We start from the raw sequence: 576,716 nt of genomic DNA, 5'->3' as shown, positions 1-576,716 counted from the left end.
GCCACTACCGAAGACCGCAATAGCACTCTGGAGACCCTTCACCAGAACAGCATCACGTGAGTTTTACATTTTCGTCTCAGAGCAGATACCTCAGTCAAAAAAATAATTTTTCTTCATAAATCTGTGATCATTCAGTCTTATGCAAATGTAAAGAAATAATATAAAGCAAAGCTGTCTTCAGATACAGTGAAATGTTTTCTATATTAAAAGAAACCTCTGTAAAATGCAGTACTGTGGCGACTTGATATTTGCAGTGATAATACTTTAAAGTGAAGACATGAACTTGTACAGTTTCTTAATATTTGAAAGGAAATTAGCTGCTATGTTTGTTTTTATTATTTTTTTAATTTAAAAAAACTTTTATAAAAGAACTCGCCTATTTTGCAGGTAATTCCTGACAGGTTAAAAGGTTTAATTAATAAATATGCTGCTTAAGATTTTTGCAGTTTGGCAATAAATAAAGTTTAAGGGTAAACCCATCAGTAGTCGTAAATTTTGTAGTTTTGCCCAAGAAAAACTACAAAATGAGCTCAGAAAGAAACGGCAGATTTCTACCTGGAGGTCATCTCATCCATCACTAGGCCTCTGAAGGGAACGTTGTGTCCTTACTCACTGAATGTGTTCCTAAAGATACCTGCTAAAATAAAACATGGGAATAGAATGTTAAGGCAGACTTCAGCAACATGAACATTTCAGCACATAGATGGGGTCATTGTGGATTTTAAAATATGCGGCGTAAGATACTTAATATGCATCTTTGTTCTGATTTTGCAGCCAAGTGTCTATATATGAAGGAGACAAAAGAGATTGTCGCAAATTCTGCACTACAGGAATCGACGGAGCGATGACCATATGGGACTTTAAGGTGCGTAACGCTTGTTTTTACTCCACATAAAGCAGTGTGTGAGAGCTGTTCTACCTGAAGGAGGGTTTGGTCATCCTGTCTGTGCAAAGTTAAATCCAAAAGATTATGTCTGAGGAGTGAAATTGTGGTGTGGTGTCAGGGTGGGAGAGGAATTCTCTCTTTTTCTATTTTTCCAGACAGATCAACACCAATCACTGACTTTAAAAAAAAAAACTATTTTGCAAAAGATGATGGATTTCTCTTAAGGCAAATGTGATCCACAGCTTTGTAATGCTGTATAAGCAGCAGTTTAAAAACGCCTAGTTTTCTGGATCCAGATGCCTCAGATGAAGCAAGTCCAGATCCCAATTTTTTTTAGCATTTTTGCTACAAATTCAAAAGTTGTGAAAGACAAGCAACGTAAGTTTGTGGTTTGTCAGTTTTTTTGTTCCCCTCCATTACTCCCACTAGTTCCCGGTGTGTTTTTATGAGGCCGTCTGTGATTATTAAAGGCTTTCCATAGTCGGTTCCATAAACGGCAGAGCTACGACAAACAGGAAGTGAACAGTGTGATAAAAGTCACAATAAAAATCCTTTGCAACACTAAATTTTAAAAGTGCAGTCAGTAGGATTGTCATAGTCATTTAATCGGTTCTCGTAGATCTCTCCGTAAAAGATCCGTAGACCCATGTAGCACATAACAGAGCTGTTCGTATGTAAGCATTATTAGATATACAAGATCTTGCAGAATCAAATTGGCTTTATATAGCGCCACCATATTTCACCTTGGCGCTTCCATGCTGCATGGGGGGGGGGGAGTAAACTCGGAGTAAAATAAGCGTTATTATATAAAGTTATTTTCCATAGTGTTTTAACAGATATTGTGCACATCTCACACACTGCTGTGATTTTTATAAAAAATAAAAAAAGCTGATTAATGTTGAAATAATCTTTTTTTTTTTTATTCTTTAACTCCACCACACTCACTGATGATGCACTTTGTGCTGTTATGTACCGTTCCTACCAATTTATACGAGCGTATTTATGTATTTCTGTTTCCCCAGACTTTAGAGTCGTCTATCCAAGGCCTGCGGATCATGTAAAAGATCTCGACATGACCCAATGCCGGCAACGACGGCTTGAAGACTAACAAGGAGATCTCTGATAACACTTCTGAACGTTTTTAACTGACGAAAAAAGAAAAAAAAAAGCACTGACCAGTTTGTGAGCTGACGTGACACTCTTAAACATGGGGAAGAAAAACATGAAAAATGTGGGGAAAAAAAGGGGGTTTAGGGTCTTTTTGTTTTTCTTTCTTTTTTTTCTTTCTTTTTTTTAAATTCTATGCCAAAGCTGGTGCTCCAGCAGTGTGTCGTTTGATCGTTGGCACTCCGGACCTTTAAGGGGGAAAACCCGGAGAGGAGTTAAATTAAAAGGAGAATTTTATGTAAATGGTCTGTTAGAAATAAAAGAAATATACTACACACTACGTGGAATGTGGCCTCATGTCTCTTGATGTGTGATCAACACTGTGTAAATGTTACTGTCTTAACTGATCCTGCAAATAAATATTTACATTCAAGGGGCGTTCAAGTCAAACAGGGACTTTTGATAGTTTAAAAACTAGCTTTATTTCTCTATATAATGTCATGCTACACTAATGCACTCATCCCAGTGTTTCACTAGTGCTTCAAGATGGGACTGCCTGCTTCACGTCTGAAACACTGGCCTCCTGGGAACTCCTTTCAATGGCTCGAAAGGGATTGTGTCATTCACGGACGTACAGCCTTCTTTAAAACGTTTGTACCGTTCAGATGTTATACTGCGGCTACAGAGTCTCATCACCGTACCGTGCTTGTGATCAATCAGTTTTACATTCAAGAGTAACTTCACCACAAATCACGGTTTGACTCGGACGCCCCCTCATAGAATAACGTGCACACTGATGCTGTTTACAGGCTTTAGAAGTGTTGGAAGATTAGATCATGAGAGGAGCTTGTGCTTAGAGCAGGATGTTGAAGGGAACTCAGAAGAAAAAGGCCGTCCTCACTAGCAGACAGACGCCCACATCAGGAAGTGGTTATGCTTCTCAAACAGGAAGGGGAGAGAACACACTCCCCCCCCCCCCCTTCTGTATAAAAGAGTTAAAAAAAATAGCTAAGTTCATTGAGAGCCAGGCTAGCGTTTGTGTTGACTGCTCAGAGTCCACGAACAGAGGCTTTTGTTACAGATCTCTCTGTCCGCTTCATCTCGGAGACGTTTTCTCTTCCAAGGTAAGCAGATGAAAAAACAGATGTTGTTTTTAATGTAGTTCAGGCTGGAAAGCAGGTTAGCGTATGTGAAACTACTTGCATGTAGAAACATGTAAAAAAAAAAAACAAAAACATTTATAACAATGTCAAGCAGTGCTTTGAACATTAGAAGTTCTTGGAGGAAAAACTAAACCATGAGAGAGCTACGTATAACTGAAGTTTGGAGGTTTTTTTTGTGTGTTTTTCTGTTCTGTCTGACCTCACGTCAAATTCCTTCACGGTCTGCGTTTAATTTACTGCACAAGTCAGAGAAAGAGGAAGTTCACTTGTACAAACAGCAGCCAGTGTGGAGAGTTTTAGACTGTAAAGTTGATCTGTATGTGTGAAAATAGGTTTGTGTGCAAACGATCATATAGTGCAGTTCTTAGAAAAGAGGAAGTTTGGAAACTTTTAGATCAGTTTAAAGTTTTTTTTTTTAGGGCAGGTACTTGCAGTAAGCTTGTTTGGTTTTGTGTTTTAAAAGAAACCTGGTTGTGACACTGCAGGATTTCAGGGATTTTACAGATTAAGGTTTTCATCCAAAGTTGTTTTTCTTCTTCCTAATTTCATCATGCACCTGACTTACAGAGACGTCAATCATGGCTTACCACAGCTTTCTGCTGGAGCCCATCAGCTGCCACGCCTGGAACAAGGACCGCACTCGTAAGTCTCAGACCTGCTGTTAAGCATCTCATGACCTGAAAACACAAAAAAACGTGTTAACAGTTAACTCCCTGTAGGAGTTTTAGTGTCTCAGGAAGATGAAGCTCGTGGGTTTTGGTGCAAGTGTGTGAAGTTTGATGCTCACTTAAGTCAGCTGTAATGTAAAGTATAAGCTTTAGACCTTCATTTACAGGTTTTGCCCCTTTTTTTTTCCTCTTTTTATTTTTTTAGATGAGCAAATGTCTAAATATTTCCATAATAAGTCATACATTACATTTGTTCCACTATTTAGTCAAAAGGGAAGTGTTTACATGTGTGTTCTAATTTCACTTCCATAAAACGGTCCCACGCCCCAGATTTAGCATCGTTTGTGTGTCTCATATCCTCAACCAAAGAAGCACCGTTCGAGCCCTCGGGGCCAGTTTGGCAGAGTCCGTGTTCCTCCAAACATCACTGGTTTTGATCTGCACTGCCAAGCACAAAACAGATCACTCAGATTTTCCCCTCAGTGTGTTTCCCTAGTCGTCCAAACAGTCCGAATTAAGCGGATTGCAGAAATAAGTGTAGAAGAAAAAAAAGAAACAGACCAGAAACAGTTTCCTCTTTGTTTCAAAAGAGAAGAAAATAACTAGAAGAAGAGAAGCAGAGAGAGAATCACACAGTCATCACATTGCTGTTTTTTTCTTCTCCACATTATTGAAAAAAGCAATAATGATTAATCCTCTGCTCACACAGACACAGAGAAAGACAAACACACACACACACACTCTCTCTGTCACACACGTTTCCTGTTTTACCATGAATGGTGCTCTGTTGCTGATGTAGGACGTCTTAAACAGACCGCAGTGGCTGTGCAGCAAACAAGCTCGGTGCAGGAACCACACGCAGCATTTCAGAGAGTGTGTGATCTGATCGGAGTATAAATGACGGAGCACATCTGCTGAATGGAGAGACTCCAGTGTGTGAAGTGCAACGTGTGTGTGAGATGTCAGGGTCGTGGACTTTTTAACTATCTGCCTACCTTCTCGACTAGTGTAGAACACAACTACTGGACAGAGGAGAGGAAATAAGTAGATGTTAAATAAAGAAAGACTTTCATGTTATGTGAAGTCACATTAAAGGAAGCATTAAGATTCTTGACTTGTCTTTATCATTACAGATGTTAGAAAATGTCATGTTATAACGGTGAGCTTGTTGAGCAGCATCAGAGTGAATATGCTGTGTGAGGAGACACCAGAGCGTTAGAGTGTTAAACATGTGAAGCTACAACTTCCTAACAGTTCAAACGGTGACTGCTGAACCGCTTCATGTCGCCCATCCTGTGTAAGTCTGGGTTTTGAACATGATGAGCTTTAAAAAAGCAGTTTGTTATTTTCAAAGGTGCAGTACGATGTCTAGAAGATGATAACTATCATTGGATTAAGCTTTGACTTCCTGTCCATGTTTAGTCTGCTGGTTCGTGTTTTGGGTGGGCCTCGTGTCAGTCAGTTTATAGACACTTCATTTATGGGCCACTGGAGATCTAAGGGGCGGGGCCTTGTGAATACGGGCTGAAATATGCACAAAAAGATGACTAAGCTCACACACTGCAGCTTTAAAGGTTTTATCTTCCTGTGAGTTACTACAGACCGGCTCTAAAGATAAAGGGCGGAGCTTAGCAGTGTTCTGGCCAAAGACAGGGGTTACATCCAGACCAGAACAATTAATGAATGAATCAATAAAAAGAAGCTAGGTTTACAAAATAAAAAAAAAGAATGAAAGAAAGAAGTTAAAGAATATAACACGGTAGGTAAAAAAAGGAAGGAAGGTTAAGAAAGAAGATATGAAGGAAGGTAAAAAAAGGAAATAAGGTAAGAAAGGAAAGAAAATGTTAGAAAATGCTAGAGAAAGAAGGAAAGTATGAAAAGGAAAAAGGAATGAGATCTGGATCAGCACGTGCAGATCCAAACCATCATGAAGCTTTAAGAGTGGGTCAGTATTATTACGTCTGTCCCTCAGCTCTTATAAACAGCACCTTTAATCAGATCTCACCAGGCAGATGTTTATACTTTACACTTTACAATCTTCCTGTAATTCTATTCTCCTGTACAGAAATTGCCCTGTGTCCCAACAACCACGATGTCCACATCTATAAGAAGGAGGGAAACAGCTGGAATAAGATCCACGTGCTGAAGGAGCACAATGGCCAGGTCACAGGTGAGTGGCGCCGTCACCGTCTGAACCGTACCCCTGGGTCGAGACGGCACTGCTGTAACACCGCCCCCCTCCTGTTTGCCAGGTATCGACTGGGCACCCGAGAGCAACCGCATTGTGACCTGCGGCACCGACCGTAACGCCTACGTCTGGACCCTGAAGGGTGACGCGTGGAAGCCCACTCTGGTCATCCTCAGGATTAACCGTGCCGCCCGCTGCGTTAAGTGGTCACCCAAGGAGAACAAGTTCGCCGTGGGGAGCGGCTCCCGTCTCATCTCCGTCTGCTACTTCGAGCAGGAGAATGACTGGTGAGCTGAATTCATTTCAAATGGCCTGGGGTCGCCTCTGCTACCGCGGGGGTCAACGATAAATAATGGGCTTCTGGGACAGATGAACCGTCTGATATTTTGGAAACTGCTGTAATAAGACTTAGGGGTACACCCTGGACAGGGTGCCAATCCATCACAAGGCACACACACACACACACACACACACACACACTATAGGCAATTTGGGAATGTCAATTAGCCTAATCTGCATGTGTTTGGACTGTGGGAGGAAACCGGAGAACCCGGAGGAAACCCACCAAGCACAGGGAGAACATGCAAACTCAAATTTAAATTTACATCACGGCATCTTCCCGACGCCCTTATCCAGAGTAACTTACATTTTTTTAGGGCCTTGCTCAAGGGCCCAACAGGGGTAACTGGATGGTCATGGGGTTTGAACCTGTGACCTTCGAAACCATATTCCAATGCCTTAACCACTGAGCCATACCTCTGATGGGAATAAAAATGTATTTGTTTAAATTCATCTTTACAAAAAGAGCAGGAAGAGTTCTGTAGTGAGTATCTATAGACTCATTTCTGTTTGCTTGTTTTTTCCAGGTGGGTTTGTAAGCACATTAAGAAGCCCATTCGCTCTACGATCCTGTGCCTGGACTGGCATCCCAACAACGTCCTGCTAGCTGCTGGATCATGTGATTTCAAATGCAGGTCAGAAGCTTTTATTAAGCATTTATTAATAATAAAGCAGTCCATGGTTTTCAGTAACGTTTGTAACAATAACTCTTTACTAATACTATTGATCGGAGTCAGACTCAATCTGTGAGTTCTACCTCATTTAACACAACATGTTCAACAATAAAGTCATCATCAGCTGAATTAGGTGTGTCTCTAAATGTGTATAAATACGTCTATATCTACAAATCTCACCGCGTGTCCGCAGGATCTTCTCAGCCTATATCAAAGAGGTGGAGGAGAAGCCCGCTCCCACTTCATGGGGCTCCAAGATGCCGTTCGGGGAGGTGTTGTTCGAGTCGTCTGGCACCGCCGGCTGGGTGCACGGGGTCACTTTCTCCGAGAGCGGGAACCGTGTGGCCTGGGCGAGTCACGACAGCACGGTCGCTGTGGCCGAGGGAGGAAAGGCGGCTGTGTGAGTCGAGTTGTCATTTTCAGCACCACAGTACACGGGTATTTAATAAGTGGATCCAAATGTGCTGCTCTATACAGTATTTCTGCCCTTCAGTCCAAGCCAAGGGGCGCTGAAACGAAACTGCTCCATCCATATATTCGAAATGTTCGTACCTCATGCCCGGGGTAGAGTCCTGATCCGATTTAAAACCTCAGCGTGAAAAACTGATTACTGAAGATGAACAAATTATTTTTAGTGTGATTTCTTGATAAAGTTTTTATATTGTGGTGAAATTCTTACTCTTGCATATCCCAGTGTATCTGAGATCAGAGCGCAGGTTCAGATACAGCCCATGATGCAGCACGCCTGGGGCAGATAGGGATGAGGGTTAAGGGCCTCGCTCAAGGTGAACTGTTGGAGCTGGGGCTTGAACCGACGACCTTCCGATCAGTAACTCGGTGCCTTAACCGTCTGAGATATCACTACAGCTCATTAGCATGTAGTTACGCTAACAAAACTCCATCTGTTGTAGGAAAATAAAATCATCTATCAGCGTAACGACACCTGATAAGGTCAAAATCTATAGAGTAATTACAGAGAGGGAGAATTAGGTGTGAATCAAGTAGGTGAAATATTTTTAATAGGAAACAGAATGAAAATTATTTCAACATGATGGTTTATTTCAGATATACAGTACTAATGCAATGTATATAATGTAATTCATGAGTTGAAGCCGTGCAGGTCGCTCACAATAGTTATTCTTCTTAGGTTGTGTGTTATTTTTATTAAAGAATTCACACAATGTTCTTGTGCAGCATCACCAGCCTGACCTCTGAGACTCTTCCCCTGCTCTGTGTGACCTTCATCACAGAGAACAGCTTGGTGGCAGCAGTACGTACTCACACACACACACACACACCACATCATTACAGCAGACATTCAAAGCTTTTGTGAGCTCTCCATTCAATTGTAAAATGTATTTCAGGGCCACGACTGTTACCCCATGCTGTTTGTATATGACGCTGGAAAAGGAGCTCTGACTTTTGGAGGGAAACTTGACGTTCCCAAGCAGAGCGCTCAGAAAGGAATGACTGCCAGGGAGCGCTTCCAGAACCTGGACAAGAAAGCCACATCGGACACCAAGGAGGCCGTGCTGGAGTCGCTGCACAAAAACAGCATCAGGTCTGTTTTATTATTATTATTCTGTACAGCTATAATTACCTTCAACAGCTGGAAGGTAACGCTGGAGCATTTAGGGGTCGGGGGTCTTGTGTTAAAGGAAAAGTCCACTCTGTGACACATTATTAATACTGAAATATTAAAATATTAGCGATATTAGTTTTCCATCACGATTTAATAAGAGATCCAGTTATTGATTTCTGATCGTTAGGTTTCACTGTTCACTACTAAAAAATAGTGGAGTTCGAAATATCGGGTTTAAAGTTTCAGCATGCTTTAAGGTGCTTTAAGGTGCGGCGTGCTGAGCTATGAGGCAAAGAGCATGGTGTGTCGTTTGCATGAAACTTGAAACTTTGGATCCTAATCTGTTTGAGGTGGAGTGTACAGACCAGAGGTAGACTGAGTGAATAACTAAAGCGCTGCTGCATCGATCTCTCTGGAGCATCATCAGTCCATAAACAAACACCACAAGTGAAACTTGACCAACATCTCAGTTTAAAACAAACATTTGTTTTAAATCTGAATTTTATTACCAATCATACACTGTCTGTCCATGAGAAAACCACTCGTTAGAGATCTTTCAGTTTTCTAGGGAACGTAAGGACGACTTTATGGATTGTATTGGATGGAGAAAGGTCATGTGACCTGATGAGTCCAGACTGACCCTATTCCAGAGTGATGGGCGTGTCAGGGTAAGAAGGGAGGGACATGAAGCGATGCTCCCATCATGCATAGTGTCCACTGTACAAGCCTCTGGAGACAGTGTTATGATCTGGGGTTGATCAGTTACTCAGGTCTAGACTCAGTAACGTTATGGGGCAATAAAATGAAGTCAGCTGACCACCTGATTGTACTCAATCTATGGAGGGTTTCTTCTTCTTCTTTTTTTAGTTAGGCAAGATGAAGACAAAGCACACAAATCCTGTCCTTAAATAAAAGTAAAGATACCCCAGGTATAGTATTACTCAAGTGAATGTCGAAGTAAATATTAAAGAAAGAAATTTGCATTTCTACTTGAGTACTGACCTTCAAGTCTACTTAATTATCAAAAGTACTGAGCCTTTTAAAGTCATAATAAAAAGGAGTCGCCGCTTCTGATTTTAAACACCAGCTGTATTGCATTGTTTCAAATAATGACAAATCACGTTTACAGTTAACAGTCAGCAGGTGGCGATATTTCTGCTACGCACCACTGAGGCTATGTAACGTAACATTGTGCAGAAACCTAGTGAAGAAGGATGTAGTGGAGTAAAAGTCAAAGGTATCCACTAATAAACTGATTTAATAAAGAAAAGATACGTAAAAAAGATAGTACAGTAATAAAGTAAATAGTTCCAAATCTTCCACATCTGCTGAGGGCGCGGCCACATTCCAGGCCTTAAAGTGAGAGTGGTCATTTTAATAAAAACCTTTTTATTTTTTTTTGTTGGCCAGTCACAGTAGGTTCAATCCTAAGATTAAATATTAAAGAGTTCAGATTTTTTCCTTCCAGGACTCAATGTGATTTAAACTTTCTGGGATTTGAACTGGTAACTGTTTCACCTCACTGGGACAAAATCTCAACTTGTTGCACAGAGCTGCAGGATCACAGTTTATTTTCACTTGTATCACTCTCACTCTGCTGATGCTTATCGTTTACACACTCAATATTTATTTATTTGTCTGTCTGTCTCTCAGTCAAATCTCAGTGCTTGATGGAGGGAAAGTCAAGTGCAGCAAATTCTGCACCACCGGGATGGATGGAGGAATGGCCATTTGGGATGTTAAGGTGAAACTCCTTATATTCTTCCTGCTCTCCTTTTTTCTTTACTAATAATTGTAAAAGCATATCGTAATATCAGTACTGCATGTAGTAATAAGGTTTAAACTAAAACGCTCACGTTTTCTCCACACAGACCCTTGAATCTGCCTTGAAAGATCTGAAGATTGTTTAAAAGTGGACTTCATGGTGTCCTGAAGAAAAACTGGATCACAATGATGATTTTAAGAGAAAAAAAAAGCAATAAATCCTGTTATGAATAATTATCAATAATGTAATAGCTAGCAATAATTATTATAATAGCAGACAACCAGAGATGCTGCAAATTGATGCTGAAGTGCACTTGTATGTGACTGGTACGTTTCTTGATTGTTGATTGTCATAATTTTTGCAATAAATGAATCAATTTGAATAAGTTCTGGAATTGGAAGAAAGATTTACATGAAAACTGAAGAGTAACAACACTTTGGCAACAAACTTCAATTCTATACTTTTTGAACTAGACATTTTATTTATTTTTGTATGGAACAATTTACATTTTATACAAAAGAAAAATGCATTAAAAAAATGATAGTGGCCTAAATTTGTCAGAGCTCACTGGGTGATGAACATCGATCAGATACCAATGTGGAAAGGTTGGCATTCAGTCATGCTCAGGAGAAACTCATGCATAGAAATAAAAGATTAGTGTACGTTATATCATAGGTAACGTCTGCAAATATACAAGCCTGGTGTGTATTTCGTGCTTCCTGAACACACTGAGGACTTTGAGAACTTTTGGGAAACACACTGACTTTATCAGTCAACATCATGTGACTCAGGCCTTACAGCCATGTGTGTGTGTGCAAGCGAGTGTAACGTGTTCTCTGGGACGTCCATGGGAACATACCAAAGACAGACCCGCACCGTCTCGGCTTCAGCCTTTTCCCAAGTCTGCCTTAACAGACAATTTTTGTTTATTTAAAAAAAAAAAGGAGAAAATTCTTTCCCCCAGTAACGAGCTCAGCTCTACTTCACAGACAAACTGGGATACATGACTGATACTTAGACTAAATAGAGTCACACAATTCAGTAATTAAACTGAAAACCAGACGATAGCTGGCAGTTTATTGTTATTATTATTATAATATCACAGGGCAGTGTTTGCACACCAACATCTACCCAAAATAATGAACACATCATTTCCACTCCAAATGATATGGTTGATGCTTTATAAAGTCTTAATGGCGCGTACAATTCTGCAATTACATCAGGGGAAGAGGAAGGGGAAAGGGTGTACCTGACCTGTAAGATCCATCCGCCCAAAAAAATAAAATAAAAAAATGGTCCATAAAAGTAGTGGGATTATTGGTCTAGAAATAAACAAGGAGATCCTTCATAGATTTCTGGTTAAAACTTCCAAAAAAAGAAAAAGAAAAAAAAAAGGTCAGAGAAGCGTGGCGCTTGTGATGTGAATACTGTGTCTAGACAATCAGTGTCGTCTTCATTAAGAATTGTTTAAGCTGGCAAAGTAACATGAAGGCATCAGAAACGTTACGAACGTTCACAATTCGTCACAAAAAAAAAATCGCCACAGGTGACAGACGCCCCACATTTCTGACAATTTAAAATAACATTGCACAGTATGGTGTAGCAGGCGCATCATTAAGTTAGCTATCTTCTGCTTAAGCAAAGTAACACACACACACACACACACACTTTAAAGCATGTCAAGGCTCAAGAGGAGAATGTCCACTGAACACGCATCAGGACCATGAACAAACGTTTTTCTTGCACTTGGCACATGTACATGCAAAGCTACTCGACATGATACAGCTGTAGCTTAAACTTTTCTCTCGCTGTAGTATTTTATAGCAAAGGTGTCAGAAATAAAAAAAGCCACAAATGGGGGGACCGGACATTGAAACATCTATACATGATAGACGAGAAGGCTACAGCTAGGCTCGCTTATGAAATGCCCCCCGTCTTCTCAACCCCTTTCACATAGCAGCGCCAGAGGAGGAAGAAACGCGCTCCCTCTGAAATGTGTAACTCTGTGGTTTATTATTATTATTTTTATTTATTTTTTCCCGCCCCATGGCATCATCAGGGATGCGCAGGGGTTAGAGCTCTCAGTCCGTCTCCAGGATTAGCGGAGGCTGCTCGTTTTCTTCATCCAGGTGCAGGGCGTTGATGTCGTCTTCCACGCCGGCTCCACCCACTGCTCCCTGATCCTCAGGGTAACCTGGATGAAAAACAAAAAAACAACATAGTCGTGTACGTGTTACACACACAGGGTTAAACAAAGAGCTACAAAAATGAAAGTGTTTTGTACCTTTGGCAATGGCAGTGCTGTAGGTTTGTGCCACTAGTGGGCGCTCATGACATGTCTGCTCCAGAATTTCATTTGCAGGTTCAGCGCTTCCATCTAATCTGGAAATGAGACGATTCGGATAATACATTTTAGAAAACGAGATTAGACTTAATTACATCATTCCAGACTTGCCTACTATGAGTCTGTGGACAATTATAGTGTGTACACACACACACATTCCAATGAATTGAAACAAAACTACTACACCATTACAATATATTGGAATGATTATCACATGACTAAATTTAAGATTATATCAATTAGTTCTGAACAGTTAATTGCATAAAAACCAAAACTGCTAAATGGACCTGTGCAATTATTTAATCGCAAAACGCTGCAATTTATTCCAGGTAATAAAGTCATAATCTGGAATTTACAGTGTTTGTCAATAATTGTACAAAAAAAAAAAATTATACATATACATATTAGGGATGCACCGAAATTTCGGCCGCCGAAAATTTTCGGCCGAAATAGCATTATCGGTTTCGGCCGAAACGTAAGAAAGCGCCGAAAATAAAAGCCTAAATTGTCGCCACGCCTCTCCCATCCTCCCGTCTCGTTCGCGCTGTCATTACGCATCAAACACGGAGTATGTCGGCGGTTTGGAAGCAAGTTTTGTTATTGTTAAACAGCCTTATTACTGTTATTTATTATCAATAAAAGTTTGATTGCTTAATTAATTTGTAGTTTTTTTAATACAAACAAAAAGAAAATATTTTAAACATGTTTTTTAATGAAGCCATTTTCGGTTTTGGTATCGGTTTTCGGCCAAGTGCATCCAAAAATTTCGGTTTCGTTTTCGGCCCAGAATTTTCATTTCGGTGCATCCCTAATACATATACATATATATATATATATATATATATATATGGTGAGCATTCTCCTAAGGAGACGAGGTACGTGTTATTGTATTAGGTGTTGAGTCTGGATGAGCGCATTACTTGTGCTGCTTCATGAGGGTACACTCCCCACCCTCCTGTGGGTCTAGGTTGTACAGGTACAGGTAGCCGTCGGACGCCGCCACCAAAAGACGCGGAATCTTCTGGATTCTGGAGAAGATAAATAAAACTATTTGTTCTGCATCAAGTGCTGCGTTAATCCAACATTCACAAAAACTACATGATGAACTCACACGGCCAGAGCACAGATGTTCTTGTGTCCTGAAAATGGCAGTCTGACGGTGGCGAAGGCCCGCCCCTGCGTGAACATCTCAGACACCTGAGCAGGCAGGTACGTGGTCGACGCCATCAGTACTTTCCCGAAGTAGCCCGTCCAAGTGGTGGGTTCCTCCTGCGGCCTGATGAGAGGGAAAAAAAAGTACTCGTACAAACTGCACTCAGCTGTAACTCATCCTTGATCACATCTGGTATGCTTCCCTTTTCAATTCTATTTTATTACTGTACATATTGTAAATTTGACAGCTAAGGTTTTCTATGGTTCCTATATTTGTACGAGTTTTCTCTTTTTTAATTATATTTGTGCATCACTTTACTTTTTAATATCCTTTTTTTTTTTTACTTTTTAAGTCACGAGTGGTACAAGCGGTTTTATTTGTATTTGTTTTCGGCGAATCAGGGCTCGCCACAGCGAATCATCTGCCTCATCTTACTCTGTTCTCTGCTTCCTCTTCTCTCACCCCAACTAACTTCCTGTCCTCTCTTACTACATCTATAAATCTCTTCTTTGGTCTTCCTCTAGACCTCCTGCCTGGCAGCTACAACCTCAGCCTCCTTATCTTGCTGCGCTAACCTTCATTCCTCTGCTTTCCAGAGCGTACCTCCACCTTTTTAGATGTTCCTCCACCTGTTCCCTGCTCTCGCTACAAAGCACAATGTCATCTGTAATATGTAATGTAAATAATATTAAATATATCTAATACTTATTTGTATGAAACAAAAAACTATATCCGGGAGATCATTCAGTTAATTCGAGTTAAATTCGCTTATCCTGTGCGAATGCGCCACATGAAACTCAGATGTGTGTGATTTATTATTAGGGGGTAATTTCTAAAATCCTCATGTAATACTAATCCTGTGCAAATCGGATATATTTAATAAAATTTGCATTTTTAATAACAAAATTTAATCAGGGTACAAGATTAAACAAAAAAAAAAGGAGGAGCAGTTTTTTCTTCTAAAAACATGACAGTGAAGATTTTAAAACTCGGTGTGGGTTAAAACGCTAGCACGTACTTTTCTCTCTGTGTCTCCAGCTTGAAGATATGAACTGTCTCGGTGTTGCTCGAGGCAGATAGATAAAGTCCTTCCATACTGAAGGCCAGCGAGCAGATACTCACACATCTGACAGTTAAAAAAGAAAAGTGTATTTAATGTTTTTACATCTTTCCTCAGATTACTGATTAGGCCCTGTTGTTCTACTCTTCCATCGGTTACCTCTTAACTCCCCTCCTGAACTCAAAGAGCTTCTGGCCTTCTGGAATGGAGAACACACGGATGACGGTTCCCTTAAAACACAAACATCAAAGGCGCCAACTTTAATACAAACTTTAACGGGTTAACTGTTAAATTGCTAGACGTTAATTAAAAACCGCGAACCTTCTCAGAAGCCGTGGCTAGTTTTGTTCCGCTCGCGTCGAAAGCCAGGGCCGCTAACGGGCTGTCATGAGCGGGGATCATATTAGCAGCTCTCTGGAAAAGAAGAATATATTTAAAAAAAAAAAATCATATTCATGCTGCATTGAAGGTTTACAAACGATTTAATCATTCTCATAAGCATTAGTTCAATTGATTCATGACATGAAGAATTGAAACCTACCAGATTAACAGTGTCAAAAACCTGCACTTCGCCTATCGTCGCACTTCCTGGATACGCCAGGTAGCAGTTGTCGTTGCTGATCGAAAGCGAGCACAATCCTAAAATCAAAGCGAGATCAAACCAGTTAAAACAAAAAAAATTATTTCGTTTTTTAAGTTTCTCCCACAAAAAGAAAAAAAAAAACTAAACACGAACTTTCTGCTAAAGCGTCCCGCTGCGCATGGTTTAGACCGTTTCAGTTCCCTGAGCTTCGGGAATAAAGAACTGTAAAAATCTACCAACATCCTGTTGTGAAAGAAGATCCTGCTTTTGCTTTGAGACACACAGATGCGTTCTCGAAGTGTGTGTGTGTGTGTGTACACAACAGTGCGAGTGGAGCAGGTTTAAGAGATCTGCGCACCTGATGGGTTTGGAGGAGTCTCCCGGATTGTATGCAGCACTTTCATATCCCTGATGTTGTGGATGTACAGTGATTCTTCCAGACATACTATCAACCTCTGTTTAAAAAGAAATAACACCTGTTAGACACCTACAGCACCACAATCACAGAATAGGGAATGAGATTTAAGCGGCTATGATCCCTCACAATCAACACGTGTATGTGTGTGATGCTGTGCTTGTGCTTACCTGTCTGTTTAGTTTTACAGCCAGTATAGTGTTAGAGTAGCTGTAGTTACAGATCTCAGTTCCCTTCTTGAAATGACAGACTTTGAGCTTCCTAGGTGCCTTGAGGCTCACAATAGCAACAAGGCTACTGGAGAACAGTCTTTCCACGATACACACATCTTCTGTGTCAGCTATGGAAGGACGAGACGACACAAAACATGTTAAAAGATGTTTACATCATGATATGACATCATTTAAAGGCAAAAGTGAAGAAAAATAATGTATGCACACTTCAGGAAAAGAAAATCTTGTTTTAATATTTTAATACTAAATTTATTGCTACGCATTATATTATATTGATATTTATAATATGATAATTGTTCTGATAATTGTTCGGCGTGCTAAGAAAACTTTCTAAATTAATGGTATCCAAGCACTAGTGAAACACTGGGATAATAAGTGCATTAGTGTAGCAGGGGATTATCTGTTTTTTGTTTTGGTTTACTTTTATGGCAACTTGAAACTATTACTCCATTAAACAGATGAAAAAAATCTCCAAGGTTTGTTAATCATAAAATTGTTGTGCAAGACTCATAAAATCACTCAAACGTTCTCGTAAACGAGGAAGCGTCTGTTCGATCAGCTCAGCCTGTGTTCTGTGAGCTGGTCAAACAGATCAACGATTTTTATATTTGATTTGTCAGGAGGATCAGCATCAACGCAGCTGATGTAAAGTACTACATCTCTTTTAATTGACGCTCAAAGTAAACATGTTGTATATGTAATCTACTCAGGATAAGATAAGATACTTACTGCATTCGTAAATCTGTTCCAATTTGTCAACCGATGACAAAGAGAAAAACTTGTATCCTGATTTTGTACCAACAGCTAAGGACCTGTTTGAGAAAGAGAAGATAATTACAAAAAAATCTTCCAAATTTTATACCAAATCAACCAAAACAACCAAAATCCTTTCTCTCTTAAAGCAGAAAACACTGACGGCTTGTTGACAAAAGGCCTCATACTGTTACAGCCTTCACACTTTAACATAACCACATAACGTGTGTCTCAAATGTACGCTAGCAAAATAAACAGGGTTTTATAAGCAAAATCAGCAAGATCTGTACGTTAACAACAAAGAAGAGATTGAAGATATATTTGGCTTATGTTTTACCTCAAAGAATCAGTGGACAAAAGTAAAAGATTATTATAAAAACTCTTTTTAAAATGCTAAATTGTTTCAGGTATGCCATGTTTAGTATGAGGGATGGGACTCCACCACCCGTGATGATGTAATGAATTATTTAAAAATCTATTTCAGAGTTAGCGTGGCATTACATTAATCAGCGCACACACACAAAAAAAACAGGATTTATAACTGAATTTTTTTTTTCAATCTCTGCTTAGTATTTTTCCAAAATTTTTATGTCATTAAATAAAGGCAGCGTTGACATACGAGACCAATTTAAAAGACGTAATAACAGGGTCAATTTGGCTATAGGCTAAATATGCTAAAATTTGACAAATTACTTTTTGATCAGCAAGTTTAACAGGGCTCTGCAAGTGCGGAGCTAATTTTGTGGTCCGTCTGGTTTGTCTCTATTTTTAAATGCTTGCCAGTAATTTGCAGAAATTTGTTATTTCGGTAATTCTGTAATTAAATTAGTCTTTCGGCTGCTCCCGTCGAGGGGTCACCACAAGGGACCATTCGATCCATACACACACACACACACACACACACACACACACAACTTGACAGGTTTTTACATCGAATGCTTTTCCTGAAACATCCAGCGGCTGGGAATTGAACCTGGGCCTTTCACACAGCAGGCAAGAAACCCATCAATGAGCCACCAATGGCCCATAAATATACAGAAATTTACTTCAAAAATATACTTCGAAATTTACTCTGTGCAAATAGAACCTAAAAAGTGACTTATTTCACATAAACACAAACATCTTTACGGTGAACTTTGGCAAGATGTGTCAACTTTGGTCAAGTGTGTATTCTGTGATCTCACGCACACACACACACACACACGTAGTATTACATGGCTATGCTGATTTCACACTGACATAGTGGGCGTGTCAATAAAATGATTGACAGACGGTCCATCCAAACCCAAACAAGCACAGATAGGAGGCTCTAAACAGGCTTTCTTTGTCATGCTCTAGACCAGGGCTGAGCCTTAAAACTTTTTTTTTTTAAACTGTATAATTTAAATATTCCAGGATTATTTCTATAAAACAAAGATTTCAATCTTTGCACCTTTAACACAAACTGCCTGAGGTACCACAGTAAAGTCATGCAGCTGCGCAGTACACAAGTTAATGTTAGCTGCTAGCAATGACTGACCAAAGCTAGTGGACATTAGCTTAGGGCTAAACATGCAGGGAAAACATATGCAAAGATATAACATAACTTAATAACTATAAATATCTGCTACTTCATTTACGCTTAATAAACGTATTAGCGTTTTTACAACCGTGAGAGTTTTTTGTATTTACATCATATCTAACGCACTGCTTAAGCTAGAAAAAATGCATTTAGTTTTTCGATTTTGTTTTATTAATTACCCAACTGAATATTATAAATATAATTCACACGACTGACGCATTAGCGTGACACAATGTCATAATTAGCTGTCAGTAACAGAAGCCGAATGAGACGCTAAAGCAGGCCCTCATCCCCGAGCCCCAGTGCCGCGGCTCCCCGCTCAGCCTTACGTGTTGTCCTGGTTAAAGTTGGCGAAGAGCAGCTGGCTGCAGCCGGCCTCTCCGCTCTGACTGGCCAGGTTCATGAGCACACCATCTACAAGTCAAGTCAAAATCGAAATGGCAGTAAATATGGAAAGTTTTTTTTTTTTTTTTAAATAATAATAATGATAGCTCCACAGGCTAATCACTAACGAAGAGATTTAGTGCCCCCTCACATCCCTCAGTGGTGCTGTTGTTTTCCTGCTCAAGTGTTTGCACTCTATTCTAATGCGCATGCGCAGTGGGAACAGCGTGCCTCCTGTCAGTACACATTTAAAGAGAAAGTCTGTGTGGTGGAAGGAAATATGTTCATGATTGTTAATAACTGATGGTATTACTAACACAATTTTCAAGTTTTTTTCGATTATAAGATATTATTCATATTATTTCCTATATGATTACAAACAACTAACCCACAGACAAAAAAAGAAGGAAACATAAGCAAGTGTTATGCGCTTGAGCAAATTAGGACATAAATACACATGTGCAGGAATCATTGGATAAATAAGGAAAAATAAAAAAGTGACATATTTTGAGAGTAGAAAGTAATGGCACCTCCAGGGGCTGGGTTCGAATCCTACCTCGGGGTGTGTGTGTGTGTGTGTTTGTGTGTGGAGATGTTTTCCCCGTGCTTGATAGGTTTCCTCAGGTACTCCGGTACCACAGACAATTTCCCATAATGTGTGCATGTGTGTGTGGTGTCTGCATGTGTGCCCTGTTCAGGGTGTACCCTGCCTCGTGCCCAAAGTTTCCTGGGACCTTCCTGGGACTCACCCGACCGCCTGTGACCCTGTACAGGATAAGCTGTGTACAAGATAAATGACTACATGAAAAAAGAAAACAAACATTATATTTTTACTTGCTCCATAATCATTTTTCCCTCATTACGGACCTTCATAAGTCAGTGTGCCAAAAGGCATCGTCCTGTGTACATAGGGAGCGGTGCAACTGGTGCTATTCTGACCACATCCATTATTACATCTGTTATTTCATCATGGACAGCAAGTTGGAATGATTGTCCGAGAACAATCCACATTTTTGTTGCCATCATGTGTGTGTCATACGAAACAGTTCAGGCGATCCTCCTATGGGATTTGAACATATGCCGTGTTGCTGCCAAGGTCAACCCAGGCTGCTGACCCAGGAGCAGAAGGAACATCGCATCGAAGTCTGCAGAGAACTCTGTCAGCATGTCGTGGATGACCTGTCCTTCATGTCGAGGATCATTACAAGTGATGAATCCTGGGTGTACCTTCCTGACACGAAGCAATAGTCTTCACAATGGGAAAGCTGGTCATCTCCATGACCAAAAAAAGGCGAGGCAGCTTCGCAGCTTGACCAAGTGTATACTTGATCATATTTTTCAACATTTGTAAAATTTTTATATTGTTTATATTTAAGGATAATAAGTGATACATATTTAATCTAATCTAATCTAATCTATTCTAATCTTATTTTATGTAATCTCATACTTAAGGATATCAGCCTATACATAATATCATGTATATTTACTGGTTAAAAATAACCCTATCCCTAGTATATTTACTGGTTATATATGGCATACAATCATATAAAAAAAAAATTTTGGTGAGGATTTTTTTCAGATTCTCTCCCTGATTTATTTGTATTCAATTTCCACCTATCACTAGGGGGCTCCCACATTAAAGCTACTTACTACCAGTTAGTCAGGGAGGACCAAAGACTATTACTGTTTCCTCGGAACAACGTGACATCAGCTGGACACATCTTTTATAAAATGCTCGCTCACCCATTGTTGGGGGTGGCGTAACACACTCGGAGGACAGCGCTATCTGCTCCTTCCACTTGTGTGAGCTTACAGATGCCATGATTGGCTGTAAAGCTGTGATTGATGAGAGAGGCTAAATGCCTCCCATCCCACCGTGCACAGCTGAGATAAAGCTCTGTCTAGGCCCCCGGCTGCAGGAGGCTACAGCATCATCCAGGAACCTAAAACTAGCAAACGGCAAATAATAGGGCGAGCACTTTAACCCTGGGCCACTCGGGGGCCCAATATATTAAAAAATAAAACAGAAATTCTGTTTGTTTGGGCAGCGGGTGGTGCGTGGCCGGTGGTGTTTGCACAGGTAGTCACATGTGATTATCAGCATTTATGTCATACTATGGGCGTGTCACAGGCATACCTTACCAACCGTAACAATAGGCAGCGTCATCTGCAGCGAAAACAGGGATGGGGCCAAACCTGGATCAGGCTGAGAAGCATCTACAGTGGACAAGCACATATGACAGGCAGAAGTGAGGGCTGCCAAAACATTGGAGCAGCCTGAGGAGCGGCCGCGAGTTGACCGCACACTCCATTCACGGATCAAATTCAAATTAAAATTTTATTTGTCACATACACAAACATACACAGTACGAAATGTAGTGAAATGCATTATACGCCTGCCATTGACCCTAAAAGAGAGTTAAATTTTACAAATAAGAAATAAATATGAATAAAAGAAATACGATAGAAATTAAATAAAAAAATTAAATTAAACTAGGAAAAATAGAACTAAAAATAAAAATAGAATGTGCTAGGAAAAAAAATAGAACTAAAAATAAAAATAGAAATATGATGTACAAAATAGAAATATACTGTGCAAATTGAAATATACGGTACGGTGTGTGCAAATATGCATAGAGCAAAGTGTCTTAGTGCAGAGGTTATTAAAGTGTCTTTGTGCACTGGTCCAGGATGTAAACGTAAAACTGTAAAATGTAGTGTAGTTGTGAAGGTAGGTGTGCAAGGTTATTAAAGTGTCTTTGTGCAATGGTCCAGGATGTAACGTACGACATGTAGTGTATATATGAAGGAAGGTGAGCGTGTAATTGTCCATAGTGTTCATGGATGTAAGAAGATTGATAGATTTGACCAATTATGAAAATATTGTGTAGTTCTGCATAGTGGTGTGGTTGTGGTTGAGAGACCTTATCGCCTGAGGGAAGAAGCTCCTCCTCAGTCTCTCTGTGTTGGCCTTCAAGGAGCGGAATCGCTTCCCAGACCGCAACAGAGTAAACAGTCCGTTATTGGGGTGGCTGAGGTCCTTCACGATCTTCCTGGCCTTGGTCAAGCACCGCTTGCTGTAAATCGATTGCAGGTCAGGGAGCTCGATGCGGATGATGCGCTCAGCTGATCGCACCACCCTCTGTAGAGCTCGTCTGTCCTGCATGGTGCTGTTCCCGAACCAGGTCGTGATATTTCCCGTCAGGATGCTCTCGATGGTGCAGGAGTAGAAATTCCTGAGCACCTTGGAGGGCAGTCTAAAGTCTCTCAAGCGTCTGAGGTGGTAGAGACGCTGTCGGGCCTTTTTTACCACGGTGTTGATGTGACAGGACCATGCCAGGTCCTGCGTGATGTGAACACCGAGGTATCTGAAGCTGTCCACTCTCTCCACAGGGCTCCTGTTGATGACGGGGGTCTGGTAGTTCCTCACCTGCTTTGTACTAAAGTCCACTATCAGCTCCTTTGTCTTACTGACGTTCAGGAGGAGATTGTTTCTCTGGCACCAGTTCTCCAGATTTCCAACCTCCTCCAGGTAGGCCGTCTCATCGTTGTTCGTGATCAGGCCCACCACAACAGTGTCGTCAGCAAACTTGATGATGGTGGTGGAGCTGGTAGTGGCCACGCAGTCGTGGGTGTACAGAGAGTACAGCAGGGGGCTCAGAACACAACCCTGGGGGGCTCCAGTGCTGAGAGTGAGGGAGGCTGAGACATGTCCGCCCATCCTTACTGCCTGTGGTCTGCCAGTTAGGAAGTTGGAGATCCACTGACACATAGATGAGCTGAGTCCCAGGTGCTCCAGCTTGGTGGTAAGTGTGGAGGGAATTATGGTATTAAATGCAGAACTGTAGTCGATGAAGAGCATTTTCACATAATTCCCCCTCCGAGTGTCCAGGTGAGTGAGAGATGTATGGAGGAGATGAGAGATTGCATCGTCCGTGGAACGGTTTGGACGATAAGCAAACTGTAGTGGGTCGAGTGTGTCTGGTAGTGAAGAGATGATGAAGTCTCTGACCAGGCGTTCAAAGCACTTCATCACTACTGAAGTGAGGGCTACAGGGCGATAATCATTGAGGGAAGCAGGATGAGGTTTCTTTGGGACAGGAACAATAATGGACTCTTTGAAGCATGTGGGGATCACCGACTGAGATAAAGAGATGTTGAATATCTCAGTGAACACAGGTGCTAGCTGGTCTGCGCAGGCTCTGAGAATACGGCCTGAGATGCCGTCTGGTCCTGCTGCTTTCCTGGTGTTCACTCTCTTGAAGGCTCTCCTCACGTCATGCTCGGTGATGATCACGTCATGCTCGGTGATGATAATAGTAGTCGCAAGTTACCTTTAGTAAGTTATAAGAGAAGAGAGCTTTGAAAGATATTAAAGGTTTTAGAGATACAAAACCTTTAAATTTTATTGTAAACATTTGTGCAACCTTTAACACTTTGAAATCAACTTTCAAAATTTTTGGTGAATAAATTTTTTTAATGTCAATAAGTTTTGGCATCAAACACTTTTTAAAGCCATGGAATTGTGACTTAGGCGTCACGTTAGCATAATGGTTAGCACTGTTGCCTTGCACCTCCAGGGTCCGTGTTTGTTTCCCACCTCGGGTTTGTGTGCATGGTTTTTGTGCATATGTTCCTTCGTGTAATCCAGTTTTCTCCCACAGTCCAAAGACATGCAAGTTAGGCCAAAATCGTCCATAATGTGTGAATGAGCGTGTGTGTAACGCGGACCCCATCCAGGATGTACGCCTCCTCGTGTAAGTCTCCTGGTATAGGCTCCAGGCCCCTGCGACCCTGTATACAGGATGAAGCGGAATAGATGATGAGTAAATGGAAGTGAGTAAATTGTGATTTAAGAATCAAAATAAAAACAATGAATTTTATACATACTTTTTGAAAACCACCATGTAGATGATTACTTGAACATTGCTGACTAAACTAACATAACTCATTGTACTCCCATCAACTGTTGAATTGAACAGCAAAAAAAATGAATGAAAAAATATCTTATCTACAGAAACAGGTCACAATGAACTCAAAATTTTTTTTCGACATTAAACAAGGCTAACACAATGGAACTTTGATAGTAGTTGTAATGTAATGCATTTTCCTTCTTTTGCCTTGTTATTTCATGTTTCCATCTTCGTGCTCAAGAACACGCCTCTGTTCAGGGTCTCTATAAATCTCCTCTCTTCTCTTTTTTTGCACGCCCTATTCCTTCCTTCGTTCTTGCCATACTTGCCTGAAATTAATAAATTATTCAGATATATTTATTTTGCCTCAAATGTCCTTAAACAGCTTCATTAAACACAATCTAACTTTACTGTTTTTTTTATCTTATCCTGCACATAATAAATGTGTAACAGTTTTTTTAACTAATACAAAAAAACCCATTTAATACAATGACACAAATACAGAGTGCACAATTATAAGCTGTTGGTTATCTATAAATATGTGTAGTAAATATTAGCAGATTGTACACTACTGGGAAAATTTTTTTTTTAATAATGAATCATGCAACAAAATTAATAATAACATGTTTTGTTAAAGAAAATGTTAAAAGTATTTTAAGTAGTAAAATAAAACCTACTTTCGACAATACTGTCACACAGCCAGTCACAACCATCAGATGAATCTCCTGATGGAGTTGACAAAATCCAAACATCCGAGATCTTAAAAATATAAATAATGATCAAACTTACAAGAACCTGAGCAGTTGGACAGAATTTAGAACAAACCGGGAGTCATGACGGGGACATTAGAGTTTCAGTTGAACACAAGATTGCCTGAATTGATTTATTTTTTTTAAATGTCTGATAGAAACTTAGGACACAAATAAAAAATTAAAGTTAGTTATGTAATGAATTATTTTAAGAGCCATTAATTAATTAATTTGTGCTTATTTTACTTAGCATCCAATACGTGATTTTTTTCATATATCACTGTTTTTTTTTTGTTTGTTTTTTTTGCCATTTGAAAAATGTGAACTATTTTGTTATGGTTAGTTGATTCAGCTTATACAACTCAAGATCATAAACAAAATTATTTAATTATTAAGTAAATCATTTCTGAATTTTACACAAAAACACTATGAAACAATATGTGCTGGACAAGTTTTGTCCCAGTTCTCAAGAGAGAGAGAGAGAGAGAGAGAGAGAGAGAGATGTACATGCTGTCTATTTCAATTTGAACTTGGATGTCATCAGTTTTGAAAGTGAGTATACAAATGCACATTCAGACTTCAGCTTCATTTTAATTAAGAAAAAAACAGTCAGGGAAGTCAGGAATGTAATGTCCTCTTATGTTTTCATCTATAAAAAAAAAACCCTATTTAATGGCATCATGTCCTCCTGGTGCAGGTTTAACCTCATGAGACATTTCTCTTTACTGTTTCTCTTTATTAACCCCTGATAGATATGAACTTTATTGTCTTCAAATTGAAAGAAGCTTGGCAAAAGAATTATACCTAACAGTCCACATATGAGTGGACAATGTTTTTTGTTTAAGTTTTGTTTTCTTATTTCAAATATAGATGTCAGTCAGTGTGTGTGTGTTGGATGGTTGAAAATGTTCCTCTGGTTTATTTTATACACAGCACACAGTTACCTTTAGATAAGAAATATACTTTACAGGCAGTTTTTAAAAGTAGAGATAACATCCGTTAGACTGTGAATGACATCTTGTAGAGAACAGAAACGATCACAATCTGAATAAATATATGTCAAAAGTTTTTTACTTTACCTTATCAGGGGTCACCCAGAAGATGATGTAGAGCAACTTTCTGGGTTCCTTTAAAAGTTATACCTCATGTTTGTTTGTCCCTGCCACCTCTAGCTCCCAGAAAACCACAGACTGTGCTAATGTTTCAGTTCATTTTAATTCTCCTTATCCCATTAGAGCAAACAGAATTAATGGCTAAATAGATTCGATATTGTCTTGGGATAGTATGGATGATGTATTTTTTTAACAGTTAGTTTAAATAATAATCATTATTCTTTATCTGTAACCCAAGCAACGCGAAAAAAAGAATTTGCACATAATATTCAATAAAATATTACCATTTAACATGATAAATGATACAATATGTGCATATAAATCAGGAAGCATGATAATAGCATCCTCTCATTCATCAGTTTGTTGTTTCATGAGTGAAGCGAGATTTTACTATGTTAGACTGCAAATACTCACTCACTCGTCTTCTATACCGCTTTATCCTTTAGGTCGCGGGGACCTGGAGCCTATCCCAGGAGACTTAGGGTACGAGGGGGACACACACACACACCCACACACACACACACACACACACACACACATACACACACATACAAGACTGCAAATAGTCAAATAAAACATCTTTATGTGTGATAGATAAGAATTAACAATAAGCACAAACTGTAAAATAAAATTGTAATATTTAAAGATATTTAAAAAGTAAACTGACACCCGTAAATTGAATGACATCATCTTTGGCATAATTTTTCCAGCTGATGGAACTTTTAAACTTTTTCCCGGTCAGTGATTTGGGATGTTTCTGTTCCGTACTCTGCCGTTTACTCTTAGACTTGTAGTGATGAATCCGTGTCTCATCACCAGTAATGATTCTCTTTGAAAAACCTTCATAAGAGTATCGCTTCACATTTTTAAAATGTTTTTTACAGTTATCCAAACACATCCGTTAGTTTTTCGGGTGCTGCAGTCGAGGGGTCGCCGCAGCAGACCATCCAATGGGAAGGCCTGGCTCACAAACTCCGTTCCAGTTCATCCCAAAGGGTTGAGATGGGGTTGCGGTCAGGGGTCTGTGTTCGGGCCGGTCGAGTTCTTCCACACCCAACTCATCAAACCATGTCCTTATAGTCCTTGCTTTGTGCACTGGGGCGGAGTCATGTTGGAATAGAAAGGGGCCTTCAACAAACTGTCATCACAACGTTGCATACATAGAAGCGCACTGTAGCATTGCCAAGATGTCTTAGTATACTGAAACAGGTAGTTTAGTAGGTGCTCCAGGACCAGGGAAGGAACCTGCATAACAGACTCTCGACCAGACGAGGGCGCACTTGAAGCACCAAACAGCCAAGATCTGCACGGAATTCTTATCTTTGAAGTTTCCTGCGTGTTTGAGCAAGTTATTGATGAGTCTGAATAACTGCGATCATGTATAATAAATAGTAGCTCTTATAGTAGAGAAATGAGTTTAGACGTATTTAAGTATCTAGCACTGATGCTTCAGAATAAGGGGTAATAATAATAATAATAATAATAATAGTCTTTTTAATTCTTTTAATTCATTTTTGTTTAAAGTGCAGCTCTGTTGATGTCTCATGCATTGCAATTGTGTACAAAAGTGATCCTTTGATTGTGTGTGTGTGTGTGTGTGTGTGTGTGTGTGTGTGTGTGTGTGTTTGCTAATGCATGCCCTATTTTTCCCCCCTCCAGATGAGCAAGTGGGCGGTCGGAGGATTTCATATTATCTCTGTAGCACAACAGGAGCATGATGATGTCATGGCTGTGCTTTTCAGGAACTTTTGGAGTAAAGAAGGCACTCGGATCTCGAGCTGAAGGAAGGAAAGTGCTGCACACACACACACACACACACACAGACACATACACACACACACACACACACTGTTCATCTACAGCATGGATTTCAGGAATACTAAGTATGGAAGGTAAAGTGCATTCAAGTTTTCAGCCTCAGCTTTACTTGCTGTGAGTATCTATCTATCTATCTATCTATCTATCTATCTATCTACCTACCTACCTACCTACCTACCTACCCACCTATCTATCTATCTATCTATCTATCTATCTATCTATCTATCTACCCATCTTAAGCATTGAGCTGATCTTTATTCATTCTATCACAGGTTGTAATCATCTTGCTCTCTCCAAAAAGTCACTCAGTGTTAACAAAAGTTAACACAGATCACTAGTTTAAACCTTTGTTGCAATGAAGTTGGATTATCCCGTATGCAGTGTACCGGGTGAACACAAAGTCTTTACTTAATTTACATGTATCCTCTGCCAGGGACAAACATGTACATTATTTGCAGTGTATTATTATTGCAAACATGTGGTTTATTGCAAATAATATAAAGAAAATTCCATTGCCTTGTCCATGACATTTGTGCGTTGATTTTTTTAATCTTTGTTTATACTGTACATAATCAAGGACTCACACTGTAGTTTAAGGATCAGAGCTGCGTGCTTTGGACTGTGTGGAAAGGATGTTAACAGGATGGGGTAGCGTTTCCTTCAGGACAAGCAAAGCTTGTTTTTATTGTCCTTTTTTTCTGTTCCATTCACTTCTACAGTGTTGAAGGAGGGTTTAGAAAACAGCCTGATGGGTCAGTTCTCACATGACTGTACTGAACAGCACTGATGTCTCGCACATCCGCATGTTATGGAATAGAATGTGAATGGCTTTGGTGGGTTTCCTCCCACAGTCCAAAGACAGTTGAGGGGTCGCCATTCGATCCACACACCACCTGACGCACCCCTCCTATTTCATCCGGCCTTGGAACCTTCTAAAGTTTAAGAAGATTGTAATAAGCTGTATAGCTTCCCATGTCTATCAAAACGTTTATTTGCTATTTAAAGCATGCACGTATTCCCCTTGATATTAAACCGCCCTGCTTATAGCTGCAGTCTAACACTCCTGAACCACACGGCATTTTCAGTGTTCATTTACACACTACTCATTTCTTGCATTCTCTTCAGGACCAGACACGTCATGTTCTTTATACACGCATGACATTACTGTATCTGTGTGCATCTGTAAACTGGTACATACTGTACTAAATGACCTTATTCGTGTGTATACAGTATTATTATGGCATATGAAACTATGAAGCTTTTTAAAAGTTTGATTATGCCATTATAAACACAATGGTGTCCTTAAATATTTATGACCCCAGACTCAAAGCAAGGGTGTGTTCTAGCTCGGGACTAAAGAGGTTTCCATTGTGTCTGTGAAGCGGTAATTGGTAATAAGGAATAAAACATGACAGGGAGTGCTGTTATTGGAAAATATTTATTGGTGATACCGTTACAACGCCAAAGATTATCACTTCCCCATGCAGTGTGTGTGTGTGTGTGTGTGTGTGTGAAATATTTTTTCCACAATCATACAACAAGCACATATCACAAAACTTTATTCATTAATTATTAAAAATGTCATATTTTGGTCATTTATTTTTACATTTAATGGTGCAGAATGATCAACCGATGTATATATTAATTCAAGATTACTTTTATTGCTAAATAATTTTAACAATACAGCCTAATGCATACCGCCAACAAGTAATTATACACATATAAGCTGAAAAACATGTTAGCAAATATTTGTAAGTCCATGAGTTCACAGAAGAGAATGTACAGTTGTAGAAATAAACTAGTGATGCAGAAGCGCTCGACATTAATACAATCAGAATTAGTAGTGCAAATAGATTTGTTATGGAGTAAAAGATTATTAAAGTGGTTAATTTTAAGTCGTATTTAATGTATTATATCATGATCATCTACAGTAGATGTCCTTGTAAACAATCTGTTACTAAAGAAATGATAATAAGTTAGAATTAATATATAAAAGTCATTTAAATAATAGAACTATGAGGCTGTTATAGAATATTAATCCAATCAGATGTGAGAGTTTAAAGGTGCTTTTGTATAAAATACATAATTAATGGAAACATTGCAGTCATAAGAGACTACTGACAATCCTGTGACTTCCATCTTTGGTATTTTTAACACAATAAATTAATATTGTGATGTAATATTTTCCACATATACCTGTACATTAGCAGGGAAAGAACTGATTTCTATATTGAGTTCATTTGAGCTCAGCTACTGTGGGACCTGGGATTCTTTAACAGAACAGGACGTGAGAGCAGGAATGTTGAAGTCGGAGGCCCATGATCGGGGCATTACCCCCCTTACATAACTTCAGATTACAACACAAGTCCAGTCGGGGTGAATGAGGTGACATAATTGCGCCATAAAAAAGTAATAACAAAGAGTATGATCACAAACAATATCTCAGTTGAATTGGAAAAAAATGTCCTGAATAGTTAAAGACGTTCAACAATACATGTCAATATGGCAGTGTGTGTGAGAGACGGCAACTGTGCTATTTTTAAGGGGAATTTTGGACTTGGATCCCAGAACGGCTCTATTAATCATCTATTGAGGCACAGAGATCGAGATGGCTTTGCTCCACCAGGCACTGGCATGGCGGTCACTTTTTCAGCGCATCACTGTTTTATTACAGCGGGCAGAGCCGAGCCTAAAACCACTGCTGCTGCTTACAAACCGTGCAGGGACCAATAAATATATAGAATGACTTTATCATTAAGGGAACAAATATCAGCCTGTTTTCCCAGGCACACCACAGAAAGGTGTGTATACAGTATTTTATACCTTACGTCCACACGCTGAACATAAACGGTTCGAAACTCAACACTCAAATCATTAAAATCATATCCGTCGATGTGCAGCTAAAACAATTTATTCCCTCACATCATGTAGACAGACATTCCAGCAAGAATAGATCAATGTCTGGCTCTTACGTATCCTCATTACACGAACGCTTGGCCTGATGTTCAGCATCCACCGTATGAATCTGTTTCAGTTAATGTGCCAAAAAATATCTTTTACACGGTACAGAAGACAGAATTGTTGACAAAATGTTGTCTGTCAGAATTAGTTGTTCAGTTAGTACAAAGATATGATGCATGTTGAGTTCACGCAACACACCTGGGACCGAGCTATGTATCTAGCTTTCTAATTATCCTCAAGATGTGAAAAATATCCCTCTGTTTGCTTTATAACAGACACAGGCAGGGGAGCACAGGGGGAACAACATGACACTGGGTAAAGTGCTACAGAGACTTTTTATGTTATTACACAAAGTGTGCTAGAAAGAATCTACAGCCAAGTTTCAGAATGACTCACTGTGTTCTTAATAAATCCATCCATCCATCTAGGAACCTCTGTAGTCCAACCAGGAAGGCCAATATGGAGGCCAATGGTGACTGAGGTGGTACAGGTAGGACCAACTTCGGTCAACATTCACACACTCATACACACTATGGGCAATTTGTGAACGCCACTTAGCATAACCTTCATGTCTTTGGACTGTGGAAGAAAACCGGAGAACCCGGAGGAAACCCACCAAGCACGAAGAAAACAAGCAAACCCCCTGCACACAGACCCAGAGGCAGGATTCTGAAGGACCCTGGAGGTTCGAGTTGTCAGTGCTAGCCACTTCACCAGCGTGCCACCAATCTTCTTAATAAATATGTGTTAAAAAAAGTTATTTTCATTACAGGATTGTTTACCTACCGTGCTGTGTTTGTAAATGACAGAATCCAACCTTACACTGTATTTCTTTAATCTCCTTGCCTACAACCAACTCACAGGAAGTTTTAGTTTAGGTTGTTAAAAACAACCTATTATTAAAAATTCACTTTTTAGTCATTTTTAGACCCTCCAGCATGTGTGTGTGTGTGTGTGTGTGTGTGTGTGTGTGTGTGTGTGTGTGTGTGAGGAAAACATTCCTGCTTTTTGTCCTTTTTCAGTTCTTTATTGTCCGGAGTATAAACAAGCCAATTAGATTTAATTAGATTAAAGTTGATGGTTTATCTTTATCCCTCCAGGTTTTAATACTGCACTGGACTCAGTTATTTTAATATTTTAGTAGTTTAATTCACAGCTTTTTGGCCGAACAATATACTGTATTTAAAAAAACCTGAATGTGTTGGATTGTCCCTCTCTCTTCCCCGTATACAGCTAATTTCTGTCTCTCTGTCTCTTTAATGGGAAAGAGAAACAAATCTGCATTTGATTAGACTTCATTAGAGTTGAGCACATTTAAACCAGCCACCCCCCCCCTCCCCCCCTCAACCCCACTGTTGTTCCTAGGACTTGTTCCGGTCGTGTCCACCGTTATATAACAATCTTGCAGACAAATGAAGGATGTTTGGTTGAAAATATCAAATCCCCAAGCCCCTGGTTGTCAAGGTGACCCTGACATCAGTGTTTGGGCAATGTTAAAAAAAGAACAGATTCCACGTGGGATTAGACCTGCCAGTGCCAGGCAACTTCAGTGTGCTGGGAAAATTCCTTTAACGTGATTGGGATTAGAATAACACACTGGACTGGCCTCGTGCACAGACACGCTTACGGTTGGGATTTAGATATTCATTTATCATGTGGAAGACTTGATTCTCTAATTTGAAATAATGGCCTTCAACTTTGAGCAGAAGTATTTAAAATACCCAACCTTACTTAACTCTGCTGTGTCCTGTGTAATTAAAATGATTAAATCAATGACTGCCTTGCCGGGAAGTAAGCATGACTCATTAGATGGGACCGGAGGGGATACGCCTCCACAGGTCAATAATCACTTACGTTTGTGTGCAAACGGGACGAAGATACAGCTATAGCTATTTCATGGGTGTATGTCTGCTTTATGTTGCGTTCAGGACGTCGTTGCCTGCTGTTGTTTCTACGCCCTTGTCAGTCTGCTTATATTACGAGTTGAGACTTACCAGTGTAAATAGTCAGGGCATGTAGCTTCGAAACTATTTGGCAGAGGACTCGTGTTTAGTTTGGCATTGAAGAAGTATGACTGGATTATACATCAGAGCTCAGTTTCCCAAAAGCATTGTAAAAGTAAGTTTAACGTAATGTTCGTGTTCATAACGTTAAAGAATACAGTAGTGCTCTGCTGCTTTAATGGAACTTTCTGTGAGGTTGGGCTGCTAGAACATCTGGAGTTGTGTTCTTTTTAAAGATACTACACTTCGATTTAGTCTCACATTTGTGTAAAAAAGTAAATAACTACAGTAGGATTCATAAATGTAGAGATAGTAATGTAGTAATACATACACAACCTTTCCTAAAGAAAGAGGAATATCATCTTTTTCTTCATTCAGTAGCCGAACAACAACTCGTCCTGAAAGTCCACTTTCTTCGTAAAGTTCATACACTTTAATTCGTGGTAGTTTTATTTTTGAGTCATTCTCAGAAACGGTGACAAAGCTGTCGGTTAGACTGTTGGCCGTGATGAAATCGAAAAAATCCCCACAAAAATGACATCACTGTATAACTTCCTTCAAAATAAATAAATGCTTATCATTATATACATTTTTCTTAGAAACTTTTCCTTGCACCTCAGATTAGAGCCGTTATGAAGCTTTACAGAGCAGAAGTAGCAGATACACATCTCAATATCAACTGTTCAGAGGAGATTAGTGTGAATTTTGGATAAACGCCTTCAGGAGTGTTTTACAGTGTAGAATGAAATAAACATCAGGAAGTTTAAAGGGGTGTACAAACTTTTGACTGGTATTGTAAGTAGGAGGTCTATCAAATATATAAATAAACACAATATACTGTATATTTTTAAAGAGCATAAAACAAAAATAATCATCATTTAGTTCCTTACATTTTATGCCATTTGCACATACAAATTAACAGAATAATTTAATTACGACTTTGGCCACAGAAGAAGGTTTGATCATTTCTCCATGCCAGTGCAGTAAGCAGTTCCTCATTGAGACCCTGATGGAAAGCTGATAGAACACTGGTTTGTTCCACCTGCTCTCTGGTGGTCGAAACAGTGCACACATGTCTTTAGTCCCCTTGTTGTACCTCCTTGCCCTTGTGCATCAAATTCAAAGCTCCTTCTTTTCAACCAAGGGAGCATTTTTTCGGTGAGAAAGTTCAGGAACTGAGCTGTCTTGGTTCGATCTGAAACCTTATGTTACCTGGAGAAATATAATGAGTATTAGAGCAGGGAGCCCTTACACACTGCTGGCTTCTCCAAGTTCTAGTCTGGGTGTGTGATGGGAGAAGCAGTGAGATGATGCAGGGCCGCTGGCTGAACCACATTGGTGGCTTTCATTTGTGGCCTTTTTGATTCTTTGGTGTTACTCATCGATTGTGTAATTAGAGCTTGATACCAATTGAATTTGAGCTCCTGCATCCATGTGACAGTGATGTATTATGTCAGGAATAAATCAGATTTGAATAAACCAAGCAAACAAAACAAATGTGAATCAAAATGAGAAACATATGACAGGCAGCGGTGAGAAGATCAGCAAACAATCAGGGCAAAACCAAATCAGGTTAAAAAACAGGACACTACAGCTTGGTTCAAGGACATAGAGTGTGTACCTCTCAGCGAATTCTTGCATTCAGACTCAGAGTGTGTGTGTGTGTGTGTTTGTGTGTGTATTCGAGTCCAGCTGTACACAGTCAGTAATCAGGTGAACTGGAACGTGTCTCCTGGGATTTGGTGTCCTCAGTGGGAACGTTAGTAAGCCATGCTGAGTTCTGGGAAATGTTCTAAATCTTGTGCGTACATGACATGTTTACAGAGTAACAGAGCAGATCGTGATTATCAGATAAGATGTGTTTGTTGTTTCAGATTCATGAACTCTCGAGTGCCATCCAGCAAAAGGTATCAGCCCACCGAGTATGAACATGCAGCCAACTGCGCTACACATGGAGTGAGTAGACTCTGTCCTGATGGTATTTCAATATACTGTAGGTGGATTTGTGAGGACACGAGGACGACCAGTCAAAAGTTTGTGCACCCCTTCTAACTCCTGATGTTTCTTTCTACACTGTAAAACAACACTGAAGGCGTTTATCCAAAACACACAATAATCTCCTTTGACCAGTTGATATTGAGATGTGTATCTGCTACTTCTGCTCTGTAAAGCTTCATCACGGCTCTAATCTGAGGTGCTGGTTGTTAATTGGTAATTTCTGAGGCTGGTGACTCTAAATGAACTTCTCCTCTACAGCAGAGCTCAGTTTTGGTCTTGTTTTCCTGGGAAGGTCTTCATGAGAGACAGTTTCTTCATGGAGCTTGATGGGTTTTACAAACGCACTCGACACAATACTATTCTTGTAGGAACTGATCCAGAACAGCCAAAAAAAATTATTTATTTACATAATGCCATATGTGTTATTTCATAATTTTAAATAAAAAAATCCAGTATCATTCTAGAATGCAGAAAATAAATCCAAACTTGTGTCCAAACTTGTGACTGGTACTGTATTTCAGAAGATTTTATTTAAAAACAGGTAATAAAATGTTCAGGGGTGCAGGTCATATACGTTATTGTCCCTGAAAAAATTGCTGATCAATGGTAGATTTCATGGATCCATAGAAACGTCTGTACCCCATGATGACCACTGATTGCATTTATTCCCATTTATACGACCGTGGTAGGACCTACAGTCAACATTCACACACTAAAGGCAGTATGGAAACGCCAGTTAACCTAATCTGCACTTATTTGGACTGTGGGAGGAAACCGGTGTACCTAGAAAAACCCACCAAGCACGGGGAGAACATGCAAACTCCACACACACAGACCAGTGATGGAAATCGAACCCTCGACCATGGAGGTGGAAGCCCACAGTGCTAACCACTACAAGCAATAAGCTAGCTAACATTATACAGTCTATACAGTTAGCTGCAACTAAGTTCATCTGTCTCACTGTCTAGAAAAGTAACTTTATTTATTTATTTACACTACAGTCAAAGTTTTATATATAACTGGACTACATTTTATGCCTAAAGAGGTCCTCTATGCAAACCTTCAAGATTTTTTAAATCTTTAAACATTGCTAGCAAACTAAGTGTGTTTAACTACATCTCTGCTCAGAAGTGAACAAGACACTTGTTAAACCACAAGACTTTTGCGAATATGAGTATATAATCTTACAGAGTCAAGCGGAACGGAACCTGAAACCTCCAGCAAGGCCGGTCTTAAATCACTTTAAAGTGTAACAGCACAGATGAAGAAGATCCACCTAGACTCTATATACTACTGTATACACACACACACACACACACACACACACACACACACACACTTTAAGAAGCAGCATTCCTAAGGTAGATTAGCGTAACAGGCAGCGGAGAGGATAGAAGTGTGCTTAATTCACATCCAAACATCCTTTCTGCTGGAGCAGGATGAATGCAGTGTGGACTAATGCAAATAATCGGGCAGTGCAGATTTATTTCCTCCTGAGTCAGTTCTGTCTTGTTTGTTTATGGCAAGTTGTTTTTATGGCTGTGTTTTTGTGGTTTCGGAGCAATGCTGCTGTTTGGACAACATCCTGCTCTCTAATCTTCCTCCCATTCTTTACTGAAGCACATCTGGCGTGACCGACGTACAGCTGTCTCTCTGACGGAAAATCCTCTCTGACCTTTTTATCAGGCTACAGGCATGAAAGGACACCCTGCCCAGACAGAATTTAAACATGACAATGCTTGGGTCAGACGCAGTTTGATATTAGGGAAAGGAAATGATGCGTTGTTTATCTTGTTTAGTGTTGGCTTGATGACTAGGTGATGGCAGGATTTGTTAGGAATGCACAATTAATGATTCATGAATACATACAAGGGAGGCAGAGTGGCGTGGTGGTTAGCACTGTTGCCTCAAACATCCAGCGTCAAGGGTTCGAGTCCCACCTTAGGTCTGTCTGTCTGTCTATCTGTGTGTGAAGTTTGCATGTTCATCCCATGATTGGTGGGTTTCCTTTGGATACTCCGGTTTCCTCACACGGTCCAAAAACATGCAGATTAGGCTATTTGTCCTTGTCAAACATTCCCTAGCTTGTGTGCCCTAAGTCTGCTGGGATAGGCTCCAGGCCTCCTGCCACCCTGTACACAAGATTGAGTGGTATAGATAAAAAGTCAGGATTCATACAAGGAGTCATCGAACCTTCTATAATAAAAAGTGATATAAAGGAGTTAAGAGTTTACCGCACACTCTTTTGGGTCATATTGGGCCGTTAGAAATGTTTAATGACACAGCGATGCTGAAAATACTGTAAGATTGATTTATTTACAGTATAAGTTGAATGGAAGTTAAAGGCAGTGAAGAGTGGCCATGTAAAACCCTCCACTTCTTTTCCCTATTATGAAATGATTAACCAGATTTGCAAATCATATTCAAATTATAGTTGGCATTGTGGTATTTTTCTCATCCATATAAAGTCAGTGGTGGTAAAAGTATTAAGACAAAAAGTGAAATTTAATATTTTAATGACATTCTTGAATTTTTTAAATGATGATAATCAAGATAATAATAATAATAATAATAATAATAATTTATTTGGTGCAATGAAACTGCTAACTGATATATACTGATATATAGTATTTAGTATGAAGTCCTTTATTATTTTAAACCCGCTGGATCCGGCTGGTCATAAAATCAGACTGACGTCTGTGGTACTCTGGTGTCACTCGCACTGTTCACGCCTACTCGATCGCTTTCTGAAGATCATGTAAAGAAGACGGTTTCTTAACTTTCTTCTCCTTTCTTCTTTACCATCATCCAACAGGTTTCTGTTGGGTTTAGGTCTGAAGATGACCAGGGCTACGGCTCCAGACGCTGAATACTCTCTTCATATAGCCACTTTTTTTTTTTACTTAATTAGCACAACTCTTTACATCATTAGTGAAATCATCTCTGTTGTGCACAGGACAAACTATAATACATGCCTTATGTTGTCTTAATTCTTTTGGCCACTACTGTAAATCCAGGGAGACAATTTATCACCTATTTATATATTTTTTTTAGTTTTGGATTATTCCCAGTATCGTGGGCAGTTCGCTGTTGTACTTCCTGTCTGATGACCAATGGGAAAGCATCACAGCATGGCTGTACGGCACTGGACTGTCTGGCTTGTTCATCATGTCCACGATGTTCCACACTGTAAGCTGGAAGAAGAGTCACTTGCAGTAAGTTTTTGCATAGAACATGTTGCTGGAACTCATTTTTGTTCTGAGAGCGTGTAAATATTTAATAAAGTACATGTGCATAAAAATGCACGCACATTTACACCTACACACCCATCATCAGTAAACTTGATATAAAGGTGATAGGAACAGTTCCTGTAACTACAGCAGGTCCTAGAGGTTTACAACAGACAGGAAATAAACATAGTTAAGCAAATGCCAGATGTGTTAAGAAGAGTTCATCTTGAGTGCGACAAACAACTATGTGTCTATATTTAGAAAGAAATTTTAGAGAAAGTCTTTGTAAAAAAAAAAAAAAAAAGTGACATGTTGCTAGAAAAGTTTAACTTCCACAACTTCCTCTATGTATGGAGACGCTTTGGACACCATGTCCACAACATGTATAAAGTTTCCAGTAAAGTAAATCCAGTTAAAATGCTTATCTTTATAGTAAAGGGGACCTATTACACAAAATTCACTTTTTAAGTCATTTTAGACCAAAAATGTGTACATTGTAACCAGTGGCGGCTGCTAGCTTTTGAAACAGGGGAAGCTCATATTAGGGCTTCATCATAAAATTCATTATGTTATTTGTACGTAAATTCTGTCTAGTTTCCCCTTCCACGAGCTACTTTAATTATATGAACGAACTAACTTTCCAATGCTGAAACACTGAGCAAAGTCAAGAAGGATATAATATGTTTTTTAAAATTATTTAAAGAATGATTTGTACAAACAAAAATGGTTTATATCACCAGCAAACAATACAGAGTGCAGCAGTTCATCGTAGCACTTCACCTGCAAATCCGCATGGGCAGTGGCGGACTGGCCATCTGGAGTACCTGGAGTTTTCCCGATGGGCCGCTGGCCAGTGTGGGCCGGCCCAGTCAGTACGCAAATATATAAAAAATGACGGTGTTATGCGTTAAAATGCCCCCCTGCCATGGATTGCCCCCCCATACATAATTGCTATCAAATATTATAGTAGAACATAAATTCATAGGTTTATTATTATCAAATATGATATAAATATTATAATAAACCCTAGTTACGTGACAGCCGTCAAGACCATTATACAATTCTTGTATAATGTTTATTTTGTGGCACATTATTTTTAAGGGCTTTGTCATGAATATAAAAATAAGCATTTATATACAATAAAAATAAATATTGTTTATGATAAAAAATTAGAGTAAACTATTTTTATTATAAAATAAACAATCCAAAAGTATACATGTTGTACAGTAGGCTATATGAAAAAAAATCTATTTTTTTATATACAACATATTTATTTTCATATTGCTTATTTTATTTTATTGTCTCATGTAATTTGTAATTTGTAAGCCATTAACCTATGAATTTATATTCTAATACAATATTTGATAGCGATTAAGTAGGGGGGGCAATCCATGGCAGGGGGGCATTTTAGCGCATAACAACGGAAACCATAATATTGCATCGTTTTCCTACTCATATGAATGAGTGCGTCGATCGCACGGGCGCCGCCGACAGAGAGCGTGTTGTTGCGGGAGAGAGAGGTTGATTTACGACAGCTGTTCACGGGAGTGTAGTCCAGTGTGGGAGATGCATTGTGGGTGTGAAGTTGAACGCGAATGCGAGATGTAAGCTGGAATATAAAACCTGAGTTTTGTTTTCTTTTCAGTACTTTTTAGTTGGATTTAAGTGCGGGAGCCACCCGAAAGTTTGTACTATAACCTGACAATGGGACTGAACTTGAATCCCTGTAGCACTGATGTATACTTAAGACATGCTGTCAATCAAAAATGGGTTCCGCCCTTTAAACAGCTTCTCCAATCATCATGCAGCAGCCCAGCGTCCTGGCCCGCTGAGCGTCCGTGGGCGGGACATAATCGCAGCGTTTATCCAATAACCGTCTAGTTTCAAAGCACTGAAAAAAAAAAAAACAATTCAAAGCAGCCGCATTGACGCTGGGCCTCAACGGGGAAATGCACTGTGACGCTACGGGAATGTATAGGAAGAAAATCAAGTCAGCCGACCTGCTATATCTAACTGATTCGGAACGAACTCGTCTTTGAGACGAACGTTTTCTAACGCATTTTTAGTCAATAAAATGTTAATACAATAGTACATAATTTAACCTTCCCTTGCAGTCTTAAAGAAATCGCCACTGATTGTAACCCTTCCTGGCCCATTTTTACCTTTTCCCTCCTATTGGGACATCATATATGAAGATCCCTCTCCCCTGATTATCTGCTGAGTTCTGATGATCCCTGGTGGGCGTGGCTCATTTACATAAACACTGAAATGGTGCATTTGGACGAGGAGTGAGAGGAGAGAATTTCAGCTGGAGCGTTTAGAGATACACTTTTGGGAGCTCTGAGACTTGTTAAAGAAATAGTTAAATATGGGACCTTTAATATACAGTGCTGTGAAAAAGTATTTGCCTCTTCCTTGTTTTGTAAGACACGATTCAATACTCATTCAAGTAGCATCTTACCTTAGACTAAAAAAAGCTACTTGAATGAGAAATGAAACGTATCTACAAATCAAGAAAGAAGTCCAGTTGACATGACTCAACTTCTAGACAACCTCAGCTGGATGATCATCCAAAGACCTGCAGGCCTCACTCACAGTTAATCACAGTTTAGGTCAGTATTCATGATTCAACAATAAGAAAGTGACTGGAGGCATAAATGGCATCCATGGGAGAGTTCGAAGGTGAAAGCTACTGCTGACCAAAAAGAGCACAAAGTCTCGTCTCACATTGGTCAAAAAAAAATCTTTATTATCCCAAAGACTTTCAGGCAAATATTCTGTGGACTGATGAGACAAAAGTTGAATGTTTTGAAAGTTGTGTGTCCCGTTACATCTAGCATAAAACTTACACAGCATTTCATAAAAAGAAACAGGTGGTAGAGTGATGGTCTTGGGCTTTGCAGTTTTAGGACCTGGACGACTTGCCATAATTAACGGTACCATGAATACTGCGCTCTACCAGAAAATCCTAAAGGAGAAAATCCGGTCATCAGTTTGTGACCTCAGGCTCAACCGCACTTCAGTTATGCAGCAGGACAATGATCCAAAACACACCAGCAAGTCCCCTTCTGAATGGCTCAAAAAGGAACAAAATAAAGGTTTCTGGAGTGGTCTAGTCAAAATCCAGATTTAAATTTGATTGAGATGCTGTGGCGAGACGTTAAACAGGCCATTTATGCCTGGAAACCCTCCAGTGTGGCTGAATTAAAACAATTCTGCAAAAAAGAGTGGGCCAAAATTGCTCCACAACGATGTTAAAGACTTATTGCCAGTTATCACAAACGCTTGATGGGCAATTACTTTTTCAAAAAAGGGCCGGACATATTTGGACAGCATTTTTTCCCCTTAAACTATTTCTAGACACTTACTAGAATGCTCTAATTATTCCAGGAATAAGAGTTCCTAAGCTCTCGTGGCAGAAGACGTTTTCACCGAGCGTGTTTGTCTACTCTGTAAATGTTTCTACTGAGAACAGAGTCAATAAAACTAGTTAGACTGGTGTAGGAGTATTTATATAAAACTTCACCTACATGTATGTAGCGGTAAACACTTCAATCAAAAGGTCATGAGAAAGAAGATGAAACAAATCGTTACTCTGTTGAGGTCGTAGAGGTGTAAAGAAATATGAATATAATCTGGTCCAGATTGCTCTGGGTTAATTTTATTTATTTTTTTGGTCAAAAGAACTAATTCAATTTGTCCAAAAATATTATGTGGAAGTACAAACAACAGCAATAATGTGTTTGCTGCAAAAAGACATCTTATCAAGTAAACAAACATCTTATATGTAGTCAAATGTATATATTATAACTTTACTAATTACATTATACAAAATATATGATTATTAAAATTACAAGGGGCATTCAAATCAAACGACATCAATAAAAGTGTAAATCCAAATGAAATATACAGAAGACTTCAAGCACAGTGCGTTGATGAGACTCTTAGCCGCAGTGAAACGCCTCTCGTATCTCCCTGATCAGCCGCTCTGTACACATACCATCACTTTCCGTTACAGATTTAAAGGAATTGACTCACATGGGCCTGTTGGTTCATGTTGGGTTTCTGAGTTAATTACTTCAGGCATGTCATATGCCATGATGTCTTTTCATGTGAGACTACTTAACTTTATTTATTGAGACTACTGCGTTTATGAGTTACAGAGAGAAAATCAGACAGGTGAGAGTGTAAATAAAAAAACCTGACGAAAATCCTTTGTTTGTTTGTGTCCCATTTCAGGATCGTAGAGCAGCGCTTCCACATGTGTGATAGGATGGTGATTTATTTCTTCATCGCTGCCTCTTACACCCCCTGGTGAGTACTCTCGGTGTGTGCACTCTGAACATTTGATCACAAATCAAAGCATAAACAAACATCGAGTGTGTCCTCTGGAGTCAGTAGTGGTGCAGTATGTTTGTTGTCAGGTTGTATGTTAATGTGTGCAGGTTGAACCTGAGGGAGCTCGGGCCCTGGGCGGCACACATGCGCTGGCTGGTGTGGATCATGGCCTGCGTGGGCTCCGCTTACGTCTTCTTCTTTCATGAAAAGTGTGTACACGGTTTTACTTTATAAATTTCAGATTGCATGAAATGAGAGAGGGATATTTTGGGTTGCTTTTTTTAAGCTTAACTTAACTAAATACAGTGGAACCTCGGATTACGAGTAACGCGGTTTATGAGTGTTTTGCAAGACGAGCAACAATTTTTAATAATTTTTGACTTGACAAACGAGCATTGTCTTAGTTTACGAGCACCGAGTATCATGTTTCACGCATGCGCTTCTTGTTTTAACAACGAGCGTTACATCATCACAAGTGAGCCAACGGTTTTTCTCTCTCTTGCAGCAGGTAGTAGAGGTAATCGCCTCTCCTGCTGGGTGAATACACACACACACACAGCGTGTGTGTGTGTGTGTGTGTGTGTGTGATGTGCGTGCGCGCGCACACACACACATTAACGGAGAGACCATTTTTTAAACCTTTTTAAAAATTAGCAAGGAACATTCCTAGTCACACTCACGTGAGCGCATACTAACAGGATCACTGCTGTAAGTAAAACAACAACAAAAAACAAATTAAACAGCTCCTCACCTTTGAAAACAATCGCGACAGAGAGAAGTTTGTGTGTTTGTTTGGCAACCTGAGAGAAGGGTGCTGTAAAGCCGAGACCTATCGTCTCCCCTGCTGGGTCTTAGTGCCTGCAGTGTTTTTGTGTTTAGGTCTGTGTAAGGCAGAGAGTTTGTGTGTTTGTTTGGCAACCTGAGAGAAGGGGGCCGTAAACGCGAGCGAGCCCCCCTTCACCCCCCCTCCTCTCAGGTTGCCAAATAAACACACAAACTTCTCTCTGTCGCGATTGTTTTCAAAGGTGAGGAGCTGTTTAATTAGTTTTTTTTTTTGTTGTTGTTGTTTTACTTACAGCAGTGATCCTGTTAGTATGCGCTCACGTGAGTGTGACTAGGAATGTTTCTTGCTAATTTTTTAAAAGGTTTAAAAAACGGTCTCTCCGATAATGTGTGTGTGTGTGTGTGTGTGTGCACATTTTACACACATACACCCTGCGTGCACAAACGAAAACCCTTATCTGTCGGGATTTATAAAAAAAAAAAAAAATTAAGGTAAAGTACAGGTTAATTTGTTTTATTTTTACTTTATATTTTGTATTAATTATATTTATGTATTTATTTTTTTGGGCTGTAAAACAAATAATTTAAGTTTCCATTACTTCCTATGGGTAAATTAAATTTGGTTTACGAGTGTTTTGGAATACGAGCCCGTTTCCGGAACGAATTAAGCTCGTAATCCAAAGGTTCCACTGTATGTGCACGTAGCTGATGTAGAAATAACATCTGGTGATTTGTGAGTTTTTAAGTAACTGTAAATTCCATAATCTACATATTTTGGGCATTAAAAAAGTGCAATATTGTAACAAAAAAAGGAAAATCTAAATTTACAGCAAAATGCAACTAATTGCAATTCTGAAAAATTATTTAGTAAATTCCAGAATTTTAAGTTAACAATTATTATTTTAGGTGGTCCTGGGAGGTGCAGTAAATTCCTTCATCTTTTAATTATTTACAAGCATGAGTCAAAAATGATCCACCTTGCTCTTCAATACACTTTGACTGTCTGTCTACAAGCTTTGGTATTCTCTCATTCAAAAATGTTTTACACTGAGCTGTGAGCCACGAATGCACCGCTGTCTTCAGTTCTTCATCAGAAGTGAATCTTACCTCCTCGTAGTTCTGCTTTCGGGGGACCGAACAGGTGAAAGTCTAATGCAGTGAGATCAGGACTATAGGGAGGAGCTTTAAAACCTTAAAACCAAGGCAGAAGTGTGTGGATGTTGGTCATCAGCGGTGGACATGGACATGGTTGGGCGTCCGCCTCTCTCTTGATGGCTAACACTTGTTCCAATCATCACAGAACAGCACAGAAGTTTTAAAATAACCAGAGTGCAGATCATTTTGACTCACCGTTGTATTTATTTTAAGCTGATTAATTGCTCTTCGTTTTCTACAGAGGATTTCTCTCTAAGGCATCTTCTTCCTTCCTTCTCCATTTGACATGAATCAACATTTTTCTAATACAGTGGAACCTCGGATTACGAGCTTAATTCGTTCCGGAAACGGGCTCGTATTCCAAAACACTCGTAAACCAAATTTAATTTACCCATAGGAAATAATGGAAACTTAAATTATTCGTTTTACAGCCCAAAAAAATAAATACATAAATATAATTAATACAAAATATAAAGTAAAAATAAAACAAATTAACCTGTACTTTACCTTAATTTTTTTTTTTTATAAATCCCGACAGATAAGGGTTTTCGTTTGTGCACGCAGGGTGTATGTGTGTAAAATGTGCACACACACACACACACACACATTAACGGATAGACCGTTTTTAAAACCGTTTAAAAATTAGCAAGAAACATTCCTAGTCACACTCACGTGAGCGCATACTAACAGGATCACTGCTGTAAGTAAAACAACAACAACAACAAAAAAAAACTAATTAAACAGCTCCTCACCTTTGAAAACAATCGCGACAGAGAGAAGTTTGTGTGTTTATTTGGCAACCTGCGAGGGGGGGGGTGAAGGTTCTCAGGTTGCCAAACAAACACACAAACTCTCTGCCTTACACAGACCTAAACACAAAAACACTGCAGGCACTAAGACCCAGCAGGGGAGACGATAGGTCTCGGCTTTACAGCACCCTTCTCTCAGGTTGCCAAACAAACACACAAACTTCTCTCTGTCGCGATTGTTTTCAAAGGTGAGGAGCTGTTTAATTTGTTTTTTGTTGTTGTTTTACTTACAGCAGTGATCCTGTTAGTATGCGCTCACGTAAGTGTGACTAGGAATGTTCCTTGCTAATTTTTTAAAAGGTTTAAAAAATGGTCTCTCCGTTAATGTGTGTGTGTGCGCGCGCACGCACATCACACACACACACACACACACGCTGTGTGTGTGTGTGTGTATTCACCCAGCAGGAGAGGCGATTACCTCTACTACCTGCTGCAAGAGAGAGAAAAACCGTTGGCTCACTTGTGATGATGTAACGCTCGTTGTTAAAACAAGAAGCGCATGCGTGAAACATGATACTCGGTGCTCGTAAACTAAGACAATGCTCGTTTGTCAAGTCAAAAATTATTAAAAATTGTTGCTCGTCTTGCAAAACACTCATAAACCGCGTTACTCGTAATCCGAGGTTCCACTGTACATGAGATTATATTGCTTTGTCATATATTTAGATGAATGGTTCTTCTCAACCCTGGTCCTGGATAGATTCAGAAAAGCCTGTCCTGAGAGCTGGATGAGAACTACTGGTCTAGATCATACATCTAATCTGTGAATCTTCCTGCATTCCTTTTATTTATCTGATTATGTAGACATCACCATGCACAAGCTTATTGCACAATAAATGCATAAACTCGTCTCTCAATGTTTTAGGAATAAGATATTGGACCTGATTTGTTACACAGTCATGGGAGCTGTTCCTGCACTCGTGCTTCTGTCGATGGTAAGAAACAAGATAGTTTAGAAAGAATATACAGTATTGGATAAGGTTCATAACTTGATAAAGAGCATAACTCGTTCCGGGAGCGGGCCCGTATTTCAAAACACTTGTAAACCAAATAAAATTTTCCCATAAGAAATAATGGAAACTCAAATTATTCGTTCCACAGCCCAAAAAATAAATACATAAACATAATTAACACAAAATATAAAGTAAAAAATAAAACAAATTAACCTGCACTGTACCTTTCGCGACAGAGCAGTGTTTCTGTGTAGAGCAGAGAGAAAGAATGTGTGTGTGTCTGTGAAAGCGAAAGTAGTGTGTGTGTGGCACAGTGTCCAATGACGCGCGCGCACACAGACACATAGAGCAGGCTGAGCCTTGAGCAGAGAGAGAAAATGGATCTTTAACCTCTCTAATGAGACTTTCTTTTGCTTTACATGTGCGCTGTACACACATACACACACACATACAAACACGAAATAAAATATGTTTTACACACACACACACACACACACAAGGTCACGGTATTATAGTAAACAGTACACACATTTTTTAACATGCTGTGTATCAAGTGATAAGGTTTAGAAAGTTAAAGAGAGATTCATAGATTGCACACTTTACAAACTTTACTTTATGTCCAAAAATATGCATACGTTGTCATGCTGCATCATATCATATAAAACGTGCATATAATTAAAATAACAGTTCATGTTCCTATGTAATATATCTTAATTGCATTAAAGCCTCATTGTTTTCAGTGTATTATTTTCTCTGTCCTTGTTGTTCCCAGCCAAACAGAGAGGGCGTGTTGGAGTTGTCAATGGGTGGAGTCTTTTACTGCATGGGTGTGGTTTTCTTCAAGAGTGACGGCCTTGTACCTTTCGCTCACGCCATCTGGCACGTCTTTGTGGCTATAGGAGCCGCCATCCACTATTATGCCATCTGGAAGTATCTTTATGCGACAGGAAGCAGCCACATTCGAAGCGCCAGGTGACACACGGAGCTGCTGATGAACATCTCACACACACACACACACACACACTGCCTGGGCCAGGAGGCTCTATGTGTGTAAATGGATAATTCAGTTTACTGAAGAAAAAATAAAAACACGTGTCTGCTGAACTCTACTGAAGAACCCTACGCATAGAGAACAGATGGAGGATGAAGTTTACTTCTACTGATCAGCCATAACATTATAAACAGAACCTTGTGCCCAATATGGTGTAGGCTCCACCTGTGCCACTGGGGTGGCTCCGGCCCATCAGGACGTGGCTCTAGAGGGCTTGTAGGGCGGGCCCTCTGTCGATCAGTTGTCTGGTGCATCCCTTGGGCTCTTTGCCTGCTGGGCCGTGTGCACTGTGGGTCACTGGGAGTTCTGGTGTTCTTCTATCACTGGCAGCATTGATTTTTATTTCATTGATTTGTGCCGTGTTGGCTTTTCTGTGAGATCGGACCTGACGGACGGGCCTTTTGGTCCCTGTGGGCATGGCTGAGCTTTCGCTGCCCGTGATCCTGTGAACAATTTACTGGTTATTATATAATTCAACTTCTTTAATTAACGTTAATGTTGTGGCTGTTCGGTTTATATTTAGGGTTTGAGAACGTGTTAGTTATTCTACATGGGTGTGTAATTCTCATTAATTTATTGAAAGCACAATTCCATTTTTGTTGTGCTTCACTCTTGTTTTACTTGCATTTATCACAGTATTTAAACACAGCACTTTGTTTTGTACGAGGAAGATTCTCAGGACTGTATGTACTGTATAGTGTTTGTGTCTGAATTCTCATGGACACTTTGATTTATCTGCTGCAGAATTATACAATTATTAAATGATTAAAGACAACAAAACACTGTGATGTGACTAATAAATATCAGCGGAGGCTGAGACATACTTGTTTTTTTGTTTTAATCGTAGCATTTTAAGAGAAACGATTCAACCTGTGAACTTGCTATGAGAAACTGGAGCGACACAGCAGCTGTTAGAGCATAACGTCAATGTTTATCAATGTTAAGTGTTAAGTGTTTTCAATGTTATAATGATCTGACTTATAAAGAACATCATATTCCTATTCTTTATATGAATGATTTGTCTTTACTTCGACTGATTTCCATATATTATACAGAAACACTGTTGCTTTGAACAGACAAAAAATATTAATTTCTTCTCTTCCATCCGCAGCACCACAATATTGAACAAAAGAAACTTTTTTTCTGTGTCAAACGTGCTCGTGTTGACCTCTCACTGGAGAGCGTGTGTGTGTAGGAGTTTCAGCTGTTACACAACAAACTAATTTGCATCAGATAAGGGCACTGAAGTGTAAAAATTCCACTCCATCTGCTTAACACTTTAAAACACACCAGATTATGTATTAACACAAATGTTTAATATGAGGTTTTTATGGTTTATGGCAGAAAAACAAGTAAAAGAAAAACTCAGTTGAGTGTTTCTAAGCAGGCAGGAAGCTGGACTGAGACTGCAGCAGGCTGCTGATGGCCCTCATGCGTTGCGGCAGGGCGGCGTTGGTGTCTCTGTGCCAGCGAGGACAGTCCCCCTGGGTGGAGGGCGTTAACACGAACTGGGCTACGTTAGGCAGCTTGAGAAGGTTGACGAGCTCATGGGCGCGTGTGATGATCTCTTCGCTGTCCTCCTCGGTGAAGCACGATGCCACGTGTCCACTGTGTGCGAATGAGCGCATCTTAGACAGAAAGAGTGACGCCCTAAACAGACAAAGACACGATCATGTATCTTTAAAAGCCTTCCTACTTGTATATGCTCCATACTGGAGTATCACAGTTATTCATTAGCAGAACATGATAAATACAATGATATGTCTTCCTACCCTCTTATACTGTTCAGGACACTATTCCAGGGAACACGGGGCACTAGGCAATTTGGAAATGCAATGCAAAACTACAATAGCCTACCCTGTGTGTCTTTGAACTGTGGGAGGAAACCATTTCTTTCAAACTTCTCTCACATACTATGGATTTATAAGAACAAAATAAAATGCAACTTCTTGTTGAAAAAACAAACAAACAAACAAAAAAAAAAACACACAAAACATGGATCCTTAGACTTGTCTTTAAAAAAAATGTACAGCGCCCCCTGTTGAACTTTGCGATGAACTAATGATTTTTTTCGAGATCGAGTTTTTTCTTTATGATATGTGTGTTTTCTATTTAAATTTCAAAATTAGCATATCTTCTCTTCCTGCGGGCTGATTGCAATAAAAGTCATAATGATAATTATAATAATAATAATAATAGTTATAATAATAAATCATAATGAAAATTGTAATAATAATAATAATAATAATTAAAAAACTATTTCTAAAAACTAAGATGTGTTTTTTTTGCATCTGAACCCTTCAATAACACTATTACACACTGTAAGCGTTAGTGAAGAGAAGTGTACCGAGGGATGAGGTCCTGACTGCGGGATGCCAGCTTTGCCAATGCCGTCATGAGCACAGTGAGCAGTCGTGGTGAGTATTGTGGGGGGCTGGCAGACTGGCGTACCTGCGTGATCTCGAACAAGACCGCCTCAAGACCCTCAAAAAAAGAGGTTATGAGCTCCACAGTACAGCGAGGGTCATAGGAAAGTGACAAATACTCCCCGATCACCCACACCTACAACACACACACACACACTTGTTTGACCTGACAATGTGATATATTACATTTATACAGAAAGATACAGAAAGATTAATCTTTTCTCCTTCACCACATGCGTGTAGAAGTCCTCTTTGGTGTAGATGTTGGTGGTGGTACTGGTAAACTCCAGCAGCTCCTTGTACTGGTCGACGATGAGTGCCGGGTGCAGCTTGCACAGGGACTGCAGGTGTGTACTGAACACTCTACAGAATATAATCAGGAGTCAGGTACAAAGCTGTCAGTACACTGTATTTCATCATGCACAGCTGCTGGAGGTATAAGGAGTGACTGACCTCTGCACTTCAGTGCTGAACTTCTTTATCTTATACAACAGGCTGCTTCTTTCTAGCAGGACCTGCAGCAGCTGGTTCATCATCTTCCCATCAGCGATCTGCACACACACAGGACCTGAGCCTGGATATCAACCCTTGTGATTGCTTATACATCTCAGGAACATTCAGTACATTCAGGTGGTCAGCTGACTTTATTTTATTGCCCCATAACGTTACTGAGTCTAGACCTGAGTAACTGATCAACCCCAGATCATAACACTGTCTCCAGAGGCTTGTACAATGGACACTATGCATGATGGGAGCATCACTTCATGTCCTTCCCTTCTTACCCTGACACGCCCATCACTCTGGAATAGGCTCAATCAGGACTTATCAGGTCACATGACCTTTTCCCAAAGCACCGAAATCCAATCCATTTTTTCCCGAGTCTCACTACACTCACTAACATTGACACACAGCTGTTTAGTCCCAATTTTGTAAGTTCCCATCACTTAATGTGTTATAAAGTCCTTATTCCATTTCCAGTCATTTCAGCAATCTCCTTAGTTGTTTCTTTGCTTGATGCAGACCGAACGTTCGACAAAACAACACACCACAGAGGACAGTGGTAGTACTGCAGTAGTGTTGGACTAAATATAAATCTGGATGAACCCTACCTGTGTAATTGTGTTGAAGTAGACATGCAGAAGCACAGGGACGATCTGCGCGCAGCACAGGACACGGGGACTCTCCGCCATTCCCTCCAGAGCATTGTGAAGCATACTCAACCTGAGGAGCAGCACAAAGCAGTCAGAACACCATAGCACCAAACGTTTAACTGCTTCATATGCACAATTCTCACATTATTCACTCTGTACGTTTCAACAGGTGTTGCATTCCTTGATTAAGCAATAATCACCTGTCAATCGTATCACCGGTTCCGGCCTCTGGTCTGAGAATGTACAGGAATAGACCTCTGCAAGACGGCTGGCGGAAGGCATCCAGTGACGCTGCGATCTTCGAACCCTGCTGATCCCATGCAGCGCGATCTGTGGCCTGATACCACGCTGACCTGCGGTGAGATTCATCACACTCAGAGATTAAAAACCAATAAATCCCTTAATCCAGTGCGTCTCTGTCCTGCTTCTGGATTACTCCTGCACTCTCACGCAAAATGTCATCTGAAATGACTGCTATAAGGAGAGGGAAGAGGGAAAAATCCTGAAGATTTGGAAAGTAAGGTCTGTGAAGACCCTTACATTATAAAAACCATGAAAAAAATCCTGATGACTTTTCAATTAAGCATTTAGTTTATACTGTCTTCAGGAAATACACAAAGTATTGCTATGTGTAATGAAATAACAGGTCATTCTGATGCCAAATCTATTTACATTGTATGGCCAAAAGTATACAGACACCTGACAATTACACCCGTAAGTGGTTCTTTCTAAAAAGAGTTTTTGATGTCTTCGCATTACAATTTTACTTCACATCAAGCTCAATGGAAACATGATTTGAGAAGTCTGGAGTACAATGACTGAATGAGTGTATTGCACAGAGCCCAGCTCTCAACCCCACTGAACACCTTCAGGATTGGAGACTTCTCCCCCAAGATTAGTGCCTGAACCCATTTATCATCTTGTAGGTAAAAGAACACAAATCTCCACAGCTACGCTCCAGAATTTAATGACAAACCGTCCAGGAGGAGTGGAGGTTATTACAAGAGCAAAGGAAGAACAACACAATATTAGTGTTCTTAGATGTGAAACAGAATGTTCTGTGTGCTCAGGTGTCCACATACTTGTGGCTATATAGTTGGTTTTAATGTTTACAATCTGGGAATCGATGCTTACTTGGATAACTTGACCAAAATCTACTGTATCTAGTAGATTTTACTGAATCTACTGTACATTTAAAAAACTAAGTAAGAGAAAAAATAAATCTTTAGCTAACTATTAATGAAATGAATTAATTACTGCAGATCTAAAAACACATTAATGTTATTTAATTTGATTTCAATCACTCTCTATATGGGGGGATTTTGTCTTTCGGGGGGTTGGGGGAATAAAGGTACAACCTCTACTGCAGGCCGCACGCACGCACGCACGCACGCACGCACGCACGCACGCATAAAAACAAGAGGGTTTCAGTCATAAGTGACAACAATTTATGTGTATGACTTATTAGCAATTTGGTAATTGAAGTTACACCAGATTAATAACATAAGCTGTAGTCTAATAACTGCACAGTAATTTGTCACATTACATACACTGTGAACCAAAGTGAGGACTCTAGATCTACTGTTTTTTTTCCTTGACATTCTAAACCCTTACACCTCTACTAATCAGATATCCAAATCAGAGTCGAGAACAGAGTGAAATCTGAAACTGGCTATGACTTCATATCATATTTATAACTAGATTCGAATAATTAGGTACAAGTTCCAAATCGTGCGAACCTGTGCTGGAGGTCCAGGGCTGCGGCCAGACAGGGAAGATCCAGCAGTGTGTGCAGTAACTCGATCGCCGTTTCCGGAGACAAAAAGGAAGGCAGCAGCTCCATGAACTCAGAGACCAGCCCCGGACTGTTCCACGCCAGAAACTATTAGACAAGAACAAGAGTAAGGTAAATCACATTATTCCATCTGTCCACTGTTAAAGTCGAGTCTTTTGAACTTTGTGTAGTGGAAAGGAAAGGTCACCTTGAGCAGGTTGGGGAAGCTGTGTCTGTACATGGGCACTTTCTCCTGCAGCACGCTGACATTGTGCAGGCAGAAACGGACAAACTCGTAGGCCAGCATGGGCTCGTTGAAGAGCTCGGCTGGGAAGCGGCTGAAGAGATGGCAGAAGACGGCCTCTGATTCCACAGCAGCCATTTCACCTGGATAGAGAGAATCAAATCTAAAACTTAATCCATTTTAGCCCAACAAGATTTGCTATACAATATGAATGAGCTAGTTAATAAAACATGTGCAGCATTTTTGTGTGATAAATGGAAATTATGTAACCCTCTGAATTTCAGTAGTGTAGCTTAAAAGAAGACTGCATTGATCATCTTCAGTAGATTATTTGTCAAAGCTTTTTTGGGTGAAAAAGAGGCGTGCTTGCAGGCAGCAGGACACTCACTGTGGTTGAGGTAGAACTGAGCGATGGGGAGAAGGACTCGAGCAAAAGCCAGTTCTGCACTCAGTCTGCCGTACAGCGCTTTAATACAGGGAAAGCCACGGTACACGTAGGAAGGATCCTCACGGCAAATGATGTCCATTATGGACACGGACTCCAACATGCACTGGACAATGTTAAAATTGCATAATTTTGGGTTTAATTAATACCATATTGTTTCGTTAATTCGCAAGATTTCTACATACAGGCTGAAATTAAATATTAATTATTAAAATTACTGCTTTCTGTAGCTCTGCATCTGCTTTCTTTGCAGCCTCTGAAATGAAAGATTAAATCATTGTTAAAATACTTTAATAAAAAAAATAATAAAAAAAACCCAGACAAAACCCAATGGTCTCTTGGTGACGAACTCACTGCGGTCGCTCTGTTCGATAAGCCGATGGCAATACTCAAAGGCTTTCTCCCTCAGACGCTCTTTCGGGGGGAGCATTCGACTAGACGAGGAGGTCGCAGACACCATGGACATCACTGAACTGTCCAACTCCGACCGGTCATCTACAATACAGGACAGCTACGTCACAGTACATCACTTTGTTAACACAACACACACGGAACGCCTCGTCATTATAATCCAAGACGTACATGTGCCTGGAACAGTCCTCAGGTGGATCATTCATTAAAAGAATGTAAATAAAAATATAATTCCCATATGAGGTAAAGAGATCATTCAGGGTGAAAAGTCAATTTGACGTAAACGGCGGTTTGTGGTAAAGCTGCAATTTTAGAGGTAAATAAATCACTATAAATCAATAAATCTTCAGGTAGAGAAGTCAGTCTGAGGTAAAGAAGAAAAAACGTCATTGTGAGGTGAAAAGTGAATCTCTGATTTGAAGAATCAATTTGAGGTACAGAGGTGATTTTAGAAAATGAATCGCTCTGAGGTAAAGAGGCAGTTTGAGTAAAGAAACAATTTTAGGAAAACAACTGAGATCAAGAGTCAATCTAAGGTAAAGAATCATTTTGAGGTAAATGATCAACTTGAGGTACAGAGTCAGTTTAAGGTTAAGAGTCATTTAGAGTCTAAGAGGTAATTTTAGGGAAGAAGTCACTTTGAAGTGAAGAGTCAATCTGAGGTAAAGAATCAATTTGAGCCACAGGGTTAATCTGAGGTATATAGTCATTATGAGGTTAAGGGGTTTTATTTATTTATTTATTTATTAGAAAGAAGCACTTTTTGAGGTAAAAAGTCAATCTGAGGTAAAGAATCGATTTCAGGTGATGAGTCAACATGAAGTAGGGCGTCGATCTGAGGTGATGTTTTAACATGAGCTTAAATAATTGTAAAGAAGCAATTTTATGGAGTTATTTTAAGGTAAAGCGTCAAACAGATAAATAATGTTTTTGAGATGAAGAGGTAATCTTCGGTAAAGAATCAATTTTAGGGAAATACTCACTTTGAGGTAATGAGTCAATCTGATGTAAGATGTTATTATTTTTTTTAACCCTAATCAGGTTATGATGGTAACTAGAGATGAATAAATAAACGAAAGTGTCAGATTAAGAGATGAGGATAAGAGTTGATTTGAGGTAAAGGTTTCTGGATTAAACAGAAAGGACGTACAGCTGTTAATTCAGTAATGGATAATGACTGATTAAGTGTTAGCAAAACAATTAACCTGGAGGCCCAAACCTGGTCCTGGAAACGAATCACTCAGGTGAGGTTAACTGGAGCTGAAAATTTGTAGCTGGATTTAGCGTCTTTATAAATAGTCCTGATTGTGATGGACCAGGGTTGGGTACACCAAAATTAATTCAGATTATTGTTATAAGCGGTACCTACAATCAAGCTGGTTACCTTACCTTGGACTGGATTCATCTGAAGGACGTGTGCTCGGTTTAGCTGAGCTAGCAAAAGTAAAAATCCAATCCTAAATTATTTTTGCATGTCATAAAGGAAAGAGGAAATTCCTGTTGGGAGGATATTAAGCACAAATCTACCAAAATCAGCCCCAGGATATTCATTCTGCAATGAATAAAATTACAATACCAAAAAAGATTCTTACTGGCCCCGTCACGTAGCACATTTTCTTATTAATCTCGTTACCTGAATCTGTATTCGAGGTTCCCTCCGTGTCGTACGTAAGCAGCCAGCTCTTGAGCATGGAAAAAGTGTACATGTTCATCCACTGGTCTTCAGTGTAGCTCTGGCCCACGCACAGCACGGTGAAGAAATCTCCTGCCACTGCTCCATCCACTTCAGTCATTAGTGCTGGCTGGACATCATGCAGGGTTCAAAGCAGCCATAGATGTTTTGTAAAAACAAATTGTGAAAACACTAGTAACACACTGTGATAAGTGCATTAGTGTATCAGGGGATTATATAGAGAAATAAAGGCAGTTTTTACTCTCAGAACTGGTTTGATTTGAACACACTTTATATGCATAGTCTGCTCACTGGATATTGTTTATGTTTTTTGCACCACTCTCTGTAAAATATTAATTTTCACACATGTCGTGTGTGACTATCCCTTATACTAAGACACTCAATCCAGCGCAGTTAAAATAAACATTAATGCCACTATCAAAGTGCAATAATTCTGTTGTTTGATGCGTACAAGCTCTGCATGTGAATCATCTGGATGATTTTATGGACTTTATTGCTGCCACATGATTGGCTGATATAAACATAGCATGAATTATTAACACATAAGGGGTACAAGTGTTCCTAATAAAGTGTCCGAAAATATATCGCCAATAGAACTTTTTTTTAAACACAAACGTTTAATCGAAGAAAGGTTTTTCATGTCTGATTAGTAGCTTGTAACTCTAAGCAACAATAAAGAAGGATTCATGATGCCTTTAATACCCACAAAGAGTGAAGAGTGATGTCATTTACAACAACATTAATATTAATGTCATATCTCCAAACCTTTACCTGTCGTGTTCTGGGACTGGTGAAAAATCCACCAGAGGACATGGAGACTCCCTGGTAAATGCTGGCATATCGGAGCCAGTCCACCAGCTTTCGACTGACCAGGTTCACCTGATCTGTGTTCAACACATCCATCATCGGACCATCATATTTCTTTCCTTATTAAGGCAACTGCTTGTTTATTATAAAACTAGCTCTCACCTTCATTAAGAATATCTCTAGAGAAGCTGAACACTTTTGAGAGAATAGGAAGCGTGTGTTTGGGGACATGCGTCTCAGGCTGTCTCGACTCCAGAGACTTCAGTAAAAACTGACAGAGAGGAAGCAGATCGTCTTTGCTTTCAGCCTGAGGGAAAAGGAGAAACTGGTTCAGGAGATCATGCTTTCAAATGGAAGAAGTGTGTAAAGAGTAAAGAGGAATTACCTGCGCGAGCACTACACTGGCCAGGTAGCTGAGCGCCCTGCCGTCCTGGCTCAGGTCTGTGGAGAGACTGTGCACACTGAGAGGCAGACTCTGTTTGAGGATGGATGAGGACAGGACCTGGAGCTGCTCCAGGCAGGATGGAGAGCGCAGCAGCATCTGGAGCTTCTTCACCAGGTCTGGAGGAAGCCTAGGACACAGGTATTTCAAGTTTAAAATATCTGCACTTTAATTATTTAACCTACCATTCCACTGTGAAAAACAGACAAATTTCAGCATCAAGTCAAGCTGATGTTCTGTTATAGTGATCTCCCTATGTTTGTCTTTCTTTCAGAATGTTACCGTATTATAGAAGTGTATAGTACTGTGCAAAAATCTTAAGCACTCCAAAATAAATTTATTTTTGTACAAACTTTGTTATACATATTTATTGTATGACTTCATTATATATCTGTAGAAAAAGAAAAATCTGATTTCCAAACATTAGTATTTCAGCAAGAAAATCACAATTCAATCTAATTATTTTCTATATTGAATAGGTTGTTACAATTCTACACGAACTTATCAAATAGCGATGCTGTGCTGCCTGTCAATAAGTGAATAGTTTATAGAGCACTGCCTGTAGGATCATAGAGGAACTGCAACTTTTTACTGCCTCAGATGCAAACATATTTAAATGAACAAATAATTAAAAAAGTTGCTGTTGGAGTCGTTGGAGCGATACATGAATCGCCAGACAAAAAAAATCGTAATACATCACCCCCCCCCCCATCTCTAGTGCATATTAGGGATGGAAACCACCAGGGATTACCCGATATGATACTATCGTGATACCTAGGTGCAGATAAGATTCGTTTTGTGATTTTGTATGCATCACATTTTGTAAATATCTCAATATTTATTTATTTTTTTAAGATTCTGAACAAACTTCAATAATAATTTTGCTGTGTTGCCTACCAATGTGTGAATAGTTAATAGAGTGTGCCACATGAAGAATCATACAGAAATGGGGCACCATTTTACCTTCTCAAATGCAAACATACATAAATGAAAAATTTATTTTTTTTAATAATTATTTTGGAGTCAGTGTGGCGATACAAAAATCACCACACAAATCGATTTTTTCTCCCCATTTCTAGTGCATGTGATGTTTTCCTCAACACATTGCTGCAGGTTGTCTAAATCTAAATGGACTTACGTTCTGGCATATTTTGTAGCGGAGACAATCAAATGGAGCCTCTGAAGGGAATCGATCACCTCTCCTCCAGCTTCTTTACCAGAATGAAGCTGTTTACACACACGACCATAAAACTTCTGCAGCTCTTCTTCCTGTATTTCTCTACAATGTACGACACACTACATTACAATACAGCCATGGATATGATCATAACTACTTCTCTAAACAAACATGCACTTAGTGTCTCAACTCTGATGTTAGGAGAGAGATATCAGGTCAAACTATCAGCTTTGTCTCACTTTGACAAGAGGTGGAATAATTAGATGAACAATCTAACAATCTAACAGTCTATGAATAGACAATAGCGCATGCACTGTGAGTGTCTATAAGCACACAGGTACCTTATAACTACACTGTGCCCAAATATAACTAATAAAGTGTGTAATAACAAACAAGACATTTACTGCAGTTAGACAAATGATCACACCTCGCCTGCTTGATCAAACTCTCCGTCCCTGAAGCGTACATACTGACTCCACACACACAAACACATCCGAGAGGCTTTAGTGCAAAAAGCAATATAATCACCCTACAGCTGAAAACTGTTTATACACTTAAAAGGCATTTGTTATGCACACTACAAACCACATGACAGCTACTTCCGTGTTGGAGTTGTCATGTGACGCAGAAAATTCCTCTCATTGGTCGCTTTAAACGAGCACGTGAGGCAGTCACGTGCCGCAGAGCTCTTAAAGGTACAGAGCTCTATTTTAGCTTCTTCAGTACTGTACTGTACGTATATATAATAAACTCGTGTGAACTCTACAGAGGCAGTTGTGTGTAAAAAATTCCCAGGAGATTAGGATTTTATTTAAATACTCAAAGCACATTTGGTACCAACAACCATGCCACATTCAAAGTCATTGAGCTCACTTTATCTCCATTCTGAAGATTGATATACAGTGCATCCGGAAAGTGTTGAAAGCACATCATTTTTTCCACATTTTGTTATGTCACAGTTTTATTCTAAAATGGATTAAATTCATTTTCCCCCTTAGAATTCTACACACAACACCCCATAATGACAACATAAAAAGTTAACTTTTTTTATTAAAAAAAAAAAAAAAAAAAGCACATGTAGGCCTACATAAGTATTCACAGACTTTGCCATGAAGCTCAAAATTGAGCTCAGGCGCATCCTGTTTCCCCTGATCATCCTGTTTCCCCTGATCATCCTTGAGATGTTTCTGCAGCTTAATTGGAGTCCACTTGTGGTAAATTCAGTTGATTGGACATGATTTGGAAAGACACACACCTGTCTATATAAGGTCCCACAGTTGACAGTTTATGTCAGAGCACAAACCAAGTATGAAGTCAAAGGAATTGTCTTGAGGCACAAATCTGTGAAAGGTTACAGAAAAAATTCTGCTGCTTTGAAGGACCTAATGAACCCAGTGGCCTCCATCATCCGTAAGTGGAAGAAGTTCAAAACCACCAGGACTCTTCCTAGAGCTGGCCAGCTATCTAAACTGAGTGATCGGGGAGAAGGGCCTTAGTTAGGGAGGTGACCAAGAACCCGATGGTCACTCTGTCAGAGCTCCATAGGTCCTCTCTGGAGAGAGGAGAACCTTCCAGAAGGACAACCATCTATGCAGCAATCCACCAATAAGGCCTCTATAGTAGAGTGGCCAGACGGAAGCCACTCCTTAGTAAAAGGCACATGGAAGCCCGTCTGGAGTTTACAAAAAGGCACTTGAAGGACTCTCAGACCGTGAGAAACAAAATTCTCAGGTCTGATGAGACTCTCAGTTTTGAGCTTCATGGCAAAGGCTGTGAATACTTATGTACATGTGCTTTCTCAATTTTTTCATTTTTAATAAATTTGCAAAAATCTCAAACCTTTTTCATGTTGTCATTATGGGGTGTCGTGTGTAGAATACTGCAGAAAAAAAATTAATTTAATCTATTTTAGAATAAGGCTATGACATAAAATGTGGAAAAAGTGATGCCCTGTGAATACTTGTGGCGGTTAGAACTGTGGCCCTGTGACTTCTTAACTCCAGGGTCAGGGGTCAAGGGGTCTGTGTGCGCAGAGTTTGTATGGTCTCCCTGTGCTTGGTGGGTTTCCTCCGGTTTCCTCCCACAGCGTGTGTGCCTTGCGATTAGATCTGCACCCCATCTGGGTTGTACCTCATCTCTAAAAAGGATGACCTGGGATAGGCCCCTTTGCAAACCTGTATGCAGGATAAAGTGGTACAATATAGATAATGAGTGAGTGAAGTTTGATATGAACCTTAACCAAAGCTCTTGAATGTATGCGCTATGTGTAGGTGTTACACACACTAGACTCCACAAGATCTTTGAAGGTGTGTTGCGTCTGACACCAAGATGTTAGCAGCAGATCAGTGTTTCTCAACTTCAGTCCTGGAGGAGAACCTGTCCTATGAAGTTTAGTGTTTTCTCTGCTCCATCACACCCACTTTTGGAAAAGGCTCTTCATTAGCTGAGACAGCACATTGCACCTCCAGGGTCAAGGGTTTGATTGCCACCTAAGGGTCTGTCTGTATGTGTGTGTGTGGAGTTTGCATGTTATCCCCGTGTTTGGTAGGTTTCCTCAAGGTACTCCAGTTTCCTCCCACAGTCTAAAGACATTGCCTGTGTGATTGTGTTTGTGTGTCTATCTGGGGTGTATCCCACCTCCCCCCTCCTTCTTCCAAAGTGAGCCAGGTGCTGGTTCATGTCTGTGCTGGTGTTGAAAAACAGTTATTGTATGAATGTATAAATGATAATAAATAAAGAAAACAGGATGCCTTGGAGATCTCAAACCTTTTAATAGGCTGTGGTCACATTTCGGCATTTGCTATAGAGCTTTCCACAAGGCAGTAGAGAGGACAGATGGATGGATGGACAGACAGAGAGTTGCACATGTTCATAGAGAAATGCATTATTATAATAAAAATGCTTTCATGTAATCAGGTGGAATCTGAAAAGCAAATGAATTAAGAGATACAGAATGAGATGCCAGAATGAGATACATTGTTGTTTTTTCTGCATGAGTGAAACAGTTCTAAAGAAAGGACAGGATACAGATATAAAAAAAATAGTTCATTTCTGGAATCTATTATGGGATTATCTATAGTTTAACATTTCGCGGTCCAGATGAGGATTCCCTGTGACTTTATAAGAAATTGAGACAAAAAGTTTGACAAACAGCCCTATATGAACACACTGACTTAAACATACACAGTTCATAACACACACGGTTAGTAAACTTGAAAAGAAACCGAATCATGATGCTGTTGTAGCCCGGTTTTAGCTGCTGAATTTTGCTTAGAACATATGAGAAATAAAGAAAGCAAAGTCTACTCTTCTTTTGTCAGGTTGCATGAAAAGCACAGATAAATCCTACTGAACAAATGACAGGATCTTAATGGCTTTCGAACACAACTACAGTGGCTTTGTGACGGTCCTAGCAACTAAAAAAGTGAAAAGAGAACGTGCATCAGTTTATTAGACTTACATTTTGTTTTTAATTATAAATGTTTAGTGTATAAACACTTGCATAAGCAAATATGCATAAAACACCAAAAGCACACAAATCAAATACATTGTGATCAGCTGACGAAAATACTTTTCTATAATTATTGATAGAGACACTTTGTTAAAAAGATACACAAAACAGCTGATAGGCAGGAAAAAGGTTAAATTAGTGGGTTTGGAAGGAGAAAAGAAACTTTTACGTCCAAGTGCTTAAGCATTACTGAGGGGTTTAAAAGCCTAAAAGGCTTACTGCTGTTAATGCTTATTCAAAAGAAATGTAATTAGTAACTAAACAAAGTGTTTCATTGATTCAATTTCATGACTGTTTTCTACTTGATGAGAGTTATCAATAGAGACAAAAATAAAAGAGGCATTCATTACATATTACATTACACAAATTTTTTCCTGACTATTCTCCCTCCTGGTTTCCTTCCCCATAATGCAGATGCCCTTATGACATCAAGCATATTTTATTTGTATTTCTTTTATTAAACTAATAATTTCATTATTATTATATGTCTTATAAGAAATATGTTTCATTTATTTAATTTTTTAATCCACAACACATGAACCTAACTCGGACCATGTTTCTAATTAGGCCTATTCCGACAGACTGTTCTCGTGTCATTCTAACCCTGAAGAGTGAAAAAGCTTCAGTGTTTTAACTTCCAAGCAGCAGGTAATAGAGTTTAAAGCCCTTTCTTTGCTACAGAGCTCAAGGCACTAAATCATACGGATATGTATTTGGTCATTTAGGGTGTTTTTCAGGAGTTGCTTCTAATGCTTTCTTTATATACACAGTCTGGCCAAAAAAATAAATAAAAATAAAAACATAATAAAGAAATACATACATAAAATGTTTATTTTTGATTATGGATGTGCAGTGTGGTGCACAGTTCATATATCAAAATAATTCTGTATGTTCTGAGAACAACTCTTTTCCCAGCGGTTTGGTTCCTGGAATATGTCCATGCCATCAGGGAAGTAGAAACCCTTCATAGATGTGATACTCTGGTGATTCAGTACATTCAGGTGGTCAGCTGACTTCATTTTATTGCCCCATAACGTTCCTGAGTCTAGACCTGAGAAACTGATCACCCCCAGATCATAACACTGTCTCCAGAGGCTTGTACAGTGGACACTATGCATGATGGGAGCATCACTTCATGTCCTTCCCTTCAAACCCTGACACGCCCATCACTCTGGACTCATCAGGTCACATGACCTTCATCCATCACTCCAAAGTCCAGTTTTTATGCTTTTTAGCAAACTGAAGCCACTTTTTCTAACAAGTGGTTCTTGTATGGAGACAAAAATGTTTAGTCCCAATCCTGCGAGTTCTCATCACATTGTGTGAATGAAAATGCTCTTACTTTCAATATTAAATATACCTCTGACGTATATATTGTTCATTTTTTTTTATACAATGCAGCTCCACGAGGCGTTTAAGTGAACTCCTTTCAGGATTTCTTCCCTAAAGCTCTATCGTTCCAGGTCTTAATAATGTGCCAATTCAATCATTATTTAAAATCTTGGCTGGATGCAGGCTGATAATTTGACCCTTCATAAACCACAATTTATTTTCTTGGCCAGACAGTGCATCTTTCTATAGAGTGGAAAGTAACACCACCATGTTAGCGATTGTCCAACACTGTTTTTCTACAAAAAAAAGAAAAAAAAGAAAGTGTCTTACAAAATTAAATGCGTAAAAAATTGTAAAGTTTTAAGAACATTTAGAAAAGTGTTTAACATTCATTAAGTGAGTCATGGGAAAGCGGACTGTAGAAACACAGCCTCTCTAATGATGAATATTAGTCATTACATTTTTACATTCCTGGGTCTTTAGAAATAGAAAATAAACACATTGGTTTTAAGAAGCCCCTGGTAATAATGAAACGTTCCAGCATTTGTCATTTGTTTGTGGCTTAATTATTGTTCAATAATAAACATCTAACGAGGTGATGCAATTCTTGGCCAAACATGTAATCGAAAGCACATTGCGGATGACTAATGTATGACTAAACCCAACATTACCTGAAGGGTTTTAACTTCAAAATTGGTTTAATTTTAGAGAAAAACATTAAACATTGGTAAACGTTATACATTCTAATTTCTTTGCGAGAGGGAGCCATGAACAATGAAAAAAAAAGAACAAAAAGCTACATACATTCACTGAACTCTTTGAGTTTAAAGTTTGCAGACTAACAGACATTTCTCTTTACAACAAATCTAAATATGCAAGGTAATCGCCCACCATAGAAAATTACTTTATAGCATGTTAAAGAGTTCAAGGCTGGAAAAACAATGCCTTGAAGTATACAACTGTGTTGTTGTTGTTGAGAAATTGTTTTGTACATTTTAGTTTTAACAATCCAATTAACATATGGTGTTTCTAACCTATGCTTCTAGCACAGAATTATAAATAAATTCAAGGTTCCCCTGGAGATGAGAGACACCCGTGAGAACCGAGCCTGCGATAAGCTTAATACCCAACGCTCCGATATCGAGAGGCCGGCGTTCCCATATAGAAGTAGCTGCTTAGTTGTCATGTTATTGGTCCCGCCCCACCCCAGAGTACGTACTGCTCATAACTGTACCTTGTGAGGAACTACACGACAGCATGGTGACTTGTGTGTACATTCACGTCTTTAATAGCTTTAAGGGACCGTTCTCATCCTCGTTTAAGAAACACTAATAAAACCATCTCAGCTTTTGCTTCTTCTTCTTTTTTTTTAAGGCTTAAAAAAGTTAATGCGTTTAGCTCTTACCTGGCCTTAATATGCACACTCGCTCAGGGCTCGTCCCTCACAAATAACTGAAGTTCTTAGTAAAAGTAAAGAACATGATGAAAAAGAAACAATAAAAAGAAATCCAACCTCAAATTCCCCTCAATAACAAAGGCAAGTTGTGCTAATGCTATTTTTTGGGAGCTTGCTTTAATAATCATCATCTTCCTCCACTCGTTCGGTCAGTTGCTCAGTCACTGGGCTCCGGGGTCATGGCCACGATGACGGCCTGGGGGACGGACGCCATGCCGTCATCCTCTGTCTTGGGTCGTTTGGCCTCGGGTTCCTGAAGGCCCGCGTCCTGTATTTCACCACCGGAGGGCCGGTTCACTAGCACCGGGGGCGAAGTGGAGGCCTGCGCTGCCAGGATCTGAAGAGGGTTGATGAGAGCTGAGGAGAGAACAAGGCGGATCATGGAGGAAAGTTAGACAGACTGCAGGGTACAGTTTGATCTAGTGCAGCTTTACATCCATTAGCGAGTGGCTGAGCCCAACTGGTGCATCAGCGCTCAGGTACAGGAAGCCTTTGTCTTTAAAGTCAATGCAAGCGAGGAACATGGTGTGTATTTGGCTTCCTAGCAGTGTCTTCAGCAAAGATCTTACATACATTGCAATTCAGGCTTATTTAGGGCTGACATAGATGAATTCCATTTTCTCTCCAGTGATTGGTTTCCACTTTGCAGTTATAACAGTCCCCACTCTTCTGAGAAGGCTTTCCATTAGATTTTGGATGGAGGAGTCATAGTAGGTAACCAACTAGCTGTCTATCCTGATCCTCCCAAACATCAAAACTTAGTGACTCATCAAAACTTAGTGACTATGTAAAAATGCCCAAAACAGTAAAAATGTTTTTTATTATTATTATTATTATTATTTACAAAAGACTACTAAGATATTAAAATTGTCAATTTATTTTTGATTGGTTGGTCTTTTTTTTTGTAATTCTAAACTGTTTTTTGGAAAGCAGTGACTCCATGACATGCAATGTATTCTGGGATCATTCTTTTTGTAACAGAAATAAGTTACTAAATTAAAAGAGAAAAAAAAGCAACTAAAATAACATTTATTTTTTGTTCTCAATATTTATTTTTAATAAACTACAACATGCATAATCAGACTTTTGTGTAAAACATATCTACCATAAGCGTTGGGTGAGATGGCAGCAGTAGGCAGAGTGTGTTTGCCGTTCTGGGTGATGGTCTGGACCGGGAGCTGGTGCTGCCCCAAAGGCATGGAAGTTGCCTGCAGGACTGTGTAACTATGCTGCCCCCTAGAGGCCGAACTCAAGTGGCTGCCTACAGACTGAATGACCCGGCTGCCCGCGGGGATGGACACGGGGGCCGCCATCTCCTCCACAGCACCTTTACACAGAGACGAGAAAAGCTTCAGCGACCGAAACGTTAAGGATCCTTTTAAGCATTAAGGGCAGGGTAAAGCCGTACCTCTGTGTTCTCCGGAACTTTCCACGACCGACGTCGAGCCGATGTTAGCCAGGACGTATCCGTTGGCGGAGCTGGAGGCGGGGTTGAGAACGCGCACCATGGTGACGGCTGGAGCTTGCTGGAGCACGTGCACGGCTTGACCAGAGGCTTGCTGGGAGGTGATGATCGAAGTGGGCATGTACGCCACGGGCTTTGCCGCCATCACCGCTGAGGGCTGAGGAGGCACGGCCACGATCACGGGCTGCGCGCTCACTGGAGAGCCTGGCGTTCACACAGAAATATGATTACAGAAAGCCAGAAAACTTCCAGAACTGAACACAGAGCTTGTCTGAGACTCACCTGGGGCGCTCTGAGAATATCTGAACTCGGGCACGGATGCCAGCTTGGTGCTAAACTCGTGCTCGTGGGAAATGGGCGAGCCCTCTCGAGACAGACACTCGGGGGTCTGCAGTCCGCTGGAGTGAGGAGAGAGCAGGCCGGAGTGGGTGGGCGAGGCTGGAGCGCTCCTGAAAGGAAACATCACACACATGAACAAAAGCGCGCGCACACACACACACACACACTATCTGCACCTACACTATGAGGCTTCAGAGTGACTGCAAGCAACCACAGCCTGGTATCACACACACGCAGATGCATCAGCAGTTCATCAGCACGTTGTAGATTGGAAGCTGCTGCATGACACGACACTGAGGATCTTTAACTAGGAATAATCAGCTCATACACAAATACCTTACTTTGTTTTGCCAAGCAAATAAGAGCAGCAGGAAGAGAGGGGAAAAAAGGAAATGAGAACAAAACAAAAGTGTTGCCCTCTGACACCAAGATGCTCTGTGTGGGAGTTCACGTGTGTGTTTGTGTGCGATATGAATATCTGATCTGTTCTTGCCTCTGGCAAGTCTCAATGAGGTTTCCTTTTGGTTGCTGAGGTTAAGATTTGCATCAGATTTAGGTGTAGGCGTAGCACTGCCTGGCTGCTTTAGTATTTTTGTGTGTGTGTGTGTGTGTGTGTGTGTGTGTGTGTGTGTGTGTGTGTGTGTGTGTTAAACAAAAGCATGAGTTTTTCCACCTTGAGGAAAGTGGCCCAAATGGCGTCCGGAAGCAGGACACGCCCCTCTGACGGCGTTTGCGGAAGGACTGCTCCACCAGCTTGGCCTCCGATGACGGGTCGACCCGCCAGAACGAACCCTTACCCGGCTCCTCCTGAGAGCGCGGCACTTTAATGAAGTAGCGGTTCAGCGACAGGTTGTGCCTGATGGAGTTCTGCAGAAGATCGAACGGGTTTAGAGACGGAACTCACCGGATTCATGCGCGAAACAAGAAGGTGAGCGGCGTTTACGGCGAACTGACCTGCCAGCCCTTATCCGCGGTCCTGTAGTACGGGTAATGCTTGGTGATGTGGGCGTAGATGCCGCTTAGTGTCAGCTGTCGGTCCGGAGCCGACGATATGGCCTGCACGATCAGCTGGGCGTAAGAGTACGGAGGCTTGGACTCGTCCTGTGAAAGGGGACACGTAAAACCAGTCAGAACCAACCTGAATGATCTGCAACAGGGCCGGGATCATTTCCTGCAAAGATACGATACACGATACGTCTAGAGTGTTTCCTCACAAACTGTCAGTGTGTCCGCTATCTAATCTAAACTAGTCCTATTGATTCATTTTACCTTCCTGACCACTGCTGAGCTCCTCAACTTATTGACCCAGTGGAACCTGAACCTTCTGTTTCAGGAAAAGTAGCAGAATTATAAATTCCCACGTTCAGCTGGTAAAAGTCACCAAAAATTCACAACAACATGTATTTAAGTTGTCAGTTTGGGGTAAATTAATTATTTATTTATTTTTAACTAGCAGTCCCTTTCCTGTGTACCACAAATCAACATGTCAACGGTGTAACATCCACGAGGGCGAGTCAAAAATTATCTGCACTTTGGCTGTAGAATGTATTTTAAGTATTGTTATTATTTTACTTTAACCTCTTTGCTTTTCAGTAAACTTTGTCAATCGGTTTGTCAATTGGTGTTACTCCGCCCCTAATGGTGTGTGAGCAAGCAGTTCGAAAAGATGCGGTCGGCTGATGTCACGCGGTTCGGGTGAAACACGGGATAGTCTTCGCCCTCCGGACTGAGTGGTAGTAGTAGCCCTAATGTGGGAGCCCCCTAGTGATGGGGAGGAATTGGCTACGACTAAATTAGGGGAGAAAATTGGAACCCCCCCCCCCAAAAAAAAGAAGAAGTGCGCGAAGTCACGTGAGATAACTTCCACCTTCCCTAGATTAGCCGAACACTTCTGTTTACGATCGCTTCTGTTTACGATCACTTCTGTTTCTGTTTACGAAACAGATTTATTCACATCTGAACCTGGAAAGAATGATCTAATATAAAAAACACAAACCTGGACATGTCCTGTCAGACATCTAGACACACCTTTAGATAACGAGCAACGTGCTAAATTTAAGATGAGCTTTAAAAGACACTTTCTTCTTCCCAGTGATTTTAGATGTGGTAGCGAGTGATTACCGACCTTGGGGCTGTCTCTGTCCGAGACCTCTGTGCGATGCTCAGACACAGCTTTGGCCGCGTACTCGGCTGCCAACTGCAGGTCAGAGGTTATGTTGCGTCCGTAGCGATAGCCGGAGGATCCTGCACCCCGAGGACTCACTGGACAAGAGTTCGGCACACTGCGGGAAAAAAAATGCTGCGATTTAACAACCCACTGTATGACTGAACAACATTTAGCATACATGTTTACTCATTTATAACACAAAAACTGCTAGCTTCAGCTAATTTCCACAATAGCGCTCAGACCACCAACCACAGGGAGAACATGCAAACTTCACACACACATGCTCGGACCCAAAGGTGGGAATCAAACCCAGAACCTTGAGGTGCGAGGCCACAGTGCTACATAGGGACTTGAAATTTGGCTTCAACGACATCAATCAAGAAAAATACCACACGCTTCCATCAGCTGTAGCATATATATATAATTGTTTGTTTCTGCGAGTACCATAAACAAAAATACATTACAAGCCAATGCAATGCAGACTGGACCAGACTAATCTCTCCCATCTTTTCTCTGCAGACGGTCAATAGACGTCTACAAACGGCCAGCAGGTGGCTCCGAGCCTTTCAGAAACGACACTGTAAACAAATGTGGCTTCCTGGAACAACATTCTCCAACTGCTTGTGATTTTGATCTGGGCTCCGGAGTACAGAAGAGTCTGCACACATTTGCAGGCTGCACCTTTAATATATTCCCAGAGAAGCTGGTTACAGCCCTGATGGTCACCTGACCTGGGTTATTAATCCAGTCTTATAAGTTTGAAAGAACTGTTTCTCTTGCACTGCAGTTAGATCAGACATCGGGCATGTCCATGTTATTAATCGTCACTGCTGCTGTGTGTCCTGATTGTGGCAGACCGCCGGAGGGAGCAGAGCAGAGGGTCAGAGCTGCTGCTGCTGCTGGTGGTGGTGGTGGTGTTGTTGTTGTTCTGCTGCCTTGATGTGGGCGGAGAGTCGAGAGCTCAGGGGGAAGAAAGCGTTTGTCCGGCGGAAGAGGGCAACAACCGGCGTGTGGGTCCAAGTCCAGGACTGGAGCAGCTCTTTTATAAACAACTGGACCAAATAACAACTCGGGGAAAGCATTCCCCTCTTCAGTAGATTAACACACAGCCCTGGGCCCATGCCAAAAAAATAACACGTTACTATGTACAACAAGAACGCCGCTTCAAATACTCACACTGACACATCTGAACAGGATCTTTATCTTAAATGTATTTATTCAACTATCTTGATTTTTTCTTTTCATCAGACAGGATGGGTTGTTATAGTGAGAACTTCAGTAGGACCGAGCTCAACAGTGCCCCCGGTGTCCGCAACAAAAATACGTACAAGATAAGGAAGAAATGAGGCTGATTTCTTCTTAGCTCACGCTGTAGAGCGTATCAGTACATCAATCCATTAACAATCGTTCTGATCAGTTTTCAGGAACGCAGATCTAAACAAGAGTCTAATTTTAACCTTTTTTGACGCAAGATAACAGTGAAGAAATATACACAATCACAATGAGACACAAGCACCAAGCTCGTTATCCACAGTACTGTTATTATTAGTTAAACTATCGAGAATAAAAACATAACGTGAATAATAATGAAGAATAGACAGGATACTATGCCACAAATCTGCTTTATATATTTAATGATGTAATGACAAATGCAAGTGGTTTTACTATTTGTAGTAAAGCATTTAGTCTTCCTGAAGAAAAATGAATTAATAAATAAGAGACAAAAAAGTGTCTCCAAAGTTAAGGTCAGATTAGACTTTTTCCCATCTCTTTCACTAAATCCCACCTGATTTGGTTCCAAGAATTCAGTCTCGTCCATGATTGGCTCAGTGCGCCTCTTTCTCAGTCAGAAACCCAGAGAGAACAAAAGGAAATATAATAAATAATGTAATTACGCAGGTGGAAGAGAGCTGTTTTTATGGAGTTTACTTATCAGGATTGGGACAAAATTTGCCTCCTGGAAACACGTGACGGACTCGTCAGTGTCACCCCGATGTGGAGCAAACGTGACCAGAACATATTTGTTACAGCGAGAGAAGCCAGAAGATCAATTGTTTGAACAGGTAATATTTACTGGTTGAACAGGTTTTCGATGGTTCACACTCCACCCGTCTGTTCCCCTTTGGGCCGGACCAGGACAGACCGGGTCGACTAAGAGGTGGTTACACGATGGATCAGTGAAACATTAGGGTCCATATAAGTACACCTGGTTATGGTCGTGTTAAAGGTATTTTTATGAACATGGACAAGGTGAATCCATTTACTGCATCGGAGGGAGAAAATGCTCACTCCCAGAGGTCTTGTGGAGTCACGTTCAAGGGCGGCACGAGGGGAAGCTAAACCTTATTGTGCACACCTTCTAACTCCATGGACATTACTGATGTTTATTTCTTTCTACACTGTAGAACAATGCTGAAGGCGTTTATCCAAAATAAGGAATAATCTCCTTTGAACAGCCTAAGTGAATCCTGAACTCTATAAACAGGAAGAAGCATTTGTGACACGATGGAGTCGTCCATTTGTTCGCAGCGGTTCATTAAACGACAAGCCATGTCAGTGTTGTTAAACAGATGCTAGTCAGATATTATGTAACGGTGGCGATTAGCAAGCGCAAAACTGTAACGTCTTTAAACATTTATGCATTCGGCAGCCTTTCTTATCCAGAGCGACTCGCAGTCATTAGAGAGATCCTTTCACTGGGTTACTAACGATTAGTGCCATCAGTCACACACTGCAGAAGCTGGTGGTGTTGTGGTGGAAGATGAACCCAAATATTGATGTCTACTGAATATACTGAAATCCAAGATAAAACTTTTACACAATCAGGTCAGGAATCGACATTTTACTCCACATGATTCTCCTCTCAGTCTTGGGGAGTTCAGACATCAGGCTGTGTTCACGCTGAAGCACCTCAGAACCTCTCATGAACACACCATAATTTCATTTAGACTTTTGTTACTGTAGAATAAGTAGAACTGACAAGGTGCTGCGATACGACACACCGGCGAATCGCCAACGAATTAAAGTGTAAACTGTAAGTGTGTCGCAGTGAGGAAACACTCAGTGTGACACACTTGTACACACACACACGACTCCTTCCACCACATTAATAATACAGGAAGACGTTTAGTTTCGATTCAGTTACGTATCGCAATTCTTTTTTTGTGGCGACACATGCATCACCACACTGACACAAAAGGTTTTTTAATGATTTTTTTTATTTATATACGTTGCAGGTTCTCTAGAATTCTCTATAATGCTGTAGTGGTTTATTCTAATCTGATCAGACAGCACAGCATCATGTGTGGTACGAGCAGATTATCTGGAATTAGAATTGCAACAAAAACTGGAAAAACAGAACTGGGATATTTATGAATAAGTATCGTTATAAAATTCTACCGAGATTCCCCCAGGAATTATTAGTCCAAAATAACCAATAACCTTAAATTAAGTTGTTAATATAGAAAAAAAAGAAATCAACATGGTGATATCAACCCAGTGTTTATATTCCGGGTGGAAATACTATGAACCGTTCGGTTAAACAGAAAAGAAAAAAAAAAAAAAAAAAAAACTTCTGACCACCAATCAAGCCAAGTCAATTTAATTTGTATAGAGCTTCTAACAACCTGTCCCAAAGCAGCTTTACACAATCAAAAGAAAAGTTAGTAAAATGTGAGTAATATTATATATCAGAATGATCAGATCGCCCCTGATGAACAAGTTGAGGGCGACGGTGCTGAGGGTAAAACTCCCTGAGATGGCAATAAGAAGAAACCTGGAGAGAAACCAGACCCAACATGGAACCCATCCTCATCTGGGTGACCAATCAGATGTGAGAATTCAGCCTGTTCAAAACTCATTCCAATTGTTATATACTGTTAAACATTTTCCCCAGTTGTCCCCATTAGATTTCATATCCACTTTACTGTACAAACTGGATCAGCTTGGGGTCTTAACGCCGGTGTTAAGCTTACCGATGCGGCACACAGCCGACTGGAGCGAGTAAGAAGAGATAAGGTTCAACACCTCGCTCAGGATTCCAAAAGGTTATCTTAAGTAATGATTTACAGAGGAGACCTCTTTAACGGCTTAATAATTAACCCAATGAACTGAACTTAAATCGTTCTCCCAAACAAAACAGCGCTTTGTTTCAGAAACCATCATCACAAATTGCATTTCATCTCAGAACTACTCCACTGTGATGGTGTTTAAACCTCAGGAGGGGCTTTCAAATATGCAGAATTACAAACTTTTAGTACATCTGCTCTTTCCTTTAGCAGGTCGTGGGTTTAAAAGATCTATCCCATCTGCCTTACTATCCCTGCAAAACTCGAACCCCTACTGGCTCGACTGTTGCACAAAAACAGCACACGGACACAAACCCACATGCTTGGCAGTGAAAAAACTCGTCAGACTCGCTGAAAAAAAACCAACAACAACACAAAACGCTTTGCTCAAGCTAGAGGAGGGTGGAGGAGAAGTCAGAAAGCACAGTGAGCATGCACGGTGTTTGTTTTGGGTGTAGGGGCTGAACGAGAAGAGGAGGATGGGGGGTGGGGGTGGACGAGTAGGAGCCCTCGGAAAAAGGAAACTATCCTTCGCTAAAAAAAAGAGAAAGAAAAAACCCACAACATTTGGCGTTCGACCAATCAGAGCGCTCAGAGCTCTGCACACACCATATATGGCGAGCACACACACACACACACACACACACACACACACACACACAGCTCACATTCACATGCGGTGCAGAGCTGCAGAGAGGCCACCGGGGGCAGACTTCCCTCACAACAGGCTGAATGAAACACTGGGAATGTGTTTGGAGAAACCAAAATACATTCCCTGCTGAGCAAGTGAAGCCCAACAAATAAGAAAAACAGGCCTCAAAGTCAGACTCTCGGATTGTTTCGAATTAAAGGAACAAAATCCAAAAATCTGTGCTTGAATGCAAAGTATACAAATAGTCGCTTTTTTATGTAAATATAAAGAACCCACTTTCCTTCTTTACCCTCTAATCATTCGGTCATTTGTTAATCTGTTGCTGAACTCTGACCTGATATTAAATACACAGGTTTAAGGTGTTTTCTGTGCATTTTTTAACCTTAAAGATCATTTTATCATTTATTATATTTAGATTTAATATTATTATTATTTAGAGTTATTATATTATAACTTTTGACCCAGGAGTACTGAATTGAAGTTTAAAAAGCTCTGGTCAATAAAATTTTCTTGGAGTCAAGCTCCGAATTTCATGGTTGCGTCTCAATATGTGCATTTATTGTAAGCCTATAAAATAAGCATTAAAACTTTTCCACAGCATTTCAATAATATTTATTGTCAGTTTTCAGTAACTACTGATCTTTGATGGCCGTATACATTTCCCTGTTTTTGTACGGGACACAAACAAAAACTTTTATCAGTCTTTAGTGAATCTTCACCTGCACGCTGCTGGACTGTAAATGAGTGTGAAGGGCCTCTGTTCACTCCGTCACACCGGGCTCTCATTTCTGGTACTTTACACGCCCTCACCTCGGACTGCCGCGGATACGTCTGCTCTAAAGACCCACACTTTATCTTGATTTTGGAACATACAAGATAAACTGGTTTTGAATTCCCTGCAGGTAGAATAAACGCACATGATCTGTCTAAACATCTATGAAGATTTAGATTTCATGGTCTACTTTGCTTTTCTCTGGGATAAGCCAGGCTGTGTACACACATGTACACACGATGTATATATGCTTAAAGATCACGTCATCTGGCTCTGTTAAGAGTCACATATAGCCACGCCCACATCGCGGGAAAAAGCGCAGGTATATCCCTGGTACAATTAATTATTCTCATTTGTCAGGAAAGCAACAGCGCCAAGATAAAACTGTCACTCAAATCTGGATCTGGACCGCGGTCCGCAATTTAATGATGCCTGGTTAAAATAATAATTCAAATATTGGTTTAGTTAAAGGAATTTGTACGAAAATGACAAAGCCCTATCTTATTTTTTTAAACATGCATATTGATCAGAAATGATTTTTCCTAAAGACGTATGTAGCCACATGACCAGGGCTCATTATAGCATTTTGGAGCTGAAAAAAAAAGAAACAAAAATACAGGTTCTGCAAAGACAAACTGGCACCAAACACTTTTCTAATCAAATCAGAGTTCACATACGCCAGCAGTTCTGAAACATCTGGTGATTTTACATACTTCACATTAATTAATCTACAGAAATACTTACTGGTTCTGCCACAAATCATAAATTCCCCCTCAACAGAAATGTAACTGTTACATGTATGTATTGGATTTAATTCTTTACTGTTGCTGTCATACATCTTCGTTTCGATCACGCATGCGCAAACATTTCTAAAGGATCCTAAAATCACTAATTTCATGGTTTCAGTTTTCCCCGTTAACGACAAGTAAAACCCCCGTCCACTTGCCATTTTCTAACTCCACCTACTCATCACGTCTTTAAAGTGCAAAAAGTTTGCAAAGAAACAATTCATCAGCAGCACCATCCTGATCTAAAGTCACTTGTGCATTCTGCTGTACTCGTCTAGTGATATAAACTCTGTTATAAGTGTGTAAGTGTTTTTCTGTGTTATAACGTGACCGTGCACAAGCAGGAGGACAATTAAACACCAAGCACAAGATTGTTTAGGCCAATTGTTTAGGCTTTTCCTCTATTTAGAAACAGCTGTCCAGCAATACACTCAAAGGCTGACGTTCAGTGTGTGAGTAACCGTTCAGGTATTAAATCAGGCCGACTGTATTCACCACCGTGTTGGTTGAACCGTCTCATTTCACAACATCTGTGCAGAAAGACAGCCAAGGCGAGATTAGAAAGTTGCCTAAACAAAAGCTTTTTCATTTTGCTTCGCTTAACTTTTGCCAAGTCTTGGTCTTTTTAGGCTGTTTTTCCAGAGCGAACTCTAAATCTTCTATCAGCATCAACTACTCTATATCGGGTTCGGCTTCATGCAGCAGGGTTTACACGCGCCGTAAGGCCAGGCTTAGCCTTTACTTTAGGGAAACATTAAGAGATCATATAATGAACACTCGGTTAACCAGTAGACACTGAGCTCTGTGCTGGTTGATGTTCCTGATCAGCCGTACCTGATGGTTCCTGTGGGTGAAGGCAGCGGACTTATCATGCTTCTGAAGTCGTTCTCAGGAATGGTGATTTTCAGTGGTGAGATCTGGGGGTACAGGGGTCTCACTGGGGACACGGGTGCCTCCTCCCTCAGCACCTCTTTGTGGTACAGTGAGGTAAACTGAATCTTTATCACCGTGCTGGGAAAACGAAATGTGCACCTGGTGGGGCAAAAAAAAAAAAATCATCATCATCAAAACAGAAATAGCATTTTGGCTTATTTTCTATTTCATTTTAATGAGGCTGCACATTTCACACCAATACATTTAACACATTACCATTAACGGTAACAAGACACACTTTTTTCTCATTTAAGCTTCATTAAAACAGTTCCAAACAAAATGGAGAGTAATTAATGAAGCGCAGACAGTTTAAACAAATGTTCTCTCAAAAATGCCGCTCTTCTCTCCGTTCTCGTTTAAAAACAGGGCAGCAAAAATTTGTTGTCTAATATTGCGCGTCATCACCTGAAACTGCAAGTATGCCGTACGCCCTCTTGTGGTGTACAGGTTTATAGACATGTGAGAAATATTATGCAAAACTAACATTGTTGTTTAATATTTTTCATTGACTAAATTCCTAAGTTCCATTATTGGACAGATCCTTACACTGAGTTACTAATGAAATACCAGTCAAACACAGTCAGAAAGGTAGTGTGTTTTTTTTTGTCGGGTAATTATAAAGACAATAAACTACAAAAATTAGACATGAAGCACATGTTGCAATTGAAAAACATAAAACACAACGTTGGACGCAACTTCACACTTAGCTGTGTGTGTATAATATTATTGAGAAATCAAGTTAGATTATATATTAACACTATTTACAGATTACTAACTGGGAACATTACGTATAGGATGGTGTTCCGTCTGTAGCTAAAAGATGCTAATCAGAGTGTTTGTGCTGGGGCAAGATTAAAGGTGCCCAAGGCATTTGTATTTGTACAGCTAGTTTTTCTAATATTTAGTTTTATCTTCTGTAGATATATTTTCCTTAGGCTAATGTTTTTTTCTATATTTTATTACTTATTTATTTCCTATTAATAATCCTTTTTAAGGCCACGGGCAGTCGTTTCATTATTATTATTAAATTCTCATTTCTCATTTAATTTTGTAATTATTTACTACACAAAAACTACACAATTTTTTTTTTAAATATACAAATAAGGGATATTTATTAAGAGGTAAAACGCTGCATCAGAAATAAATAAAGTAAAAACTCTTAACTTTAAATAAAATTATTCCCAAGTATCAGCTTTGGATTAATCAACATAATTACTGAATCTGTTAATAAACATACCGTCTATACAGTTCAGTGTTAAAGAGAGGAAGCCTCTCCGTGCTCAGTGTTACAGCCATGTGATCTATTTTTACAGAAAGATGCGTGGTGTACTACGAGATATGTTTTATGACGCCTCGTTATTTAGACACACACCACGTCAACAGAGCAATAATACGGCGATTTTGTGCTCTTACAGTGGAATTAATGCATCATGTTACATATTTTGATGTCTTTAATTAGATACATAAACACCATGTGTTTATATGAGATTGATAAGTTTAATATATTTCAGTATTAGAATTATAAACGTGTTAAAGCAGTGTAATACGACACACACACACACACACACACACACACACATTATACTGCTGTGTATGTTAAACCAACAGGCCACATGAAAGAGAAACTTAAAGCCTTCATTAAAAAAAAAAAAAAAACCTGAAAATAGACGCACTATATTTAAGATGTAAATGATGTCAGTTTGAGCCTGTGGAACCTTCAGCATTATCTATGATTCAGTAGCGCTGGACTGCCAACTAAAGCATCAGTAATTATACAGCAAAAGCCAGCATGTTTAAGAGAATGCTTCCTTCATAGGCTTCAGTCACCCACAAAGTTCAGGTCAAACTGGGACTTTTGGTGAAATTTCTGATGAATGTAGGATGAATGTAGGAGTAAAGGCGAGGAGATGTTTACAGACAACTTCGAGCACGGTACAGTCATGAGACTCTGTACACACACTCATTCACTGACACCACTTGCACGTTACAGGAACTCGGCTGGGAGTCATTATTATGTCCCCCGTACAGTCCTGACCTCGCTCTAAGACATCTTCATATGTTTGGGCTGTTTAAGGAGTTCCTGGGAGGCCGGGTTTCAGACAGGCTGTCCGATCATGACTGTAGTGTACTGAGAAAACTTTCTACCTTGATGGTGTCCAAGCACTAGTGAAACACTGGGATAAGTGCATTAGTGTATCAGGGGATTATATAGAGACATAATGGGAGTGTTTACTCTCAGAACTGTGCCAGTCCCACTTTGACTCGAACGCCCATCATAGAAAGAAAAAAAAGCGTTTTTTTTGTTAGCACTCTCTTGGTCTGTCATTATGGTGAAAAAAAAAAACCTTAATACAATTATAATACGCGGTTTAATAATAATAATACACAGGGTCTTATTTAGAAACCAGAGAGCGAGCCCTGAAATAACCCTGCTGCAAGTTTCATTTAAGACCAGAGCAGCTTCTTTCTTTCTTTAACGCATCGTGTGTTCTGTACCTTTACAAAAAATAAACTATTCTGCACAGGCTGCAGGAACGCCAAATTCAATATTTTAGTCGTTCAGACGTATGTGTGTGTGAACAGCTTCTAAAGTTCAGAGTGAACATTCACATCAGCACATGAGAGTCCTACAGACGAAATACCAGCGTGTATAAAAGCACCATCGTGTGCTGAGACACAACCGCCGTCCTGAAGCTTTCCTAAATGATTCCAGATACACGGTTTCTTTCCCGAAAGTAATTCAGAACCGAAATTAAGCCTCTTAAAGCGTGAAACCTGATCACAAGCATACAAATAGTCCGGAAAATTGGGCTTACTAGTAACGTATGATCTGGAGGCAGCATGGGATATGTGCTCCCCCCCCCTCTTCTTTTTTCTCCTCCCAGGATTTCCCCTGCTGCATTTATAGGAAGAGAAATCCCATCATTCCCAAGCATGACTCATTTGTTTAATGTGGTGAAGGAGCTAAAAGTTATTGGAAGCTTAAAGCTACCAGTTTTGCATCTTGCAGACCACACACACACACACACACACACACACACACACACAGTGCTTCATTGTCATGTTTTAATACGGTCCTATTTACAAAGAAACTGCTTACACACTCACAGTTCCTACTTTGATGCAGGGACACTCCTGGATCTCATCACGTGGCATCGACACACAATGTAGAAAATCATGCAGGTCAAAAGTTCCAGTTAATGTTCACATCAAACATCAAAATGAAGAAAAAGTCTGATCTCGGTGACCTTAATTGTGGCAGGGCTGTGGGTACTAGCTTGGTTGGTTTGAGTATTTAGCAAAACCCTGCTAATTTCCTGGTAATTGCACACACACAGAAGGGTGTGAAGAACAAAACATTCTGTGAGTGAGGGGTCTTCAGGCTGAAACACCTGGTTGAAGAATTTCAGGGACTTTGTAGTAATTCCAATAAGCACTCCTTGCGACCACGGTGCGTGGGAAAAGCATCTCACAGATGACATTAAACCTTAAAGTGGACAAGATCTCACCAGGGTCCATTTCTGTCAAATCCCTGAAAAATTCCCACTCAAAATCCGCCCATAGAGCTCCAACAACCGTGCCAGGGTCAGTCCCAAATCCCACACCCTCTACTTCACTCTCATGTTTAATATCAACTGAAGCTCTTGGCTCGAATCTACATGAGCACATGATTAGCTGATGCACTAATGGCTATACTTGTGCAGATGTACAGGTGTTCCTAATAAATCGAACAGCGAGTGTATATCATTTCATCAATAAGTAGAGAAAAATCTATACTGCAAATACCTTAGTTTAAATCTGGAAGTACTTCCAGCAGCACGCTTGAACAGCCTCGGACTTTTCACTGATTATAAACAGAAATCCTGCACTTCTAAACCTCACAAGCTTTCTATCCCCAAGTCTACACTCTCTCTGAAACTGCTTTCGCAATTTTGATCTGCAGAGCCAAAGAGCGATGGACTGGTGCACTTGTTTGGGGGCTCAGAGAGCTCCATTTGCTGCTGCAGTGTAAACACTCGGGCGGGTCTGGCGCGCACCCAGCTCTGGTTCCGTTTGTGTGTTGGTCTGTGTTTTCATAGGTGTCTGCTGGAATAGTCATCGTGAGCTCCATGACAACAAGCTCCATAACTCTGCAGGTTCCTCTGCTTTTATCTAAACAGAGACCTACTGAACGCTTAAGTCAATATTTTTAACATTACCTCCATCTCATCTTATTTACGGTGATTATTATAACATTTATTTGATTTGGTTCATTTTAATAGCACTAACACTTATTGATTAATTTGTCTCAAGCAGCTTTATCTCTTACAGGTTTCGCAGTATTAAACAATGAAATACAGTGCTGCCGATTATTTTAAACATCATATTCTGTACAAAGAGAAAATCTTTTTCCTCTGGTCCAGACTCCAGACCATTAGGTGGCTTTTTCTTTTGCATCAACGGCACATAAATCTAAAAGAAGAAGAAGAAGCAATAAATCTTGCAAAAGGTGATTATTTTCCAAGTACTATTTGGAAGATGAAAGTGGTTCGTATTTAAATTTTTGCAAATAGATGTCCATTTTAGAACCATTTAACAGTTAAGTTTACCCAAACAAATTTGATTGTGAATCAGTTCCAATTAAAAAACTGAATCAATAATTCAATAAATCAAATTGAGCAACAAAAGGTTGATTATTAGGTTGAGATAATTGGTTTAATTAAACAGCTCTAGTCATTATTAAGGACTCTAAGGAGCCCGGACAAAAAAACGAGAAGGGTATCCGGCGTAAAACCTGTGTGTGGATCAGACGGTCCACTGTGGAGACCCTCGACAGGAACAGCAGGAACACCAACAACAACAATGTCCTCATGCCAAACATTTTGTATACGTGCAATTTTTTTGGTCACTTTTGTTTTGTCCTAAAAGCTATTTTTTTGCACTTTCCTGTAAGACTGAAATCTATTGATCATGTCCGGTCATTATGAAAGCGAATTTGCCTGTGATTAGGAAGCTCTCTCAAAACAATTAGCACTCATGGTGAATTATCCAACCACCAACAAAGATCCCAGTTTGTGCAATTGCCTTAATAATATATGAACTATCTATCACAAAAAATCTACACCGTGCCCTCATTAATGTCAAGTAAGTTATTATTAGTTATTAGAAGTTAACAGGCACTCGAAAAGACTCGCAGGACAACCTGAAAGCAGCAGGAGTGACAAATGCACAAAAACAATAAGCAATGAATCACACTGCAATCATTTTTATTTCTACACCTCACAGAAAAATTCTATGACAAATCTGAACAATAATCCCAAGAACATCTCCAGAGTACAGAACACCGGTGAGGGCGTGGTTATATACACAAGGGGCTTGGGGCTGCGTCTCTGCAAAAGGTACTGATGCATTACACACCATCAAAGCATGCATTACATTAAGGGGACCTACGCATTTAATCCACGTTCCCATGCAGATATTCTGTGTGTGACATTACTAGGCCCTCACTGACGTTCTCCAATCGTCCCAGTTTGGTTCCAGTGTAACTTTCCAAATGAGAGGTAAATATAACTGAAATATTACTTATCACCAAAGTTATATGTATAAGTAAAGAGGGTGTTTTCCAGAAGTTTACATTCAGTCCTCCAACAGTGATGCAAACATACAGGCAACCAGCACCCCCCCCCTCCCCCCAAACACCCTTTAGGGGAGCTTCTGGAGATTTGTTTTTGTTTGATGAGCTCAAAGAAAATACACCACCACCCCAAACATAATATCATAATAACATAAGGGTCATAATAATTCAATACGGCCCTGCATGATCTCCTGACTGGACTTTTAGTGAAAAATCTTTGGTGGATTTTGAAATTGCGAGTCTATCAGCAGGACACTTATGTTTGGGGATTAAAGACGATCTGCCAAAGAGGAATCGGACCAACACTTAGAGACATCTCAGGACTCAAAGAACCAACAAAAAAGTGCTAATCTTGGTACTTTGTGGTGTGTGAATATGCCCCCCCGCCACACACACAAATTATTTAAACCCATCTGTCCGTTTCTGCTTATAAATGTATATTATTAGTATTCATAAGAACATAACTAAAAGATGTTGTGTTTAGATTTGAAAAGTAAATATATGGGCTGACACAGAAAAAAAAATTCTATTTACCATAAATGTTTTAGGCCTTAAAATCAATCTTAATTGCTTCATGTTTTTTCTAAATAAAATTACTAAATGACTGTTAGTGCCTGACGCACAGCCATTATTACTATCATTATTATTATCATCATCAGAGATAATAATCAGCAGCACCACTATTTTTGTATTTACTTATTGTGCGGTAATGATTTCTAGACATTGCATAGTAAAACAAGATCAATCAAGTCAACATTTTATAGCCAGTAAACAATAGAATGCAGTACACATGAACCCATGATCATTTCTAGCGCTGAAGAGTTTTTTTTTTCTTTCTCTTTTGTTAAATGTAATATGGAGACGGTTCTGTTCTGACGGTCAGGACATTTACATGTCAGTCCATAACAGAGTATGGTGCTATATATGATTATAGCACGATGAGAGTTTAATTAGACTACTGTCCTTATTCCACAGTACAGGCCTGGCAGGGAAATCTATTTATTGCCTGAAGTAAGTCTGTGTCTGATACGATAGGTGGTTATGTGCCCCCTTTCAGCTCGTTATTGTGGTATTCCTGGTTGACCTGTTACCAAAACAATCGTCAAAAACAAGTTAGCGTAACTGTCATCATGTCGAGCTGTAAAAAAAACATAGACACTGTACATTTCATATATGGTCTATGCGGTACTTTTTTATACAAATGAGATGCACGCCATCCCTCGCGGTCATGGTGTTATTCAAAGGCAGCCGTCACCGCCGTATTGTTAGTGATGTTACACATTTAGTTTGTCTTCGAGGTCAAAGCCCAGGGAGCCTGAGGAGACCACACTGATTTCTGTGACAGAGTTAAGGAGTAGCTTGACTTACCACTGCATTATCAGGGTGCACAAGTCCGATTTTGAGAAATTCAAGTTAGTACGATTTTAGTTGGACCAACATGTTTACTTTTGATGAGGAAAAAATTCTGTTATGATCTGCCTGGTTTTCATCTTGATATATCCAGATATAACCGACTCTGTGCCGAGTACACGAGCTCCCGAGGAACGAAATTTTTACGGCGTGACGTTATCAAATATTGCACGTGTTAAAAAGTCTCTGATCTTGCCTTGTTTTCCAAACTCTGAAAGCGAATTGGACTTGAAACCCATTTATTACACACACTTACACTAGTCTCAAAACACCACTTGTGCAAATTAATCTCGAAACACATTCATTAGAAGCCGCTCAACAACTGCTCAACTTTCGCTCGACACATTTGAGGCGGTAAAGCATCGCCATTTCTTTATAATCCTACACGTGGTTTTTAAGTTGGAAAAGGAAGGAAAGCGCTACATTTAATAACTCGTGTTTAATTCAGGTATGAAGCTGGTGAATAAAGCTAAAGGAATAAAACTTTAGGATTCAAGGTCTAAAAATGTGTCCAAAATAGTAAAAAAGTCATACTGAATCACAACACTTACAGAACCGTAATATTAATCAGGAGTCAGCATAATATGCTGTATATGCATATAATAATGAATAATAATTTCCATCAGTAATGTTTACATTTATTTTGAAAGTCATTTTTAGTCAGAATAACACAACACTATGTAAACGTGCTAAATGTAACAGCGGTAAACAGCCTACTCGCATTTCTGGACCGCTCCACTGGGTTTGTTCAAAGTCGGAACCTGCTTTTATATTTATAAAATTCAAGAGACACTGTTTTTCCATGCAACAAACATTTAACACATGCTATACAGCCAAAAGTTTGTGGAAACCCAACCATAACATCCATGTGTTTCTGTTCCAAATGCTTAACCATTAACACAGAGTAGATCCTCCGTTCCAGTTATAGTCTGCTCCACTCTTCTAGTACGACTTTCCACCAGATTCTGCAGAGGATTTGTGATCATTCGGCCACAAGAGTTTTACTCCAGTTCCAGGTCAGAGGGTTTGAGTTGGACTTGTGTTCTTCTTGAACCACGCCTTCATGGAGCTCTATTGGAACAGGTTGGGTTTCTTTCGCTCCAGTTAAGGTAAACTGTAACGCTAAAGCATACGAAGACACTCCATACAAATTTGTGATCGTTTGTTTCAAAAGTTTTTGGCCCTAAAGTGTAGCTATGATATCAGCGCTTGCGTTTATGTAAGAATACAAAATAAATATGGTGTGTGAAACCCAAAATACTTTCTGCTAACCAGTTCAGCTTGCTTGTGCAACTCATGAGACGTCTAACACACACACACACACACACAAACACAAGAGGAGAAACAGCCTAACTTGAGTGAAAGCACTTTACACAACAGAGATTACAAATTAGCCATCGGTGTTGTAAACATTAATTATATCACGTCCGTAGCCCTCACTACAGTTTCAACCCTGGGCTTAGACAAGAGAACCACCGGCAACCTTCATGGAGGACTAAACATCAAATCATGTTATATAAAAGGATCACGACTGCATGTGAAAAACTGCTTTAACTTAGAAATCAGGCAGTGTTTGAGGACACCTCCTGACACTCGAACACACACACACACACACACACAAGGCATGACGTGAAGTTGTTGTTGGCTGCAGGCTTCTTTTTTTTTTCGAGACGGTTGGGCCGTGTGTGCATTTGTGTGTGTGTGTGTGTGTTGCTTGTCTAACCACCCCATACTGAGGTGGAGCTCTACTCCCAGCCAATCAGAGCGACACACACACCCCTCACACTGCTGTTGTCAAAGTACAATCACTTACACACTCTGTTTTAACTCCATGTCGACCTTCACACAGCGCGCATGTTTACAATCACACAGCTTCCCGAATAAAAATATAACACTCTACTGAAGGCAATAGTAATAAATAATACTTTTCATTCAAGTGCCTTTTCTCTATAATGTGTTATCTTTATTTGAAAAGAGGGAACTGTTAGGCCTTAAACGGAGTGTGTGTGTGTGTGTGTGTGTGTGTGTGTGTGTGTGTACTTCTGTTTACAGTAGAATGTAGAATCACTAGTGAGAGTGGAGAGGTCACCCTGCTTGTGTTTTTGCTGTACACACTGATGAGGTTTGCGCAAGAAGTTGTTGTTGTTGTTGTTGTTGTTACCCACAGCTTAACTGCTCTAATCCCATCCCTCCTGCACCGGACACACCGCTAAATGATGATGATGATGATGATGATGAATGCGCGTGCACACTTACTCTCGGGGTAACCGGATCGGCGGCGCGCCTCTCCGCTGGAACACGCCGTCCACGAACACGCCGTTCTTGCCGAGGCAGCGCAGGTAGAAGTCGGGCTCCTCGAAGGTGATCTGCAGGTGGCGGCGCGACACGAAGCTCGAGTGGCCCATGCTGACGTCGACGGAGCCGTGCGACGAGTTGCGTCCCACCGTGACCGAGCGCTGCCGCATGACGAAGTCGAAGTCGCGGCCGTGGAGGCGAGCGAGGGCCTGCACCGCGGGGGGAGGAGGGGGGGACGGGGAGAGCGGCGCCGGGGAGAGAGCGTGCGCGGCCACAGTCACCGCCACCGGGCTGCACGGCGCGGACTTCAGCGCGAGGAGAGCCCGAGCACCGGTGTCGTCCGCGTAGTCTGCCATTTTTGTTATTTTTAAAAAGAAAAATTCTTGTTTGTTGTTTCTAAACAACTTCGAACAGGAACTGAAGTCTGAGACACGGCTGAGTGTCGGGCCGCCTCGCCTCGCCTCGCTGTGCTGCTGTTGCTCTCGGTCGTAGTCACAACACGGGAGACGCGCAAGCCGCAACACCCGGTCCGGATTACCGGAGGAGGGAGGAATTGAGGAGAAGGAGGGGGGGGGGGGTAAGAGGTAGAGAGAGGAGGGGTGAAACGTTTAGGATGGAAATTAAATACGAGTTCAGACTTATTCCGCGCGCTCTCTCATCTCTCCGTCTGCTCGCGACATTGTAACAGATGACGCCGCGCGCGCTACTTTGTGGTAACTTTGTTTCTTCTTTCTCTCTCGCGCGCGCTCTCGTATCATCCGGCGCGCAAACGGTTAACGCTGCTGCAGTTCCTGGAACCGGACGACACGTGCGTTACATGTGGCGGAGAAAAGCAGCGAAAACACACGACGGACCCCGAAGCTGCGAGCGCTGACGCGGCTGAAGCGCGGACACGGCCCTCACGCGACGGCTTTCACGCGGAATTCTGAAGCGTTTCGGCGCTTCGCGTAGACCTGTGCTGTGTGCGGTAGTGACGTCACATGCGACTGACCATTGGCCGCTTCCTCTGTTTATAAACACAGAAAGAACAAGTAAGAGAGAAAACCCGGAGGGTAGAGTTTCATTAGCACGGCTTGTAGGATCCGCTAGCTTTTTCGGTTAGAAGATGTTAACCGCTGCACGTACAAGTGTGACGGGAAGAAGTTTGTGGACACCTGGTGCCCTAATTTGAGTCTTCCTTAAAAAAAAAAAAAAAACAACGAATAATAAATAAATAATAATTTAAAAATCTGTTCACTCCTATACATACATTATAAACACTCATATTGTGATTGTAATGTTATGGCTAATCAGTATGTGTACACACACACAGTACCAGTCAAAGGTCTAGATATTTTTCACTATTTTTCAGTATAACACCTACAGCATGCTATGTTTCCTTCACTCATGTGTTGGAGCACACCAAACATCAAGCACACTAAACACTTTAACATTGGACATTTGCACATTGCACAGATCTGCAGAACATATATGTCGCACATTTTTGCTTCAGTTTCCATATAAATGAGGACTGCTATTGCACTTTAAAGATGGACAATACCACTGCTCCTCATCATTTCATTTCACACTTACTCCATAACCACCCGTAACGCTGCTGTCTGCACAAACTACACATTTCATATACATTTTTTTACATACTTTATTTAAATGTATTGTAACAAATTAGTATATACTGTAGATTTTATATTTTACATCATTTTCTATTGGGTATTTATATTTTAGTTCACAAACAGTCGTGTAAGCATTTCACTGAATATCATACTGTGTATGGTTCTGTATGTGATGAATAAAAAATGTAATTTTAATTAGTTTCTTGCAAGAACAGTATTGTGTCGAGTGCATTTGCAAAACCCATCAAGCCCCATGATGAAACTGGCTCTTATGAAGACCTTCCCAGAAAAGCAAGACCAAAACAGGGTTGCTGTTGTTAATCTTTCAGCTGCTCCCATCGGGGGGTCGCCACAGCAGACCATCCAATCCGCACAATAACTTGGCACAGGTTTTATGCCAGATACACTTTCCGAGCCAACCCCTGCCATTTTATACGGGCTTGGGACCGGTACTGCATCACCAGCCTCAGAAATCACCAATTAACAACCAGCATCTCAGATTAGAGCCGTTATGAAGCTTTACAGATCATAAATAGCAGATACATCTCAATATCAACTGTTTAAAGGAGATTATTATGTATTTTGGATAAACGCCTTCAGCATTGTTTTACAGTGTAAAAAGAAATAAACATCAGGAATGAGCATTGAGTTAGAAGGAGTGTACAAACTTTTGATTGGTACTGTAATACAAAAGTCACCACATGAGAATTTAGGTGACTATTGTTAAAAATTTAATTTTCATTCATAATTTAATTTAAAAAGTGAAACTCTCATGTATTCTAGATTCATATTCATTACTCTCTCTGTACTACACTTCTTGTTCAGGGTTGTGGATCCTATGTGGAGCCTATCCACAGGGACACAGAGCACGAGGCAGAGTACACATTGCAGGGCTCACAAGCACTCACACACACACACACTCGGGGCTCGCGAGCTTTTTCGGCTAAAAGATATTAACCGCTGCACGTACAAGTGTGACGGGAAGAAGTTTGTGGACACCTGGTGCCCTAATTTGAGTCTTCCTAAAAAATAAAAATAAAAAAATAATAAAAAAAACTAATAATAAATAAATAATAATAATTAAAAAATCTGTTCACTCCTATACATACATTATAAACACACATATTGTGATTGTAATGTTATGGCTAATCAATATGTGTACACACACACAGTACCAGTCAAAGGTCTAGATATTTTTCACTATTTTTCAATATAACACCTACAGCATGCTATGTTTCCTTCACTCATGTGTTGGAGCACACCAAACATCAAGCACACTAAACACTTTAACATTGGACATTTGCACATTGCACAGATCTGCAGAACATATATGCCGCACATTTCTGCTTCAGTTTCCATATAAATGAGGACTGCTATTGCACTTTAAAGATGGACAATACCACTGCTCCTCATCATTTCATTTCACACTTACTCCATAACCACCCGTAACGCTGCTGTCTGCACAAACTACACATTTCATATACACTACTTTATACACACACTCGGGGCAATTTGGAAATGCAAATAGCCTAATCTTCATGTCTTTGGATCATAAGAGGAAACCAGAGTACTCAGAGGAAACCTACTAAGCACAGGGAAAACATGCAAACTCCACGCACACAGACCTGAGACAGGAACTCTTGACCTTGGAGGTGCAAGGCCACAATGCCAAAGACTACACCACTGTACTATGTAGATTCATTACCCTCGAAGTGAAACATTTCAAGCCTTTTTTGTTTTAATTTCAATTAATTTGAATTACAGCTCATAAAAATAATAATCATAGTCAATATCTCAAAATATTAGAATTTCTCTGAGATTAATCAAAAAAGGAATTACAGCACAGAGATTCTGAAAGATGATGTTTGCTTATGCACTGCTGAGGTTTTATTAAAGACCAGGTTGCTTTGATATCAGCTTTCAGCTCGTCTATATTGTTGGGTCAGGTATTTCTCATCTTCCTCTTGACAGTACACCAGAGATTTTTTAAATGGGATTACGTCAAGCGAGTTGGCTGGTGAATCAAGCACAGTTATATAGTAGTCACCAAACCAGTAAGTGGTAGTTTTCGCACTGTGGGGAGGTGTGTCAAAGTGCTGAAAGGAATTAAGCATCTCCGTAAAGCTTTGGGTCTCCTAAAATTGGGTCTAAAATCTCCTGGTAGATGGCTGTATTGACTTTGGAGAGAACACAGTGGACCAGCACCAGCAAATGACACTACACCCCAAATCACTGTGTGAGACTGTGGAAACTTCACCGTGTACTTCAAATAAATGAACTGCCACCTGCCTAACACACAGTATGACTGCAGGTCAATACCTGTACCCCAATACGTTATCACCCAAATGAGGATGGGTTCCCTAGTTCCTCTCAAGGTTTCTTTCTTTTGCCATCTCCGGGAGTTTTTCCTTTCAGCTTACGCCATTGCCTTCAGCTTGTTTATCAGAAACAATCTAATCATTTTGATTTCTACACATTCACATTTCATACAAACTTCCATAATTTCTTTTGATTGTGTAAAGCTGCTTTGTGACAATGACAAGTGTTAAAAGCGCTATACAAATAAAATGGAATTGAATTGAAATCATTTTAATTCTGTGCCTCTCCTTCAATCTTCCTCCAGATTCTGGGAGCTTGATTTCCAAATGAAATGCAAAACTTACTTTCATCTAAAAACAGGACTTTGCACCACTGAACAGCAGTCCAGTTCTTTTTCACCATAGCCCAGATACTTCTGACGTCTCCGGCTCACGGGTGGCCTAATACTAGCAATGGAATAGTTGAAACACAAAACACACTGACTTGAGTAAAACTAAAATTTAGTAAAACTATCAATCGAGAAGATTACTTAAGTGTGAACAAGTCATTTTACAAAGTACATTTATATGTCTACATTAGTCTCAACTAAACAGAATTTCGATAAACTGAATGAGCTATGCTGAAGTGGACGCCATCACCATTATTAACAATATGTATAGAAAAGTATCCTTACTTTGCTAACTTACTCTTGTTAATTCGTACATTTCCATCTACATAGCTATCTAGCAAAGATGTCCCTCTAGTGTCAGATGTTACCATACATGGCTACCATAATTTACAGGGATCTTCATCTGTCTCCAATAAGCAACCCTTTGATAGTGTAAACTCTTCAAATGAAGCCGCTTAAAATTGGCACATAGTGCTTTGAGATTACATGAAATTAATATTAGAACAATTAGAAGAAGTCATAAATGTGTTATGAATCAGTTATAGTCAGAACAGTACTATTACAATTTAAATTGACAGCATTTGGAAGAATCATATCTAGAGCAGTTTACAGGAGTGCTTTAAAATTTGTCAATAAATACAACTGGAACTTTTGATTGTCTATAATAACAAAATACAAGTAACGTTATGAGAGTAAGAACGACTTTTATTTCTCTATAATCCCCTGCTACACTAATGCACAGAACCATGATCCAGCACCATGATCTGACTAACTGCTACATGTCTGAAATGCTGAATTAAAATTTAAATTTGAGAACGATTGCAGTGGGCTCCGGGCCACCTTGACCAGGGTCGTCACTTACGCACATACAACCTTCTTTAAAACGTTTGCACCATTCTAATGTTTTACTGCGGCTAACAGTCTCATCATTGTACAGTACTGCTGTAAATGTCAATTGGTTTTATGCCGTCATTCACAACAAATTTCATCACAAGTCCTGTTTTGACCCTAAATTTTTATTTTTTGCTTTTCCACATAGACACTAACTAGTGTTTTGCTGCAAATGTACTGTCTCCCATAAAAACAGTGAAGAATGGATGAGTGTGCCCTTGTGAGACAAGATGGTGCTAGTGGAAGAATCCAAACATGCAGAAATCAAGACATAGAATAAGGCACTCTGACAGGATTTGTCACTTCATGTCCTCATGTCAGAAATGCTCAACATTAGGAAGTTGGTAATGAAATTCTAAGATTACTTTAATATTACACAAAAACAACACGGGTAAATACAAAATGCAGTTTTTAAATCTTAATATTATTATTTAATGGAAATTAAGGCTGTCCAAATCTTCCTGGCCCCATGTGAAAAAATCATAAATGAACTGTGATTAACTACATTCTTTTGAAAGCCAATGTTAAATGTCAACTATTGAAGAAAGTAAAGCACGCTAAAAGCAACAATGTCTAAAGAAATTTAAAAACAGATGAGAAACAAAGTAATTGACAAGAAAAAGGGTTACGGAGCTCATAAAAGAACCCAGAACATCCAAAGATCTGCAGTCTTCACTTGCCTCAGTGATTCAACAATAATAAAGAGACTGGGGGCAAAAATGGCTACCATGGGAGAGTTCCAAGGTAAAAGCCATTGCTGGCCAATAAGAACACAAAGGCTCGTCTCTAATTTGTCTCATATTTGCCAAAAAAACATTTTGATCTCCAAGACTTTTGGGCAAATATTCTGGGGATTAATGAGACAAATGTTGAAAGATTTGGAAGGTGTGCATCCCATTACATCTGGCATAAAACTAACATCATTTTATAAAAAAAAGCATCATACCAACAGTCAAAATGGTGGTAGTAGTGTGATGGTCTGATTTGCAGCTTCAGAACCTGAATGACATGTCATAATCGATGGAACCATGAATTCTGATCTCTACCAGAAAATCCTGAAGGAGAATGTCCGCCCATCAGTGTCAGGCCATTATTAGGTTCAGGGGGCAACAAGCTCCACCTCCCCCTTAATAAATTTAAAAAATGCATTTTGTATGTACTCAGGTTATCTTTGTGTTAGACCTAAATCTAGATCTAAATGTTAAAATTAGTTTAATGGTCTCAATCATTTAAGTGTGACAGAAAAAGGGGGGAGGGGGCAATTGTAAGATAAAACAAGGGCGTTTTCTTACTGGGAACGATAGTTCAGTTCTGTTCCTGAGCACGATTTCTCCCCCTCCCTAATCCCCCCTTCAGGTCTGCATGCACATTGTAACATCAAAATAAATAGAAATAAATAGTGGAATGAAATGAGAGTAGGTTTGGCTGAAACATAAAATAGAACAAAATTTAATTAATCATACAAATGTAAAGAATTAATAAAGAATGAATAAGAATTAAAGAAATACAAAAAAATGCTACACATAAATATAATGCATGCTATTAAGTTAAACAAATAGCATGGATACATATAATAAATATTTAATCATGTAATTCTATTCTTCCCAGGATCATCAGGGTTCAAGAGAGGTCAGGTGTGTGATGTCAGCATGTCCTTGTGACCTGGAAAGACCAGGGGCCTGTTTCAGAAAGGAGGTTCAAACAACTCGGAGTTAAAACTTGAACTCTGAGTTAATTGACCCAGAGATTAAAAACTCAGAGTTTTCGGTTTCAGAACAGCTGATCTGAGTAAGGTCAATTAACTCAGAGTGAACTAACTCAGAGTTAAGCGTGTACACCGCGACTTTAAAAAGCCATTATCAATGGAGCGCAGATATTACGAGTCACCATGGCAACAGCAGAAAAAACTTGAACTTTATATGCTCATGCAAACTTACAGCAAATATAAGCACATATTTAAAAAAAAAAAAAAAAAAAAAAAAGTAACACCACTGCATCGGTGAAACAGAGACAGGTAGCGTGGGAAAACATAGCTGCTCAAGTTAATGCGTAAGTTTACATTTAAAGTATTTAAAGTATTTAAATATTCAGTATAATAGATAATAAGTAATGTGTGACGTTTATTGACTTTTCACTTGAAAATGTTGGGAACTGGCTATAACTGTAAAGTAATTTCAGATAAAATTGCATTAAATTACATAAAATAGGGTACTGCATAGTTTCTACAACAAATTTGAAAAAACGAATAGCATATGACTGCATATAACATATAACCTTTAGAATGTTAGCAGTACTAAAAAATAGTTTTTAGAACAAGTAATAATCCCATTACTCTAGTTACAGTACATGTTCCTGTTGAAGGTCAGTTAATTGAAGCTAATTATTTTATTTTTTTTGCAGTTATATCAAAGGTAAAACTTAAAATGTTATTGAATCTAATTGTAATTGTCATGTAGGTGCAATCCTGTAGGTATTAAAAGAACATGGCAGCAGCTGAAAATGAAATATAAAAACATAATTCAATCAGGTAAGGTGATGCATGTGATGGATGTAGTTTTTCTTTACAAATGACATTTAGTATGTACATGACAATACATGTGTAATGCTGTTTTCATACCGTGCTCTTTTTTGTTTTATTTGACGTCTCTTCAGGCAACAGAAAGAAGGCAGAGGCTCGCAAGACAGGGGAAGGCCCTGCACCACCACCACTCACAAATGCTGAGGAGATGGCCCTGAATTTGAACACTGGAAGGCCAGTGGCTGAGGGAATTCCTGCAGGGTGTTCATCAGAGCCAGTCACTCCACAGGACACAAGTGCCTGTATATATCTTTCTTATATTTCTTATATATATCTTTCATTTTTAAATTGGTGTCAGTAGATTCTGATGACAATATCTGTGTTTTGGAGCCTCCTGTCTTATCAGAACCCCCGGCAGTTGTAAGTGTCCTAATTTCTGGTGTATTGAGAAGGCTAAGTAATATTATAAAGTGTGCTCAACCAAATGCTCTTCTCAAGATGTAGGGGATGATGACACTATTTCTGCTGATACAGAGAGGTCTATAGAGATAATGTTATGTCTGTAGACATCAAACAATCCTTACATTTTTGTGTCCAGTAACCTATAGAATGTAAGTATATCCAAGTATAAACGTATTCTTGTCTTCCCCCATCACCACCCTCCAGAGTGTGGAAGAGGAGGAGGAGGAGGAGGAGGGTCCATCAACTTCTTCTGCACAGATGAACACAGTTCAGTGATGTACAGTAAATGCCAGATTTTTATTCAATGTACAACATGATGTAACCCTAAACTACTGTATTTTCAGTTACCCGTAAAGGAGTTATATAGACTGCATCTACTTAAGCAAATAAAAAAACCCAATAAAGAAATTATATACTTGGATTGACAGATCCTAAAGTCCGATATAGAGATCCTGAAACACAAGCTACAGGTAAGGTGTATTGTGATTCGTGAATTATATAAAAGTTTTTAAAGAATATAGAAATTTGCCAGTTTTTTATTTTTAGGAAATAAAGAAGACCAAATAAAGTGTTGTGACTTGTGTTTATTTCATTTATTTTATTTTATTTTTTTGTGGTGGTGGTGAAAAACGGTAACGTTCAAGCAAAAATGTACAGGAAAAAGACAAAAAATCCACTCTGGGTCTCAAAATCCTTGCCCGACGTAAATGTAATTCTCTTCGAATTAATGCAGCCTCCTCATCTATGGGATCCTCCAAAAAAGGACAAGCCATTCTCCTAACTGTCTTCTCTGTTTGTGTCCAAAATGTGGGCAATGAATGACTAAGGCTACGGCGAGAAATACCGCTGCGTCTTTAAAAAAGGGGAGGAGACCGACAGAAACTCCGAGTTCAGAGAATAAAACCTGCTCCCGACCAGGTTAGGTTCACAGAGTAAGTTACCATGGGAACTGACTCTGAGTAATAGTTACCTCTCTTTCAGAAACAGGCTTGAGTTACCCTGCTTTCTCGGGTTTGACAAACCTGCCTTTTTGAAACGGAAAACTCAGACTTTCTCTTATCTCAGGGTTACCAAACTCTGAGTTTTCACTTAACCTCCTTTCTGAAACAGGCCCCAGGAATAGCTGCCAAATTTTCCTATCAAAAAGACGACATTCCTATAAGAGAGATGCTTGTGTCCTTGTTTGCTTTACCTTGTTGAGTTTAGCTTTTAAAACTTAGCTGATGTGCTGAAACTATTGAACCTGAAACCTCACCATGCATCAATGTTTTGTGTTTAACATGTTTTGTGTGCAGTGTGTTTATACTGAATTTTTGAAAATAAATGTATACTGTAAAATCCAAGATGTGTGGGTGATTTGGAATAGAGACAAAATACTGGTTAGAGTGCAAAATGTTTTATTAAAAACTATTCAAGTAAAATATAATTCAAGCAAGTGTTGTAACAGAAAAGTAGCTGTCAAAAATAAGAAAAAAAGTAAAACATTAAAAATGTATCCTAGTTTCTATATTAATTGTACTTGCATTAGCAAGAGGGTGTGTTACTGAAAATAAATAGTTCCTTGTATCTTCCTCTGTATCTGTAGTCGGCACCCCTCCATCTAAATGTGAGATTTCATCCAGGCATTATGAGTCTTCTGCTCTTGCACGTCAGATTTTTCCTCTTTCTTCTGTTGTTAGCTGGTCTTGTGCTGTCGAAGGTCTCAGTCTGTGTTTCCTTCAGTGTCTGTCTGCAAGAAAGTATAAAAGCAAGAAGTTAGCTGAAGGTTGCAACCGGTTCGGATAATGAAGGTAGACGGTGTGGTGGGACAGAGCGGTTCCGACTCGGACATACTAGATGGTTTTTAAATTTTATTATTTATCTTTTCCTCACGTTAGTATCGCACGCGCGCTGTGTGCTGCGCGAGCCGCAGTTTGTTAAACTCTGCAAGAGCTAGCTTAGTGCTGCTACATGCGCGCGCGTCTAAATACTCACGGATACTTCCGTAAAGTTTTTATGTGTAGTGTCCGATTGTCTTTGGATTTTTTCCCGTCTGTCTACATTTCTAGCGAACACTGTACTTCAGAGATTCTTTTGCAGCCACGTTTGTTTGTTTGTGTACGGAGGCAAAAAGTAACTACGTCATTTCCTCTTTTGAGCACGAGCGCCTACTTGGGCTTGGGACGACTGCATGCTCACAGACAAAAATTCAACTGGTCCCGGATCCCAGTGAGAAAACGTCCTAAGAGTTTCTGTCTCGGATCCCGTTCCAGTCTTCGTCTTTGCTCTCATAGATATATATCTATGCTCTGCTCTGACTCGGCTCCTGTCGCTTGCCCACACACAAGATAATGCTTTAGCGCCACCCATGGCCCTGGAGGATGCGTTACAACTTCCCGCGTGTCTGATCGCTCCGAGTCTCACTCTCCCATCTGTTGTTGTTTGCACGTGCAGCACAGCCAACAGGGAGTCTGTTCCAGAACCTTCTCCCAGCTTTTCCTGGCCATGTTCCCCTTTCCCTGTGTGGATCAACGTCTCCTGCATTTTTGTGTTATGACCCTTTAGAATGTGTTATTGTTGTCCAAGATAATGCACGTCTTAAGTTAATTATACTTTGTAAATGTAAAATAAATGTTAAAAAATTGCACATTTAAGGTAAATAATGTGCTGTTACTCAGGTGATCTGGACTAAAACACACACACACACACACACACAGTGAAAACGACTCAGCAGTACCTGATGTCTGAGGTGTGAAGTCAGACGCAAACACACTCCTTCACATCTTCTCACTGCTCTAAAATTACGCAAGACGTTTTAATTTCTAGCACTGATTAGCCTACCTTGTACTGTAATGTTTATTACTGCTTAAATTTACACAATTATATTTTGTTAAAATAATTCTGACCTTAGGTTCAATTGCTGTCCCTGTGTGCATGGGGTTTGCATGTTCTCCTCGTGCTTGGTGGGTTTCCTCCGGGTACTCCGGTTTCCTCCCACATTTCAAAGACATGTAAGTAAAGTTAGTTGACGTTCCCAAATTGCCTGTAGTGTATGAATAAGTGTGTGTACTGTATGTGTGTGTGCCCTGAGATGGATTGGCACCATGTCCAGGGTATACCCTGCCTCATGTCCTAAGCCTCCTGGGATAGGGTCCAGGTCCACGCAACCCTGAATACAGGATAAAGTGGTATCGAAGATGAGTGAGTGAGTGAGTGAGAGAATTCTGACCTTTGGCAGAATTTCCAGATTTAACCACGACGGCATCCAGAGATTCTGCTTCCTGATGATTTGTGCATATCAAAGCAACAATGCCAACTCTATTCTGGACTTTAAGGATGATGGCAACCTCCTAATTAAAACACACACTAACATGCTATATATGCTGTATCTGCATCACACTGTACACTAGATGATTTTGTCAAACAACTTGGATTTGAACATCTTGTAATTTTTTTTGTTTCTTATGTTCTATAAATCTGCTTTGAGACAATGTTTATTGTTAACAGCGCTATACGAATAAAATTGAAAATGGAATATAATTCACTCCAAAGTCACCCTGCCATCAATATATTGAAGACTCTGGCTAGGCCACTCTGGACATCGATGTTCTGAAGCCACTCATGGGTACCGAGTGCAAGGGTCTGAATACTTGCATATTGCTTATAAGCCGGTTTTTGCTTTGTCATTGTGGTGCATTGTGTGTGGAAGTCCAATCATATGTGCTTGTCTCATTCCAAAGTTTGTTACTTTTTAATATTTTGGAATGTGGCTATGGGGATTTGTTTCCATTCAGCCACAAGGACATCTGTTTCAGATACTGATGTCAGGTGTAGGGGCCTGGTGTGCAATTGGTGTTCCAGTTTATTTCAAAGGTGTTTGGTGGTGCTATGGGCTGTGTCAGGGCTTGATTTGTGGCAAAGGGTGTTGTCATGCTGGACCAGGATTTGGTCCTTTTAGTTCTATGCTGGACTTCTGTGTATTTTTAGCTTTATGGCAACTATTTGGGGAAGAGCTAAATTTTGCTGTGATGATTAGGTGTCCAGAAACGTTTGGCCACATAGTGTATAATCAGTCAAGAAATTTCCCTAGTCCTCAACTACATGGATATTTTTTTAAAATGTATTACATGTCTAGCATACTTTGTGTGCTGCTTGTTTTATGTAGTGTGGTCCTGAATGTTACAGAAGTCAGATCACAGATCCTCGAGGTACTAGATTTCAGTCAGAGGTTATAGTGTAATTAATGCAATAGGGCACTGTTTCTTCTGAAATCCGCTCGTCTTTTGCAAGATGAAAATGTTGATCATGTCCAAATTCTTCATCAGTCCCACAGTATTGCTCCAGCAGGTCCATGTGCTGTTGTAAACCCTCTTCCCAAGGGATGACATCAGACTAGGGATATCCAAGAACTGCAGATTGTTCCAGTTACACCAAAATATCTACCAGCCAAGCAGCAGCTGTGACTCAGTCTAGTTTGTTGACATGATTTATTACACATTCTTTAATTAAATATATGGACTTGATGATGTCATATACTTTACCACATCCACTATATTTAAGAGTGTGACAAAAGGGTCGTGTGTGCCAAACAGAAATAAGAGCTCTTTTAACGTTAGCTAAATCACTATAATGTCTGCCCCATCCCTGTATAGACCATCCTTCATAATACGTAAAAACATTTTAGGGAATAATTAGATTTTGATACTATGCAGGCTGGTATGGCAAAATGTGAAATCGTTTAATTAATGTTGGTGGATGATTGTGTACTCAGACAGATGTGTGTCTTCCACTCGCTGAAAGTTCACGGAAATGGCTGCAGTGGGATCCGAGCCACCGTTCAAATGTTTTATTGTGGCTAAGAGTCTCATCACATTATAAAGTCTTCTGTTTTTCTCCTTCCCAAAAAAACTTTATCACAAGCTTTAAGTATCTTAATTCTAAGACTGTAATAAACCTGTTAAAGAATACGCATTTTAAAATAGTGGAGGTGTTCAGCAGTAAGAAATTTTCACATTTTAAACTGCGCACCATCAACAGCAATCAGAACAACATAATCTTAACCTTTGCACAGTTTAATAATGGAAAGAATATAATAGAACGCATTTCTTATGCACTCACTGTGTATGATGAATAAACTGATTCTGATACTGAATGTACACACAAAAAAAATTATCCAAAAATACATTATAAGGTTTATAATGGTTCTGCTGGAACCTTCAATAGTGTAGATGTAGGCGAACTACGAAATACTGTACCTAATCCTTGTGTGTGTATGGAATCACAACTAATTATAGTGTCATCAAACCTAAACATCTAGTTTACACAGTAGAAATGATATCCATTAAACATAAAGTCATGATTGAAGATTATTGCAGATCAAATACAGTAAACCATATGCACAATTATCTGTTCAATATAAAAGAGGAGTATATAAGTATAAAAAGATATGGGATCCTCTATGGAAGGAAATCATACTGAACTATTCCTTGTTGTGAGTTCTTGGAACAAACTTTAGAGTCACAGGAACCTTTGGCTGAAAGAGTGCGTTGAGTTGAATGGGAATCTGGAAAGAAGAAGAAGGAGAAATAAGAAGTAAGCATTGGTGTCAAGCTCGTCAAACGCTTAATAAAAAGGACCTAATTTAATGACGATAAAACATTAATGAGTGACCTGTGTTTCTTTGCACGTCTCCACAGTAAAGTTCTGCAGTAGCTTGACTATCACCAGTTTCATGATCAGCAGAGCAAACCTCATTCCCACACAGTTACGAGGCCCGAGACCGAACGGCATGAACATGTAGGGGTTGATGTCATTCTCGGGACTGAACCTTTAAAGAAATCAGAGACACCACGTTGTTAATAATGCATCCTTATGCTATTCTTGTAAATATATTTTTGTGATACAAAGAAAACCCATTGCAGTTATTTTACCATGTCTGCCAACACGCTACATGAACACAAATAAAAACTGTATGATGGAGGAGCTCCACTACCTCTCAGGTCTGAACACTTCCGGAGAATCCCAGAGTTGTGGATCCCTGTGCAGGACGTATGTAGGAATTCCAACCAGAGTGTTTTTGGGAATGGTGATTCCATTCAGCTCGATTGTTTTCTTGCACATCCTCTCCAGACGAGGAGCGGTTGGAAGAAGACGCATCGACTCATTAATAGCCATTTCCAGGTACTCAAACTTCATTAGTGCATCGTATGTCACTGGAGCCTTAAAAACAACACTGAGTCATTATTTTGTTCTTTTTTATCATTTGTGATTTGTTTAAGAGCTTACTTTTTTATTTCTTCTCTCTGATAAAGAGAATCAACAAAAATCAACTTCAGCAATCCTGCTCCAGACCCAATAGAATAATGTGAGTGAACACAAACTGGATAGAATGCCAGTCAATTGATGATACACACGTTTACAGTTTACATCATAAAATAAGACATATTTATGCTTACATCATGTGGAAAGGTTGTGTCGATCTCCTCCACCAGTTTGCTCAAGCAGTCGGGGTTAACTGCGAGGTTATACAGTAGATAAGTGAGGGTGGTGCTGGTCGTCTCATAGCCGCCCAGAATGAAAATGAAGGACTGGGAAAGAATCTCATGATCAGTCAAGCCTAAAAAAAAAAAAAAAAAAAAAAGAACGGAGGTCAGGTTGCTTTATTACAAGACCATAAAAGAGTCTGGATGACTTACTTGTAAGTTTACTGTTGAAACTCGTACCTTTGCTAGGTTGATGTTCAGCTTTCTCAGCTTGTTCATCAGTTATTTGGCTTTGGATCATGAGCTGCAGGAAGTCCACTCGCCTCTAAAAGGAGAACAGAACCACAGGACCTTAACAACACCATTTCTGTTTTCTATATTCGAGGCAGTGAGATTGTTAATAGTCTTGGTTATGAATTGATTTACTTCAGACATACATTTTCCTTCGAATTGTGCTGGTCTTTGATCTTTTTCAACGCACTGTAGAAAAACTCCATGGCTGATTTGGAAAACAAGGTCACCCCCATTTTGGATAAAATCGGAACAAGGAAGGGAAAGATGGCTGCAAAACAAAAACAGTCACTGAGGCTTAACTGTGAAAATATCATGACCAGGATTGGGATCCAATTTTGTTCCTAAACAGGAAAGTGTATACTTAATTAGTTTAGACAAGCACTTCAAATCCAATTTCTTTGATATTACTAATTTCCTATTTGGCCAACACAGGTTGTTTCTTTTCCCCAAAATTAAACCTTTCCAAAATTGGAAGTGTCATATTCGATTAGTCAAACCGGATTTCATGGGTTTGTTTTTCTCTGTAATTACATGCATTTTATCATCAGTAATTTGCAGCAAGGCAAAAACCTGGTAGGACGTGATGCAGCGCAAATTTTTTTTTCCTTTCCTAATAACAAAGTTTACTGACAAGATGTCAGACAACCTGCTTAATAAATTAGCTTTGTGATAAGTGTGATAAGTTCTTGCATTTACAGTATGTGAGACGTTCCTGGTGTTCATGTGTAAATGATGTGTAATGCTACTGACTTGGACATTGTACATGTATGGGTCATGTGAGGATCTGTTCACACTAGTGACACAAACATGGATGTAAACTCAAAGCAGAAAGACCGAGAAAGATCTGTGTAAAAATCTGAATTGTGCAAAAACTGTTTCACTTACACTTACTAGTGTGACTGCCAGCTTTCATTACATACTTCACGACTTACAATTAAGTTTAAACTATCATAATCTGAAAATATTAGATAGGACATACTAATTAACACGATCAATGGACTGAAGAAGTTAAAGTTGAAGAATTTCTTGACGTTGATGGCAAACGGGTCCTCAGGGTTGTTGATGGAATCAATTTCAACGCTGAAGGAGGAACTGGTCACTACATCCATGGAATAGGGAGCAAAGGCTCTAAGGGAAAAGAGAGAATAATCTCATAAGCATTAAGATAATTTAAACACAGTCAGACCTGACAAATTCCAAGAGGAATATATCTCACTCAATCTCTCACTTACTCACTCATCATCATACCACTTTATCCTGTATTCAGGGTTGCGGGGACCTGGAGCCTATCCCAAGAGACTTAGGGCACAAGGCAGTGTACACCCTGGACAGGGTGCCAATCCATCGCAGGGCGCACACACATACACACACATACACACACATATTCACACACTACGGCAATTTGGGAACACCTGCATGTCTTTGGACTGTGGGAGGAAACCAAAGGACCCGGAGGAAACCCACCAAGTACAGGGAGAACATGCAAACTTCATGCACACAGAGACGGGAATCGAACCCCGACCCTGGAGGTGCAAGGCGGCAGTGCTAACCACTACACCACCATGCCACCCAAAAGATATATAATAATAATAATAATAATAATAATAATAATGTATAGTCCTATAGGAGTAATGCAGTCCATTTCGATACAGTGATTTCACAAATCACTCGTCAAAGCTAAATATTTTAGTACTTGTATATACACTGGGTTCCACTATAACAAGTACAAGCTTGGAGGGAAAATTGGCTGGCCTTGCCTGTTTTATTTAAGACTATAAACACATGTTAGTAATGTAGAAAGGTAGCACTAATTAAATAAGATGATGATATCTATTTGAAACTGTCCTTTGCATGCAGCTGATGAACTCTGGGGATGGAGCTGTGCTTGTGAACCCTCTCTGGTAGAGCCTAGGGTGGAGCCGAAGGTAGAGTTGCTAAACCCTAGGGCTGATGCTTGGCTTCAGGCTGGTAAACACAATTACAAACCTCCAGTACTCACCCAGACTGAATTAGCCCCTGGACTTTTGGCTAACCTCCACCCACAGAAAAGAATCTGGATCGAATCCGACTCTACTCCCCGGGAAATATAACCAACATATGCTTCCTTTAAGATGCTTCAAGCTATTCAACTATATTCAACTATTCAGCTATAAAACTCTTATCACAGAGCAGCAAAAACACGTTATGTTTTTGCTGGAAAGCACTATCTGACCTGCTCAGCATAAAAGGTCATGTGACCTGACGAGTCCAGACTGACCCTATTCCAGAGTGATGGGCGTGTCAGGGTGAGAAGGGAAGGACATGAAGCGATGCTCCCATCATGCATAGTGTCCACTGTACAAGCCTCTGGAGACAGTGTTATGATCTGGGGTTGATCAGTTACTCAGGTCTAGACTCAGTAATGTTATGGGGCAATAAAATGAAGTCAGCTGACCACCTGATTGTACTCAATCACCAGAGTATCACATTTAAGGAGGGTTTCTGAGCGCACGAGGCAGGATTTTCATCTATGAACTGGACATGTCATTGTGTGCTGCAACTAAAGATAAATGTGACTAAGTGAAATCTGTGACTTTTTTTTTTTTTTTTATACGGGCATTATATACGTATAAGCTCATTATACTACATTACAGGCAGCTCTAAAGGTTCCTAATTGGGTTCTACTTGAAGCCTTTTTAGAAAATCAAACTGTCTATTAGAAAATTTCCCTTCGTTCCCTTTAACCGAATGCACTTATAGAATGTATAGTTTTAAATTAAATTATAAATCAAACTCCAAATTCTTATTCAATTTCCCTATAGTTTTTTAGTTACTGAACTGTGATCTTTGCTAGTTTCAAATTCAATTAAAAGTAACACTTACTCTTTAACTTTGACGGCTTCTTTTGGATCTTTTTTCTTTAAATAGTCAATAAAGCGAGCTGCATATTTCTCAACAATAGGAAACATCTGGAAGAGATCAAATAAAAGTTATTAAAAAATTTCCATGATAACTTTATGCCAAAGTCCAAATCACCAATTAATTAAAATACCACATAAAAACAAGTAGCATATTATATAACTGGAAGTTTAATATAATAAGACATGCGGTCAGGTATGAAGCTGGTGGCTCCTATAAGCTGCCTTTAACTCGTCCTTATGATGCGTCTGAAATACAGTAAATTAATAGTGCACCTCTTTCAGTCGTCCACTCGTAAAGAACGGAGAAAGCGAAGCACGGATTCGTTTCCACTTTTCATCTTTTACAATAGTTATCCCATCAGTAAAGGGACCAGCCAATTCCATATTTACATCCTATGTAAAAAAAAGGAGTTAAAAATACAAATGAAATCTCCTGGATAAAGACAAACTTAAATACGCTTCATTCCTTAGACGTTGTGTCTGTGAATGTCGGTGTAGACTTACCCTTCTGTTAGTGAAGGTAGAGAAGCATTCTTTTACCATAATAGACTTGATCATTTCAAGATCTAAGGTCATCAGAATTGGTCGTCTTCCATCATATATTCTTAAAAAGAAAAGTATACAAGAATGTTGAAGATCCAATAATAAAAAGCTTCTGGAACCAGTAATGATATTTAGAGTAAACACATTTATTCTTGCTTCTGGGCATTTTGAGTACAAATCCTTTAAAGACTGAAATAACAGCTTACTTACCCCCAAACTTTTCCATATTTCTTGAAGCATTCCATATCAAAATTGTAAAAACCCTGAAACCAAATCAAACATTACCGAAGGAAACGATACACAGTTTCTGCACAGTTTAAACACTACGTTGCCAGCCAACTTTGTACAATCCGATTTTTCATTGACTCGAAATAACTCTGATCACAGTGTGCCAGTGGATTCATGATTCCTCATGCTACTTTTCACAATTTATATTCTGGAATATGCCCATGCAGGATGTAAAAACCTCAATAGATGTTATAAGCCTAGGGACACCTAGTGGACACTATGCATGATGGGAGCATCGCTTCATATCCTTCCCTTCTTACCCTGACCTTTTTCCAATGTCCAGGCTCTATGCTCCCTGCAAATCAAAGGCTTTTTTTCTAAGTAATCTTATTAACAAATGTTTTTTTTATGGACACACAGCTCTTTAATTGCAATCATTTATATTACAGCATTAGGCAGATGCACTTATGCGGAGCAAATTACATTTTTATCTTAATATACATCTGAGCAGTTGATAGTTAGGTGCCTTCTCTTAGGTTCTCAAAGGGATTAAGATCTGGGGAATTTCCAGGCCTTGGACCCAAAATTTCAAGGTTTTGGTCCCCGAACCACTTAATTTATCACTTTTGCCTTATGGCACGGTGCTCCATTGTGCTGGAAAATGCATTGTTCTTCACCAAACTGTTGTTGGATTGTTGGAAGAAGTTGCTGTTGGAGGGTGTTTTGGTACCATTCTTTATTCATGGCTGTGTTTTTGGGCAAAATTGTGAGTGAGCCCACTCCCTTGGATGAGAAGCAACCCCACACATGAATGGTCTCAGGATGCTTTACTGTTGGCATGACGCAGGACTGATGGTAGCGCTCACCTTTTCTTCTCCGCACAAGCCTTTTTCCAGATGCCCCAAACAATCGGAAAGAGGCTTCATCGGAGAATACAACTTTGACCCAGTCCTTAGCAGTCCATTCACCATACTTTCTGCAGAAGATCAATCTGTCCCTGATGTTTTTTTTTTTTTTTTTTTGGAGAGAAGTGTCTTCTTTGCTGCCCTTCTTGACACCAGGCCATCTTCCAAAAGTCTTCGCCTCACTGTGCGTGCAGATGCGCTCACACCTGCCTGCTGCCATTCCTGAGCAAGCTCTGCACTGGTGGCACTCCGATCCCGCAGCTGAATCCTCTTTAGGAGACGATCCTGGCGCTTGCCGGACTTTCTTGGACGCCCTGAAGCCTTCTTAACAAGAATTGAACCTCTTTCCTTGAAGTTTTTGATGATCCTATAAATTGTTGATATAGGTGCAATCTTAGTAGCCACAATATTCTTGCCTGTGAAGCCATTTTGTGCAACACAATGATGGCTGCACACGTTTCTTCGCAGGTCACAGTGGTTAACAATGCTTTCAAGCATCACCCTCCTTTTAACATGTCAAGTCTGCCATTCTAACCCAATCAGCCTGACATAATCTCTCCAGCCTTGTGCTCGTCAACATTCTCACCTGAGTTAACAAGACGATTACTGAAATGATCTCAGCAGGTCCTTTAATGACAGCAATGAAATGCAGTGGAAAGGTTTTTTTGGGATTAGGTTAATTTTCATGGCAAAGAAGGACTCTGCAATTCATCTGATCACTTTTCATAACATTCTGGAGTATAGGCAAATTGCTAATATAAAAACTTAAGCAGCAACTTTTCTAATTTCCAATATTTATGTAATTTTTAAAACTTTGGGCCATGACTGTGTATATATATATATACACATACACACATATACACACACATATATACATACATATATATATTGTTTTGAATTGAAGGAAGACCTTTACATAATAAAGCTGTTTGCCTTTCTTGTGCTTGAAATTAAAGTGGTCGTTTAAATATGGTGTGACGCTTTGAATAACTGAATAACATTCAGCACGAAACCTTTATCAGTGTCACAAAATTATAAAACAAAACATGACGTAAAAGTAAAGAAAAGAGTAAAAGAACAGAGCTTTTCGGGGGTGAGCAGCACACTTGAGCTCGTTCTCTCCTTCTCACACACACACCTCCACACTGGGAAAGGGGTGACAACTCTTAAAAGGGCAACATACAGTTCATATTGTGGTATAACAACATAGTAGTGGCTGTTACAGTGACCAGTGATCATAAGAATTTGAAGGCATTTGGCTTTCAGCTGGTTCTGCATCACTGGCATTTGTTTTGTCTCCATTATTCTTGTCAATTTCTTCACGTTTGTTCTTCATCAATCAATCAGTGCAGTGGTTTCTGGGTGCAATTTCTCCTTCCCTGTTGCATTGTTGTTATTATTTTTCATTTTTATTATTATAGTAAATTAATTTTTTACTCAGTAGCAAATATGATTTTAAATGTAGCACAATACTTCAAACAAAACATACTTAAGTAAAAGTAAAATTACACATTTTAAAAACTACTTTAAAAAGTAGAAGTACACAAAAAAACTACTCAATTACAGTAACACGAGTAAATGTCATTCGGTACTTTACACCTCCGCCCACACATCCTTGATACTGTAGACTAGAGATACTTACCTTTCTGTAGGACATGAAGGTTCCTAAAAAGGGCCAGGGTCTTGGTCCAGGAATGCCCAGGTTTTTAAAAAATCCATACGGCCAAAGACTGTAACTACAGACAAATAACAGAACATGCATGACGTTGACACACTGCAATACATCGCAAATGTCACTCTCTCATTTCCCGCATGACTAGTGTTTATCACGACCACCTGCACAGGTTAAGACTGAATACAGTAAGAGAAAGGAGACTGTGATTTCTACAGGAGTGCACTGTTCATGTCTGGTTTGTAACAAAGGGAAGTCATTTAAGATTTGACAGCAGTTTCAAAATAATGTGGTTGCTGAAGAAAGTCCTGAACAAACTTTATTTTGTCTTGTGATTAATAAACCAAAGCTCTAACTGTACTAAGTTTATTCATTTATTTGATATTGATACCGCTTCATGAGAATCCTGGAGCCTTTCCCAGGGGACTCGATGCACTAAGTGGGGGTACACCCTTCACAGGGGCCAGGGCACACAAGCACACGCACACACTCATTCACACACTGTGGGGAATTTAGAAAAACCAATTGTCCTAATCTGCATGTCTTTGGACTGTGGGAGGAAACCTGAAGCACCCAGAAACCCACCAAGCACGGGGAGAACATGCAAACTCCATGCACACAGATCCCGAGGCTGGAATCCAACCCTCGACCCTGTGGGTGTAAGGTCATGCAACTAACCAAAACACCACTGTCCCGCCCTGTACAAAGTTTAACAGATAAATTAATAGTCTGTTCCAGAGTAACTGACAAGCAAGTAAAGGAAGCTGACACACACTGCACACATGCGAACTGGTGTTGGTCACCAAAAAAAAACAAAAAAACATGAAACAAAAACAATAATTTACTTTCCTTCCCTACTCTATGACAGTTAAATACACACACATCATTACTTAGACTGAATTGTTCAGTGTAGACTTACATAAACAGAAGAGTGACCGCCACTACGACTAGACTCCATGTCACAGACAGATATGAGAGGAAACTCATCTCTAAACAAAGCTCTTAGGACTGGTCCGAGGTGTCCGTCTGTCAGTCGAGCTTCACAGCTGCAGCTCTGAGCCTCAGATAAACACCTAAAGGGAAGCGTTTTATAGAGATCCCGTTAAGGTCCAAGTTCAAAAGTGTAGCCAGAGAAAGATACAGGTATATCATAAAGTGTGTTAGCATGACCTAATAAGGTAGAAAGTAAACCTCTGAAAGCTTTCAGCGTAACATAACATTTCCTGTTTTCATAGGGCGCCAAAACATTTCGAGCAATTTTGTCACAAGTCCCGGTTTGACTTGAACGCCCCTTGTAATACCTAATATGGAATTAAATAAACAACTTTTTTTTTTTTCTATCACAACCCAATCTACTGTATTGATCCAAGTTAAATTAGTGTACAGAAAGTCTCCTATAGGTGTAAGTTTCTTTTTAATGGATCGTGTATATCAGCAGTGTTAGAGCTGCTGTACTGGTACTATAGATGGTCGTGAAGCAGGAGGTCAGCTTGTGAATGAAGGTCTATGATTACTGGATAATCATGTAAGACACTTGGTCTCATGTATAATCTCTTGTGGACGTGCTCTGTGATTTGGAAAGCATTAGCTTGAACTCTTTGTACACAGCTGTATCAGGTTCATGCTACCGGACCGGGAACCTACTGTAAGGCCCACAAACGGACCTGCTTAAAGAATTCTATACTATTTGGCTTGGGTAGATCTGTGAATCCCTTAAAGCTGTGCGATCAATCTCATTTTACTTTCAATACAGAAAAAACAAGATAATTCAACCTAAACAATCGTTGTGTTTTAGGTTGTGTTTGGAATGTTTTGGTTGTGTTTTATAAATCCAGTGAAACCATTCACTTTACAGCAAAAACTCACTGCTTTTTGATGTTTTTCAATTGAAATAAATTTAAAGTTCAAGCAAATTCACTGTTAAAAACTCAATCATTTTTTAATACATACATGACATTCTTAATCACCATGATTAATCGTGTTAAATAATCAGAATCTCAAAATTGACAAAATAATAATGATTATGAGTTTTCGCTGAGAACCCATGACTGACCCTTCTGCACGTTCCCACTGTGACTCCAATGAGGAAAAGCAGAAGAAAACTTGTTCCTTCTTTTTTAATATAAATCTTTAAACTTCAGTGTCCAGGACTGCCTTCTTAATATCAAGTCTAAAGTCCAAGAATGTCAAAACCTATAATTTCCCTGAGTCGAATCTTGCTCATCAAATGAATAATCAAACAATTCAATGCTATTTCCCCATTAAACCTGAATAAATGTATGTTTTTGATGTTTTGATGAGAGTCTGTTCTTCTGCTCTTGTTTCTATCATCAGCATGGAAACCCTTCACTCTCCATGAGCCTTGTGTGCCCATGATCCTGGCACCGGGTCACCGGTTGTCCTTCCTTAGAACACTTTTGCTCAGTACTCACTGAACCACTGCAAAGCAGGAACACCTCAAAACACCTGCTGAATCTGGCCAACAATTTGAACAATTTTAATTTCTAACAAACACCTACAGTAGATCCTTTCGCTTGCCCATTTTTCCTGCTTTCAACACATTGATCTTGAGAACTGACTGATCACCGGCTGCTGAATAGATCCCAACCCATAATGGTGTCACTGTAATGAGATGATCACTGCTATAGGATTTATGGTAATGGCTGATCAGTGTTTGTTTTATGTTTGTTTGTTTGTTTTTCTGTTTGTCTCTGATCCTCCTACCTTCATAACAAACACCTGATCCTGAAAACTGGACCTCTAAACACTTAACACACACTTCAGCCTGGAATCTTTTATTTTCTCTCTTAAAGAAGTGACGTAATCCTAATAAAACCTAACCAACACAAACCTAATCTTATTCCAGGGCTTGGTCTGCTTCCATCATGTCAGTCACGTGACAGACTCTAACAAATTACCAGGTATTCTTACAAATAACATAGAGATACATTTCTTACCTTCTGTTTCTGTCTTTCTTTTCTCTTCACTCCTGCTCTTGCTGTAACCCACCAGTAACAGTTTATCCAAAACGTGTCCACGTGACCAGTTTCACTTCCTGATTTTTACAGCATTGCACATTCGGTTTGCACTAACAGTGCACAGCGCCCTCTAGGGGACACTCAGGATTCTACTGTTGTCAGGGTTAAAACCCAGTTTAAATCTCTTAGGGTTTAGGAATAAATATCTTTATCAGCTATTTGGTTTAATGTACATGTTATGAATATATACACAAATGCACAGGGGCAAACAAGACGGCATAATCTGTAGCATATTTTTTAGAAGTGAGGACGTCACAGCTCACGCTTGAAAGAGATGAAGAAAACATTCCAAAAGATTTTTTCAGTGCTGTGTTGTGATTTAATGTGGAAAAGATGCTCTGGCCTGACAGACAGGAAAGTCAGGAGGTGTAAATTATCAGCACTGCAATCCCTCGCATCTATCTCGCTGCATCTATAGTTCTGATCTGATTCCCATGTTTACATTTCTAATTTAACAATTTTACAATGGTATAAAACACTCTGACTTACTTACTCTCTTTACCGCTTATTCTGTACAGATTCACAGGAGGCCTGGCCCTCACAGCCCTGGCCTGCGTCCCACCTTTTAGTAAGAAATGTTCTGCTCTACTACCCCACACTGAGGTGAGCTGTGCATTCTTCTCATAGTGCCACAGGCAAAAGTGTGTAGTACAAGAAACTCTGCACATCTCTACTGACCTCACCGTGTTCGAGCTGACTGTTCAGACGGAGGCCCTGCGGTCTGCTGGATGTATTAAAAAGGAAGCATTAAAGGAGCAGCCCTCACCTTTCAGATCAGTGGTTGCCCATGTCAAAGATCTGCAAAGTAACATTAATCTTGTTCCCCCTATTGTGAAACAGCACATGCAGAAGGCTCAGATGAAGCAAAAGTGGGCCAATGACCGACCTGCTCAACCACTGGAGTTACAGCTTGGTGCTCCCTTGTGCCACCTGCAAATTTCTGGCCCCCTGGCCACAGTAGTGGGAAAAAATGTGAAAAATTAGCATAGTCGCAGGGGGCACATAGGTCAGTGTGTCAAATGACATCGTCCTGTGTACATTAGGAGCTGTGCGACTGGTGCTATTCTGACCACATGCGTTTCCACGTCTGTGATTTCATCATGGACAGCAAGTTAGAACAAAAAGCAAACATTTTGCATAAAACTGGGCAAATCTGGTGGGTTTATGGTGATGCTGTAGTGACTCATTTGAGATGTGTGTGAGTGGCCAGAGCGGAAAACCATCACTGAAAGACGTCTAGGGATCGGAAGACCTTCAACAAGCTTAACCCTCAAGGTTGTTCTCAGGCTGCTGACCCAGGAACGATAGGAATATCGCATTGATGTCTGCCATGAACTCTGTTGTGTGCTGTGGATGAGCTGTATTTCATGTTGAGGATCAACATGAGATGAAGCAACAGTCTTCACAATGGAAGAGCCCATCATCTCCACAACCAAAAAAGGTGAAATAGTTCTGCAGCTCAAACAAGTGCATGCTTATTGTATTTTTCGACATTTGCGTCATTGTGCATCAAGAATCCGTCCCCAGTGGCCAGCCCGTCAATGGAGAATTCTGTAGTTGTAAGGTATCTGAGGAAGGATGTACTGTATGGGAAAAGCAACCTGATCTGTAGCAGGCTTGTAGCCTTGAATGGTTTTGTACTGCTAGAAAGAGGCAGACAAATATTTTTTCTTTTTAAAAAATTTAATGATTGAGTTTGGGAAAATTAAGTAAAAATACTGTGGCTGATAATACTCTACAAGTATTTTTGTTAAATTCAGCTTCATCAGTGGAGACACCCTAAGCGGTACACTAGGCTGAGACTTGGGCATGGACGCTAGTAAAGTGGAAGGGTTTAATATGTGATGAGCAAGTTCAGGTGTACACTCAAAAAGAGAGTGCTCCTAATATAAAAGTACTTTCATTTATTTTTTACAGAAATAAACGTGTTGTCCCAAGGATGAGCATTGTAACCAGGGTAAGATGTTTTGCCCAGCTCAGCCAGGATGAGGTTACAGGGTCACCGGCATTTTTAACCTTCCTCCTTACAGTGAGTTGAATCTTTAGCAAGATGAACACTAGTCAGATCTCGCATGAAGAAGATCTGTGGCAGCTTGAAGAAGAATCTCTGCAGCTGCAGGACATTCAGGAGATTAGATTAGATGAGTTTAAGGGAAGAAATATGGATGATGAAGTTAAACAGTACTGTTCTAAGAGGAGCCAGGTCCGGAGAAAAGCAGAGTCACAACACCTGTCTCCTCTAATGACTGCATGTACACCACCCCAAGAGCCAACTAGAGCCAGGTCGTTCATTGCCTAAGGTTACACTGCCGAGTGAGCAAATTGGAGAGAGTGGTCGCACAGATAAGCTATTGTATCACCATATTAAGTGGGGGACAGAAAGAGAACACACAGATTAAAGTGCTGGAAATGATAATCAGGGCCATTAGTTTGCGTGATAGCAAAGTGATAGCATTGCATATCACTTTCCTGAATCTGTTAAAAGAAGTTTAATATTTTATACTTACCTTTGTGTCGTGAGAGAGAGAGAGAGAGAGAGAGAGAGAGAGAGAACAAGCCCCAAACCTGTGCAAGTCAATTTATTTAGGTTTTATGTACTGTGTCAAAATTATGTGTTTACTGTCATGATAGTACAGGCAAGGCTAGGTAAATTTATTTGTATAGCACATTTCATACACAATGGTAATTCAAAGTGCTTTACATAAAAGAAAAGAAAATAATCATAAAATGAAATAGAAAATAATAGCAATAAAACTTTTTGAAGAAATGTTTAAAATTTAATTTAAAAGAAAAATAAAAGCAGTTTGCAATGAAACTTTTAAACTAATTAAAATTTCATTTAAAATAAAAATAAAACAGTTTAAAATATAAGGTGAACATAAAATAATGCAGTCGGTTCTGACGTAGCACGGTGCTCAGTCAATAAGCTAAACAGGTGAGTTTTAAGTCTAGATTTAAATGCGACTAATGTTTTAGCACATCTGTTCTCTTCTGGAAGCTGGTTCCACCTGCTAAGGTTGTAATTAACATAATTAATGTAATAAACAGTGAGACAGATTCATACAGTTACCAATGCTGGGAAAATATGAATAAGTGAATAATAAATCGCCATCCTCATGACTTTAAATATTGTTGTGAATCTGTTAATGCAGTATATAATGTGATTTTTGACTATAGTCCGTTATCATTATCATTATTGTGTAAGAGAGGAAGTTTTAAAAAATCAGTTTAAGTTTATTGTTTAGGATTGATGGCAGAAGATCTGTGTCTTGTAGAGTGTCAGCGAGTGTATTGTTACAATAATTCTGACCTTTTGGCAGAATTTCCAGATTAAACCATCACAATGACCTCAGAGTCATTCAGCCAGTGATGTAGTCCCGGACATTCCCAGAGATGTTCTGATGTTCCTTGATATTGAGATGTGTATCTGCTACTTCTGCTCTGTAAAGCTTCATAATGGCTCTAATCTGAGGTGCTGGTTGTTAATTAGTAATTTCTTGTTTTGCTTGTTAAACGGCTCATTCCAGAGTTTGTTCTCTTTTAATATTTTGAAATGTAGCTATGGGGATTTTTTTTTCCCATTTAGCCACACTGATACTGATTTCAGGTGAGGAGACCTGGTGTGCACTTGGTGTTCCAGTGTGTCCCAAAGGTGGACCTGAATTTAAGCCTCTTTGTTCCATGCCCGAAAACATCCAACTTTAGACAATTATTTTGGGAAGAGCCACATATATGGGTGATGATTAGGTGTCCAACATCGGATTAGGGATTTCCAAGAACTGCAGATTGTTCCAGTAATATGAGTAACAGCAGTGTCCCATGCTGGTATGTTGCCAGGTTTTATTTTACATTTATTGATTAAAGCTATGGACTTGATTACGTCATATAAATGACCACATTCACCATATTTTACAATATAAAAAAAAAGGGTCCTGTGTGATAAACAGAAATAACAGCTCTTTTAAAGTTAGTTATTATGTCTGTCCCAAAGCAAGTTTAAACAGCAAGGCTCGTCTTTAAATTAATATACACTCTTATATTTTTTCCAGACTCCTTGTTGGTAATTTGAGGGAGCATTGTCCCTTATGCATCCTAGTGGTCACTATGACGAGCTATTACACACCCAGGCAAAGAAAAAAAACAAGCAGCACTTTTAATTCTGCTCATCAGCAGGTTATCTGAAACACTGTACTAGTGCTGTATATCCATACTTTATATTACCTAGAAACATCGTTAGAAGTAATTTGCAATGTATTAGTGGTCTTGGTGAATGTGTGTACAGTTCCCATAGACAGATCTGTCTGTTCTGCAAGTTGGCGGCAAGTTATCTGTCGATTTTCAAGGATCGGGCGAGAGGTCCTACTGTGCTTGAAGTCTTCTGTTTTTCATTTTCACAAGAAATTTCTTTACATGTCCCGGTTTAATTTTAAACATCCCTAATAACAAGCATTGCACAAAGACGTGATATATATATACAAATAAATGAGCTTTGATTCTTAATTCTTAGGCTGTAATAAACAATGTTATATAATATTTAATAGTAGTGAAGGTTTTTTTCCTTTCCTTTTTTTAATTATTCATCTGCAAACTGCACCACTAACACGATCAAGAGCAATTCAGAACACTGTAATTAAACCTTTGCATATCTTAATACTGTAAAGATAAATTTATTATCTATGTAATAATAATACATGTATTTCCAATGCACTTAAGTTCACTGTATATTTTAAACCAATTCTGATTCTAAATGTTCACATGAAAAGATATTATGATGTTTAAAAGATCTGCAGGAACTTTTTATAGTGTAGTTTTTGGCAAACATATAAGAACTTTATAACCCTTGTGTATAAAATCACAACAAATAATGTCATCATAACATGTTGTTTATACAGTAGAAGTGATACCCAGTATAACCTACTTGGAGATCATAATAGGATTATTACAAATTAAATAAAGTACAACTAATGGGAAATTATGTGTGCAATATAAAGGATACTATAAAGGTACAGAATCCTCTATGGAGTGCTTTCATGTGCTGCTAAAAAAAGTTGAACAGTAAAGTGAAACTATCATAACCACGGTAAAATCATACTGAACTATTCCTTGTTGTGAGTTCTTGGAACAAACTTTAGAGTCACAGGATCCTTTGGCTGAAAGATTACGTTGAGTTGAATAGGAATCTGGAAAGAAGAAGAAGAAGGAGAAACAAGAAGTAAGCATTGGTGGTTAACGCTTAATATAAATGACCTCATTTATTGACGATAAAACATTAATGAGTGACCTGTGTTTCTTTGCACGTCTCCACAGTAAAGTTCTGCAGTAGCTTGACTATCACCAGTTTCATGATCAGCAGAGCAAACCTCATTCCCACACAGTTACGAGGCCCGAGACCGAACGGCATGAATATGTAGGGGTTGATGTCATTCTCGGGACTGAACCTTTAAAGAAATCAGAGACACTATGTTGTTAATGCTTTAATAATAAGAAGAATTTGTTATTCTTGTATAAAGTTTGGAGCAGTATGCCATAATGATGTTGACTGCTTAAAAATTTTAATTCCATGTTTTTTTTTTATAAATTGTATCAGGTCTTAGTACTATCCAAATACAACCCCAGATGAACAACATATAACTTTTTTCACTGTGGAGGAGGGTAAGTTACAGACAGGCGCTTCTAATCATTAGCCATTGATTAATTGATCATCAGGAGGCATGCAGACGTCTGTAAAAGCATAGGTTTTTGCAGTTTGCTGGTCTTAAGCATTCACTGTCGAAAGTTTCACAAGTGGAAAGCACAGTTTCCAATCCTCACAGGAGTGGAGGTCCCAGCACATTCACCACAAGGTCAGACCATGCTAAGCTCCAAGAAATACAAAAACCTAAGAGCTACAGAATACTGAACAAGTAGAGTTTGCTTGGAAGGGACTCCAGGTGAAACCTTTTCTATAAAAAAAAAAACAAACAAAAAAAACAAAACAAAACAAATGCACAACTGAGCTACAAAAAAACCCCTAAACAATCCATAGGCCTTTGGAACAATGTCATATGGACAAATGAGTCCAAAGTAAAGTTTTTTAGCCTTAATTCTTGATGCCAGGTGACATATTTGGCAAAAACTAAATAGCATTCCAGCAGAAATGCCTCATATCCACTCTCGAGCATGGTGGTTCAGGAGTAATGATATACCGAATATACAGTAAAGTGGAGCTGCATCAGTCAGTTAAGGTAGACATGGAATGAGAGCTGAACTTCTCCAACACCACTTGGGGTAGAAAAATCCATCTCTAACATTTTCCTCTCACTACACCCCAACCACAATCCCTATTGCTTTAGACAATTGACCCTAAATGGTTAAACTCCTCTACCTTCCCTACCTCCACCCCTCTAGACTCATCTCAACACGTTCCCTACTCTCGCTGCTGATCACAATATCATCTGCATACATCATAGTCCATGGAGACTCTTGTCTAACCTCATCTGTCAACCTATCCATCAACACTGCAAACAGGAAGGGATTAAGAGCAGATCCTTGAAGCAGTCCCACCTCTATCTTCAACCAGTTGGTCGTACCTATGGCATGGTATCTATACAGTCATTGCTGTAACACTGTTCTTTAACATATCTTGCAACACCTTCACATGCTGTACTTCTCTGCCACTCCTGACTTCCTCATACAATACTACAGTTTATTTTTTTTGGGCATCCTGTCATACTCTTTCTCTAGGTTTAAAAACACACAATATACCTCTTACTGACCCTCTCCACACTTCATCAGGCATTAAAGCAAACATGGCATCTGTGGTGATCTTTCTTGGCTTCTTCTCCATCCATCAGACATCCTCTCACTTTCTAAGATCTTCTTAAATTATCTAGTAAGCAACTCCAGTACCATCACTCCTAAAGACTTCCATGCCTCTACTGGAATACTATCCGGACCAACTGTCGTTTCACTCTTCATCCTTCTTATATTCCACGTCTTCATCCTCCTTCCCTGTACTACCTTATTCACTACCTTCACCTCGTCCAACCTTCTCTTACCTTTTCTCCATTTACTGCTCCCCAAAATATTCCCTCCCCCTTCTCAAAACACTCTCCTTACCTGTCAGTACATTTTTAGCTGCATCTTTTATCACACCAGCATGTAGTACTTTCTTTCTGCTCTGTCTTTCTGTCTGGCCAGTCAACATGAATCCTTTTCTACTTCCTTTGGGTTTACCTTCTTATAGAACTTTGCCATTTATTGAATGAGAGGGAAAAAGTAACCCAAGGTTTTATTATAAAAAGATTCTGGTTACCAATTAAAATAAACATGGAAGTTATTTAGTACACGTTTCTTTTAGAGAAAAGGCAACCCATTGCAGTTGCAACACGCTACATGTACACAAATGACACTATAAAAACTGTATGATGGAGGAGCCCCACTACCTCTCAGGTCTGAACACTTCTGGAGAATCCCAGAGTTGTGGATCCCTGTGCAGGACGTATGTAGGAATTCCAACCAGAGTGTTTTTGGGAATAGTGATTCCATTCAGCTCGATTGTTTTCTTGCACATCCTCTCCAGACGAGCAGCAGTTGGAAAAAGACGCATCGACTCATTAATAGCCATTTCCAGGTACTCAAACTTCATTAGTGCATCGTATGAAACTGGAGCCTTAAAAGAACACACAGGTTTCTGAGTCATTATTTTGGGCTTTTTGTTATTTGTGTTTTGTTTAAGAGCTTTCTCTTTGATTACTCTTCTCTGGTAAAGAGAATTAACAACAGTCAGAATTCAGACGCAATGACAGGCACAATGCACACATGTTCACACACTTTCACACCTGGGGTAGTTTACTGGAGCCAGTCCACCTACAAGCAATTTATTAACCCTAGAGGAAATCAGTGAATCAGAACCAGAGACCCTGGAATTGTGAACTGCTCTGCCATTGTGTTGCCAGTTTACAGTTTGGATCATAAAATATTTATGCTTACATCATGAGGAAAGGTTGTGTCGATCTCCTCCACCAGTTTGCTCAAGCAGTCGGGGTTAACTGCGAGGTTATACAGTAGATAAGTGAGGGTGGTGCTGGTGGTCTCATAGCCGCCCAGAATAAAAACGAAGGACTGGGAAAGAATCTCATGATCAGTCAAGCCTGAAAAAGAGAACCAGGTCTTGCTTCAGAACAAGAAGTTTAGATGACTTTCATTTGTATTAGTCTTACCGTTGAAACTTGTACCTTTGCTAGGTTGATGTTCAGCTTTCTCAGCTTGTTCATCAGTTATTTGGCTTTGGATCATGAGCTGCAGGAAGTCCACTCGCCTCTAAAAGGAGAACAGAACCACAGAACTTTAACACCACCACTTCTGTTTTCTATATTCGAGGCAGTGAGATTGTTAATAGTCTTGGTTATGAATTGATTTACTTCAGACATACATTTTCTTTCGAATTGTGCTGGTCTTTGATCTTTTTCAACGCACTGTAGAAAAACTCCATGGCTGATTTGGAAAACAAGGTCACCCCCATTTTGGATAAAATCGGAACAAGGAAGGGAAAGATGGCTGCAAAACAAAAACAGTCATTGAGGCTTAACTGTGAAAATATCATGACCAGGATTAAATTTTGACCAAGATCCAAATCTAATCTACTTGGTTTGTTTAGACAACCACGTCAAATTCAAATCTACAACAGAAAGAACATAAAGAAAATTGAACCTTTCCCCAATTGGAAGTGTCATATCCGATTAGTCAAGACAGATTTTGTATGTTTTTTTCCCTCTGATTACATGGATTTTACCTTTTTATTAATTTGCAGGAAGGCAAAACCCTCAAGGACATAATACAGTAAGCATTGTTCTTTTGCTTTCTATCCTAATAAACAGCTCACAAGATGTCAGCTTTGTGATGTACACTGGTTGCCCTGTGATCGATTGGCACCATGTCCAGAGTCTACCCTGCCTTGTGCTTCTAGGTTTCTGAGATGGGCTCCAGGTCCCCGTGACCCTGTTCACAGGATAAGCGGTATAGAAGATTAATGAATGTCCACTGGTGCTGTTCAGACTATAGTGACAAATGTGAATGTTAACTTGAAGCAGAAAGACTGGATGTGTAGAAATTTGTTTCACTTAGATTTCAAATGAATCAACTGACTTGCCGTTATTAAGACTATGGATGATGGGCATATGACTGCCAGGTTTCATTACACACTTTTACATTTCTAATTAAATTTAAACTAATAAGCCATAAAAACACCAGATAGGACATACTAATTATGAAGATTAAAGGACTGAAGACGTTGAAGTTGAAGAATTTCTTGATGTTGATGGCAAACGGATCCTCAGGGTTGTTGATGGAATCGATTTCAACGCTAAAAGAGGAACTGGTCACTACATCCATGGAATAGGGAGCAAAGGCTCTAAAAGAAAAGAGAGAATTATCTCATAAGCATCAAGATCATTTAAAAACAGTCAGACCTGACAATTTCCAAAATGAATATGTATTATTATAATAATGTATAGTCTTGTGGGGTGGAGTAAATCCATCCATTTTAATGCAGTGCTTTCACATATTACTCATCAAAGGTAAATATCTTAGCACTTGTATATACTGTAGAGGGTTCTACTGCAACAAGTACGAGCTTGGGAAAAAACATGCCTGTTTTATTTAAGACTATAAATACATGGTAGAAATGTAGGAAAATAGCACTAACTAAAAGAGACAATAATATCCACTTCAACACTTGGTAAATTTGTCTGGTAAACAAATCAACAGTAAAAACCATTCTCCTTTCCTGATGGCATATTCCAGGACTATTCTGGGAGGAATAATTTTCATATATGATCTGGCCACCACTGTCGCCTTGCGCCTCCAGGGTCCGGGCTCGATTCCCGTCTCTGTGTGCATGGAGGTTGTGTGTTCTCTCCGTGCTTGGTGGGTTCCCTCCGGGTACTCCGGTTTCCTCCCACAGTCCAAAGACCTGCAGAGTACGCTTTCCCAAATTGCCCGTAGTGTGTAAATGACTGTGTGAGTGTGTGTGCCCTGCAATGGATTGGCACCCTGTCCAAGGTGTACCCTGCCTTGTGCCCTAAGTCTCCTGGTATTGGCTCCAGGCCCCCCGCGACCCTGAATACAGGATAAAGCGGGATAGACGATAAGTAAATGAGCGAGTCATCTGGCCATCACATTCTGTGCTGTAATTAAGGATAACGGTCACTGAGTAAAATCTGCGACTTTTTCAGCCAGACATTGTATATAAGCTCATTATACTACGTTACAGACCCCTGTTGTAATGTTTCTTTAAAAATCTTTTAAGTCAAGCTTTTTTTGTCACATCACGTTACTGGTACACTGGTACCGTACATGTGAGTGAAATTCTTATGTGCAAGCTACACAAGCAATAGTGGTGTACAATTATAAGAATAAATATACATATGGATAATACAGTAGGGGACACAATCAAACACACTCATTAACCTTTAATCAATGCACTAATAGATATAAATTAATTTGTACAATAATTTTTTTGCTTTGAACTGAATTGTGAGTCAAACTTCAAAAGGTTATTCAATTTCCTTATTGTTACTGATAATAATGTTTAATATCAAAATAGTTCAGAGTACTATTATGGATTACTGTTTAGTAGCTAAAGTAACACTTACTCTTTAACTTTAACGGCTTCTTTTGGGTCTTTTTTCTTCAAATGGTCAATAAAGCGATTTGCATATTTCTCAACAATAGGAAACATCTGAAAGAGGTCAGATATGAAGTAGTATGAAGGATTGGATCACGCTGGTGGCTCCTATAAGCTGCCTTTAACTCGTCCTTATGATGCGTCTGAAATACAGTAAATTAATAGTGCACCTCTTTCAGTCGTCCACTCGTAAAGAACGGAGAAAGCGAACTCCGGATTCGTTTCCACTTTTCATCTTTTACGAAACCTATCCCATCAGTAAAGGGACCAGCCAATTCCATATTTGCGTCCTATGAAGACCAGACAAATGAAAACAATACTTATTGCCCTGGATATAGATGAACCCTGAAGTACAATAGACTTCATTCCTTAGACGTCGTGCCTGTGAATGTCGGTGTAGACTTACCCTTCTGTTAGTGAAGGTAGAGAAGCATTCTTTTACCATAATAGACTTGATCATTTCAAGATCTAAGGTCATCAGAATTGGTCGTCTTCCCTCATATATTCTTAAAAAGAAAAGTATACAAGAAGGTTGAAGATCCAATAATAAAAAGCTTCTGCAACCAGTAATGATATTTAGAGTAAACACATTTATTTTTGTTTCTGGGCATTTAGAGTACAAATCCTTTAAAGACTGAAATAACAGCTTACTTACCCCCAAACTTTTCCATATTTCTTGAAGCATTCCATATCAAAATTGTAAAAACCCTAAAACCAAATCAAACATTACCGAAGGAAACGATACACAGTTTCTGCACAGTTTAAACACTACGTTGCCAGCCAACTTTGTACAATCCGATTTTTCATTGACCTGAAATAACTCTGATCACAGTGTGCCATGATTCATGATTCCTCATGCTACTTTTCACAATTTATATCCTGGAATATGCCCATGCAGGATGTAAAAACCTTAATAGATGTTATAAGCCTAGTTACTGAGTCTAGACCTGAGTAACTGATCAACCCCAGATCATAACACTGTCTCCAGAGGCTTGTACAGTGGACACTATGCATGATGGGAGCATCGCTACATGTCCTTCCCTTCTTACCCTGACACGCCCATCACTCTGGAATAGGATCGGTCTGGACTCATCGGGTCACATGACCTTTTTCCATCGTCCAGTCTTTATGATCTCTAACAAATTTAAGTGTTTTCCCACCTGATTAGTCTCACTGACAAGCAGTTTAGTCACAAAAAGATTTCACTGAGTACTGAACTGCATATAGTTGAAATGACAATAAAAGCTCAATAGAGATGAATAATTCGACCTTCCTGAATAAATGAATTTTTCTGGCCAGGCAGTTTATTACAGTATATACCCACATATACATACAGTTACTGCTGTAGACTAGAGAAACTTACCTTTCTGTAGGACAGGAAGGTTCCCAAAAAGGGCCAAGGTCTTGGTCCAGGGATGCCCAAGTTTTTAAAAAATTTAAACGGCCAAAGACTGTAACTACAGATAAATAACAGAATGTGCATGATGTTCACTCTCATTTCCACATTACACTAGTGGTCATCCCTACCCCCTGCTCAGGTTTGAACTGACTACAGTAATATTAAGGAGAATGTGATTTCCACAGGACTGTTCATGTCCATTTTATAACCTGGGATGGTCATGTAAGATTCAATAGCAGTTTTGGTTGCTAAACAAAGTCCTGAACAAATGTTATTTTGTCTTGTGATTAATAAACCACAGCTGTAACAACTGAACAAAGTTTTTTTTACAGTATTCATTCAATATCAATACTGCCCTTCCTGTACAGTGTCCTGGAAAGCCTGGAACCTTTCCCAGGAGACTAGAGGGATTAGATGGCGGTGCACAATCACATGCACACACCCATTCACACACTGTTAGGAATTTGTAAACACCAATTACCCGAGTCTGCATATCTTTGGACTGTGGAAAGAAACCAGAGCACCTGGAGGAAACCCACCAAGCACAGGGAGAACATGTAAAAAACTACCCCACTGTTGTACGAAGTTCCACAGATTAATTAATAGTCTGTTCCAAAGTAACTGACAAGCAAGTAAAGGAAGCTGACACACACTGCACACATGCGAACTGAGAGAAAACAAAAACAATAATTCACTTTCCTTCCCTACTCTATGACAGTTAAATACACACACATCATTACTTAGACTGAATTGTTCAGTGTAGACTTACATAAACAGAAGAGTGACCGCCACTACGACTAGACTCCATGTCACAGACAGATATGAAAGGAAACTCATCTCTAAACAAAGCTCTTAGGACTGGTCCGAGGTGTCCGTCTGTCAGTCGAGCTTCACGGCTGCAGCTCTGAGCCTCAGATAAACACCTAAAGGGAAGTGTTTTATAGAGATCCCGTTAAGGTCCAAGTTTAAAATTGTAGGCAGAGAAAGATACAGGTATATCATAAAGTGTGTTAGCATGACCTAATAAGGTAGAAAGTAAACCCCTGAAAGCTTTCAGCGTAACGTAACATTTCCTGTTTTCATATCTTATTGTTATCTGTAACCTGTTTATACAAGGTGTGTTAAAACCAAGCCGGAACTTTTGATTGTACAGAATAAAAGAACACAGTTCTAAGGGTTTAAAAACTCCCTTTATTTCTCTATATAATCCTCTGCTACACTAATGCATGTATCCCAGCGTTTCACTAGTGCTTAAACACCATCAAGGTAGAAAGTTTTCATGGTCAGACTGCCTGCTTCACATCTGAAATGCTGGCTTCCTGGGAACTCCTTAAATGGCTCAAACGTGGTAAAATCCTTGGAGTGAAGTCAGGACCATATTGGGAACTCTCAATAGGTTTTATACCTTCCTGGTTTGATTTAAACGCCTCTTGTAATACCTTATATGGAATTAAATCAACAACATAAACTTTTTATCACACCACTAAGGATCTAAGGGATATCAGTGCACACAAATGCTCCTCTCAAATGAGTTTTATTCTTTTAATGGATCATGTATGCCAGCAAAAGCAGTGTTACGGTTGCTCTACTGGTATATGGTCTTAAAGCAGGAGCTCAGCTTGTGGATGAAGGTCTATGATTACCGGACAATCATGTATGAAACTTGCTCTTATTTATAATCTCTTGTGGACCTTTGGGATTTCTTGGATCACTGGAATTGCTCTCTGTGATATGGGAAAGCATTACCCTTAACTCCATATCAGCAGTATCAGGCACATGCTACTGGACAGGAAACCTAAAGGACCTGCTTAAAAAATTATATACTTTGGCTTGGGTAATCTTGGAATTCCTTAAAGCTGTTTTTTACTTTCAGTGCAAAAAACAAGTAATTGATATTAAATGATCCTTGTGCCACATTCCATTTTGCAACAATGTTCTCGTTTTGTTGCACCAATTCACATTGCATGCAAACTCCATCAACACAGAAGGTGGGAATTGAACTCGAACCCTGGATGTGCACTGCAACAATGCTAACCTCTAAGCCACTTTACCGCTGTGACACTTTCTTTTTCGTCAAAATTGTAGGCAGAGAAAGATACAGGGAAATTATAAAGTGTGTTAAAGCTTTGTTCCCTTTCAGGAACAAAACCACTGCAAATAATCTGCCTCCATTTAACCCTATCCTCTGCATTCTCTTCTCTCACCCCAACTAACTTCATGTCCTCTCTCACTGCATCCATGAATCTTCTCTTTGGTCTTCCTCTAGACCTCCTGCCTGGCAGTTCCAACCTCAGCATCCTTCTACTGATATATTCACCATCTCTCCTCTGAACATGTCCAAACCACCTCAATCTGGCCTCTCTGACTTTATCTCCAAAACATCTAACGTGGGTTGTCTTCTCTGATGAATTCATTCTTGATCCTATCCATTCTTGTCACTTTCAAAGAGAACCTCAACATCTTTATCTCTGCTACCTCCAGCTCTGACTCCTGTCTTTGTTTTTTGTTTTTTTTGAGTGCCACTGTCTCTAAGCTGCAGAGCATCGCTGGTCTCACCACTGTCCTGAACACCTTTCCTTTCATTCTTGTTGATGCTCTTTTATCACACAACACACCTGACACTTTTATCCACCCGTTTCAACCTGCCTGTACCCGCCTCCTCACCTCTTTTCCACACTCTCTGTTGCTCTCAACCGTTGACCCTAAGTACTTAAAGTTCTGCACCTTCTTTACCTCTGCTCTTTGTAGCCTCACTGTTCCACTTAAGTTTCTCCCTTTTACGCACATGTATTCCGTCTTGCTGCTTGGTTCATGCCTCTGCCTACGAGAGCGTACCTCCACCTAGATTTTTCTCCACCTGTTTCCTGCTCTCTCTACAAAGCACAATGTCCTCTGCAAACATCATAGTCCATGGAGACTCCTGTCTAACCTCATCTGTCATCCTGTCCATCACCAGAGCAAACAAGAAGGGGCTCAGTGTCGATCCTTGATGCAGACCCACCTCCACCTTCAAGTCTACTTCTCTGCCACTCTAGACTTCCTAACACAATACCACAGCTCCTCTCGTGTCACCCCATCATAGGCTTTCTCTGAATCAAAAAAAAAATGTTCCAACTCTCTATTACCTTGTCTGTACTTCTCCATCATCATCATCATCATCATGATCATCCTAAAAGCAAATACTGCATCTGTTGTACTGTTTCTTGGCATAAAACCATATTGCTGCTTCAAAATCCTGCTCACCTCTGCCCTTTCTGCCCTTAACCTAGCTTTCTCTACTTTTTCCCAAAACTTCATTGTATGGTTCATCAGCTTCAATTCTCTGTAGTTGACACAGCCCTGCAGATCTTAAAAATATAAGATAATAATATCTCGGCACTAATACACTTCTCCTCCATTTCTCTGGGATCTTCTCACTCTCCAAATTCTTGTTAAACTGATAAGTCATAAACTCTACTGTCATCTCTCCTAAGCACTTCCATGTGTACTGTATGTCATGTGTACCTCCACAGGTGTGTCATCAGGACCTTTCCACTCTTCATCCTTTTCAATGACCTCCTCACCTCAGTCTCACTCATTTTTTCTACTTCCTGCTCCACAACAGTCTTCTCTTCTACTCTTTGTTCTCTTTCGTTTTTCCTTATTCATCAACTCTTCAAAGTACTCCTTCCATCTTCCCATCCCTCTCCTGGCATATGTCAGGGATGGAACTACTATCTTTAATCACTCTAACATGCTGCACATCCTTCCCATCTCTATCTCTCTGTCTCACCATCCTGTACCCCCACCCATCCTTCCCCCATCGTTCTACCTTGTATACAAGTCCTCATATGCTCTTTGTTCGGCCTTTGCCACCTCTACCTTTACCTTACGCTGCATCTCCCTGTAATTCTGTCTACTCTCTTCAGTCTTCTCAGCATCCCACTTCTTCTTAGCTAGCCTCTTTCCCTGTATACACTCCTGGACTTCTTCATCCCACCACCAAGTCACCTTGTCCACTTTTCCCTTTCCTGATGATACACCAAGTCCCCTTCTTCCTGATCACCTTACAGCTGTAGTTGTCCAGTCAACTGACTCCCCAGAGCCTGTGTTAAAACTTCCCGGAAAACTACACAACATTCTTTCCTTTTCAACTTCCACCAGTTTGTCTTCTGCTCTGCCTTTTCTCACTACCAGGATAATTTTACACACCACCATTCTGTCACCCTCCCCTACCAATACTTAGCAGTCACTGATCTTTTTGAGATCAGTAAACTCTTTCCATCTGTTTCAATATAGCTCTTTAAACTATCTTTAAAACCACTGGCATCTTTCATATCATTACCTTTTTCATATCAAGTCTGAAGTCCAAGTCTGAGTTTTAAAACCTATTGATTAGTCAAATTTTGCTCATCAGTAGAGGCTCACTCTTTTAACCTCCCAAAAAATGTATTACTATTCTCCTAGCAATCTTAAATAAAAGTACAGTGGAACCTTGGATTGTACTGTACACAGTTTGTGTGCGTTCTGCAAGACGAGCAAAGATTTTTAGTTTATTTTTTATTTTAAAAAATGAATAAGTTTTGGTTTTACATGATACAGTATCATGTATCACACATGCGCTTTTTGTTTTGACGCCGAGCGTCACATGATCACAACCAATTTGTTTTTCTCTTTCTTTGTGCTGCGGAATTGTGGGTAATCAACTCCCGTGCTGGTGCTTAGTGCTTACACTTACAGAAACACTTATCTGTCAAGATTTATTTTTTAAGTTTTTTAAAGGTAAAAGGCAGGTTAATTTGTTTTAATTTTTATTTAATATTTTTTACGTATTTATATGTTTTGGGCTGTGGAACAAATAATTTGAGTTTCCATTATTTCTTATGGGAAAATTCAATTTGGTTTACATTTAGGCATTTGGCAGACGCTCTTATCCAGAGCGACTTACATTTTATCTCATAACACATCTGAGCAGTTGAGGGTTAAGGGCCTTGCTCCAGGGCCCAACAGTGGCAACTTGGTGGTTGTGGGGTTTGAACCTGGGATCTTCTGAATCGTAGTCCAATGCCTTAACCACTGAGCTACCCCTGGTTTACGAGTGTTTTGAAATACAAGCACGCTACCGGAAAGAATTATCCTCGTAATCCAAGGCTACACTGTATGTTTTGCTGAGTGTCTGTTCATAGGTGTTCACAACAGAAACTGTTTCTATCATAATCCAGCATGAGAACTGTCAGCACCAGACAAACTAGTTTTCGTTCGCCTGCACATCAATAAGCCTTGGGTGCCCATGATCCTGGCACCGGGTCACTGGTTGTCATTCCTTAAAACAGTTTTGCGGATACCTGCTGTATCTGTCCTAACAATTTGGCTCTAGTTAAAGTCATTTAATTTCATTACGCTTGCCCATTTTTCTGATTCCAACACATTGGATATACGTGACAGGGGTCATTATAATGAAATAATCAATGTTCTAGGCTGTTATTGTAAACACCAGTGTTTGTTTGTTTTTGGAAAAACAGTCGGCTACTGTATCGGTCTCTTACTTTCATAACAAAGGGTCAATACACCTTCAGCCTGAATCTTACCTTTCCACTCTTTATTAAGGAAGTGATGTAATCCTATTAAAACATAAACAACACATAACTTTGTTCCATGATTTGGTCTCTCAAGTCACATGACAGACTTTTTAATTATTACAAATAACATAGAGATTAATTTCTTACCTTCTCTCTCTTTCTCTTCACTCCTGCTGTCGCTGTAACCCACCTGATGCAGTAACATTGAATCCAAAACGTGTCCACGTGACCAGTTTCACTTCCTGATTTTTACAGCATTCCACATTCCATTTGCATGAACATTGCACAGCGCCCTCTAGGGGACACTCAGGATTCTATCAATCACTGTTTTTGGAGTTAAAACTTCAGATCCTTTAGAGTTTATGGATAAATATCTTTATGATCAGCTGTTCGGATTAATGTATATGTTATGAATGTACACACAAATGCCCAGGGGCAATAGAATATATAAAACATAATACTGTATAAACACCACTGTGGCTTTACACCTTCAGGTTTTGAGTTTGATTCCTGCCTCAGGTCTGTGTGCGTGGTGTTTACATGTTCTGCCTGTCCTAGGCGGGTTTCCTCCGGGTACTCTGGTTTCCTCCCACAGTCCGAAGACATGCAGATTGGGCTATGTGTGAGTCAGAAAATTGTTTCCTTTTGAATGTAATATTAAAATAATCAGACTATTTACATGCTCATTAAGCTCATTATATAAATGTGTAAAATAATATTCTGGATATTCTAGTCAAGAGCCTTTTGAGTAAAGCAGACTTCACACATAAAGGGTTCAGGGTATTTATCTTGCGTCTATTCTGTGTGTGTGCGTGTGTGTGTGTGTGTGTGGATCTGATCCGCTATAGTGGGTTGGGTTGGGGTGGGTTTCCCCAGGTGATTTCCTCCCACAGTCCAAAGGCATGCGCTGTAGGTTGATTGGTGTTCCAAAATGCCCGCCTTGTTCCCGTGTTCCCTGGGACATGCCCCACACACCCCTGTCATTCTACACATGAGGAGGAGTTACAGTGGGATAGGACCTTACTGACAACCCAAGCTGAAAGTTAGGTGATATTTCATGACAAATTCTCTCATGACAAATAGATTACATTCTGTGTGGACAATTATGTACATGCAGTATATACAGTATACATAATGTACCATGAAAGAAGGATGTACACAAGCAAGCAAACAAAGCTGAAGGTTCTCAAAGTTGGTTCTCAATGTGAAGCATAAAAAAAGGTTAATTAATTTTATTTATTTTATTTATGTTATTATTATTGTTATTTTATTTATTTATTTATGTTTTTAATATCTTATGTTTGATTGGTCACTTGAACTGATTGGGTTTCTACAGTTTTTCTCAGTTGCTTTCGTTCATTTTTTAAACCAGAACTGAAATTCTCCAAACAATTTGTACGAACTTTATATCATGTAGTAAAAGCAATTACCTGCAAAAATTTTTGTCTTTCATTTTTTTTTTTTTTTACAACAAAACACAGTATATTGTAGATAAGCAAAACAACAAATACAAGACAAATAACAGAAAGACAAACAAAACCATGAGCAAAAAAACAAAGAGAAAAAACAAACAACATCCTCCCGTTCTCCGAGTCGCTCTCAGTCCCAACAAGTGAGGGCTGGCACATCACTTGTTCCTTGGTTCGTTTGGTTAACCATAACCTGACAAGCAACTTTCCTATATAAATCTATTAAACTTTTTATGGAATGCTCGCAGGTGAATATTCACTTTTGTGTTAAATCACAAAAGTCATTAAATAACAAAAGTGATTAAATAACATTCTCAATAACATTCTCGAAAATACCCTCCTGCCGTGGGTGCGGCTTGTGATGACGTCATAGTTCACGCCTGCAGGAGATGAACAAGACATTTCAAAAGATTCTTTCAGTGCTGTGATGTGATGTGGAAGAGACTCTGTGGCCTGACAGACAGTCAGGAGCTGCAGAATAACAGCACTAAAATTCCTATCATTTCCCTCTGCATGTGCAGTTCTGCCTATGCTTTGTTTTCCACATTTATATTTCTAATTTTTTTAAAAACTTCCTTGTGCTGTCCAATGTGACCCTCTGACTCGCTCACTCTCTATAGCACTTATCCTGTACAGGGTCACAGGGAGCCTGGAGTCCATCCCAGGAAACTCGGGGCATTCGGCGAGGTACACCCTGATAAGGTGCCAGTCTATTACAGGGCACACAAGCATGTATACTCACACACTGAAGGGAATTTGGCCTAATCACCAGTTAGCCTAATCTGCATGTCTTTGGACTGTAGGAGGAACCTGGAGTGCAAGGGACTGCAGTGCCAACCCCTCCGCCATCATGCCACCTGTTGTAAAAGTCTTCAGTTATTCTTTTCTGTATTGCAATGACATCATCTGTCAGAAAGTAAAAGTACAATCAGTTAAAAGCGTAAAAGTGAATACTGTCTAATACCTACAAAGTGCACTCTGACTGCCCTGAAGGTTCACTTATATAAATATTTAGTTTTAAGAGACAGGCCAATTATTTTTAAGTTACATGCTTTTTCAGGTAATCCATCATGTTGTGCTGTTTGTAGTAAGTGTTTCGAGAAAAGCACTTACAGTTTGCAAAAAATTTAAGTTGAATCAAGAAATGCTCCAAAGCCACTGAGCAAAACAGTAATCCAAACCTTTAAAAACTCGTAGGCTATGAATAATGTTGACTTGAACTTCAGTTGAAACTCACTAATCAAAAGTCAAATATTAGTCGACAAATTGAAATAATGAGTCTTGTTTTTATATATTTTGGCAGATAATTCTGTTAGTTTGGAAGATTCATTTCTCGAAAAAAGCAAATGATCTGCCAAATGAGCAAGAAATTGGATAAAAATTCCTATTTCAGTAACCTTTGACTAGAAATAACATAATACTCATATTTAATTTGTTGTAAACTTATTATAAGAAATTAAAGATTAGAGGCGTAATACATTCCACACATTTATTGAATGAATATATTCACATGATTTAAAAAAATTTGACTTTTTATTTTAGTAACATTTGACTAGAAATAGTTTTATTATTTGTATATATTTAGTTTGTTGCAATCTTATTTTAATTTTTTTTTTTGATGCATTTAACTACATGACCAGTTAAAAGCTAACTCCACCGTCGTTCCTGATTTTTATTTGTTTCTCCAGTTCATCCCATTTGAACAGCTTGTATTAAGATGTACAGGTGATACTCGAAAAATTTGAATATCAGGAAAAAGTTAATTTATTTCAGTAATGCAACTTAAAAGTTGAAACTAATATAAGAGATAGACTCATTACATGCAAAGCAATGAGACCGAACAATGCAGAAGAGCCCATGGTCGCTATTGAAGCATCCTGGTCTTCCATAACACCTCAGCAGTGCCACAGGCTGATAGCTTCTACGCCACGCCGCACTGAGGCAGTAATTGCTGCAAAATGGGCCCAAAAGAGATCCGATATGTTCTATGTACAATCCTTGTTTTATTAACTGCATGTAATATTCTAATTTTCTGAGATTGTGGATTTGGGGTTTTCATGAGCTGTAAGCCATAATCATCTCAGTTATGACAAATCATGACTTGAACTATGGTGCTTTGCATGTAATGAGTCTATCTCCTATGTTAGTTTCACCTTTTAAGTTGCATTACTGAAAGAAATGAACTTTTGCACGATATTCTAATTTTTTGAGTTTCACCTGTATCTGCCATTTCTGCTCTGTAAAGCTTCATAACGGCTCTAATCTGAGGTGCTGGTTGTTAATCGGTGATTTCTGAGGCTGGTGACTCTAAATTAATTTCTCTTTTGTTTTCCTGGGAAGGTCTTCATGAGAGACAGTTTCATCATGGAGCTTGATGGGTTTTACAAACACACTCGACACAATACTGTTCTTATAGGAACTGATCCAGAACAACTGAGCTTTATATCTTAAAATATTAACTGACTGTTTGTGATACTGTTACTTAATTACCTCATGCCATGTGTATTTCATAAATTCAGTATTGCTTTAGTATGTAGAAGAAAATTCCAAACTATTGACTGGTATTAATATTAATTTTGATTTATACACATTCACATTTCACACAAACTTCCATAATTTTCTATTGATTGTGTTGGAAGTGCTATGCTAATAAAATTGAATTGAACATATTTTTACTTGCTAAGATACATTTTTTGCAGTGTATTAGGGTGTGTGTGGTAAAGTATACTGTGTGTAGATAGACTAAATGGCCTGGTGACACCTGACTGTTACACGATTATGTTCTTGTTAAGCTTTCCACTAGATTTTGTAGCGTACGTATCTGCTGGAGTTTGTGTTCATTCAGCTTTAACAGTGTTAGTGAGGTCAGGCAGCGACACTGGGACATAGAAGAAGCTCCAGTTCCAGTTCAACCCTATGCTGCTCGGTGGGGTTAAAGGTCAGGGGTCTGTGCTGAAGTTCTTCTGCTCAAACCTTCTAAAACCACTGGTGTCCAGTGAAAGGAAATTATAAATCTACAGCTTTTTATACAATGACATTCTGTACAATGGTGACCAATCTGATGGTTGAACACACGGGGTTAATACCACCTGGTGTTGATCCCCACTGATGCAACGTTCTGCTTGTTTTATTGATCAACTGATTGATTAGTAATAAAGAGGTGAAAGAATATTCCTCAGGAAACATATGCATATAAAATGGACTATCTGATACTCAGTGTGGTGCATCAACAACAAACAGCAGGTTTTATAAAGTCCTCGTTCATAACTGGACACTTTAAATTTCATAAAATTTACTACTTAACAAATTGACATTTCTGTGATAAATGATTAAAAATATGATGTTATTTGTCAGATACAAGCTGTTGATCCACTCCTCGTCCAGTCGTTTCTGATGTTGTGCAACTATGGGCGAGTAAGAGAACTGCCCCAATTAACATTGTTTTAAAGCAAATATTCTAATATAAATATAAAACAAAAACGAAAAAGCAGACAGTGTGTCCGTGGTGTACATGACTACTTCTTTAGTAAGATTTCTTTTTCCTTTAGTCAAAGAAGAGAGAAAGAGGGAAAGGGGGAGTGTGGAGTGTTTCAGCACACAGAGACAGAATGGAACAGAAATAACATGATGGACAGATGGACGAAAGGGAGGGAGTAAGAAACAAATAAAGACAGCGTCTCTCCCCTTTCCAATGCCTTTTTTTTTTTAGAGCCGGTTTCAGGTCTTTCGTATGATTACGACTGAATAAACGTACACTCTAACCTGCTGGAGTGTGTATTGTAGACTCTCACCTGTCTTTAGTGTACTGTGAGTGTGACGGTCTCTCAGCACAATGGTGATGTAGTGATGGTGTTGATGTCATGTCCTCCAAATTTATTGTCACAATCTACAAAGAGTAATAAGACGACCCTGTGCTCCTCTGTGCCATTATAAGGTTATGTAATGATGGAAAGAATTGTGTTCAAAACCATTTCTGTGTGTCTTTAATAGTGTCTAAAGGGTCGTAAAACCATAACGGTTCCACAAGGTCAACAGCAAACATTTACTTTGACTGAAAAAGTGTGAAACTGCCTTTACTTCACAGATGTTGGTGACATACACTCGTGCTGCAGTGAAATACCAGGTAGAAATACCGTGAACATGTCGCTTCGCTTTGTCCGTCACTTCAAAAGCTGTGAACCCCTTCATATATAGTAGAGTAACAAAATTACAAATGGTGCGGCATTGCGGTAAAAAAAGCTGAAAAAACATTGTAAAGAATAAAAGAATCACTTTTTATACATCTCTATCACGTTAAAACAAAAGGCGAATATTTTAAACTTTAAAAAAAAAAAGAGAATCTGAATAGAAAGAAGAAATAAAATAAAAAGTGAAAGCGATGTCCTTATGGCTTATGAGTGCTGGAAATACAAGTTCACACTTCATCTCAACAGTTACATCCACAGACGTCTCACGTGTCCACGGGTTTCCTCGAACCAGCGACTGAAATGTTTTCATTTGTGCTCAAATTTCATACAGTTTCAGGGAACAACATGAGATCCAGGTTTCCCCAAACTCACAATGTCTCTTGTTCAGAACACTGAATATAATGTGGGAAATCATGTGCAAAAGCTCACTCTGATTAACCGGTCACTCCAGTTTAAACACGTAAAAACGTACGAGACGGCTAATCAGACCTGTAATGAGCTAAATGGGGAGAGTTGAAACAGAGAAAAACATGAAGAAACGCACCTGTGTCTCAAACGGCATACTACTGTATAATCACAGATGATGCTCTGTGTATTTGGGTAGCACGCTACCTGAAGATCTGTACCGTAGTGACATCAGAGACGGCTGGCTGTGACGTCCAACAGGAGACCTCAAATGTAATGCCTATCAGTAGCTGGGCCGCGAGTATGTTAGGGCTAGAGCAGCACAGCAGTACGGACCGGCGCTATCATCTAATCGCTATTTATTTATAGGTCCTATATATATATATATATATATATATATATATATGGATAGTCAGGAATTTATCTAGGGTTTGTCAATAATCGATTGATTAGCTCTTTTTTATTTTTTTTGAGATGCTTGGTGGGTTTCCTCCGGGTACTCCAGTTTTATCCCACAATCCAAAGATGAGCAGGTGGCTAACTGATGTTTCCTAATTGCCCGTACTGTGTGCATGTGTGCCCTGCAGTGGAAAACATTGTACCCCGTCCAGGGTGTACCCCGCCTCATGTCCGAAGACTCCAGGGCTTCCTGTGATCCTGTCAGAATATGTGTTGTAGAAATCGAGAGAATGAACGAAACTTTGGGGTAAATAAATATTGGCAAACATCCTGTTTATGGTCTCATTTGTGCTGTTATTTGCCGTTAGACTCAATAAATACAGTATTAGTGAATACTATAAGGTACATTTAATGTGCATGTCGCAGTTGCAATATGTGTCTGGATAATCGCAATTTAAAAAAATATTTTTTCGTATCAAACCGTGGTTGAGCTATGTATTATATGATGAGGTCGATGTAAACAATAATAAAAATGATGTTGGCAGACTAAATGGTTCAAAAATAAAAAAAAGTCTGTAGATCTGTCATCTGGGTAATTTGTACTTTGATTCGACGACGTGTGCTTAATTGTTTCTCCTCAAAAAAAAAAAGTCGATATCAGTCAACATTTCACCTCGTTTGGTTTCTAAATTGATGCTCATGACGTCCCGGAACGAGCAGAAAAACCCATTCTACATTAAAATCTTAGAATCTAAGAATATGTATTATTCTTACAACCATTGTTGTGCTTGGTTCCACCAAAATCCAAAGTAATCCTCATTAAGACAACAGAAGTCCATCTGATGCACTGTACATAGCAAGCTAAATAAAAACGTTTATTTTTCCCCTTTAAACAACAAGAGCTTTTCCTTACGTGCACCAGCCGTCCCAGAGCAACACCTCAAATCAGAGAGTGACATTTTACCCGAAGCGCGTTCCTCACATCACTGACCGTGTGTCAGAACAGCCTCCACAGGAAACAGCTGCATAGAACAGGTTGATTTTTCAGTACATTAACGCTGCATTAACATCTCGCGCTACTCAGAAGTACACCGTTTGAAACACAGAGTGTGTGTTAAGGGTTTGCCAGAATGCCTGGAGTAAAAACAATCCATTTAATTTAAGGCAGAAAAGTGGGATTTCTCTAAAACTGACCCGGTCGAGGACTACGTTAAAGCGACCGGTTGTTTAGGATGATTAATAAGTTAACAAACTGATGTGTTACTCAGGGTGTGACGTGTGAAAATGACATGCGACACAAAGGATCACTGCACGACTGATGGCGAGGCCGATGAACGCGCTCCTGTGGAGTAGCGAGACTCTGGAGCCGCGGTCCTGGAGCCGAGTCCCACTGCGCTGTGCTTCCTCGTCACACCCGTCACATGATCTTCTTTCGATCACAAGTAGTACACGTGTATATATAGAGACACTGACGGCGAGTGAGATTATTCAGACTTGACAGTATATACAGTGTAAAGTATACAGTAATTACAGCTTGTTTGCCCTCATCCTCCGTAAAGGGAAGAGCGTCAGGAATGCTTGTGTAAACTGAGAGTGTGTGCCACCATAAAGAGAGTCGCTGTAGGAATGTAGTGTTTAGTTATCAACTCTGTAAATGGAGAACGCGTTGCCTCGTCCCCGGCTGGTTAAAAAGTCATCTTCCCCAGTCGAGCTCGGGGCTACGAGGAACACGTACGCTAACACACTTCGCTTCATTCATCTCCCAGCCTGTGGATCCAGGGATAATCCATGAGTTCTCCTTGTTAAACTACTCCGACAGGACATTCCCTTCATCCCTTGTAGCGCTCATACTGAAAGTACAGCTAAAATGTCTTCGTGCCTTTTCCCAAATCCCTCCGTTACCAGAAGGAGAGATCTGAAGAGGGGTCCCGCTCCTCGCAGCGCTTCAGACGAAGGATGAGAAACCTGTGAGAGGAGTACGCGAGCCTGGTGCAGGCTGCCCGGCGGGCGTGTACGCTCCTCCCACGCTGTGCTGCGTCACGACAGTCTGATAGTAGCCCTCGCCGTCCGCGCTGGCGCACTCCTCGTACGCGCAGGCCAGCGTATCCTTCAGGCCTTTCTGCTGCCGCTTCCACGAGTTGAAATAAGACGGGTCGCTCATGTAGTGATTCACGAACGAGTGCTTGATCGGCTCCTCCTCACACTCGCTGTCTGTAGCCTGGCAGGTCGAGGAGCACAAAGTCAGATTATTAAAAACTCTACTTTCGTAGGTATCCAATCACAATTCTTTTTATTCCATTCAGCTAATAAAGCAACATCAAGAACGTCTCAGTGTTTGTTTATGTTCAGAATAATTCTTTGAGGTTTTCATCGTATGAGTGTGTGTGTCTTTTTAAAGACTTCACCTCAGACTCTGACAGTTCTGCAGCTCTTTCTGTAAGTGCCGTGGAATCTGTGGACACGGCACCGTTGTAGTTGTTGCAGATATCCTCGTCTGAGTAGCGCAGACCTGCAGGGTTGGGCCGAGGAGGGGATCTAGATAACAGGTGGGAACATCGATCATCAAAATTAACACATTTAACCATAACGGCTTAACCCTAAGTTAATAATCTGCTTTCAGCTATTTGAAGAAACCCAGAGTTCTGCAAATACACCACCGTTTCAGAAAGGCCACATTATGGAGCGAAATCAAGCAAAGAAAACAACTACGGAGATTTGAAACTGAGTTAAGAACCCTTTAACACATTATCAAACCCTGGACGGATACACCGAACTGTCAACTCTGTAGAAGAAACGTGGCTGGAAATAAAAAAGGAAAAACATGAATAGTGAACACTTTATCACTTGGTGGAGTTGCATGGTTGATGAAGGTGAAGATCTAATATTGTATAGGAATGATGGTCAGGTGTCCACATACTTTTGGGTACATAGTGCATACTGTATAATGGTTGTAGAGTATTATGGTGAACTGGTATGTTTAGATGCTGTTCTTCCCACTCTCATTGATCACTCAGGTTTGTTGATGGTGAGGTGATTGGTTGCTTTACATCTCAGTTTCCCCTCATGTCTGTGTTTCCTTCTGGCTCTCTCTTATAGTTATGCTGTTATAGTTAGTCCTGCCGGAGTCTCTGCTTGAACTCTACACTAAATATACATTCACCATATACATTATATGACTGTGACCAGACCTAATTGTTATCTGTCCTCTTCTGCTCTCTTTTCTGCTCTTTCTCTTCCCCTCTCTCTCTGTCAAGCTATACATGTCGTTCCCGAGCTGCCAGTGATCCAGACTTCCTCTGCCCTCCGGACCTGTCTGACCCATCCTGGTGCCCCGCTTCTGGCTGGAGATCTCGTCACATGGATGCCCCGTGTGTCTCTTTGGGATGCGTCTGGTGTCTGGGGATGGTTCTCTCTACCTAGAAGACGGTTCTGGCCTCGACTGGTGTTGGCAACTGTTTCTCTGAGGACTTGACCGTTCGATAGTTCAGGACTGGAACTTCATACAAGTCTACCTGAGTTTTCAATAACTAACTGGACTCCATATTAACATCAATTACTATCAACTGTTATAGCTGAACTGCCTGCCAACTAACACACTGTATAAATGCAGATCATTTCCTGCTTTCTGTTTCACCCAAATGAGGATGGGTTCCCTGTTGAGTCTGGTTCCACTCAAGGTTTCTTTCTATTACCATCTCAGGGAGTTTTTCCTTGCCACTGTCGCCCTCGGCTTGCTCACCAGGGACCATCTGACCATTTTGATTTATACACATTCAAATTCCATAAAAACTTAAATAATTCTTTTGATTGTGTAAAGCTGTTTTGGGACAATGCCAATTGTTAAAAGTGCTATACAAATAAAATTGAATTGAATTGAATAATGTAATAGTAATTTTAATATTCAGTCACACACACCTTGAAAATTAAGCACAATGTAGATTATTGAATAATTCCAGACAAATATACGAGCTAAATATACAGTACAGTATATACTACAACCTATAGGACTAAACTAAAAAGCTAATCTAAAGGTTACAGAATAAAGACGCTTTAACGAGTGACGTGTGCTGTTAAGGCGACTCTACACAAAAGGTGTGACGAGTGTGTTCTCACCTGGTGCCGTTCTTTCTCAGGAAGGAGCTTTTCACATGCATGGGTCTGCTGTTCAGCTCGAGAGCGGTGAAGCCTCCATTGTCCAGTGTGACCCGCTCCTCTACCGTGGACACAGCTTTACCTGCGGCGATTAGCATATCATTATCATGGCAACACACAAACATCAATAACTAACAGAGTAACATTCAGCAGCTCAATGTCAGGAAGTGAGTATGAGGTGGGTGGATCTGTATGACACGGTGGTCTTGGTCACACCTGTTCCACAACTCCTGTACTTCTTGTTCTGTCCGTGCAAGATGAGGCCGAAAACGATCATCAGCAGCAGAATCAGCGCGCTCAGAGCCAGGATTATCAGAAACCACCACTCTTCATAAAACGGGGTGTCCATCTGGGCTGTGGGAGCGGAGATACACGAATAGAGACAGCAGGACAGAGAGAGAGAGAACGCTTTTTAATTCTCCTTTAAAAAAACTAAAAAAACACAGAATGGTGCAATAAACGATGGTTGGACAAGCCGCCACTATCTGGAAAATTCATCAATGTTTACAGTTTTCTGGGAGACAGCGCTGGTTAGAGCAAGACGCTTATTGAAGATCTGAAGAACTTCGGATCAAACGCAGAGGACCGCTATACAAGTACATCGTGATCTCGCATTTCACTCTGTCAACAAAAAAACTTGGTTCTGAGGTGTTAAATCATCCTCGCTATAGTCGCTCCATCAGACTTTGACCTGTTCGGTCCCCTGAAAGCAGAGCTATGAGGACGAAGAATCACTTCTGATGTGCAGTGCATTTGTGGCTCACAGCTCAAACTAAAAGATTTTGAATGAGGGAATATGAGAGCTTTTGGACAGACAGACAAAGTGTAATAAAAAGCAAGGACATTATGTCGAAAAAATTCTGTATTTGTCTTGTCTAGTTAATTTAAATAAGTTAATAAATATTAATTCTACAGCCAGAAAGCGGATAATTTTTGACTCATCCTCATAGTAATTTGATTGCCTCCCTTGAGATAACTTAAACACTGCCTTAGTTAGCTTTGTAGATTTATCACAGCATCTACTGATAAAAATGGGAACTGCAACAAGCACTAATTCACTGTAGGTCTGTTGGGGAGGGATCACACTGTTCCATGTGGAAGGGATGAGCATTAGACAGTACAGTTAAGGACAGGTTTTAACAGCGCCCCCCACGGGTCATGTGGTTTAACAAACTCAACAAACCGTGCGCACTGATTACTAAACCGCTTTCGGTAAATCAATCAGTGGTTTGTTTAGTTTGTTATTTTTTAACCACATGATCCTGGGGGGCTCCGTAGGTTTTCCAAATTGTACGGGTTAATTTGAATTATTCTATGGCCACCAAGTCATAAATAAATAAAAAAAATAATTCGAAGTGTGCGGGTACAGTATGATGTACAGAAGCATTTCCATTGTAAGGTATACTGCAAAAGCTGAAAGCAGAGCTATATAGTAGATAATGTCGCCCAGGCAAAGACAGATAAGGAAGATAAATGTTTTTTTCCCCCAAATGTCAGAATATTTTGAGCTAGTTTTAAATCTTTTATGTGGTTTATGAATTTTGGCTGAAACCTGGCAAATCCGCTTATTAATAATAATACCATTTATAATGAGCCTGTAGACTGTTTGCTGGATGACTTCATGCTCTCATATCTCAACGAGAAATTGTGTCTTAGCCTCTGGACTTCATTTGTTGGATCCGTTTTGTCATAATTAATGTTTTCATGCAACACTAACGTCTGCGGTCATAAGCCGCTGCTGACGCTGTAAAACGCATGACTGATCTCCGTTTCTGTAAGTAAGCTGATTATCTCGAACAGACTACTGTAACCCTGGTCTTTCATACAGCTTTTATTTTCTCAGTTATTTTATGGCTATAAGCGAGACTCAGACCTAAAACCGGTATCTCTACTACACAGTCAGACGAAAAGTTCCCAGATATCAACACGCCATCAACTCCACCATCAAACCCGAAACTCCTGATAACGGGCCCTCCCAGAAGAACACATTTCCTAAAGCTGTCTGTTCCACTACAGCTTAAATGGAAGTCACCTTCAGCAGATGGTTTCACATTTTATTTCCTAGTGAAATTAGTCATGGGAATTGCTGCCAGGATGCAGAGAAGCGGTAGAGAAGATGCTGTGTTGGGGTGTAATTCTCCTCTCGCTCAAGCTTTTTACCTGAGAGAGCCGGAGTGAAAGTGGCCCAGATATGCCAACGATCTAAAGACACATCTCCTGACAAGGTCTGACTGACTGCTTGACAACAACGCTGAGACGAACTGACAAGGGCTCAGAGGTAGATGATGATGCCTGCGGTATGAAAGGTTCAGTCTGGAGATTCATGACCCTCTTAGACAACCCTTCAGGCTTTGATGCATACACAGAAGTTGAGGTTCTTTATGTTGCTGCACAAAGAACATTTGACAGTATGTACACCTCATGACTTAAATTTAAATCAGGGAATGAATGAACGAATGAACCACAAAAGATTGTGTCCCTAAAAGTTTACGGTAAAAGTAAGTTTACATGACTCTGATATGTGTGTATCAGGTTTACACCACATATATATTGTTCGTTCTTCAACCACTCTATGCTGCAACGTATTGCCCCACCTTGCAACTGTATAATTACAGAAACTATAGCTCACTTTTTCCATGCCCTTATTATTCAAGTCATCCTCTACCCCTTTATCAGTGTCAGTAGAGGCATTTAAATGGACCCTAATATCCCAAAAATAATAATAATAATCCGATCTAAATAAAAGTGCATCATGTGAGCACCTCAGAGTGTGTGATACTCACCATAGGGTGTCTGGACAGACAATTCAAACAGCAGGTAAAGAGTCAGACAAATGTGACTGATTTCACACTAGAATTAAAGTCGATCACATAAAAGTAATTTAAAGACATAAGGATTGGTTTGTTCGTGTTCTCTGATGAAAGAGACAGCCGTATGAATTATTATATAACAGTTTTCGCCTGAGTAACCTGATTGGACAGGAGCCATTTCATGAGTGCTGATAACAGCACCGGGACATTATACCCCTACAGTATATGGTACCAATCATAACACAGAAGGCGGGATTCATCAGGAAAAGATGAGAAGACTAAACTTAACTTCTTCCTCTTCTTCTTTTTCTTCTGCTATTTTTCCAGCTATGCATGTCAAAAAATGTTACATTCTGATTAGGTAATGTAATGTTACATTCTGATTATGTAAACGCACATTGTATCTCTAATCTGGATGATTCCATTTGGTTGGAGAAACGCTGTTGGCTAACAGTTGGTCAGTACACTGTTCTCAATCCAGCTGTTACATTAACACTGCTGACCTGAGACACTCACATTAGCACCAGATTAGTACAGTCCTCTACCTCCACTGCTCCACTATCTCCAGGGCTCCTCTGGTGGTCCCTTTGCCTTGATGGATGGCGTGGAGAGGCACTGAATAAACGTGTCTACCAACAGATGGACTAGAAGGAGTAAATTTTAATCTACAATCTCCTGATAAACTCACCATCTCACATGGAGTGTGTAATGAATTCCTGACAAAATAACTGTTTTCTTTTACTCGCTTGACAAGCAATAAATATGATAAGCCACTCCTGATGTTAAATGGCTGCACTGCATTTCCCTGGGTGATTTTGTCAAAGAAAATACATGGATATTTCAAAATAAAGACTTGAAAATACTCTTTTCTTTATGAAACCAATGTCCACCCATATGCTGACAAATGTCCCTGGATAATATTAGACTGTATGAGTCACATTGTGAATGCCGGTTAAACTTCACTAATGATTTAGTGTGAACACTTTTATCCAGTGTTATGTTTTCTATGGATGATTAAAAGAAAATCTACAGCAAGTGACCTCCTCGGCCGGAGAGCACAAAACTATAACTAATCATGATGTCATTGGGTGGAAGGTGCATAATGTTTATTTGTTGGTTTATTAATACAGAATGAAACTAACCAGGTGAGGTATCCCATAGATATAATGGACAAAACTCTATACATGGTTAACTCACACAGTGTGAGTGGCATCTAAAAAACAGTTTGGCCAAATGTTCAGCCTGGAACGTCTTCACTATAAAAACAGACTACAGAGAAAATCCACAGACCATAGCGCTTATTTTGAATTATTATAGAATTCAAACTTTGTGCTACTAACCAAAGGGTGTCTGCAGTGCAACTGTGTGTGTATCTGCTGGACGGACACCTTAAACAGCAGGCAATGAGTTGGACAAATGTCACAGATTTTACGATCACATAAAAAGTATCACTTGTCTCCTTTGAAGATGTGTTCAGCAGCATAAGGTTTGGTTCGTTTGCATTCTTTGAAAAAAGAGACAGCCGTATGAATTATTACACAACAGTTAATTAATACTGACTAATCTGATTGGACGAGAGGCGTTATTCCACTAGTGCTGATAATAGACAATAACAGCACTGTAATGTGTAACTCTGTGTATGAGTGGGCGTGTCCCAGGTGTTGTCCAGTGGTTAATGACACTAACTGTGTGTCTCCGTGTGGGTGAGTGTAGGTCTGTACGGTCCGCAGTACTGAGGAGAGAGCAGCTGTCTGACAAAACCCACATTCACAACCAGTCACAGAAGCACTTTCAGTAAGAACACACATCTGATAACGTTATGTCGTCTTAAACAACACGCCGTCTCTGCACTAATCACTTCTAAGTCGTTCTGAATCGTCTCTGAACTGTCCGTGTCGTTCTGTTCACGACGAATGCTTAGCTACAAAGCTAACCCGCTTCTAACACAAGGCTGAATCCCAAATCCATCTCTAACCCCTGATCAAGGGCACTACTTGGTGTGTGGAATAAGGTGGATTGTACACCCTACATATTGCACTAGCTTTCTATTTACTGCTATTCGGGATATGACCCCAAAACCTGGACCTGGAGAAACTGTCTCTCATGAAGACCTTCCCAGGACAGCAAGACCAAAACTGAGCTCTGCTGCAGAGGAGAAGTTCATTTAGAGTCACCAGCCTCAGAAATCACTAATTAACAAGCAGTACCTCAGATTAGAGCACTGGTGCGTAGTATGACCTTGAGTGTTATATAGCCGAATTGACGCTCTCATGAAATTGCAAGCGGCTACACATTTATACTTCCATGTCTGGCGAGGGTTCGATCATGTGCAGCTCCTGAGGTGAAACTGAGTGTGTTGTTCTGCAGCCATTTCGATGTTGGCTGAAAGCTCAGTGGAATGTTCGCAGTCGGGTGCAGAGGTGTTATCCCAGTACATGTTTTTTTTTCTTACTTCAAAGAATCTGAAGAGAGTAAAACTGAAGTCCATATCAAGTCTTAAAGTCAGCATTAAGCTTAAGATTCAAGCTAGAATATTTTCAGGAACACCTAAGACAGTCAGTGTCAATGTGGACAGATGGACAGGTTTTGTCATACCTTCTGTCTATAGAGCTATTCCCTATTAGGAAATTTAAATTGGATCTAAATTTGGATCTGAGGACGAGCAAATTTACAAAGAGGTAATTTAGCTAATGTGTTCCAGAGGAAAGTGGATCTGTTTGTGAACAGATGGTCGATTTACTGTCCAGTGCAACATTCTGGCTCGACAGATCATGGGTTCATCTGGTTTTGTAGAGGATTCCTCAATGCCAGCAACCTACTGGACCAGAACTGCAGTCCAGCACAAACAGATCATGAGGACACAGCAGACCATATTCCATAAAATTCTGGTTCTCAAAAAACACAGTAATGTGTGTTATACCTGGAATAAGGGTTGAGGTCATGTCTCTGTCCTGGACACACTAAAGTCTTGAACTACTTCTACTACTACCTAGAATCAGGTCTCCACCCACTGTTTTATATGAATGATACAGTATGTACGTAGCTTCCTCCCGGGCAGCATAAGTATAGTAACAGTAGTGGACATTTGTAAACGCACAAGACAAAACTCGTTGCGTCATCTTCACCAGATCTGACCGGCCAAATGTTGCATTAGGACGGCCCATGTGCCTTTTAGTCTCTGAGTGATTCTTGTTCTCAGTAGTTAGAATTATCAGATGATCAAAAGATCAGAACCTGAGCTATTCTTACGCTTAGTATTGAACCTTATCAGACTGTGGAGCGATTCTCATTCTCAGAAAAGAAGTGTGTTAACACTTGTGATTATCAGACTCAACAGGGAGCAGTATCAACTCTGTGAGTGACTGTAGCTAAGAATAAAATAGAACAAAAAAAAAAGGGGGGCTGTCTGTTACTGTCTGCTGAGGTGCCATGACGAAATCTTTCAGCCAGACAGCAAACCACCCTGATAGTCCTCCATTCAGTCATAAAACCCACAGTTACACATCAACAAGGGGTGTTTAAGTCAAACCAGGACTAGGACACAGCAGACCATATTTCAGAAAATTTTGGTTCTCAATCCTGGTAGGAACCTCTGCATAGGGACTAGAATAACAGAACACAGTCCTGAGAGTAAATATTCTCTATATAATCCCCTGATACACTAATGCACTTATCCCTGTGTTTCACTGGTGCTTGGAAAGGTAGAAAGTTTTCTCAAGTACGCCGGAGCTGTGATCGGACTGCCTGCTTCATGCCCAAAACACCAACCTCCCAGGAACTCCTTTAATGGCCCTTTTTTTGCACAACCTCACACTGCCCACTTTGCATCGCTCATTACAGGAACTCTCCTAGGAGTTATTGTCACATCCTCCTTAAAATCCTGACCTTGATCCGAACCATTTCAATGTGCCAGTAAAGGAGTTCCTTGGAGGCTAGTGTTTCGGACATAAAGCAGGCCGTCTGATCATGGCTTTGGCGTACTTGAAAAATTTCTACCTTGATATGGTATCCAAGCACTAGTGCTTACCCTCATATCTCCCAGTTCTTTTCCCAGAAAAATCCCAGTTTGACTTAGACACCTTCTTAAATAATTCTGATCAGCCATGTGATAAGCATGACTTGTTAAGCAAAAACATTATTATTTTTGTTTTGCACAGGAGCACACCTGCAGTGTTGGTCGCCTTATCACTGCTGATAATCAGTGCACAGTTCATGTGGACATACAACAATAGTGTCACAATGAAAACAAACATCTACATTATCAAATAATTAATGATTAACCTGACCGTGACCTAGCTGCAGCTGATGTCTTCTTGAAATCTTTTAAAGTGCATTAAGTTTCAGGCTGGATTTCAGGAAGTTTATAAATCAAACACTAATGAGTGCAAAGAGAAATGATCAGACTCGGGGAAAACTCCAGGTTTAAATGGCTTTCTAGATATATTCAACTTGAATAAACAAACCAGCATGAGAATGAAAAGCCTGTTGATTAGACCTCACTCCATGAGTAGTGAGAGGAGAGGAAGGCGTATTTACCCGACATGGCAGCAGAGGGCGCACTTGGTTCACCGTAGCCGAACTCGTTGACGGCCAGCACTCTGAACTGGTAGCTGACTCCATGACGCAGTCGCTCCAGACTCACAGTGTGGGAGGTGCTGGAGGGGGGCAGGTGCCTGACAAAGGTGTCCCACAATCCTTCATCTGCAGGACAAAGCCACAGTCACGGACAAAGAAACGCCATGCGGTGCAGAGTCTCAGACATTTGTCTGCTCGGCCCTGGTGCAGTACGATGCAGTACATTTTGTATAATTATGAAACCGGATGAGAACAGATATAAGTAAATGCTGTGTAATTAAAACATTATTAGCTGCTTATTCTGTATAGTTCTGAGGCAAGCTGTTGCTACTCGTTTGCATCAGACATGTAAAACGAACCCAAGCCTATAATCTGCTGCGCGCGACATTTGCCTGATGAGTACAGGTACACACCTGAAGGGCGTGCCTCGATGACGTAGCCTGTCACGCGGCCGCCTCCCGTGTCTCCAGGTATCCAGTCGATGGTCAGGCCAGAGGCAGACTTACTGACTGAGGTTTTGAGAGGAGATCCTGGAGATCCTGCATTTAAAAAAAAAAAAAAAGAGAAAAAAAAAATAGATTCCTCAGCTCTGTAACAACCTGTTTCGTTTCTTTTTTTTTGCTTTAACATGTCGATACACAGTTAAACCTAAATAGAAGCTGCTCTCAAATGTATTTCAGACTGTCACTGCAGATAAGAGTTAACGACCACGTGCGATTGTTGTATGGACAAAGTTAACCAGAGCATGAAATGAAGCCTTGAACGTTCTGACCCTTGCACTTACACTTCTGTCACCTATCGACTCGCGCTCAATTAAGCATTTCTTTCAGCCCTGCTGCAGACATGTTACTGTATGCATTGTGTGCCGTGTTAAGCTGCCTGGCGCAGTGTGATTTGTTGTCTGCTCACGACTCGCACACCTTGCACGGGTCCCGCTGTGATGTTGGCCTCGGCCTCAGGGCCGTAGCTGATGGTTTTGGCTTGCACGCGAAAGCAGTAGGTCACCCCCTTCGACAGGTCTCGCACCTTTAACCAGCGCTGCCAGCTCCCCCGGATGTCCACTGTCACCACTTTACTTATGCCTACACACACACACACACATTTATATTACCGTAACCTATGGATTACAATGAACTCATTCTGTGAATGTTAAAAAGCAATTATCATAATTTTTCAGCTGCAGGATACAGTGAAGGTAAAAAAACACATGACAGAACTGGAACAGTGGCTTTGTAATGAGTTTCAGCAACAAGATGCTGTTTATGAGCCAATTATAATTTATGTGAGAAAACCTAAAGAACTATGGTCCCCTGAGGGCTGGTTGGCACTTGATCAGTAACTCAGAGGTGTACACAACGGCTGGCATCTGTTCTGTTTACTGTGCTGTGAATAATCATAACGATAAAAGCAGCTAAATTAATGACAAAAACATGTTGTTAAAAAATGAGCGTGTACTGCTTCTGGATCGTAGCAGGACGAAGGGCGTACCGTGGATAGGAGCGGTGGGCTCGTACACCACCCTGTAGCCCTCCACCACGCCGTTCGGCGACACAGGAAATCCCCACGACACGTTCAGGGTAGCGCTGGTGATTTCGGAGAAAGTAATAAAGCTAGGAGCACTGGGGGCTAAAGGAAAACAAGAAGGAGAGACACAGAGTAAGAGAAAGAGCAGAAAAAAAGCTAATCTTTGGTGCGTGCTGAACTATAATGAAAATGAGCCCAAACAGATACACCATGTTAAGGAAAGCAATAAAGGCGACCACAGGTTTTTTACTCTCCGTACAATTAATTCACAACATTTGTCGCCTCCGTGTTCTCTGTTCAGCGTGCGCTCCCTGTTGCTTTGGGAAATGTCAACCAGAGTACGAGCCGCGGTGTTTCCATGGCTTGTGCTAATGAGGTCACATCCAGACCAGTGGAATAAAATCTGAACTGTGTGTGTGTGTTTTGTTTTTTCTCTTGTAGATGACTCATTGGGCGATTGTAGATCACTGCCATCGCAATGAACGACAGCCTCAGGTCAAACGATTCCCCGTTAGTGACAACAGTCACAGAGAACATGATTTAACACGCAGCACGTTATTCCAGTGAAATGAAACCGACCTGATTTTATTGTTTCTTTATTGTCGTGGTTTGGCTGCTGTTAGCTTGTTCAACCCACTCAAGTGATCATGCTAGATGCATGAAGTTAGAGAAGGTGAAGTGACGTGATGCGATGCTGACCTGACTGAAGAGTGCGCCCCCTCCTGGGCTCACTGAGCGGACCATCTCCTGCCGCGTTGAAGGCAGACAGCTTGACCATGTAGTAGGTGTAGCTGGTTAGGTTTTTCAGCCGCAAACTTGTCTCGGGCAGAAAGTGGATCTTCATCTTTTCCGTCTCGTTCTGGTTGTCCATCTCCCAGTAGAGAATCTGAAAGCAAAGTAACGCAAGTGGAAATGAATTTATTTATTTATTTAACCAAAATGTGATAGATGCAATCAGAAAGCTGTCTTTGCATTCCATTCCATTCTAAGCCACGGTTCGCTGCTGCTTCCTAAAAGATGGCAGATATTGCAGTATGCACATATTCAATAAAGAGAAAAAAGTGTCAGGAAAGTGGGAAAAAAAAAACAGTTGTGCTGTATTCATGCACGGCTTCCCCTTTACAGTCTCTGTCCCGGTGTCATGCATTTTTCAGGAAGGATCTACTTAACCCCTGACCGGGCATTATTATTTCATGGTCCAAATGAACGGATCTTTTAAAGACACCGTCGGACATGATTATCCATTACTGTGCGGTATAAAAGTGAAGACTGAAAGAGGATTTATTCTGGTTATTTCTCATCCGCAGAGAGATGGAAATGAAAGAGATCGAGAATCAGATCAGTTTTTTGTTTTTTTAAAAAGGAAAAAAAGGAGGAGGAGGAGAAATGATGACCTTGTAGCCCTGGATGATGCCGTTCTGCGTTTCCACAGGGGGCGGCTCCCACTGCACCTCCAGCTGGGTGGACGACACTGTGTTGACCTGGATATTCTGCGGTGCCACCGAGGGAGCTGAGAGACCAAGAGAGGAAATAATATAAACACACAACCCACATTCACCACCCACGATACGACGTCCCGGCACCGGCACGCTTATCGACCTGTGCTTACTTCAGAAAACACACTTACACTCACGAGCTGAAAGCTAAGACGGATTCACCGAAAAAAGAAAAAAAAAAAAGTTTCATTTCAGTTTCATCTCCAGATGGGCTGAGGGGTGTGAGAACTAACAAGCACTCCAGGAACACGGATCACACTGACAAACCGAGCTGCATTCCACACTGATCTCTAAGCTGATCAAAACTAGAGAAATATTGCATCAGTCAGGCCGTTAGCACCAAAGGAAAACTGAAACATGCCGGTGTGTTCGGTTCGATTCCTTCTACAGAAACACTTGATTGTGTACAGTAATGATGATGATGAAATAACCAGTGAGTCACACGGTTTTAGTGCACCATAAAAGATGTTAAAGCTATTAGTCCAGGTCAGATAAAGTGTACTTTATACCGTAAATGCAAAACCAGCAAACTGTGTAGTCAGTGTCATTAATAGTATGAGTTGAGAAAAGCATCCTGAAGTTGAGGTGATGCTTTCCTGGTGTTTTTCCTGGTCAGAGGTCAGAGGTCACCAGGTCTCTAGCTGAACGCAGTGATTCAGAAATCTTGTTCCCATTATCATGGAAAAGTTTCATCCACATTTCAAACATGATTTAAAAATCCTTTGGTTCTACTGTAATATAATCAGGGAAAAAATATTTTTTCAACTTTGAGGCTTCCATGTAGGCGGTTCAAGCCACACCTACGCACAAGGCTCTCATTTGCATATGCAAATGAAGTGACCTGCTCACATAGTCATATGAACCACATGAAAAATACATCCTGTTGTTAAAACAGTGCAGGCAATGCATTCATCATGGGAGCAGTAGAGCAAAGCTACAGTATGTACAATATACACCTAAAACTCAAACCCCAATCTTAAGCCCAGCTACCAAAATGAATATTAACTAAAAATAGCACACACACACACACACACATTAGGAATTAGGACTGTTGACATTAATGCATAAATTAAATTTTGTAATAGGGGCGTTCAATTCAAACCGGGACTTCTGATTGTAGAATTACAGAACACAGTGTAAAGACTAAGAGGAAAAACTCTTGCACTTATTCCAGTGTCTCATTAGAGCTTGGACACCATCAAGGTAAAGCTCTTGTCTTGGAGCAATGTCTTGGAGTGAGGTCAGGACTGTACAGGGAATGAGGCTCCGAGCCACCTCGGCCGGGATCGTGTCATTCATGGACGTACGGTCTTCTTTAAAGCGTTTGTAACGTTCAAATGTTTTTCTGCAGCTCAGATTCTCATTACTTAACTGTTCTTAAAGTCGTCTGTAAATGTCAAACGCTTTTTACTCCTACAGGAAATTTCTTTACAAGAAATTTCCTCACAATTACCGGTCTGACTTGAACGTCCCTCGTATAAATATATATACTAAAAGGAAGTCTGCAATGCTGTTTCTCCCCCTCGTCTTGTCTGCTGGGTGACTCTGTGCCCGAGCTCCTGACGTGTGGTCCGACACTTACAATTCTAGCCATACAATGCTACCTGTTTGCAAATATATACAGTATATATACAAAGAACCTAGGCACCCCCCCTTTGAGTGGTGCCAAAAATTAATCATTGGGAAATTTGTCTATTTGTTTGGCCATCTCCGTTCCTTCTGCTGGGAGTAATCTCCCTGCCTGACCCCCTCTAATGATGCTGTTAATAACCTGATGTGGTTAACCCTGTGCAGCTCCGCCAGCTGCTTGAATTTCTCATGACAGATTCATATTTACTGCTTCATTAAGCCTCTTATGAGAGCTGAAAGAAGTGCAGGAAAGGAAACGTCAAACGTCAAAACTGCTCTCAATAACAATCGCCTCCTGTTTCCACATTCTGATCAGGTTTATGGATGGCGGCGATAATGCAGAGTGCTCTGCCCGGGTAGCATGCCCAAAAATGCCCTCGACACCAGCGAGTTTACAAAAGCATGTTTTTGCCTGCCGTGATATTCAGGATTAAATCAAAACCTGAGCTTTATAGAAAATTAGCGGTGTTCGATATTCGTGAGCGAGGCATCCAACTGAAGCGCTAATGCGTCTTACTATCAGCCAGAGGATTTTAATTTTTTTTCCAACTGTAAGCTTAAATCAGAGACTCAGATTTGAAGACGTGAATGGCCGAGTCGGCACCGAACAGAGCCTTTTTGTAAATCCTAACCCATAATGCGGTGCAGCAATTAGAGTCTGGTTTCTCATGGTGGGTTGTGACGTCGCCGTGTCCTGTCCTGTCCTGCTGTTTGGCGGCTCATTAGATACGGAAAGCTGCTCGGGGTTCAGCTTTCTGCCAGGCAAATGGAATATTGCACGGCGAATAATTGCACTGAACATTGGCTGTTTTTAGCGACGAGGCGAGTCGGGTCGAATTTGAAGAGCACTCAAATCCAGCACTTCATTTCTTTTCGATTGAAATGCCAGAGCAATGGAAAAGGGTAATATTTTATGCTTAGATATATTACTGCTCAGTGGTGGGATCACTAGCATGAAAGTCAGAGTCTCTCTTAAAACGCAGAGGTAGTCTAGGTGTGAGCGAGTGTCTGCACGCACATGTGTGGGTCTGTGTGTGTGTGTGCATATATATGTCTGTGTGTGTACATGTCTAAGTTAGTAAAGAAAAAAATCAGCTGAAAGTGGCATCCACATAATCTTGTTCTGCCTGACAAAATATCCATTTGTGCAAGGTCGAGCTTGCAGCAGTGAAATGCAACGTCAAAGAAAAGTAGATAGTGAAGAAGCAGCCTCTAGCCAGCACGCTCTTTAACTCGCTCCACAAACCCGTCTGCAAGCCTGTCCCGCAAGCTGTGAATTTCAGCATCCCACGACTTCGTTCTCTAAACCTGGCCGTCATTGAGCCCCTTAAAGCCCCCCGGTGTTTTCACTGAAGAGTCTGAGCAGCAGGAGAGTTTCTTCTGTACATGGGCCATTTGTAAACAACTTGCTCTTTTTAAAAGCCAATTTAGTAAAACCGACTCACGACCATGAATGAACATGAAGAGCGAACGATTACCTTTCTTTCATCTACAAAAAAACAACTCCTATATTGACAAATGAACCTGTTTTCCAGAACACCTCTTTCTATTCTCAGACGAAAAACATCACGTCCTGTACTGTATGTATTAGTTCCTCCCTCCTGCGTTATAGCTGTCAGTCTTATTCAGACTGAGAAATGAAGTGTATTTGCATTTAGCTGCTGACTGACTGACTCACCACTCTGAGGTTATTTATAAATCTCATCTTCATTGTTTGATAGTTTGACTCGTACCCGTGATCTCGTGGATGTTTAACAGCAGAAACGCCGGCACACAAAAACATTTCATTTTCAGCAGACGTTTTGACAAGAACAAGATACCTATAAACTAAACTGATTTGGGTATTTAAAGTTTTCCCAGTTTTTTATTTTTTTATTTTTACTGTGTTCACCTTCTTCTTTTATTTTTAAAGCACTTACTGCTAAAAAAAACCAAGAATGTTTGTGTTAATCAGATGTTAAAAGTGAAAATGTTGTTAAACACAAAGCAGAAGAGATGGGAGAAAAATCGTGCCGGTGTACAAATACTGTACACATCACTGACTGAAATTGTAACAAAATCCAAAATAAACAATATTAAATAATATATTAAAAATAATAAATTGAAAATATTTATAAAATCATGACACTATAACTGCAATACAAACTGAATCAACACAATAATTAATAATATAATATAATATAATATAATATAATATAAGAATCGGTTGGTCCCTGGCGATTTAAACAGTCAACGCAAATGATTACCCGCTTCTCCTACGAAGACCTCCACTGGAGTGCTAAGAGGACTCTCGCCGATGATGTTGTAGGCCGTCATCACAACTTCGTAGCGCTGGTATTTCTGCAGCTCTGTCAAACAAAGCACAGGAATAAAAGACAAAATAAAAAAATATTCATTTAATAACAAAGTCACAAAGATTCATCAGATGAATTTCCCACATTTCCCAAAAGCTCACCTAACGCCCTAAATCACCTGGGAAATGACTACGCGGTAGCTACGGAATTTGAAGACACACTTATGAGTCTCATATGACTCCACTATAAATTGTCAAGAACTCTTTAAGAACTGTCACGACTGTTACGCCTGCTGTGATTTCTCATCTGTTTACCTGTCGCCTGGATCCCTGGGACTACAGAAGCTATGAACCTGCTCTAGATTTAAGATTCAAAGAACTTTATTAATCACAGAGGGAAATTGCGTGATAATAGACATCTGTAATGTCACACCACAGGCAGTGTAGTAGTGTTCAGTAGTTTAGTTTAGCTCAGGGTTGGGTTAAGCCATGGGTTTAGTGTCTGTTGGAGTGCACTGTTCAGTAGTGTACGATGGCATTGGGGGCTCAGTGGTAGGTTCGATTTAGCCGTGGGTTTAGTATCTATTAGAGCCCACTATTTAGTAATTAAGTGCACAGGGTTGGCTTTAGTCATTTTAGCAGATTTGCTCCACCCAATGTTTGATGTTATGAGCTCAAAACATCAATCACAGCAACTTCAAAAGCGCATTCGACATGAACCATATACAAGCTGCTACAATCCAACTTCGAATAACTTACACCTAGCTATGATGTTTTGTCAACTCCCGTACTTTATTATACTTAGATACACCTCTTGATGAAGCGCCTTCAAGTCTCTACCTTTCTGAGATCGCACTAGCTTTGGATCAAATTCAGGAATGTCATTTTACAACACTAACAAAACACCACGATACATGTGTACAAGTGTATTTTCAGGATTAGAGCATAGAGCTAAAGGGTTTAGTCAGTAATACATGAGCGCTCACGCTCTTAAAAACAATCGACAGTTTAATTAAAGACGCACGATGACGAGTGTTTATTTATTGTGCTATGGTATTTTAAGAAACCTACACAGACTGCAGTAGGAAGATCTTAACACTATGATTAGGTCGTGATACAGAATTCTGTCTCTCTTTATACACAGCAACTAGACAGATCCTTATAAGTAAAGATAACAAGGTTGCCTTGTCGTCTCGATGCAGAGAGTATCATCACCGCAGCTCGCTGTTGTCAGAATAAGTAAAAATACATCCTTTACACTTTCATTTAGGCAGAATGAGTGAATAAGACTTACGGGTGAGTTCAAATTCCGTCAGTGAAGGATTGCTCACCGTCTTCACAGTACTCTTGGCTTGACAGGTTGAGAGAATAAAAGAGAAATAAATGAGGAATATAGTGCTAAAAGATCAGACAAGACGGAAATATAAATCAAAGAGATATTTCATCATGGCTGTACGTTTTGCTGTTTGACCCGAGTTTCCCCATCAGATTTCTTCACAGGATCGATGAAATCCCAGAGTGCTTACATTTACATGGACACGAAGCGAACCCCAAAGAGCAAAAAGAGCAAAAAACCAAAGAGACTGCATGATTAATGATTCAGCAGTCAATACAGAGGGGCGCATCGGCTTGGTTGAACTACACTACTAATGAGACTTCTGGAACGTATTGCTTCTAAGGCCGGGGTTTCAATTTTTAAAGAAGATGGTTAAATTAAGGGCTGCGTCTCATGTAAGAGCGGCGTGTTGGTGTGAAGTGTAATGTTGCTGCCGCACAGCTCCATGGGGCTGCGTTCGATTTGGAGCTCAGTTACAATCTGTGTGAAGTTTTGGAAGTTGTTCTCCTCATGTCCAAGTGCACTTCCTCTTTAAAAAAAAAAGCGTGTGAGATGCCCACCTCATGCCCAGAAAGCAGTTGCTGGAGATGAATGAATGAATAACTGAGCATGGCATGTCTTTAAAAATTGTCTTTCATCCTGAACGCAGTCGGGCGCATCCCTACATTACAGCACTTCAAAACCACTTTAACTAGAACACTTCTGAAAGTCACAAACTGTCTCATCTCTTTTCATTTTTTTATTTTTTTTTATTTGCAGTAACATGTGACTTCGGGACTTCTGAGCTGTTAAGGCTGCAGAAACAGTGGCCGAGTTGCGGACAGTTTGCTCAGGAATCATCGCACGAGAGCTTGAAGGATGCAGAGAGCACTGAAGAGTACTGAGCTCCTAGTAGGAAGGAGAAAAGAGCATGGAGATGACAATACGAGGGAGAGTGTGAGAGATGGAGAGGGTACAAATAATTTAAGATAGGAATAATGGAAAGGATGGTCAAAGAAAGAAAAAAAAACAGTTTGCACTTCACTTTTCCTCTAACTGTTGAAAGAAGGAGAAGAGTGTTAAACGTGCGTTCATGCTTGGCTGCACCAGACTTGGGCATTAAATGCTGTCAACACCACTGAGTCCAATTTGGCGATGGAGATTTAAACGCCGTATTGACTGTACAGTGAGGAGCCCGATGGCATGCTCAGTGCCAGGACCGTCGAGCTCGTACTTGGGGCTCAGAGCCGCATGTGGCTCAAGGACCTAATGAGATCATTTTCACTAAGAAATAGTCTCTCTGGGTTTCAGGAACACAGGTAAGGGAAATGCTCAGGTAATTTGATCAGCGGATTAATACAGTTCTAATCCGTGTTCTCTTAACGGATCTCTCCTTTAAAGTTGTAATGCCTTACATAAAAAAATAAAAAAATGCAATGGATCATTACCTACTTATATTTTAAAATCTTTTTAAAAGGTTTGTTCTATTATGTTTAATGGTAAAATACAAATAAACATTAAAAAAGTTAATGTTATAGTTATATAGTTATTATACCAGTAATAACCAGGGTATCTGGGTGCTGTTGGATCAGGAACACTGGGTGTGAGGTGGGAATCCACTCTGGGTCATATGATAACAATAACAATAACACACACATTCACAAACTAACATATAGGGAAATTTTAGTGTAGCAATCCACCGATCGGTGTGTTTAAAAGTGGTGCAAAGAGACAGAAGAACCCAGATGAAACCCATGTGGACGTTAGGATCTAGAGATCAGGATTAAACCTGAGATCCTGGAGCTGTGAGACAGCCACACCACACCCTGAAGCACAATGCTATGCCGCTATAAATCAAGTATTATTTATTATGTGAAAAGTTTTGCGCCAAACTATGAAATAATGGCTTAATATTTTCAAAATAAATGAATTATAAAACTGTCAGATCGAATCTTACAACCGTGATGTTTCATGATATTGAGAACTTGTTTTTGAAACTGGTTTTAGCCTCAAAGGTCAGCGTGTGTATGTAGCACTTTAGATGTCTGACCCCTACCTGTCAGATCTGCCCGTGCTGAAGTGCTGTTGATGGTCTTCTTGGCCTCCTGTGGCTGCGCGCTTTCATACTGGAGTTCGCGGTAATACAGCCTGTAGCCCACCAGCACTCCGTTCACGCTCTCCTCCTTTGGTGGCTGCAACAGTGCAGATTAAATTAAAAGGTCACTTTCCCATCGCTGACCTGGTGCTCCCTATTAAAGTCCTGGTCCGTGGGAGGGGGCGGGTGTCGCATAAGACAGGCAGGCAGGCGGTAGGGAGGGTGCTATCAGCGCGCCAGCCGCTCCGTGAAGCAGATGGCAGAAGTTTTATTTCTGGGCTGGTGGCTCATTAACAAAATCTCGGCGTTGAAAGTAATCAAGCGGACGACCCCCCCGATAAAGCAACCAGTCAGACAGACTAGCCCGCCCTCATAAGTCAGCTCAGAAAGGTTTCGGCTGCTAATTAATATCCCTTTAGAGAGTGCGTGGGTATTAATTATCCCGGTCCTGTCTGACTCCTCGTGAAAATGTGTTATCAATACTTCATGTGGCCGCGATATGCAAAGCTGCGGGACGAATACCAAGCGAGCCATGACAAGCCCCTCGGCACGTCCTGTCGAAGAAGGCTGTTCGTCAATGAAAAGCAGATAATTAAACAGATAATGGCTGTAATGCGTGGATTTAACGGACCATTATCTCCAGCAAGCCAGCACATCGCCTCAGATTGGAATGGTCTGCTTGAAATGCTGCACGTAAACATGCATCTGTGCACGCTTAATAGATCCTGAAGCTCATTAGAACGGATGACGTAGGGATTAAAAAAGTGCAATCATACAGTACCTGCCACTGCACCAGAACCGAGGTAGTGGTGGAGGGCTTCACCAACTGAATAACAGGAGCCTCGTCAGGAACTGCCAGGAAATAAAGAAGAAATCTATGAATATACACCAATATGCAGTATTTGAGATGGCAGTCATTCTTAATGATTTTTAACAGCCTGTAGCAGTGGGCTCTAATTTTAAGCAAACTGGAGTTACACTTTATGGTCGTGAAGACCACGATTAGCTGATTAAACAAGCTGTAAAGTGAGTCCCCTGTTTAACTGGAATGAAAATGTGTAGCCACACTCCTCCTCTCTAGATAAGACTAAAGTTCCCTGGGCCGGGTAGCAAACATCACCTTGTCTTGTCGCTAACTCAAGCTCGATACGCAAGCTCATTAGTCACAGGGAGACAAGTTGGACTTCACGTACAGATTACTAATTTACACGGTGATTTCCATAACAGATTGTTTCATCATTAGTCAAACCTTTAAACATACTCCATTACAACTGGAGTTTAGCAGACGCCATCATCCAGCACAACGTACTCATAAGAAATTTTACTGTAGTAAAGTACAAACCAAAATATTCTGTGGTCTTATTGTGATACATCAGACATTACCCGATAGTTTGTACATATTGTACCATATTAGGGTATGTTATAATATGTTATTACATACTGTATGACTGGTATGGCATAGAACAGGCAGTAATACTGATGGGGGGAAAATCGATTCAGTGATGTATCACTATTCTTTGGGGTGAGAATTCATTTATGGCCACACCGACTCCAAAATCGATTTTTTTAAAATACAATTTTAATTTACAAGCTGTATAATGTTGCAGTTCCTCTATAATCGTGTGCACACAGAACAGCATAGTGTGCAGCAGGAGCAATTAGTTTGCTAAGTTTGTTTCGAATTGTAATAAAAACTAAAAAAAACTTTAACACAAATTTCAATATAGAGTGTGGTTTTTCATTATTTATGTTACAGTACATGCACACATGGTACCACACTATAGAAATATTACCATTATAGTATATAAACATGTATAACCTATTTTGGACAGTATAATGGTACCAAAATATGTACCACTGTAGAACCATGTACCATAGTGTGGGATGTGTATTATATTAGCAAGTAAGTAAATTGGTATTGTTAATAATCTTATGCTACTATATACGATCAAACTATCATAGTACAGTACTTATACCAAGGTAACGTTTTTATGGATATTTTTATCTCATTTATATAACTGACGAGCTGAAGGTTAATCAGAAATCCAATGTCTTGATCAACCGGGCCACATTTGAGCATGTATTATTACTAGCTAATTTAACTAGCTGGTTAGTTATCTACCAGTAAACTAGCTGTAGCAAAAGAGCCTCATATAGTTTTGAAAAGGCATAACGGGCAACAACAACAACCAAGACGAATCATTCGAATTTAATCTGAACAGGGTGTGTACGCTATTCAGAAACCACATTAACACAATTAAAGAACATCTGCATGGTTTTGAAATGTATACTATACACCCCAGATACCTGACCACCACACCCATCTGCGCTTGCTGAACATCTCACTCTACTGTACATTTAACTCCCTGACATCTCATATACACTGTATGTTTAAAAAAGAATAATTACATGCATATACTGTATTTAACGCCATTCCAAAACCATCAGCATTACCATGGTAACAGTTCATTCCAAAGGGGTTAAGTGGGGTTCAGGGCAGGGTTTTTTTGTAGAACCTTCGAGCTCTTTCAGTCATTTTACATCATTTGGCAGACGCCCTTATCCAGAGCAAATTACACTTGATCTTAATATACATCTGAGCAGGTAATGGTTAATCCCAATGGCAATGGTAACTTGGTGGTTCTGAGGTTTGAACCTGGGACCTTCTGATCAGTAGTCCAATGCCTTAACTTCTGATCTCCCCCAGTCCAACCTCAACATGTTAGGTCACCTTGTGAAACCTAACTTGTCCTTAATAAACGAAAAATTAAGTGCACTGCACCTGTTAGCAGAAAGTTGACCTAGATTTTAGCAATTTCCATATAAGAAAATAATAAATAAAGCAAGCTTTATGTACTGTAAATTATTTATTGCTTTTGCATATCTTATCATTTGTTGTCATGGCAACAAGACTTTACACCTAATACTTACTGCAACTAAACGGCATTACATGTCACAGTTCTTGTGAATCACGTAAATTATTGCAGCTCACTATTTGGAAAAAATATATATTGCCAGATTGGAATGCTACGTTATTTTGCATATAATTTCCAATCCTAGAAAAATGGGATGAATTTTTTACGTGAGGCTTTTGTAGCCTCCAGGAGTGTAGCAGGTGGGAGCGTGGTTTAGTGGGGTCTGCCGTCTCGCTATATTAATGAGTTGTTTGTGTTCCTCTATTGAACAGTGAGCAGAAGATATGTGGAGTTGAGCGGAGGGCACAGAGCGAGCCAAAAAGCTGCCGAATTCTCTGTTCTGCTTAGACACATTTGTTGTTTATCCCTTCCCCCTAATTCCTATTTTGCTTCAGAGTGAAAAAAATATATAAAAATAAGCCGGGTTCTCAAGAGAAACATCTAGTTCTTATTCAGCAGACGACTGAAGAAGACTGAATCTACCTGAGCCTCCAATAACTACCTGGACTCCATATTAACATTAATTACTGTAACATCTCCTGTGATGCTAAACTTCCAGCCTTCTGACACAGTGTGAGTGCAGATCAATCCCTGCTATCCGTTATCACCCAGATGAGGATGGGTTCCCTGTTGAGTCTGGTTCCTCCCAAGGTTTCTTCCTATTACCATCTCAGGGAGTTTTTCCTTGCCACTGTCGCCCTCGGCTTGCTCATCAAGGGCGATTTGATCATTCTGATTTACACACACTCACAATCCATACAAACTTAAATAATTCTTTTGATTGTGTAAAGCTGCTTTGCGACAATGACAATTTAATTGATATTTAATTGAACTGAATTTAAGTGGAATAAGACCAGTCACTACTGGTGTCCCATGTCCAGCTGCTTGTCTACCACGCTGTCATGTTGATGGTGAATCAAGTAGGAGAAACACTAGTCTATATGTTTTAATATGTTTTAACTGATCAGCTTGGATCTTGGTGATCTTAAATTATTGGATTATTATTTTTACGTATTTATTGTTCATATTATAAAATGTGCCATTAATTGGAACTGAGCCACCTGTCAAAACAAATCCATAATAGCCGTATTTACTACATAACACCTTTTGTGTTCATTTACAATGCAGCTTGTGGAGCTTTACAAAAAGCTGACAAAGAGGAACAATAGACTTTAGTTGATTTCCAAAGCACGGCACGCTTCTACACTATGAGAAAGATAAGGGAGGCTTGTCCTGCTCTTCTCCAGTTCTTTTATTGGAATCAATACAGTATCAGGTAGAGCCGGAGGACACACGAGCGACATCTCCATCTATACTCACCATCTTGTAAAGTCGTAATTGCATCGGTCTCTCGGCTGTACTTGCTGTCACCGATGTCATTAGTCGCCATCATTCTCAGCTTGTATGAAGTGTAGGGCTTCAGCCTGAGGGGGTGAAGGGGGTGTTGGGGGGGGGGGGGGGTGAGGTTGAACAACTCTTGAGTTATCTCACATTGGACACAGACCTTTACCATCATCAGCCATGCCGTACATCACGGTGACCAGAATACACTGAAGGGAATTACCTTCAAACTTTAAAGTGCAATTGAATCCAATCACCAACAAAATAAATAAATAAATAAACTTACATTCAATGATATTCAACATTTAAAATCTGTTTACTTGTCATTTCCAAATTAATAATGAATCCTTATACTGTAGAAACTCCTATTTAAAGTATTACGAAATAAAAAGCATTCTTATGCAGAAGTAGGCTACAGCTAGGAAGTAACTACTGTACTGTATGTACAAGGTTTCTGCTTAGCTGGACAGGAAATGGAACTGGAAACGCCTCGCAGTGTGTAATTCCTCCAGGGCTCAGAACGAGCCGAGCCACAAATCAGGCCTAAATAATCTATTCAACTCTTTAGAAGGCGATAAAGAGATGATGGGTTAGAAAGTCCTAAACAGAGGGAGGGGAGTCATCATAATCAAGATGAGATGGGCCTCTGAATGCATATAAAATGCCACTTGACTGGCCGTATAATCACAGCAGCGGCTCAAGCGTAATTCAAATGCAGGGAGGGTGTACCAGCGGCCCAACAATGTAGAGTGGTCTCTGCTTTCCAAACAGGCCTGAGTATCATAAATCGCTACGGGAAGTAAAAGAAAAGGCCTGCAAAGCTTTTAATAACACTCCAGGCGTATAACTCTCATCGCACGCTGTCAGCCTGGCAAGGCCAAGTATTGAGACAGAAACATGAAGAAAATGTTTATGAAGTAAGGGCGATAAAATCGCCTTAGATGGAATTCAAGCTGAATCTCTGGGTACACACAAAACTGTGTGAAAGTGTGGAGGGGAAATGAGAAAAACAAGAGAGAGAGGGAGACACCGAAGGAGGGGGGGAAACAAAATCCTCACCGGTCCACCACATAGGAGGTACTGTTGTGGCTAATGGAGGATGAGTGTGCGATCCAGTCTCCATCGGGCAGTTGGCGTAGCTGCAATGTGAAATAACGAACCGGCGAGGACCCGTCTCCCCCTGGCACCCAGTCCAACTTGAGCTGGCGTGACTGAACCTGGTCCTGGGGCACGCTGAGCTGCAGGGGAGGCTGGGGCCGCTCTGTAAGAGAAAGAGAGAGAGAGATAGATGAGCAGAAGTGCAGAGGTCAGGCCCGTCTCGCTGACTAGTCTTAATCACACTGCATCACTCAGTTGCCTGCCTGTGGAGCACTACAAGGGACCAGCCCCATCAATTTTAATGCTCTGAATCGATGCACACAGGCGTAATTGTTTATTTAAAGGTGACCAATATTGATCACTATTAAAGATGCAGATGGTGCAAAAAAAAAGAAAAAAAAAAAAGAAAAAAAAGAAAATCAGCCGGTCCCTGCATCGCTGATCACATCGCCTTCCCCTGATATTTCTTTAAACAGGTCGGATCTATAAAAGCCTGAAATGACTTTCCACGTTTCTTTAAAAAGCTTTCTCAGAAATGAAGAAGGAGACCATTACGCCGAGGCAGAATCACGATTTTCTTCATCTAGATTACATTTATCCATTAATCTGATTAAAAAAGCTTAAGTGCAAGGTCTTTCAGAGATGAACTCAAACTGTGCCGTATTTGGTAAAAGAGAACAAATTAACTTGGCTCAAAGGCTAGTATTTCTAAGGGTGATGTGAGCACTGTGACCCTGTCAAGGGCAGAAAATAAAGCAGCCTTCTAAGATTGATGGCCGCTATATAACGTGTGTGTGTGTGTGTGTGTGTGTGTGTGTGTGCGCGTGTGTGAGAGAGAAAAAAAGAGAAATAAAAAGTGAGGTTCAAAGAGCAGGAGGCTCACCTCTGATCTCTGTAGTGATGACCACAGCTTGTGCGGCTGTACCCCAGCCCTGCTGCGTCTTGGCTGAAATACGGAAGATGTACGCAGACTCGGGGAGCAGGGTGCTGGCCGTGAACTGTGGGGTATCTGCGGACACTTCCACCGTGATGAACTTATTCGGATCTCCGGAATCGAGCCGGTACGCTACCTGATAGCCTGAAAAGCAGGTACATGAGCAAGATCTTAATGACTATAGACTAGTGTTAGTTCACGTCAGCGACGGTTAAAGGGTTTGTAGAAGGAGTTAAAAGTTTAAATCTAATAATAATCTGCTGATCTTTAATGTAATCAGTGATTATTATTATTATTATTATTTGAGGTTGAAGCCCACGTACATGTCTGTGTGTCTTTCTGTACAGCAGAACTCTCTGTCTAACTTATTAATACAAAGAAATCACATTCTGTAAGGTTGAGTATCTTACGCCTTGTTTACACTAAGTTGTCCTTCTTTGGTGGTCAGACAAATACACTCCCTGTTCGGTAATCAGAGAGTGAATCACAGATGAGAAATGGAAAAAGTAGATGGGATAAAGATGAAGTTTTGTCTTAAAACGACTCCAGCGTGTTAAAATTCACTTATACCACTTCAGCGCTGTTATTTCAGCCAAAGTGAAAATATGAACTAATCCCAGTAAAAATATTCACTTTATCTTTTCTAATTAATATCTATTGGTGCAGGTGTTTGTTTACATTGAGACAGTAGCGCATTAGTAGATTATTTTAAAGTAGATTATTAAATCCCACACATAACTGTTTATAACATCACTTTTACTTAACATTTAGATTTCACTGATAGTGCAGATTAAACTTCAGGCAGAGATCTAAGGACTGCAGGAGATTCAGTAAATTCTGTACAGACTGTTTTGTGCGATGCTGCAACAAAATCTGACTGAAGAGACATACAGACAGAGAAAATTTTGAGTCTGGTTTCTGGTTCTCCAATGTAAGAAACGTAAAGATATGATTTAAAGAGCGAGTTCTGACCCAATGTACAGACAAACTTTTCTTTTATTTAGACTGAAAATGACAGTCTGGAACACTACAGTATGTTGGAATAAATGTTGCGGAGTGAAAACGAGAAATAAAGTAAACACACGCTCACAACTCAGAAGGCAAAGCACATACAGTAAGCAGAGGGAATAAAAAACAACAACAACAACAACAAAGGAAGGGTTTCCTAATTAAACCTATGCAACACTCAGAAACACCCGCGACGCTAAGCCATTCTGCCCCGCTATCACTAAGTTGAAACGGACCAAACGTTTCTTTTGTCAGCCTTTCCTTAACTGTGCTGGTGTACAAAATGTTTGCTTATTACTTCGCTCACACTGTGCTCTAATGCCATCTAATAATATCGAAATGGGAGTGTTTTCCAGCTTCTGTGATAGAGGGATAAAAAAGATAAAAAGGCTGTTTTTTTATTTTATTTATTTATTCCAGCTGAGAAGTCCAGAGAGGAGGAAGGCATGGCTGGTCGCATTATTCTTCAATTCTTTCATCTGTGTAGCATCAGGAGAAGCGACAAGTACGCGGATCAGAGCGCGTGGGCCGAGTCTGGCTGAGTCAGACATGAAATCTTATTACATCGATCACGCCATGTGTTTGCTCGGCGCCTTGCCCCCTTGGCTGTACAGTAATAAGGTAGGCCGTCTGACATTGTGTAGCGTGCAGTACTTCTGGACTGGTATTCCATCCTAATGTCCACTCCAGGCATGAGGGGCTATGAAAAATGACATCCATCTCCTCTGCTATATGCATGCACGTCGCCACATACGGTACAGTACACGGCCTCAATATGTTTGTTGGCTCCCTTTGTTTCCAAGATGTACTCATGCATCATCACCGAGAGTGGGTTTTGCTTTGCATGGGAATCAAATAGGTACGAGCGAAGACCCGGGTCGCAGCATTTCACTTTACTCTGTCGCACATCCACCAGAAATCAAAGACGGGAACAATTTCCTTCCTATCGTACCGACTCTGCACTGGAGCTCTGTGCCTCTCCATCAACCCGATCTGATCCCTCAGTGTCACATGTAGTCCACGCCTTAGCAGCTAAATAACATCTTGCAAAAGAATTCTGGTTTTCTTTCCCTACCCACAATGTCAGAAGCAAGTAAGCTCTTTGTCAGACAGAATCAAACCCATGGATAAATAAAACTGCTTCTATTTCTTTTTTTTTTTTTTTAAAGTAAGATAGGAGAGATAATTAACAAAAGTTCAGCGTGATGGAATTGTCCACTTCTACACTTGTTCAGCTCAGAGGCTTAATGTGAGCTCACATGAAACCAGGAGACTGGTGTTAAGGTTTCTCAGGTTAGGGAGAGAGAGAGAGAGAGAGAGAGAGAGAGAGAGAGCAAGCTGAGGACAGATTTAAGTAGGATTATTCTCGCTTCTGCAAATTCAAAAAGCAAACTCCCAGCAATGCCTGCTTGTGCTGATTTTTTTCACAGAGCACGTCTTCTGACGCCTTTCTGAAACTGGATTACATATAAGACTGCCTATGAATAAACTAAACCCGCATGACTTAAAGCAATGTCAGCAGTTCGTAGGGAAGCAAAACAAAACACAAAATATATTAGGACTCGTACTGTATATGGGACGATCACTTTTTTTTTATTATTATTTGTTTTGCACGTATTAGTTCTGCTGTTTTGTTCCATGATTTTGAGCAGCACTAAATCCGAGCCTTAAGCCAGACGTGTTTTTGTAGCCGTGTTGTTGTGATCAGCCGGCTGACTATTCAGAGCTTCATTCATAACACTAGGAACACTGAGTTAATCAGTGTAATCTTATTAAAGCACTGTTTTCCTTCCTTCCTGGACTTCTGAGACATACTGATGTGGTTTTAATCTCAGGTGAGACACGTTCCTCTCGGGCCAGATGGAACTCACCCGGAGATCAACATCTTAGATCTCTTGCTTATATGTAAGGTGAGAAACAACAAGCTCAGGCTTCATATTATAGAACACGGAGCAGATGGCTCATGAAAATGACTGCTTCCTCAAGTGAATTCCAAAAAATAAAAAAATAAAAAAAAGCCGAATAACAACTATTCCTAGTAGAGATGGGGAGAAAAAATAGATTGTTATGCATCGCACTTTTTTTGTGTAACTTGTGTATCGCCACACTGACAGCAAAATTTATTTATTTAAAAAAAAAAAAAAAAAAGGTTGCATTTGATAAAATGTTTGGAAAATGTTGCAGTTCATCTATTATTCCACAGGTGGCACTCTTTAAATTCTACACTCTTCAAACTATTCACACACAGCATCCTGTGCGGAAGGAGCAAATTATTTGCTCAGTTTGTTCAAAACTGTAACGAAAATAAATGAATAGATAAAAAATCTTATCAAGATTTGTATAAAATCGTGACACAGAATCACAATGCGAATCGAATAGGTTAAATCTGTTCATTCGGTATCGTGATAATATCGTGTCCAGGGCTCCCTGGTGATTTGCATTCATCATTTCTGGATTTGAGTGTTTTCTTACCCATGATGATGCCGTTCGGGTCTAGCGGAGGCTGCCAGACCACCCTGACCTCCCTCAGACGCACCTCGGGGAACACCAGCCTCATGGGCGGCCCTGGAACTAAAAACAACACAGAGAGAAGAGAAGAAGAAGTCATTAACTACAGTATCAGCACCACATACAGTAGCTGTAACTGGTGTGTATTATTGTTTTTCCACATGGAACAATAACTCATGCATTTCAGCCCGTGCTCACTTCAAATCCCGTTAATCCTACCCTTAACGAAGGCATGAAAAATAAAGGCATTAACACCCAGATTACAAACTGTCGCAGGTGGAAAAATAAAACAATACGAAGCAGGCAGGATTGCTTTTAAGTGACTGTAGTAGAATAAATCCACCTCCGACTTCAATGAAAGACGAATGAGTCTCCGTCTCAGAGAGCTTATTATCTCCGTGTGTGTTTATATGCAGATAGAGTTACAGTACGCGCGCCTGAGGACGCCAGGCAGACTGCAGCGGTTCGGCGAGATCAGTGACGAGATGCTTTCTCAGATTCTGTGAAACGCCATGAGAAAAGATAGGAAAGGGGAAAAAAAAACTCTGCACAAACAAACAAACAAACCAACCAACGGAGATGGATATAGAGACGGAGCTTCTTCATTTTCAGTCTCTGCTTGAGATTCAGTGGGCTGTGCGAACAGGATCCAGGGCCTAAATAATTTTGTGCAGGTTTAGGGAAGCGTGTAGCCTGGGGGTGGGAAGTGATGAGGCTGGAGGACCTCGGGCTAGGAGGTGATGTGCCTTCGTCCGAGGAACACAGGCTGCCAGAGAAGGAGATCCCTTAAATACGCTGTGCTCTATTTCAAAAGAACCCCCTGCAGATCCACAGACTGCACCCCACACAGTGGGCACAAATCTGATAACAGTCTAGTAACAAAAGGAGAACATTCCCATAAACAGAAAACAGACTGTAAACTCATAATGGCATCATGTTGCTCTTCTCAAGTACAAAACAAACACTTTATCAAAACCTCTCCGAACCGCGGCCTCTCCTGGACCGTTCTCTTACTTCTCTGTGGATTTGTCGAGCAGTAAAGCTTGGTTAAACAGCCACTGTATTTCTCTCCCTGGCAGATATCGCACTTATAAATCTAACCCATCCGACACAGATTTGATTTGTATTGCTTTTTTTTTTTGCCATCATGGTACGAGCAGCCGTAGGGACATGCGTTCACGCACTCACACACAGAGGGGAAGCTGTATTTGTATTTGTCTCCTTGCCACCGTGTATTGCTCGCATTCATCATCCTGCTATCAGCCGCACTCTAGTTTGGGTGGGTGTTCCAGGGATCAGACTTTGCTGAGTTAGTATGAGTGCTGTTTATGCGCAAAGCACCAAAAAAAGTACACTTCCTTTTAATTACTCTGTAATTAAAAAAATCGAGCCGTGTAGCCATTTTATAATAAAGTGGTGCAAATAAAAGCTCTTTTTTTGACTCCCTGTGAAACCGCTAATGACCCCAACGGTCCTAATCTGATCAACAGGCTTTGAGAATGGATGGATGTCCAGCTCACCATCTAGTTTTGCTGATAAAACCCAATTACAGGGTGTTTGACCCAGCGAGTGAGCTACAGGAGAGCAAAAACTGCATTCCAGCAGTGATAAAAAATAGACTTTCTGCAGTATCTCTGAGTGCTGCAAAAACAGGACCTATCTGCTTGTGTGTGTGTGTGTGTGTGTGATGTATTTTACATCATACTTTAATGAGTCTCGTTCTGGAGGGGATTTTAAAAGGCAAACAAAGATAATTGCCACCAAGATTGAGTGAGCACAGACATCGGGTTGTTGCGCAGGCCTCGCTCTTACTCTTGTAAAAAATATGAGTTGATACAAAATGTCCTGGACACGACTTGCCCTGAAGGGTAAAGAGAGGCGTTTATGACATTTCATTTATTCAAAAATATACTGAAATATTAATTCGGTATGTGCTTTATCCTGGTAGATCCGGTGACTATTATCAGGGGAATTCTGGGCATGAGGCAGGAATACACATGAGAGGGGTTGCTGTTTAAAGGTCCCATATTGTTTCTTTAACAAGTTAGCACGGTCTCAGAGCTCCGCCAAAGTGTGTGTGTGTGTGTGTGTGTGGTGGGGGGGGGGGGGGGGATCTTCTTATATGAAGTCACATTAGGGGCAAAATCTGATTAGCCCTGGATAATACAAACATGGTGGGGAAAAAACAACAACAACAACAACAACAACACCACAAAAGCACATTTTGTTTGTACACATACACAAGAGGACCATGTAAATGTCTAAAAAATGAATAAAAAAAAAAATTTGCATAATAAACCAATCAGTCATCACATTACAAACATTTAGGCATTTGGCAGACGCTCTTATCCAGAGCGACTTACAAAAAGTGCTTTAAACAAAACATCATTGCATAGGTTCCTCTTGTTCCACCTGGGTATCTCAGGTCCCTTGCAGCATGACTCCACTAGACCTTTAGGAGAGTGCTGGTTTCTGCCACCAGGATGTTGATGGTGGATCCTTTGGGTGCTGTGGGTTGAGGAATGAAGCCTTAAAGGATCAGACTTATTTGTAATCCATCCATGACTGAGAAAGGCCAGCTCAGCGTCTTGGCTCTTCACCTGCTGGACCTCGTGTGTGAGGTGAGGTGGCTTCACTGCTGCCCTTCTCTCGTGGACTACACTGAGTTTTTCTCTGAGTGATCAGACCACACAGGAGCGAATGAGCCTTGGGCGCCCAAGATGCACCAGCACATGGTATATAGTTGATAATCAGTGTTATTGTTATAGGTATGGTGTTAATGTAATGGCTGCTCAGTGCAGGTCACCTTTACAGTAGCCGACCCACACACTGGCATGCTTTTAAAAGGGAGGAAATTGGAACAAACATGTTCGAATACAAGAACACATACAGAACCCCGAGCTGAAGATCCATCGTTGGAGCTGTAAGGTAGCGAAGCTTATTGTTAAATCTTATTCCATTTATTTATTTCGCATTCAGAATGCTACTATGTTAACATGACCCAGCTTCATTTAAAACTGCTCCACCGATATCTCAGCGCTAGCTCTGTAAAATGCTCCAGCACACCATTACAGCACTCTTCTCCATGAAAAGGAATATTTAACCTCTAATATACAAAGTGAATCTAGTGCCGAGATTATTTACATGCAGCGCCGTAGATTTTCCAAGTGTAAGTGCTTGATTAAATTAGGCGTAGCTTTATGAATGTAGTGGGCTCTTAATGAGATATATATTAGATAAACGGTTGCGGGCTGCACGTGGCATTTTGATAGGAGGACAGAAGCTGTCAGCACATCTCTAGGTTAAAGAGGGCGAACTCGAGGAGAGTTTCTTCGCTTCACGCCTGAAATAAAATGCCCCTGTGCCTCCCATGTACGGTGTACTCTAGGCCGGGACGTGGCGTGGGTTAGTGGATGTGGGTTAGTCTCTGCTCGGATCTGTTTAGAAATTCCGGACTGAGCCAGTGACCATTGTTTGTAATAGATGTCGACACAGCAGACCAAACTTTGCACGCATTCACCGCGCAGATTTACGCTCCGGGTTCACAGCTCGTCTCGTACTGCGGTCCATAGCGTAAACATTCTCGGGCCGTCCTGGCTAAAATCAACTGCGGTTGTTGCAACATTGATCTTTTTATATAACCAATAGGTTTCTATGACACCATAACTGAATCTAGCCTTAAAAGGCAATTTCTGAGCGGTGAAAAGCAGTAAGTGAATGTATATAAATCCACAGAATGCAAAGCATCGCCTCACGGAGCGGCACGGCGAAGGAAACGACTTGCTGTCACAGCGCATGAACACGCTACATATGAAAAACACGGCCTCTCTCGGTACACTGCATCACCACTTTATTTGATTTGATTTTTTTTTTCCTTTACAGAGCAAATTCTACATCCGCCCCTCCACCTCCCCACTCCCCACACACCCCCACACAGAGTCTTCCACTTTATTAAAGCTAGAGCTGTATCAGCCTGACCACTTCTGGTACGACGAGTAGGAGACGCCTCATAAAACGAGAGACATCTGACATCTCATAAAACGTGAGAGCGCTTGGTCAAGGAGCGCGCACATAAAAGTCTTAGGCCGATGAGTCATAACGCTCAGCTTCTGCTCGAGTAATCAAGAACGTGTCAAAGCCGCTTTTAATCTCAGCAATGACACTGAACCCTTTCTTCCTAAAACAGGCTGCAACAAACGAAGCTTTTCCTCTGAACTTGACTTTGTCGCATGTGACTTCACACACAAGCGTTCAACATTCAGCCTTTATTTTAAGGTTTTTACGATTCTTCACCCAGCTGATCCTGTAAACCTTTCTACCCTGCCGTTAACACGGAGAGACCGTAAGACCACCACCAGCTGGGATTTATCTGCACACAGCGGTGACACTGACCCTGGAGCTGTAAAAAATGTACAGGTGCAACACTGGATCCTTTAAACATGATGTACACACACACTGACCACTTTATTACATGGCCTGGCTGATGGTCTACTTTGTAGATACACTACAGTATGTAGGACAGCATGCTAGTGTGTGTGAGTGAGTGTGTGTGAGTTTGTGTGTGTGTGAGTGTGTGTTCACTAAACCAGCAGGAAGTTTTGGTTTAAATATGTTGTGGTGATGTTAATTTGGAAACGTTTCGAATTGCTGGACAGCGTTAATGTTAAGTCGTTTTTGAACGTGAGAATTGCTTTAATGGAATCTAAATGAAATCGGACTGTCGTTGACTGTATAACGATGAACAAATTCCCATAAAACAACACTGCAAAAACGACTTTTAGAGCAATATTCATACCAAACAGAGTGGGTCTCGACCTCTGATCACTGAGGTGCTCGGAGCATCAATCAGCCTAATCTGCTTGTCTTTGGGAGAAAACCAGAGTACCCGGAGGAAACCCACCCAGCACGGGGAAAAACATGCACAAACTCAAACACAAATAGATGTAATAAAGTTTGTACACTGTGTAAACACCGTATTACAGCACGGTCATTCTAGACCAGAATTCTAAACCCAGCTAGAAACTTGAGGCGTTGTGGTCGGGTCGTTCATTCAGCATTAATCAATTTTAGCAAAAACAATTGAACTTTTTCAGTGATATAGTTATTCTAACTCTATTGCAACAGTCATCCGGAGTGGGGATGGGTGTGGGGTCCAAGGGTTTGGATCAGGAAAAAAAAAAAAAAAAGAATCAGTTTTGCTTTCCATTTACTACTCGTAGAATAAAAAGGAACATTAAGCAAGGAACTTCTGTCTATGGTCTTAAATAATAATAATAATTATAATAAAAAAAACATGCAAGATTTCCATTTACAGCTTATAATAAAATATTCACTACTCAGTTGTTAAATTAAAGTGCAATATGAGCCGTGATGATATGAGGCATATTTTCCTTTTGAAGTTTTTTTTTTGATTATGTGGACAGAGGCTATTTTTTTCCTTTCACTATAGTTCAAAGAAAGAAGGTAGTGATCTCTGGCTTTGAACAAAACTAAACGAAATAGTAATAATAATAATAATAATAATAATAATAAAAGCCATATTACTTATTACTTTTGTAATTAAAAACTGGGCTATTTTAGTGAAATTACAGTATGCATGTGCAAATTTAGATAACAGTATGGGGTAAAGTACAAGTTCTAGTACATGTTACTATTAAGAATGTTTTTTATTAATGTTTATTAAATAATAATAATAATTATAAATTTTTTATCAGGGTGGGTGAGGTTTTAAGCACAGCATGCGTGGATTTACTTGATGCAATCTGGCAACCGCGGCAGCGCAAAGCGAGCACACAAAAAAGTGAGAATGAAAATATAATTATTAGTGTGCTTGCAAGAGAGTTGGAGTGAGTGAAAATACAATTTGTGCCCACGCTCTGGAATGCGCCCAAATATAACGCCACTCAGCAGCAGTAACATTTTATTTTGTACTTTCGTGGGAACGCTTGGGTTCACACGGACTACGATCCATTACAGCACCAGTGTTCCCTGTCTCCTACACCCTCAACGTTGTAGTGGCGATAAACTCACACCAGTGCAACACACATTATTATATCAGCATCACTGCAATAATGAGAACTGTCCACTTAGCACCTTAATGCTAGGTGTACCTGGACAGTAACAGACAGCGGCTGGAACACTTTAATTCTCCCAGAAGCATCACAAAGTAAAGCAAGCATTCCCTAGAAGCAGCTGACTTTTACATCATTTTACACGTAAAGCACCTTGAGCAGTATTCTCATAAATGTATGCCAATAATATTATTAGATATTTATAAGTATATATATATATATATATATATATATATATATATATATATACACAGTGGAACCTTGGATTGCGAGCATAATTCGTTCCGGAAGCGGGCTCGTATTTCAAAACAAATCAAATTTAATTTTCCCATAAGAAATTATGGAAACTCAAATTATTCATTCCACAGCCCCAAAAAATAAATACTGAAAAATAATTAACACAAAATATAAAGTACAAATAAAACTAATTAACCTGCACTTTACCTAAAAAAAAAAAAAAATAAAAAAAAATAAATCCCTATAGATAGGTAAATCTAAAGTAAGGTTACCCTTACTTTTGGAAACATTGTTTTATCGGGAAAATAAACAAGAAATCTCTTTAATGAGTGACACAATAACGGAATAATGGCTGTAAAGTAATAATAAAACAAATTAACCTGCACTTTACTATTTAAAAAAATCGCGACAGAGCATTGTTTCTGTGTAAAGCAAAGAAAAAGTGTTTGTGTGTGTTTGTGAAGGTGAAAGTAGCACTAAGACCCAGCACAATTCCGCAGCACAAGAGAGAGAAAAAAACATTGGCTCGGCGTCAAAACAAGAAGCGCATGCGTGATACATAATATTCGTAAACCAAGACTTGTTTGTTTTCCAAGTAATTTTTTTTAACAAGGCAAACTGCGTTACTTGCAATCCAAGGTTTCAATATATAAATATATATATAAAATGTTTAGTAATAATGAAGCAATGTGTCTTCATCAATGCTTAGGAAAAGAGAAATATTGCACACCATCGTCTTTCGTTCTCTCCAGGACAGGAGGGCTGCTGAGCTGGCCGTCTCCGATGCGTGTGTAGGCCAGGACCTGGATCTCGTACTGCACGAACTTGCGCAGGTTCCTCAGTAACACCGACTGCGTTAGGTTCCCCTTTACCAGCTGCACCTGTGGATCTGTTCCTGAGTCTTTTTCCCGGTACAACACCTGAACAAACAGAGGCACAAAGAACATTCTGGTCACCTTAGCATTATTCTGTGGGATAATGAGATCAAGCTTTCATTCTCTACCTGTCTTAATTTTTCAACAGAAGAGTGTAATGACTCAAGCTGTTACTTCTACCATAAATATTTATCCTTCCATGCAGTACTGTGAGTGTAGATATTGCCTAGGAACAGCAGAAAAAATCATCACTACACTTTTCAGGTTCCATGGAAAGGTCAATTATTATTAATATACAATTGTTTATAATTAAAGACAAAACCACCGTGTAAAGTGTAGTTCTCGACAACGCTCGAGTGTTTTTTCTCTTTGCCATTCTGCTTCAATTTCCAAGTTTAACTTTTTGTTTGTTAAAAAAAAAAAAAACTTCTGAATGTAAATGGAAAAATCAAATTACCCAGGGAGGTCAGGAACCCGCGCCGCGCACCGGCAAACAAAAACACACTGTTATTGTAATGTCCGCTGTGGATTACGTCTTATGTATTTGTTTTATATCATTTTAAAATGACTCGAATATGAGGAAATGTTTGTATATGGCAAACACAACGAGACGACCTCTTTTAGCTCAAATTGAAAAAAAAAAAAAATTATATATATATATTTACGATGGTCCGGCTGGAGTTACAAAGCAGCAGGGACGTGCTGAATTGCTCGAAATGCGAAAGCACAAGGCCTTTCTTCCCAAAGGGGAGAATCATTTTGCTCTTGCATGCCATTTCATCATATGGTATATGATCCAAGGGCCTAGGAGGGTGTGATCATGCATGAAAGTCAAGCCTTAACCGAATGAGAAAACATTTATGCAGTAAAGCTGAAGACCAGATATATTCAGGACTATTTCTTCTTGCACTGCTCCAGGTAAAGGCCTTGACCACGGACGTGTATTCGGACACTACCTTATATCCGAGGATGTTTCCGTTCTGCTGCGGCTCTGGAACGGGTCCCCACGTCACCAGCACTTGTGTGGAGCTCATGGCCTCGGCCGTCACGTTCTCCGGCGCTCCGGACGGCACTGCAATCACACAAAGCAAACATACATATTGGTGTGTGGCAAATAGACCAGATAAGATGCGACACTATCAGCAATAAGGTTGGAAACCGAGGGAAATATTATAAGTATGTGTTTGTGTGTGTGTGTGATCAGAGCAAACAAGGTTAGGTGGGATGGCAAATAACACTAAAAGATTGACAAACCCTTAGTGACGGCTAGAATTCATCACGCAGCCAGGCACCCATTAGAGACTGGCTAGCTCAAGCGCATGTGATTTTGCAATTACTGTTAACCAAGCTGTTGTTTTACTGAAGTGTTTTGCTTTTCGCCACCAGAGGCATGTAGTAGCCGTGCTGCTGAAATAACAACAACAATACAAAACAAACAAACAAACAACAAAAAAAAGCCTGTTATGCTGAGACAAGGCAGAAGACCCTGGCAACGACAGCATCGACAGAATGAAAGTGAACCGGCACCTGTTTATATCCAGAGGAGCGATTAGCAAGAGAATGAACATTTCCAGATGCTCCTTCTGAGAAAAGCTGTATTCATTCAAAAAGCCATCTCCGCTCAAGATGCGGCAGATGAAAAACAAAAACGTGCATGCTTTATTTAGCAGATGTGATGCTAAGTGCCATCATCTGTGTACTTGTGTGTGTGAGAGTGTGTATGTGTGTGTGTGTGTGTGTGTGTGGTCAGGTTTGGGACTGAGTTTCCGTACCTGACTCGCGCGTGCGTCCCTTCACGGGCTCGCTCCATGGTCCGGGCCCGATAGAGTTGAAAGCCTGGATCTGGAACAGGTACTCGGTCCACTCCTCTAAACCCTCCAGTGTGATCTCTCTCTCCAGTCTGTTGTTCACCGCCCTAGTGACGGCGTCCCCTTGCTCATCAGAACGCCACACCCTTATCCTGTAGCCCACACTCTCTGGGTTCCCGTTGTACTCTGTCTCTGGGACAGGCTGCCAGAGGAGACGGAGATGAAGACACAGAAAGAGAGAGAGAGACAGAGAGAGAGAGAGAGAGAGTAAGAAAGTGAGAAAGTGCTATCACTTGCCTGCTTATGCTTGCAGTGTCTGCAACGTGTGGCCTATTAAACTGGCATGCACCCATAAAAGCATAACTCATACTAGATTATCCTTCATCATCTTTATGCACCTTAAAAATAGACTCCCTGGCCGTGCCACCAAAAAAAAAAAAAAAAACAAGACAAGAAAAAAGAATTAAGCTGATTGCTGTGACTGGCAAAAATGTCACAGTTTATCTTCAGGCTTTTTTTTTTATTTATTTATTTTTAATTAAAGCTGCATTTAGAAAAATCTCAATCTGGGCGTGCGCTCTCACTTATCGCCGTTCTATATTTCATGTGTAAATCAATAGTCTTATGTCTAGTAGAAGAAAGCGTTCAGTGGCGCACGATTAAGGCGGCGTAACGACCCGCTGTGTGAAGAGCGAACGAAGCGCTGTCCTTTTGTTCATCCTGTACCGTTTTACTTACATAAATCATTTCTCTAAAAGACACAGGTGAAGAATGGATAGTTCTGAATAATGCAGTTTAATCCTTGTGCACGGCACTCAGGAGTACAATCCTGTTTTGACACACCGGACCTCCTGGTAGTAATACATCACTCTAAAGCCTCCCATGGCAACAGGCCACGCTACAAATGTCAGGTGAGTATGAACTACATTACAGTACACACCGTACTGTTTTTCAATAACGGCAGGATTTAGTGCTAGAATGATTTGCAGAGTAAATCTCTTGAAGGTTTCGGCTTTTATCTTTAAAGATGGGGAGCGGAATACCAAGCCGGGCTCCGAGTGTAGCACTTGTTCTACTTGAAGTATTGTAGATGTACGAGTGTGGTCAGTGATTATTCACACAATTTTTTTGTAGTCAAGCTTTTCTTATTCTTACAGCGTCAATAAAAATCAATTATCGTCTGTAAAAGAAAAAAAAAGAGGGAAAGGCTCTGTGGAGCCCTAAGCTCTAAAAATGGAGTAGAATATTATACTAAAACATAATAAATATAAATATTTATTATTTATATTTTTTATATAAATATAAATTTCATAAAAGTAAATATAATATTGATCCAACCAATCAGGACAAGCTGTTAACTTCGGGAAGGATGGATTCATGTGGCTTCTCATCTGCACAAGGTGTGGATTAGATATTTTTTAAGGAAACCCATTAAAATCTCGTTTATAACGGTTAGTTCTGACCGAACAATCTGAATGGACAAAAGGGGTTTCACGTGTGCTGATGCCACGCTACCATGGTAACAGCACTGGGAAGTTTAAATATAGCCATCATTTCTGTGTCCCAGGTGTTGTCCAGTGGTTAATGACACTAACTGTGTGTCTCAGCGTGGGTGAGTGTAAATCTGTACGGTCCGCAGTACTGAGGAGAGAGCAGCTGTCTGACAAAACCCACATTCACAACCAGTCACAGAAGCACTTTCAGTAAGAACACACATCTGATAAATCCCAAAGCCTTAATCCTTCCTAACCCCTGATCAAGGGCACTACTCGGTGCATGGAACAAGGGATTCTAACTTACTCCCTACACCAAGTTCAAATATTGTTAATAAGTTCAAATATTGTTCAAATATTGTTAATAAATACCCCTGAACCAGTGCATATCTATTGTCACACCCTCTGTTCTCTCCAGCATCAGTGCCGAATGAGGAGCTTTGTGCAGTGTGCTGCGGTACGTACCACCCAGCGTAACCACACGCTGGTCTCGCTGGCCGTACGGACGCTCACGCTGCTGGGAGCGACGTCAGGAGGAGCCTGAAGAGTCTGGATAACCCGAGACGGCTCGCTCGCCTCGCTCGAGCCCACGATGTTCACCTGCCGCATACGGAACCTGCAACCACATGGCCGATAAGATCGGAAAAACTGGTGCTGTACAGTATATAAAAAAAACATGATACAAGGTACAGGACAGAGTTCTCACTCACATTCATGAGAAATACAGCAAATAACTAAAAGGGTTCATTTGCTATTTTCAATAAGCTTTAAGTAGATTTATGGACAGAAGTTTGGGAGATTAATGAAACAGCCGAGCCACGAAAGAGAAGATAAATTAAATAGACTGGAACAAAATTTTTTATGACTATAATAGTAATAATATTAATACTTAGCTAATAAACATTAGCATTGGACAAACATGAAAGAAATAAAAAATACATAGAAGAAAAAACTTATTTGTAGAAAAAAAAAATATGTAAAAAGGGATTTCCTGCTTCGTGCTCTAGGTTCCTAACCCTAGAGCTCGGCCAATCAGCTCTCTCCAGACCATCACCTGGGACTCAAACTGGGACTTGATCTCCTGACTAACACTGAGAGGTACTTGTCTGGAAGTAACTCTCATACTGAACCGGATATACCCTTACCCTTGTGTCTTTCGTTTTATTCCCTCCCTCGTTTGCCCCTTAAGGCTCCTCGGAGCAGACGTACATGAAATATAAGAGTCGGTACCGTGACCCTTAAGGAAGTTGTGCAACACATACAGCATCCAACGTACAGTAGTTTAACTTCTCATGTAAAAGTGTAGAAACTATACTTTAGATTTTGAGCTTTTCCCTGTTAGTAATGTGGCGCGGTACTCTGTCACACACACAAGGGTAAACACACAAAACCCTGCAGTCTGGTGCGTTGCCAGTGTTTTTTGGGACACTGTGTAAAAAAAGATTGTGAGAGTCTGTCACTGTAGCATCCATGCATTCAACAAACGAGTCTAATTCCAGGCTTGAAGCATTCTTCAGAATACCATCCTGTCCTGCAATATTTATGCAGTAATTCATTTCCTATACAGCTTTATCCTGTGTTTAGGGTCATGGAGGGCCTTAGGGCAAGAGGGGTTGGGGGGCTACACCCTGGACAGGGTGAGAATCCATCACACACACACACTTATTCAAACACTACAGGCAATTTGGGACCGCCAATTAACCTAATGTGCAATATCCTAAAATCCTAAACTGCAGTACCTGGAGGAAACCTTCAAACACGGGGAGAACATGAAAAAACTCCATGCATACGAACCCAAGAAAGGAATCGGTCCTTTTACTCTGGAGGTGCGAGGCTACAGGGCTGACCCTCTACGCCACCCTGTCGCTGTGTAATATTTAATAGACTACAAGAGATACCCAACACTTCATTAACTATACATTAGGCCTTGTGTTGTATCTTATATGTTATACTGTAACCCAACTGTAGGCTTCTGAGCATGTTTAAGTGACGCAAACCTAGGCTATGGTGTTCGATAGGTTACAACCTTTAGAGTCGGAGTACAACCTTTAAAAGACAAACGACAGAGCTGGGTTCTAAGGGTTTTTCATTCATTCTTTTGGAATACATACTTACCTGTGTGTGAATATTGGTTTATGCCTATATGATAAGACTCTTTATATGCTATAAGCTTTTTAAGATTCAAGACTCGAGAATTTTGTCGTATATATGGTTGATTAAGTACAACAGTAGCGAAATGTAGTGCGACAAACTCCAGACTTTTTTTTTTAAAGTATGTATGTATACATACAAAATAAACAAAATAAAATACAATATACAAAATAAAAAATAAACAGTGCCGCCGTGTTACTAAGGTATAGTTATACAAGCTGTCAGAGTTACAGGGTGAAGCACTGATCATGGTGGAAATGAAACAGCTGTTCCAGCAGCAGAGGAGCCCAGGCACTTCGAGCCTCTTTCTAATTGCATATTTGTGCACTTAGCATAAACCTGAAATTTATCCACCAGTCTAACAAATGGCTCCGACATCCGTAAGTTCTGACGCAAATTACCGAGACAAGAAAAGACTCAGAGACGTTGTAGTTCATCACACGCTGATGACGAGAAATGAAAGCTGTAGCAGGGTGAATAACAAAGAGCACTTGTGTTGTTGTGTTCTGACCTGTAGCGTGTAAACGGAGTCAGGTTGGGGACCTCCAGGACCTGAGCTTCTGGATCGTTTTCCTTCTCATACAGCACCTTCCATTCCCCTTCTTCTTCCTCTTCTTCTCCAGTGCTGCCCACCTGCAATCCATCAACATTCATTCATTCATTCTCTATAACACTTATGTCAGGAGAAATCAGGCATGAAGCAGGGTACACCCTCAACAGGATGACACACACACACACACACACACACACACACACACACACAAATTCATTCACACACTACGGTCAATTTGGGACTGCTAATTAATATAATCCGCATGTCTTTGGACTGTGGGAGGAAACCGGAGTACTCGGAGGAAACACACAAGGTCACAGAGCTAATCAACACGCCACCATGCCGCCTTGATCGATATATAATACTAATAAAAATGATAAACCAACCATCATATGGGAGGTACAGCACACATTTAGGAGATTGATTATAGATCCTCGGGTATGTGAGGCTAAAAAAAGACAATCATGCAGTTTAAAGTGTTCGTCATGCAGCACAGCACCAGATGTTTCTGGTACAATTCGGAAGTGCGAGCCAGGCCTGAACCAATCAAAGCCTGCAGCACTCAAAGAGATTTACGATGACCAATGGGGTGTACTGGATATGGTAAGCATTTATGCCAATGTGATCGATGTTTGACGCGTTGCACCTTATGCCAGTGACTGCTGCTGTATTTCATAGCTGGTGTGTACTCAGCAGCTCACCCCCCCCCCCTCTCTTTCTCACACCCTCTCTCTCTCTTTATCTCTCTCTCTTACACACTCTCTCTCTCACCATCACTGACAGATTTCTGCAGCTGCAGATAGCCCAGCCTCAATCAACTTAGCAATTCAAGTGCTGCTGGATGAAAGGCTGAGCATCCCTCTGCAAGTCAGGGGCCGGCGCCCGCCTTGAAGGTTAAGTCAGTTACAAATTACAAGTCGCTACTATGATTCAATCTATCATTACTTTTTGCAGAAGTTGCCAGCAGCGCGAGCGAGGCAGACAGCGGCTCTAAATATTTTTCGCCGCTACCTGGTATGCTGCCGAAGCCAACGGAAAGTTTGAGTGGAGACTGTAAGCGGAGCGAGGCAGAGTCATGCATACCAAAACAGAACGCGGCAAATGATGCGTAGGACATTAACAAAGTCCTATGATATCAGAGCAATAATTTAGAACTGAGTCAAACCAACGTACTGAGGAGTTCATTCCCGAAAGTGTGCGTATCAGCATTCAGACCTCATTTATAACTACACACTTAAGCAGTGCTGAAAAGTAGAGGTGTGTCTGAGTTACCCGTCATCCCGACCTTGGACATTAAAGCCTCTTCTAGTTGTAAAATATTGGCATGAGCAAGGAGAAGTGTCTGACAGTTTGATATTACTACAATATGTCATTTAGTAATGTATGCTTTGGATGTGATTTAAATACACACAGGAAATATGGAATGCTGTTCAATGGCAATATTAAATACATAAATATTACGGTATTAATTCGTTAGTCATATTATCGCAGTGGTGTTTATAGAAAGAGTTTTTACAGCAGCTTAATCTCTGACATTCATTTGTTTGTTAATTTTTTATAGAGTGGGGTAACAGGAGATCGTCCCATCAGTGGGAGGACAAGGATCACAGGGCACAAGTCCAGAATTACCATTCACACACCTGGTCATACACTACGGGCAGTTTGGAAATGTCAATCAGCAGACCCTGGAAACCCACCAAGCACACACACAGACCCAAGGCAACGGTTCTAACCCCTGGCTCTGGAGGTGTAAGGCAACGGTTCTAACCACATGATTCTTAAAAAAAAAAAATGCTTGTGTAATAGACCAAAACATTTTTTAAAATAATTTGCCAAACTAAAATCTGCAAAAACATAAAAACATAAAAACTGCATAGTACTTGTGTACTGTATTTAATCACAGCAAACAAACTGTGAATAAAAGGAAAGTCATGTTGATCAAAAACTCGATCAAAACTTTCTACCTCTACATCTCTAGTTCTTTATGCAAAATAGTGCCATGTCTTGAATCAAGTGCGTGTTTTATATAAACTGGTGAATAACGAAAACTAAACCAGATTTGCACTGTTTAATCCTTGTGAACTAGAACTATTTATGCCGCAATATATCAGCAATATACAGTACGAGACTCCTGCTTGTATTGCTTGTCTTTTCTTTCACATACAGTACAGTGTGCATCATCATCATCATCATCATATTTACGAACATGTGTAAATCAATTTGAGTGAGATCAGGACTGTACGGGGGGAGATGTGGCGATAACTCCCAGCCGAATTCCTGTAATTTGCAAGTGGTGTTGGTGAATGAGTGTGTGTACAGTTCACACAAACAAATGCGTCTCTTCTGCAAGTCAGTGACATAGATTTTCAAGGATCAGACGTTTTCCACTCGCTCAGTGTTCACGGGGACGACTGCAGTGAGCCTGAAGTCAGCTGGCTGAGTTTGTCATTCACAGACGGCCTTTAAACTTTAAAGCATCTCAAATGTTCACATTTCATACAAACTTAATTCTTTTGATTGTGTAAAGCTTCTTTGTGACAATGTAAATTGTTAACAGCGCTATACAAATAAAATTGAATTGAATTAAATTGAAATGTTTTACTTTGGCTAAGAGTCTCATCACTGTACTGTGCTTGAAGCTTTCATCATCATGTCTTGCTTTGACTTGAACACCCCTCATACCTAAATACCGGCAGAAGTCAAACTCTAATCTCTAACACTGATGCATCACCTGCGTTTTTGCGTAGATGGACATTTTTCTTCCGTTACTATAGCAGTTACAGATAACTACTGTATATCCAAGCTTGGACTTCCACGATTACACTACAGAAAAATGAAGAACGTCCTTCACCACTTACCTGTCCCTCGACAACCCATTTGGAGATGGACGTTTTCCCATCATCCCCTGCTCGGAATTTCAGAGTGGCAGAACGTGGGCTGATTTTGGAGATTTGGAGGTTTGAAGGGGGTCCAGGGAGTTCTGTAATTACAAAGAGACCCTATAAACCTTTTTTTTTCCTTAAAACAATCATTTGATTGACTTTTTGACTCTATCAAATGAGTCTATTATATCTGTGCTACAAAGTTTATTGCATTATTTAATCATCTCTTTGAGCATCTTCAAATGAAATCTAGGAGGTGTAGCACCAAGCCCTTGAAAACTCTCTTCCCTTCAAGTGCTGTGATAAACAGGCCGGCTTTTAATTTTAAGAAACTTTGATGGAATTACATCGGAATTAAATCAAATAAGAGACGATAGCCGTGCATCTGTCTGAAATCCCCACTGAGCGTCAGAGCTGTCTGTTCCTTTAATGTCTCACAATATGCCATTTATCAGCAGGCATTACTGCTCCGGCTTGGCATTCAGCCACTTAAACATTTGTCTCTTTTTTCGGAGAGAAAATCAGCTTCCAAACTGGTTTAAGTGAATATTTCTCCTTTACAACAGGGTTTGATTTATAGATGAGCATGTACAACAACTTGCCCAGCTTTAAAGTGAAAAAGGCCAACATAAAAGATAATCACTCGTCTTCATAAGCGCAAGCTGAGGATGAGCAGGTCTGGGATGAGTAACGTGAGCTCAGTTGTAGTTGCTCATAAGGAAATGGCAGCTTTATGAGGAAGTGTCAGTAACAGGGCTGCATAAGGATATCACTGATTGCAAATACATCACAGTGAATAATTCTTTGTAATCAAGGTGTGGGTTGATACCCAAAATGAGGCTACAACACTCTCATGTATCAAACATAATTAAGCAAGTTCACTGTCTGTTTACACAAACACCTTATTTCCAGACATGCTCTTACATCAGGATTTGTGAACGTGCAGAAATATCGAGAGAGAGAAAAGAACCCAAGGGAAAACAAGGAGGTTGCAATGCTGAAGGCATCTCACCTGGGGGGACGCCGGACGAAATGGTGGAAGACGAGAGCATGCCCATGCCTGCACCCGTCATGGCTGCTACCTCCAAGGTGTAAGTGGTGAGAGAGGTGAGGCCAGTCACCTTATACTCCAGTGTGCTGTTGGACATGGTGCGCTCTACACGTGACTCCTTCTGGCCCTGAGCCTCCCAGGACAATAGGTAACCTCAAAGGAAGAAGAAAAAGAAAAAAAAAAACATTGCTCAGAAGAGCACTTTAAGTCAGAACCACTAACCAGCTGACCCCACCTGCTGGAAATAAGACCACTCGAAAATCCTCCAAAGTGTGACAAATGGTCTCAAAGGCCATTTTTTTCATTCTTTTACTAGTTAAGAACTAAACATACCCTCTACTGGGTGAGATGGGGGACTGGACGGGAGTGACGAGTTCAGACCCCGTTACCTAACCTGGATCTAACTGAGACTAATAGCCAGCAGAGGTCCCCTGTAATTTGCTGTTTATTGGGAGTATTTTCCACCGCAGTCAGCACTGTTTCCAATCACCAAATGTCCTGTTCCATCGAGGCACTCATAAATCAAGCTTTGCACCCAGACACCCGGTTTGAGAACAAGCATACAACATTCAAAAGGTACCCGCGCCGTGTAGACTGATACAGACAAGAGCCGTTCCTTCTAATGCGTGTCTAATCCTGTCCGTCTCCGTACCCTTAATCTACATTCAATGCCTTTTCTTCACGGAGGGTTTTTAATCTACGTCCAGCATCACCGTGTTGCTCACACATTCGTCTTCATCTCTCTTTCTCCCTGTTGAGTGTACTGTATGTAGGAGGAAGCCTTTCATCTCAATACTGTCCTTTGCCAAATAACACTTTTGTTATGCATTTCAAATGTGTTCATTCTAGGTGGTAACCAGTAATTGTGAGATAAGATGCACAGACACAAGCTATTCTTTTCAGATAAGAGCTTTTGCAAACAAATTGTTTCCGGGGAACCCGATAATACCATAACGTAAAAGTAATATTTGCCTTAGTATGAGAACAAAACAATAGTGTTATACAGATGTGCACTATATGCATTCATATATGCTTTATAAACACTGGCATATTTAACAAAAGAAAGACATGCACTATGTAATAAAATATTTGGCTACAGAAAGGAACAGATTTTTATTTAAGCACAAAGAAATTTCACTTCAAATCAAACATGTTTCAGATTGTTTCAGAATTTCTTAAAAGCTGTTTTTGTAACTAAATCTGACAGAGATTTTAACCAGAAGTGATGATGCTAGACTCATCCCCCCTCACGACTTGGCTTTTTTCCCCCGAAACATCCGCGTCCCAGGGATGTTGTAGTGCAGGCATGGAGCTGCTGTTAGACGGCACAACACAACATGTAGGACAAAACCTACCTGTGATGATTCCGTTTTTCTCCACAGGCTCCTCCCAGCTAACTCGCAGGGATGTGTCGAGGATTTCAGTAAAGCTCAGGCGCCCTACAGGGCCTGGAACTGGGTACACACACACACACACACACACACACACACACAGATACAGACACACAGTGAAAAATGTCAGAGAGTTCACCCTGCCTAATGCTGCATTCTGACGCGTGGCACCGCACCGCCGGCTCTCTATAGCAACAACTACTGATGAGCTAATCAAATTACCCTCACTTGTAAAATTACGAATGCATTTATGCACCCTCGGAAATGTCGAAGCATGTTGACATTATATTTCTGGAACAATGCATTTAATTAATGTCACTTTTTAAGCTTTTGACAATTAGTATTCCATAACTTGCCCTTTGCAGCCACAAAACAGTGGCAGCAGGCCCAGTGTTAAGTCACACACATCAGAGTGGCGTGGCATATTAATTAAACAAAAAACAGAGGCTTTTTGCTTTTTCAGGCACTTTAACAAGTAGGAGGAGTGGGAGCCATGATCAGTACTCACTGTCCTCATGTGTCTGGATGAGTTTGGGAGTGCTGCGAGGGCCGTTCCCTGGCGTAGTGAAGCACAGAACTGAAGTGAGGTACCAGGTAAACTTCTTCAGGCCAATGATGTAGCCTTGATGACGGGTCCCGTGGTAATCGGGTGTGATGGTCACCATGGTGGTGGCTTCGGGAGAGTGTTCAGGCCAAGCCATTAGCTGACAGTTAGTAAAATAGAAAGAGACAGAGAGTGAGAGAGGGGAGATAGAGGTTAGAGGTGTCATTTAGACAGGACCACAAACAACCCAAGCTTCAGGAGCTGGAGATCAGACTAGTCGGGAGTTTAAATCTAAATGCATCAAACTGGGGAATTTTTTTATTCATTCAACTACTACTAATGATCAACGTACTAAAAAAAAAAAAAAAAAAAAAAAAGAACTATCCTGTCCAAAACTGTCAATCATTTCATTAACAGCGCCCTTTTAATTCTCATAAAATTCGGTTTGTAAATCAAAATATGTGGGAGATGGCTCAAATATATAAATAAATAAATAATTTGTGGAGATATAAATTTGTAGAAATGTGAGTTTGTCTCATTCTTCATTCACTAACACAGGATTAAGCCGGGGTTAAAAACTGCATTGCAACTAAAAAGCTTTAGAGACACTTCTCTTCGGGACACTTCTCTTCGGGATTCCGATTTTCTCCATATCCTCCCGGTCACTAGGGGGCTCCTACATTAAGGCTACTACTACCACTCAGTCGGGAGGGTGAAGACTATCCCGTGTTTCCTCTGAACCCCGTGACATCAGGCGACCGCATCTTTTTGAACTGCTCGCTCACGCACCGTTAGGGGCTGAGTAACACACTCGGAGGAAAGCGCTAGCCGCTCCTTCCGCGTGCGCCAATCACAGACGCCCCTGATTGGCTGTAGAGCCGTGATTAATGTGGGAGCGCAAGTACCTCTCATCCCGCCCCCCCTGAGAGAGCTCGGCCAATCAGCTCTCTCTGTGCCTCCGGCTGTGAGAGGATAACAGCATCACCCGGGGTTCGAACCAGCGATCTCCGGATGATAGGGCGAGCACTGTGCCACTCGGAGGCTTGGCTTCACTTCTGAACCCTCTTCTGACATTCACCAATACACTCAGTCATTGGCGACTACAAACGTTATACATCTGAAGGATTAAAAGGTCACTAGGAGAAAGCTGAGAGCCCAAATACACCAATCAGCCATAAAAAGCCCAAATAATTGAATTTTAACCCAGTTTTCTCTTTTCCCAGTTTTTTTTTAAATTATTATTTACATACACAACCAGTGTGACAAAAGAACCCAGAGTTAAAAGCAAATTGTCATAGTTTTGTAATAATCATAACTGCTTTGGTTAAGAAATAAAGGAACCACACTGTTTACCTTGTACCCTTGATTAATGCCGTTTATGAATTGCTGTGGCGGTGGATTCCAAGTGAATTTGATGGTGGTTGAGTTGACAGCAACAGTCTCTACGTCCTGAGGGGGCGCTGTGGGGACTAGTCAAAACAAACATGAAGGAGAAGATCTTTATTTCTGTTCTACATTGGTGAATTCCAGGGTAGTTAGTCTTTCTCTAGGTCATCTGATTTACTGGGATTATCTGGGAAAATCTCATGAATCATTAATGAACAAGTGCTGCTTCATCCGATCACAAAGCACCGAGTCCCTCGAGCAAAATAAATAAACTCCGCCGACATTCTTGTTCATGAACTGGAGATATTGTCAGAACATCAGTAACAGGATGTACTACTAGATTTCTGCCCAGTTTAATCCAACATATTGAAGTGTGAGCGATCTATTCAGATTTAGCCTTATTCTCTACATTTCTCCAATCAGCCGAGAGTACACTGAACACTTTAGCATAAAAACATCTGTCGGGATCAGGTAGGTAGTCAGGATTTTTATGTGAGCTAGTATTAGATGACTAAATATAACTATATTCAAGCACAAATAAATGTTAAATAAATCCACAATAATCTTGACAGATTTCTTTTATTTTCTGGCTATTTAAATACTATGGTTCACAAGGCTAATTAGCATTAAGGGTCTAAAATCAGAATTAGTTTAGATGAGTCACACAGAAACTATAAAGGTCCTGCACACTGCTAACACCTTAATCCACAAACAAGCATTTTAGAGTGACTGCACATCAATTAATTTTAATTTATGTTTCATATGTCAAATAAAGGCAAGTGAAATGTCCGAAAATATCATCCCCTCATTTCTGCTTTCCATTGGACCCATGTGTGGATCAAAGTCATATGTAAGATCAAATAATACTCTCGTACTAATTTCACTGTAGCCTACAACATTGTTAAGTCTTCAAACCATCACCTGTGCTTGCTGAGACATTGTGAAATGATAATGGATCAGAATAACTTGCTCTCTTTTCATGTCCGTATTTTTGAAACAGGCTAATAATTGGTTTGGAGAAAATACGGTTGCAAAAAGCACTTCAAAAGTTCTCTAAATCCACTCTTATCATCAGGGGAAATAAACCCCAACAAGAATGTAAGTTAATGTTCGGGATGCCGCAGCCTGGTCCTAATGCCCACTTATTTCTGACGTCACTGGATGCTCTCAATGTCAAGTCTAGACTTTGGGTCTTTGCTTTATGATATATGTACTGTAAGTTAATGTACACATCCTTAGAGAGAAGAGCAACTCAAGAAAAAATGACCTTTTTTTTTTAGGAAGGACAAAAAGCCACGACTCTCTAAAATGCAGTTGTGACTTCTGGCGTACTGGGTCAGAAACAATGAAGGACCTGTTCTTGTATGTAGAATTAGAATACTGTATTATTTAACAGGCTTTTTAGGCATTTTAGCACCCAGATATCCCAAGTCTTTTTAAATTCTACATCAAAGAGAAAGACACGACACATATGGTTGACAAAAACTTAATATTCTATGTGTATTTGTATTTGATGTCTGCTCCTTAAAGGCCAAAGCCAGACAGGTAGACAGCTGTGCAGCAGCTGGGAGAAATGCCTCATTTAAATGAAATACATTCCCTTTTTTTTTGTTTTTTTGTTTTTTAAATAAAAACACTCCTTTTGTGACATGCTGTGCAGCCTAATTTTTAAATCTGACAATATGCTTTGTTCATAGCATACACAATACTCAGTTGCTTAAATATGACCAAGAGAATTTCAGACTGTGTGTAAACTACAGGCATTCAAATCAATCAATCAATCAATCAATCAATCAATCAATCAATCAATCAATCAATCAATCAAGTTCAACCCAGTGCAACTATTGATGTGGCTGGTGAGTGTGTGTGTATATGTGTGCATGATGCGTACTGTATATCATATAATAATTTTATACTAAAAAGTGTGTGTGTGTGTATTAATATATACAGTACATCTCATAAGTAATTATTAGTTGTGAAAGGAATACTACATTTCGGGAAATATTATTTCAGTCTGCCAGTCAAGCTTAAAATAAATGATAACCAATTAAACGCCTGCTCTTAAAAGATGTTTATATACTCAAATGCATGACTTGGCTTCTAAACTGCCTTTCAGTATCAAGTTTTACACAATTAACATGACATAACTGAGAAACTCATTCAACTAGACATTTATTTAACCAACTCATTAACGGTGGAATGCAAAGCCTGTGGTACAGATTTTAACCTTCATCTAGATACTTGAAGCAAGCCACCAAGAAATTAAGTCAGTCTGCTTAATATTAAGCTGCACAAAGAAAGCCTTTTCAAGCATGATAAATTTAGCAAATGAACTCTCTCCATGTGGTTTCGGTACATTTGCTCTCAATCATCTAAATGACCAATCAGATGTGTCGGTATAACATTTTGCCAAGTCTCGTCACTGAACTGAAATCTATAGCGACAGATCAAAAAAACAGCCTGAGGAATAATTGATGGAATAGTTATTTCAAAAACTATTTAAGCTTGAGCTTGTGAAATGAATACCAAATCTGCTTAAGGCCAGCCTGCTCTAAAACACGGTCTCTAGCCATTTCTTGTCTTGCTGTCCCACTTTTCCATCTTGTCATCTGAAAGTTCACCTTAAAGGAGAAAAAGTTAGCAAAAGAAGTAAAGAACAAGAGTGATTGAGGTCTCACCTCCCTGGAGCGTGTACTCAGCGACAGGCTGGCTGAAGACACCAAGGCCTGCTCCTGTGTACGCCGCCACCTGGATCTCATACTGCGTCCAGATGATGAGCTCGGTGATGAGGCAGTAGTTGATATCAGGGCTGGTGATGTTTTGCTGTTGGTACTCACCAGGGAGCCCTGCTAGACGATACCTGCAGTGGAGGGGAGAATTGATGAATCCATGAATGAGCACTTAGCCACAATGATTCCTCCACAGGATGTCGCTTCATTAGAAGCTATTGCAAGAGGATGCACTAAGCAGCCCTTCACTTCTTTTTTTTCTCCTTCCCTGAGTAATCTTATTCATCACCATACTGTGCTGGACACCTTTATTTACAAGCAATCATACCTACATAGAAAGCTGATGGAGCTATAGGACAGTTGGTCCAACATCATTAGTGCAGAAGGCGATAAGGGATTTACCTCTATAGGTCATCAGTTCTGTTTCTTCCAAATTTCTGTTCATATCATGTTATTCTCGTATTATACTACGGCGGAACCTTGTAGGCGAGGTGAGTGTTTTGGCAGCCTTAGCAGATGGGTTCCCTGTCAGATGCTCTGTGTCTTTCCTCAGCTACAGGAGGCCTGTAGGGGATGACTGTTTGGACCTCCTCATGCTGTACAGGCTTTCATTGCTGTGCCAAGCATCTCAGCCTCCACAGTGAGAGCAGCTGCGGGTACGCGCCGCCGTCCCCCAGACACACTGCAGGCCCAGGCAAACACACTTTACCTCTCAGTACGCTCAGTCTCCCACCAGAAACTAAGAAACATACATCCTGCCTCTAGGAGCCTCAACATAAACTAAGCATCTATTACATCCAAAATATGACGTTCCACTTGCTGGAAAGTTCACAAACCTGTTGTCTTTGCTTTCACGTGCCACAATCAAGCTAAGGCGATCTTTCTAAATGAATTTTTTACCAGGACAAAAAGTGCAACCTGAGCTCAGTCCTTACATAAAGTCTTGATGGAAGACTTTTTTTTTTGGAAATTTTTTCTACTGAATTGATCTGGCAGCTTGAACAGCTTGCCATTAATGTTTTTTTTTTACTTCTTACTCATTGGTAAGTAAAATTAAAAAAAGGAAAAAAAAATGCTAGTGAAGCAAACTTAAGAGAAACATAGGCAGCAAAGTCTGTCTGCTTGAGGGCAGCACTCCAGAAGTTTCCAATAAAAGTTTATTTTTTTATTTTTTTTATTTTGTATTTCTGCAAGTTAGCTTATTAGCCATCTGGTTAGCAACGGCATTGAAGCTGATCTACTGTTAGGAATATGATTTGAACCGCTTGCTACAGTAGCTGTTAGCTGTCAGTGAAAATAAACCATGCTAAATGTGCTTGTATTTGTATGCAGGTCTTATACACATCTCTCAGTTGAACTGGCTTGGGATGATAATGATCTTGGATGTCGACCAGCAGAACCATTTGGGTTGGAAATTTCCATTTAATATCGCGGACGAGGAAACTGATGGAGTTTCGACAGGAAGTTAGAAAAAGGAAAGAAATTTAATAATAATATGGAATAATATTAATAATAATAATAATGGTTTATGTAAAAAAGTTTATATTTATCTTAAACTTATCTCAGTAATTGTGTCAGGCTAGCCATACTAGACTAGCATGAGCAGGGAAGTCCTCCAGAAATTGTTCCAGGTTAGCTCATATTAGCCATTTACACTTGTAGGTAGCATTAGCTACTGTAGCATTAAGCTCTACCAATGTGATGAAGGGGTGGTGTCATGGTTCGGGCTTGTGTGTCTGCTTCTGATATGGACTAATAATGTTTATTGATGGTGGATTAACAGAACCGTTCTGACTGGCATTTTAAAGAGAAATGCATCCACTGTAATTTAGAAAAACTTCATCGTGCAACAAGACACTGAGCTAAAACACCCTGGCAGCACCACAAAGGACTTTATCAAGTAGGAAGAATAAAGTTAATCATTGCACCTTAACCCAAATGAGAGACATTTCACCTCCTGAAATCCTAAAAGGTCCGAAAGGGAGAAACACAAAAAAGAAGCAACAATTGTATGATATATAAGCCTGGAGAGGATCTCATTGGAAGAATGTAACAGTTACAGCCTGCTGTGTGCGCATATATATATATATATATATATATATATATATATATATATATATATATAAATATATATATATATATATATATATATACACAGTGGTGTGAAAAACTATTTGCCCCCTTCCTGATTTCTTATTCTTTTGCATGTTTGTCACACTTAAATGTTTCTGCTCAACAAAAAACGTTTACTATTAGTCAAAGATAACATAATTGGACACAAAATGCAGTTTTTAAATGAAGGTTTACGTTATTAAGGGAGGAAAAAAAAATCTGAAATCTACATGGCCCTGTGTGAAAAAGTGATTGCCCCCCTTGTTAAAAAATAACTTAACTGTAGTTTATCACACCCGAGTTCAATTTCTGTAGTCACTCCCAGGCCTGATTACTGCCACACCTGTTTCAATCAAGAAATCACTTAAATAGGAGCTATCTGACACAGAGAAGTAGACCAAAAGCACCTCAAAAGCTAGACATCATGCCAAGATCCAAAGAAATTCAGGAACAAATGAGAACAAAAGTAATTGAGATCTATCAGTCTGGTAAAGGTTATAAAGCCATTTCTAAAGCTTTGGGACTGCAGCAAACCAGAGTCATTATCCACAAATGGCAAAAACATGGAACAGTGGTGAACCTTCCCAGGAGTGGCCGGCCAACCAAAATTACCCCAAGAGCGCAGAGACAACTCATCCGAGAGGCCACAAAAGACCCCAGGACAACATCTAAAGAACTGCAGGCCTCACTTGCCTCAATTAAGGTCAGTGTTCACGACTCCACCATAAGAAAGAGACTGGGCAAAAACGGCCTGCATGGCAGATTTCCAAGGCGCAAACCACTTTTAAGCAAAAAGAACATTAAGGTTCGTCTCTATTTTGCTAAAAAACATCTCAATGAGTGCCAAGACTTTTGGGAAAATACCTTGTGGACCGACGAGACAAAAGTTGAACTTTTTGGAAGGTGCGTGTCCCGTTAGATCTGGCGTAAAAGTAACACAGCATTTCAGAAAAAGAACATCATACCAACAGTAAAATATGGTGGTGGTAGTGTGATGGTCTGGGGTTGTTTTGCTGCTTCAGGACTATTTGATCCAATACCTTTGCACATCCAAAAAATTTTGGTCTGTCAGTAAAGGTATCATATTCTAAATTGTTTAACTCCTCTATCTGTAAATATAAAAGGGGAATATATGTTTTTTTTATCTGTCGGTTCCTCTTTTAATCTCAACCCCTTTTCCAATTGTCTTTGGTGTATACTGTAGCTACAGTATGAAGCTACCAAATAGATTTGCTGTTTCAATACCTTTCAGAGGACATTACAAAAGTCAGGCTTCAGTAAAAACCAGCAGAAATAATCACATAGAGATTTAAGCGCTAAAACGCAGAATAGTGTATTTATCCACAATAGAAGTAATTCCGAGATTCGGCACAGTTCATGAACTGCCTGGAGTGTGTATCACTCCTGGTTAAGACAGATGAGTGCAGTGAACCTAATTGTCACTCGTTTGTTGCGAGACAGCTGCTGGGTGAAGGTCCTACCTGAGGACGTAACCTCTAAGCACGCCGTTGAGCTGCGGCTCCGGAGGGGGCTGCCACTGCACCATAATGGACTGATTTGTGCGCCCGCTGGCTACTATGTTTTTGGGTGGAGCGCTTGGTGGCTCTTCACGCAGCATCAATCTACAGAGGGAGATGAAAGAGGAAAAAAAAAACAGACATTCAGTACTGTGAGTAAAAGCACCAACGGCTCAGGCATTATTCTTCACATACTGTACACACATATACACTCATACACACGTATTCTTATGTAACTGCTTCACTGCTCGCTATTTTTATTAATTTATTTACTTAAGCTGAATATGAGTTTGCTGACTTGCTCTAGGGCAAAACAAAGTGAGCTGAAAAAGTATAGCCCTCTGGTCAGAAGTCCATTTCCCAATCTGGCTCGCTACGGTGCATCCGCCCACTTCATCAAAAGCACTCAAAGTCCTTGCTGTTTTCCTGGAAGAGTCTCCCTCTGCTCTGAGCACCCTGGGGTCCTCTGACCTGTAAGGTCACCTCTTTTTTAGCTGTTTTATTTCTGTAGACCATGCCCTGGACTCAACGTCTAGCTGAGGGAATAATCAGTGCCGATCTGCGTTTAGATCATCCTATCTCCTTTGTTACAGCTACATCCAGAGTTAGTATTTATACATGGTAACCTATAATCTATCCATCATCAACGTCAAGACTATTTATGCTGGAAGACAGGCCACTTTGTCGCTTTCAGGGGCCTGTGGCGCTCACTTCCTCACACAATATGGCTCTGCTGGAGCCCGAGGAAGGTTAAAAGATTAAAAGCTGTGGCCTTTTCGGTGTAGGCACATGCTCTGTAGTGACATTTATTCCATCCTGTGCCAGTAGTAGAAGAAAAAAGGTTCAATGCCTTTGCTATATTGGGATTTTCGATTGCTATTTTCTATTGTTTCATTTCATTGTGTTCACTGAAACTGTGAGTCTGGAAGAGCAATTAGCAACGATGCAAGCAAACATGCAGAATTATACGCGTAGCAAGATAAGCACATTACAAGCATTAAGGATATTCCTAGATAACCGCAGTGTCCATACCGCCCAAATGCCTGCTCCTTTTTAATTATTGGAATATAAAAAATCTATCAGAGCTGGACGCTTCATAAAGTCCACGGGTTCATTCCGCCCTATGTATTTCATGCTAATGGACAGTTAAATCTGCATTAAATTTTAATGGGATCATTGGATTATTCAGATTTATAGTCACTGCCTTCTTAAAACTCCTTCCACTTGTTATTTCTCCCCAGAAGTCCATTTCATAATTAATGCCCCCAATAACCGATACTGTGGTGCCTCTTGCTCTGTAAATCTGCCTAATCATGGCCATAAGGAAAAGTCACTCTGCTGGCTCTCAGACACTCCTCTCCCTGCCCCTGCCCTGCCCTGTCCTTCAAGCAGTATTTACATATTTGCTTCACACAGTCACAGTGAATCACTGGACATTAAACATCTGCCAGGGCGCATAAACAATGCAAAGAAGCGGCCATTAATTTGTGTACGGCACGCGCCACATATAGCCACCAGGGACGGCGGGGGCTAATGGAACGGTCTAAAAGAGTCTGGCAGCGAATGAGACGCAGTCAGTTAATCATGCCTGGCGTTTAAAGTCCACTGGTTATTAATGGACCCCTCCATCAACAGCAGAGCTCGAGTGATCGCTAGGATTTTTGTATTTGGAGTCCAATGTTCATGGTGGGTTTTGGCAAGCAACCCTTGTTGAGCACAAAAACCCAGCGGCATATAAACAGAAGCGTGTATGTGTGTGTGTGTGTGTGTGTGTGTGTGCACGCAAGCTCATTATCTGCTGTTCCGGTATGTTTTTACGGCCTCGTCAGGCGTTTACGCTTGCCTCTGCTTAATAAGGCCAAAAAGGACAGATGTGACAGCATGCAGGAAGACATATGCCTGGAGGGAGAGGAGTGATTGGCTCCTTCAAGGCACCAGTCTCAGCCAACTGTGTCCCCATGCTGACTGTCTTCAGCAAAGTGCCTGACATGATCTGGTTTGCTGTATTAGACACCTCTGCTTGCTGTATTAGACACTTCTGTTAGGGGAAAAAATATTTTCAAGAGAATATATTTGGTGCAACACTTCATATTCGAGCAAAACAGTCTGGTCCGCCTAGATTAAACACCTCTGCCTGTTGTATTACACGTTTCTATATGGAGAAAATATATCCATTACATTTGGCTGAAGCATTGTGTATTAGATAATTGTGTTCTGTTCTGTTTTTTCCCCTCTCCCGAATCGGAGATTAAAAACTTTAAAAAGTCAACATTTTTTCCAATTAATAAGAATTCAAACATATTTTGATCATCTTCGCACAACAAGAACATAGCTTAATTGTACTACAGGAATGAGCCGCACTGTGTTCCCTCTAATTCTCCTCAACTGGTCTCAGGGATCGAGGAGGATGCGCTTCTAGACTATTTTCTGTTCTGGCACCTACTGTAGATGGTGGGATGAAATTGATGTCTGTACACTGGCAATCATTGAGCGATGACTAAAGACCTACTGCATCTGTTTCTAAGGTATTTGGATATTTTAAAGTAACATCCCAAAATAAATAAATAAATCAAACAATCCTCCACAGAAAGTGTCTGATGCTACTTGTAGTTAGTAACTTAGTGAACCAGTGTAAGGAAACATTTAATGATGAACACTTCGAAGCGCTTGTGTATGTCACTCTGGAGAAGAGCGTCTGCTAAATGCCTCAAGGTAAAGCCCATTTTCATGTATTAATTATTCTAACAAAACAAAACCTAAGTGCGATAACCTCCAGAGAAATCCTAGTCATGGCAATAATTGTGAAAAGAAAGCAAAAGGAAAACTGATGTGGTTTGGAAGCTTTGCTTTAAACTTGATTTGTTTCTCTGAAATAAACTCAGGTGGAATTCAAAACACTTCTGCAGTTCTTTAAAACACTTTCATCAGATTCAGCACTGATATTAACCTGAATGACATGAATCAGTTCAGGAAGACAGACTAATCTAAATATCTGCATTTATGGATTGGAAGCACTACAAGTCTAATAACTAAAGTTTTCCCGTTGCTTTAGTATGGAGCGGTGGTGCTTTTATCGCTGTTTCGGGAACATGGTGTTCAGACTCACCAGGAGAGAACAGATGGACGAGGCCACTGGCCATGTCATGTGATCAGCATTGTGCTTGGCTGAGAGTTGCGATAATGTTGGCGAGCTTTTAATCCTCACCTTCTTTGCTTTTACTGGTGCTGTTCTCTCACAGTCAAACATATTAAATGGATTAAACGGTTTGTCCCATGACACTCGCTGCACCACAGTTACCTTAAAGATTCCACATCCTGTTCGACTTGCGGCTAAATTCGGAACGTGTTAAAGCCACTATTTATATCGCGACAGAAGTGACTAATTCAGAAGTAAAAATACGCTGTCGAGGGCATGTGATAGCACTCCGGTTCCTTTTTTCCCCGAGCAGAGGTGCCATGTTTTAGCATGTCTGGCGCTGATAAGGGCTGCTGGTGCGAGCGGGACCGAGGCGTCTACCACCCACAGCTCCAGGCTGTGTCGATGTGAGCTGCTCGAGGCGCTGATTACAGCACAACGCATATGAGCACGGGCCTGCCACTCGGCGCCCGGGCGGGACGTGTGTTTTTCCGCACACTGAGAGCGCTACAGGGCCGTGACAGGAGGGATCACATTTAAAATCAGAGTACAGTGAAGCTGTATAAGTAGGATATATTTATCCTTGGTCTATCAGAATAAGATAGCGAACACTAGTAAGAACTCCCGCTTCATCCTGGCGCCTTTGAAATAAATAAATTGCCACTATCAGCTAATTCATGCAGTGCTAAATTATACATGTTTTACATCACGCTGGCATTGTGAGATAAATCTGCGTGTCAAATCTCAGCTTTCTTTGAGTCACTAGTCAGAAAAAGACAAACTGCTGCTCTTGTTAAATGCTATTCAGGCTCGTGTCTTTATCCCTATTCAGATCACAGGCGGCTGAACTGAAGTGTGAAGTCAATATACGTAGCTAAGCCCATTTATTTACTCACTTTGGTGCTTTATGAAAAAAAAAAAAAAAAAATCAAAGCATACAACTTGTATTATTTTTTTTTCTTTTTACTTTATCAGATCATTCACAACCACAACTGTGACATTATTCATGTTCCTTACCGGTTTGTCTCGCCACTGTATTGTCCTTTCCCTACTTGATTGACGGCACACACTCTGAACTGGTAGGTTCGTGCTGGAGTCAGACCGGTCACCTCGGCCGTCGTCAGCATCGGATCCACGTGCGGCAAGTACACCCTCCACGGAGAATCTGGAACCGCGCGGGGCAGTTAGTTTCAGTGATAAACCGACACACAGCCATATTTACTTGTGTAGCAGCAGAGCTCGGTGTAGTTAGACAGTGTAGCTGTCGTGTTCGCTCAGTATAGAGCTCTAATCAAGGCTCCTAATCGCACATCGTTTTCAATTCTGGATTCCCCAGTAGAACACAAGCAATTATTAATACTTAATGATCGGATCAAACGACATCAGGCTCTTTAGAGAAATTAGCTTGAATCCTGTACAAAGGACTGCGCTGTGGATTTGTAATTAAAACATATTAAAGCAGGGGTGCACTTTATTAAAGCAGGCAGCGCTGATGTTGGACTACTAATAGAATTACGGCCATTACGTGTAGACAGTTTGTTCGAAGCGCTACAGATGTATGGAGAAGCAGGGATGGTGAGACAGGTTGCTGATATTCAGGTCTGGCTTTGTATGATACTGAAGCGAGTAAGCGGTTTTTAATCCACAATTAGTGCATAGGTCGACTTTTCTAAAGCATAAAAAAATAAGGAAGGAAGTAAATAAATAAATATATGAATAAATAAATCTGATGGGAATGTGTGGCCGAAACACTGATGCTTCTGTTACAACTGTAACCTTCTTCCTTTTATAAAACACATTTTGGGGGACAACTGGAATCACAGTGGAATGATATACGTTGAAATGAATTGCTTTAAAAGCAGACTTTTCTCTCTCCCAGTGGTCCAGGTGTTTCTGACATCCTTCTGGCATGTAGCAGTGCTCCAGCTCCACCTCCACCCCGGCCCATTCCTCACTGTCCACTCACACCCCGAGCAGATTAATCTACTCCATTCTGCCATGATGGTGGTGATGGAGTGTCTCCACGCCTCTATACATCTCTGTTCTTTCATGAGACAGCACTATTTAAGTAAGATCAACCTTCTTTACCTAGCATAATCTATCTTTATCTGAGCACATTTAGGAATGACCATTACTCTCAACATCTCATGCTACCAGGCGCTCATAACTTGTGTGTGTGTGTGTGTGTGTGTGTGTGTTGGGGTGTGTGGGGTGGTATTTTAGGGGATGGATAGACTCACACTGCTGTGATGTTGACTAGTCACTAAATGTACTTTGCACTTTTTAATTATTTTTATTGTTGTTACACTATGATCAGTTTTGTAACTTTTCAAAAAGGGGTTCAATCAAACTGGGATTTGATGGGACTCGTGAATGAAGACGTAAAACCGATTGACATTTACAGAAGACTTCGAGAACAGTACGGTGATGAGACTCTTAGCCACAGTAATACATTTGAAATACATAATACATTTGAAACAAACACAACGTTTTAAAGAAGGTCGTACGTCTGTGGCCAAGGAGGCTCGGAGCTCACTGCGGTTGTCCTGTGAACATTCAGAGAGTGGAACGCCTGATTCCTGAAAATTAACTGATAACTTATCGCCAACTTGTGTATGAGATGCACCCTAGACTAGACTAGAGACACCCAAGACATGGGATAGTGCAGATTTAATTCAATATAGGTCTCTATATAGGTCTTAAATCAGTAAAGAGTAATTACGTAGTACGATTTACCAGCTCTTTGTTGGTCTAAGTTTTCCTGCTGTTCACACTAAAGTGAAGTTTTACACGAGTACAATGTACATAATTAACATAAACTTCCACAACCCTCGTTCCGTGCAAAAATGCATTCCAAAGTTTAGCTGAGACCTTAGCTGAGTGTAGGTACCATATGTCATTAAACACAAAAATACTGTGTGACCAATGAGAATGAGTGATTTTGCAGTTATTGTACTAATTTATTTATTTTCCTTATGGACAGTGGAGTCTTCTTTTTTTGCTGGTGATGTATTGGTCAGTGTTTGCTTCACCTATGAAAACTAGTACAAATTGATATTAGTGAAATACTGGAACAAGGTGAACATGCGTACTGTTCTCCGAGAGCTCCACGATGTAGTGCAGCAGGGGGCTGTTCCCATCGAAGGGCCTCATCCAGGACAGGTGTACGCTCCGACTGTCTGTGGCGTTCAGACTGGCCTGCAGGTTCCGCGGTGAGTGAGGCAGCTCGCTGGGAGAGAGAGAGGGAGCGAGAGAGAGAGAGAGAGAGAGAGAAAAGCCAAACAAGTTTAGAGTCAGCACACACACACAAACACACACACACACACACACATGCTGTACAGATGTAAACTCATCCTTAGAGATTTAGGAAATAGTTCCAATGTGAAGCTGCACTTTCTCAACATGTCTGTTTGAGGCTTTGGCTAATACTCTGCACCGCGCCTCCCTCTGCGCCTTTCACTGTCAGACCTCCTCTGTGGTCGGTCCGCTCTCCTTCCCTTCTCTCTTCAGTCTTCAAAGAAAATCAGCCTGATTCCTAATTCCCCTGCCAATATGATTAGGTATGTTCGACTGTATTCTATTAATCATTTCAATAATCAATTATTATTATTTCCTTAGATCAACTTATCAAGAATTGGCTTTATGCTGCATTCACGCATCAAAGCATCACCAGCATTTCAGTCTTGGGAAAGTTCTCTCTCTCTCTCTTTAAATTAAACCCAGAGAAAAAATCATCAAAGCTCCAGGTTCCATCAATTCTTTTTGTTCTTTCTAACAAGGCAAGAAACCTTTGACAATCTCACAGAAGAGATCCGATACATGCCTTTTATCTTATGCATATCTGGTGAAGGGGGAGAAAAAAGGAACGGAGAGTAGCACCTTGAAGAAGTGATACGTATCTCTGCAACTACACACATTAAGTTCCACTTAAAGAATGCTAAAACTCACTGTAGAACTTGATTATCCAGGAAACCAAATGACATCAGGATGTAGTTAAAGCAGTAATGTCTCAATCCCACACAATATCTCTGCTGCCATGGTTAAGTAATCTGTTGCGAGTGGAAAGGACATCTGCCTAAAAAGCCATTTCTCTCTAACGACACGGGCAGCTGTGCTTTAGGGAAGGCAGGATGACTTGGGCCACGTGGGAGAGAACCGCTTGAATGTCTTTTTGTTTTGTTTCTTCTTTAAAAGAACCCATCTTCTAGGACAAGGACTTTATCTGTTAATAAGGACAGAACAGTGCCAAAGATAAATAATCCTAAACAAATCTGCACAAACACCCAGTGCTTTTTCTGACCTCTTGTATACAATCTTTTTTTCTTTTTTTTTTTTGTGGGGATTTTTTTTTACTTTATGTCTGGGACCTGAGACCAGCTTCATGCAATAAATGTTAAGCAATAACCAGTTTTAAGGTATTTAATATCATAAGGTCAAAATGGGAGACATTCATCAGACCCTGAACTCACACATATCTGAAAACACGGCCCAGGGCCAAAAGGTCAGCATCCTTTAAAAAATGAACACTTTGATTGCACACAATTTGGGAAAATAAACCAAATCCACAGATAGCGCATAAACACCGTCAGGATGGTTCAAGAGAAGAGAGAGAAAATCTGAAGCAGAGAAATGCGATTAGCAGCCTGCTGCTTTCCAAATGTTTTTGGATGGTAGCATTAACAGACCTTTGAAATATAAAAGGAAAAAACTTGAAAAACAGATGGAACGGGTACAGTGAAAAAGTTTCCACGGGAAAAAAAAGGGTCAGTCTACAAGTCCCTGCTGGGAGAAGCACTCCACATCTGCAAACCAACATGCAGGCCTGGCTTTAATGAACAAAGAGCTGCTGTTAAATACACAGCTTCTTCAGCAGAATAAATACTAAAGCTGTGACTCACAGTCAGACTGACAATTCAATTCGATTCAGGTTTCAAGCATTGAGTTTTTCTTTTCAATTCGACTCAAAAGCACTAAAGTTTACTGCCTGACTGTCGAAATGTTAAAATATTAATAACTACTAAAATGACCTATTAACCACTGAAACGCTGTGTAACTTACACTGGTAATTGTTTAAGAGTCATGTCATAAATAATCTTTTTGCTAGCAATCATCTGCTCCACCCTCCAGTCCAGTAGGTGGCGTACAGTTATATACTACAGTGGCTCAAACTTCCAACATTATAGTAAGACTGTATTTCCTCCAACAGCTATAGTGTTTTTCTAAAGAATTTGTCAATTTCAAGTTTACCTGAATATTTAAAAAACGCAAAAAAGTTTCACATTTTACATGAAAAGTTTAGTTATAACAAGATATTTTCACATAAATTTAAGATATGGTATTTTCATATTAGATATGATATACTGTAACATGCAGAGAGCGAGTTATGATGTGAAAATTTCTTATATTAAAACAAAGTACAAATTTCTTTATCTTGAAATAATGTTAATAATGTGATATTTGGAGATAATATTATGTTGTAACATGAGAACGTTCTTTTCATGTTTTTCAAGAAACTTTTACATCTTAATGTGAAAGGTTTCATGTTACACTGTGAAAATATCTTGTTATAAGATTAAACTTTTATTTAGATTAAACAAATTTGTTTAATTATTCCTCCATGGCATCGCTTCCGTGGGACTGAAAACCGACAATTCAATTAAGTTAAGTTAATAATGGATTAAAATGCACAGCTCCAGTAAATATGTGGATGCAGATCAGACCGAGTGGCCTTGTGTCCAGACTTTGCTGGAGCTTCAAAGCCACTGCGTCACAAACTGGCAGACACGTATACAAGGCCTGTCTCCAGCAGTGGTTCTGAAATAACAGATCACTGGATATTTCGCTAAAATAACAGATCACTGGCATTTACCCATGTCATGTGCCGCTAAGTACCAACACTGTTAGTCTCACACAATGAATGTTCCACCGGGTCATTTCACCGGCATTCCCTATTCCACTCTTTCCTTGCTCGAGCACACACCCATCTCTCAAAATGACTTTCTGCGCCATGTCTTTTGTGTCATCCTATGAATAAAACGATGACTGAAACATTTGGAAATGCACGAAATAAAAGTCTCATTGTTATGCAACGATGTTCTTCAAAACCATAACATGAACATCTGATAATTACACTGTGCTTTTCATTAGGAAGGAAAATGTTTGGTAAGAACAAGAGTGGGAGTCAAAATGGCAAAATGACAAAGACATAAAAAAAAGAAGAAATAAAATAATTAAAAGAACCAAGTAGACATCCAAACCTGCACATTTTAAATCTGCTCAAAGAAATGGCACTTGGTGTATTTCAGGTAATGCATATGCTACATTGTACATTGCAATTAACAGATGTTTATAAAACAAAAATAAAAACAGCTGGAAAGCAAAGGGAAAAAGATTGTAACAACAGCAACAACCCTCATGCTGAACAATTTTTCTGCTGAAAATCCTGCATTGATTGTACACCATACTAGCCATTATTATTCCAGCTGCTATTTCACTAATTGCACAAGCATGTGTTGAGTGTTTCTAACTGTGAAAAATGCTTTCACAGTACTGACTGCGTTGGGCCAAGGTGGCTTTTTCTAACTGGAAGAATAAATAATACTATAGTTTTGACAAACCGTTTGGTAACACTTTATTTGTACGACGCCTACGTCGGGCCTTCAAAACACATTCATAAAAATTACATACATATTTTATAAAGCAGTGGTGAAAGTTTGAACTTAATAAGGTAAAAGAAAAGTTTGCAATGTAGGGAGATAAGAGATAGGTCTTTCTTTAATAAAGGGGCTTAATGATTTAATCGTTAAATAATTACCGATTAATACCATTTTGGGACTTTCACTCATTCCGCAGAATTATTTTCCTCAAACACACAAGGCTGTCTATAACCAAACTTTTCATTTAATAACCACGACACTTCCTTAAGCTAAATTTTTGTTTATAATGTTTTTCATGATCCTCAATGGTCTTTGTAATTGAAATGTTTTGTGTGTTCCAGGCCTTAACACTTTATGTCCTTGTTGCATTTTGCGCCCAGTACGACTACAACAACACAATCAAAACAGTTTTGATACATTTTACTACAGTTTTCCACATTTTTGACACTAACATGTTATTGATGTTAAATTGCATACTTAAACTGTGGGCTGATTGATCAATTGTGACAAAACTGTAGGGGGTGTAATTACAGCATTTTGCTAAAACATAAAAATTTCACGCTTACATAATCTAACAAAATGCACCATGCACACAATACTCTATGTTCTGTCAGGTTGTAATCCTTCTTGCTTCTTTTGGTAAAAATGTTGTTAAGGATTTATCTCATTTTGCAGACAAACTGTTTTTTAAAGGCATTTCAAAGCTCCAGTATACAAAAAAAAACTTTTTTTTCAAATTTATACATTTGTATACAGTAGCTTTAAAATGTTTTTGTCTTGTCACCTCACTGTATATTCTGTGATGCATTTACAGAATTTCCTACTCCGAGCTCCTCCCTCAGTCCATATACCTATCGTGTGTCTTTTGGTTGTGGACTGTGATTAGTCTGAATGGCATTTCCAAACTGCCCATACTGTAGTATATAATTTGATAAATGTGTGTGTGTGTATGTGTGTGTGTGTGTGTGTGTGTGTGTGTGTGTGTGCTTGTTTTCTAAAATGAAGCTATGACGATGACTTTTTATTTCAAAGCATTTTTTTGTAACATACTCTATTTAATCATAGATCGTACTGAATATTGCAGGTCGATTTTTTGGACAAAGATTTGGAGCATCTGTTAGTGGTGGGCAACTGTGATTTGTGGGCATCTGCCCACAGTTTGAGAGCTGCACCGTGGAGAGCCCTGGTCATCATGAGCTTCACCAAGCCCAGATGTTCCTGACGAAAAAAAAATCCTTTTGAAAGGTAAGGGCTGAGATGGAAAATAATAATTTGAAAGGCTGCTACATCATTCAACATATAAATAAAAAATGGGCAAACATCAAGCAGGAGAGAAACAGGAAGCTATGGCACTTGTTTGGAGCTTACATCACTTCCAGGCGTGCAGTCTTGGAGTCATTGCCGGCGAGCGAAATCACATTGCATGTGTAATCGCCTATATCCCCCGACCAGGTCTGAGAGATGTGCAGAGAGCCTTGCTGCACGCTAACCCGTCCTCCTCTGGACTGATTGACCACCTCGCCGCCCTTCATCCACATAAACCTGCACGGCAACAGGATAGACATACAGTGGATGAGTGGAGGGAAGAAAAGGACAGAAGTGAGACAGTGAAAAACAAAGAAAGAAAGAGTGAGAGAGAGAGAGAGGAGAAAAAAAAGAAATAGACACAGAAGAACAATAAAAACCAGTCAGAAGATTAAGGGTCAGAATGTGAAGACAGAGGGCAGGGAAGAGGGAGATGGAGAGAATGAAACGTTAGGATAAAGAGAGGACAAGAGCAGGGAACGCATGAGTGCTTCATTACACCGATTTCCTGCATATTAGCGCTGAATTAGGTTTACAGCGTAACGGATTGCATTTTGAATCTACTTAACGTCGCATGGGCTGGCAATTCTAATTAACATTATCCTCTGTATTGATGGGACAAGCTTGGCCTCGGGAACAGATTCTGAACACACACATGCCTCCAGAACGTGACATCACCACCCACCTTACGTGCACGCGCGCGTCGTGTATGGCGCCGCACTCCAAAACCGCCGTCGTCCCCTTGATGACCCGACGGTCCACAGGAGGCTCGGAAATGTAGGTGCGACCTTTAACACAGACGACACAGAGCCAACATTTTACCTAAAATGTGTTATAGCGGTCAGCCTCACACAGACATCTTAGAGTATTTCGTTTTCTCCAGCCTTTTTGTGTTGTGTTTACATTTCACAGTGTCTCTGTGTATGTTAGCGCAACAGCAGGTGGCTCATTTTAGCCTCAGTTTAGTCTCACTGACTGTCACAGGAAAGTCTGGTACTTTAGTAGCACAATGTTACACAGAACCCTCCAAAGAGCTAGCTAGGGTATTTGATATGAATTATTATGTTTGCGTGACACTAAGAACTTTCAACTTTTTTTTAAAATAACTTTTATGGACAGGGATGCTGTGAAATTTTGCCAAATCAGTCAGTGTTTAAAAGTGTTTCTGATGTAGTTCATATTCCTGACACTACTAGCAAACATGCAGTTTTTTAATTCATTATTTATTTATTTAATGATCCATTTTTCATTTAATTAAATATAACTTAATTTGCAATGAATTAAACAAAAAAAATCTATATAATTTTGGGAAAATATTTAAATACTTTACTGAATTTATTAGTATTTGGTTTGTGTCTGCTTTTCTCTAGCTGGAGGTCCAACAGAACTTTCATTTAAGCAACGTAGAAAAACACTTCAAATCGAAATGAGTAACGTTAAATGGGCTAGGGTCATGTGATCAGGAAACGTCATAAACTGGACAGGACTGGAGCAGGAGGAGTCGAAGAATCCTCCTGAGATCCAGTGGCTGTGAGTGAGATTGAGTTCAGCTGTGGAGTGAGTAATCAGGTGTATTTCTGGTTGGCAGGTGAACTGGGAGCTGGAGTGGTCATGTCTGTAGGCTTCTCCATGTCCTGGGAGATGATTACGGAGCAGCCTACAGACAACAGCTCCCAGTTCACCTGCCAACTCCAAATACACCTAATTAAAAGGGTTACGCCTCAAGGAAAATCTGCTCTTTCATACAAAAGAGGTAACGTGGTCACTATGACCAACAAATTTTTATGTCTCATTGGGTCTTTTAGGTCTCATATTTTACTTTTTGCGAAACAAAACACAGGTCTCAGAGGTCCTGCAGAGTCTGCGTGTGTTAATGCTGCAGAAGGAATCCCGGTCAGATAATGCAATTTTTCATCCATCAAACTCCCTTTGTTTCCTCCAAATGGGGCATTTTAGTGTCTATGTAAATGAGCTACTGCCAAGCCACGCCCTGAGAAAGAACAGAAGAGTTGGGTGGAGCTGGACATCAGGCTGGTAGAGAGGCTCTTCTGATATGAGGTCACATTAGGGGGAAAAACTTATTGGCCTTGTTTTTTTTTGTAGACCCTTCTGAATATTCTAAAATGACCTCTTTTTTGTGAGATACCCCCTCCCCGTCCTTTAAATAATGATTTAGAAATAATGCAGAATATTGAACATTTTAAATTCTGCCTGAACAATTTCTTGTCTTTATTTTTTTTATGTCTCTGTTCCAGTTTTAATAAAGGATGAATTATGAGAATTCAATTTTGTCCTTTTTCATAGTCATATGGATTCACAGTTGTAAAACAAAACAAAATTCCAGATGTGCTCTCTATAGAAGCAACCAGACACTTCCTAAAGCTTGTGAGTGACTAAATATACAGTATGTATCAGATGCTCATGGCCGTCAGTTTCAGCTTAACACACACCTCTGCCTCACCTGAGCGACCCTGTATGCCGGCGTGATGTCATTTTTAAACAGATTTGATTCCTAATAGAAAAGAACACGAACAGTCCCGAATAACCTCAAGACTAATGTAAGACAATCAAACCCTTATTAATGCCTTTAGCTCCACACATTCATCAAACTCTCATAACTCCATACCTTTCCTATTAGTTTCGCTGTAGTTAATGAATAATTCATAACAACTCCTGAATAATATGATTTAAGATAAAAAAAAAAAAAATGGATAGTAAGCTGCGATTTCATTCGAGTTCATTTGTAAAATGTAATCTCAGGGAAATTACTCTTAAGACGGAAGGCTCCCACTGGTTATTACTCTTTCTACACTCATACTTTTGTTCTTTAGTCGTGAATATGCTGCAAAAAAGAAGCAGATTTATTTTTTTCTGTGCAAGTGCACCGCAGCTCTCTGTGCGTCTGAGTGTGTGTGCATGAGAAAACAAAGATCTTACTCCAGACAGTAAGCTCAGAGCTGGCATTGATCGCTCCCTCGCTGTTAGCGGCGTAGCAGGTGTATGTCCCGGCGTCCTGCAGCGCCACCGGCTGCACCTGCAGTCCCCCAGACTCCAGGAGCGTGAAGCGTGGAATCTGAACCGAGCCACTGGCTAGTATTTGTGCATCTGTGACACACACACACACACACGCAAACACACACACACACACAAACACACAGCGTTCGATTCAGTGTCTCATTTCTTTGTCGACGCAAAGGATTAACAAAGTATCATGAGCGGCTGTTTAGTTGTGCCTGATGTTTTATTACGCGCTTAAAGTTTTCCCAGGGGAAATGCTTCAGTTCAGCCTGTCTCATTAGGAGAGCTCCGTGTATATAATTGGGAAGGCTATGGAAATGACTTCATGAATAAAAGCCAGAAACGGTACTGGGATACAAAGAGAGATTTGTAATGTGCATTTTCACAAAAATTATCTTTGTTATATTGCCAATCAGCCGCAACAAAGACGTTTTTAATAGAGTTCTGCAGAACACACAAAAACGTGCAGCACTGGGGCTGTCAATTTGTCGTTCTCAGCTAAAGAGTGCTAAAAAGTGATAAATAACTTTTTATGAAATAGGTGACAAGCTGTGCAGTATTTAGCAGGAGCATGATTCATCCAACCACTCATACATTCATCAATTTGTTCGGTATCTTCAGTTCCAGGGACGGAACACCAGTCCATCACAGGGTGCAACAACGTTCAAAGACGATTATTCACAATTTGGGACAATTAAGCATAGCAGATCTACGTACTGGGATGTTTTCAGGAGCTGGAAGGAAAATGGATGATCTGGAGGAAACAAATAGAGATGCTTAGAGAACCTGGAGCCAAGGGGGATGGGGTGGACCTTGTATTACGAGCATAATTTGTCCTGGAAGCGGGCTCGTATTCCAAAACACTCGCAAACCAAATGAAATTTTCCTATTTTTGGGTCTGTCGTTATGTGTGCGCGCGTAATTTGACACTGTGCCGGTTCACAAACACACACACACTAAAGGTAAGAGAGAGAGATAGAGAGAGAGAGAGAGTGTGAACTGGCACGGTGTCAAATTACGCACGCAGGCACGGATGTTAATTATACCAGTGAGAGACGCGCACTAAGACCCAGCAGGGAAGTTTGGGGTCACTTTCTAACTCCATGATGGTTCCTGATTTTTATTTCTTTCTACATTGTAAAGGAATGCTGAAGGCATCCAAAAAAATGCATTAATCTCCTTTGAACAGTTAAAGGTGAGATGTTTCTGCTACTTCTGCTCTGTAAAGACTTCATAACGCCTCTAATCTGAGGTGCTGTTAATTGGTCATTTTTCAGGCTGATAACTCTAAATGAACTTCTTGCCTGCGGCAGAGGTAGGTTTTGGTCTCGCCCTCCTGGGATGGCCTTCATGATTTTGCAAATGCACTTGACAATACTGTTCTTGCAAGAACTATTACAGAAAGTCTGACCCCTGTGTCTTAAAATAACAACTAACTGTTGTTTTTCTTGTTGTTACGCAATTACCTAATTCCATATGTGTTATTTTATAGTTTTGAAATCCTCAGTATTGTTGTAGAATGTAGAAAATAAATCACTACACAAAAAGAAGGAAAATTTGCAAGTGACCCCAAACTTTTAAACGGTAGTATATACACAGTATATACAGTATATACAACGCTAATGGTGAACCTCAGGACATCCTGTTTGTATTTATTAAAAGCAATGCTGGAGATGCAGAAGCTCTCTGATCTAATCGGGCCAAAACCAAGCAACAAAGCTTTTGGTGGAAACCATAAAATTGTGCATCATGCTGATTACACTATGGTCACAGTGAAGCATGGCAATGGTAGCCCCAGTTTCTTCATAATGCTGTCTGTGTAGGACTGTTCACCACCACACTCTGGTGAATTCAGATTTAGGTTACATGACCCACAAAAAACTATTTGTTCAACTAATTATCTGATTTCCAATGGAACTTTTTTGCTGGTTTCACAGCATCAAGCTGAATACTCATGCCATACAGTATGTAAAAGTCATGTGGTCACATGATATGCTAATGATTACCTTTCCTCCAGGTAATGGCTGGTTTCGGGGCACCAGAGACCTGACAGATGAAGGAGGCCACAGCGCCGTCTGTCACATTGATGTTCACTGGTGGATCAGTGAATGATGGAGCCAAACCTGCAGAATCCACAGAAACACAAACACAGGTGTAGCCGAGCTGCCAGAATTCTCTTTAAGCTTCTCGGCTTAATGCAGCTCACATATCCAAACAAATGTGTGAATGTAAAAAAAAAAAAAAAATCATTACAAGAGAGCAAACAACAGGAAATTGAATTAAAACCCATTTCTATTCCTACTTTTATCTTTTTTTTTTGGTGTGTTTTTCCCTACTTCTTCAGCAAATCTGTGTTACAAATCAGAAACAGTAAACAAGCAGGGTAAATCCAATTAAGCTCTCCTGATTGGACGGCCATAATGGAAGCGTTGCTAGGTTATTTTATCATAGGCAGGGATGTTGAAATAAATAGGTCTATCCACTGGGGTTGGTTGTGCCTGTCCCTGATTAAAGAGAAAACAAGATTATTTGGATTCTAAATTGAATTTTTTTTTTTTTGGCATATCAATTTGGACCCAAGATGCGAAAAAATAAACCCCATTACAGCTCAATTTGCACGGTGGCTAAAAGGCTAGTTGCCCCTCAACCCTTTCAGCGTAACTCCATAAAGATTGATGAGGTAAAAGCTTGAAAAAGAACATTTCTAAATGACCCTGAAGTCATATTTACATATTTTAAAAACATACACTGCTCCTGAATATATACCAGCCATATTTTTTGTGCAGATGAACATTACGTAGCGTAGTATTAGCTCTTTTTTTCCCCAGCTCGTGTGGTCATTGAATTTCTCACACAATATTACACGCTCCTTCAGGCAGTGTTATAGAGAACGGTCATGTTCTTTTGCTTAATGGCTTTGCCGGCACACTAGAACAGCAGTTTGCACTCTCTCTCTCTTTCTCTCTAGATTGTGAGCTGAATATTTACAGTGCATGCCGGTCGGTATTCATTCACTGTTCTTGCCCTTGATCACTTTGGCATGAATCAGATCTATACAGGAACAATACACCTAGGAGGAGGCTTTAAATGGCTTTTATTGAACCAGCGGTCAATATGAGGGTCAAGATATATACGCTCACTACAGCAAGACAGAAGCAGCATCCAGATGTCAATACCTGATCTGCCGCCCACTCAAGATAAATTGCTTGAGATTTTTTTTTCTTTCTATATTGTCTCACATTAGAGAATGGCAAGCTATAATTTGGATTCGAGACACGAGACTCCGGTTATGTACTGTAGCAAGTGAGAGTCTGCAACAAGTGATATAATTCTTTAAATCTGAATGTAAACATTTAATTTTAAAATGTGATTATATACAGTATATAATTTTGGTATTTAGTATTTTTGTACATCTAAACTGGGCGATGAATACTCCCCACCCTGAAATTATATCCAACATTTCTATGGCAGGTACTTAAGGGTTTGAGTGACCAGCTCGACCTGATTGTCATTTAACCACCCCAATTGGAACACCAATTATCCTAATCTGCATGTCTTTGGACTGTGGGAGGAAACCGGAGAACATAGAGGTATCCCACCATGCACGGGGGAGAACATGCAAACTCGACCCGAGGTTAGCACAGTGCTAACCACCACAGGCACTGTATATACATACATTATATATATATATATATATATATATATATATATATATATATATATATAGTGTACAATAAAAATTATATTCAATATAAATAAAAGTGTCATTTGCCCAGTCTGACGTCACAATGAAACGGAGTAATCAGAAGGTCTAAAGGTCAACTTATGAAGAAAAATCATTATCACCCCCCAGCCAGTGTTATCGTGCAGCAGTAGAGTAATTATCGGCCATGATCGGAGTGTTTCTCCGAGACACCCTTATAGCAACACACGCAGGCTAGCCTGGACACAGCAAACATTATGAAGTAATCAGCACCAGCCAGGCTCTTTCCACAGGGAAACGCTTCAATTTCCTAACTGGCGAGCAAAAAGCATTCGGTTTTACATTAGCAGAAACGTATTCCTGACTGCGAAATGTTAAAGCATAGGGAGCGAGTTCTCTTCAGTCCGTCATACATAATGCCTTTTATTATGCTTCCGCTGTGTCCGCGAGCCAGTAATTACAGCCAGACAGAACTGCGCTTTCCTAACACTTGGCATACCCGGAATACAAATTTCTCTCGCTTGGCTTCTAACTCACTTGTCACATCTAGATAGGTGTGGACCTGCATCTCTCCAGCTGCATTCCTGGCGAAGCACTGGAAGATCCCCGCGTCGTCAGGCTGCACTTTCCTGATCTGCAGTCCCATGCTGGAGATGACCTTATAGCGTGGGTTGTTCAGCTTGCTGAGCGGGACTGCATCCTTATACCACTCCAGCTTGGGCATGGGCACACCTGAGGGTTAAAAGGCCAGAGATAGTCAATAGTATGGACTGGTTTATAAGATACACTGGAGTGTAGGGGAGTGGAGTGTAACAAACATGTTAGGTCAAGATATTCTGACCTACTCGCACACACAAGACAAGAACATGTTGTATTTACTTGTAATTTACAGTGGTACCAGTATTTAATAAAAATTGGTTGCTTAATATAAAATTCCTGGCTTGCAAAGCCATTTATAGGCAACTAACACGAGTGACTGGCACCAGATACCTTTTAATGCTTAATCATTAATGATTGGCTATAAATAAGATATCAGCTTGGAGTGATTATAATTTGTTTTGCACCAGTGAGTCACTCTTCCATGCCTTTTTGACAAATCAGATACCTGCTTTGAAGTTAATATTCTGAAATGCTATGAATATATACTTCTTTGTTCATCTTTAAACAGTTCCCTTGATGATTTAAAAAAAAAATCATATTAATGTGAGCAAATGAAATATAAAAGAAAAATCCTTAAAATGCCTGCAAAACCGCTTTCCTTTCTAGATGAGCCCCCTCTAAGTAGATCATTTACACTAATCAGCCACACTAAAACCACCAGCAGGTGAAATGAATAACACTGATTATCAATGATGTACCAGTAAACTGGTCATGGGCACCCAAGGCTCATTTATGCCTTTGGGAACCAAAGGCCAGTTCATCTGGTCTGATCCCACAGAAAAGCTATTCTAGCACTAATTCTGGCCATGATAGAAAGGTATCGAAACCCTGTAGCTGTGCACGACAACCTGCCACATGCTTGGCCTCCAAACTCCCCAAATTCCAATCCGACTAAGAATCCATAGAATGCACCAGACAAACAGGTTTAATCCACAACCAATGTTTAACCAATGTCCTGGTATCAGACACCCAGAGGTCTTGTGAAGACGCGCCCTGAGGGTCCGGAGCTGCGCAGGTGGCACAAAGGGAAACCACGCAATACTGGTCATAATGTTTTGGATTTTAATGTTATGGCTGATCAGTGTACATAAAAGCATGCATGCTACAGATGTATAATATAAAAAATTGGTGTTGCTCGGAGCAGATCCTCTGATATACTTCCCCGGGTCAGAATTTGGACCTAATTTATGAGTGCCTTTGCCAGGATTTAAATTATGGTTATACATTTACACACACACTGTCCATCTTTCGGAGAATTACACCACTTGTGTGACAAGTAAAATACTTTATTATACTTTATTTAACTAACATTGAAAAAGCTACACAAGCTCAGGCCTTGTGTTCAGAACATTCATGCCAGTCGCCTGCTAATGAATAGCTGCAGAATGCTAAAAACCTGGCTCATGCATTTTGGAAGTTGGCACAAAAATGTGGACTGGTTAAGAGTCCTTGAGGTTCCTGTGATGGGAACTTCTGCTACATAAGATGTAGAAAAGAATATCAAGTGGAAATGAGATGATCAGACACAAGCCTGAGATCGCTTCAACTTTGAGACTTCTAAGAATTATTCTAGCAGCTTGAGAAGCGCTCTCGAGGGATGCTTTAAGTACCCTGAAAGAGCTGTCGGGAGAAATTCAGCACTCGTATCAGCTCCAGTGTACTTTAAGAGAAAGTCACTGGACTGTGTAACTTATTTAGTTTTACACTGCCATTTGTGAACTGATGAAGTGTTTGCTTTCTAATTGTCACTTTGTGAGTTTATTAGGGAAACTTAATGTTTATGGGTTATTACATACAGTGGTGAAGAGTCTGTGGGCAGTAATAAAAAACAAAAATCTATTTTGTAGTCTCTTCTAATTGAATATAACAATTTACCGATGAGTAGAATATCCACAAGTTTGTGCAAAACATGATGATCTATTTTAGATCGAATCCTTTGGAGTGTTGTCTGAACAGTGGAGAAGATTAGACATGAGGAAAATGTTAAAAGCAGTTATTTCTTCTTCCCCTATTAACTGGCATTGCATCTGATGATTAGTCGTAATGACCTGTGACTTCACGGCCATACTGTAGCTATCTGGAGGAGTTAGGTTGCTTAGGGACAAATTTAAAAACAACAATCAGCCTACTTTTTACCCATTTTTGGGGTATTTACTGGCGCAGGTTTTATGGCAGATGCCCTTCCTGCCGCAACCCAGACATTTTTCCAGGTTTGGAGACTGGCACTGATGATGCCCTGCAAGCTTGGCATTCTATTTGGGCATTGGGTTAAAGGGGCTTGCCCAGCAGTGGCAACTTGGTGGTGGCAGGGTTCAATCCAATGACCCTCTGACCAGCAACCAGAGCCTCAGCTGCCTGGACCTCCACTGCCCCCGATGCACATACAAAGCAATTGGTCAATATCACTAATTAGCTTGCATTTAAATAGGGACCTAAAAATAATGCAGAAACTCGAGTAACACATATACTGAACATTTACTTTCTTAGTTTTTTCCATATTTAAAAATTCTAAAACTATTACTAATTTGCTCACAAAGTGCTAAACCTTCTCGTATTTTAATATAGTCTTGAGGAAGAGTTGTCTAGACATCTCATGTCCACTCCAGTCTCTGTACCAGACCAGATTCAGAGGAGTGTGTTTGTTAAGTCACACAGTGACCTAAGAATCACTCAAGCATAAAAAAATCCATCTAACTTAAGTCCTGACCCAGTGAGAAACAGGTGCAGATGATGACAGATGATCAGGTGGTGATTAGTTACTGCTGATGCTGAATGCTGAGGGGTTGGAACAGACGAGAGGGGAAATGAGGTCGCTGCTGAGGCTGTTATATAAACAAGCAGGTTTTATGTTGTATCTTTGGGCAATTTTCGGGATTTATTCACATTTCTTTGATTTAATTTAATTAAATTTAATGTAATATTAAGAAACAAGGATTGGCTCAACACTTTTGCACAGTATTGTACTGTACTGCATATCCGTTTTGTAAAAACAAAAGCAAAATATAAACATACAACACATAAATTCAGGTATCGAAGGACATCAGATAAACTGCGACAATCTAACTTGGAAGCATTTATTTTCCTGCCTGAGATGTAAAAGCCGAAGTTCTGTTCAAAATAAATCTAAGACAGAAATGCTTTCAATTTGGGAAATGATAAATTAATTGCAAAATCTTTAGATAAAGTATGTTCATACTGTATGTAGTCAATTTAGCAATTTAAAAGTCCTGTTCCTAATTTCATTTGATTGATGCCATAAATAAGCGCACTCCAAATCAATATCAATTTAAGCTTTATCATCAATATTGGGTTTCAGTCAGTCTTGAAATAAGATAAATAAATAAAAAACATTTTTTTAAATCTATATTAACTGATGATACTTAAGTCCTTGAGAATTTCCAGAAGGTATCATGCTTGGAGAAATGTTGCTTTATTAATGGTGTTAAAAGATGAAAAAGCTGGAGTTTTGAAAACTGTGCCAATATATTTGAAGGAGTGCTATATTTGTATGTACTGTACTCCTACTCATGCCTCTGCCTAAAGACATTGCATAAACTCTAAAAAATAGTAAAATAGTTTCTTTTGTGGCTCTATGCAACAAACCCAGATGTAGATTTTCCCTAAACTGCTGCTTCTGCTCGTAAAGAAAAGCATTTCTCGACCCTGACCCGCCAACATGCTTTATATTCCAGCAGGATGTTAGTAAAGCAGGGGTTTGGTTCTACTTCCTGCTCTGTTAAATTAAACGTGGCCTGGCTGATTCTCTTTATTTCTCTCAGGGCATTTGATGTTGACAGGATAATTTTTTCCCAATCACCTCTGAAACTGTAGAAATGTGACACCTGGATGCAACACTGACAAATACTGTATGAACGGCGCTGACTATTGGCTGACCTTCCACTCTTAGGCTATTAGAAAACTGGTGGGGGAAAAAATGGAGAATAATTCTGGCAGAAAGCCAATACCATTTCCAAGGTCCATTTTTTTTCCTCAACATAATGATAACTGGACTGGCCCTTTCCCCTCAACTACTCATCTCTCACAGCTAATCATGACTTCGCAACTCCTCCAAAAGGCCACCATTTCTCTAATGGTCAACTCCAAATGACATTCTCAGAGCCATAAACGATTTTATAAATCACTCTTAACAATTTTCCAGTTCTCCATCAATACATGCTGTTAGATATTGGCTGCACAGGACTCAATTCACTGCAGATCACTGGATGCTTGGCATGAGGTTCCTGTATGGAGGTTCCTGATAGCTCGGGGTCTTTGCATGAACACGTAAGGTGAACGACCGTACTAAAACTCCTATAAAAGTTGCTTTTTCGGTACTGACCTCGAGCTTGGCATGGGATATCCATGCTTTTCTCTACTTGTCCCATCAGCTTCCTCCTGGGCTCGGCTGTAAAGTAGGGAGCCTCTGCCAAAAGAAAAGACGGAGTCAGTACAATCACAACAACACAGGGGTCACTATGGGCTCTATGTAAAAACCTAAACACAGGTTTTCCCTTTCAGTAGAAATTCCAAGAAGAACTGTAAAAACCATCTGCACTTCCTTTCTTAAAATGTAGGGCTTTAAAAAAATTGATTTATACAGACATAGTTAATATTTATATACAATTTGTACTGTATGTATGCATCAACCTTTTTATTAAATATGGAAATTAAAGGCAGTATACTGTACAGTAGGTGCTGTGTTTTAAGGTATGAACACCTGTTTAATGGGGTTCAAGAAAACATTCTCGCAGTAGCCTTTAGGTCTTTCCAATCCAAACATTAGACTTCAAAGAACTCAAAACCATTAAATTAAAACTATGACAGCAACCAGTGAACTCAATACAGATAGAATGCAGTAATATGTGGGTTACAGCCATGACCTCTTCAAAATGGGCCATACCATGCATGTAGTTGACATTTTCCAGCTAGCTTGGTCACATTTTAGATCAGTTTACCAGGACTTTTGATTGATTGTGCAGAATATCAGAACCTTTATTTATCTATATAATCCCCTGATACACTAATGCACTTATCCTAGTGTTTCACAGTGATAAGTGCATAGTGCTTGGACACTATCAAGGTAAAACGTTTTCTCAGTACGCCAGCGCTACAATCGGACTGTCTGAAACGCCGGCCTCCCAGGAACTCCTTTAATAGCTTTTCTATAGTGGAAACGTCTTGGAGTGAGGTCAGGACTGTACTGAGGATGTGGCGATAACGGCCAGCCGAGTTCCTGTAACATGCAAGTGGTTTTAGTGAGTGATTATTAAAGATCAGGGATCAGACGTCCCACCCGATGAATGTTCACGGGAATAACTGAAGCGAGCTCCGAGCCACCTCGACCGGGATCGTTATTCATGGGTGTACAGGCTTTTTAAAAATGTTTGTGCCTTTTAAATGTTTTACTGTGGCTAAGAGTCTCATCACTTGACCACCCCTAATAAGATAGATGAATTGATATAAATGAGACGTGGTAACGCAGTGAGCTGTAAACTCGCAGTGCAAGCAGTGACTAGAATCACTGTAAAATAAGCAGATTTACTTAGTAATGTATAGATTTAACAGGTAAAATATAGATGAAAGAAAATTTAATAGAAGTAAGTGCATATTAGATATGAATATTGATTGGGGTAAGGTTCAACTACTTCAATTACTTCTTTATTTCAAGAAAAGCTTATCTTTAGAAGTTTTCTGCTTATCCACTATAGAGTTGTAATACACTGTAGTTATCTGTAGAACATGATATCTTACAGCCATGTAGTCAGCATGCATTTAGCTTAACTCTGCTTTTAAGGAGATTTACAGTAAATATAATTTTTTTAAAGATTCAGAGAAAAATGTTGAGACACTTTATGGAGTAAAAGTCACAGCAATAACTAAACAGCAAGCTTCCTTTTAAATGAAGGCACTCCAGCTGCTACTCTAAGCCATGTCTCTGCCATCCCAAAATATGCTTCCTAAGCTCTGCTGTATTCCGTAAACTTGGCCACTCTGATGTTAATTAGATCTGCATCTCTGCAGAAATAAAAATCAAAAGTTTTTTTTCCCTTCCTTTTTTTTTTTATCCTTTTAAGTTCTTTGAGTCTTTTTAAAACCCTAATGGATATCTAGCCCTGGAGGACTGTTGCTTTTATAAAGCTCTAGGCTTAAGGGACACTCTTTCTGAGTGCATTCCTGGTGTGAAGCCCCACCATGTCACTTGCTCTGATGGCAGAGTGCTGAAGTGGACTTTTACATCTATAAGTAGATGAATAAATGCATATTTAGGGATCTTGCATCTTGCATGACAACCATGCAAACAGTCACTGAGCACCAGACTTATGAGGGATGTCACAGTGACAGGCCACATTCATCATCTCAAGCCACCTCAATCTCTCTGACTCACCCTCCTGCGGGCCTACGAAGTGTGGATAATGAAGTGTGTTAACTCTTTCATATGAAACTGGATAGATAAAGGTTAGGAAGTAGATAAAGGATAAGCAATCCACCATGCAGAGCATCAGCGCTTAGCAGCTTCTCTTTTCCCTCTCCACTTTTTTGCACAATACTTTATTATACTGCCTGGCCAAAAACACTGCACACTCCAGGATTTCATTCAATAACCTTTAGCCTTGATTATAACACACAATATGGTGTCCAGCTCATGTGTGAAAATGATTCCTCATCCTCCCAGAACCGCGAGTCCTGGAATATGTCCGTTCGATCAGGGAAGAAGAAAAACTAGTCACATGATGTGATACTCTGGTGATTCAGTACATTCAGGTGGTCAGCTGACTTCATTTTATTGCCCCATAACGTTCCTGAGTCTAGACCTGAGTGACTGATCAACCCCAGATCATAACACTGTCTCCAGAGGCTTGTACAGTGGACACTATAATATAATAGGTTCAAGCTGGACTCATAAGGTCACATGACCTTTCTCTATCGCTCCAAAGTTCGATCTTTATGCTCCCTAGCAAACTGAAGACTTTTTTCTGATGAGTCTCACTAACAAGTGGTTTTCCTACTGTATGTTGACCGTATCACCGTCACACAGCTCACCGTCCAGGTTCTGATAACATGTTGAAGGGCTCTTGGACTAATTCCAGTAATTTCAAACTTTCTTAGTTTTTTTCTTTGCTTGATGCATCCCAATAATTTGACCTTTCTGAAACGGCGACTTTTTAGCCAGGCAGTGTACAAGATTGTCAATGAGTCAGAGTGTGGCGCTTCCTGTAGGTGCGAGGGTCAATGTTACTTTATTTTATCTGTCATTAGCCAACTGTAAGGTCAAGGATGGTGAAGTGGCAGAGAGCACTTTCCTCCAAGTCTTTTAAACATCCCTTCGTTGTAAAAAAACATACAGAGAAAGCAGGTTTGCCTCACCCCTCTTGCCTTAAAGCTATTGTGTAATAGTGGAGAGCTCAAGGCTTTGCTAAGGACTGGAAAAAACAGGGTTGTTATACAGTACCTATAATAGAGAGGTAAGCTCTGGCCTCGGCTGTCTTGACGCTGCTGTCAAGCAGTGAGGCCTCGCACATGTACAGTCCCGTGTCTGCACTCGTGGGGTTAACGATGGTCAGGCGGCGACCAAAAGAGCCCAGGCCACTGGCCACCTCCACACCGTTCCTCCTCCACACTAAACTCAGCTTGTCCACAGGCCTAGAGAGAGAAAAAGAAAGAAGAAAGCAAGAAGTGGAAAGAAAATGAGAGAGAAAAGAGCAGAGGTAAAAGCTGAACTACAGTAACAACAACCGGCCATTAAGAAGCTATATATCTCTTGATTCTTATGGAAAACATATGGGTTTTACTTTAAAGTAAGTTTGTCAGATTAAAGTTCAAAAACTTTATCCAGTACTTTTAAGAGGTTATAATATAAGGAATGTCTATACTGTATGAGATTTAATGGGCTAGAAATGGCTTGTTCTGAGCGTCTGTTGCTCACCTAAAGCAAATGGGTTAGGATGGACATGAAGGACAGAGCGTTGCTCTAATGCTTCACTCACCGTGCATTAGCGACACACTCCAGCGTGGCCTCGCTCACCCCTGCCACTGCCGTTGTGTTCCTTGGGGCGATCACTATTACTGGGGCTACCGGGTCCGCAGGGGCCTCCCAGTCTATAGTGGGCAGAGAACAGGAAAAGCGCATGGTGAGAAAGAAACTCAAAAGCTCTCTGCACTTATGGACCATTAGTTTTCCTTTTTCTAAAACTGGACTCTGCCACCGATGGTTTAATTCTGTACGTTTTACTTCTAAAACTACAAACAGGATTTCACACAGGACACCAATTTTAACACGTATTAAATAACGAAGGGAATTCGAGAAAAGGAACAAAACTCTTTAAAGCCAAGCCACCGCATGTTGTCTGTACTGCTGTGTCACAGTAACCTGCTCCAGAGCCCGACCTGATGAGCTGTTTCATATCCACCCTGCTCAGAAGAGAACGTTTTAAATAATTGGTCTCTTGGCACTGGTCCTGCACCACGGTTCAAAGGGCTCGCGTGCTCTCCCTATTCGTCTGACTTTTAAACCCAAATCACTCTTCCATGAAAATGCGCTTTTACATTTTTAATACGAGCCGAGACGTTCTGTATTCTAATTGCAGAAAATTAGACCGACTGTTTAATCAAATTCAAACTTGCAGCAGGGAAATAAGAGAACAACTTAAATATTGAAATTGTACAGACGTGAGAGCTTGTCTTATAGAGTTTAATCAAGCCTTTGAAGTTGGCTATAATGGAAGTAAGCCACAAATCAAGGAAATAGTCAGAAAGCGAATGTCATGACGCTCGGATATTTATAGGGAAACAATCATATCAATAATCTGTTTCCCCACTGTGGGACGAATAAAGCTATATCTTATCTTATAAATATTCTCCAAGTTGTTGGTCTGATTTTATAAACTATTTGGATCGGCTCATTCGTAGTGTTTTAGTCATTTTCCCCCTGATTTATTAGATAACCAGATTGCTACGCCATCTGTCTTCAAATCAATCCACCGATTAACGATTATATGCAGGCCTAAAGACCCAGAAGGTCAAAACAAAACTTCTACTTTACTCTTTTTGGAAGTTTTTTTCTGTTGATTTAACTTCTTAATCTCTTGACTTCAATGAATGACTACAATCTTCTTTCAGCAGAACTCTAGAGCGACACAATCCTGCTCACAGCCCAAGTGCTTAGTCCATTGATGGACTTGTACAATATGTCCTTAATTTTCTAACAACTGTGACAACTTTTCAGGCACTTTTTTGCTTTGTGCTCAGTGGCAGTGCATGGTCATCCAATCAGAAAACAGCTAATCAGAAAACAGAGCAGCAAAACAGGTCAAGATCAGTTTAGAAATGGAAAGTGTAGATCAGTATTGAATATCATACTGTATGTGTGGTGCTGATGCTTACAGCTCATGCAGGTCTGAGACAAAGTAAAAAAACTAAGAGCTGGAGGAATTTTACAATAACTGCACACGAGGATAAGTGATATTACATGCCAGAATTTGAATCAGATGATGCTTTTATTCTTGTCATGTGAAAGAAAATAGAATTTCACTGCGCAAATAGCATAAAAACCTGAGACAATTCCTGGAGAAACCATGAAGTCAGGTCATATGGATGGTCCATGTGATTGGTTAGTTCTGACTGACGGGGGTAAGAGAGTACCTTCATCATTTCCACATAGGGAACACTGAATTACGACACCTTTAACTCTGTCAGTTAGTAGTGTGACCATAACAACTGGCATTCAGCTGTATGAAATATCATTACTTTCAGTTCTAAAGGCTTGTCGCCGGCTACCTTGTACAGTAAACACTGTGCTTACGTAGATAGAACGGCTTTAATATTCAGGCCCTGTTGCAACATACAGTAAACATTGCTTAATATAAGCATTTACATTTCCTGCATGGTCAGTAAAATAAGGTATGTTTTTCACTAGTTCGAAAAAAAAATAACTTCTCATATTTTATGCACTAGCATCTAAGGCTTTAAGTTCTCAACCAAGAAATAATCCAGACGTAATAAGGCAAGCAAAGGATAAAAAAAACAACCTGCAATTGATTTGGTTAGAAAGGAATATAAGATACAGAGCTGCAGGCTGTGTCCAAGCTCTAAGGCTTTAAAGGCCGTGTGATGTTGACTCTGATCATAGGTGGAGAAAAAAAAGGTGTTAACGAGTAGGAAATGAGACTCGGTCACGGTAACCTTTTCAACTGTAACTATATTTAATACTATATACAGTATTAAAGCCTGTGGTGGAGTTATCCAAGGAACAGGAGGTACAGTACTTGATCGGTCGCAAAATCCCTCAGAGCACGGATCTTTACCCAAGGACAGGTAAAAGCAGGAAAGGACATTAGGTCTTTTTTTGCCTTTGTGTGCCTGAAGCCCGGTGGGGGTGGAGCCTGGCGCCATATTTGGGAAACTGACCATAAACAGATGATGACAATAACAAGACAAAAAATATGCTTTTTTTTTATCAGATTGTTAGTGCTATAGTCACTGTATGTTTTGAGAACATTTTAAAATAAACACATCATGCAGTTTTTAAATGAACATTTGTATTATTAAGGGAAAATAAAATCCAAAACTTTATAGCCCTGCGTGAAAAAGTGTTTGCCCCTATTAAATGTTTGGGCCACCCTTAGCAGCAACAACTGCAATCACGAGTTTTCAATAACTGGCAATGAGTCTGTTACAGCGCTGTGGAGGAATTTTGGTCCACTCAGCTTTGCAGTCTACTTCACTATGTCAGGCAAGTCCTATTTAAGTTATTTCTTGATTGCGAACAGGTGTGGCAGTAATCAGGCCCGGGTGTAATAAACCAGAGGTAAGGTATGTTTTAATAGGGACATTTTTTTCACACATGGCTATGTGAGTTTGGATTTTGTTTTCCCTTAATAATAAAAAACTGCATGTGTTTACTTGTGTTATTTTTTATTAATATTTTAATTTGTTTGATCTGAAACATTAAGGTGTGAGAAACATGCTAAAAAAAAAAAAAAACAGTAAGGGAGCAAACACTTTTTCACACCACTGTAAGGATCTATCCAATGATGGAAACTACAAGGCACTTTTGTACAGTAAGTCGCTCTGGATAAGAGTGTCTACCAAATGCCTAAATGTAAATGTAAACAACAAAGTGACTTTTTCAGAAGCTATGATGTAATGTTTTGCATGAACTAATACACCGACCTTTAACTAAAATGACTTCAGAGAAATGATGTCATGTCAAGTCCAAGTTTTATACGGCTGTGCTTTAGCCCATCATGATAATCTAAAAATGAACGCCTTGGTCCTGTTTATGCACCTGTTACCTGTTTATTATTTCGTTAATTTATACAGTACTGAGTAAAAATCTTTGCAAATTTTCACTTCATGCTTTTTCTAAACTTGTGTTTTTCTGTGGTCTCTTGGTTTCCCCATCACAGCTTTTCTAGCTCCCCAGTGATTTTTTTTTAACCTAATCACATTCACAGTTTTCCATCACTGGGACGCTTCTGACAAACAAGGATTTCTTAAATTTGAGAATCAAGCAAAGACTGAGTAGACTGTATGGCTCTAATAATGTTTGTTAGAACATTCACATAATGTTTGCTGTAAAACTGGAGTCAGTTATGATCTTTCGGTGAAAACATTTAGCGTGCTTTTTTTGTATTTACGTACAGTACTGTACGCATGTTAATGAAATCAATGAGCTGAGAATGAACGAGTGTGCTCACAGGACATCTGATGTGCATTTAGTGATGAGCACACACAACTTCATAAGGGCAAAGCTCACAGGGCGAAATGACGATTAAATGGTGAAGGAGAGCTTTGGGGGGTTTTATTATTTGTGTTGTTTCGAAATGCTTTTTTCAGTTCATTAAAAAATTTTTTATGCCCGTGTGATACATTTTACAAAAAAAATATTGTTTGTATATTTGAAATATATAAGCTGTTTGATACTAAAGCACAGCTCCAGTCAAAAGTTTGGATTTATTTAAAGTTGGGATTTATTTCTTACATTCTAGTACAACACTGGAGATTTTACAATAATGAAGTGTAACATATGGCACCGAGTAATTAAAAACAACAAGAACAACAGTTGCAAGAACAGTATTGTCAAGTTATTTAGTTGTAATATAATGTGAACTTTCCCATGATTTTAAGCCCATAAAACAACCTCCTCATTGTGCTTCCTGATTCCTTATATGGTCATATATATATACTGCTTTTCATTCATCTTGAAAGTTAACAATTCAGACACGCTTCTCAAACTTTACACAAGTGTTTTTGTAAAACCCATCAAGCTCTATGATGAAACTGTCTCTCATGAAGACCTTCCCAGGAACACAAGACCAAAACTGAGCTCTTCTGTAGAGGAGAAGTTCATTTAAAGTCACCAGCCTCAAAAATCACCAATTAACAACCAGCACCTCAGATTAGAGCCGTTATGAAGCTTTACAGAGCAGAAGTAGCAGATACACATCTCAATATACACTGTTCAATATCAACCGTGGAGACACGTCTTCAGAAGTGTTTTACAGTGTAGAAAGAAATAAAGAGAATCAGGAATGACGATGGAGTTAGAAGTGGAGGAAGAAGGATGGAGTTACAAACTTTTTTGGACTGGTAGTGTATATTGCATTAAAAAAATTTATTATCGTTAGGGCATGAAGTAATTTAATGCTGATTAATTAAAGTTTGCTTTATTGAGTCTCCTTATACACGAAACAGAAACCCAGGATCAGGGATTTTCATGACCACATCATTTCTTATGTAAACAATTTCATGAATAAACTTCCTCCCATGCAGGCCACACCCATTAAGCATCATTAAGCCACTCATCTTCAGCCACAAACATTACTTTACATTATTAGACACAAACACTACACTATACTACACACTTACTGTAAATGCCTCAATTATGTCAAAGAAAATGTTAAAATTGAGGATCTGTCTTGTTTTCATAAAGGGTCAAAAAAAAAATCTATTTTCATGTGATATTGACTGCATCAATATGTTTTTTTTTCTCTAACAAGCAAAAACAAGTCTAAGTTATTCCAAAAGCAAAACACAAGGGACAAAAAAATGGCAAACTCATATCAGCTCGGTGTTGGAAATCCTGGTTATTAGCATAGTGCATACGGAGTCAGGCACCGTGGAACGGCTTCAAGTTTTCGTCTATTGATAGATTTCTGCCTTCTCGACTGAACTCACAGGATTAATGGCTAGGATTAAACATTCCACAGTGCAAAAATATTATGAAGAGAAAACCTAAGCCAGAGAGACAAAAAAATAAATAAATACGTTTTTGTATTTTCCTTATTTATGAAGGTCGTGATTAGAAAGCCGAAGCCGCCTGTGCCGAGGCTTGACGTCAGCATGAACGGGCGGGTCTGAGCGCCTGAGCTTCTCTCCGTCCCTTACGTGTGGACGCACCGGCCCTTTTACACGACACATACAGTACGTTAGGTATTATATTAGATGCCTGGTCTCTGTTTCATTGAGAAGAAACACAGTGCTCTGACATCCTGGGCAGGAGTTCTCCGAAGTAAGTGGCAGCTTGGAGTTTTTTTCCTCCTGTATCGCCTCAGTGCTGCTGTTTTTATTGCCTATGCTTTCTGAAAGCTGCGGGAGGCACGAGGGATCTGTTCAACAGCAGTATCTCCCAAGCTCTGTGATCTCAGCCCATGTCAAAAGCCATCAGATACAACTTCTTTAAGCTCGTTTTTGAAAAAAAAAAAAGAAAAAAAATTTTTTACAGATACAACCTTATCTTCAAAGGCGATGTCTTTTCCTCCCAAAGCCTAGACTGTTTTCTTTCTTTCTTTTTTTTTTTTTCATTTACAACATTTTCCTAAAATATACCGGCTCATGAATATTAAGCTAGATCATCTCTAAGCTTGTTTATGCTTTTTTCTCCCCTTTTTGTTTATAAGTATTATTGTAAAATAATTGGACTAGGTATGTCTGTGCTCTGCAGAAGCCATATTTGCATGACTCCCACGACTGGTCATCTTCCTGCATTGTTACTAATGACTTGATCTCTCCTAAACCCGACCCTTCTCTCTTTCCTGAAGGTTCCACAGCAGGCTGAACAGGAACGCGGCTGTTTACTTGGGGAGTAGGGGAAGAAATATGCAAGTCTATCTGCCCTAATCCCCGAGTCTGTCTCCTGTGAACAATCAATACGGAGACAATTTCTCTATGTGGCGTGCCCCTGCTGCCAGTAGAGCCAGATTAGTCACACATTAATTATTCGAGTGTACAAAAAAGCTTGGGAGTGAAAAGCAGTGAGCATGTGGTGCCTGTGGGAGCACCAAAGGAAGGAGCAACACCAGTCAAGTGTATTTTAATCAGGTCTCTCGGAAAGTAAGGGCAAAAGCAATCAACTACAGGACCCTACACTGCGTTTAGCACCAGAATACAAAGTGAACAGTGTGTTAACGTTTTAAAGAATAAACCATCAGAAGGTTTAGGTTTCTTATTATTGTCATTCAACATGTTAAACATGAAAGAAGAAAATGTGTTTCCCAGAACCAGCATCCAACATTAAAGAGGAATCTCAAAAATACTACCCCTCCTACTATTTGGCAGATGCTCTTATCCAGAGCGACTTACATTTTTATCTCATTACACATCTAAGCAGTTAAGGGCCTTGCTCAAGGGCCCAACAGTGGCAACTTGGTGGGTGTGGGGTTTGAACCTGGGATCTTCCAAACCGTAGTCCAATGCCTTAACCACTGAGCTACCCCTGGCAGTTTGACAGCAAAGTGAAATAAATCCATTTCAAAGTTTAAAGAAAATGAAAGCAAGAAGTATTGCAAATAGAGAATATTTTGTGCATGTTTTTTTTTTTGAGCCACAAGGGTGTTAAAAATCACACGTCAAAATGTTTAGTCAAAATTTTTTGGATTATATAAGTGTGAATTTTCTAAAAGATGTAACTCCACCTCTCACAGATTTGTAAAATCAGCCTGCAGTTGTGTTTAGTATCAATAATTGTTAAAAACAAATGATTTTTAGTCAAACAGCAAGTAGTGGCAGCCAATTCGATCAAGTAATTATGTGTTTTAATAAGTTTTATTGCACAAAAAACAATCTAAACAATACAAAAACTTCAGTTTCCAGCATCGCCCGCCTCCTCCTCTACCAGTTGTAGTTTCTAGCTCAGCAGTTGAACACAGGACCTTGGCACAGATATGCTCCGTTTAACGTCCGCTCATGTGTTGTCTGGCTGCACATATGCTTCTGGTCCCATAAGGTCATGAAATAGTTCAGAAAGAGTAGCAGAAAAAAAGCAGACGCGTTGTTCTCGACAGTTTCCTACAGCGTGTGAACCTCATGTCTCCTGTACGTCTTCAGAGCCCTGTAACGTCCATGATTATTTTTAATTTGAATATATTACTGTGAGTCGATCATGAGCCAAGAGCATGAGGGGAAAAAGACATGTATCCATGCTGAAGTGAAACAAAAGGTTGCACTAGAGACTAACTTTACAACAGTGATTATTGTTTTATTACATGTATACAGTAACACCACATCTGTATACTCTCTTATTTTATAGAATGTATTGTGAATTTACAGTACTGTAAAGCGAAGCATATGTGTGCTCTATTTCATTTTAGTGATCAGTTGACGAAAAGAAAGTGTCTTGTTGTGATTGGCTTGGTTTAGTTTACTGACTTTCGATCAAAAATGTCCTCACTACTTGTAGTGTTTTGTCTACAATGTGTAAGCTTCAAGCTTTTAAAGTACGGTTATATATCAGTTTTCAAATTAAATGTTCGGTCATAGACAACGTTGCGTGTCAGGCAATAATACTTCACCTAAGTCCAACGGCTTTAACTCCCACTTTGCTGTCAAACCCTTCGAGTGTATCTTACATTTTAGACGTGTATAACACTCCCAAACTGTATTTTCTTTTCTCTCGTGTTACCATTTATCTTTACATCAGATCAACCTTTAGTATGTAATATGTATAACTGGATCACTGATAATAATGCAGGTCATTTAGTTCTTAATAAAAAATATGTATAGTGTAGCAAAAAAGAAATACTGGGCCTGAGAACCCTTCTGTCTTTAAAAATACATCAGTACCCTCAGGTACATTTTTTGTGCAGGTTTAAAAGGCTGACCGGCTGGTCATTTTATTTTTTTCCTAAACATCTTTTTTTTTTTTTTTTTCAGGTAATCCCTGACAGCCAGCATTGATTTTTTTTTTGGTCTAAGCGTGGTCTATTATGTAATCTGTAACCTTTAACATTTAATGTCACCTGGGAGGGTAATGTTTTAGACATCTTCACTGTTCTGGTATTAGAGAAGGCAGACAATCAACATCTAAGAAAAGAAAAGGTTATCTAAGACATTTAGATAGTTACAAAGAAAAGTCCCTGGTTTTATAGCATTATTACTAAAAGTATTTCTTGTCTTTGTTTTTTATTATTTTTAGGAGATTGGATTCCAAAAAAAAGGTAAGTTCTTACCATGAAATCCACGATTCCTCTTGCTTACTATCCGGCAGCAGAGGCAAAAAAAAAAAAAAAAAGACAAATACCAGCCAAGAACAATAAGTATGTTTTTTTTTTTAATATAATAATGTTTACATCATTTAACTGGTATAATTTTGCACAATTAATATGCTTAATACATAAACAGGCAAGAAATATCAGATCTATCACACACACACACACACACACACACACACGGCTTTACACTACCCTTAGACAACACACGCCATTCACTTGCTATCTTGAAAGAAAATATCAAAGCCTGGACTTGGCTTGTAGTGCCACATTTTGGCGAGACAGCCACAGGAGGCTGGCAGGAATTTTGCGAGGTAGTAAATTGAAACAGAAGGGCCTTAAATTGCAAAGCTGTCCTTGTTTATTTCTGCTAAATCAGTGATGTGGCCTTAATTTCGACAGCGCTTAATGAATTCACGTGAAGCGTGAAAAGGTGATCGGATAACACTTTTAAGCGGAAAGAAGACACGAAGCGAAGAACAGCTGTCAGGCTGCGCTCAGAAAAAAGAGAGACGCATCAGAGTTATGATACACGAAAAACTTCAAAGATTTTGAGCGAGGTGCGAGGTTCGGTCAGAGACAAACCTGTCTGGGTAAACCTAAAATCAAACGCTGTACAAAATGGAGGAGAAAATGTGGTTGTCAGAGAGATGTGTGTGTGTGTGTGTGTGTGTGTAATGCAGATACTGCCTGGTAGTCAACCACGAGTCAGTTGCTGCTTGGAGAGTTTGGGTTAAATTCTAGGATTATGCAGAGCTGTGTTTGGCCGGTGGTTCAGTTCTGCTGGTGCAGACAGGCTCGGTACTCCGTTATTCTACCAGGACCTGTGATTACTGGGGAAGTCAGATTACTGTGTGGAGCAGCACACTGATTAACAACAACAAAAATACTGGGGAAAAAATTTAAATTAAGAGAAAAATGACCAGACCAAGAGAAAAAAAAAGAAAAACTACTGAAAAAAGGTTATAAAGGTTAGATAAATGACCAGTGTGGCACGACGGCGTGACGGTCAGCACAGTCGCCTCACACCTCCAGGGTTGTGGGTTCGGATGTCACCTCTGGTCCGCATGCATGGAGTTTGGAGTATTTTATGTTCTCGCCCTGCTGGATTAGTTTCCTCCTGCAGTCCAAAGACATGCAGGTTTATTGGTCTTCCCACATTGCCCATAGTGTGTGTGTGTGTGTGCCATGTGATGGGTATACCCTGCTTTGTGCCCTGGGATAGGCTCCAGGCCCTGCTGTAATATGGGTGGCTGGATGTAGCAGCATGTTGTGTTATTCAGTATTTCTACAACAAAACTCTGATGAATATACAGTAGTTCTGGAGAAGCATGGAAATAAACGAACAAATCCTCGATTAAAAAGTTAATTCTACTTAGGATGTATCGTTGTTTTGCCTGTGCCAGTTTATAATTTAGGGATTTAATTGTTTGATAAATAATGAACACTGTAATCTGTTAATCACATTATCTATAAACACTCTCAAATCAAATGATTAGCTAGGACCTGAGTTTAGATCCATTTGCATTTTTCATTGACTCTCTTAAATTTTTTTTGTACTATTTATTTTTGCTACTTCCACACCTTATGGCTTGTTTTTTTTTTTTTTTTTTATATTTTTTACAGTTCTGTGCCAGCGTTATGATTTTTTTTGCCATCCAACTGCCTCAAATGAGGATTCCTGAAAGAGTGCTCTGACATCTCTCCTGTCCTAAAAGACAGCAATTTTGTGACAGCTGGTGAGACTGTTGATTGCGAGCAGCGTCCTGTCTTCCCATCAGTCTGTACGCTTACGCTAGTCATGTGTTGGCTTGGTTAGTAAATAGTGAAGACGCTAAATCCGGTTGCAACCAGAGGCTCTCGGTGGTGCTAAGGAAGCAGATCGAGTCACTCGCTGTGCCAGGTGATCGGACTGGCAGAGGCGCTCGGTCGTGGGCAGGCCTGGGGGGGGGGGGTGCTTAGAGGGTGGAGCTCAGCTCATGCTTAGCGACACCACTCCACATAAATGCATGTGAACGGCGGCGGTGGCCCAGACTCCCATGGACGTTGGAGCTGATCCGTATTCATTGCCTGTTCCTCACCATCACTTAGGCAGGCTTGTTACTCTTGCCTGCTTCAGCATCTTCCTCTGGGGAAATGTGGACCAGCATTAGACTGACTCAATTCAATCAGTGGCGCATGTCAGCATCGCTTGGGCTTCGGAGGATTAAAAAAGCAATGATCACTTGTGTTCGACCTCGAGTTATCCTGCGAGTCTGTTTCTGCCGCAAACCTCACAATCAAGCACCAAATCCAAGCCAGATTACGCTCATCTCATCTCATCTCTGCGAGCATTACAGCTGGACCAAAGAATGCTAATACAGGCTTTAATTCCGCTAACGTGACCAAGTGGCTTCAGTCTGTGTCTGGAAGGAGGATGAAAGAAACATGATGTACATACAGAGTGAAAAAGGACTGCAGTGCTTCCTGACCAGTCCAGACTCAAGACGAGCCGGATACCTGCTGGGATGAGAGAGGGTAGTCGTCTGGCGTGAACTTTCAGAAAATGTGCACGCCTGGCATGTGGTGGGTGCCAAGCATGGGATAATCAGACCAACTGCTGCTTGGGTTTGTTTTGAAACGCACATCGCTCTCTTTTTTTTAAGGAAATAAAATGAGAGTCAGAGTCACTGCCAGTCGGAAAGCGGGGGTCTCACACTACAAAATTCTCAGCTGTTAAAAAAACCTCTTCATCTAAATACAGAAAAGACCATTTCATAATAATAGCTGTTCTTGACTGCATAAAATCCGGCACTCTTTTGCTTTTAAAGTCAAAAGCTACAATAGAAGTCCTGAAGTGAAAAATTAAATGTGGCGCATGAAATGTGTCAGAGCGAGAGAGAGACAGCCATTTCCTGTTCGTGACGGTGCAAAATATCAAGCACTGCTGCATGCCAATAAGGGTAGATGAGACGGAGGACAAAAAAAAAAAGGAACTTCCTGTCTTTAGATGGACTGAGATGGGTTCATAAAAGCACGCTCTGCTGCATGGACCACCATAACACCTGTCAATCAACAGGTTTCTTCTCCACATTGGTACTGGAGCAGCTCGGAAAAAAACGGGAAATAGGGGTCTTGTGATAAAATTAGTCATAGGCTTGAGCCCTGTCTGACGCCGTCTCGCCCGCCTGCCAGCATGAAGTTGCGAATGCTTTTAAAATTCCAGGAAAGGGACAGGTGCAAAAAGCATCAACGTTCCAGCTTGCATCGGGCGCAGCGAGACAGCACAGAAAGAGAATAATGGATGAAGCGTGGAAAGCTCGGTAAAAACAGCTCGGTTCTCTTAAAGCCAGGTCCCAAAAGCTACAGGAGGCAGGGCTCTTCAGCTTCGTCCAGAAGGCCAGGGGTGGTTGGCATTCTCTCCTCAGCAACCTTCTCCATCGATTGACACTTTCCTCTTTTGTTATTCAGAGTCATGTGCGCTCGCTACCTGTTTCTCAACTTTTCCATCCTCTCAAGTCGAAAAATCCCTCAGTCGCCACTTATTGATCTACTATCCCATGACAGCTCCAAGTTTATTAACGCTTGGCCTTATTCGTGCATCTACAGAAGACCAGAAAGACCAGAGCGGATTGCGAATAAAGGATAAAAAAATCCCCACAGAGAGTACAGGACCTTCAGCAACCTTTTCAACGCTCGGTGCCAATCAGTCCAGCCGACAGCTATGGGGCGGGCGCCTAAACTTTAAAGAGCACCGGCATTTCACCTGGAGAAGCAGAGCTGCCACTATGACCCAAGTTCAATTGCTCTGTAGGAGAAAGAAAGAACTACACTCACACACACACACACACACACACACACGTGTCCGTATGAGCAAACAGAGAGAGCCCCGGCATGTATTAGTCTTTCTGTGTGTTTGTTTGCGTGTGTGTGTGTGTGTGTGTGTGTGTGTGTGTGTGTGTGTGTTTCACTTCATCAAAGCACTCAGATGAGGAGAAACTCAATTCATCAAGTGTCTAATTGAACAGTTAAATAATTTCCTATCACATTAGTTAGAAAGGTGAATAGACTCTTTCTGCAATTTGTAATTAAATTATATGAATGTGGTAAGAAAACAAAGCAGGACTGTCTTGTTGTCTTGGTAAGACATGAAATCACGCAGATGTTAATAGAATTACAAAAAAAAAACATTTTTGGTTTTTATTTCATATTGCCACTTAGGTTGTCAATTCATGTCCTTTTGAAAGCATCGTCAGGGAAACAGTGATGAAAGCAAGTGCTTAGGTACAAATAAATGACTTAATTAATTACGCCTGCACAATGTGTATAAAAGGTTGGCATTGGACCGGTAGCTCTAACACTTCGGTTGCACCAAAACTTTGCTTTCGCTCATCTCGGTTTGGTTTGAAAGGCATGTTTGTACTTCATTCATTAGCCTTTATTCATTTGGTCTAATGCACAGCTTCAACAAATGACAGTTGGCTCTGTTCTCGTAGCAGGAGAAGAAGCGCTTTTTAAGCTTAAATCAGCTTTGTGTGAAATTGTAATCTTTTTAAAAGGAGCGAAATTGCTCTTTAAGCGTTACGCAAGCCTGTCTATCGAACTCACGCCAAATGAAAAGATGCACTTATTCACAACTCAGTTGACTACAAAATAATAATCATTAAAAAAAAAAAAACAAGGCATTGAAATCCTTTATCAGCGACCTGCTCTATCAGCTCTGCCTCCGTGAGTGTTTTCTCACAGGCTCCAGGCGCTATGCCCTGACTGGCACAGTACACTACACCGTACTGTACCCGATGGTCTTAAAATAACCTCGGCATGATATAAAGTGGCTAATTCTTTCTGTTAGCAAGCAGGATCTATTCGGCGCATCCATCCTGGTAGTTGTCGTAGCCAAGGGGTTTGGAAAGAAGACGACGCTGCTGGAAATCTCTCTGGCTTAAATGTTACACTCCTCCACACCAATCTCCCGTGTTAAGACTTCTTCTTCTTCTTCTTTTTCCTCTGCACTCTTCGCCAGGGACATCATTATAGAGTTCCATCTCCCTGCAAAATTACAAGCCTGGCACAGAAGTGGACTGGGCTGGAAATTAAACCGCACAGATAAGCGGCTAAACGCTGGGGTGGGGTGGGGGGTGGGGGGAGTTGGGTGTTGAGGTTGGGCGGGGTGGTGGGATTCGGCGGCGGATCGGTTTTCACCCCTTAGAGCTGCCTGATAGGGAGACGCCGCTGGAGGCCGGGATATTTTCTAGAACTATTAGAGACGTCTACGCCAACGTGAAGGAAACGTGCTTGATCAGACAAGTCAGGGCCTGTTATGTACAGTTTAAATATCAGCCTTAGTTTTGAAAATCCTGCCATAATTACAGGGCTGTGGTTATAGAAATGCTCCCAGCAAACAGCTTAACATAATTTGATGTTTTTTTTCGGACGCCAGAGTGACTGAAACAATCATAAAGACTCAATAACGCGTAGCAAAACAGCCAATTACTACAAGTGTGATGTGTCAGTTATAGAGACGTACGCGAAAGACTGGTGGAGGGAACCTTCACACACACACACACACACACACACACACACACACACACACACACACACACACACACACACACTCATTAGTCTTATTATCCCTGTATCAGAGTATCCACTGACATACATTGTACACTATATTAATGTAGCTAATTAAATTAATTAAAAAGTAAAACTTTTCAGTTTTGTTTTTTTAATGAAAAGTGGCAAAGTAAAAAAAAAAAAGAAAAAAATTGCAAAGACACCCCCTCCACCCCCCATGCACATGCTAACACAGTAGAAGTCTTTTACAATCCTGATTTTATCCCCAAGCATCTCATTCGCACAGGAGCAAGGCAATAAAAGTCAGGGAATAATAAAAAATGTGTTTTCAGTTTTCAGTCTTACTTTCTGTCTGTGCTTCCTGACCGCATGATGAGGGGATTCCTACAGGGAGGGAAGGATGGGGGGGTGGGGGGTCTCGGTGGGCAGGATACAGAGCTACCGACTTTGCAAAAGGTTAACGATCCAGTGGCTAGAGGGCTGCTCTCCAGAGAGCGGATTAGTAATGGAGTACAGTGCTGTTGGGTAAAGGAAAATCCTTGCAAGAGGTTCTCTCTCTCTCTCTTTCTCTCTCTCACCACACACACACCACTGAGCTATGCTGGACTTCCTGTCTAAATGCTAACCACACGGTTCCCGCCCCAACGGGTAGCAGCCAGAGGCAAATCGCACGCTGTCTTGCGTCCAGCTGACGAAGGGTGGGGAAAGAAAAAAAAAAACAGCCGTGTCTTTTCTATGACCACACAGGGAGATGAGAGTCAGTAGGAGAAAAAAAAGGGAAAAGAATCAAAAAGCTCGATAGCTTGTGGTGGGGAAGTTAAAAGGTAGAGCTCACTGTTTTTCATGAACACGTTCATAGATTCCAAATCATCTACTACAATGGTTTTAGAAACAAATCCGGATGCGCAGTAGCTCAGATCAAAGCAGAGGAAGAAGCGTTCAGGGGAAACATCTCCAGGCTTTTCCTCTCCCGCATTCTTTCCATCCACCCAGAACAGGATGGCCGTGATGAGCCGAACTGCAGGGATGCACAGAAACGTCTTTTTTGAGTTCCCGACTGCAATAATATCTGCAGATGGTCCCTTAAAAAACCACGAATGGCGCCGATGACATGGCAGAACCGTGTCCTACCGTACACACCCCTGAGTGTGCCATCATTAACAAATAAGCACAAAAAGAGCTGTCGCACTCTGCCAACGCTCGTCTACAAACCCATTTTCAAACCTCATCACAGGCTCAAGATATCCCCCATTGTGCTGCTGTCCTTGGGACGGAACTCTGTAACAAATACCAATAATATTATAGCAGGTGCTCTCTTATAGGCATCGCATTAACAGCCATTGTTCAGATATCATTACAAAATGGCTCTCAGAAAAGCATCGGCAGGGTAATTCAGATAAGGAGATAGTAACGCGAGCCCATCGGCAGCTCGGAGTCGGGATACAGAGACGGGCCGCGGACGACGGGCAGGAAGCGTATGAGTGTACGATGGTTAATAGTAACAGCATACAGTACTGTACATACAACCTGGAATAAAAATAAAAAAGCACCAAAAAACAACAACCTTTAAACCTTCTCTGCCACCAGATCTTCACAATTATACTGGAATACAAATGTGTTGAAAGAAAGCAAACCTGTGTTGATTTGATTCAGTGTACCAGCTCTGCTCTGTTACTCTGACACTAATGACATAGCTCATTATAATTACAGATAAGAGCTGCTTCCTCGGCGCTGCAACAAACTGGATTAGACAAGAAGAGGACTTCCAAAGCTTACCTACCTACACCACGGAATTGGCACGGTACCTTGTATTATCATAATCATAAAACAACCCCCACTGAGCAAGTCGAGTCAGATACACCAGAGCTCATTTGTGATGTATAACTAGGCCATTATTTCTGAACATACAGTATACAGTATATAAGACACTTTACCTGTACAGTATATATATATAGTATATTGTGTATATATACTGTACAGGTAAAGTGTCTTAGTGTAACAGGAATAAAAAAACCCACATTGACGACAGACAGACATGCCTGTGATGGTCCTGCCTTAAACCTAGATACCTACATACGGCTGAAAGAGACTACAGACTCTTTAGACTTTGCAGTACATGAACTGTCTCTGTATTGACATGCAGTGGGACACAGTGACAACAACAAGCTGACATACAGTCCTCTCCAACCAGAGTCCCAAATACATTTAGCAAGCATGTCTGGCTCCCCGGGCCGTGTTTTGCAAAGATCCCAAATAAACAGTGCTAATTTGCGTGCACTTCATTAACCATGTAAATGATGTAAAGTACCATGTAGGGCAAGTAAACGTTTCACTTAAAGTGCAGCAAGGGTTTAATTATTTTATTATTTAAGTGCTGCAGGTGTGAAACAAAAACTCGCTGCCTCGTGTGGACTGAATTTCCAACGTCTGACTACAAAACAGTTCACTTGGTTGACATTAAAAAAAACATGGCGGCTCAAATTAGCGTTTTTGTTTCCTTTAAATGAGTTTTAAATTATATACACAACGAAATAACTTTTAAGGTAAAACTGATACTGTGTACGACCCCCCTTGCTAGGTTTCGGACTATGCTTTGATTTCCCCCCTCGTGATGATCGCCTGGTATTTATTAGACTATTCCGTGTGACCATTTGCTTGTTTTGACTACGTTTTTGCATACGCCCTTCTTTGGTTTTGGTTGTTTGGTTTGTAAATATGTTTTGTATATATTTGTACATAATTTTGTACTTAGTGGCTTAGTAGGGAGTCAACGCCATTTGGTTTATACTTTGTTTTCTCCTGGTTTGTGGTCAGTACGGGAGTAAGGGTAGTGTATTGTATTTCTTTTGGTGCAGGTTAGGTATTTTACTTCAGGACAAGGTAGAGGAATTTTTTTTTAATTATTTCGGCCTCATCGGCTTCTGAAGCTCACAGCCACCTTTTGCGGATTTGCTAACTCGCTTTTGTAAATAAACACTAAGCGAACGCACTATTATGGCCCGACCCAGACCGGGGCGTTATAACGGGACCTCTGGGGTGTGCTGTGGTGTCTGGCTCTAGGGTGTTAGCGGTGGATCATTTGATTGGTTGTGGGGCGGGGCATCCATGAATCAGGCTTGCTGGACTGGTGTTCTGGGGAATTTGGAGTCCGGATCAACCTTTTTAGGTCAAACTGTGACGTGCTGAGTGTTCCGATGCTTTTCTGTTGTTGTCTTTTTTGGCGCTTTGTAAAGGTATTAGCTTCAGGTCGATCAACAGAGAGAGATATTTACTCTTACCCTGACGACACAGTTTGCAGGTTTGTGGAGATAAATATATATCAGAGTTAAAAGGCTAGCTTGTTGCTAATGAAAGATGTACACAGAGACGTCCCTGTGTTTTTTCGTACGCTGTAGCTGGAACACATGAAGGTCGCAAATGATGTAATCCCGAGCGACGGCTTCCCACGAGTCCAAGCCATCTGTATAACACTGATTAAAGACGTCTGGAACAACTGCTGGAAATAAAATATAAACACAAAACACCACAGCACAGACATGCGGAAATAAGAGATAATGTTCTCGTGGAGCGCTGTCGGCCCCAGAAACGCTAATGTACAGTGAATGTTGATCAAAGCAACTTTTGCTAGTTACCCTAGTTATCTTAATTTCGGATAATAAGACCAAATTGCAAGAAACTCCAATAAAATATTGTGTTTTCTTTTAAAATGGTGGAAACAGGCTCATGCAAATTTAATGCCAGGCCCTCGGTCCTATTTATTTGCAGAAGTAATCTCCAGCTGTGCTGTACAGGTGCTAAACGAGTATACTTGTACATTTGCACTGCATTGTCAGATAAGTTAAAAAACATTTCAAATTGGATAATCATTAAAGGGAAATTTTCAAAAACGAACATGTTGTTCTGTTCATGTGAGAGATCCTCTGTTCTCTCTATTAGTACATCAGATTGCATTTCCTTTTCTTTCAGGTTCCTTTTTACTGGCATTTTCTAATTTCTTCTGGTTTTTTTTCCCCCAGATGTTATCATGCCTGGTCCATTTAAACCTTTAGTGAATAAAAACAGGAAATGTTTTTTTTATGATTTGAGGAATGCATTGAAATTAAATATAATTTCATTAAATTATATACAATAATTGGCTGTAATGACTCACATTACAACAATAAAAGATACAGTCGAATCCTTTTTTTAACAATAGATGTAAAATGCCGAAATTGAGTCATTTTTTGAGGGGAAATAAAAATAGAGAAGATGAAAAGATGAAAAAAAGGAGATTGGCACCGAAATGACATCGTCAACTTCTAGAGCAACTGTTTGATGCTGTGAAAGCCACAAGGGACCCCCGCTTTCTTGACTCATGCAAAACAGACGTCTGTTTATTTTTACTTCCCGATCACGCCACCCTTGTTTTTCTTCCCAAATGAAAGAACCCCGGCTCACAACCACAACCCCGGACCGGTTGCACCGTTTTTTCCGTTCGGCCTTTGTAGGGGGAACATCAAAACCGAAATCCTGACTTTCCTTTATATGGCCGCAGTCGCTGCCTCACCATGACCTACTTACTGTACACCAACATGTGTGTGACTGAAAGCCGAGCGAGACCCGGTGAAACCTGAGCGTGGCTTCGCTGGCTTTATTCTTTTCAACCACAGAACTATGGCTTTGCAAACTTTACCAAAAATCAAAACACCACGGATCATTATCATGGAGCTTTTTGTTTTCTTTTTTTTGTCAAAGGCTCTAAAGCTAATGATATCGAGATCTATGTGCCCTTGGGGCAACTGCATGTACAGTACATGCATCATGTCCAAACATCCAGTGTGATCTGCTTATACAGTAATTTAATTTAGGAATCCTTCACATTAAAGAGTCATTACAGTAAACTACACTAAGCAAAAAAAATTGTTAGTGAAGCCATTATTTAAGATGCCGCATGCACTTGCTGTAACTAGTTCACCTGTAATTTACCATGAACCTGAAACGCAAACTTTACATTGATTATAAGGAGAAACACTCATCAGCAGTTATCAAAGTCAAATCTGCTCCAAACTGGAGAGGAATTAGATAAATTCATCAGGCAAAGTGCTGCTTTGTAATAAAAACGAACTTTTGTCCCCTGTCCAGATATCATGCTGTGCTGAGCCATCTGATTCACCAAATCCACTCCATTCATTTCAGACCACTCATTAAAATAACGACAATACTAAAGAAATCGAGATAAGAGCAGCAAAGTGGGGACTAAGTGTGAGATAAGGCCGCTCTGATTAGCAGGCTGTAATTGAGAGCCATATCGTCTTAAAACATCAAGAGTCCCCGCTCGCCATAAACATGTAGTATCTTGAGAGCTGACGGACAGCTTATTATTTCTCTGTCTAGTGCACTGTGAAGTCATAAGCCCGGAGAGTCTGCCACACACTAATGAGAAGCAAAGTACAGCGCCCGCAGCGGCTTTACTGCCGTGGCCCTGCGAATCAGCCGCCGTCACGTCCTATCAATCTCCGCTCAAATTACAGGTGACAAGTTATCAAATCTGCGATATTACAAACTAAACAGAGACCTCCCAAAGGACCTATTTGTTTAAGATATAGGCAATTAAACAAGGCACGGCCTGTCAGGGGCCGGCGACTTCGCGCCACGGCTCCAGAGCTAATTTCATCCTCCTAATGGAAACCAAAAAAAAAAAAAAAGGAAGAGAAGGCAGAAAAATAGTCTGCTGAAACTCGGGCAGTAAATGTGTTTTAAAAAAAAAAGGAAAGGTGGCAGAGGGGTGTGTGTGGGGGTGGGGGGGGGGGGGGGGAGGCACATGCTTTAGAGCTGATGCTTTAATCATTTTGGGTCCCTTGGGTCAGCTTACAGTGCAGGAAAGCAGCTTTTGTTTGAATGTAATCTGCCGGTAGGAAGAGCATAATAAAAATTTATGGAGGTGTTCATTAAATCTTAATGACACAACTCTAGAGATATACCAGGCCTGGCCCTTGTCACCGCCCCCCAAACCCCCCACATAACAAACCTTTTAATGATCCAGATGTTCACATGTGGAGACAGACTCATGTCAGTGGCTGTAAATACACCTGGACTGCTACCATTGTACCCTTATCCCTACGAGTCTAAAAAAACAACAACAACAACACCCTACTTCTTACTGCCTTCTAGTCAGTCTCGCTAGTCCCGCTATCACACCAAAACACACACTGCACAGGAGCGACATTGGAACTCCACTCGCATACAATAGCTGCAGGTGCAACTGATTATCATATATCACTGGCTGAGTTCGACGTAAACACGTCGCAGTAATGGCTGAGGAAAAAAAGCAAAATATTTCTACACCAAAATGACCTGGAGGGAAAAAACCCAGGAAACAAGGCTTCTTCAACCTCACACGTGATCTGTTTGTGTGAATCGGTTCAGCCTCACGTGTGCAAGTCCCGCTGTATAGGTTTGCGTTTCGTTTCTTGCAGCTTGAAGCTGAAGTTAATTTTGAAAAGGAAAAAGAAATTGTATTAAATTGTTATGGGATTGAGACAAAGGGGGCTTGGCACAACATCTGGACCAACCAGCTATGAATTTTTCATGTCTGCACATCCGGCTTTAACAGTCTTGTCTTTTGTTGTGTTTAAATCTCTCATGTAATTTCTAATCACACAGCAAAGAGAACTCTATTGACCTTTTCTTTTGGTGGCTGATTCACCAAATTCAGGGGAGAGATACAACACAGATTTGATTATCCTTCTGTTGCTGAGGCATGACGAACAAACCAAAGAGTTTACAGTGTGTCTCTTCCAACAGTTTCTCTGTCTTGGCTCTCAGATCCAGAAGGTTCTCAGATCCATATCTGGGGTAGCTCAGTGGTTGAAGCATTGGACTATGGTTCGGAAGGTTTCAGGTTCAAATCCAACGACTGCCAAGTCATCCCCCTTGGGCCCTTGAAATAAAATAGGGCCCAATACCTGCTCTGGATAGGGGTGTCAACTTAATGCAAATCCTACAGCCAGGTTCATAAGTATTTGGACAGCGACATCATTTTCAACATGCGACAGCATTAGGTGATGTTCACGACTTCCAGACGTCTGGCAGACTTCGACTATGTTTGTGGGTTAAAAATAAACCCTGAATATTTATGGTTATGTTGGTTAGTCCGTTTTTTTTGGATCATGTGAGATTAGAGGAACCGTGTTATAAAAGCCTCTTATTTCTAAATGGTTTATGTGATATTTGTGTTAATTGCCTTAATTTAAAGGGGGACCTATTGTGCCAAGATAAAAAAAAAAAAAAAAAAAAAAGAGATATTTTCCCTAATGTAACCTTATACAGTATAAGAAGAGCCGCTGAAAAGGAGAGAGCTTGAGAAATGAACAAAAATGCATTATCTGAGGGATATTTCGGCTGCAACATTAAGAGACACACTTTGGGGGAGCTCTGAGACCTGTGTTACATAAATAAAGAAATAAATAGGAAAAGCTGGGACCTTTAAAGATGAAAACCTTTATTTTCATCAAATCTTGTTTGGTTCATTTGAAGTCTTTTGTGGTGGGAAGGCAAAAATACAAAAGAACGCGTGTCTGTCTCAGTACTTATGCCCTGATGATTATAGAATAAATATTGTGTCCTGAATATTTCGGTAAACGAGTTACATCATCTACAGTGCCTTCTGCCCAGCAAACGGTATCATGCATACCTGCTATTAGAAATAAATAACAAATAATTCGATTAGCCAACGATAGGAAGTTTCAGCTAGCTCTGTTTTTAAAATGGTTGATGATGATTTCAGCTGGAAGAATAAAACAGACCCGAGCACAAGGCTGCCTCTAAATGAGATCATTAGTAACGGCAAATAATGACTGAGCTGGTTAGTCGAAGCCTATTTCCTTTGAAATAAATCAAGCTGCTGAATGCTAAAAACCCACTGAAAATGCCAGCAAGACAGACCACGCTCCAATAAACGCTCCGAACCAGGTCTGTGCATTTCCTCCACAAAAAAGCAGCTCAGTAATAAAGTGACATCAACTGTTTGCACGACATTTTGCACGTCCCCTCCTAAGACGGAATCAGGGAAAAACGGCAGTAACATCTGATGATGTCGTCCCAATCGCTGTCAATTAGGCCTGTCTGATCAGACGGCGGTGTGGCCATGTTCTTTACCTGAGCTGACCTTTTCCCAGCCCAAAGGCGTGTGATAATGGAGGTAGAACAGAATGAGGTTTCTAGTTTGACAGCTCCAAATGAGATCCATGTCAGCCATGACAAAAGATTCTTTGCAGTTGGACAATAATTCACTCATGATTAGATGGATAGACAATCACCCTCAAGAAATTGCTTTAAAAAAAAAAAAAAAAGCTCTTAAAAGGACACATAGGAGTACATGCAGTTTTGTTTTTTTGAGGTTAGGACTGGTTTAGAAACCATATGCTATTGAGCTTGATTGACAATTATACGGGTGTAATTCGTTTTTTTAATAAACACTTCACACACTAACGAGACACATGCAAAAAAAAAAAAAAAAAGAGAGAGAAAAAAAAAAGAAACCCGAGATAAAAAGAGAAGTCATTTTGATGACTGATTCATTCCGTATACGTAGCTCTCGGGTCAGTGGTGGTTTTTTATTATTTTGTTTTATTTTTGAAACCAGGTGAGTCACCAGTTTGACATTTAAATGCAACTTCTCTGAACGTCGTTCCTTCATGCGCCAGAGTCTCAGTTTGACCATATGCTCCATCTTATTCCAGCAGATGCTTTTGTTTGTATTTATAAAAGAGTTTTGTGGTGATGCCAGCTACAGTACCACAAAAACACCTGCTTAAGCCTCCTCCATATCTGTCCTCGCGTTATTTGTCAGGTTACAATTCACCCCGACAACAGAATTAATTACGGACCCATTAGACACCTGTACACGAGTGTGTACACAAGAGCACATGATAACAAACGCAAACTGCACACTCACACCAATTTGTTGATGTGAAAGTGTGAAATTAAACGCTGGTAAATAATGAAAACAGAATCGATAGTCATTTTATTTAAACATCTTTTACAACCTGGAATCTCACATCTCCATGCCGCTCTCAGACTATATAAGAAACGCTGCCTTCACTTGATTAAAGCTTGAAATGAAATCCTATTGCTTCCTGTTGCAGCGACGTTTCCCACTCACGGGTTTCTACGTGTCCTGTGACCCCTGGGTGTGACCTTAGAGACACTGAATATATACACATCCTCGTCACCGGACAGGTCGTTTGCATAACTGTTCTATTCAGCTTCAGCAGTCTGGCCATGAGAGGATGGAAAGAGGGATGTTTGGTCTTGTAAATAAACCAGAGGTGAGGGTTAACACTGGAGAGTTAATGCACTGCGGATGTTACACAACGTTCAAAAACTGAAAATGGTCGTACTGCTCACTCTTTATTACTCGCTACAAGATCAAAGTGTATATAAATTTCACTTCCCTCTTTGACCCCAAGTAACCCCAGACCAAGGGCAGTCAATAAAACCCTGCTTCCATTATCAAATAACCGTACGTGACTGCACAACTGTTGTGCAGTTTTACAATACAGTATTGTGTCACTTCATGTCCATGATATACCTTCTGTAAAATATAGATGTGATAGACGTGTAAATGTGACCTGGATAACTTTTAATTTGGCAGTAGGGAATATTCGCTGTAAAATAACGATAGGCCGTACAGTACATACATAAGCAAGTAACATGAACATTATTATGAATATACAGACCCCTGAAATCCTAGAGCACCCCCGTATTGTAAAAAAAACTTCAATTATGGATCTGGTCCTAAAAAAATGCCTATAAGAGAATGTAAATGTACAGCTGTGTCTCCCGCAGTGCTAGAATGTAAAATACAGACGTTACACCTGTATGTACTGTTTTCTTTGGTGTCAGTACTGTAAGGTAAATAAGGTAATAATTCACCCAAGCCGTGTTTTCTTCTACGGTTACTTTGTGTTCTCTCAACAGTACGAAAAAGGTATACAGTATTATATTTTATATAGAAATTCAGCTGAATTCTACATTAATATTAATGTTATAAAATTAGTTGACTTTGCAGAAATCGACTTTACATGAGAAAGACATAAGAAAGACACAATTGTGGCTGGATGTTTACTGTACACTCATGATGATCATAAACATCAGGGACATATTGGACTTGCAATTATTTCTTTGAGTTGGTCTTTTTCTGGGGAGGAATAATTGCACAAGTTACAGCATCTCTTTAATAGAATAAAACACCTAGAATATGGAGCACCAGGTTTATATCTGGTTGGGTTTCTGATCAACACACATACAGCACACTTCATTATTATAATTAATTATTATAATTATTAATTGAATGTCCTTTAATTCCTCAATGATTCTGACGACCTACATCGCTCATTGGATTGACCAACACACGGTATCAGGGGAAAGTCTAAGGAGCTCAGTATAGGTCTGAGAACGAGGATGGACAGCTGTAGGAGATGGACAGCTGTACACAAGGCAGCTGTAGATTCCAAAATTACTTCAAACAATGAACATAAGTGAAAGTCATTGGAAGGTGGAGCCACTTTGTCAGAGTCTGAAATAAGATCCAAACTGTCACCAAGATAAGACAAAATTGATTATAATGATTAAAATTGACTACAATTATCATAAACTTGAATATATTCCAGTGAACTGGAAGCAGCTGGAACACCAGCATCACCAGTATCTACAGTCAAAGAGTTTTACGGACGAGTTCTTGCTCCAAAATCAACACCCTTTAATTAGAGTAACATTTTAGCTGACCACATGGAGGAAAGTCTTGATCAGAGGTATGTTTGGTGAAGTAAAGGTGAAGCATTTAAAGCCAATCATGGATTGGATGGATCATCGAGATAAATCAAGTCAAGTTAAGTCAAGACTTTTATTGTCATTTGAACCATATACTGTACAGGTCAGTACACAGTGTATCCAAACAGAGCGGATAGAATAGTGAAAACGAGGGTTACCGTACTTCAGAATTCTTCAGCAGAACCTCAAATCATCAGTTAGATGGTTGAAATAGATAAAAACTTTTTGGAGCCTCAACGCAATTAACAATGTGTGAACATTTTCAATGCCAAAAACAAACAAATACAATCATGAAAATGAAGCGTTCTAAGCTACATTCATCCTGATATTAAGTGTACTGTATGTGTATTTTTGACCCTGTGTTGATTTCAGAATGAACAAATGAAATCTTGTATAACAAAGTCCATGGATTTTCTTCTGTTAAAGATATAAGATGTAAATTACACAGATAAAGACCAGTGTATGTACAGGATGTACGTATGAGATGAGTGGATGCAAACTTCTATGTCTTCTAGGCCCATGTGGGATTTCTGACCCCTATGGGATGGGATGACAGACATACAGTATATACAGTCAGCCGGTCCCTGAATGGACATTCAGGTGTGTGTGACTGCACACAGGAGAAACGGAGACCCAGAGGTTGCGCCATGCCAATTTCTTTCTTCTTGAGACAGGACCAGTATTATTATGCTGAACACAAACTTTTTTAGGTTCAGATTTTTTTGTAAAACCTCGACAATAAAATCAGACTTGAAACTGCACCTGAATGAAAATATCAAATAATTACTGATTTATTATTTTTTCCCTTCTTCAACTGTGTTAGAGAAATGGGAAAGTATGAGTCATTGTGAGGAATCGAGCTTGACGCTTCTGCTCCGTTTCGCTTGCCAAGGTAACGGGTAGGAAAGTGGCACTGAGGATATCTGAGTAAATTCCTCCACCGTATTCTCCTAGCATAATCTAGTCATCTCTGGATATCCGCTCTCTTTCGCCATCTGTATTCCTCTGCTGGCTCAGTCTTTCACCCCTGAGTGACGCTCTCAAACACACAACCTAGAAATTCACCAGGAATAGAAGCGTAAAAAACGAGGCTACAGAACCGAGGTGATAATAAGGCATTCGCGGTCGATAGCAGTGTGGGAGATTTCTCTAGAGCTGCAAGAGGAGTAGAAGGCATTCGACAAACCGCCCGGGTTCTCTGCCTACCTGCCACATTCAGGTGAATTGATGGGCTCGTCTTGTTCTCGCCGTTCTTCTCGTTGACGGCCTGGACGTAGTACTTCCCGGCGTCCGCTGCGGCCGTGGCCAGCACTACCAGCTGGTTATCCATGGTTATGGCCCTGTGGACAGGAAAGAAATGGAGGTAAAAATAGAGCCACGCACTTAAACCACTACTGACAATTAGGTCGCTGCTCTAATAAATTTCACATGTGCTATATATTGATAGTATTTCAATTAGCAGCCCGCTGGCGTGTCCTGAGCTCTATTAAAGTATAGATGTGAGGCTTTACTTAGAGGCATCCAGCATGGAGGAATTTCATGGGTCCTGCACAGCCTCAATGTATCTGATCCCTCATTCTGACATAAGCAGAGAATCAATGAGCTGAAAGGGTCATTACTGAGTGCAGGAATGGTGCACTTCGCCAGTATAAACCCACTGGATAGACTCCCACGCTCCGAGACGGTCACTGAAACACGGACAGGAGCGACCGTGGGGGAAAATACTGAAACAGACCTTAGAGCTGCGATAAAATCAAAGAGCGTAGACTTTGAGATCGGGTATACAGTACCCGATATACAGTACTTGCAAGATGATGAAAGTATTACTCGAACTGACTTAAGGTTAGCCTACAGAATGTGGCCTGCGGTTCACACTTCCAAAGTGCTCCACGTAGACAGAACCTTAAAGTGGATTTCTACAGCGTTGGCAAGGAGTTTTACGCCTAAAAGCTGATGACATACTGTACGTTCATCAGGTCTGTATCAGCTCTCGGACTTAATTTCAAGGTCAGATTATTATCTCTAACTACATTTGGGGTACAGACTGCAAGGGTTTTCTTCTTCCTCTTCTTCTTTTTGCTACTACAAGACTCCACCAAGATAGAAAGGAAGGAGTTCGCTTTTGTTTCGGCTGATGAAAAGTACACGTCTCTCTCTCTCTCTGTTCTAGCCCTCACTCGTGCAGTTATCTTCCTTCTTTCACTTTTTCCTTCCTGATTAATTGATGGCATCCTCAATCACACATCAGTGGGGCTTTAGAGAACTCTCTCTGATGAGGCACAAGGCGCAGCACGAATCGCTTGAAATGTGTGATTAGCTCTGGGGACCTGTAGCTCGTTCGTGTCTACACATTGGAAGAAAGACCGTGGTCATTACCCATTTTTGAGATGGATCTCTGCGAGAGAAAGTCAAGTCAATGAGACATTTGCAGCTAGAGGCGATGAAAATAAAACAGCGCTGCCAGGGGCCACTGGGACCGTGCTTCTGAGGGAGCGCTGATTGTGTAATTAGAGCCTTCTGCAGGTCTGCTAAACGCTTTTCTTGATGTTCTATGATTAAGTGAAGATTACCATAAAGAGATCCATCAAAAGCTGTATGCTGAGCTGGTAGAGTGAGGCCAATTAAGGATGGAGACAGGCGGATGCTGATGAGGATGTATTGCTTTGCCGCCTGATCCTAGCTGACCTCGCGCAGGTGTCCATGCCGCACTCATCGCATGATATTAGCAGCGGTAGCAGCATTAAAAGGTCGCGGTGTTCTACCTCGCCGATGTCAATTAATAAACAGGCACAGAAATTTAAAAAAAAAGAAAGAAAAAGGCTCAGCAAGCATCATGGCCTCGTAAATTCATGGCTATAACCTGCTTTCCCTTTTATATACAGTATACACACACACACACACACACACACACACATAAGGAAAGCATTCACCTGGTTTCTATTGCTTAAAAGGAATCGATACATTTGGCATATAAAGTGATTTTATGATTAGTCGAGATAGTTTGGCTTCCATTACAATTCTCCAGATAAATGGCCCCTGACAGGGGTTCAGTAAACAAAAGTGCAGTGGGAGAGATAATGGCTAGCCTTGTTTTGCGTCCCAGAGGGCTGCATGTCTGTTTGATATCAGCCCACAACCTATTACACACGCAGCCTGGGAGCCAATGTTACATGAAACATACAAATAATAATAAAACATCGGGTGTTCTCTTTTAAAAAGTTCTCCTCGCCCATTAAACCCCCCCCCCCCCACAATTCCCCCATCCCCCCCTCTCCAGTGAGCCTCGTATCGCACCCGTCATTCCCAACTGAGCAGGACGCCTGGACACCTTGACAACTCAAGACTGTGGAGATGAATTTACTCGGACAGGTCCTTTATTGTAATATAAACATTGACTGTTTTGGGAGAAAAAATGAAAAAACGCATTACAGTCATTCCGAATCATTTTCCATCCCGCTCTCTAGAGGCGTATCATTTATAGAGTTTACTTGATGTTCCAGGAGACTTTATTTGTATGCAGTTCATTAGCGTGAGCAGAGCCGGTCGCAGGAATAATGCATGATGAAGTCCTTCTATAATACTCTGAAATGTGCGCATGGCTGTGAGGTCTGCGGCGTAATTCTCCTGGGCACCGGAGAACCGCTCAAGAGATATTACATTAATCAACAATGGCGGGTACCTGCTTTCAGAAAGCTGCTTCTGAGAATATTTGTTTTCATTCACTGCCATAAATTACACTCTTAAAATAGGCTTACTGGTGTGAGATGTATGATACAGTAATTAAAACGTCAGCCAGTCATATTGTGTACTGGTTTCTGCTAAGAACCCAGCTGGGTGGGTTTGTCTGCGGGTACATTTTGATTTATGATGCTTTTAGGCTCAGGGAAAGCCAGCCATGTTTTTGAGTGAGGAGAGAGTACTCCGGGACCTTGGGGAGGAGAGATAAGAGTCAGCGATGTGCTGAGAGCTGCGCCACCCGGAAACGTGTCAGAAGCACGAGATGAGATGTTCCCCGTGCTTTCTCCATCACTCGCCGGAGCACAGATCAAAGCGCGGGGTGGAGAAGGAAACAGACACGTCTTAATACGGTGGAGAACCGTCGGAATCTACAATGCTGTTTTTACAGGCGCTGTTTTGTGTGTGTGTGTGTGTGTGTGTGTGTGTGTGTGTGGACGAGTCTGTGAGGCAAGCAGGTGTAAGAGCTGTGAGAAAGGTGTCTCAAGAGACAGGGAGATACAGAGCGATGCCAGCCCTCGACTTCCCATTTAGCCTTAAGGTCAAACCATTAAATGGTCAAAGAGAAAGAAATCAGATCGGGACGACTTCCTGTGTGCGACGACTCAATCCACCCATACACACACACACACACACACACGCACAGGTGCTCAGAGCTACCTGACTCCCCATCTCAAGACCTGACCTTAATGTTCACCTGCTTGGTCAGAATGAGAACTACCACTCTGTCTCTGCTATAATCATCCTGTTTTCAATCTCTCTGTACCGAACCCTCTTTTTACCTTAACTGAAAAAAACCTTCAAGGCTCATCTCTATAATCTTGTCAGCATAGTAACCATAATTTTTTTTTTTCTTGCATTATGGACAACCTGTACTCAACAGTGGAGCAGACGTCCACTCAGAGCCGAAGCATCGCGTCTGACTCCTCCCCTTCCTCTAGTGTGCACTCCAGCATTGTGATGTATAACCGCACACCCCGGTTCAGTAGGGCGCGGGGTCTGGAGCTCAGATAATCAATGGCGTGAGTGCAGTCAGTCCCGAGTTTCCCACCCCAGTCCGGATCCAAACCACACTGATGCATTTAGGAGGCAAGTCGTAATTTCCATTAGGAGCAGCGTTCTGCCGGGCCTCATCTGGTGAATTGTGGCCGGTGTTGTACAAGCTTAGATAACCCTGAATGCCCCTCTCATGACACGGATACAAAACATTCTGAATAATCCATATGTACTCCGAGAAAGATATGTGGGCTGACTTCAGATGCTCAAGGTCAGATAATGTGAATCAATTAAAATGGGTGGACTATACCAAAGGTTGTGAGGTTACAAATAAATATTTTAGCTTATGCAGCACTCGCGTTGAAGGAGAGCTGTTTTTAGGCGATGAGATCACTGCTATTTTGTATGCAACAGATCTGATGATTGTAATCTTCTACAACAGTTTAAAAATTGCACAGTAAAAGATGAAATCCTAACTATGGGCTGAATTGATTCCTGACACAGACTGTGCAGTCAGTCATCGCCGTGTCACCGACTACACCGACTCATTATGTATAAACTTTATTCTAAAGCAGTCAACAATGCTGAATTTAAAGCTACGCACCTAAAAGAGAGCCAGAAATACACAAGAAAAGAACGCTACTTTACCAAAAATAAAAAAGGGGGTTTATTATTATTATTATTATTTTTTTTTTTCAATTTTTCATTAGCATGCCATTCCAAAAAAAAAAAAAAAAAAAAAAAAAAACAAGAAGAAAACTTCAAGCTGGAGTTAGGATAGGGTCAGAGCAGAAACTCATCCATCCTCATTATCTTGAGCTTTCCACTTCAAAAACGTTCAGAGCTGCTGCGTACGGGTCACTCCGGAGGAGAGGTGGGTAGGTTGGCGGTGACAGGGCCGTATTAATATTAAATTAAACAATCAATAATATACGAGAGGAGGAACGCAACAGGGAAGACAGGCGCAACCCAGGCGAGGACGCTTTTATATATCTGAAGAGGTTTTCACTATTCTAGACATCGAGCGCTGCATTAATGTTACAGGGTAAAACTTGCAGTAAAATCGCAACCTCTTCCACCGAGCTGAGAGTGAAAAAAGCTTTCCCTAAAACACCGCTCCACTGAGTGAAGTGAATGAGTATACAACTTTTCAATATACAACTTTCAAGTCACATCAAAAGGTCGTTTCTTTGGCTTCTTCCACTCGAGGAGGGAGTACAAGCAATCTTCACAAAGACGACATTTTCTTTCTTTTTCTTTTTTTAAGTGTGTTTCTTTTTCCACTGAGTAAAAACTGAATAAACAGACCACGAATGCATCGGAAACAGCCACCCTTCCTTCTCTCCGATGGTTGTGATGTTCAGCTCCACGCTGTGAGGGGGCGACGTAACATCTCAGAGCCGAGCACAGCGGTGGGAAGATGACAATCCTACGCTCTCGCGGGATCCAACTTTCCCTTTACTCTCTCTTCATTTCACAAGCCCTCCTCTTTAAATCGGCTCCTGGGTTCTGACTCCGGAACAGACCGGATCGCTGCGATTGCCGTCCTGGGCCCCGACGGGAACCGAGTGCAATCATGTAGTCAAAAGAAACTTGATAAAACGCAGGCCAAGAGGGGCGGTTCAAAACGACCGCAGGGATAGTGATAGTAACTGTTTCCTTTTCCCCCCCAATAGTCACTTGTTCCTGTCTACATGAGCGAGCCTAACTGTCTTTTAAGATTACAGCTTGTCACACCGACTGAGACGATCTTACCAATGTTTAATTTCTGTAACAAACTGTGCTTTCCCTACGTCAGATCAGAACCATCCTGTAACGCTAAACCCACGATTAAATAAAATGTCCTGCTTACATCATTAATCCAGGCTTGTGGGTCATAAACAAACAAAAAAAAAACACAAGCCCTCTGTGTTATTCCTCGAGAAAATGGTTTAGGAAATCAGACTCATTATTCATTTAGGCCAGTAATGTTACTGTATAGGAATTATTTTTAAGGGATTGCGTTCTTGACCAAACATTTCATTTGCCATTTTGAGTTCCGCATCATCTAATGCCATCGTCATGTCGGCGGCTTTTAAACGAGTGTCACAGCAGCTCTGAGATTTTGAATAAATAATCCTGACACTGCTAGAGCTTGGGACTAAAATCAGCCACCACTGTGCCGTGCATGTCATATTGTGCACTTTAAAACCAGATATATTGGAATCGTGCTGAAAACTGTACAGGCTTAAGGGGTAGCGCGGCGTCTAACAAGCCCTCACTCATACCACCTGTACCCAGGCAAGACTTTCAATTATTCCCCAAACGCATTACAGCAACAATCAGTGAGAGAACCTTTCAAAAGGGAGGGAGTCTCTGGGTAAAAGTTTACGAGTTGGACAGCAAAGACAGGAGTTTTTTTCCCCCTCAGATGAAAATGACAGCCTGTCTGCCGATCCATCCGACGGTAATGCTAGACTGTCAGTCAGAATGCACTAGCAGGTAAATTGGGATACTGACCAAAATGACGGCATGTGAAAAGTTCACTAACTGGGGAGTGTTTGCTCATTTCGACAAAGAAAGGTCTGTGCTACTCCTTCTTCTTGATTGTGAAGCCACTGTGCCGGTGACGCTCCTGACTCTGGAGCGCTGGAGACGGTTCGAATGGCCATGGGTGCAGTCAGTGTGACGGCACAACAAAGGCATGCCTGAAACTTTGTTGTGTCGAGGGGGCGACTGCTCGCTGGATACATCATACCTCAGAAATGTGAAGGCGATGTTGCTGTTATACTTTGCATCACAAGAAAGTACACTGCATGCTATTCTCTTTGATGAGTTGCGGTTTGAAGTGCTCGGCCTTTGGCTGCATTCGTGGCTTTTACTGCTCCTGCTGCTGTTTCAATCCTGACTATCGACTGGCTATCTCACTGCATTTCAATCAGTGCTTTTTTTTTTTATTTCTGAAGCAGAAAATTTTATTATCTAGGAAAAAAAGGAAGGGACAGACTGTTGCACTTTGGCTTAAATGTATATCAGATTTAAGATACTGTATATATGTTGAAAAGCGTAAAAAGGTTTTTTCTTTCATATTCCTTTCCTTCTATCACATTTTTAGAAAGCGACCACAACTAGCCATGCAAACAACCCCAGGGGAATAAAGTAACTTCAATAGAGTGACGTGTACAGCACAGAGGCTTTCCAATAAAAGAAAAAGAGACCATCCAAATGAAAAAAAATAAAAAACTATCAACAATATTTTTTTTTCAAAAAAAAAAAAAAACATTTGAATTAAGCCAATATTTGGTGTATTAACTTATTTCTATATAAACATGTATTTTTCCTCTCCAGTGAATTACTGCATGCTGTATATGGTGGGGTCTTGACTCGAACCCCCGACTACAGAGCCTCAGTCACCTGATCCACCACTGCCTCCATAACAAAATCTACTTTTAAATAAAATAAATCGGTTTTACTTTTATATTTAATCACTTCCCTAAACAAGCACTTCTTCATCGAAAACAAATGAGGAAATTAGAAATGAAAAATGACTAACTTCAAGAAACATTTCCATCAGGACGTTTTCTCATGAAGTTTGGTTGTGGAGTTTGTTCAAATATGTGCAAAGCTTCATCGGTTCATCAAACACTGTTCTCATTCATATTTCAGCTTGATTTGTTATGCTCCCCCTTACTGCATAATTCAATGAGCACTACATTATAAAGTGTTTTTATTAGTACTCAAAAACAGTGGACAATAATAAAATGACTAAATATAAACCGTCCACTGTATATGCACGGGTGTACAAACATTTGGCTTGTATCTGAAGTACAGTAGTATAAGAGAAGTAAATACAGACATAGATGTAGGTATTTGGTACCAGGACACTTCGACAGCACTGTACATAAAGTTAATATCATGACTATTTGCATTGCGAGTTGTTGCTATGACAGTTATAAGGTGTGGAAGGAGAAAATAAACCCATCCACGTCCACACACTCAGACCTTAACAACACTAACACAGCGCAGGTTACGGACGGAACGTCTACTGATCCTAACTGATTAACCGTGATTACTGCTTAAAAAAGAGAAAATGCCACCTTTTTTTTTATTTTTTTTTTTATAATGAGTGCTTTTGTTTATCCTTTTAAAAATTAAGCCAATTACAAAGAAATGGATGGAGAGGAAAAAAAGAGCAAGAGATCAGAGGCTCATAAGTTATAACTTAAACACATATACTCTTCCATTATCCACACAGTGCTACTGTGTTTTCTTATTTCAACAAAGAACCGTTCACAATTTTTTTCTCTCTTTTTTTCTCATTTTTGCAGCGTCGCCCGACGCACATTGTTCTCGCTGAGGGAATTAGCGGCGGTTGCCAGGCGACCAGGTTGCTGGCAGGTCCCAGGCTGCTCCTTAAGTAAGCCGGCCGCCTGCGTGAGGCCGAATGGCGCGCGCCCGTCTGCTCCGGTGCCTTCAAGTGCTAGCTGACATTTCAAAGACTTTCACTGCAATTCATTATGGAACACGTCCAAAGCCTGATTAAAATGATTTGCTCCCTGATAATTTAACCTGCTGATATTCCATCTGTCTGCATTGACAAGGGTGTAGTGGAGGGAAAGAGAAAGAAGAAAAAGAAGTAGGAGAAGTAGGAGAAGAAGTGAAAAAAAAACACATATAGCATTAAGAGAAGATGAATGATGTAAGTGCTGCAGTCTTGAGTGTAGAGAAGAGAATGTATTTTACATAATGATATCGTACTGCCTGGCTTTACAGTCGAGCTCGTTTTAATACTGAAGTACGAGCTGTGCTGGACCAACATCCAACTGGTAGACCATCCTTCCAACTGATTCATGGACATTTGCCTTACTGTTGAGTTGTTTTCCTAAAATTTTTTTTTTTTTTGCTCCAGCTCTTGCAGCTTCTTCATCGTAATTGTTCCAAGTTTTTTAACTTCTCGAAGAGGCGGATACTGTTAAGGCTCTTCCCCACATTCCTGAAGTGTTCATGAGCGCTTGATGAATTGAAATTCCTGACGGTTTCTGGGTACTCGACTCTGTGATGTCACATGTCTTCTCTCAGGCTTATCTACAAAATGTAACTACACAAATCACTTCCAATGTTCTTTAGACTCTGCTATGACCTGTGCTAATCTAATCCTGAACCGTCACGGATTTTTAATGACCTGCATATGGAGAACTTACGACACTTTACATTTTGCTATGACTGGCCAAGACTTGTCAAGAACTGCTACTATTTCTCTCAAACCAGCTGCAATTTGTTAAGAAGTTTTTGATAATAGACGTCATAAAATATAATTCACTTTCAGAGTTTTTCATTCATCAACCAGCCTGAGGCCGATTCTCAAATCAATTCATCCTCCCTATTTGTTGGTGGAAATAAATCGCTCTACCGCACTACATCTGTCATTTGAAACGCAGCCAACTATTACAGTCCCGGCGAGAGGAGTTATCTACAGTAGCGCTGTCCTGGGTAGGAATGAAACAGTGGAGAGAGAGGAGTTAGCTACAGTGTCCTGGGTAGGAATGAAACATGTGTCCCCACATGATTGTGAGGGTGGAAATGCTGCTCATAGCAGCTCTTAAGCAGGTGAAGGAATTCATCTAAAGAGTTAAAATCGTAACAGTTTAGGAAGGTTTGTAATTCAATCGTAGCAGATTGTAGAAATGTGGCATATTTTTGGACTTTATGAAGAGACCTGAACCACATTAAGAGTCCTGAAGAACGGTGCAAATCCACCTACTGTACAAATGTAAAATGTTGATTAATTTTATGTCCCTATCTCTGCTATATTTGAAATGTTGATCCTGTTATTGAGATGTTGCATACTGTTCAGGGTGTTTATTTTGTCTCTGTGCCCTGCGATGGACTGGCACCACATCCAGACTGTACCCTGCCTAGGGCCCGGAGTCCCCTGGGACCGGATGCACACTTCCCTTGGCCAAGAGAGTGACTGAGCACATTTTGGCATCATTCTCTCTGGCTCAAAATATTCTGATCTCTTATGTACACGCATGAGTTTTGAAAAAGGGTACTTGTGCAGGTTTGGTGAAATTCTCACGAATAGTTTAGGAGGAGTTGCGGGTAGCAAATTTGACCCTCTTTATTTATTTATTTTTTTGGTTGTTTGTTTATTTAGAAAAATCTAATTAATGCGAAAAGTAAAAAAGAAAAAAAGAAAAATAGCTAACGCTTGTCTATGCTTGTTAATAAAGGTTCTTTTTCAGGTTTGGTCAAATTCCCATGAATGGTTTCAGAGGAGTTGCGGATGGGATGTGTGACGATGACGGAGGACGGACGAGATGGACGACGCCGACGTGAGACAAAAGACGGTGATCCCTATGTTATGTGACGTCTGTGGTATTCAGAAAGATGATACAAAAATTGTCTTTAAAAGGTCAACCAGACTGAATCAATAATGAGCAACGACTGAAAAGCTAACGTGGCTGCATATATGACTTAAGAAGGGAAAAGACAGACATGAGCTTGACTTCATGTGACACAACTGAGCAGATATAACTTTATATTGCATGCAACTGCAACTTCAGCTCCTTACATTATTAGTGAAATTCATCTTGGAGACACTTGAAACGTGTCTCTGTCCCTCGAACGTGTTCTTATTCCAAAGAAAGAGATTTTAATCCACTTGAGGGATAAAGAAATTTGCTTTTCCTCAACACAGAGATCTTTAAAAAGCTTAACATCCGACCACATCACACAACTATTCTCTTTACTTTGGGTAATTACCGTTTCCGTGCTGTAATTATGTCACCTCGGCTGGACCAGCCCTCTTAATGTGTGCTGGGGCAAAAGGGCATTTCTCTAAAGAGCAAGCTGGAGCCTCTCCTCCGGTCTCAGACGCTTTCTCGCCGGCCCATTACTTTCCCTAATGCTGCTAAAGTACAGTAGGTTCTGTGTAATGCTGGGAAACTAGTGGTACTCACAGGCATGGTGTTTTTACTGTGTTTGTGTGTTTTTGTTCATACACCAGTCCTGGATCTTCGCTCTGGCTTTTGGAGCACATTGGTTCTGGCACACTGATCAGGGTTCAGGTTGTCCTGGAAATGTGCTTCCTCTACCTTCTGCTGTCTCTCCCAATGAAACTCATTAAAAAAACAGCGCACAACCACCTGCAGTGTGTGTGTGTGTGTGTGTGTGTGTGTGTGTGTGTGAGAGAGAGAGAGAGAGAGAGAGAGAGAGAGATTGTGGCATGGTTCTGGTGCAAAACGACAAGCTGTCACACAGATCACAAACGTCATTTCTATGAACCGTTATCACATCTCTATCTTTAAACGAAAGTGAATATGGATGTTTTGGTCACAGTAGGCTTGACTGCTTTTGCGAAAAATCGATTTTTTAATCAATACAAAGAGGTTTTAGTATTCAGAATGTAAAAGATTTTTATCTTAAATTAAATTGAGGGTTTTGAAGGCTGCATCCCCAAATGAAATATCCAGACAAAAAAAAAAAAAAACACACACATTTCTGTTCTTAGCAAATACCATTTTTTTACTGTCACATCTATCAACAGATTTTTTTTTTAAACGTATAATTTAATGTGAAAAAAAAATGACAGGAGAGACATGAAAACAGAATCTTAATGCATCTGATAGAATAAAGAAAAGAAAAGAGAACAGACTGTTTAAATTACATGCACATAATGACATTTTGGAATTGCCAAATGTTCACACGACGAGCAACAGGAAATGATGAATGCTTCGGAAAAACACGTACTAAGCTGTTTGTAATACAATTCGCTGTTGTCAACAAATCTGCATTGGCACTTGTCTAAAAATGATTATTTAGCATTACTAAAGAGCTAAAAGTTCTCTACACCAAGACACCAGACACCAGACACTGGGTGTTGAGTCATGATAACATAACGGAGCAACAGGTTAATATCACACCAGCACTACTGTATATCTGGTTTTTTTCCTTTCCTTAATGACGGCTCCACTAAGCTCCACTAAACGTGCTACGTAGGCGAGGTGCCGTTTCTATGCAACACAGCTCCGTCTGCCTCTGGTTCTGGATCAATACCTTGATAAAGACTTCTGCAAAGAGCTGGTGACACTGCAAAATATTTGATACCCAAAGAAGGGAAAAAAGAAATATACATATATATATATTTATGAACTCTTTTAGATTGAAATGGACATATGGGTGGAAAAAAATAAAGTAAAACTGAGAAATATAACCCAATCAGTGTCGCCTAATAACCGCTGAGCATTGTGGAACTGTTGATTAATGGCATTAGGCGAGGCGAATGCATGTAGTGTATTAAGTGTAAATTGGCCTTTAGAGGTACGCGGGTCTTTGGAGGAAAGCACTTGTTCATTTACATATTAATTCATTTTACAGCAGTTTATTTTAATATGGAGAAAAACCTAATTCTTGAAATCTGTACTTGATGAAAAATGTCATTATAATATAAAGTGGATTTAGTCTTTTTTCCCTCGCCACTGGAAAGAAAAAAAAAATTAAATATATTGTACTGAAATACATTGCACTGAATATATTGCCCTCAAAAAATGAAGAAATATTCTTAGAGAAAATGTCTTTAATTATTTATATTAATTAAGAAGGAATTTCTTTGTCATGAGCACACAATAAACCAGATAAACTGCCGGTTTATTAAACCTATTTCTACATATTTTTTTTTTTTACAGATTTTGTGTAGATTTCCGTGGTTTCCATTGTTTCCACATAATTATTTTTAGAAAGAAGAGTTTAAAAAAAGACTCAATTACAAAAAATTTGATTTATATTCATTACACCAATATTACGAGAAGTGTTCAAGTCAAACCGGGACTAAATGAATTATAAATGAAATAATGAAAGTCCTCATGAATGAAGGCATAAAAGCAATTGATGAAGAGACTCTAAGTAAAGTACGGTGATGAGACTCTAAGTCGCGGTAAAACATCTGAACGGTACAAACGTTTTAACGAAGGCCGTACGTCTGTGAATGACAATCCTGGCCGAGGTGGCTCGTAGCCTCACTGCAGTCGTTTCTGTGAACATTCAGCAAGTGGAACGCCTGAGTCTAAAAAAAGACGTATAACTTTGAGGAAGAGATGCATCTGTCTGATTGTGTACACACACTCATTCACCAACACCACTTGCACGTTACAGGAGCCCGGCTGGGAGTGATCGCCACATCCCCCGTACAGTCCTGACCTCTCCAAGACATTTCCACATGTTTGGGACAATAAAGGAGTTCCTGGGTCCACTGTCGCCCTCGGCTTGCTCATCAGGGGCGATCGGATTATTTTGATTTATACACATTTACATTTCATACAAACTTCCATAATTCTTATGATTGTGTAAAGCTACAGTACTTTGTGACAATGACAATTGTTAAAAGCGCCATACAAATAAAATTGAATTGAATTGAATCACGGCTCTGGCGTACTGAGAGAACTTTCTACCTTGATGGTGTCCAAGCACTAGTGAAACACTGGGATAAGTGCATTAGTGTATCAGGGGCCTACATAGAGACATAAGGGAGTTTTTACTCTCCCAGTTCGACTTGAACGCCTCCTGTAGATGAAATTTGCTCATCTTGCTGAGATATCATATCTACAGTGCGTACACTAAAACATTAACTGCTACAAATCAGACATGTATCAGAAATTTGAGCGTCTACACTCTCTCTACGTTTATCCCAGTGAGAGAAACCCAGCCTCCGGTCCCGATCATAATGAATTCATACTGGAGCTATTTTGCTCCTGTAGTAAACACCCATAAACGCTTAGTGGTTACGAACACTCTTGCGAGCCTTAAACCAAGATGAATACGCTCAGTAGTAACTCTCGGGTTTGCTGAGAAGAGCGAAGCTTACGCAATTAATGAGGAATGTGACTAGAAGGAGCCCGCGGAGAGAGTGCAGGAACATTGCCTCCTCTTCCTGCCTCTAAAACCCCATTAAGGAGTTTGTGCTTTGCCGAGCCAAGGCGTGCTCTGCTGGCGCAGCTGCCAATAAGGACGCAGTTTCGCGCAGCAGAAATGCTCATGGTATCCGTCTGATGGTTTGGCTGTGAACACAAATGCACAGAACTATCATGACCGGAAGGTAGAGCACTGAAAAAAACCTTGTTGCGGAGATAAAGTCTTTTCTTTACACTCTCGCTCTAAAGCCACAGAAAGACACGCAGCGTTTAGTGTTAAAAACCCAAAAAACCAACCAAACAAATGACCTTCAGATAGAGCAGAAACACTGCACCGGACAAGATTTCTATTGACAAGTTAAGACTGTGGATTAGAGAGATCATAGACGCTGGATAAAGAGCTCTGATGGCAGCAGCATTTCAGGCTTTAGGACTTGGAAAAACACACTGACGTAAGGGAAACATTGACCTTTTTAAGGGACCCGGCTGCGGCAGAGCGCTCCGCTCCGTGTCCAGCACGGGCGCTGCGGCAGCGCTCCAGAACCTGCTGCAGGGACCATTAACAGCCAAAATATGCATCAGGCATTCAAAGCATTAACAGCTGACACCGGAGCTGTATGGCATCGGTGTGGTCTCTAAACAGAAGGCCGTTTTTAAAAGCAGCCGCCTGGGCTGGATCCGGTTTAGATCTCCCCGCTTCCAAAAACGACGACTAGCTCCCAGGTTCGTAAATAAACAAATGGCCCGTGCGGAATGGAATATCACGAAATTCGAGATCCATCCACCAAAAACTTTGCTGCGTTAAAATATCACAAATAAGATTAGTCCAATCACCTCGCTGACAGGCAAGTGGACAAGCAGCCTTTTGTTTTTTTACTCTGAGAAATGTAATTACTGCTAGGTTATTATATGCAGAGCCACTGCTTTTCTGTGTCTGAGTCATCGTTTTATACATTCACGATGCTTATATAACAGTTCGAAACACTGAAAGCAATTATAAGTAATTACAGGTGCCCCCGATTAAATGAACAAAGCATGGAATTTAAACCTGGTGCTTTAAAGGGCATAATTCACTCAAGTCAATACTGTCATTCTTTTCAAATGTTCCTGAACCGCGAGGAAAGTAAAGGGTTTAAGTACGACGTCATCCGTAAGAAAAATGTGGCCGTGTAAATTAGACCACAGGTGGAGGTTGATGACCTGAGCCTTTGACTGCGGGCTTGAATCACTCAGTCGATGTGAGCTTTAAGGTGTTTTATAATGCTCGCGGAGGAAATCGTGATGATGGTCTGAGTGTAAAAAGCCTCCTGCATTAAGCTTTCAGTACCAGGCTGAGACAGACCTGTGTGGACTGGAATAGAGGGTCGAGAGGCGCGCCTCCTGGGCTGCTATAATGTGATTCTTGAAGCGTCTCTCTCCATCAGTAATTAATTCTCAATTAAAGTGAGCAGCATAGAGGCCTGACACCAGAGACCGAAACGGGAGGGAGGGAGAGAGCAAAGGGGCCGCATCGGAGTCTCATTAGTAGATTTAAATTGATCTGATACAGCTGCTCGATAACAAAGAAGGAAGACGTCCTCAACCCTATTTTCTTTCTTTTTTTTTCTTTGCATCCAAAATCGTCCAGATAAACAGCCAGAACCCGAAAGTCGAAGCAAAACATCGGGCACGAAGAACGGGTGAAAAGCTACACACAGGGTTGCTTTTAATGCAGAACAACTAATCAAGCCTGGTATCTCGCTTGCTTTTCAGATGTCACTCAGTGGCTGTGTATTTCTATTGAATTACAGCAGGCTTGTGACTGTAAGACCAGTGATCTTCTTTGTGGCTTTTATTCACGGGGACGCCAACTCTTTTGCATTAACATACCCATCACATTTCATTTTCTGCTCGATGATTTGTCACATAAAAATGCACCAGGTAAACTGGTAGGTACAAAACTCTGTGGAAATCTCGCTTGGCCATTATGCAAAACAAAATGTGAAAGACTGCAAATTGGATTTGCTGCCTGGCTTGTAGTTTGCTAATGGCTTACAGTAGGTAATGCAACAATGACGGTAATGCAGAGGGGAAAAAAAAGAAAAAACACAAAAACACAATCTCTATTTAAACACAGATGACTTCCGAACACTGCAAATATATTTCACCAGAATTCCAGGAAAGCTTTTTTTCTCCAGAGAAAATGTTCACTTTGTGTCTTCTAGGAAACGCAACCTTAACCACAACTATGTAGTACGAATTAAGTTATTCGATGATGCCAGATAATGTACATATATAAAGTTCTTAAAAGACTGACATTTAAATCATACCTGTGCAGGCTTGGAGAGCCCTCAAGAGCTCCACTAACTGTTCCAGTAACTTCGACTTCAGCGTGTGCTTCTTCACTATTGGGTAAAAATCATGAACCAGCCCTTCTTCATATTTTGCTTCTAAATAGACAGATTTTATATTATAGTCTTAAGGAACAGGTCTCCAGGCTTCCTGAAGGATTTCTCTGTTTGCAGGTTTTTGCCTCTCCTTACAGCATGTCCACTCCAGTCCCTGTACCCGATCAGTTTCAGATGCATGTGTTTGTGTTTGTTTAGCCACACAATGACCTAGGAATCATTCATGCATATAAAACATCTAACTAAAGTCCTGACCCAGTGAGAAACAGGAGCAGATAATGATAGATGATCAGGTGGTGATTAGTTACTGCTGATGCTGAACACTGAGGGGTTGGAACAGACGAGAGGGGAAATGAGGTCGCTGCTGAGGCTGTTACATAAACAAGCAGGTTTTAAATTTTATCTTTTGGCCTGTCGCAGTAAAACATCTGTTCCCATTTCTTTCATTTAATCTACATCATCCTCAGCCACAAACACAAAGGATGAAAGATTTAAAGATTTGTTCTCATAGAATACATTTATTCCAACAGGAGAGAAACAATCAGATCACGTGTTTATATTTACCTGTTGAACAGATTGTTAAAAGTTTACACACCTCATCCGAGTTAAATCCGGCTGGATCAGGTCAGACTGCTCCGACTGATGTGTTTACATCATGTGTTTTTATTCTGATTCGACTGGTACTCTGATTAAATGCACCTTCTGCAAACTATACTTATTTATACCAAATCCATTAACGGACCAGCTATTTGGACTTGCCGCTTCATTAATAAGCTATTTCAGTGTAAATGGACAATTAATACTTTACAAAAAATAGACTTTATAGTTTTTTCTCTTTTTCTGAGGACATTTTTGGGGCATAGTATCCAAAAATGGCAATTACTGTAAATCTCTTTATATTTTTCTTCACACAAGTTACTTGCTCAAATATGACCAAAAGTATGCGGACACCTGACCATCACGCCCATATTATCTTGTTGATCATCACCAGATTTGGTCTTATTTGCTATCATAATGACCTCACACCTCTAAATAAGGATTTCAGGATTTTGCAGCATGAATGTAGTATTTTGGGGCAATTTAGCTACCAAATCTGTTCTAACATCTGGCTGTGATCATCAGGTGTCCATATACTTTTGACCATATAGTCTACGCTTGTTAAAAAAAAAAAATAATAAATAAGAAGGCGGCTTATGTTGTCTAAACTGATAAAGATGCTCTGATCAGGGTTTGTTGGGGTCGATCACCGATTCCTTATCAAAGACATCAGAACTGACCGAACGCGTTGGCTGATCACAGGTACGTGTGGGTTACTGGGGTGCAGTACATGGAGGGAGGCTGCGTCAATGAATAACAAACCGAAACTCTGCACAGACCGTTTGTACATAAACACACATCAGTATCAGTATTTGGTGAGCGGATCATGGCAACTCATTAGTAGGCAGCGAGGGCGGGCGTTTCTTTATGAATATCAGAATTTCTGAATGTTTAAGAGACAGTCTGTTCCTCTTATCATCCAGAATGTGTGTAGCCGTACTGAATAGTCTGTCGCTGTGAGGTGAACTCGGCCTGCCTCGGCAAGAACCGGGAACCGCTCTTTATTCCTCTCTTCATTATTATTTCTGTGATAAAGGTTTTAGTCTTTTTACTCTCTTGAGCTTCCACAGGGCTTCTGGTACAGGTGTGTGTGAGTGAGGGTCGACTTACAGGACTTAGCTGCCTCCTATGCGGAGAACTTTTCATACTCAAATTATTCACGCTGCGTAGTTCTTAAGTGGCGAATAAGGTTAGCTGTGTTAAAGCTTTTGGCAGACGTTCTCCCACGAGGTTTTACTTTAGAAAATCTTTGCATATTGCAAATCTGGCACCTTTTAAAGAGACTTGGTAATATTCCCAGACTGGTGACGACATGTTGATGTGTCTGTCGACACGTGCATTTTGCTTCATCAAAATAATACCGGTTTATATGAGCGGATATCTCATGTTGGGATTTATTACAATCTTTTACAGCTTTTAAAATTAAGGTTTTAAAAACTAACAGCAGTACACAGGGAGCAAACACGCCATGGATATGTAAGATTTCTTTCTAAAAAAAAAAAGGCAAGGATGAATATTTTTTTAAGTTGAGCACTGATTTCAGACACACTGACTGCAAATGCAATGCCTCTGCATATTTCTTTATCCTAATTTTAATTTAATCCCCCATACAAGAAATGGCAGAGTAAACATGACCTAGTTTGGCTCACTTTAAAGTCTCTTACTGTGGCTACTTTTTTCATATCAGTAAAAAACTTTCTCTGGGCTTTGCTGAAAGTTTCATTTTAACTCTCAACTTCGTTAAACCGGTACGAACCAAATGGCCTCATCACATCTACAGGTGATAGCAAATTTAAAAGAAGAAAAGAAAAAAAACATCCAGTGTTCTGTAATACGATGGCTCAGCAAAAACATTTTCCGCGGGCTGACCCGCACTTTGTGGGATGGTGAGGTATAATTAAGGACATGGCAACAAACAATTTTCCTTGCATCTATTATGTAAAACTGTGTTTACCTGAAATTTTACAATCTTGGCCCATTGATCATCCTCACTAAACATCTAATTAAAGGATTCTATTGTGACGGTAGATACAGTTTTCTCCCTCAAATCCACCAGAAGGAAAATCTGATCAAATGTGCTGCTGCAAAGGAGCTGGTTTAAAAAAAACAACTACTTAGACGACACCGCTTTACTCTGACAGAGTGTTTATAGACGAAATGAACAGATTCAGCATGAGAAATGATTATGCCTCGAACGAATTTAAAAGGTTCACTGTGGTTCCACATAACTGCCCAAAGGACCCCGGAGTAACCCTTATCTGTAAGAGTGTAGCCAGCCTGCCAACAGTGCTTAGCAAAAGTGCTTTCCTCATCAGCTAATTCTCATCTTCTGATCTTCTTTCTCTTTTATTTGGGATCTGTGAGTAAAGTGTATCCGGTGCTACCACCACCGCTTTACAAACATCTCTTATCTCCTCTCGTTCATCGTTCTGTGATTGTGCAGCAAAATCAGATTCCCACAACCATAAAATAATCATGGATGCAAAAAAAGAAGCTAATAGCAGTGTCACCCAAAACAACTGTAGATTGTATAGGAATGTAAATGCGGTCTTGCAATGAACCTTTTATCCCACGTACTGTAGGGTGTGTTTCCTGCCTCACACTCACACTCACGGCTCAAGGCTCAATATCTAACATGACCTTGCTGAGGATAAACGGTTAACTCGAGATGAATCAATAAACATACACCTTCAGTTTTTTTCCCCTGCCAAATAAGTGTGAATGTCTATCCACATGGTTTTTAGTGACTGTGAAATCAAAATTGTTGTTTCAGAGTTTTTGTACCTGTGCCATGGAAAGCACAGACAACAATATGATATATGTTAAAGAATCTGTTGGAGATATTCTCATTTTAATTTTACAGTTTTCCACTTCCAGGAAAACAAGCAAAATGTTTTGATGATTCATATCCGAGTCAAAACTTTGTGACTATCCAATTACATGTTCTCTAGGGTGATATGTGTCCCGCCCCTGGAGGTGAGCCGTGCTTTACGGTGGTAGCTCGTTAGCTGCAGTGGCAGCTTGTTAGCAGTAAACATTGTAAGTCAGTGTGTTTTTGGCTGAGCGTCATTGTACATCTCACAATTCCATTTTCCAACCATTGCTTGGTTCAAAAAAATTGGTGTTTTTTTTTTTATGAAAAAGAGACAAGAATTTGTACAGTATGTGGTCTTGGTTATATGGCAGACTCCTCTGAGTGTGTGTAACCTTTTTGTGACACCTTATCAGGGTCCTTCAATTTAGGGCTTTCAATAGAGTATTTTACCAATTTGAGCCCCTCATCTTGGAGTTTTACCAATTTTGGTGATCCTCATCAGTGTGTTTTACTAATTTGTGGCCTCTCAACAGAGTATTCTACCCAGTTAGGGCCCCTCATTTGGGTGTTTTACCAATTTGTGGCTCGTCATCAGGGTGTTTCACCAATCTGGAGCCCTTTAACAGGTTGTTTCTAGCCCCTCATCTGGGTGTTTTACCAATTTGTGTCCCTACAAAAAAGTCCTTTACCAATTTAGGTCTGTCAATAGAGTATTTGACCAATTTGGAGGCCCTCCTCATGGTACAGTATTTCACCAACTTGTGGCTCCTCATCAGAGTGTTTCACCAATCTGGAGCCCTTCAAAAGGTGTTTGCAGCCCCTCATCTGGGTGTTTTACCAAATTGGAGCCCCTCCTCATGGTGTTTTACCAATTTGTGGCTTGTCATCAGGGTGTTTCAGCGATCTGGAGCCACAAATTGATAAAATACCATAAGGAGGGCCTCCAAATTGGTAAAATACTCTATTGACAGCCCTAAATTGGTGAAGGACCCTGTTGAGGGGACACAAATTGGTAAAACACCCAGATAAGGTGCTAGAAACCAACAGGGTGTTTCTAGCACCTTATCTGGGTGTTTTACCAGTTTGGAGCCCTTCAAAGGGTGTTCGCAGCCCCTCAGCTGGGTATTTTACCAAGTTGTGTCCCCTCAACAAGGTATTTTACCAATTTGGGGCCCCTCATCATGGTGTTTTACCAACTACCGGGCTCTTATCAGGGTGTTGTACCAACTAAGGGCCTCTTATGAAGGTGTTTTACCAACTCATATCCCCACATATTTTTTATTTTATTTATTTATTTATTTTTACCAATTTTACCAGGTCATTGACTGGTTCATGTCAACTCTTCATACTACGGTCGGGGCCTTGCTTTGAGAATGTGAAATAAAAGGACTCCCCTTGATTTGATCATTGTTTCCATTAAATATATAAATCTATTATTATTTAATGAGACATTTTATAAAATGTGATGATATCAAATACATTAACAGCTACAAAGACTTTCTAACTTTACCAAAAATCCACCAGGACAGATCAGAACTTGCTGATCTCTAGATCTAAAAACACAGTTTTATGTTGAAATCTTTATTTTAATTATGAACAGTGAAGTGGAACTGAAGCAGGTGAAAGAGATTAAATCAGTATTCACCAATCAACCACTCATTTCCAGTCAACTAAGTAAGCGTATTTGGTCATAATGGTAGTTCTTCCATATTTCAGAACAACAGCACTTATTTCCCCCACACAAATTACCAGGTTCTCAGGGCTATACTTAGTATAGTGTAGAGTCAACGAAGCAAATACGGTAGACATTCACATTCAGCAGCTTTATCACAGTCATTCTCAAACAGGTGTATAATGGTGCACAGGCTGTGATTTTGTGATTTTTATTTTATTTTACTTAACATCCCACAAATCTAAAAGTTGTTCCAGTTCATATAACTATTACACTGGTTACTTTAATTGAGTGGGCTTCAACCCAGACCTCGATATTTTAAAAACAAGTTAACGTCCCTGCACTTGTGATTTCTCAGTAGAAATTTCATGAACAAAATGTACTATGACTGGAATAAAAAAGCACAAATATTATTGTGCACATTTAAATAATCAGCTGAATATTTAAAGAGCCGCATTGTGTTCAGAGGGTGTCTATAAAATGTCTTTTACATTTTTATACAGTTTTGTGTTTCTGTGTCAGATATTTCCTTATAAAGGAAACTGAAAGAGCAGTCATTAAGCATCGCAGGTGGGTGATTCAAACAAAGCCCAAGCATAGCATTATGATTCCCTCCTGCTGGAATGCAGTGAAAGAAGCTGATTAAAAGGTTCAGAGCTCAGTGCTGCACCATGGCCTGCAGCTCCTGAACTCTTTTCTGGTGCACAAGGCCAAGAGGTGCCATTTATCTTCACAGTCTGAACTCCACAGGGCTCAGCTCCTGCACCTGTACCTGCACCTGCAAAGTCACTGAACAACCAAACATGGTGGAACCGTTCAACCATTCAGCTTCTAATTTAACCGTCAAGGTGATTGTTAGGAACTCTGTTTCCAGGTGCAATGAGTGATATTTTGAGATTTATTCGAACTCTATATAATCAGTGATCCGCTATTACCATACTGTACCATACCATACATATAGTGTGTAAAGTGTTTTCCTCTTTTTTTTCTATTTATTTATTATTTTATTTGTTTCGCAAAGGTATTCATGGTAAACACGGCCTTAATTGATTTCAATAAAAGTCGGACCTGCGTTCTGCTGGCTGCTCTTAGGGACTGATGATTTATTGCAAAACTTAATCGAATTAAACCCTGTGATTATAACACTGCTGTGATTGAGGTCTTTTTTTTGCCTCTGTCACTTAATTCCTTAGTTTGAGTGGAAAAAATATGCAATATCTCCCTGCACAGACTATTTATTATACTTTTATTGGTATATTATATAATTTTGGACTACTAATGTGTTGTTCCCTTTCTGTTAAGTCACTTATCCATCCATCCATCCATCCATCCATCCATCCGTCTCCTTTTGATAAGTCTGGGGTTCACAGGGGCAGAAATTTAAGTAGGGTTGCCCAAGTCTTCTCCTTCAACTCCTCCACGGGAATATGCATGTGCTACAAGGGTAAATGGTAGATAATAATAGTCTTCTCTCCTTGTCGCTGGTCTGCACCAGGGTTTTCTGCCATAATCAGATGCCTGAATGACCATAACTGGCCCCTTTTGACTCTGAGGACCAGTGAGTGTACTTTGAGCTCATCCTGAATGTCTGAGCTCCTTACCATCTCTCTCTCTAAACCTGAGAGAATTAGACTGGTTGATTAGGAATAGCTTCGCCTTTCGATAGCTTCGCCTTTCAGCTCAGCCTTCATTTTACCACAACATACTGGTATAATGTCCACATAACTGCTGACACAGCACCAATCCGTCTGTCCATCTCTTGATCCACTCTGAACCCCATTCGTGAACAAGATCCAAAGATTCTTATAAACGCCTTGAGGCAGTACCTGTAACTTCTTTCTGTATAGTTTTATATCCCTGCCTTTAATTTATGCAAAATAATTCTGGATCGAATGTCTATGTTAGTACGCATGCAAGTGAGACAAAGCTTACCTGGAGTGTCTATAGGAATTAAAGATTGGAGTGTGTGGAATTCTAATCAGCAATTTGTTTTTCTCGAAAAAAGACACCATCAAACCACCATTACAAAAGTTGGTTTAACCATTATAGACCTTTAATTATATTTGTCTTTTAATGTGCTTTGCAATTCCATAGATTAGTTATTCATGAGCTTAAATGCATGCATTATTCATTGGTCTATTTGCATGACAAATGGACCTCACAATTAATTGTGATTCTTAACAGGGATTGTGTTGAAGTTGAAAGATCTGATTTTAAATACCCGTCTTACAAAGTGTGCTCATTCAGATTGAGAGTTTGTTTTTTTCTCCTCCAACTAATTGTTTACAGGGAAGAGAGCAAGAGAGAAAAATCTACGACTCGAATTCTCCCACCATCACATGACATGGAAAAAGTAAAAAGAGTGGAAAGTCATTTGGAATAAACGCAATGCAATGAGGTCTAAGGTAGAGGTGCGCAGGTCTCAATAAAGATTTTCTCTTTTGTTGGAGGGGAGCAGATGTTCAAATGAAACTCTCAGGACAAATAAAGATTACATTCATTAGCATGACGTTATGCTGTGCAACACATTCCTGCATCCCTTCATTCAATCATGCACTCATTTCTTACATTTAGCAATTCTGGTTTGGACCGGTCCTTAGTGTCTGTGCAGGTGGATGGAATTAGACTGTAGTGTCTGTGAGGGTGGGCGAGATTAGTCCATTGTGTGTGAGTGTTGGTGGAGTTGGTTGAATTGGTCCACAGTGTCCATTGGGTGGGGAAGCCCTATCCAGACTAACCTTAGTGCATGGCCACATGATTATATCCCGCTTTTTTTCCACCAAGGAGATGAAGCATGTAACAGGTCACAAGTTGCTCTGATGAGCTTTTCAGTAAGAAATAAAAGTCAACACTTTATAATGGTTTGACATTTTTCTACTTCATTTCACGGCTAAATTAATCTGCTTCACCACCACCACCACCGCAGCATGCTGCTGTGTAATGTTTGCAAGTTCACTTCACCACATCCAGCTTTCACACACACTCCCTACAGATTTAAGTGGTCCACACACACACACACACACACACACACATTTCTAAACTACATTCCCAAAGTGTTTCAATATGTTCTATATAAAATCTCAAGCTTGATCCTACTTTTCAGGGCAGATTGCTTTCTGTCTGCACACACACTTCTGTCGACCACCGTCAGCGAGATGTGTGTGTGCATATTTCCTCACATGAAGCGAGGAACAGGAGTTGGATGTGCTGCATTTTTGCTGTAACTGACAGAGGCGTCCAGTCACAGAAAGGCAGGATGAGGGATAAACATACTAATGACAGATATCTTCTATCCTCTCTCTCTACCTTTCTTTAGCCTCTCTCTCTCTCACTACACACGGAGGAGATTTGCAGACAGACCCCAACACTTGGTTCAATTCTCATTTATTCTTCCCCTTCCTCCTAACTGGGCGTGACCTTTGATACCTGAAACGTGCTAAGAATGAGTGAAGCGATCGCGCTGTAGCAGGCTTGGCAAGCTAATTCTGTATTATTCATAAACTCTCCTAATCTGACATCAAGCAGTTATCAGTCATTTTTGCATCGCTGCACACACACACACACACACACACGTATTTATCTCAGTAGTTCTCACTGTGCCATGTTGTCGAATTAAAATGAATTCATCTTACTGTACATGTTATCTACAATGTTTCTGGAAAATATGCGTAATGTCGCCAATAAAATCATATCATATATTATATTTGACACCTGGTCTTGTGGTTGTTCTTTTTGTATGAAACAAGATTTTCATTTTTAATTTAATGGTAAATTCAACACACACACGCACACACACACACACACACACATATATATATATATATATATATATATATATATATATATATATATATATATATATATAATTATTTTTTTGTGATTATTAATAAATATGATTAAAAATAAAATGTACATATGGAGGAACCATTTTTGGATCATTTGAATATACTTAAATATCAGCAGATGGAACATCCTGCTAAGTTTTTCTGAGCTGCCAAGTTGTCCCCTTTCATCGTTTTAACAAGCACATATATACACACACAGTTAAACCTTGGATTGTGAGTATAATTCGTTCAGGAAGCGTGCTTGTATATCAGAACATTCATATATCAATGTGGATTTCTCCATAATAAATAATGGAAACTACAATGATTTGTTCCAAAACCCCAAAATATTCATAAAAAAATAATTAACACGAAATGTAAAGCAAAAATAAAACCTGCACCACCTTTAAAATGAATTGTGGCTAAAGTAATACGAGAAAGGAAAAGAGGACGACTTTTACACACACACACACACACACACACAAACAGAATCACTGCCCTGTTGAAAATGTCTGTAACAAGGAACCTCTCTAATGACACTTGCTTTTGCCTACTTTTAAGGATTTAATGTGATGTCGTTAAACAGATTGATCTCCTGACAGGACATGCTGCATGAATGTTGACTAAACGAGTGACGCACATGCACTGAGACTAAGCATGGGAGACGATTACCCACAATCCAACAGAGAGAGAGAGAGAGAGAGAGAGAGAAGAACCATTGGCTCAGTTGATCACGTGAACAGTAGCATGTGTACTAATCGTATATCAAGACCTTGCTCGTTTATTAGGTTAAAATCTAAAAAAAATTTTTTGCTCGTCTTGCAAAACGCCCGCAAACTGAGTTACTCCCAATCCTGATGGTGAATGAGAAGGTTCTGGTGTACAGTTTATGCTCCACAGCGGTTGCAGACACGACTCTGTGCAGGACTTGAATTCTTCCACCGCAAACTTAAAGGGATATTTCATGTTTTTTAAGTCTCTCTTAAATCAAAACTGAGCTGCATAATAGTAATGACAATAGTGAATATAACTTGATACCATGATATAACTTGTGACTTGATTAGTTTTTCATCTCAGCACAGCAACGGTGAAATTTGTAATCCAGCATGCGAGTACAAAGTAAGTAATCAGAACCAAATTCCACAAACATTCCACATTCAGTGCAAAAATACATTCCAAAGTTCAGCGGAGGCTCATATGAAGCTTTTGCAGTCTAACTGAGCTAAATTGAGTTGGTCAAAAGTTATGATGTGTTTTGTACAAATTTAACTCTAGAAAAGAGTTGTGCGGCCAACCAGAACTAGTCAAATGGAAGAAAAGACTGCTTTGTGCACATGGCCACTGTCATGCTGGGACATCCTGTCCAACTGAGTATTTCAAAGGAGAAGGAGCCGCATGGGTGTGATGGTCAGGTGTCCACAAACTTCTGGGCATTCACAATTAGTAGCATAATCACTAAACCCAATAATTGCTGGAGCACATCTGGGTCATTTATTAATTTTATTCCTAATATGGATGCTAAATTATGAGAAACAAAAAATTTAGAAATCACTTTAACTTTTGAAGTTCTTTGTGGTATATTAAATGCTCTGAAGCCAAAACCCTTTGTTTCACATCTTGTCTGTGTTTAAAAGATAATAACAGACACAATACAGAAGGACTCGGCAAGATCAGCATCCTCTCTCCCTCGGCATGCCGCTCGCAACTTTAAACATATCCCAATCCACTTAACTCGTTTCCTGCCAGGTGTCCGGCTTAACTTTTGAACTTTGTGGTAAATGTGAGAGAATCAGAGAGAGAGAGAGAAAGAGAAAATAATGAGCTTCCGTATTTGTACTTTAATTACTCTTTTCCCCCTCAAATCACCTGCTTCTGTTAAATAAACTTTATTAAAGGCTTAAATCTATAACTTTTAAACAGAGTATATTTAGGTTTCTGAACCAAATCTTATAAAATGGCTTCAGGTGCTTAAAATCACAAACAAGTCAGTCATTCATTTAGACCTGAAAAATGAACAGCTCAAACTTTAAACTTCGCTGCGTCCAATCTCTCGACTGTAAGCTCGACTCATGTGCTCTGGATGGATGAACAGACCATAATAGGTGGAGACATCTGAGACATCCAATCATAAATGAAAATAGAAATCAGCAAGATGGAGCAGATAATAAAGAAAAGAACCTGGTGGAGATGAAGGGAAGAAGAGAATCAGGAAAACTCTTAAATTCTTTTGATAAGGTATAAGATTGTTGTGATTATCTTTCTCACTATTTGAATAGTTCCATATGTGTTATTTTATAGTGTCGAATGAATAAATGAATGAATACCTAAAGGGCTGGGAGCATATGAACTGTATGAGATGTAAGAAGTGTCAAAAAGCATGAAAAGTACAGAAAAGAGACATATTTCAGTGTACGTGTGAGTGGTTCAGAAGGTTCGGGGGGAGCTTTCATGGTTGATTGTCACTCCATGGCAACCTGCCACCCCGGTTACTGAAAAGCTCTGCTTCTTTCAGCGGACGCTGTGCACCATGAGAGCTTTTAATCAAAAGCAACCTTAAAACAGCCTCTGCGGATGAGGGTAGCTTTCAGCCTCAAAGGAAGAGATATGTGGGTGCTTTTGTGCTAACTGTAATCCTGCCTGGAATCTCTGGGCTCCCTGTGCTCCCGCAGTGACAACAGACTTATTTATTTAAGAGCAAGAGCAAGTGGACGAAGACGGATGTGAGCCAAGGCCTGGGGGGGAGGTGAGTGGGGGTATGGGTTTTGCAGGCTTGCCCTTTGGATGCCTCGGCTGACTGATGAGGAGTTCTCAATAATTAACTTCATAAAGCAAAGCCCTCGCAGTGAGCAGGTGCATCACGACTGGGCCATACAAATCGCTCAGATTGAATTAAATCACCCGACGTCATTCATCATTTGAACTTCCTTCCAGGCCAACGGCATTGATTCAGAAACAAGGTGTCGGTTTAAGAGGAAAAAATCAAAAGGCAGAAGCTACAAATATGTCACACGGTCCTATTTAGGAGTAAATATCGATATACTTTTATATAGTACAAGGACAAAGTTCTTTTATTTATTTATTTTTTTTCACTTTCTACATTGCAGTACAAAACTGGGAGCTTTGAAGGTTTTTTTTTTAATTGTTATTATTATTATTTCTGAGTGAATTCTGATTGTCCCCATGTGTTTATTCTTGTTTTCATCTGGAACAGGGGCTTCCTGTCAAACCTAGTTCAGTTATAATCTCATATTCTAACCAACAGTGACCCCGGCGAGGCAGATCAAGCAGTTACTGAAATTAATAAATGGGGGAGAACATGTTAGACTTTCTTTGTCCTGTGAGCTTCATATCTGACCAACAAGAAATAGAAAAAAAAAACCAAACAGCCAATGTTTTCCTCCTCAGTTCCCGTGTGATCCCAGGCCTGATATTCTCCTCTACTTTGAAGATGAATGGAAAAGCTGTTAACATCTGTTCATGTGAGCTTGAAAAAAAGCTTGGATTTTAAAAGCAAATTCTGTCTGTTTTACATATTCACATGGACAAAATGTGCAGCTGACAAAGTTTTAACTAGAGATGGAACTGATCCAATACCCAGTACCAGGATTAGACTGGAACCAGCAAAAAAAAAAAGGTAGCTTTGATTCAGATGCAGAAATAAAGGCAAAGATATTAATATGAACGGGTTTATATATAAAGAGCAGTTTTTTATATTGTTTTGTTTTAGATGTATATTAGGTGGGACGGTGTAGTGATTAGCTCTGGGGCTCTGCACCTCCAGGATCGAGGGTTCGATTCGCGTCTCTAAGTATTACTGTTAAACCTTAGACATTGCACCAGTCTGAATCATTACCATTAATTTTACTCCAGCTGCTTTTTAAATTGGCTGTGTGTGTGTGTGTGTGTGTGTGTGTGTGTGTGTGTGTGTGTGTGTGTGTGTGTGCTTCCTGGAATGGACTGGCACGCTGTCCAGGTTGTACCCCACCTATTTTGGCGAGTGCCCTGGGATAGGCTCCAGGCCCCCCGTGACCCTGTACAGGATAAACCAGTATAGAAAATGAATGAGCTTGTATATTAATATTATTTACAATTTTAGTTTTATGGAGATTGAAGCGTGGCCTTGGAGCAAATGGGTATCAGTATCAGTTAATAATCGATGTTTCAGTGTCAGTTCCGGAAAAATATACCACGCTATTGTGACACCTCTGGTTTAAACAGGTCCGTGTCGAGGAGTGAAGCTTCCTGTATTTTTATTCGCAGTCATTTTCCGAAGGCTGTCTTAGGCCAATTTATAACGAAACATTCATCCAATTTAAAAAGCGGCTGGAGTAAAATTAATGGTAATGATTCAGACTAGTGCAATGTCTAACGTTTCATAACAGTAATACTAATAAGACAGCAAGTCTAAATGCAAATCACTAAACAAGACAATTCAATTGGATATGCAGCCAATATTCTGTTCAGGTTAATGAGAAAAGATTCACTTAGGATAAGTCGTGCATTACAAAATGGCTCGCTGGTCCTCCCCTGACCACTTTCTGTACTTCTATGTGTGTGTGTGTGTGTGTGTGTGTGTGTGTGTGTGTGTGTGTGTGTGTGTGTGTGTGTTTTATGCCGCCTGATCTGCAGTACTGGAGGGAATACTGACATCCTGCAGTTCTTCATTTGGATGGCTCTATTCTTATGGCATTTTATTTACTGTCTCTCTCTCTCTCTCTCTCTCTACACACACACACACACATACACACAGACACAAACTCTCTATGGAGCTGTATATTCCTGGTTCACAGCTTTCTGGCTATAGAGTCTTGATTAAAAGGAAAATAAAAAAAAGAGAGAGAGATTAGAATTCACCTGGCGTGAGGTGCGAGACTGCACAGCGCATGACTGCTACACTACCGTTGTCAATCATGCTGTTTACATCGGCACGCTCAAACATCGCAGCATTAGTGGCTGCTTTTAACAGAAAAGTAATCCTTTTTGCTTTGAGGGACTTAACATGTTTGACTGATGTAGCCCTCTTGGTGCTTCCTGGTGGCTCTTGAAAGGCACTACTGAAAACCTGGTGTAGAAGCCATTTCATATGCTGAATGCACCGGCTGGCTAAACAGCCCATAATGGGTCGAGACATCAAAGACTCCCAATAATAAATGATGAAAAATTCAGCAAGATGGAGGAGAAAGCAAGGACAAAGCAATGAGAGGTAGCACCAGCATCTCTTACTCCATCAGCTACTTTGATCTGCAATGGGAGCAAAGAGCACTTTGCACCAGTCGGGTAATTATCAGTATCAGGAAAATTTCATGCACTCTAAAGGGGAGACCAAGGTGGAAGAACGTTATGACTTTCAACCCCCCCAAATACGCCCTGCCTCCCTTCATTTCGCCACCTCTATACGTTCAAAGACGCCTTTCTGATCGTTCCAACGATCCTCCATGTATGTGCGTACGACTGAAAGGAAGCTGTAAGCTCGATGAGTTTGTGCTTTGAAAAAGGGGACTGTGCTTCGTTTAGACCGCAGCACAATGATTGCTCAGCATGGAGGACTGATAGGAATCAGCCAGCGCTGTGCAGACGGCTCCTTGCTGACGATCCGCACCACCACTTATTTCACGCTACATTAACAGACCAAAAGGGCCACTTTCATTTCTGACGGCCAGGCAAAACTGACAAGTAAAAGGAGAAGAAGAAGAAAAAAAAATAAATTACGCCATCATCACAAAGCATTTTCCTTTACCGACTTCAAATTGTTTTGGTGGCCATTCAAACACACAGTGTGATGTCATTAGCGGCTCTTCAATTACTTATTGGGTCTGAAAAGCACAACGAATTTATACGTTAGGAGGGATATTCGGTCAATTAGCGAGTTTAAGCAGGACATCTACATTCAGAAAACTAAGAACCGCATCGCCGAGTCAGCAAACACTTCAATTAAAACACGTGGAGGAATTAATGGTGGTAACGATGCCTCGAGTGTATTTTACCAGTGTGTCTGCTGATCACATCTCCCAACTAAATGAGCTTCGGTATCTTTAGCAGAAAGAATTTCTTTTTAAATAGAAAGCAGGGAAAGTGTTAGCAATATAATGCATTCATTCTTCTGGGGAAACAGTTCTTCTTTTAAGTCCTGTCCTGTGAGTCAGATGAACAGCGGTAATGATTGTCACGAGAGGGAACCATTAATGGCCAAACGAGAGGAAAAAAACACACTTTCTCAGCCTTTTGTTAGTCTATTCTGCGACGTTACTTAGCGAAAACATTTGTAAAAGTTCCACCAGCAGGAATTTTTGGCCGTCATAACGTTGTGTTGATATTAATTTGGCAACGTTACAGATGTTTTTTAAAATTAGAATGACTTTGCTGAAATGACTTTGGAACAACGTAGTACGAATAGCCCTAACACAATGTCGCAAAAACAACTTTAAAACAATATTTTTACTGAAAGATGTAATGTTTCCCCAATCTGCTTTCCTCTGGCCAATTTTGGTGAGCCAGTGAGAATTGTAGCCTCAGTTTCTTGCTTTTAGCTGAAAGGCGTGGCACCTGGTGTGGTCTTCTGCTGTCGTAGTCCATCTGCTTCAGGAATCCATCTGTTCTGCGTTCAGAGCTCTTCTTCTGTTGCCTCTCCAACCAGTCGGGCCATCCTCCTCTGACCTCTGACATTGAACAAGGCAATTTTGCCCAGATAACTGCTGCTCACTGGATATTTTCTCTTTTTCAGACCATTCTCTATAAACCCTAGAAAGGATTGTGAATGAAAATCCCAGAAGATCACCAGTTTCAGAAAGACTCAGTCCATGTGGCACCAACGACCATGTCACTTAAACCTCCTTTCTTCTCTATTCTGATGTTCAGTTAGATTGTGTTTTACCTTTCTGTCTACAAGCATAAATGCATTGAGTTGCTGCCATGTGACTGGCTGATTAGATGTTTGTGTTAACGAGCAGGAAATTAAAAAATCTGTCAGGATTCCGAAGGAGAAAATATTTAAAAAGGCAAGTACAGTTTCTAAAATTTAAACATGACCTATAAGTCTATTATAAGTGCAAAATTGTAGGGAACAACTTATTTTTTTTAAATACATATTCATCCAGGTTTGTATGGATAACCATTAATAATTCAAACACACTCTACCACTTCTTAAATCTAAAGGAAGTGGTAGATTAAACTTCTAATACAGCACCTTTGGAGGCTGTAGGTCCACTGTAATTTAGATAACTCCAGTGTCTATGTTAATTACATACCAGATATACAGTATAAATGAATGACACTTTATATACAGACGCTTTATGTAATCTCGTTCGGCTTGTTTCGAGGATGCGCCGTGAAAAGAAAGTTTGGACAATACCGATGAATTACACCAATAGAGAAGGTCATCTCTAAATAATCGTGCTTTCATTCGACCGTCCTCCTCTTAAGAGGGCGTTTTGTCTCCTTCGTGGTGAGACAGCATTCAATTTCGAGCCGTAAATATCGTTTGAGACTCGTAAAAGGAATTTGCGTGGCCGCACGTTGCCTCACGTGAATATTGATTCTGCGCTTCCACACAGATAAAGTTTGATCCTGCAAGGCCAGTTAATTTAATCTCTGTGTGATTCAATTGCTTATGAAGTACGCCCCTATTTCCAAAGCCCTTTCCTGGGGATTCTGCCCAGCCACAAGCAGAGCCAGTTTAAAAGGCTAAGCTGATTGCGCTGTTTCTGCTGCTGCCTCAGAACAATTAAGAATATGACATCACATGGAGGAACATGCTAATGGGCTTGGCCCGCGATATGAGATATGACTTATATTACCCAGCTGCCTTTGCTGTGGGCACTCGAACAGAGGGTCAGCTCGCTATCATTGACTTGGAGCCTGACCAAGATCCCACAAGTAAACAGTCCCCGGCACACCAGGACATTAGCGTTAGCGCTGTCCAACTCACAGCTGAATACGTGCGGCTGCTCTTCCAGACGCAGGTGGAAACTTTATTTGCTAAAGGTGCTTTTTTTTTTAATATATATTGTTTCAAAGCATGGCTAGTGAGATTGAAGACGAGTTAGTCTACAGTAGTAAGGAGTTGCACTCTGGCTCTTATAGCTAAATAAAATGTGCCGTCTTACTTAAAGTAAAGCTTGTATATTTTTGTCTCACTTCAAGGTTCTCTTCCTATTAACTCTTAAAACATAAACACCTCCATGATTTACCTGTAATGGTTTCCTACATAACCGTTAGGTTTAAAAAGAGCGCCCGAGTTGTTTCGTTTTAAGATGAAATAAAAAGTAGATTATTTATTGCTTAGTACCGTCCAGGCCCTGAATCGAGGGGGGACTGGGACAAGCCCACACACACACATACACACACACACAATGTTTTTAAAGATCTCGGTTTATTACAGCAAAGAGAGGACCTTTTGTCCAGGTGCTCCAGGTGTGTCACGTACGTTCCATACGTCAAAAGAAGTATTAAGACTCATTAACATGTCAGTCATAGAGAGACCCAGGGACAGACAGATGATTTTTTAGTTAAACAAAAGACGCTGTTTGCACACAGCTCTGATATATATATTTGTCTGGATACGTGCTATAGGAAGTGTTACAGTAGCGTAAGGAATCAGGAAGCACAATGAGGAGGCTGTTTTATAGACACAGCGGCATGGGAAAGTTCACATCATATTATAAAACCTTGCAATCACCCAAAGTGCCATTGGAGGTTCTGCTGACTGTGGAACCAGCGCTTTGGGTCGGACATTTGTTTTTAGCTGAGAGTGGGAAATCCAAAAAAAGGGATGAAACTACTGGAGATCATTAACAGTGAGAGTCTATTTTGAAATCTGCCACTGCGACCCTAATTACTTCTCAGTTACGCCCTCTGATGAAACAGAACAGTGTTTTTAAACAGGGCCATCTTTATCTTTGTAGGGTGAGTCATTAGGTACGGCTGGCTAGTGTACAGGCCTGTGATTTGGGGCCCTGCCACAGCGAGCCAGAATGAGGAAGACACTTGAGCGATAATGGGGAAGAGGATCAAGCGCGCCTGTCTATGTCTGGGCAGGCTGCTAATTAGAAAAAGGCAATGAAGAACTACCGTAGTTAGATTGAAGAACGGCCGGGAACAGGCATTAATTGCACTTCTTCTTCTCTGACAAGCAGTGCACTCTCTCACACACACACACACACACACACACACACACACACACACACACACACACACACACGCACACACACACACACACGCACACACACACACACACACACACACACACAGGCTATGTCTTCCTTATCACTGGCTGACATGCTCCCATTCCAGCCAGAGGTTTGTTTCCCCTGCTGTGTTCTGCCAGATGTTTGTGGACTGATATAAATGACCAGCCAGAACGACTGAAAGCAAGTTCTCAGGTACTGCACGAGGCTTTATAACACATCGCCCTACTTTCCAAAGGGTCATGTGTGTCTAGACGTGTACAAAGCAACAAAATAACCTGCACTTACACTCTGCTGCTGGGGATGATCTTGTAGCCGTCCCTGAACCACGTGACCTGCGGCCGGGGGAAGGAGCTGACATCTGGAGAGTTTAAGATGGCTGCGCGGCCCTGGGTCACCGTCTTGCGCTGGTCATCCTCCACGAAATCTCCCATGTCTGCAAAGAGACAGCCATTACCACAGGCCCTGCGTACACCTGGTATTAACCTGCGCCTCGAGTGGTGGTTAGTGTCAAGTACAAAGTGTAAAAGTGCCTTGAAGTGGCACGGTAATCCATTCACTCGAATCACTTTCGGAGGTGGTGGAGGATCCTCACAGACGTATCTGGAACGTAACTGATGTCGCATCTCAGACACAAGCAGTTTGTGGCTTTTAAGAGGAATCGAGGTGTTTTTTTTTTTTAAATAACCTAGCTACAGTATGTTATTCTGTCTGGTATGAATGACATTGTGTGTGTGTGTGTGTGTGTGTGTGTGTTGGGAAAACAGTATATTAATTAAATACAGTATGTGCAAGCTTTTGAAACCATGCGAGGCCTCCTTCTTATACACATGCTACGTCTGACTGCCACATCTCAGTGAAAATAAGATGAAGGCTAACAGGGCAATTTTAGCACCTTCATGAAACATCTGGCAGGAACAGCACATCTTCCCTACTGCTCCAGTAAAACATACTGTATGTTATGTTTTAATATTGCAGTCCATATGCAGCAATGCTCTTAATGTTGGACTTTTACATAGGAAGGGAGTTGTCACACTGTTGCAAAAAGTTATATTCAAACTTTTGTGTCTGGCCAATTCTGAAAGTGTTGAACATTGAAACCCAAAACTACTGTATAGGCAAGGTTAAAAGCACTCTGGCTACTGTAAAACAATTTTAACGAGATAAATAAAACACAACAAAAAAATACTTTAGCAAGAGGATACACACTGTCTGGCCAATCCAAAATTGGGCTGCATTGAGCAAAGAAAACAACTAAGGAGATCTGAAATTAGTATTGTGTTGGCCAGGCAGTGTATCTTGAACGGTGTCAGCAATTTAGCAGGTGCTTCCTATTATAAAATGTCTGATTATTAAAAGGTTTTTATTTCATTATTATTTATTAAAATACATTTTATTCATGAAGTAGTCATGTTCTACTATAATTTCCTCACAGCTTCTAAAAAAAAAGGTAAATCAGCTGCCACAGTGTAAAAATTACATTTAAATTATCCCTAGAACCTTAAATTATAAAAACATTTTTAGAAATAATCTTACTTAAAGCTATTTCTCTTCTTATAATAGGAACATACATTTGACTATATTTATAAGACTTCTTTACCAAATGAACACAAAGCTCCCCCAAAGTGTATCTGAAATAACTCTTAGATAATGTATTTTTTGAATGACTAAAGATGATTTTTGCATAGCTGGTCCCCTTTAACATATTAAATGATATTAAGGTAAATGATGGCTGTTTAAACGGCGGTCAGGGATATCAGTGCTTTAGGTGATGACATTAATTAAGCAGTTAGTCCGGATAGTAATTGTACAGTAAGTTTCCTCTGTTTGGTTAAAAGCTCCTGATGATTGTGCCATTAATAAATAAAGCACATGACATGCACGTGATGTGTAATCTGGAAAGTTCAATAAGAAAATTGTCTAATATATGCACATACAGTACTGTACTCTTCTGAGTTTGGGTATGAATGTTAGAGCTGTTTTTTAAAGTATATTGCATTTGGCAGATTTAACTACTACAGTCATACCACTAGTCATGAAATATGCTCACAGATGGTCAGTGGAAGATTGAAGATGTATTCAAATGGAAAATGGATTAATGGCACATGATAAGACCAGGTGTGAAAAGCTATCTCTGTCAGATGTAAACAGTTAAATCATCTTGGCTTTTCTTGCTAAGCACCAAGTACAGAGAAACTCGATCAAACAAAAGCACATTCGTGGCAGGCTGCAGAATAAAATTACTAGGAATAGTGTAAAGAATGTGTAAGGAATATTAAATTTACAAATTAATATTGTAAATTAAATTCAATAGAAGGACAATACATTTTGAAAATTGTTCATTTACTACTGTAGATGTGAATTCTTGAAGTAGCGGGGAGAGAGAGAGAGAGAGAGAGAGAGAGAGAGAGAGAGACTGAGCTGTGCTGAGATAATGGCACAGAAAAAGACAGTACTATATATATATTTTTTTTTATATTCTGATATTCTCAGGAAACTGGTAGAAGTAACCGGATTGGTGTGAGTTCTTTTAAGTCTGTCACTGGTTCTTAATACCGGTGTCCTGAAGGCATGAAAACCGACCCCTTTGTTTTGTTAATCGTGAAGTGTTTCAAGGGCAGGATCAAGTACGTGAGTTTAGCCAACAGAAAGTGGAGTGTGAGTAAGAGTCACTCTACCGATTAGTTTGTAAGACTTACATGCCACTTGTATCTCGGCTCTTTTCTGGAGCAGAGCGCCCATTCGGTTTCTCACCACACACTGGTACACACCCATGTCTGACCGCTGAAGGGATGGAATAATGAACCTGCAGAAAAGAGACAGGAAGACAGGTCGTCCCGGTGAGCAGAGCAGGTTAATGTCATGTTCAGTCAATATTTCACAAGCTCTAAGAACGTTAGACTGTATAATTCCACAATTAACATTTACTGTAATAATGTTGTGACATATTTCCCCATCAACACGGGCCACGGTTTCCAGAATCTACGGCATCCGCATATGTTTCTTGTTCCATTTCTAAACCCCTATCCTGGGAAATCGCCTGGTGCGGACTGACTTCACCTGATCTCATCTGTGTCTCATTCCTGATTCATTTGATTTCTCATGTCTTCTGCACTGCAGGAAACAACACTTTATTAAAATGAAATATCCTGAATACAGTATGTATCCTGCATTTCCCATTATAGTGTACAATCAAATAAATATAAGATAACTAAAAACCTAATTTTACTTGTTTTAAGCTCAGAATATTCCTGTTAAAGCATTTATTTCTAGAAGAAGCAAAAGAAAAGAATAAAAACGCTGAATGTGTAATTAGTAAAACAACAGAAAACTAGAAATAGGTTCACTAATCTCATGTTTGATTGATGGCATTCATAGAATAGGAAATAGTAGATAAATGATATTATTGTATTATACAAATGTAATTGTATTATACCTGCCAAAAAAAACCTCCCCACCTGTATTTAACTAAGCAGATAGTTAAGAGTCTCCCACTGGATAACTACTGCAGTGATTAATACGGTTCAGATTAAACTAGTTATTTAACACTAACTGACACAGTGAGGAGCTTCTCATCTCTTACACACACACAGAGAAAACATTCTGTGGTCGTGATTACTCTGTTTCAGGAGAACCAAATTATTGGCATCAAGCTAAGAAAACTACTAAAATTGGGTTAAGGACTGTAAAACGCATTATTAAAGCCAGGGAGGACAGTGGTGAACCATCATCTTTGGGGAAAAAATGTGGTCAGGAAAACATCCTGCATGAGTGTGAAGGGAGATCACATAAAAGATTCATGTAAGGAAATAGTAAAAAAAAAAAAAAAAAAGACTAAAAAATGTCAAGACTGTTTAATAGTGAAAGTAAGAGCATTTCCACATGGAGAGAACTCAAGGGACTGGGGATAAACAGCTGTGTGTAGCCTTAAGGAAACTAGGCATCAGTGAGACTAATAGAAAATAAGGCTCCAGTTGCTGTAGGGAGGATAGAGAATGAACTGTGGAGAATTGAACCTGATGAGTCCAGATTTACTCTGTTCCAGTGTGATGGTTCCCCATCATGCGTAGTATCCACTGTACAAGCCTGTGGGGGGCGCTGTTCTGATCTGAGGTTGCTTCTGTTGGTCAGGTCTCAGGAACTCAGGAAAGGTATGTGTTAAAAAAAGAGATCAGCTGATGACCTGAACACACTGAATCACCAGGATTTTCCATCCAGTGATTTTTTCCCCCTGATGGAACCAAGAAGACGATGCCAGGATTCATCGGGCTCAAAACGTGAAGTGGTTCAGGAATCATGAGACATCATTTTTATTATATTATATTAAGACTATATCTAACTATATCTAATCTAATATTCACTTGCTTTAATGTCATTTTCTGTGTGTTTCAATTAACTCAAGCCCTGCCTACAGTCTTAACACAAGCCTTACTAAAGCAGATGATATTCTTGTGAACTACAGTACGGTCAGTGAAAATGTTAACGTGAACAAACTGACAGCAAATAGAAAGACACAATTTTCAGACTTTTATTCCTCTGGGCAAGTTTTTTATTGTCCACAGGTACACACGGATGTCTATGATTCTATTTAAAACTGCTATGTTTTCCTACTTTAGGAGCTTCGACCACAACATCACTAGTGCTGGTTTTGCTGCGTTTGGGAGCCATGATGGGCTTCAGTATTTATAGAAGTAATACAAAAACCGAGCCGAGAGATAATAATACAACACTCAGGAGACACACAATCGCGCGTGTGTGTATCTAAGAGACATGAGATACATGTGTCACGTGTGGGAAGATATTGAGTTTGGTACACGCTGCACCTGGTTCTATCTGCTGCATCCTGTTCTCCAGTCAGGATTTATAAATATGTATATGCAGTTGGTTGATGCTGTTATACTGACCTTACGGAGCGCATCCCTGTACTACGATAAAACGCTGTCATCAGGGACGCTGCTAGACATTCTGGGGCCCTTGATAACCTAATATTGTAATTGCCATAGTGTTTTAGGGGCCTTTTTTGCCAGCTAGTGCTGTGCTGGCTTTTCTGTGGGATTGGACCAGATAGACAGATGGGTGAGCCTTTGGTGCTACAGTTTAAATTATTTAATTACAATGTAATTGGTGAACAGTTTTAATGTGTTCATGTGGCATTAATGTTATGGCTAAGTTGGTATACTGTATATTGGCTTATTTAGCCATTGGGACCTGAGCGAGACAGAATTATAGCGTTTTGCAAAAACAACCAATATTCACACTGATACACTGACATACAGTTTTGCTGTAAAAAGTTAGCTTTTGTGCTTTAAAACACCTTTGTTACACCCTTGTGAAATTTTCTTAAACCTTGAAAAAATGGAGATATCTCATTTTGCTGTCAAGTGGTCATATAATCTAATATAAATTAAGTTTTTAAACACTTAGAAAACCTGTACATTATTGCATCCAATAGTTTACAAAATGGTGCTGTTTTAAAAAAGGTTCTTGTACAATAAAACACTCAGCGGGTATTGTATATCCATCACATCATGCCTTTTCTTCCCTACGACTATGCCAATTTGCTATTTGTCATCATGTTAACACGCTTAAATGAGATTTCGACTTTGAAAGCATTCTCACAAAGAGAGACCAAGGTTAAAAGGTTTACTTTTGGGGCTGGGGCCAGGCCTTTTCGCCAGCCTCCGCATTAGAGTGAGCAAATCATTAAAATGCCATTAGACTCTCGACGAAATTCCACCTGGCTCTCAGGCTGTGATGACGAATATCAGCTTCTGCCAAATGGCCACTTCCCCTGATACCAGTGCAAGTGGAAACAATGAATAGAAGCGTGTGCATATTTTCCAAATGCATGTCACTTCTTTCCCAGATTCCTTCAAGCCTTCCAAAATACCTCTGTGCATTTGTTCTCCTCGGGGGGAGTCTAGTCCTCTCGGGAGAGCCAACACAAACCCTAGCGCTGCTTAGAAAAGTGCCATTTCAGTGTTGTTTAAGGAAGATAATTGGAAAAGCAATGCTGATTAGTCCGAATGAAATCTATAGACAGCCAAATTACCTTTTTTCCATATGAATGTTTGGCGCTGGCTTAAAAACAAATCGAGAGGCCACATGGCACTCCCAGGTAAAGCATTTGAATGCCATCATTCAGCTGTAAGGAGCCAGTCATCTGCAGCAGCAGTGCTTTTTTTTTTTTTTTTATAAAGAATAAAGTAGTTCATCTTTCATTTCATGGTTAAGAAAGTGCTAAGTGCTACTGCGGTTCATGCTCAGACTGGGCTATAGACAAGACAGAGATGACATTATTCTAGAGAGATGAAACTCTAATTGAGAAAAAGTATTGGAGCTAAAAGTTTAAAAGTGTGAATGATTAAACATACAATTGTATAAGCTCAAGTAATCAGCCTTATAAAAAAAAAAAAGCTAATTAAATTTTCATTTAAATTTCATCTACATTCTTTTTCCCCAAATCAGCAAAAGTTAAATAGCTGACTGAAACATGATGTATTCTGACGTAGGCCACAGAGCATGGCTTCAGATAAACAGACATGACTAAGATTAGAAATCTTTTACATAAAATCAGATAGTTGTTAAATTGCAAAAGAAATTCATGAAATGAGTGATGAAAAAAGAAGTATGTGGACACCCATGCAGTATGTCCGTCTTCCACAGGATGTTTCGTAGGACGTCTGTATGCTCTAGCACAGAGAAGAGCCGTAACCTCGATCCCACATCAATTTCACTTATGCTCTTGTGGCCAAATTAACAACAAATCCCCAAAGGCATAGGCCAAAATCCAGTGGAAACCCCTCTCTGAAGAGTGGACGTTATTATAACAGGGAATACTGTACATTTGGTATAGAATGTTTGTAATAATCGTAGATGATTGTGATGGTCACAAACTTTTGGTCATTAGGTTTATAAGAAACCAATCAATCACCGTAGTGTACAGTAGGTGCTGATCAAGCCAAGCACACACCACTGTCTAAAGGCTAATGCACCTCCGTGACCTTTTATTCACTAAAGACTATGAAATAAATTTAGTCTCACTTGTACTCTGGGGAGAACGCAGTGATATCTGTGTTGTTAAGGATCCATTTGAACTCCAAAGGCCAGCTGCCTTCTGCCAGACAGGTCATGACCAACCGGTTCCCTTCTAGATGAATTTCCGGAGGCCCTGGTTCAGTTTTGAAGTACGGCGCCACGTCACCTAAGGAGAGATAAAAGAGAGGTGTGTGTGTGATTAGTCTTTCCAATTCGTCATTTTAATGTTCAGTGCTCTGAGCGAAGCACAGTGAAAAGAAAGAGTCCAGGGATCCCCAGCCCCGATCCTAGAGCACTTTTCACCTGATTTAACTAATTGGCTAATTGAGTGCCCTTGCTTTCAGAAGTGGGTGAGTTATTGTAGGAAAAAGATCAAACGGGTGTAATATGGCGGACAATTGAAACTTCGGGACCGGGGGAAATGAACCCACGGTGCACAGTCCATACATAATCATAAAACATTTGCATCAAAGACGCTTCATTCCTAAAGGACTAAATTTTAATTTCTATTAAAAAGGTCAATAAAGACAGATTCAGGGGTAAATCAGGAGAGCAATGCTAGCACCTCCATGTGCACACAGAAGATGACTTTCAAGGTTTTTCTTTGCTATCCTCAAAAGAAAGGCAGAAAGCTTTGATTTTAAAAGAAGACTTTTTAGAGGTGGAACAGGAGAGTACTGTACAACAGAGAGGATTTCAAAAGGGAAAAACATCCGTGGCAGCTTTTACACCTCGTGTGCCATTTACTATTCTGTATCCTTGTGTCTCTTGTTTGTTTCTGTTGTGGCTGAAGGAATCAGAGGACGCCGTGTACAGAACAGGTCTAAAGGGCGGACACGCCTACCCTTCAACAGCTTTCCTTTTTTTATTGTCTGCTATTTTAATATTTTCTGTGACAGTATTTTCTGTATTTTCTTGGCATTCTCATGAGCATCTTGATGAGAGAGTCATGAAGCTAATAAACACTGGCTAGTTTAAAAAGGTTTGAACATGTCTAAAATATTTAGCATTTCTAAACACTTTGATACAAGTATTTTTTTTTTCTTTTGGTTTTTGTTTCTTTTTAATAATTTCGATGTCTTCAGTATTGATCTAGAATGTAGAAAATAGCCAAAAGAAAGAAAAGCCCTTTAACAGGTAAACTAGTCATCCTCTAAACCCTGGTCCAGAGCTTCAGGCCTACTTCACTTAAATATGCGTTTCCAATATTATGCAAAGGCTGATTTCTTCCTACATTAATCTGTGGTGTATAAAATCCAGACAATGTTGGGGCTTTGATGAAATGATGTCAGAACAACTTCATGAACATGACAATGGGATAAAGTTGAATGCCTCTACGACAATATTATAAAAATCACTTCAAAACAATATTAATATCAAACCGATAGCCTGAGTGGGACTCGAACCCCGGACACTGAGGTGAGCTCACTGCCCAAGTACTGCTGGACCACAAGGGAACCTGCTGCTGATTATAGTGTACATAATGCCAAAAAATATTCTGTACGCACAGGATCAACTGTGTTTGTCTGATGGCACTTAGTTGGTAATGTAGTAATCCAGTGTAAGTATCTATCTAATGACGAAAACTTCAATGCATTTCTTGTACGTTGCTCTGGATAAGAGTGTCTGTCAAATGCCTAAATGTAATTTACTGGAATTTTACATTGGAAAGCAGACGGAAGGGTTAAAAAGAACAAAAAACTTTTGTCTGAGATCTTTCCTGTGAAACCAGAAGTGGTACAGTTTGGACGCTGTGAAATCACCATACAGCATTATAGTAGAGTAATTTGATCTAAAAGATGTGATGTGCAAATGGATGTTAATCGGCATAAACGCTCCAAATAAAGCGTAACATTTGTTGTCCTTAGGTTATGTTTGTTATGTGGTGTTTGGGTCATTAATTCAACATTGATTCAAAGTCATTTCCTGGGTCAGCCAGGGTTCCTGCTGGGAAATATCTCATGTAAAAACCCTGTAATTCTGATCAAATGCATGAAGCCGAATTGAAACTAATATTTTTTTCGCTTTGAAGACTTCTCTGGAATCAGATCCAAGAATCATATCATCAGTTGGAATAAATTATCAGCATGATCTAAAGGTGTATTGTGTTTTATTCTGCTTAAATCTTGAACTCTGGTGGGATTTGATTTATTCCTTTTTCTGTAATCAGTCCAGAGCTTTATCCACCTACAGGCCTGGTTTTGGGGGAGTGGGAGGGAACCACAGGAACCCCAAGAAACTCTGCATGGACACTGAGAGAACTTCATACACACAGTCACCTGAGCTCAGGATCAAACCTGGGGACCCTGAGGCACTGTGAGATGATCCAGAACAAACAGGTACATACCGTAGATACATCTCTACATTCTGCAGTTCTTTAAAACATACTAACTTTATTATTTAAAAGTATTACAACTATACAGTGTCACACAGCAGGGTTACACTTTACAACGCTGGTCTCCTCTCAGTGTCACTGTGTATAGCTCATATAACTGAATGTACATTTTAATCATTTGAAATGATTTCTTTCACTATAATTTATTTTTCAAATGAGAACTGAGTTTTTTCCTGGAGCTCTTCCTCGGCCCTTAGTGCTGTGTTTATGCAGCAGCTGGCTTAGCATAGTAACGTCAGTGTCCTCATCTGTAATACAGTATGAATATGTAAACAATAAAGAATTTCAAATGGAACCACGAGAAAGCGAATGTCTATGTGCCTGCTTTATAAACCTGCCTCGTTCAGGATCTCGTTTTTATTCATGACTCAAACATCCATCTCAGTAGTCTGTGACCTGAAACACTGACTACATTATCAGGAACGCAGGAGTGTCTTTAGACCCAATATTTCAACTGAATCAAGAGATCATGATGCAACTGACGCACGAACGCACCCCAATAAATGAGATCATATTGGCCACATGAGAAACAGACAATAATGAATTTGAAATATCGAATAAAAAAAATAAATAAAAAAAGCGAGGTATCGTGATTCCTCATACTCGAGTCTCGGCACAGTTTGAAACAACAAATCCAAAACAAATTGGCCACGTCCTAAAACTGTTCCTGAAAATGTAGCGTGAAAAATGTCTGTCTTGACATCTGTGTAAAGGAAGTGCTGTTGTGAGAACTCTAATATCCATAATTAGGACAGACACATGCGGTTGGACATGCTGAACTCCACAGAAGACGCAGAAAGAAAATATGTTTATCATAAATAATCTTCGCGAGATTAACAGCCTGCTGCGCATCCACCGAGTCAATCAGTCATCCTGATTTTTTTCCTTCTTCTTCTTCCTCCCCGCCTACATACTGTTCTTCCCCCCTCCTTTAACTGTCTCTCCATCATAAAGCAGTCAGGCCTAAAGACATTAGGCTCCCCCTTCTGGCACTGAAAGCTCCTGAATGTAAAAAGCAGTCACAGTGCACGCGTGTGTGTGTGTGTGTGTGTGTGTGTGTGTGTATGCGCCTGTGGCTCGTAACTCGTTTCTTTCTCGGACGCTACCGCTCGTTGTTTCTCATGCTGATTCAACCAACAGCTCTCTGCTATTTAATGACTTATATGTGCATCCAAACTCAGGAGTCAGTAGTTCAAAGTCTGAAGATGTGCTCGAATGCTTATTGCAATATAAAGCTACTCTGTATTTCGCTTCCTCAGCAGCACAATGCGAAACGATGAAGGCTTTGTGATACAGTAGCTTGGGGTGGAAACAGAGCAAGCAGGTCCTCCAAATAACGTCAGCATGGAAAGGAGCTCAGAAGCACACTGTATTAATGAACAGCACTCTTAATTTCATTAACCCTGAGTTTATTCCTCTATTTGCCCTGAGATGGACTGGCTTTATGTACTTTATGTGCTTTATTCTGGTAAGGTTGTGGTGGATACAGAGTCTATTCCGGCACAAGATTGAAAAATGTGCCTCACACACACACACTTACATACGGGAAACGCTTAAAACACAATGGATGCCTACACAAACACAAAAAGCTCAGGTTCGAACCTCGGACCCTGGAGCTGTGCTGCGCCAATGCTATACACTCCCTCATTAGGAAAAAAAAATTACAGTATATTCATCTTGTGCATCAGTTTTTATCTGATTTTATCTAACAACTCTTATTCTCTGTCTCAACAGAGCATGTTAAAGTGCACCCTAAAGCAAATTCTATATAAAGCACTAAGTGCATTTCTCAGTGAAGCCCAAGTGTATTATTGTTGTCGCTGCACATGCTTTCTTGCAGGGAAATAAATATATAAGCATATATTAATCCTGATAAATACTCCATATGAACACAATTCCATCAGGCCTGTCGAGGAAGAGCCTCATATTGTTCCCCAATAAGTGCCTCTGCTACACCGAGTGAAACGGAGAGGCAGGAATTCAAGATGCTGCTCTTGAGACGCTTTGCCTTCGATATGCCGTGGGTACGGGTGCTGCTGAGAATGCCAAACAACCGCTCGGAAAATTCTCATTCAGATTTGATTAAATCAAGCACACAAATATGAAGGGGAGTTGGGGGGGGGGGGGTGAGGAGGGGGGGATAAGGGTGGTGGCGGTGGTGGTGGTGGTGAAGCAGAACAGAGAGAAAGGCAGAAAAGCTGCTGCATCATCCTTTGAGGAAATGAAATATTGAGCAGCGCACCAAGAAAGCGTCCTCCGGAGCCTTCTTTAATATTCAGAACTGAATAGTAAAGATAATCATAGGCGCATTACTCAGTATGAGCAATATTGTTCCGACTTTCCGGGCCCCTCGGCTGTGCGGTTGGCTGAGAGAGTCTGGAGAGAGCCGCCTCCTACCTGCCTCTGATCTCTGCGCGGTTGATATGCAGGTAGCATGCAGACGGCGTCTGTCCTCGCCACCCTCTGTGTCTCTCTCTCTCTCTCTCTTTCTCTCTCTCTCTCTCTCTATGCCAGGTGTGCTCAATGGAGCCTGCACTTTCCATTTGTTTGTGCACTGCAGCGCCGCTCTCATCTGCGTGCTGTTTCTCTGATGGGCCATCCCGCTGCAAACCCACCGCAGGAATGCATAAGCAGAGCTCGGCAACGAGATTCAATTTGTCAGGATTATTATGGGAGATGAAATGTTCCGACATGAGCCAGACCGGGTGGATGTGAAGCGGAGACCGTTCCTGGCCTACCAGGCTGCGGTGACGTATTAACCCCTCCCCTTTCCCCATCCTTTTTATTAGCTCCTTATTTCTATCGCTCTGCTTTGTTTTCCATTAAACAAGACACCGTGGTAAGACTCTAGAATGGAAACTCAAGACAGACTGTTTAAACCCCGACCAATTTAGCGTTGTAAATATTGCCTAATGGACACTGCCAAAACTGTCAGCCGCAGTCCAGTATTTATCACGAGTCACATTTATCTGGAAGCCCTACATAAACCCGTCTCCATGAGCCAAACCCTGAACCCTGTCCGAACCGCTATCCATCACAGCTGCGGATGAAGTTCTTGATACTGATCGGAGTCCAAATACGACTCTGCTTTAGAATTTTTTTTAACTCCATTACCTTTAAACGGGGCTCCTGGGAGAACTAATCTGCTTTTCATCTGTCAGTAGTTGTGGTGGAATAGAGCCCACACATTTGACAGTTATAATGGGCAAAACTAGTGCGTTACCATCTGGTTGAGAAGCTGACTGTAAATCAAAAAGGCAGTCGGCACTTTGAACCTGAGTGCATGGCACTTGATAAGCTGTGATACCTCATCAGCACATGAAGAGAATATATTTACGGCAGGCAAAAATTCCGGCAAAACATGTCAGGATCCTTATGTTGGACGAGTATACTCGCAGGAACGAATGTTTAATTTAGCAACGCAGAATCATGAATGCTAATGTTACAGAGGAGGGGGCAAAATAAATATATCACAAAATATAAGATATTTCCAGCCTTACGTGTGATAGAATGCCTAAATAACCACAGGCAAGTGTCTGAAACAATTCTTCTACTTTGTGACAGGCGTTAAAATTCAATCTCAAGAATGCTCTAAAAAGTCTGCTTCAATTTAGATCAATGACTACTTGTGATTCACTCAACAAGTAAAAGTGTCCCGTTCATTAAGCATACCAATTAGATCTCTTGCCTGAAAGGAAAAAAAAAACAAAAAAAACTTTGGGTCTGTTTAATGTGAAGAATGGCGTGAAGTGCATGTGGAGCTGGCGTTAGGTGGACAGGGATCACTCACCCCCCCAGCGCACCCCTGACATGTGAGACAGGGGGCAATCAGGCCTGTCTGCACGTTCACAACCACCGAGACCACTTAAAAAAAATCCCAGTGCAGGCGAACATACGGAGAGCCCGAGGTGCGCATTGTGAGCGAGCGTTCCCTTGCTAAAGGGCACCCAGGGTTTTTAAAAGCTGTGCATTAGTGAGGAAGGAAAGAATAGTTCGGCTGCTCAGACTTGCTGAGGAAAATCTCAAGAAGCGTGCCATACATAAACCACTGAACAACACTCCCCTAACACTCCCCTACCCATAAGATCTTAAAATAGGCTCTGACTAGGCAAGAGATGTCACTGCTAAAATAAAGTTTAGATATTTGGATGTTTATATCTCAAGCTAATTGGATGAGAAAAAAATGAAATCCAAGTGACAGAATATTCTCTCTCTCTTTTTCTCATTTGGTGAATACATATGTCTCGCATTAGACAAAATATCAAACGTGGAAACGAGCATCACCTAATTAAACCAACTCTGCATCGATCCTAGTCTTTTTTTCCCTCTGATTTTTTAAAATTCATTAAAGTCTAATAAGGATGGATTTTGACAAGGAACTGTAAATAAATTCAAATTATGAAATATAGGGGAAAAAAATAAAAATAAGAAATAGGAGAAGGGAAAAAAACATCATAATTTTTAGCCTAAAAAAATGACAGTCAGATCCTCTTAATAAATTCCATGTGGAATTTACCGCCATTAACTGTTAGATTTCATTTTCTAATTCCAAGGGTGCCAATAATTCTGGAGCTGAGTGTATAAAAGGTGTGTTAGAACTGCTAGAACTGTTATTCACCATAGAGGATTTTGAATCACCCTTCACCTACAATCACTCGTGCTCAAGAAATCAACACAATCACTCTGTAACCTGCTCGAGTCATTTGGGAGAGGCTCCGGTTGAGGAGCAGCGTTCTCCAATGGCGTCATTACAGCACGCGAGCTGCAGCCTTAATCAGAACAGGCCTTTTCTCGCCCAGGGTCTTTGTGAAAACACGCAACTTCAACAATCAGCATCGCTCAACCGTTTTCAGTCCTGCCGTTAATAATGCAGGTGCCAAAAAAAACATAACCTCTCATCACTTATTATCTGGAGCCGACTCACGGGCGTGGAAGTGCCGCTCTTCAGCCCGCTCCTCTCCCAGAGAGTGCAGACCTATTGTGTGTGGAGGAGTTGCTGTATATAAAGCATGCTACTACAAAATGCTTAAATAATCCATTAAGTGCCCACCTCGGGCTTCATCTATTGCGCCGGGTAGGAACATATTTATTGGTAAAGTGTTTGTAGGAGCAAGAAATTTGGTGTTCAAAAGAAAATCACAATTTGGGGGAAATAAGGTGTCCTACTCACGTCCCAGAGCATCTGCACTTTAATGTATTAAAAGACTAATCAGTATAAAAAAGTACTGATATAAACCTTGACTGATTGGCTACAAATAGTAGATAAGGCTGTTCAGTTTAAATAGGCTTGTGTATTTCAATCACACACACACACACACACACACTCATTCACTCATCCTCTATAACACTCAGGGTTGCGGGAGGCCTGGAGACTAAACCAGGGGACTTGGGGCACGAGGTGGGGTACATCCTGAATGAGGTGCCAATTCATTATAGGACACACACACACACACACACACACACTATTGGCTGTTTAAAAATGCCAGTTAGCCTAATCAGCATAATTTTGGAGAACCCAGAGGAAATCAAGGACCAAGCACAGGGAGAACATACACTCGCACACACACACACACACACACACACAAACACACAGACTCACAGGCATGAATCAAACCCTCGACCCTGGAGACACAAGTCCACAGTTTAAACACACACACACACTTTTGTGAAGGCTAGGATAATAGAGAACCCCAAATGGGACTAAAAAAAGTTTGATATGTATATGTAGAATATAATATAATGTAGAAATAAAAAGAAAAAGTCATTTTATTGCGAGATCTTGCAGAAGAGTGACTCTTATACTCGCGCACTTCAGGGTGTTTTAAACTGGCCTGAAAAAAATGCAAGGATTTAAGTCCCGCCTTCATGCTCTAGGATTTTACCCAATAACAGGCAAGACTGAAATCTTGTAACCAATCATAATGCAGAAGGCGGGATTTATTAATCACACAAGCTTGCTAACAGAACCTGGCTCACAGCTTTGTTATTCATTGGTAAATTACAAATCATTTAATTATACAAAAATGTGGTTTAGACTAAGATTAAATAATTAATTAAATTAAATATGGCATCAAACTGGGCTAAAAGCACAATGTTTTGTGTCCCGCCTTTATGCTTAAGGTATGGCTTTATGCTACACCGTGTAGAGAGACCGAGACTGATTCCCATCACGTGTTCCACAGAGCACCACAGGACATCAGGAGATCTTTTCTCCCAACGGCCATAAAATTATACAACTCTTCTGTGTAACACAATAGGACATTAATACTTACCTGTATTAATTACATGATAATTGCAGTATTACTTCTCAAAAAACATTTTTATACAATATTACATATAATAATATAATATTACATACTGTATATTGGATAACTGTGCAATATTTACAAATGCTCTTGGGTCATATTTATGGTACTTACTATTTTAGGACATTTGGTAGTTATTTATTACTTTTTATTACTTTTCCTTTCTACTCGATAACAACTGTGAGCAACTGTAACCAAGAATAAACAATTTCCCTTGGGATTAATACATTTCTTTGAATCTTGAATCTTCTATCCACTCACAGACAGGACAGAGTTCTTTGTAGCCAATCATTACACAGAAAGTGGGATTTTAAAACTTTGCAGTATTATAAACTTTTTAATATATATCATTTACTTCACAAAGAACCAAAAAATACTTGTCTAGCATTGAATCTGACGTGGATAAACTCTTATCCAAACTCCACATCGGAAAACCGATTTTGCCAGCTGTATTTTCCCCGGACATCCTCTCTTGATGTGCAACACCAGCACTAAGTGCATCGCATTGTGCATGTCCAATAAGGCAGCAACTAAAGTTTTTTTTTATAAATAAACCTGTTTGTTTGGTTGTTTTGTTTTGTATATACAGTGGCTTGCAAAAGTATTGGGCCCCCTTGAATTTTTCCACATTTTGTCACATTACAGACACAAACATGAATCAATTTCATTGGAATTCCACATGAAAGACCAATACAAAGTGGTGTACACTTGAGAAGTGGAACGAAATTCATACATGATTCCAAATTTTTTTTACAAATAAATAACTGCAAAGTTATTGAGAAATTTAAAGATTTCCAAAGCCTTGAACATCCCACAGAGCACTGTTCAAGCGATTATTCAGAAATGGAAGGAGTATGGCACAACTGTAAACCTACCTAGACAAGGCCGTCCACCTAAACTCACAGGCCGAACAAGAGAGCGGTGATCAGAAATGCAGCCAAGAGGCCCATGGTGACTCTGGACGAGCTGCAGAGATCTACAGCTCAGGTGGGGGAATCTGTCCATAAGACAACTATTAGTCGTGCACTGCACAAAGTTGGCCTTTATGGAAGAGTGGCAAGAAGAAAGCTATTGTTAACAGAAAACCATAAGAAGTCCAGTTTGCAGTTTGCCACAAGCCATGTGGGGGACACAGCAAACATGTGGAAGAAGGTGCTCTGGTCAATTGAGACCAAAATGGAACTTTTTGGCCAAAATGCAAAACGCTATGTGTGGTGGAAAACTAACACTGCACATCACTCTAAACACACCATCCCCACTGTCAAAAGTGGTGGTGGCAGCATCATGCTCTGGGGGTGCTTCTCTTCAGCAGGGACAGGGAAGCTGGTCAGAGTTGATGGGAAGATGAATGGAGCCAAATACAGGGCAATCTTGGAAGAAAACCTCTTGGAGTCTACAAAAGACTTGAGACTAGGGCGGAGGTTCACCTTCCAGCAGGACAACGACCCTAAACATAAGCCAGGGCAACAATGGAATGTTTTAAAACAAAACATATCCATGTGTTAGAATGGCCCAGTCAAAGTCCAGATCTAAATCCAATCGAGAATCTGTGGCAAGATCTGAAAACTGCAGTTCAGAAACGCTGTCCATCTAATCTGACTGAGCTGGAGCTGTTTTGCAAAGAAGAATGGGCAAGGATTTCAGTCTCTAGATGTGCAAAGCTGGTAGAGACATACCCTAAAAGACTGGCAGCTGTAATTGCAGCAAAAGGTGGTTCTACAAAGTATTGACTCAGGGGGCTGAATAATTACGCACAATCCACTTTTCAGTTGTTTATTTGTAAAAAATGTTTGGAATCATGTATGATTTTCGTTCCACTTCTCACGTGTACACCACTTTGTATTGGTCTTTCACGTGGAATTCCAATAATATTGATTCATGTTTGTGGCTGTAATGTGACAAAATGTGGAAAAGTTCAAGGGGGCCGAATACTTTTGCAAGCCACTGTATTAATCTAACAATTCTTTTTAATGAGAATTCTATCAATTTTTTTCTTATTAGTCAGTTAAACTGGTTCACTTGCTATTAAATAATCTTTCAACCCTCCAACCCAACAAACTTTTTTTTAACTAATTAAAATTTCCCAACATAAAAAGTTCTAATAAGAACTTTTATTCCTGCAAAGAGCTTTGCCTCCTCCTGAGACACACAAAAGAAAAATCAGTGACATACATTTACCATGAAATCCAAAAAAAAAATAAAAAAATTATAATATTGACTGTATTATTCTCGGAAAGGCATTATTATTATACATATTTTAACAAAAAAAATCTTTAAATTAAGAAACCTTAATTAAGTACCTGTTTAGAAAATCATAATGTGCTAATCCATGCTATTCGATATAAAAGTTATCTTTTTTTAATTTTATCTGTAAAAGGCTGCGTACGGCAACTTAACATGCACATTAACGCAAATCTACGTCCATATGCGCATAAACAAAGCATTCAGAACTTGCAAATGTGCTGGAAAGGAGCGTTGCCAGACTAGCCGTTAGCAAAGTGGTTGTGCTGAGTCAGTTTTACAAATCACCCGGAGCACCCATTTATTAGTTCTCTGTTTAAAAGATTCCCACACTTTGTATGATCAGGTTTGGGTTTTTTGGGATAAAGTTTGATTTTTCACCGCGAGCCGCCACACGCAGTGACGCTTTGAAGTTTTTTCCAGGCAAATCAGTGGATTTTCATAATGGATTATGTCGACGTGTTGTTCCAGCCGCGGCTTTCCAACATCTCATGGGCGGTGCAATCTGGCTGAGAGTCGCCAAGACACTTCATTTATACTGAAATCACTGCTTGTTTGAAGTCTTACAACTGTTTCATAAATCAGGAGCAGATATCGCTATAATAAAACTGCACTCGTTCGGTGTGACTTGATAAATAATGCCCACCGTTCCTGGAAGTGTTGGTTTCTTGGAACCAAAACAACTTCTTATTAAAAATAGCTATGAACATTACAGACTTACTGGTGCAAAACAAAATGTGTTCTTGGTAAAGAGTGACAAAATACAGGAGAAGATAAACTGATAATGGTTTGTGCTGGCTGTTTTCAAGGGGAAAAAACAAGCTCATTTGAGAGAAACAGTGGGCAGCCAAACAAAGCCAGTAGTAATTTATAATTAAAAGTGACTGGCACGGACCCCAGAACCAAAACTACCAAAGCTTACAGAAATGTGTCATGTTCAGTGTTTTATACTTCATGGACGATTTTGAACACTACGTGATTATTGGTTCTACAATGGAGCGTAAATGGGTTTCATTACTTTTCACTTTTCAGGGTTGTCTTAGCCCATTTCATCCTTCATACAAGAATCATTAGTGGCCAGTAAAATGGAATTAAGCTCCCATCAATCACTTATTATGAGGACGCAATGCAGGGAACTTACTGAATATAGGCAGCAATGTGAAGGTGCAGAAGAACCGTGTCTATTTGAAATCCTCTAAAACCTCTCATCTGACAAGTGATTCTCTTGTTTCTGTTCCAACGTGGGATTATGCTGTATATATAACATACGATTTAGAGTTTCAAAATGTTCATGAACCTCCTGCTTTGTTCACTGCAAGAAGTACCACTCGCACCAATGCTGTCTGAGGCTCTCGTCACACGAATACAATGACTACAATATGACTTCCTGGCATCTAAGAGACTCGAAAGTCATTCAAACAAAGCTTGAGCGTTTATGTATCGAACTGGTGTCCAGACGTAAATCAATAAGCCGTGACGGATGCACCTCGGCGACGTGGATTTATGCCGACTGCCTTCAGCAAATATCTAGCCGACTAAATGGGTAATGAACGGTGTCTGAAACTGCCCTGGGTAAAGCCATCTTTTCAGACAATAGACTGCGGAGGTAAATTTTAGGGAAGAAGTTTTACGCATTAGATTACTATATCCCACTAAGCTGCAGTCAGAGCTGGCACATGGCACAGAGAAGCAGGAAGAGTTTCCATCCATCACTAGAGGGGAAAAAGAATTCAGAATTACTGTCAGTGAAAACTGTGACTTGGGCGTAGTAATAGTAGCAGGCGAGGGAGGCGAGAAAAGCAGAGAGCATTAAAGAATAAAGAACGGAAAAAGGATGCCCAGGCATAAACCTCGTTCGACAGTGATGTAGTTCGTCGAGTGTATAAATATGATATTGTGCCTTCCTGGACTGGCACTGGAATACCAGAAAGCAATTCGTTGAGGCTCAGACAGCTACAGTGCACACATGTACGGAGGCTAGGCTCACCCCTGGCTAATCCATACTTTGGATCCGTAATTAGATGAAGCTCGGCGCGAGATCGAGCCAAATGCGAGACGGAAACATCTACCTCCCTGCAGTGCGAGGTAGTGATTTAGATTCATCCCTATTAGTCTATTAATACAGAGTGTGTGCCACAGCTGTGTAAACACATTAGCGCGGGAGAATGGGCGGCCCAAAAGTGAACTACAAAGGAGACGTTCGCAATAGCGTAAACAAAAGCGAGCTACTGTGTTTACAATGTCTTATAAATGAGATCCAGGTGGGTTCACTGATCCAAGAAAACATCTCGCAGGCTGTTTATATGCAACGGCCATCCAAGTGAGACACTGAGGCATTACAGAGAGAGCCTTGGTGTTATCACTTGGATGGCCGTCACTCAGCCATGTAACCACTGATTTGTAGGTCACAGAGGTGTTTGGGCAGAAAAGCACCTGTGATCATCATGGTACTGTACTGTATGTATGTACTAATCAACTGCAGTAAATAATAACTGACCCTTATACTCAAAACACACTGCACTATACTGTATAAAGACATTTCCTTAAATGAGTAAAAGAGCTAAATGTGATTAAATGGATTAACAAGGCCTCTTTTGTAATTTACATCTATTCGTCCATTGTCGATACTATTTATCTTGTGTTGGATTAAATGAGGTCTGGAGCTTATCCCAGGAAACTCAGGGCAATGAAAATGCCAATCTGCATACACTGCATGGTGGAAGGAAACTGGAGAACTGGGAGGAAACCTAAAACCACCGGAGGAACATGAAAACTCAGTGACTACACATTATTACTGGAAAAATTATGAGATACTCTTTTCTATACAGACAATAATAATAATAATAATAATAATAATAATAATAATGATAGTCTTTGAGTTGGTCATATACTGTACAGTATGAAGCCAAACCAAGGCCATGTTCCTTAAACACGAACGATCTTACAGCATCCTGAGTACCGGCCTGGTCAGAGTCACAGTCATTTAAACTGGGTTATTAGCTTTATATATTTTAGGAAATAGAACCAAGTAAAATATTCTGAAAATGTCACAGGCATTATTTTGTACACAGAAATAATAACTTCATGAACAAGACTGGAAAGAAAAAAAACTAAACAAAAAGAAAAGAAAGGAAAAAATAAAACAGCCCTACAGAATATCAGGGAACTGTCAGAATCAGAAGTCACAGACCATGCTGACAGCATACGTTTCCTACTCCAGGCTCTATCCACTTCGGGTTTAAATCCTTACTTAGATGTAGATGGGGTATTTGGAGCACTAAACAGAGACACATGCAGATACAGACACAAATATAGTGAAATTGTCTTACATCCATAATGCTAAAGGCTGACGGTCACAGGGACATGCTGGCGTCCTCGGGGATGAAGGTAGGTTCAGAATCTGTACTTGTACTTAGTAGCCAAAAGGCAAGGAGAAAAAAAACATGGAGATGGTGGAGATGGAGAGTCCTGTAGATCTCATATGCTTCTCTACATGCATTAATTTATTCCACTTTAAAACAGCTTCTAACTGTTCCTGGGCCAAATAGCAAAAACTAGAAAGCTGATGCACTATGTAGGGTGTACAATGCCTGAAAAAGAAAGTTACACACTTCTTAGTTGAACTTCATTCACCCTTTACCTTTAGCCTTAATTACTGAGTGCTGGAATATGGCCAGCCATCAGGGAAGAAGAAAACCCTCCATAGATGTGATAACCTGGTGATTCAGTACATTCAGGTGGTCAGCTGACTTCATTTTATTGCCCCATAACGTTACTGAGTCTAGACCTGAGTGACTGATCAACCCCAGATCATAACACTGTCTCCAGTGGACACTATGCATGATGGGAGCATCGCTTCATCCCAAAGATGCAGCCCAATAATCATTCTGCAATGGCAACCTTGTTTTTGGCCAGGCAGTGTACAGTACCCTCCCTTGTTCCACACTCCAAGAAGTGCCCTTGTTCTGGAGTTAAAGAGGAATACGGGAGTCGGCCTTGTGTTAGAAGCCAGTTAACTTCTTTATACTGTAGCTCATGTCAGCCAGTGAATATAATGGTGTGGTGCGTCACGAACCTGAAAGCGCGCTGGAGGAAGCTCGCGCTCAAGTTAACTAGCAGTAATGAAAGATCGAAACACAGCACGGACGATTCAAAGGCAATTTGGGAACGACTTAAAAGCAATTACTAAGAAGACAAGGTGTTGTTTAAGATGATATAACGTTATCAGATGTCCTTTATGGCAAACCATCCTCATTTACATTTTACTGCAGTCATTTTTTTGTGGTGAAATCTTTTGGATCTTCAAAGGAAAGTCATGTTTTTCAGTCCGTCCTGTTGGGCTAATTTGGTGCTAATACTTAATACAAGCTTGTGTCTGATGAAAAACAACATAGTCACTAAAAAGATCATTTATTTCATCATGCGTTCGCAGCATATTAAATGTGTTCATTAGACTAATGTTATGAAAATCTTCCATTTTCTTAATAAAAAAAGCTGAGTCACAGTGCTAGCAGTGTGACCGTTTTAACCGCTGCAGAACTTTCATTAGACAAAAGAGCAGGAGGAAAAAAATTCATTACTTACTTGTCACTGTGGGTAATTATGGAGTTATACAAGCACTGAAACCTGCTGTGCGTATCACAGAATAATGACGTGAATGATGTGCATATTACGGTATTGATATCATTATCATATTGCCTGCTCCTCTCCTTCCAAATATAATGTGAAGTTACAGTATGATGAGATATTCCTATCAGTACGTGTCAATATACAGTACAGCATGTACATCTGAAATATGTTATCATGGACTCATGCGCTGTTCTACTACATCTCTCTGTACTCTCAAAAGTCTCAAACAAAAGTTGAGTTCAGTCGGTGTCATGTTGCCTCGACAATGAAGAGACGTGTGGAGGTTTTTTTTACTCTCTCAAAATAGTCCACACTTGTCATGTGGAACGCAGGATTTTCTGATTGAGTCCTGAGAAACCATTATATCACACATGTTCTAAAAATTCTGGAAAAGTTTCCTTGAAAAATGGTACAAGCACTGCACTTGGTCTGGTTTGCTCATTCTCTCTCAAATGTAAAAACGCAGAGTAAAATATAGGCATGTTTATATGGTTACAATAGTACAATGGATTGTATATTTATATTTAATGTAATATACTGTACAAACATTCATCCATCTACCGTAAGCTGTTCAGTGTCCAGGTGGATTTGAGTTCAGTGCCAGGAATGCTCTGCCCCGGATGGGTCACGAGTTCATCACCATTCACACCTCCGTCTGAGCACTCCAGGGTTCCTGGTCCTATCCTGAGCTCGAGTTACTGACTGTGTAGAGTTTCAGATTTTCTTTTAGTCTGAGTGAGGTGCATACAAGGGCCATTAAAGGCAAACCCGGGGCTTGTGATAAAATTTCTGGTAAATAAAGGCATAAAAGCGATTGACATTTACAGAAGACCTCATGCACAGTACGGTGATGAGACTCTTATAGCCACAGTTAAAGATTTGAATGCTGCGAATGTTTTAAAGAAGGCGGAGAAAACTTTCTACCTTGATGGTGTCCAAGCACTAGTGAGACACTGGGATAAGTGCATTAGTGTATCAGGGGATTATATAGAGAAATAAAGGGAGTTTTTACTCTAAGAACGGTGTTCTGTTATTCTACAATCAAAAGTCCCTCTTTGACCTGAACATCCCTCATAGAAACATTTAATACTTCTTCAAAAACTACAATTAAAATTCTCAGTTTGACTTGAACACCCCTCAATAAGAATAATACGAACAACTTTCACTGTTATTAACAATGAAATCTTTCTTAATCTCTCAAAAAAACAAAACAAACAAAAAACACCCTTTCCAACAGTGTGTGACTGATGGTACTTAGTAACCTAGTAACCCAGTGTAAGGATCTATCCACTCTGGATAAGTGCGCCGGCCAAATGCCTAAATGTAAATGTTAATGTAAATTTGGTCGTAGCCCATCTCCTACCTGTTAGGGCACTTTCACATCACGGCAACAACAGCCAACCAGGGAGGGTAAAGACTATCACCCTTCCTCTGAGAGACGTGACATCAGCCAACCGCTAAAATGTTTTTAGTGTCAAGCAATAATCTATCAGAGAGCTTTCAGGCATCTTAAAGGTCCCATATTTTATTATTTCTATAAAAAGTTAACTGAATGTTCCAACCTCAAATATGCCCTAAATAACGCTTTTTTCATACTTCAAATCTCCTTTATTTCACTCCTACTCTGGACACACCATTTCAGTGTCTACAGTATGTAAATGAACTACCTGTGAGCCACGCCCACCAGAGAACCCAGGGGGCTGAGCAAGAACCCGGGGGGCGGGGCTATTCTAATATTGGCTTGTTAAAACCCTGGCCAATACAAAAAAAAAAAAAAAAAAGGACAACACCTGGGAGTTTTTTGAAAACTGAAAAGTTTTTTTTCTATATAATTAAAAAAAAAATTTTTTAAGTATAAACACATGTAAATGTCAGTGATCCTTCTTAAGCTTCATTTTTCAAAACATCTATTAAAAATAAACTGTGCAGTAAAATACCTTGGTGTTAAACCTTTTAATGAAACTGAAATAATAGTTTAAATGCTACTGCATGTGCTTATTAGTTCATTGTCACAACTATCATTCAGTTATTTTTTTTTATTCTAATATCTATTTTACTTTTATTGCAGTCGAAATCAGTTACTTTTCATTTCCTGCAGGTACGGTGTACACCACGCCATCAACAGCAGCTCTAGTTAAGAATAGTCTTTCTATAATTCGGCAGAGTTGAAAAGCCACCTCGTTTGATTCATTATTTATAAGTGGCCCATCAAAAATCACATTCAAGTGCACCTTACGATTCGAACGTGAGTGGTGTGAAAGAAAAGGTTATCTGTCTTCACCTGACTGGGACAAGGCAGATGTGGACCTTTCTGCATGGCACTGTCACTCAAGAAAAGATTTTTTCGGCTACCCGGCACGGCACTGGGCAATTATTTTAAAGTTTGAGGTGCGGATTTGGAGGCACATTTACTTTTACATCAGTAACACAAACAGGTAGAATCCCAGTGCTGCGCTTGTTCAAACTGACAGAGCTGAAAGCAACGGACAAGAAAAGAAACAGAGAAACAATGTTGAGACACTTGATTATTCCTTTTTTAAACAATGCAACTAAATATTTATTACAGTAATAATTTATTACAGATAAACACTTGGGCAAACTGCATTTATTTTTAAACATTTGTCAGTAGAGATGCTGGACAAATCATTTTGAAGGAAAAACCTCATTACAGTCTCGAGCATTATTATCTATTTGAACAGGAATAAATTTTACCGGTAGTCCAGGGGGAACCTGGGTTTCTGGGTGCCACTTTAAAGGATGGCATTATGTGACCCAATGACACAAACAGTCAGGTTCCTGGCCGCTAGAAACTCGTTCCACCTGTGGTCATTTAATTGCTGAGTGTATATAAGAGGTTTATCACTAGACAGAGGTGTAAAAGTTCACTACCGATGTCACCATGATAAACAAACCCAATCTGAGTGGAGCTTTAGTCCAGAGAATTTACCACAAATTAGTAAAACAAAAATATAACTCGGAATCACCAGGACCGCGTCTCAGGGGCTGATAATGATCAGCTGATATTTTTTAAATAATTGTTAATATTTATGAACATAAGTTGCATTCTGATTGGCTTTCTGGACTTTAATGCACGAAATCTTTGAATGACATAAAACATTAAGCTCTTTGACATGATAAATGGTCACCTGCATGTTCAGAATCAATCATTCAGTCATCTTCAGTACCCCTGTCAGGATCACGCCGGATTTGGAACCCGTCCCGGGGACACTGGATCTGAGGATGGACATTCGTCCTACCCGAGGGCAAATTACCACAGCCGGTACACCTGCTGTCATGTTTTTGGGAAAGTTTTAGAATGAGAGCCTTGAGAAAACATGGAAACGTCTACAGTGAGGGCGACCGTCAGCCCTGGAGCCGTAAGCATGAAACCCTGTGCTCGAAAGGCTCACTGGTATGTAAACAATATAATCATGCATGCTTAAAGATAAGCTCTGGAAAAAAGAAAAAAAAAAGTCTGTGGTTGGTCATGTGCCACATCAGTCACATATCCTCTGAGAGATGCAGGTGGCCATGTTTCTTGACTAAATGGTATAAATTCTCCAGTCAACGAGATAAGAGATACGTCCTGCGAGACAAGACTCCTGGTGCAGAGAGTCTAAGAGAACTATAGGGAACTAAATTACTATCCAGACCGTGTAGTCGTCTATAAAATGTAAGAGTTTCAGTACATCTCGGTGTGAATAGAGTCATTGAGGTGGAGCCCGGCCTTGAGCTATAAACCGTGCGCGACAGCCGTCTTTGTCTGAGCTCCCTGATGTGCCTGTAAATCCAGCGCAAACAGCAGCGTGCAGATTGTCGGCACTCTACAGCACCTGGAGAACCGTGCTAAGGTCAGGCTTTAAATCATTCACAAGAGTGAGATGGGCCCCTAGAGCCCGCGCTTCCGCTAGCGTGACCGACAGATGCGCGGGGTCCGGTGCCTCTCGTCTCCTGCAGTTACATCAACTGTTCTCTTTGGACATGTGAAAGTTTTACACGCGGGTTGCATTATGTATAATCAGACACGTGCTCACGCATAGCAAATCAATTCAATATACAGTAGTGGTTGATGTTAAAAAAAAGGGGACGAAGAAGATACATTCAACGCAACAGGTGGCGATGACTGTCTTCCTTGTGGTGATTAATCCGTAGTGTTTGTCCTTGTTTACGGATCTCGACACAGCTGAGAGCACGAGCTGTCTAAATGGTAGAAGGCAAAAGCATGGAGCCTGGTGCGAATCTCATTTTCCTGATAGAGGTAAGTGAGGCTGTCTCACTCTGCACTGATGCAACACACAAAAACCTGCCAGCAGCCCAGTGGGTTATGGATGGTACTTCACTTCATTTCACCATGTACACTTCTCACCCGGTCGGAAGTGACTCCGAACCAAAGGGGCACGAAAAACAATGTTAATGCCAAACGTGAAATTCTGTTAAAGTAATAAACTGGAGTCCACTACAAAGAGCAGCGTGATCATTTGTACCCCGTTAATTAATCACCTCGGCTTGGTGCCGTACAGCTTCAAGGAGAAAACACAGCTGCTAATTGTTCGCTGTGGACGCTGGAGTGCTGAACGAGCATACATAAAAACATCTCGTTCAAAAAAACAGGAACAAAAGTGTAACAAAATTACACATGGCTCATTCAGGCATCCCAAAGCCCCCCCCCGACCCGATTCAGCCCACCTCCGTACACAAGAGAACATGAAGTGGAAATAGCTTTAAATGGATTATAATTATTGACACGAGGCAGGAAAAAAATAGCAGAGCTGACATGTCAAGGCCGGAGCAAGAATTAGCGGAGGAACAGGAGGGATTATTTTAATGACCTTTAAACAATAGGTTTAAACCAATAAGAAAGAGATTTTTTTTGACCATTGATTCAAAACTCCCATTAGTACTTTTATAACAAAGCAAAGAAAGCTCTTCAGAATTGGCGGGGTCGATTCTTATGGCTGTTCGTGGAAAAAAAGAGAAAAAACAGGATGCTAAAAAAAAATGAATGCATATGAATGTAACAGATTTAAACCTGCTTATGTATTATTTAAAATTTGTGCAATGCCAGCTTTCACTAAAATTAAGGAGGTGACCAAAAGAATCAGGACATAAAAGAGTAAATCTCATGAGCAGTTGGTTTCTGGAAGTCCATTTAACAAGATACTACGACAAACAGTAAGAACATTATTAGCTTGAGTATGAGCAGTAAAAATAACTTAAACACTTACTAATGACTCGGCTAATTTCATGGTATCCTCTGCTCTCCGGAGCGAATGCTGCGTCCATCCCTTAGGGATGAAAACGCTGGACCTCGACAGCTTTTCCAGGGCATTTAAATGAAGAAAATATATAAATAAATAAATAAATAAATAAACACGGCTGAATTACTTACAGAATTACTGACTCAGTTCAATCAATGGCTGCCTTCCTTACCTTCACAGAAGAGTTACTGCTGCACTTCTCCCTGGACCAGAGGATGCATGGCTTTGTCACAATTCCCAGAAAAAACGCTCTACATCATATAATTCAACTCAGGAATGTGCCAAATCTTTTTTTTTTCTCCCTCCCTGGTAACCTGCTGTGTCACTATCTGCCTTTCAGGTGTGTGTGTCACAGCAAGATATGGCACTTACAAATGGAATACACAACACACACCTACACTATTGAGACAAAGGATAGAGAAAATGGAGTTACAGTACCTTCTTGATTTAAAACAGAGAAAATGCTGGGTCAAAATGCTACGGCACCACATGGGGGAAAACTAAGCTTAAGGTCATGTGATTGTATATGATGATGCTTAATTAGTCAGTTTCAAATGCATCCAGAGTAAAAAGCAAACAAAAAGCTTCGTGCTGTTTATTTGATGTGTTGCACACTGCCACTTCAGAAGGATCACATTTACTGGGCGGCATCAAGCAAAGAAAAGGACTAGGGAGAACTTAAATCACTGGAACCTTAAGACATTACCTGGAAGAACAGCACTGAATTGCTAACTCTGTAGAGGGAAAGCTATGTTTAATAGTGACAGTCTGAACATTTCCATGGTGAGAACTCACAGGATTGGGACTAAACAGCTGTGTGTCCATAAAAAAAAACACTTGTTATTGAGACTCATCAAAAAAAGAGGCTTCAGTTTGTTAGGGACCATAAAGACTGGACTTGGGAGCGATGAAAAAGGTCATGTGACCTGACGAATCCAGACTGGGCCTATTCCAGAGTGATGGACGTGTCAGGGTTTGAAGGGAAGGACATGAAGCGATGCTCCCATCATGCATAGTGTCCACTGTACAAGCCTCTGGAGACAGTGTTATGATCTGGGGTTGATCAGTTACTCAGGTCTAGACCCAGCAACGTTATGTGGAAATAAAATGAAGTCAGCTGACCACCTGCATGTACTGAATCACCAGAGTATCACATCTACAGTATGGAGGGTTTCTACTTCTTTGATGGCACGGCCATATTCCAGGACTCAGTGTGAGTGAGCGCTTCTGGGAGCATGTGGAATCACTTTTACACATTAACTGGACACCATAGTGTGTGTGTGTGTGTGTGTGTGTGTGTGTGTGTGTGTGTGTGTGTGTGTGTGTGTGTGAGTGTGTGTATAATCAAAGCTAAGGGTGACTGAATGAAATCTTAGTGTCTGAAACTTTTTTTTTGTCTGTCAATCACAGAGACTGTATGCCAAGACCAAGTAATAATTTAAAAATACTGCATATGCACATATGGTCAGGATATTTCCTTTGACCAAATTTTAATACATAAAAACCCTGAATGGATTTCTAATGAGTATCCAGTTTCTCACTGCGAGCGCCTGAAGCCCCAGGGCTGTCCTCGTCTTGTACCTCTTACTGAAATGAACACACGGTGTTGAGGGACAGCTGGAGATATTCACACACTCTTATTCCTCTATGCTACAATGAAAATACAGTACAAGCTTGTGTAAACACTAAATAGCCTTTACATTCGACTTTGTTGAACATTTCCACAGATGGCGTCTATGTTGAGCAGTTTATCAAATCAATGCGAAAGAACATAAGGCCAAGAATAAGGCTGCAGTGCTCCAGGGGACTGAAGCTCGGTATTGAACGCAGTCATAGGGCAGAAGATGTTTTTGCCAGGTCAGGCATGATTTGATTTTGTGCAGCGGGTGGCACATCTGTCTCCTCACCAGGCTGTCTCAAAGAAAAAAAAGACAGGGCACCTGTGCCAATGACCTCTACAGACCCACCGAGCTCAGACAACCAGCAGGCAGGAAGCCATAACCAGCTGAGATAAGGGGAAATTACAGACCATAATAAGAGCTTGAATTATAGCGCAAGTCCTTCATCTAGTCCTCTACACCGCGTAGAAAGAAAAGGAACAGGTGTGTGAGCTATGTTTCAGGACCTGAAGGTGGAGGAAGCCTGTGTCCTCACTGGGAAGGAAGTGCATTAGGTTAACTAGTTTCAAAGGAATCTCTGCGATTAACTAATCACGCTCTTATGACCCCTGTGCTTTGTGCCAAAATGTATAATAATCTCCTGCGCTCCCCTACCTTGGCCAAAGACCAACCCTAAGAAACCCTCCAGGATACAGTGCACTCAATACTGCATTTAAATCATGGGACATTTCCATTCCGCTCCCTTGTTTTATGCTGTATAAAATAATTGACTTCAGGGGACAATCATCTAACCCATAACTGAATGGCAATGTTTCATCCACTAGCTTGTTGTCAAGCGAGAACAGACGGGAACAGCGCCCTGGGAGAATTCGAGGGACAGCCTTGTGCCAGATGCAGCAAAATCGAAACTTCAGCGGCATCCTAAGAGGCAACGGGAATATCCAAACACTATTCTTTCGGCAGGCTTAAATGACTTTATTCCACCGAGAGCCATCAGCTCTAATGCTTGGAATGCAGCAAAGCAAAAACAGGCTTCATACTCCTGCTTAGGGAAAGCTGTCATCTTTCATGACAAGTCAAGCCTGGCATTGATTGAGTTGCATGTGAAATGAGGCCAAGGCTCAGGATAACGCTCTCACCTTGGGAAGGATTTCATCTCTATTGAATTATTTGGAAGTGACTCTCAAGAGGGAGTGTTTCACCACCAATATTTAAACCAAATCTCCTACAGGGTGTGAGGTTTAGGCTATCAACACAAACAGTTACACTGCAAGGTTGTGTGTGTTTTGATGTTTTTTTAAACTTCTTTCATCCTAATCTGTTTTATTTAATACCCCGCTGCACTGGAAAGCTCTGTTGGGTAGATGAAGCAAAAACGCATAAATCCTTGGCAGTGCCAGTGTGATGCAGAATGGCCTTTCATCAGAGGTCATCTCCATTTCCCTATGAGTGATAACACACACGTCTGTCTTGCTCTACCAATATGTTGTGCTGATGCTTTATTATATTGATCCGACACTTTTAGTGGTAATAAATCAATGCAGCTCTACAGAGATCTGCTTTAGGAGTTTTTTTCCCTCCATTAGAAAAAACACTAAGTGTGTGTGTGTATGTGTGTGTGTGTGTGTGTGTGTGTGTGTGTGTGTTTTGTATTATGAGGCAAGCTGTAAATAATATAAAAGCATTTCAGCCACAAATAGAAGACTGCCCGCAGGTTCGGCTAACGCGTCTAACGCTGTGTGACAGGAAAAGTCTTTCTCCCAGCATGCCTTTCATCTACAGCTACAATGTATACAGTATAGTGTGAGTGTTTATATTAGACTGTGGAATTCACTTTGACCTTGTGCTGGTGAATGGAAGCCTAAGATGATCTAATACTACTCAAAGCTCAGAAAATGCTACGGTTAACATCATCTAAGAGTCTAAATGTTCCCAGTCCTGGATTGTGGTTTTCAGTTTTTTATTTAGTACTCTGTGTTTTCCCCCTGCTGTTGATCCAAGTATAGCCTCAACCCCAATCCGTACAAGACAAGTGTGACGCCGCCATGTATTCAGACTTAAAGCTGAAATGGGCGTGGCCTAAACCAGAATGCTTTTCACCGGTTGGTCCACTTAGCCACTGGGAAACACCAGGGGAAGCACACAGAGGTAGCAATGCCAGTTCTGTCAGTTCTGTCAGTATGATGTATGCGTTCTGGCTCTGACAGTTCCTTAACCTCAGCTACATCACTCGAGATCACATCACATGAAGTTAAAACCCCTAATGGTGAAGTTTTTGTTTGGTCAGTCTGTTTTTTCTGCACACCTCTGACCTCTCTGTGAACCTTCGGGACAACACGTCTTACAGTTTCTTCACATGACCGCACTAAAACGACCGTGTACATGGATCCTTTTTGTTAACATTCTCACAAATAGATACCGTAGATAGATATACAGTCCTGTACAAAGGGCTTGCACTCACGCCTCATTACTTCATATTAATTGAAATTAAATTATGTAGATTAAATTGAAGAAATAGGAACAGATTTTACAGCCATGAGCGGCAAAGTGCCCAAAGATACAATTTAAAAATCGTTTATTTATATAACAGCCTCAGCAGCGACCTTATTTCCCCTCTCGTCTGTTCCAACCCCTCAGCTTTCAGCATCAGCAGTTACTAATCACCGCCTGATCATCTGTCATCACCTGCACCTGTTTATGTATTCAGATAGATAGATACTGTAGATAATTATTCCTGATAAGATATTCATATTTGGTTGCATCCCTTCAATATAATCATTTGTTTAAAAAAGATACATACCTTTACTCTTTTGTACATTTGAGAGTAAAAGATCTTCACAGGACTACATTATACAACAGAGAAAATAATGTCAAAAAGATATCTGCAATGTACTACCATATCCATGCAGTATTAATATTGACCTTTCTATGGAGACATTCCAGCTCGGTCACTTTTTTCTCCCAGCCTCGCATGCACTTATCTTTCACAGACAGAACATAAAAAAAGCCTTATATAAAATCTATGGCATCATAAAGCCCTTTTCTATATGCAGCCTAAAAGCGTGACTACAGAGTAAAGCAACCATTTCCGCACCGAGCGACTCTTCATCCCTGTTTTCGGCTGGTTCAAACATAAACCCTGTCCGCTTCCTAAGCTCCATATGAGACATCTATGAGTCTCTAAGCAAACATTCGGCCAGCCAACTATGTCCCTGAGCCCCTTCAAAAGGCTTTTCACATTTCGTTTTCGCATTAGCCCTCCACACACCCCCCATAGTGTCCTGATTTCCAGTGCCCTCTTCCAGTCTTATCTGGAGGTCAAAAAAAAAAACCTTTTCTCTCATTCTAATATTAACTTTTTTCTCTCTCTCTCTTTTCATCATGACAGTCTGATGGATGAAGATAACCAGACATGAACAATTTCATCAATAATGTAAAACCGCACTAGATCGGTGCCTTTTTTTATCTGTTCGTACGAGGGATGCTTCTTTGATCAGCGAGAGCTGAGCTCAGAGCCCAACGCGTGTGGTGAGGAGTTAAATCTGAAATCGTGCTCACTGGTGATCAGACATCTACAGATAGATGCAAGCTTTGCTTTTAACTACTGATGTACATTTGGACAAAAAAAACATAGCTAGGCTCCAGTTATTAGTTTATTCTGACCTTGAACCCATGTGCTTGTCTGTTTCAGTCTGGTTTGGAGTCGTGTTATACCGTAGGATACGACAGTTTGAAGATACACCACATGGCCACGTTCTTAATATTTCATTCTGAATGTCTTTGGGTGCAAAATCACAAAGGAAAGTCTGCAGAATGCCAATTCAGGGCATTGTAACAAATCTAAATACGACATTATAAAATAAATATTTGTATAAATAAGCACGGCTATGAAAATATATGAAGTACTTTAATATTTCATGGAATGCTTAATATTTCATGAAGCTGGCACAAATCATTCTCATGACATTATGACATTTTATTATTACCACAATAAATTGCTTTCTAGAATTCGCTTTTATTTTATAACGGGATCATTTGGTACTGAAGGTCAGCTCGGTGCTGCAGAGAGATGTCTTGATTGTAATCTTTACTTCTAACTGTAACTGCTCATGAAAATAAAGCCCAATATATTAGGCTACTTTCTAACTTGTTCTCACATTTTCTATCACTGGCTATACGTAGTGTATCTCTCGCTCTCGGCGTCTTGCCAACTCCTGCAGTGTGATCTGTGGTTTCTAACAGCCTAGACCTCTTTAGGCTTTAGGTATCGGCTTGTTTTAACGAGGGCGACCTTTAGGGCACTCTGTATGTCGGGGAAGTCAACTTAAATACCCACTTAGTACAAGTCTGAACGCATCCTCCAACAGCATCACCAAAAGGATTATTCCTCGTTCATTTCGTTTTTTTTTTTTTCATTTTCATTTAATTAAAATGCAATTTGTGGCATTTCTACTTAACGGTTCAAAATACAAAGAGATGCCTCTGTAAATAGATTCATTTAACACCCATGATTTTTCCTAAACCTAAATGTCACTTTAGACACAGCAATTATGTGCGCTAATCAATATTTTGTCAGAGGCTGATTCTGTTGAAGGCAAAAAATAAAACCCATTTCTTGAGTCTTTATTATGACTGTGTTTACTGAAATTATGAATTTCCTAAAAATAATGACTTATTATTATATGGACAAAATAACACCTCTGATGCCAGCCTGCATTCAAACAGCCTTTGAAAAGGTTTGGAGTCACAGACAACTTGTTAACGTACTGCACACTCAAGTCTGCACTTTTATTTTATTTTGGTATTTTATTTTGAAGCTTTTTTTTTTTAGAAATCTTATCGCCTTCAATCAGTGTTACACTTTTACTCTTCAAGCAGTCTCTTTGAGAGACTATGAAGTGAAAGGAAGCCCTCGTGCCAAAAATCAAGTTTCTTTTAAACATTGTGTGCAAAGACACAAAACATAACCAATGTGACCACCTAAACACACAAAGTGTCACTTTGTATAAATTTAAGGCCTAGATACAACTTCTAGACAAGTGTGTCAAGTGGCGTTCGAGTCAAAGCGGGACTTTTGATTGTAGAATAACAGAACACAGTCCTGAGAGTAAAAACTCCCTTTATTTCTCTATATAATCCCCTGATACACTAATGCACTTATCCCAGTTTCTCACTAGTGCTTGATTTTTAATGATCAGGCGTTCCACTGAACGTTCACGAGAATGACTGCAGTGAGGCTCCGAGCCACCTCGGTCGGGATCGTTATTCACAGACATACGGACTTCTAACGTAACGTTCAAATATATAACAGGTCCTCAAACTGCAATTATGTACCTACAACAGACTTCACACTCAGACATGCTTATTTATCCCATGCCAGGTTTGGCCCGTTATAGCTGTGATAATAGCCTCGCCTCATTTTGGAATTCAACACATTTTGGTACATGGCTTTGGGATTTTTGACCATTTACCGACAAAAGCATTAGAGAGGGGTGGGTGCAGCTACCTTCCCAGGGCATTGAGGGGTTGGGGTTGGGTTTAAGGTCAAGGCTCTGTGAAGGACACCTGTGTGTCTTCTCAAGCCACGTCTTTATAGAGCTGGTGAAACGTACAGAGGCACCGTCATACTGAAACAGGCTTGGGCCTTTGAGTTCTTAGTGCATTTGTAATGCAACCACATTCAAAGGCATCCTATACAATTCTGTGCTTCTATTCTGGAGAAGTTCACATTGATGTAGCGATCAAGTAGGCGTCCAAAAACCTTTGGCCATATTGTGTATATTTAACTAAGTACACTGTTGCCCCCCCCAGTCCAGTGATAGCTGTGACGAACATGGCACATCACACCAGTGGTGCTTTTGGATAAACACTATTGCTTATCACATTAATATCCTGAAGCTGCAGAAAACAAAGTCATTTGATTGAAGACTTAAAGTGCAGGAAGTCATTTTGGAATTAATGTACCAATCGATAACAGGGTTTACACAAACCAGGAGTGTGAAGTTACAGGTGTTTTCACCTGCAATAAAAGAGCCATTTGTGGTTAAATACAAATGACTTCAATTAGTTTTTTTCCTTTTACCTAAAAATAAGACACAGCAACAAAAGGAAAATAATAATGGGCTTTTGTAGAACAGAAAATGTGCACTAATAACTCCTATGAGGTCTATCTGAAACAAACATGGTGCTGTTGCGTAATTATGCATTGTGCAACAAAATACGGAGCTGTAAATTAAATATAATTGGTTGTATTATTTTAGTGGTTTATATTATGTATATATATATAGTGTATATATAATATGTGTGAGCGAGTCTTTGCCAGGAGCAGACCAGAACATCTGCTGTTGACGTGGTGTGCATCTTGAGGTGCTTTTCTGCTCACCATGGTCGTAAAGAATGATTATCTGAGTAACTGTCAGCTTGACCCAGTCTGCACATTCTCCTCTGATCCCCCGTCTTATCAACAAGGCATCTTCGTCTGCAAAACTGGCATTACATGGGGGTGGTTTGGATACTTGCCTTAAAAATCCCAGACCTTTTTATTAGTTCCTGAAGTATTCCAAACCAGCCCATCAGGCAGAAACAATCACTGCATGACCGAATGATTGAATCATTGCCCAAATGAGCAGGTGAACAGATGTTCCTCATAAACTACAGTAAGTGTGTACATAACAATACATACCATTACATTTGCCTCTCTTTTCTTTGTGCCTTCATTTACTTCAAATAGGTGACAAAGCTCACGGCTCAAAATAGGGCAGGGTGTATATTTTTTCAATCAGGAATTGAAATGTCGTGCCAACACACAATAAACAAGTTTACTCGCCAACAACGCTAAACCCATTCACAAGATTAGATTATGATTGGTTGGTCCCCAAGCTGAGCGTGTTGACAGAAATGCGGTCTCTAGCAATAAGTCACAGCCACGAGGGGAGGAAACAATCTGTCTAAGGAAGGGCGTGAGTTACACCTGCAATATGCTCCGGCTCTCAGCCGGCCATGACAAATATAAAACAAGGCCAGCCTCTTATGTGTCAGCCGAGCATCAGAGTGAGCGTGGGACAAACACACCGTATCCACTTATGTTACCTGATGAGAGGAAAAGCAGAGCGCTGGAGCCATGCGTGTAGCGGCTTCCATCTGCAGAGCGAGCTATTACAGCGTACATGGAGCGGTGATGGCAAAGACATCATCAAAACCTACTTGTGTAATTCCACTGACTCGAGAAATTGTGTGATGTGAGCATTATGCTGTATATACATATGTGTGTACTGTATACATAAGTCCAGTCCCTGTACCTAAGCAGTTCCAGAGGTGTGTGTTTGTGTTTGTTAATCCACACAGTGATCTATGAATCATTTAGAAAGAAAGAAACGTCTAAGTTAAGTCCTGACTCAGTGAGAAACAGGTGCAAATGATGACAGATGATCAGGTGGTGATTAGTAACTGCTGATGCTGATGCTGAGGGGTTGGAACAGACGAGAGGGGAAATGAGGTCGCTTTAGGCATCCTGTCACAGTGAAACACATGTTCCCATTTCTTCAATCTAAATTATTTATTTTAAAGTTCAGGCCCACTTATCCATTATCTTCTGGCTTAAGCATGAACATATGAATAGTTATAAACTAGCCATAGAGCACTGAACATATGTAAAACGTAAGGCTTATTTAAGGGCGATTAAGAGGGCAAAGTAACATTCGTGGCTTTCGTGCCACCTTGTGCTAAACGATGAACAAATTCCTCGTCTACAGCGTGTGGGCAGGATTCAATCTGAGGTAATAACACTTACATGTGCAATATGTAACCCGACATGTGCACTAATAATCTGTTGAACAAACAGATCGTGTGATAAACAGGCGCGTATGAATATGACATTCGGTCGGAGAATGAAAATAACGGGACGGATATCGCACAGGATCTTATTCCTATTTAGATTGAAGCCGCGTAATAATCATGGCCGGGATAATTCCGCTTATTATTCTATTCAGATAAAATGTCGAGCAGGATATGTGCGCCGTCAGGTATTAAACATGACCCGCAGTTCCAGGAGACCGACAGGACTGAACAGAAAAATGGAACGATCAGACAAGATTTTTTTTTTTATTACCGACGGGTCAAAAAAAGGCGTTAGGAATATATTTGAGAAGCAATCTCCCTTTCATCATAGGTATCGGCATCTATAATCATGTTCAGCTGACGAGAGAAAGTGATGTGCAGGATTAGTCATACTTGTGCCAGTTAAAGGCTGATTACTTGATTGATTTGGCCTATAAACCCCAATCATGTCTTTCATTCGAGACAAAAAACCCACACTGCAATTATCATTATCATATGCTCCTGCTATAATAGACAAATATATGGACTACAGTATACAGTATAGCAGCCTTGAGCTGTAGATGTCACAATGCCTTTGCATGCCATGACTCAGATCCGACTGAAGGCCATAATTACACTCGTCATGTCTGTTTGGCACCTTTGCTAAAGAAAAGGGCATTTCTATTGCTGTTCTGTAAACGTCAAACCTTAGCCGAACCCTCTCAAGTTTGTACTGTAGATGTCTGTCATGCAGGATTCTTGTCTTCGTCCCTGAGCGTAATGAATTCACAAGGCTAGCCATTAGTAGCACCAAAAAATGCATGTCTGTGTAATATTTGTGGGATATTTCAGATTTTCTAAGAGACCAATTTGGACTTTTCAGAAAAACAGAAATCCCGGTAATTTTATCTTTAAACATGCCAATCAGTTTAGCGCCAGCCCGGGCGTAAAACTCCATACCCGTAAAACCTGCTATTAATTATTTATAAGAGAATCAACTCGACAGAAATGACAACAGTGTCATCTGACCATGTCTTTTTTTTTTTTTCCCTCCCTCTCTGGCTCAGCATCCAATAAACTATACTGTATGCTGTATTTCTTGCTCAGGATCCATCAAAGCTGGATCGATCCATGTAAATGAAGACGCAACACCAGCACCACCAAGGTCACATCACCATCAGCCCGCCTTGGGGGTAAAAAAAAAGAGTTTCTGACCTGCTGGTTTTATTTATTTGTTTATTTATATATTCTAAGGAGGAAAATAAAAACGGTCCCGTCATCCAGCCTGTGACATGGGTCACACCTTTCGACTCTCCTTCAGCTCGGAGCGTCTGTTTGAATGCCATCAGAGTCGCTCGGATCTCCTGCTTCAGACCAAATAAGACCACCTGAGCATGGGGGGGGCGAGTAGAGGAAGCCACCTGCGTGATGGATGATCCAAGCTGTCACCTCTGCATGACTGACATTAAGGGCCAGCAGGCTGCCAGCGCAGGATCACCGAGCTGGTGTGATGTCCTTAAAGGTGAAAATAAAAGAAAGCTTGTGATAAATCTGGTGGCAACCGGCTAGCAGTCTGCGCGTCTGGTAATCTGTGGAACGCACCGACCCTTTCCTGTATTATGTGTGTTTAATTTTCTCCGGGTATTGCAGAGTGAAACTGAACAGCCTCCAGTGACTTCGATATTCCCTCAGCCATTCCTTCAACTGCAGCTCATCCATGCTGCTCCAGCTCTGGGCCATGTAGCCGTCTGCTTAGCGCTCTGTCAGCCCCTGTTGGCTTTGTGTCAGAGCACACTGAAGCTCGTAATTGAACGGCGTATTACTACTATTCTCCCAACAGGGTGCCCCCATGACACCAAAGTTAGAAGGAGACACACTGTACGACCCTCTCTTCCCAGACTCATTAATTATTACATCGCTTCCTTGCCTTTCATTCCTGTCCTCTTGGCAGCTCATTTAAAAAAAAAAAGAAAGGAAGAAACATCATAAAAAACGTGGTTATCATCAGCCGGGATAGATTTTTTACACTTGTCCAAAGACAGGCAAAGTATATATATATATATATATATTAGTGCTGTCAAAATTAGTGCGTTAACGCATGCGATTAATTTGAAATATTTAATGCATTAAAAAAAATTTACGCAATTAACGCGGTTGCAGTTTTTTTTTATTTCCTGTTGTGGCCGACAGGTGTTCAACGTGCAAAGAAGTATGGATAAGACCAAGGAAGGACTTTTAGATGGAAAGTTTCAGTATAAAACTCTGCCGGATGGTTCTGTGGATAAAACAAAAGTAATCTGTACATTTTGCAAAGCCGAATTTAAATACCAGAGAAGTAATTCGTCTTTGACATATCACTTAAAAGCAAAACACCCCACCGAAACAATCTCTACAGGGCCTCGCCAATGTAAATTGCATTGATTGTTTTGAAATTCAAATGACACAAATGGCACATACCTGTGTTTTTATTTCTGTAATAAATATGGCTTTCAAGCCAACAGTTAATTTGGAGAATATTGATGGTTTATTGCAGGTATGTTGTTTACATGAGAAAATCTGTGTTACAAGTTAAACAAAAATTCCAATAAACAATCATATTTGAATTTAAATAGTTTTATTGTCTTGAAATTGTCTTGAGTTTACATTAATTATTTACATTTACATATCCAAAAAGTTTCAGTCTTTAAATTGTGATTAATCGCGATTAATTGCAAAAGAAATGTGCGATTAATTAGTTAATTTTTTTTAATCGATTGACAGCACTAATATATATATATATATATATATATATATATAGAGAGAGAGAGAGAGAGAGAGAGAGAGAGAGAGACTTTAAAACCTTGATAGCTGCTTCATGACAACTAACTTTCTTTTTCTGCCTCTCTGACAACTTCCTTTGTCACTACACACCTTACTCTCAAGAAAACAAAAAAACAAAAGAAGGTCAGTGCAAGGAAAAGCTGGGGTGCATGCCTGGAAAATTAAGTGCCCCCTCTTTGTCCTGCAACTCAAATTCTCCTGTCTGGAGTAAGACAAATGGGTTCAAAGATGACAAAATGAATCAATCAGTAGAACAATAAGGTTGTGTGATTGCCATTCTTAGGACGGTGCCACCTGAAAGGCCGTCTCTAATGAGAAATAAAAATAACGTAAACGAGCAAGAAGGATAATGAGTTCGTCAAGGCTAAATTACCGGCACTGAAGAGAGGTTATATATAGTTAGTGGAGATATTAGATAAATGATCTTTTCTTCGGAACAGCTTGTTCGCTTATATTAGCGCAGGATTTTAGTAAAGTTCACATTTGAATATGAGCTCCACCAAGGCAGCAACAGATCAGGAGAGGGGGAATGAGCAAAGTTAAAAAAATAAAAGAAAATAAACAGTAGAGAGATATTTCCTTCATCGAAAAGCTTCAACAAGGAGCATGAGGCTGCATTCTAGTTGACTTGTGGATTATTCCGGACGTGAAGCCTCGCACCAAAGCACCATCGTCCGACGCATCGCGTGAAGTGTTTCACGGCTCGGTTAAATATGCAAGAACCTACAAGAGTGGAGTTCTTTTCCTGTCTCGTCCAAGTCTCGTTTGCCAAGCGCCTTCCCTCCATGCTGAGAAATCCTTTACTCTAATCGACGGCAGGTGCCGCCACCTGATGTGAGGTCTCGGGCGAACTTCTCGTCGGAACTTCAGCACTCTCCAATCTGACAAGCCCAGGTGAAGGCTGACAAAAGTTGTGTGACTGTTTCCCCAACATCAAAAGTGTGGAAATATGCCAGTGGAAGTGCTGGAAGGCTGTGAGAGACAGCCAGTGAAACAAACACCGGGAAACGCTCTTATCCCGAAAATAGAGCTGCCATTCGTTGACACACAGATACCTCTAATGAGAGTTAGCCCATGAATATTTAATACTTTTTTCTGTTTTTGTCAATTTGAGCTCAAAAGGGCTCTCACAAATAACAATGAAAGAGGAGGAGGTTTTTAAAAAGGACCCTTGAGTCAGTAGATATGTCCTTTCAGTCTCTAAAAGAGGCAACAACTAGTACACACAGAATTACCCACTTACAGATGCCAGAGTCTGGTTTCTCCCAGACTCAATTCTCGGTGTCTGACGTATTGCAGAAGAACTGCGATTCAATGCTAATTGGAGAACAACCTCTCCTGCGTGAGCACTGAGCACAGCTTGTTTCACATAGACTATTCTCCACCACATTTACCAAATGACCTTGACTTTAATCAGTTCCTTTTCATCAATCGAGCAGGATTTAATCGCTATCGCTTGGACATATTAGCAATTAGCTTTGTGAATTTCAATCATAGTCACCAGACACATAAAGAAGATGAAAGAGGACAGACACTCGTATTAAAACGACGGGCTCTGTGATTTCTGCGAATCTGTTGTGACATCAAAATTGCAACTTTTGCTGCAGCGGCGTTTTGTATGAATCCGGGCGAAAAACAGAGGAGACAACAAAATCTTGTTTCTGTCATCGTCTGACGCGAAGGCCGAGCACATGAAGATCGTTGGAGTAAAGTGAAGCAGTGCATGATCTGTTGAAGGATCCGTGTTGGGACATTAATGGCGTCATTAAGCATGATGTACAGCGAAGCTTCACGACACATTAGGCAAGGCTCTTGTAGCCTTGATGACTTAGACAGAGGTGATGAAATATCAATGCAAAGCCCGGACATTGTAGAATTTTTATACCTGCCCCAACCTTTAAAGCCTCTTGTACATTCTGGTGGAAAAAGCAGCATGGCCCTGACCCGAGGCCCCAATCCTAACAAACTGGCCATTTAAGGATCGTTCTGCCGTGAACATGAAAAAAAAAAAGTCCTGTGATGATGAAAAGTGCGAAAAAATAAAGGGTTCCTAACAAGAAGTTTGAGCGTGACACATCATCGATTCCGTGATTCAGTGCACAGAATTACTCCAGCACAGCTCGCTAAGCTTTACAAATGACAGGGACTTCTGTGAAACGTATAACCCCCAGCAAAGACAGAGGGAAGAGGAGAGCGAGTCTGGCCACTGAGAAAGGAATTAATCATTTTGTCATCTGGTTTGCCCATAAGCTAGAAGATGTTTTTTTTTTTTATGAAGGAGTTCGCAGCTGCCACATCCATTGTCTCGTCCGAGCGCGCTTCTTTACTGCACTCATAAGTTTGAGGAGAGTAAAAACCGCAGCATGTACACTTTAAAGTCCTGCACTTGGGTATAAACAAACTTCGCGGTGCTTAGCGTGGTGACGAGCTGCATTTCAACAGACTTGCTCACTTTGGGTGCGCTGCAGCGCCTCGGTTTTGTCACACAGGATGCTAATGTAGGTGAGTAGCGGTTGGTACTTATTTCCTCCGAGAGTCGTCACGGCAGATAAGCATGTGCTAATTATAACGCGTGTGGTTCATGTTAATCATCGAACAGTTAAGCCGATGCTCGGCATGGCGTGAGAGCAGGTGTTCCAGCGGGGAAGGATTACCTGCTCGCCGTGCTCAGGCAAAATGAGCAGTGAAGCAGCAGCGAGAGTGATTGAGAAAGGCCGAGAGAGAGTTTTGCACTGTCTCTGACTGACAGCGTGTGACAGCGCAGGGCAGTCATGGATTAAAGCAACACAAACTGAATTCAGCAGAGATATACACAGGCAGGAGCGGAGCCATGCGCCTACAGGCTAACGTAACGAGTCGCTCATGAATATGCATAAAGGAAATCCCTGCACGCGAGGTAAAGCGAACCTCTGGAGGGAGAAATGAGAAATAGATTCTGTTATTCAGGCTTTTTAATTAATTTGATAATAATCAGTGACGATTCCTTTAATAATATTATTATTATTATTATGGCGTGTTTCCATTTCACAGCCATTCTGTAAAAAAGTGATGAGCTAAAAGCCACATACATCACGTGTCCCATAACCCTATACCCTTTCTCTCCCCCTCCCACTATCCGTGCATAAATACATACATTCTGCTTTTCTGATGCAATATGATTGTGAGTCGTTCAATAAGGTTGGGACGAACACTGAGAGAAATCAAGCCCTCTCCCCTCATATCAGCGCAGGCACTCTGTCACACCTTGTTAGACTCTCGCCACACAAGAAAGCTGCTGGGATTCTAGGGCAGTATAACAAATCTTTCAGCGGTGGCCGCTGAGATGCTACGCAGGCTTTCACCGAGCCCTTGCCCACTTGCACCCCTCCCCCCCCGCCCCGCTCCCCCGCCCACCCCCTTCGTTTCACCTCCAGAGAAAAGCCCAAGAAAGGAACACAAGCAAGGTAAATCTATTTGATGGAATTGGTTATCGTGTGGCGTGGCTCGGCGTGCCGCTAAGAGGCAGAATGGATGGGCACCGCCAGCTTCTCTCTGTCATGCTGTCAGTCGCCCAAGCCCCAGGGGAATGTGCCTTATTTCCATAGCCTGGCCCAGCTAGCCCATCACGTAGGTATGGTTTTTAAAAAAAATAATAAGGGTGGACTGGCAGGGAGGGGGTGGCAGCTAAACGCGTAGACCATGGCCTAGTTGATGCTCCCAGGTGGAATTAGGCAAGCAGGGCATGGGCTCTGTGCGGGCAGGGGCTCTGTGAAAAAGGAGCAGCTCTAGGGCTTGCTATGGATTTCTGAATTATCCCTGCCTGAGCCCATCAACCTAACAGTGAAAAAATGAAACAGAATAAACTCTCCTACCCTGCTTTAAAAAAATATATAAGAAATAAAACCTGCTGCACAGAAAACTGGATTTGTTTGAAAATGTGTACCGTGTAAGCAAAGCAACGGCAACTCGGACACGGGAAACTGCAACACAGCAAAGCGTAACGAGTCAGAGACTAAAGAACCCTCGGCCAATTCGGTGAGGAAGCGACACAGAAGGAACAGTAAGTGTTCAAATGAAAAGCAGTAATTACCTACAGGGTTAAATCAACAGTTAAATCTCTCTCTCTCACACACACACACACACACACAAACAAAAAATAGTTAGTACAATATTAATGTTTCAAGTGTTCATTCAACTTCACATTCAACACTGAAGGAAACTTGAGTGAAAGCGAGCCAAACCTTGCCTTGTTCCCAAAAATAACTCAACACAGGACAAAAGCAAGGTGAAGATGTGTGATTAACGGTCTCGGGCTCCAGATGGTCCCACCCCTTCGAGCTACGGTGTCCGGATTCAGCTCGTCATTATTCTTTAATACGACGGCTAAATCAGGAGCCGCTACAGACACCTTTGCGCAACCGGCAGATCGATTTCCAGAATATTCTAGTCTACAAAGCTCTGGGAACACGTTCCTAACACTAACTAATAAACTAACGGATTCTGAGTAAAACCTGGCCCATTTATTCCAGGAATTTAATCTAAAAAATGATAGAAATGTGGCGCAAAAAGGGAAAAAACCTACAGCAGCGTTTGTAATGAGAAATGTTCTGTTTGAACTGCATTCTCTAGTTCAGATCATAATCCTTACCATGTCATGAGTAACAGGTATAATTTCGTAGAAGTGCACTGAATAATGGCCTGATATAAATAAATAAATAACAAAATAAAAAGGTCTCTAAACTAGCTATAATGGTCTAAAATGTGCCTTGTGCGACGTGAAAAAAGGCTGATTGCTGGATTCCAGACAGGTTTATGCGATCAGAAATAGATGCGTCTCACTAGAAGCCCGGCGATCATTAATCCTCCAGCACGCCATCCTAATGGCTTAAATGGGGACATGGCACGGGTCACGATCCGAACAAGCAGTAGAGTCGGTCAATACCGAACGACAACAGCTTAAAGAAGTTAGAATTGGACCCAAGGTGATTAATCACCGTATTACAATTGGATTAAGACCCATGAAAGAAGCTATTTGTACCCTTAAGGCACAATTTCTCATTTCTCCCGAAAGCAAAGCTTGAGATACTAAGAACACAAAGATACCATTAAAAAAAAAAAATCAAAAAAAGTCTCCTCTTCCTCTGAAAGCGGATTAACCAATCATGCTGAGCAGAAGAGATGTAACAAGTGAAACATTTAAAAAAATTATGTGCATTTTTCCCCCATTTGTGTTCTCTTTAGATGTGAGATGTGAAATATGTGAAGTTTAAATGAAATTATTTGCAGATGTAAAGCATGAACTATTGATCCAGGCTGTTTCTTGGAAGAAAAAAAGGAAAAAAAGAAAAAAAAAGAGCAATGACAGAGAAGCTTGGGTAAGCACTACTGAGAACATTACTCTTACCTTGAGACGATCACAAGTGGTCCAAGATTAGGAGAAACCAGGATGACATGAGGGGGGAAAAAAACAGAAAAGGAAACATTAATATACTCCGAGTCTGTACAGGAACATAATCATAACTGTGGGTCATTTGTACGCACAATTTGTTTCTGGAGACACTTTGTGTGTGTGTGCGTGTGTGTGTGTGCGCCCTCGAGGTGTATGATTAAAAAAAATGCAGCTCAAGTGTTAGTCATGAACGGCCCCTCCGTCAGAGTCAGTTTCTACCCACAGTACTCCAACGGCTCGGAGACTGGTACTGTAGCTGATGGACTGTTTTTCAGCCGGGCCTGATATTCTGGTATCAGCACCTTGGTCACAAATTAAATAGACACTTTGTGTATATACTGTACACTGTATGTTGTAGTGGTTTTCCACTGGATTTTGGGGCGTAACTGTAGGTATCCTTAAGATCATCCAGCTGCAAGAGCATTGTGAGATCAGGCACAGATGTTATGAGGGTTACGAGGCTCTGGTTAATCCCAAAGGTGATCAATGAGATTGGGAACAGTCAGGGCTCTGCACAATTTAAACACACCATGTCTTCATGGATCTCACTAACGTCATGCCTGACCAGGTTTGGGCTTCTTAGTTTTACTAAAGGAAGATTATAATGTTTTGTCATAAAAGATCTTCTAGATGATTCTGGGGTTCCATTCCTTTGTGACAACAATTTGGAGAAGATGTACATGTGTGATGATGTTAAGGTGTCAACAAACACTTTGCTCATATTGTCTACGTATAAATTGAACCATTGGTGACAATTCAGATATCAAGAATTAATGCTAATTATAAGCATAATACAAACCGAGAGCAAAATGAGAGCTAATAATTAATAGTCGGTGTTAAGATATTAATAATCATTTCCATCCATCTAGGAACCTCTGTAGTCCAACTGTGGGCCATGCACGCCAATTAGCCTAATTTGCATGTCTTTGGACTGTGGAAGGAAGTTGGAGAGCCAGAGGAAACCCACCAAGCACGGGGAGAACTTGCAAAGGAGGGAATCGGACCCGGAATACAATGTTCCATGACAATTTTGTGTTACCAAAACCAACCAGGAGAAACAACGCATGTGCATGTGTCCCTTTCTTAATCTGAGTAAACAACCTTGAGCTTGAATAACCTGTGGTATGTTTTATATATTCAGATCTGCAATACCATTAAACACATTAACGTTCTAAGCACTTAGAGGTTTTGTGCTTCCTGTGTGCCCCAGGGCAGCTCTGGGCCCTCATGGCGTGGTGTGGCATGGTGTGGCGTGCTGTCGTGGTGTGGCGTGGCGTGGCTCCAGGAATTCTGGGGTGTGCTGTAGGAGGCTGGCAACGCATCCTTAGAGTGCTGCGGTTTGCTGGGTGGATCTCCATAGATCAGTCTTCCAGCACATTCCATTAGTGCTTGATCGTATTAGGATCTGGGCAGTTCTGTCGTCTTTCTATCGTGGCCAGCATTGACTGTGGTCAATGCCCTTGGTCCCTGCAGGCATGGCGGAGCCTTGGGTGGCCATGATCATGTCAGCAGTTTATATAATCAGTGTTAACATGTTACAGTAATGGCTGATCATGGTATAAATGATATGGTATAACACTGAGCATCAAACTATTACAGTTATGTTAATATTAATTAAGTTTCATGACCAAGAAGATTCTTATCATGCCACGGTTCCACCAAATCTTCCACAATCAAGCTTCACACTTAGAACCAAGCTTCTACAAAGCCCCGGATGGTCAGTTAGGCCTTATGTTTGTGTGAAGCTGATTGGCAATCATTTGTAAAAGCCTGCACTGAAAGTTCTGCTGTGTGCACATCTGCGTGTCTTAAGCCGATAAAGCACACAATGGTGTTTTGTCTAACAGCTGGGAGGATAAGCGAGAAAACAATGCAGTCCCCCAATCAGAAGAAGTGAGTCTGAACTCCCTGTAGCCCGCCTGTCAGTGTTCCCCCACGTTCTCTTCACAAACACACACATGATCGCATGGTGTGGTCCAAAGCCACACACACGCTGTGCCACTCCCTGCTGAACTACAGAGCTATGAGAGCACTTCTATAAACACACACAGCTGTCAATGTGTGTGTGTGTGTGTGTGCTCAACTTATTCCCCTGCTCTGTCCTCCACTGGAGAGGGGAATTTATCTTTTCATTCTACTGAAATCAAAAGAAGTGGAAACATTTTTATCCATGGTCCAGCCGTCCAGTGACAACGCTAAGCAGAAGGTCCTGTGGCGAGGACGGATATATCGCAGACACATCCATGACAACACTTCATAGAGCTGCTTTCATCACAATGTGTTTTTTAATATATCCCGCTTTGTTATTTGGCCTGATGTGCAGCTCATAAACACCACGGGTGGACCGATTCTTCTATTTGGTGCGATCCCCAGGCTCTGGCTGCTCAAGCGAGGAGAATATTGGGGGCAGACCACAGAGTCTGATCTCGGCTTTGACGTTATCATCAACAATCAGTGAAAAAAATTCAATGTAAAATGACGCTGTGTTTGGACTCACACTTATATCATAGAATATAACTAAAGATATTATCTGGGACAATATTGAAGACAAGTCTTAATAATAAAAAAATGCTATTTTAAAATAAATGTTCTCTTTAAAATAACTTAAATACAGAAAAAAAACTATAATAATGTCTGTGAAAGTTGTTAACTAAGGTACTAACAGAACTCCTGTTGTTAAAACTCAAAAATGATCTGTCTCAATGCCAAGTGATCTAATTTGTCTCTGTGGCAGACACACACTGCTCAGTGCACAAGTGCTCTCTCATTTTTAAAATATTTTATCTGTAATAAAATATAGCATTGAGTAAATTACCTGACCTTCAACGGTGTTACATACCGAACACTGTGAGCTTTACAGATTTGTGTACAGGACACCAAGTTTATTCGAATCGTTTGTTTAAATATGACTGGAATCATGGGTCAAAACCAGGAAATTATCAACCTGTGTTACTCAGTAATGTAGATAATCGGTCAATATTTCAACATTCATTACCGTCATTAGTCTACATACGGGAGTTTACATGTTCTCCCTGTGCTCCCTATGGTTTCCTCTGGTTTCCTCCCACAGTCCATAGACATGAAGATCACTCTAACGGGCACTTCCACATTGGCCAGAGTGAGTGTGTGAGTGAGGGAGTGAGTGTGTGAGTGAATGTGTGAGTGAGTGTGTGAGTGAGTGAATGTGTGAGTGAGTGAATGTGTGAGTGAGTGTGTAAGTAAATGTCTGCATGCTTGTGCACATCCAGGGTGTTTATAATTCTAGGACAGACTCCAGAAATAGATAAAAGGAGGAGATAATAATAATAATAATAATAATAATAATAATAATAATAATAATAATACATTTTATTTACAGTATAATGCATTTTATATTTAAAGCAAATCTCAAAGTGCTAGAAACAAGGCTGGTAACAAAGCTGATTCTGCACAATGTGTATGATTAGAGAACAAAATGACATCACTTGATGCTGGTCACGTGGCATTGGGACAAATCATTTTTGAGTTGCTGGACGAAGTTCTATTTGACCAACTGAATCAAAGTTAATGTTTAAGCTTTTCAACTAACGGATTGATGATTACACTGAAGGATTGCACTAAAATGAGTTATAGAAAAACACACACATATACACTATATAATTATAGACTATAACAGAACTTGTTGTAATAACGTCTGTCTGGACACTTTGTGATGTGATCTCTTTTTTAACGAGTACTTGCGGTGTGTATAAGGACTGGTTAATCTGAGGCAACACACTCAGACACAGCGTCCCTAAAGACGAGTTGGGAGTGTGAGGCAGATGGTGATGACTGTCCCCTCTTATCAGGTGGCCTCGGGGACAAGGTCACAGCCTGTAGAGCAGGATCGATTAAGACACGCTGTCGTAACCGCACACCCAGACATATACTGCAGACTGACTGGAGGACCTTCAGGGATTCTGCCGTTCTGAGTTCCATCTGACACGGAGCTTCCCCATCTGCCTGTCGCACTCCAGGGATTCTGATTCTCTCATACACTCCTTCATATCGTACATCTTTTCAGCCAAGTCCTCTCTCTAAAACACCCACGTCCAGACCGAGCAAGGCTGGGCGGATCACGTACGGTTTGCTCATGCAAATGTTTCATAAAGTGGGCCTTGCGAGTGATGTAATCCAGTTGTTCTGATTGTTTTTTTTTTTTTTTTAGAGTGGCACCACTGCACGATTACAAGCCTGGTTAATCCAGTCACAACGTGCTGGATCACAGACAGGTGCTTTTTTTTTTTACACTCTCACACGTTGTTTGTCTAAAGCCCAAAGCGCTACAGAGAGATTCGGGATTTGCCCGAAGTGAATAAACCCCAATGAATTGAGCTGACATCAGCATTAATCAGGCAATACACACATCAGCCAGTCCTACTGCCAGAACACACTGTAAAGCAGCAGATGAGGTTCTAATGGCTAAGTGATGCAACTGATATTTCCTACTTTTCCCTTTGTAAAGCATATGCATGTCTGGTGTTTTTTAAAATATGAAATAAAAATAGACATGAAAGTTTGTGCAAGATCTTTGGAAGCTGCATCTCTGAGATAGACTGCTTTGGACATGTTGGTAGGGTTTTTTCCCCCCCGCTCACTCTTACATTCTCTCTTCTTCTACTCATTCATTTTCATTGCCTTGCTTTGTCATTCCCTCTTAGGAGAAAAGACAATCTGGGGGGTTTACTTCTGACTTTGATCTATTAGTTTTCTCTAAGACTCTCAGAACTGTCCTATTGTTTTGTCTGCCGCGCCTGATACAGATAAATAGTTCACGCTAATTCAAAGAAATGCCTTTCAGCGCGACGTCAGAACTCCTTCGCGTTCCCGGGGTACGAGCAGAGCGTCGTGCGATCGTGTGAGGCACGCGGCTTCCTTCTGCATTTGCAGCATATAATAAGCATGTGCATAGTATCTTCACACCTGCAGTCATTTGACTTCCCATTCCGTTGGCAGCTTAATTGAATAACCACATGGGAAACGGATGACTTTTTAATTATAGCTAATTCTCTTCTTACCTCACAGCTGTATGTTTAATTGGAACAGCGCCCCAACAAATGGTAATCTAAAGGTTGACTCCCGCAATTAAATCCTTCGCCTGTTGGGTTGGTTGCTAATACAGTGGATATAAAAAGTCTACACACCCCTGGCAGGATTTTGTGATGTAAAAAATGAAAGCAACATGAATCATCCGAGATCTTTTATTACCTTTAATGAGACGGAGCAACTAAAAAGAAAAATCAAGTGGAAAATAAATACGAGGGGCGTTCAAGCCACCCGAGGCGTGTGATGAAATTTCTTGTGAATGAAGGCATAAAAAATGATTAACATTTAGGGAAGAGTTCAAGCACAGCACGGTGATGAGACTCTTAGCCACATTAAAACTTTTGAACGCTGCAAACATTTTAAAATAAAGGCCGTACGTCTCGAATGTATATGGCATCGAGTGAGTGGTCCTTGAAAATTGACTAATATCTCGTCGCAAACAAGCAGACGCGTCTGTGTGTGTGAACTGTACACACACTCATTCACCAACACCCCTTACACATTACAGGAATTCGGCTGAGAGTTATTGCCACCCCCCCCCCCCCCCCCCATACAGTCCTGACCTCACTTTAAGACATTTACTGTACACATGGGCCGTTTGGGCTATTAAAGGAGTTCCTGGGAGGCCGGCGTTTCAGACGTGAAGCAGACAGGCAGTCCGATCACATTTTTACTCTCAGAACTGTGTTCTGTTGTTCTGTACAATTAAAAACTTTTATTAGTTTAATTGTACAGGTGTGCGCATGCCTTAAACATATTTGGCTTAAATTATTTTGGTAAATAATCACATGACATATATAACCACTGCGATGGATGAATCCTTAAATGATGATTAAGATATTTATCTAGTTACAGAAAGCCTGTGCAAAAAAGCCTTGTCTCATTTTTTCATATTTTGCTTCCCAAGAACCAAAAATTCTTGCATTTTTAAAGTAGTCTTGAGAAATAATTGTTTAGACTTTCTGAAGGACATTTTTTGTCTCTCCTTTTCAGTTCAGTCTGTCTACCTGAGCAGTTTTGGAGAAGCATTCAGTGACCTATGAATCATTCAATTAAAATCCATCTAACTTAAGTCCTGAGCCAGTGAGAAACAGGTGCAGATCGTAACAGGTGATCAGGAGGTGATTAGTAACTGCTGATGCTGAGGGGTTGGAACAGACGAGAGGGGAAATGAGGTCGCTGCTGAGGCTGTTACATAAACAACCAGTTTTTAAATTGTATCCTTGGGCACTTTGCAGCCTGTCGGAGTAAAAACATTTGTTTTCATTTTTTTTAATATAATCTACATCATTTAATTGAATATGAAGAAATAAGAGGTGGCTCAAAGCTTTTGCACAGAACGGTATATTGTACAACACTAAAACTTTTTAATGTTAGCAGCATATTTATTTTGTACCTATATATATATATACAGTATATGTTCTTCATATATCTTAAAGGATCAAAAAAGTCGATGCGATAAACTTAAAGTTTTTTTTTTCTCGTATCGCAGCACTTTTTTTTCAATTTTCTTTTTGTGTAAGAGTCTAGAAATTTTTTCCATTCTCATTTGCCCCTATTTCATCTCCTGCACACAGCCCTCTTCAACTCTTTCCACAGAGAGGTTTCCGATAGGTTTTAGATAGGAAGGTAATAAGGATTTTTTTCCTCATTAACTGTCTAACAGCGGCCTTAATGTTTTGTGCCAACAAAGACAGACATAAAATAGATAAAGCTCCAGTTTCAACTAAACCCAACCAGCCACATACTGTAGTATGATGCCACCACCACCATGCATGTTGTTCTATGGGTGATGATCTGCCGTATACAACCTACAAACGTATGTCTCTATAAATATTAGAATTCTGCTCAAAAAGTAATATCTTGGCCTTATTCCGCTCCCAAGACATTCAGTAAAATTTACGTAGGCTTGGATGTAAAAGGGCATCTGTCTAGCCATCCTACCCCACAGCTCAGACATGTGAGGCGTATGAGAGATTGTTGTCAGCAGTACTTGCCAGATATCCCTGCAGCTCCTTTAATGTTGTTGTACGTCTCTTACCAGCCTCCCTGATAAGAGATAAGTCTCCTTCTTGTCCCTTCTTCAATTTTGCAAGGACATCCTGCTCTTGATAATGTCTCACTAAAATGCCTCATTTTCTCCACTTGTTGTTGATGGACATCAGAGTGTTCTTCGGTACTTATAATTTTTTTCTTTTTTTCATAATTCCTTTGTGCTCCTGTCCTGATCGATATGCGTCAACAACGCGCTACTATCTGTGCCGTGAAAGCTCTAGGCTTCAACGGGAAACCAAAAATGTCCTACAGAAAAAGCTTATCTTTATTGGAGGTTACCCAGAATCACGTTACTGATGGTGGGTGAATGAGGGACGAGTTTGAATGTAATTGGTTTGTTCCATTATAAAAGGCTGTACACACTTGTGCAACCAGATTGGTGTATGTTTCTTCTTCTTTATTTTTCTAAAATGTTTCTACTTGCTTATTATTCAAGTTTTGTTGGTTGCTATATCACATTAGAAGTGACAAAAAAAGATCTGACATGATTCATTGTTGGTTTCATCTTTTGCATACATTACAAAAACCTGAAATAACCGTAGTATGTGTGTGTGAGTGTGTATAGACGCTTTATATTCACTGTATAACACTGTTCAAGCAGGATTGTTTATCTTAAGAGGAACTATAGACAGTAGACATTGCTTCCAAGAAGTTTCTAAGCGTTTTTCTTTTTTTTTGTGCTGGAAGCTCGTCACAACTCTTATCCGGAACTTTTGCAGACAATAATAAATTAATATATGTAAATAAAAATGATTATTTGGTATTTAGACTTTAAAATACATTAAAACATAGTTGCTGCTAACTTTAATGGTTTTATTATTTATTTTGAAACTAAGAAGCCATAAACTGCAAGAGCAAACATGGCATAAATGGCATTCCATCAATCTGGCAAAATTATGTATAAATAATTTTCAAGCTACATGAAACACAGGATGTGCATAATGTTTATGTAATAGTATAACTTATCCTCAATGGGAATGTCCTCCTACAGTATGTCTAGAAATCCTGATCCTGATCTCTCCTCTAAACAAAATATTATTTTTCAAACTGTGTGGAAAAAAAGGTCAAGTTAAAGTGAACCGGCTTCATCCAGAAGCTTAAATCCAGCTTTAAATAAAATTACCACTTTCCTAAAGCTGCAACACGCTGATCATATTCCAGACTACACAAGAATCTGATTTCTGCTTTTTCACCGATTCGCTGATTTGGTCTACACACAACTTAAAATATACTGTACGCCGTTTCAGAAGAGTCAAATTATTGTCCTGCATCATGCAAAAAAAACAACTAGAGGGATCTGAAATGACTGGAGACCTTCATCACATTATCACAACCTGGAAGGAGCTGAACCTTCAACCATCTGAAAGAAATAAGATAAATGTAGATCACTTAAACGCTTGGTAAAGTTGCATGGTAAAAAGATTTTACAGTAAAAACCAGAACCACATTTAATAGTGAAGTGAAAGTAACAGCTTTTCCATACACACACACACACACACACACCACCCACACACACACACACACACACACACACACACACACACACACACACACAGTGTGATGAGAACCCACGAGATTGGGACTAAACAGCTGTGTCCATAAGAAAACCACTTGTTATTGAGACTCATCAAAGAAAAAGGCTTTAGTTTGTTAGGGACCATAAAGACTGGACTTTGGAGCGATGAAAAAGGTCATGAGACCTGATGAGTCCAGACTGACCCTATTCCAGAGTGATGGGCGTGTCAGGGTAAAAAGAGAAGGACATGAAGCAATGCTCCCATCATGCATTATATATATATATAAACCGTATATACTGTATATACTGTATATTCAGTAAAAAAGTACATGACAGCAACTTTATTTTCCTTTGCAACTTCACAATATCAGCCGGAAAATGCAATGCGGCATGACTTAATTCCTCCGTTTCCTATTGATGGAGGCATAACTTCATGGTGAGTGACAGCGCAGCCAGAGTGTTCAATTACACAACCATCCACTGTCAGCACTTTTTGAATGAGCAAAAATATTTACAGCACCCACAAAAAAAAAAAAAAAAAAAAACCAAAAAGAAAACTGTCTGATCCAAATCAGTCAACAGAATCAATTCCGCTTCTATCTCCGGGGAAATACTAGGATACCAGGTTGGCTTTTAAAAAGTTTTCAAACTTAAACTTGATATGCAGCTAGGGAAAATGTGTCATTAATGTTTTTTTTTCTCCTAACATGATAATGAGGTTACACAGAGAAAAATGGAGACGGTTTTCCAATCGATTCTGACAGACGGCCATAATGAAACAAATAACTTTCACAGCACAACATACAGTTGAGAGAGAACACATCACCTCGGAGATATACAAGACGTCCACTAGCAGGCTAAATTGACGCCAACAGAATTTACCTCTAATCCTCTTTGAATCACAGATAATTATATCTCTTTAAAGCCAGCCACCACGCTCAATTAAGGCTGCAGTGAAGGAAGCAATCTTAATTGCTACAGAAAACAGTGCACTATTAGAAGGGGGTAATTAACCTTCCTCCAGCGCGGGCACTTAAGTACTGTGTAAAAGTTGTCTGCTCTCTACCGGTAATGCCCATCACCTGTCAGTCATCACATGAACACAGACGGTCTCATCAGCCATAAATTAGGCCAGGCTTGTCCGCTTAATAACTTCTGACTGCACAGCAAAAACAGACATTCACCTAGACGTACATAAAACACGTTCACAGGCCATTTGTAGCACAGAGTATTAAATATACACAGACATGCCATGCTGGTTGGCAGCGAGATGCCTGTGTGGACACGAAGGATTTATTCCACCGGTTCCTGTCATCGTTGGCCTGCTATAAATGCTTTATTTCACCCACGAAAGTAACAGCAGGCTTCTACATGAACCGAAGACCGAAATCAAACGCGGTGAAGATCGTCAGAGCCGCACGCCCCGAACAGGTGCACGCCGCTCCTCCAGTCATCTGGGTGATAATGAGTGAGAAGATCAATCGTGTCGACGGAGGTGACGTCTCGGAGAAGCGGCGTACATGCGAGAGCCTGGAAAAGTTTTCAGCATCAGGAGACGCGTTCCGTCTGAAGGTGAAATGAGGGGTGCTAACGAGAGGAGTTTCAGACAGCCGAAGCTTTTTGAACTGCACATCCAACAGCTGTTTAAACACGTAGCCCAACTGGTTTGCTCTGAAAAGTGTTTCCCAGGGGCGAAACCGGTTTAGAGAGAGAAGAGAAGGCTCTCTTTATTTAAAGTTTACAGAGTAGAACAATCTGTCATGTAGCCATATCACTGTGTTTCCCAATAATCACACAGGAGTAAGAGTCGCTTCTCATGAACACAAGGCAGCTCCTGAGTTCTGAAGATCTTATTTTTGTACAAATTGGACTCGCAGTACATCCTAAAACACTAATGTGTAATTAAACCAATGATGTGGCCTTGAATTTGAATTTTTTTTTATATTATATTCTTCCCCTTTTTCTGCCCATTACTATGATTTTATCAGATTATCAGCTCCGTCTTGGACCTAAAACACATCCCTGAGTAATACCGTGCACATAACTGTAAACATAGCATAATATAATATACTGTTCTGTATGGAGGTACAAAATAAAATAAAATTCAGATGGAATGTCTAATCCCAAAGAAACATTGAGCACATTTACAGGAAGCATTGTCTCAGAAGAGCACACAATATCGTAAAGGACTTCTCTCACCCTGACCATACGCTCCCCACCCTCCTGCACTCTGGGAGGCGCTACAGGAGCCTCCGGACCAAGACAAACAGGTTCAGGAAAAGATTTTTCCCCCACAGCTGTTTCCTTGCCTCCACCCAATTACACACACACACACACACACACACACACACTGAACTGGACACATTACTCTGTCTAACCGTATTTAACTTACACTACTCACAAATACTACTACACAGACACTGTAAATAGGATTTTAGCTCTGGATAAAAGCGTCTGCCAAATGCCTAACTGTAAATATACAGAACTGCACCACCCATAACTGCTGCTCACAACTCACTACTGTACACGAGCTTAAACACTCAGGACTGCACTGTTCATAACTGTTGTACATACAGTATTGTATATTGGATATAATGACCTCCTTCATTCCACTCTCAAAAATAAGCTACGCACACACACACACACACACACACACGTATATAAACTCCTCAATATCATAACCTTGGTATACAGTACAATATGTTCCTTCATAGCGACCGTCTATAATCAGTGCACTTATTGTACATAACCCTTTTCTGTCTATTATTTACATGTGCATTTTATTTTATCATGCTATATAGTTTTCTTCATTGCACTCAGTGTATATAACCCTTTCTATATAACCTTTTCTGTAATCAACCCTTTCTTAGTTTACAGTAATCACTTGCACTCAGTGTATATAACTCCTTCTCTGTATACTGTTTACATATGCAAATTCTTTATCACCTTCCTTATTGCACCATCTATAATCACTTGCTCATTTGCACTCGTTGTATTTACTGTACCTCACTGTATACTGTATATATATGTCAATTATTTTGCATTTCTGGTTAGATGCTAACTGTTTTCGTTGCCCTGTACCATACATGTGCAGTGACAATAAAGTTTAATCTAATCTAATCTAATCTAATCTAATCTAATCTAATCCAATCTAATCTAATCTAATCTAATCTATCTGATGAACTGTCATCTTAATGGAACGCTTGGTGAAGGTGCGTCTTTAAAAAAACTTCATTCATTCATCGTCTTTATCACTTTATTCTGTACACAGGGTCGTATACAGGGGGCTTGGCCTATTCCAGGAGATTTAGGGCATGAGGCGAGGTACACCCTGGACATGGTGCCAATCCATCGCAAGACACACACACACACACACACACACACACACACACACACACACACACACTCTATGAACAATTTGGGAACACCAATCAGTCTAATCTTCATGTCTTTGGACTGTAGGAGGAAACCCGAGCACTCAGAGGAAACCCACCAACTACACCACCCTCAGCTCCACCTTCAGTAACGTTATTGGGCAATAAAAAAGAGTGAGCTGACGGCCTGAATGTAGTGAATCATCAGGTTTCTATGGAGCTTTTCTTCCCTGAATGCACGGCCCTAAAGGCAGCCGGAAGGAATTTTTGAGTGTGTGTCTTTTTGTTTTTGTTTTTTCGGGGCCAGACAGTGTATAGATCTATACTATATAGATTTACTGTTTCTATGGCATCTCTATTATATAAACATTAAATAATATATTGTATTTTATGTTATTTTTAATTCCCAGAGATATGACACAGGATTAGTGGAATATGTAGATAATTAGTAAATAAATGGATGGGTAGATTAATTTCACTTTATTTTTTATAAGCATTCGTGCTTTGTCTTTTCCGTATGCTCCTGGAACACTACAGGATTACGTTTGAAACTAATACATTGTTCCATTTCATCCTTATCAAAGAACACACACTGCTGTATGATTACAGTAGATCGTTTGTTCTGTAATTTTAGTTGTACATGTTTACAACCCTTTATACGGTACAAGTGAAATAAAAACAGTAATAAATCATTGAGCAAATGATCTGTCTCAGACATGCACATTTAATTTGTGTATTAAACATGAATTTACATATGTATGTCTCTTAATAATCAAAGGCAATTAAATTCACTTCTCTAACGTCAACATCTGTCTAACAACTCGGAGAGATGAGAGTCCTCCATACGGCTCTTTGGTACTGAAGCGTTTAATCAGTAATGGGAACTGCTCAGCTTTGCTTAAAGTCTAAATGGGTCCTGCACTGACACAGACATAATGGCATATAGAGGGTGCCAGCTCCAACCCAATCAATGGACTAAATTAAACACGCACACACGTATGCACACACACACACACACACACACACACATACACACACGCACACACACACAAACTGTTCCCACTACTGTTCTATTATGTTGATTTAAAACTGATATATTACAGCAATTATCACCAACAAGAATGTGTGAGACTGGGTGTTTGGGCACATCCTGACACGCTTTTTTAGTCACTGCTTTGTCACCCAAAGTTTCACTGTTTCACGACCTCCTCTGTATTAAACCCAGACGACAAATCTGCAGACAACATCCTGCCTAAAGCCCGACGTCACGCTGTGCCTATGTATTCAAATGCCAACATAATCTACAAACCACATCAGATAAACTTAGAGAAAAGGGCATAGTTTTATTGAAGACAAGGCTCCCTGGATTTCCTGCTGCTCTGATAACGCTGAACATTCAATCCTAGGATTAATGCTGAGCACTGCAAAAAAAAAAAAATCCCCCAAAAAATCCAAAAACCATGCATGAAACAAATTCTATAAAATGTTTCTTTAAAAAAAAAAACAGCCTCATTTCTCCTGCATAAAATAGACAGCACATGAAATATCTTTTTTTGAAGGTGATATACAATAATTTGTTCGTTTAACTAGACCGACTGAGGAATGTGAAATCTCAGCGAGCTCTGCGCGGAGTCGCAGGTGTTCCCAGCAGCATGGCTCTTCCCGACCAGCAGTTTTAACCAGAAAAATATTAGTGCTTTGAAGTGCCTGATGAAAAGCAGATGAGAGCTTCACCGACTCACTCCTCTGTTTTGATGTCTATCGAATCATATTTATTCACCTGGCATTCACGCTACGTACAAAAATCTGAAATCTGGTCTAACAAAAAAGTAAGCATGGCATCACGTTAAGCTACAGACTGAACCGATGAAGCTCGAAATACAGAAAGAGCACAGGTATGGAAAGAGTATGCTATGGAAAAGGCTGGATGACATTCTGTAGAGATCAAACCCCCTAAACCATAATATAACTTCAAATAAAAACCAGAAAATTCTACCAGGTGTAGAGTACATGAAAGTAATCTATAAGTTACAAAAGCAAAACAAATAAAAAAAACAAGGACACAATGTACACTCCCTGGCCAAGTATGCAAATACAAAGAAAACAACTAGAGAGAGTGTTGGGATTGGGTTAACAACTGTCCAACACATTATTAAAACATGGACAGCCTTTTGGCTAAAGAAATGTAAAGAAAAAGTAATGAATGACCGTGATCGGGGATTACTTAAACGCTTGGAGCGATGGAAAAAGGTCATGTGACCTGAAGAGCCCAGACTGATCCTATTCCAGAGCGATGGGCGTGTCAGGGTAACTTGCATGACTTCCTAAATAATGCAGCAGGTGTTTGAAATCAGAAGAGGAGCTGTTTGCAGACAGCGACAAAAACAACACGACTACTTTTAATGGAATAATATTTGCCCTAGACAAGATCTACTTCTACTCAAGAACAGGATTCGTGTTTTTTGCCAACCCCATTGGTTATGCCACCAATAAGGTTTTCATTCCCCGATGGCGCGGCCATATTCCAGGTGCTCTGGGAGCATGAGGAATCACCTCGTTTGCACATTTGCACATCCACTTTGTAGTCTTTTGTATATTTTGGTTAATTTGTTTTGCCTTAGATAATTAATTTGGTAATAAGCTAATAAGGTGTCTTAGTTAGATAGCTGTTTTTGTTAATTTATGATGTTAATTTACGCTGTATGTATCACCTTAGTCATGGAGGAACGCTGAATTGTGACATACATACATGTATTTCCCACTACATCTGGCCAATACATGTATGTATAAACTCTGAAGCTAAACATGCAAGTCCTTTCCATTAACATAAATTAAGAGTGTTAATCACAAGTGAGAGCAATCCAGACAATTTAAAAACGACACCTCTTGAAAATCCACAGTGTCAGCCAGAAGTTTAGCCCCTCGGCACACTTTGTTCACAAATGCAGGTGATCGCGACTCCTCTGGCGTTACACGGTACCGTGGATCAAAAACAGCTTTTATAGCAGCAAAGTTCCTTGATCGTTCAATAACTGTTCAGTTGGTTAAACTCTCATTAGAGGTTCGAATAAACAATGAATGGAAGATCCAAAAGTGTAAAAAATGTCTCTCAACTGGAACTGAAGGGAAAACGCTAATTGCTCGTTTGAAACTGAGCAAAAAACTAATGCGCCAATTCAAGTCACGTCAATACTTCACAAAATTGCCTACTTTTTTTTTTCACAAAATCAATTTCTCTGCCATTTACAAACTACCCCTAAATCCATTTATTTTGTATGACTTACAAAATGCCTTCTATTTAAAAGTGTTTAAATTGGACAGCTTATATGGATTTGTCAAAGAACATCATTTATCAACATCACAAGCTTTGCTTACTGAAAAATATAACTAAATGAATATGGATATATATCGAGTAACCCTTTCACCAAAAAGCTTTTAAATGCACCAGAAATAATGAATAACATAGAGAAGTATTTAAGTCTTATACATTAACACTAATCCAGAGGACAGAGTCCAGACATCCAGACAGAGTCGTAGAAATCAAAGCTTTCAAGCACTGCCAGGGATCAGGTTATAGTTAGCCTGAGGAATCCTCAGGTGTGATCTCTGGTGTCAACAGAGAATATCAATAGAAACATAGCTTCAGGAAACAATTCTTGGGGACCTTGGCTAAGGCATAGTATGGCTCTGAAATTTCAAAGAGATCAACATGAGAAGGAATTGCTTTCTCATTGACAAGGGAAGGCCAGACTTGGGTTGAAGGAACAATCATAAGGTTAATCTGATCGAAATCGAGAACAGATAGAAAGGGAAGCATGATATGTAGGTGTCATGAACCATCAGCCTGAATGAAAGGAATCCGTAATGGTGGTGCAGCAGAAAAGCGTTTGCTCTAGCAGTCGGGCCAAGAGAGAACAACTGGTTGTAGTTCCTGGGTGGGAGAAATGACAGACTTTTTCTATGTAAATCATGGTGACACTAGGTAATTGTGATATGATGGTTGATAAAGATGCTTCTCAGAATGTAGTACACTGCCATCTGATACTACAGGAGCACAAGTTCAAAAAGATTTATTTGGATGGCTTTAGGTGTCACATGATAGCCTTTAACCTTCCTGAATGGAAGCCGTAATGTGATAGGATTGACCTGGATGTTGAGAAGAGGAACTGGCCAGTAATGAACTTGGTGAGATAATAAAGGAAAATAGAATAAGAGTGTCACTGGAAATTTAGTAGGCTTGTACTAGAGACTAGACTGTACTAGAGCTGAGAATCATTGGTAGGCTGTCGATTTGATTTGACTCGAATTTTTGACCACTGTGATTTGACTCAATAACCCTAATGTTTACTGTTTACCAACTGTTAGGTTTTGTGGTATAAAAATACTTAACATATCTAATAAACACTAAAGTACTGGATAACTTCTTGTTAATCTTCTGCTCCACACTCCCGTCCACTAGGTGGTGGTAATGCACCCACTGCCCGGTAAAATCTAAAGAAGAAGATGAAATACTGACACAAAACACGAGTATTTGGAGGAAATGGAAGTATTTAATATTTTCTGCAAAGGCTGAAAGGTATTTTTTTTTAACAAAATGTGTACATTTTTTTACTATGAAATATTTGGAAGTTTATCTAAATAATTTCAATGATAAGGAGCAATTCTGATTGAGTCGTTGATTCAATTTAGTTGAACTGACCAACAAAGGATCCATTAAATGGCATAATCGATTAAATCGCACAGTTTGTTTAAGACAAAGTATAGACACTTTTTTAGAAAGTTTTTTTAAAAACTTTTTTACACTGGTTACTGTAAAAAAAAATGAAAAAAATCACTTAATCACTTTTCAATCTACTGTAGATGGGAGTCCTGACCTTAATTGGGCTATTATATTACAAATGGGTCATGTTGATCCTATGTACATTTTTTTATACTTATAGCACTGATGTATGCTCCCACCCAGCGCTCGGTCAGAGAGCATAAAATCAGAAGTTAAAACACGTCCTTAAAGCGTAGTAAAAGCATTGAAAAGGTTTGCTTTGTAATGGGACAGCCTGAGTCACTGCAGCAGTATGACGGGTGTGCGGTTAGTCTCAGTCTCAGTACAGAATAACCTGAGGCAGCTTTTGTAGAGTAATGAGCTCAGGTTAAAATCTGTTTTTGTTTAGCTTCTTGTATTCGTGTATCTGACACTCCCCTTAGCTTGGCAATACTGATTCACTGTTTGATACTGTATGCGAGCGCAATATGTCAGGGGAACAAAAGCGCCGTTTCATCAATTAGCTTAAACAATAGATATATTCCAAGCTCAAACCTCAAGTGTCCAAATCACATTTTCACATGATGACAACAAAGGCTCTTAAAGTAAAATACTGTATTATATGCTTTAATTATTAGCAAGCTCTAAAGTAACAACTCTGACTAAAACATAAAATATCTAATAGGAACAGTTTATGACAGTTTTCGTGTACAGTTTAAGCTATACTGTAACTCTGAATGCATGACATATGTACACTGATTAGCCATAACATTAAAACCACCTAGGATTTGGGTTCCACTCGTGCCGCCGGGGCAGCTCTGGCCTCTCGAGGCGTGGCTTGGGCAGCAGATTCTTTGGTTGCTGTGGGTGGTGTGGTGAGTCCTTCGTAGATTGGACTTTTTTGTCTGGCACATACCAGTCTGACCGAGCATACGTGGAATGTGCCGGACAAACAGTTTGGAGTCTGGGTCTTGGGCTGTCAGGCCTTGGGCTGTGGTTCACTGGGTGCTCTGGTGCCAGTCTGTCAGGCTCAGCTTTTGGTCCCTGCGGGCGTGGGTGAGCCCTGGGTGCCCATGCCCGTGGTTATCGATGGAGTTTAGATTTATCCTTGGTGTTGCTGTCATGACTCATTGGTATATACAGTATACAGTATATATATAATCTCTGAATATATGATATTTAACAGCTCAAATATTTTCTGCCTGCTCACACAGTTGTCATCAAGTTAGAAAATGTGAAACAATTATATTTCTCTGCCATATTTATAGTCAAATGTTGATGGTTGATGATGGACTTGATTATTTCTTGGACTGACATGTATGTACATTATGTGCAGTATAAATACTATGCAAATGGGATTCACTTTATCTAGCTGTCTAAATGTATCATTTCTAACAAATTAAATTTTTTGTTCTCGTGTATACCTGTGGATTCCTGTAATTAACTGTGTGTTATGGAGTTTATTTTATACCTTCGTTAAGAGATACCTTTGGTTTTTAATTATGATATGAAATGTCTTGTCTGTTCTCATTATAAGTCCTTATAGTGATAAAAAAATACTATTTATACACAACTCTAAAACCTATTTATATGACAATTAGCATAGTATTTACCTTGTATCATTATCATTATATAATTACTTTCATTTCAGCGAAGCTCATACAGTGAGCAATGAAAACAGCCAAGTATCTACTAATTATCAGTAATATAAGTGTGGTTTTTTTTGCAAAGCTTTTTCCGATGTCTTTGGTAGTCTAATTACACATTTCATAAATGTAGCAGCAACTAAATTTTTATGCTGAGATATCTAAAAATTAAAAATAAAAATAAAAATAGCGTCAACAAGAACACAACACAGAGCCATGAGCCAAATCCTTTATTTCTACAAGTACTAATAAAATAAGCTGTACATCTGTACACAATATTGGAAAGACGTTAAAAAGGAAAGCTGTCTACGTTTTTTTGTTTTTTCCTCCAACCAGCTCCTACATTAAGCCTTTGGTTTGAGGTGCGTTTGGTGGGAGGTATGATTTTCCCACCTGTCTTTCAGCTCCACTGGGTCAAAAATTGAAATCCAGCAGTGCAGATGGATCTTAAATTGGAAGTAACTTCACAGATGGAAAAGATGAAAAGCTAGTTTAGAGAGTTCTGAAGGCTCTTGACAAGTGAGGGAATCAAATTAACCTCGGTGCCAGGTTCGGAGCAGGAATCAGCTTTAGCTGCTCATCGAGTTGTCTTCTTGTGACTTGTTGAAGTCCTGTGAAATTGTGTAATGAGAAATTAATAATGGCTTTAATGGCCTTGGATCCCTCACCCTGAATGAGCTGCCTTAAGAATGGACTGGTACTAAAGGAACTTGATCTCGGTCGTACTACAATGCTGGCTTGAAATGCTTTTACAAAAAAAACTGCCAATTGAGTACCATTTCAATTTAGAACTGGTGTGAAATGAAGATGATCTCAGGGAATTTAAGGCATTCAGGACATCTGGATATCTTAATCTCATCAATGTTCAATTCTGCTTCTAAATGTATAGGTTCAGGCGCATTAACCATATTTTAAGTAAAAGATGCTCCTCGCAATCACACTGAATATCAAACCCAAAATATAGAAATCACAGAGCAGGTGCAGCTAGGAATACATGAATATGTGAAACAGAATTGTAACCAAGTGCTTATTTTTGCACGGACGATGAATGGAGAGAAATTTGCTTCATGGTGATATTGGTGAAGACATTTTTCAATCAGGCAGGATTTGGCTACCATTGGACAAGCTTGTAGCTCAAACGCTGTGAGTACATTATTTCTCCTGTTTCTTTAAGCTTGACATATTTTCCTAAGCCGTGAACTCCATCTGTTTGCCAGGACTGGGCATGTGTCAAATAAATATGGCAGATATAACAGGAAAATGCTTGGCATGTGTCACTAATCAGCATTAAATATGGTGTCACAGATGTAAAAGATTTTAAAGGGTACATAGTAACATAAAATGTCTGAGTGAGCCTGCGGCAGCTGCAAACTACCCCTTTAGCCACCACGCAGTATATATTCCTAGTGACTAGTGTGGTACGCCTGTACCATTCTACTGTAAGGGAAGCAGAATCCTCAGGTTGTTTTCATCCAGAAACAATCACAATTGAAATATTGAATTTCATAAATTTTATTTTTCAGAACAATACAATTTTATAAATCACTCTTCACTCACGTATGTAACGATTTTTTCCTTCCAGCAACCAGCTAATTCAAGGCCAACTAGCTTAATTTCTTTCCAGATGTTTTTAAAAGAAAGACTTTCATAGATCCTGACAAACATTACTTTTCACCACGGGGCTTATTGCTTGTTGCACCACATGAATTAGCTCTTCAAGGCCCCAACTACACTATGCAGCAATAACGCAATTAGTCCAGCTCGGCACTGTCACAACACATTCTGCTTCCACATGATATGAATGTTCATGGAAACGGTGTGGGAGGAGTGGAATGAGACAGAAAGAGAGACAGAAAGAGAGAAAGAGAGGGAGAGAGAGAGAGAGAGACAGAGGGAGATGGTTGCTGTAAGTTCTCCGCTTCATCAACTAGAGACTTCAATCACAGGATGCAAGCCAAGCTGCTCTTGATCAATCACTGTGTTTTATACCAGGATAGTGGATGATCATGGGGTTTACGTTTGCAATAACAGCAATTAGACTAAAGATGTTTGACAAGTCTTGTGCACCCACACGGCTGCTGTAGTCACAGCCCGGTTTAAACCATTAACTTAAAAAAAACAAAAACGAATCATGTAACAATCCAAACCTTTCAAACGTGACCAAATTGAATATATTTCTAGACTTAATGTAACTAAAAGAACAGATTGTGCTGACTTGTGGCATGAATAATTTCTGTAATGTGCAAGTCACGTACTGTATGAGCGCACATGGAACCTATTTCCAGCAGCTAACAAGCCAACAGGTGACATTCATTAAATAGTCATATCGGAAATGTGTTTCACTTTTTAAACACATGTTTTGTGAGAAGCAGAAATCAACAAACTGCTGTTTTTGGTGTAACAAGTTTAAAATCTTTTAGTTCTCTGTGTGTACCAGCTCTTTTTTCTCAGCATCTCGCCAACGACAGTGAGGCTATAAACGTCTACACCAACCTGACCCTGAGTTCTGCCTGTATATCTGATTTAAATACATCAAACCTGTTTGTGAAGAAGGGCAGAGACACTTTATCGACCAGCCTGACCAGAGTGTCAAATTTGATTTGAGAGTTATGGCGGGGGGTCACCATAAAGTGGGGATACGGCTGACTCCAAAGAGCTCCCGAGTGATAGGGTGCCCATAAAATGCCATCAGAACTGAATTGGTTAGGTTTCCTCAAGGATGGTACTCTAGGAATTTAGCCTTTTAAGGGGCCCAGAATCTTGAGTGGCACCTGCGGTTATGGCCAAATTGACAAGTGATGCAATGCTGCTGTCATACAGACATCTTCCCCTGGAAACTTCTCTCTCATCAAGCTCTTTCCAGATCAATGCTGGTTTCAATTAACAAGAAAGCCTGGCTTATCTGAACGTCAAAGAGTCGATAGTACATACCTTACATATGTAATGTAGTTCTGTTTTTTATTTATTTTTATTTTATTATTATTATTTTTAATAACCTAAGGTGGGAATGACCTTAGGACTCACTGGAAAGCTGTCCAAAGACAGGGCCATATTTACAGTACCTTGTAGAACCTACCTTGCAGACAGTACTTGTCTGTTTAGGCAAGGTGGTCTGAGAACGGAGGAAAGTAGGGCATAGGGTACACACTGTACACAAAGGAGAAATCTCTGGATCTGGGTTTATTCTTTACTTAAGTCAGTTTTTTCTTGGCATTCTTGGTATTAAGTAGGAAAAAAATTCAAGTAGTTGTTCGGTAAGGATAAATGGTGTGCCTTGTATTGACTCTTACATGTGGTTTTCATGGGCTGGCTATCAAGGCATAGCCAAGCTTAAAGAGATGTCCTGTATGGGGGACTAGAGGTAACTTCTCATGTATTGTTTCAGGGGTAGGTCAGTGGTTAAGGCACTGGACTATGGTTTGGAAGTTCCGAGGTTCAAACCCCATGACCACCAAGTTACTACTGTTGGGCCCTTAAACAAGGCTCTTAATTCAGATGTAAAATGAGAATAAAATGTAAGTCGCTTTGGTTAAGGGTGTAATGTAAATGTTTTCAATGCACCATTTTAAGTAGACCTAGAGTACAACATACACTATACAGCTGACATGCTCCCATCAGATATAGTGACAAATACTGGAAAAGTCCTTTCAGATCTTGTTCATGAGAAGTACAAGAAGGAGGAGAATGATATGTTAGGTCAGTGAAAGCAGTGTTAAACTCATTGTCCTGATCTAAAGGTTAATGAAGCAGCTCTGTTTTCTGATTTATCTACAGCACTTCCTCACCAATTTTATGGTCTGTTCTTAATGACTGAAAGAATAAGGTCACGGATGGATGAAATAAATCTTGTATAGGCTTAAGTCTTAAGTTACTCCAGGTCATGGGGAAGATGGGACTCTTGGGGAACCATGGCAAATGAAGGCGCCACCAGTTATCTGATGTTGCGATGCCCATCTTTAGCTTCCAGAGCAAACAATGGCAGCATCTCAAGTCTTGCACAACTGACCCATTTAATGAAACAGCTAAACTAAAACAAAAAACCTATTTATACACACTAGCATGTATGATATCACTAGTTGGCCAGTCTGGCAGTGGAAAAACATAGAGGAAGAACTGACTCGTAGGGAGAACATCAGAAGAAATCACATCACAGGCTGTGTGTTAGTGGATCTAGCTTATGTAGGACGTTTAGCAGTTGGAAAAAAAAAAACTAATTAACACCAATAAAGAACTCAACCAAGTGGAGAGATAATTGGAGCAGAAAAAAGAGGCACCCTACTCCAGCGCTCGAATGCAACTTAGCAGAGTCAGCTAACATGGCAAGCTCGGGAAGTGGGAGATCCAGTCATTCATGCTAGCAGCAAGTCAGAGAGTTGCGTGCTCCTACTGAACTACAACACAGAGCAATAAAGTGGGAAACCAGCACAATGCTAGCATGCACCACAAAGGTGCTCAGTTCGCTCTAGAAAGGGGGCTAAAAAGCAATAAAAATGCACGTTTTGGGAGGACAGGGTGCCTGTAGATCCATATGGTCTACATGTGCTCTGATGGCAACGACGCAAAAAGATGGACAACAAAGCCTGACAGCAGTATGAGGATTTATTGCAAATACTGCCTCGCTTCATGACTTTCTCAAAGGTTGTAGCATGTGAGTGCGCCCACACAAAAAGCCATCCAGGTGATCTCACCGCCCCTGGCAGAACAAACAGGTGAAACAGAAGCTGAATTCATACCACATGGGTATGTGCACACTAACCATTTCCATTCAGATCAACCACTTGTTTCCAGTCTCTTCCTTGTTGGTAATGTTACCAGGACCTTCTAATTCATAACAGTGAGATGACTGCACACAAGACATTCTTGCACATTTCATAATGTTGTAGCAAAGTTATATTAATATTTAATGGTTTGTCATACGTACCTTACAGCACAGGTAAAGTTTTTTTTTTTTCAGCAAATCCCAGTAAGGACAGTGGGGTCAGCCAGGATACAGCGCCCTGGAGCAGATGGGGTTAAGCAGCTCGCTTAATTAAGGGCTCAACATTAGTAGCTTGGCAGAGAGGGGGTTTGAACCCCTCACCTTCTGATCAGTGATCCTTAATAGAGCCATAAGCCAAAAACAACATGAAATAGAGAAAAGAAGCAAAAACAGAGATCCAATTTACATGTACAGACCAGAAGTCTAGCACTATATTAGTGAGGATCTGGAGGCTAATGAATAAAGGCTTGCAAACTTCACACTTCTTCACTGGGAAATTTATTGCTGTGCTTTTGCTAGCCTTCTAAAGATGCTGAACAGTTTCCTGAGATCATATAAGAAACTTCCTGCACAGCGAAGTCCTGGTCTTAATGTGTAAATACAGCGTAAATGAGAGCCTTCCTCTGAATTCATCTAATGAGCAATTTCAGTGTACACAGTCCAATCACAGGAAGGGCATTTTTACAATATGCAAAGGGGCAAGTTCAAGTCAAACCGGATTTGTGATGTAACGTCTTGACGAATACGTAAAAACGATTGGCACTTACAGAAGATTAAAGTACAGTGACAAGACAAGAGTTAGGTGGAACGTCTAAAGCTTAAAAATACACACATACACACTCATTCAACAACACCACTTGCACTATACAGGAACCCGATGGTCCTGAACTTGCTCCAAGACACTTCCACATGTTTGTGCCATTAAAGGAGTTTCTGGGAGGCTGGCGTTTCAGACGTGAGTCAGACAGACAGTCCGATCATGGTGTACTGAGTAAACTTTCTACCTTGATAGTGTCCAAGCACTATATATGCCAATATATCCCAAGCACTGGGATAAGTGCATTAGTGTATCAGGGGATTATATAGAGAAATAAAGGGAGTTTTTACTCTCAGGACTGTGTTCTGTTATTCTGTATAATCAAAAGTCCCGCTTTGACTTGAACGCTCCTGGTACAGTGTGGGCGCCATTATGACTGCTCCAACATTCTTTTCCTTTTTTATGTTTTAACACAACTTTCAGTTAACTTTAAACTGGCAAATTTTTCTTATTTTTTATATTTTCTTTATTTATTTGAATACTGTTGTTTTCTTTATTAAATTTTAGGTCGTGGACGGTCATACAGTATATAGTAAGTATTTCACTGCATATCAAACTGTGCGTGGCTGTCTATGTGAAAAATACAATTTGAATTTGAAAGAGTCTATTTAAGTCTGTTAATAAATTTTAGCTATAATTGTGATATATACAGTACAGTATATGGAACATAACATAAATTTTCTTTTCTTTTCTTTAAGCAAACCCACTATCGAGCACAAGACCACACGTTTATACACCCAATCACACACTACGAGCAATTTCGTAAATGGAAATCAGCCTACATACACAGACCAGAGGCGAGATTCAAACCCCCAACCCTGGAGGTGCGATGCAGCAGTGTTGACCTCCAGGAGCAGGCATGATCAGAACACCAGCATTACCAAAATATAATTATATATGAAAGGCTGGAAGACAAAATGTTTCCATTTGTTTAATGATGCGTGTTATACCGAGGCATACAGTACTATTAATATTCATATATTATCGCTGAGATGTGTCATATATCACCAAACAGTCGTCCCAGAGTGCCAGTCACCCCCACAATCAGCTGCAGATTCACTCAGGGAGAAGATGAAACATCCCCAGCATGGTGCATGCATCTCCATTAGGCTTGATCAATCCACTCATCGATAACAACAGAGTGCCATCCCTCTATTTCTATTTTCATTTTCTTTCTGTCACAACACTTTCAACTCATCCTGAAAGTCTTGCCACAGCCTGGTCTGTAACAAGCCCTGAACTGAACACCACCAAAACAACCCCCCCCACCCCACCCCAAGCAGCCGAGCACCAGCCAGTCCCGGGGTTAATTACTAACAATACTGTCATTTCCTTTTCCCTCCAAACAGTGCTGCTGATGACCAGCCAACAAAGTAGAGACAAAGGAGCTTTTCTTATAGAAGATGGTACCGAATTTCTTAAAAAAAAAAAAAAAAAGTTTTCAGAATCCATAATTAGATCTGAAGTAGTGCTGCCACTACAAGTTCCTAATTACACAAGAGGCGGATGGGCAGAGAGGTGGAGGGGTGGAGGGGAGGAGGGGTGGAGGCGCTTTTTGTTGTAATGAGGAAAAAACCTGACCATGGAATCTCCCACCCAAAACCCAAACTGTAAAGCCGAGAGCCGAACATGAGGAAGCTGTGAGTCTTGCTTAGTTGTCAGAAATCCTAAAATAAGACCGAGGTGGAAAAATATAATAATAGCTAGAAAAGTCCTACAACACCAGCCAGCCTGTCTGCCTTCATATTTCATCAATTTACAAAAAAGCGCAGAGTGATGATTTTTTTTGTTTTTCAGACGTAATTCATTCACTTCAGTACATTTATACAATGAAAGTAGTCATTAATTCTGCATGGATTTAATTAGCACTCATTAAGGTCAAGTATCTGGGTATTCGAATAAGCTCTACCAGGAAGTCTCTTACTCAAAGGCTAATGTTCCTTAAAAAACTATTCGGAAAGCATTCGACGCCACTGATAATGTGCTGAAACGACGGTCTCGAGAGCGAAGGTCCGGTTAAATAACGTTTAAAATAATGCACGTCACAGCAGGAGGATACAACCTCATCTGATAACGTTCAAGCCTGGCAAGGCTCAGGGAGCACAAATATATTGGATTTCTAATACCAAAACATCTTTGCAGAGCACCTCACATGCACGCACACACACAAACACACACACACACACTCACACAAGCATTTTCCCTTCCTCTATCGACACACATATACACACCCAACAAAACTTCAAAGAGAGAATGAATTGATTAGTTCGGCCATCTCTCCTCAGATTGTCTTGCTGCATACAGAGATAGAGTGACATGAAAAGCCACATCAAATCTAACGACTGCACAGCCTGTTATTTGTCAATCCCATGGTCTGAAACTGTGAGGCTGCACAGCGCACTGAAAGAAGGTAAGTGGTGTGAAATCTGAGATCAAAACATGTCCAGAAACACTCCCTCCCTGTCCCCGGGGTAGCGGGACAGAGCTGACGGGAGTTTCCTGCCTCCGCTCTGGGGGATTAGTGTTAAAGATGTAGATTAGGAAGATTACGAGGAATGAAGGCTTCTCTAGAATTAATATCTTATTCAAGTAAATAACGCTGTTTTATGTTTTTAGACTTTAATCTGACGGAATTAAGATGAGACGCGTTTATTGTCCATAAAGAGGAGTTCCTGTATCGACACCAGGCGTCACTAACAGACGCAGGCGAACATGATTTAATGACTACAACTTCATCGTTTTGATAATCTTATGAAAATTGCATGAGTCGCTTTAGAATCGAAGACACCCAGGCGCTCCTAGGGGACGAATGTGTCCGGAGTCCATCTGTTAAGCCTGAGCAGGAGGAGAGAGAAAAAGAGTCCAGAATGCGTAATGTACCTGCCTGTGGTCACGTTCTACGTGCTGCCGAACGTGATTCAATCAAGTGTAATTGCTCTCATTAGAGCGAGAACAATACTGTTAATAGAAGCTGTTTGTGAGATTAGCATCTAGTTGTTCCTTCCTGACCAGCAAAGCACCACCTTTTACAGCTTATCACAAAGTCTAATTGATTAGATTGTGTTTATTTGTAAAGACATTTACAAAGTGTTGTACAAGAAAAAACAAACAAAAAAAACTAATTAATTAAACGTAGGCATTTTCACTGCCGCTTTTTTTTTTCTTTTTTAATCTTAAAATTACTTTCATGCTCAGCCCTTTGTGCACGCCACACAAAAGCTGCTATTATTGCTTTTTGTTGTGCTGTAGTTATAATCCTGAGGTTTATTTCAAGGTCTGGGAAGGTACGCACCATCTGGCAGGCGACACCTTTTTCCAGCATCAGCTCTTATTCTTTCCGATAGACGTGCCAGAGCCCTATTAAGCATTTCCTTCTGTAAGAGCGAGAGATTTCATGGAAGAATAAACATATTACTTTTTTTTCCCCCTGCAGGCGTTCTGATGTCTTCAACACCTTTAACAAAGTGTTTGGTCTTTTTGCTCCGCTGTGACAAGCGATATAGAAGGGGTAGCAAATAACACCTGTTGTAGGATGACACACAAGGAACTAAAAACCAGAATCAGCGATATCGTCCTGACGAACTGCATCCAGAATTTATGACGAGTTAGTGGATTGCGGCTTTTAGTGATCGAGATACAAGGACTCAATTTCCTCCAGCGTGTCCTGAGAAAGAGACGTACCGAGCGGGACAACTCGGGCAACGTTACAGGAAGGTCACACGGCCTGTTAAAGCGAGGCTGGGAGACGATGGTTCTGTTTTACAAGTGCAAAACAAGTACAAGATGTTCAATCTACAATTTATTAAACGCATCTGATCGAATGAATGAATGAATGAATAAATAAATAGGATGACCTTGTTTCCGAACCCTGTTCCTGTCCTCGGCATGAATATCAGCATTCACTCCGAAGAAAGCAATAAAGCAACAGCGCGCGGAGCTGAAAAGCCGAGGAGGTAACTTTTTTTTCTTCTCCCGCACCCGGGGTTGTAAGGACGAGAGGGCATTTGTATTCACGGAACACTGGAGGCATAAGCCAAGCATTATGAGACTTTCTTGGCCCAGAAAATTGGTGCAGATGTGATAGAACAGATTAAAAAGCCAAAAGCAGCTTCTGAACAGACGAGTCTGACAGTAGTCTGACCAGCATGTTAAATGTTTCAGCGTCGAATTCCTACATCACAGTGATCCACCGAGCCTGGAGCCAGGCCTCGCAGCAGGCAGCAATTAGACCAGCCGTGCCTCTTAGGGAATAAGGGCAAGAAAGAAAAAAAAAGAAATCAAACAGCATTCTGCACCAGCTTGACCCATTCTCCTTCAATAAACGGTTCACTTTATGCTCTTTCAAAAGAAAAGCTAGAAAATATTCATGCAGCATATTTAACAGAGAAAGATCAAACATGCAACACAAACGAATACAGAATCAATTCAATTACGGTACGGTTCAGACACACTAATTAAATCCTTAAGCACGAGCCTTCTATCGGAGTCTGATTTTAATAAAATAATTAAAAAATTAAAAAAGGCCACAGTGCATAAAGTTTACTGTAGGTGTCCCTGAGGAAATCATGCCTATTGAAACGGTTTCAAATAGTTCAGGTCATAAACCATGTCCAAGTCAGGAGGACAAAGAGTGGAGCTTATCCATGGTTCACGCCACCTCACGCCAATCAGGATAAACGCATTCACTGGAGTGCCATTTTTATTTATTTATTTTTTTCTTTATAAGACACACGATGCCGCACCACATCTTTTCATACGGAACGGTTTCCCGAAATCACAAGAAAGTAGATCAAAAAGCGTTCCCGAACAACCTGTTACGCAAAAAGGCACGGTAGCTATGACAACACTGCTCCCCAAAACACTGATTTGCATGATGTGGAAACGGCAATGCCGATGCCGGCGATGCAAATGTTTAGTGGCAGTTTAAAAGAAAGATGAAAAAAAAACACGCCATAATGATGAGCATAACATCTTCTTTTTCTTTTTTTTTTATGTCATCCATGAGGTTTGTTAAACCACCGGTTTGAGCCGAGCGTACGGGGAAAGGATGCGGCGCGGAGACGAGTGCGGATGGAGTGAAGCACTAAAGCACTGCTGCATCACTCTGGATCTTTTCAGATAGTCATAAAACTAAAGCAAGGGCCTTGATTCCTCCACATGTAGTCGACAGCATTGTGGGTAATCCAGCTCATCACTAACGATCATGTGTCCGTTTGAAAGATTAATATCCCAGGTGATCACACCATATGCAGGACCCGCCCTCTCAGCACGACTACGAGCATCGAATAACAAGGCAAATCAGAGCACAGACACGTGTAGCTCATTTGCCCGAGCAGCTAACATACAGTACAGGACATTACAATATGGCTCGGTGCTGAGAAACGAACACGGCGATACGACTCTTTTGTATTTTTTAACATAAATTTACTTAGGATATGACCTTGCCAACTCCTGTTACGCTCCCTCTGTAATGTCAAACTGGCATCAGTACCTTACATTCATCCAAAGGACAATCTACATCCATAAAACAAAGAAACAAACAAAGAAACAAACAAAAAACATGTACACTGTAATGCTGCAGTGAGAACCAGGAACTTAACGTACTGTACATGACAAACTTGTACATCGTTCATATTCACAGCGAACGCTGAGTGTCAGAGCACATGGATCAAAAACAACAACCACAGGCTCGTGTCATAACACACTAATGTGTAGAGATCCTCTTCTGCATTACACCGAACACCAGGGATGAGTGCATGCAAAACTGCAGCAGTAATAAAGCTCAGAGGATCAGCAGCACTGCAGCACGGCTCGTCTCCTCACCACGACTGAGTGTTACTCTATAAACCTGCTCTCACACTGATTGTATTTTCTGTAAGGCTTTGAAATAAAAAAAAAAACGTCATCCATGAAATATGCTTTCATTTTACTTTTCTGACATCATACGGTAGACATTACAGCTTTGCTATTGTTATGTGTGTGTGTGTGTGTGTGTGTGTGATTAATTTTTTTGTTGCTTTTTTCCCTCAGTCTGTCAGTTTATAATGGCGGCATTAATGGCACCAGTGCCTTTCTTAAACGCTATGCAAAATGTCATGGTGAAATTAATAATGACATTCATGTCTCTGTGTGAATACTGCTATTACGCAGCTGGAAAGCACTGGGGAAAAAAAACCCAACAAAAAAAAAAAAAACTGAAAATTCGCTGCATAGCAGAGTTTATCAATTTGAGCGTTTGAGCGTTCTCTCCGAGCACAGCGGACGGCTTCCCGGGCTCCGGCACGCCTGTAGACTTTTGAGCTGTGTCAGAAAGACGACCACTCAAAGCGTCAACACTTGGCAGATGATTTAAAATTCATTACCTTCCGAGGCCTGAGGTCCGACGGCAAATATCAAGGTCACGAATTTCAATCGCTCCCTAAGAGGGTCTCACTTTGAAGGGTCTAAATCTTAGACAGATATAAAAAGAAAACACAAAGCGATCGGAGATTGAAGACGAGTCCCGCGGAAAGTCCTGCTCGGGAAGCGTCTAATTCAAAACGCCAGAACGTATTCAGAGGCTGCTTGGAGTAAAAAAGCATACACTTGAATACTTTTAGAGGTCTACTGTCCACCCACACACTGATGAACAGGGAGGTGTAACGTGACCTCTAAGGCCCCAACCGATTCTGTTACTTTTTTAACAAATGCATCGTCGTTATTTTTTTTTTATGCTACAGGTGACCTTATAGCATGGAGTCATTAAAACTGCTCCCTCATTCAGTCCGGCTCTAGGTGAAGGCAATTCCTTAAAATAGACTTGTTTTTTCTCTTTTTTTCTTTTTCAAAAGGACATTTATATACTATCACGGCAAACCAGGTGCTCAAAGCGCTCTGCTACAATCACGATTCACAAAAGGCTAACAATAAGTGCATAATACACACCGCCGTCCTCATTACAGACATGCTCGCGTTATCTGCTGGAGCTGTGAATCCTCGGCACTGTTAATTTAAACCGCTCTTTTTATTGTCAGTGCCCGCTAAGGCTCCCTAGCAACGTGTGTAATGCAACACCGCGTCGGTTGGTGCCAGGTGCACGCCCCACCTTTAGAGGCGAGCGGCTGAATGGTGACCCGCTCTCTGACTGAATACCAATGTCAGCCCACATAAAAGGGCTATTCAGAAAGCACCGACACACCCCCCGTCATTAGGAGGCTTTGATGTGCTCGACGTAAGAACACACGGATATACTTCAGTGTCCGTGCCACGTCACCACCACACCACACCACACCACACCACAACACACAGCAGCAGCAGACGCTAGTTAAAAATTTAAAAGCTTTGGTTTGAAAAGTGACACTGCTCCTGCACAGGTGTATGTGTGTGTGTGAGAGAAAGAGAGAGCTAGGGACAAAAGAGAGAGAGAACTTTCAGACAGATAAAGGGTTAAGGGTTAATGGTCCAGGCCGAGGTCACGTGTTTAGGATCTGACGCAGTGAAAGCCTGAGGACAGACCCCCACACAGCTTCTAGCAAACTCTTAATATCTTCGTACGTGACACTAAAACACAATTGTTCAAACCACCGACTGAAGTGCTGCAAAGATCTTTTTATATGACGCTAATAATAAAATTGTCACACACCTACAGGGCAGAAAATTAACTCTAATCCAGTGGAAGAGAATAGCTGCATGCTCTACACAACTGGCATCTCTATTGATTTCCAGTGACAGGCTTAAAAAGCTCAGGGAAATGTCATATACCATTATTATGAAATATTTCTTCTAACAATGTTCAAGTCAAACTTCATAAAGTCGAGATTTATGAAACTGTTGCCTTGGAAATGATCTGAAAGGCTCGGCTTATTTCTGATTTCATGATGGTATTCACGTCTTTGTTAAGTGACGTGAGATTGTGAGATCGTGAGATCCAAATGATCTGGCCTTCAGATGGTACACCACATAACCTACTTGGCTCATTTAAAAACTCAAACAAAAAGTTTACAGATCTGTTTCGCATGAGCACCAAATGGTACACTTGATTTTTCTCTTTTTGTTGTTGTGTTTTTTACTCCACGGGGATTTGGTTTCTGTGCAAAACGGCACACTGAGTACTTTGGGCACTTTGTGCTCGGATCTATTTCAAGCCGATCCTCAAAGGAACTCGCAACAACTCTGGCATTTAACTAAATGAACTAAAAGTCTGGTCTTGTCAGGCGAACCGATCTCAACGGACCAGGTCTCCATTACACCTCAGATCTGGCACTGGGCGCTGCCAGCTCCATTCTTGGTAAAGGCCACATTTACAATGTCTCGATTTAGCTCCAGGTCCTAGTTCACTGTGGCTAAGCGGAAATGCCCAGGTGGACGTGCACATCTGTCGCCTTCTGAATATTTCAATTTGAAGTAGCTCGATGCATGATTGAATCAGGTAGGCAATTTAGGGGTTCGTTTTCACAACAACGCTGCCACATGCCAGATTATATCATAAACAAGACTGACTTGAAAATTGTTACGTTGCCTGAAGAGCCTTGAATCCATCATTATACATAGAAAACTTTAAACATTGAAGGGTGGCACAAATGTCTGGATCCATAGGCATTATTCCTTATCATTATTATTTTTATTTCAGACCCAAGATGGCTTCAGATCCAGACTTTCCAGCCATGTTGTTTGTATGTTTAGGTTTACGCCTAATTCTGGCATTGGAAATAGACAAAAGGGACCAAGCTTAAACATTTCTGGGTAATTTGTTCATTTATTTGCTCACATTCCCATATCACATATGGGGTCACAGGGGGCCTGGAGCACAAGGCAGGGTACACCCTAGATGGGATGCTAATCCATAAAAGAGCACAAGCACGCACCCAATTATACCCTACAGGCGATTTGGGATTGCCCAATTCAAGCTACAAATCTGATAAAAAAAAAAAAAAAAAGTTGGGACACTGTACAAATTGTGAAAAAAAAACTGAATGCAATGAAGTGGAAATTTCAAATTTTAATATTTTATTCAGAATAGAATATGGATAACATATCAAATGTTTAAAGTGAGACATCTTGAAATGTCAGGCCAAATATTGACTTATTTTGGATTTCATGAGAGCTACACATTCCAAAAAAGTTGGGACAGGTAGCAATAAGAGGCCGGGAAAAGTTAAATGTACATATAAGAATCAGCTGGAGGACCAATTTGCAACTTATTAGGTCAATTGGCCTTATTAGGTCAACATGATTGGGTATAAAAAGAGCCTCTCAGAGTCACAGTGTCTCTCAGAAGATGGGCAGAGGATCACCAAATTCCCCCAATGCTGTGGCAAAAAAATATATGCGCAAAATCAGAAAGGAAAAATTGCAAAGAGTTCGAAGTTAGCATCATCTACAGTGTATAATATCATCCAAAGATTCAGAGAATCTGGAACAATCTCTGTTCGTAAGGGTCAAAGCCGGAAGACCATACTGGATGCCCGTGTGATCTTCGAGCCCTTAGACGGCACTGCATCACATACAGGAATGCTACTGTAATGGAAATCACAACATGGGCTCAGGAATACTTCCAGAAAACATTGTTGGTGAACACAATCCACAATCCAACATGATCCAGAAGCGCAGGCGTTTTCTCTGGGCCAAGGCTTATTTAAAATGGACTGTGGCAAAGTGGGGAAAATGTTGTGTGGTCAGACGAATCAAAATTTGAAGTTCTTTTTGGGAAACTGGGACGCCATGTCATCTGGACTAAAGAGGACAAGGACAACCCAAGTTGTTATCAGCGCTCAGTTCAGAACCCTGCATCTCTGATGGTATGGGGTTGCATGAGTGCGTGTGGCATGGGCAGCTTACACATCTGAAAAGGCACCATCAACACTGAAAGGTATATCCCAGTTCTAGAACAACATGTGCTCGAATCCAGACGTCGTCTCTTTCAGAGAAGACCTGGCATTTTCCAACATGACAAAGCCAGACCACATACTGCATCAATTACAACATCATAACTGCGTAGGAGAAGGATCCGGGTACTAAAAACGCCAGCCTGCAGTCCAGATCTTCCACCCATAGAAAACATTTGGCGCATCATAAAGAGGAAGATTTTTTTATTTTTTTTATATAGCGCTTTTAACAATGGTCATTGTCTCAAAGCAGACAAAGCAGATGGAGCAGATGCGACAAAGAAGACCAAAGACAGTTGAACAACTAGAAGCCTGTATTAGACAAGAATGGGACAACATTCCTCTTCCTAAACTTGAGCAACACGCTGGTAAACATGGCCTCGTCCCAACTTTTTTGAGATGTGTTGATGCCATGAAATTTAAAATCAACTTATTTTATTTCCTTAAAATGATACATTTTCTCAGTTTAAACATTTAAACAAACTTTTTTGGAATCAGGTTTGTACACCACGTGTCAGGCTCGAGTCCATGAAGGAAATCCACCAAAAACGGAGAGATCTCTCACACACTCAATCTCTCTCTCTCTCTCTCTCTCTCGCTCTCTCTCTCACACACACATATACACACACACACACACACACACACACACACACACACACACACACACAGACCAAAGGTGAGATTTAAACCTTTGACCCTTCAAGGCTGACTATTCTAACCAACAACCCACCATGCCCATACCCCCTGCCTCACTACTATGTAACTGTTACCATGGCAACAACTAAATTGGCTTTAAGCTCCAAACAAGCTGACCACTAAAACAAATCAAGCATAAAGGGACATGACTAAGCATTGCTCGTCCCTATAGTATACAGGACTAATATTTCAGAGTCATGCTACCTGTCTCTAGATGATGCTGCATTCCCTTTTGAGCCCGGTTGTTATCTCTACCTTGCTTCTTAGGGATCTAAATCGAAATCCATATCTGGATATGTGTAAAGCTAAAGAAATATAAGAATCGCTGATTTTAATTGAATTGATTCACTAGAGAGTCCTGTGCTTCTTCTCTTTATGCATGGCCAAGGAATAAAAATCTTTCATAAGAAGAGGCGTTTGCTGAAAATAAACATAGACACGCATAGACTTATTCACCGCTAACTGATTTAAACCAAACTTTATTATAACTTCTAAAGACATGAAGGTATGAACTATGTAAGTGTGTACACGGAAGAGTAATGTTTAAGAGTCAGCTATGTGCATGACAGGTACAGTAGGAGATGTTTTATAGGCTGTAGACAGAGTGTCTGAGACATAACGTACACCACACTGCTAACCATCATCTGGGAAATTAAGGCTTATATAAAATGGTAAGTATTTCATATAACTATTGGTTTATTTATGGATTAACTTAGACTGCCTTTGCTACGATAATCAAAATATCCCTCTCTTATTCTAAACATTGTACTGTACTCCATTGCAAGTACAAAAAAAAAAAAAACCCACTGGAAACCACCATCTTTACTTTAACACTCGCTGTGGTGTCCAGTTCAAGTGTGAAAATGATTCCTCGTCCTCCCAGAACCGCTCTTTCACACTCTGAGTCCTGAAATATGGTCCGTACCATCAGGGGAGAAAATCTGCATAGATGTGATAACCTGGTCATTCAGTACATCTAGGTGGTCAGCTGACTTCATTTTCCATCCATCCACCTGGGAACCTCTGTAGTCCAACTAGAGACTGTGGAGGCCAATAGTGATCGCCGTTGTATTTACTCCCATTTTACAACTGCAGTAGGACCTCTGGTCAACATTCACACACTACGGGCAATTTAGGAACGCCAATTTGTATAATCTTCATGTCTTTGGGCTGTGGGAGGAAACCGGAGTACCCCGAGGAAACCCACCAAGCATGGGAAGAACATGCAAATTCCACACACACACAGACCCCGAGGTGGGAATCGAACCCCGTCCATGGAGATGTAAGGTGACAGTGCTAATCACTAAGGTGCCGTGACTTTTTTTTCTGGTTAGCCTCACTAACAGGTGGTCTTCTTATGGACACAAAGCTGTTCAGTACAAATCCTGTGAGGTTTCATCACTCTGGTCAGGGATAGCTTAGTGGTTAAGACACTGGACGACTGATCCAAAAGTCCCAGACCACCACATTACTGCTGTTGAGCCCTTCATCCTTAAACTGCTCAGATTGATAAAAAAAAAAAAAAAAGATTTTTAAAAAAGTGAGTTGCTTGGATATGGGCATCTGCCAAATATTCAAATGGAAATGTTCCTACTTTCACTATTAAACATGGCTACATTTTTATGATGCTAGACTTCACTAAACCTTTAAGTGATCTTAAATCACCATCAATACACAGTAATTTGTATCTACTGTAACCACACTTCTCTGCAAGCTTGATGGTTCAGCACAATCCTTTCAAATTCTTAACCCAATTCTAGTAATTCCAAACCTCTCCTTAGGTCTTTTCTTTGCTTGATCCACAACCACAGGATATGTTCTCTGACATCCTGAGTAAAAATACGGAGTAAAAACCTGTTGCCAGCTGAAACGTAGAGTTTTAACGACTGCAATCCAGAAAAGCTGTTTTCTTCGCTTGATGCACTCCGATAATTTAACCTTTCAGAATTGGTATGTATAATGCACACAGTACAAGTGCAGATCAATCCCTGCTATCCGTTATTACCCAGATGAGGATGGGTTCCCTCTGGTTCCTCTCAAGATTTCTTCCTATTACCATCTCAGGGAGTTTTTCCTTGCCACTGTCGTCCTCGGCTTGTTTATCAGGGACGATCTGATCATTCTGATTCATACGCACTCGCATCTTATACAAACTTAAATAATTCTTTTGATTGTCTAAAGCTGCTTTGCGACAATGACAATTGTTAAAATCGCTACTGCATACAAATAAAATTGAGTTGCATTAAATTAATTTACATAATTTTCCATCATCACTTGTCAAACCATTCAGGAAGCCCATGTGACCTGTGGTTAAAGACATTGTTCTTGGGAGAGACCACGCCCATTCATCATGGGACAAAGGTGATCGGTCAGAAAAACTTTGTAATGATTGACAGCTCTTTTTAGGGGGCAATGGGCAGCGGCCAGTAAATTACCCTATAATACTGTATATTGTAACACATCCCCGCTCTGATATGTCTTTGAAGCTTGTTTTTAACAGTCATGATTGGAAAGGAATTGGAAAAGAAGATTTCTGAAAGGGTGATGCCTTTGACCTCACTTACCCTTACACTTTAAACTCATTTTTGAAAATATAGCTAAGCTCTAAATGATTTTATTCCTATACCGCTGCTTCCGCTACATAACCCCTGAACATGCATAATGCATAAGCATAACCTGAAAAACCTTCCCGTGATGCTGTGTGTCCAACCCTGGATGCTGACTTCCACGTACATACATATGGTTTCAGCATACGTATCCTCGGCGCATTGTGAAACGCTCCACAGGTGACTGCGAGGACAAGTTAATGAGAACAAAAATAAATAAATTGTGCGAGGGAGGACAATGAGGGGACTTATCTTAATCTCGATGCTCCCCGGAGCAGGTCAGAGAGGGCAGCGTGCAGAGAAGAATTAAAAACAGGTGTCCTGCTGCTCATTGGAACACCAATCTCTTTGCCGTGCCAAGCACACAGCGTACATTCAAAGACACACTGGAGGCTGATAACAGAGTGCACTGCATCAGAAACTAATTTAGAGACAAAAACACCACTGCTTAATGTTCCAGTACTAATGATTCTTCTCAGAGGAGAGATGCATACCCATCCTATTTGCTCGCCGTATAAATTCTGCCCATATCTCTGTCAGGTCTGACCGGGCCCCCGTCTATAGCCTGCAGAAAGGAGCTTCAGAGGTTATTACCTACAGCTGCTCTTTCAAAGAGATCCTCATATAGAGAAGAAGCACTTAAAAAATATGTGGAGTCCGCATAGAGTGTGTAACATGAATCGCAGCTCTCTCACTTAAGTGCTGGCTTTTCGGACGTATAAATACAGGAGGTTTGGACAGGGATGGTAGTGTGTAAGCTTTGAACCAAATGGAAAACTGCTGTGCTGTGCTTTATGCCCCGTGTTCATTTGGAAGTCAAGAGCAAAAAAATAATAAAAAAATGCAGTGCTTCATGCTGCTTCAGAAAACTGTGACATTTTTTAAACTAGATTTTCTTTATTTTTTTTTTTTTATCTCTGGTCACTTTTTGAACATCGCAGGCCAGTAATTCAAAATAACTTTTGATCATCAGCCATTGCATTTCTGTGTGTGTGTGTAGACATTTCTGTCAGGACAAAGCAACAAAAGCAGTGATCCTTTCAGAATGTTCCACACACACACCAAATGCCTAAACAAAAAGGGCACGGGTATTAAGCTGGACTCTGAAAAGAGGCGTGGAGACCCACTGTAGCTAGAGAGAGAGAAAGAGAGAGAGAGAGAGAGAGGGGGGACGGGGGGGGACGGGGGGGAGCAAAGCTCTGGATAGATGGCTGGCGTTCCAGGGTTCCGCTGACGAGCAGAAAGTCGACAAACGGATGAAATGAAATGATGTTTTTAATGCCATCTGGTTTTGCACTGATTGGCAGAAATGCTGCCAGACAGCAGCGTGCTGATGAAGCTCTCAGGCAGAATCGGAACAAGGCTGCGAGCCACACTTTAACTAACAAAATGGAAGTATTTACATAAAAGGGAACAGAGCTGAAAGAGTGGCGGCACGGAGCTCATGGTGGAGACCCGGCACAATACGCAACACTGTATATTTACCGAAATACAGTAATTTACTGACTCAATTCCTATTATGCTTACGAATTTCTAAATCACGCCGTGTACACTCGTTTAAGCTGGATCTAATTGGCTGAGCGAGATTCCGAGCCACCGGGGCTACTGATGCAATGCAGCTGTTCGGCTCGTCATCATCATCATCATCATCACGCCGGTGAAAAGTATGTCAGCGCTCAACCGGCAATCATTACCGTCTCTCTGACATTACTAATAGTGACATTATAAAGCACGACATTTTTCTGTGTTACAGAAATCCGATAAAGGAGCTAAAAATTATGATGCAATACCGAAGCTTATCCTAAGCTGTCATTCACCATTTACGCACTTAGCACGAATAGCTTAGCGTTAGCTCGGATATGAAAAGGGACCATTTCCTTGCCAGTGGAAGTGTTTTCATTTTCATAAAAGCTGTGCTTCACTGCCTCCATCACCATGACTTCTGTGCACACACTCTTTGCCCACCCACAGAGAAAGCAAACATTCAAACAGCACCATTAAACTGCCTGTGTAGTCTGGGGTCAGATTTCTGCATACAGATTAATACTAATCTTTGCAGAAATGACACTATAAATGTCACCCAGTGTTTAAAAAGATGTTGAGAATGCGAACAAATAAGATTTTTTTTAAATATATATATATATAAAAATACACACTGTGTTTCATGGGCTTAGTGCATGTTCAGGGATGTTATAAATCAACACTGAGTCAACAATAACATTAGCACCATCACCAAGTGAACTGAATAATACTGATTATCAATTATGTAGGAGTAAACTGGTAACAGGGTCCTGGCTGAGGGGACCAAAAGCCAGTCTGATCTCACAGAAAAGCCAATGTAGCTCAAATCACCAGAAGAAGTCAATCCTGGCCATGACAGAGAGGCACCAGAAAACCCAGTGCACCACAGACCCAAACCCCACTGGTCCCAACCAATCGAGCCCCCATGGGGATGTGCTATCAAGTCCCATCCACGGAGGCCCCGCCCCTCATCCCACAAAGCATCCGCTAGCAATGTCGTGGAGCCGGACAAGACAGCCCACCCCCGAGGCAGAGCCACGCCCCAAGGGGCCAGAACAAACCTCTGTGGCACAAGGGAGAACCCAAAACCTAGGTGGTTTTAATGTTATGGCTAAACGTTGTATAACTGCTTGTTTCTAAAATTGCTAAAGAGCTTTTTTACTGTAAGCCTTAATTTTGTTAAGATGATGGTTTCTATAAGACAGGTGGTTAGTCATGCTCACAGCTGGGACTGGCCCACCCACAAACCAGAAATCAGTTCTGCGTCTGTACAAAATAAACCGCAACAGTGCTGATTAGAGCACAATCTGGTCATTAAACCTCCAAATGGTACGTTCATCTGTAAAAGATAGCCTCGATTCTCCCTGATAAGTAAAGCCGTGGCTGTGGAATCGTCTACCCGGCACGAGGACGAGGAATATCACAAACCCATGCCAGTTATTTGCTTCTGGTGAATCCATTAACCTTAGAGAGACGGAGACGGTGTTTACTACTGTGTTCCCTCAGCAGAGTGTGTTGACGCGACAAGATCATAAGGAGGAAAAGAAAAGCACTGTCTCTGTTAATGTTCACTGATGGTGTACAAAACTCCACACGCACAGACACAAAGACTCACGTCGTTTCTTTTATCATTCGTTCCCCCATTATGTATATGCAAAGGCTTGAAATCTACAATTTCTTTCATCGCAGGAACCTAAAACACGCTTCGGAACAGCTTGTTGCATAATAACAAAAAAAAAAGAGGCAAATGATCTCAAAGTGTATAATTTACACTCCAAAAAAAAAAATAAAAATAAAATGCAAGTGTAGCGCTTACAGTAAGTGTCAAAGGATGAAAGTGTCAGCATTCGCAGCTTGCATGTAATTTTCCATCGATAACAAGTGACAATCTCACCACAGCATCTGTTATTGACTGTCAAATTTGTATTATCGACACGGCAGACGCGTGTACAAAGATTGCTACATTATGCGCCTGTCAGATCTCTACATGTACAATTAACTATTAGCCCGAGACTTAATAAGCTGTTTGCACATGATCACCAAAGTACATCTTTTGTATTGGCGTCTTGTGTCCATGGAGACGTGTCTATTCAGACCCTTTGTACTGCTCTCCGTTTAACATAAACCTTTTAATTCTACTCGGTGAGAAACTCTGCGCCGTGGCTGCCTGATGCCTGAAATGGTCATAAAACTCCAATGATTTAAAGACAGATACGACGGCAATCTGCGCTTAAGCACTCCGGATCACTGACACCCTGAAATGTGCTAACGTTTATGAGGCTTTTGACCTTGAGGAAATTACATTCAAATGCATACTCTTCAGAAGGAATATAGTGTACCGAGCAAAATAAAATGTCTATTCTTGCGCAGAAATCGGCAGGACCATTCTCTGTCGAGTACATCTATTCTGTATTCCGCTCTGGCTGATCCGCCGCGGCGGGATATAAAAGACACATCGAAGGCAATAAGGACGCCATTCTATAAATGCTAAATGAAACTGAAAATTGATACGTCGTCCTTCAACACTAATAATGCTAGCTATTTTCAACCACAGCTTCGTGATAATTAAGCTCAAGTGAAAAGATTTCGAAAGATTTTCCATGAAACTTACTTAAAGCTACGGAGCCTTCTTAACCAACCATAAGGTATAAAGTGTGTACTTCACTGTACAGTCTTTTGACATATCAAGTGATAAGCAGATGTCCAAGAACTTTTGGATCAGCGACCAAAAAAAGAAGTAAAAATGGAGTAAATACAATTTTGACATTTTCTGGGAAAAATGCAAGCAGTGTTTATTTTTTTCGTAGCTACGAGCTGCTGCACTGAGCCATGAGGAGAAAACTAGGGCACAGGACAGAAAGTGGACATCTGGACCAACGCACATAAAGCATACGCAGACTAACCAAACATTTAGAACTGGCTGTTTACAGAAATAAATATCTAGTAACCTGTCAAACACTAGCTCCATGGTACATACTCTTAGAGCATTTCTAAGCAACGTCAGAACTGGTACACATGCATTCTCAGTACGACACACAACTTAGACAACATATACTCGCTTTGTGATTTATCTAATAAAGTACAAAACCAAGGGAATTAGCAAACAAACCCAAAGCAGCAGCAGGAGTCGCCCAGTGGGCTGGAGGATAAATTCCTGCTTTGTCCACCCCTGCTATAGATCCGCTGAGCGCTAACAGAGTTAACAAATCAAGGTGCCAGCATAAGTAAGATTTATGGGACAGCTGAACGTGGTTGGGGGAGAGCGAAAACGTCCCGCAATCGGCAAGGATTGATGCGTTCGAAGAGAGAGGAACGCCTCCTCTTCTACATAAAGAGCACGCCATGTGTCCCGTCATGTATGTAAGAATGAAATTTTCAGTTTCATAAAAAACACACCACTGATGAAGTTAGTTTTAGGAAACCAGGTGTCAAAATGATGCTGAGCGTTCCCTCTTTTTTACTACGTCACAGAATCCTCATTGAAATATTGTAAAAACAAGATTTCTACTTTTATTTTTTTCCTTATCTCAGGAACCGGACCTGATACAGTAATAAACGTGTTGCTTATTGAACCAGGAATCTGGTTAATCTTATTAACTGATTTGATGTGACGAGTCACAGAGATGTTCTCTCATACAGCCTCTCAGCCATGGACTCGTCACACACACACACACCTTACACAGTCGCTGTAAAAAAGGCGTGAAATACGACTTCAGCGTCCCGCCGCCCTGCGCGGCCATTACACACCTGTTCTAACTCTTATTTGCGGTTTTAAACAAATTCATTTTTTCTCATTACCTAATCATTTGGCAAGAATCCAAAGGTCCCTTCATTTCCGAGTTAGTCCAATGCAGAGTGGCACCATTAAATATCATACACACAAGCAATGTAAGTAATGAGCCGAAAAATTGCTCATTGTGGCTAAATATGGATAACACTAGGGGATCTGAGTCATTTAAGGCACGAGGTCACACGCAATTAATACCAACATTAACAACTAGTTTGTCACTAATAACGCAACTGAAGTTGTCGCACATCCTAAAAAACCCCCACAATGTATTCAGTGTGAGATAATTACGTCTGGATAATTATTGTCTTTCGCCTTTGCACAAGCAGGTTAGAGCTGGTTTTTATAAAAAAAACAAAAAAAAAAAACAGTTTCAACACTCTCCCATCTCTAATCACACTGGAAAGCGAAAACCAGTTTAAGGGTTAAATATGGTGTCTTGACATGTAATCAGGACTTCAAAAATATTGGCACCCAAACATTGAAAATATATAATGCATGCAATAAGTCGCTGTATATTTTGAGTGTAAACACTGGAATCTATTATATAGGTTTTAACATTTTTAAAATAACATTTGAAGCAAAACCTCCTTCATGAAGGACTTTTACATTCTTAGGCTGTGCTCTTCATTTAGACTCAAAACATTGCTTTTTTTTTTTTTTTTACTTTCCATCTTAATGTAGACACGCGTTTGTGTCTTTTCCTTCTTCCAGGAGCGTTTATGATACCATCAGTCTTCGCAAGATATCCAGGAAAACTGGCCGACTAAACCACAAATAGCATCAGTGATCAAACCACCACCATATTTCACAGTGTGTATGAACAAGTTTCCTTGTAAGTTTTTCTGTGCTGTTCTCATTTCTCCTTTCACGCGAACCCTTCGATCCAGCTTTCTGCTATGAAGGTGGAACAAAGTTTATTCAGATAAGTGCAATTCCGAATCTGTATCTGTATAAACCGGAAACAAGACCCCTGTGCCCTCCAGAGAGCGCTCAGAGCGATTGGCAACAAACAGCACAAATACAGAGTTAAAAAAGCAAAGCAAAGCAAACATACCTGGCATTGATAAAAGCAACAGATACATTGAGCACGGAAGATCAAGGGCAAGGTAATGCAGGGATCGAGCCAAGCAATTAGCAGACAAAATGAGGAATCTCAAAACGAATTTCTGTACCTCCCCACCAGGACTGTGTTTTTATCTGTTTAGAACACATTATCTGTTCAATTCAAATAGCATTCATAGATAATGTATTCGGTCACATCCCTAGATCTTTATTAGTATCAAGCTTATAATAGATAAAAAAAAGGAAATTTCCAACATCATAATAATGACATGAAAAGTAAGCAGTTGTTCTGGACATTGCTCTACTTTATTTTCAGCAATAATTTTGACCAGCGTGAAGATAATTCTGGAGTTGACCGTATTATGGCTTGGAAATGGAGAATAAATATTACGCAGTTTAATGTAACCTAATTTCTGAGCGAGGCTTTTGAGCTTTCAAGGAGAAAGATACATAAAATATTGAAAATGGCTCCCAGTATAAAAATGAACCATAGCCAGGCAGACATTAGAGATTCCATTTAAGCTGTACATGCTTGGGTGGAATCAGCTAACAAACACTCACAAAGGGATTCATTTTATTTTAATACTCTTCCCGCAGCTGCTCAGCATCTGCGCCAAGCCCACCGGACATCTTTTTTCATGAAGCAGACACATGCACAAACATAATTAGTCGCTGCACTCTCAAATAATATTAAGTGTCTGACAATCAGTCATTCTAATTGAAGGCATCAATTACGGCGCGATATCGACGGGACCGTTTGTTTTGAGATGCCTCGTGTCTGAAAGCGAGCGTCTCCGAGGTCACAGGAAGTGCTGACTGAATTCTGCGTTTCATTTTTCTCATGGATTGTAATCCGAAAAACTGCTGCGCCAGAACATATGCGTGGCGTAATAGGTCATGCCCTCAGAACATGCATATTCTAATATGAAAATAAGCAGACAAGCTTCCCGCCGCCGCCACTGGCAGGCACAGCAAAGGCAAACATCTGCAGAGTGTTCATCAAGGCCCTGGTCGCTCTGGAGGACAATGGCCTCACAGCAGATGAGCGCGGATGGAGAGAGAAACACCCCGTGGTGCTTAATGACCCCCGAACAAAGCGGATTATGCCAGAACACCCAAGGATGTTAACACAAACAACATCCATCCACAAGTGCCAAGCTGGTTCTCATGCTAACAAAATGGAAAACACATCACCCTGTGTGCACAAGAGGTGTGTTTATAGTATGAGTCTAATAACAAAATAAATAATTCATTATTGTTATGTCGACAATTGTTTTTTTTTAAACTATGCCTTTGAAATGAGCATATGTGCATAAGCCTTGTTTCACTTCCCTGTCTCTTCATGCTCCATTGGACATAGTTATGACACGTAGTAGTGTATTAACTGCTGAAACTATAAAATCCTCCAGAACATCATCAGCATTCGGGAGATTTTGAAAGGTCATAAAGTGAGGTTATAACAAAGATTTTAAACATATTAGCATCTATTCGTTCGATTAACACAAAGAAAATAGTTCAGTAGAATATAATGATTTTAAGAACAATGAAGGATAATTTATTCTATATCAGAGAGAGAGAGAGAGAGAGAGAGAGAGTGCATAGAATATAATGTGTTTTCTACACATTTTCTCATCATCATCTACTAAACTAATACTGGATTTTGTCAAAACTATGAAATAACACACATGGCTTTAGGTAATTAAATAACAACATCAGTAACAGTCAGTTGTTATTTTAAGATATAAAGCTCAGCTGTTCTGGATCAGTTCCTACAAGAACAGTATTTTGTCGAGTGTGTTTGTAAAACCCATCAAGCTCCATGATGAAACTGTCTCTCATGAAGACCTTCCCAGGAAAACAAGACCAAAACTGAGCTCCGCTGTAGAGGAGAAGTTCATTTAGAGTCACCAGCCTCAGAAATCACCAATTAACAACCAGCACCTCAGATTAGAGCCGTGATGAAGCTTTACAGAGCAGAAGTAGCAAATACACATATCAACTGTTCAGAGGAGATTATTGTGTGTTTTGAATAAACGCCTTCAGTGTTGTTTTACAGTGTAGAAGAAAATAAACATCAGGAACGACCATGGAGTTAGAAGGGGTGTACAAACTTTTGACTGGTAGTATACTGTTTATACATATATTGTACAGTATATCTCAATTAGCCATAACATAAACACCATGACCAGGTGAACTGAACGACAGTGATCATGAACTATACTCCAGTAAACTGGTTACAGCATCACAGGTACCTAAGGCTCAGCCATGCCACACCCATCCGGTGTGTTACAGCAGAAAAGCCTATGGATCACAAATTTTAAATAAGTTAATGGTTATGATAGAAAGGCACCAGGAAACCAACTGCACCAAAGAGCACAAGGTGCTGACACAGTGTCCAAACTCAGATCTCAGTCTGGTCAAGCACACATGGAACACACCGGAAAAACAAGGAGACTCCACGGCATCCAAAGTCTCCATCACCAATGGCCTAGATACTGTAGATATATAGATATAGATATCGATATATAGATGGATAGATAGATAGATGTACTGTATACTTACTGTAGGCAGTGTATACTGTGTATATGATTTGACTCCTTGCCAATGTTGCAGGTATTAAAGTCATGTTAAAGGCAGACAGTAAAAAATGCAGTTAATTCAAGGGCAATTCTATTGTCTACTTCACCTTATGTAAGAGAATGATGGGGACAAGTTTGTAATAGTAAATCACTTTGATATCACTTTGTATGACATACAGTACACAGCATTCATCAATTTAAGTTTTGTGTGACTTGTCCATAGGAGCAGGTTCAACATCCTCTGAGGAAAAGTTAAAGGTCAAAGTCCTCTTTTCATAACATACAGACATTAGAGATTCCATTCTAAAATTTCCATTTTAAAATCAGTTGTTCTATAAATGCTACTAATCATTTAAGAAATAGTACTGGTTAGCGCTGTTGCCTCACACCGCCAGGGTCGAGTGTTTAATTCCCACCTCTGGGTCTGTGTGTGCGTGGAGTTTGCATGTCCTCGCATGCTTGTGGGTTTCCTCCGAGTACTCCGGTTTCCTCCCACAGTCCAAACACATGCAGATTAGGTTAATTGGGTTTCCAAAATTGCCCTGTAGTGTGTGAATGAGTGTGTGGTGTGCGCATGTGTGCCGTGTGATGGACTGGCACCCTGTCCTGGGTGTACCCTGCCTTGTGCTGTAGTTTACTGGGATAGGCTGTACAGGATAAGCAGTATAGATGATGAATAAATGAATGAATGAATGAATCAATGAATGAATAAATCAATGAATGAATGAATGATAAAAGCCAACCTTCTGTTGATTTTCTTGCCCTTTCTGGATGCATCTTTTCTCTTATTTAGTACCATACAGCTAGTGAATCAAATACTGGTCAAAAGGAGAATTGGGCCATTTGATAAAAGTGCAAACAGTATATCTATGACATACAGAACCGTTTCAGTTATAAGATATAGTAAAGAAGGATTCTGAAGTGTTTCTCTAATGCAGTGGTTCAGAAATGTTTCTCTCCCCTTTCCAATGATTTTAGGTCTTTGTGTATACACTTCTCACAAGTTATTGGAAAATAAAACTTGCTATAGCAAGCATACTTGAACAAGGCTAAGTCTAAACCTGTTTAAAACGAGCTGTATATGTTCCTGATGCTCGGCTGCCTATTATCTACAGTAGTTAAGCAAAAAATTCCTTAATTAGTAGCCTCTAGTGTAAATTATTTTTTTATTTGAGGCTATGTCATCATAAATGTTGTCTTCCGGTGCCAAAAACTACAGTCACAAGCTGCCCCTGGCTGTAGAACAAGTTTAACATTAAAGAATTAAGCTATAGGCATTATTGTTATTAATAGACTATGACATATACTAAAATATATTAATTCCATTAACAGCTTTATTGTGGTCAGGGTTGAACCTGATCATGGCGACGCTGGGTATAGAGATCAGATACTACAATATATAATATGATAATTACCAGTTATTAATAATTCAGAAACCATTAAACATTTATGCATCTGCAGAGCATGAGTAATATACGGAATGAATCTATGATATATATTTTTTTACACTGATTAATTATTGACTAGATTAATTTAGTGCTAGAATGATGAGAGTACTAAAAACCTGTACGAGTTCAGAGTCTAGTCTTCGAGAAGCTCTTCTGTCTTTATGCGCCTGCTTCCATTATAAAAATGAGGATGAGAGAGGAATGTAATAAACAGGTTTCTGTAGCGGCAGATTAATTACACCATTCAGAAGGCACTTGGGCTTTGACACAGTGCACTTGAGCTGGCTGAAGGCAAGGTTGTAGACATCCTTTCAATTACAGTCTACTTTTAGACTCAGTGCCCATGGGACAAACAACCAATGTCACTGCAGTAGAATCTAAAGTGTTGGAATGTTACTGCAGGCTCCATGAGTCCAGAAAAAAAAAAGAAAGTGCACGAGCCCAAGTATTTGATAAATTAATCTCAAGGAACATTTGAGGCTGACAGCTACTGTAAACACAGAGGCTTCAGAGGCAGCCAAATAAACTAGAACGCAGACTGAACTCTGATATCGGAGCGCTGGTGGCCCTGCGCGGTTAACCCGGGGCTGCTGCGTTCGGTAATTATGACCAGAGATAATGATGATCAAGGAAACTAATTAACCTTGCTGAAAAATGTCAGGTCGCATTTCTGAAAATGTTTCAAATGTGTCGCCGAGAAAAAGAGGAAAATTCGACTTATCAGATGTGCAAATGATGCAACAGACGTCTACGTGTGGAATTCACGGCTGGGTGTTTGTAAATGCTGCTGCGTCCCTGGAACAGCTCGACCAAGGCCAGGATTACAGACAAAACCCAAAGTAAAGACACAACAATTAGAGTAAACACACACATATGGTATAATGTGGTTAGTGAAGTACATGCTTAGTGAAGCACTTGGAAATACTGCTGTGAGCAAGACAATAAACCGAGAGCGCTGGGAATAAAATTTTACTGATAAGGCCAAAAGTTTGTGGACACTTTATTATTACAGCCGTATGTGCTTTCCATGTTATAATAAGCTTTCACTCTTCCACAAAGGCTTTCCATTATATTCTACAGGATTCGTGTTAAAGTAATGAAAACCCTGCACTGGTGTTCAGTTCATCACAAAGATGTTCAGTGGGGTTGAGGTGCAGGACCTTCCACTCCAGCCTTAACAATATCTCCATGGAGCTCGCTTTCTGTACACGGGGCATTGTTGTGCAACAGGTTTGAGTCTCCTTAGTTGCAGTGTTAGGACAATTATAATGCTACAGCATACAGACATCCTGTATAATAAGACAAGTCTGTCCTCCGCATACTGTACTGTGTGGTTGTGACTGTTAAACGTCCACATACTTTTGGCTGATGTCTGTTGCAGCGTTAATGGAGAACATCTCTAGTTATTCACATGGGTTAAACAATCTCTACAAAAATCACAGAAATGTTAAAGTCATCAACATACAAAAAATCCATTATAATCCCCTTATAATAACAACTGATTATTTTGACCTTTTATTATTACCACCTGCTCAAGTCCTTCTGATGATTAATGGGTCACATGACCACACCATGGAGCCCTAGTAGGCAGAACCCGCGCTAGGAACACTATAATTTAACCTCAGACGCTCTGATTCTCTGACAAGTCCATTTAAATGTCCTTTACATTTTATTTTTCTCTCGACAATATTTGGTTTGGTTCTGGATATGTCAGGAGACGATCGAAAAGAGCACTTCATGGAATGTCTTCATACTGACGGAAAAAGCACAAAAGCTCCCTCCCGCTGGATATAATAGACACTTTACCAGACTGAATATCTATTACCTTTTTTTTTTTTTCCCCTACTGGTCATTTTACAGAAGGTACGATATGGAGTAATCTTTCCTGACATGAGCACACACACCATCTGTAAAAAAAAAAAAAAAGAAAAAAAAAAAAAGACTGACATGAGGAATAAGGACGGGACCAAAAATTGTGGAATATTCCTGAACGTCACTCGAGCTCCCAATATAACATTAGTCCTAATCGAAGAGCTCCGTAGTCATTCTGTCGTCCTTATTCACACCGAGAGAGGACTAAGACTACAAGAATTACAACACTCTCATTATCCGGGTTGGTTTCAGCCTTCATACTGTCGCTCATACTACTTCCTGAACATTTCCTCTTCGACCGATGGTTTTGTGCACAGGGACTGAAGTGCACACGGCTATTTGTTGGAGATCTGTACAGTATGATGCAACCTGATTTCACTAATGAGAACAACGCCGTAATAAAGCGTGGAACTAATTACGGAAACCAGCTAGAGTTGAGCCTTGATGGATCGAGCCGAGTACCTAAATGTTAGACTCGAGAGCTTTTGTCTGCTCGCATAAGCTAAAAAAAAATAATTAAAACAGCCAGAGGGTTGGGAAGCCATAAAACAGCAATTTGTTAATCCATAAAAGAGCTATTTCAGTGGAGTATAAACTGTTTGTCCTGAAGTCCATCAGATTCTTCATCACTTTCTCTCTGCCTTGCATTTCATTGGCTAAAACTGCTTATGTGCTTATGTGCTGCTTTTTCTTTTCACTCCTAAATCTTTTCCCAAACCCACACACTCACACCCACGGACAAACACAAACACACACCCACACGCAAAAACACACACCCCCACATTAATTGCAACAGCTCCTTTCCGTAATGTGTTGATGTTGCCTTTTCATTCAGACGTGTAATTTCTTTTTCGCGCCAAGTAGTGCACACACACATCATGTCCACAGGGCAAAACCCTATAATAAGCCTCACGCTCAAACTACACAAACCTTTGGCCCTGGATATGATTACTTTCAGTAAAGTACCACCAATCTAAACCTCTACCTCGGCACCATGGCTAGAATTACGTCAGGTTTTAGTTTTTTTTCCAGAGCTAAATATAAAACCGTGCCTGGTAAAGGGAACGACACCACATGTCTCCTTGAGTTTGTTTTAGATCATTTGTGCAAAAGCTGGAGGAGATCCATCAGATGTTCTGTTCCCATGAGAGACAAACCCAGTGGGCTTTTGGAGAAGTGGTGCAAACTGAGATAAACGTGGTCGCGAAGTTCTCACTATTCTGGGACCTCTGCTTCAGTCTCTCCCTCTCTCTCTCTCTCTCTCTCTCTCTCTCTCGCACCTCCCACTCTTAGCCACATTATTTATAGGTTATCAAACATGTCACCTCTCACATTCTACACGTTCTCTCCTTTTCATCACTCTTCTCTCCCAGGCCCATAACACACCGCACGCGCCGCTTTCATCAGATAAACTCCGACACGCATCAAAAACATTACCTCTTCTTCCATACTTAGACATCTCTCAAAGCTCATATCTTACTGTCTTTATTAGATAAAAAACTTATCGTTACTGGTTCTCCCAGAGCCCGAGTCATTACATGGGTTAACATGGTTTATGTCCCTAAAGAGCGAGCACAGTGCACGGACCTGATCAGGAAAAAGAGTAAAGTATAAGCAAATCTAAAAAAAAAAATAAAAAATAACAAGCAATTTGTGAAAAAAGACACAGGTAGAGACGTTTTACAATTTTCAGGGTCGTGGCCCTGGACGACTTGAGAAACTGTCACCACTTTCGTTATGTCTGTATTTTCTCGATTTCTGTCTAGCTTACTTCTAAAATAAAGTCTGAATGATGTGTCTGATTAGTCTGAGAATGAGTATGAGTGAGAGCGACCATATCTGCTTATCAATCCCTCTACCTCCCCAACCCCCCCCCCACCCTCTCCTAGCTGACGACTCTGTGGCTCTGGAGCCATCACGCTCTTCAATTAAACCCTTACATCAGGGCCTGTCGACCATAAACTCCTTCATCTTCTATCAAAACCAGAAGCTGCCTCCGCTCCTGTTTACAGATAAAAAAAAAGGCCAACTCATTTGAGACAGAGGGCGTATCGGTTTGAAGAGGTTTTCTTTGCCGCTTGTTGCACAGCGCACCGCCGTTCCTTTCTAATTATACTTTCCATGATTTCCTATTGCACTTTAGCATGGATGGAGCTCAAGGTCATCTCCCACGGCAGCATAAAGAACCCGGTCCGCAGTCTTTCCCACTTTCACACCAGCTTCATCATCTGAACCACAGGTCGATTCAACCCACATACAGTGAAAAAGAAAGGAGCAACACAAAAAAAAGAGCATGAAACAAACATGCTTGTGTAAGACATGTGTTTTAGGGTGAAGAAGGAAACGAACCACAGACCACCTGGGAAAAAAAATTAAAACATGTAGTAAAGATTCATCGCTCCTGACAACGACGACACCATTACGGCTCCATATGAAGAAGAAAATCGCTGTTTATTTGCCCTCGTTCAGTATTTTTGAGCTCTAGTTACAGTTCACCCGAACACCTACTCCTCTCTCTCCGCTCTCCTGCGCATTCATCATTAATTGCATTACTTACCCATAATCAGTTTGTCCATGGAGTTTAATTGACCTTGTAATTTTACTTGAAGTCCAACTGTTTACCCTGAGGTCGCCGTACTCGCCGTGATTTACTGTATATTTTGATCTCTGCAGCATTTCAACTTATCTGTCATTAAAGGAATTACTGTTTTAACTCAGTAAACAACAATTATTTAGTCCATCTTTTGTGCAAACTAAAAGTAAAATAGTGGTGGTGCTGCTTTTCAGGTTTATTTAATTGGCATAAAATATAATTTCTTTGTCTTAAAAAAAAACACATCAGAAATTATTATTTAACCCCTGACTTTAAAGCAAAATGCAAATGGTTTATAATAAATATCTCTTATTCCTACTTTTTACTCTGATAGAACTAGAAATGCAATATGATATGAATATTAATACCATGATAAATTGTCAGAACATGTTTTCTGAGATATTCTGTTGTTTTGTTTTGTTTTTTAAAATAATGAATGGAATAACAACTGATGCCATTATTACTGATTACTGCTTATGGAATTCCTTATTTATAATTTTTCAATCCCCCCTTTTTAAATGCAGAAATATAGTATAGTTAGTACAATAATATAATAAAATATATTTCTTATATACTTAATAATAACCTTATTTAAAACACAAAAATAACAGATTATATTTTTATTTATTATATATATTTTTTTTTTTATTTACAAATGATTAAATTACCATAATAAATATTGAGTGTTGTAATTTTTTTTCCCCTTATATCGCCCACCTGTGAAATGTTGGCATTAATTGTTAATAGGGGTATGCCAAAAAATCAATTCACAGAAAAATCTGGATTCTCATTTGCAACGATTCAGAATCGATCTGAAATGTCCAAGAATCGATTTAATAAATAAATAAAATCAGCTGGCTGTTCGCCTCCATTTTTGTAACAAGCCTACTGGTCTGTACTGATGCCACCACGCAGAAACCCGATTAGAAATCATTATGAATCTATTTTTTTTTTTTATTTTATCATTTTGAATCGAAAATCTTTTTGAATCGAAAAATCGATTTTGAATCGAATCGTGGCCTCAAGAATCGGAATCGAATTGAATCGTGAGATGGTAAAAGATTCCCACCCCTTATGGTTAACCCTGTTACCTCACCCCCTTAGGGTTGTGGGTTTAAATCTCACTCCAGGTCTGTGTGTGTGCAGAGTTTACATGTTCTTTCCATGCTTGGTGGGTTTCCATCCAGGTACTCAGGTTTCCTCCCACAGTCCAAAGACATGCCGAGTGAGCTAATTGGTGATTTAGAGTGTGTGACTGGGTGTGTGAATGTGTTTGCTTGTATAGATAATGGATAGACAAATGAATGGACGGATGGATGGACAGATTTCATCCACCCCTGGACAGAACCTTAGAAAACTAAAGTTACAAGATGTTTGCAGTTGATGATGATATTCCTGTTTTTCTCCCGGTTTCGTCACTGTTGCTTCCATAGTCGATAATGTAATGTTATTTTTCTCACACTGGGAAAAGTGCTTCTTCTTCTCTGATAAAAAAAAATATATATCTGGTCAAATTTGTCTATGAGAAGGGAAAGCGAGTGGCGCTGTTCTTTTAAATCATTCGATAATGTATCACAATAGAGTCTCCGGCATGCATACTGAACCACATGTGGTGCGCATACACTGTGTTTGAACAGCTTAGAATTACAGATATCAGCACATGTTCCCGTGGAGGCTCACGTTCGTGCAGACGGCTCCCGTGCTCCGACACAATGTGCCGTGGTTATAACAGATGCCTCTCCCAAACAAGCATACACTTTGCCACTAATCTCTAACTAGCACACTTTTATTTTTGCTGCTACATATGTACTGATGATTGAATGCACACTATTAAGGGTCACAATACCTAATAGAAAAATCAATTAATGGGACGGTTTTAGTGACATATATCTGACAGCCAACACCAAAAAAGGCCTTGATTTGGCCAGGCACTGAGGCGTAACGAGAAGAAGGCGCTCGCTATTTGTCGCACATTAAGGGAATGCATTTATATTCTCCAACAGACGTGATTAAGCTGATCATCATGGCCCTGCCAACAAGAGCTAATGTATAGCCGAGGCTAAGAATTAAAAACAGCTCGGTGAGCAATACTTCAGCATTCTCCACCATAAGCTCCTCGCTGGAAAGATCTTCCTCCGAAATATATCTGCCCTCGAGCAATCATGCACTGGCATTTGTTTTATGAAAAAAAAGCAGTTTGGGGAGATGTATTATAAAGGAGACGAACAGATTACAGCAGCGTTTGAAACGTATTTGGCGTGCCATTTGCAAATGTCTAAAACGGCCTTTAAACAGGAGCTTGTCAGTATTATTTAAATAAAAAGAGATTCGAGCGTGCCAATTTTCACACTTCTGTGTGTGAGCTAACTGGATGTAGGGGTGGCAGCTCTCTCAGTCTGGAGGCTTCTTGTACAAAACAATTTAAAATAAAATGTTAAAGCCGACTTCTGAGCACATGCGGTCTATAAACATACTGTAGGGAGAGGGCTTGTGATGGTCTAATGACACTACAATGCTGGTGATCGCAATCATCTCCTATCAGAGCTACTTCTCTTTACAGACGATGGCCATAAGCCGAACTGAACGGTCACTTCACTTCAAGTGGCTTCCCAATCTTGCATTTGAATCTACATGCAATTTTAATAAACCTCTAGAAATGATTTGAGATTGAAGAGTTTGGGATTTTCGCCCTAGACGACACCATTTTGCAATGCATTCTGGGTTTTTATGACTACATTAAAATAAGCTTTCAGCCAATTATCACAAGTCGTTTCATCACAGAACTCACACACAAGCCCTGTATATGATGCTCTATGCAGAACAGTGTCTACACCTCGAACAAGCACACTCCAATGGCTCCTACCGAACGTACAGCACGTCTTTTGCAATGTTCCCAATTCAAATACCCATGAAATAAATCTGTGCTGCTGCAATCATATGGAGTTTTGTGGAAGAAAAAATGCATTTGCCATTTGCCCTAGCAGACTCCAAATGCCCCCTGGTGTCACGGGATTTGGTCTGGGTTATTAGACCTGGCACGTTGGTCACAAATCAACCACCTGCTGCAGTCCAACCCTGCACCTACAACAGCTGCTGGGGAGCTGAACAACCCCCATGCCACGCACATGCCGACTCGAAACCATACCACGCCATCAGGCTCATTTTCATACAGCCCTGGTAGGCAGTGGTCTGCTGCGGACGGACTTTAACAGGCAAAAGTTCACGGACGGAGTCACTGCCTGCGTGCACAAGTAAAATAAGAGATGCTGTGGAATTTCAGAGAAGGCACGCGTCCATGAAATACAACAAAGTCAAAAAGTTAAAGTGTCAAAGAAAAGAGTGATAATAAACTCGGTGGCAGAGCTTGGGGAACTATGCTGATAGTATTTACTCATTGTGGAGTCTCTGAGTTTATTCACCACCATGTACATTAGCGCTGCACAATTAAACGCATAAAAATATGAACCTGTGCAATAATTAATCATAAAATGCAGCAATTTATTACAAGTAATAAAAGTACAGTTTGAAATGTATGTAAAATGTGTCAATAACTGAAGTATTAATTGCTTTTTTATACTTTTGAGCTGGTAAATCATTATTGGCAAACATCCTCCTAATTACGTCATCTGTGCCACTGATCAACACCATATTTGTTTCCTGGACAAAATTACAGACTGTAAAACCCTGGTCTGTGAAAATTTTGCAAGAGCAAAGATTGGAAATAAATTTTAACTGTACAACGAGCGAGGTCTTGAAATACGAGCAGTATTGTGGGTAATCGTCTTCCATGCTCTCTGGCTGCAATCACTACAGCTACGATTCTTTTTAAAGATAAAGTTAATTTGTTTTATTTTTACTTTATATTTTCTATTAATCATTTTAATATGAATATTTTTGGGTGGTGAAACAAATCATCAGAGTTTCAATTATTTCTCAAAAGGAAAGCTGCTTTGATATACGAGTGATTTGGATTACCAGCACACTCTGAAATGAATTATGCTCACAATCCAAGGTTTAACTGTAATTCTTACGGAATTTCACCTGCTGATCACAGAAACTAAGTGCAATTTGTTGTATCACATAGTTTTAATTAAAAGTATATTTTTATAAACTTTTATGTATATTTATTTACCTTGTCTAATTACTGTATGTATCGAAAATCATATGTTATGGATCATCTGTCAAACATCAGAATTTGTCGGATAGCCACACTGACTTGAACATAGACTTTTAAAAATTAGTTTTTACATTATATATTTTTGTATTTGAAGCAGTAGAAGTTTGCCGTTCAATATAATAATTATAATAATTATAATTATATGTACAATATAATTATCATACATGTATAGAATTATTGTTGATTATATTGTTAATCACAATGATTCTAACTCAACGTGGTTCATGTTTTATAGTATAGGAATCTGTGTGCCATGTGTGTGCTTCTTCCCCAGACAATATTGCAAACCAACATTTATGTACAACGTCTCTGTAGTATTTATATTTATCTCGACTGGAATCGAGGGCGTAGCCCAAACCCGTTCCAGCACGACAATGCTCGATATAAGGTCAATGAGAACACGGTTAACCAAGGTCGGACTGGAAGAACTTGAGCGTCCTGCACAGAGCCCTGACCTCAACCCCACTGAGCAGCTTTGGGATGAACTGGAAGAGCAACTTTACACCACCAAGCCTCCTCATGTTACATCTCTCTCTCTGAAAGCTTTCGAGCTCTCGTGGCTGAATGAACACGAATCTCAACAGCCACAATCCAAAACCTACAGCTGTGAAAAGTCCTATCAGAAGGGTGAATGCTGTTATAAAGGGAATAAGGGGACTTCATATTAACACGTATGGCTGTTGGAATGGAACGCTTTTGTCAAACATTCTGAAACGTGAAAAAAATCCCCCTGGAGTTCGGCTTCATCTATTTACTAAAGCAGCCCTCTTCATTGTACTTCTTCATTCCTCGATCCCTCACCGAGACAACATAACACACACTCAGAGCGACCTGCTAAAGATTTTGCAGGAAAAAGAAAAGGAAAGACTCAAAAAAATTTGCTTATGGGCTGTAAAGAGCCGAGGATCTTCGCTATCACAGAGACGCCCACTTCATGAAGAAAGCCACTTACTGCAAAGGATAAAGAGCAAGCACTCGTTCTGATTACTAATTTCTCAAGAGAAACGTGCATTAAGCAAAAGCGACGCCAGCTGCTAATTTTTAGACGACCTTGTTGGCTTTCCTACAATCAGAGAATACCATGTCCTGCCACTCAGACGGATGTCTCACTGCGGGCCTGCGTGGGTTCCACATTCCGAATGCTTTTCGGTAGCCACGTTCGTGCCGGCATAGATCATTTGCGCAAATCTATGCGTGTTGGGATTCTGAGCACAGCGTGTGTTTGCAAAGAGAGAATGTGGAGATGTAAATGACATCGTCGCTTCATTTCCTACACACACCACAGATTGCTTCCAGCGTCCCAGGGTCAGATTTTAACAACGGTAGGAAAGATAACAGAGTTTCGGATCCAAGAGTAGGGATATATGCTGAATATGTAAAAAAAAAAAATAATATATATATATATATATATATATATATATATATATATATATATATATATTTATTTTATTTTTTTTCCACCACATACCCCAGATTATTTATGGCCTTTTTTTTTTTCATATAGAGGAACGTCAAAGCCTGAGTTTATAAATCCTTCCTGTAATTCCAGCGTTCTCGCAAGTCAATAAGGTTGCATTGTGGGGGAAAAAGCAATGCTCTGTTCCATCTCATCTCTGAGCAGCACGGGTGAGCTTCAACAGGTGTTTCCTGTCTCTGCTCGACTCCACACTGACCTCCTGGCCTGATACTCAACACAGAAACTCCAACAGATAACAAGCATGTTTGTGTTAAACCGAGCCCTGTTCTCACACTCAGCTTCCTGTGAATCCACATTTCATTTGAGTATTTTATGTTTGCACTGATATTAGTAAAAACCGCATTAGGGATTTGGTTAAAGAATACACACACACACACACACACACACACACACACAATGTGTCTTCTAGAAACCTCCAGAAAGTCATAAACCATCTGCTTCTGATAATATTCAGCTTCATATGACTCTGCAGTGTGTCCATGGAACACTAGATAATAGGAGACGAAAAACTGGAAGATGAAAATGTGGGAGATTTGCCATTTGAAATCAATAACAGTGGGCGAACATGCTTTACAGAAAACGTGGCATGAAATTGCTGCTATGATTTATGTTCCTGTGTTCTGCTTTGAGAATACAAATCTCTGCATGGTGGGCAAAATTCACACAGACATGCCAAACTCCTGTCGAATAAAACCAAATGAGTCGATGCTTTATTAATGAACTTACAACCTGAAAAGCAAAGAAGTGCCGTTGTGTAACGTTCCCTGTATCTGGAGCATAGAACTTGCACTCGATTTGTGAGTTTTTGCATTTATCATTCCTCTTCTTCTAAAAAAACATGGATCATTTTAGATTTAAGGAAAAAAAAAAAAGAGGAGAGATATATAACTTTAAATAGTAGTAGTCTGTTTTTGATGTTTTTTTTTCTCTCTTTCCGGCAGCGGCACTACCATGAACGGACGTAACCTAAAATCAGGAAGACAGTCCGGCTTCATTGGAAGCTGAAATATCAGAGCTTCGTGATGGAATTGCAAATGAAACCTAAGCGCCTGGCAAAACAAGTCTTCAGTCTGGCTATTTTTATCTTGAAGTTCAGTGGTGACAAAATTCTCAGCCTGAGGCATGAATCCCACATCCCCGTATTACGGACTGAGAGGATCATTTACATATAACCTAAAATTATAGTCTGCAGCTGATATATGGCATAATGCAGGGCTGAAGAATACAATAAGGTAATTATGGATATATGTGCAATTTACCTTATAATTAAGCTAGGAACAGTTATAAAGCTTTGAAGCAATCTCCTAAAGTTAGCTAAAATTCTGTCGTCATGGTGATCATGTTAAAAACAGACAATAGATAATAATTTCACTTTCATTTTTTTCCAGTGGAGATTAAAAATGGAAGATCAACATTATTGTGTGTAGCTTTACAGAATCTATGGGTTCCAAATTTCTGCTACAAGGGGCGTTCGAGTCAATCTGGGACTCTGGACATCTGGATATTTCTCATGAATGTGACTGTAAAACCAGCTGACATTTACAAAAGACTTCAAACACAGTGCGCGTTCCCCTTAACATTCAGCAGGTGGAACGCCTGATCCTTGAAAATTGACGTCACAGACTTGCGGAAGAGACGCATCTGTGTATGTGAACTGTACACACACTCACTCACCAACACCACTTGCACATTACAGGAGCGCGGCTCGGAGTTATCACTGCATCCCCTGTACAGTCCTGATCTCGCTCCAAGACATTTACACATGTTTGGGCCATTAAAGGAGTTAAAGGAGTTCCTGGGAGGCTGGCATTTCAGACGATCATGAGAAAACTTTCTACCTTGATGGTGTCCAAGCACTAGTGAAACACTGGGATAAGTGCATTAGTGTATCAGGGGATTATATAGAGACATTAAGGGAGGTTTTACTCTCAGGACTGTGTTATGTTACTCTGGACAATAAAAAAGTCCTGGCTTGACTTGAAATTTTTTTGATTACAGATTAGATGATGCGCTCGTGCAAATCATACTGTATATTACATACCTAACTGATCCTTAGCTTGGATATTTGTTTTTGCGAGAGTTCACTCCCTCATGGTTCTGTACATCCCTGTGACTTTGACTGACTTCCAAGTTTTAAAATGTATGAAAAAATAAATATTTCATAAAACTTCATGTTGTTGGCATCCCATTGGAAAAGACAGGAACAGGCGTATTATTATGAAACAAAAAAACAAGATTTATGCTGCGAAACTAATTGTTTGCTTTCTGAGATTTTAAATTGTTTAAGCTTGACATAACAGTGCAAAAAAGCAAATTCAGCAAATTAAATGACCTACTGGTTTTGAAAAGCAGCATGTGATGGTCTACAGTATATGTTGTACATGAACGTAGCACTGGGTGTCCAGAGTAATTAGTTAAAACACAGAATGTAATTGGTTATAGCATAGGTGATTATGTAGAGTATGTAATGACTTAAAATAAGGCTGTGTTATTAATCAATTTTTACTTGTTTATTTATTTATTTATTTATGATTACAAATCTGGCTTCCCATGATTATAAAGCCTAGATAATTGAGAGTAAATGATTATTGTGCAACATTCAAATTTAAAATGATGTTCTCGTTTTGTGTTGGAAATTTATTGTCCATTTGTTTTACAGCTGTGTGTTTTTGCCCCAATTAAAAATTAAAGCCCCAAACAGAGTCTTAGCTAAACTGAAATTTTCACTTTTCGAAACTGAATGTGTAAGTTAAACAAAAATAAATTGGTAAAAAGTCACGTTTATGTTGAATTCATTAAATAATAGTATGTATTAATTATGTACACAATTTCGTTTATTATTATAAAAACATGTTGCACACTATAAGATTTTATTCGATCACCTTTAGCTTCAATTTATACACACACTGTGGTGTCCAGTTCATGTTTGTAAATGATTCTTCGTGCTCGCAGAGCCGATCTCTTGAGTGCGCGTGCCATCAGGGAAGAAGGAAACCCTCCATAAATGTGATAACCTGGTGATTCAGTACATTCAGGTGGTCAGTTGACTTCATTTTATTGCCCCATAACGTTACAGAGTCTAGACCTGAGTAACTGATCAACCCCAGATCATAACACTGTCTCCAGAGGCTTGTACAGTGGACACTATGCATGATGGGAGCATCGCTTCATGTCCCTCCCTTCTTACCCTGACACGCCCATCACTCTGGAATAGGCCCAGTCTGGACTCGTCAGGTCACATGACCTTTTTCCATCCAATACAATCCATAAAGTCCCGTCTTTATGTTCCCTAACAAACTGAAGCCTTTATTACTGATGAGTTTTCTAATGAGTTTCTGAAGAATATAAAGTATAGGATGGCATATGCAAAGAAATATTATGCGTTATAATCTGGGTTATAAACAGAGAGTAATCATAGGTTAAAACCTAGGATATAATATGGCACATGCAAAGTAATATTGGTTATATAACAAAGTGTATTAGTGTACCATATTTCATATAACAAGCTCTAATATTTGGATTTTGTCTTTTTAGGACCGCACGAAGTACAAACTACTAGTCAACATTTCATTTCCACTGGTCCATAAATCATATAGCGATATATTTCCACAGGCATCGTAACACAACATCTTAAAAATGAGCAACGGAACAAAATGATATATTAATTGATAATATAATACAGCTGTGTACCTGAAAGGGCAGCTCACTGCACCCTCTAAGCCATATTAAATTATTCATTTTTCATTTATTTTGAAAAAAAAAGACATTGACAACTTCATTCACAGTCATTCAATTTGTCATAAAGAGCTGATGATTTACATATCCTGCTCAGGACGATGTGGCTTGCCCTTTATTTCAGAACAACAGGTGCTCGTTTTTCATTACGGTGCGAAACATCGAGCATTTGGATGTCAGAATGAATTTCTTGCTTCTGCTTCCCATGACAGATGAGATGACAGTTAAGGGCTGAACCTATTATCTACCAATCTGTAAAGAGGAAATGAAGCTTCCAAGAGGTAATAGGTTTGCATTATCTTACAAGTGCTCTGAGGTTATTACCGAACTCTTTGCGCTAACAGAAAATCTTTTTTTTATTTTTATTTTTTTCTCTTTGCCTTGATCTAATTACTTGCTATAGCCATTTCGACGAGGCTAACATTTTTTCCCGTGTTTATCTAGACATATGATTTAGACAACACTCTGAGGCAAATGTAAAGTGTAATCCCTGGTCACGGCAATTACGCCGGCCCCCAATTAACTCCGAACGCAATCAAAGTTTTGTGAAACAAAATGAAGGAATTAAAATAAGCACTCGCTCGCTGTCCTTACCCCAGGGACAACAATTTCGAATTTCATTAACCTTCTATCTGTGATATTCCAGCTGATGTTAGACATCATTTTAAGACATGCGAAATAAAAGGAAGGATGATATTAACCAGCTCGAGTGTTAGTTCATTCCATGACTTTAATTTCAGCACTGGCAAAAATGACTGATTTTGACCTGACGGCGCCATAGCATGTTTATCTGACATCCATACCAATTAATCAGTTACAGTTATAAAGCGTCCTCCTTAAACAAACTCTTCTACAAATCAATGCCCCAAAGGACAGCAATCAACACTCTACATTTAGTTCTTAATACTTCTGAATTTGTCTGGTGTTCTGCACAATTACAAAGACTAAAATGTTCAACGCCTCCAATCCAGGCAAATGTTTCTACATTTAAAAAAATGATAAACAGTGAGAAAAAACAAGGAATGAGAAGCGTCTGCAGTGAACTGATCGCACAGATGGTGTGGCAATGAAATGCTAAGGTTTACACCGAGGAATGAGTAGTGTGGCTTTGTTTGGCACAGGAAGCCTATGATGTACAAGCAATAGCATAATGAAGCAACATAACGTGGAAAAAAAACTGCACTTAACTGTGCAACAGGCGAAAAACATTATGAGTCATTATTATTACAGACACAGACATTGTTAGTCAAGAAGCACAGCTATGATTTGTGCATACTGAACAACTCTGACCTGATCAGATTCAAACGGTAACACAATAGACAGCTCTTTAAAAATAACAATAAGGATAATTAAAAAAAAGAAAAACTACGGATTTTCCAAATGATCCAATTCATCCTGGCACTAATCCACGTCCATGCCCACTTGGCACACCACTTGCAAGACATCACATAAATCGGAAGATACCGTATGCCATACATTTTTACTCCCACATTAAATAAAAAAAATAGGTTACAAAAGTCAACCGAATCTCAGTATGTATGCTGATAACGCTCCTGGCTCCTCGGATCAAATCAATAGCAGCTAGCCCATTCCCAGAACCGCGCTGGGAGCTCTCCAGATATCAAAAGACCTTGACACACAAGTTGGGAATGGGCCGACACTGCCTCCGTGCCATCCTTTTGAAGGTATAGAAATAAACTCCTAAGGGATATTTTTACTAAATCCAGCAATATCGCTCTGAAAGTGTTGGCTTTAAAAAAAAATCTGTGAACCTGTCTAAATGTTTAAACACATTTTTTTCCAACTGAAATGATTCCTATAAATCTGCTTGATCTCAAGCACTGGGATCTCGAGCGCTGGTGTTCCTGGTGTTCAAAGTTCATCAGTAATCACTGTAGATACGACTGTAGACTTTGGAGCGGTGAAAATGTACACAGTGAGCTCAAACAAGAAAGCAAGAAATAAAATGATTGAGAAATCAAATTCCCCTTACACACTCATGAACAATTTACATCAATTACAACAAATAGAGTTTAATGAGGAACACCATGGCATACAGTACTTTAACCACATGGAACGCCCGTGATTATAACGCCTCCCGTACTGCAGTAATAAACAGCCGTTCCCTCAATGAAGTTAAAAGAAAAATAAAAGAATGTGTCATGTAAGAAGAAATGGAAAGTCTGGTCTTCTGGTTTCCTTTCAGAAAACAATTTCACACTAGTTTTCTTTTGTAATCGTTTATAATGAGGCGTAGATTATGTGGCACATCCATCATAAACATCTCTACTAAACAGGGAATTCATTAGGAAAACTTGGGTGTAATAAGATCTTCTAATAATAATAATATAATCCTGTTATTTATAATGTGTCCAGCTCTACTTTTAGAACAGTTCTATTATATATAATTATCCAACACCATGTGACACATCATACTAAAGAAGTAATGGTGCTCATGTACAAAAGACTTCATTTAAATGTACCTTATTAAGATTAAGGTTAGTTTAGTTCAGTCTTTTTTAGGTCTCTGACGGTCACATACAGCTGGTTCGACTTTTGGATCATTCTTGTGAAGCTCCGCCCCTGAAGGAGAGTCTAAGGAATGATTGACAGGGAGCGTGTCAAAACAAAACAAAGAATTACTGACCAGAAGTCCATTGTTTTTAACGGGTTGCCTTAGTTAGCACACTAAAAGCCACAAAGCCCTCAGCCGTAATCCTTTTTGTAATCATGTTCTTCATATCTTTAAGGTTATTTGTACAAGTGAGGAATAAAAAAAAAATCCACTATTACCCATTAAATGTGTTTTTATCTATTATTAACAAGATAAACATATGCACAGTGCACAGATTTCTCTATCCAGCTATTAAACTTGTCGAGATGGTTATAAATCATTTTTTTGCAGATTCATTTATCCCCAAACTGACTTCAAATTATTTTTATGTACATTTGCATTAGAGTTGGTAAAATTTTGTTGTTTTTCTATAATTCTACAGGTGGTGCTCTCTAAACTATTTACACAGAAACGCTTCCTGAGCAAATGATTTGTTTAGAATTGTAACAAAATCTGAAAAGAAATGTAAGTGTGTAAAATAAAATTATCTTATCAGAATATTTATAAAATCCCGATAGTTAAAGAATGTCATTACAAATCGAACCTGCACCTACAGTAGCTAACATGATAATATAACGACTAGCTAAACACATTGTGCGTCTGTGTGTTCTAATTATAATCTGTTTGCACGTGGCCACAAGATCAACATTAAAAAGTTGTGTATAGTAGTGCTATAAACTAGTTAATAATTTAATAACCAGAATACCTGAAACTGGAAGTCCAGAATATTAATGTGTCTCTTTCCTTGAAAGTCTGAGTGTTTGAAAATTATGGATGGTTTAAAAAAGCGTGGATTTTTTTTTTATCTCTGGTAATTGCTGTTAATATTACGATAAAACTTTTGGGTATAACTAAAGACATTAAAAGCAGGGATAACTATTAATTATTAAAAGGCTTAAGCTTAAGCTTCCATTCTTAGTCACTTGTTCCACATCATAATGGTTTAAGGAGTGCTTTGTAAATTCTTCTAAGAATGAACTTGTTGCGCTCTGGGCAAAGAAGATGGTGGCACGTTTTTGATGAGCACAAGGATGCTGATATATTCGATGTCATCTTAACTTAATCAAAAGATACAGAATGTAAACAGACCAACATCTGGCTCCACAACAACAGCCCTGTCACTGCGAAGCTGAGCGACACGTTCAGATGTTTCTGTTTTGAGGATAACTTACCAACTGCTGGCACCCACCTGCTCGAAAAAACCTCCTGACACTTCAGTAAGGTAACTAACCGCTGCATCCGTGTGTCGTTAAGTGCTGACATTCGGTTATGTAATCCACCCACACTGTGAACAATTGCAGCCACCTTGAAATTTTCAGGGACGAAAACTTCCAGTGCGTGTGTGTACATGTAAACAGTAAGTACAGCAATGTGTATCAAACCAATCATGAAAGGGATCAGAGCAAAGAGCATTGTGCATATACTTTAGAAATGGAGAGAATGAATTGCATCCATTGTCTATACTGCATAGCCTGTGTGTGGTCACTTGGGACTTAAATAATAAAATGAAGCGGCGTAAACGTCAAGTGTGGTGCCGAGCCATTACAGGGCACAAGTTCACACACTTAAATCATCCACTACAGGCAAATTTAGAAACACTAATCAGCCTCCACTTCAAGTCTTTGGACGGAGAACCTGAAGGCAACCCATCAAGCACAGGGAGAACATGTAAACTCCATGCCGCACACAGGAACCAAACAAACCCCCAACCCAGGAGGCACAGGCATGCTAACAAGAAAGCCACCGCATGGCCTGATCTTGGTGAACGATTTACACAAAAAAAACTTTTTCTTTAGGCTAAATTCCTGCAAAATAAACCGCCGCAACAAGTTCTTCAAGCTCCAATTTTTTTCAAGCAAAACCATCTGATAAACAGTTTTCACAATCGTTCTTATGAAAAAAAGGAATATTGGGATCAGGTGTCTTTGCCAGAGATGCCTGGAGGTGAAAGACAGTGTAAGGCATGAGCCTCGTGTCAGCTGGCTTGTGTAGTTTGAACACTGCTTCACCGACAAGACAATACGTTGCAAGCTATAAATGTCATATAGTGCGAAAAGTACATCCATTCCAGGGCACTGAATGTCATGCACTGCCTGAACGGCATTAACCGACTAAGAACTAAGCTGTGCCCATGAGATCCCACTATCACTTCCATCAGGAAGCAACAGTTGATCAGTCTTCTCTCACTTTCACTCTGCACGTATGCTAAACTGCTCGTTCATGGTAAGTGCGAAAGCTGCTTTCTTTTTTTTACCCGGCTCGTCTTTGAAAGGATCACTACTCTCACTCATTTTCTGCGATCCTCAGAAATGCAAATGACATCTCAAGAGATCAAAATACATATTTGGTGGGTGGAGCTGGCTGGAAGAGCTTTTTTTTTTTTGCAGCTTTTAACTCTAATCTGGGCAATATTAGGGGAATTACAAACATCTGTTTAATGAGCCATGGTGTTTCGATTATTTTCAATGAAATCACTCAACAGTGGAACAGAAGAGCACGCCATGAATAATCATGCATCATAAAGACAGCAAAATCTACACTCTTCAATTAACCCTCAGTTCTGTTTAAAAGTCTGCCCAGTTGTTTGCAGATGATCAGATCATGATTTTTTTTTATTTTATTAAAATATAAAAATACAGAACATAAATTAAGTTTGTTAGTAAATACATCTCTCAAGGCTTTTAGAGACTTTTGGTGTTCTGCGAGTACCAAAGCTGCACTGGGAGTTTAGTGTGTGTAAGGAGACTTGGCTTTCTGTTGAATCGAACCCAGAGGCAGGGTGGAAAGCCAGAGTGCCATCTGTGACCAGACCAGGCTGGTGTGACCTTACTGACTTCTCATTGTTGTGTAGGACTAATAGAAGTTGTTGAGATGCTTGAGTGCACGACTCAGACACCTCACACCAGCATTCTTATTGAAATCACTCTGAGGTTCCCATACGGCCCATTGGACACACACTCCAGATGGGAGGCGCTGCTTACTCATCCATCAAACATCCCCTAAACGCCTAGAATTGCCCTGTGCCACCCCGAGTCTGTTGGCCTTGCTTTGTCCCCCCCATGTTCGGTGTAGTCTCCTTACCTTGTGCGACGGCTTTCAACACGTGGATCTGAAGACAGATGAGCGTCCAGTATCTCCTTACACACGACGCCAACTTTCTCCTCCTCCTCCCATAACTTCTCGCAGTGTCCTGGGTCATCTTCCTGACTCCCGAGGTCCTCCTGCTGCTGCTCTTCCCTCCCGGCGCGCCGCTGCGCACTGACCCGAAAAACGGCGCGATGTCCCCGGCAGCCGCGCGTCCCCGTGCGCGCTCAGACCCGCCGCGAAAACACTCCATGATCGGGCGATCCGGCGGTCGGGACCCGAGTAATCCCGCGGTGGCAGTGGATCAGGCTCGCGCTCTTTTAGCGGAAACAAACCGAACTAACCCGAAGTTAATTGTCGCGTGGCGGCGCGGACATGGAGCCGCGCGCGTGTCTCCAAACACACGCTAAAGATCCCGCGTCTCCTGTCTCCTGTCTCACGGCACGGTGACCGAGCACAGCCCAGGATCCCGGATCCCCACAAACAGCCTGGGCTCAACGGAAAAGTTCTGCAGCCTGCGAGTCTGTCTCACACACGTACACACACACACCCACACACACGCACGTCCACACACACACCGCTCCTACATACATCCAGCCGTCACTTCTCCTAAAATCCTCGGGTGCGACGTCTTCTCTCTCATTCGCATCTCCGGAGCTGATCAGTGTTCCACCAGAAGCTCGTGTTTATCTCAGCGCAGGGACTCGGAGCTCCACCGAACCCCAGCAAGCTGTTGCCTCCTGCGCGGTTCAGCCGCTCCGGAACACCGACACTCAGTTAACCATTTACTAAATGTCTCTCACCAGCACGCAGACTTCTCCCTCCCCGAGGAGCAGAGATCAGGTTTCCCACAGTGGATAATAACAGCCTGTGTGTGTGTGTGTGTGTGTGTGTGAGGCGCGCAGATGGATGACTGGTCATATAAAGCACTGGAGAACTAAAATAGTTCCGGAGAGGAGAAGTTTGGGCAGAGTGTGTGGACTCCAGCCTGCACGCGCTTATACAAGCAACAAGCGACTGCAGACCTGCTGTGAAGAGAGAGAGAGAGAGAGAGTGTGTGTGTGAGAGAGAGAGAGAGAGAGAGACACAGACACAGAGAGAGAGAGAGAGGGAGAGGGAGAGAGAGAGACACAGAGAGAGAGAGAGAGGGAGATCCGGCTGTTTGCAGCAGCGGCAGTGTGGAGGCGCGCTTTCACTACAACTACATACACACACTCTGTACTGACTTCCTCACTGCTGCGCGTCACACACACACTTTACTGCCCTCTCTATACCCCCCCCCCCCACCTTACCGCCCTCTCTCCCCCCCCCACCTTACTGCCCTCTCTATAACCCCCACCTTACAGCCCTCTCTATACCCCCCCCACCTTACTGCCCTCTCTACAACTACCCCCGTACCCCCCATTCCCCCATACCCCCCCCCTCCCCCCCGCTCCTAACTGCCCTCTCTATACTACACCCCCCGCCTGCCTTACTGCCCCCTTTATATTACCCCCACCTTACTGCCCTCTCTATACCCCCCGCCTAACTGCCCTCTCTATACCCCCGCCTAACTGCCCTCTCTATCCAACCCTCCCGCCTTACTGCCCCCTTTATACTACCCCCCACCTTACTGCCCTCTCTATACTACCGCCTGCCCTACCTTACTGCCCTCGCTATACTACCCCCACACCCATAACTCTACTGCCTCCCCTATACCACCCTTTGTTTTAACTCCTCTGCCCTCCCTAACCAACCTCACTTGTGCTTACCTGCCCTCTCTAAACTGGCCCTGCTCTAATGTTCCCTCTCTTTAAACTATCCACCTCTGCTTTGTCTCTCTACCTGTTATGAATTGCCACATCTTGGCTCCGTTGCCCTCTTTGCTCTAAACTGCCCTCCATTTTACCTCCCTGCACTCTCTAAATTACCCAGCAATTTAAAACGCTCACTACTCGACACTCTCTGCCTGGACTAAACTGCTGCCACTTTATCCCACAGCCTACTCTAAATTGCCTAAACCCCAACTACCCAGCCCACCCAAAACACTGCACACTGTTTTAACCCCGCCCCTTAATGCCCCTGCACTGTTTAAAGTGTCTATAGGACACATGACACAGGATAGATTTTCACCTTAAACTGTATTTTAGTTAAATTATTGAACAAGACTGCAGATGGAAAATCAGTGCACCAGCAAGTGAACAAACACGCACACACACACACACACACACACACACACACACACACACACTGATCATCCTTTACAATCATTTTAAGGAAACTGGAACTTCTTGTTTTGTTACTTAAATGTTTCACCATATTTCATAACCGCTGATCTGACAAGCCTTATCGGTTCCAAACTAACATACGCTAAAGATTCACAAGAAAATGTCACATGATTTCAAAGACGTCAGAATTTGAATAGTCACTGATGCACTGTGATCATTTGCATGTTGAAACATGTTACATGAAGTTATGATATTCAGAACAGAACAGACAAGTTCCGTATAGAAAAAAACTCCTTCTATTTACAAATTAACAAAACACAAGGCATGTTCGAGTCAAAGTGGGACTTTTGATTATACAGAATAACAGAACACAGTTCTGAGAGTAAAAACTCCATTTATTTCTTTATATAATCCCCTTATACACTCTACACCTCGGCCAGGATCGTCATTAACGAACGTCTGTCAATCAGTTTACACTGTCATTCATAAGAAATTTTCCCAGTCCCAGATTGACATGAACGTCTTGTAGCAGAAAAGAATGTTAATTAGCATTTTTTTAACATAAGACATTTTTATCCTTCATTATGAATCTCCACAGAAAAAAAAAAAAAAAAATTATTATTCATTGTCTGTTTTTAACATGATCACCATAACGCCACCAAATTTTAAAAGGGAAGTATTATTACTATCAATTAGCTACCTAGGTGATGTTAGCTCATTTCAGGAGATTGCTTTAAAGCCTTATAACTGTTCCTAGCTAAAGTATTCAGTTCAGCATTTATTCAGTTCAGTTCAGCCTTTATTGGTCACACATACATTACTGCACAGTGAAATTCATTATTCTTCGCATATCCCAGCTTCTTGTTAGTAGGCCCGGGTCAAATTATAATGTAGAAGGCAGATATACACAATTACCTTATTACATTATGATTTTATTGTACTATCATTTTTATAAAAAAATAAAAATAAAAATAAAAACAAGTAGGGGTAGTAAATAGCTGAGAAACAAACACAGACAAAAATCCTATTCACTTTTATTCTTTGTTCTTAGAACAGGATTACATTTCCATTGGGTAAATTCACATGGGTTCTACCGTAATTTCTTTGTTATTACAGGAGTTCGAGGAAGGTCAGCGGTAGCTCAGTGGTAAAGCCGTTCAACTACGGTTTGGAAGGTCCAAGTTGCCCCTGTTGGGCCCTTGAGCGAGGCCCTTAACACTCAACTGCTCAAAGGTATAATGAGATAAAAATGTAAGTTGCTCTGGATAAGGGCGTCGGGCAAATGCCTAAATGTAAATCTATCTATGTTGGTGTTTCTATAAATACTCTTTTAAAAATATTTCAGGGTTAGTAATGCATTAATGTCACCAATCATTTTAGCCCCACATGCACATGCTCATGATTCTCTAAAGGTTACCGAATGTTTGACTGCTGCTAAGTCTCTTAGCACGTATGAGTGACTCTTGAACAGACATCAAACGCTTCATGAAGTGAAAAAGTATTCTTGTGTACGCTGTAATTATTGTTTTGTTGTGTTTTCAGATGGATATTTGCTGGACGTTAATTTTACTCCAAACTAAAAAACAAAGAAAACAGTGTCTCGTCTCTACTCCAGCGCCCTTTTGATCCCCTGACCGGACCATGATCATTTGACCACGTGAGCCTACAAACAGCAGGGAAAATATAACCTGCTAGAAACCTCTCTATTGGTTATTTTATGGCTGTTTGGATGCGAGAGTTTTATCACTGCGGAGACGTGTAAAAAAATTTACTATGGACATCCCTCTGAGAAACTAATCCTATTCGAATAGGGCTTTAAACTCTATTGTTTCAGGATGAAAACATTATTTTAAAGTTTTATACTTTTTAAGAAAGTATTGCTTAAACCAAGACATTTTTCCAGAATCAGTGAGGTCAGGCATTGATATTGGGCGAGAAGGTCAGGGGTTCACGCGGTGGTCCAGTTCGATGGTCGCCGGGGTCCTGGAGCCTAACCCAGTGCACAAGGTGGGGTTCACTCTGGACAGGGTGTCAATTCAACGTAGGACACACACACACACACACACACACACTACAGGCAATTTGGGTACGCTTATTAGCCTAGTCTGCATGTCTTTAGAATTGGAGGAAACTGGAGAACCTTGATGAAACCCATCAACATGCACAACTCCACACACGCAGACTGAAGGGGGAAATCAAACCCTCAACCCTGGAGGTGCGAGGCCACAGTGTTATGGTCAGGCGTCCACATACTTTTGGCTGTATAGCGTATCTGTACAACATACACTGAATTGATTCTAAAATAAGGACGTGTATAGAGAGCGTGGTCAGTTTCACAACCATGTGCAGGTCCACGGTGTAATTTTAATAATCTGTTTGGAGCAGTATAGCCTGCTGGTAATTACTGCTCTCTCTGGGTTTAGAGCAGTACATTTTTCTCGAGCTGACAAATTGCACTATACACGACTATACACATTTCCCTTCACACTTTTATTACAGATTGCAGATGAAGAAAAATGTATAAAGTTATTTTTATGAATTCTTCTGAAATGTTTATGTATGAAAGATTTGTTATTCCTCTCACATGACCTGATTTATTTTTGATTTTTTTTCCTTTCTTGCTGAGTCGTACAATACCGCCAGGCTACAACAGCGGGGCGCAAAGTTTACATGAAAACAATCCGTGCATGAAGTTTCTTCCTCGCTGTTGCTTAAACGCTCTTGTTACAACAGTTTTATGCTGATGAAACCTGTTAGACCGAACAGAGCTCCAGCTGCTGTCCTGAGTCTGCAATATCTGCTGAGAAATGACGCGGAGATCTATTCGATCTGACTAGTTGCATGGTGTTTGGGTAATTCATCAGGCCACGTTTCAGGCCTGCCTGACTCATCAGACACGGAAATCCTGCGTAAGTAACGTCGCCTGTGATGGATTACAGACAGCAGACGTCTTTACGGTATGTTAACGGTGGCATCGAAGCTGAAGACGCCTTGCATTACGTTCTCCCGTGTTTTCTCTCGAGGTGGTGAGTGATAACGCGTGCCTGCTTCCTCGCCATCCACTTTTCATCATCTGCTGCTTTCAGAATAGTCTGGCTAAAGTTGACAGATTTAGTATAATGGCCTGTTTATTCCACATCCGGGGTCGTCTTATGCAAGCGCGACTTAATTTTGTCAGGAATAAAGATGCAGAGTTTCCTGTCGACGGTTTAAATTCTCTTAAAAAACCCACAGCTGCAGTGTTTACCAGTTTATCTTTGCGCTAACACGCAGAGGCTTACTGTGACCGTTTCCAATTTCCACAACCCTTAGGCCTGTCACTGGGTGTCTGTTCTGACCGCATCCACAGATGCATCTCTACGAGTGCTGTGTGTCTAGGAGAGAAGTGAGCCTCCTTTCTGACAGCGACCAATAAATCATCCCTCCTCCCTTATCTGAATATGAGTGCCGATGACACGGCGACGGGAGCACAATCAGATGAAAAGGAGGCATCGATCATGTACAGCTTTGTTGTCACTGTGTTGGAAGAACATCAGGGAAAATGTGATAAAGCCAGTCAGAATCAGGATTCATGCCCTTCCTCTAAAGCGGCCCGGACCCCATGGCAGTACCCACGGTCTTCTTGTTGGACAGAGGATGATTTATTATGGTTTGTTAATGGCCTGGAAGAGAGACAATTCAAATTAAAGAAAGTAGTGCTGTACCTAAGAGTGCCAAATGCTGACCGGTAATCGGCTCGATCAGAACAGAGAACGAACACAGACTGGTGTTTATCTTCATTTTCTCAAAACAAAAGGCATTTGTATGGACTGCCTCGAGGGAGGAATGATGGAAAATTGATTTCCCAACCATGTTTATTCTTTTCCTTCTTCTTTTGCACAAACACAATGGTCTTGTATTGGAAATTTCTTTTTTCTATTTTTGCACGAAACCTGATGCCATAGTTCCATACCAGGTCCATCACATGTCAGATGTAACCGCTTTCCCCAAGAACAGATGTGTGATGGCCAGACACGTGTTTCATTTACATCCCAGTTTTAAAACCTCCCTCTCCCTCCCTCTCTCTCTCCCTCTCTCCCGAGTCCCTATTACTCATTAGAGGATGTGACTGCTTGTCTCCTTGCCAACACACTGTGCGGTTCGAGTGAAAAAAAAAAACCTTAGCAGAGGCAAAGGCTCTGTCATCCACACGGGAAGCTGGAAGCCACTGCTGAGAGCGACACACTGATCTGGATTCAATACAACCGAACCAGCAGTGCCAGCGTGTGTGCCTCGTGCCCTTTTGCTTAGTGGGTTTCAGACGTCGCTGGTACGAGTGTGACTGAATCTGGGACTCATGCCCCTGCAAAAGTTTTCTATAATTTAACAAAACTTGTAAAAACCTGATGGGCATCTGAACTTGAATGCCTGCATGCTGTTTCTGTCTGTTAACCTCACAGATGAACAATCATACAACATTTCTCATATTAGTAACTTAAACAAATAAATAAAAATTATATGTACAAATTAATGTGGCTCATCTACAATTTTTATCAGCTTTGACTCACAAACTAAAGATATACTGTAGAGCAACTACCTGCTACACTGTTTCTGGGTACACACACACACACACACACACACACACTTCATGTCTTGTATGAAGCATGGCCTTATACTGCCCTCTTTGGCACATCATAGAAACTACATCCATCCTCCAGTCCCCTGTGTGTAGTGTACACTGTACGGAGGATCAAATCCCTCCACAATGAGGCTTCTGTTCTGTAAAGACAGTGTATCTTGACGCTTGATCCCGAAACTTGCCTGAGGAACACGTGATCTGGCCGGCCTGTAGTGGACTGTGAATGGAATTCATTGTTTTGGATAAAGAGGGTGAACCACGAGTACTCACCAGGTCGGGCTTTGCAGGTTTGCACAAAACACATTGTATGAAATAGAGGTAGGGTTAGGTTTAGGGGCATTGGGCAGTCATGGCATTTGGTACGACAGAACGTTCTGGAAACATTTGAGGAGCAAAAATTAAGCTGAAGGATCGAAACATACCTGTTATCATATAAACATCCATGATGTCTGATATTCCCTATGAGGCATATTAGAGGAAAAAAAAAAGAAATACAGTTATGTGTAAAAGTTAGTGCCAGTACCCTCACTGCTTCTACAGGATTAAGAGGCAGCCAGGTGAACTCATCTATTAATCGTCATCAGCGCTTGATTAAATGATCTTCAGCAGGTGTGCAGACCTCTATGAAAGCAGAAGTTTTGGCAGTTTGTTGGTCTGGAGCATTCAGGTGTGTGTTAACACAATGCCAAGAGCGAAAGACAAGAGTAATGGTCTTAGAGAAGCAGTTGTTGGGGCACATCAATCTGGAGAGGGTTAGGGGAATTCAATCTGCTCCGGAGGTGAGTTCCTAAGGTTGTTTTGTATCGTGAAACGCATTGTCCCATAGGAAATAATGTAAATGCAGATAACTTGTTTCAGCCACCCAAAAATATTACCAATATTACCAATTTCCAACACTATAATCATATGTTTGTATATAAAAACAATAAAGACATTAAGAAAAGACATGTAAATGAAGTTAAATATGAAATAGACATTAAACCTCACTTAAACCCTAATTTATCATTCCTCTTGGCACCGGCTGCTTTAAACAACAAACTGAAAGCGGCTCACTTTTCTTCTTGCTAACAGTCCTAAGACCCGTGGTGCTACATGTACGTCTTCACTAAATCTTGCACAAAATGCAAAAAACACCACAAAAGTATATACATTCGCTTTGCTTGGGTTTCCACTGATCAAACAAGCTCCCGATGTTTTCACAGCTCAGTCGGCGTTCGGTTCGGGTCGGCTCAGTTCGTTATGTCGTATCCCGAATATGCTTCTTATGCTGATGCAGTTTTCACGTCTTAAGGAGGAAATCCATTAGGCCCTTATATGCCCAGGTACCACTGTAAAACCATTTCCAAACAATTTGTAGTTCAGTTCAAAGATTAGTCACAACTTGGAAGCATTCAAGACAATTGCCAGTCAACACACACATTCACCTCAAAGTCAGACCGATTAATCCTCAACGAAATACAAAAAAAACCCCTAGATGTTAAAATCCATGAAAGAATAAGTCTATTAGAATAAGACAAGTGCAAGTACGGTTTGTTTGTTACTCTTCCCTATTCATTCACTATACCGCTTATCCTGTCTCCGGTCGCGGGAAGCCTGAAGCCTGAAGCGTGTCCCAGGGGAAATTGGGAACACCGATTAGCCTAATCTGCATGTATTTGGATTATGTGAGGAAACTGGAGCACCGAGAGAAAACGCACCAAGCACATGGAGAACATGCAAACTCCACATAACCACTCATACTTTGGAAACAGGATGGCAAAAAAACTTTATTTTTGCTCCATGAATGAAAATAGGTCCTGAATAAACCGATCTTCTTCATAGCCTGTCAGGTAGCTGGCTAGCTAGCTCACAAGGATTTTTCATTCCCACTGCATGGGGTGTGTCTAGTGAAATCAGATTCCTTCCTTGTTTCCATCATCATTTATATATTAGTTATACTCATGAAGAAATTATCCATGGGAGAAAAAAAACCAAACACTAAAATCCCCAGTGCGGTTATACTAAATTTAAGCAATCAATCACGTTGAATCTAACTTTTTTCAATATGTATTAGCATAATATAATAAATAAATAAATAAATAAATAAATAAATGCATTTAATTATACTGGCAGTCACTTCATTCACTTCCACCATCCTCACAATCCTGACTACAGGAGCCATTTCTGTTTGTATTTCTGTAATTAGAGAATGTAATATTTGAATTCTTCTTTGTTTTTACACTGACCACACATTGCTAAGCATCCTCCTAATTTCACCAACTATGTGACGAATACTGTGGTTTCAGATGCACTTTTCTGCTAACGATGTTTTACATACTATTTAAACCAGGGGTGTAGGGCTGCAGTACCGACCCACAGAGATTTCTACCTTCCCCTTTTCACAATGGCCTTGATAATTAGTTAAATCAGGTTTGTTAAATGAGGTCTGCAGAGCCCAAGACTCTGATCTACACCCCTGTTTTACATAACATGCAAAATATTACTCCAGGAAAGCCTGTCCAAAGCCGTGGTGCTCATTAAAGAGTTGGCAAACATACCTGGCTGCTAAGCTAATGTGTTCAAATAATAATAAAAAATAAAAAAAAAACCACCAACACAGATCTACATATAACATATAGCATAGGTCCAAAATATTGTATCTAATATCTATTTCTATGTTTAAACCTTGAACATTACATGCAAAACTAGCAGATTTGGACATTGGTGGCTCAGTGTTTGGTTTCTCGCCTGCCATGTGGAAGGCACTGATTCGATTCCTATCCAAACCTCAGCCACTGGATGCAGTGCCGGTCCAAGGTCTGAATAAAATGATGGGGAGGAAGGGCGGGTTTGTTTTAGGAAGGGAATCCGGTGTAAAACCTGTGCTAAGTTGGATGGTCCATTTGGTGACCCCTCGTTGGGAGAAGCCAACAACAGGTTGTTTTTTTTGTCTTAAAGATCCAAGTGCAAGTTTGTGCTCTGCTGTATATTATTTCAATTAAAAGTTAAATCTAATTTAAAAATTAGTTTTTTGGTTCGCCCTCTAAATGAACACAGAAAGATCTTGATCTTGGTCAAAGTGGTACATTGCTACTAATGCTACAACACAGGCGTTATCATAACTCACAAGGTTGTAAAAATATTCTGCCACAGGGCTTTCCAAACTTTTTGAAGAAATAACCCTTAACAGACCTTATGGATTTTATGAAAGCTTAAGCTTTTGTGTTTTTTTAAATGTATCTTTTAATACAGAGTTATTACTTAGACCTGCAGTAACATCCAGGTTAACCTGAATGTTTTAGTAATATATATATATATATATATATATATATATATATATATATACTTTATGTGTGTAAGTGACTAAAAGCCGAAGGAATAATCATTGTGCTGCATTCTCACTGCAGTGGGATCTATGGCGTCGTGTTGTTATAGGGTGATGTGATACGGCGCGACGCTAAGTAGTGGCGTCTGGTTTGTACTTGACACATGACCTGACACTACATGACACTCCAGTGCTACAATATCCCTGTTCATCTGGTTTGCGAGTCAACCTGAAAAATGTTTAGTGACTTTATCCAGCCTGATGTTAAACACACCGACAGGTTCAATGTCTCACTTTTTAAAACTTTCTGCCGTAATTGTGATTGTGATTGTGATGATCTGCGTGTCTAACCAGGAAACTCTAAAAGCAGCAGATACTCCATTAATTTAAACACCATCCCAGCATACACTGGTCCGACCACAATGTTGTGTCCTCGGCCAAAAACAGTTGCGATAGGATGGCATTAATCATGTAAAAAACATGTGACACAGAACATTACCTAAAAATGCCTTTAGATGCGTGTGTACATGTTTACAGATGTCTGGGGTTGCATGTATAGCTGTTACTTTGACTTTTAAGATAAGATAATATATTTAGCTTATTTAGATAAGTGTTGTTCAATAGACACCCATTTGTACATTTGATGTCCGTTAATGACAGCATCAAATAACGTCAAACACGCCTGTTCAACTTTCATTTTGGAACTATTTTTTAACCGTGACGGGACGTGTCAAAAGGACGTCATCTCAACAGTCATCAAACGTCCAAATGTTTGCTGGGATAGGACACTGACTCCAGCTAGCGTTTCACAATGTTAGCACACAAAATCAGTCTTCAATATTATTTATAAAACAACTTAATAGCAGAAAAACAAGAGTATATCCTTAGTTTCTTGCAAATCTAGTGAGCAGGTCATGACCCCTAGTTTGGGAAGCCTGTTCCACAGGGTCCACCAGCTCGGCTTGTGTTTTGAAATCTCTTCAAAACTGGATTTTTCTGTGGATTGTGTAAAAGTCTAAAACAGAAGGATTCCTTTTTAGAAAACGTTCCATATCAAAGCCTATTTGAAGACAGGAATTATTATCCATCTCAAAGGAAGGATCCAAAAGAAGACCCCTTTTAAGACACAGTGTGTGTGTGTGTGTGTGTGTGTGTGTGTGTGTGTGTGTGTGTGAGACCTGCTCATTACTATAACGGAACGTCAGAAGGTACAAGCAGAAAGTCACCCTGACCGTCTCATTTATGTCTGATAAAAATTTATCAGGCACACAATTCAGTCAGTTGTCCCGGGAATTAGAGAGTTATCAGACAAAGCACTGGAAAGCATAATTAAGTCTGAAGAAGAATGTCTCAGAGTTAAATTCACCCTGGAATCATAAGACAAGTCCGCTCCATGCGTGTGTGTGTGTGTGTTTACAAGATGAATCACTCCATAAGTCTCCTGAAGACCAGATTTCAAATAATGAATCAAGATTTGGATAAAATACAATGTCTGAAACACGTGTGCTCTGTGGTTTAGACCACATGTGAAGTAGTGATATTGGTCACTAATGATATAATTAGGGATTAAAGCACAAAGTGGAGGCTCGTTAGGTGACATCTGGAACTCGACTGTAGAAACGTACAGTATAGCAAGTTGCTTTAACACTTCCTTTGATTGAATCCTCGGAGTGAGACTGTGTGAGGGGAAAAAAATAGAAACGTGTCACACTTTCTCCAGCTGCTGAAATTAATTAGCTGTATTAAAGCTCGCGGTGTTTATGTGAGTCCGGTAAGCTGAAGACGTCAAGCAATAATTCGATACGGTAGCTGTTAATTCAACACTGGCGCTTTGCCTGTGTATGATGCAAACATCATTTTCTATTGAGCCAAATCTCTCAGGCTGTTTACTCGGTATTAATTAACAGACACTGAGCTAATATGAATGTCATTAGACATCACCCAGAGGTGGAAGACTTTCAAGGGTTTACAAAACTTAAGGATAAATGTCTTCATGACAAGCACGAGCCTCACCCAATCTCTCTTTACAGACTCAAATCAGTGAAGCACAAAGAAAATTCAGTCCCTCAGCAGTAAAATAAGGTTGTAAGCAAACAAGCAGCCTAGTCATTGAGACGTGAATGTGCACGCAGAGAGATACGGCACATTGTATGGAATGACATTAGAAGCTTAGGCAGTTCCAACCTGATTCTCATGCCAGGAAGTATGTTGTTTTCCCTGACATCTTTTCTCTCCGTGAAACCTGAAGGAGCTACTTCTTTTTGGTTCAACCCCCACGCAGTGAGAGGACAAGCGAGAGCTCACCTTGTGATGCCGGAGCATTGCTGATGCAGGTCAGGGTGCCTCCTGAAATGGGGAGAAATGAACCACGGGAACCCCTGCAGAGTTCAGTGTGTGCTACTGATAGCTTTGTTACGGTAGAGATAACACTTCCCAAGGTGAAATTAAAGGTCTAGACATGGACCCGCGATCACTGAGCAGAGCCTGAATCTTGTGTACGGTCTGAAACACACTTTGCATTGCCTAAGAACGGTTAATTCACCAGAAAGCTATTCTCAGACAAGCTCATCATGTGACCATGATTTCACAACTATGTCTGCATGAGATCAACTCATTTTAAGACATTTGCTCTATTTTATTCTCTTTATCCAGACTGAGGTTTGAAGTGCCAGGAAGACGCTGGGCCAAGACTGGGCACATGACTGGGCACATGACTGTAATCACGTACACATGTGTTTTATTGAACCCTACATAGTGCACTAGCTTTCCATTTAATCCATTTGGGATTCGAAATATAATCCAAAAGTTATCTGATATTCTAAAGCGGAAGAGGTGCAAATACATTACCAGTCAAAAGTTTGGACACCCCATCTAACTCTATGGTCGTTGCTGATGTTTATTTCTTTCTACACTGTAAAACAATACTGAAGGCGACCAAACTACTCTAAAATACTTAAAATGTTCTGTAAAGCTTCATCACGGCTCTAATCTGAGGTGCTGGTTGTTAATTGGTGATTTCTGAGGCTGGTGACTCTAAATGAACTTCTCCTCTGCAGCAGAGCTCAGTTTTGGTCTTGTGTTCCTGGGAAGGTCTTCATGAGAGACAGTTTTATCATCATGGAGCTTGATGGGTTTTACAAATGCACTCGACAAAATACTGTTCTTGTAGGAACTGATCCAGAACAGCTGAGCTTCATATCTTATAATTACAACTGACTGTGCGTGTTGTTGTTACTTAATTCTCTAATGCCATGTGTGTTATTTCATAGATTTGAAAAAGTCCAGTATTGTTCTAAAATGTAGAAAATATCACAATCGAATTAGAAGGTGTGTCCAAATGTTTGACATGTTCGGTATAAAATAAATCTGGTTTCTCAGAACTGTGGTGGTCAGAACTCCATGGTTTATTCTCCTCATCTTTTGGCTACATACTTTAGTACCTGTGAGAATTTACCTGTCTAGCTAACTACCTGTCAGTTGCTAACTGTCGGTCGCGAGCTCCACCAATCGAGGTTAGTTCAGTCCTCCAGGAGTGGAAGGCCATTTGTAAAATCTGAAAAGCTAAATAACTGGTTAAATACAGAAACAAATCACAATCTATTGATAATCAACACTGTTTGTGGAACTGATACTTTAAATCAATATAACACAAGAGGGAGTGCTGTTGTGCTGGATATCATCACAGCTATAATATCTTCACATCACAGCATCACTTCCATGCTGATATTGAGTACAACAGCACTCCCTTCAGTGTGATATCAAACTTACTGTAAGTATATCGTAAGATCCAGGCCTGAAAGATTTACAAGAAAATTGTAATGACAATGAGTCACCCGTGTAAATCACATACAGCTTGGGTTTATGTCTTTATTTCCCAGAGACCGGTATTGAATAGAAGGACTGGCCAAAAGTACGTCCAGTGCCAATTTCATTGTTATCATAGCGCTGAGATGTGACTGCATGAACAATCCATGTGAACTATATTCTTACCCAAGCTTGTAACATGATCTATCGCCTTTCATCAGCTTGAAGTTATGAGATAATTCCTTAGAGGTAACACTACAAGGGTCACGGCTATTATTTACCCGCTCGATGCATAAGATGCATTTCATCAACCGCATTTGACTCTGTTGCTTGTGTGTGTGTCTGTGTGGTGTGTGTGTGTGTGTGCTTCTTGTTAGATCTGAAAGATAAAAACTATTGTTGTCTAGTTTCCTCTGCATAGAGAGCCTGCTTTGTGTGTTTGCCTCTGATGCAGCTCGATGTGAAAGGGTTTATGATGTGAGCAAAAAGACACAAGACTGAAGCTACAGTATGCACTTTGCATTTCAGCCGGTCCGATCTTTTCAGGTTTCATGTTTAAGCCTTGACTAGACTTCATGCATTATGAAAACCCTTGCAGATTATTTAAATAAAACTTTCTGACATTTTTTTTTTGTGTGTGTGCCTGTCTGAAAAATGACTTTCATATGAACTTATCTTCCTCATATTACATTTTCAAGAATATGAAAGAACTTTGCAGTGGTTTGCATAACTATTCAACCATTTAACCTTTCTTAATTTTGTAGTATCACAAAAAGGATGGTTTTTGAATAAGTATTTGCATTTGTATATTGATATGAAAGTGTCACATGATCTATATAATCAAAACTCAAGATATATAACATAACCCAGACCGTGTGTTGGTGTAGTGTTTACTATCGGGCCTGAGAGTTCAGCTTGGGTCTGTGTCTGTGTGTGTGTGTGTGGGTGTGTGTGTGTGTGTGTGTGTGTGTGTGTGTGTGTGTGTGTGTGAGGATAAATGGTATAGAAAATAAATGAATGCATGAATAACATAACCCTGATGTTGTCGATGTCTCTGCCTCCACCGGACCTCAGGGACTTTGCATGAGGAGGATGTTAGCAAGTAATTATATGGATATTCTGCCACCTATAAGCTTTTTTGCTGTGTTATAAAATAACCCCAGTTCAATCCAGGATGTACAGTAGCACTGAAGTATGAAATGATCCTGGGGTGTGAAAACTATTCAAGCCTCCTTGTATAGACAGTGTGTTAACATCATGATATATTCTCTATCCACCTCTATACTCTTTATACACCTTTCCTTATCACTCTCTAATATATTTTGTGCACAGGTGAACATTTTGTTGGAAAATATGGCAGGATTATCAAAATGTGTATAAAATTCAGTTCAGATGTTTCAGGGCATATTAGGGCAAAGACGTGGCTTCCTGAAAGCTGTCATGAATCAATCCAGAAAATGTGCTAATCTGTGACTCAAGTCCCGCCGTGTGTGCCCACTGTAACAGCCTCCGAGACTCAGACGTTGCTTTCTCCCAGACGTAATAGTGCGGCTATTAAGATGTTCTTCTCTTTTACTACATTTGATGGCATGAACAATTGCTTCATTTATTCATGGTCAAACGCTTTAGCCTAAAATGATTATTATTACAGGAGCCATCCTGCAGGTACATTTTAATTATGAATGCTCGGTGGCATTAATTGCCAACGTCAGTTCTTTCTGTCAGTTTGAGTTTTCCGCATGCTCTTAATTTTGCACATGCTTAAGCACTAATTTATGCCTTGTTGGGCTCATAGACAAACATAATTTTTAAATAACACTCCTTTAACTTTTTATTCTTTAAGCCAAAACATTTTTAAAAATAATACAGGGATTTACTTTACTGTATGTAATATTTGATTCCGTTCATCTTTTTATTCTCAAGTTTAACAAAGAGAAGAGAAGGCTGATATAAAATGCATGCTATCCCTTTCTGGCATTCTGAGCTAAATCAATTGCACTTAACTAATAATATTAATAATAGCGTATTGATCCATGCTCTGTATCTCCGTGCTGCAATGAGTACATTACCATAATGACAGACAGACTGGGAGTACCGCAGATTACATTAGAAGAGTGAAGGACATGCTCTCCTGTCTTCTCTTTCTGTGATGTTGTAAACTAAATGTCAACAGGCCTTTGAGACACCATGCACACAGTCTGTCTTCAGCATTCCTTGGATCCCTAGTACATTCTGTTTCCCCGTGTACGTCTATATATCTGAATTCTGTAAGAATAATACAGAGTTAATACACTGATACACTCATACTGTATGTTGGCCCAGTGTTTGTACACTGTGTCCAGTGTTTCCAGGATATGTATGTGTATATGTGGCCTCGACCAGAAAAAGGCAGTTATAGAAGATAAAAAATGATACGTCAGATACTTAAATAAAAATATACTGCATGATATTAAAGTAAAAGAGTTTTTTACTATTTTTTTTTATATTTCTGCTCCAGTCAATAAAGAAGCCATTTATTGAGGTTCATTGTTATTCTCAGTGTTTGCTCATCAAAAACAGAGTCCAGATTGGTCTTATTTACAGAAGCTGATAAACATTCCTGGTGTGTACTTAAAGATGAAATAAAATTCAATGGAAGGAAAATTGAAACATCAGAGACGCGCAGTTTAGAGTGAAAATTGATTTCAGAGGCTTAATCGAGTTTTTCCTGAGGATAAGTGACTTTTTAGGGCATGATTGGGAATGATGTCTCTTTCAGTATTATACTGTATTACATATTATACATTGTATACTGAGACATTTTAATTAATAAATAGATTTACCCATTTTGGACACCAGTGGTTTTGGAATAAAAAAGTAGAGGATAAATCGAGCCAGGTTGACGGGTTTTCCGGAGGTACAGCTTTGAACATAAGGGCAATGAGACATCTTTGAACACATCAGATGTTGTTCAAGGATTTGCACTCCTCTAAGGCATGTGTGCAGATGGTCCTGTATATATTGATGTCAAAACTCCATATTTCTTTTCAATTCTCTTCTTCAAGATACACCCTGCGATTATTATTATTATTATTATTATTATTATTATATTCTTTTAATCTTCTTCAAGGGAGCCTCATGTGCATTAATCTGAGAATTGTTTGAGGCTGCCCATGAGAAAATTTTACTTCCACTTGCTCTTGTTTATGAGGCCCTTAATTGAGAGGATGCTCTCAAACATTTGTGAATCCCGAGGTATTTGTGTGAATAGTGCGAGCAAACTTTGTTTTGTTGTGAACGGATCTCCAGCTTTACTCACGGACACCGAGTGTCTGGGTACCCGGTCATCTGTTCCATTATTAGTCCATTCAACACCCATATGAAAGGGTTCTGCCTCTGGGAACTGGCATTCTGGTGAAACTCGGCTCATCAGCAAAGGCTAGTGTGGTGTACCAACACCTCTGGCTCGCACTAACCACTGCTTATTGCAAAACATTATCATGAACATGATCACACTTGGTTGCAGAAATATCTTTAACAACTCCCGTAAGAACACTGAGCCTTATCTATTGTCTTCATTTCTGAAGGCTATATTTGAGCTCTGAGTTTGCCCACATGGGTGCTTTTTTCCACATCTCTCCCTTTCTTTCTCGCCCTCTCTTTCTCTCTCTCCCTCTCGCTCTCCCTCTCCCCCTGAATCTCTCTCTCTCTCTTTCTCTCTCTCCCTCTCTCTCCCTCTCTCTCTATCTCTACATTTTCCCATGTACCCCAAGGGTTTTATCCACTTCAATCTTATCTCTCTCTCTTTCTCCTTTCCTCTTTTTTACTATGTCTATCTTTCACTCCTTTACTACCTCTTTATTATTCTCTACATTCGTTTTCTCTCAACATTTAATGTCGTATTCACTGTTTTTTAAAAAAAAACAAAAAAACAACAGTTTGTCTTTTATTGTTCTCTCAAACCTACAATCACGCCTAACCTCATTATTATAGCCATTGCTCCCTGATGATGAAGAAGAAAGGCGAATACAATCGACTTAGACAAGCATTTGTTATTCAGCAGGAAGCCTTATATAGTTAACTAGAGATGCATTTCCATAAAATAAATGGGAATTCTGATTGTTCCACAGCAGCAGAGGCCACTGAACAGCTGGCAGAGCGAAATACTGTCACAATTGGCAAACGTTAAACCAGGAAAAAAAGAGGGATGAAAAACAGTAACAAAAGAGTGAAGCACTAAACATTAGTCCATCAGCGCTACACTGGATCTGAACAAACACACCAGAGTTAGAGGAGTGGGGATATGTCAAAGACAGCTGGAAAAAAGAATCAATTTTAAACAATAATGGGGCTGTATAAAACAGAATTATATTTATGAAACACTCTATATGAGGTGCATTCAAGTCAAACTGGGACTTTTGATTGTAGAATAACAGAACACAGTCCTGAGAGTAAAAACTCCCTTTATTTCTCTATATAATCCCCATACAATCTGACTGCCTGTCTGATTCACATCTGAAACGCTGGCCTTCCAGGAACTCCTTTAATGGCCCAGACATGTGGAAATGTGAATCTTAGTCCTGGAAAGTCTAATAAAGGAAAATCAAGACTATAGGGAGAATGCAGTGTTGTAATTTCTTTGTTGTAAGTTCTTTAAAGCTTGAATCTTGATTTAGCTGTGGACGTGCACATGGACGTGGATGTTGCTGGACATTCGGTTCCTTCCTGATGGCTAATGCTTATGCGACCTTCTTCGAATCTCTCTATTCATTTATATACACTTGGCAAAACAATTTCTCCACATTGCACATAAAGTCTTTGAAAAATAACGGCACCAGGTTCACCCTCAAACCCCAAAAACCAGGAATCACTGCATGCTGCTCTTCTTTCGTTCAAATCACAAGCGAGGCATCAATTTTTGTTCGCACCGCAGTTACAAATGAACTGATGTAACATGTTTACACACACCTGCACAGCAGCGACTGGGAAGACAGGAGCCTCGAACGGAAAGCGCTGATAAAACAGTGCGGCCAACAGAAGTTTCAATATCACGCGGATAACTTTTAAACTTAGTATTAGTTAATTAATTTCCAATTTTGGAATGACAGAGTATAGAAGTATTAATATTAATAAACATATCCTTACAGACGAATTCTGTTCCTGAAGAAACAACAATGCATTAGAGGGAGTGCATTAATGTAGAAAGATACTTTAGATTACAACTGAGATTATTGTCAGCGCTGTCTTACTACAGAAGACTAAGCAGTGAATTCTGACCCATCAGATTTGTGTATTATCTACAGTATGTCTTGCAAAGCTTTAATTACATCAGCAACCCAAAAATTCATATTCCAAATTCAATTGTTGTCATCACACACTAAACCATATACCATATGACATGCAGTAAAATGTTTAATATGACTGTCAGTGACCAGAAAATAATATAAAAGAGAAAGAAAGTCAAGCCAAGTCGGCTTTTATTGTCATTTTAACCATATACAGTTTAGTACACGGTGAAACTAATCAACGTTTCTTCAGGACTGAGGCGCTACATACAACATAAATGAACAGAAACTAACTAGCTAACTAGACAAGACAGAAAGCTAAAATTACATAAACTACACTAAAATAAAATTTCCCCTAAAAGAGATTTACACTAAGAACAAAGTTTGCAAGGGAAAAACACAAAGTAAGAATCCAATGTACAGAAAATTCAATTAGAGTTATATATGGAAAATATATTAAAAGATATATAAAATTTTAAGAATATACATTACAGAAGAATGGAGAAGGATGTGCTGTCACAGCAGGTATGATGTCATAAAAAAATGTCAATATCTATTTATGTTGTATGAATCATAATTCATTTGAAACAAATGCACTGGTGACAGAAGTGATAATGCAGCAAATAAATATATGTCACCACAGTCCTGTATTTCAATTCAATTTTACTTGTATAGCACTTTTAACAATTGACTTTTTCGCAAAGCAGCTAAAAAAATGCAAAAACAACATGTGTATGTTTGTCTCTACTGTTCAGGAGGATCGGGTACCATCACAAGTCCATCTGGTGCAACTGCAGAAGATCAAAATGGTGTCATTTTTTCAAGTGGGTTTGGCTGTTTACCCTGTGCTTCCTGGAAAGACTTGGGAGATGATATTGAGACGAAGTTGATATTAAGAACTAATATCGATTGTGGTGTTGAAGTGGGTCGCAAACTTATCTGTGATACCAAAAGAGTGCTGAAGTATCCACAACTGGAGAGTTGGTCGAGTGCTTTCGACCCAGCAGCATGCTGAGGAGTTTATAGACCACTGAAAGTCCTCCTCCCTGTGGTCCTGTGTTCTGTAGTGGGTGGAATAACAGCAGGGCTACAGACTGTAACGGTCTACCTGGACTGTATGGGTGGTGCACTGGAGGAAATGGCCAATCAGTGCAGCTACATGGTACTGTACAGTAGGTGCAGTTTCATCACTCTTCACTAGAATGTACACTGGGGTCCTGAAAAGGATTCTATTTTTTCTTTATTTTCTACTTTGCTAAAAAAAAAATATTTAAAATTCATGAGACACTCTTGACAATTTACCCTAACTTGAGTGAAAGGGAAATCTAAGATCTATTTGCATTATAGTCTTACAGAAATGATGAGTATTTGCTACTTTTCCTTCAGTGCACTCGAGCTGGCGCAGACTCCACATGTTAAATCAGATCCTCCACAGTGTCGTCTAAACACCTGCTCCAATTAAGAATATGAGAGTCCAGGAGAAGCTGACTTTTTATTCCCTGCTAAGGATTTAAAATATTCAAGACAGTACAGTAAATTGGGCGGCACGGTGGCATAGTAGTTAGCACCGGGGTTCGGTTCTCGTCTCGGCGTCTGTGCTCATAAAGTTTGCATGTGATTGGTGGGTTTGCTTCGGGTTCTCCGGTTTCCTCCCACAGCACAAAGACATGCAGATTAGGTTGAGTGGCCTTATGAAAGTGCCTGTAAGAGTGTGTGTGTGTGTGTGTGTGTGTGTGTGTGTGTGTTTGCCCTGCGATGGATTGGTGCCCAGGGTGTACCCCGCCTTGTGCCCTAAGTCTCCTGGGATAGGCTCCGCCCCCTGCCACCCTGAATATACAGGATAAAGCAGTGTAGAAAAGTATTGAGTGAATGAAAGATCCTAAATTGGTTTCAGTTTAAATAATAACGCTGAAAAAATTTAAATAATCAAGACATTTAATTTTAAAAAAATGATATTTATTGGATCCAAATGTATATTTGGTATTTGTTAATTTTGATGTCAATAGATTAAAAAGAATACAAATTGTAAAGCAAAACAATGCACATCATGGTGTACACATTGACGTCTAATTCTCTATCTATCTATCTATCTATCTATCTATCTATCTATCTATCTATCTATCTATGCACTATACAGTATATTTGTACATATGACAGGATCTATTTGTTAGTTAGTTTAATTGTTATTTATTCTTGTTATAATTATACATCATAAAATGTAAGTTTGTCACATTATAAGTAAATTCTCTGTGATTTAACCCAGATGGAACACTCTGCCCTTTATTATATTTGGCCACTGGATGGCAGACTTTTTAACCTTCCTCCCTGTTGGAGGGCACGGCTACATTCCAAACCCTCACACCGCCATAGCCTGTGTCTCTGTGTAGCACAATTTAGTGTATAAAGAATATATAACATTGTTCTTTAAGAATCATGTTGATGTTATAGATACTCGTGAGCAGATTGAGAACCTGATGCTTAATAAATTTAAAGTAAAAAATTCTAGGCTTTAATTATTTTTAGATATCTTTTTATACGTGTCATGGCATGAACTCGGTGGCGTTATAGATCAGCTACACAAATTATGGACAGAGGAGTAAATTGGCCTCCCAGCCGAAATAATCCATCCATCCATCTCAAGTTCCCGAACAATAATAATCAGTTATTATCCAGAGAATCTGTCAGGAACATGCTGTTTGAAGACAATACAAACTTCATGGATCACATTATTGCAGTGTCCTAATCCTGGGCGTGTCGAAGAGTTCTAGGCCAAACCTAAATGTCTCATAACACCCAATATTTCAGTATCTATGTGTCAGTGGCATAGCACTCAACACACCTACACCGAGCCGCTCAGCTCATGCTAACCTACATCCTGTCCGCTGAGGTCTGCGAATGAGAGTCACCTGAAACACCTTCATTAGCTGGCTTGAACTTTCTCTCTCCAAAGGCGTCTCATTTTTGGTTCCGCCACAGAGGACTGAGCTACCTTCCTCTTATTATCTAGAATCTCTTGCAACCTTCAAGGTGAACTTCCAGACACGCTTATCGCACCAAAACTTTCTCTTTTACTTCATGCCTTACTGAATCGCAGCGTCGTTTGGATCTTGTGTGATTTCTCCATCTTCGTTGTCTGTGTTCGTGGTACTGTGTGGCTTCTGGCACTCCGAAAGAAATCCTCTCTTTTTTTTTCTTTTTTTGCTCCTTATCCACTGAGTGTGAAATGGAAGCCTTGTTGCTATGTAGGCACTGGCAACGACGTTGAAATTTAATAACTGTGTCCTTAAACTCTGTACCCTATTTTAAGCAGCGTTTGTTAAAGCTGTCTGCCAAACGAGTAAATGTCAATACATATTTAAATATTCCTCCAAATTTGGGAAAAACACATTCAGTGCTAATCTATTCCAATTTCTGTGATCTAGAATCACAGCACTGAACATTAAATCAGGTGTCTTCTTACTAGAATCCAGTCCTTTGGGTTGGATTGATGGCTGCATTTATGAGTAAATTAATTTAGTCTAGATTCGTAGACATTCTTGAATCAAATTCAGAATCAGTTTCGATGTTTCAGTAAGATAACCAGGTGTTTAGTCACATTAATACTGCTGATCTAATTCAGTGTGAGAGAGAGCGATCAAGCGAATGTAATCAAGTGTTCACTCAATAGTAGACTCTTGAGATGCTTCTTGAATGTTCCAAGACACACAGAGATATGTAAATCAGCTCAATCTGGCCGTGCGTCCCACTCCTGTAGATGTTTTCACCACTACTGCCTACTCCATTATTCTGGTTCACACACTGTTTCCATTTAAACCGCAATGGTCCTGACCAAGAGAGAACAGATACAGCAAATAGATGAATGAGTTGCGTCTAGGCTGCTTCCTGTTCTTTGTCCCACAAGCTTCATGTATGACCTTTCACTCCCACACATACCATATGAGTAACAAACGCACAATTGTTTTTATTAGCATACCACTCCTGATGCGCGAGGTGTCACTGGGGTAGTCCACTCTCGAGAAACCGCATATGAGCCGAGTGAAAGGAGTGAAACTTCAAGCTGTGTAGTGAAAACATCTCCGTGAGACTTACATTCACAGACTGCAGCAGATAACGTGGGGAGCGTTCCCCAATTAGATTATCTGTGCAGCAGAAGGATGTGACAGATGTATATATGGATGGATTCTACAGTATGATATGCTGAACAAAATAAGACTATATATACTATGTATTTACATATATACTGTCAATCCACCTGTATTTATTCTATCTGCATGTCACTGGTGTATGATATGTAAACTGATATATCATTCTATTTAAAATATTCCCTTTTAAACTTAGTCAGAACTACAGCAGTGTGCAGAACTCCTGATCTTTCCCTAATTTATTCATATTAAATTGATTTCAATCATGTAGATTGAATTGAAATAAATGTTCTTACTGTAACAGGCTGCAAATTACCTAAAGATGTTTTTTTTTTTTAAGAAATTTGGTTGTTTCTGTAACAGCCTCAGCAGCGACCTCATTTCCCCCTTTGTCTGTTCCAATCCCTCAGCATTCAGCATCAGCAGTTACTAATCACCGCCTGATCGTCTGTTTGGATCAGGGACTGGAGTGGACATGATGAGAGACAAAAAAAGTCCTGGAGAACTGTTTCTTAAAACTACAGTTTACACTACTCTAACTACAGTCACACCACAAAAGTTTGGCTCTTTGGAAGCTAAATGTAAAGAAATGAGGGATGACTCAAGCCTTTTGAACAGTACTGTGATTTTCTTGATCTTTGTCAAGAGGTGAAGCTTTAGGTCTGCTTTTGGTCTGGAGGTTAACCTGTGTCCTCAATCTATTATGTTATTTTTTTTTTATCATTGTGGAAATGTTAAGTTAAATTCAATTCATTCCATAGTTATTGATCATTTAATGCTGGTCATTGTCACAAAGCAGCTTTACAGAATATAAAAAAAACAATTATGTAAATAAATTTGAAATGTATGAGGAAAATCAGTGTGTAAAAATCATAATGATCAGAGGAAAAACTCCCTGCGATGCGTTGTGAATGTGTGACTGTTTAACCATGTGAATGTGGAGTATAAACTGTATACAGCAGTGTAGACACAGTAACTTGTATACACTGAATATTATGAGTGTTATTTCTACAGTAGTAGTGATTACTTTATTGTTTATCGTACTTTATTCTTGACGTAAGAATGTTTATTTTCTCCAAGTTTGGTTCCCAGAAGATTCTTTTTGGTTAGCTAATGTCACAGCTGACGTGATGTTACTATTTAAGGTTAACAAAGCAACAAAAAAAGTCAATTGAAATGAAAAAAATATTTTTTTGATACTAAAAATAAAAACAAGACATTCAGTTTACAAATACTTTACAAATGATTGCAAAACCGCTGCGAGGCCTTTATTTGTGAACTACCAAAAATTCAATTGCGTATTTTTTACACAATCCTGTTGTAATCAGAATTGGGTGTCTGAAAAGGTCCTGCCTCAGCAAACGTGGAATCAGCTGAACCCAATGGTACGCTAATCACACCTTTATGGCTGTGGTAATAAAAGCTTAGCAGAATGATTTCTGCAAAAAATCTGAAAAGAATGTGCTCTTTATATGAGCATATTAAACCTTAATATGATACTTTGGGAGGAAACGTGTGATATGTGAACAAACTCATGAAAACTGCTTGCGTGCCAATTAGTGATGTTAAAGTCTATTAGTCACCACAAAGCTATAAGTGCAAAAGGCTGTTGGGAGGAATATACTGATTAACCTTCTTATGAATACTAATTGAAATGCAAATACAAATGTTTGAAAAGATTAAAAATAGCAGGCGATATTAGAAACAAGAAAAAGCTTGTCTTTGAGTCATTAACTTCCTTAAAGAAAAATGATGCCTCTTCCTGTGAATCTTATTGCTTGACGAATCTTTCATTGTGTTGCAATATGGTTTCTAGAAAAGTGACAGAGTTCATGTTGAATTGTGTTGCATCACTTAAACAATTGCTGTATAAATTTCATAAGAGCATTCTTCGTGAACAGGACAAGAAGCACTTCATGAGCTGTCTGTGTGTGATATTTTAAACATATAAACTTAACCTACATTTATGTTGTTTGGAAATGATGAAAAGTTTGAAAAGTTTAAAATTATGCTCTTTTTTCCCTTCTATTTACTGACATCACAACCTATTTTTACTCACTCACGCATCAATACATAGGGACCTGGAGCCTATACCAGGAGACAGGGTGCTAATCTATCACATGGCACACACACACACACACACACACTCATTCACACATTGTGGGCAATTTGAGAACACCAATTAGCCTAACCTACATATCTTTGGACTGTGGGAAGAAACCAGAGTACCCGGAGGAAACCCACCAAGCACGGGAAGAACATGCAAACTCCATGCACACAGTGATGGGAATCGAACTACTTTCTACCATCTACTCTGTCGCTCTATCATTATTAAAGTTATTATATTTGATATTGAGTTATTATATTCATCTTTCTCTTTGGTTGGTCCCTTATATTGAATCCCTTTAAAAATCCTGCCTGGAATAAAAGACTCTGCTTTAAATGAATGCTTTAATAAATAGACAGAATATTTTATTGTACATTGCTATAATATCTTGATGAAATAAATCTGTACTAAACAAGTTTATTTATTTTATTTTGCATGTAAATGTGGCTGCTGTTTGAATGGAAATCTGAAGGCATAAACAGTAAAGTGTGCTGTGCTAGACTTAATAATTATTTTGTTACGCCAGTTGTTCTCAAAGGCAGCCGGAGGATCCCGAGGGGTCCGTGAAGCATAGCTTCTTTGTTATAGTGGTGCAAATCACAAGCCTGCATTATTAAAGTTTATTATAGCTCCTTAATTGCAGACTTACACAGTTATTTGACTGATTGTTTTAAGGGGTAGTTTGAATATATCAGGTGTTACTGAAGCATACCGGGACACACAAATAATCTGCAACACATTGACTTTCCCTGAGTTGTCAGTGACAGCATAATTTGCACAATTTATTTTGCATATAACTTTTTATATTGTACACTTACTATTGTATCTACAGTACCTGCCTATATTTATGAATATTGTGTTTATCTCTTGAGTGTACTTGTGTACTCAAAGTTTATTGTGTTGTTCTGCTTTGTCCTACTTTTTTGTTTGGTAGACATTATATTGAAAATGACAAATGAAAGACTTAAACATGTTTTTATTCCCACTAACACTAACTCAACAATTTATGTCAGTCTTGATCTCGAGTGTTTTTTAGAGAATGCAACAGGAATAAGATATTCTATCGTTCCAATGTACAAAGATGTGCAAGATGTAAATAGATTTAAACAAGAAAGTACTGTAAATAGTTTTATGATAAAACATATGCTCTGAAATTTGTCGCATATTTTTTTATTTTTTTATTTTTTTATGTTGGCATAGTGAAAAAAAGGGAAAATTACAAAGAAATTACTTATTTTCAAAGAGGCAAAGAGGAGTGTAGGTCAATCAGAGGGTGGACCGGCTCTGAGACAAATAGGCAAGGATCTTGAAACTCCCTGTCTATGATTAACAGAATTATAGTTCAATTTAAAGAAAAGTGGTGAAGTCACAACCTGGTTGACCTGGGCCTTCTGAAAGATGTCCTCCTGCTGCTTAAAGATATGTACTGTATATAACCGCGCTCTCATTCCTTACCTAGACCAGTTGTTCCTCTTATGGAGCTAAAGGGAGGTCAACACAGCATTAATAATGGATTAATAGATAACACAGGGGGCATGTGGGACATCTTTAGTAAACTAGAGCATCGGTTCCCTATCTTTGTCCTGAGGGACCCTCTGTCCTGCACATTTAAGTGTTTTTTTCTGTTCACAGAACATCTGATTTAACTAATTAGCTAACTTACAAGCTTTTCTTAATTGCAGTAGATGTTTCAGAGCAGAAAAAAACTCGAAAGTGTGCTTGACAAAGGGTTCCACATTGACCAGGGTAGAGAACCAGTAAACCTGCATATTGAGGACACCTTCAGGACACATTTCATCCATCCATCATTCTACAGTAGGAACCTCTGTAGTCCAACCTGGGACAGTGGAGACCAATGGTGGCCATTGTATTAATTCCCATTTTCTGACAGTGGTCAACATTCTCCCACCTTTGGGCAGTTCGGGAACACCAATTATCCCAGAGTGGCCAGGGGAAACCCATCAAGCATGGGGAGAACATGCAAACTCCATGCACACAGACCCTGAGGGAATCGAACACAGACCCTTGAGGTGTAAAGTGACAGTGCTAACCACTAAGCCACCGTAATGCAGCATTAAAGCCTTTATCATCCGTGATTCTGACCTTAAACTGTATTGAGATGTAAAGACCTTCCAGAGACGAGCTTAGGGCTAATCTGAGCACCTCAAAAACACACCTAAAATGTAACAGATCTTGGTGCATACAACATTTTATTCCAAAACTATATGTGTGTGAGGGTGTGTATACTTCTTGCATGAATGTGTGTAAACATGTGATGTAAAGTTTAGTCTTATGTGTCCTAAAAACATCTAATCTGTTGATGTGTTTAGAGTAAAAAGTTTGACAGGTTCGAATAAGGTACGATTCTGATACAGTCTGAGACATGTAAGTTGTGTAACTCCGCCTATGAACACCCATACTGTGTGTGAGAGTGAGTGTGTGTGTGTGTGTTGGCGCTTGTCTCTGTTCCTCTCAGTCAAGTCAGGTGGAACTTAAACCCCACTCCCGTCTCCTTGCTGAGATTTGACCGCTTCGTGTGAGCCGCAGGAATGTGTGTGTCCTGCTGAAGTCAGTCCGGTCGCTCGGGAGCTTCTGCAGGTAAACGCGGCGGATTCTTTGTAGCTTTGATGTGAATCGGAAGTCAGAGGGGATTGTTACATTGTAGCGCGGCTCGTGCGTTTGAAGCGCGCGATGCGTATGTAGAGACTGCGCGGTGTTTGTGTTGAAGGGGGGCCAAAACTTCCCTGCTGTTCTTTTAGACGAATAGTTGGACTTCCCCGGCTCGATTAGTAACTCTTATTGCTTTGTTATGGCGAACATGTGACTAAAAGTCGAACAATGTGAGCTGAGAAAGAAAATGTTTTTTTTTTTGTTGTTTTGTTCATTTCTGGTGAAGAAACCTTACTGAAGGGAAACCAACCTGTAATCTGTGGAAACTCACTGAATCCACACTCAATCTTATCTGAAGGCAGATTTAAGCCAGGAAAGTCATTAGTTTGCTTTGTAAAAGCTCTGCCTGAAGTATGGGACAGAACCTTAACCTGCTGCACCAAAATATCAGTGAAATAAAATATAAATACACATAAATATATAGACTGCACATAATTAGTGACTGAATGCATGGAAATGTTATTATACAACACATTAAACTGGCTATATTCTATAAAGAAGAGCTTCAACAGTAGCTTCTCCAGTACTCCTCTGTTCAGTGTGGCACAGTGACGGTATTCTGTGTATTATACTCGAATGTTTAGTATGGTATTGTACTGCAAGGAAGTACTTCTACTACTACTCTCACTGAAGTTAAGGTAGAGCGATGATCACTGCAGGTCCTGATTCTCATTATGTTCAAAGTGTAAGTTTGCTGTTGGATGTCAAATATCTGATTACAGGTTATTATTTTGTACTAGTTATTCATTTTTCCCCATTCTGAAGGGATAAAAACTTTATTATTGATGTCGTTTTTTTCTAAAACAACACAGCTCCTTTACTACCTCCTGAAACATGAAATATTAATGAAGTCTTTGCCAGATAAAATTAGAGGAATAAAGCTTCACAATAGTGAGCATCAGCCCTCTACAAAAAAAAGAGAGAGATTGTATTACAGTGCGATAGGGATTGCAGGGTTTACTAGATTTTCCTGATGGAAAACTTCTTAAAGGTCCCATGTGGAGCCCTACAACAGTGGTCTTCTTTCACAGAAGGAAAACCTGTCTGGAAACATGGAACGATTAGCAGTCTGGAGATCCCTTGTGAAACATTTATTTTTGTAATAGTGCATGTTTAAGTGTCAGATTTCTGCAGTAGCATGCAAGTGTTATATTCGTTTTTAGATTTCATGCAACAGGAAAATGTTTTCCTTATCTTTGGGAGACTGCAATTTAAGTAAAATCTATGACGATGGAACCTAAGGAAAGGAAAATTGTCTGTGCATTTTGTGTGGAAGGGATGGTAGATCATAGTCACTCATAGTGATACAGGTGTCTATAAGACTGTGGATACAGAAGAGTGTAGATAGTACTCTGTGCAAAGAGTGTACGCTGTCCTGTGATGCTGCATGAGCAGCCGTTAAAAAAACACACAGTTGTTTTCATATGTTTCGAATGAAGCCGTCACCCACTGTGATGGTTTGTTGTCGTGTGAAATGGGAGATTTGGCTGGTGGATGGGTGACTGGCCGGTGGAGAAACTGCAGTCTGATCTGTTGAGCAATATTTATGAATCCATGTGAGTGACACAATTGTAATTGTAGGATTTCATAGTAAGAAGTAGTAGGAGCAAAACACCTACCCCTCCTCTTAACGTTAACCTCATTATACTTTTTTTATACGTCTCTCAGCGTGCCTCATGTTACAACTTGCAAAACGTTGTGCATGGCAGAACTTTCAATAAAACTGTCTTTCATCAGTTTATCAAAACAGTTCAAAAGTACAACTTCACTTATTTATATAAAAACATGTAGAAAATAAAAGTCTGGTACGATTTCAGCAGGTCTTATTCATGTCATTTATACATGAAAAGGGATTATATGATGCCATTTTTTCTTTTCCATTACTGATATTGAAACTGGGTGTATTTGATAATGTATGATGAACCACTAACCTTTAAAAGGAGCTACTTTTAGTAAAAACTTGACATAACTATCTAAAATGATTATAATCAATTTGTTCCAACACTGTTGGAAGAAACACTTCATATAGTATCACATCAACTCCCATACATGCTTTACTAAATAGGTAACTCCTCACAGTTGTTGTGTTAACCAGGGTGGATACGGCTATTATCATGTGACCTACTTTACATCACTTTAGCTTATATTGCACTACAAGCAGTTTGTCTAGACTCAGCACAGACACTAATTAAATCCTTCTTCTTCTCTCTCTCTCACTGATATCGATGTGATCCCAACAACTACTGTATGTTAGAGTTTGCTATCCCTGAGTACAACTATTTAATACATCCTCAGGATATAGTTATACTAATATATCATTACAAGCCAAGATGAAAGATTTTTTTTTTCTGAAATTGACATTGATATTGATATAAATATTAATATAAATACTACTAATAAGTGTTTAATTCCACTAGAGCTGATTTCCTGTCATGCAGTATTTCACCCTGCTTTCTACCCCGTCCTTGTAGATTATTCTACACCCTTTGATAGGAAATACTCTACATTCAAATAAGTCTGGTTCTTCAGTTCTTGTTTTCACTTCTTGAAAGGTTTCAGGAGTCTTAAGCATCAAGACAAAATCACTTCTTAATAGCTCTTTACACAAGCTTTTTCACAAGGCTTCTGCCAACGGAAAACAGCCATGTCTGAATGTTCAGTGCTTAAAATTCATTTTTTTGGCAGTTTCACTGTTACAATTTTGTTATCTTATACATAATAATCACATTTGCATTTAGCTCGTTTTTAACAGTAGAAAAATTCATTGCTGTGGAACTGGATGCAATTTATGCATGTGTTGACATCCAGGTTATTTAGGGTAATTTTTCATTTCAGTTTAAACTGTTTATGCATGGATGAAGCTTTTTCATTTCGTTTAGTTTTTCATTCGTTTGCTAGTTCTGTGCATGTTCATGCTTTGTCTTTTATCTATTACATTTTAAGATTCCTACTGCTGAACCCTGACACTAATTAGTATCTAAGTGCCTACTACTACTACTACTACAGTAATACCAGTAACACTATTCAGGCACTTTAGTTTTTATGCACATACAGGCTGCACCTGAGCATGCAGGAGCACAAAGGGTTAATGGAAATGTCATTTGAATAGCCGGTGGTGTGACAGACAAGGATCCTCTGTGAATACCGAACAGTTGCCTGATTCTGTATGCTTTTAAAAACCTAGACTTTGCTTAACAAATTGAGCAGCATGTCATGCGCCCCTCACGAAATCAAGGACGAGTTCCAGACGAGCAAAAATTCAATTTGAAACCTGTCCTTTATGACTTGACCCCACCTCGCTGGCCCCATTAACTCCACAACCTTCTCCGTTCATGGTAAAGTCACCGTCCTAGCAGTTCTTATTATTCACCTACTTTCGGACGTACTTCAAAATATCAGCTCCATGTGCTGCCTGGACATGTGCTCTCTTTCTTTTAGGGTTTATTTTCCCACCAAGGCTTTTTTTATTATTATTATTATTATTTTTAACACCCATGGGGTCATGTGTTGTTAAAATAATTGGCACCTTTTAACCAATTTCATAAAAGTGTGTGTCCTGTCAAGATTTGTGAGAATTAAATTGGGACATCGAAAGAACTTTAAGTGTTTACAAATTCCAGGCATAGTGTTCTGTGAGTGAGGGATAATAAGGAGTATCAGAGTTCAAAGACTTACAGTACAAACTAAAAGTTGCTGCTGATGATATTAGTATAGGGTTAGCCTAGAGGTAAAAATTTGCTGCAAAGCCAGAACACATCCAGCACTGTGCAAAGGTCTTGAGCTATCCCTCATTTCCTTATATTAATAGTAGAAAAGTAGTAGAAATAGTAGAAAACTTTGTTACAAAAAAAATGTTGTTTTAAAGTGCTGCAAATTGGCTAAAGATAAAATTTAAAAACTAGTTGTTTATGTAACAGCTTCGGCAGCGACCTCATTTCCCCTCTCGTCTGTTCCAACCCCTCAGCATCAGCAGTTACTAATCACCTCCTGATCATCTGTTACGATCTGCACCTGTTTCTCACTGGGTCAAGACTTAGGTTAGATGGATTTTTTTAAATGCTTGAATGATTCCTAGGTCACTCTGTTGCTTAACAAACACAAATCATTCCTCTGAAACAGATCAGGTGCAGGGCCTGGAGTAAACATGATGAAAGACAAAAAAGCAAGTAAGTCTTCTTCAGTAAGTCTGGAGAACTGTTCCTCAAGACGACGTTAAACAATACAGGTACATTTGGCTCTTTGGAAGCAAAATACGAAAAGAAATGGCTGAAGACTTTTGCACTGAACTGTTGTACAGTGTGTATGATTGTGTGGTTGTCCACGTGCCAGCTGACTCTTGACAAAACTGCATCTGTTTACTCTGTGTTGTTAACCACCGTAAAAAAAAACACTGCATTTTAGCGCAGCCTGACTCACCAGGTTAATAAAATATTATCTACATTTTTTTTAATCAAAAACATTCTTGGCATGTCTGATCATGCTTGAGATCATCCCAATTCTCCATGAATAGACTTTAGTCTACATTTTAGAGTGAGTTGTTTTTATTAGCTTGTGAGATTTTCTGTAACCCGCTTATAGGACATTTGTAATGTTAAAATAATATTAATAAAAACAATCAGTGATTTTTAAAAGCTGCTTGGCGACCATTGTTAAATGTTCTATATAAATAAACCTGAATTGAATTGGAATAATTAAGGTGCTGTGGCGCATCATGGCGAGAAGCAGATATTTCCCACAGTGTATTATACTCTGGAAATTTGCCCACATGATCATTTTTTATCATTAAATAATATACTTTTTTTTTTTTTTTTTTAGTTTTTATATTTAAAATATAATTCAGCATTACATATTTAGCTTTAAATTTGCTGGTCAGAATCACATCATTTGCTTCGACAGATAAAGTTCTAAACGCCGCTGTGTTTGTGTGTTGTTAGCAATGTGCTAGGCAGCTAACAGGTGAGTGGTGTGTATTTTTTTTTCTCAATCAGCAACCTGTATAATCAGCATTTTAGATTCAACAAAGGAGTATGTCTGTATGTTGATATAAGTATATCTTACATCTCAAAAGTGTGAATAATTTTGAAAGAGTTTTGCTTTAAACATCCCATATTTAAAAGAACCGCTGTTTACACTATTTTTATTATTATTATTATTATTGTTTTGTGTGTGTGGGTGTTTGTGTGTGTGGGGGGTTTTGTGTTTGTGTGTGTGTGTGTGTGTGTTTACCTTGCTGTGCATTACTTTTGTGTTCAGGAAGTGTGACTTTTGATTGTAGAATAACAGAACACAGTCCTGAGAGTAAACACTCCCTTTATGTCTCTATATAATCCCCTGATACACTAATGCACTTATCCCAGTGTCTTACTAGTGCTTGAACACCATCAAGGTAGAAAGTTTTCTCATGATTGAACTCCTTTAATGTCCCAAACATGGCTTGGAGTGAGGTCAGGACTGTACTGGGGACGAGGCAATAACAAGTGGCAAACTGTATTGGTTTATGATTGTGTAAAACCATAAGGATCAGGCGTTCCACTTGCTGAATGTTCACATGAGCGACTGCAGTGAGGCTCCGAGCCACCTCGGGCCGGGATCGTCATTCACAGACGTACGGACTTCTTTAAAACGTTTGTAACGTTGAAATGTTTTACTGCGGCGATGAGTCTCATTACTGTACTGTTCTTAAAGTCTTCTGTAAATGTAACAGTTTTATGGCTTCATTCATGAGGCATTCAATCATTTAAGGTTTACTGGTTACATTAAGTACAGTACATTAAGACCATTTATAAACATAAAACATAAAATAAGGATATATGGATATAAAGGGAAAACTAAGTAAGAAGCAACATCTAAACTCTACAAATATATTACAGGGAAATGTATATTTTATATCAAAATAGGTGTTTGGGCATATTCGCCCAAGTACATTAATACAAAACCTGTAGGCAGCACCAGCGTCGATGCTGTGGTGTTTTCAAAAATGCATGAACACCTTCTGGCCAATCAGATTTGAGAAAATTAACAGCAAAGAGCTATAATGATATTTTAAAGTCTAGGCATGTTTTAGACCTTCTAATAACCCGCTCTGTTGTTCTGGTTGTAGCACTTTCATTCGTCGAGTTGATTAGCTTCTCTAATTTTATTTGAAATATTTATTTTGGACTGCCAAGAAACTTTCATGCTCATCCAATCCCTGCTTTTAGGATTTTCTCATTATGAATACAGGTATGAATTTAAAATGGTGCTTTGCCTTGGAAAAAGTCATGCCTCGGTATGTATATATATATATATATATATATATATATATATATATATATATATGTGCGAAGGAAGTAAAACTCCATTATAGACGCTGCGGAATTTCTGATGTGATAAAGGGAAGAGCAGTTGATGTGTGTGTGTATATATATATATATATATATATATATATATATATATATATACTGTTAATGGCTCCTAAATGTGATTGTTGCTGTTTAAAAGTGTAATTAAGTCCGAATGGATTCAGCTAAATAAGTGATGTAGATACACGTGTGTGTTTTGAAGGTTAAGAAAATATACATGCTAAATAGGAAATAGAGATCAAATACAATTTATGGATGCAGAACGGCGGTTAATAGCTTTTCGTTCCAAGGAGTGAAATGTTTATTGTGCTTTAAGTCACCAGAAAACTCAATTATCAATGATGCATCCCCCTTCACGTTATGTGTACATGAATGCAATCCATTGACGATGGCGTTCACAGTTCCGTCAAAACAAACAGACTGAAAGCACTCACACGTCGGCCTCATTATTCACTTTACTTCATTTGTGCAGGAGGTCTCCTTTCAGAAGGATAAGACTACGTGAGCAGTTGCTTGTTTTGGTTTAAGCGTTAGTACAATTTGAGCTCCTGCAGTCTGGTCCTTTGACGGTCATCTGCTTCACTGCGCCACTGCTAATTCTGTCATACAGCGATCGTGCCTAAGCGACACAGCCACGCCCTGTTGTCTCACAGGAGTGTTACTGCTTGTTCGCTGCCGTTTGTAGCCCCCTTATCTCTGATCTGCACTTTCCTGAAGCGGCTGAAAAGCTTCTCGGCATCTCTGGCTCTGAGATGTGAAATTCTAGCAGTAGTAAGGGCTTGGTCGACGGAGGCCGCTGCACTGCTTCACATTGTGTTTCAGTTTCACACAAAACAGCTCACCGCAGCTCCTAAGCGCCGGTAGGCTGGAGGAGCAAGGCTGCAGCCCATTGGCTGGAGACGCTCTGTTGGTTCGTGGTTGTGCTAAAATCAGACAGGGTGGCTTGAACACGTGGTGAGCACTTCCGCTCGACATCACTCTCCACCACGAGTGCGAAACAGTTTCGGTCCCGGTCCTGGGGGAAGAAGATTGAGAGGAAACTATAGTGAAACAGGATAGAGAAAACTATCCGTGTGACTCTTTTTTTTTTTTTTCTCTCTTTTTTTTGTTCCAAAAATACAGCTTTAGCTAGAAAGAGATCAGATTGCACTCTGTCCAATCAAGTGCAGAAAAAAATCTTTAGGTCTTTGAGTGCACTTTTTCTCTGAGGTGCACGTCTGTAATCTTTTACACAGATAACATTTAAGTCTTAAGGCCGATCTAGTTTAAGCTTCATATTAGCCCACTCTCTTTGCTTGACGCTTTATTTGTGACAATGATGCAATAGAACGTTAGATTTTGAATCGGTTTTTTTTCGATGGTGAACCCCATCCTGGCGTCCTATAAGTAAACACAGCTTGTGAGAAAGCCTGCCTCCGCCTTTCAAAGCTTGATCTCACATGAAGAGGCGAGATTGAACATCTGTTCTCGAAATGAGGAAGTGAAGATGTTAGTCACCTCCTCCAAAATAAGCTCAGAGGAAACTTGGTTAGGGTTGTATTGTAAGCTGGGGGTGTGGGCAGAAGCCGAAGGTTTGTGCACCCGTCCGCGCTGCAAGTGTGAGTGCAGCTCCGTGAATGAGTCGGCTGAGTCACAAAGACGTTGTGCAGAAATTTGACAGAATGGTGTGTCACTTGTTATGCTAAGAGTTTGGTGTGTGTGTGTGTGTGTGTGAGGGGGGAAAACCCTGTGGATTGTTTCCAGTTAGTTATTACCTGAGCTAGAAGACGAAAGGGAGACGAAGCCTGAGTCTGATGCGGCTGATTAACATTTCTAACCCCATCGCCCCCCCGCTTGATTTCTACACATTTCATCGATTCCCTCTGATGTCCATCACCTTACTGTCCATCACATGACTCCGTCCTCAAGAGAACCACAGGGTCTCAGCCTGATAATCAATAGCAGGGACTGATAGTGCTGCTCTAACACCTGGTGTGACTTTTCTGCCAGAACCGGTGATATGAGTATACATGAGTATATTTCATGTTGTTTCACAAATAAATCAGTAAACAGAACTATACAGTTAACTTAAATAAAAAAAAAAGCTAAATTCCTTTAGAAATTCTTTTGGGAAAAAGTGCATTTCCTAAAAAACCAAACGATTAACAAATAAACTGTTTCTACAGTGAAAAGAAACTAGCTTTGGATAACATAAAAAAATATGAAATTTACAGGACATCACCTTCAGCAGTGCCTCTACAGTATTTAAACTCAAGTACAGGGTTCAGGGTGGGAGAGTCATACACTGTTCATACGTAGTGGACAAGTTCACTTATGGCTGTTTTAAAAAACATTAGTTAAAAAACTAAAATTTTACACAAAATACAACTGTTTGTATCAGACTATAATGAACATATTTTTCTTGAAATGAAAAATCTCTTTATGAAATCACTTTCTGTTTCTGTGCTTGGTTCATCAATTTTTAACTGTTAAGACCTGAAATATATATATTTATGTACAGTATTTACTGTAGGGGCCCAAAAATGTGTACACACTTCAACATGAACATTTGCATCAAAATTTCATTGCTAAATTTATACATCAACAAACTCATTTTAAACATCAAATGATGCAACTACTGACATCATTAGAGGAAATATCATATTTCACATTGCAGCCATAATTTAATTTGAGAATATCAGGAACATTTATGCAAAATAAAATCCATGCAGTTCTAAATAATTAAAAGCAGGATTGAGGCATAAATTTGTTTCAATTTAATTAGTTTATAATTTATATGTTTCAGGATATGCCTTTTGGAATTTAATGTTAACATTTTACAGTTTTAAAAAATATTACAAATTTATTTTATTTAATTTTAAATTTGAAAAATAAACTTTTTTTTCTTTCTTTTTTTAAACTTGCAATTTTTAATAGCTAGAGAATGGCATGGTGAAGAAATATTTGTGTAATAAATAATTATGTCTCATAAAGCTCTTGTTTTAGATTGTTCTTATGAGCGTTAAATCCTTGAGCAGGTAAAATGTCACGCCATGATGTCTTTCCCAACAATTGTTTTTTTTTTGTAGTCCCTTTTTTTAAACACTTTTGTTGTTGCGCAAACTGAGCTGATAAATTTTTGTATAATGGATCTGTCAGTAATCAGACCTGGAAAACATTTTAATTGTTTATTACATAAAATAAAATTGTGACTCTGGCCATCACTGAAGAAACATTCCATAAAAAAGTTCTGATTTATATAAAATTGTAATGTAGCTACTGAGAATATCTGTACTGAAGGAGTGTGGAAATACCTTCGTTATTGGGTGAGTATTGGGTGAATCTCCATCAGTACTGAGTTAGTATTTAAATAGTATTGTGTAAGTATTGGAGGTATCACCATCAGTACTGTTAGTAATCAGTGAATCACTGCCAGTTTTGAGCTAGTGACGGTGTTTGCTCGGTGTTGGGTTAGTGTTTGGTGTATCACCATCAACATTAAGGCAGTATTTAGTTATTATTGTCTTAGGATTTGGTGTATCACCTTCAATATGTAGTTAGTTTTGGGTTAGTATAGGGTGTATAAGCTTTAGTATGGGTTAGTATAGGGTGTATAAGCTTTAGTATGGGTTAGTATAGGGTGTATAACCTTTAGTATGGGTTAGTATTGGGTGTATAAGCTTTAGTATGAGTTAGTATTGGGTGTATAAGCTTTAGTATGGGTTAGTATTGGGTGTATAAGCTTTAGTATGAGTTAGTATTTGGTGTATAAGCTTTAGTATGGGTTAGTATTGGGTGTATAAGCTTTAGTATGAGTTAGTATTGGGTGTATAAGCTTTAGTATGGGTTAGTATTGGGTGTATAAGCTTTAGTATGAGTTAGTATTGGGTGTATAAGCTTTAGTATGGGTTAGTATTTGGTGTATAAGCTTTAGTATGGGTTAGTATTGGGTGTATAAGCTTTATTATGGGTTAGTATTGGGTGTATAAGCTTTAGTATGAGTTAGTATTGGGTGTATAAGCTTTAGTATGAGTTAGTATAGGGTGTATAAGCTTTAGTATGGGTTAGTATTGGGTGTATAAGCTTTAGTATGGGTTAGTATTTGGTGTATAAGCTTTAGTATGAGTTAGTATTGGGTGTATAAGCTTTAGTATGAGTTAGTATTGGGTGTATAAGCTTTAGTATGAGTTAGTATAGGGTGTATAAGCTTTAGTATGAGTTAGTATTTGGTGTATAAGCTTTAGTATGAGTTAGTATAGGGTGTATAAGCTTTAGTATGGGTTAGTATTGGGTGTATAAGCTTTAGTATGGGTTAGTATTGGGTGTATAAGCTTTAGTATGAGTTAGTATTGGGTGTATAAGCTTTAGTATGAGTTAGTATTGGGTGTATAAGCTTTAGTATGAGTTAGTATTTGGTGTATAAGCTTTAGTATGAGTTAGTATTGGGTGTATAAGCTTTAGTATGGGTTAGTATTGGGTGTATAAGCTTTAGTATGAGTTAGTATTGGGTGTATAAGCTTTAGTATGGGTTAGTATTGGGTGTATAAGCTTTAGTATGGGTTAGTATTGGGTGCATCATCTCAGTGTAAGTTACAGATCATCAGAGTGACACATCAGTGCCTGTACAGTATTTGTGTTGTAACTGAGGGCCAAACTTAATATGAATTTAAACAAAGTTTTTCATTTTTAAATTTTAAACAAAACTTGCTTTATAAAACTGCTGCATAAACTTTAAGAAACCATGAATCTATTAATTAAAAATGACATGGAAATTATTGAGTTACTTCATGTAAAATTCATGTTGCATGCAGTAAGAAGCCGGTTTAACTTAAACCGGATTAAAACCTTACTAACTGGTGTGATTTCCACACACACTGAACGGCGGGCTGTGATCCGTTTGTCGTCCGATCGCTATGGGATCCAGTCAAGTCAGTTTAATCACGTTCCGACTGTCAGGTGTTTTCAGTGTCTAAACAGAATCTTTAAATGCAAATTTAATCCAGATGTGTGAGTGTGTGACATGATTAATTTAGAATAAAACGCTACACTGATTCCCAAGATATTAACATTAAGGGCCAAAGTTTCCCTCAAGTAAAACATGGAATAAAAATAAATAATAGTAAAAATGTAAACAGTATGTTTAGGTTAAAGTAATTAAACAGAATTCAGTGCAATACTTACTTAATGTGTTTTAATGAAATAGAAATAATATCAATATGTAAAAACTACAGAAGGTCAGAATTGTTTACACAGTACAGGTTGATCTTTCAAACTGAAAGTTTCTGTTTTGAAAGATTTCAATATTTAATACAAAATGTTTTTTGTTGAGTAAAAAGTCCAATTGAATTTCTACACAAAGGTAAAAGTTTTTTTTTTTTCATATTATGTACGACTCCCTTTTGCTTTAAATGCTTTGTTAGATTGTGTAGAAACCTGATGGTTCTTGTTTAATTATCAGGTTCTGTTAAAGATTTTGGAAATTCCTCTTTCTTCTTTAATGATTTATATTAAACATTTGGCTCATTTTCCTTTATATATTAAAAAGAAAACAAGAAGAATAACATAGACGAATAAAGAGTTCTGTGCGAAGGTCTTCAGTCCACTCGTTTCATCATATTCTGCTTCCAGAGATCCTGATCTTCCTGTATTGTATTAAATGTAGTTTTGAGGAACAGATCTCCAGGCTTTCTGCAGGATTTTTCTGTCTGCATGTTTTTGTCCCTCATCATGTTCACTTCAGTCCCTCCACCCTGTACCTGAACATTTTCAGACCAATCTTTTGTGTTTGTTAATCTACACAGTGACCTACTGTATGAATCATTTAAGAATAAAAATAACATCTAACTTAAGGCCTGAACCAGTGAGAAACAGGTGCAGATGATGACAAATGATCAATATTTTCACAATTAACTAGTAACTCTTACTGGAAGACCAGCTCATGTAAGAGAGGAGACTAAAGTCGATACACACACACATTTGCATGAGATACTGTATGTTACTGTAATTCATATTAACTGTGCGCGTTATAAATGTTAATGTACAACTACTCAGGTGCTGGAGACAGAATGAATCCTCCTAGTTCATGCAGGAGATACAAAACTCTTTAAATTACACTAGTTCTGACGTGCTGCTGTTTTTTTACAAATAATATAGATATTTTTCCTTCCTAATTAGACCTGAGTTTTAACATTTTCATTAAACCTTTATAACCCCATGAGCTCTCGGTGTCTCCAGACTCACATTCCTCACTTTGGTTCAGTAACTACAGTGAGTATAAACCCAAACCCAATTTTTTTAATTTACAGGTTTTTGTGATCTTAGAAATTGTAAGAAGAAATCAAGACAAACCCTTTCAGAACGTTTCCTATTTTTTTTTATGGTATATAGTTTGTACATGAATTTCAATGCGTTTACTGAGTATCGTGCTTTATAATGAATATTAAGTTCGGGAGTTAAAGAGTTAAATGCCTAATGCTCGGGACATTCTGTATCATAGCATGACAACGTAATGTGTTTGTGTAAAAAAAAAACACAAATAAAATAAAAAGGTTCAGTTGTGTTGTAGCGACACTAGCCAGAGAGTGTGAATGCATCATACCCTGAACACACACACACACACACACACACACACACAAGGAAAGAAAGAAAGAAAGAAAGACTAGTAAATCTCAGTAGTGTAAAGAAAGAGAGAGAGAGAGTTTTAATTTTGAGAGATCAGGGAGAGAGAATTGCTAAAAATGGACTTTTATTGTATGACTGGTACTACTGCTTATTTTTATAAAGTAATGTGAATAATCAAGTTTCAGTTTAGTTTCCGTTTTCATTATGTATATTAAAGTGTCATGGCTTTTTATTATTAAACTCGTCACATAATGAGTCGGGAAATGAAAATGGGCCATTGTCATAGTCTCATTTAACTTCAGTCTGGCCTTAAGAGGACAGTGTGTATGTGTGTGTGTGTGTGTGTGTGTGTAAAAGACCCAATCTGTCCTTAACATGCATCCGATCTGTGGGCTTTATCAGATTTATGGCAACAAGAGATTAAAAAGAGAGTCCTGTGTGTGGGTCTGTGAGAGTGAAGGAGAAACACAGCAGGACTTACACAGCTCCGGGTGACCAGGTGAACAGACGGGCTGCTCCAGGTTCAGGAAATAAACACACAATGGACTTCTGCACGAGTCAGGGATATCCTACAACAGATCAGAACTCGGCCGGATTGTCTATGCGAGAAGAATTATTTCCAGACTCCCCATGCGCTTCTCAGCGGTTAACCGAGCTGCTCGGGTCATCTGCGGTCCTCCTCCGAGAGGTTGTGTGTAAAGGGATTCTCTCCGAAGGAGGGTGTCATCGGCGACGTCTGAAGCTTTCCACTGACTCCACCTTTAAATGTCACTTTGAGGTATAAATCATTAATGTGATGAGTAATAACTCTTACTGTTAGAAGGCACTCATATCCTCCCAGGTGTCTGTGTGTGTGTGTGTGTGTGTGAGAGAGAGAGAGAGGTATTAGGCAGCGAACATTTGAAAAAGTTGATGTGTAGTTGATGTGTAGGATCTGAGTGAATTTCACAAGAGCCAGTTTGTTATGTCTGGACGACTGGGTCAGAGCTCCCCAGAACAGCTGGTATTATGGGATGTTCTCCGGCTGCACTGGTCAGGACCTACGTGTCAAAGGTACTCCAAGGGAGGAAAAAAAAAATGATGAACTGGCGACAGGGTCATGGACGGCCAAAGCTCACTGATGCTCGTGCAGAGCGAAGGCTGACTCTGATCCAACAGAAGAGCTACTGTAGCTCACATTGTGGAAAAAGTTCATGCTGGTTTAGAGACAAAGGAGTGGCATCACAGTTGGTTGTGTATGGGGAGGTGCGTGGCTGCAGACGGGTCAGAGTGCCCCTACTGTAAAGGGCGTGTCCACTGGAAAAATAGGGCTTACAATGGGCACGAGAGCATCAGAACTGGACTGCATTAACTTTTTCGCATTTAAGTTATTTCAGTTTCTTCAGTACTTGGGTTAATCTCTTCTCCACCAGCGGAGAGGGAAAGGGCGGAGACAGTGTAATGCCCAGGCCGATGTTCGGCTGGGAAACCTCAAGATCCGTGTGGATGTTACTCTAACACATACCACCTACTGTATCCAAACACTGTTCCTGACCGAGTACACGACGTCATGGAGAAGGTGTTGCCTGATGATGCACCCTGATACACTGCACACATGGTTCAGCAATGCTTTGAGAGTTTAAGGTGGTGATTCACCCTCAATTTTTTTAGATTCAAACTGTCAAGACAATCAAGTGTCTGTGGGATGTGCAAGTCCGACCCATGGAGTCCCCAGCGGATGTACATAAAGGATCTGCTACTGACCACCTTCAGAGGTCTAGTGGAGTCCATGTGCTGATCCGGGACCAGGGCAGGGTGAGACCTCCTCAATATGATGCAGGTGGTCATAATGTCGTGGCTGATCGGTTCTTAACCTTCATATCTACAGCAGTGTAGAGAGCAAGACACACTCCTTAAACAATATCGAAAGCATTTTCTGCAGCTAGCGTCACTGATTACACGTCCTCCACCCACACACACTTTATAAATAACCAGGTTTTCCATATTGAAAGGTTTAATATAAATATTCAGCAGCACTGTCACGAAAAATATGTAGCTGTATTTTTTTATTGCCACTATCTACAAGTCGCCCTGTCACACACGTTTACCTTAACATTTATTAGGAGATATTGTCTACAAGGACCGAGTGGCTCATAAAAATTTAACAGCATGTGTTTCAGAGCCTATAGCTATTTATAAGGCTGTCTTGCTAATCCTGATCCACTAAAACAAACACCTTGTGTCGTGTCACTCAGAGTCGCTCGGCGCGTGTAGAGGAGTCCGGTCGAGAGGGAAGAGGCCCACACGTTTTCCTGACACCTTGTTTGCATTTTTATGGCCCTTAACTGAGATGAACTGTCCGGACTGAATGATGCAAGTGTTGCACGTTTAGTTTAAGCTTGAACTTAGAAGAATGCAGCTTGAATATTCAGTACATACGGAATGTTAATAATACTGAACCATTTCATTCAAATGAACTCATTTTTTGGTCGCGGCTCACCTTTAAAAGAAATGAGAGAGTCATTTTCGTCCTGCCTTTTGTTCCATTTCAGTGCTTTTCTCAACCGTGCCAAAAACAGAACAGATGCTCGCCAGAAGTGCTCGTCTTTTGGTTATGATTCAAAGTAGACACAAAACCTCTTGCTGTGTTTCTTTTTGTGTGTGTGTGTGTGTGTGTGTAAGTGCCTTGCTGATGTAATTCACAGATGAACCTGCAGGGCATGTGTTCCTCTCCCTCTCTGTGCTGATGTGCCATCTGACTTCTCATGGAGTATTTCTCAGTATTTAGGCTAGAGGGTGAATTTCACCATTTTTTAAATTTATTTCAGCATAATTCCCTCATCGAGCATTAAAGTTGTGCAAAGTCTTCAGAGGAAGCATGCTCCATTGTAGAGACACACTTATGATAGAAACCACAAGTTACGACATCACCAAGGAGGAAGGAAGCGTCCCTGAGATTTGGGGTTTTTTCACAGCTACAGCTGCAAAGATAATATAATATAAAACAAGTTTATAAGTTTGCATGTTGAAAACAGAAACTTTAATTTATTTTCTTTAAAAGTCCCATATTTTACTATTTCTGTAGCTATCATAAATGTGTCTCTACAATGGAGCATCCTTCTTCTGAACAGACGAGCTACTGTAGCTCACATTGGTGAAAAAGTTCATGCTGGTTCAGAGACAAAGGAGTCGCATCACAGTTGCTTGTGTCTGGGCAGGTGCGTGGCTGCAGACGGGTCAGAGTGCCCCTACTGAAAAGGGCGTGTCCACTGGAAAAATAATATTTTATAATATTTTACTATTCCTGTAGCTATCATAAGTGTGTCTCTACAATGGAGCATGCTTCATAGTAACACAGCACTCTGTGTGTGTGTGGAGCTTCTCCATCAGGAGGTCACAACAGCAGGAAGATCTGATTAGTTTTCTTGGCCGATACAACAGGAGGAAAAAGGAGAAATATCAGGGAGTGACTGATGACCTCTGGCTCCTCCAGATCAGGACAGGAAAGTGACCAGTCAGTCAGTGAAGTCAAGGCACTAATCACACGTATGCTGTTTGAACTCGCATCGCTTAACTGCTTAAAGATCTCTCAAAATAAAAGACCTTCACCTGCTCAATCCTTATACCTTACAATCCAGGGTTCTCAAGCTTAATATTCAAAGTTCCTATCTGACCCTATTCAAGGTCAAAGGTCGAGAACAATCGGTGATGACTTTTATTAAACTTTCTTATAAATTACAAGCAATTATGTGCATTTGCGTTTAGGACAGTCTGAGACAAAATAGTTTCAAACTCAGTGGAAAAAATGCCACAGCAATCAGACACTTAAAACAGAACAACTCTAACTTTAAAGCAAATTACATTCAAGTGTGAGAAAGAAGAAGCTAGAGCAAAAGTAATGGCACCGCTTGAATGCAAATTGTTGCTTGTCAACCTTAACAGCTTCAACTTTAAATGTTAAGTTTTCAAGTGTTTTAGAAAAAAAAAACATTAACTACATGAAATAAAAATCTTCACTGACTGATTTTTATGCCGAAACAAATGAAATAAGCAAAGTGTATTTGTTTTGATGCCTGAATAAACCAAGTGACTTTAACACAAGACGCTGTAACATCAAGACCAGTTTGCAGTAAAAGTTACGCGATGCTCGAACTAGATGGAACCTCTGACCTTTTCTTAGTATATTTGAATTGTGGCGTCGTCACTGCGGAGGGGACGAGATACAGACCGACAAGAGACGCAGAAGTCTCGCTGCTCGTAGGCTGTCAGCGTTTCCATGACAACAATTTGAAGCAGGGAGAAGATTAAGCTTAGCCTTAATCTCAGGACTGGATCACCGTAACCATCTCCAGACTACAACCACTATTTATTAATAGGTATGACATGTTTTTATTTTAACGTAGGAAACATCACACCAGGTGCGAGCTTGGTCCAGACTGAGATGTCCCGCGGTCCGGATATAAAAGTCGCAGGAAGCTGTCGGTCCTGATCATCTCGTACAGACAGGCTGGATGTAAAGCATCCAGAGTTTATGTGGATCAGAAAGACTTTGATCGCTGATTAACTTACAGCACACCCACAGTTGTTCATCGGTTACTAAACACGCTCAGCCTTTCTGCTGCAGCTGGTCGAAGCTCTCCATCTCCATCTGTCAGTTCTTCGTCTGTGGGATGTTGGATTCAGGATGTCGAGATCACAGACTCACTCACGTCGCTGTGTAAAACTGTGGATGATAGACTAGACTACTGGTCATGTTAGTGATGTTGATAGGATCTTGGACTAGGGTTTAGTTACAGGACGGTAGTCTTAGGGTCTGGGTGTAGCGTTACTGAACGCTTTGCATGAAGAGAGAATAGGAGTTTGTAGACCACGTCTGTATAACTGAACTGTAATTAATATAGAAGAGTTAAGAGCTTACAACAACAACACACACACATACTGTACACACACACAAAACTAAGGTGTGTCTCATTTACATGCAGTTCTGCAGACAAGCCAGGTTTTCCTGCACAATTTCGGCTTAAGCGAAAACCACAACGTCAAACTGAAATCGTTTAAAAAAATCTAAAATGTAATTAAAGTTACCGTTACATTCAGGATTAGTGAACACGATTAATAACCCAAAATCCTAAATGTATTTCTTTCCTTCTTTATTTATTTACTGATTATTTTATTCATTTATCATGCACTTTTTGTCTGGAATAAATAAATATCATAAAGCTCATAAACCATCTGCATGTTTCCTTTCCAGGAAAGTGCACAGTATTTATAAAAAAATTGCCATTAATTTATTTATTCATATAGGTTTAATATAATAGCCCACATTTGTTTATATAATTTGTGTATATATATATATATATATATATATATATATATATATATATATAAAAGAAACAAGCAGAATAATAAGATGCACTAACGCAGTACTGTTTTATTAGCTTCCTGGTAATGAAGTCGGAGGCCATGCGGATCCCAGTTATGACATTTTAATATCATCGAATAAGATGTTTTGTTGAATGCATGTTCTCTCCCTATTTCTATATCATTGGATATATATTTTATTATGAAATTCTCAGACCAAAACAAAAAAAACCCACTATTTGGTACATATCCGGTTTCCTCCGCATCTCTACGAACACTCGTAACTTTCCCCGTAAAGATAACCGCGTGACTTTTGGTGCTAATCGCTGACTGTGGATTCAACCCTAAGGCACCAGGTCATTGGAAGCAGTTTCTGTTCTTTCTGCTGAAGTACCGAGTGAAGGACAGCGACAGCAGACTTCTATCTGACTGTAGAAAACTTTTTTTTTTTTACTTCCTAATAGATACCATCTATCTATCTATATATAATATAAATGTCATATAAAGATCTTTATATAAGCCGGAGCTGAGTTGGGGTCAGAGTGCAGGGTGAAGGGTCAGCTTCTTGCTCAAGGTCTCAACAGGCTCAGGGTTCCACCTCATGCATAAGAGGGGCGTTCATGTCAAACTGGGACTAAATGTTCCCTGAATGTATATACTGTATATCGTATATGTAATTTTTTCTTTTCTTTCTGACATCAGACCTCATCAGGGAGAGATGGAGAACGGAGGGTCTGAAAACATCCTGGATGACGAGGAGGTGCTGTGGGAGAATGTCGAGAAGAACCGCTACATCCTGTGTCGCTACATTAACCCCCACAAGCTGACCTCCTACCTCAGGCAGTGTAAGGTCATCGACGAGCAGGATGAGGACGAGGTGCTGAACTCCTTACTGCTGCAGACAAAGCCCAACCGTGCAGGTATTGTGTGTGTGTGTGTGTGTGTGTGTGTGTGTGTGTGTACAGTTTCACACCCCTGAGTTTCTGCAGTGTGTTTGTTTGTGTCTGGGAGCAGTCTGGTTTCCCGGACCTTCTCCTACACTCTCATTCAGACAGCGCACCCATTCCGGTCTGCTCTGACAGCAAGACTAAACACTATGGAATATGAGAATGCAAATTCTACGCAGAAAACATTTACATGCAAATCGCACCATCAATCAGTTACTCAGTCACCACATCTCTCACTGTGCTGTTCCAGTTGTGTAATATGATGATGAATGGAGGCTTTTAATCCCATGAGCTCCTACTGCAGCTGCTCTTCTTTTTTTTTTTGAGTGTGTGTGTGTGTGTGTGTGTGTGTGTGTTTTGTTTTCAGTGCACTCCTTCCTGAACCACAGTATTTTTTTTTTCGGCTTTTGAATAGCCACAGGCAAATTAGAAAATTTCTCCCCGGGTGCAATATTTTTTCGTAGCCTGTGTTGTCTTACTTGAAGGAAAGAATCACATCAGAATTGGTTTAGATCTTCCTCCATTTAGACAGCTCTCTGGTGACTAATGCTGTGTTCCTTGAGAATTTGGTGCATCTACATCATTTCTCTTTGTTCTCAAACGTCATGTGTATTTCTGATACACCTGTTTACAAAAAAATATAAATACAATTTGCAGGGAAAAAAGCACTTGTTAAAGGCTCATGGTGGTGGGGGGGGGGGGGGTGATGGGGGGGGGTGCGGGTGTAATACATTTGCATTTATTCATTTGGCAGATGCTTTTATCCAAAGTGGCTGTCAAGCGCGGCAGAATACCATCCAAATGTCTTGTATTAAAGCAGCTGACGGCGCTATAGGACTAATCTTAAAGCGATCATCTAAACACAGGACAGATGAAGCAGGAACTGGAACTTCAAATTAAATTAAACATGAGGTGTGGAATAAGTATTATAAAAAACACATTATGCCAACATGTGCGTATTGCAAGAACAGGGAAAAGGGATAATCTGGGTTCGTCTTAAATCAAAATGAAGGTGCATATGAGTATATTACAGTAGGTTTTGGTTGTTATAAATTCGTTCTGCTCTGCACACTGAGCGTTAAGTTTCTCACCTGGAACGCGATCATAATGTACATAATCCGGGTCAAATTCCACACCCCTCGTTCTGTGCAAAAATGCATTCCAAAGTTATTTATAATTAACTTTACTTACATTGTGCAGTACTCGTGTTCCTGGTACGATTGAGATTAAGATTCAATTATTAGTCACACGTACCTCACAGCAACTTGTTTCAGTTCATTTTAGCAACGCGTTTCAGAAGTATTTTCGCGGAGACAGAGATGGCTGAAAGTGCACCCTGTTTATTTTCTTAATTTTACAAAAGCCCCAAACCTCCAAACTTCTGATCAGTAACTTACAGCCTTAAATGCTCTTGAGTTCAAGGTCGTTGTGTAGACCAAGAAAAGATCAAACAACCAAGACCTAACGTGATGTAAATAGATAAAATTCAAATAGTGTTGTGGTAGAGGTTCGCTTGCTTAAATTATGTCTTTTATGGAGCATTCGAGTAGAAGTGTGATATATTGCTTTGCAACCTGCTCACGTGATTTTATACTATATATCGCCCAAGACTTAATCGAGCCATTTAGTTTTACCCCCTATTGTGACCTCATATAAGGAGATGACCTCCCCTGGCTTGTTGCTCACCTCCGCCCAGCTTTCTGTTCCCCGGCACGGTGTGGCTCAGCAATATCAGGTTGACACGGATTTTTTTAACTTGTTAAAGAAATAGTAAAATATGGGACCCTTAATGTGCTACGGGGCATTTCACACTGCACTGCTAACGATATAAACAATGCAATAATTGTGCAAAATAATATTAAGGCCATACTGAAAGTAATGCTATTTTTTTTAAATTAAGATAATTTGTTCAATTTGCACGTGTTGGTCCCCAATTCTCGAATCCTCTTTGAAAATCCCCTTTGTCACAGTTGATGGCCTCCCACTGTGTTTACAGGGACGACACAATATTGATAGAGCAGTGTTGTTTAGGGAAGTTTAAAGAAGGGGAAACCAGCATTCAAGACAACCACGCAGTGGGACACTGTCAACTGCAAAAAAGGGGATTTTCAAACAGGATTCGAGAGTAGGGTTCAATGATGGTGCAAATGCACGGCTTGTGATGGATACTGTGTTGAGTGGAACTTACATTTGCACAGCTTATTTTAGTTAATAAAAAAGGTTTTGCCCACTCTTGTACTGACTTTTGTGCCGTCAGTTAAATGAAGTTAATTAGAGTGTTTTTTTTTGTGCGCAAAGGTCCTTGTGAACCTAGCTCACTAAGAGAAGAGGAGGAGGAACTCTTTATTTGTTTTAGTTTATACCACAATAAAGTACATTCCTTAACATATTCCACCAGTTTGTTAGGAAACTGGGATGGAAAAGCAGGGTCAGCCATGCTACAGCGCCTCTGGAGAAGAGCGGGTTCAGGGGTCTTGCTCAAAAGCCCAACAGTGGCAGGTGCTTGGGCTTGAACCTAATGACCTTCTGTTCAGGAAGCGTTGAGGAACCACCGCTGCAGCACTGCCAGATGAATAACACTGTGCCTGCAACTCCCACTGTAACCTCAGTAACCCAACATAAATCTTGTTTTACTGACTTGATTATTTTTGTTTATCAAATAAAGAGCTTTTTTTTTCTTTTCTTTTTTTTTGTGAGGGTCAGCCAAATCCCAATCCATGCATTAGTTTATGGGTTCATTTCATCTTTAATTTCATCTGCATTGCATAAACGGCTCCAAAAGCGCTTGAAATGAAACCCCAGGAAATCATAAAGAGATTACATGTTTGTTTTACATGTTTGTTTTTAGGTCGACTGCTGGATATTCTTCACACTAAAGGCGAGCGGGGCTATCTGGTATTCCTGGAAAGTCTGGGGCTGTACTACCCCGACCTGTACAAGATGGTCACTGGCAAAGAACCAACTCAGAGTTGCCCTTATATCGTTGGTAGGGATGATCCTAATGCTGTTAAATAATAAACATTTAAAACTAAATCTTATTATCCACTCTTGTTAACTTTTATTCATCTCCAATACTTTAATCATGTCACTCCATTTTTTTTTCCTTTGTGGTAGATCTGTGTCTTGTAGAGCTTTTAAAAAACGCCTGCCTGTCTGTGTATCTCTTTGTGTCTGTAGAGGAGGACCCTGAGGGTCTGACCCAGTTCCTAATGAACGAAGTGATGAAGCTGCAACAGCAGTCGAAGGCCAAGGACGTACAGCGCGTGGACATCATGGCCAAGTGTCGCACGCTGGAGGACGAACAGAAGAAGCTGCGACTCGCCAACCAGGAGCTGCACACCTTCCAGGAGCGCTATAACAAGATGAAGGAGGAGCGGAACAACTGCAACGATGAGCTCATTAAAGTAAAGGATGAAAATTACCAGCTGGCCATGCGCTACGCTCAGCTCAGCGAAGAGAAGAACATGGCGGTCATGAGGAGTCGAGACCTGCAGCTGGAGGTCGGAGGGGAGGGGCTAATCCCTAATCAATCTTAATCAGTTTGGGGTTTTTTTGGTCAGGACTCTTCGAATAGAAATGTGGAAACTTTTTAATGCTTCCTTGCCCTTGCTTTTCAGATTGACCAGCTGAAGCACAAGCTGAACAAGGTGGAGGAGGAATGCAAGATGGAGAGGAAACAGTCTCTGAAACTAAAGAACGATATTGAGAACCGTCCTCGCAAAGAGCAGATTTATGAGCTGGAGCGAGAAAATGAAGTTCTGAAGATCAAACTCCAGGAACTTCAGTCTCTCATACAGGTCACATGTATTTCCAGCATATGAAAAGTGCAATAAAAAGAGAAACAGTGCAATAGAAACTTTCCTGGTTATATCATTCTGTCACTCATGGTTTCTTGTGCTTATTTTTTTCTTCACCTCTGCAGCCCGGGCCGTTGACGGACTCAGACAAGGCCCTCCGGGACATCCTGGAACATGACCGGCAGGAAGCCCTTGAGGATCGACAGGAGCTGGTGAACAGACTTTATAACCTGCATGAAGAGCTGCGGCAGGCCGAGGAGCTCAGGGACAAGGTGATGCCCGCTGCGCTGTTCCGCTTTATTTCCTGTTTGTTCCTGTTCACTTCGGCTTTGGTCGACGACTAGATGACTTGGTTTAAATGCAGGTTGTTACAGGGCTTCAAACCACAGTGCTCATAAATTCTCAATTCCTATTGGTCAAAAGGAAGTGATTTATTTAATTTAATCTATAACAGGAGCTCTTACTCCAGGGGAAATCACAGATTCATACAGTATAAACGCAGAGAGTAACAATAAATACGCAGTGACAGACGCTGTGGCAGATGCTTCACATAAAGGGTTTAAAAATAACATGCAGATTAATTTTGTAAAATTATCAGCTTTGTGCTCGTAACGCCGCGCACCAGGACGCACCGCGCCGCGGACTATTAGCCCATAACAGGAGTGTCTTAGCTGTCTCGAGCAGTTTTCACCACTTCTCTCGACAATGTCCCGAGTTAAGACACGATCCTGTCACAGCTTCGGATAATTGGTGAAATATTTTTAATCAGCCGAAGCAGTTCCTCTTGTAACAATAGACCTAGACTCGCTGAAGCTCTCTGCCCTGTGAAGTCCCTCTTTCAAAGTGCTGCGTCTTTAATTAGCAGTGGTTTCGACCTGGCATGCAAAAAGTGTTAAAATTCAGGCGAGGACAGGAACTTGTCTTCGACGGAAATAGCACAGAGCTTTTCTCACATTCTGTCTCTTTTTTTTTTAAGCATGAAAAAAAAGAAAGATGAAAGTGTAAGTTTAAAGCACAATGCCACTTGAGACTGAGAGTTTCTAGTCTGGAGGTGCCTTAGAGCTTTGCTGTGTGCTGCATTATATTAATCTCATTTGGGCATGTCTTCCCTTGTGCCCTGGGTCACTGAGATTAGAAATGTTTGCTTTCATCCGTAGTACCTTGAGGAGAAGGAGGACCTTGAGCTGAAGTGTTCCACTCTGATGAAGGACTGTGAGATGTATAAGAACCGCATGAACACCATCATGTTCCAGCTGGAGGAAGTGGAACGTGAACGCGACCAGGTTAAACATCATAATACACTTATAATACGTTTATTAACATAATTACTAGAGATGGGAGGAAAAATCTATTTAGTTACATATCACAATTCTTTTATGTAGCAGTTAATGTAACGCCACACTATGACTATATATATATATATATATATATATATATATATATATATATATGAGTGTTCCCTTAATTTTTATATACTGTATATACCATGATAACCCCTGATGTATCTCACAGGCATTTCGAGCTCGGGACGAAGCCCAGAACCAGGTGTCTCAGTGTCTGATCGACAAAGACAAGTACCGTAAACAGATCCGCGAGCTGGAGGAGAAGAGCGATGAACTGCACATCGAGATCATGCGTAAAGAAGCTAAGATAGTCACGCTTGAGTCCAAAATGAGGCGGCTCTCCAAAGACCAGGGTTTTGATCTTACCCAGGTGTGAAAAGTATCTCAGTGTTTAATCGAGTGACTTTAAGCTTCTCAAACAGAAATGCCAAACCTTCCACACGTCCTCCACTCATATACTGTACAGTTGTATATCATGTGTAATAGGTTCTATGTTCTTTTATGATTCCCGGGAGCGTATAAAACAAACACGGCCTCACTTCCTGTTCTCATCTCTCTTTCGTAGAGTCTGCCTCGAGATATTTTACCCCTGACCAAATTTCAGCTCGCCGAGCATGCAGACCCCAAGCTGGAGGGGCCGTCCGAGGACTCGGGGGAGGAGAATTCAGACGACATGTTCTTCTTCACGCCCAGCAACGACGTCCCGTCGCAGATTAAACGCAGACCGAATCTCAAAGGGGTGAGCCTTCCTGTAATATCACGTTCATTAGGTTTGGGTTTCAGAACATATTTTCGGACCAGAATGTTTGCTTTTGACACAGTTCCCCTACCCTCCTCAGATAAGAGTGAAATCGCCCATCTCCCCGCCAAAACTGTTGGATTTCCAAGGTAGAGTTCCTTTTGATCTTCGACAGCCCTGCATGTCAGAGTGAGAAGCATCGACCACACTCACTTCCTTTCCTTTTTTTTTTGTTTTCCTTTTTTTCTTCTTCTTCTTTCGTGCAGGTTCACATCATGCCAGTGGGGAGATCTCAGACACCATAAGCCCAGACACTCACCCCATGATAATTAGCTCCGCCTTCACCGCACATTCAGTAAGTCTTTAACGCAGGAAGGATGTGTGTGTTCTTTCACTTTGTTTCACGTTGGGTTTTTAATTAAGGGTTGCATATTTGACTATTTCCTTTATAAGTTAATACAGGTCTCCCCAAAAGTGTGCATGTGTTAGTGCTCCAGATTAAATACCCTTCAGATAACTGTTTCACACATATTTATATAACATAACCTCTATCTGTTTCACTCCTTTTCCATACAAAACATTTCTGTGTTTATGTAAATGGGCTACAGCCAAACCACACCCAACCAGAGAATGTTAAAGAGCTGAGCACCAACCTAGGGGAGGGGCTCTTCTTATATGATGTCATGTTAGAGGGAAAATCTGATTTGCTTGTTTAAGCCTCAGCTAATGAGACTGGAGACTCATCTGCATCGCATCGCCTATACCGCTTTATCCTGTGTACAGGGTCGTGGGGGGCGGAGCCTATTCCAGGAGACTTAGGGCACAAGGCAGGGTACACCCTGGACAGGGTGCCAATCCATCACAGTGCATACATACACACTAACACACACACACACAACAGGCAATTCGGGAACGCCAATTAGCCTAATCTGCATGTCTTTAGACTGTGAGAGGAAACTGGAGTACCCGGAGGAAACCCACCAAGCACAGGGACAGCATACAAACTCTACGCACACAGAGGCAGGAATCGAATCTGGCCGGGAATCGAACCCGGACCCTGGAGGTGCAAGGCGACAGTATTAACCACTAAGCCACCGTGCCACCTGAGACCTATCTGATTATCTAAAAATTACTAAAAAGTGAATTAGGGTGAATTGCAGGTAACACAATGTTTTTTTTCCATGTGGTCTGCAGGCCCGTAACAGAAACTGCAGCATTATGTCCACAACCGCTGAGCCTCCAGAGAAGGCCTCCATCCTCAGGAGGACTAAAGAAGGAGACCATGAATTCTTGCCGCGATGGTATTTAAGAGTCTACTCCTCTACCTTTCTCAGACATTATGCAAAAAAATGCAATTTACCTCTTTGCTTTGCTTTTTTAGCCTCGACACCCTGGACTCTGATGGAGACTGTGCAGATCTGGGTAAACACACGTCTCAGTGTACATCACTAAAATAAACGCGTGAATCATTTAAACTTTACTTAAGCTATTCAACTCTTCCTTTTACAGAGGATACAGACACCTATGGCCCACCCTCCATCCACTCCTCGTCATCCTCTCATCAGTCAGAGGGCATGGACTCGTACGATCTCGAGCAGGTCAACAACATCTTCAGGAAATTTTCCCTAGAGAGGTGACACTAACAAACACTGGAAACAGAAGTGCACCACAACTCACTACTGTACACGAGCTTAAACACTCAGGACTGCACTGTTCATAACTGTTGTTCATACAGTATTGTATATTGGATATAATGACCTCCCTCATTCCACTCTCAATAATAAGCTGCACACACACACACACTCTCTCTCTCTCTATAATCAGTGCACTTATTGTACATAACCCTTATCTGTCTATTATTTACATGTGCATTTTATTTTATCATGGTATATATATTATTGCACTCAGTGTATATAACCTTTTCTGTGTACAGTTTGCAATGCAAATTATTTACAATATTTTCCTTATTGCACCATCTATAATCATTTGCACTCATTGTAATTACTGCACCTTCCTTACTGTATAAACTGCAAAATGTATGTTTTATAAATATTTTGCACTGTGAAAATGCACTTCTGGTTAGATGCTAACTGTATTTCGTTGCTTTGTACCGTACATGTGCAGTGACAATACAGTTCAATCTAATCTAATCTAATCTAATCTAATCTGAACTAATGTAATCTAGTGTAGAACTGATGCTGATTTTTGCTCCTCCTGAGTGTGATTGTAAAGCTGTCGGTGATTTCTTCTACATGTGTGCTTTCCTCTTATTTCTCCAGACCATTCCGTCCCTCTCTCACATCGTGCACTCGTCCTAACACTTTACCCCCAGTGCAGAAGCTCTCTCTTCTTGGCGACTCTCTCCTGACGGACATCACTCTGGTCGGCGGCAACGACAGCGGCATATTCGTTTCCTCTGTGGTTTCCGGCTCGAGCGCTGAAAAGGCCGGCTTACGAATGGGACACCACCTCTTATGGGTGACGCAGCTCTTTGTTTTAGCCAGAACCCAAATTACCGAGGCAGTCTTCTCTTTTGTCTTGTCTTTCAGCTTTTCAGTAACTCTGAGTGTTCTCGTGTTATTTTTTTCGCACCCAGCTGAACGGCTGTATCCGGGGAGAAAGCCAGAGCGTGTCTTTGGATACGTGCACTCAGGAAGAGGCTCACTGGACACTTCAGAGATGCACTGGGCCAGTCCAACTCCATTACAGAAGCAACACTGAGGGTAAGAATGGAAACTCCTTCTCTTCTTCTCTTGTTAAAACAAATACTCTGTGCCATGTGATGGTTATTAAGTAAGCAAAGGAATAAAACGGCTGAGAGAAGGAAAAATCTGAGTTATTTTAGTGTTTTCCAAGGCGGCTCAGTGACGTAGTGGTTAGCACTGTCGTCTGGCACCTTAAGGGTCCGGGTTCGATTCTCAACACATCCAGTACGACTTACTGATTGGACTTGCTGTGTTTCCTTCACACCTGTATTGGAGCCACACTGCACTTCTCAACACACCGCACATTTACACACGTGTGCATGTGTATCTCCAGACCTCCTGAGACGCTGTACAGAAGATGAACGAATGAAATGTGTTTTCCATCTGCGTCAAAATGAATCAGTTTTATTATTATTATTTTATTATCATTTATTTATTCAAGAATGACACAATGTACATTTCATCAATTTTGTCTATTTGTTTGTAAACGTGTTATCAGTTACATTAACTGTAAGATTACATTAACGCAGCTACAGTTGTTCCCTCACCAGCCTCTCGTTATTTCTATCTCTTGAAGTTAATAAGACAGGAAATGTTGCTTTTCGTGTCACCACTAAACCTCCGGAGCCCAAAGTCCTGACCTTTTACCGTGTCGTGTAATTTAAGTGGTCCGCTTTATCGCTGACTGATACACACTGTGACACCAGAGACTCCTGCTAAAATATTCTAAATAGGCTTCACCAGGTCCACAATTACACACACTGTGACTGTAAGTCTTTTGCTTTTCTTTTACTATAGAAATGATTAGATTATAGATTACTATAGATTATGATGAGCTATTATAATAAGTGAGTTTTTAATCATTTAAAGATATTCAGGCTGATCTCCAGTGTCTGTGTACCAACGAACATGTGAGGAAGAAAACATTTACTGCTTTTTTCCATGTTGCCATCAGCCAGGGGGTAAACAAGCCAAATGTTTCCCCTGTTGTGACCTCATATAAGAGAAACTCTGCCTCAGGTTGTTTCTTTGATGTTCTCTGGTGAGGGGCGGGGTCTTGGCAGTAGCTCATTTACATAGACACTGAAACAGCGTGTTTGGAGGAGGAGAGAAACTGAAAAAGTTTTGAGGGCAAAATTAATTATCTAAGGTGTATTTCGGTTGGAGGCGGCACGGTGGTGTAGCAGTCGCCTTGCACCTCCAGTAAAATATGGGACCTTTAATGTAAACCTGTAATTTGTCCAGGTACCAGTCGTCCTGTCTGCTGTGGGAACTCGTTCAATGCCGTCTGACCAGAATCTGATCAGAATCAAGAACTCAACAGTAGACTAAAAGCCACAACAAATCCCCTTTAGCTGTAATTTAAAGACAAGACTGTACGTCTGTCCGTCTGTCACTGACTCTTGTGCATTTCTGTGCAGTTCTGATCTCTGATTGCAGGCTCGACAGCAGGTTATGTTTTTTATTACTTTATGTAGCCATGCGTTGTGACTCCTGCTCTCATCTCCAGCCTACAGACGTCTGCAGAAGGACATCGAGGATGGACGAGTGGTGTCGGGCGACTCCTTCTACATCCGGGTCAACCTTAACATCTCGGGCCAGTCGGACTGCTGCTCGCTGAGCGTACGGTGTGACGAGGTGCTCCATGTTTTGGACACACGCTACCAGGGCAAGTGTGAGTGGCTGTGTGCACGTGTGGACTCGTATACTGACAAGGACCAGGATAAGGGCACCATCCCGAGCTACAGCAGGTCAGAGCGCAAAGAAAAATGAACAAAGAGTTTACTTTTGTATTGAATAAAGTTCTGTTTTGAGATACTTTGTGCCCTAAAGCACAGACATTTATACTTACAGCTTAACACGGCACACAGTTCTGAGCAAAAGCAGTTACAATCTTGGTAGATATTGGTGGCGTAGCGTTACCATAGTGACCTCAGATCTCCAGGGCCGACGCTTCCTCTGCATGTTATTTTCAAAGCGTTTTCAAATTGCCCATAGTGTGTGTGTGTGTGTGTGTGTGTGTGTGTGTGTGTGTGTGTGAGCCCTATGAAAGACTGCCAGCCCATCCAGTCCGTACCCCACCTCGTGCCCTGTAACCCCGCGACAGACTCCTGACCTCCCCGTATAGAGAATGAGCGACTGAGAGAGTGTTAATGATATTTGTATCCTATTTAATTTTATTTAACAGTTTTAATTAACTTTCCTAGCTGTATTCTCTAAAAGGTAAGTATTAACGTATTTTATTTAATCCAAGTTTCCTAAAAAGTTCTCCCGTATAATTTCATTGTAAATCATTTACTGACATTAGAATGATCTCCAGTCCCCTGGTTAGACTAATAAGTGATGTTTATTACAAGTCGCTTATTAACGTTAGAAATGTTAATTACCGCCCGCTATCAGTGTTCTCAGACGTTTGTGATAATATTAGCTTCCTGTTATACTAAAGACTTCTTTTAATTGTGTGGGAGACTATTGTAATAAAGCTGTGCTGCACTTGTTTTATAGACCTAATTATTTGTTTGTTTGTTTTTTATTTTCATGAAAGACACGCCGAACAGCTAGAGCTAAAAAGCAAACAAAAAAACAAAACATTGGGAACAGAACGTGGATATTGATTGGGGAATACTGTGTCATGGTCATGTGTTCCCTTCATCCTGGGCGATCCTACAGAGTTAATATATAAAACTTTATTATAAAATCATGTGACCCCAGTGATACAGGGTCGTGTGTGGAACTCATTTTCAAGTAAAATTCCACATACTGGGTAAAATGTAAAGTTTTGATTTAATGCTTTTAGAGATCATGTGATGAGTTGGGTTACCACTCCCAAAAATGAATAAATAAATAATAATAAATTATAAAAAAATCTGACAGTATGGTGGAGTAGTGGTTAGCACTGTCACCATGCACCTCCAGGGTCGAGGGTTCGAGTCCCGCCCTAGGGTCAGTGTGTGTGGAGTTTACATGTCCTCTGCTTGCTGGGTTTCCTCTGGGCACTCTGGTTTCCTCCCAGTCCAAAAACATTGAGGTTAAACTAACTGGTCTTTGACAAATTCCCCATAGTGTGTGTGTGTGCTCTGTGATGGATTGGCACCCTGTCCATGGTGTACCCAACTTTGTCCCCAAAGTTTTCTGAGGCTCCCTGTGACCCTGTATACAGGATAAGCAGAATAGAAGATGAAATAAATGATTGAATAAAGAATAATCCTTCTCACTATTGTGTGACTGATGTTACGTCTAGTAACTTACTGAACGAGTGTAAGGAAATATTTAATGGTCTAAACTTTAAAGTGCTAATTTACAGTTAGTCTCTCTGGATAAGTGCGTCTGATTGTAAATGTTTGACCCGTACAAACACTGTAGGGAGTTAATTTAACACTCTGGGTATCAGTACGCATTATATAAAACATACAGGAAATTATTTTATTACGTTTCACCGGGTGTTTCCCCTACAGTAAGTAGTGATCAGTCCTGGCAGGTTTTGAATGTGTCGACCGTGACTGTGAACTGACCGTCCTTCCACCCCCTCAGGGCCCAGCAGCTCCTCCTGGTGAAGATCCAGAAGCTTATGTGTCGTGGCAGCCGAGAAGAGACAGATAGTCTGAGGGGACTCAGGGTTAGACAATGACTTCATTTTATGTGTAATGTTTTCTGCAACAAAAAAAAAACATAATAGAACAAAGTGCAGCCAAGCGTAAATCCCAATCCGGTTTTCCTTTTGGTCCTCAGAATATGTTGCAGCCCGAGGAAGCTGCTCCGTCGGACCCGAAGTGCAGTCCTCGCCTGTCCAGGGCCAGCATCTTCATCTGTCAGATCCTGCAGGTAAAACACTGTGCGTCTGGCCCGACTCAGACTCAGACAGACTGGGCCCGGGTGAACTTGATGACTGTGTGCGACGGAGATTGATAAAGATTTTTGGTGTCAGTTTGTCAGCAGGGCAGATAACAAGTACAAGAGGATGGACAGCAACGACCGCGTGCGCATCCTCAACGCCGGCAATCTGTCAACTCTTCCCAAATCTGGCTTTGAAACCATGAAGCCTGAGGGTAAGCATGACAGATCCAGTCTGCTTCGTTTCATTCTCACCCGCGGGTCTGAGGGCTCGTATAATAGCTTTATGATCTATAGCTTCCTCTACTTACAGTCAGGACTTTTTCTCCAAGAGTACTGTACATCACTCGGGGTTCGTCTCCGCTGAGCTCCAGCTGATGTCTTGCAGAAGACAGAACACGAATAACAATGAATAAGAAGCACGATCGCTTCATGCAAATGTGACGATGCTAACGGGTCCTCATTAGCTTTCACATATGGTTAGATTGTTGTGGTTTTTGTTTCTTTTAAGTCGCACTTTATGCCGTGTCTCTAAATCTTGTGTAATTATAGAAAAAGTTATACATGCACGTATAATGTAAGTACTGAGAATGTAACATTTTTACTTTTCACAGATGGAATACAGCAGGGGCGTTGCGATTTTCTTTTCTTTCTTGAATCTCTGGTGCATGTCTGAAATGTGTTAATTTTCTGTACACACTTCCTTTCCTTTGCCCACTGCTGCCGCTGAAACTGATCAACATTTACATTCTTTTCTGCATTATGTCTCACTATCACTCACCTGAGACTCAACTAACAAAGTTCCTCCTCATCAACTGAAACACGATCTGATTTAATATCGTCTCTGCAAATTCATTTCATCATCCAGGCTTTTACATTTTCCAGGCCTGCAAAGTAAGTTTGATTAGCTAGATTGGCTAAATTAGCTAGGTTAGTTAGATTAGCTACTGAAGATTAGCTAGATTAGTTTCGCTTGCTTGTTTATCACAAACTACAGTCAGCTTTTTCTATTTTTGCTCCGCCGTTTGATGTTCATGTAGTCCTCGTTGAGTCACAATAAGATCATCTGTACTGTTTATAAATCGTACATTATTCCCGTTATGACATAATTTTTCTCACGCTGATTCATTCCGCGCTCTGCATTTCACTGGCTCTGACATGCACGCTGCCGTGCGCGGACCTGCGCCGTGGTGTGTTGACCCGGACCACCACAGCTTGTATTTTGGTTTAAACTGGGTTATTGTCATGATGTGGTTTAGAAAAAAAAAAATCTATTTCCTTTCCTTTATTATCTGAATGAATCTGGCGGAATCTTGTTAAAACTAGACTGTGAGATTTAACCGTGGCCGAGGGGCTCGATACTACAGCACGTGTCCCAGTGAAAGCGGTCCAGTGACGTCTATGAAATACAGTAGCTCATTTTCTGTACAAACTAAACGCGCCAAATTAAGTCGGCTATTGGTTCAAGTTCAAGTAGGCTTTATTGTCACTTCAACCATATACAGTTAGTACACAGTGAAACGAAACAACGTTCCTCCAGGACCAAGGTGCTACATGCAACATAAACTTACAACATAAATTAACAGAGAAGCTAAACTAGCTAACCAGGAGGCCTTGTTAGCTGGCTAGCAGAGACAAGACAGATAGTCCTAACATAAATTACAACATAAATTAACAAAAAACTAACTACAGGTTTTATAGACAACAGACAACATAAAGTGCACGTGCAAGTGCACGTGGTTCAGGTGGCTGTTGGTACTAAAGGCTGAAGGCAACCCTGACAGCATTATTGAGTCTTTTCACCAGTACTGAGAACTTGAAAATTATTCAGAAACTCATAAAGAAAGAATAATTTTTAAAGGAAGGTGTGTGATGTGACTGAGCGAACCCCAGTGGTCCAGTCGTGATCCTCCTGCCAGTCTGCTTATTGATTCTTACTAAATCCTGTTCACTCTGTTCTTAAAGGACGCCGTGCTGGAGTAAAGGACGAGCACAGAAAATACAAAGAAACAATAAATGTAGTGGAAATGGAGAAAAATGGAACTGGGAGTGGAATTAGTGGAATTAGTGATGTTGGTCCTGGACACTATTTGTTTGATATTTAGTAGACACCTGACCATCACACCTTGATACGCTCCTATATCTGAATGAAATCTCCTGGAAAGGCGTCTCAGTAAAGTCACGGTTATTACAGCAGTAATGGAGTGGAACTCCAGAGAGCACAGGTGAGCGGTGAGGGTCAGGTGTACACAAACTTTCGGACATACATATGTAGTGTACGCATTTTATTTTTATATCACAAGTTAACATGAACATTTCTAGCTTTTCAGCCAGCATCAGCTTTCTTTTTGAAATAAGCTGAGAGTTAGTTTGTGACGGAGCTGTTCATACGCTAGGACGCTAGTTTGGATTAGCTCATGTGATGTATAAAATGATGTATAAAAACCTGCCGAGTGACGCAGTGACGTGAACGCGGATGTGCGATCTGGGGTCAGCGTGCCACGCTCGGCCGACCCTGCCATGGCAGTCTGCTATTCACTCTGTCTCGTCTCTGGTTTTCATTTAACCCTGCTTTCACCCTAATGCGATCGTGTCCAATTCCAAGGAATTGTCTATAGTCTGTGCTTGTGCAGCCCCGCCCGCACCGTTTTAAACAGTCGCTCACGTGACTTTAGGGAGGGGTGTAACTCACCCGGAGGACAATGCTATCCGGACTCACAGACAGCTTGTGTTGCTGTGATTGATGTGGGAGTGCAAGTGTGCCATCGCTCTCCCCAAACATGGGCTACTCATATTTATTTGTTTTTTATTTATTGTCCCTCCCAAGGGGTATCCCACAGCTCCGCCCTAACGATGTCTGTGGTGCACGCTTAGTCTGTATATCATAACGAATCGAATAGTACTGGATTGAACATCTCTATACGGTTAATAATACTAAGAACTAACATCTGTATCGAGGGCTTGCGGGAGCGGTGGAAGAGAACGTCCTGTTAGTGCTGTACATGTGTAGTGCAGGTGATAATATTTACATTACATTCATGACTTAAGATGTGCTGATCTAATGTAATGCATCTTTTACACTACATTTGTCATTACTAGTTATATTAGTATATAATATGCGTTCAGGTCAAAGCAGGACTTTTGATTGTACAGAACACAGTCCTGAGAGTAAACACTCCCTTTATTTCTCTAGATAATCCCCTGATACACTAATGCACTTATCCCAGTGTCTCTCTAGTTTCACTAGAGTCCCTGTACCGTGCGAGTGGTGTTGGGGGATGAGTGTGTGTACAGTTCCATTTTCAAGCATCAGGTGTTCCACTCGCTGAGTGTTCACAGAGTGACTGCAGTGAGCTCCGAGCCGCCTCTTCACACTATTTAAATCTTTTACTGAGAGTCTTGTCACTGTATTGTGCTTAAAGTTTCTGTAAATGTCAAACGCTTTAACACTTTCATTCCCAAAAAAATCATCACAATCCTGTGTTTGACTTGACCCCCACTCGTAATATAATATAACATAAACTGTTCTGCGTACTCCAATCGTAAACGATGTGTTCTGTGTTGTAGATTCATCCGACTCCGAGAGTGATTTGAACAAGAGCGACCTCAACCTGATCCCGTACAGTCCGGTGACGCCACACCGCTGTCCACGCAAGCGGCCCGTCCTCTTCTCTCCCAATATCCTGGCCAAAACCATCGTCCAGAAGTTCCTTAACTCCGGGGGGGCCATGGAGTTCAACATCTGCAAGCCAGGTAAAGGTTGACGAGCCGGTGTTTCCGGCGTATCAATCGATTATTATTAAAATGAGGCTTTAAATTTAAAGGCTTTCACAGAGGTCACAGAGAGATTTGTGCTAAATGAGTCAAAATAAGAAGGTTTTAGCAGGAATTAGTTATTTGTGTGATTAATATGTGGAGTATTTATGCAGTTTTCTAAGGAAATTAATAGCTTAGTTTTACTGAAAATCCTGCAAAAGCAGCCGCGATCCTTCTGAGGAATTTATCACACCCGCTTCTTATTCATCAGCAAAAAACAGAAACTTTCTTTTTATATATTATGCTACGTCCAGAGGCGGCAAGACACAAACTAAGAGTGGCTGTAGTTTGTGTCTTGCCGCCTCTGGACGTAGCATAATATATAAAAAGAAAGTTTCTGTTTTTTGTACTGTTCATGTACTTAACTCACTGCATTGTGTGTTTTCTGTATGTGATATTCCTCACTACTTGTTTTTAATGAAAATTTTAAATTGAGACTCGTTACTTTACAGCTGGCAATAACACAAAAATTAGACTTCTAAATGTGTCTGAATAAGTTCTATAGAAACTATATCAAGAACTTGCTTAAATAGTCGATTTACCATGAAACATTTAAAATAGTATTAAAGAAAAAAAGACTATAAAAAAGACTAATAATGTAAAAACTATGATGTTATTTATTCTGTTTTTCTTTCATGCCCAGCGCTGGACTTTTTGTTTAATTTAGAGAGAAAATTCCCACCGCAGCAGCAGACGTAGTATTTTTAGTTCATCGTTATGGTTCAGTGTGAACTTCGTGACTTCTGTCTAGTTTTTTCTCCATGGTAACGATAATCTTTGCATGGAATTGACCGTAAATGTTTGTGATGTTCACGATTTTTGGAACTTATTATATATAGCAGTGCTATATTTATATATAACCATAAAATATGAATTACTACAGAACAGTTGGTCTTTTTACTGTTTAACATTTAATCATTTAATTTATGCAGGAATACATACGCAATTTAATTAGACCTAAAATCAGTAAATGAGGGGGGAAAAAAATCAGTTTTATAGGAAAATAAAATTTTGAAAAAAAAAAAAACACTCAGTAAAATCATCAAACACTAGACAAGACACTTTGATTTCCAAAACCCATAAATAAATCCATGCATCGTCCTCGCTAAAGCTTTTACGCTTAAATCAGCACTTTTAGCCCGAGGCCGAGTTCATGGGGTCTCGTGTTCATGTTCAGCAGTCGTGTCTTTCTAGAGATCATTTTCTCCAGCTACATACTGTACTTGCTAATAAGATGTTTGTGAATAAAAACTCGTTTAAACAATTAGAGAGTTATAATAAAATACAGAGTTCATCCTGTAAACACGAAGAAGCCTTTATATGTCACATAAACCCGGTGTGTTACACAGTAAAGTATCCAGAGTTGAACGAACACTTTTTCGAGGATTTTCAAGACTGTATGGTGTTTGTTCAGCTCTCTGAGTGTAACTGTAACGCTAAGGATGATCTTGTGCTGGAGATCAGGGTTCAGGCTCAGGATCAGACGTGACGCAGAGCTTCAGGAGCATGGAGGGTTAAAGCCCTGACTCAAGGGCCCAAGAAACAGCATGGCAGTGAACCACACGCCCTCCTGATCATTCCACACTAACGCTTAAAATAATTTTGTGTTTTATAGTGAAAATTATTTTAAAAAATTTAATCACAGCTACTGTACAGTAACCAGCTTGGATGGTGTTCAATAAAGTGCTTTAAAGCAACGTTTAGTATGAAAACCTTCTCAATTTGTTCGAGGATGAGGAGGATAAGTTGTTTATCAACCGATTTTTTAATGAAATTAAAGATTTGAAACATTTCACCTACTGCTCCCTGTTAAAACATTTTTCACCCCTTTTGCATTTTTAGAGCTGATTTTCTCTGCAGTTGTTCATATGCATTGTGTTTTCAGACATCCTGACCAAAGAGGAGTTCCTGATGAAGCAGAAGATAGAGACGATCATCTTCTCGAAGGAAAGGCAGGCGAGCACGTACGAGTGCATCACCCCGGAGAACATCGAAGCCGTAGCCTTTAAGGTATTTAAACAACACTTTGTGGATTCGTTTCATCAGGATAATGATGTGTTTTTAATATATTTTTTACTTTTTTTGTGCTATTATTTCTCTGTAATGATGATGCGTCTTATTATTAAGAGATTATTACTTTTTCCCCTTTGGACCCGAAGCACTTGGGTGTTAATTACCCGCCACTGTGACTAATTCATAGAGATCTGTTCTGATCCTGGGCGCCTGTTTACACAGAGGACCAAATGTAGACCTGAAGTAGGAAATCGGTTTGGTTTGCCAGGATAGAACAGATACGCTCAGCAGTTCTGTCCTCCCTCAAGGTCATAAAGAAGTAGAGAGAGAGAGAGAGAGAGAAAGAGACAGAGAGAGAGACAAAAAGAGAGAGACACAGAGAGAGGGGCAAAAAGACACAGAGGGAGACACAGAGAGAGAGAGAGAGAGCGAGAGAGACAGACAGAGAGAGAGACAAAAAGAGAGAGAGACACAGAGAGAGGGGCAAAAAGACACAGAGGGAGACACAGAGAGAGAGAGAGAGAGCGAGAGAGACAGACAGAGAGAGAGACAAAAAGAGAGAGAGAGACACAAAGAGAGACACAGGGAGAAAGAGACACACACAGAGAGAGAGACACAGAGAGAGAGACAGACAGAGAGAGACAAAAAGAGAAAGAGAGAGACAGACGGAGAGAGACAGAGAGACTCCGTGGGGTTTTGTCAGGTTTTTTCAGGTGGTCAGAAGCTTTGTTTTCATGCCTCAGTTATTAATGTGTGAGGAGATGCACTTTTCCCCACGGTGAGTGATGTACTGTACCTCTGTGTGCAAAAACCAGAACGGCACAAAAACAACTCGGGAAACAAAAACCTGAATGACAGTTTCGGCTGAAAACACAAATAATTATCTGTAAATTGATTGGATTATTGATGAATTTAAAGCAGGCCGTGTGCATGTGCGTCTGCGTTGACGCTGTAACTCTGTGTTCTGTCGCAGAGTAAACACTGTCTCCTGGAAGCGGATCTGAGCTGCGCCAAAGAATTGCTCAGGAGAGAAATCTACCCCATCGTTATCTACATCAAAATCTGCGAGAGGAACATCAAGAAATTAAGGTAAGCAGGCTAGGGGAAAAAATCATAAATAAACTCAAATAAATTACACCCGTAATCAGACTTTCAGTAATCAAGTTCAGATTACTTTTTGTCTTTTAGAGCAATTATAATTTATATGCTTGGTATACTGTAGATGGTGTAAGTCATGTGACTGACTGGTTTTTACATTTTAGAGGTTTGGGAAAATCTGTGGCATTTAACAGAATTTTAGAGACCAGCTGAAAAAGACTTACATTATATTATAATAACTCTGTGTTAATGAACCATTAATATTATTAACAAAAATATATATTTTTATTATTTGATTCATTCATTTATTATTTTTTTCTGTAAATCTTGACATGTCTTCCTCTGGAGATTGTTTCGGGTAAGAAATCTGTTTCACAAATCTGGTGGTAAAAACAAGTCAAGTCCATAAAGATGTCCAGGACTCGCTGCAGATCACAAGCTGCTGTAAAAAGCCACTTATTTCATATTCAGATTCTGGTCTTTAAATACAGTTTTTCTCCTGTTTGTAAAGGAGAAAGATTTAAGTCCAGCAAAGCCTACAATAATATAAAAAAATTATACAGAATTATAATACACAATATGTATATTAGGCCATGTGAAGGATTATTCCAAGCTGCTGCAGGTACATTATTGGCACAATATTACAAAACCTGTATATAAACATCTGTCATTTAAAACAGAAGGAATTTCTTTCATATGATAAAACAGTCTGCAGAACTTGAAGTAGCTTTGTGCTTCGTTCAAGCCGAATTGACTGAAACTCTTCGAACGCAGTATCCATTCATCCATTCAGAGATTTGAACAATGTTGTAGCTACAGTGGAGTCCAAAAGTATTGAGACAAAAGTGAAATTCAATGTTTTAATGACATGCTCAAAATGTTTAAGTAATGACAGTCAAGTTAAGAAAATGGTAATTTCTTACATGAAAATGCTCGACAACTAATACCATTTTTGAAATTTATTCTTTGAAGCCATCAGACGGGTTTGGGCTCAAACTACTGAGTGAAATCACCTGAGCACAAGGAGAACAAAACACATGGTGTACTGTTGGTGTAAAACTTTTGACCTCCACTGTAAAAATAATGAATATAAGAATACAAATCTAGTGTTAAACACACTGTATCACACACAAACACACACAGATTTTTTCCCCCACAATGTTTTATTGTTGTCATTTTTATGTTACAAATCAAGTTCCAATAAATGGTTACTCGCCTAAAAAAGAGACAATATTTTCATGGTATTTTTACCGTAGTAGTAATAATAATAATAATAATAATACCGTAGTATTATTTTTTCCAAAGAATAAATATAACAATTCAATTTAAAAAGTATTTCTTTTATTAAATATAAATGTGTGTAAAATATAAAAAATGAAATATAAGAAAATAACTTAAGAAATATACCAATCCCATGGAAGTCACCAAACGCAGCTCCTCCCACAGTTAAGGGATGTGTGGTAACTTCACTGGCGTCGATTTGCAACATAAAATGCAAAACATAACATTGTGACAATTAATAATTTTGAGAAAAAAAATCATAAAAATGAAAAAAGTTTTAAAAATTGGAATTCCAAGTCCTTAATGATTGTCCTCTAAAGAGTTAATAGACATTATGTGGCTGAAGGCTTTGACACCTGACCATCAAACCCAAACAGTAGACACAAAGTCTCTGTATGATGTAGCATTACAGCGTCTCTTCACTAGAAGGCAAACCTGTTCCAACCTGACACTGTTCCTCTGGGAACACCTTTGGGATGAAGTTGAACTCGAGCATCCTCGACATCCCTCACCAATCACCAATCTTTACAACCAACTCTCCAAAGTCTAATGGAAAACCGCTAGTAAAGGCTAAGTCTCGAAATGAAAAGCAGACTAACATCATACTAGTCCTATTGGTTTTGAGTGTGATGGTCATGTGTCTGTATATGTTTGGCCATATAATGGAGGTAACTTTAATTAAGAAAAGGTCAAATCCCAAGTAATTTAAAAGGAGACCAAATGAAAGTAGACCAAATTGTGAGTGTTTTTCACAGACTTGGCTTTGACATGATGACTCTTGATACTTGCTGAATTGTTAAACCTCTCCACAGAGCCATGTAGACCTCCTGCTGTGTTTAACTTTATGTGCATTTCTTTGAGAATTTCTTTGAGGAGTGTGACTAATGGAGCTGAACGTTTCGCAGGAGGCTGCCACTGAAGGTGGACTCGGAGGAGGATTTCCTGAAGATGTGCCGCGCTAAGGAGAAAGAGCTGGAAGCCCTGCCGTGCCTCTACGCCACCGTGGAGCCCGACTCGTGGAGCGGAGTGGAGGATCTCCTCAGGCTCATTAAGGATAAGATCCTGGAAGAGCAGAAGAAAACAGTGTGGGTGGAGCAAGACCTGCTGTAGATCACCTGACCCAAAAGACCGACAGGCAGCCACAGACTCAGACAGCGTAGGTTACAACGATCTCTCGTCGGAGTTTGTGGCGCGGCTGGAACGTATACGCAAGTCACTGCCATGCAGAGAGGAAGTGATGTGGAGGTGTATGTGGTTCCTGTGCAGTGAAAAAGAGAAAGGGAAGAAGACGGTCCCGGCCCGAAGGTGGAAGCGTTCTCATTCGAAGCTGTTCGTTCTCCAAATGTGCTGCTGTGGTCAATAAAACATTATCTTGTTCGCGTTCCGTGTGAAATCCCCAATAAGACACAGTCCATTGCGTTCCCTTGGATTCCATCTGCTATTATTATTTTCCCCTTTTGCAAATGCTCGCTGCAGTCCTCATTTATCATCCTGAGTGACCACAAACAAGATGAATGTTGATAATTCTAAACCGAATTTGATGCCCTTATCATTGCATTCCTTAAACGACGGACCAGAGCCCTGATTTATTTCACTCCATCTTCGTGTTGTCAGTATATTTATTTTATAGCCGACATTGCAGTGCATTATTTAAAAAAAGGCTGTGTTGTTTCCTCCTCTCTGGTGTGTACAGATGATGTGTGGGTGGAAGACGTCTCTTTGCTTGTTATAGGTTCTACACACATACAGTAGGTGTACAGTACATGCCGTACGGTGCATATTCCCATATTTCACAGAAAAAAAAGCATGCAGCATTAAGTTGGACCCAATGAGTGATTTGATTATTATGAGAAGACGTTTCTTCTTTTAGAGCTTCTCTAACTTTTAGAACTTTTAGATCAGCTAGATACTTGCAGACAACAACAACAACAACAAAAAGGAAACTGGCAACAAAAGGTTTGGTTTGTTTGTCTCTGAAGTTCTCTCTGGTGGAAAAGTGAACGTCTCTCTCTCTCTCTGTCTCTCTGTCTCTCTCTGTCTCTCTCTGCTGCACCAACCGTTAACACGTACCCTCAAGACATAGAGTGTAATCCCGCCATAACTTTCATATCAATACAAAAGCACAAATGAGTCGCTATTTTTTTATTTGTTTTGTTAACGGCAAGACACTACAGGTAGTCGTGTCAATCATGGAGAATAACAATAAATGTCTTCTTTTAAGCTGTAGCAAAAAACACATCAGAATGAATCATAAAAGTCTCATGTTTTAAGCTCCACCCACTTGGCACAACCACGCCATCAAATTGTACATACCTGAAAAGCTTGTTTTGTCAAACTTATGTCATTTTGGTATAAATCCGATTTGAGCTTTATATACACCACAAATTTTTTAACCTTTTTTTTCCCAGGAATATATCAGAACGGAATGCAGGTTGTTATTGGATTTATGTTAGATTTTATTCTAGGGGGGAAAGAAGCCACTTTATTTTGATAATTAATTAATAAAGAAGCGATTTTCCAAGTCTTCCTCTGGAGAGCCTGTTTGCAGTAAAATAAATATTTAAATTCCAACAACATCAAAAAGACTAGATTTTGGTTTAATTAAGTATGCAAATGGGTGTGTATTTCATTATGCAAAACCTAATTTGCATAGATAAATGTATGTTCTTTTCCTATAAAAAAAAATCTGCTGGCAAAAGTTGATTGTGGTCTCTATCTCTCTTTTTTTCTATCCGTCATGTGTAGTGTCTTGCCCTAAATGAATGTATGTCTGTGTTTCAACTATATTTATTACAAGTACAGTAAAAAAAGATCCTGAATTTATTAATATAGTACAGACTGATTGTATAAACCATTTGTAAATCACTTTTTCCGGTCTTGTCGAGCAGCTGAAGCCTAGATTTTCTCCACAGAAATGTACTTTATATCAGATATATCTGCATGTTCTGTTTTACATTAAACATGGTTTGAAAGAACAGCCGTGTTTCCTGTAATGCCTCTGAAGCTGTGTGCATGTTTCAGCCTGTTCTTGGCCAGTTCTTCAGAAGCTCTGCCAGTTCACACTTTCACTAAGCTCTAACTGAAATTGAAATAGTGCATCAAAAAAAAAAGAAAAAAAGAAAAAAAAGAGAGAAATCCTGAATAGAGCACGTCACGAGTCGAGTCGAGCAGTGGAAATTTCAGTTGGTTGGTGGCTGCGATTGACAGGTTGGAGCCGTCTGTGGTGGCGGTGGTTCCTCTCAGAGCAGCGTCACTCAAGACGAAAGTTCTTACGGTAAAAGCAGAGTTTCCACTGCGACTGGAAATATCAATCTGCAAAGCTCCTGGATTTCCTGGTTTACCAAAACACACAGACGCACTTCAGACCTGTCGTCTTCTCCCCAGTGTGTTGGAGCGTTCTGGTTCGCTGGTGTCTCGTAACGTAAACCGGAGAGAGAAAGTAAACAAATCATCCTGTGTTGCTTCCTGAGGTGTGTGTGTGTGTGTGTGTGTGTGTTTTTGTGTTTGTGTTTTGCATAGTGGAAAGTCCTGTTTACTCTCTGGTAAATAGACAGCATGATTATGTGCTGCTGCTCTGATCGAACCATACAAGGGAAGGAGGACAGCAGAGGTGTGAATATCGAACTGCACAACTGCTAAACTTTCTACAGGGCTGTTTCTGAGAGGAGCTGCATCAACTACACACTCTTAGCATTGTGGGTTTAGTATTTTTACGTTTGGAGCAACACGGGACTTATTTTTCCTAGGAATGTCACAAACTGCATCTTATTAACATTTTACCCATACGTATCAGGAGACCACTTACTCTGTCTTATTTTGTATTTTCTCAAGGCTAAAAGAAAGGTACGGCGGCACAGTGGTGTAGTGGTTAGCACTGTCACCTCGCTCCTTCAGGTCCTGGGTTCAATTCACGTCTCAGGGTCAGTCACTCAGATTAGGCTAATTGGTGTTTCCAAATTGTCTGTAGTGTGTGAGTGAGTGTGTGAGTGTTGCCCGGAGGTCCTACCACGGTGGTACAATGGTAATAAATTCAGTGGGAACATTCCTACTACAGAGTTTTCTAGATGGAATGAAGGTGTAAAAGCGATTGACATTTACAGAAGACTTACAGCGCAGTACGGTGATGAGACTCTTAGCTGCAGTAAAACATTTGAACGGCGTAAATGTCTCAAGCGTAAATGACGATCCCGGCCGAGGTGGCTCGGAGCCAACTGCAGTCGGTCAGACAGTGGAACGTCTGATCCCTGGGTATGGAAAGGATGTCTGTCCACTAACTTGCAGAGGAGACGCACCTTTGTGTGTGAACTGTACACACACTCATTCACACCAACACCACTTAGACATTACAGGAACTCAGCTGGGAGTTATTGACCCTCCCCGTACAGTTCTGACCTCGCTTCAAGACATTTACACTATAAAAAAGCCACTTATGGAATTCCTGGGTTTTAGATGTGAAGCAGCCAGTCCGATCAGTTCTACCTTGATGGTGTCCAAGCACTAGTGAGACACTGGGATAAGTGCATTAGTGTATCGGGATTATATAGAGAAATAAAGGGAGTTTTTACTCTCAGGACTGGGTTCTGTTATTCTACAACCAAAAGTCCCAGTTTGACCCGACTTTGACCATGAAGACGGTCCTGTCCTCGGCTGATGTAGACAGCTGTTCTCTGAGGACTCATGACTGCAGTCACTCAATAGTTCAGGACTGGAGTTTCCTACAGTTTACCTGAGCCTCCAATAACCAACTGGACTCCATATGAACTTCTCCACATCTCCTGTTATACTGAACTTCCAGCCTCCTAGGGATCAATCCCTCCTATCCGTTATCACCCAGATGAGGATGGGTTCCCTGTTGAGTCTGGTTCCTCTCAAGGTTTCTTCCTATTACCATCTCAGGGAGTTTTTCCCCTCAGCACTGTCACACTCGGCTTGTTTATCAGGGGCGATTTGATCATTCTGATCCACACACATTCACATCTCATACACACTTAAATAATGTTCTTTTGATTGTGTAAAGCTGCTTTGCGACAATGACAATTGTTAAAAGCACTATATAAATAAAATTAAATTTGAATTGAATTGTACTGCTCTTGTAATAATAATATTATTTAATTTATTTAGCAGATTGAACTGGACGATTCTGAAAACAAGCATAAAAAACAGAATAGTTTTTTGTGTTAATTTGATATGTTTAGTGAACACGTAAATGATCTTTAACTCTGTATGACGATGTAAATGTTTTTAACTGCCATGTAGGTCAACGTCAAATAGCGCGCACACACACACACACACACACACACACACACACACACACATCTTTAGGTGTTAGCAGAAATCAGAACAGTGTTATAATTATGTTATAATCACTGTTCAATAATATCTAGTGACTTGCATAAGTACTGGCCCCCTTGACCTTCTGCACTAGTTGGAGTGTTATAGTTTGGAACATAAATTAAATATATATGATGAAATTACACAAAATAGTTCTTAAATTTGAAACAGAGAAATCTCTTCAATTTGCTAAATGATTTAAAAATAAGAAATTATCTGAACTGTATACATACTGCTTATCCTGTATGAGACTACTGGGAGGCCCAGAGTCTATAACAGGGCACATGGAGGGGTACACTCTGGGTCTGGTGCCAACCCGTTGCACATTTAATCACACACCCACTCGGACCCCTGAGAGCGCATGTCCTCGGACTGAGGGAGGAAACCGGAGTACCTGCAAGAAACCTACCAAGCAACCTCCATGCACACAGAGGTGAGATTCGAACCCCTACACCTGGAGGTGTCGAGGTGACCGTACCCACCACCTAGGAGCATAAACACCTGAACTAGTACTAAACAAGTTAAACTGTCACATGATTTGGATGGACATACACACACCTGCTCATCAACAAACAGCATCATGAAGATGGAAACACATTTTCTAAAAATGTTTAATATAACATGCCGGACTTTGGAGATGACTGAATTCATTATTAATGTGAGTCGCTCTAGAGGAGGCTGAAAATCCAGCGAGCAGCTCGTCAGAAAAGCAATTTCTCTAAAAGAGTTTAGAAAAAGGTAGTATATATATATTTAAAAATTGTCCCTGTGCTTTTTTTTGAGCCAGCTGCCACAGGAAACAGAGCACACATCACTGGGGTGTTGCTTTGGCAGATGGCTCACCAGACTGTTAAGTGCGGCCGTCAGTCAAATCTGCGAGCAAAGTAGGATATGTCGTCATAAACCCTCCATCAGAGTGCGAGCGTGTTTACGTGTGAGTGGATGTGACAGACATCAGGATATCTGCATCAGCCCTGCGCTCGCCATCTGCGCCTCCACTGCAACACTCGAGACGTTTCTGAGCAACCCTCGTGTTCCACCCACGACTCGGAGCTGATTCATCTGGAGCGTCCTGCTTTCACATCGGGGGGGTTAATGTGTGTTTTCATGCTCACATGTTTTCCAGTTCAAGACTTTAATTAGAAAAGTGTACAGCAGCTGGATCTTTGGAATGTAACGTGCTCGGTGAAGTGAAGGCGCAGACTTCATCTTTATCTTTACTATGTCTGATAAAAGGGACGCGAGAGACACATGAGAGTCTGGAGTTCTCGCTGAGGTTTTCGAGTCATGGAGAAAAATCATGAATAAAAGCGCCTGGTTTGGCTGAAGGTGTGGCCTTGTCCTGTCTTTGCTATTTTTCTCAAATGAGTAGAAAAGAGCACTTGTCCAGGAATCGGCATCATCACAGCCAAAACGAACAGGTGTATATTTAAGGGGGGAAAAAAGAAGAAGAAAAAACGATCACTCCATCTAGCTCCATGTGATGTTCACAGGCCATGAGTGTATTTACGATCCCTGGACTCCAGGATGTAAATATAACAGGGATTTAATAATTTTTACTAGCATTCGTGTTAGTATGAAGTTATTAGATGTTTTATCAGGAACGTGTGATTTCGGCTCTGAGGGAGGGAGACCGCATGCCAACTGGGTTTTCATTGTTTCTCTTAATTAGAACAGACAACGTTGTAAATAGTTTGCAGTTCCTATGGAAACTTTAATATTTCGTTTTTCTAAGCCCTTGCCAAAGAAAATGTTAACCTGATGTAACCTTATGTTACATGGCTCTGTGTGTAATTAGGCGAAATACAAATCACTCCTAAAAACATCACAACACCAGGGTCGAGGGTTCGAGTCCCGCCTTGGAGTCTGTGTGCTTGAAGTTTGCATTTATTCCCAGTGCTTTGTGGGTTCTCCAGTTTCCTCCCAGATTAGACTAAGTGGCTCCCAAATTGGCTGTAGTGTGTGAATGGCAATCGGGCTTCGAGCTGGCAACGCCACCCCTTATGTAAGTGCCACAGAAACGACAGACATACTGTAATATCTCCAGGGTGGGGAGAGTGTGTTACCTGATGTGTTTGACGGTAGTTTTATTATTATCTAAATAAAAAAAAAATTGGTTTGTTTAGTACTCTGAAAATAATGAAAAAATAAAGTTGTACTGAGCATGAAATGATAAAATGTCACGAGCCTAATGCATATGCATGATGTACTGGAAAGACTCACATTATTATTAGCTCTAGTTTTAGACACAGAACTAAAACCAGACAGAAGGAGGCATCCTGTCTCACACATGAAGTCCACTTTCACTCTTCTGACCTTTTCATTCCGTTTTGTTCATCCCTTCAGTCGTTCCTGGTCACTCGATAAAAACGTGGCCGCTCTGAGCTCGGATCATCTTCTACCTCATTCGCTGTTCGAGATAAATGTCTGTGCCTGTACATGCTATCTAAATCACACACGACGCACATGTACTGGTAAGCGTTCCACACTGAGGCTCCTGGATGAACCTGACAAGCTGCTCGTAAGCCTGCGCGGCTTCGGTCCAGAACGAGTTGTTTGGAAACAAAACATTATCCTCTCCTCGTTCTCCTCGTTCTCCTGTCTCTTATCAGCGTAAAGAGATTGCACGCATTGTTCCAATTGCTGTTCATCCAGCTTTCATTCAGCGCTCTCTTCACAAGAGCAATTTTCCTTTGGACCAACAAGAAAAATGGCTGTTTGTGTTTTGGGGGTTTGATGTGATGTTCAAAATGTGTAATCATGGCCGGCGCTGCTCTCTGGAAGCCTCTTCATGGCTTTCTCGGCGACGTGCGCTGATTTCTTCCGTCTCCCCAAAAAACCAGGGCCAATTAACCTCCTACTTGAAAATCAACTTGAAAGCTTTTCCATTAAATGTTTTCCTTACAGACATCAGCTAAATAATGGCTAAGCTTTAAGCTTTCGTGCGGTAATCAGAAAGTGTTTGTTTGCAACCTCATAATTTACTTCCTAGCCAAATGCAAGGCCAGAGAGAGAGAGTGTGTGTGTGTGTGTGTGTGTGTGTTAGGGAGTTATTGTGTCTATATGCTAATGTGGATCTGAAAGATCTCTGTCACAGGTACGGGGTCAGCACTACTGATCATAAAACTTCCCTTATTCTGGCAGCTTTACATTTCTACAGCTTTATGATCAGATCTGTCTGCGATGTGCTGAGGGAAGGGCGTTTCTGCTCAGTTAATACCAATCTCAATAATAATCAAATAAACATACAGGTTGGTCATTTGATATGGATCGTAACTAAAATATGGATCTACAAAATATGTAGGATATAGGATATATTTAGGATTTTTTTTCCCTCCTCGGTTAGTTTATCTAATCATTACCTTGTTGGTTGATCCCTGATAGTTTTCATTTGCACTTTCCTCTAGTTCATATAAACTGATTTGAGTTTAATGACTAATCTCTCTCTCTCTCTCTCTCTTTTAAAGGGATGCATATAGAAGCTGGATTTTGAACAGATAAATTCTCATCAAAGCACAGACAAACACTGCCCCCTACTGAAATAACTGTGTCATATATGTATACAGTAAATAGCATAGACTAACACTTGGCACGTTTAATGCATAAATTACCAAGATCATAAAATGCATGCTGGGTTGTAAATTGTTATAGGAATTAGTATAAAATACAGGATGAGTTAAGTCCTGCACTGGGGAAAGGAGCCACATAACACACACATTATTAGGATTTAGCGAAGCTTTTTTGTGCAATTTATCAGATTTCTGAGGCCTTACTCATAATTCTTTTAATGTCAGATTATAAATGCATTACAAACCATGCAATTACTATTTATATCACTTTAATTTAATTTTATAAAATAAACAGGTTTATATTCATTTCCTGTGACTATTACAGATTTCTATCTATCTTTTGAGCAGATATCACTAGTTGATGACCTACGACTTCACACCAGCGGTCAGACCTGTCCGGATATTTAATCACCAAGGACATCATATCTGCTCATTATACTCACAGGCATACACACACAAAAAAAAATTGCACTATACATATTAACATAGTTCTGTACTACCATGGTAGAAAAATCCAGTTATAATAAAACTCCTGTTGGCTGCAACTTCTTATTAGTGCTTTCCATTATAACTGTGAGAATCAGTTAATTTGTACTGTAACTGCGGTTCGAGAAAAAATGGACGTGTGTATGAATGGATACAGAAGTTCAAGGAAGGTCGCACAAGTGTTAGCCATTAAGAACGAGCCCTCACACTTCTGCTCCACACTGTCCACACTCTGAGGTGTAAAGCTCCTCACTATAGTCCTGATCTTACTACATCAGACTTTCACCTGTTTGGTCTCCTGAAAGCAGAAATATGAGAATGTAAGATTCACTCCTGATGAAGAACTGAAGACAGCGGTGCATTCACAGCTCCGGCTCCTCAGACTAAAACAGTTTTATGAGGGATTATGAAAGCTTGTAAACAGACGGACAAAGTGTATTGAAAAGTAAAGAGATTATGTCGGGAAAAAATGATGTATTTGTCATAAAAAACTGCGCCAAGTTGTGTGCAGTTTGGATCATCACTGTGGCGACCCCTTGGGGAGAGCAATCGAAAGAACGTTTATAAATGTGTTCGTCTGTTAACTATTCATCATAAAATATACTAATACCATAGAATATGAGAGGTCATGTATATGTATTACCTTAAATCACAGCCAAGTGTTTGAGTCGTTTTTTTTCTGCATTTTCTCTGCAGTTCAGAACACATGCCTAATGTTTCCATCAGATGAAGCGCGAGTTAGCTAAAGTGTATAACACACAGACCTCATGACGTTCGCCTGCACTGATCAGCCATAACACTAACACCACATAACAATATCACATTAACACTGACTACCAGTAAACTGCTGACATCATCAAGGGCACCCAAGGCTCACTCATGTCTGTGTGGGGCATGGAAAATTCACGCGAAGAACCACAAGTGCACCACAGCCCACCACACACGAGTCTAAGACTGCCAACCCAGACTCCAAACTCCCCAGATCCCAATCCGATCAGGCATCCATGGCATGGGCAATCCATAGCATCAACTGCCAAGGTTCCAGTGACAGACACCACAGCGCCCCCAGATGTTTTGTGGCGCCATGGACCAAGTGCCACGGCCACCCGGGGGGAACAGTATACTGGGCATAAGGTTGCACATTGTAATGTTATGGCTGATCTGCATATTTAAAAATGTTTTCCAGATAGTGTATTTTGAAGAAGCCTTTTTCAAAGAAATTCCTTAGCATTCTCATGTTACTTGTCACCCTGTATGAATTCATCCCAGTTCAACTGCTGTACCATTCGTTCTGTTGTCACATTATATGATAAACTTCCTTTAATGATGGACCTGCTTTAAAAGGAAATGACTCAGTTCTGTTTACACCATAAATCAACAGGCTCATTCACAAGATGGGGTTGCTTAATCAGAAAGACAAAACTTGAATTGAATATAAATAAATAAATGAATAAAAAAGAGACATTTGGAGTCTTTCATGGCTAAGTTTAAAAAAAAAAGAACAAGATGTAATAGCTATTCTAAGGTAATGAGTTTTTGTTTTTATGTCAATAGACATGCATTATTATTATTATTATTATTATTATTGTGAGACTGAACATGTGGGCTAGTAATGTTATATTATCATATTAATATGAGAAAGTCAGTATTTGATATTCTTGCTAAAGCATAACCATTTGTAGGTTTGCAGCAAGTTTTATTTTAAAAATCCTCACCTCGCCAGAATGTCCTTGTCATCAGCTGTTTGTGGTTCCATTGGCACTAAATCTGGCTCATTATGCAAGCTAAGGTTATAAATCTTGTCTTAGGGCCAAATAAATTTTGATATGGTGAATGAATATTGGCTGCAACAGCAAGACCGGATCAAATATCATACAGCGTCCAATACAGCAGGGTTAACCAGTGTCGCCACTACAGCTCGTTAATGATTAGAGAAACTGATCCTATTACAACGACACCACTCTCCCCTACATAGCAACATACGGCCTACGCTCCAGGCTGAAGGTTTTTTTGGGGGATATTTTGGTCCATTCACGCTGCATTCAGATCATTGGGTGACGGATACTCCCTGCCAGGGAAACATCAATGAACCTAACCTGCACATCTTTGGACTGTGGGTGAAAACTGGAGTACCTGGAATGGCACCCTGTCCAGAGTGTACCCCGCCCTAAGTCTCCTGGGAGTAAGATTAATTTAAGCATTAACAAGAAGCATTGTAGCCTGATCAGTATTGTCAAAATCACCCAGGTGTATACTGGTGTGTGTGTGTGTGTGTGTGTGTGTGTGTGTGTGTGTGTGTGTGTTCTAGGCCCCAAGCGTTCTCAGACAGGCTCCAGGCCACTGTGACTCTACATATAACGGAAAATAAATAAAAGAATGAAAGGTGTGGTACTGGTTTGGGACCAAACTCTTGACTCCCAGTGGTGCTGATCAAGAGCGCCCCCTAGTGAGCATGTATAAAAACGAGACGCACAGAGAGAGAGAGAGAGAGAGAGAGAGGAGTGTCAGGACATTGAGTGGGAAAGTTGGAGAACTTCTGAAATGCGGCACAAGAAAGAAAAAGTTGTGTGGAGTCCTGAGAGCTGAGACACTACTGAGGAACAAACTTAAAAAAAAAAAAAGTTTTCTTTTTTTGCACTTCGGGGATGTGTGTGTGTGTTTGTGATGTTGCTTCTGTGGGATGTTTTGCGTTGTGTTGTTATGACAGACTCACACATCGCGCTGCTTTACCGATCACAAGCCCGGTGTGTGTAACGCGCGAGCTCTGAACGGGACCGGCCCGCTGTTTAACTTTGATTTATTTGTTTTGTATTATTATTATTATTATTATTATTAGTTGGGGGGGAAGGGGGCTCGGTGGAGGTCATGGCGGGCGTGGTGCGCACCCTGAGCCGGTGCTTGCTCCCCGCGGACGCCGGACACGAGAGGAATAACGGCAAGGACGGAGCGCGCGGACGGGACGCGAGCCAGGCGCGCGAGGCCAAGCGGCGGAGTCGCGAGATCGACGCCATGCTGGCGCGTGAGAGACGCTGCGTGCGCCGCCTGGTGCGGATCCTGCTGCTCGGCGCGGGGGAGAGCGGGAAATCCACCTTCCTCAAGCAGATGAGGATCATCCACGGACAGCAGTTCGACCAGAAAGCGCTGCTGGACTTCAGAAACACCATCTTCGAGAACATCATCAAGGTAGATCTATTAGACTTAAAGTCAGGTTACTAAACAAACAAACAAACAAACAAATAAACAAGCAGACTCTCTCTCTCTCTCTCTCTCACCCGGCTTTAAGGTTTGGAAGGTTTTTATCTGCTCAAGAAGTTTCACACTCAGTCTGTAAGATCCACTCCAGTGACGAGTCGATTCGGTTCGATTCGGTTCCACGCGATACTGAAGTCACCATTCGATTCGATACACAGTGCAGCGGAACCTCAGCATACGAATTAAATTCATTCTTGAGTTCTAAAGGTGGATTGTCATATTGTGGAACCTCAGGAAATAATGTAAATGCAGATCATCTGTTCCAGCCACCCACAAATATTACCAATATTACCCATTTCTAACACTTTCATTTTATTTTTGCATATAAAAGCAATCAAAACATTTAGAAAAGACATGCCAATTAAGTAAAATGTAAAAATTAATAGACATTAAACCATTTTTAACCCCAATTTGTGATTAGCTGCTTTTTTAGCGATGGTTTCTTTCTCAAGTTCCACTGAGAGCGTCTCCGTTTTGCTCTTCCTTTCGTCCTTGCTAACTTTCTTGGGACCCATGGTGCTGTGTCTTAAGTAAATTTTACACAAAATGGCAAAAACCACGCAAAAAAACAAAAACAAAAACACTTCACTTGGCTTTCCACGGACGCCAAAAAATTTTGTAACGGTTCCCGGACACATGCACAACCCAGCCAGCGTTCAGTTGCTGAAAATTCGCATGCCGAAGCAAAGCTCTTGCAAAATTTTAATTCTTAAGGCATAAATTCATAAGGGAGGCCATTAGTATGCATAAGTCCCACTGTATTATTTATTATGTCATTTGATGACACACTATACTGGATTCATAATTTGATTTGATTTCTGATATTGGATTCCCAAAAAATTCAATGCAGGAAAATGATGATTGAAAAGGCTTCAGGTTTTATTCTTGAATCACAAAAACGATTTAAAGCATTGTGCATTTGCTCTGTATAAAACTATATAAATATGATTATTTGTAATAGATGAGTAAAAATGTATATATTTATGCGTGTATGATTGCACAAAGAAAGTGTTTAACCCGGTGACAAATGGTTGAGTGATGCATAATGAATGCCAGATTTTTGTTGAACTTAAATGTTTCTAAAAAAGCTCGTTTAGATGTTATTACATGGCTGTGTAAGCCTGTAACGTGTAACGGGTGTTTGCTGTTAGAATCCAGAGCTATCGGGTTATCGGACTTCACAAGTGCAGCTCTCGCAGACTGTCGTGACCGCAGTGTGCTTGCTGTACATTTGAACTCTTGCACATGTTCGGATGTCTGGTGTTTTGGTGCTTTACATGATGATTAACAGAAAGCTAAATGCCATGATGTGAATCGTACATTTCCACAGTGCACATCATCACACCGCAGTGCATTATGTTATGAACTTTATTACACCCTGACTTAAAAAAAGATTTTTTCGCTGGGTTCTGCGTAGAGCGTTTTAGGGTTCCCCCAGAAGGAGAATCCAAAGAACCTTTTAGGACGCTTGATGGAACTTTTCCCACCTCATTACACCCTATATATTCATATAACGTCAGGGTAGATCTCCTCACCATTCAGAACCCTCTGAGGAACCTCCTTTTTAAAGACTTTATAAAACAATGTAACAAGAGTCCGCGTCCATCTTTTTGTCTGTATCTACGCTGTAGCTTAAGAGACACCACCCGAGTCCTGACAGCATCCTGGGCTGGAAACATGCTTATCATATCTGTGGGTCTGAATCAGATACTCGGAAAATAGTGTAGCTCCAAGAGTCCTGGATCGTGAAGAAATTAGATTTGTACTTGAAATCATTCTTCCTGAGGTTATCAGGAGACTCCAGTAGTAATGTCATGGAAGATGCTGTGAAAAGCTGAAAATGTGAGACAGGTTTTCATAATCTTTCTACATCCTTTTTACGTACTTTGGATCCAGCGTTGTATCTTATAACTACTGTATAACTAAATACCCAGCAGGAACCCTAATGTTATATCACTGTTGTAATATAGTTGTAACAAGGTTGCGATGAAGGTTGTGCTGGGTCGATGTTGTTTTTGAAAGTTCTTCGGTAAAAACAAGACTTCGATAAAATGAAATCATGAGACAATGTAGGTCAAATGTCTTTCATCCATTCGCACAACATCCGAGTATATCCATGGTCCCTTAAGACCTCGTCACGTCTCTCAGTGTTGTTCATCCTTCTTTGTTTAGTTTCCTTTCGGAGATATTAACGTGAGGTGCATCTCAGCTCCCAAATTATGTTGTGTGTGTAATGTAACATGGTGTTTGTACATCATCTAAATTGCATCAGGACAGATCTGAAAAAGGTTTTTTTTACCCCTTGTCCTGCTTTTTAATTAAATATTTGCCAATTGAATATTAAATCGCTGTTGTGTGGTATTTTTTGTGACGCTTGTTGTAATTTACTCAAATTTACTAGCACCAACAGGATGTTATCTCATGCTAAGCATGCAGTGCTCTCCTCGCTGGCTGTTGGTTTGGTGTAAACATCGTTTTGGAGTTGTTTTTGCAACACCGTGTTAGAGATGTTGGGTTAACGTTTATCCCATCGTCGTGTAGGGGACGTTGTTCCGAAATCGTTTTATCATCCCTCAAAAACAACCCAACGCCAAAATCGTCCCGAAGTGCGTAATGTTTGCCGAATTCAGATGTTGCCACATGATTTTGATGACCAGAACTTCCTGTGGATTCAGTGATTCATGTGCACTTGCGACGATCAATAAGTAATCCTGCAGGACACAGGGGATACACTCACGGCCTGATTATAGTGTGATAGGTCAGCGTGGTGTGTGTGGCTGTGGATGGGTGCAGACTCATCTCCATGCACCTCATTAGTCAAAGCGGTGTTTGTTTTAGATGTCTACTGCCTCCACGAGCTGACTGACACCAAAAGCCGCGGGATTGCTGCCAGGTCATTTCCCTGCAAGCAGGTCTCGCTCTGGTTGCCTTTGTGTTTAACAATGGCTGTAATTCCGGGAATAAATCATGTGTGTGTGTGTGTGTGTGTGTGTGTGTGTGTGTGTGTGTGTGTGTGTGTGTGTGCGAGCATGTTTGAGGGGGAGGAGATGGAGATAGAGAAGAATGCGAGGAATTCTTTGCTCTGTGATCCGTGTGATTTACAGTTTTCCACATTAATGGGTTAAATAGCAGGAGGAAGAACAAAGCTCGATACGTGAGCAGAATAGCAGCTTCACTTAATCTTAAAGGTTCCCTATTTTACTATTTCTTTAACTACCCCTAAACTACCCCTGCCTGTTAAATACCCCATCAGATAATGCATTTTTTTTCACACATCAAGCTCTATTTATTTCACTTCTCTGTTGAATTTGCCATTTCAGTGTCTAAGTTAATAAGCTACCACTGAGGCACGCCCCCCACCACAATACCCCACTACCCCACCCCCCTCCCCCACCCAGAGGTCAATACAGCTGCCAGGGGAGGGGCTCTTTTTATATGAGGTCACAATAGGGTGAAAAAATCGTCCGGTCCAAAAATAAAAAAGAAGAAAACTCAAGGAATGTTTTTTTTTACTCTTAGGTTTCTCATTTGTGCACGCAAACTGGAGACTAATCGAAACATCTAGAAATGTGCGCTACATGTGCATGGTGCAGTATTTGAATAGGCCCCCCTTAAATCTCCTTGGATTCTCCTGGCGTTCACTTCTCTCCGTCTCTCCTTCGCACAGCTGCCGTTCCCTCATCATTTAGATCAATGTCTTTCGCCGCATCTCCGAGTTTCCTGATCTCTCACTGGGAGTTACAACAGATGTTATTTCCCCGTCAGATGCCCTGGAGAGAACCGATCCCACATCCGTTTTATGTTTATCGACTATTTTATACAGACATTTAAATCCTCATTATTTTTCACTTCTTTTTGTTCCCTCTGTGACTTTGGAAAGCATGGCCACGTAATGCTTCATCCGAACCTGAACGATAATGTCTGATGCAGTCTGTGTTACGTCTCAGCTTTGCGTCCGCTCCTTCGGTGGGGTCTGTTCACTCGGACTGCTGGCTCCTTTACTTTACTTTACAAACTTCCCTTTGGCTGTAATTTCACCTACATTTTGGTCAGAAAACAGTGCTGCCAATTTGGAGGTATGGCTCCGCAGACGGATTTTTACTCTATATGGAAAAGAGAGGAGAAGCTTATTTTCACAGGGAGCGCGTGCGGCCTTGGGTGATTTCATCTGATTTCTGGACGTCTTTTATGTTTTGAGACATTAAAGCCTCTGTGAACAATTAGTCAAAAATGAAAAAGATCAATCACTTTAACCTCCATTGCATAGGGTTAATTAATTAATTGGGAGTATAATTAGTACAACAGTGAATGATAGTGTATAACAGTGTATAACAGTGTATAATAGTGTATAACAATGTATAAGTGTACAATAGTGTATAACAGTGTACAATAGTGTATAACAGTGTATAATAGTGTATAATAGTGTATAACAGTGTATAATAGTGTATAATAGTGTATAACAGTGTATAAGTGTATAATAGTGTATAATAGTGTATAACAATGTATAAGTGTACAATAGTGTATAATACTGTACAATAGTGTATAACAGTGTATAATAGTGTATAACAGTGTATAATAGTGTATAATAGTGTATAACAGTGTATAAGTGTATAACAGTGTATAATAGTGTATAATAGTGTATAACAGTGTATAAGTGTATAACAGTGTATAATAGTGTATAATAGTGTATAACAGTGTATAAGTGTATAACAGTGTATAATAGTGTATAACAGTGTATAAGTGTATAACAGTGTATAATAGTGTATAATAGTGTATAACAGTGTATAAGTGTATAACAGTGTATAATAGTGTATAATAGTGTATAACAGTGTATAACAATGTATAAGTGTACAATATTGTATAATACTGTACAATAGTGTATAACAGTGTATAATAGTGTATAACAGTGTATAATAGTGTATAATAGTGTGAAACAGTGTATAAGTGTATAACAGTGTATAAGTGTATAATAGTGTATAATAGTGTATAACAGTGTATAAGTGTATAACAGTGTATAATAGTGTATAATAGTGTATAACAGTGTATAAGTGTATAACAGTGTATAATAGTGTATAATAGTGTATAACAGTGTATAAGTGTATAACAGTGTATAATAGTGTATACAGAGTGACTTCACCATTTAACTGAGCAGTTGAGGGTTAAAGGCCTTGTTTAGGGGCCAAACAGTGGCAACTTGGTGGTGCTGGGGTGTGAACCTGAGACCTACCGATCAGTAGTACAAGACCTAACCCACTGAGATACTGAGAGAACGTTGGATTTGTTTGTTAGTCCGACAAAGTGAGTCTTATACACCTTTGACACAAATATACAATGGAAAGCATAAAAATAGAACGAACACGCAGAAAACTGTAAGTAAACTATTTTTACTTTTACAGTTATTTTAAAATGGAGGTTTAGTACAATAAACAATTTGTAAAATATGACTACAACTACTTCTGTGATTTGTCCGTTCGTAAATATAAAAGTAAACATCCAACTCGAATGTTTGTAAGTCAGGGACTGTATAATGGACGCCTATTTCACAGAAGGTCATGCCGAGATTCCACCTTGAATTGTGTCAACAAGTACGTCCAGCATAAAACTTATACATAATATAAAATAAATGGCGCACGGCCGAAAGAAGAACAAGTACTTTTACTAGATAGCTTGAGACAGCTAGTTAACAAACTTACATCTAACAACATGAAATTCCTTATATTCTGCCTGTGAGAGCGCTGGGAGACACTTAATCAAACTGGATTTTGCTTGCAATAATTCAGCAGAATGTGAACAATAACACTGTACAGGTTGACAATAAACATGCAGCAACAGAAAATCCACCCACTGCTTGTTATTGAGAATGTACAGCGGTACCTCAGCATATAAACGCCCGCCTTAAGAATTTTAGCCTTAAGAACTGAAATTTTGCAAGAAATTTGCCTCAGCATGCGAAGCATTTTCAACATGCCACCGAACCGAATGCCGTCTGACATCTACGATTTGTGTATGTACACACATCCGAGAGACAAAAGCAAGGAAAGTATCAAGAAGAAAAGGGAGTTAAAGCAGCCGGTGCCAAGAGGAGTCATAAATTAGGGTTAAGTGACGTTAAATGTCTATTTATTTCATACTGTGCTTCTATTTTCTAAATATTTTGATTGTATTTATATACAAAAATGTTACACCTTCCGAGGAAAGCGAGACCAAAACTGAGCTCTGCTGCAGAGGAGAAGTTCATTTAGAGTCACCAGCCTCAGAAATTACCAATTAACAACCAGCACCTCAGATTAGAGCCGTTATGAAGCTTTACAGAGCAGAAGTAGCAGATACACATTTCAATATTAACTGTTCAAAGGAGATTATTGTGTATTTTGGATAAACGTCTTCAGGAGTGTTTTACAGTGTAGAACAAAATAAACATTAGGAACGATCATGGAGATAGAAGGGGTGTACAAACCTTTGACTGGTAGTGTACTAGTACTCAATCTGAAACGTTCCTACAGTATAGTTAGTCGTCTTAGGATTTAATTACATTTTTTATTATTTTGACTTAGTGTCTGTCAATCTGTCAGTCTCACTTCCGGCACTGCTCTGGTCAGGAGGTCTGATTCGAACCCGTCGTTAAACAAAAGTAAGAGCTATAAAACATCCCTCTGTTGTTCCGAGGCTGATTAAGATCAGATCCTCCTGCCAGCCCCCTGTAGGAGATCCGGGGAGCAGAGAGCTGAAACTGAGATCTCTTTGTGGATTGGACGCTGGGAGAAAGTTCTGTTCTCTCTCAGACACAGGAAGCACCGAGGTCAATCCGGTTTATTTCCAGCGAGGCCTCAGAAGCACGGGCCGAGCGGTGAGCGGTGATAGCGCAGTACATTACTGTGGAACTGGGAGTTAGATACTGTATAAAGAAAGGTGCTTTTGTTTAGTGTCCAGTCCTAATTGCAGTGCACTGCATGTGATCTGGTCCTTGTCCTTGCATTCTTTGGTGTTAGATATCTCAATCAGCCCAAAAAGGCATGGGGTAGGGGGAGGGGGGTGTTAGGAGGGTTACTATAGCGTATTTGACGTAATCTTTATTTCTATCATTCTGTGATCTTTATTTCATCTACTAATCATAAACGTCCAACATCCCAGTAATAACTGTAAAAACATAATACTGTTCTGGACCGCACTGGCCCTTGTTGGGTCTCATTAGCTGTGTTTACATGGATAATATTTCATCAATTTAATGAAAATTGTTCTGGATAGAGATTCAGGCTTAACTGTTTTTACATGCTGAAAGCATTTAATCAGAACATTACTTTTTTGCCACGTTCAAAGTAGCTCTGCCCGCTGTGATGCATTTAATTAATAATAATGATGATAATAATGATAATAATAATAATGAATAATAATAATAATATTTGTTTTCCAGCTTTGAGGTTAGGTTAGTCTTTTCCGATAAATCCCACCTTCTTCGTTGTGATTGATGACAATGATTCAGTCTGATCTATGATTGTGTAGGTTCTTTATTACATCTGAAATGCCGAGCCTGACAGTGCTCCCTCCTTGGTGACTCACCCAGGGGGTATATAGAAGAATATAGAAGAATATATTTATTCCGACGGGATTGAAACAATCGGATCAAGTGTTTTTTGGCTAACCAGCCAAAAAACGTTCCAATCACGCCGGATTGAGTCAGACTGCTCCGAGGTCGTTACACAAAGCATTTTTATTCTGATTAGGCTGTTGTTTTGAATATTAGTGGAACATTAGGGTCCACGTAGATTAGAATCAAACACATCTATTGTTTTCTTCATTAAAACAAGGAATAAAGAAGTTGCGAAAACTAAATTCACCCAAATTATGATGTTATGGCACATTAGTTCAGAAAAAAGGGGAGTTTTCACAGATTGTTTTAATTACCCCCCATGGTGCAATTATAAAACTGACAACTTGGCTTGTTTTCAGAAAAGTCGATGAGGAAAACAGAATGGGTTACGATGAATAGAGGGAGACGTGTGCACTTAATCTCCGCTTCAGTTCGGAAAAGTTTTCTCATTGGTCCGTGAGTGAATAACGGTAACAAAACAATTAGGGATGCACCGAAATTTCGGCCGCCGAAAATTTTCGGCCGAAATAGCATTATCGGTTTGGGCCGAAACGTAAGAAAGCGCCGAAAATAAAAGCCGAAATTGTCGCCACGCCTCTCCCATCCTCCCGTCTCGTTCGCGCTGTCATTAAGCATCAAACACGGAGTATGTCGGCGGTTTGCAAGCACTTCAAAGTTTCAGATGAAGACAGCAAAGTTGCAATAATTTTAATTAATTTGTAGTTTTTTTTAATACAAACAAAAAGAAAATATTTTAAACATGTTTTTTAATGAAGCCATTTTCGGTTTCGGTATCGGTTTTCGGCCAAGTGCATCCAAAAATTTCGGTTTCGTTTTCGGCCCAGAATTTTCATTTCGGTGCATCCCTAAAAACAATATTAAACAAAACGTAAATGTTTTTTTTTTTTTTTTATAGCTGTAGCCGTTAAACTTCAGAGCATTTTAGCCATTATTTGTTTTGCTGTTTTTCTGCAGTATACATGAACTGAATTTTAGTCCGTTTTACCAAGTTCCCAAACATGACTGAACAAAAAACTAGGTCACATATAGCGTTGGGTACCGAAAACCGGTGCCAATACGGCACTGGTATCTATATAACCGGTATGTCCCGGACCGAAACAGAACGCGAATTTCAGTGCCTCATTTCGGTGACACTTAAATGCCTAAAATATTCGTTCTCTGGGGTTATGATGACACAGTTGTGATAAGCATCAGATTCCTCAACACACATGATCGCTAGTAAAATTTAAATACTGCATTCATGGGGTGTCAGAAATTATACATTATTTCCTTAATTAGAAAAATCTTATGAACTTCAAAAAGATTTGATAATACAAATCAAAAACATTGTTGCTGTAATGTTACTGTCCATTTTATTTTTGTAGATTAAAAGTTCTCTAAGTATTAGATTAGAATAAAACATTTTAAGCACAAATCATCAGGAAATGAGACAATCCGAGACGCGCGTGAATGTTAGCATGAATGCAAGATTTGCGATTACAAATCGCAAATCTTGCATTCATGCTAACAAATGGTCAAACGATTTGTTAAATACTAATGTAACATAGATTCTGTTTATATTTATGGTTTTCCAGCTAGTACTAGCAGTACTACAACACTGATCCCATTTACCCCATTTAAATGATTTAAATTTACATGATTACGTGTTTTTATGGTTGTTTCGAGTTGTTTCTATGACCAAAAAGTAATAATAATAGGCTCATTTTGTAAATTCCACATTTTTGCAACTTTATTTACATATTCAGGTAGTGGTAAAAGTTACCCTTTATTAAAGTAATAACTTTTATTCTCCCCGAATCAAAAAACCCAGATACACAGCTTGCAGTCTGAAGCCTCCCCATTAACAAACACCAGCAAGTCTTCTACTTTTTTAACTTTTTAATTGGGCTTTACTTATGCTGAGTTGTGGGCATGTATCTGTGTATTTTGGGTTTTTAGTGGCTTTAATAATTAAATGTTAAAAGTTAGCTTACAGTATGTGCTGGCACGGGCTACTGTACACGGCTCTTTATTTCCCAAAATGGCGAAATGACTTCAACTGAACCTTGTGCTAATAATTTGCCATTAGTCTAGTCTATTCCAGTGCAGACGTGCTCCTCGGCATGCCAACACCTCACTGTATAACTGACTAAGAGCTGTCAGTAAAGCTTCAGACGGGAAAAAAGTGTGTGTGTGTGAGAGGAAGAGACAGTCAAACTGGCATCATCAACAAGTCCTCCATCACTGAGGTAAACGTCTCTACAGAATTAACAATGTGAAATCGAGACGCGCCTTTTTAGGCATGAGGAGTCGTGTGTTTTTGGCCCAGTGAAAGGGGAAGGTCGCCTGGCCTTGTTTACCCGTGCCCTAGTCAAGGTCGGAGTGGGACGGCTCCGCACCAATCATGTTAGAGAGCTACGAGTGCCAGAGTGTTCAGAGCCACAGCCAGAGGAAATGTCTTTCCTCAAACACAGACAGGAAGCTGAACATTGTCATTATCCCATTATGTGTGTATTATCACCCTACACCTACCCCTGCTGAGGGCAATTCATAATGACTGCACAACGTTGGTAGGTGTTAAGCTGGAAAGTATAAAAATACATATTTACACTTAAAAAAAAGAATGCATTTTTTTTGGCTCGTTTTAGAATCAGAAAAATTAAAAAGACCAAAATTACAGTGTGCGAAGCCCACATGGCGTCTGCGCTATTGGTTTTCTGGTAGATAGCATTATCTTCAGTGCGGCAGCATTACCAAGGCAGAGGTCCAGCTTTTCTCACTCATCCTTTCTTTCTGTCTGCCAGAGCCACCTGGGATGCCCGATATTATCTGTCTTTTTGTCATTCTGGCTTTTTACACCAGCAAGGAAAAAAAATGTCCTCCATTATTCTAAACAACATTCCAGTGCATTTTCCAGGCCTGCGCTTCACTGTGCATCATCAGTGTTTTTGTGCATAAAGGCTTAAAATATCTACCGTGTCGTGCTGGGAAACACGTCCTTATCAGCAATCACCTATCTGCAGCCTGGACAAGGCCTTTCTCTGTCTCTGGAGGAAGTTCTTTTAATGGATCCTTCTAAAGAGCAGCCTGACACTGACTTCTATCTGCTCGCTGATTAGATCTAACCTCGGTTCAGCCCGTAATACATCTCTGCCTGCTGAATGGTTCGCAGTTAAACCACACAAGTCTTCATCACAGTGCATTGCTGCGAAAGTAGAATAAAAGTAGAGTTATGCTTCCTCTGTTTACTACAAGCCTGAGAAAACATTTATGGCATTCTACTGGGCCATGGAATGTCTTGTTTTGGAACGGGAGGACAATGGGTAACCTCTGGGTTTCAGACAGGAGTACTCCTGGAGGATTGGGGACACAACTGTGGAATGTTGCTCTCTGTTTGAGAAATTGAAGTGTGTTTGTATAGAATCTAACTGGAACTTGTCGACAGGGTGACCATGCCGCTTTTCTGTCCCCAATCTAGAGAGGACTGCATTCTTCCTCGGTTCACAAGACGCTGATGGGGGAGGATGCAGGAAGTGGCTCAGTAGTGGCTGACCACTGGGAGCGACGTATTTCAGACCCATCTTCCTGTGTGATAAACTAGAGATTTCCTCCACTTTAGGGCCACAGGATGGTTCAGTGTAGGCGGTTTGCTTATGGGTAAGAAGTCACCGATTTGAGGCACGCTTACTCAGGGTCCAGAAACCTAAGAGCCTCTGCTCCATTTGCCGCTTATAAATGTTTATACTGCTGCCACCGATTAATCTGCAATCCTTACAGCTAAGACGTTGGGTCAGCGGTCAACAGGCCCAGTGCACGTCTTTGGCTTTAGGCTGCAAAAGAGGGGAATTCCCCATTCAACACATAAAAAACCCCCACAAATCAGCTTTTATAGAGCATATGCAGAGCACAGCGTCTGGTGTGGGCTTTTTACAGTCGCGACAAAATGGAGGGACGTAGCTGTAGCTCTAGTGGCGTTTCAGTGATGTGTTTCCAAAACAATGGTTGAAAAGTGGAACTCAACGGATGCCTTTTCAAACAAACACCGCAGACATGTTTTGTTGGGGTTTTTTAGAAACACTAGGAGCCGGGCTCATGGTAAGTAGAGGTTTCGGTGGGTTTTGGAGCTATTTTTGGGACCGTGCCATGACTCTGAGAGTGATTGGAAGCCCTGTAACTGACCTCTACAGCATGATAAAGAACCCATCTCTCGCTCTCTCTCTCTTACCCCTTCTCTGTTTTTCCATCTCTCCGTCTCTCCTCTCACTGTGCTTGTGTCAGCAGGGGCACTTTAAGAGGACCCGGGGATGCGTCCTTTCCCAGATAGCGCCTGGCGGAAGTAGGTGAAAGGTCATCTGCGAGTGGGTTTGGCATTTGCAAAGGGGGCGTCTGGGGGGAGGGAGACCCGAGAGTGAGTGTGTGGCCTGGAGAGAGATGCTGAGATCTTAAAGACGAACTGCTTACTTTACGAACTGGACTCCAGGGGGTCCTGCACCAAGTTCATTTCCTGTAGCTTCATCCCGGTTTATGTGTTTTACATGGTGGCTTTTGGCCGTCAGTTATTTCACAGATCACTTATACATGTGGATGACAGAAAAGGAAAAAACAACCTTTCTAAACATCGCTCTCTGCCCCCATGAACCGCTGATGACTGCAGGAATGGCACGGCGCCCACATTCAATGAAGCAAATGTCCCAGTAGTGTTTCTAAACAGGACTTCTCTTCCCAGACACAAGCTGGCATCGTGCTCTAATCACCGTCCCTTGTGGCTACACCAGGCATTTTTGATCCATGCTGTTGTGGATGTAGATTTAAAAGGAAAGAAATCAAGTCCTCCTTCTGGATGTTTTTGTTCTTGGTAATACACAGAAGAAAGGTTTCAGTTTTGCAGAAAAGAAGAATTTTAGTAATTAAGAGAAGCCAACAGAGGACTTTTAGGATTCCAGATTCCTGTGCCCTACAGTATGTTGTGTTTGGGACTGAACACTCATCTTTTTGGCTCAAAACACACCCTTTACTGTGCAGACAGGAAGCCTGGGTGGGATAGATCAGTGGCGAATAACTGACTTTGATTGTACAGCTGAATTTTTTAAATCAAAGTTCAATCAACTTAAAAGAAAGTTAATGACTTTGATTTATTTAAGGAAATGTATGGTTCGGGAGTATTACTACCAGTTCAAGGGCCTTGCTCAAGGGCCCAACTGTGGCAATTTGTGGTTGTGGGGTTTGAACCTTGGACTTTCTGAACTGTAGCCCAATGCCTTACTCATTGAGCTACCCCTGATCCTATAAGATATGAAACGCTCGACACTAACCAGTACGCCACCGTACTGCATGGTATGGGGGTATTACATTTCCTATTTAAAAAAAGCATTCCTCCATATAGCTGATGTAAAAATGGCTACAAATCATTTGTTGGTTGTGCAATTTTTTATGCTTTTTATTATTCTTTTTTTCATCCATACAGTAATTCTTTTTTTCACTTGAGGTAAGAGTCTATGTAGTAATCTCAAATACAAATACAGGCTAGGATTCTACTAATCATCATCCTCTTACTTCTGCAAAGTGAGTCCAGCTGTGCATGCATGTTTCATCTGACCTAACAAACAAATTTAACCAAACCACATGCCTAAAATATGTACACCCCCGGATACATTAATACACAATAATGTTATGAGTCAAACCCCCACTCGAACATACAGTATGCAAGTTCCAACTAGAGAGCGCATACACACGACACTGAAAGTTTGCAATTACAAATTTCCCTCTCAATTTTTTTGGCCAACAGATTTCATGATGAACTGCAGATATGGTGTTTAAATGTGAATTTTAGGTTTGTGTATAAATTAAAATTGTATTTGTCACATACAGTACACAGTCATACACAGTACGATATGTAGTGAAATGCGTAGACAACTGCTCGTGACCTTAAAATAAAAGACTATGAATAGGAAAATAAATATGAAAAATAAAATAAAGGTAAATTTATAATATAATATATTTATTTAAAATATAAAATTAAAGTTAAAATAAAATAACTGTACAACAAAAATACACAATATAGAAAATATATGAAGAATATATGAAGAAATATAGAACAATTAGAACAGCTGGACAAAGTAGGTATAGATTTATGTCATTTTTGTGTGGAATGAAGTTAGAATAAATGGTCATTTTAAAAAAAAATGGTAATGTCCAGGGTTGTGCAATCCACACAAGTCGTAATATTATGACTAATTGGTGTATATGTGTATACACCAATTAGTCATAATATTAAAACTACTTGTGGCAATAAAAGACCTCTGACCCACTAAGGCATAGACTTCACAATACCTCTGAAGGTGTGCTGGGGTACCTCACACCATTTCTGAACAATGTTTGCAGCGTAGCAGGGTACATACTGAAAAAGGCCACTGCCATTAGGAAAGACTGTTCACCTAAAGGAGTGCACTTGGTGTGGAGCAATGTTTGGGTAGGTGGAAGATGAAGGAACATTCACATGAAAGCCAGGACTTAAGTTTTCCAGCAGGTCAGCACTCAGAGCAAAACTGATGCCATGCCTTCCCCAGTTAAGTGACACACAAATGCACCCGGCCGTTTACATGTGATTCATCAGACCAGGCTTTGGAGGAGCTTTGATCCAGTTGTCATCACAATGTGGGCCTCGCCAAAATCAGATTCTTTTGTTTGCCCATATTTCCTGCTTTTAACACGTCAAGTTCAAGGACTGCCTGTTCACATGCCACCTTAAATATCCCACCTTTTGGCGGGTTTTATTGTAATGAGAATAATGAATGTTGTTTACTTCACCTTTTCAATAATTTAATAATTTAGAGTTCTCAACTTGTGATTGAAGTGTGAAAGTAAGTTTTGTTTTGTTTTTAATCTCGTGTTGATCTCACAAGGTCTTGAGGTCTGAAGGGCTGCTGCAGTCATAAGCACTTTTTGTAAAGTTGCACATCTTTTTTTAGGGAAGTGAAGATTTAAACATTTTCTCATTGACCGCTGCTTCCACTGAGTGTGTGCTTCTGCATATCCCTGACTGTGTGTGGTTAGGATTCTCATTGATTGCATGTTGCGTATTGCAGTGACAACACATTGATGGATGTAGACAAAAAGAGGAATTCTGCCAAAGCCCTGAGGCTGGGTGACGCCGTACTGTGCTACAAAACACCACATTTTACTGGCAAATAACACAGTAAACTCTAGTTTTGGGCTGGAATTTCAGTTTAGTGGTTCAGTATGTATTACTTTACAGTGGGCATCTTACTTCCAGAGTAATGATTTCACTGCACTTTCTGGGAAGGAAGCTGTACTGTAGTCCACAGTTTACTCGCATTCTTACCCCCGGGGCAAAACAGTTTTTCTTGCTAAGGCTGAGGCCACTGTGTCCATAGTGAGCAAGGCATGATTCATTAATGACTTACGCATTAGAACTTTTCTCTCTTTCTCTTTCTCTCTCTCTCTTTCTCACATTCTTTGTCGTTTGGTCTCTTTCAGGGCATGAGGGTATTGGTGGATGCACGGGACAAACTCATGGTGCCCTGGCAGAACTTGGAAAATGAGAAGCATGGCATGTTTGTTATGTCGTTTGAGAACAAGGCGGGGATGCCAGTGGAGCCGTGTACTTTCCAGCTCTATGTGCCTGCCCTCCAGGCTCTCTGGGGTGACTCCGGCATCCAGGAGGCCTACGGACGCAGGAGTGAGTTCCAGCTGGTGAGTAACTTTCATCTGTGAGCATCTGAGGCTGCTACAGGGCTTGGCCTCTGAGTACCACGCAAACACAGACATAGGAGTGTTTCTTCCTTGCATGGCGGTTCTGATCATTAATGCTTTTGAAAATGGGTTCTAATAAATTATGAACTCAAGTCTGAAAGTGTGTCTGTTTACATTATTTGTGATTATTTTAGTTCTTTAATGAACTGAAAAAGCATTTGTGCTTAAACCTGATGGTGCAAAATATTACAAAACAAGTTTATTCATTTGTATAATATGGTAAATATTTGGACTTGAGGATAATTGGAATTGCAGACTATTTATTTAAATTTTTTTTTAGTTAAAACAGGTCTCAGAGCTCTCCGATGTGTGTCTGTTAACGCTCCAGCTGAAAAAAACCCTCAGATAATGATGATGCCGTTTTCATTCCCTTTATGTCACTCTTCCTCCAAATGTTCCGTTTTAGTGTCTATGTAAATGAGGTACTGCTGAGCCACGCCCCTCCAGAACTGAGCACTACTCCGGAGCAGGGGCTCTTCCTATATGATGTCACATTAGGACGAAAATCTAAATATTTAGTCTAAATAGCGTCTGTATATTTGTTTGTGTACTTATAATAGAGACCCATACAAATGTCTAAAAATGTGACTAAAATGTGAATTTTGCACCACAGGAAGGTCTCCACAGGGCTGGTTTTAGTCTCTTGCTAACTCCATGGAATGCATTTAGATTAACCGTCTCGAGACCTCGCTGTCCTGATTCCCACATGAGGACCACTGAATCAGTTATCAAGTCCTAATAAACAATAACAGTGTGGAGAAATCACAGTGTACATTACAGTACAGGAGAAAGTCTGGGTCTAAGGAGGGTAACTTTAACAGAGAAAGAACAAATGCATGAACAACATAACAGGAAGTAACTTGTCCATTTCGATGTTCCAACTTTTATGAAGTATTTTATTTAGTTTTTTTTATAAATTGCAGTGGTATAAGAGGAATGATTTATTTTATAACAACACACTACTCCTTGATGTTTCGTTGCTTTTTCTTGTAGTACAAATGAATTGTTAGTAGAAGTGAATTGTTCACTAGTTTTGTGGAGCAGATTGGAGGCCAGTGAGAAAAGTCCCTTGACTTGACTTTAAACGCTGTAGCCATGTGAAGAAGTCTAACTGATGTCTGACTCAAACGCTTTGTCTCATTGTAACAGTAGCTTCTGCAGTTAGCTACATTAAAGCAGCATTTAGCTTATCTTATCTTATTCACTGTAACATTTCACATTTACATCATATAAAAAATATGAAACACATTTTCAGACTACAGTCTGGATCCGGACCGATGGACATTTCTGACCGGACCCTGAAACTTTTCTGATAAATAAGAATACTGTAAGTGACTTTTTTCCTCAAGGTGGGCGTGGCTATACCTGTCACTCATCAGAGCCAATCAACATGATAGTTTACTGTGTATAGACAGATTGTGTGGAAGAAGCGTGACACAGGTGCAAGAAAGGGAAATGAAATAGTTACCGAAAACTAACAATAAATAGTATTAAAATGCTATGGGTTAATGTATGCGCAAATATAGAGATCTGAATTCTAACACAGACGTAAAGTTTGGACCTCGACTCGAAGGTTGTGTTGAGATTGTGTTGACTGATCCCTCTTAAACTTTAACTCCTACTGTAGAGCTACAGACAGAAAATCACCTGATCTCCATATTTTAGACCAATGTTCTGTGTGAATCCTATTTTGATTCGCCTTCACTGATTTCTTTGCTGAATGTGTTACTGGTTACTTCTGTCTCTTTCTTTAAACACCTTGTCAGCAATGTTTCTTCCTCAAATATCATACTGAGCCGAGTCACAAGACAATATTCATTGTGAAAACATGAAATATTTGTGTTTGTGAAATGTTTGGCATATTAGAAAACTTACGTTTATTGTGACTTTTTGAGGTAAAAATATATAATATATGATAGATAAAATATAAAAGTACATCTTTAAATAAAAAGGAAATTAATAAAATGATCAGGAGTGAAGGCTTCAAACAAGTCCTTGTTCATGTAGAGAGAAGGTTAAAACCTTAATTGCTTGTTACTGAGAGTTCTGAGAGAATAAGGCAAGCATGGACGACCAGAGAACGGCTCTTACCTGGTGATGTGGGTACCGAACCTTTATAATAAAGGAAAAGATTGGCAGGGCTAGCACTCTTCTTAGATCATTAGCATACTTGGTTTTCTCTTACTTGTCATCATCACTGATCCGTCATATTCAGCACACACAAATGAAATAAGACAGGAAGTGGTCACTTTACTTATCAGATCTGCCAACTTGCTTTAACAAATGGAGAGAATTTGGACAGAATTGATTAAGGTTCTGGTACTGAAAGATTAACCGTCCTCATTGATACAACCTTGTTGTGAAAAAGTGTTTTTATGATTTCTCCTATTTTGTGCTTATTTGTCAAACTTATTTTAAGCAAAAAACTAATATTAGATATGTATACTTCATTATTATTATTACTATTAATATTATTATAATAAAACATTTTAGTCTCTCACTGAGTCAGGACTTAAGTTAAGTGTGTTTTGCTTGTGTGGCTTAACGGACACAAACACACTCCTCTTAAACTGATCATGTACAGGGACTGGAGTGGACATGAGAGACAAAAACTTTTCTAAAATTGAGAACCAAAAAAGTGCCTCAAAAGCCTGAAGAACTGTTTCTTAAGACTACATTAAAAATACAAGACAGTCTGGACATTTGGAAGCAAAATATAAAGAAACGATGAAGGTAAAGACTTTTGCACAGTACCACACTAAGTACTCCTGTGGCTCTGAACCAGAGTGAAATCCGTTATTTCCAACTGGAGAAAATGTGAAACAGTGTTGAATCTTCCCAGAAGTGTCCAGCAGCGATTCATCCAGGAAGTCACAAAATAACCCAGACGAACATCTAAGGACCTGCAGGCCTTGCTTAATCCTCAGATGAGGCCAGAGTTCATGGTTCCTCCATGAGATAATGACTTGCCAAAAATAATGGAGTTAGAAAACGAAAACCACTAAAACTTAAAGGCTGATTTTACATTTGCCAAATAAAAAACAAAAACCTTGATGACATGAAGGCTTCTGGGATTTTTTTTCTATGGAATATTTTGAATAACCTGGGCCTTGATAAAAATTTCTTTAAATTTAAGAATGCTTTTCATAATATGAATATCATACCAGAAGTCAAAGGTGATGTCGGTAGTGTGAAATCATCGGGATGCTTTGCTTCTGCTAGAAAATCCTTAAATACTCAAGCGATGTGGCTGTACAGCAAAACAACGATCAACGAAAATTCTTCTACACTGATTACCTACACTACAAGTGTTTGGTTTCAGTCGTTGTTGTTAGAGTTTGTTAAAAGTGGACCAGTGCAATGAAATCCATTTTGCAATTGAATCAATCTTTTTTTGGTCAATTGAATTAATTTAGTCAATGAGTCAGTTTTAAATTCAGAATTGCTTCACACTTTTAAAATACTTTGAATTTTAATGCCTATTAAATACTTTTTTAATACTTCAAAACCTGTAAAAAAATATCGCTGCTTGAGATGAATCGCATAATAAACTTTAGTTGTGTTGAATTGAATCAACTTGAAAATTGCAAAGGCCAAAAAGTCTAATTGAATCAACAATTTCACATTTGCAGTTAAGATGGTGTTAAGGTTAAGGTTTAAGGGATTATTTTCACATGGAGTTATTTTCTTTAATATATGAAGAAATATATTAATACATTTTAAAGCTTTTTTGTTATTCATCATGTTCACATGTCTTACTTCGTATGAGGATCTGAAACCATTTAGTGTAGCAAATATGCAAAAACAGGAAATCAGAAGGGGGGGAAATACTTTTTCACAGTGCTGTATATTTAAGCAGTAAATGCCTAAAATGTGTTTTATTTTATTTTCCTTTTGGTTTTGCTTAAACAGAGATGCACTGTTCTATTGTTCCAGTCCTGCAGCATGATTTATTCTCTGTTGTTATTCTTTACATTTTATATTACACCCCCAGGGAATAAAGTCTTGCCTTCCTGTTCTTTGTTGCTGTATACAAGGGTTGATGTCTTCCTTCAGCACTTATTATGTACATAATGCGCATTAATAATAACCTAATGATGTCTTCAGCGTTGGAATGAACCCCGTGTTTTGTGTGCGAGGGAACTGAATCTGTAAAAAGCGTGCTGGTGTAGTGCTGAAGCTGGGTCGACTACTGACAGCCTTTGTTTTCTTCTCATATTCTGCTGTGCGAGGGCTTTCTTGTTATGGGAACGGTTTGGGGCACATTGAGTGGGAGGATATGTTCAGTCACTCGCAGGCCTTTTAATTAGCCAGAGCTCGGTCCCTTAGTTCTGCCCCTAATGGTTCACTTTTAATGGACACGGCTGTGTTGGTGTACGTGATAATTGTTTTTTTCACCCTCTTGCCATTAGATTTAATTTTCTTTTTTGTCCAGTCTGTGACTAGTTAGTTTTTACTTTTTTCCTAAGTTTTTCCTTTGTTTTTGTATGTATTTTCTTTAGTTTCAGAATTTTGTCCTACTGCACATTAAAAACACAGTGGACAAATCACACATTTATTACACGACCGGCTCAAATATTCTGCCCAGTTTAAAATTGGCACATTCTTTGAAAAATATATCCCAGCCTTAACAGAAAATACAAACCGCTTCCATCTTTTACAAATACTCATATTTTATAAGAGCATTGTTTCTTGTTTCAAGTTTTTTAGTGGTTGGTGTGTCACTGCTGCATCGCGGGGCGTGGTATGTGATAGTGAGGGTATAGCGGGCGGCTGGGTTCGAGGAGCTGGCTTCGGATAAGAGAGCAGTCGTTGGTCTATCCGAAGGGCCAGTTGGATAAGACCCTCCATCATCGCGGGAAGCTCTCGTCCGGCGAGTTCGTCCTTAATACAGGAAGCCTCGTAGTAGGTCGTCCGGAGGGTTCAGAAATCCGCGGTGTAACGGCTCACAGACGACCCTCCCTGCAGTAAGTGATACAGTTTGGTGTCGGTCTCCACCTCCCCGGCAGGATGTTCAAAAGTGAGCTTCACTTGGTGGGTGAATTCATTGTAGGAATGCGCGGTGTCTGAATCGGAGCGCAGAACCGCCATGGCCCAGTCAGCTGCCTGCCCGGATAGCAACAAGACGAGAAGGGCGATGCGCAACTGGTCCGTAGAGTACCTGGTAAATTGTACTTAAACTCAAGATCCAGCGCGGTTAGAAAAACACTACACTCTAACCGGTAGAGGGACAGCCTTGCGGAGACCCGCATTCTTCTGCCGCAGCTCCGTCACCTCGTGGCGCAAGGCCGCGATGTCTTGGACCCTACTGCGAAGAGCTGCAGAGGTGAGCGTAATCCACTGGGTTCACTGCAGATGTTGGCTCAGTCATTCTGTCATGAACTAACCGGAGGTGAAACAGAAGACTTAGCAGTTAGCCCGTGTAGCGTGGATGGTAAACCCAAGAGTTTACACAAATAAATCCGCATTCTAACAACACACACTCGTCAGGAAGATAAACCCAAAATAAGTGAGTACTCACGAATATCATGCGAGGCGTCGGAATCAGCATGGGCAACTCAATGACTGAGTGATGCGCCATTTTGACTCCTTTTATGCTTCCTGTGTCTTCCTGGGACTATTTCTGGGTCCTAGTGGAGCATGACACATTGCCAGTGTTACTTTTTGATAAATATGGTGTCACAGTTTAATACACTCGGGAGGAATGACACCATCCACCCTTTCCTCAGTCAAGAGCTCACAGATGCCAATCATTGGCTAGAGTCACTGTGATTAGTGAAGGGCTGAGTATGCCCCTCCCACTCAGAAACTATGCCCCAGTTTCTCTCTCGGATTTCGGATGGCTGAGGCTTTGTCGGGATTCACATCCGCAATCTCCTGACAAAGCTTTTCTGTTGTGCCACTCGGGAGCGTGGTAAATTATTTAACACAGTTTCCTCATATTGCCAGCCTTGGGATATATTTTCATCATAAACAACACTTGATCATGATGGACCCAGCCTTGCCTTTGCAGTCGTCTCCTGTGTCCTTCTCTCATGCCACAGCATCCCTGGTAGTAGTCTATCAGATAATCAATTTTTACAGAAAAGCACCGACACCAGCAGTGAGAAAATCAAAATGGCACTTAGCCTGTAATCCCTTCTAAGGTAAAATATCCAACTTGTGGCACTACAGCATGAAGTTCATGAGTTCAGAAATAATTTTTCTCTTTACTTTCTTTCACTTCTAATTAGGGCTGAACGGCTTCTCCTGCCATATTTCACGAGCATTAAGTCTTGTTCCACTGCTGGTTATGAAAGAAATTTAAAGGATAGGCTTGATTAAATAACTTTAAAACGATGGAGAACTGTCATTAGAATATCATAGACCCTTACGAGCAGAACTTATTCATTTCCCTAGACAGCTAAAATCATTAGGCAGACATTTCCAGGAAAGGCATTTTACTTATATTATGATTGGATGTGCATGCTGTTTTGCTTGAAGGCTTTTGGGAGTTCATGGACAGGAAGTCTGTAATTCTGCTTCGTTGAAAGTTGACATTGCCACCTCCAGAAAACCTCATTGGCCTGAAGCCATTGTGTGGACTCGCGAACAACTCTGTGTCTGCTTCTCTAGCCACACTGCAGTCAGGCTTGAGTCAGAGACATGATTCATTCCACCAAGATATAGTAACATCCTCTTCAGCTCAACGTAGAGCCGCTGCTCCCGACTTAAAATCTGTGCTGTGTTTCAAAGTGCTTCGTCACACACTTGTTTACTACTTAGAAGTTTATATACAAGCTAGCTATTTTAGTTGAGCCGTGCAGGTTTGTTAAATCAATATTAACGGAGCATATTTGCTAACTAGATTTTTTTTTGTTAGCACTCAAAGTTTACCGACATCATAATTAGCTACTAAGCTGAGATGAAATATTGGCACTGTAAAGACAGAAAAGCAAAAAAGTGATTTCCTAGCAATTAAACATATCTCAAATGTAGTGGAAATTGATCCCAATGTGTTAATATAAGATTGCATCAAGTCAAATATAAAATTATTATAAGATTTAATAATATAGATTTCAGCAGACTACATCAATAATATTGTTACATCAATAATAATAAGCATATTTAGGAACTAGATTATTATTTTTTTTTTGGTCTCAAAGCTACCGATTTTATACACTCAACAAAAATATAAATGCAACACCTTTGTTTCTGCTCCGATTTTTAATGAGATGGACTTAAAGATCTAAAATTCATTCCAGATAAACAATATTACCATTTCTCTCAAACATTGTTCACAAATCAGTCTAAATGTGTGATAGTGAGCACTTCTGCTTTGCTGAGATAATCCATCCCACCTCACAGGTGTGCCACATCAAGATGCTGATCTGACATCATGAGTAGTGCACAGGTGTACCTTATACTGCCCACAATAAAAGGCCACCCTGGAATGTGCAGTTTTGTCTCACAGCAAAATGCCACAGATGCCACAATGTTTCTCATGAAAAATCGGAGCAGAAACAAAGGTGTTGCGTTTATATTTTTGTTGAGTGTAAGTAGCTACTTAGCTGATATGAAAAAGCCGCTGCAAAAAACGTCATGGCAAAAAAGTGATAGCATGTAAAAAAATTCTTCCTCTAGTCAAATATATCTTCAGTTTTCTAATAGAATTAAATAATTATTTAGCTTATTTCTAGAAAATAGACAGTGACAGCTAGTTTTAGAAGTGAAAAGATCTGCCAACAGAAGAAGAACCTTTGGCTTACATGTTTTGTAACATTTGACTAGAAATAACCTAAATAATTTTATACAGTATTTGGTTTGTTGTAAACTTATTTTAACTATACATAGCTTTGGCTAGATTCAAGAATATTTCACTTGCTAAGATGTCATTTTTTGCAATGCAAAATCTATATCAGTGAATCTTATAATAATAATAATCATATATCTGGTTTGATGAAATCTTATATTATAAAAAAATTCCTGAGATGTGACTTTTTCACAGTGAAGCATTTTGCTCAGAGCCTCTGAACCATTACCCTTCCTCTGCTTATTTGGAAAGGTGATATAAAAAAAGTTTATGAACGCTTGTTTGAATCTGACACCTAACAACACAACACAACACAACACTATTTCTGCTATTGGTCCAAGCACAAAAGAAGATATTTTTTGCACAGTATTTATTTTACAGTAATAAAATGATGTGCATGATCATGTGTACAATAATATAAAGTAAAGTTAATATTGCTGATGATTGAACTTTCATATCTTGACGTTAATGATAAGCAGAAAACATTTTATGTAAAGGAAGAAATACAGGAAGTACTACTTAAGCCAATAACCTGCTGATTCTTTTCCTTTAAAGAGACTGAGACGTTTCCTTTCCCCTCTACCCCCTAGCTGTATTTATTAAATGAGTCATGCAACACTGAAAGCTGTCCCTCAGGAACATTTTTGTGATCAAAAGTCATAAAGATGAGTTGACGACCTCGGCCTGGTTCAGAATCACACACTAGGGTGTACACCAGTGGTTTCTGCTCTTCAACAAACAATAATGATGTGATATTTGTGGAGTGTTAGCAGAAATGTGGAAAACATGCCTGTGAAAGCAGTCATGAAGACAGAGTGGTCAGAGTCAAAGAGAGACAGACAGAGGAGTGTGAGAAAAGAGTGCATGGCCTCAGCTCAAAAAGAGAAGCTGTACAAAGTGACAATCCAGCGAGGCTTATCCTGTCCTCACATTGTGGCTGAAAGCATTAGTTTTTATTATCAGAGGAAACTCCACTGCCCATCTAAATACAGCCTGCAGCTTACAAAAGCATTCCATCCATAGTGCAGTTAACGCCGGTACACGGAGACGCACGAAATGGAGGCACTGGAGTTTTACTCAACCTCACACACACCCAAAGAAAACCAAACTCCGGAGTTTTTGTATCGAATATGTAACTCAGGAGAGATACACTCACTACTCCCGAAGTGTCAGACAATGTTCCAGGAAGCAGGCCGAGACGTATGTGGCTGAAAATAAAGTGATAAACTTCATCATCTTTTTTCGAATAAGTGCATGGTTAAACTGTACAATGTTAGACGATGACAATAAAAACATTTGGGTCCGATGACCATTATAGTCATGACATAGGTATTTCCTGGCAGTCACATTAGATCACATTCATAAGTTATATACGTACAGTATATCAGACACATGTCACTACTACACTATTAATAACTAAACAATGACAGTGGTTCCCCACCCCGCTCCTGGAGGAACCCCTGCACTGTACATTTTACTGTTCACCCTGACCTACCACACCCACTTCTTTTCCGGGAGTCCATAAACTATTACATAAAATGATTACATAAAATTACTTACAGGACAGTAGAACCTTGGATTACGAGGACAATTCGTTCTGTATTTCAAAACAAAATTTCATAAATCAAAGCAAATGTCCCCATAAGTAATAATGTAAACTCAAATAATTCATTCTACAGCCCCCAAAAAATAAATACATAAAATAATTAATACAAAATATAAAGTAAAAATAAAACAAATTAACCTGCACTTTACCTTTTAAAATAAAGTATAAATAAATCCCAACAGATAAGTGTTTCCGTTTATGCGCGCAGGCGCTGTTTGTGTGTGTTAAGTAAGAGGAGAGGAGGAATCAGCCCACCCCCTCCTCATCTTACACTGTACACAGTTTAAGTTTCACACACACACACACACACACACACATTAATGTTAAGACTGTTTTATCATATAAATAGCAAGGAACATTACACCACGTGTGTGTGTATGTGTGTGTGTGTGTATGTGTGGCACAGTGTCCAATGACAGGCACAGAGACACAAACTGCAGGCTGATACAGAGAGGGAGAGAGAAAATGGATCTTATATATATATATACAGTGGAACCTCTGATTACGAGTAACGTGGTTTACGAGTGTTTTGCAAGACGAGCAACAATTTTTAATAATTTTTTACTTGAAAAACGAGCATTGTCTTAGTTAACGAGCACCGAGTATCATGTTTTACGCATGCGCTTCTTGTTTTAACGAGCGTTATGTCATCACAAGTGAGCCAACGGTTTTTCTCTCTCTTGCAGCAGAATTGTAGGTAATCGTCTCTCCTGCTGGGTGAATACACACACGCGCTGTGTGTGTGTGTGTGTGTGTGAGACCGAAACGGAGAGACCGTTTTTAAAACCGTTTAAAAATTTGCAAGGAACATCGCTAGTCACACTCGCGTGAGTGCATACTAACGGGATTACTACTGTAAAGTAAAACAACAACAACAACAACAACAAAAATTAAACAGCTCCTCACCTTTGAAAACAGTCGCGACAGAGAAGAGTTTGTGTGTTTATTTGGCAACCTGAGAGGAGGGGAGCTGTAAAGCCGAGACCTATCGTCTCCCCTTGCTGGGTCTTAGTGCCTGCAGTGTTTTTGAGTGTGTGTGTTTGTGTCTGTGTAAGGCAGAGAGTTTGTGTGTTTGTTTGGCAACCTGAGAAAAGGGGGCCGTAAACGCGAGCGAGCCCCCCTTCATCCCCCCTCCTCTCAGGTTGCCAAATAAACACACAAACTTCTCTCTGTCACGATTGTTTTCAAAGGTGAGGAGCTGTTTAATTTGTTTTTTTGTTGTTGTTGTTTTACTTACAGTAGTGATCCTGTTAGTATGCGCTCACGTGAGTGTGACTAGGAATGTTCCTTGCTAATTTTTAAATGGTTTTAAAAACGGTCTATCCGTTAATGTGTGTGTGTGTGTGTGTGTGTGCGCGCGCACATTTTACACACATACACTCTGCATGCACAAATGAAAACCCTTATCTGTCGGGGTTTAATTTTACATTTTTTTAAGGTAAAGTACAGGTTAATTTGTTTTATTTTTACTTTATATTTTGTATTTATTATATTTATGTATTTATTTTTTTGGGCTGTAGAACGAATAATTTAAGTTTCCATTATTTCCTATGGGAAAATTAAATTTGGTTTACGAGTGTTTTGGAATACGAGCCCACTTCCGGAACGAATTAAGCTCGTAATCCGAGGTTCCACTGTATATAAATGGATCCTAAATAAAATGTTTTACACACACACACACACACACACACACACACACACATGTGGTCACAGTGTTATAGTAAACACTACACACTGCAGGGATGTTTATTATACCAGTAAGAGACGCGTACTGAGACCCAGCAGGGGAGACGATTACCCACAATTCCGCAGTGCAAGAGAGAGAAAAAACATTGGCTCAGTTGTGATCATGTGACGCTCAGCATCAAAACAAGAAGCGCATGCGTGATACATGATACTCGGTCTTTGCTCGTCTTGCGGAGCACTCGCAAACCGCGTTACTCGCAATCTGAGGTTTCACTGTATTAGTAAGAGATGAGCAACACAGCCAAAAAACTTATAAAATACATAAATTCATAAATAACATTTTCTATATTCATATACTTTTAGTATATTTACGTTTGATAACACTGTCATAGTTTTATCTAATAAATAAATAGATAATCAGGCCTGAACACCACCCAGCTGACCTCCCTTCATTATGGGCGATTTGGAGCGGACGGGCTGGCCTTTACTCCCTGCGGGCATGGGTGAGCCTTAAGTGCCCATGACCCTGTCACCAGTTTACCAGGTATATAATTAATAGTCGGTGTTAATGTTATGGCTGATTGCTTTATACTTTTACATTTAGAGCCTCTGCTATATAAAGCCCACATGCAAGGCCACACATTGTGCCTCAGGGCAACATTTCCCTCTCATTATTTTAATAAAAAAAAAAAAAAACTTTACCTATTTATCGCATATGTACTTTTTATTAAACATTCTACATTGTTAATTAAGAGAAAATCAAGTGCTCATTATGGTGAAATTCAGTTACACTACATTTTATTTTTATAGCTCTTTTAACAGATCCCTAATTAGCAAGCTGGAGGCAAAACTCCTTTAGATGAAACCTTGAGAGGGAACTAAACTCAAAGAGAACTCATCCTCATCTGGGTGACACTGGATAGTGTGATTATAAATCATTCCCTCTTAAATGGGAATAACTGTACACGTCAGTGTCAACAAGTCCAAGTATGCAACCAGGATTTTTAAATTTTTATAGCATCAATTTAAGGTCTATATTGTTGATGTTTTCAGTGGTTCACTGAAATCTTTTAAAGTGCAGCTACAGTCCTGCCATTGTAGCTAAACTGTTTATAACAATTGCTTACTAAAGACACCATCATGGTTTCCTGAGTGTATCTTTAGGCAGTGCGTGTGGGGCTGGTTTAGCTGCAGCAAGCGGTTTCCAAGTGATGAGAAGTAAAACCAGAAGCAGAACATTAGGAGGATGACTCAGACACCATCATGAATGTGACAGCACAGCTTCTCAGCTTCTTACCAGATTCTGATATTGTTTTTCTGTGAACTTTTGGCACACTCAAAATAGAGGGGAGGGGGATATCTGATCAAGTATATAATATTATCAAAAGGTTGTAGGTTACAGACCATTACACCAATACACGATGTGGGTCTTCACTACACTGCTGAATAATTGTGTGCCTGAACTGCCTGAACCCAGTGTGAATCATCAGTGTTACAGTACAATCTAAAGAATTTGAAATGCTTGACTTGTCTCCTCTCATGTCCCAGGCTAAGTCTTGGCCTGATCACATAGACGTAGAGGGTTTTTGTTGAAATGTTTGATGTTGTAAGACAGACAGTTCAAAGTAAATAAATGGAAAACATTCAGTGGAAGGCTAGATGTGTGTATACTGCAGGAGGAAACTGAAGTTGCTGGCTGATAACCAGCAGGCTTTGCATTCCAGAGTTGGTGCACCATGAGAACCATTTCTGCCTCTCAGATCTCTGCGCTCAACCAAAACACTTCTGCCACTGAGCTCGCATCGGCCCGCAGCCCGCGTCTCTCCTCCCAGACGGCCTGCCTCCATGTTTACCCTGGAGCTCTTCCCCATGCTTGAAGGTGCTACGTTTTGTCTGCTGTGCATGGTGGATTGCTGATGCCTCAGCAGCTTTTGATTGCTGGCTTTTCATCTGCTGTACTTATGTCAATATGCTGGGTGTAGTGAACTTTGTTTGGGTTATGCTTCTGCTTCTGAGGATGTGGTGGAATCTGCCTGAACCCAGTGTGCTAAGTCAATAGCAGCCTGGTTTTAACGCACTCTGTAATTAAAGGAAATCCGTCCTCGAGCATATGTGTGTGTTTAGATGTGTGTGTGTGAGTGGGGGCTTTTGTGTTTGTGTGTAATAAACGCAGAAGCACAACACTCTGGGAGGCGTACACTTAGGACATCCCTCTCTGGTTTTGTGCCTCGTTCTTGTGACTGAGGTCGTATAAATAACGGCCCATTGTTGCCTTGCTAGTTTCCAGTGAGTACAAAGCCAGGCTGGGGGGTGGGGGGACACACCCCGCACTCATACCCCACCCCGGATAACAGCCAGACGTATTCACCCAGTCGCGCCATCCTACCCAAAGAGGGCAGAATCGAGGCCACTGTTGTCATCATCAAGCTGGTGTTTCTAAACAGAGACGGTCACAAACCACAGTTCTAGAAGGAACTCAACATGGAAGCAACGTAGCTGAGACATGAGGCAGTCAGGCAAGGGGTTGGGCTTAAATATAAGGGTTATTTCTTCAAAGGTTTTTAAAAAAAATAGCATTAGTTCGCGTCAATGACGGTTGAAGGGTTTGTATAAACAGTTAAAATGTTAAATCTAATAATAATCTGCTGATCTTTAATGTAATCAATGATATTATTATTATTATTATTATTTGAGGTTAAAGCCCATGTACATGTCTGTGTGTCTTTTGTACAGCAGAACTCTCTGTCTAACTTATTAATACAAAGAAATCACATTCTGTAAGGTTGAGTATCTTACACCTTGTTTTACACTAAGTTGTCCTTCTTTGGTGGTCAGACAAATACACTCCCTGTTCGGTAATCAGAGAGTGAATCACAGATGAGAAATGGAAAAAGTAGATGGGATAAAGATGAAGTTTTGTCTTAAAACGACTCCAGCGTGTTAAAATTCACTTATACCACTTCAGCGCTGTTATTTCAGCCAAAGTGAAAATATGAACTAATCCCAGTAAAAATATTCACTTTATCTTTTCTAATTAATATCTATTGGTGCAGGTGTTTGTTTACATTGAGACAGTAGCGCATTAGTAGATTATTTTAAAGTAGATTATTACATCCCACACATAACTGTTCATAACATCACTTTTACTCAACATTGATGGAGCAGATTAAACTTCAGGCAGAGATCTAGGGACTGCAGAAGTTTCAGTAAATTTCAGCAATCAATTTAAGACATGCCCACAGTTTGACACATGCCCAGTACGCTGCCAACACATGCAGTTCATAATCGGTCACATAACGACTCATAACTTCACTTCTTCTCAACATTTTGATTTAATTCATGGCACAAGCTTCAGTTTTCATAGTGTACGTCCCTTTTTTTTTTTTTTTTTTTTGGGAGTAAGTCATAATGAGTTCAGCGAGAATGAAAGGAAAGGTGTACAGGACAGTGGTGAGACCAGCGATGCTCTACGGCTTAGAGACAGTGGCGCTAAAGAAAAGACAGGAGTCAGAGTTGGAGGTAGCAGAGCTGAAGATGTTGAGGTTCTCTTTGGGAGGGACAAGGATGGATAGGATTAAGAATGAGTTTATCAGAGGGTCAACCCACGTTAGATGTTTTGGAGACAAAGTCAGAGAGGCCAGATTGAGGTGGTTTGGACATGTTCAGAGGAGAGATTGTGAATATATCGGTAGAAGGATGCTGAGGTTGGAACTGCCAGGCAGGAGGTCTAGAGGAAGACCAAAGAGGAGATTCATGGATGCAGTGAGAGAGGACATGAAGTTAGTTGGTGTGAGAGAAGAGGATGCAGAGGATAGGGTTAGATGGAGGCAGATGATTCGCTGTGGCGACCCCTGAAAGGGAACAGCCGAAAGACAAAGAAGAGGAGTAAGCCATAATGAGTCAGTGTGTGTGTGTGTGGTGAGGATGTTGCCCACTTGTAGATGCATTACTGTCTTTTCTGTTTTCCGCAGACTCTGTGTATACATTGTAAACTAATGCATGCATTGTCTCTGTTGAGTGACATGTATAACCACGCCCATCATGAGGCAAAAGCTGATCATTGATTGGCTCAGTTGAGTGACGCATATAGCCATGCCCACTCCAAGGTTAAAAATTATAAATGAGTAAAAACAACCGCGAGATATTGTGACCTAATCTGGCTGGACAGTCAGACAGAATTTTTCCCGAGATTAGTTTTTGGTCCTCCAATGTGTGAAACATAAACAGATCTTTAACAAAACCTTTTTTTAAGTATATAGATATTTAGGTAATGTAGGGAATATGATGTTTATTTTTGGTTTTTATGGCCTAGAGATTTTTTTTTTAATCATAAGATTTTTTTTTTTTTTACAGCAGTTAGATTTAAGTAATCCTGAGGATTAGCACCAATGTTACCCAAAGTATCAGTAAGGAACGCTAGGTCAGTATCAGCATATATTTGATTTTATTTTTGACTATTTATTATATCCTACAAGCATGAGTGGTAAAATACAGCACAGATCTTTCTGGACATAAATTGTTTATTTTCAAAGATGACTTTTATCGTTGAAAATTCAAAAAAAATTCAACGCTGAAAGTCAACCTGATTTCAACCTGATTTTATCAAAAACAGAAAAAGTATGATTTTTGCATCCATAAACACTAAGAAAACACTGAGAGTCTAGGCTCTAACTAGAATCATATCGAGGGATTAGGGATTTGATTGATATATTGATTATTTGGATGAATATTACAGCAAATATCAACCAGTCTTGCTAATTTTAATTGACTTAAGAAATAAAAGTGTAGATGTAGTAGGTATAGTGCACCTGATTCAGAAACATATTAGGTGTATTATTTATTTTCTGTCTATAACTTGCGACCCCGTGTTTTTTTTCAGGACTGGCCATATGGTCTGTATAATGTCACTGTATGAGGATAAGGAACATAATTAAACGGCTGCTTTAGATGTGTTTCGGTCTTTAAATTCATTATTTGAATAGTATGTTAGTTATTAAGGCACGTATATGTATCACAACAGCGTCAGCAGAGAATTGCTTCAGTTGTTTATTAGTAAAACTGAACTGATAGAAGGATTTGAGTGATACTTAGGGAGATGTGAATTAGCGCGTGTTCTGGATGAATGAGCCGCTGTAATGAACACGCTGAAAGAACAGTGAAGAGAAAAACCCTGAGGTAGTTTACAAAGTGTTTAATGTTTACTTTAATGTTCAGAGAACAGGCTGAACCGCCGGGATAATTTAACTTCCTGTCAACAGTTATTATGTGACAGATCTCTAATAGTTAGAGGAGTTTTCATGGATTTTCAGTTCAAAGATTCAGAACCAGTCAGGGGGGACCAAGAACAAGTCGGGGGGGACCAAGAACCAGTCAGGGGGGACCAAGAACAAGTCGGGGGGGACCAAGAACCAGTCAGGGGGGGACTAAGAACAAGTTGTGCGGGACCAAGAACCAGTCAGGGGGGACCGAGAACAAGTCAGGGGGAGACTAAGAACCAGTCAGGGGGGGACTAAGAACCAGTTAGGGGGGATTAAGAACAAGTCGGGGGTGGACCAAGGACCAGTCAGGGGGAGACCAAGAACAAGTCGGGGGTGGGGAGGGGGTGGACCAAGAACCAGTCAGGGGGGTACTAAGAACAAGTTGGGGGTGGGGAGGGGGTGTACCAAGAACCAGTCAGGGGGGGACCAAGAACCAGTCAGGGGGGACCAAGAACAAGTCGGGGGGGACCAAGAACCAGTCAGGGGGGGACTAAGAACCAGTCAGGGGGGGACTAAGAACAAGTTGTAGGGGACCAAGAACCAGTCAGGGGGGGACTAAGAACCAGTCAGGGGGGGACTAAGAACAAGTTGTGCGGGACCAAGAACCAGTCAGGGGGGACCGAGAACAAGTCAGGGGGAGACTAAGAACCAGTCAGGGGGGGACTAAGAACAAGTTGTGCGGGACCAAGAACCAGTCAGGGGGGACCGAGAACAAGTCAGGGGGAGACTAAGAACCAGTCAGGGGGGGACTAAGAACCAGTTAGGGGGGATTAAGAACAAGTCGGGGGTGGACCAAGGACCTGTCAGGGGGAGACCAAGAACAAGTCGGGGGTGGGGAGGGGGTGGACCAAGAACCAGTCAGGGGGGGACTAAGAACAAGTTGGGGGTGGGGAGGGGGTGTACCAAGAACCAGTCAGGGGGGGACCAAGAACCAGTCAGGGGGGACCAAGAACAAGTCGGGGGGGACCAAGAACCAGTCAGGGGGGGACTAAGAACCAGTCAGGGGGGGACTAAGAACAAGTCAGGGGGGGGACCAAGAACCAGTCAGGGGGGGACCAAGAACCAGTCAGGGGGGGACTAAGAACCAGTCAGGGGGGGATTAAGAACCAGTCAGGGGGGGGATTAAGAACAAGTCGGGGGTGGGAGTGCCAGTCACAAGTTTGGATTTATTTTTCCACATTCCAGAACAACACTGGAAATTACAAAACTGTCAAAAAACACACATGCAATAATGAAGTAATTAAGTTACAGCAGCAGTTAGTTGTTTCTTTTAAGACACTTTTTAAATCATACCTCTGCTGCAGAGAAGTTGATGTAGGATCACCAGCCTTCATATTCTGCTCAAGCACCTTTTTCCCTCTCAGGATGAACAGTGAAAGTGACAGGGCAGAGTGACGTGTGACTGTGAGAGGTGTCACTGGAGCTTTAAGGCCAGCGTGTCTGTGTGTCGTTTACTTTCTGCAGACAGCGTCTGTCATGAGCCATAAATCTGTGTCTGTTTCAGACCGCTCTTCCGTTCCCGTATCTCCCTGTCCACTCCTATCTAGCTCTTTATAGCTTCAGTGATTCCTCAGCTATCACTCGAACCTGATACGGTCCTGACAGTGCCTCATGTGTCCCTGGCATTCCCTGACTGGAAATTATGGCCTAGACTGGTCTTTATTGGTTATTTTGGTTAGACTGTAATTGCTAGAATTTAAAGAGTAGACTTTAAGAGAAATGATAAGCTTATCACTTCTTAAAACAGACTATATAAGATTTATAAAAAAAAAGAGAAAAAAAGTGTGGACACTCTGACTTCCTTTAAACACAGACTCCACTCCTCGTCTCACGTTGAGAAGCTGTTCAGGGTTAAACCAAGTAGATTTGCATTTGATATTAAGTTATAAGCTCTTGTGAAGTGCAAGTTAAGTAGGTTTTTATTTTCTTAACCAACACCCTAACCCGAGGGAGCGGCTCAGTAGAAAAAAAGAAAAGTTTTTTTTTTTTTTTAGATCTTTGCATGTTTTGTTGTCGTCAGGAACGTCATCATTCGTTGTCTTCAGTGCCTGGTTTCTGTCTTGTTCAGACTTCCTGTGTCTCAGCAGTTTTAATTCCAGCCATCAGTGCTCGTTTCCAGACCTGTCTACAGTGAGACAAGCACGAGGAGGATAAGATAGAGCTGGACAGTCTGGGAGAGGCAGAGAGACAGGAGCTACTCTTGGTAGACTGGTGTGGAATTTGTTTTTGACTTTGTTGATTAATGGTATATGCTGCTGTAACTCACTGATGTATATTCCTGGCCTATCAGGTTGGATAGTGTCTGAGACAATACAACTTAATCTTAAAACCGCCTTCCCTGGTAATAAAACCGAGTGCATTAGAGGGGACAGAGGTGAAGTGGAGTGAAATCAAATCCTTACCCATATAACACACACTGTTAGACTATTTGCTTTAATTATTTAATTTATTTAATGGCATTACCAAAAAAAAAAAGCATGAGCTCTAATAATATAAATCAAACTAAACTGTGTAGTAACGCGAGTGCATGTTGAACCTCCAAGACTTGAAACAGTAGAAAGTTGTTCCTTTATAATCCCACAGGGGGTGCACTCTGGGCTATTTACACATAAAATTTGTTTAGAGATAATAATCTTGGTAGAGGACAGAGATACACGCTGCTCGGTAACAATGTAACTTTTTGTTTAAGTTAACTTTAAGTGTTTAAATATTAAACTCTTGTATTTAAATATAGTTTTTTATTGTTTAAATACCGCCCTCGTTTTTTCATTGAGAAAACAAAAATTATAAGGAATGAGCTACATTTTAATTAATAATAAACTTCTTGTAAAGGTTTAGTAAAATTGTAACGAACTTGCGAAAAATTATGATATTTATAGAATCACAATTTGGGATTGGCACCGAGGTATCGTGATAATATCGTTTCAGGAGGTGACCTCTGATTCCGTCTCTACCAGCTAAACACCTCTGCAGTCTGTGTTGTTCAAGAGAGAAACCACAGGCACGGGCATTTTAGCCTCTTTATATCTTTACTCATAGCTAGAAACGATTCTTCAGGTGATGCCACATACCTCATTACGTTCGAACTGATCTTAAAATTATTTTTTTTTAATTCCCAGCGAGTTTGTGTGCTCTGATTTTGATGTGCTCTCTTGGACTCGCCTCAGTCTTATTGTCAAAGCCTGCGGTTCAGTACATACATCAGCCAGACCCACGGGTACCAGTGGTAGTGTGAAGCTGTTATAAAGTGTATAAAGTGTTATACAGTGTGTGTAAACAGTCTATGACGTATGCAGTCACACATACTGTAGTAAAGACACATCTATACGGTACCAGCTCACTCTTTGCTGTTTTACGCGTAAATACTGAGCAGTGACTCGTGCAGTGAATCTTCAAGATCAGATATAAACAGTGTCATGTTTGAACTTTATTTTTGAGGCTAAGTTGATCTCAACTAACTCCTTTAGTTTTCCAAAAGCACTAAATCAAAACTACAAAAAAATGCAATTTATTTGTTTATTTTTTGTTAATATACCGGTCAGTGGTCGTGACTCCCCTAATCGCCCTCCTGCTTCATTTGGGTAATTTCTGATGGTTTGTACCCTCAGTATTAAAGACACATGCTTGAATTTCTGCAGCGATGTTTTGTGTGGACACGATTTGCAGGTTTGATTTGCAGAGATGCTGACTCAGCATGTTTGAACACATGTTTGAGAGTAGAGGGGTGTGTATGTCTGCGTGCTACGGCCTGATGGGGAACAGGGCCAGATGGGTCTTTTATAATGAAGGTGTCATGGAAGACTGCAGGCAGGACAGATGGACAGACCCATGAGTCAGCCCAAAGCACAGCTGGACTGTAAACCAGTGTGAGCCGCAGCCTTTTGGATAAGCGAAGGTATACTGGTAAATCTTATAAACCTGAACTTAATGGCTTTAGAAATAGGCGATGGAAAACAGATGAGGATCTGCCGGAAAAGTTTGGTGTCAGCATGGTCACAGGGTTAATGAATTATTCACTGCTTAATGACTTTCACCTGTGACCAGAACATTGTGTTTTCTAGTTTCCAGGCTGGCAGGGATTCTCAGAAAACAGCTTAAGGCTAAAAGGGGTACCAGTGCTACCGCCCTCAACCCTCAACCCCTAACTCTTATGATTATCACAATCAGGGTAATCTACGAAGAAAAAATGTTTGTGAACGCCTTTACATCACACCCGCATGTTGATCTTCCTCAAATTGTTGCCATCAATTTGGAGAATCCAGAATTGTCTAGAATTTAAACTGAGGGACCAAGTTCCTGTTTCTGTGAGCTCAATGAAGACGTAATTTGAAGTGGGCAAACTTGACTCTCCTGACCTCCATCCAACTGAACACCTTTGGGATGAACTGGAACCCCATTTGCACCCCAGACTTTCTTAATCAAAGTCAATGCCTAACCTCACAAATGTTCTGGTGGCCAAGTGATCACAAAGCCTAATACTCAAGCTCCAAAATCCAGTGAAAAGCCTTCCCAGATGAAGGGAGATTATTATTATAACTGCAAATCTCTAATGAGATGTTGAACAAGCACAAACTGAACTTGTGAAACTGGGACTTTGGGAATAACACAACGCCTGTTTCAGTAACTTCGCCACATGGTGATGTACTGTATCCAGATTTTAAAACAGCTTTTAAAACACATCTTATACAGTTTGGTTTAGATTCTATCCCCTCATAGAGTTTCTAATGCCTGCTTTTTAAGACAGCATAAAAAGAACATACAGTAGGCATAAAGATATCTATATAACTGCCTTCTGTTTCTGAACTAAAGCTGCGTCTGGGTCGGCCTCCTACTCACTCCTGCCCACACTGGAAAATCTGAAAAGCTTCATGTAACAGAGACGTACAGGTCACATGTTATTCTTGTCTTTAAACAAGTTTGCACAAGACGTTCTCCAAAATGTGTCCCGTCATTTTCAAACTGAAGAACACCTCAGATCATGCTGTCTAATTTAATTAATTATTATTTTTCCTGCTTTTACAAAAACACTGTTTTTAGGAAGCACATTGTCCCAGCCAATCAGAAGGCAAGGATCTTATAATAACAACAATAACGTTCAGGACATTTACATGGCTTTTCTCACATTTAAATCTGACAACAAAGAGGAAAGTTACTGTATGTATGAATGCTAAATTCACAATGGCTTCCTCAATATTTAGTGACGTTAAGGTTAAAATGCAACCAAGAGCCAAAGAAGGCTGGATGAGCAGTTAGCTGCTACCTGATAGCCTAGCCTGATTTACTGTGGCTCCTAAAAATGGCTCCCAGAGTATGGCAAAAATGGGCGGAGATGAGCAGTGAGACAGACAAGGGTCTTGTAGTATATAAGGTAATGATAAATAGTCAAATTAATATAGTTTTTCGGTTCGTTAGTTTGTACACACTGACTGGAGATCCATCTGAACATCTAAAATGACTAAACGTACATTTTGCATAAGCGGGCCCCTTTAGGGATTGATGTACAGTAAATAAGTTTGTACACTACAATTAGTTGCAGATTGATTTCCACGATTACAATTAGCTTCATCTGACAGTCATTACTCTCCGGTTCGTTTAAACATCACTTTAAATCAGTCTCAACTTCTTTGTACAAAATCAGGCTAGACATGTGGATCGTCCCTGATTTTTCTCTAAAAATAGAATGCTGATCATACTGTACAGTATATGGATCTTTTTAAAAAAAATTGTTATTATCTGTCCTGTCTACACAATCAAGTGTATAAAAAATTATAATAAAAATCACATGCATGCACAAGCCCAGTGAGACCTGGTCGACCTCCAGCTTCGGAAACATGGCTTCTTGCTGCTTAAAGGAACTCTAACAAAGAGTTAATAATGTTTTATCAGCTAAACCTTACTTGCTGAAATATTTTACAAATGTTAGTGCATACGTTTTATCATAAAACTAAAAGAGTCTATTTACTTTTTGCATGTCTGTACAAACCGCAAAGTAACAACTTGGTCAGCTGCCAGGATAAACTCATCCAGAACACGGTTTGATAGTGATGTTTTCAAAAACATGCTTTTTCCTCCCACGTGAAAGCTGTAGGTGAGGGTGTTTTGGAAAAGAATAGTTAACAGTGACCTGAAATGCCATATTCATGTGAATGTGATTTTAAGACAGAAAAAAAGTAGGATATGATTATTGATCTTCAGAAAGACTTTTGAGTTTGAGTTTGGGAACTTGAAATCAGGATTGGAATTTAACCCCAAACTTGCAGATTTTAGAGCAGAACCAGAACCTCACAGATCCGTTCTTATATTGAGATTACTGTACATCCTTACAGCTCTGGAGTTTGGTTGGTGAACTGTTTTTTCTTAAGAGGGATCGTTGAAGTTGAACTGGGACTTGTGAATGAAGGCGTAAAGACATTTACACATGTTTGGGCCATTAAAGGAGTTCCTGGGAGGCCGCCGTTTTAGACATATAGCACACACTCTGAGAAAAGTTTCTACCTTCCAGGGGTCCAGCACTAGTGAGACACTGGGATAAGTACATTAATGTATCAGGAGATTATATGAAGAAATAAAGGAAGTTTTTACTCTCAGGACTGTGTTCTGTTATTCTACAATCAAAAGTCCCAGTTTGACTTGAACACCCCTTGTAGTAGTAATAATAGCAAAAAAACATTTAAAATCTCCAATCTTTCTTAACTTAATACTCTCTGTTACTCATTTTCAGAGCTAGCAGGGCTTTCTGCTGCACAAGTATCAAAACTGGTGTGATTGTTTACATATTTCACAGGTTGTGTAAGACTCAGATATACTTATAAAACGCCTCCATTTCCCTTATACAGGTCTGCTAGTGTCAAAACATGACATAAAGATGAAAGGCTGAGGTTTACAGTTACAGTAAAATCAACAGAGCTGGTACGGCTAGCAGGCTTGGGAAGTTCTGGAGAAGGTGTCATCGCTCCATGGGGGGGATTAATAGGATTTCTCCTCTCATGTCAATGCCAAACAATTAATCCCACTCCAGGGAGCTGGAAATCTAGATCGAGGATTATTTGTGTTCACGGATTATGTCACAGAAGAACAGTTTCGACAGAGCCTTAATTTGTCATGTTTTTTCTGCGCATGATATGTTACAGTACTGTATGTCAATCATTATGTGAAGTTGCCGCCAGAAAGTCCTATTATTCCTCCCAAAAGATATTGGACGTATGGTTAAATCTGATCATGAAAAACAAGCACATGCAAATTCTACAAATTCATGTTTGAATTTTTTTTTTATAAAACCAATTTTTTATTGGTTGCCTGTAAATTTGAGTGAAACAGAATAAAATAACATCCCACCCAGGAAAAACTCATTTAAGGGAGATTTCCCTGGAAATTAGTATTCCACCCTATGACCAACAGCGACCAGAAAACATCATCCTGAATACAGTCATGTGTAAAAGTTAGTGCCTACTCTTAATTCTTTTACTGTAAAATCGTAATAAAAGCATCTGTTTTAATGTACAATCGTAATAAAACCATCTGATTTCAGCAAATACAACCTCAGATGAACTACATCTAATTTTTTCTTGCACCGTGCCATTATTTATTTAACCAAAGTGATGTTAAATACTAATCTGGGCAATACTAAGTATTCCCATGATTCAGTAGCTTGTAGATCCACCTTTAGAAGCAATAACTTCAAGTCCTGGTTTCCTGTATGACTTTATCAGTCTCTTATAGCATTCTGGTTCTTTCTCTCCTACAAAATTGCACAAAAAGAGATGTATAAATGTAAGTCGCTCTGGATAAGGGTGTCTGTTAAATGTAAGTACTGTAAATGGTACTTAAGTGTAATCCCAGTACATAGCAGTAAATCTGGGTAATGATGTTTAGTTTCAACATGAAACTGTCTGAATTAGAGGCTCAGATAAAGTCAATCCAGTACTAGTCAAAGTCAATCCAGTACTAGTCAAAGTAAATCCAGTACTAATCAAAGTCAATCCAGTACTAGTCAAAGTCAATCCAGTACTAGTCAAAGTAAATCCAGTACTAATCAAAGTCAATCCAGTACTAATCAAAGTCAATCCAGTACTAATCAAAGTTAATCCAGTACCAGTCAAAGTCAATCCAGTACCAGTCAAAGTCAATCCAGTACTAGTCACAGTCAATCCAGTACTAGTCAAAGCAATCCAGTACTAATCAAAGCAATCCAGTACTAATCAAAGTCAATCCAGTACTAGTCACAGTCAATCCAGTACTAATCAAAGTCAATCCAGTACTAATCAAAGTCAATCCAGTACTAGTCACAATCAATCCAGTACTAATCAAAGTCAATCCAGTACTAATCAAAGTCAATCCAGTACTAATCAAAGTCAATCCAGTACTAGTCACAGTCAATCTAGTACTAGTCAGAGCAATCCAGTACTAGTCAAAGTCAATCCAGTACTAATCAAAGTCAATCCAGTACTAGTCACAGTCAATCCAGTACTAATCAAAGTCAATCCAGTACTAATCAAAGTTAATCCAGTACCAGTCAAAGTCAATCCAGTACCAGTCAAAGTCAATCCAGTACTAGTCACAGTCAATCCAGTACTAATCAAAGTCAATCCAGTACTAATCAAAGTCAATCCAGTACTAATCAAAGTTAATCCAGTACTAATCAAAGTTAATCCAGTACCAGTCAAAGTCAATCCAGTACCAGTCAAAGTCAATCCAGTACTAGTCACAGTCAATCCAGTACTAGTCAAGTCAATCCAGTACTAGTCAAAGCAATCCAGTACTAGTCAAAGTCAATCCAGTACTAATCAAAGTCAATCCAGTACTAATCAAAGTCAATCCAGTACTAGTCACAGTCAATCCAGTACTAATCAAAGTCAATCCAGTACTAATCAAAGTTAATCCAGTACCAGTCAAAGTCAATCCAGTACCAGTCAAAGTCAATCCAGTACTAGTCACAGTCAATCTAGTACTAGTCAGAGCAATCCAGTACTAGTCAAAGTCAATCCAGTACTAATCAAAGTCAATCCAGTACTAGTCACAGTCAATCCAGTACTAATTAAAGTCAATCCAGTACTAATCAAAGTTAATCCAGTACCAGTCAAAGTCAATCCAGTACCAGTCAAAGTCAATCCAGTACTAGTCACAGTCAATCCAGTACTAGTCACAGTCAATCCAGTACTAATCAAAGTCAATCCAGTACTAATCAAAGTTAATCCAGTACCAGTCAAAGTCAATCCAGTACCAGTCAAAGTCAATCCAGTACTAGTCAAAGCAATCCAGTACTAATCAAAGTCAATCCAGTACTAATCAAAGTCAATCCAGTACTAATCAAAGTCAATCCAGTACTAGTCACAGTCAATCCAGTACTAATCAAAGTCAATCCAGTACTAATCAAAGTTAATCCAGTACCAGTCAAAGTCAATCCAGTACCAGTCAAAGTCAATCCAGTACTAGTCACAGTCAATCTAGTACTAGTCAGAGCAATCCAGTACTAGTCAAAGTCAATCCAGTACTAATCAAAGTCAATCCAGTACTAGTCACAGTCAATCCAGTACTAATTAAAGTCAATCCAGTACTAGTCACAGTCAATCCAGTACTAATTAAAGTCAATCCAGTACCAGTCAAAGTCAATCCAGTACTAGTCACAGTCAATCCAGTACTAGTCACAGTCAATCCAGTACTAATCAAAGTCAATCCAGTACTAATCAAAGTTAATCCAGTACCAGTCGAAGTCAATCCAGTACCAGTCAAAGTCAATCCAGTACTAGTCAAAGCAATCCAGTACTAGTCAAAGTCAATCCAGTACTAATCAAAGTCAATCCAGTACTAATCAAAGTCAATCCAGTACTAGTCACAGTCAATCCAGTACTAATCAAAGTCAATCCAGTACTAATCAAAGTTAATCCAGTACTAATCAAAGTCAATCCAGTACTAGTCAGAGCAATCCAGTACTAGTCAAAGTCAATCCAGTACTAGTCAGAGCAATCCAGTACTAGTCAAAGTCAATCCAGTACTAGTCAAAGTCAATCCAGTACTAGTCACAGTCAATCCAGTACCAGTCAAAGTCAATCCAGTACCAATCAAAGTCAATCCAGTACTAGTCACAGTCAATCCAGTACTAATCAAAGTCAATCCAGTACTAATCAAAGTCAATCCAGTACCAGTCAAAGTAAATCCAGTACCAGTTAAAGTCAATCCAGTACTAGTCACAGTCAATCCAGTACCAGTCAAAGCAATCCAGTACTAGTCAAAGTAAATCCAGTACTAATCAAAGTCAATCCAGTACTAATCAAAGTCAATCCAGTACTAGTCACAGTCAATCCAGTACTAATCAAAGTCAATCCAGTACTAATCAAAGTTAATCCAGTACCAGTCAAAGTCAATCCAGTACCAGTCAAAGTCAATCCAGTACTAGTCACAGTCAATCTAGTACTAGTCAGAGCAATCCAGTACTAGTCAAAGTCAATCCAGTACTAATCAAAGTCAATCCAGTACTAGTCACAGTCAATCCAGTACTAGTCAAAGTCAATCCAGTACTAGTCAAAGTCAATTTAGTACTAGATACATTTGCATAAGAAGCACATTAAAACACTGGACATGGACGGATATCAACACTAAAACAGGAACCATTTTTATTGAGCTGAGTTTAGCTTGACTGATTTATTTCAGGGGTTTTTTGTTTACATAAAATAATGATTAGTTTATTCGTCCAAGATGGAAAATGGGCTCAGATAAATCTGGCATAAATCTAGAGTACCAAACTAAATCTAAACTTTGCTTTGAATATCACTCACATAATTAGCTGCAGGTGAGTTTACAAAACAGTTTAGTTTCATTTTTCATTTTTAACCTTCAAACCATTTTTGTAAAGAAGAAACACAATTCCATAACTATCTATTCCATATGGTGAAAGGTTTACAGACAGTGTACCATCACACCCATGTCGAACACTATTGTCGAGAATGTCTTTGTATGCTGGGAACCACTACAGTTTCTCTTTACTGGAACTCAGACCTGTTCCAGCATGACAAATGTTCCTGAGCACCATGAAGACATGATGTGTTCAGGATGGACGGGGCATTTAGTTTTTCACATGCAGGTTTGAACTGCTTTTTCCCATCAATAAAGGAAATTATCATTTAAAAACTGCATTTTGTATTTACTCAGGTGTTATATATATATATATATATATATACACACACACACACACGTTTACATAAATAAAGGCTAAAATAATGATTAAAGTTCCTAAATAAGAGTACATGTGAGAACCTTGACAGCGTGACAGGATGCAACATCGAACCCTGTATTTACACATTAAAGATGTTTTTCCTGGTTTGTGTTTGGAGCTGTTTTCTACATTCGGCCTCAGCAGGCTCTTCTTTTGGCTGATCTTGCATTTGTTTGTGATCACAGTGAGCGAGCCAGTCACGGAGGAGAACCTATAATTGGTTCATGTTTCAGAAGACCTTCCGTGCTCTGTTTGTTACACAACAAGCCACAGCGATATGGATCACACTGTGGACGAAGAAGTTATGGCTCCTCCCACTCTCCAACTCGTACTCGCTCTCCGCTCGGCTCTGCTTAATCATCCTTTCCCTTTTCTCGCTCAGGGAATAGCCGGGGGCTCGGCTCGAGCACGCTACGCCAAAGCCCGCGACTGTGGTCCATTACTCCACAGTCATGTGCTTTCCCACACTAAAGGGGGGTCGGTCCTGGTCCTATGGTTTGGGGGGAGGGGTGTCTGGGGGCAACGAACTGTTTCATATATTGTGCTCTCTTTCCCTCTCTCCCTCCATCTTCCTCTTTCTCTCCCTCCCTCTCTCCCTCCGTCTCTCCCTCCGTCTCTCTCTTTCTGTCTCTCTCTCTCCCTCCGTCTCACTCTCTCTGTCTCTCTGTCTCCCTCTCTCCCTCCGTCTCTCCCTCCGTCTCTCCCTTGCTTTCTCTCTCTGTAACAGAGCAAAGAATGTTTTTATTCTGCGTGCATGTTTCATGGAGGGGATTGATAAAAGCTACGTACACTGTTATCAGATATCTGCTTGATTTCCGTTTTGTGCTGTACTGGGCCCAGATGGTGTGTGTGTGTGTGTGTGTGTGTGTGTGTGTGTGTGTGAGAGAGAGAGAGAGAGAGAGAGAGAGAGAGAGATTTTGGGGTGTTTGGTGTGAGCCTACAGCTTGTGATTGAGGGGTGGCGCTGTCTCATTAATTCTCTGTTTTCACACACAGCTGTTTCCTGTTGGGAATATGGACCAGGTCAGGGTGTGTGACACATACACACACACACACACACATGTGTGTGTATATATATATATATATATATATATATATATATATATATATATATATATGGCTGACTCTCATAGACAATGCTCAGTTCCAAGTCCCAAGGCCACAATGTCTGACACGGGGAAAAATCTCAGGAAAGAAAACTCAACACTTATTTTATTTAGCTTCTACATTTGCAGTCTGGGAACTCTCAAACAGTACGAGAGGCACTTTTTTTTTTTTTTGGAAACAAGTGGAAACTTTAAAGTTGTGCAACAAAAAAATGAATCATCAGTAGATAAGTGCTGATATGACAGTGTAGGTTATTCTTGGAAGCGTGCTTGTGTGCTGATGCATTCTGGTTCTTATCTCTCTTTATTTTTATTGTCTAAACTATATGGAGAATAAGAAGGCTTCTATCTTAACATATGATGGTACACGTCACAGGCCTGGAGGTCTTTAAACTGTCTGCTTTCATTGCAACTGTTACAGCTCGTGTTTTGTAATTAGTGAAGAACGTCAAACGAACTGAAAGTGCAAAGTAGAATTTGAGCGATCAGACGGTGCGCGCGGCCTTCATTCAGGTTTGGTTCTTGTCGTTTCAGGTTCTGCTGTCAGTCGGTGTATTAGAGTTTAATAAGTGTTTAGACAAATTCACACAAAGATAGGAACATCCTGTTAGTTCAAGACTTTCCATTCCAAAATTAGAGCAAGCTTATGATGCCCTTCTGTTTTTTTTCCCCCCACAGAAATTAGGGGACTTTTTGCAAATAAAGTAAAATGAAAGCATGGATATTTATTTTAGTCTATCACTGCATGCGCAGGCTGTTTAAGGTTCTGAGTCAAAAGTGAACTCATCCACACATGGATGTACAGTATGATCAAATTGTTTTATACTTCTGAACTTATGACACAGGACTGAGCTCATCATCACTGTAGAAAAGTATTTTGTTGTAATATCTCCCTGTCATGGTGCATCTTTCAAAATGTTTGTTTGTTTGTTTGTTTAATTACAGAGTGAATCAGTGAAATATTTCCTGGACAACTTGGATCGGATTGGACAACTGGTGAGTCACGACACCTTCAATACTTTATTTACCGTCCCTTTTTTTAAGCAGCACGTGCTTCTGGTTCTCGTCATGGTGTGTACGGTGTATCATTTTTCCTAAATGGCAACAACGGAGGGCGTTCGAGTCAAACCGGGACTGGTCATGAAATTTCATGTGAAGACGTAAAAGCGATTGACATTTACAGAAGACTTCAAGCACAGTACAGTGAAGAGACTCGAGGTGCAAATGTTTTAAAGAATGTTACATGACCCTGGGTGAGAGTTCCCAGGGCTCGGAACACACTGCAGTCATTCCCGTGAACATTCAGGGAGTGGAACGCCTGATCCTTGCGGCACAGTACAGTCCTCTACCTTGATGCTGTCCAAGTACTAGTGAAAGACTAGTTGCATTAGTGTATCAGGGGATTATATAGAGAAATAAAGAAAGTTTTTACTCTTACAACTGTATTCTGTTATTCTACAATCAAAAGTCCCAGATTGACTCGAACGCCCCTCGTTAATGACATGTCCTGATGTTGAAAAATGGAAGACCATGAGCTCATGATGTTGCATCATCAATTAATCTTTGAGACGATTGATTATGTGGCCATGATTAGACACCAAAGTCTTTTGGATTTATTGCCATTTTGTTTATTTAAAATTGATTTTGTGTAAAAACTAAATTTTACTTATTTATTTATTTAAAGGCACATTTTTATAGATATTACAGTTATAATATTTTCTCAAGAACTTGTAACTAAACTCTTGTACCAATTTGGTTCAGTCCATAACCTATAAATATCACATGTACTTAATTCTCACTGAACTGTGTGAACTGTACATTATTTCTTTGTAATCCTTCCTTTGGATTCTTTTGTGTCCTTAAAAGAATTATGTTCCAAGTCTTCAGGACATCCTCCTGGCCCGCAAGGCCACCAAGGGCATAGTGGAGCACGACTTCATCATCAAAAAGATCCCCTTCAAGATGGTGGACGTAGGCGGACAGCGCTCACAGAGGCAGAAGTGGTTCCAGTGCTTCGACGGCATCACCTCCATCCTCTTCATGGTCTCGTCCAGCGAGTACGACCAGGTGCTGATGGAGGACCGGCACACAAACCGCCTGGTCGAGTCCATGAACATTTTCGAGACCATCGTCAACAACAAGCTCTTCTCTAACGTCTCCATAATCCTGTTCCTCAACAAGATGGACCTGCTGGTGGAGAAAGTGGCCAAGGTGAGCATCAGCAAGCACTTCCCCGACTTCCGGGGCGACCCGCGGTGCCTGGAGGACGTCCAGAACTACCTGGTGCAGTGCTTTAAGCGCAAGCGCCGCAACCGCAGCAAGCCGCTGTTCCACCACTTCACCACCGCCATCGACACCGAGAACATCCGCTTCGTGTTCCATGCCGTGAAAGACACCATTCTGCAGGAGAACCTGAAAGACATCATGCTGCAGTGACTGAGAAGCTAGCTCACGTGTCACATGACCACTGTAGCTCCTACCACTGTGAGATCAGACCGCCTTCTACACTTTCAGACGAACACTGTGGAGTCGAGTAGTACTGATTTATTGTAGCTGATTGGATTATCGACTGTTGTGTGTATGTGTATGTGTTTGTTCGGTCCACTGTGTGTCCACTACGGACAAAAGCACGCATCTGGGAACTGTGATGTGAAACTGTCATAAACAAGCAAGTTTGATGGCAGAAATAACCCTGACCTTTTGTGCCTTTGTATGTGTGTGTGTGTGTGTGTGCACATGTGCATGTTTTGTGCATGAGGAGACGGAGAAGGACTTGCCAAATCCTTCCCGAGTCGACTCTGTGTGTACAAAGACGAAGCATCGGAGTTAGTCATCATAAAGTGAAATGAATTATCGACTTCCTGTCCGCTCCTCACCGCCACCGATCCGAGCGTCTTCCTCCGAAACACATCAGGCCTTGTCAATAAAATACGGCCTGGGACTCGGTGAAGCCGCCGGCGCTTGCTGTCCCTGAGTCAAAATGGCTGAAAAGGTGTGAACATCTCTTTTTATCGGTTATACTTTGCAATTTCTTCAAGGAATAAACTCCAAGCACTTCTGTTTCAAACCATTTATTTATAAGTATATATTTTTTTCTCCACAAGGACCAACTAAAAACAGATTTTCTGCACTAACATTTGAGATATTGTCATGTCGAGTTCTCTTTAGACACTTTAGAACAATTAGCACCACTTCTTACTCTTTCTGTTTCACTCGGACTTTCGATAGTTGGTGTCAGATCACTGGTTTTGTTTTCGCTTTTTATTTAATTTCTTTCAAACATCACTAACTTCAGATGATTACGGCACTGATGAGAGTGTCTAGAAATTTCTGCACTATGTGTGAACTTTATGTTTTTTGAATGTTTTTGTTTAAAGTTTTTTTTGTTGTTTTAATGGTTCGTGCTGTGTATTACATTTTCTTCGACTTATTGGAGGGAGAACGAGTCCAAGCAGGGTTTTAGAAAAAGCGTCTGATCTCAGAGGAGGTGAAGAGAGAGTCTCTCCCACAGCTCGGACAGAAAACAAGGCTGATTTCATTTGAGCAGCCGGGTTGCAGAGCTCCCCCACCTCTGGAACGCTCTGAACTCCCAGGCGGATTTGCAAACGTTGAGAAATCAGTAATGCAGCGGGATTGACTTTTTTCATAGGCGCTTTCTTTTTCCCGTCTCCGAGCAGGCTGTGCTGACTCATGCGCTCTGCCGAAGCGGAACGACTCCTCCGAATAAGTCTTTACACTCGCGCTGTGCGAGTTAATCGATCTCCTGTTGGTGGTTTCAGTGAACAATTTTCAATTCAGAATCGATTCACACTTTTTGTGTTTGTATAAACTTTCTAATGTTAAATAGTCAAAAATTTTCTAAACATTTTGCTCACGTTTTGCAAGAGTATCGCTTGTTCTTCTTTTACGAGCGGGTTGGTGCGCTAGCGCCACCCACTGGACAGAAGTGGGGAGAAGAAGATTGGCAGGGAAAAAAGATGAACCCTTTGTACGAGACACGGCATTTAAACAACCAGTGCTTCTTGGATGCTTGTAGTAGTTTTTAAACCTTCTAAAACTATAATAAATATACTGTAGCTGATTAAGACAACTCAGACAAGTGCTATGGAACTGAATCAAATCACAATGCCCGAAAATCAGATCGAGTCGACGGTTTACCCATGATTCACAGCTCTACGTTACACACAGGAGTTGAAAAATTTAGTGGTACGGGCGTGTACCCGAGTCCATCCTTTCCCATACCATAGCGGGTGTGAGTTATTTAGCTTTTTCTGACCTAACTGAGGAAAAGCACGTGTTTAGAGGCTGGGACTCTTTCTCACCAGCTTGTCCTAGACAAGTTCAAGCTTGACAAACATTACATCCTCTCCCTTCTGTTAGGAAATCAGCGGTAGTCCATCTGCCCCTGATAAAATGTTCTCTGCCTGGCCATGAGGGCGTCTGGTGCATGCTGGTCAGTGTGTGCTGTTGTTTCCAGCTGATCAAATGCCTCACGTTCCTCCCCAAAGTAAACGGCTCACACATTAATGCCTCATTCGTTGCAATTCACTTCTTTTTTTCACAGTCATCTGAATTGTGACTTCAATGAAATGAATCTGTACTAATCAGTGTTTGTTTGACCTGATGTCTAATTTAATAACCTTTTAAAGTAAAGTCATATTAGCAGCCAATAAACACCGTCCTGTTGTTCCACAGAGATGATGATGTATAATAAAAACTTTTACAAAGTGTTTTAACACTAAGTACATAAAAAATTGTGTGTCGTGTTAAAATGCTAATTGAAAGCCTCACCTTTTAAATGTGTGGTATTTCAGTCTGCAGAAATTTTCTTAAAGATATTGCTTTAACAGTCTGCTCATATAAATAATTAATAACGGCTATCACTGGTTCCTCAGACTCATTAGCATCTAGAGTTTGTTTCTTTACAAATTCTGTGACTTCTAAATGTTTCCATTTTTTTATTTCTCTGGTGACTGTAAATATGTGAACGTTTCAGATTAACTGTATTACTGTACATAAGAACTCTATAAATTCTTTAAAAAAAAAAAAACTGTTCGCTGCTGTTTTTAATCCATCTGTCCAATGCATACTCTTGATACCTAAAATTCTACTGTTAAACAATTGCTCTGTTTATAGTTTTATGGTTGGGATTTTTTTTTTTCAGTAACTAAAACGTGATTAGTAATCTTATAGAAATATTGTTGCCAAACCCATCTTCAATTTCTTAAAATAAGTTTACAGCAAACCAAATACTCAGATATGATTGGACTGCAGTTCCACAAAAAACAGAGTTCACAGTCCAATACAGTGGAAAACAGCTTGTTTCTAAGTCTTATACCTGTTTAAGATTATTGAGCTTTTTTCTAGTCAAATGTTGCTAAAATTGTGAGTGAAAATTTCTTGTTTTATTGGCTGATAATTTTGCTTCTTTCATGAAACAGGTTTCTAAAGCTAGCAACATAAAAGCTAGCAATGTGTGACATTTTCGTGGTGAATTAATGCAGGTTGTTGAAAACTGCTTATTGTGAATGGGGTGAATATTAATGCAAACTATAATAAATAAATTAATTCATTTATTCATCTTCATCACTGCTCTATCCTGTTTAAGGGTCACGGTGGATAACGTTGTGGTGTGAAGCTGGCAGGAAGTCCACAGTAACTTTAATAACCACTCTTTACAACCGCGGTGAACAGAAAAGCACAATGTAATGAACCCGAAGGTGCTGATCAGCCGTGACATTAAAAACAATCCTCCAATCCTCGGGTCATGACTCCTTTAGACCTCTGAAGGTGTGCTGTGTTCTCTGAGACCTCAGCAGCAGATCCTTAAAGTCCTGCACGATGTGAGGTCGGGCCTCCCTGGATCACATCAGACAGATCGATTGAGATCTGTGAAATGTGGTGGCCAAGTCAAGACCTTAAACTCTTTATCAGGTTCATCAAACCAACCCTGAGTATTTTTTTGGATTGTGTTTTAATCTGTTCAGGTAGATCTCGTCCATTAAGTGGTGACACTCGGACGAGATGATAAACGTTACTCATTTAACCCGGTTGTAGTGTTATCTCTGATCAGTGTGTGTGGTTTAGTATATTCATATAATTGGAAATACTAGATACATATTGAATATATTAATAAATTTTAACTTTTTTGTAGTCTATAAGTAATGCTATGTTAGAAGAAGACTGTGGAATTAATAAAACTGATATCCATCTATCTATCTACCTATTTATTTATTTATTTATCTATCACAGGATGGGTTTTTATAATTTGTTAGAGTCCAAACTCTGTTTTGTTTGTTTTGCGCATAACAAGAAAGTTCGAAGCCTATAACTTATTTTTGCGTATGAATCTCACGGGGGATTGCAAGTTTAAAAAGGCAGTTACTACACTTACTACACTATTTAGCATTAGTGACAGAAACCACATCTAAAAAGCTATTAGAGATTAATAACCTGGTGCGGTTTGAGGCGGGCGTGAGATGAATTCAGCAGGCCGTTTTCTCACATGGGAACTGGCCGATATAAATTTCCGTTACATGGCAGCGCAATTTGAACACCAAACACTTTATTATTGTTATTTTGATCGAATGCATTTGAGGCGGGGGATGGAGGGGGGAGACTTTATTTCTTGCCTTATGTGAGACAGTGTGATCGTTTTGCCCAACGACAGAGACAGAGGCCCCTGTACTTCCTGTGGATGACTTTGAGTAGAAATCTAAACGGACGAGTTATATAAGCTACACAAAAGTTGAGTTTTGAAAGGCGCCTCCGCCCCGCCTCTACCCCAGGAGGACCTTTTATTCAGTGAAGATATGATCCATATAAAACAACACCGGTGCCAAGTGTGCACTCACATCGTCATCTCCGTTCCCCCTAATACCCCAAACCCCCCTTAACCACTCTCCACTCGCAGTCTACAGCCAGTCATGTCTGTTCTTCAACGTACAATACATTCATCTGCAATCTTTACATTAACATTTCTTATTTCTTACACGTCCACTTTTTCCAGCCTTCCTGAATATCACTGCTGTTGTTACACCACATGTCTCTATAATTAACTTGGCTGGAGTACGGTTTCACACACACACACACACACACACACACACACACACACACCTACAGCACAGTACACACAAAGAACTGAGCTGAAGTCGGAGCCACAATCGGCCCTTTCTCCACATGGAGCCATGAATTAATACTCATGACTCTTATTATCGCTGCATTTCCTCCAGGTTGCCTTTCGCTGGTCTTTTAGTGAACTCTGATATTTAGTTAATCAGACATCAGCGTGAGCAGCAGCTCCTGACGATCTGCTAGAGGATTCAGCTGACTACAATAACAACAGTGTAAGCTTTCAGTTTGCTGTGATGAAGGTGAAGCATGAATTTTTCTCCATGATGAACTTCTAGTCTGGAATACATGTCATGTTATTAGATGTATATTAAGAATTCAGCTCATGTGGATGAGAAGAGAAGAACGACTTTAACTTTTCAGGGACAAATGGGCCATCTGGTGGAGAAGCCTAGAGCTAAACCTAATGTTCTAACGCGTGATTTATTTTAATAATAAATCAAATAAATGCATAATTGTAAACTTTTGTAAGATTGCTATGAATAAACTTTTGGTAGATAAACTACAGGTTTAGTATTACTTGAAATAAACACACACACACACACATACAATATCCTGGACTTTGGATATTTTATACATTTATACATACAGACTGAAAATATTGTATATAATATATAAAAATAATAAATATAATTTGTAACACAAATTAGTCGGGGACGACCTGTATATAAAATCTCAAAATTAAAAACGTACTCGTATGTAACTAATTGAGGTGTAATGATTCAATTCTATATTCTTACTGGGTTTTTAGAATATTATAAACAAAATACGAAAAAAGCCAGAGAAGAGTAAACAAAATAAATATAAAAATCTGCCATAAACTAAAATTCTATATAATAATAATAATAATAATAATAATACATTTAAAAATAAAAAAAATAAACAATTGTAAACTTTTGTAAGATTGCTATGAACAAAAAGTTTGTAAACGTGATAAATGATGTAAATTTCACTTGAAATAAATATATTATCTCCAACATAAAGGTGTAACTCTACAACAGTGTTGGTTGTTGTGACTTGGATCTGTTAATCACCAGGTGATTCCCAGTGATGGTGCGAGCTTTTGAAAAAATAATCTGATCACATGACCTGCATGCTCTCTATGTACTTTATATTCTCTAAGCGAATCTCCAGGAATCTCCGAGGCTCTATCAGTGCATCAGAATTAGACACACACCTCCCGGGATGCTGATTTCCACAATGTCAATCACATTTTTGCATCGCGGTGCAGTGTGACATCGTAAGTTATTACACCTCCAAAAAGATCTTGCAGAATTTTTTAATCCGCTGCACGCGTCTGTTTGTCAGTAAAAGCAAAGTAAAAACCACAGTAGCTTGGAGATAGAAAAGACTTTTTGCTTTTCCTTTAAACTTCGTCCTGATAGAAAAGTAATCTCAGTTCTCGCAATCTGTGATTGTTTCATTTGGACCGCACCATGTTTTGCTGCCTTAGAAACACTGCGCGGCTCCTCAGTCCAGTGTCTACAGTCGAAATACTCACAAATGCAATATCACAAGAAACACTCCAAAGTCTACAGACATGATTAATCCTCGGGATGTTGACAGAGTCAGGCTGGGGGTACATTTTAAAATTAAACATATGAGTACAAACGCTGCAGCCAAGTTCTCATTCCTGAACATCCGTATTATTGACGCCCAATTGGGGCAGATCCAGACTTGGTGTAGATTCAGACACGTTCACCTTTGTTTGTCCTCTTCTTCTCCCATGTTGACCCAAATAGACACTTTTCCTCCTGTAACACCTCCCTCATGTCCCCGTCTGATCTCTCCCTCTAGTACATGGCTCTAAAGGTCCCAGCACTGTAGTGTTTACGTATGCTCATGGTGTTTCTCCTTCTATGAAAAAGCACTTTCAATTTTCTGTGTTGGAAAAGCCTGCTGTAATTCACACATCTCACTGATCTTCTGGTTCCTGAAAACACAATGCTCATCACTTTTAAACCAGCATGTAACATCTGCGTGAGAATTTCAGCGCTGCAATGATTTGCGAAGCGTGCTTTAGCATTTGCATGATAAAAACAGTCAGAAGTGAAATAGTGCTGGGATCATTTGTGTTAATGTTGTGGGGTCGGAACAGAGAATCTACAGATACAGCTGACTGGATTCAGCAAAACTAGATGAGTAGATTGGAAAAAGTACCAAATACAATGAAAATAACAACAAGAAGAACAGGATCTTTTTCTTTTCTACTTTTGTACTACATTCATTATTTCTACTCTTGTGCTGCATTTACTGTTAAACTTCCAATTTATTTGGGAAAATACTCACAGACAATTTGCATTCTACAGCATGAAAGCTACGCATGGGACGCTCCTGGACGTTCCAACATGATACTGATCCAAAGCACAAGGCCAAGTTGACCCTCCAGTGGCTACGGCAGATAAAGGAGAAGTTTCTAAAGCAGCTATCACCATCTCCTGACCTTAGGATCATTCAGCCACTTTGGGGAGATCTCAAACACACACTTCATACAAGACAACCAAAACATTTACAGGAACTGGAGGCATTTAGCCAAGAAGAATGGGCAGCAATACTACCGGAGAGAATTAAGGACCTCATGCACAATTAGTACAGTAGACTGCATGCCATCATTGACGCTAAAGGGGCCAATACACAATATTAAAAACTAAAAGTATGAAAACTTTTAAACAGGGATTATTTCCTCATTTTCCTTATTGTTATATTTTGTTTGATGATTATGGCATTCTGTTACATCTTATATATGAACTTGAGTCCTATAAGTAATAAAATACATTTGTTTTGCCATCTCACTCATGCTTTCTTAAAAAATAGTACACATCTTGCAAATTCCACAGAGGTGTGCAAACTTTTAAGCACAACTGTATGCATGTAATATACTTATGTATATATCTTTAAGTTAAGCCTTTATTTGTCACATATACATTACAGCACAGTGAAATTCCTTCTTCGCATATCCCAACGTAACTGGGGTCAGAACGCAGGGTCAGCCATGATACAGCGCCCCTGGAGCAGATAGGGTTAAGGGCCTCGCTCAAGGGCCCAACCGTGGTAATCGAGCTGGGGATCGAACTGCCGATCTTCCGATCAGTAACTCAGTGCCTTAGCCCTCTGAGCCACCACTATATATAGTGCCATCTGTATATATATTTACGATCTACAGGTCTACCTGCTAAGCACTGTTGTGTGAAAATCTGCTTTGAGAGAATTTGTATTAAACAACTCACTAAGATACACTATCTGGCCAAAAGTATGCAGACACCTTACTATCACTCCCATATATAGTTCTTTGCACAAATTTGGGACCATACAGTTGTCTATAATGACTTTGTATGCTGTAGAAGGAATTCTCTGGAACTAAACCTGTTCCAGCTTGACAATGCCCCTGCGGACAGGGAGCCCTGTGAAGACACGACTTACCAGTGATGGACAAGAACTCGAGTGACCTGTACACCCAACCAAACTAAACACAGATAATTCAAATTATAATGAACACTGATCATTACAATCTATTAAAGATGGGGAAAAAATATTTTGTGATATCATGATCCCTTTGGGTGTCAAAGTCATGTATTGCCACACTGGCCCTGTATACAGGATAAAGCGGTACAGAATATAAATTAATGAATGATGTGAACACCTTTGGGATGAACTGGAAAGCTGAATGGACCCCAGACCTCATCACCCAACCTCGTCACCTGACCTCAGTAATGCTCTTGTGGCTGAACATCAGGTGCCCGTATACTTTTCGCAATGTAACACATGTTAGACTCATTGTTCTGTAACAAGATGGGTTTGATCTGTTTTTATTATGAGCAGCCACTGATCACAGCTGACCTGTCTTAGCGTTTTTTAAATACTCATACAACTATTATTATTACTATTATTACTATTATCTTCAGTTTAATCTGTAATAAAAGAATGGGGAAAAAAACTGTCATAATGTGCATCTTTAGCTCAGCACTTTTATTACAGAAAATGTTTACCCGTCTTTTATTCTCTTTTTTCTCACTCAGGAAACACGTCAGCTTACTCAGAGCTACCGACTTCCGCTCAGATGCGCTGATCATCAAATTCAACATATGTATAATTCATAGCCAGCTATCGCGCCTGTATATGGTATATATATCGCACAATCTGTGCGCCGCATCTCGCGCTAAAGAGACGCACAGGAAGTGAGTCGGTACAGGGAAATACCAAGTTCACATATACAGGGGGGGTTCACTTAGATACGACTTAGACAAGCATCATTTTATGGCAAAATACACTTAAATTGTCGTTGATACGTTTTATAAAGTCGTTTAATATGTAAATATTGTATAATATCTTATAAATGTTTACCCAACGTTATGCCCTGATGCCAGGTCGGGTGAAGTCGGGTTTCCCTCAGATGGTTCGTTCCTTTTCTTGCCGCTAGGTGGTGCGTGCCGGCGGTGCTGCACATGGTCCTGAGAGAAAAGCTCGTGTAACAGAGCGCGGTAACGTTAGCGGTGCGGGATAATTCACCTCGATGAGAGGCACGGAGGAAATGGAGGCTGAAGTGGAGTTTGATGAAGGCGAGGAGCCCTCGTTCAGCGACCCTGAGGACTTTGAGGATGACATCAGCGATCAGGGTAGGGCTTTATCCAGGCACGCGCCATCACGCACGAGCTGCAAATAAACTCCAAAAACCAGCTTGAAAAACGTTTATTTATCAAACTAAACTCAGTTCGCTTTCCACAGATTTCCCTAGACTGTTTCTGACGTGCACAGTTACGAGCTATTGTACAATCTGTTTAGCTGAAACGAGCCGATTTCATGGCGCTTAGGCCCTGGGCCGTGTCCCAAATGACACCACAGTAGTTATGTAGCGCGCTGCTGAATATGCTCGCGCTGCTACGTTAAGCAGTGTATTGGTAGTGCACTTGTGTAGTGAGCAGGTCGCGGTTTGGGACACAGCCCACCCAACATGGCGTCCAGGGCTGACACGGTTAGCTTAGCGCTCTCTAGCCGTGTATGAACAGTGCTAGCTTTGTGTTAAGTATTCTGATTTTGACGATTAGCTTCAGGTTTGGCAACGTGAGCTGTGAGAGTCGGTTATTCGCCTTATCTGCCCTAAAGCAGCACCACCACCCTGGCGCCTCGCCCCCTCCCCCAGATAACACATACGCGTTTAGTTTCTGCACCTCATTTATCTGCACATTTCCCCTCTTATTTTATTTATGTTGATTATATATTATTATTTTATGGTAATGATTATACCTGTAGTGAAGTGGTCTCAGTGACGCGCGCTCTTAGCTCTCTACAGGGGAAGATAACTAAAGTACGCGCAAATAAATTGCCGCTAGGTGGCGAGATTCTCGCTTGTATATTATTAATACCGTTATTTTAATTTCAAATAATTTTTAAAAAGAATTAAATAAAGTTGTATTGGATTAAAAAATATTGTAATTGATGTCTTATAGAACGAACTAAACTCTCACCAAGACAAACTAAACTCACACTTTCAAGAATGCAGGAGGGGCAAAAGAGGGATGAAATGGTGTAATTTGTGAAGGAAACAGAGACTTGATTTAATTCTAAGAAGTGAGTTTAAACTGATGACTGGGTGGGATGGGTTGTTGGGAAAATGTGTGAAGGTTCGTTATCGGTCTTCCTCCACTTGTGCTACTGCTGTGATGTGACCTGGAGAGCTGTATCAAGTTCTGGAGAGTCACTAACACCTGCTTTAAAAAAAATCACTAGATTCTACATTTACATTTTACATTTAGGCATTTGGCAGACGCTCTTATCCAGAGCGACTTACAAAAAGTGCTTTAAAGTTTACATCATTGGACACATACTTACACTGGGTTAACTAGGTTAATAATCTTATAATTCTCGTTAATAATTCTACACTAAGCTATTTGAGTTAAAATCTCTAAAAGGGACTAAAATGTGGTGAGAGTCACTATGTTTGTGTATCTCATTCACTGAGTTTAATTTCTGCCCCTGCAGAGCTGCTGGGAGATATCCTGAGAGAGCAACCTCAGGAGGCCGATGGCATTGACTCTGTCGTCGTTGTCGACAACGTTCCCCAAGTAGGACCTGATCGTCTGGAGAAACTAAAGAACGTCATCCACAAGATCTTCTCCAAGTTCGGCAAAATCACCAACGAGTTCTATCCAGAAGCAGATGGGAAGACCAAGGGGTAAGTAAGATGATGTATAATACGTGTGTGTGTATCAAGTGGCTTTACAGAATGCTTCATTCGATCCGGAAGTGACGGTTATAAGGAGAAAATTCTCTCTGTTAGGGAACTCCAACAGTTAAAGTAAGCATTCAGGTTAACACGTCCTTCCTCCAGTGATGTATCGTGCCGAACTGTGGAAAATCAGTTATCCGCTTTTTTAAACTTTCTGGTGAAGGAGTGAGATGCGTGTGTACCATCCTACCCTCCTGAGAGCGCGTGGGCCATCTGCTTTCTGATCCAGTCTCTCGCAGCAGCAGACGTCTGTGGGATCACCCAGGAACTCGAGATCTCCACATGACACACTGAGCACATTTCTGCTGCACCACTCAGGAGCCAAGTCTGATCTATAGGCCCTGAAGTGCAGATGTTAGCATGGTCTAAACATAAACCTGTCTGTTTTTAGTTCGCTAGTGTCATATAGTGTGTTAGGATTTAAGTATAGGAAAAACTACACAACACACGGATGAGTGCGGATGAAAATCACCAGGAACCAGCTATTACGATATCACGATACCTAGGAGCCCATTTGATTTGAGTTGTATTTTGTATTACGATTTTATAAATACTGTGTACAAATTCTCCCAAAATCTCTATTCCAACTCTGTGTCTCTGCATCATGACTGTGTCTGTTATTAATCGACTGGATCGTCTTGTTTAAACTGCCCAATATTCTCTATTTTCTTATTTATATCATAATATTTCTCCCTGGACTTCTTTTCCTTCTTGTTTTTTGCCTTAGATGAGATATGGAGACGTGTATCTATATGTAGATTTTTATTTATTTGTTTTAATTTTCAGGTACATTTTTCTGGAGTATTCCATCCCGAGTCATGCACAGGAAGCGGTGAAGAACGCAGATGGCTACAAGTTGGATAAACAGCACACCTTCCGCGTCAACCTGTTCACTGACTTCGACAAGTACGCTGCGTTTCTCTTTATTGCAGCCTGTATGAAATGAAACAATAAAGCGGATATTATTTTTTGTCTGTAATGCATCTGGTTATGTACGATGTTGTCTCTTCTTTTTTTTTATCGTGCACAGTGAAGATGTAAAGAATTTATTTACTTGAATGGAGTTTTTTTGTTTGTTATTCAGGTACATGACTATCAGTGATGAATGGGAAGCTCCGGAGAAGCAGCCTTTTAAAGATTTTGTGAGTATCTTTTACACAAAAGTAAGGAATCGGATTGGGTCCTGGACTCTTGTTTGTGTGTGTATGGAAATATGTGGACGTTTGGGGGCAGAATGTTGCAAAGAAAAGATTTTTATAATATTCTTCAGGCACTGTGTAGTCTTTTTTTGTGTGAACAGCTTTGTAGCGCGTTCCCATGAGTGACAGACGTTAGATTAACAGTATGAGATGAGATCAGATGTACCTTTATTTGTCCCACAGTGGGGACATTTTTGTCACAGCAGCATAGAAAAATGTGCAGATAGTAAGTAGGGTAGGTACAGTGTATTAACACGAAAGGAAAAAAAATGATACACTGGTTACACTTTCAAACAAATTGCACTAGGATAATTCTGCACAGTGTAAAATGGTGTTATTGCACAAAAATGTAAGATATTGTAACTATCATAAACTTTATTGTAAAATTCAAGATATTGAAGTGCATGATTGTAATGTCTTTGTTATGAATCGTGATTCTTCTTGTGTGTTGATTCATGTGTCGCCTTGCTGACTCAAGTTGAATTTTAAATGATTTATTCTATTTTATAATAAGGATGCACCGGTCGGTCAGACAGTGATGGGTATCGGCTGGTTTTCTGTTTGATAAACGATTTTCCGACACATTTCAATCTGTTTTTGGAAACGCATTTTATGGCGTTTAAAGGCCTCCGATTTGCCATTTTCTCCAAACTCTGCAAGCAAATTAGTTTCAAATGCACTTATTATACACACATACGCCGATTTAAAAACACGGGTTGCACATGTCGTATTTATTTTATAATACATACATCTAAATTCATACTAAAACAGTTGTAGTGACACAAGTACACTGGTTTGTTCGTTTCAGCACAGGCACAGTATCAGTGGTGACCGCGTTGTTAATGTTTAACATGGGGAAAGTCTTATTTAATTTCATGCAGGGCATTAACTCATTCTATCACTTACTTGTGTACATAAACACACATACCTGTGATTAGCCCCACCCCTGCGTGGGCACACATCAGCTGTGCACGTGAATCGAACATGTCAGTTAATTTTCGGGTGGGTGGGGAGGGCAGTTTAGCTCTGTATGAGAATAAAGGCGGTGGAAGTGGATCATACGCAGGCCGAGTCAATCCCATGTTTACGAAAATAAATGCAGGGACACGACGCTTCAGATGTTGTTAGTGAGTGTGTACGGAGCCTGGCTAATAAGGAAAGCTAAGCTAAAGTATTATAGATTGCAGCTTCTCATGTTTATTTGTTACTGATGCACACATCTCTCCAGATCTTTCAGTCTCTGCTGAAGGCAGGAGTGTTTAATTCTGATTGTTGCCCCACAGGGGAATCTCCGCCATTGGATGGAGGACCCGGACTGCCGCGACCAGTACAGCGTGATCTACGATTCTGGTGAGAAAACCGGCATCTTTTCCAACGACGTCAAGGAACCCATTGAGGTGGAGGAGAGGGCGGTAAGAAATGTTGACTTCTCTTCTGTTTTAGTGCACACTGGTGTACTGTATGCTCTTTTTAAAAATACATATCTAATAAACATGTGCACGTGTTTTTCTTTTAGCGCTGGACAGAAACGTACGTGCGCTGGTCTCCCAAAGGCACCTACCTAGCCACGTTCCATCAGCGAGGCATCGCACTGTGGGGCGGCGAGAAGTTCAAACAGATTCAGAGGTTCAGCCATCAGGGGGTGCAGCTCATCGACTTCTCCCCTTGTGAGAGGTTTGTGGAGATTACATGGCCTGTGTAGAGTGGAAGTGTGTGTGTGTTTACGTCATCCTGAGAATGTTGATACAATAATGTGCTACAAAGCTTTCCTGGGTGACCAGAGACGACCCCATGCGATATTATCACGATAACTCGGTGCTGATTCGAATTGTATTTTGATTCTAAGTATCGTTATTTTTTTAACATCTTGATTGTCAGATTTTGTTATAATTCTAAACAAACTTGGCAAATAAGGAAGCCGTGCTGTGTGAACAGTTTAGCCTTACGCCACTTGTAGGACTGTAGAGGGACAACAACATATTAACCGCCTCTAAAAAATAATTAGTCATTATTCAGTTAATTTTCACATGTACCTTTACGGCACAGTAAAATTAGTATTATTTTTTTTTTTTTTACCTACTCCAGTCATGGAGCTGGGGTCAGGATTCCGCCAGATTTGCCCATCATTTTTGCCCATTTTTTTTCTCTGTCATTGCCTTTTTCAAATGGATTCAGTATCACTAACGTTTACGATCTGATTTGATCACAAACAGCTATATTTCTTACTGGTTTTAAAGTATTAAATACGATAAAAGTATTTAATAACCATTGAAGAGCTGCATAATGTGTTGAAATATGTCTCTTACACAGTGCAGATATTTTTGTTTAAACCTTTCACCCATGTCAGTCTTTTAGCTCCGCGCTCCGGTCCAGTAGGTGGCAGTATTGCACCAATCACCCATAAAGTCAAAAGATGTAAAGAATGTGACTGACTGAATGTCACAGCTCTAGTTGGTCATGCTAAAGGATAAAATAAAAAATATTGTAATCATTTCATTGAACATTTTTCTTTTGAAAGTAATGCTATAAGTTGTTATTCCCGCATGTCTTAAGAATAATAATCTTTTACAGTAGATCTGTAATAATCTAAATTGTACATTTTCGATGTGGTTCGAAATGTTTTCGTTTACTGCAGACTGGCTATCACAGTTTTATATGTTGTGTTAAGGTTATTTCCATAGTGTTTAATGTTAACCAGCAAAGAGATTTGACTTATAAAGTTTGCAGTTAAATGGTGTAAATTTCAGAAAAATATATCCCAGCTTTTGCAGAAAGTACAAACCGCTTCAACTTTCTGCAAAGTGCTTGCAAAATCTTTTTTTTTTTTTTTTACTGTGGTGCAATAGCTTGGCAGAAAAATAAAGATCTAAACAGTCAACAAGTTACACAGCCTTTCAGTAGCTGTAGTTTTGCAAATGCACTTGACAATACTGTTCTTGCAAGAACTGTTCCAGAACAGCCGAGCTTTGGGTCTTAAAATAACAACTGACTGTTGGTGGTGGTGTCCATATGTGTTATTTCATAGGTTTGAATGTTGTACTAGAATGTAGAAAATAAATTCAACCTCGTCCAAACCTTTGACTGGTACTGTATCTGGATCGTAATATTCCACTAATAACCTGAATAACAGCCCAATGGGATTAGCTGCATGGAACAGAATCAGAATAAACTCTCATTTGGAATAAAAGGGGTGTGTAAACTTTTGATAATCCGTCCGATATATGTAAGTATGAGCCATGTAAATGCTTAAACTGATTGTCTCTTGTTGGAAAATAAATATTTTTTCCCGCGCATGTTTCATTCCCGTGTCTGTGTAACGTGATCATGATCACATTTAGCTTCAGTGCTGATCTGTAACTTAGAGGGGACACATGACTCCTCCCACTTGTCTTTACCTTCATCCACTCGAGCTCTGATATGGGGGGGTATTTATTTTTGGTAATGAGGGGAAGCCTAGTGTTGCCTCTGAGTTTGATAAACACTTTATGTGCTGTTTAATTTCTGTCAGATTAAACACTTGATTCCGCCGTGTCCTCTTCCAGGTACGTGGTCACATTCAGTCCCCTGATGGACACGAAGGATGATCCTCAGGCCATCATAATCTGGGATGTTCTGACCGGCCAGAAGAAGAGGGGGTTCCACTGCGAGAGCTCCGCCCACTGGCCCATCTTCAAGTCAGTATATGTGCAGTTTTCTGTGCAGTGTGTACCCTGTGTGGTGGTTTATGTTTCCGTTTAGTTATATATATATATATATATATATATATATATATATATATATATATATTTTTTTTTTTTTTTTTTTATTCTCAGGTGGAGTCCGGACGGGAAGTTCTTCGCTAGAATGACTCAGGACACACTCAGCATCTACGAGACACCGGTGTGTGTTGCTCATGACTACGCATGTGTTTTTTTTTTTTTTTTTTTTTTTTTTTCTTCTTCTTCTTCTTTTTCTCACCTACATGCTGATCTACAGATTTATCTCTGTACTCGGTATGATTTATTTTTAGTTTGAATTTAAATTTTTTCTTAACGTTTTGCTTTTTTTCGTAGTCGATGGGTCTTTTGGATAAGAAGAGTTTGAAAATCAACGGAATTAAGTAAGTTAAAACTATGAAGCAGTAATGGTATATTGTGCTATATATATATATATATATATATATATATATATATATATATATATATATATATATATTTATTTATTTGTGTGTGTGTGAGACCTGGTTTTGTTAATGCCCTCCCTCATGGTGTTAATCCTGTACAGAGATTTCTCCTGGTCCCCCGGCGATAACATCATTGCGTTCTGGGTTCCTGAGGACAAAGACATCCCGGCGAGGGTGACCCTCATGCAGCTCCCGTCGAGGAACGAGATCCGAGTGCGCAACCTGTTTAACGTCGTGGATTGCAAACTTCACTGGCAGAAGAACGGCGACTACCTGTGTGTTAAGGTGGACAGGACTCCAAAGGGAACACAGGTACAAAGACTGCTTACGTTAAAGTGTCGGGTCTGGGTCAAATACTGACGACAAACGCTCCCTTTTGGCTAGGAGACTAATTTTGACTAAATGGAAAGACCCTGATCCACCAACATTTAGCCACTGGATAAGGGAAGTGATGTACTGTCTTAAACTTGAGAAAATTAGATATACAGTTAGAGGGTCTACTGGCACATTTTATAGTATTTGGCAGTCTTTCTTAACTTTTGCTGATAATATCGCAATTAACGCAGATAATATTGTACTGTAAAGGAAGTGTGTGTGAAGATTACTTATTATTTTATTTTTTATGGACATCTGATTGTTATGGCACCTTGTGTTTGTCTGGTGTTTGGGGGATGGGAGGGTTTGGTTCTGTGTTCTCTTTTGTTGCGTTTTTTTTTTGTGTTTTTTCTGTAAAGTTTGAAAATAAATAAAAAAAAACTTTGATTTTAGGGAATAGTCACGAATTTTGAGATCTTCCGGATGAGGGAGAAGCAGGTTCCTGTGGACGTTGTGGAGATGAAAGGTAACCGCGTGCACCAGGGTGGCTGCTCACATTATAACCTATATGCATCTGTTATTATTTTAACTTCATTTCTTAACAGAATTCCCAGGTCTATTGAATCTTTATTCATCGCTTCTGTATCAGATTCATGACTATCCTGATTTCTTTTTTTTTCCCTGTGTACTAAAGGATATAAGGAAAGAATCTGTAATCTGATGTGGATAAACTAAAGTTTGGTTTTATTTCTGTGTAATCATGTTGACACTGAGACACTTTTATTATCTCGTGACACCATTAAGAGTATTCCCATGTACATTAGGTAGATGGAAGTGCTTTATTGATCATTTGAGGGAAATTGTTACAGCAGCAACAAGTTGCACAAACAGTAGTAAGGAGAAAAGGGGGGGATTTTTGTAGATGCTAAAAAGTGCACACTTGCAATTCAGAATAAGGAAAAGAGATGAAATGTGCAAATTGTCAGTGTATGCATAATAAATGTTTATCATGAATATGATCAAACGTGTTTTCTTCTCTGTGCTGCAGAGGGCATCATCGCCTTTGCTTGGGAGCCCAACGGGAGCAGGTTTGCAGTGCTGCATGGCGAATCCCCCAGGATCAACGCGTCCTTCTACCACGTCAAGAGCAATGGCAAAATAGATTTGATCAGTGAGTGTTTGCATTATGTCTCTGACAACGCATTGTTTTTGTGAAGAATTTTAAAAAGAGACTTAAACACTTATTTATTCCCCCCACCCCAGAAATGTTTGATAAACAGCAAGCGAACAGCATTTTCTGGAGCCCTCAGGGCCAGTTCTTGGTCTTGGCTGGATTGAGGAGGTTGGTACTTGAGTGTATTTACACATCAAGTCGAGACGTGTTTGAAGGTTCCACACTTTTTCGTGGCTCGCTTCATTTGATTTGTTTGTTTCTGGCAGCATGAACGGCGCTCTGGCGTTTGTAGACACCTCAGACTGCACCATGATGAACATCGCTGAGCATTACATGGCCTCTGATGTGGAGTGGGACCCAACCGGGAGATTCGTCGTCACCTCTGTTTCTTGGTGGAGCCACAAGGTCATTATTTGAAGGGCGAGCCTTTTATTTGTTAATTTATACATTTTTCTCTTACAATTCAACAATACAAATGTTAACACAAATGTAGGTGGACAATGCATACTGGCTGTGGACGTTTCAAGGGCGACTGCTGCAGAAAAACAACAAAGACCGTTTCTGTCAGCTACTCTGGCGGCCTCGTCCTCCGTCCCTCCTCTCCCAGGAGCAGATCAAGGTGAGAGCGCATCGAGATCTACTTTAATAAAACCATCCGCCGCCACCCGAAGCCCCAGCACTCAGAGTTTCTTATTTCTCTAAATGTTCCAGGCAATCAAGAAAGACCTGAAGAAATACTCCAAGATCTTTGAGCAGAAAGATCGACTCAGCCAGTCGAAGGCTTCAAAGGTCAGCTCTTTTTTTATATACATTTTTAATATTTTTTATATATATACATTTAAAAAAAAAAAAAAACACTTTTCAGTTGTACTGTTGGTCCCTGTATTCGGACCTGGCTGACCGAGTTCTGTCCCGTGTGCTGTGCAGGAGCTGGTCGACAAGAGGCGCACAATGATGGAGGATTACCGCAAGTACCGCGAGGCCGCCATGAAGATGTATCAGGAGCAGAGAGATCTCCGCCTCGAGCTCAGAGGAGGTGCGTTCCTTACACATTATACACCCACTTGTCAGGATCTATTTTTAGATCATACAAGCAGGGGAGGGAAAAAAAAAAAAGAAGTGCAGGCACAATTTTAGCACCTGCTCGCCATTTTTTTTTGCTAAACATAACAGTATTGTCACGTGACTGGATAAACACGCTTACTGAAGTCGAATAACTCTACATCCTGAGTGAGTTTGTCACTATTTAAGATTAAAGCACTCAAGTTGTCTGTATTAAAACTCTTGGATGTGACAGATGTACAGTGTTCACGTTGGAAGGAAATAACTCGCTCAGTTTGTGACAGTTCGTCACTTCTCTGCATCGATTTTGAGATTGAGAAAACATGAAGTAGAGCTAGTTCTTAACTACGAAAAGTTCTCAGATGTTAAAAATAACCTTTAAACACTGTGTATGCTCATTGTCTTAAATCATTTGTCCTCTCGGTAGGTGTGGACACTGATGAACTGGAAAGTAATGTTGATGACTGGGAAGAGGAGACCATTGAGTTTTTCATCAATGAAGAAATCATTCCAATCGGAGATCTGTAGTCACACAAGCAGGTAATAAAGTTCTCCGATATCTGCTCTTAGTATTTTGTTCTGTCAATAACATCAAGCTCTCATTCTCATTCTGCTTTTCTTCTCTGGCAGAACCGTTTTAATTCTCGAGGACCGTGCTTCTCTCCCATCTCTCCAACAAATTCCTTGTTAACATCCAGCCAAGTGCCTTTTAATACTGGTTGCTGTGGAAGGAGAATTTCGTACCACTGTTGGCGGCGGCAGCTTCTGCTGCTGCTTTTCTTTTTGTTTTGCTCCCGTCATATCCAGCTTCCGGGAGCATTCACCTACCTTTTGATCCTGCCGCCTTCACCCTGAGCAGCACTTGGCCTCTGGTTCTCGCCTTTTGAGCTGAACGTTTACTTCGTCAGAAGGCCCGTAATCATGACTCGGCATGCCACGGAAGGTTTTTACATCTCCACGTGGAAGAAAGACATTCTGTTTCCAGAGATTTTTCATAGGGTTAACATGTACTCTAGTGTGCGCTACAGTGGGCTGTATCCTCCTCCATTCAGATTACCTGATATTAAATGTGCAACAAGGTAATAAAGTATAAATACAATTTAACCTGGTGTCAGGTGTTGGTGTGTTTTTAATCTACAGTAGAAAAATCATGGAGAGAAAAAAAAAAAAACCTCCATGTGTTACTTTAGGGTTCTGGGTATCGAACAATAATCTGTGTAATCTGTCTTGTGCTAATGAAACATGTCGGGGCAAATTAAATGCTTTTACAGCATTGCTCAACACGCTTTGTGAGTCATGATTAGTTCGCACGTCCTTACATTGGCTTTTTTCCCTGCCTTGTGGCTGTTGAGTGATCTGATCTCACCCCAGTCTGTCTCTCAAAGTGGGCCGTATTATTTGTTTTCAATTGTTTACTAGAGCACTTTGGTCCTTTATCTGATTGTGGTGTCTGCAGTTTTTCCTGCAATTCCACACTATATGGCCAAATAGACTCCTGACCACAGCACACTTGTACAGTGCTGCTCACTATTATTGGCACCCCTGGTTAAGATGTGTTCTTAGGCTTCTATTTTTTTTTTTAAACAATGTAGAACTACAATGCAAAAAGAGAAAAATCCAAACTTGTTAAATTATTCAGTTTTTTTTTAACACATTAAATCATGTGTGCCACAATTATTAGCACCCCTGATGTTAATACTTTGTGCAACCCCAAGACAGCACTTAATTTCTTCCTATCACATTTCACAGATAGAGGGATCTTTAACCATTCATGTTTGCACAATCTTTCCAGATCATCCTGAGTCCTCTCTCATGCACTCTCCTATCCAGCTCACTCCACAGGTTTTCAATTGGGTTGAAGTCTGGGGACTGAGATTGGGAGGAGCTTGATTTTATGTCTCCAGAAACATTTCTTGATTTTTATGTCTGCTGATCCAAGGACGACCCATCTTCAGCTTTCTGACGGAGGCCATCAGGTTTAGATTTGAAATGTGCTGGTATTTCAGAGAGTTCATGATGCCATGCACCCTAACAAGGTTCCCAGGGCCTTTGAAGAGAAACAGCTCCACAGATTCTCCACCATACTTCACAGAGGGCATGAGCTGCTTTTCAGCATACTCTTGTCTTTTGTTTTACGCCAGACCCAGACAGTGTTTGTTGCCAAAAAGCTCTATCTCGGTCTCATCTGACCACAGCACACGGTCCCAGTTCAAGTCCCAGCAAACTCCAGGTGTTTATGTATGTGAGGTTTTTTTTTCTTTTCTTTTTTTCTTTTGCCTCCCAAACAGGTTCTTGGCATGTAGATAGTGTTTAATGGTTGTTATGGAGACTTTGTGACCCCAAGATGCCACTTTTTGATGCAGTTCTCTAACAGTGAGCTCTGGAGATTTGTTTACTTTCCATCCTACTCACTGGGTGTGGTGGTGAGAAACTCAGGTCCTCGTCCAGCCTTGTTTGTCGCTGTTCCAGTTGTTTTAAACCTCTTAATGATTCCTCTGACTGTAGATACGGTGGCGAGTTTAGGCGAGTGGCTATTTTCTTGTAATCTGCCTGAATGATCAAGGTTGACGCACATCTGCCTTACCTGAATGAGGGTTACTCTTGTTTTTCCCATGTTGAAGAGTGGATAAGAGAAATAGGCCTCTGTGGCATGTCATATTTACTGTATACCAGAGGGAAACAGGAAGTCATAAATTCATTTAAAGAAAAAAAGACATTGATCAACTTTATAAACTACAGTAAAAATAATTTTACAAATATGCCCCAATTACCTATTTTATTGGAATTATTAGGGGTAGAAATAATTGTGAAACAGGTGATTTAAAATATATATATTTTTAGTCATGAATAAAAAAAAAATAAGTCACTTGAGTTAAAGGTTGGATTTTTCTACAATTTTCAGTTTGAGATTATGCATCTGCAATTTAAAAAAAATTATTAGAAGCCTAAGAACACATCTTAACCAGGGGTGCCAATAATAGTAAGCAGCACTGTATGTAATTTTTCACTACAAAATTCAAGGCATAAAATTCTCTCTGTATGCTGTAACTAAGAGTACAATTGACTTCACTGAAACTTAGAGGTTTATAACAACATAGTTTCCAAAGGTTTGTGTCAGGAAACACTCGGACATCCTGTACCAGGTCATGACCTCAACCCAAGTGAAGATCTTTATGTTGAATAATAATGCCATACCTTTGGGAAGTTTAACACCTGCACATATGCTATTCAGCTGCTCCCATTAAGGGCGTCACCACAGCACCATCCAATCACAGGTTTTATTACAGATGGACCCCTCCCACTTGGGGAAGGGGCTGGCTTGGGACCTGCACTGCATTCACTGGCTGGGGTTTAGGCGGGAATCAAACCCAGGGCTTCCGCATGGCAGGTGAGAAACCTACCACTAAGCCACCAATTTTATATATAAATAAAAGACAGAGAGATACCCTATATTGACAAAAGTATTTTTGATTAATTATTAAATTTAGTTGTTTGTCAGGCCCCTTATCCCCAGTGAAGGATGATCTTAATGCTTCAGCATACCAAGACATCTTGGGCGGTGCTACAGTATGCTTCTATACAACTTTGTGGTAACCGTTTGGTAAAGGCCTTTTTCTATTCCAACAAGACTGAGCCCAAGTGCACAAAGCAAGGACTATGAAGACCTCAACCCCATCAAACATCTTTTGACTCTCCCGAACGAATCTCTGCGTTGTGTTAGGTGTGTAAGAAGAAGGGAGGACACCATTTGTGGCTGGATCGACAGCAGGGCAGTTCTCTCTCTTTATTGAGTTGCTTTTCCCCCACATCAGGCCTCAGTTGACAAACAGGCAATCTTCTTCTTCTCATAAAAACATAACTGAGTAAATTTCCTTTCAGTTAACCATAGAATGCAAGTACAACAAAATTCTAAATATTACAAAATATTATATAAAACAAAATATTACAAATGCAGCCACAACTAAACTAGTTCAAATCCAACAACACAGATCTCCCCATAACAACTAATGAACTAAAACACAATATTTTTATGATGTATAATTAAAAAAAAGAAAATCAAAACTAATGCCACATCTCTTTAAATAAACATTCCATCATTAAAATAATTACTTCAAATTATGTGCATGGTTAACCTAGATAACACAAAGATAACACAAATTATTATGAGCACAAAAAACTGCCATCTCACCTTCTCATAAGAACAAAACAACTGAGGCTAAACAACAAGATCATCAATTTAGAGAAGGGGCCTCATCACACAATTACTTACACGGAATAAACATCTAGTGTGTGGAAGCCAATATTACATCTTCCCTACATATATATATAAACCAGGTATTAGTACTTTTGGCAGTGTGGGCAGGTGCCAAGTCCTGCCCTGGTCCTGACCTTGATTCCCATATGAAATGAAACGAAGACTTCTTCTGAAAGGGACTTTGACCCACTGAGCAACACTCCAGTCCATTTTGTCCGTAGCCCAGGTAAGACGCCTCTGGTTCAGAGGTTGTCTCTGGTTCAAGAGTGGCTTGGCACGAGGAATGTGACAGTTGTAGCCCATGTCCCCAATACGTCTGGTGAGGTGGCATCGAGATGCAATGACTCCAGCTGCAGTCCACTCCTGTTGATTCCCCACTAATTATTGAATGATCTTCGTTTTACAATCCTCTCAGGGCTGCAGTTATCCCTCTTGCTTCTCCACCTTTTTCTACCACATTTTTTCGTCCCATTCAACTTTCTATTAATGTGCTTGGACACAGCACTCTGTAAACAACAGCTTCTTTAGCAATGACCTTTAGTGGCCCACTGAACCAGACTGAGAGACCATTTAAAGGCTCAGGAAACCTTTGCAGGTGTTTTAAGTTAATTAGCTAATTAGAGTGTGACACCATGAGTCTCCAATATTGAACTTTTTCATAATACTGTATTCTAATTTTCTGAGACACTGAATTTTGGATTTTTATTAGCTGTAAGCTGAATCATCCAAATTTAAAGAAATCAATACTTAAACTATATCAGTTTCAACATTATTAGTTGAAATAAATCTATATAATATACTGCATACGAGTTTCACTTTTTGAACTGAATTATGAAAAAAAATCTACTTTTCAATATTATATCATTTATACTGTAGCTTTGGGGGGGGGGGGGGGGCTGCAAAATAATCAGTTTCTTATGTTCCTTTTTCCTTACAGGTGCATGTGTTGATGAGATGAACAGTTTTGTTGAATTTTATGTGTACTGTTGACAATATTTCTCCTAAAGATATAAACAGGGGTTTGCCAATGAAGATTAAGATTATATAGTGTGTGATTATAGATTCCAGCCTTTCATTTGAAGCTCATGTACATAATATTACCAGGATAGCATTCTTTCATCTCAGAAATATTGTCACTAAACGATGCAGAAAAACTATTTCATGCTTTTATCACCTCTAGGTTGGACTATTGTAACATAAACTATTGTGCATAAACAAGCTTCAGCTAGTCCAAAATGCAGCAGCAAGAGTACTCACTAGACCCAGAAGATATGAGCACATCACACCTATCTTATATTCACTCCATTGGCTCCCTGTGAAATTTCGCATTGATTTTAAAATATTACTTTTGACCCATAAAGCATTAAATGGTCTCGCGCCGCAGTATCTAAGGAAACTGCTAGTGTCTTATGATCCGTCACGCCTACTTTGATCAAAGGATGCAGGCTGCTTATCAGTACCGCGTATTATAAAAACTACAGCAGGGGGCAGAGCTTTTTCTTACAAAGCCCCAAAATTATGGAATAGTCTTCCAATTAATGTTCGGGATTCAGACACAGTCACAGTGTTTAAGTCCAGGCTAAATACCTATTTATTTAATCAAGCATTTTTATAAATAGATTAGCCTTAGGTAAAGGGGCAGATCTGGGGGACTCATGGACGTAGAGTATTATGGTGAACTGGTATGTTTAGATGCTGTTCTCCTCACTCTTATTGATCACTCCGGTTTGTTGACAGTGAGGTGATTGGTTGCTTTACAGTACATCTCAATTCCCCCCTCAGGTCTGTGTTTCCTTCTGTCATAATTAGTCCTGCCGGAGTCCCTGCTTGCACTCAATATAACGTATACACTCTCTACAGTAAATATACATTCACATTATACATTATGTGACTGCAACCAGACCTAACTGTTATGTCTCCTCTTCTGCTTTCCCCTCTCCTGTTCTCTCTCCCCCTCTCTCTCTCTTTCCCTCTTTTACTGTCCCTCATTTTCTTTCTTTTTTCTTTCTTTCTTTCTTTATTTGTATAGCACTTTTAACAATTGGCATTGTCCCAAAGCAGAATTACACTACATATGTCTCTCCTGAGCTGCCACTTATCCAGACCCCCTATGTCCTCTGGACCTGTCTGACTCGTCCTGGTGTCCCTCTTCTGTTTGGAGATCTCGTCACATGGACGAGATATGTTCTGTCTGGGTTGCGTGTGGTGATTGGGGATGGTTCCACTTTCCCATGAAGACAGTCCTGTCCTTGGCTGATGTAGACAGCTATTCTCTGAGGTCTCTTGACTTCAGTCACTGGATAGTTCAGGAGTGGAGTTTCCTACAGTCTACCTGAGTCTCCAAAAACCACCTGGACTCCATATGAACTTCTCCAAATCTCCTGTTATACTGAACTTCCAGCCTCCTAACACACAGTGTGAGTGCAAAGCAATCCCTGCTATCCGTTATCACCCAGATGAGGATGGGTTCCCTGTTGAGTCTGGTTCCTCTCAATGTTTCTTCCTATTACCATCTCAGGGAGTTTTTCCCTCAGCACCGTTACACTCGACTCACCAGGGACGATCTGATCATTCTGATTCACACACATTCACATTTGTTACAAACTTAAATAATTCTTTTGATTGTGTAAAGCTGCTTTGCGACAATGTCAACTGTTAAAAGCGCTATAGAAATAAAATTGAATTGAATATAGAGTGTATATTTATAGGAAATGACATCACAACACATAAAAATAACCCAAGATCATGCAGAATGTGCAGAGCTTTAACAACTCAAATCTAACAAATGGTGTTAATGCTTTGGCTAAATGACATTAATAAGTCAGTATTTGGTGGAATAATGACCCCGATGTGCAGTTACAGCTTTCATGTGTTTTGTCTCCACAGAGTTGTTGGGTGACTTTAATAAAGGAACAACAGCTCAGCTTCACTCAGTGTCTGTGATCCTCCACCTTCCTCTTGATGACATTCCGGAAGTTTCCTGGACTAAATTGCAGTGCTCTCTTATTTTTTTCTAGAGCTGTGTGTATGTGTGTGTATGAGTTTTGGACAGACTGTACAGTTCCTGCTTAATGACACCGTTTTGAAAAAGCAGTGGTGGGAAATGAGGAACTGTGTCTTATTAATAATCTTGTTAACAATAAATTAAACCGTAAAAAAATAACATAAAGATCCATCCAAACCAGAATTAATCTATTTTACAGTGTCGAAGTGTCTTGTGGGCGGAGCCTGTTTAATGACGTAGATGTTTCTTCTTAATAACCGTTATCTCACGCGCCTGATGAGGAAGCGGGTCGGGTTTTTTTTTTTTTTTTTTAGACGCCACATCCCGCCCACACACACACACACACACACACACGTATATTTTCCATTCCTGAAGTTTGGCCTGTAATGAGGTGTATATATTTTTAGGACATGAGATGAACTTGACGGTTATACTGGATGAAGTCGTGGAACGGGAGCAGCGGTTTAACTGAACTCTCGCGAGGTTTGGGGTGAGATCTCGTGCGGAGAGAGAGAGACACACAGAGAGAGAGAGAGAGAGAGAGCCGCACATCATTCCGGAGGAGACGACGACGTCTGGGTGGAGGTCTGTAGGTGAGTGTGTAACCGAGTCTGTAGCCATGTTTAACACTAATGTCTCTCTGTAACCGAACCGAGTCCATTTTACACTCCGTGTGTCTCCGAGCAGACCGGGTGTGTGTGTGTGTGTGTGTCAGGAGAGAGAGAGAGAGAGACTTCTAATGGAGAGGGGAAAAAGTGTCTCTGAAACGTGTTAGCACTGACTGTGTGTGTGTGTGTGTGTGTGTTTAAACTCAGATGTGAGTACATAAAGAAGACAGCAGTGTGTTTCTTTATAAGGTGTTTGAAGACAGAATCAGGTTTTTGTTGCCTCCTTTAGAAAGACAGACAGATAAATAGAGAGAGAGAGAGAGAGAGAGAGGGTGAGAGAGAGAGTGAAAGAGAGAGTGAGAGTCAAAGAGCTACATTGTCTGGAGCAGAATTAAAGCATTAAAGTGTTCGACAGGAGCCACATCATAGAGCTGCAGAACAATGTTTCAAAATGTAACAAATGCCTGACTGACCCCTGTTTGATGTTTGTGACGGTGGTGGGGGTTTGTATGGGTGTTTGTGAGTGTGTGTGTGTGTGTGGGGGGGGGGCATTCATTCATTTATACCAATCCAAAGCCACACCTAGAAAAGCCAGGTATTTGGCTTCTGCTTTCTGTACTGATTTGTGTTCTGGTCATAATTTTTTTTAACACAATGGATGGTCTCCTCATCCTTGGCGGGTTTTCTCCGGGTTCTCTGGTTTCCTTCCACAGTCCAAAGCCTCCAGGCCCTTGTGACCCTGCAAAGATGACTGAATAAACACCGTCAAAGCGTTCACATAGTCAGAATGAAAAGAACAAAACGTTTGATTATGTCATAAAACACACTCTTCAGCCTTAACCAATCAGAGTCTCTATGCTATTTAACAGATCGGGATGTGAGAACCCTCAGCTACATGAGTGAACCCAGGAAGAACTTAGTCATTAATCATAATCATTCAAATACAGGGTTGCGAGGGGGCGGAGCCTATCCCAGGAGACTTTGGGCACTAGGCAGGGTTCACTGTGGACAGGGTGTTAGTCCATTGCAGAGCATGCACACACACACACACACACTATCAGCGATTTGGGAACACCACTTAACTCCTGCAGACTGTGGGAGGAAACTGTTAAAAAGCGCTATACAAATAAAATTGACTTGAATTAAATAAACATTCACAGTTTTATGATAAAACATACACACCAAAATGCAATACAATATTTAAACACGTAAGACATTATTATTACTTTGAGCGACAGCTCGCCTAGATGAAGAACGTCAGGGTTGTTCTCTCTCATAGAAAAATGAAAGGGGATATTGTGAGAGAAGGAAAGAGCAATGTTTCAATTTCATAGTTTAATTTGTACCACAATAAATAACTGTGTGGGAAACTTTAGTGTGGCTTTTGAGAGATTAAAAAGGAATGTTAAATGCATTTTGTATATATATATATATATATATATATATATATATATATATATATATATATTTGCAAATGCACTTGACAATACTGTTCTTGCAAGAACTATTACAGAAAAGCTGACCTCTGTGTCTTAAAATAACAACTAACTGTTGTTTTTCTTGTTGTTACGTAATTACCTAATTCCATATGTCTAATTTTATAGTTTTGAAATCCCCAGTATTGTTGTAGAATGTAGAAAATAAATCACTAAACAAAAACAAGGAAATTTGCAAGTGACACCAAACTTTTGAATGGTAGTGTGTGTATATATATATATATATATATATATATATATATATATATATATATGTATGTATATATATATATATATATGTATATATGTTTTTCCGGTTAAAACTCCGCCCCTCTGTCACGGTGCATGATGTTGCAGTGTCGCCTCGCTGCTTAATGGCCTTGGGTTTAATTCTGAGCTTGGTTTACTGTCTTTGTCGAGTTTCACAGGTTCCCTTACGTCGCTCAAAAACATAGACGTAGCTGACTTGGTTACTCAAAAAAAGTGTGTGTGTGTGTGGTGCCCTCTGATGACCTGGCATCACATTTGAGGTAAGTCCTGTGACCTCACACCCAGGGGATTTTGGGACCCATTCCAGATTTGCCGTCACCCTGAGCAGGATAAATCTTTTAGCGTTTTATTTTCACTGTTAGCTCATGTTACGCTCAAGGTAAAATTATCATTTTTTTAAACACACTGAAAGTTTTATAAAAGTTATCGATTTACTGTGTGATCTACTTTAATCTCAACAGTCGCGTTATCATGCTGTAGCTATGTAATTAGCTAATTATTAACGATTTGTGTCACTCAGTTTTAGTCAGTTAGCTAACGTGTTTATTCTTTTGTTTTGTAACAGTAAATCTCTTTGCACTGAATGTGTTAGTGTTCTATAATACATTGAATAAAAAAAAACACAAAACTGATTTCATGAATGATATGAATTAATCAAAGATCATGTACAGGATAGCTGTAAATACGGTCAGGTTTTTTTTTGGTGTTTTATTTCTTTATAAACTCCGCTGTCATAGCTCTGTAATTTTAGTCAAGTGCTGCGTCGCTGTTTTCCAATCTGTTTACAGTAAACCTTCTTACCTGTAAAAACAATAAACATATTGCGTGAGAAACCATTTCAGAATCCAAAAGTTTGTGTACGATCAGTCCTGCGTTATAGCTATTTAAACCAGCCTTTATACCCGTCACATCTTAATTACTGCACAGTGAAATTCAGACCACGACCTGCCGATCTGTAACTCGTCTAAACGCACTGAGCTACCCCTGTCCCGACGTAATTTGGCACAATCGCACTACTACGATCACTCACAGCAAGCAAAACATAATTCAGTCCCACGCGTCACTTCATTTTCGCTAGTGAAATAGACTCGTGATCTCTCGGCTCCTTCAAGAATGATTATTTCAGGGTTAGACTCAGTTCAAGTAACACCAGCTTCCTATAACAGAGCTGGAGGCACCTAGGTGTAAATCCAGTTTACTCTCAACTGCCTGTGACTTTTGGTATTAGATTTGAAATTTTTCTTCTTAGTTTTGTAAAGTCAAGTTGTGCAGGACAGAGACGAGACCGATACGAGTGATTCTATGAATTGAGTGTTAAAGTTTGTATAGTTGGCCAGACATTCATTTAAGTTTTTAGTCGAAGGAAACCACAAAATCTTATAAAGCCATTAGGTAATAAACCTGGGGTATTTACATCAAAATGCAAAACAAAACGGCCATTATTTCTGAAAATTGAATTGTCTAAATCGTGAACAACAAACATATCTGCATGTCCTCACTGACCTTCATTATACAGTATATGACTTACTGATCCAACAAATAAAAAGTGCATTTAATACCTACATTTTACTGCCAAAATAGTTATACTTTTATGTACTTACTTAAAATTAGTTTTTTTTTTTCAAATTATCTTTATGTAATATTGAGACCCCAGTTTGTTTTCACCCCCCCCATAATTTCCCCCTTTAAAAATGATTGCTCCGTCCCTGAGCTCAGCACCGTAGAAAAGAAATCAGTGTTATGTAAAAAGGCAAGTGTGAGTATCTTCTTTTCTTAACTAGAATTTATTGTTTTTATATTCAGATTGATATTCAGATTGAGATTATCAGGCTAAACATTTCAATATGGTTGTATAAATGCATGCATGCAAAAAAAAAAGAAGCACGTACGACAGTGACATTTCTCAGATGTGTGTGTTTCTGCAGGACGCTCAGTAAAACTAAGTGGGTCATTTCCTTAGAAAACTACTGTATCGGAGACTAAAGAGTCACACCAAATACTGACTTTGATTCAACTACTGTTTAATTTGCTTTATAGTTTTTTTCTTTTTTTGTGACATCCTTGCTCTACAGTATTTATTTGCATGTTTTTGTATAAAACTGTAAATATTAGTCAAAAACAGCAACAGGGCTTTCATCACAGAGAATCACTCGTATTTATGCTAAGATAAAAAAAATATATATAATGACATTCCAAAAGGATGATGAATTTTTTTCTCTTCTCTGTGATTTCCCATCCAGACGACTCACGGTAATATGGAGCTTCGGTGAGGATGGAACTCTCCTTGACCAAACCAGGTAAAATGGCCAAGACAAGGCTGTTTCGCATCTCTCTCATCCTGGGCTCCGTCTTTATGATCCTGCTTATCATCATATATTGGGACGATGTTGGAGCCAGCCATTTTTACCTGCACACCACCATATCCGGACCGCATTCGTCCCGCCTCCCACCCGAGAGTAACGCAGCTTCCAAAAACAAGGTCAAGGAAGACAAGGAGGGCTCGTTCCTGGCCGACATTGACGCTTTTGTTAACCAGTTTCTGGAAGGCACCGCCGACCCGACGGAGCAAGTGAAGGCTGAAACGCCCCCCGGTGAGACTCACAACCAATCCTCTGAAAAACCAGAAGAAAGATTCGTCCCAAGGCGCGAGTGGAAGATTCACCTGACCCCAATTGCCACAGAGAAGAAGCAAAGGCAGGATGATAGGAAGCAGCTGATCCACGATCTTTGCAGCAGCAACAGCAGCTTCGACTTCCCTGGCAAGAACAGAACGTTCGACGACATCCCCAACAAAGAGCTGGACCACCTGATCGTCGACGACCGACACGGGATCATCTACTGCTACGTTCCCAAGGTGGCATGCACCAACTGGAAGCGCATCATGATCGTCCTGAGCGAGAGCCTGCTGGTGAACGGCGCACCCTACCAGGATCCTCTGGACATCCCCGGCGAGCTCATCCACAACAGCACCGTGCACTTCACCTTCAACAAGTTCTGGAAGCGCTATGGCAAGTTTTCTCGCCACTTGATGAAAATCAAACTCAAGAAGTACACCAAGTTCCTGTTCATCCGAGACCCTTTCGTCCGTCTCATCTCGGCCTACCGCAACAAGTTCGAGCTAGAGAACGAGGACTTCTACAAAAAGTTTGCCGTGACCATGCTGAAAAAATACAGCAACTACGTCGACCCGCCGGCGTCGGTGGTGAATGCTTTCGCTGCAGGGATCCGACCGACTTTTTCCAACTTTATCCAGTACCTGTTAGATCCGAACACTGAGAAAGAAATGCCATTTAACGAGCACTGGAGGCAAATGCACCGCTTGTGTCACCCCTGTCAGATAAATTACGACTTTGTGGGAAAGCTGGAGACCTTGGACGAGGACGCCGAGCATCTTTTGCGGATCCTGCGTGTGGACAACGTTGTCCAGTTCCCACCGAGTCATCACAACAGGACAGTCAGCAGTTGGGAGCAAGATTGGTTCGCAGACATACCTTACGAATCGCGCAGACAGTTGTACAAGCTCTATGAGGCCGACTTCAGACTCTTTGGGTATCCCAAACCCGAGAACCTTTTACATGACTGAAGGTTGGTTCTGGTCAGAGAAGTATTTTCTTGCTGTTGGTTATTTTAACTCTGTTTTGTTTGGTTTTGAAGAAGATTTTTATGGTCTTATTTGTATCCCCTGTCTCTGTGGGTTTCACTCCGGTTTTCTTATCACACAGCCTTTAGAAAGAGTTTATTAGAGTCTAATCCAGAGTAACGTTCTGAGGTTTAACCGTACCCTGTATGAAGATGTATATTTTTTATCTACTACAGAAACACATCCATAAGCATGCAGTACTGTACTGTAAAGCTGTTAATTATTGTAAGAAATCATAAAATGATTTTTTTTTTGTTAAGTATTATTTTTTAATGGATCTTGTCCTCAGTCAACTTTTTTTTGCACTTTTATGTTATGTACATTAAGGACAATGCACAAAGACTATGTAAAATATTTTGCTGTATTACCTATTGCACACATACAGCACGGTCCAAAAGTCTGGATTCTGACGATTGTTCTATATATATATATATTATATAAAACTAACAATAGGAGATTAAATAGAACTTTTCATGTACACAAGATTTAAAAGACGCATGGAAAAGTGCATTACAGCGGTTGCTTGTTTAACTGTAGATCCAGACTTTCAGGCCGCCCTGTATAAATGTACACAAATCGGCCATAACATTGAATCCACTTGCTGAACGTCGGGTTGGTTCCCCTCGTGCAGTAAAAACAGCTCTGAGCCGTCAAGGTTTGGACTCCACGAGACCTCTGAAGGTGTGCTGTGGTATCTGGCGCCTGGACGTTATCAGCAGATCCTTAAGTCCCGTAAGTCACCTGGACTTGTTGATCCAGCACATCACACACATGCTCAATTAAGGTCTGTACAATTTCAAGACAGCACAACACCCCAGAACTCTTTGTCATGTTTCTCAAACTAATTCTATTTTTTTGGGGATTTTCTAGTCGTATCCAATCCTTCCCACTAGGGGTCTCCCACATTAAGGCTGCTACTACCACTCAGTCAGGGAGGGTCTGTGTCACCTTCATGACCTTCGTCTGTTACATGTTTCCTCCGAACCAAAACACTCTTGGAGGACAGCGCCATAGATTGTGTTACCCCGCCCCGCTGAGAGAGCTCGGCCAGTCAGCTCTCTCCAGACTCTCGACTGCGAGAGGCTACAGCATCATCCGGGAATCGAACCAGCAATCTCTGGATGATGGGTCGAGTGCTTTACCACTGCGTCACTGCACAACTTTGTGGCGCCCTGACCGCTCTAAAGCTACACACACATATACACAATGTTTCTCACTAAGCCTTTGCTGCCTGTGAATCTGTTGCTGGTTCTCCGGTTGTTCTTGCTTGCCCCACGTTTTGGTTGGTAATAAACCCTGTCCAGGGTGTACCCGCGTCGTGCCCTACGTCTCCTGAAATAGGCGCCAGGTCCCCGCGACCCTGAATACAGAATAAAGGGTTAAAGAAGATGAGTGGGTGGGGTCGAGTGAGTGGGTGGCTGACTGGGTGGGTGGGTGAGTGAACGAGTGACCCCTGTGGACCGGGAACATCATGTTTGTTTGTTTTTGAGTTGCTCTGACCCTGTCGTCATCATAGTTCAGTTCTTGTCTAAGTCACTCCGGTCTTTACACTCTCCCAATTGTCCCACCTCTTATCACAACATAATCAATGTTATTTCACCTGTCAGTGGTTTTAATGTTATGGCTTTTAAATAGTATACGATATACGGTGCTGTGCAAAAGTATTGAGCCCCCACTCATTTCTTCAGATTTAGCTTCCACAGGGCCGGACTTTTAGTATCTTAAATGTATTTTTTTAAATAATCCTCCAGGCCATCTGAAGGACTTTTTATTGTCTTTCAGTTTTTTTATCTGCACCAGTAAAAAAAACAGGAAACAGAATCTTTCTGAACTGTCGCTCACGCTCCGTTAGGAAGCGGCGTAACACACTGGGAGGACTCGCGTGCTATCCGGTCGCGGGAGCTCACAGACGCCAAAACTCTTTTTAAATTGTATCTTTAGCACTTGGCTACCTGTCGCAGTTAAACATCTGGTTTTATTTCTTAAATTTAATGTATATTATTTTTTTTTTTTTATAAAGAATTGAGGGGTGGCTCAAACCTTTGGCACATTACTGTAGTGATTATTTTGGAAGAACAAACCTTTAACTTTCTAAAGGAAAGAGTGCACTGCAGTCCTGTAGCATAAGAAGATCAGAAGCAGTAAGCATCGCACGTGTGTAAACATCACCTGAATTTATTATTATTATTATTATTATTATTATTATTTTTGTTTGTTTGTTTTTGCACAGCATTTGCATTTTTATTTTCCACCTCAGGATGCAAACGTACATTTTCAGACCTCATTTAAAATGTATTGAGTGCAAATGGATTGGAATGGAATAGATGTTTATTTAACAAGAAAAAGAGAAGAAAAGCAGCACTGTCTCTAATCTGCACTCCACACTTCTGTTCCTGCCGTGTAACAAACAGTGATGCTGAACATATCGTTCGATCTTTCACAGGAATCAGTAGGACGTGTCTTTAAATCAAGGTGGCGCGGTGAAGAGCTGGAGCTCGGGTGGTTACCGTGGCGTCTCCTTTTATCATCTGTTTTCTCTTTGATTTAAACAGAAGCGTGTTTATTGTCAGCTGTTGGTTCCAGCATGTGTGCCTTGTAGCTGGCGTGATCAAAAATTTCTGTCATTAACATCCGGTTGTAGGTGTAGCGACAAGTTTAAGGTTTAGTTAAAATTTCCTGCTTAGATTATCACTCGGTCTGAACGAAGACTCGGCAGATACGGAGCGTTTAGTAAAGCACAAAACTTTGTCCGACACTCAAAAAGCACGAAAAGCTGGTTACAGTTTGGTTTTTGAAGAATTTTGTTTATATTTGTGGAAGTTAAGATCAGGTGACCGTCATGGTGTTTGCGTGTGTTTGAACAGTTCTGTTTTTTTTTACGCGGTTTCAGAGAATCAGGAATGTGTTCTGGTTTTAATGTGCAGAGCGTGTGAAGCACAGAGTGGCTGTCATAGGTCAAAGGATAAAGTGTGTGTGTGTCTGTGTGTGTGTCTGTGTGTGTGTCTGTGTGTGTGTAAGGGTGTGTGTAAGGGTGTGTGTAAGGGTGTGTGTAAGGGTGTGTGTAAGGGTGTGTGTCAGTGTGTGTGTCAGTGTGTGTGTTTGTATATGTGTCTGTGTGTGTGTGTGTGTGTGTGTGTGTGTGTGTGTGTGTGTGTGAGAGTCTCAACCACCATCTGAAACTGCGGAGGAGGAGACACTGCACCAGGTGCTCGCGGTGCCTTTATTATATAAACAGAATTAAAAAGTTTACACACAAAAAATTAAATATGAATAATGTACAGATATTTTTATAAACAGGTCAAATTTGAGATTTTTATTTGTCATTTGTAAGTCTGATGGGAAATCATTTCATTAAATTGAGTCTTTTCAGTTAAACCAGGTTTTCTTTAGTTTGTTTTCTTTATATTATTTGTTTAGTTTTATTTTAATTATCTTCTCTCTCGGTCACTTCGTTTCCAAAAGCAACACGATGCAGTTAAAAGTCTGCACGTTATTCCCTCTTGTTCTTGTGCCACGGTGTTTACTGAAAGCTTGACAGATACAGGCTGTTTCACTGACCCGTGTGAGGATTTTATTATTATTATTATTATTGTTTTAAAAGATTTTATTCTGACTTGCTCCAACACGATGGCTTTGTGTTTGCATGAATGATGTGAAATTCAAGAGAAATTGCTGTGCTTGTGATTAAAGAGGCGAAGTGCATTTTTTAATGTTGCATCAACTACAAAACTTTCTTCAGTACGCTGATCTGGAATACAGGATGTTTTTCTTCTTTTTTTTATTTATTACCCTTTAAGGACCTTTGTTATAATGCAATGTCGAAAGAACAAATAAAGCTTACTGCATGGTGCAAAACTCTGACTTTGTCAAATATTTATTCTCATAAAATGCAAAAAAAAAAAAAGTTCCGTTCATCCTTTTCATGCATATTAAATATTTTTATCTTGAGTTTTTTTCTTTCACTTAAAATCACATGATGTCTGATTTTATTTAGCTGTATATCAAAATTGTAAAAGTAAATAGATTGAGAAAACAATTGGGCGGGGTACAGGGGTAAGGAATACATCAATCTTGGACTCCAAAATATTTAATGAAGCAAACTAAAATAAGTATAATTTCTGTATGTAAAGCAAATCTTTCCCACAAAGTGTTTTAAAACAAAGGAAATTCAGATTGTTTTTCATTTAAGAGTCTTTGAAATAAAATATTGAAAATGGCAGTTAATCTCAAGATCAAATGTACAGTACCTTGCAAAAGTATTCACACCCCTTGGACTTCTCCACATTTTTTCATGTTGCAACCAAAAAACGTGAAAAACGTGTTTTATTGGGATTTTATGTGACACACCGACACAAAGTGGCACATGTGAGGTGGAAGAAAAATGAAAAACAGTTGTCACAATTTTTTACAAATAAAAATTTTAAAAGTGTAGTGTGCATTAGTACCCCCCCATCCCCCCCCCCCCACACACACACACACACTCTGATACCCCTAACTAAAATCCAGTGGAGCCGATCGCCTTCAGAAGTCACCTGATCAGTAGAGACAGTCGACTTGACTGTGATCTAATCCCAGTATAAATACAGCTGTTCTGTGAAGCCCTCAGAGGTTTGTTAGAGAACTTTAATGAACAAACAGCATCATGAAGCCCAAGGAACACAGCAGACACGTCAGGGATAAAGTAGTGGAAAACTAACACTGTGCATGGTGGCGGCAGCATCATGTTTTGTGGACACTTTTCTCCAGCAGAGACAGAGAAGCTTCTGAGAGTTGATGGGAAGATGGATTATGTGTGTGTGTGTCAGTGTGTGTGTGTGTGTGTGTGTGTGTGTGTGTAAACCTCAAGCACCACCAGCAGCTGTACCAGGTGTAAGCGGTGCTTTTCTTGTATAATCAGAATAAAGATGGTATAAAAGATTATATAAGATATACACTCAGCGAAAAAAGAAACGTCCCTTTTTCAGGATTGTGTATTTCAACAATAATGTTGTAAAAATACAAATAACTTTACATATCTTCATTGTAAAGGGTTTAAACAATGTTTTCCATGCATGTTCAATTAACCATAATCAATTAATTAACATGCACCTGTGGAATGGTCGTTAAGACCTTAACAGCTTACAGAAAGTAGGCATTTAAGGTCACAGTTCTAAAAACGCAGGACACTAAAGAGACTTGTCTACGGACTGTGAAAAACACCCAAAGAAAGATGCCCAGGGTCCCTGCTCATCTGCGTGAACGTGCATTAGGCATGCTGCAGGGAGGCATGAGGACTGCTGATGTGGCTAGGGCAATAAATTGCCATGTCCACACTGTGAGACCACGTGTAACAACACCTGCACAGGATCGGTACATCCGAATATCACACCTGCGTGACAGGTACAGGATGGCCACAACAACTGCCCGAGTCACACCAGGAACACACAATCCCTCCATCAGTGCTCAGACTGTCCACAATAGGCAGTCCATGAGGAGGAGATGCACTGCAGTACTTCAAGCAGCTGGTGGCCACACCAGATACTGACTGGTACTTTTGATTTTGAGCCTCCCTTCATTCAGGGACACATGGTGAAACATTTTTAGTTTATATCTTATGGTGTTGACTCTTTTAGTGTTCATACAAATATTTACACATTAAGTTTACTGAAAGTAATATATATATGATATTTGTTTTTGTATTGTGTGTTTAGTTTTACTTGAATCGTCTTCTCTCTTCTCTCTGTCACTTTATTACCAAAAGCAACACGATGCAGTTAAAAGTCTGCACAAGTCTGACCAATGTGAGAATTTTATTATTATTATTGTTTTAAAAGATTTTATTCTGACTTGATGCTCCAACACGATGACTTTGTGTTTGCATGGATGATGTGAAATTCTGGAGAAATTGCTGCGCTTGTGATTAAAGAGGCAAAGTGCATTTCTTAATGTTGCATCAACTACAAAACTTTCTTCAGTACGCTGATCTGGAATACAGGATTTATTATTATTATTATTATTATTATTATTATTATTATTACTGTTGTTTTGCTTGTTTTTGTTATTATGCAATTTTGAAAAACCAAATAAAGCTTAATGCATGTTGCAAAACTCTAACTCTGAAATATTTATTCTTTTTGCTTAAAATGGTATGATGTCTGATTTCATTCGATCTGTAAATAAAAATTTTAAAGTAAATGAATTGAGGAAAAACGAGAGGCGATAAGTCTTATGTTAGTTAGTCAGTCTTACCAAAGTAGTAAAGAAAATATCATTTTTGTACAAAAAACATGCACAGAAACCTTCCCCACAGTGTTGAAAAAAAAGGCTATTTTACTTTTTTTTTTTAATAATCTTGAAATAAAGGATTAAAAATGACAACTTATCTTTAGATCTACAAAAACTGAGATGGTCAGTTTATTATTATTATTATTATTATTATTATTATTATTATTAATTTATAGTGAAGATCTCCACTGTATTTTTCATAAAATAAACAAACAAACAAATAAATAATTAATAAATAATAATAAAAAAATAAGATTGTTAAGTCATCAAGACAAACTGAATCATGAAATTTCCCATGAATGAAAATCGTTTGACAGAAGACTTTAGGGACAGTACGATGATGGGACACTCAGTAAAAAAGAGTTTTATGCAGCATGTCAATCCTGGCCGAGGAGCTCCGAGCTTTACTGCAGTCGTACACACACTCATTCACCAATACCACTCACACGTTACAGGTACTAGGCTGGGAGTTACTGCCACGCCCCCGTACTGACCTCGCTCCAAGACATTACCACAAGGAGTTCCTGAGAGGCCGGCGTTTCAGATGTGGACTAGGCAGTCTGTTTACGGCTCCGGGGTACTGAGAAAACTGTCTCCCTTATGGTGTCCAATATGCAGTAATAAATAAAATGATGAAGAAATAATTGTACAGATGTTAGACTCATAGCTATTCCAGAAAGATCATTTCAGTTTTTCTTTTATTTTATTTAAATGAAGTTCCATCACATGCATTTCATCTTCAAGCTTCCAGCGGATGATAATACCAGCGGTGATCCTACAGCGTGGTGAGAACGCATTAGTGCAGAGAGATGCTAATCTAATAAAAAGAGAAATAAACAAAGATTTTACATAACTGTGTTCTGTTATTCTGCAAAATCAAAAGTCCCGGTTTGACTTGAATGCCATATACAAACAAACAAACAAACAAACAAACAAACAAACAAACACCTAGACTGTCCATGAAACACTGTATTAAAGGGATAATAACAACAGCAGTGTATTATTGTCTATCCAGCTCTGACGCACTGTATATACAGTATATTTGTAGTTCACTCTCTCTGCACTGGGAGGCGCTGAAGCTCTTTATTCACTCTATATCACTCCCATGTGTGTCTCATGAGATCCCACGGCTCACATGAGACACTCGGCCTTCCCCTGAACATTTGCAAGCCACATGTGGGACATTTGATTCAGTTAAACATTCAGAGAATTAATACTAGGTACATCAGGAATGATGAAATCATAGAACAACACGAGCATAATAATGAAACATTCAGGTCATTACAGTGTTTATAACAAGTTATAATCATAGGGCTGGATTTGGGACTAATAAGATGGAAATCTTTTAGTCTATTTAATGTTTTAACCAGTTTTGTTTTTTACACAGGTTGTGTGGTCGTCTCTCTCTTTCTCTCTCTCCCTCTCTTTCGCTCTCTCTCACACACACACACACACACACACACACACACACACACCAGGTGGACCACCAGGTTGAGAGTTCAGTAAATAAAGTGGAACTCAAACCCAACCAGGGTTCCTCTTCCAGCTTCTTAACTCCAACTTTCCTAATTATTTCTTTAACATGACAAAGGCCGAGCATAAGACTTGTTCAAAGGATTTCATTGACATTAACGTTAAACAGCCATAAAAATCAAACCTCTCTGGGACCAAACTGTTCCATTCCACGCTCTCCATATTCTCCAAACAATATTGCAATGAAGGAAACGTATAAATATTCTGGAGATGATCCCTGTTTTTACAGCCAATAGTTTTAAACAGTCAGGAGCGGTGCAGGATCAAAACGATGATTTAGTGCCGCGTCAGTCCAGAATGCAGACACAGGAGGAGAGCACGGCCTTTATTTTTGGCCAGAAGCGTGTCTATTAAAAGACGTTCAGTTTCTGTGGGATTTAAACTTTAAGACCTGAATTTTATTAGTCGTGCTTTAAGCTGCACAAATGCGTTCTCACCACGCTGAAGGATTACCGCTAGTCTCATCATCTGCTAACAGCTAGTAGATACGATGCATGCCATGGGTCTTATCTTCTAGCTGACATTTAAATGATATGGCTTTGGCCAAACAAAACAATATTTAAACCCGTAGAACTGAAATGATATTTCTGGCACGGCTATAAGTCTAACGGCTATACATGAAAGCAATTATCTCTTCATTATTTTATTTATTACTGCACATTTTAAAGGCACCTCCTACTCTTATTTTATTTTGTGTTGTGTTGTTTTGGGCGTTGCTTTGGGTTGGAGTGATTAATTACTAATCACACGAGCATTCTGGCTTGATAGAACGGCTTTTTTTCATTATTATCATCTTGTCATGTTGAATGAACATTGCTTCTAGCTCGCTTCATCCCGCTTCAGTTCAGAGAACAGAAGTATTTTTGGTTCCACCCCATGAACCCGTGGTGCCCTGATGTACTGAAGAAAAGATTCTTCTGAGAACTTCAGAAGAAACCTTTTATTCATTTACCCCTCAGGGTCAATAGCCATGATGAATTCTCCAGCTTTATGAAAAGAAAGTTGACCTTCCATCTGAACAAGAAGAAGCAGTGCATGCTGGTCCTAATGGTAACCATGTATTAAACCATTTCTTACCTGATTGCTCTCCATACGCGCAGTGTATCAGATCAGTTATGAAGGCTTCCAAGGATCATTGATAATAATAATAATAATAATAATAATAATAATAATAATAACACCTGAGCAAACTGTGTGCTTGGACCTGACGTGGGCCACTTCACAAGCTTTCACTAAGCTTCTGAATGAGGAAAGGGACATCATGTACAGCAGCGTCCTTTCTCTGTTTATTTTGTCTCTTGGTCCAGAGCGAAACCATGCTGCGAGCTGAGATGAATTTTTTCCATTATTTCTATCCTCTGATGTTTTTGAAGATGATAATCAGATTCCATTCGTTACTCATCTTTACTTTCTCAATCCCTTTGTTTAGCTCTTGTGTTTCCAAAGCCAATTCTGGCTCAATATGACATTTCTCTATTACATTTCACACTCTATTGTTCATTGTTACCTCAAGGTTGCATGAGAAGGTGAGATTTGAGAGTTATCCAGGGAGCAGAAAATCCAGATTGAGGGGTTGAGTTTGATCCATGATGAGATGTCTGCCAGATACACTGAGATCTGTGCGTAAACTGTCCGGGCTTGGAGCCTATCCCCAGAGATTTTAGGCACTAGATGGGGTACATGCTGGACATCGTGCCACTCTATTGCAAGACAAACACACTTTACGAGCAATTTGGGAAGCAAATTAACCTAATCTGCATTTCTTAAGACTGTGAGAGAAAACTGGAGTATCTAGAGGAAACCCACCAAGCACGGTGAGAACATGCAAACTCCATGCACACAGAGACCCAAGGTGGGAATTGAACCCCCAACCCTGGAGGTGCACGAGGACAGTGCTAACCACTATGCCACTGTGCTGCCATGTAAATTTAATCAATTACTGATTCATTAATTCTTTCATTTGTTTATTGCTGTATTTGATTTATTATTAATAGCCACATATAACTACTGTAAGCCAGTTTTGTCAGATTCTTTGTAATTTCCAACTGGACATGAAATAACAGAACTGACAGCTCATTACATGCGCAGTGCCAGTGGTGTCCTGGCTTATTTCGCCCTACTTTGTCCTTAAGTATCTTAACCTCAATGGAATTAACTCCTCATTACACTTATTCCCAGGGACAGTGTTGTCCCCTTTGTCCTTGGGAGTCTTCCCTATAACAGGATCGGTAGCTCATTACACATAATTACTTGCTCAGTGGAGTTCTGTTCTGCCGTAGGTTTCCTCATTCTGGCTTTCGGAGACTTAACTATGTTTGATACCTCGTCACACATTGGTGTGGTCCAGTCCTTTATCAGGACGATCACGAGTCACATACTGTATAAATGCCTTTGTGTAAATAGTTTTTGTAAGCTTTTCTTTTTCACAGAAACTGCGCTCTGACCCCAGTTACGCTGGGATATGCGAAGAAGCAATTTCCCTCTGGGATTAATAAAGTTCTATTAAAAAAAAAAATGAATAGTTTAATTTTATAATAGCCTACCTACAGCAGGACTCTCTAAATGTGGTCCTGGGGGACGTCGTCCAGCATAGTTTGGTGATTATTTACAGCTGTTTCAAGTAAACAATTATTGCCAGGTTTATCGGGTCGATTTAAGGGATTTTTAGTTACAAACTGGATTCAGAGAGCCTCAGCCCACACATTCTCATAAAAACCTTGATGAAGGCTCAGGCAGAACTTGAGTTTGATAGTCATGGCTTTGAAATGGCCTTAGATGAATAAAAAATGAATGAGGATTTTTTTTTTTATTATTCTTTATAGTCACACATGTGATGCAATAAAGAGAGACATTTCAGGCTGCATAAAGTTTCTGAGTTTCTGGCATAAAGAAACCTGAAATCTGTCCTTCTATATGAATATAGACTGATGGATCACAGGTTCATAGCACCTTTGTGGTCACATGATCTACAATTAAAACAGCAGCCAATCACGTCACAGACAATGCCAGTTTTATACCCCTATATTTACCCCCATAGATTTTTCAGACCACTTGATGACTGACTCAATAATGGTATAGGGTGTGAAACAGACACTGGATATTAAAATTGTTCATCTGGCTCCAGATGTTCTTTACGATACTTTGGAGGATAGTGACCTGGCAGATTTATGATATATACAGCTAATTCATAAGGTATAATTTAATGTTAAATGATAATTTATAAAACCGTAACATTGTTTAAGCAGAACATTTTAATTTTGAATAGTTATTAAACAATTTCTGACCCATTTCCACCCTAAATTACCGCACACTTCACAGTCTGCTTATCTCTGCTGAGTGTCTGAGGTGAAAGTATGTGCACTCACTCTTTAATTCACCCCATTTATGCTTTGAGGTAACAGTGATTTTAGTAAAAAAAAGTTTTGCAAATGCTAACTGAATACCATAAGATGCCTAATAATGCTAATGCAAACATAACGACAGTCGAAACTAATCTGTCCCCTGCATGTCCTCTACACAAGTACATTGTGCATATTGTATATGATTGTGTTAAGTTTACGTAACAGTTATTTTCCTGATTCTGTTGCATAAGATAACGTAGTCACTTCACTAGCGCCAGTGATCACCAACAGGGGTTCCAGGATTAGCCACCTCTCCCCTCTGAAAAGCTGATCAACACACATCCCTCGTGTTTTTGTCATTGGGGAACCTGATTAAACTGTCAGCCTTGGTTTTTAGATCAGCAGATAAAATAGTGACTGGATTAGTTACATCAGGTCTAAGATGCAGGAGCTGTCTGTGAATTCTGAGACGTCTAGCCGGCTCAGCTGATTCTGGTTAGACTGTGAGCTCAGTGTGTCAGTGTGACCCCATACTGTAGATCAGGGCTGATGTTTAAACATCTCAGGAGCTTAGCAGATCATCATCACTGAACTTCACAACTTTGTTCCTTTGTTTATTCAAATAATTTCTGTGACCTGAGATTCACTGACCACTGGAGTGAAGTTTTGACCTTTAGTGTCAATCTTTGCCCTCATGTCCTTGATCCATGTGTTGTAGTGAATGCACTGCCCTTGACCCATGTGCCTGTGGCATTAGAGAACTGCCAGCTGCTGTTTTCATAGCATCACTATGAAATGCTCCAGATTCGGGATCCAGATGTGAGGGTAAATAACAGCTGAGGCCGGGGTGGTCCTGAAACTAATTCAAATAAAGATTCAGGCCTGCAGGTCATCAATCAGTCTCCCTACCTTCTCCTATTAATAAATCAATAAATATCAATAATTCAGTGATTGAACATCGGGGCCGTGCAGAGAAATTGATCGAAGTATATTGTAGTTAAATGCTATGAACAGAATTAATTCAAGATAAAAAAAATTTGTTACAGAACAAACAATAAATATTTAATGAAACAACGTGTGATACTCTGATAAAAATACAGAGCCAGTTGAAATAAAAACCTGACTTTGGATCAAAATTCTAACTACAAATCTACATTACACGTATGTTGCCAAAGCCGTAATACTTTATTTAAACTGTGTCTGTTCCCTGAGCCAAACTCAAAGACTCAGAAAGTCTGTTTTAGTTATAAATACCACAAACTCACATCAAACTAAATACACAGCCGGCACCTCTGATCTGAAGCTAGGACTGTTAAATATTTAATCTCTCGCATCTAAAGCAATTATTGTTAATTACACTATCACAGACCAGGAGTTTAATATATTATGTTAACAGAAACAGGACGAGTATGTAATATATACTTGTATTACTCGACCTCAGTGCAGCTTTTAAATATAATATTCTTCTTCCCAGACTAGAAAATGTAGTCGGAATTAAGGGTACAGCCCTCTCCTGGCCCAGATCCTACTTGACCAATCATTATCAGTATGTAGATTTAAATGGTGATTATTCTGCATGTTCTCTAGTGGAGTTTGGTGTTCCACAGGGTTCAGTTTTAGGCCAACTGCTTTTTTCCCTTTACATACTTTGTCTGGGCAACATAATCCATAAACATGATATTAGTTTTCATTGTTATGCTAATGACACACAGTTATATGTCTCAGCAAAATCAGATGAGAAAAAACAGCTTACTAAAGTTGAGCAATGGTTAAAGGATATTAGAGACTGGATGCTAATTTACTTCTTTCTGCTTAATCCTGATAAGACAGAAGTTCTAGTCATAGGACGGCATACAGCTAGAAGTAAGATTCTAGATCACTCTGTAACTTTAGATGGCCTTTCTGTTCCATCAAGTACAACAGTAAAAGACCTCGGTGTGATTATAGTTTCCAGCCTTTCATTCTTTCACCTCAGAAATATTGCCAAGATAAGAAATATATTGTCGCTAAACGATGCAGAAAAACTAGTTCATGCTTTTATCACCTCTAGGTTGGATTATTGTAACGCCCTACTGTCTGGTTGTTCAACTAGGTGCATAAACAAGCTTCAGCTAGTCCAGAATGCAGCAGCGAGAGTTCTCACTAGAACCAGAAGATACGGGCACATCACACCTACCTTATCTTCACTCCATTGGCTCCCTGTGAAATTTCGCATTGATTTTAAAATACTACTTTTAACGTATAAAGCATTAAATGGTCTCGCGCCGCAGTATCTGAGTGAACTGCTAGTGTCTTACGATCCGCCACGCCTACTTCGATCAAAGGATGCAGGCTGCTTGTCAGTACTGCTTATTATGAAAACTACAGCAGGGGGCAGAGCTTTTTCATACAAAGCCCCAAAGTTATGGAATAGTCTTCCAAATAGTGTTTGGGACTCAGACACAGTCTCAGTGTTTAAGTACAGGCTAAAAACCTATTTATTTAATCAAGCATTTTTATAAATAGATTAGCCTTAGGTAAAGGAGCACATCTGGGGGACGCATGGACGTAGAGTATTATGGTGAACTGGTATGTTTAGATGCTCCCCACTCTCATTGATCACTCAGGTTTGTTGACGGTGAGGTGATTGGTTGCTTTACATCTCAGTTATGATGTAGTTTTTTAGTTATGATGTCATAATTAGTCCTGCCGGAGTCCCTGCTTGCACTCAATATAACATATACACTCTCTACAGTAAATATACATTCACATTATACATTATGTGACTGCGACCAGACCTAACTGTTATCTCTCCTCTTCTGCTCTCCCCTCTCCTGTTCTCTCTCCCCCTCTCTCTCTTTTTCCCTCTTTTACTGTCCCTCTCTTTCTCTCACTACACATGTCTCTCCTGAGCTGCCACTGATCCAGACCCCCTCTGTCCTCTGGACCTGTCTGATTTGTCCTGGTGTCCCTCTTCTGTTTGGAGATCTCGTCACATGGACGCCTGTTCTCAGCTGTTCTCTGAGGACCTGTGACATCAGTCATTCGATAGTTCAGGGCTGGAGTTTCCTACAGTCTACCTGAGTCTCAAATAACCAACTGGACTCCATATGAACTTCTCCACATCTCCTGACCTACTGACCTTCCAGCCTCCTAACACACAGTATGAGTGCAGATCAATCCCTCCTATCCGTTATCACCCAGATGAGGATGGGTTCCCTGTTGAGTCTGGTTCCTCTCAAGGTTTCTTCCTATTACCATCTCAGGGAGTTTTTCCTTGCCACTGTCGCCCCAGGTTTGTTCATCAGGGACGATCTGATCATTCTGATTCACACACATTCACATTCCATACCAACTTAAATAATTCTTTTGATTGTAAAGCTGCTTTGCGACAATGACAATTGTTAAAAGTGCTATACAAATAAAATTGAATTAAATTGAATTGAATTTATTGCTGAAAAACACATCTACACCAGGGAGCAATCACAATCTATTTAAATAGACTACCGCTTGAAACACAGTTTCCTAGTAAAGTGTATGACAATAAAGTCAAGGTCAGATCCGGCCTGTAAAACTGCAAGCTGCAATCAACAAACCTCCAGCTCCTTAAACCACACCATCCTGAATGCAACAGAAGGAAAACACGTCATGATCAAATGAATGAAAACAGCCAAAGCCTTTGCATCTATTCCACACTGTACCTTAGGTTTATATTGTACATTATGAATTTAATCACGCGATAGAGTAATCTATAAAGAGACCTCAGGTGGTTTTGTTACTAAATCATAAACACGATGATACTGTTATCACATGACCTGATTACACATAAAATAAACAATACGTTGTTTGATATCTGTCCTCACACATGCAGTGTATATACAGGAGACTCACCCGAAAAGACCAACAAAAGTTTGTACTGTATGTTGAAAATTTGATTTGAAAAAAATATTATTTGTGGTCCACAGTCTAATTTTCTGACTTTGACGTTTTGTCCACGTCCTTATACTGTCTGCCTTTGCTTCCTCTTGGTGCCTCTGGGCCTTTTTAATATCCCAAAACACACGCCTGCAGGTGGACTGGGTTGCAGTTTATAAGACAATGAACTGGGCAACAAACCAAGAAAATACTCAGCCAATTAGCAATGAGAGAGAATTTCAAAATTAAGATCCAATAACATTAGTAGGAATAAATAAAAATATAGAAAGAAATAATGCAAAATAGAGACAAGTCAAAATAGTGTGCAAGTGCATGTAGTACATATATAGCTGTGTGTGTGTGTGTGTGTGCGTGTGTGTGTGTGCTGGTGTACTGGATGGGTGAGTGCCGGGGGTTTGTGTACAGCAGTCTGACCGATTGTTGTTCATGCGTGTAGTCCGTGCTTGTATTGACCTGTATGTCCTGCCTGAGGACAGGAGGTAGAGCATGTGATGGAGGGGGGTGTCTGTGGGGTGTGTGTGTGTGAATGTGTGTGTGCGTCTGGGGTCTCTGATGAGTGAATGGCAACCTCAGCGGGAGGTGTAGATGGTGCAGGAGTCGTGGAGCTGGGCTCGAGTGATCTTCCCCGTGTTGTTTTCAGGACAGTTCCTCAGAGATCACCAGGAGCAGAAACCTGAAGGTGTTGATCTTCTCTACCGCCTTACCATTTATATACTGTATATAGAATGTTATGTGGTTGTGTTCAGCAGTTTTCCCAAAGTCCACTTACATTTTCTTTATTTTCTTGATGTTAAGAATGCTATGTAATATTTGCACAATACTTTATTTTTACTTGCTATTTGCACATTACTTAAGAAATGCCAAAGTTTACTGTTTACTGTGTTTCTTCCTACTACCTCAACTCATACCTCATCACTGAAAAAAACAACAACTGTACTGTAATGTGTTACATTGTCGCGTTACGTTGTTCTGTAGCTCTTTGTTTGCACATTTGCACGTGCACTGTGAGATAGATGGTTTTAGGTTAACTTAAAATGTAAATCTGTCAATCTAAGCTAGTCAACTAATTAGATCTCTTAGTTAGCTAGCTGGTTCCGGTAAAGTCTGTTGTTAATTTATGCTGTTGCATGTACAGTATGTAGCACCTCGGTCCTGGAGGAACGTAGTTTCGTTTCACTCTGTACTGAACTGTACATGGTTGGAATGACAATAAAAGCCGACTTGGCTTGACTTGCTATAAGGTTGTCATACTTTTCTTTTGATTCTGTAAAGCTGCTCTGCAACAGTGATCATTGTTAAAAGCACTATAAAAAATTAAATTAAAATAAAATTGAACTGAATTGTATTCGTCATTGTTGCATCATCATGCTCAGTCATCATTGTTAGAGATGAGGCCAAGCTCTGTGGGGCCGTGAGCAAATGTAATGGTGGAATTAGAAGCATGTGACGGAGAACACTCATGTTTGAAAAGCGTGCAGAGAAGTGGGCTAAGCACACAACCCTGTGGGATACCAGTACTTAGGGACAAAATGGGTGAAATGTACTTGGCAAATCTGACTGTCCAGTTCCATGGTGAGGTGTTAAGTCCCAGAACGTGCAGTTGTGTAATGACTTAAAAGTTAAAAGCAGAGCCATAATCGACAAAGATCATTCTTCTTGTGTTTTATTCTGTAAGTAATGACTATGGCATCTTCTTCTGATCTCTTCTCCCTTTGTTATTGGGAAATGTTATTGGATCCACTGCAAAAAATACATCAAGCAGGTAAAATATGCTGCATCTGGGAAGATATATCAACTGTTATCCATAGTGTATCTACTGTACAATAAAGCAAATATAAATATAAGTTGACAAGTCTTACTCATTTTAAACTAAAATTTTCTTTCAAATTAAAAATTGTTTTTATTTGTCACATACACAGTCATACACAGTATGATATGCAGTGAAATGCTTAGACAACTGCTTGTGACCTTAAAATAAAAGACTATGAATAGGAAATAAATATGAAAAAGAAAAAGGAAGGTAAATTTAACTAAGAAAGAATACAATAAAATATTAAATGAAAATAAAATACCTGTACAGTATAAAATACACAGTATAAGACAATGAAAAAACAATATGGAAACAGCTGTACAAAGTAGAAATATAGATTGAATGGAATTTTTGTGTGGAATGAAGTTGGATATAAATGGAAATAAAAATGGAAATGTCCAGGGGCTGAGCAATCCACATATTTAAAGTGTCTTGTGCATCAGTTATTATTAACATCATTAACATCAATTAACATCAACTGTTATGCTGAACTTCCAGCCTCCTAGCACACAGTATGAATGCAGATCAATCCCTGCTATCCGTTATCACCCAGATGAGGATGGGTTCCCTGTTGAGTCTGGTTCCTCTCAAGGTTTCTTCCTATTACCATCTCAGGGAGTTTTTCCCTCAGCACCGTCACACTCAGCTTGCTCACCAGAGACAATCTGATCATTCTGATTCACACACATTCACATTTCATACAAACTTCAATAATTCTTTTGATTTTGTAAAGCTGCTTTGGGACAATGTCAATTGTTAAAAGCGCTTTACAAATAAAATTGAATTGAATTGAATCGAATCAGGCTAACAAAATGTCCCGGGGGTGTGCAAATATGCTCGAAAGTGATCCACCTCCATAGTTTATTCTTCTTACCTCTCGGCTGCAAAGTCCCGGGAAGGATTACTGTCCGAGAATGAACTACTTTCACTTCGGTAAATGACACCAACTGTCACTCACTAACTGTCGATTTCCAGCTCCGCTAGTCGTGGTTAGATAGTGTCGCCAGGCGCGGAAGGATATGTATTTATGGAGCAAAATAACTGGTTAAATAAACAAACAAATCATATCAATACAAAACAAATCTGTTGATAATAAATGGTTTGTGTCACTGTTGTATAACAGCGATATCACACTCAAGGTCGTACTGTTGTGCTAAATGTCAAAACGATATTTATCAAAACATCACTTACTCTGGTGTTATATTGCTTAAGTAATCATAAATATTGGAATATATTGACAGGTGTTTCTCGTTGCCCTGGTGATTAGCCCTGTTAGACCGTTTAAACAATTAACAGCTCTGAACTGAGCCTTGTTAACTCTCCTACTAATCCCCCTAACTCACCTACTAATACCCCTATCTCACCTACTATTCCCCCTATTTTATCTACTAATACCCCTATCTCACCTACTAATACCTTATATCATACTGTTTATGACTGTGTATGTGAGGAATTCAATTCAATTCAATTTTATTTGTATAGCACTTTTAACGATTTACATCATCACAAAGCAGCTTTACACAATCAAAAGAATTAAGTTTGTATGAAATGTGAATGTGTATGAATCAAAATGATATGATTGTCCCTGATGAGCAAGCCGAGGACAGTGGGAAGGAAAAACTCACTGAGATGGTAATAGGAAGAAACCTTGAGAGGAACCAGACTCAACAGGGAACCCATCCTCATCTGGGTAAAAAACAGATAGCAGGGATTGATGTGCATAATAATATGCGAGACTGGAAGTTCAGTATAAGAGAAGATGTGTAAGATTAAAGTCCAGTTTGTTCCTGGAGGCTAAGGTAGACTGTAAGAAATTCCCGTCCTGAACTATTGAGCGACTGAAGTCACAGGTCCTTTGTCTGCATCAGTCGAGGACAGGACCACCTTCATGGAAAAGCGGAACCATCCCCAGTCACCACACGCATTCCAGGCAGACCACACGGGGCATCCATGTGATGAGATCTCCAACCAGAAGCAGGACTCCAGGATGAGTTAGACAGGTCCAGAGGGCAGAGGAGGTCTGGATCACTGGCAGCTCAGGAGCGACATGTATAGCTCGACAGAGAGATAGGCAGAGGAAAAAGGAGAGACGGAGAGAGAGAGGAGAGAGCAGAAAAGGAGAGAGCAAAAGAGATGGAGAAATAAGAGTTAGGTATGGTCACAGTCGAACAATGTATAAGGTGAATGTATATTTAGTGCAGAGTGCAAGCAGGGACTCTGGCAGGACTAACTATGACAGCATAACTAAAAGAGAGAGCCAGAAGGAAACACAGACATGAGGGGGGAACTGAGATGTAAAGCAACCAATCACCTCACCGTTAACAAACCTGAGTGATCAATGAGAGTGGGGAGAACAGCATCTACACATACCAGTTCACCATAATATTCTACGTCCATGAGTCTTCCAGATCTGCTTCTTTACCTATGGCAAATCTATTTACAAAAATGCTTGGCTAAATAAATAGGTTTTTAGCCTGGACTTAAACACTGAGACTGTGTCTGAGTCCCGAACACTATTTGGAAGACTATTCCATAACTTTAGGGCTTTGTAAGAAAAAGCTCCGCCCCCTGCTGTAGTTTTAATAATACATGGTACTGATAAGCAGCCTGCATCCTTTGATCGAAGTAGGCGTGGCGGATTGTAAGACACTAGCAGTTCACTTAGATACTGCAGAGTGAGACCATTTAATGCTTTATATGTCAAGAGTAGTATTTTAAAATCAATGTGAAATTTCACAGGGAGCCAAAGAAGTGAAGATAAGATAGGCGAGATGTGCTCATATCTTCTGGTTCTAGTGAGGACTCTCGCTGCTGCATTCTGGACTAGCTAAAGCTTGTTTATGCATCTAGTTAAACAAACAAACAGTAAGGCATTACAATAGTCCAACCTAGTGATGATAAAAGCATGAACTAGTTTTCCTGCATCGATTAGTGACAGTATATTTATTATCTTGGCAATATTTCTAAGGTGAAAGAATGCTATCCTGGTAATATTATCTACATGAGCTTCAAATGAAAGACTGGAATCTATAATCACACCGAGGTCTTTTACTGTTGCACTTGATGGAACAGAAAGGCCATTTAAAGTTACGGTGCGATCAGAAAGCTTACTTCTAGCTTGAATAAACTTTGAATTTTTATTTTTTTGTATGTGTGTGTGTGTTTGTGAAGCAAAAGCAAGTCTCATTAGAGAGGTTAAAGATCCATTTTCTCTCTCTGTATCAGCCTGCACTTTGTGTCTGTGTGCCCCCCCCCCCACACACACACACATGCACACACACACACACACACATACACAGCACGTACATGCACAAACACAAAAAAACACACACGCACACGCACACACACACACACACACACAAACACAGCGGACGTGCACACAAACATTAACGGAAACACATCTGATGGGATTTATTTTTACTTTTTTTCAGGTGCAGGTTAATTTGTTTATTTTTACTTTATATTTTGTATTAATTATTTTTATGTATTTATTTTTTGCTGTAGAATGAATAATCTGAGTTATCATTACTTTGATTGTTTTGAAATGATACTGTCTGTATTGAAGACATTTTCACCGTAGATATTATAGATTTTTTTTAACTTGATAAATGAAGATACTACGGTAATGGAGCTCTATGAATCACATAAAATGTTTTAACATAATAGTTGCATTTTGCGAAGCGAGCACAGTTTAGTTCACTTTATTAATCACAAATAAGTCTGTGTTTTTGTTGGCTGTGCCTGAACGTGATCAGTGTGTTAAATGTGAAAAGGGACTCGAGGGTTAGAGACTTGAGCATATTTGTTCTTGTTGCTTTGACTAAATGAGATGCAGTCTGTAATTTTTAAGAAGTAGATGAGAGTGTAGGTTGGACTGTGATTATATAAATGCATACTGTATGAATGAACATTCATATCTATCAGTCAATTATGCTGTGATTTAGAAGAAGAATACGAGTGTCTCAGGTGTTGTTTAATGAAATTGCGCACATATGGCATGTGACGGTCTTCTCACTACTCATTATGATGATCTACAATGCTTCTGGTCCTGGAACACGTCCAATTTGATGATTAAATAATACCTCAGCCCATCCTGCCTCTCCACACTGCTCTTTTTCCCAGATAATAATGTCGCCTTTTAGGGGAGATTTACGAGCCGGATGGTGTGGGCCAGTAAATTAAAGCGAAGGACACACATTGAGCTCGAATGTGGACCTTTATCTTTGTGTTTTTCTCTCTATGATTGGCCCACAGGAGATTACTGATGAGCCTGGATAACCTGGATTCATTTGTGTTAATTCAAATATCTTAGTAAGAATCTTAATCAAGTATAAAATCTTGCCACTACAGTCATGAGATCAGGGTTAGAACTGCTTTGTGCCCGTTATACTGGTGGGGTTAGAGGACCTCACATGTGATCTCATGTCCTGATTTATAACACTGTGCAATGTATATTAATGGAGATAGTATTAAGGTTAATGAGTGTTTATTTCTACCTGCTAAAGGGAAGATTGGAGTTAATAATCTGGTGCAGATGGTAAAGATGTGAAGACTGCAGCTCCGCGTGGGAGAAAGTCTACGTTAATAAACAACTTGAAATCAATATCTTCAGATACACAGAGTTTGGTTCATGCAGAATGCGGTGGTTTTACATTTTTATTAGCATTTGATTTTTAGGCCAAATTTTATTGAACATCCTCACTAAATAGCCATGATTTTATAACATTGTTTTGTTTTTTCGTGTAAAGATGATAAGTTTATGTTACCGAAATCCTCCATTATGGAACCCAGTTTATTCACTACTTTTACGAATTCATCTACACATATTCCTGGTCAAAGAGGCCGTGGATTTCAGAGCTTCTCCATGAACACGGTCTCCCCTGAAACTACTGGAACGGCGAGTTTTTGCTTTTTAATTGTTTTCATCACAGACATTTGGGATTGAAACCAAAAGATGAATATGTTGATAGATCACTATTTATGCTTTTATCTCCTGACGTCTCGTCACAGGACACCCCATGTTTGAACCTACCCATTTTTTGAGTGATCAAAAATATTGGAACACATGATTGACAGGTGTTTCTTGTTGTTCAGGATGCACTTTGTTAGATTGAAACAGGTTTGTATGAATGTCTACTCTTGGTTTTAGCCCTGGGTTTCACCTGTGAAGATTGAATATATAAGTGCATTTATTGCTAAAAATGATAAACCAACATGAAAACCAGAGCGCTGTGTTTGGGAGAAAAGCAAGCCACTTTGAAGATTTCTCAGAGTCATTACACAACCACTGGGCATGGCCAACGTAATTATTTGAAACTTTTATGAGAAACAGAGAAACCACTAAATTTTTTTTTTTTTAATTCTAAACACCTTACATCAAACAGGTAAGCCAAGGAAAACAACTGGAAAACACCCTTTATAGGGGACGGGCGAAGGTTCCACAGTCTACCATGTGAAGACTTCAAAAGCAGAATTATAAAAACCACACCACTACAAATTCTTAGCGAAAGGAATCAGAAGACCAGGCTGGAATTTACTAAGAAAAGCAGAGATCACCCACAAACATCCTAGAAGTTTAATTAATCTCTCTTTAAGTGATGCGAATGCTGAAGTGTGAGGTCAGGGCTTGGACTTGCATGACTGCATTCCACTGAGTATGTGACTCTGGATGGTAGCAGCAGAATAAATTCAGAATGTGCAGAGTAATGCGTCCAATCTAATTGTGATGAACTTCATTGTGTAACAAAACACTGACCTAAAACAGTGTGTTTTTTGACTGGCCAACCCACTCTTTGAATGCAAAGGAAGGTCTTTCCCACTTTATTGTTCTTACTGGATTCATATCCAATGACTGGACTCATTGGACTGGACTTGACTGGACAGTGATTAATACGGTTCAGCTGAAACTAGTTATTTAACTCTAACTGATACACACACACACACACACACACACACACACACGTCATAAAACATCCTGTTCGCGGTTACTCTGTTTCAGGAGGACCAAATTATTGTTTTGCATCAAGTAAAGTAAACAACTAAGGAGATTCCTGAAACTACTAACACTGAACACTGATCTACAAGAAATGTAAAACGCATCGTTAAAACCTGGAAGGTTAGTGCTTACTGTCATCTTCACAGAAGAAATGTGTTTGGAGAATAAATGAAATGAAATGAAAATAAGGGCACGTCCATGCACAGTTTGAAAAAAAACCAAGGGATTTAACCAAACAGGTTAATGTGTGTAACTTATTATTTGGTCAGTGTACATTTAAATAAAAAATAATCCATAATATAAATCTTTTGGGAATCTACCTTTAGTACTAAGACAATTATTTTAGTTTTAGTGTTTCTGTTTAATATACAGTACAAAGAAACACAAGATTTTAAGATCTACACAGACCTATAGGCTTAACGATGATCACTGCCTGCATTTTCTCATTTGAGAGTAGAGACAATTTCCCTCGAGTTCATGCGGTTCTTTGCTTTAAATTAAACACATTTTCTGGTACAGTCAGTTCTAATGCTATTATTATAATAATCTGATTCTGATGTTCCAGGTGATTCGGAAAACTAATCACATTTTTATCAAATCGCCATTTTAGCACAACACTTTCTCTTCTCCGATATGTATCATTTTATTGCAGTAGAATGACTTTATTTTTGCAATATTATGCCTTTCTCTCTAATCTTTACACCCATGCTTTAAAATCTAGAGGGAAGTGTTACTTTAAGAGAGGAGCTTATAACAGATATAAAGAGAATAAGATGAACATGATTGGTAAGGTGTCCGCATACTTTTGGTTATATAGTGTATTTTGTGGACATTTAGATGTGTGTCTGGTCTCACTGTAAAACGCCTGTTACTGTTTCATTCCCGGAGATTCCGCTGTCTTTACTGACTTAATGACAATTTTATCACTTGTGACTGAAATCACCTTCATTCGCTCTCACTTAACGCAGTCACGCAGCATTAATTTTCCTCCCATTATTTGTTTATAAGCAGTTTTATAAGAGTTTATATAGTTTAATTTGGCCTGGTAGTCAGTGTACCAGTGAAATCACAATCACTTTAGACTGGGAGGTAAATGTGAGGAAGGAGAAAGAGAGCGGTCCTTAGAGAAAAGAGGCTTTACAGAGGGATGTCCAGCCGTAGCTGCTTCACGCTTGTGTTCAGGAATATGATCGTTCATGAATATAATCACACTGATTTGTCTTTTCATTATAAACTTGGGTTAATTAATGAAGGGATATATGTAAGGGATTTATAAAAAAAACCCAACATTTTTTAAACCATTTGTTGAGCCGTAAGACTTAATCCAAAAGCAGGATACACTGAATGTCTTTTTTTTTTTAGATCACATACTAAGACTTGATTGTGCAGTACGGTTAGTGACGTCTGTGTGTCACGGGTTACTGGGGCAAGGCCACATTAGACAGATCACTTTTCCAGTTGCCCTGTGGGCTGATTTCTCTTTTCCAAAACCTGAAATTATTTTTTCCCTAAATCAAAAAAGACAAAATATGATAGATTAAAGTTTTCTCTTGATAGCAGATTCCTAATAGAGAAAAGGAAATCACTATTAATCATTATTTCTCAGTATAAGAGAAAAAGCCAAGATCCTGTCACTATAAGAGTTACAGATTGGGTTTTAGTCTATTATTTAGTCAAAGGCAATTTAAATCAGGTCTGATTCTCTAAACAGAAATAATATATTCAGCTGATTAGAGTTCTTCAACATGCACCTGTAAAAATACAAAGGTGTCTCAAGGTTTTTTTTTTTATTTAAAAAAACAAGCATTATTGTTCAGATCTTGAAATCGATACCTTTAACAAAATTCAGACAAAAAGTATAAGACTTAAACTGCTCTCCACATGGTAGATGTGCTTACCTGAAGGGAACAGAAAGGGAAAAAAACAAGTCAAATACTTTGTTCAACATCTGGCAGCATCATCTGGCATCAAGGTCAGAGTGTCAGCTGTAATAAATAAATAAATAAATAAATAAATAAATAAATGTGTGTGTTTTATAGGATAAGATAAGAAGGAAATTGCAGTCCTGCAGCAGTTGAATACTACAGGAACAGATAATAAACATCACACGCAAGTAAACTGTAGTAAAGCTAAAACAGACACAGGAAACACAGGTACTAGATGTACAGTATATACAGTATGTGTACGGCATGGAGCTGTATACACAATGTGTAGTGTATGTACAGAAGACATTTTGTGCCCAGCAGCTAAAGGAATAAAGTAATATACAGTGACAGTTCACTCCTCATCAGCAGGAAGAAGGACCACACTCCGGCCCTGCAGGGACTCAACAAAGAGCCTAATGGCTGCAAGTATAGACGGCCTCCTATAACGCTCCTTAGACCAGAGAATATATAGTCTCCATAACTGAATGTGATGAGAATAGCGAGTGGGTGGGAGTTATTGTTTAATATGGTCTGTATTTTATAAGTGTTCTTTGTTTGACTACCGTCTCTAGCAAGTCAAGACTGAACCGAGCCTTTATTCCTGAGCCGTTGGCATTTCCCACACCACTGCTCCAGCACACCAATTCAATTCAATTAAATTCAATTCAATTCAATTCAATTCAATTCAATTCGATTCAATTTTACTTGTATAGCACTTTTAACAATTGTCATTGTTAAGTTTGTATGGAATGTGAATGTGTGTGAATCAAAATGGTCAGATTGTCCCTGATGAACAAGCCGAGGGCGACAGCGTCAAGGAAAAACTCCCTGAGATGGTAATAGGAAGAAACCTTGAGAGGAACCAGACTTAACAGGGAACCCATCCTCATCTGGGTGATAATGGATAGCAAGGATTGATCTGCACTCATACTGTGTGTTAGGAGGCTGGAAGTTCAGTATAACAGGAGATGTTAATTAATGTTAATACGGAGTCCAGGTAGTTATTGAAGGCTCAGGTAGAAAACTCCAGTCCTGAACTATCGAGCGACTGCAACCAAGTCAAGTCCTCAAAGAAACAGCTGTCAACACCAGTCGAGGCCAGAACCGTCTTTATGGTAGAGTGAAACCATCCCCAGACACCAGACGCATCCCAAAGAGACACACGGGGCATCCATGCGACGAGATCTCCAACCAGAAGCGGGGCACCAGGATGGGTCAGACAGGTCCGGAGGGCAGAGGGAGTCTGGATCACTGGCAGCTCAGGAACAACATGTGTAGCTTGACAGAGAGAGAGACACAGGCATGAGGGGGAACTGAGCTGTAAAGCAACCAATCACCTCACCATCAACAAACCTGAGTGATCAATGAGAGTGGGGAGGACGGCATCTAAACATACCAGTTCACCATAATACTCTACATCCATGAGTCCCCCAGATCTGCTCCTTTACCTAAGACAAATCTATTTATAAAAATGTTTGATTAAATAAATAGGTTTTTAGCCTAGACTTAAACACTGAGACGGTGTCTTCACCACAGTGTAAAGAACTCAAAGACTCCTTAAACACATTCAGAAGTGACCTGCAAACACCCAAAGAGCCAAAGTTTTCTCAGGAGATAAAGGCGACTCTGTCCTCTCCCATATACAGCCTCTTTATTCATGCTCCAGTCCACAACCATTCCACAGTCTTACAAACGCGTCCCCGAATAGTTGTATTTGCAGATGACCTCCACACACTCACCCTCGGGTCCCCCTGGCGGGACACAGAGGGGTTTTGATGTTTCAGAAGCTGATAACCATCTTATTTGTTTTGGTGATGTTCAGTCACAGATGGTTAAATTAAAGTACCCCATCAAGTCTTTATACTCATTCTCCTATCCTGTACTTACTGTACACACCTGACCACTGAGCAGAAACATTTTGCAAATGGCTCAGTTCATTGTTGTATCTAATGTCAGAGGTGTGTAGAGTCAAAAGGAAATGAGATAATACAGACTCTTGGGGACCCCCAGTGCTGCTCATGATGATGTCTGATACACAGTCCTTCAGGTCTCCCAGTTAAACCATCCATGATTCAGAATATGTATATATGATTTCCATTTGCATAGCATGTAGCTTTATGCCCAAGCAGAAATAAAAAAACATGATCCTCACCCTGTTTGTCCAGGTTTGAGTTAGCTTTATGTCCCAGGTAAATCACTGCATTGTCCACCCCTCTATGGTCCAGTGCTGTTTTAATCAGGGGACGGAGTAGAGCTGAGACCAGCCCATTCACGGTTCCTCATGATGTCTGATTTAAGAGCTACTGGTCTAAAGTCATTTAGAGCTGTTGGTTGTCCTTTCTTAGGAACTGGGACCAGGCCTGATGTTTTTCTTATAACTGCAACCTTTTCCAGCTTCGGGCTCAGATTAAAGATCTTCTGAAGCGCACTCTTTTAGAGACCTAGCGCCGACACCATCAGGACCAGCAGCCTTCCTCCAACCCAAAGCTCTATTTTTCACCTGACCAGTTGTGATAGAGATGTTGAGCAAAATGGGGTGGTGATGAGGAGAAGCTGTGGATTGGTGAGTGATTAAATCTCCAACACACCAAGACACTCAGTACATTTACCTGGACAGTTAATTCAAGCTTTGGTTATAAGCTGACTAGGAGGTTTAATCAGACTGCTTTTCTTGTCGTATTATACAAGCATGGCAGGGGAATTGATTTATTGACTAAAGTATGTCCGACTCCACTATAATAGCTGGTGATCTTCTCCTTTCAGCTTGTTCTCATTGTGGTTCTGATGGAGTGATACTGTTACATCACAG

At 40.1% G+C, this 576,716-nt stretch overlaps 13 protein-coding genes and 1 long non-coding RNA gene across 25 annotated transcripts in view; 7 read left to right on the top strand and 7 right to left on the bottom strand.

Moving 5' to 3' along the window:
* Positions 1–2,333, top strand: part of arpc1a (actin related protein 2/3 complex, subunit 1A) — a 7,693-nt gene extending 5,360 nt beyond the window's left edge. Inside the window, exons 8-10 of the mRNA XM_053493226.1 lie at positions 1–56; positions 775–865; positions 1,909–2,333. The exon at positions 1–56 is cut by the window's left edge and continues 138 nt beyond it. Coding sequence (XP_053349201.1) covers positions 1–56; positions 775–865; positions 1,909–1,947 — 186 coding nt within the window. The 3' untranslated portion in view covers positions 1,948–2,333. The remainder of the gene's footprint in view (positions 57–774; positions 866–1,908) is intronic.
* A 657-nt stretch (positions 2,334–2,990) lies between these two features.
* arpc1b (actin related protein 2/3 complex, subunit 1B) lies at positions 2,991–10,757 on the top strand. Its single transcript, XM_053492617.1, has 10 exons — positions 2,991–3,117; positions 3,724–3,798; positions 5,890–5,994; positions 6,077–6,299; positions 6,879–6,986; positions 7,219–7,425; positions 8,220–8,295; positions 8,390–8,586; positions 10,261–10,351; positions 10,479–10,757. Exons 2-10 carry the CDS (start codon positions 3,735–3,737, stop codon positions 10,515–10,517), a joined length of 1,110 nt encoding a protein of 369 aa, XP_053348592.1. The 5' UTR covers positions 2,991–3,117; positions 3,724–3,734; the 3' UTR covers positions 10,518–10,757.
* Positions 10,758–11,417: 660 nt separating this feature from the next.
* On the bottom strand, positions 11,418–19,043 carry wipi2 (WD repeat domain, phosphoinositide interacting 2). 3 transcript variants are annotated; one of them, XM_053492616.1, is made up of 12 exons: positions 18,804–19,043; positions 16,890–16,972; positions 16,098–16,267; positions 15,871–15,967; positions 15,471–15,568; positions 15,251–15,343; positions 15,089–15,159; positions 14,888–14,995; positions 13,828–13,992; positions 13,637–13,744; positions 12,657–12,754; positions 11,418–12,566 (listed from the first exon to the last, which is right to left on the bottom strand). In XM_053492616.1, the coding sequence occupies exons 1-12, from the start codon at positions 18,875–18,877 to the stop codon at positions 12,454–12,456; spliced, it is 1,278 nt and encodes a 425-aa protein (XP_053348591.1). In that variant the 5' UTR covers positions 18,878–19,043; the 3' UTR covers positions 11,418–12,453. The 3 variants fall into 3 exon arrangements, with proteins under 3 accessions (XP_053348591.1, XP_053348588.1, XP_053348590.1); XM_053492613.1 differs by having other exon boundaries at positions 11,418–12,754; positions 18,804–18,888; positions 19,010–19,028; XM_053492615.1 differs by having other exon boundaries at positions 11,418–12,754; positions 18,804–18,888; positions 18,987–19,020.
* mmd2a (monocyte to macrophage differentiation-associated 2a) lies at positions 16,712–47,724 on the top strand. 5 transcript variants are annotated; one of them, XM_053492620.1, is made up of 8 exons: positions 16,712–16,805; positions 27,292–27,524; positions 34,289–34,370; positions 37,467–37,627; positions 41,882–41,956; positions 42,088–42,189; positions 45,593–45,662; positions 46,453–47,724. In XM_053492620.1, exons 2-8 carry the CDS (start codon positions 27,496–27,498, stop codon positions 46,654–46,656), a joined length of 723 nt encoding a protein of 240 aa, XP_053348595.1. In that variant the 5' UTR covers positions 16,712–16,805; positions 27,292–27,495; the 3' UTR covers positions 46,657–47,724. The 5 variants fall into 5 exon arrangements, with proteins under 5 accessions (XP_053348595.1, XP_053348594.1, XP_053348597.1 ...); XM_053492619.1 differs by lacking the exon at positions 16,712–16,805 and having other exon boundaries at positions 27,451–27,564; XM_053492622.1 differs by lacking the exons at positions 16,712–16,805; positions 27,292–27,524 and adding an exon at positions 31,982–32,529.
* Positions 47,725–48,025: 301 nt separating this feature from the next.
* On the bottom strand, positions 48,026–57,905 carry ap5z1 (adaptor related protein complex 5 subunit zeta 1). Of its 3 annotated transcripts, none has more exons than XM_053492610.1 (18): positions 57,729–57,905; positions 57,263–57,403; positions 56,068–56,254; positions 55,845–55,989; positions 55,647–55,759; positions 54,816–54,984; positions 54,572–54,616; positions 53,126–53,266; positions 52,990–53,027; positions 52,715–52,877; positions 52,291–52,469; positions 52,048–52,190; positions 50,509–50,661; positions 50,267–50,378; positions 49,611–49,708; positions 49,388–49,520; positions 49,079–49,293; positions 48,026–48,381 (listed from the first exon to the last, which is right to left on the bottom strand). In XM_053492610.1, exons 1-18 carry the CDS (start codon positions 57,767–57,769, stop codon positions 48,111–48,113), a joined length of 2,487 nt encoding a protein of 828 aa, XP_053348585.1. In that variant the 5' UTR covers positions 57,770–57,905; the 3' UTR covers positions 48,026–48,110. The 3 variants fall into 3 exon arrangements, with proteins under 3 accessions (XP_053348585.1, XP_053348586.1, XP_053348587.1); XM_053492612.1 differs by having other exon boundaries at positions 48,192–48,381; positions 49,183–49,293; XM_053492611.1 differs by lacking the exon at positions 54,572–54,616.
* Positions 57,906–60,056: 2,151 nt separating this feature from the next.
* foxk1 (forkhead box K1) lies at positions 60,057–85,140 on the bottom strand. Its single transcript, XM_053492113.1, has 9 exons — positions 84,064–85,140; positions 74,685–74,882; positions 67,530–67,686; positions 66,359–66,505; positions 66,078–66,271; positions 65,348–65,514; positions 65,009–65,269; positions 64,706–64,927; positions 60,057–63,957 (listed from the first exon to the last, which is right to left on the bottom strand). The coding sequence occupies exons 1-9, from the start codon at positions 84,456–84,458 to the stop codon at positions 63,758–63,760; spliced, it is 1,941 nt and encodes a 646-aa protein (XP_053348088.1). The 5' UTR covers positions 84,459–85,140; the 3' UTR covers positions 60,057–63,757.
* Positions 85,141–93,670: 8,530 nt separating this feature from the next.
* Positions 93,671–94,435, bottom strand: LOC128519256 (uncharacterized). The gene is made up of 2 exons (XR_008357842.1): positions 94,265–94,435; positions 93,671–94,019 (listed from the first exon to the last, which is right to left on the bottom strand). It is a non-coding gene; the product is annotated as an uncharacterized LOC128519256 (long non-coding RNA).
* Positions 94,436–97,325: 2,890 nt separating this feature from the next.
* LOC128519611 (cytochrome P450 3A40-like) lies at positions 97,326–108,323 on the bottom strand. Its single transcript, XM_053493393.1, has 14 exons — positions 108,251–108,323; positions 106,213–106,366; positions 105,264–105,357; positions 102,699–102,751; positions 102,450–102,549; positions 102,219–102,338; positions 101,908–101,993; positions 100,025–100,173; positions 99,189–99,313; positions 98,992–99,076; positions 98,725–98,885; positions 98,262–98,488; positions 97,940–98,096; positions 97,326–97,832 (listed from the first exon to the last, which is right to left on the bottom strand). Exons 2-14 carry the CDS (start codon positions 106,278–106,280, stop codon positions 97,749–97,751), a joined length of 1,509 nt encoding a protein of 502 aa, XP_053349368.1. The 5' UTR covers positions 106,281–106,366; positions 108,251–108,323; the 3' UTR covers positions 97,326–97,748.
* Positions 108,324–112,526: 4,203 nt separating this feature from the next.
* LOC128519612 (cytochrome P450 3A30-like) lies at positions 112,527–126,174 on the bottom strand. 2 transcript variants are annotated; one of them, XM_053493395.1, is made up of 14 exons: positions 126,102–126,174; positions 121,166–121,319; positions 120,361–120,454; positions 119,653–119,705; positions 119,404–119,503; positions 119,168–119,287; positions 118,966–119,051; positions 117,574–117,722; positions 116,745–116,869; positions 116,548–116,632; positions 116,303–116,463; positions 115,756–115,982; positions 113,613–113,769; positions 112,527–113,511 (listed from the first exon to the last, which is right to left on the bottom strand). In XM_053493395.1, exons 2-14 carry the CDS (start codon positions 121,231–121,233, stop codon positions 113,428–113,430), a joined length of 1,509 nt encoding a protein of 502 aa, XP_053349370.1. In that variant the 5' UTR covers positions 121,234–121,319; positions 126,102–126,174; the 3' UTR covers positions 112,527–113,427. The 2 variants fall into 2 exon arrangements, with proteins under 2 accessions (XP_053349370.1, XP_053349369.1); XM_053493394.1 differs by lacking the exon at positions 126,102–126,174 and adding an exon at positions 125,964–125,982.
* A 5,301-nt stretch (positions 126,175–131,475) lies between these two features.
* sdk1a (sidekick cell adhesion molecule 1a) lies at positions 131,476–391,000 on the bottom strand. Of its 2 annotated transcripts, none has more exons than XM_053492399.1 (45): positions 389,982–391,000; positions 284,374–284,533; positions 280,029–280,135; positions 277,618–277,765; positions 243,441–243,574; positions 217,371–217,482; positions 216,836–217,026; positions 213,725–213,808; positions 209,263–209,457; positions 207,029–207,145; positions 204,942–205,109; positions 202,690–202,792; positions 202,068–202,241; positions 197,136–197,272; positions 195,061–195,208; positions 190,872–191,012; positions 187,228–187,409; positions 184,517–184,632; positions 183,128–183,323; positions 182,584–182,682; positions 181,190–181,381; positions 180,154–180,275; positions 177,254–177,375; positions 175,057–175,207; positions 173,063–173,300; positions 172,247–172,362; positions 171,146–171,335; positions 164,072–164,170; positions 160,541–160,735; positions 159,619–159,820; positions 158,539–158,642; positions 155,085–155,155; positions 154,265–154,400; positions 152,188–152,244; positions 150,847–150,948; positions 146,870–146,985; positions 146,175–146,361; positions 145,440–145,577; positions 144,872–145,033; positions 144,365–144,490; positions 143,913–144,077; positions 136,783–136,920; positions 136,528–136,648; positions 134,820–134,949; positions 131,476–134,632 (listed from the first exon to the last, which is right to left on the bottom strand). In XM_053492399.1, the coding sequence occupies exons 1-45, from the start codon at positions 390,235–390,237 to the stop codon at positions 134,360–134,362; spliced, it is 6,621 nt and encodes a 2,206-aa protein (XP_053348374.1). In that variant the 5' UTR covers positions 390,238–391,000; the 3' UTR covers positions 131,476–134,359. The 2 variants fall into 2 exon arrangements, with proteins under 2 accessions (XP_053348374.1, XP_053348376.1); XM_053492401.1 differs by having other exon boundaries at positions 136,528–136,642.
* Positions 391,001–417,873: 26,873 nt separating this feature from the next.
* On the top strand, positions 417,874–460,654 carry card11 (caspase recruitment domain family, member 11). Of its 2 annotated transcripts, XM_053492394.1 has the most exons (25): positions 417,874–418,028; positions 437,084–437,301; positions 440,177–440,314; positions 440,506–440,828; positions 440,946–441,125; positions 441,251–441,397; positions 442,283–442,408; positions 442,638–442,838; positions 443,034–443,207; positions 443,308–443,356; positions 443,474–443,562; positions 444,151–444,270; positions 444,402–444,508; positions 444,589–444,629; positions 444,717–444,840; positions 445,487–445,685; positions 445,804–445,930; positions 447,423–447,663; positions 449,444–449,528; positions 449,642–449,734; positions 449,838–449,958; positions 453,311–453,496; positions 455,445–455,569; positions 456,546–456,661; positions 458,857–460,654. In XM_053492394.1, exons 2-25 carry the CDS (start codon positions 437,100–437,102, stop codon positions 459,059–459,061), a joined length of 3,519 nt encoding a protein of 1,172 aa, XP_053348369.1. In that variant the 5' UTR covers positions 417,874–418,028; positions 437,084–437,099; the 3' UTR covers positions 459,062–460,654. The 2 variants fall into 2 exon arrangements, with proteins under 2 accessions (XP_053348369.1, XP_053348370.1); XM_053492395.1 differs by lacking the exon at positions 444,151–444,270.
* Positions 460,655–469,829: 9,175 nt separating this feature from the next.
* On the top strand, positions 469,830–520,446 carry gna12a (guanine nucleotide binding protein (G protein) alpha 12a). Its single transcript, XM_053492030.1, has 4 exons — positions 469,830–470,520; positions 485,675–485,890; positions 515,552–515,602; positions 516,473–520,446. The coding sequence occupies exons 1-4, from the start codon at positions 470,203–470,205 to the stop codon at positions 517,040–517,042; spliced, it is 1,155 nt and encodes a 384-aa protein (XP_053348005.1). The 5' UTR covers positions 469,830–470,202; the 3' UTR covers positions 517,043–520,446.
* Positions 520,447–526,130: 5,684 nt separating this feature from the next.
* On the top strand, positions 526,131–536,976 carry eif3ba (eukaryotic translation initiation factor 3, subunit Ba). Its single transcript, XM_053492868.1, has 19 exons — positions 526,131–526,350; positions 527,714–527,906; positions 528,747–528,866; positions 529,045–529,102; positions 530,443–530,571; positions 530,676–530,833; positions 532,702–532,833; positions 532,972–533,038; positions 533,212–533,258; positions 533,423–533,633; positions 534,090–534,162; positions 534,685–534,807; positions 534,900–534,978; positions 535,077–535,215; positions 535,304–535,429; positions 535,522–535,599; positions 535,738–535,846; positions 536,300–536,412; positions 536,503–536,976. Exons 1-18 carry the CDS (start codon positions 526,248–526,250, stop codon positions 536,398–536,400), a joined length of 2,046 nt encoding a protein of 681 aa, XP_053348843.1. The 5' UTR covers positions 526,131–526,247; the 3' UTR covers positions 536,401–536,412; positions 536,503–536,976.
* A 6,496-nt stretch (positions 536,977–543,472) lies between these two features.
* Positions 543,473–549,552, top strand: chst12a (carbohydrate (chondroitin 4) sulfotransferase 12a). Its single transcript, XM_053493307.1, has 2 exons — positions 543,473–543,724; positions 547,725–549,552. Exon 2 carries the CDS (start codon positions 547,757–547,759, stop codon positions 549,065–549,067), a length of 1,311 nt encoding a protein of 436 aa, XP_053349282.1. The 5' UTR covers positions 543,473–543,724; positions 547,725–547,756; the 3' UTR covers positions 549,068–549,552.
* The last annotated feature ends 27,164 nt before the right edge of the window (positions 549,553–576,716 follow it).

Source organism: Clarias gariepinus, chromosome 3 (assembly GCF_024256425.1).
Source record: "Clarias gariepinus isolate MV-2021 ecotype Netherlands chromosome 3, CGAR_prim_01v2, whole genome shotgun sequence".
NCBI classification, from domain to species: Eukaryota; Metazoa; Chordata; class Actinopteri; order Siluriformes; family Clariidae; genus Clarias; species Clarias gariepinus.
The sequence above is the reverse complement of the archived record's forward strand: the minus strand, read 5'-3'. Positions and strand labels throughout refer to the sequence as shown.

What these genes read in the sequence shown, in the direction of transcription:
- arpc1b (XM_053492617.1), top strand. Translation starts at nt 3,735, where the DNA reads ATGGCTTACCACAGCTTTCTGCTGGAGCCCATCAGCTGCCACGCCTGG. An exon ending in CTGGAACAAGGACCGCACTC is followed by an intron (nt 3,799 to 5,889) that starts GTAAGTCTCAGA and finishes TCTCCTGTACAG; the next exon opens with AAATTGCCCTGTGTCCCAAC. An exon ending in GAGGGAGGAAAGGCGGCTGT is followed by an intron (nt 7,426 to 8,219) that starts GTGAGTCGAGTT and finishes GTTCTTGTGCAG; the next exon opens with CATCACCAGCCTGACCTCTG.
- wipi2 (XM_053492613.1), bottom strand. Translation starts at nt 18,877, where the DNA reads ATGAACCTGGCCAGTCAGAGCGGAGAGGCCGGCTGCAGCCAGCTGCTC. An exon ending in AACTTTAACCAGGACAACAC is followed by an intron (nt 16,973 to 18,803) that starts GTAAGGCTGAGC and finishes TTTCTCAAACAG; the next exon opens with GTCCTTAGCTGTTGGTACAA. An exon ending in GGAACAGATTTACGAATGCA is followed by an intron (nt 16,268 to 16,889) that starts GTAAGTATCTTA and finishes GTCCTTCCATAG; the next exon opens with CTGACACAGAAGATGTGTGT.
- mmd2a (XM_053492618.1), top strand. Translation starts at nt 34,185, where the DNA reads ATGCTGAGTTCTGGGAAATGTTCTAAATCTTGTGCGTACATGACATGT. An exon ending in TGGAAGAAGAGTCACTTGCA is followed by an intron (nt 37,628 to 41,881) that starts GTAAGTTTTTGC and finishes GTCCCATTTCAG; the next exon opens with GATCGTAGAGCAGCGCTTCC. An exon ending in GTCTTCTTCTTTCATGAAAA is followed by an intron (nt 42,190 to 45,592) that starts GTGTGTACACGG and finishes TCAATGTTTTAG; the next exon opens with GAATAAGATATTGGACCTGA.
- ap5z1 (XM_053492610.1), bottom strand. Translation starts at nt 57,769, where the DNA reads ATGTACGCTTCAGGGACGGAGAGTTTGATCAAGCAGGCGAG. An exon ending in AACCTCGAATACAGATTCAG is followed by an intron (nt 54,617 to 54,815) that starts GTAACGAGATTA and finishes TACTTTTGCTAG; the next exon opens with CTCAGCTAAACCGAGCACAC. An exon ending in ACTTCAACACAATTACACAG is followed by an intron (nt 49,709 to 50,266) that starts GTAGGGTTCATC and finishes GTGTGTGTGCAG; the next exon opens with ATCGCTGATGGGAAGATGAT.
- foxk1 (XM_053492113.1), bottom strand. Translation starts at nt 84,458, where the DNA reads ATGGCAGACTACGCGGACGACACCGGTGCTCGGGCTCTCCTCGCGCTG. An exon ending in TCACCCACAGGAACCATCAG is followed by an intron (nt 67,687 to 74,684) that starts GTACGGCTGATC and finishes TTTTTCCCGCAG; the next exon opens with TGTGCCGAACTCTTGTCCAG. An exon ending in TTTGGGCCACTTTCCTCAAG is followed by an intron (nt 65,515 to 66,077) that starts GTGGAAAAACTC and finishes GTTTCCTTTCAG; the next exon opens with GAGCGCTCCAGCCTCGCCCA.
- LOC128519611 (XM_053493393.1), bottom strand. Translation starts at nt 106,280, where the DNA reads ATGAGTTTCCTCTCATATCTGTCTGTGACATGGAGTCTAGTCGTAGTG. An exon ending in AAATATGGAAAAGTTTGGGG is followed by an intron (nt 102,550 to 102,698) that starts GTAAGTAAGCTG and finishes TTTCTTTTTAAG; the next exon opens with AATATATGATGGAAGACGAC. An exon ending in TGAACATCAACCTAGCAAAG is followed by an intron (nt 98,886 to 98,991) that starts GTACGAGTTTCA and finishes TTTTTTTTTTAG; the next exon opens with GCTTGACTGATCATGAGATT.
- LOC128519612 (XM_053493395.1), bottom strand. Translation starts at nt 121,233, where the DNA reads ATGAGTTTCCTTTCATATCTGTCTGTGACATGGAGTCTAGTCGTAGTG. An exon ending in GCGGTCACTCTTCTGTTTAT is followed by an intron (nt 120,455 to 121,165) that starts GTAAGTCTACAC and finishes ATTTATCTGTAG; the next exon opens with TTACAGTCTTTGGCCGTTTA. An exon ending in CTACCTTCACTAACAGAAGG is followed by an intron (nt 119,288 to 119,403) that starts GTAAGTCTACAC and finishes TGGTCTTCATAG; the next exon opens with GACGCAAATATGGAATTGGC.
- sdk1a (XM_053492399.1), bottom strand. Translation starts at nt 390,237, where the DNA reads ATGGAGTGTTTTCGCGGCGGGTCTGAGCGCGCACGGGGACGCGCGGCT. An exon ending in ATCATCCCCAGCAGCAGAGT is followed by an intron (nt 243,575 to 277,617) that starts GTAAGTGCAGGT and finishes TCCTGTCCACAG; the next exon opens with GGCCATAACCATGGATAACC. An exon ending in AATTACGACTTTACAAGATG is followed by an intron (nt 155,156 to 158,538) that starts GTGAGTATAGAT and finishes ATTTCCTGGCAG; the next exon opens with TTCCTGACGAGGCTCCTGTT.
- card11 (XM_053492394.1), top strand. Translation starts at nt 437,100, where the DNA reads ATGGAGAACGGAGGGTCTGAAAACATCCTGGATGACGAGGAGGTGCTG. An exon ending in TCATCTGTCAGATCCTGCAG is followed by an intron (nt 449,735 to 449,837) that starts GTAAAACACTGT and finishes TTTTGGTGTCAG; the next exon opens with TTTGTCAGCAGGGCAGATAA. An exon ending in AGGAACATCAAGAAATTAAG is followed by an intron (nt 456,662 to 458,856) that starts GTAAGCAGGCTA and finishes AACGTTTCGCAG; the next exon opens with GAGGCTGCCACTGAAGGTGG.
- gna12a (XM_053492030.1), top strand. Translation starts at nt 470,203, where the DNA reads ATGGCGGGCGTGGTGCGCACCCTGAGCCGGTGCTTGCTCCCCGCGGAC. An exon ending in TCTTCGAGAACATCATCAAG is followed by an intron (nt 470,521 to 485,674) that starts GTAGATCTATTA and finishes GGTCTCTTTCAG; the next exon opens with GGCATGAGGGTATTGGTGGA. An exon ending in TGGATCGGATTGGACAACTG is followed by an intron (nt 515,603 to 516,472) that starts GTGAGTCACGAC and finishes TGTCCTTAAAAG; the next exon opens with AATTATGTTCCAAGTCTTCA.
- eif3ba (XM_053492868.1), top strand. Translation starts at nt 526,248, where the DNA reads ATGAGAGGCACGGAGGAAATGGAGGCTGAAGTGGAGTTTGATGAAGGC. An exon ending in GCAGATGGGAAGACCAAGGG is followed by an intron (nt 527,907 to 528,746) that starts GTAAGTAAGATG and finishes TTTAATTTTCAG; the next exon opens with GTACATTTTTCTGGAGTATT. An exon ending in TGGCAAAATAGATTTGATCA is followed by an intron (nt 534,808 to 534,899) that starts GTGAGTGTTTGC and finishes CCCCCACCCCAG; the next exon opens with AAATGTTTGATAAACAGCAA.
- chst12a (XM_053493307.1), top strand. Translation starts at nt 547,757, where the DNA reads ATGGAACTCTCCTTGACCAAACCAGGTAAAATGGCCAAGACAAGGCTG.